Genomic DNA, 489,570 nt, shown 5'->3' with positions numbered 1-489,570 from the left:
AGGCTTTGCTGAGGGCCAGCGACTACGATGACAAATCGACAGTGTGTAAACTAACCCGCCCTCCTATCGCTTTCCAAGTCTCGGTCGGCAAGAACATCTTGACTAACACACCGAAAGGAATCCGGCCTTTGAAGGGAAAGTAGCGCGTTAACCTCGAGCTGACTCACAGAAGCGCCATCTTCGGCTCTCTGAGGGCATCGAAGCTTTCCCAGGTGTGGGCGCCTTAGCTTCCCCGACGTTTCGTTGTGTGGATGGCGCGCCTGCCTGATGGGTTTTAAAGAGCCAAGACTTTTTAGGTCCTGAATCCTATGGTGGAAGAGCAAGGGCACTTTGCATTTAAAATGAAAAATTCAAATGAAAGTAAACATTTTGACCTGATTACTGCCCCTACAACTAAGGAAAGGGTGTTTACTTGTAGAGTACCTCATGGTTGATTTGTGGTCACCCAAATAGAGTACAAATAAAACGTGCATTTCACAGTAACAGAAAGGAACAGGCATTTAAAGTAATGAATGCATTCAGGTTTTTATAGCTCCAACTTTGCATTTATTTCATTGTCCCCTTTTTTTCTATCTTAAAGTGAGTTGGACAAACATTTGAATTTTATTATTCTATACTTTACTAGTAGAGAAAATAGGAGTAAAGAGATAAACAAAAATGCATGAAGTTAGATACCAAGAAAGAACTTCAGCATTTCTAACTCGTGATCCTTGCTTCAAATCTCTCCACTGTGACATACAAGTTGAGGCTCTGTCCTCATTATTGACTTTTCCCAGGTATGTGATTGAACTCACAGGATCCACTTCCCTACCCCCACTCTATTGTTGGCTTTATAACAGATTTTGAAATGCATTAGTAATCCATTCGTCTTTGTCACCAAAGAGCAAGTGATAATAAAGGGATTAACAAGTTCCAGAGATCACAAAAGCTGACCAAGTGATATGGTTTGAAAAGACCCCAAATATTTGTCAGTCTCCTTCCTCTAGAAAGAACAAATGAAATAATGATTGTTTCTTGAATTCTTACTGTTTGCCAGGCATCATCTCATGAAAACTTTGTTACAATCATGTAAATGGGGGTTATTTTTTCACCATTTTCGGTTAAGGAAACAGGGAAGAGAAGTAAATGCCTGTAATGGTAGGGCTAAGATTCAGACTCAGGTCTAATGCCAAACCACAACTCCCACCAGTGTGTAACACTGCTTCTAATCACATCACCCATCCTATATTGATATACCATCACTTACCAACCCAGTTTTTCTCCTCATATTGGTTTCATGAAATCATAACTGCCAGAACCTGCTCAGGACTGAGACAAGAAGTCAAAAACCTAGGTGCGCCTGGGTGGCTTGGTCAGTGAAGCATCCGACTTTGGCTCAGGTCGTGCATGATCTCACGTTCCATGAGTTCAAGCCCCATGTCGGCTCTGTGCTGACAGCTCAGAGCTGGAGCCTGCTTCGGATTCTTGTCTCCCTCTCTCTGCCCCTCCCCTGCTCACGCTGTCTCTCTTACTCTTAAAAATAAACGTTAAAAAAAAAATTTTTTTTAAAAGCAAAAATCTACAAACCAAATAGTTACTGGTTTTATATTTTTAACAAATGACATTTAATTATAATATTCCATTTAAAGCATGTATACACACACACACACACACACACATATATATATATATATATAGGTTTTTACTATAAAAGATTATATCCCAAATTTGTTCTTGGCATAAGTAAGATTTCACTATTTTTCAGAACAATAATACTGCTAGCAGACAGGAACAAATGAACTGAGCCATGATATTCAAGATTTGCATCTAGGTACCTATCTAATGAGAGAACGTAGATTTATGCACCAGGAAAGTGTTCAAATGTGGCTGAAGGTCAAGACTGAAATCCTAAATGTGGCCTTGAGATATCAGAAAGAGGAAAGAGATCAGTGACCAAGATGAAAGTATAGAGTGGTAATAAGAAACTGTGAAGCTCTTCTCTCCAAGCTGCTTAAGTATCAACTCATAAAATTTTATTATAATATTTCAATAGCTTATGTTTGTTGAGCACTTCTATATATGCCAAGCACCATGGCAAATACATGGCATGTTTTGCCTTTTTTAATCTTTATAACACTTTCATTGGACAGGTTTCTTCATCATCCATATATCCAAGACCCATGGTGGGTGTAGAGTTTACTTAAAAATAAAGAAATCTTAAAAAAAAAAAAAAAAAGATTAGGTAGCCATTTGTATGGCATTTTTTATTGCTGTAAAATGCACATAACATCAAATTTACCATCTTAAGCAATTTTTTAAATGTACAGTTCAGGGATAATACATTCATATTGTTGTGCAACCTATCACTACCATCCATCCCCACAACTCTTTTTTATCTTGTAAAATTGAAACACTATACCCGTTACACAATACCGCTCCATTCTTCCCTTCCCCCATGCCCCTGGCAACCACATTATACTTTCTTGTCTTCATGACTTTGGCTACTCTACCCCCATAGAGGTAGAATCATACAGTATTAGTCTTTTTGTGACAGGCTTATTTTACTTAGCATAATGTCCTCAAGGTTTATCCATGTTGTAGCATATTATGGAATTTCCTTCCTTTTTAAGGCTGAGCAATATTCCATTATAGGTATATATCACATTTTGCTTATCAATTCATCCAGTGATGGACATTTGCGTTTTAGTTACTGTGACTAATACTGCTATGAACATTAGTGTACAAATTGTGTAGCATCATTTTAAGGATATGTTCAAAAGAAACAAGAAGAGGAGTGCCCGGCTGGCTCAGTCAGAAGAGCATGCAACTCTTGATGTCAGAGTAGTGAGTTCAAGCCCCATACTGGGTGTGGCAGTTACTTTAAAATAAATAAACTTAAAATTTAAAAAAAGAGATGAATAGAAGAAAAGGAAGCCAACATTTATTTAGTACCTACTATGTGTTCAGCAATGTCTTATGCTTCATACCAATGATCTCAATATATGAAAGCTTATGAGATAAGCTTCTGGTCATGTTCCTCACTCTGCCAGATGATGGCTGAAGTCCCGCCATTAGATATCACCAGAGTGAAATTTTTCTATACTTTATTTATCCATTATTTTCTATTTCATTTGAGTGTGTTCCTCAGATTCTGTCCTGAGAATGGGCTTAAAGTAGGCTTAAGTAGGTAGTGACCATGGGTGCACCAAAAACTGGAAAAGTAAAAGGAGAAAGGAAAAAGTCACCTCCATCAGGAAGGAAAGCTCATCAAAAAAGAGACAGGCAAGGCCTTGTTAGCTTCATGTGCTCAGGCTGGTTCTGCTTATAAACTTCCCTAAGCTGGAAGGGTAAGAGCAGCCAGGCTTCTTCCACAGTGTGCTGCAGTGATGACCAACCACATATATACACATGATAGTCTTACAAAGACATCTCAGACCCAGAGAGAGGTGTTCTGGTACGTGCGTAGGCCAGAGTATCATTTACTTGTACTGCTTTCAACCCTATGTGATCTGACAATTCTGTTTATAAACACACATGACACATACTTTTATTTATATACATATATAATGCTTTTTCCCCACAAGCTCCTTGGAGACAGGAATTATGTCTTATTTTCCTTTAACTCGCCTTTTATTTAGTAATACAGTATATGAAATCCAACAACAGTTTTCTCTTGGGGCTACTAACGTAATAGTTAAAATATCATCCTCAAGGGGAAATCTGAAGATTCTCAAGAGATGAATGATTATCATTAATCTTTCATCAAGCAAGAGCTCATTGCTAAGGCAGGTGTACAGAATGAGGCAGGACCTCCACTCTTCAAAACTCAGAATCCACCTGTGGTCATCAAAATTCTCTGAAGATGGTAGCACAGTGAAATAGAAAGAGGTTTCTTGGGCTCTGAGAAAATGAAGAGCTAAATTTTCAATCCTGGTACCACTACTTACTTAGCTGTGTGGTCACCTTTCTGTGTCTCAATTCCCTTTTCTGAAGCACAGCACAGGTAAATACAGACAACAATATTGTACTACAATCATCAAATTTACTAAAAGGTTAGAATTTAATTATTCCAACTATTAGAAAGAATAATTAGGTAAAATGATAGAGGTGCTAATTATTGCTACAGTGACAATCATATTACAATATATGTGTGTCAAATTAATGTTTTGTACACCTTAAGTTTATACAATGTCACATGTCAAATACATTTTAATGACAAAAAATATTAAAAATATCCATTTCACAGGGTTGTTGAATGGATTAAGTCAGGTTCTTTCTACCTCAGCACTACTGACATTTGGGACTAGGTGGAGGACTGTCCTGTGCATTATAGAATGTTTAGCAGCATCTCTAGCTGCTACACACCGAATGCCGGTAGAACTACGCCCCCCACCCTCCCAGGATGACAACCAAAACTGTCTACAGAGATTGCCAAAAATCCTGGAGGGCAAAACTGCCCCTAGCTGAGAATCAATGGATGAAATAAATTACATATGATGCATATAACAGACATAAAGGATTCAGAACTGAATAAGCACTCAATAAATCTTAGACACTATTGTTACATACTACTGGTGATAAATTAGAAATCAGTGTAGCATTGCAAAAAACCCCACAAAATGCTACAGAAAACTGAATTCCCTAAGGCTATAAGAATTCTCAGGAACATTGGATTCTCTCATTCCCTCTGAAGTTATTTGCTTGTATTTAGACTAGATGAAAAGGGGGAAATTCAGGTAGCTTTCCAACTGTAAGATAATTTTAATTTAGAGGCAGAACTAGATTTTTATAGTGGAAGTCCTCACTCCTTTTCCACTGAAATGACATTTGAAAGCTCTTTTAATTACTCAAATTTTCAGCTCATCACCAGTGTTATATTACCAACTACTGTGTCCAGATGGAATTTGGCACCCTAATGGGTCTTCTGTAAATTAAAGGTACTTCCTCATAAAGGAAATCTTAAAGATCCTCGGTCTGTATAAAATAAGAACTTATTAATGCTGTTAATAAACTGGAACAATTATGAATAATATTTTGAACACTACAATTTTGTCATGAATATAAAAGCTGATAATTCTAGGATTTTCTAAAATTGCTATTTATGAAATGTTTCATTATTTATATTAGTTTCTCTTTTCATTTTCCTACTAAAGCTTTTTTAGAAACAAGGGAATTCATAATACCAGACTAAATTTTCACTAGTGATATCATATCTGCTGAAAGCCAGATACAATCTATAGAGTTCAAAGTGTGGTCTTATATATTTGGACTCTAGCAAGAAAAGTGGTGATTTTTTCCTTCAGATGAATTCTATACTATTTTTTAAAGTTTTTTAAGTGTATGTATTTACTTTTTAGAGCAAGGGAGCGAGAGCAGGGGAAGGGCTTTGTCAGTGCAGAGCCCCACCTGGGGCTCAAATTCACCAACTGTGAGATTGTGACCTGAGCCGAAATGATAATTGGGCACTTAACCAACTCAGCCACCTTTGTGCCCCATACTAATTTATATGTTACACAGAAGAGTTACATTTAGAAAGGCAGTGGAGTACACTAAATAGAACAGCAGGTTACTTATTTATAACTATTTCCCCCCAAGTAGATAATTATAATAAAAACATGTAAATAAAGAAGGTAAGATAAAGAATAAGAGAGACTCGATGGGAGATTGTTAACACACCTAGAAACTAAAAGTGACTATGAATGTCTAGGCCCTCAACGTCCACTAGGCTTCTGTCCAAACCTTCTGTCAATATGCAAGTTCACCTGGAAATAAAAATCATCCTCCCTGCACCCCAGTAGTGGGAGAGTTTGCCGTTGAAAGGCTTATAGAATTGTCACTGACTGACATCATGGACAGCATTTTTAGCTATAAATTTTTTCAGAAACATTTATGTTATGGTCATTTTTTATGACCATTTTATGACCATTTTAAGGACACAACATGAAGTCAGTTACACAAGCGAGTCTGTTCTGTCTGGGAAACTGAAACTTGAAAATTACCAGGTTCTGATTTGCTTTAACTTACCCTGCATAGATAGAGTTTCTGAGAGCTTGTTCTTTTAGGACACTATGTTGGTCATTTATTGATCTCCAAGTTCAGTGTGATTGGTGAAACTATGGTGATTAATCCATATGGTCAAAAGGACAAGCAATTCCTGTATCAGTGACTATGGCTCATTGGCCTCCACAGCCTACATCTCCATGTCTCCCAGAAAGATTGGAACCTCTTCATTTCAAAGGTTGTTGAGAGGTAGCACTGATGAAATGATGGCAAAAGACTTTGGAACTCCTTTTTTTTTTTTTTTTTTACATTTATTATTTATTTTGAGAGAGAGAGAGAGCAGGGGAGGGGCAAAGAGAGAAGGAGAGAGAGAATCCCAAGCAGGCTCTGCACTGTCAGCACAGAGTCCAATGCAGGGCTCAAACTCACAACCTATGAGATCATGACCAGAGCCAAAACTAAGAATCAGATACTTAACCAACTGAACCACCCAGGTGCCTCAAGACTCTGGAACTCTTCTTTACATATGCAAAAATTATGTTTAAAGATATGTATAAAAATTGTCAAAATCATTTTTGGAACAAAGCATATCATGCTATTAAAGAAAATCAAATTGACAAGTATGTATCATGGTTTTCCCCTAAACAAATTTGACTGTCACAAAGCTTTACCTAAGAATATAAAATTTGCATTTTTTATAATAGCAAATTAAGCTGGGCATGATCCTGTTTTTACAAGAAAAAAATTATGTCTTATTTATTTTTTTTAATATTTTAATGTTTATTTATTTTTTGAGAGAGAGAGAGAGAGAGAGAGCAAGCCGGGGAGGGGCAGAGAGAGAGAGGGAGAGAGAAATCCCAAGCAGGATCTGCATTGAAAGTACTGAGCCAATGTGGGGCTCAATCTCATGAACTGTGAAATCATGACCTGACCAAAACCAGGAGTCAGATGCTTAGCCAACTGAGCCACCCAGAAACCCCAAAATTATATGTTTTCTATAGAAGTAAACTTCTATACTTCAGTTTCATTTGTAAACTAGAATGACAATAAAATACACCAACTTTTTCTGAAGTATATAGTATAATTTATGCAACATTTACATATAAATGCTATATAAAACATATATAAAAACATGGGCTCAATCCCTTGAACTATGAGAGCATGACCTGAGCCAATATTGAGTCTGATGCTCAACTGACTAAGCCACCCAGATGCCCCAAGAAATAGATGCCCCAAGAAATGAACCTCAGGGGCTGAGCACTTAATCACTGGGCTGGGTGTGTAACTGGATGGTTTTATAATTGTTTTAAGAGGAGTTGCCTTTTACAGTGTGTCCATTTGCTTCTCTGGTTAAGGTGAACTGGTATTTATCACAAAGGAGGTGTTATTTTCCTTCTTTTTCTTCATTTTTTCAGAATCCATTGAGAGGACTATTCATTATAGGAATGTAACATAAGTAGGTATCAAGGGGATGGAAGGACAGAAGGAAATCTTTTCTTCTCTTTTTCTTTTGAGATTCAACAAAGTCAGAATCTATTTCATGAATTGCCATGACCTCTATTGAAATGCTTAAATATGGCCACCAAGGGTCCCCCAGGAGAATGTGACACATCATGCATGAGAGAAAAAGTTTAATGCCAATGCCTACTGCTTGGTGGGAGATGGGCCACTGTGCAGATGAAACTGGAAGGTTGCCTTACCTACCCATCATAGGATTTCTGGACTTCTTGCTAACTTCAACACTTAAAAAGACGTGTGAGTTTATTTGTATCCCAAGAAGTAGGTGAAAAGAGACATAAAAGTTGTATATGTATGTTTGCATGAACACTGAATAAAAGCTTAGGTGATATATGTCATAATCATTTTATGCCATAAATGTCTAAACTTTTAAAATATTTTTTTCAAAACAAACAAACAAAAGGAATGCATCCTATGAAGTAAAGTGGCTTTCTGACTCCATTCCACAAATGTTTTTGGAAAGCCTATAGTGTTCCAGCTCTTTGCCAGGAAAGGGGAAAAGTGAACAGGACAGAATTCTGCTACAACTTTTAAAGAAAGGGCTTCTTGGATCTAAATTGCTACTTAAATGGACAAAGCAAAGTATTAGTTGCCTGAGCCCAGAGGAAATTACCAGCATCAGTGTTTCTTTCATTTATTCTGGATTCCCGTTAACCCTGCAAAATCTGCAGTAACTCCCTAAATCTCTTTCACCTCCCCTTCTTTTGCCCCCACTGCAGGCCTGCATTCTTTTCCCGTCCCTGGTTTTGGGACTGAAAACAAAATCTTCTCAGAGATCATTACATATAGTCAAAAAGATACCCTGTTAGGAACAGAAAAACACTCCCATCAGGTAACTTTAAACATTTGACCCATAACCAGCTCCCTCCACCAGTACTTCACCAGAAGATAATATTCTTATAAATCCTATGAGTTTTACGTATCTTATTAAGTGCCACAGCACACTGCATTTCATTTTTTGTGTTAGGAGCATTAATATTTAAGGTGTGAATATATAAAACAATTTTTAAAACTCTATCTTGGCAATTTTTTCTTAAAAAAAAACCAAACAAACAAGGGCATCTGAGTGGCTCAGCCAGGTAACTGTCCAGCTCTTGATTTCACCTCATGTCATGATCTCACAGCATGAATTCAAGCCCAGTGTCGGCCTCTATGCTGACAGCATGAAGGCTGCTTGGGATTCTCCTTCTCCCTCTCTCTCTCTCTGCCCCTCCCCCTGCTTGTGTGTGCCTTCCGGCTCTCTCTCTTTCTCTCTCTCTCTCTCAAAAGTAAATAAATAAATATTAACAAACAAACAAACACTAGAAGCCTCCAAAATGGGAGTGTCTCAGTCCTCTGTTTCTCCAGAAGACTCTGCAAACTCCTCACTCCTCTCAGAGGCCAGGCAGAGGCATATGAGGAGCCCAGCAGGTTCTCGCACAATTTGACAAATGTCAAATCCCCAAGGCTGAGCAGGAGCTCCACTCCTCATGCCCCTCAGGGCCCACAGGGGTGCTTCATCTTGTTACTGTCAGATGACCTGCATGCCCTCAACACTACGGGGGAATAGAAACCTTGAACCTTTCTGCACCTGCTAGTGCTTGGCACTGTGGGAACCCGGCAACTGACAGCTCCTTGGAGCACAGCCAGGCAGTGGAACACCCAGTCCCACGCTGCAGGCTCATGGCCAGGCTCAGAGCCAGCCACCAGCTGTAACTACACTGCTATATTTTTCAAGACCCGCTTTGCTCGTGATTCTACTTGTTCTTAGGAATTCTTTTTGTTAACACCTATTAAATAATAAGGCAAATGACTCTTGGAAATTATTTTTCTGGTCCAAAACAGAGTAGGGAAAAAGAGCCCATCAGATTATTCATGTCGTATCTTCCTTGCTTTTGAGAAAGCGAAGATTAAAAAAAATTATGCAAAATAAATTTAGATTTAAGGATCGGAGAAAAAGTGTAGACCTCTATTCAATCATCTGAATGTATTCACACACAAACCCAAACAAATTTGAGGCTTGTAACAATCTGAATAATTCAAGAAAAATGGACTATTTCTGCAATCTGTTTCTATGTTCATGCATACTTAATTTATTTTTTCTTTTTTTCATTCATACTTAATTTTAAAATATACTTTCGCTTGGCTATGTAAGAAAACAAACCTTAGACTGTCTCATTTTAAAATTTATTGTCTATCAGACAGCATGGCACAGGGTTAGAGCTCCTCTGCTGGGAGCGGAGCTCATTTGTAAAATGGGGGAAACAAGAGTTTCCATTACATAGGATTGTTGTGAGAATTAAATGAGTTCATGTAAGGAAAAAATGCATGCCTGACATAGAATAAGACATAGAGTAAGAGCTCAATAAGTGATGGTGTGTATGTGTGTGTGTGTGCGTGCGCGCACACACATTTCAAATTTCACATCCTCACATTAGTGATTTCCTGAAGACTGAACTGGTCCTTCCATGATTTTTTTTTTTTTTACAAGAAAACATGAAGTGTGTATGGGATAATTCTTTATGGCTTTTTAAATGCACATCTCCTCAACCATATTTAGTTTTTATTTATTTACTTCCTTCAAAAGAAAGAGAAAATAAAGCTCAACAATAAGAAAACAACAACCCTTTTAAAAACTAAGCCAAACATCTGAGCAATACTACACTAAAGAAGATATACAGATGGCCAATAAGCATATGAAAAGATGCTCATCATCATTTGTCATTAGGGAATTGCAAATGAAAACAACCATGATATACCACTTCTCACCCTTTAGAATGGCTAAAATCCAAAAAAACTGACAACACCAATCACTGGTGACGATTGCTGGTGGGAATGCAAAGTGGTACGGCCACACTGAAATATTTGGCATTGTCTTACAAAGCTAAACATAGTCTTACTATATAATCTAGCAATCACACTTCAAGGTATTTACCCAACTGACTGGAAAACTTCAGTCCACACAAAAATATCCATGCAAATGTTTATAGTAGTTTTATTCACAATTGCCAAAACCTGGAAGTAAACAAGGTATACTTAAATCAGTGAATGGATAAACAAACTGTGGTACATCTACAAAATACAAGACATGAATGGACTGTAAATGCATATTGTTATTGAAAGAAGCCAATGTGAAAGCCTATGTACTACATGATTTCAATTACGCATATTTTGGAAAAACGTAACTATATACAGATGGTAATCGATCAGTGGTTGCCAGAAATTTGGGATGAGGAGGGGAAGGCTTAAATAGTATGAAAATTAATAAAACTCACTTAAAATGGAGTGGGGAGGCCAGAAGGGAGAGCTCTCATGTCCCACCACTACTCATCAAATGCGGTCCCAAACAAGAAGAGACCTACCTAACACTCCTCACAGGAAGAAGCCTATACCCTACTACCCCAGCAGGGGAAGAAAGATGTTCTCCTTGTCCAGCAACAGCCCAGCCAATGTAGGACTGTCAAAACACAGTCAATGAAAAGTCACTAAACTTGGAACTCCCAGTTTACTCCAATGGACTTTTTGTTTATAACAGCCCCTCCCAACTCCCCCATCCCTTTCCTCTATAAATGAGGACTCCAGATTTGCCTGTGGTTTTGCCATAGCATGCATGTCCTGAATTGCAATTCTCTGTTATTCCTGAGTAAATCCATTTTACTGGTAAAATAACTCACAGTTTTATTTTTAAGGTTAACAATAGGTAAAACAAGGAATATTTTTAGGGTGGTGAAGCTGTTAAGTATATAAACTTTTTTTTAATGTTTATTTATTTATTTTGAGAGAGAGAGCATAGCAGGGGATGGGCAGAGAAAGAGGGAGAGAAAGAATCCCAAGCAGGCTCCATGCTGTCAGCACACAGCCCCACACAGGGTTAAATTCCAGACTGTGAGATCATGATCCGAGCCAAAATCAAGAATCAACACTCAACCAACTGAGCTACCCAGGTGTCCCCAGTATGTGAACTTTTAAAAAATCATTTAGGAGATGGGGGATGGGGAGGAACTCCAGAATGGAATGCAGCATGTGACAAGAGATTCTAAATGTATTACAAATGTATGAAACCATCTCACTGGAAGTAGTGGGAAGAAAAGGTTCTGGACTAAGTAGCTCTGGAAATGAGTGGAGTCCAAAAAACTAATAGTAGAAGAGCCAACATGAAGTACACCTCTGGCTGATAAATTGTATCCCATGGGATACAGATGAACAATTCTGAAATCACTATACATCTACAATGGAGATGAAAAATTAAGTAAACAGATGGTGGAAGTCAGCTTTCTCACTGTTGATGTGGGAAGTTACAGATAAGCAAGGGAAGAGGTTAGAATGATCCATGTGGTAATGAATCAGAATTAGAGACACCAGTTCAAACTCATGTTTAGCTTAATAAAGATACAGATGCTTGCATACAGAATATTTATGTAAAGTTAGTATACATGCATATATTTTCTTGCTCTGTCAGCTGAGACAGTCTAGAAGCCAGGACATCTCAGTAGCAACCAACACACCCTAGCACCTAGATCTTGGTTTGTAATACTATTCCTTAATAAAAGAAACCAGGATTCCTTTTAGGACTGAGGCAGGAAATGTATAAGATGAGTGTGGAGCATCCTGTAGTACCAGAAAGGAAGTGCTTAAAAAAACAAACAACAACAACCAAAACCCACAGTGAATGGGGTATTTCAAAGGGACACAATAATCAGGTGTAAGAGCCCCTCCAGTGACTAAAGCTGGAACAGTCTGTCAATAAAATAACTAAAAACCAATTGAATTGTAACCCAAGTATAAAATAAATATGCAAGAGTCCATACTGACGTAAAGAAATAATTGGATAAATTAACAGGGGAGAATAGACAAATTTCCTGTACAGAAGAATTCCAAATAATTTATGAAAATACTTTACTTTTAAGGAAGTAGAGTTCAACTCTTTACTCCTTTTAGTGTAGGTTGTACATGATGGCTTGCTTCCAAAGAGCACAGTATTGAAGGGAAAAAAGAGTAACATTACAAAGAAGGAACCTGACAAACACTATCTCACCCAGGCGATCAAGGTCAACACCAACAGTGATAGATCATGTTGATAGTAGATACCCTTGATATTATGGATGAAAATGGTACTTTACCTCTGGGTCCTGTTCCAAAAATCCATAACCCTGGTTTAATTAGGAAAACAAACCCCAAACTCTCAAAGTCATCAAAAATAAGGAAAATCTGAGAAGCTATCACAGCCAAGAGGAGCCTAAGGAGACACAAGAACTAAATAAAATGTGTTATACTGGATGACAGCTTGGAGCAGAAAAAGATCATTAGGTAAAAACTGGGGAAATCTGAATGAAGTATGTATTTTAGTTAGTAACTATGTATTGATATTTGTTCATTAGTTGTGGCAAATGTACCATACTAATGTAGGATGTTAATAATAGTGGAATCTGAGTATGGGCTATACAGGACCTCTCTGTAGTATCTTCACAATTTTTCTGTAAATCTAAAATTGCTTTAATATAAAAATTCAAATTTTTATTTAAAAACTAAGGAAAATTTTTTTATTGATCTGTGGCACATTTTCCATGTAACAACAAATTATTAACAACTTGAAAATTTAGTAATATTTAATAACAATATCTCAAGCCCAGTCAGGTTCTTTTATCTCACGTTTAGTATTTTCAACATTAATACTCTTTAGGGGTGCCTCGGTGGCTTAGTTGGCTAAGCATCCAACTCTGGATTTTGGCTCAGATCATGATCTCATGGTTCATGAATTCAAGTCCCACATGAGGCTCTACCCTGACAGTGTGGAGCCTGGTTGGGATTCTCTCTCCCTCTCTCTCTGCCACTCCCCCGTTTGCATACTCCCTCTCTCTCAAAATGAATAAACTTTTAAAAAGTTATGGGGCGCCTGAGTGGCGCAGTCGGTTGAGCGTCCGACTTCAGCCAGGTCACGATCTCACGGTCCGTGAGTTCGAGCCCCGCGTCGGGCTCTGGGCTGATGGCTCGGAGCCTGGAGCCTGTTTCCGATTCTGTGTCTCCCTCTCTCTCTGCCCCTCCCCCGTTCATGCTCTGTCTCTCTCTGTCCCAAAAATAAAAAGTTAATATTCTTCAGATTTATTATTCTCAATTACTTCTTTTGCAAAGGTGACCATAGGATCTAGGTCTTAAAACATAAAACTTCAAAAGTCTGAAAAATGGCCTCAAAATGGGTTATTCTATGACCTTAGAAAAACTTCCTACCCGCAATGGGAAATAAATCATATAAAAAGCAATAGTCAATGGATATTTCTTTAAAATAAATCAAAACAAAATCTAACCCTACTATATTTCTTTTTTTAAATTTTTTTTAAAGTTTATTTATTTCTGAGAGAGAGAGAGACAGCATGTGAGTGAAAGAAGGGCAGAGACAGAGGGAGACACAGAATCTGAAGCTGTACTGACAGCCCAGAGCCTGATGCAGGGCTTGAACTCACGAACTGTGAGATCATGACCTGATCCAAAGTTGGACACTTAACCAACTGAGCCACGCAGGTGCCCCAGAATTAATTTTTCTTTTCTTTCTTTCTTTCTTCTTCTTTCTTTTCTTTCTTTCCTTTCTTTCTTTCTTTCTTTCTTTTCTTTCTTTCTTTTCTTTCTTTCTTTCTTTCTTTCTTTCTTTCTTTCTTTCTTTCTTTCTTTCTTTTCTTTCCCTTCTTTCTTTCTTTCTCTCTCTCTCTTTCTTTCTTTCTTTTCTTTCTTTTTTAGTTTATTTATTTTGAGAGAGAGAGAGAGAAACAGAGAGAAAGAGAGCAAGCGTGAGCACAAGTGGGAGTGGGGGGTGGGCAGAGAGAGGCAGAGAGAGAATCCCAAGTAGGCTCTGCACCGTCGGCACAGAGCCCAATGTAGGGCCTGAACTCACAACCGTTAGATCATGACCTGAGCCAAAACCAAGAGTCGGATGCTTAACCGACTGAGCCACCCAGGCAGCCCCCTACTAAATTTCTTGATCCCATGAAAGATGGCAAGGAAAATAAAATCTGCATGTTCCCTTGTCAACTCAGGACCATCAAATTGGGCTGCAGTTATTCAATAACCTGTAGCTATTATTAGGAAAATGGAGTGAGTTTAAGCCCCATGTTGGGCTCTGTGCTGACAGCTCAGAGCCTGGACCCTGCTTCAGATTCTGTGTCTCCTTCTCTCTCTGCCCCTCCTCCACTCAGGCTCTGTCTCTCTCTCTATGTCTCTCTCTCTCTCTCTCAAAAATAAATAAACATTAAAAAAAATTTTTTTAATAAAAAAAAACTTCTGGCATCAATCATGCCGAAGTTTACAAGTAATATTAGCTTCTCATTATAAAAGTTGTATGGCTTAAAAATAAAAGTGAATTTGGCCACAGAGTGGTGACAAAGTTTTACTCCTGTTGTATTATGTAAAAAAACATTTAGATTCTAAAAAAATATTGGATTAAAACATGCAACTTTAGGGTCTATTCTCTATGGCCTCTAGGAAAATATTTTACTTAAATAATTATATTCTATTGGTATAATTCCCTTTCCATCTCTCCATTCACTCTGTTCTCTCATTCTTATACTATAGTTACCATTACTGATTTTTCAGCTTTAAATATTTACACGGATTGCTATGAACTCACAAAAAGCTGTCACATTTCACTCACAGAAAAGTATTCTGGAAGTAGTTGAAGTTGATCAGCCATGGCTTTTACATCTCTATTAGAAAATGTGTAGTAAAACATGTTTTAAAAACATAGTATTTTCTTTGTGGGACAACTTATATTAGAAGACATTGAGGCATAAAACATGCATCTCTGTTGCTCACTTGATTGTACCTGTCTTGTTTTCCAATATGAATCAAACTCACTTGTGTATCCAGGATAAACTAAATGCAGGAAATTAATTAGTATTGAGTCCTTAATGTGCTAAGCTTTGTGTTCTTTTTCTCATTTAACTCTCTCATTATCCTTATAAGGTAATTATTATTAAACCATTTTATTCTTGAGGAAAATAGGTTTCAAAAGAATCTTTAAGAGACCTATCTATAGCTTTACATCTAGCACAGGTAGACCTGGGTTAGATCTAATTGATCCCAAGACCATTCTCTTTCACTACATTGGTGTGGGGCAAAATGTCAGTCAGTGAGCTAAAATCATTGAGAATAGGAAATTGTAGAATTAATTTCCTTCATATTCTTTAACAAGAGATCTTAACTGAGAAAAAAAAATTAAGTTTTTACTGCGTATTACCAGTGAAATAATTTAAACTGGAAAAGTCAACTGGCCTCTTAACATCACACAGGTTTTTTGGCATTTAGCAAAAAAGATTCTGTATGGTTATTCCCTTGAGTCCCAAGAGGTCTGTGCTATAGGACCAAAAGTAAGTAAAGAGAGAATTAAGGAGAAATACCTTCTTCTTACCCTTCCCAGTTGATGGGGGCAACTCTCATCCAAAAATTGAGGCCAGTGCTCAAACCAATGTTCCAAGGCCTATGAATGGCAGAGAGGGTAAAGGTTAAATTATGGGTATGGAGAGTAATGAAAGTGTTTTGCTCTTGAGCATGGAAGTCCACATTATCTGTATCTAAGGACACATACAGGGTTTTGTTTTAGAACACTGCACAGAAATATTTAAGCTTATAGCTTCTAAAAATAAGACAAACTTTAAATTCTTTTATTTCTTATTTTTTTGAGAGAGCATGAGCAGGGAAGAGGAGCAGAGGGAGAGAATCCCAAGCAGGCTCCATGCACAACGCCAAGCCCGATGTACAGCTCGATCCCATGACCCTGGGATTGTGACCAGAGCTGAAATCAAGAGTTGGATGCTCAACTGACTGAGCCACCCAGGTGTCCCTAAATTCTTTTTGTAATCTTTGGAATGGTTGGGACTGCACTGCATGCTTCCAGGCTATCTAATTAACAGTGTTGCACACAAATAGACTTGTATTTTCAAATGCTATTGGCCATATATTTGTATTTTCTATTCAACTAGAAAGTGCTAGTCATTAAATCATTATGAGAACTACCCTTCAGGCATATTTCTGCATATGAAAACTGCTCTCTTAGCATTGGTCCTTAGGTTTTATCAAACTATCTTCATTTTTTTTTCTGTAAAATTCTACATTGATAGCATTTGCTTATTAACACTTAGTATTAAGTTATGTTGGGATTTATTTTAAACATTTTTATGTGCTACACTTAAAAACAAATGGTAGGTTTACAAAATGCTTTTAACTCTTGATAAATTTAAAAATTTATGGGTAAAAAAAGAGAATATGAAAGACATTTGGGTATAGGTTATTCATATGGCAATTTACTTCCAGTCACTGAAAAACCTTCAGTGCTATAATAGATTTTTTAATGTTAATGTATAATAAAGTTTAAATAAGTGTAAATAAATTAACATATTTCAGATAAGTGCTAAACTTGACAAATAATTTTACCTTTCTACTTTTCATGCATTTAATTACCCATCTCTTAGGAAGGATTCTTATGGAGGACATTTCAGAATCACCTATATTTTGTATAAATTAATTCTAATTTCACCACTTTTTGGTTCCTGATCCATTTCTATTCCTGAGTCCTCAACCACTGATATTTGTCGGAATTTGTCAAATTCCTCAGATGCAGGGGAATAAGAGAGAAGGTTCATATCTTATGTTTAAATAACCACATTTCTTTCTTACTACTGAATTATCACCAGTAACTGGGTGCTCTTTATTTCTTCTTCTTCTTTTCATTATAAAATAATTTTATAGAAAAGATTGGGTTTATAGTAATAGAGCAGAAAGGGCCTGAAACACATCATTCTACAAACTAGTCTAAGAAAATTACATTAAATCAGAAATGAATACCTAAATAAATACATTTCCAAAAATAAACAATGGTAATTTTAACGATGAGTTCATGCTTTTAGGTATGCCTGATTTCTATGCACTATTTTAGGAGGATCACAGGGGGACCAATTCGTGTATTGATGTACCTCAGTGGGAATACCTCTAAACCAGGAAAATTTAAGCTCTACCATCTAAGAGCAAAGAATTATTTAGTATTGATATCAACTTTAACACCTGCAGCAGTGATTTCCAAGTATTCTTGGAATCTTCACTATTTTTCATCTCTAGCCTAATTTTAAGAAATAAATTATGCTGATTCCACCAAGTGTTCACCCTTGTTACTCCATCAGAAGAGTCACAGAGAACACAATTCTCCTCATTATGTGTCTAATACATGGTACAGGGAAATATGCAGTCAGTCAGTAAGAATGAGTACTTTTTATCCTCCCCAGTGTCTAGTTCTTTGATCTGACAAGTGTAAAACAAGCAAAAGTTAAATTATAGACATTAAATTAGAAGTTAATATTAACTTTCAGTCTTTTTTCTGAATAATATTCTGACCAAATTAAAAAAAATAGGAATCAATGCATTATATTTATATACAGCACCTTTGGGACATATAATCAAATTTAACTCACTTCAGTGAATATTTATCAGGTGTCCACCATGTGTAAGGGGCCTCTTACACAGAAAGTCAGAGGGTCCTTTGGCCCAGGCCTCACGTGACGCACACTGATAAGACAGAAAGAAGACAGTCACTGATCAATGTTAAACTTATGTCCAGTTACCAGACCACATCAACTGAAGTACACTATGAGTTCAGCTTTTTAGAAATCCTATGATCATCTTACTAACAACACAGTTCCTTTGGGAACTGTTGTGGGAATGTATGTGTTTTATTTGCATCCACCTGTCTAATGCAACACTTGAAATATGCCACAATTTTGTGACCTTGCCATTTCTTCAGTTTTTAATATATTGAGGGCCTCAAAAAAATGCAAATGGCCCTGGCCTTTCTGAAGATCTGAAAGGTTCTACAGAACATCATGCTAACCTCTGAGGACAAAACACAGTCTCTTTTCTCAAAGAGCTTACTGTTAGCAGGAAAAAAAAAAAAAAGAAACAAAAACAAAAATACCTAGTATAGATGATAGTTTAAGAGCCCTTTAGAGATATACATAGCCATGAGACTCAATGGCACCAAAGATCATTTTCAGGTCAGATTTAGAATGGTTTCAAGAGGACATGTCTTGAAGATGGATCTTGAAAGACAAGGAGCCACTGACAATATGAAATGAATGAGAAAGACATGATGAGAGAAGCATTTTTAGGAACAGCACTGTTGGGTCAGTGTGTGAAAAGTAGAGAAGGAAGTAAACGTGGAAAATCAGATTGGGACCATGTAGTGCAGTCTACTACTATCATTGGTAAAAATAAATCATGATGGGGCTTTGAGCAAGAAAGTAACATCACTGCATTGCATTTTAGGAAAATAAAACTGAAATAAATATACACAGTGGCTCAAGAGAACAGGAAGAGATGATATGGGATACCTGTGAGGAGGTGGCCACAGCAACCCTAAGCCCGAGGGTTCATCACTCTGCCAACCAAAAGAATTTCCTTTCTCTTCAGTCCTGAAGACCCCTTCCTTGTAATACTCTCTCCACCTGCTTCCCAAGCTCTAAGCTTACCTTCAGGGGATAATCAAAAGCAACGCTTTTTGTTCATTGTTTTGAAATATTCCTCATTGAGACCAGGGGGGTTCCTCATCAAAGGTAAAACTTTTCTTCCTCATCTAGCTTAGTCCTTTTAAAATAACCAGATCTTATCCCATGACATATTCATTACACATAGTCAGGAAATTCAACACCAATTCACAAACCAGGAAGCATTTAGTCTAAGACAACTAAGTGGCAAACATTATTGCTTCCATTGGTTCAAAGGAGTTAAGTGTTAAGAGTCACTCAAGTCAAGGTTTTTTCCCATTGAATAAATGAGGAATAGAATTAGGACTTCCGAGAATGAGATTATTTTTCTAGCTTTTCCTTTTGTTGAAGAATCAATTTTTTTCAACTGTACATGATCCCCCTGGCTAATTCAATAAACAGATTAAATTTAAGATAAGCAGATACCTATGTAATAACAACTAATACTTATAAAGCACTCACTGTGTGCCAGCAGCATTCTAAGCACTATGTATAATTTTGTTTGACAGTTTAAAAATAAAAAATATTTTTATACATGAGGTCCACAATAAGAAGGAATTCTCACTATTTGGAATAAGCAGTATGGAGATCTATCCTCCCAATGAGAGAAACTATTCAGTTTCTCCTTGCTCCTATACTTTCAGAACAAAGGCATTATTCAAGTAGAGAAGGCAAAAATCCAAGCTGCCCCTTGAGTTTTGATTTAACAAAGGTTACACACAAGCTATCTTGAGCTATTGAAATACATAGTTTATCACACCATCTAATGTTTTGAAAAGGATGTTTTATTATTGATTAAACAGATTTAAAGTTGCAAGAGAAAACATCTTAATATACCTGCTAAAATTGTATTTAAACATTCCCGTGGGGGACAGTACTGCAAGAAATGGAAAAAAATCTGTATTGTATTGCACTTGGGTTTCCTTCAATTATGTAGATTCATTACTTGATTAATAAAACTATAAAAGTATGCTTAACAACTCTAAATGTTGAAGTAATGACCAAATGGCAGTATTAAGATATACTGTATATGAAAAACAAACACCATATCTGTAACTGAATTAGAACACCAATATAAAAGGAGTCTAATTAATCAGCATTATCCAAACTAAGAGAGGACATTTTGGACATATGACCTCAAAATATACAGAATATTCATATTTTCAATACAATCACTGATTTATAAACAATTAAAAGTTCAAAGTACTAATTTCATTTCAAATACATTTATTAGGCCAAATATATCTATGTCTCCCTCTCTCTCTGTCCCTCCCCTCCCTCCTCTCTCTCTGTCAAAAATAAAAATAAAACATTAAAAAAATTATAATTCCTACTGAAATTGTTTCAAAATAGAGTAATTAGAGAACAAAATAACCTGCTTTGTAAATATTTCAGAGAAGTGTTTAGTTTGAATCAAGACAGAGATGCTTTTTTCTTCTTTCTCACCTGCCCTCTGCTGGCAAAAGAGAGAAAAGTGAAAAGTAAGGAGGCTTCACACATCATGAAAAAGCACATTTTCCCACAACAAATACATAGTGTTATAAAATCTTTCACAAGACAAGATTAATTTTTCATTCATATTATCACATCACTCATATGTGAGTTAAGATTGAAATATAAAAAAAATGTTTGGAACCTGGAAATATTTCACTATTTAACATAGTTGGGATTAAACAACCATCTTAAAGTAAGAATACAAACATCGGGGCGCATGGGTAGCTCAGTCAGTTAAGCATCTGACTCTTGATTTCTGTTCAGGTCATGATCTCAGGGTCATGAGATTGAGCCCTGCGTTGAGCCCTGTGTGGAACCTGCGTTAGGCACTGCGCTGGGCACGGAGCCTGCTTAAGATTCTCTCCCTCCCTCTACCACATGCGCTCATACTCTAGATAGACAGATATATAGATAAAATAAAAGTGTCAGAATGGGGGATACATGGGTCATTTTTATCTTCACACCCTTACTGACAAAGTTAACAGGGACTGAATGAGAGTCTATTAGTGGTATTTATAACTGATTGAATGACCGTTTCCAAAAAGGTCTGATTACTAGTCACTAGGGGCCAGGATAGAGGTTAATAAGGTTGTTCTACAGGACTTTATCTCCGGTTGTTCCTCGGTAACATTACCATCAATGCTGAGAATGAAGCTCAGTGAATTCCAATCCATAAAGATCTCAACAGTCTGGAAGCTGAAAATTCTATTGAGATAAAATAAAACAGGAATTACTGTATAGACCTGAAAGTCTGACCAAGTTTCATGCTCACGGCAGTTCCATTTGTGAAAGAGACTTTGACATTTTTGTTATTAGGAAACTCAAAATATGTTTACAGTGTGACTCAGTACTAAACACAGTTAACAGTAAGTGCCTTCATTGCACACTTGGTGGGTAGCAGATCAACACCGAGCACTTCACATATATTATAAAACCCCAGAATAAGTCAAATATAGATTTGTGATTGGCTCATTTATTACCCAGCTCTCGTTCTCTAAAAGGAATGAGCTACAATTCTTTTTCTGGGGAAGGAAAATTAAGAAATGACAGTCTCTCTAGACAACTTTAATTTTTTGTATGCAGTATAAATTTCATCATCTTTACTACTGAGCTTACCATGAAAATGCAAACTCTTTAGTTGCACACTTAGCCCTGCCTTTTAGGTAAGTGGAATTTTTAGACCAATTTATTGTCTTTTTTTGAAATTTAATATACACATAGAAAAGTACACAATTCATGTATTACAGCTTGATGACTTTTCACAAAGTGAATACACCCCAATAATTGCCACCAGATCAAGAAATAGAGCATTCCAGCAAAACAGAAGCCTCCCTCTTGCCTCCTCTCAATCTTACCTCCTCTCCAAAGAATGAATCTATCTATCTATCTATCTATCTATCTATCTATCTATCTATCTATCTTTAGAGAGAGAGAGAGAGCACAAATGGGGGAGAGGGGTAGATGAAGAGGGGAAGAGAGAATCTCAAGCAGGCTTCACGTGCAGCAGGGAGCCCCTCATGAGGCTTGATCCCACGACCCTGGGATCATGACCTGGACCAAAATCAAGAGTCAGAGGCTCAACTGACTGAGCTACCCAGACACCCCCAGAAACCGCTATTCTGATTCCTATCACCATAGGTTTGTTTTGCTTCTGCATCACATAAATGGAAGTCTACACTATGTTCTCTTTAGTGTGTTCTCTTTCATTCAAATTATGTTTGTGAGTCTTGCACTGTTGGTGGGAATGCAAACTGGTGCAGCCACTCTGGAAAACAGTGTGGAGGTTCCTCAAAAAATTAAAAATAGACCTACTCTATGACCCAGCAGTAGCACTGCTAGGAATTTACCCAAGGGATACAGGAGTACTGATGCATAGGGGCACTTGTACCCCAATGTTACTAGCAGCACTCTCAACAATAGCCAAATTACGGAAAGAGCCTAAATGTCCATCCACTGATGAATGGATAAAGAAATTGTGATTTATATACACAATGGAGTACTACGTGGCTCTGAGAAAGAATGAAATATGGCCCTTTGTAGCAACATGGATGGAACTGGAGAGTGTTAAGCTAAGTGAAATAAGCCAAACAGAGAAAGACAGATACCATATGTGTTCACTCTTATGTGGATCCTGAGAAACTTCACAGAAACCCATGGGGAGGGGAAGGAAAAAAAAAAGAGGTTAGAGTGGGAGAGAGCCAAAGCATAAGAGACTCTTAAAAACTGAGAACAAACTGAGGGTTAATGGGGGGTGGGAGGGAGGGGAGGGTGGGTGATGGGTATTGAGGAGGGCAACTTTTGGGATGAGCACTGGGTGTTGTATGGAAACCAATTTGACAATAAACTTCATATATTGAAAAAAATAAAAAATAAAAAAAATAAAGGTGCATAATTCTCACTGACTTCCTTCAGATCTATACAGAAAAAGAAGAAAGGCCTTAATTCATTCTCTGGAATCCTGAAGTGATATGTTTTTGTTATATTTGTGACCTATATTACAAACTAAATTTTATTGAAATTCTTTTGTGTACACAACCCCCCACCCCAAAAAAACAAATTACGTTTGTGGGGTTCATCCATATAGTTGTATGTAAAGGCAGTCTATTCATTTTCATTGCTACATAGTACCCCATTGTAGGTGTATATTAATACATTTATCCATTTTATTCCTAATGAACAGTTGCATTGTTTACAGTTTTTGCATGTCTTTTTGGAATCACCAGTAGCAAGACTAGAAAATTTGGGTCATGGGTTTTGCATATGTTCAGCTTTAGGAGAAATTGGAGTGGTTTTCCAATTCACAGTAGTATCAATTCATAATTTATATTCTATTAACAACAGCATATGGCAGTTCTACTTGTTCCACATCCAAGACAATTCTTAGCGTTACCATTTTTTTTCCTTTTTTAACTTTAGTCATTTTGGTGAATAAGTAGTAGTATTTGTGGTTTTAAGTTACATTTTCTGATGATTAATAATTTTGAGCACATTTTTATATGTTTACTGGCAAATTCAATGTATTCATTCATGAAATACTTATTAAATTCATCTACTCTTTCTTCCAAAGATTATGTGTTCTCTCTCTCTCACTGATTTTTAGGAGTTCTTCATATATTCTGGTGGAAGTCCTTCATCAGATATAATATATCGCAAATACCTCTTCCCCTCAGTGACTTGACACTTCACCCTCTTAATGATATCTGATGAAAAAAGGGCTTAATTTTATTTTATTTTTTTCAATATATGAAATTTATTGTCAAATTGGTTTCCATACAACACCCAGTGCTCATCTCAACAGGTGCCCTCCTCAATACCCATCACCCACCCTCCCCTCCCTCCCACCCCCTCATCAACCCTCAGTTTGTTCTCAGTTTTTAAGAGTCTCTTATGCTTTGGCTCTCTCCCACTCTAGTCTCTCTTTTTTTTTTTCCTTCCCCTCCCCATGGGTTTCTGTGAAGTTTCTCAGGATCCACATAAGAGTGAACACATATGGTATCTGTCTTTCTCTGTATGGCTTATTTCACCTAGCATCACACTCTCCAGTTCCATCCACGATGCTACAAAGGGCGATATTTCATTCTTTCTCATTTCCACGTAGTACTCCATTGTGTATATAAACCACAATTTCTTTATCCATTCATCAGTGGATGGACATTTAGGTTCTTTCCATAATTTGGCTATTGTTGAGAGTGCTGCTATAAACATTGGGGTACAGGTGCCCCTATGCATCAGCACTCCTGTATCCCTTGGGTAAATTCCTAGCAGTGCTACTGCTGGGTCATAGAGTAGGTCTATTTTTAATTTTTTGAGGAACCTCCACACTGTTTTCCAGAGCGGCTGCACTAGTTTGCATTCCCACCAACAGTGCAAGAGGGTTCCCGTTTCTCCACATCCTCGCCAGCCTCTATAGGCTCCTGATTTGTTCATTTTAGCCACTCTGACTGGTGTGAGGTGGTATCTGAGTGTGGTTTTGATTTGTGTTTCCTTGATGAGGAGTGACGTTGAGCATCTTCTCATGTGCCTGTTGGCCATCTGGATGTCTTCTTTAGACAAGTGTCTATTCATGTTTTCTGCCCATTTCTTCACTGGGTTATTTGTTTTTCAGGTGTGGAGTTTGGTGAGCTCTTTATAGACTTTGGATACTAGCCCTTTGTCTGATATGTCATTTGCAAATATCTTTTCCCATTCCGCTGGTTGTCTTTTAGTTTTGTTGGTTGTTTCCTTTGCTGTGTAGAAGCTTTTTATCTTCATGAGGTCCCAGTAGTTCATTTTTGCTTTTAATTCCCTTGCCTTTGGGGATGTGTCAAGTAAGAAATTGCTACGACTGAGGTCAGAGATGTCTTTTCCTGCTTTCTCCTCTAGGGTTTTGATGGTTTCCTGTCTCACATTCAGGTCCTTTATCCATTTTGAGTTTATTTTTGTGAATGGTGTGAGAAACTGGTCTAGTTTCAATCTTCTGCATATTGCTGTCCAGTTCTCCCAGCACCATTTGTTAAAGACACTGTCTTTTCTCCATGGGATATTCCTTCCTGCTTTGTCAAAAATTAGCTGGCCATACTTTTGTGGGTCCAATTCTGGAGTCTCTATTATATTCATCTGGTCTATGTGTCTGTTTTTGTGCTAATACCATGCTGTCTTGATGATTACAGCTTTGCAGTAGAGTCTAACGTCTGGGATTGTGATGCCTCCTGCTTTGGTCTTCTTCTTCCAAATTACTTTGGCTATTCAGGGCCTTTTGTGGTTCCATGTGAATTTTAGGACTGCTTGTTCTACCTTCGAGAAGAATGCTGGTGCAATTTTGATTGGGATTGCATTGAATGTGTAGATAGCTTTCGGTAGTATTGACATTTTGACAGTATTTATTCTTCCAATCCATGAGCACGGAATGGTTTTCCATTTCTTTAAATCTTCTTCAATTTCCTTCATCAGCTTTCTATAGTTTTCAGCATACAGATCTGTTACATTTTTGGTTAGATTTATCCCTAGGTATTTCATGATTCTTGGTGCAATTGGGAATGGGATCAGCTTCTCTATTTGTCTTTCTGTTGCTTCCTTATTAGTGTATAAAAATGCAACTGATTTCTGTACATTGATTTTGTATCCTGCAACTTTGCTAAATTCATGGATCAGTTCTAGCAGACTTTTGGTGGAGTCTATCAGATTTTCCATGTATAATATCATGTCATCTGCAAGAAGTGAAAGCTTAACTTCATCTTTGCCAATTTTGATGCCTTTGATTTCCTTTTGTTTTCTGATTGCTGATGCTAGAACTTCCAACACTATGTTCAACAAGAGTAGTGAGAGTGGACATCCCTGTCGTGTTCCTGATCTCAGGGAAAAAGCTCTCAGTTTTTCCCCATTGAGGATGATGTTAGCTGTGGGCTTTTCATAAATGGCTTTTATGATGTTTAATATGTTCCTTCTATCCCGACTTTCTCGAGGGTTTTTATTAGGAAAGGATGCTGAATTTTGTCAAATGCCTTTTCTGCATTGATTGACAGGATCATATGGTTCTTATCTTTTCTTTTATTAATGTGATGTGTCACGTTTATTGCTTTGTGAATGTTGAACCAGCCCTGGATCCCAGGAATGAATCCCACTTGATCATGGTGAATAATTCTTTTTATATGCTGTTGAATTCGATTTGCTAGTATCTTATTGAGAATTTTTGCATCCATATTCATCAGGGATATTGGCCTGTAGTTCTCTTTTTTTACTGGGTCTCTGTCTGGTTTAGGAATCAAAGTCATACAGGCTTCATAGAATGAGTCTGGAAGTTTTCCTTCCCTTTCTCTTTTTTGGAATAGCTTGAGAAGGGTAGGTATTATCTCTGCTTTAAATGTCTGAGAGAATTCCCCTGGGAAGCCATCTGGTCCTGGACTCTTATTTGTTGGGAGATTTTTGATGACTGATTCAATTTCTTCGCTGGTTATGGGTCTGTCAAGCTTTCTATTTCCTCCTGATTGAGTTTTGGAAGTGTGTGGGTGTTTAGGAATTTGTCCATTTCTTCCAGGTTGTCCAGTTTGTTGGCATATAATTTTTCATAGTATTCCCTGATAATTGCTTGTATCTCTGAGGGATTGGTTGTAATCATTCCATTTTCATTCATGATTTTATCTATTTGGGTCATCTCCCTTTTCTTTTTGAGAAGCCTGGCTAGAGGTTTATCAATTTTGTTTATTTTTTCAAAAAACCAACTCTTGGTTTCATTGATCTGCTCTACAGTTTTTTTAGATTCTGTATGTTTATTTCTGCTCTGATCTTTATTATTTCTCTTCTTCTGCTGGGTTTGAGGTGTCTTTGCTGTTCTGCTTCTATTTCCTTTAGGTGTGCTGTTAGATTTTGTATTTGGAATTTTCTTGTTTCTTGAGATAGGCCTGGATTGCAATGTATTTTCCTCTCAGAACTGCCTTCACTGCATCCCAAAGCGTTTGGATTGTTGTATTTTCATTTTTGTTTGTTTCCATATATTTTTTAATTTCTTCTCTAATTGCCTGGTTGACCCACTCATTCTTTAGTAGGGTGTTCTTTAACCTCCATGCTTTTGGAGGTTTTCCAGACTTTTTTCTGTGGTTGATTTCAAGCTTCATAGCATTGTGGTCTGAATGTATGCATAGTATGATCTCAATTCATTTATACTTATGAAGGGCTGTTTTATGACCCAGTATGTGATCTATCTTGGAGAATGTTCCATGTGCACTCAAGAAGACAGTATATTCTATTGCTTTTGGATGCAGAGTTCTAAATATATCTGTCAAGTCCATCTGATCCAATGTATCATTCAAGGCCCTTGTTTCTTTATTGACCGTGTGTCTAGATGATTTATCCATTTCTGTAAGTGGAGTGTTAAAGTCCTCTGCAATTACCACATTCTTATCAATAAGGTTGCTTATGTTTGTGATTAACAGTTTTACGTATTTGGGGGCTCCTGTATTTGGCGCATAGACATTTATAATTATTAGCTCTTCCTGATGGATAGACCCTGTAATTGTTATATAACGCCCTTCTTCATCTCTTGTTACAGCCTTTAATTTAAAGTCTAGTTTGTCTGATCTAAGTATGGCTAGTCCAGCTTTCTTTTGACTTCCAGTAGCATGATAGATAGTTCTCCATCCCCTCACTTTCAATCTGAAGGTGTCCTCAGGTCTAAAATGAGTCTCTTGTAGACAGCAAATAGATGGGTCTTGGTTTTTTTTATCCATTCTGATACCTTATGTCTTTTGGTTGGCGCATTTAGTCCATTTACGTTCAGTGTTATAGAAAGATATGGGTTTAGAGTCATTGTGATGTCTGTAGGTTTCATGCTTGTAGCGATGTCTCTGGTACTTTGTCTCACAGGATCCAAAAAGGGCTTAATTTTAATGAAGCCCAATTAACTAATCTTTTACTTTATATTTAAGAGCTTTTATAACCTGTTGACATATAAAAGCATCTTAATAGCAAAATCCAGGCTTATTTCTTTAGCATCTTGGCTTCTCAAGTCCTAGCTGCTAATCATCTCGAGCTGGGGAATAGGGGATACATGATGCTGTCTTCAAACAGTTGGAAGGCTATCATAAGGATAAAAACATTAGGCTTGTTGTGCAAAGTATCATGAAAAAAAAATAATAATACCCTTGGCTGGAAAGCAAAAGAAGGAAGATCTTTTAGTATCAATATTAAAAAGTGCATGTCTGACTAGCCTAGTAATGAAATGATATTGTGTTCTCCCCGTCACTGGAAGTATTACAGATTGACAAACAGTTTGCTGGAAGTGGAAGTTGTGAAAGATAACCTTTAAGCCAATATATCTGTCTTTAAGAGTGTGGCAGAGGCACCTGGGTGGCTCACTCAGTTGAGCGTCTGACTTCCGATATAGTCATGATCTCGCAGTCTGTGGGTTTGAGCCCTCGTCGGACTCTGTGCTGACAGCTCAGAGCCTAGAGCCTGCTTTGGATTCTGTGTCTCCCTCTCTCTCTGCCCCTCCCTCTTCGTGCTCGGTCTCTGTCTCTCTCTCTCTCTCTGTCAAAAATAAATAAACATTAAAAAAAAAAGAGTGTGGCTACAGCATGTGATGCAGAACAGTATGGTTACCCTCTGTGCCACCAGCCTAAAGAAATTAGGGTAGAACTCCCATAATATATTTATTTTTCTCTTAATAGAATTCATAAATCTATATAAATTCTTATTTGCAACTATTCATATTTTCAGTCTCTGTAACCTCTAGTTTTAAAAAAAATTTTTAATGTTTATTTATTTTTGACAGAGAGAGAGACAGAGCATGAAGGGGGGAGGGACAGAAAGAGAGGGAGACACAGAATCAAAAGCAAGACTCCAGGCTCTGAGCTGTCAGCACAGAGCCTGACATGGGGCTCGAACTCAGACCGTGACATCATGACCTGAGCTGAAGTCGGACACTCAACCGACTGAGCCACCCAGGTGGCCCGATGTGACCTCCACTTTTAAAAAAATAGAGTAATTCTTTTCACCTTAAATTTTCATTTTGAAAGTTTTTTAAGGGGAAATCTCTATTTCTAATATTCCAGGATCTGTTGAATATTAGTACTAAGGATAGCTTTCAGGATTTAACTTCAGTCCTTTCTCTACCTTCATCTATTCAGAAGAAAAATTCCCCATTTGTTAATTGCTGGGAGGGAGGACATAAATATCCTTAAATTCTTTATTTTAAAATGTCATTCTGTATACATTTTCCTAAAGTTTTATGTATTTCTTAAAATTCACTGTTCAAAACTATATGAACACAAGAGAGAACATAACAGTAACATAGGAGTGTACTGTACTGCTTAATTGATTGGACCCTAGAGATAGATAAACCTAGTTCAGATTCCCTCTCTACCACTAACTGGAACAGGTCACCTAAACTTCTAGGCCCCAGTGTTCTCACCCATAACTGGATATAATAATATTACTAGCCCATTGGTCATTGTGAGGATTAAATGAGACACTGTCCATAAAATATTTAACATAGTGCATGGCTGATAGCATAAACTTTCTTTTAAAAAACAGTATATATAATGGGATATTATTCATCCATAGGGAAGAATGAAGTTCTGATACATGCTACATCATGGATGAACCTTGAAAACATTATGCTAAGTTAAAAAAGCCAGTAACAAAAGAACAAACATTGTATGATTTCACTTACAGGAGTTACTTAAAATAGGCAAATTCATAGACACAAAAAGTAGAGTAAAGCCAGGGTCCACAGGCAGAAGGAAGTAGGGAGTTATTGTTTAATAGACATAGAGTTTCTGCTTGGTATGATAAAAAAGTTAGGGAAATGGAAAAAATTATGTGATGGTTGCACAACATGGTGAAGCTACTGAATTATACCACTAAAATGGTTAAAATGGTAAATATTATGTTATATATATTTTGCCACAATAAAATAACTAAGTAACTAAAATCTTAAAAATTTTTAAATAAGACACCATTTTTAATATCCCAAAATCTCTAGGCAAGGTCTAACAGTGACTCTTATACATGTCCCTACAATGATAATTCGGATTATCTCTAGACATTCACCTTATCTTATACTTAGCCATGCAAAAGTTTAACTCTCTTTTTTTCTGTCCTCTCTGCTAGCATTTCAGACTTAAAAAACCCTTTTGTTAATTTTTATCACACCCATAAAGCATTCGTTATGTGATTATGAACTTGGTGATTTAATATAAGTACCTGATTTATAAACTTTTAATATTAACATCAGCACTTCCTACCGAGAAAGCCATCTACCAAACTTTTCTTTGTATTTTTTTTATTTTTTTAAAGTAATTTTTATGCCTAACGTGGAGCCCAGTCACAACCCGTAGATCAAGAGTTGAATGCTGTACTGAATGAACAAGCCAAGCTCCCCCAAACTTTCTTTTTAAATAAGTAACTGGTAGAGGAGGAAGAGCCAAGATGGTGGAATAGCACGGAAGTTTTTTGTGTGTCTCGCATCCATTAAATACAGCCAGACCAACACTAAACCATCCTGCACACCTAGAAGACTGATCTGAGGATTAACACAACAATCTGTACAACCTGAACCATAGAGTTCAGCAGGTACGTGGCATGGAGAGGTGAACTTGGGGAGACAGAAGCGTTGGAGGGCAGGGAGCTGCTTTTGCATGCGGAGAAAAGACGGAGACTGTGGGGAGGAGAATACGGCAAAAGCATCCCTCCCCAAAAGCAGCTGGAGAGAAAGTGGAAAATTGGAAACAGCCACAGGGACTGAACTAAAAAGGGAGAAAGGAGAAAGGAGAGGATTTAAATTCCATTAGGACTGTTAACAGGGGGAGCGCAGAGTTTGCAACTCCACAGCTCGACACCCGTCAGTGCTCTGGTGGGAACAGCGAATCCCCAGGAGCAGAGTGGGGTCCAAGGGGTTCTCAGGCCACATAGGGAGAAGCAGTTCCACTGATGGAAGGACATTTGGTAGAGGCTGTGAGGCCACCTGGGCCCCGCAGACCCCAGAGAATGGCTACATTCGCTGATGCTGGAACAAGATCGTTGGGGGTGAAGCCTGGTGCCAGATGTGCGCTGTGATTTTCCATAATCCCTGAGGTGCTGCTGCTACACTGTCTCACAAACTTTTTCTGGGGCAGGCTGTCATGAGGCCACAGTCTTGGGGCACCAGCAGCGTCCAGCAAGTGTTCCTGGGTGCAGCCGACATTTGGCCGTTGTTCAGTGAGACCCTCCTGCAGAGGGGCAGAATGGGTCACAGCCACAGTCCATCAGAAGTAAGGGGCTGGGGAAAACAGCCGCATATGAGACAAAACTCAGGAGAGAGGTACTGTCTGGGGCTTGGTCATGAACAGTGTGGAAGTGGGGAGTGGACAGAAGCCGAAAACAAGGGACAAGTACACAACTGTTGATCGGGGAGAACAGAGTTCTGATACTAGACACTGGGTATTTGGGTGATGCCATTTTCAGCACTCACGCGCATGCACAAACGCACCTACAAGCGCCACAACAATCCACCTGAGTAGGCTAGCAGTGCCATCTAGTGGAGAATGGAGCTGTTACACTAAGCCCCACCCAACTGGGCCAACCTCGCTCTTCAAGAACACAAGTCTCACTGCCTGCTTAGTTTATGGACTATAAAGCGCTTCATAGTTTGACTTCTAGCGGAAAACGAAGTAATTTCAGTCGTAATTTCAGAAGTAATTTCAGTCAGTTAGCTGGTCCATCTATTCAATTTTGTTTTTTTTTTTCTCTCTTTTTCATTTCTTTTCTTTTTCTTGAATACAAAAAGAGAAAAAATTAATTTTAATTTCAATTTTTAATAAAAAATATTTTTCCTTAATTTTTGTACTACATTTTTTACTTTTGTGTAAATGTTTTCAAATTCTAGTTTACTTTCACCATTTCATTTTAGTCTACTTCAGTATATTCATTTTTTCAAATTTTCAAATGAGTTACTTTTTCCCCCCTTTTTTTCTCTAATCTATCAAGCCACTTTCAACACCCAGACCAAAACACACCTAGGATCTAGCATAATTTATTCAATTTTGTGTGTGTGTTTGTTTTTAATTTTAATTTTTTTTAATTTTAATTTTTTTAATTTTAATTTTTTCTACCTCATTAATTACTTTTCTCCCTTTAAAATGACGAAACAAAGGAACTCACCCCAAAAGAAAGAGCAGGAAGAAACCACAGCCAGGGACTTAACCAATGCAGATACAAGCAAGATGTCTGAACCAGAATTTAGAATCACAATAATAAGAATACTAGCTGGAGTCAAAAATAGATTAGAATCCCTTTCTGCGGAGATAAAAGAAGTAAAAGCTAGTCAGGATGAAATAAACAATGCTATAACTGAGCTGCAATCCCAAATGGATGCTGTGGATGTATGATGTGTGAGGCAGAAAAGAGAATCAATAATATAGAGGACAAACTTATGAAGAATAATGAAGCAGAAAAAAAGAGGGAGATTAAGGCAAAAGAGCACAATCTAACAATTAGAGAAATCTACTGATTTCCTCACTAAAAAGGAACAACATCAGACTCATAAGGGTCCCAGAAAAGAAAGAGAGAGAAATAAGGGTAGAAGGCTTATGTGAGCAAATCATAGCGGGAAACTTTCCTAACCTGGGGAAAGACACAGACATCAAAATCCAAGAAGCACAGAGGACTCCCATTAGATTCAACAAAAACCGACCATCACCAAGGCATATGATAGTCAAATTCACAAAACAGGCAAGGAGAGAATCATGAAAGCAGCAAGGGGAAAAAAAGTCCTTAACCTATAAGGGAAGACAGATCTCTGGTTTGCATTAGACTTATCCACAGAAACTTGGCAGCCCAGAAAGGAGTGGCAGCATATATTCAATGTGCTGAATCAGAAAAATATGCAGCTAAGAATTCTTCATCCAGCAACGTTGTCATTCAAAACAGAATGAGAGATAAAAAGTTTCCCAGACAAATAAAAATTAAAGGAGTTTGTGACCACTAAACTAGCCCTATAAGAAATTTTAAGGGGGACTCTCTGAGGGGAGAAAAGATGAATAAATAAATAAATAAAATTAAACAAACAAATAAATAAATACCAAAAGCAACAAAAGTTAGAAAGGACCAGAGACCACCACCAGAAACTCCAACTCTACAAGCAACATAATGGCAATAAATTCATATCTTTTAGTACTCACTCTAAACCTCAACGGACTAAATGCTCCAATCAAAAGACACAGGGTAACAGAATGGATAAGAAAACAAGATCCATCTACATGCTGTTTACAAGAGACCCACTTTAGACCTAAAGATACATTCAGATTGAAAGTAAGGGGATAGAGAACCATCTATCATGCTAATGGTCAACAAAAGAAAGCTGGAGTAGCCATGCAGATATCACACAATCTAGACTTTGAAATACTGTATCAAGAGATGAAAAAAGGCATTATATCATAATTAAGGGGTCTATCCACCAAGAAGACCTAACAATTGTAAACATTTATGCACCAAATGTGAGAACACCCAAATATATAAATCAATTAATCACAAAAATAAAGAAACTCATTGATAGTAATACTATAATAGTAGGAGACTTCAACACCCGACTCACAGCAATGGACAGATCATCTAATCAAAAAACCAACAAGGAAACAATGGCTTTCCATGACATACTGGACCAGATGGACATAACAGATATATACAGAACATTCCATCCTAAAGCAGCGGAATATACATTCTTCTCCAGTGCACATGGAACATTCTCGAGAATAGACCACAAACTGGGATACAAATCAGCCCTTAGCAAGTATAAAAAGATCAAGGTCATGCCGTGCATATTTTCAGTCCACAAAGCTATGAAACTCAAAATCAACCACAAGAAATAATTTGGAAAGGTAACAAATACTTGGAGACTAAAGAACATCCTACTAAAGAATGAATGGGTCAACCAAGAAGTTAAAGAGGAAATTAAAAAGTATATGGAAGCCAATGAAAATGGTAACACCACAACCCCAAACCTCTAGGACGCAGCAAAGGCGGTCATAAGAGGGAAGTATATAGCAATCTAAGCCTTCCTAAAGAAGGAAGAAAGATCTGAGATACACCACCTAAACTTATGCCTTAAAGAGCTAGAAAAAGAACAGCAAATAAAACTCCAAACCAGCAGAAGACAGGAAATAATAAAGCTTAGAGAAGAAACTAATGCTTTTGAAACAAACAAACAAACAAAAAAAAAAACAGTAGAGCAAATCAATGAAACCAGAAGCTGGTTCTTTGAAAGAATTAACAAAATTGATAAACTACTAGCCAGTTTGATCAAAAAAAAAAAAAGAAAAAAAAAGGAAAGGACCCAAATAAATAAAATCAAGAATGAAAGAGGAGAGATCACAACCAAGACAGCAGAAATACAAACAAACAATAATAAAAAAATATCATGAGCAATTATATGCCAATAAAATGGGCAATTTGAAGAAATGGACAAATTCCTAGAAACATATACGCTACCCAAACTGAAACAGGAAGCAGAAAATTTGAACACACCCATAACCAGTAAGGAAATCAAATTAATAATCAAAAATCTGCCAAAAAATAAGAGTCCAGGGACAGATGCCTTTCCAGGGTAATTCTACCAAACATTTAAGGAAGAGTTAACACCTATTCTCTTGAAGCTGTTCCAAAATATAGAAATGGAAGGAAACTTCCAAACTCTTTCTATGAAGCCAGCATTACCTTGATTCCAAAACCAGAGACCCCACTAAAAAGGAGAACTATAGACCAATGTCCCTGATGAACATGGGTGCAAAAATCCTCAATAAGATACTAACCAACCGGCTCCCACAATACATTAAAAAAATTATTCATCACGACCAAGTGGGATTTATACCTGGGATGCAGGGCTGGTTCAATATCCACAAAACAATTAACGTGACTCATCACATCAATAAAAGAAAGGACAGAGCCATATGATCCTCTCAATAGATGCAGAGAAAGCATTTGACAAAATAAACCATCCTTTCTTGATAAAAACCCTCAAGAAAGTAGGGATAGAAGGAGCATACCTCGAGATCATAAAAGTCATATATGAATGACCCAACACTAATATCATCCTCAATGGGGAAAAACTGAGAGCATTCCCCTAAGGTCAGGAACAAGACAGGGATGCCCACCCTCGCCACTGTTATTCAACATAGGATTGGCAGTCTTAGCCTCTGCAAGCAGACAACACAAAGAAATAAAAGGCATCCAAATTGGCCAGAAGGAGGTCAAAGTTTCACTCCTCACAGATGACATGATACTCTATATAGAAAACCCAAAAGATTCCACCAAAAAAACTTCTAGAACTGATTCATGAATTCACCAAAGTTGCAGGATACAAAAATCAATGCACAGAAATTGGCTGTATTCCTATTCACCAACAATGAAGCAAAAGAAATCAAGAAATCGATCCCATTTACAATTGCACCGAAACCCATAAAATACCTAGGAATGAATCTAACCAAAGAGGTGAAAAATCTATACACTGAAAACTAAAGAAAGCTTATGAAAGAAATTGAATAAGACACAAAAAAAAATGGAAAAAGATTCCATGCTTCTGGATAGGAAGAACAAATATTGTTAAAGTGTCAGTACTAGAGAAGATCGCGGCATAGCAGGATGCTGGGCTCACCAGGTCCTGCTGATGACTTACATTCCACCCACATTTGCCTAAATAACCCAGAAAACCACCAGAAGACTAGCAGAACGGACTCTCTGGAGCCAAGCATAGACAAGAGGCCCACCAAAGAGGGTAGGAAGAGCGGAGAGGCGGTGTGTGCTACACGGACTGGTGGGAGGGGGCCAGGGCAGTGAAGGGGCAGCCCGCATGGCAAGGCAGAGCCCCCGAGTCTGGCTTGCAAAAGTAGAGGGGCCGGACTGCGTGAGTTCTGACAGCCAGTGGAACTTAACATCTGGGATATTAAAAGTCAACAGCTCTGCTCAGAGGGCAGAAGGGCAAGAGGACAGCAGGAGGGAGAGGTGTAGAGCCCTAGAAGACACAGTTCAGCTCAGTGGCGGGGAACAAAGGCACTGGCCAGCACCACCTCCCTCTCCCATCCCCCAGCCAAAATCCCAAAGGGAACCAGTTCCTGTCACTGAACTTGCTTGCACCTCACAAACACCCAATGCTGTGCTTCTGTGGATCCATCCCTCCGACGGGTCTGCCTACTACCTGGTGCTGCAGGGCCCCTGCTGCAGGGGACCACCAATGGCAAAGCAAGCTAAGCCTGCCCCTCCTGCCCCTGTGCACCTTGCAGATCCACCTCAACTAATACTCCAGATCCCATCAAAGCAGCACCACAAGCCTGAAAGTGTGCAAGTAGCCCAGACAGGGGCCACACCACTCCACACTGAGTCCTGGCCCTAGGAGAGGGGAAGATAAGGTACACACCAGTCTGACTGTGGCCCCAGTGGTGGGCTGGGGACAGATCGGGTCTGACTGCGGCCCTGTCCACCAACACAAGTTACCCCAGACAGCACAGGGGAAATGGCCTGCAGTTCCCTGCCACCCCAGGGACTATCCAAAATGACAAAATGGAAGAATTCTCCTCAAAAGAAACTCCAGGAAGTAGCAACAGCTAACAAATTGATCAAAAACAATTTAAGCAGTATAACAGAACATGAATTTAAAATAACAGTCCTAAAATTAATCGCTGGGCTTGAGAAAAGTATAGAGGGCAGCAGAGAATCTATTGCTACAGAGATCAAGGGACTAAGAAACAGTCAGGAGGAGCTAAAAATGCCATAAATGAAGTGCAAAATAAAATAGAGGCGACCACAGCTTGGATTGAAGAGGCAGAGGAGAGAATAGGTGAATTAGAAGATAAAATTACGGAAAAAGAGGAAGCTGAGAAACAGATAAAAAAATCCAGGAGTATGAGGGGAGAATTAGAAAACTAAGTGATGCAATGAAACGCAACAATCTCCGTATAATATGGATTCCAGGGGAGGAAGAGAGAGAGAAGGGGGCTGAAGGTGTACTTGAACAAATCATACCTGAGAACCTCCCTGACTAGGGAAGGAAAAAGGCATTGAAATCCAAGAGACACAGAGAACTCCCTCCAGACGTAACTTGAATCGATCTTCTGCACGACCTATCATAGTGAAAATGGCAAAATACAAGGATAAAAAGAAAATTCTGAAAGCAGCTAGGGATAAACGCACTCTAAAACATAAAGGGAGACCGATAAGACTATCTACTGAAACTTGGTAGGCCAGAAAGGAATGACAGGAAATCTTCAATGTGATGAACACAAAAAATATGTAGCTGAGAATCCTTTATCCAGCAAGTCTGTCATTCAGAATAGAAGGAGACATAAAGGTCTTCCCAAACAAACAAAAACTGAAGGAATTCATCACCACTAAACCAGCCCTACAAGATCCTAAGGGGGATTCTGTGAGTGAAATGTTGTAAGGACCACAAAGTACCAGAGACATCACTACAAGTATGAAACCTACAGACATCACAATGACTCTAAACCCATATCTTTCTATAATAACACTGAATGTAAATGGACTAAATGCGCCAACCAAAAGACATAGGGTATCAGAATGGATAAAAAAACAAGACCCATCTATTTGCTGTCTACAAGAGACTCATTTTAGACCTGAGGACACCTTCAGATTGAAAGTGAGGGGATGGAGAACTATCTATCATGCTACTGGAAGTCAAAACAAAGCTGGACTAGCCATACTTAGATCAGACAAACTAGACTTTAAATTAAAGGCTGTAACAAGAGATGAAGAAGGGCATTATATAACAATTACAGGGTCTATTCATCAGGAAGAGCTAACAATTATAAATGTCTATGAGCCAAATACAGGAGCCCCCAAATACGTAAAACTGTTAATCACAAACATAAACAACCTTATTGATAAGAATGTGGTAATTGCAGGGGACTTTAATACTCCACCTACAACAATGGATAGATCATCAAGACACAGGATCAATAAAGAAACAAGGGCCCTGAATGATACATTGGATCAGATGGACTTGACAGATATATTTAGAACACTGCATCCCATAGCAACAGAATATACTTTCTTCTTGAGTGCACATGGAACATTCTCCAAGATAGATCACATACTGGGTCATAAAACAGCCCTTCATAAGTATAAAAGAATAGAGATCATACCATGCACACTTTCAGACCACAATGCTATGAAGCTTGAAATCAACCACAGAAAAAAGTCTGGAAAACCTCCAAAAGCATGGAGGTTAAAGAACACCCTACTAAAGAATGAGTGGGTCAACCAGGCAATTAGAAAAGATATTAAAAAATATATGGAAACAAACGAAAATGAAAATACAACAATCCAAACGCTTTGGGATGCAGCGAAGGCAGTCCTGAGAGGAAAATACATTGCAATCCAGGCCTATCTCAAGAAACAAGAAAAATCCCCAATACAGAACGTAACAGCACACCTAAAGGAAATAGAAGCAGAACAGCAAAGACACCTCAAACCCAGCAGAAGAAGAGAAATAATAAAGATCAGAGCAGAAATAAACATACAGAATCTAAAAAAACTGTAGAGCAGATCAATGAAACCAAGAGTTGGTTTTTTGAAAAAATAAACAAAATTGATAAACCTCTACCCAGGCTTCTCAAAAAGAAAAGGGAGATGACCCAAATAGATAAAGTCATGAATGAAAATGGAATTATTACAACCAATCCCTCAGAGATACAAGCAATTATCAGGGAATACTATGAAAAATTATATGCCAACAAACTGGACAACCTGGAAGAAATGGACAAATTCCTAAGCACCCACGCAATTCCAAAACTCAAACAGGAAGAAATAGAAAACTTGAACAGACCCATAACCAGCGAAGAAATTGAATCAGTTATCAAAAATCTCCCAACAAATAAGAGTCCAGGACCAGATGGCTTCCCAGGGGAATTCTACCAGACATCTGAAGCAGAGATAATACCTACCCTTTTCAAGCTGTTCCAAAAAATAGAAAGGGAAGGAAAACTTCCAGACTCATTCTATGAAACCAGCATTACTTCGATTCCTAAACCAGACAGAGACCCAGTAAAAAAAAGAGAACTACAGGCCAATATCCCTGATGAATATGGATGCAAAAATTCTCAATAAGATACTAGCAAATCGAATTCAACAGCATATAAAAAGAATTATTCACCATGATCAAGAAGGATTCATTCCTGGGATGCAGGGCTGGTTCAATATTCGCAAATCAACCAATGTGATACATCACATTAATAAAAGAAAACATAAGAACCATATGATCCTGTCAATCGATGCAAAAAAAGCATTTGACAAAATTCAGCATCCTTTCTTAATAAAAACCATTGAGAAAGCGGGATAGAAGGAACATATTAAACATCATAAAAGCCATTTATGAAAAGCCCACAGCTGATATCATCCTCAATGGGGAAAAACTGAGTGTGTTTTCCCTGAGACCAGGAACACGACAGGGATGTCCACTCTCATCCTGTTGAACATAGTGTTGGAAGTTCTAGCATCAGCAATCAGACAACAAAAGGAAATCAAAGGCATCAAAATTGGCAATGATGATGTCAAGCTTTCACTTTTTGCAGATGACATGATATTATACATGGAAAATCTGATAGACTCCACCAAAAGCCTACTAGAACTGATAAATGAATTCAGCAAAGCCGCAGGATACAAAATCAATGTACAGAAATCAGTTGCATTTTTATACACTAATAAGGAAGCAACAGAAAAATAAAGTAGCTGATCCCATTCACAATTGCACTAAGAAGCATAAAATACCTAGGGATAAATCTAACCAAAGATGTAACAGATCTGTACGCTGAAAACTATATAAAGCATATGAAGGAAATTGAAGAAGATTTAAAGAAATGGAAAACCATTCCGTGCTCATGGATTGGAAGAATAAATACTGTTAAAATGTCAATACTAGCTAGAGCTATCTACACATTCAATGCAATCCCAATCAAAATTGCACCAGCATTCTTCTCGAAGGTAGAACAAGCAGTCCTAAAATTCACATGGAACCACAAAAGGCCCTGAATAGCCAAAGTAATTTGGAAGAAGAAGACCAAAGCAGGAGGCATCACAATCCCAGACGTTAGACTCTACTACAAAGCTGTAATCATCAAGACAGCATGGTATTGGCACAAAAACAAACACATAGACCAATGGAATAGAATAGAGACTCCAGAATTGGACCCACAAAAAGTATGGCCAGCTAATTTTTGACAAAGCAGGAAGGAATATCCCATGGAAAAAAGACAGTGTCTTTAACAAATGGTGCTGGGAGAACTGGACAGCAACATGCAGAAGATTGAAACTAGACCAGTTTCTCACACCATTCACAAAAATAAACTCAAAATGGATAAAGGACCTGAATGTGAGACAGGAAACTATCAAAACCCTAGAGGAGAAAGCAGGAAAAGACATCTCTGGCCTCAGCCGCAGCACACATCCCCAAAGGCAAGGGAATTAAAAGCAAAAATGAACTACTGGGACCTCATGAAGATAAAAAGCTTCTGCATTGCCAAGGAAACAACCAACAAAACTAAAAGGCAACCAATGGAATGGGAAAAGGTATTTGCAAATCACATATCAGACAAAGGGCTAGTATCCAAAATCTAGAAAGAGCTCACCAAACTCCACACCCAAAAAAACAAATAATCCAGTGAAGAAATGGGCAGAAAACATGAATAGACACTTCTCTAAAGAAGACATCCAGATGGCCAACAGGCACATGAGAAGATGCTCAACATCGCTCCTCATCAGGGAAATACAAATCAAAACCACACTCAGATACCACCTCACACCAGTCAGAGTGGCTAAAATGAACAAATCAGGAGCCTATAGAGGCTGGCGAGGATGGGGAGAAATGGGAACCCTCTTGCACTGTTGGTGGGAATGCAAACTGGTGCAGCTGCTCTGGAAAACAGTGTGGACGTTTTTCAAAAAATTAAAAATATATCTGCCCTATGACCCAGCAGTAGCACTAATAGGAATTTACCCAAGGGATACAGGAGTGCTGATGCATAGAGGCACTTGTCCCCCAATGTTTATAGTAGCACTTTCAACAATAGCCAAATTATGGAAAGAGCCTAAATGTCTATCCAGTGATGAATGGATAAAGAAATTGTGGTTTATATACACAATGGAATACTACTTGGCAATGAGAAAGAATGAAATATGGCCTTTTGTAGCAATGTGGTTGGAACTGGAGAGTGTTATGCTAAGTGAAATAAGTCATACAGAGAAAGACAGATACCATATGTTTTCACTCTTATATGGATCCTGAGAAACTTAACAGAAGACCAATGGGGAGGGGAAGGGGTAAAAAAAGAGGTTAGAGAGGGAAGGAGCCAAAACATAAGAGACTCTTAAAAACTGAGAACTGAGGGTTGATGGGGGATGGGAGGGAGGGGAAGGTGGGTGGTAGGTACTGAGGAGGGCACCTGATGGAATGAGCACTGGGTGTTGTATGGAAACCAATTTGAGAATAAATTTCATATTATAAAAAGAAAGAAAATAAAAAAAGAAAATAAATAAAAAAAAGAAAACATCAACAAATAACTTCAAAAAAAATCAAATAAAATGTCAATACTATCCAAAGCAATCTACATATTCAATGCAATCTCTATCAAAATAACACCAGCATTCTTTACAGAGCTACAACAAATAAACCTAAAATTTGTATGGAACCAGAAAAGACCCCGAATAGCCAAAGCAATCTTGTAAAAGATAACCAAAGCAGGACGCATCACAGTCCCAGACTTCAAGCTATTTTACAAAGCTGTAATCATCAAGACAGTGTGGTACTGGCACAAGAACAGACACTCAGATCAATGGAACAGAATAGAGAACCCAGAAATGGACCCACAAACGTATGGCCAACTAATCTTTGACAAAGCAGGAAAGAATAGCCAATGGAATAAAGACAGTCTCTTCAGGAAGTGGTGCCAGGAGAACTGGACAGCAACATGCAGAAGAATGAACCTGGACCACTTTCTTACACCATACACAAAAATAAACTCAAAGTATATGAAAGACCTCAATGTAAGACAGGAAGCCATCAAAATCCTCAAGGAGAAAGCAGGCAAAAACCTTTTTGATCATGGCCGCAGCAACTTCTTACTCAACACGTCTCCGGATACAAGGGAAGCAAAAGCAAAAATGAACTACTGGGACCTCATCAAAATAAAAAGCTTCTGCACAGTGAAGCAAACAATCAGCAAAACTAAAAGGCAACCACTGGAATGGGAGAAGATATTTGCAAACGACGTTATCAGATAAAGGGTTAGTATCCAAAATCTATAAAGAACTTATCAGACTCAACATCCAAAAAGCCAATAATCCAGTGAAGAAATGGGCAAAAGACATGAATAGACACTTCTCCAAAGAAAATATCCAGATGGCCAACCGACACATGAAAAAATGCTCAACATCACTCATCAGAGAAATACAAATCAAAACCACAATGAGATATCTTACACCTGTCAGAGTGGCTAAAATTAACAATTCAGGCAACAACAGATGTTGGCGAGGATGCAGAGAAAGAGGATCTCTATTGCATTGTTGGTGGGAATGCAAGCTGGTGTAGCCACTCTGGAAAACAGTATGGAGGTTCCTCAAAAAATTAAAAATAGAACTACCCTACGACCCAGCAATTGCACTACTAGGTATTTATCCAAGGGATACAGGTGTGCTGTTTCAAAGGAACATATGCACCTCAATTGTTATAGCAGCACTATCAACAATAGCCAAAGTATGGAAAGAGCTCAAATGTCCATCGATGGATGAATGGATAAAGAAGTGGTATACACACACACAGACACACACACACACACACACACACACACACACACACACACAATAGAGTATTACTCAGCAATCAAAAAGAATGAAATCTTGCCATTTGCAACTATGTAAGTGGAACTGGAGGGTATTATGCTAAGTGAAATTAGTCATTAAGAGAAAGACAAAAATCATATGACTTCACTCATATGAGGAGTTTAATACACAGATGAACATAAGGGAAGGGAAGCAAAAATTATATAAAAACAGGGAGTGGGACAAAACACAAGAGACTCTTAAATATGGAGAACAAACAGAGGGTTAAGTGGAGGGGTTGTCAGAAGCAGGGATGGGCTGAATGGGTAAAGGGCATTAAGGAATATACTCCTGAAATCATTATTGCACTATATGCTAACTAATTTGGATGTAAATTAAAAAAATAAAATAAAAAAAAGTAACTGTACCAACTCTTTGTTACTAGTTTCTAAGTTAGTTCCTAAATAAAACAAACCTTTTCCTCCAATCCTGCAGTTAACCTTAAGAGATAGTTTCTGAGGGGTGTGTGTGTGTGTGTGCGCGTCTGTGTGTGTTTGGTTATGCGTGGGGAAAGGTGGGACACAGCAGGGAGAACGAAGACTTTGTCAAAGGCATTTTTTCTAATGTTAATAAGTTACTTCTACTTGTTCCCCTTCTTTCAGATAGCTATTTGTCATTTCACTGAACTCAACTTGATTGGGTGGCATGATTTCCCCTTACGTAAATCATTTTATTCATCCCTGAATAGATTATGTTTGCTTAAATGTTCAACAATTATACCATTCACTACAAATTCCACCAGCTTCCCTGACCTTGAAGTAAAAGCAAGCAGTCTGTAATCAAAAAGGGCCTCCAATGGAATGCTTTGCGTGGATCGATTACACAGTAATGATAAGATATGCATTTTCGCCAGCAATGGTAATATACTCATGTGTGCTTGAAAAAGCAAAGTTTTTCGTAAGTACCACTTGGTCAAATTATTTTATTCTTAATCTTTAGCATTTCCAACTCCCAGTTGGGCATCTTATACTATAGCTTTATTATTATACATACATTTTAAAATCCTGGACATACATACAACTTGTTTCTCAAAAACGATATATATCAGTTAACAGGCACCTGAAAATCTAGAGGCAAAAACCCTCAACACTCTGAATACCGAAAATATATTCTCTTCCACAGAACCTACTTTCCTGTTATCAGAAAGTACTCTAATTTTGTTTTTAGTGATGTAATTTTCAACAACAGAAAAAAATGCAAAATATTAAACCTAATTCCACCCAGAGAAATACATTCTGAAATTTCCACTGGACACATTTGGGCCAGCAGTTCACATGCCTGATTACAAAAATGTGTGTTATGTTCAGCTCTCAACTACTCTCAGTGTGAAGAACGGAATATAAGAGCAACTGAGTTGGATCACAAGATGTATTCACCACGGGCATTTGATCTATTGTCCATCCATTTACAGGAGTGTTCCAGGAATGTTCTGGGAGAGAATTTATGCTAAGGAAAATGGACTGAATAAACCCTCTTGGTTCAACAGAGAAGAGGAAAAAAAAAAAAAAAAAAGGAGGGCACTGTAGTATGGTAGTTAGAAAATGGGATTAGGAATCTGACCTAAGTCAAGTTCCTTAGAAGAACCTGAGATGGGTTTTATTGGGGTGTCCTCTCAAAAGTGAAGGAAATAGAATAGGTCAAAGGAAGGAAGAATGTGAGATAGACATTAATTTCAGTTTGATCCCACAGCAAAGCCCTGGAGCATAAATTGCACCACAGAATGAGCCTTGCCTTGAAGCAAGTGATTTGCCCTTTGTAACCCCCTCTGTAATTCAGTCATTTCTCAAGATGTACTGGGTAGGAACAGGAAGAATCAGAGCAATGCACTAAGTCCTATCTACTGGGGGAATGGGACAAAAAGCAGGGTAAAATGGATTTGGTTGTAGGATCAACATCTACTACAGGTTCCAACTGATCTGGCTTTTAATTCCACCATATAAACAGTTAGTTATACAACACTTGGAAAGTATTTAGCTCTCTGATGTTGGGTTCTTGATCTATAAAATTGGAAAATAATACTTGTCTCTCAACGTTGTTTTGTGAATTTAGAAAAATGCACGTGTAACACTTGGGCTGATAGTGATCAAATAGATGTTTCAAAAAATGCTAAGTAGCCAGAAAGCAGAAGTGATTCGAATAATAGTATGATTTCTTTCAAATAGGACATGCTGCTTAGCCAAGTTCTACAAGTAAGGAAGTAACGTTGGGGATCCTTTCCCACAAAGCATTAAATAATAAGGGCATTCTTGCCTGTTTTTACAGATGCCTGCATTATCACCAAATTTCCAGCAACTCAGTGGCAGCACTCAATGAAAGAGCCAAAGCAGTGGGGTGAGTGCTGTGAATTTCAGAAGTGCAAGAGCTTTGCCCAGAAGGTATCCAGACAAAGTCAAAACACCCAGAAAAGGGAATCAGAATAGGAAGAAAATAGAAAATTGTTGAACCCATGCCATAGCTGACCAAACTTATTTGTGAAGACATATGAGACACTTGGGGGAGGAGGTTGCACCGAACACAATACTCAGGTCCCACAATTCCAAGGGGATGATAATGGAGTTAGATAACGAAGAATAATAATAGATACCTAGGCACTACTGCTCCGTCATTTTTATTAATGTTTGCCTAACTTACAGGTACCGGCTCACAGGTGACATTTGTGATGGTATCAAGTTCAGTTAGCTTGCCTGGAGCACTATTCTAGGGTCATCAGATACATCAGGAATAAAACACAGACACCTATTATAGAAGCCTATGATCTAGCATGGGATAAACATAATAAATAATATACTGCACTATGTAAGGAGGTGGTAAATGCCATGGAATTAAAACCAAACAGTAAAGTAAGGTAGGAGACAGGTTGAAGGAGCAAGCTGGAGTATTAACTAAGGTGGTCAGGTAACTATAATTAACAATACCATATTATATATTTGAAAGTTGCAAAAGAAGATCTTCAAAGTTTTCATCACAAGAAAAAAATGGTGACTATAGTTAAAAATACTGTACTATATATTTGAAAGTTTCAAAAGAGTAGATCTTCAAAGTTCTCTCATCACGAGAAAAAAAATTGTAACTATGTTGTGATGGATGTTAACTAGACTAATTGAGGTCGTCATTTCTTAATATATACATATATCAAGTCATTACCTAAAATGAATACAATGTTAATATGTCACCTCTTTCTCTCTCTTTACCTCCCTCTCTTCCCGTCTCTCCTGCTCTCTCCATATATATACATACATATACATACATATATATGTATGTATATGTATATATGTATATACATATGTATGTATGCATATATATACATACATATATACATACGTATGTATATATATATGTATACATATACATATATGTACATATATATATGTATGTATGTATATATGCATACATACATATGTATATATATATACATACATATCTCACTATGGTCACAATAGGCCTTAGGAAGAGGGTAAGATTTTAATAAAGACATAAAGGATGGGTTTAGAGGGTATCTTGGAGGGAGCATTTCAGACAGAAGGAAGAGCTACAGCAAAGAAAAGTCAGAAGAGAATCTAGTGTGTTTAAGGAAAAGCAAGGAGAGGAATATACAAGGGGAAGAAAGTGTTACAAAGTGAGGTCACAAGAGTAACAAGAAGTGACATGTGCGGCAGGGGATTAAAAGTAGAAGGATACTTTGGGGGGTTGTTGCTGATCCTCTCTCTTTTGTGGCCTGGCTCTTGCCCCAGTTAGAAGATTAGAAGCGGCAGCTGTTTTGTTGTGCCTGGGTGGCTCGGTCGGTTGAGCCTCGACTTTGGCTCAGGTCATGATCACACAATTCATGGGTTCGAGCTCTGCGTCCAGCTCTGTGCTGACTGCTCAGAGCTTGGAGCCCGCTTCAGATTCTGTCTGTCTCTCTCTCTCTCTCTCTGTCTCTCAAAAATAAATAAACATTAAAAAAAATTTTTAAGAAGCTGCAGCCATTCTGTTGCTGTGTTAAGCATCATCTTTTGCCTACACTTGCCTTTTGTTGTGTTTTGCCTACTGGATTAAACTCATCAACTTCTCTCCCACCCCCTGGTGCTAACTCTACTCAAGTTTGTGACATTCTTGGGATTTCCCAATAACTAGCATATATTTCTCCTTAGCCTTGCCACTTCCACACTCCCCTCATCCAAGTGACTTCCTCTACTGAGTTCTTCACCATGCTAAGGAGTGGGTGCTACAGTTCGACTTTTCAGGCTACTCCCATAAAAACAGAAATGAATTAAACCGGGCTTTTATGTGTACCTTGCCCAGAAAATAATAGTTCACTTTTGCTTTCAAAAAGTGGAGAATTGGGTGAAATGACTATATTCTGACAGATGATATTTTGTAGTAAATACACTCACAATATTAAATACCCTTCCATGGTGTTTCTCAAAGCCTTTTTAAAGTAAGCTCTATGCCCAATGTGGTAAACTGATGACCCCAAGGTCAAGAGTCACATGCTCTACCAACTGAGTCAGCCAGGTGCCCCTCTCAAAGCCTGTCTTGGTGTCGGGCAATATTTGTACAACTATGAAACAAAAGACACCTAAGTTCAAATCCAAGCTCAGACTTAGTGATTCTGGTCAAGGTAATTAAATTTTCTAATCCTAAGTTTTCTCAAGCAAAATGGGGCTGACATGTAATTCTCAGGGTGATTTCCTGACTTAAATAAAATAGCATTGAAAAAGGCCCCACATATTATAGGTGCTCAATAGTAATTCCATTTCTACCTTATATATGTTTTTTCTTCTTTGTTTTGTTGCCTTCCATTTATCTTGCTGATAATACTCAGCATAAAACTGTGAAGCTTTAAAAGATCTATTCTTTAGCTTAATACATATTAATAACTCATACAGGCTTGGTCAATCTGGATACCATAAGAACGTAAGAAAAACAATGGCTATAAAACCAGGTTAGAGCAAGGAGACAGCTGCTTCCCTCTCCCAAAATATACTAAATACCATTCTAGCCCCATTTGGAGATCTGTTCTCCAAATAACAAATTACATGAGGTACATTTCTGAAATTTTTCTTGAGAGGCCAAAAAAATTCCATCTATACCACTGGTCTATGTTAATGTGACAATTCCAAACATGGCTTTAAGCCAAATATATGCAATTCATAGCTTTAATTACTGTATACATATAAATATAAACTTTTTAAAAATGAAAATATGTGCCAGAGATAACTTTCTACAAGTTCACAGCAACTGTTTTATGTGGTTTCTATGGCATCAATGACTGCATAAATACATTTTCTAGAGTTAAATTGACATCTTTCATAAACTTGCGACACTGAAAGAGGAAAGCTATTTGACATCATGGTATACAAACAAGAAGTCTAATAAAGGGAAATAATGATCAATTTTGTTTACTTATAAAAGTTTATAGAAATTTAAAAATCAACATTGCCTAGTAGAATAGGAAAACATTAGTAAGGAAGAAAACTAACTTGATTATAAGAAAACAAATCAAATATTAATTCCAACAGAAAAAAATACTTGACATAAATAAGATCGAGTTTTTAATTTCTTTCAAGCAATAACAACAAAGTGTACAGTTCTTATAAAATATGGCACCTCAGAGACCATTGTTAAGAAAACAAATTGAGATATGTTTAAACACTCAATTTTAAAGTTTTAAGCCTTTGTCTAGGTGGAAAATTTTTAATGTAATACTGGTTTTGATTCTTCTGTAAATTTAATTAAAATTTGTCCTAAAGTAAAAACATCTACACTTGCAGGTGTCTATGAAGAATGGCCTGGCTCTATGTAGATTTGCATTTAAGTCTCTGATCTCTTTGACACAACTTTGATCTAGTATTCCCAATTATCAAATGCAAATGGTCACACCTACCTCTGTCTTTTCCTCAAGGATTTATGAAGAAATCACAGGTATGAAAATCTGCATGAAAATCCTTAGAATTCTTTGAAAGGGAGTCTTTACAAATTTGAGTTAACGGTATTGTTTATTATTGGTTAAGTAAGAAAATGACAGCAATAGCAAACATTTATTTTTATTTTTTACATGTTAGGAAGTTATATGAGAGATCACTCACAAAAGAAGGCATAATATGGTGTCTTGTAAGGCTTTATTTCCACAATGTAGAGGAGTGACTGAGAAGAGGGTGGACTCTGGAGGCAGACCACCTGAGTTGACTCCTGGTTCTATCATTTCTTTTTTTAATTTTATTTAATGTTTTTTATTTATTTTTGAGGATGGGAGGGGCAGAGAGAGAGGGAGACACAGAATCTGAGGCAGGCTCCAGGCTCTGAGCTGTCAGCACAGAGCCCCACGTGGGGCTCGAACTCACGAACTGCTAGATCATGACCAGAGCTGAAGTCAGATGCTCAACCAACTAAGCCACCAAGGCACCCCTTGGTTCTATCATTTCTTAGTTATTTGACATTGATCAAGTTTCATAACTTCTCCGTGTCTTACTTGTAAAATGGCAACAAATAACAGTGCCAATTTAGTAGGGTTTTTATAAGGATGACCTGGATTTGTGATAGTTACTGTTGGCTACTTAACCCAACACCTGTTATCAACCTTTTCCCTTCTCCCACTCTGCTACAAAGCCTGAAAAAGTGTAATACCTGATTTCTCAATCTCCCTTGCAACTTGGGATGCTAGGTGACCCCAACAGAGGAGACAAAAGTAGAATTCTGTTGGAGCATCTGGAAATCCTTGACTTCCCTGATAAAAAGGGACAGATGTGAGTGGGACCATCTTTTCCTTCCATTCTCTGGCTTTCAACAACAACACATTGCTTTGAGCTTGGAGAGACAGCTTACAGCTATGAGGGCAAGGCCAAGAGAATGGGATAAATACTGCCAGAAACCACTGTCACTGAACCAATGCCTGTTGCCAGATTCCTTTTAACATGAGAAAAATGAACCATATGTTTTCAAGTAATTGATGTTGAATATTGTCACTTGTAGCTAAAAATATTCCTAACTAAAAAGAAAAAAAAAGCATTGCTCACAGAGTTAATGCGCACAAAATGCTTGGCATAGTTCTTAGCAATGGTATTCAATATTTTAGCTATAAGTTTTACTTTGCAGTTAATCATGCATTGTATGTCATCCATTTACTATTCATTAATCTGTGATCTGTTTTTGTCTGGTTTGTATATCTTGTCTTTAAAATTCTTTGCATTTTAAATACATGATAAATTCAGACTGTTGATTGTAGTAATTAACTTTCTTTTTTTTAAGTTTTTAAATTTATTTTGAGAGAGAGAGAGTGAGAGAGAATCATAAGCAGGTTCTGCAATGACAGCACGGAGATCAATGTGGGACTCGATCTCATGACTGTGAGATCATGTCCTGAGACAAAATCAAGAGTTGGACCCTCATCCAACTGAGCCACCCAAGTGCCCCTAAAAGCCCACTTTCTGCTATCTGCTTTAATTCAGGAGCCCGTTATATTTGTTGAGCTCCTCTTACAGTTCATCAATATATTATTATTTTAAAAGTGCTCTTTAGTCAAGTAAGTTTTGGAAATGATGCTCTAGAATTTCATAATTAGCTAGCTACCTTTTAATCCCTTTTAAAAAATTGTCGTTTTTCTGCAATGTTTCTAACACAAACTACTCAGGAATTTATGACCTGCTATTATGACCTACAGAAGCTTAATATCCATAATGTTTTATTGGAAGTAAGAGTTAGCATATTCATAAGACACTCTCTTACATGATTCCTATCTCCAATGCAGTAGCTTTATGTTATACATTAAAAATCTAGGGAAGAAAAATAAAATAAAACTACACAGAAAAATTTATTTAAATATATAAAGGGTGCCTTTACAAGTGAAGCATAGCTGCGTAAATTCCTAGCTAATACAAGTAAGAAACAGATACAAAATTGAAGACAATTATTCCAGGAAACTAATAATTCAGCTGCGAATCTATATCTCTCTACTTAATACCCCATTTTAGAGTTGATTAACACTCTCTACATTACGAAGTACAAACTGATACTCTTGATTTCAGTAGCCACCCACACCTATGATACACACATCCAGGCTCTTCCACCCATTTTCTCCCACTGTAGTAAATTCAACCATCATTCACTCAGTTTTTCAGGACTAAGTTTTGATATTGTCCCGACCCTCTCTTTCCTTCTCATCTCACTTTCCATCTACCTGATGTCCCCACAAAACATATATAGCCTAAATCTGACATCTAGCCACCTTCAAGATAACTGCTCTAGACCCAGCCTCCCATATTTTTCTACAATCATTTCCTTTTTTTAATGTTCATTTATTATTATTATTATTATTATTATTATTATTATTATTATTATTTGGAGGGAGAGAGGGAGGGAGGGAGGGAGAGAGAGAGTGCACACGCAAGCAGGAAGGGGCAGACAGAGAGGGAGATGCAGAATCCGAAGCACGCTCCAGGCTCTGATCTGTCAGTGCAGGGCCCAACGTGGGGCTTGAACCCATGAACTGTGAGATCATGACATGAGCCGAAGTCAGATGCTCAACCGAATGAGCCACCCAGGCGTCCCTACAATCATTTTCAAACCTGGACTACATATCAGAATATTTGAAGAAATAAACATGATACAAACATTTTCATTAATCATTACTTCTTGTATTATACTCGTTAATGCTTGTTAACCAATACCCATTTTCATCATTTCCTGATGATTATTTTCCTCTTTGTTTAAGGATATGTTTTGTTATTCCATCTAATCATATTCCTTAAGGAAGAAAATAGATCCAGATAAGGATCCATTCCTGTTTTAATAGCTTAACTTAAACATTCTGATATTTTTACTTTTCCTACTGGATATAGAAAATTACTCTCTAGACCTGGCCCCTGACATCTTTTTTCCACAACTTTTTTCAACCCCAGCTACATATTAAAATGATCAGAAGAGCCTTGAGAAATATCATCTATTATATCTTATCCCCAGAGATTTTTATATAATTGGTTTAGATTGGGACTGGCTAGAATCACCTCCAGAGGATTCCAATATACAGGTAGGGCTGAGGACCCAGAATGTTGTAACAACTCTTAACTGGTATTCCTGATTCTACTCTTGTTCTCCTACTCTTGTTCTTCTAGTCTTTTCTCTTGCAGCCAGAATGACCTTTTAAAATGAAAAATCAAATCTTTGTTAACTTCCTGTCATAATAAGAATACTTCAGAGAGGTCTTCCCTGACTGTCTTGTGAATTTTAATAATGAAACATGATTTTTAATAATGAAAAAAATGTGGTTACCACTTGTATGCCTCCAGATTTATCCCTAAAAGAGGCAGTTAACCCAAATGCATCAGACAGGATTAAGAATTAAGGATCCCAACAGAATATTTCAAATTACTGAAAGTGATACCACACATATTACTACAGAAAATAAGCAAGGATTATAAAAAATGTGATAGCATTAAATTTAAAACAAGTTCCTCACAAAATACAGCATCATCATGAGTAATGATGAAATGAATTGTATTAGCTAATCATCACTAATATCTAAGGCAAGACTCAAAAGTTAAAAAACAAACCAAAGACACTCAGGAACTAAGAAGAACCTAAATTTGAGTAACATTTATTTCTCGGATCTTGCCCTCTTTGTTTTACCAGTCTCCTGTCATCAGTGAACCGAGTAGAACACTGCAGTCATTAACAACATGGGTAGGTGGCTTTCTGACCCACTCCAGGAAGTCACCCTCGGGGAATTCCCAAGTCACTTCAGACAAAACCAAATCACCGATTTCTTATCTGTCCAGGAATGAGACCTGTGATTAACCTGTAAATGAATCAATGTTTACTCTGAGTCTGATTTACTAGTCAGAAGATGAAATCAGCTTGGGAAAGGAGCCCTAAAGTGTGAAAGTGAAAACCCACAGGTGAAACAGATACCCCTCAGCTAAGGAGAGAGCGCTTTTGAGGGAACTCATTCCCACTCTGGAGCCAGAGAGCGTGTTGTGAATTCTGACCATCCCACTTAGCAGTTGTATCATCTTGGGTGGTTTATATAACTTTTCTGTACTTCAGTTTCCTCATCTGTAAAATAGACATATTTTATAATGTATAAAGTCTTTACAATACCACTTACCTCAAAAAGCTACAGTGAGGATTCTATGAATTAATAACTATAAAAGGCTTAGATCAGTGTCAGAGGACAGGAAAGTGCAACATCAGTGTTAGACAGACAGTAATTAAGGACTAAAAGCATAGACTGCAGTGCTGTTTCCTGAGTTAGAATCCCAGCCCTGGTAGATGACCCTGAGAAGATGACTCTATGTCTTTGTGCCTCCACTTCCCTTTCTGTAAAATTGAGATAGTATTTACCTCAATGGGGCTGTAAGAGTATTAACTGACTTTGTATAGGTAAAGCCCTTAGAATGGTGACTGGCATATAGGAAGTACTATAAAATGAATTTATTGTCATTACTGCTATCATCATTATATCTCAGGCATATGTCAGTGCAAGATTTTTAAGACACTGATTTCTTCTTAGTCTCCTGCTTCTAAGATTACTATCTCTCAGGCCCCTTTGTTGGTTCTTTTTTTTTTTTTTTTTTTTTTCTTTTTTTGGTGGCTTCCTAAAAAGAATAGTCATTCCCTAAGGATATATTCCTGGCCCTCTGACCATCTCATTCTATCCTTTCTCCTGTAACAATATCATTGCTCTGATATGTCCATTATTGCCTGTTAGGAAGATGAATTCTAAAGCTTAACTGATGGCCCAGGCCTCTCTGGGGAGTTCTCAACCTTATGTGGACATGGATTTTCTTCAGGCATTTCAAACTGCTTCTGTGCAGAATAAAACTTACCTCTGTTTCCTCAAAACATTATCTTCTTCCTGTGGTTTTACCACATCAACTTTGACTCCTCTCTCCCCCTCAACCTTCATATACAGTCACCAAATCCTATTGATTCTAATTCATGATAAATTTTGAATGCATCCTCTCCTCACTGAATCTTCCCTGTCCTCCTCCAGTTCACAATTATAGTAACTTCTAATGGATCCTGCCATCTTCTGAAATCATCTTCTGAAATCAGTAACACACATTATTCATTGTAAAAAGAAATGAAGTATAGAACATGCTACAATGTAGATCTGGAAAACATTATGCTAAGTGATATGTATAGTGTACTGGATTAAATAGTGCCCCCCTCCCAAATTTATGTCCACTCAGAACCTGTGAATGTCATCTTATTTGGAAATAGGGTTTTGCAGATGTATCAAGTTAAGATGAGGTCACAATGAATTAGAGAGAGCCCTAAATCCAACATGACTTACAAGAAGAAAAAAATTTAGACAACACAGGCATGCAGAAATTCAGACATACAGAAAAGAATGCCTTGTAAATACAGAGGCAAAGGTTAAAGTGATGCATCTAGGAGCCAAGAAATGCCGAAGAGTGCCAACAGGCAATCACTAGAAGCTATGAAGAGGGGAGGAGGGATCTTATCCTAGAATCATCATAGAAAGCATGGTGATGTTGACACCTTGATTTCAGACTTCTAGCCTCAAGAATGGTAAGAAAATATATTTCTCTTGTTATACGCCACCTACTTTATGCTAATTTGTTATTGTAGTTCTAGGAAACTAATATATATGGTACAGATATCACATTTTCTTTATCCACTCATCAGTTGGTGGACATTTGAGTTGTTTACACTTTTTGGCTACTAGGAATAATGCTGCTATGAACATTTGTATATACCTATCATCCATTTTGAGTTAATTTTAACAGAAGACATGAGGGTCAGATAGGTCCTTTTTTTACCCATGGATATTCAGTTGATCTAGCATCATTTGTTGAAGATAATCCTTCCCCCACTGAATTGTTCTTGCACCTTTGTCAAAAATCAGTTGGCCTAACTGTGTGGGCCTATTTTTTAGCTCCTCTATTCTGTTCCATTCATATATATATATATATATATATATATATATATATATATATATGTGTATATATATATATATATATATATATATATATATCTCCCTTTTCCAATACCACACAGTCCTGATTACTATAGCTACACAATAAGACTTAAAATCAAGTTGAGAAATTCTTCCTACCTTATTCCTCTTTCTCATAATTTTTTAGCTATCTAATTCTTTTGCCTTTCCACATAAATTCTACAATAATCTTATCTATTTTCATGGTTTATTTGGGCTGCTCTAACAGAATACCACAGACTGGATGACTTATAAATAACAGAAATTTATTTCTCACAGTTCTGGAGGCTACAAAGTCCAAAATCAAGGTGGTGGCAGATTCAGTGTCTGGTGAGAGCTCACTTCCTGGTTCATAGGGCATCTGGTTGTGTCCTCACATGGTGGAAGGGGCAAGGGAGTTCTCTGGGGTCTCTTTCATAAAGACACTAATCCTATTCATGAAAGCTCTGCCCTCATGACATAATCACCTCCCAAAGCCCCTCACCTCCAAATATCATCATTGTGGGTATTAGGTCTCAACATAAAATTTTAAGGGAAAGAACACAAACATTCAGCCTATAGCAACTATATTTACAAAAAACAAATCTTGCTGCATAAATACCCAACTTTTTTTTTTAATTTTTTTTTTTTAACATTTATTTATTTTTGAGACAGAGAGAGACAGAGCATGAATGGGGGAGGGTCAGAGAGAGGGAGACACAGAATCTGAAACAGGCTCCAGGCTCTGAGCTGTCAGCACAGAGCCCGACGCGGGGCTCGAACCCACGGACTGTGAGATCATGACCTGAGCCAAAGTCGGCCGCTTAACCGACTGAGCCACCCAGGCGCCCCATAAATACCCAACTTTTAATAATCAATTACATGTGGGGAGGAGTCGACAGGCAGAGAAGTAGGGGGACCCAAAATTCCTTCATCCCTCAAACACAGCAGTATTCAGGCCAGAAGACTTGGAATTCCAGGAATCGGGGCTACAGAAAGACAGAAACATTTCTACGGGCCCCCGGGGACAACCTGGCAGGCCATGGGTGTGTGATTATGAACTGAGAGAGATAAAACTGGTGGTGTAGGCACAGAGGGGAGGGATTCTCCTCTGTGGAGAGATAAAAGGAAGAGAAAGAGAGGCTGTGAAAGTGTAGGACTGAATTTAGACAAGAGAAAAGCCATGAACCAGCGAATGGAAAAAGCGGAGAAAGAACGAATTTCTAACTGTGGGGCTTTCCCTGCCATTAGTATGCCTGGCAATGAGGAGAGCCAGCCCCAGGCTTGGTAGCTAGCTCCCAGGTGCAGTTGGAGAGAGCAATCCTCTCCCCTGAGTGCCGTGGGAAGAAGGAATATAGCTGCTCCAAGGACAAAAGACCCTGCAGCCACCACCCCATTCCCCAACCAGCCAGAGGCCCTTTGTCGGTGGGCTGGGAGGAGTGGCACTTCCCCTAGACCAGGGTGCACAGAACAGGATCCTTAAGACAATGGGGTTTGAATCCCAGGCGAGCACCTGGGCAGCATGGGAGACTGTGGAGTGGAACAAACCAGCCCGCTCATGCCCGTGTGGCACTGTGACAACAGCCTGAAAAGAGTGCTTTAGGACACCCAGTCCGGGGAGGAGAGACTGGAGTGTTGCATTTTTCTCCCCATCACCTACAAGGTGGGGTATCAGAAAATGGACAACAGGGACACAGTGGAGGCAGGAAACCTACACCAAACCATGCACCTCCGTGCCTGGTAACTGCGTATCTACCAGAGCGACACTGATGCTGGGAGAACCAGAAAGTCCCTCCTCTAGACCAGCACAGCCACCAGTTCCAAGGCACCATCAGATATCTGTCCAATGGTTTTGCATTCTCTGATTTGATTCTTGGTCAATTCTTATTTTATGTGTATATATACATATAAACATTTATATATATATATTTTTTTCCTTTCTTTTCTTCCTCTTATTTCTTCCTTTCTCTAGTCTGGTTATTCTGGTTGTTGGTTTAAGCAGACACTTTTAATCTATTCTTTTTATACCTCTTCTGTATCTCTTTCTTCTTTATTTTCCTCTATCTCTCCCTGGACTAAGCTATATAGTTTCTCTGATTCTCTGCCTGGTCAATTTTTTTTCTTTTCCTTTTCACTACCCCCTGTCATTTCTCCATTTGTATGGGATAAGGCCCCTTCCACCACCCCCCCAACTTTAAAAAATTTTTTTCCAGGGATACTTCAATGAAAAAATCAAAGCACACCTGGTGGAAGATCCAAACACCACTATGAGTAGGGAGATAAAGCAACCAGATTCACAACAATAGAGAGCACAAAATACACTCCAAAAACACCTCCTAAAAGGTCCAGCCCTGGATAGCATATGACCCCTTTGTAATATAGTGCTCAAAGATGCAGGACTCATAACAAGCTATTAAAATACATAAGGGACAGAAAACTAGCCAATATGATGAAATGGAAGAATTCTCCTCAAAAGGAATTCCAGGAAGAAATGACAACTAGCAAACTGCTCAAAATAGATGTAAACAATATAAATAAGCAAGAATTTAGAATAATAATCATAAGATTAATAGCTGGGCTTTAAAAAAATCACAAAAGACAGCAGAGAATCTATTGCTGAAGAGATCAAGAAACTAAGAAAAATTCACAATGAATTAAGAAATGCTATAAATGAGGTGCAAAATAAACTAGATGCAGTAACAGCAAGGATGGAGGAGGCAGAGGGGAGATTAAGTGAAACAGAAGATAAAATTACAGAAAATGATGAAGCCAAGAAAAAGAGATTAAGAAAATACTAGACCATGAGGGGAGACCTAGAGAACTAAGTGGTTCAATGAAACATAATAATATCTGTATTATAGGAGTTCCAGAAGAAGGAGAGAGAAAGGGGCAGAAGGTTTACTTGAACAAATTATAGCTGAGAATTTTCCTAATCTTGGGGAGGAAGTGGACATCCAAATCCAGGAGGCATAGAGAACTCTCTTCAGGTTTAACAGGAATAGATCTTCTCCATGGCATATCATAGTGAACTTGTCAAAATACAAACATAGAAGGAATTCTGAAAGTAGCTAGGGACAAATGGGCCTTAACCTACAAGGGTAGACACATAAGGGTAGTAGCAGACCTGTCCACTGAAAGTTGGCAGGCCAGAAGGGAGTGGCAGGAAATATTCAATGTGTTGAACAGGAGAAATATGCAGCTAAGAATCCTTTATTCAGCAAGGCTGTCATTTAGAATAGAAGGAAAGATAAAGACTTTCCCAGACAAACAAAAACTGAAGGAGTTCATGACCACCAAACCAGCCCTGCAAGAAATCCTAAGGGGGTCCCTGTGAGAGGAATACTGCAAAGACTACAAAGGACTAGAGACATCACCACAAGCATGAAACCTACAGATAACACAATGACACTAAATCCATATCTTTCGATAATAACTCTGACTGTAAATGCACTAAATGCTCCAATCAAAAGACATAGGGTATCAGAATGGAAAAAAAACAAAAACAAAAACAAGTTCCATCTATATGCTGTCTACAAGAGACCCATTTTACAGTTGAGGACACTTTCATATTGAAAGTGAGGGGATAGAACCATCTATCATGCTACTGGAAGTCAAAAGAAAGCTGGAGTAGCCATACTTATATCAAACTAGATTTTAAACTAAAGGCCATAACAAGAGATGAAGAAGGGCATTATATCATAATTACAGGGTCTATCCATCAAGAAAAGCGAACAATTGTAAAGGTTTATACTCCAAACTTGATAGCACCCAAATACATAAATCAATTAATCACAAGCATAAACAATCTTATTGATAAGAATACTATAATTGCAGGAGACTTCAATACTCCACTTACAACAATGGACAGATCACCTAGGCAAAAAAAACCATGAAGAAACAATGGCCTTGAATGATACATTGGACCAGATGGACTTGACAGATATATTCAGAACTTTTCATCCAAAAGCAGCAAATACACATTCTTTTTGAGTGCACATGGAACATTCTCCAAGACAGATCACACACTGGGTCACAAAATACCCCTCAATAAATATAAAAGAAATGAGATCATACCATGCATATTTTCTGATCACAACCATATGAAACTTGAAATCAACCACAAGAAAAAATTTGCATGGAGGTTAAAGAACATCCTACTAAAGAATGAATGGGCCAACCAGGCAATTAAAGAAGAAATTTTAAAATACATGGAAGCAAATTAAAATGAAAACACGACAGTCCAAACCTTTTGAGATGCCACAAAGGCAGTCCTAAGAGGAAATACATTGCAATCCATGCCTATTTCAAGAAACAAGAAAAATCCCAAATACAAAATCTAACAGTATACCTAAAGGAACTAGCAGCAGAACAGCAAAGAAACCCCAAAGCCAGAAGAAGATAAATAGTTAAGATTAGAATAGAAATAAGTAATATAGAATATAAAAAACCAGTAGAACAGATCAATGAATCTAAGAGCTGATTTTTTGAAAAAATAAACAAAATTGATAAACCCCTCACCAGACTTTGGAAAAAGAAACAAGAAGACACAAATAGATAAAATAATGAATGAAAGAGGACAGAACACAACCAACACCACACAAATACAAACAATTATCAGAGAATACTATGAAAAATTATATGCCAACAAAAGGGACAACCTGGAGGAAGTGGACAAATTCTGAATGTACAGAACGTACATTCTGAATTCTGAATGTACAGAAATCAGTTGCATTTCTATACATCAATTATGAAGCAACAGAAAATCATGAAATCCATCCCATTTACAATGGCACCAAAAACCATAAAATCCCTGGAATAAACCTAACCAACGATGTAAAAAATATATATGCTGAAAACCATAAAGAAGTTATGAAATAAATTGAAGAAGACACAAAGAAATGGAAAAACATTCCATGTTCATGGATGGGAAGAACAAATATTGCTAAAATGTCAATACTACCTAAAGCAATCTACATATTCAAGGCAATCCCAATCAAAATTGCACCAGCATTCTTCTCAGAGCTAGAACAAGCAATCCTAAAATTTGTATAGAACCACAAAAGACCCTGAATAGACAAAGTTATGTTGCAAAAGAAAACCAAAGGGGGAGGCATCATAGTCCCAGACTTTAGCCTCTACTAAAAAGCTGTAACCATCAAGACAGTATGGTACTGACACAAGAACAGACACATAGACCAATGGAACAGAACAGAGAACCTGGAATTGGACCTACAAATGTACGGCCAACTAACCTTTGGCAAAGCAGAAAAGAGTACCCAATGGAAAAAAAGACAGTCTTTAGCAAATGGTGCTGGAAGAACTGGACAGCAACATGCAGAAGAATGAAACTGGACCACTTTCTTACACCATATGGATGAAAGACCTAAATGTGAGACAGGAAACCATCAAAACCCTAGGGGAGAAAACAGGCAACAAACTCTGACCTCAGCTGCAGCAATTTCTTATTCAACAACACATCTCCAAAGGCAATGCAAATAAAAGCAAAAATGAACTACTGGGACCTCATCAAGATAAAGTTTCTGCCCTGCAAAGAAAACAATCAACAAAACTAAAAGGCAACCCACTGAATGGGAGAAGATATTTGCAAATGACATATTGGATAAAGGATTAGTATCCAAAATCCACAAAGAACTTACCAAACTCAACACCCAAAAAACAAATAATCCAGTGAAGCAATGGGCAAATGACATGAATAGACACTTCTTCAAAGAAGACATCCAGATGGCCAACAGACACGTGAAAAGATGCTCAAAGTCACTCATCATCAGGGAAATACAAAGCAAAACCACATTGAGATACCACCTTACACTGGTCAGAGTGGTTAAAATTAACAACTCCAGAAACAATAGATGTTGGTGAGGAGGTAGAAAAAGAGGAACCCTCTTGCAGTATTGGTGGGAATGCAAACTGGTGAAGCCATCCTGGAAAACAGTGTGGAGGTTCCTCAAAAAATTAAAAATAGAACTACCCTATGACCAGCAATGGCACTACTAGGAATTTACCCAAAGGATACAGGAGTGCTGATTCATAAGGGCACATGTACCCCAATGTTTATAGCAGCGCTTTCAACAACAACCAAATTATGGAAAGAGCCCAAACGTCCATCAACTGATGAATGGATAAAGATGATGTGCTTTATATACACAATGGAATACTCCTTGGCAATGAGAAAGAATTAAAACCTGCCATTTGAACAATGTGGATGGAACAATGTGAAATATGTCAGTCAGAGAAAGACAGCTACCATATGTTTTCACTCATATGTGGAACTTGAGAAACTTAACAGAATACCATGGGGGAAGGGAAAAGAGAAAAAATAGTTTCAAACAGAGAGGGAGGCAAACCATAAGGGACCCTTAAATACAGAGAACAAAATGAGGGTTGATGGGGGACAGGGGAAGAGGGAAATGGGTGATGGGTACTGAGGAGGGCACTTGTTGGGATGCACACTGGATGTTGTATGTAAGGGATGAATGATGATTATCTACCCCCAAAACCAAGAGCACACCATATATACTGTATGTTAGCTAACTTGACAATTAATTACACAAAAAATAAAGAAGGACCAATGGAAAAAAGATCTATTATATGTGTATAATTACCAAATTTATATCTTTAAGACAGCCTTTCTCCTGAGCTTCATACCTGAACATCCAACTACCCACTTGATAGCTACACTTGGATGTTTCATTTTGAATATGTTAATTTTGAGATGTTCATTTCATCTTCAAGTTTATCCTCTGGTCTTTCCCCATCTTTGTAAATGATACCACTAATTAGCCATATGTTCAGACAAAAACCTTCTTTACAAAAGAATTTGAGTATCTTTATATACATACATACATACACACACACACACACACACACACACACACACATCATACACACCAGAATGTCTTTCATTTGTTGAAAAATATTTAATGTTAAATTGATTTTAAAGTAAAATCCAAACTACTTACTTAAGTCCCATAAGGTCTTCTTATTATACACTCCTTCCTTCATGATGGTCCAGCCTCAGGCCTCCTTTCTGGTCCAATCAGGGCAAGGATGAAGGGGAAGTAAGTGTGGTGTCCAGGGTGCAAAATACAAGGATTGCAGGAGCCTTCCCGAGAGGGAGTGCTTATTTAAATTTTGCATGTGATGCAGAACAGTATAGTTACCCTCTATACCACCAGCTTAAAGAAGCCTTACTTGCCACCTCAGTCCCAGGCCTGGGTGCAAGCTTTTTCCTGCCTTCAGGCCTTGGTACTAGCCATTTCCTTTGCCAAGAAAGCTCTGCTCTCTGATTTTTTTATGGCTAACACCTTGTCATTCAGAATTCTACTCAGGTCTCAACACCTTATATAAAATAATGACAATATTAGTAGTTAAAATTTATTTACCTCTTCTGTTGAGACTGAGCCCATTGCTTTATTTACTTTGTTCAAACAATATTATATTATGAGTACTATCATTACCTCCATTTTACAGATTAGGAAACTAAAGCAGAAGAAAGAGGCTAAATTGCTCAAGGGCACAGCTAATGGCAATAAATTGTTTGGCTGGGAAACCTAAGTGGTTTGATTCCAGAAACCCAGCACATTTATCTCCTTTGTGGCACCTATAATTTGCAATAGCCTTGTTTATTTGTTTACTTGCTTATTGTCTTTTTTGGTTAATATGTGAGCTCCTTGAGACAGTTTGGTTTATCTTTGATTTTGTCTTCACAATGTGCCTAGTTGTGCTCAACGATCCAGATCCATAACATTTACCGAAGGAAGGCAATTAGAAAACACAGGTATGGCCCCCAAATTACCAAACTGCTTAAAAATACCCACCTATGAAAGTCTCTGAAGTATATAATTTCAAAATCGTACACTGGAGATTCTTTACGGAAAAAACTATATCACAAAGACTTTTAAAGAACAGTATATGGCTATTTTCCTTTTAAATCATCTCAAGGGTGTCACAAATGTGCCATATTCCTTGATGGATCTACTTTCCTGTGACAAAAATAATTAATGTGTTACCATTTCATCTAGAAGTTACATGCAAAAAAGTGAGTTTGAGGTTGGTCAACTTTTACCAGGAGTTGTTTGTATTGTTTACTTGCTTTCTCAATGTCTAAATCATATCTCCTTCCTAGCACTTTTGATTCACTCTCCAACTCTTCCTTTGTTGACTTTTTTCTTTAGGGCATCCACACTGTCTAGCTGGGAAAGCGTTTCTATGCGCTGAAGTTCCCATATCTAAACTCAGATCTGAGATCACATGATATATAAAGGAAGAATTCATCCTTTGGGATGGTATTTCCTCCTGGTTCCTTTGTCAGCTCCCTATTGTCTGATGGCTTCTTGAATGTAAGGACAGTGTTCCTAAGGGTTGTATTCCTGCCAAGAGTTGTCTGTCTCCTACAAGGTCGCATGTTTGACAATGCGTTTGGCAGGGAGCGGATGGATGGGGTGTGGGAGAAAGCCTAGTCTTACCTGGCTTTATAGCTCCCATTATGCTCCACCGAAAGTACGGCATCCCTTTAAGGGCAAAACTTCATCGACCAAATACCCTAAAAAGAATGAAGAGTGAGTACCTGAAAGGAATTAGAAGCACCAGCTAAGAAGATGGTGTTCAAATCTTACCAGCCGGTTCAGGCACCCAGTTCCAACTCTACCACGTTGGGCAGTGGGTTTTCCCCCAGTGAACACAGGGCTGGTGGGCGGGTCCGAGGAGGCGAGGGGTGCTACGCATGCCCGCGCATCTGCGCCTCAGGGCCCAAAGCCTGTGAGCTCACACGCACGCCTTCCCACGCAACCCTGCGTGTTTCCCCAGTGCGCAGGCGCCCGCTGAGGGGGCGGATACAGCTGTGCGTGTTCGGAGAGGCTGGCGGGCATGGCGGCTGGCCCTGTGCGCGGTCTGGCTGTGGCCGGTGGAGGCGAGAGTAGTGAGAGCGAGGATGACGGCTGGGAGATTGGGTATCTCGACCGGTCGGCTCAGGTAGCCCAGGAGGCTTTGTTTTGACTGCACTTGGATCAGCCTCCCCTGGCCCTTGAAGGCCTACGTCGTGAAACCTCTTATTATCTTGCCTGTGTTTCCCCAGTGGAAATAACAGGCTTTTGGACTTCCAGCAAACCCTCAGTTTTCCCGTTTCCCTACTGTTCTTTCCATCCGATGTGCTTCTTTAGGCTGTCAGTGTAGCTCTTCACTTGGATTTGCACCCATAGCCGTACCCATTTCCCATTTCCTTTAAAGATAATTTTAGTCATGAATTCTTTATGAACGTTGTGTGTTGCATTCCCCACCCCCAAGAAGATGTATGTGAAACCAAACATTTCTTCTTGATGTAGTGGAAATGAAAATATGTATAACAATTTTTTTTAACTTTCTCCTTTTTTAGAAATTAAAAGGGCCATTACTCCCTGAGGAAAAGAATGAAACATTTAAGAAAGCATTGACCACAGGAGATATTTCGTTGGTCCAGGAGCTCCTAGATTCTGGTGAGAGATAAGGGATAATTTCAATCTAACACAGTTGCCAACCTTCACAAGAGTTTCTTATTTTAAAAGGTTTGAGTTGCTTTTCCAGTGGAAGCACAATGAATGTTAATGTATCAAGTGTTCTGCATATCTTACTTGACTCTGAGTTCTCTTTGCCTTATTTTCTTCCTCTACCCTCAAATTTGGAATGTACCTCCCCCCCCCTGTTTGATTCCTTCAGTTATTCTACATCTTTCAAGAAGCCCTGTTCTGACTAATCCTACCCCACCCCGGTAGTTCCTACACATTTTTCACAGCATTTACTGTGATATGTTTCTCCAGATTTTTTTCTAGGTATGTACATTTAGTTATATTTTTCCTTTGTGCTGGGTGTGTATGTGTATAATGGGGCCTGAGGTAGGAATCACAATACGTGGGTATCTGTTCCAGCTTTATTGCCTACTCATTGTGGTTCCTTGGGAAAGTCATTTAAGCTTCCAGAGCATCCGTTTCTCTATGTAAAACATCATAATTCTGTCCAGGGTCCCATAATGTTTCTCTGTGATCAAATTAAGTTTTATTATTTTCTTGAAATATCTGACATAGGAATGTGAGTTGTTGATAATAATGATTGAAATTACTGAAGGAGTAACAGGCATTTACTATCTACTTGTAGGTACAAAACATTCACACAAAATAGATAAGTGAGCTTTTATATAGCAAAATGTTTTTCTTATATGCTAGTGACATTGCGTGGTTTAGTGAAAAGGGAATCATTTTGGAAACAGTGCATTTCTGGGTTTGATTACTAGCCCTGCCATTTGATGACTCTGTAATCTTGATCAAGTTATCAAACCTTCCTAAGCTTTAATGTCCCCCTTTTTAAAATGGAGCTGCATAATATGAAAGGGTTTGGGGGGGGGTATTAAAATGAAAGAATGCATAAATAAAGATCTTAGAACATACATACAATACATAAATATTAGCTGTTGTAACAAAAAAGCTGTGTGACTTTGTGGACAATAGAACTTGAATTTGTAATTGAAGAATGAAACTGTATAAAATTTGAGTAATAGAAACAGGCCTAATGCTTAATATGAACATAGACAGGAGCGTGCATAATGCTGAGGGGAATGGAAAAGGCAGAAATTTGCTTTAGAAAAGAGAGCTGCCTTGGGGCTTCATTTTGTAATGGGACTAAGTGCGGTGAGTCCTTTTAGGTGGAGGCTCCTAAAGGATTAAGACTTAAAAAGACCTTCTGGTAAAGTTTTTAGTGAGCTTTTTAAAATTTGTTTTTAGGGGCGCCTGAGTGGCTCAGTCAGTTGAGCATCCAGTGTCGGCTCAGGTCATGATCTCATGGTTCATGGGTTTGAACTCCGCATCAGGCTCTGTGCTGATGGCTCAGAGCCTGGAGCCTGCTTCAGATTCTGTATCTCCTCTCTTTGCCCCTCCCCAATCCATGCTCTGTCTCTCTCAAAAATAAACATTAAAATTTTTTTTAATTTTGTTTTTAATTAAAAAAAATTTTGAAGATTATTTTTCAAAAGCCAGTAACATGTAGGTATAAGTAGAAAGATACCTTTGTTCCTACTTTCACCCCCAGCATTCCTGAAGTCTTACTTCCTCAGGTAACTCTTCTTTTAGTGTTTTCTAGTTTCCTTCCAGATGTCATTATTTCACATTTCTAAAAATATTTTTAGGTTTTTGCCTTTCAAAGTTATTCTTACTTTTGATACATATTTCTGCAGCAGTTGAAAATTTTAATAAAAAATGAGCATTCCCTTTGAGCCAGCTACTTCTAACCGTTCAAAGATGTCTCCAGTTTTTGTTATTCTGTTAATATGTTCAGTTATCTTTAAATTATAAAATATTTCAGACATTCTAAAAGGTATGGCAATTTCTCTCCTTACTCCTGGAGATACCACTTTCCTGTAGTTGGTATTTATCATTCCTATGCATATCTTTATATTTTTATTGAATGTGTGTGTATCCCCAAACCAGATAGTGTTACTTTGAATGTTTTTGAGCTACAGTCATGTACTATGTCGATCCTTTTAAACTTACCATTTTACACTATGCCTAGAACATAATAAGTGCTTAATAATTTATTTTTTTGAGCATTAAAAGGTAATGATGATGGAGAATTTTTATATCAAAGTGCTACATTTAGGGGCGCCTGGGTGGCTCAGTTGGTTGAGCGTCCAACTTTGGCTCAGGTCATGATCTCACAATTTGTGAGTTCAAGCCCCGTGTTGGGCTCTGTGCTGACAGCTCGGAGCCTGGAGCCTGCTTCAGATTCTGTGTCTCCCTCTCTCTGCCCCTTCCCTGCTCATGCTCTTTCTCTGTCTCTCAAAAATGAATACATGTTAAAAAAAATTATTTTAAAATGCTACATTTATTATCTTCTTCACATCTTTTCCTTTTTACCTTTGGTGTCACAGGTGGAGCAGTAATGTCAACAAGGAAAGAATAATGAGAATATAAAATGATCTTTTTTCTCATCTCATTCATATGCTTTCAGTTACAGTAGTTGGAAGAGGAAAATTGATTAGAGAAGACTAGTTAGGCTAGCAGTGTATGTATGTACTAAGATGGTTTTATTTGGTTTTCTCCCAGGAATTATCATGCACCTTTTATCAATTAAAGTTAGGCAGTTGGGAATTTGACATATATAATCTTTCAGCAACTTAGTGTTCCTACAGAAAAAAAAGTCAGATTCTCCTCCCCACCCCCAGCAAGTTTTCATTCCTTTGTTGAAGATGAAAGTGATGTGACCTTCATCTTTGCAAAGGGAACACTTTATAGCCAGAGACTATAAAACCTGTAAATTATAAGGCATTACAGAGAGGCCTACAGTGTTTTTCACATACAGGTTTTCTTTCTTTGAAGCAGAAGAAAGTTCTGGGTTTTTTTCCTTAATATTAGCAAATATTTCTTAGTTTGAAGAGAGAGATTTCCACTTAAGACCTTATTATAGAAATGGCTTTACCTAAATTTAATGGGTTGTCTTCACTGCCTCGTTGTATCTTTGTCTTCGTGTCACATTTCCTGTGCTCCTCTTCAGTCCTAGATCCAAACCTAGATCAGTTGAACCATTTTTTTTTCTTTATATGACCAAACTACTCAGTGCTGTTGGAGAAAATCAAATGACTCCAGGGATTTGTATCATTAATGATTTGAGAATTCTAAGGTCTGCTGGCTCTTGTCCTTTCTTAACAGTCATTATCTATCTCTTCTTGTCCTGTTTTGGATAGTGGCTATTTAAAACTTCTTCTTGGGGTGTCTGAATGGCTCAGTCAGTTGAGCATACAGCTCTTGATTTCAGCTCAGGTCATAATCTCAGTGTTCGTGGGATTAAGCCTTGAGTTGATAGCATGTAGCCTGCTTGGGATTCTCTCTCCCTCTATCTCTGCCCTGCTCACATGTCCTCTCTCTCTCAAAATAAATAAATAAACTTAAAAAAAAAAAACTCAACTTTTTCTTACTCCTCAGGCCTGATACCTCATCTTTTCTTCTCTTTATTCTAGCTCAGTGCTTGTTTGATTTCTCAAAGGCAGAATCAGAGAGTCATTTTTTAATTCTTTTCCATCACTTCTTAAAGCAGCTTTAAATTCTAATGAATTTTGGAATTTTTGAAATATCCTTTTGTATCCCTCTCTCTCTGTCTCCACTGCTCTTGCTCTGACTTTTGCATAAACATCTATCCTCGTAACTGGTCTCCCTGACTCCCTTACCACTCTAAACAGTGATACCTGTGTTGTTTTTGTAATACAAATATAATGATGTCAATCCCTGGCTCACACAATGCAGTCTGTATTTTGTAATTTCTTCTGATAAAGTCCAGGTGTAACTATTTTCTATTTTTTTCTGAAACCATTATTACTAAGAAATTCCCTTTAGTTATAAAGTATATGATATATGTCACTATGAGCAATACTTTAAGCATATGAAGGTGGCAATGATTTTTCTTTTGGTGGGGAGGCTGTTAAAAGCTTGTTTTTATATTTACAGGCCTTAGCGTAGATTCCAGCTTTCGGTATGGATGGACTCCCCTTATGTATGCTGCTAGTGTTTCTAACGTAGAGCTGGTTCGAGTCCTGTTGGATAGAGGTGCTAATGCAAGCTTTGATAAGGGTAAGATGTTTTAAACATTTAAAATATGTGAATATTTACTGTGTATATATCTGTGTAGAAGCCTAATTATAGTCTTTTTAGGGGTGGTGATGTACATTTTCCATGTTCTGTTTGTATATATTCACTTTAAAATAAACCTTTGTCCTTGAAAAAAAATAAGGTGAGATGTTGCGGTAACTTAACTGATTATGTTTACTGTGATTTTCTTGATTCCCAAGCAGCTATTACATGAAGTGAAAAAAATTAAAGCGGTTTGAAAAATAAACCTTCGTATTAGTTTTATTATGTAATCAAAATACAAAATCAAATTAAAAATCATAAATATTTTGGAAAAACTCTTTCCAAAGAGGTAGTAGATTTCATTTGTATTATCTTAATAACTGGTTATGTCATTACATACCTCTGTGTTGGAGAGTTTGAGTTATTTTTAAAGGAAAAATGCATTGAAAGAAAACATCAGAAAGCTGATAGTTTTGTCAAAAATTACTTGAAAATCAGTCTTTAGGGGTGCCTCGGTGGCACAGGCGGTTAAGCGTTAGACTCTTGATCTCTGCTCAGGTCATGATCTCACAGTTGGTGTGTTCATGCCCCTCATCGGGCTTTGTGCTGATGGCATGGAGCCTGCTTGGGATTGTCTCTCTTTCTCTCTGCTCTCCCCTGCTTGTGCTGTCTCTCTCTCTCTGTCTCAAAATAAATAAATAAACTTAAAAAAATGTTTTTATAAAGAAAATCAGTCTTTAGATTTTAAAACTCAACTCTGAATTATATCACTTAAGGTTGTTTGAGAGGTAGCTTATTAAATCTATATATGTTTTATTGTTAAATAATTTCTACTCAGTACTACTTTGAATGCTTTTGAAAAAATGAGCATATGTGCAAATCCAGATAAATTATTTTATTGAATTATTCCAGTAGGCAATTAAATTCATTTCATAATTCAGATATAAATTTCATTTTAGAACTAATTTTCACATTAATTTTGTACCTGTGTTAGATATTTGTAAAACCATTTCTGTGCTGTTTTCTTATCTATGTATTTTGTACAAATTCCCATCTTATCATTAGTTTTAATCTGCTGCTATGATAGGTTTTTCTTTTTATTATGTCATTTAAAAATATCACCCCTTGGGGCGCCTGGGTGGCTCAGTCGGTTGAGCGTCCGACTTCAGCTCAGGTCACGATCTCGCGGTCTGTGAGTTCGAGCCCCACGTCGGGCTCTGGGCTGATGGCTTGGAGCCTGGAGCCTGCTTCCAATTCTGTGTCTCCCTCTCTCTCTGCCCCTCCCCCATTCATGCTCTGTCTCTGTCTCAAAAATAAATAAACGTAAAAAAAAATTTTTTTTTTAAATATCACCCAATGAAGGGCACCTGGGTGGTTCAGTTGGTTAAGCATCTGACTCTTGGTTTCAGCTCAGGTCATGATCTCCTGGTTCATGAGTTCGAGCCCCACATTGGGCTCTGCTTGGGAATCTCTCTGTCTCTCTCCCTCTCTCCCTCTCTCCCTCTCTCCCTCTCTCCCTCTCTCCCTCTCCCTCTCCCTCCCTCCCTCTCCACCCCTCTCTTTATCGTGCTTATGCTTGTTCTCTCTCAAAATAAATAAACTTAAAAAAAAATTTTTAATAAAAATTAAAAAAATACCACTCAATGAAAGCAGTACTTAGGAATGAGATTTATGAAAGTGTATAAAATACTCTGCTCAAAAAAATTAATAGTTTTCTTACCTACAGAGAATAAACTGATGGTTCCCAGAGGAGAGGTGGATGGGTGGGGGGGAGGGATGAGTTAAATAGGTGATGGGAATTAATGAAGACGTTTGTTGTGATGAACATCAGGTGTTTTATGTAAGTGTTGAATCACTAACTTGTACACCCGATACTAATGTTACACTGTATATTAACTGGAATTTAAATAAAAACTTAAACTAAAAAGAAAGAAATAAAAGCTTTCTTTCTCTGCTTCTTGTAATCAGAGGGATACCTTACAGTTATAAAATGTAGTAGTTTATATTTTTCACAGCATGTTTACATAAATTCTTTTATATATTCAACAGTAGTCCCACCAGGTAAGGAGGGAAGATTCCTATCTATAAATTAGTTCTTCTGAGATGTTAAGACATCACTGGAGTGACAGTTTATCAGTGGCAGAATTGAGACTAGAATCTTTATGCCTGATCAATATTAAACCACTGATGTAAACCATAGCTGTCATGGCCTATTTTGAATTCCCCTATTCTTACCTGAAAAGTGTTTTTGTTTTTGAATATACTGTGATCTCTGCTTGTGGCATACAGGCCAAGAGAAGAAGATTTTTAGGAAACAGGTGATTTCAGAGTGATCAAGTAGAAAATGACCAAAAAGAAACCAAAGGATATGGTAGTTAGTTCATTTTCAGTAGGATGGTCTGGATAAAAACCAGATTTCACTGAGATGTCAAATGAATGAGAAACAAAGAAGTGAAATCAGATAATATTAATTCCTGTTTTTTAACTGCAAGTTCAGCAAGGCAAATTTTAGTCAGCCAAAAACTATTCACCTCCAGACAGCATCTCTACATAGAGTCCATGTTATTACCCCTTCCCTATTTTCTTGAAGAAAAGGGAATAGGGAATGGAAGTTAAGAAATGAATTGTAGATGTATTTTGGAGATTAAGGCAGTTCATCTCTGATGTCATTTTTTGGTGAAGGAAGACAGTTATCTGCTAAGAGTAAGAGATTTGGAAACAAGTTATAAAATGTTAAGAGTATGGTAAGTATTTAGAATCTTTTGAATGGTCAAAGAAGTCTGTTAGATATACTTCTTGATGTTGGGGGGGGCCTCACTTTACAGATAAGCAAACTATTTTGATAACTGCATGTTCTGCACGGGGCTCAGAAGAACAGATCTTGAAGTGCGTAGAACTACTGCTCTCAAGAAATGCTGATCCAAATGTTGCTTGTAGGTAAGAGCCTTAATACGTATTCAAAAATTATGGATATTTTTATTTGATTATTAGCCCGTTAAACATTTGATAGCATGATTTTTTAAAAATCATGAACAATTTGTGTTTACTTGGCCATTTAGTTGAATGAAAATAGGTCATACAGTCATGGTTCCAACTGTATAAGATTATCACAGGAGGGCATATCATGAAGGTAGTCTTTCAGATTTTAATTTTTAGAGGAATGTTCTAAGAATTTGAAGTGAGAAGGAAATGAAGACAATGAACTATATCATTTCCTATGAATCATATACTCCAAGGAACAGTTAAGCTATAATATTTAAACCTTTAGTATTCTCTCTGTATAACAGTTACCTGCTAACCAATTCTACACAAATATTAAAAATTTCAAATAATACATTGAAATGTTTTAATTTTCCTAAGAATTTTCCAATTATGTTATTTCATATAGGTAACAGTGCCCAGATGTGTAGAAAACAAGCTGTAACTGTATCTTGGATCTGTTGAAATGTCAGTAATTTAAAAAATAAATCAGAAAGCTTAAAATTTCTGTTACTAACTTCTTTCTTAACCTGGCTTTATCTTCGTGTTAAATCTCTTTCTGTTTTATTTATTCTTCAAAATTAATAGAGTAGGAAGTAGGCTTTCTAACAGAAATATGTCTAGCATGAATAGAATTATTATTCATAATTCATTAATTCAAATAATAGTGATCTAGTGCCTAATATATAGAGGTAACTTTACTTGATTATAGAAGTTTTTGTTTACCTGATTTAGTTTCTTTGACACCTAGACAGAAGGTGTCTGTTTTGTCTCCCAGTGGACACTTGGTGATATCTGGAAACATTTTTGATTGTCACATCTGGGAGATTCTGCTGGTGTAGAGTGTACAGCTGACATACTGGGTAGAGGCCAAGGATGCTGCCAAACATCCTACAGTACATTGGACAGCCTCTCAAAACAAAGAAGTATCCATCTCAAAGTGTCCTGGTGCCAAGGTTGAGAAACTAGTGTGAGAAAAGTCAGGCTTATAGAGTGGATAATCAGTATTTAATGAATAAAGATTTTTTAAAGATCTGGAAAGAAACTACCTGCAAATTTTTAGCAAATTGATTCACAAGAACTTTTATTCTGTCATATATGGTATAATCCCTAGTTAGATATAAATTTTGAATTTGACTGTACTTTGGAATATGTCCAAGATACCTAGCTAAAGTAAGCCTCATCAATGGGTTCTATAGTTTTAATTTTTACATTTAGAAGTGGGTTTTGATAAGAATTGCCTTTCTGGGTTCAATGGGAAATTGGTGTTTTTTTGGCTGGTGCTCTTCAATTTTTATTTTATTTTTTTACTGCTTCTGCACTGTATTATAGAGAGTAAAGCCTTTACCCTCCCAGTTACTCACTGTCTTGAAACACACTGAAGGAAGGTCAAGCAAGCCATTGTTATAGGTTCTAGACTTTGCTGCTTCCAGAAGAACTAGAAGGTATTTTTTTTGATACACAGGATATATTTGGGAAAAAAAATATTTGAATTAAAATAATATAACATTCGCATCTCAAGCTAAAACTACAGGGCAGCCACATAATTTCAAAACTGAAAACTGAAATTTCAAAACTGAATCTGAAAGAATATAAAATTTGGATGGATCTGTACTCAACTAAAATGGAGAATTATACAGCATGGTTGAAGAAAAGAACAATCTGCATTTAATTAACAAATATGAGAAATACCTGAAAAACTTTTCAATTGCTTTTATTTTCATGCTCAAATCATAAAGCAGTGAAATAATTGAATTGTGTTTTCTTGCATAAAATGAGGATCTTAATAGAGCTGAAAAGAATAAGTCATGGGAAATAGTGCTTTTAGGCTGCAGATTTTATAAGGATAGCATTAGTGAACAGATGGGGATAGTGTGGTGACAGCATACAAGAAAAAAATCTCAGGACACGGGGGGGGGGGCAATAAGATTTGGTGGAATTAAAAAAAATTTTTTTTTAATGTTTGTTTATTTTTGACAGAAAGAGAGAGAGAGAGAGCATGAGCGGGGGAGGGGCAGAGAGAGAGGGAGACACAGAATCTGAAGCAGGCTCCAGGCTCCAGGCTCCAGGCTCCAAGCTGTCAGCACAGAGCCCAGCGCCGGGCTTGAACTCACAGACCGCAAGATCATGATTTGAGCCGAAGTCAGTCGCTCAACTGACTGAGCCACCCAGGCGCCCCAAGATTTGGTGGAATTTTATAGATAATTCATTAGCAGTGATAAAAATCAAAACCTATTAGAAGATCAGGAATTTTAGTTTCAATCCTTCTCCTTCCTACCCCTAACCATCTTTTCTTTGTTTTGCTTCTTTGAAAAATTTTTATAATGGTAAAATGTGTGGTAAGAACATAAAATTTGCCATTTTAAGCATATAATTTAGTGTATTTTTCTACTATAAACTTTTGCCCCAGGCATCTGAAGTTTGCAGCCTTTTGAGCACTGCTCACTTTTCTAGCCTGAGATCCGAGCTGAGCTAAGTAGAGACAAGTAACTTCCATTTACTTCCGATACCTGTGACTATCTACTTTTTTTTTTTTTACCTACTGAATTGTTTTTTTTGGAAATCACATTTGGTGTTTGTTGCTGTTTGTTTTGCTGAAACACTTTAATGCAGCTTAGTCATATTTAGCCCTAAACACAGGTGGCCTGCAATCATACTACTCGGAATTCAGCAATTGTGCCATAGCGTGGACTAATATTCCTTTTTTTTTCTTTTTATACTGATAATGTAGTTACCAGTGACATTATAAATTATTAAAGTTTAAAAGGTCTATATTAGATTATTGGATATATGATAAAATTTGAAACCTTCAATCTAGCCTTAAATTTGGAGTTGAAATTTTTGTTAGAGTAATAATAGTAATTATAAAGTATATATAGTTAACATTTCAGTTTTTAGGAATTGTGTGGGTTTTTTTCCTTCAGGTGTTCTGAAACATTTGCTTATATTAAAAAAGGATATGTATTTTTTTACATTAAGGGAGAAATTTTTCTGGCAGAGAAGTTTATTATATTCAGATTGCTCAGACATGAGATAAAGGTTTTGTAAAATCATGTGGCATTTTAATTTTCATAGATGTTTTTATTATCGTTGATAAGACAGTACACATTAACTGATATCCAAGGTTTTGACGTAATCATTGTGGGATTGTTAACTTATTGAATGTTACTGCCTGTGTTAATAGACAGAAAATACTCTGGGAAAAATTTTACTTTCTTTCTCAGAATATAAATTTAGTTGTAAATGTCACTGGAGCAGTTTGGTAGATTGAGGTCTAATTCTGGATTACAAGATTAACTTGTTTTTTAGTCATAAGTAAATATGTAACATATCTTTGCTCTGAAAACATAGACTGAGGGCACAATAATAGTCTCAGAAAGAATTTTTTAAAAGAGCTTATTTAGAAAGCAGTACTTGAAATTGTTATTTTGTGATTTTTTTCCTTCATGTAGATTTTTATAAACCACCTATGCATATCCTTTGTGAATCTTTTTATTTACCTGTGTTTTCTTTATCACACATAGCAGCTTTGTTAGCAGTTTTATATGTATGCAAACAGTGACAAATACCTTAGTGTTGCCTTGCATTTAGGGCATGGCATTAATATTGCTGTTCATATACCTGCAAGTCTAGTTAGTCCTTTTGGAAGCACAGAATGGAGAGGATAGAGGTGAGAAAAGCTAGTTGATAAAAGCCCTTGACACTAACCTCTGAAAACACATGCATAGAAACCAAGACCTTAAAACAAACAAATACCTTCCAAATTCTTACTTGACTTTGTTTTATTGGTGTCTAGCGCCAGTGGTAAGTGGTGTGGTGGCTGCTAAAGCTTCCACTTGGAAGAGACTCGTAGCATTTCTTCTATTTTATTGTGATCACATGGTCATATCTAGCTTCAAGGGAGTGAGGAAGTATAATCTTACTGTGCCACAGGGGAATCAGCAATATTGGGTGGACCGTTCTGATGATTTACCATGTCACCTTAAGTGTATTTTCTTCAGGGCATAACAATTGTATTTCCTTTTTACTGTATGTTCAAAGTAATAATTAATTTTGAGTTTTGAACATAAATTTGTGATGAGGAAAATTGGTATTTATCTCAAACTTTTTCATTCACTTTTATATGTAATCTGTCCCTAATTTGTTCTTTATAATGTCTCTAAAAATTGGGGCCCCTGAGTGGCTCAGTCAGTTAAGTGTTGGGCTCAGGTCCTGATCTCATGGTTAGTGAGATATTGCCCTGCATGGGGCTCTGTGCTGACAGTGTGGAGCTTGCTTGGGATTCTTGCTCTCCCTTGCTCTCTGTCCTTAGGCATGAGCACGTGCACACAGTCTCAAAATAAATTAAATAAATAAATAAACAAACATACATTACAAAAATGTTATAATGTCTCTTAAATTCTTTGCAACTTTGATATTTATAATTCTACCTTAAGGGGTACTTTAATAGCCTCCTAAATGACATTTTTGACGGTGCTATGTCTGTACTTTGGTCAGTCTCGTCTCCTGTTACCTATAGAACACACTTCCTTTTGTCTATTAAGTAAAAGCCAAAATTCTCTGCAATATGATCCCACCTTAATTATTTCTCACTACTCTCTAGTACCTAACTTCTTTTTCATTTTATTTCAACATTATTCCTCAGATACACAGTCATTCCTACCTTTATGTTTTTCCTTTTGTTATTCTTCAGTTTGGAGTATCTTCTTCTTCCCTCACTGTGCATTCAAATTGTGTCTTCAGGTGCCAGATTAATAGTCTATGATGCTTTCCTGTGTTATTAAGCCCACAAGAGTACTTTTTTTCATAAGCTATGATTTTGGATGGGTGGTTATCTTATTGAGGACACTCTTCTACATCTCATTGTTCTTTCATTGTTTTCCTGTAGGAAAGTCTGGATTTCCCTATGAGCCACTTGACTACCCTAGTACCATACACGGTTTTTTATTCCTTCACAGTTCTTTCATGTGATATTTATCAAGTTCTTATTGATTTTAATAGATTTGTCACGGAATGATCATTTGTCTCTTTTATTTCCAAAACGTAACTGTGTTTGTGAAGTAATTCACAGTATATGTGAAGTAATACATTAATCCATTTATACCACAGAAAACATGAAACATGACTTAGATGCTGAATGTCTGGGTCCAAATACTATCTCAACAACTTGTCTAAGCTAATATAACCATTAAGTCTTTTTGAAACATTTAAGTCTCAGTTTCTTCTGTGATTGGTCAATGTGATACCTAACTAGCTAGCAAGGCAGCTGTGAGAATTGAAATAGGATGATGAATATGCAAATACTTAACATGCTGCCATTTCATAGTAGGTGCTTACCAAATGTCACATTTACTTAAATTGGTAGTATTTCCTGTGCTTTTATAAGAGCCACAATTTCTGAAATGCATATTTCTTATTGATTTATAAAATTAAACTGATGAGTTTATTTTACTGTTTTCCTTAAACATTTTTACCATTTTAACAAAACGTGCATAAGTGAGCAAGTATATTCTTATCTTTTGTTTTGACTGAAATTTAAAGATGATAATTTAAGTATTTCAATATGATGAATATCTGGATTATTAGTATGGTGGGTTAGGGGTAAATGAGAGTAGCTTAGCAAGAAAGAAAAGATACAGGATGTTGGCTAAATGGGAAAGTCAGGTACGCTATGACTTCAACAGTTAGTCTTTTAACTCTCTTCTAACTGCTGAAAGAATGATTTTTTTTTTAAAGTGAAGCTGTAGTTTGCCTAACACTCCTCAAAAAGATGACCGAAGTAGTGACTATAATATTTTCAAATGCTTTGTAATTAGAAATTATAATCTGTGGGGGTGTCTTGGTGGCTCAGTCGATGAAGCATCCAACTCTTGATTTCGGCTCAGGTAACGATCTCATGGTTCCTGAGTTCAAACCCTGCATTGGGCTCTGCAGTGGCAGTGTGAAGCCTGCTTAGGATTCTTTGTCTCTCTCTCCCTTTCTCTCTGCGTCTCCCTGTTTGAGTGCTCTTTCTCTCTCAAATAAACATTTTTTTAAAAGAGAAATTATAATCTATCCTCTTCAGATGTCTCTCTTTGAACTTTGGTATTGATTAGGTTTAGGTCACCATATACATTTTCACACACAAAATCATTAATTTGAAATAAAAACCAACCATAGTTCATGTATTCTGACACATTTTTTCACATATCAGTTAACATCTCTGAAATTGGTTGTGTCTCCTGAAATTGATGGCGTCATACATCATATGAAATATGGTCAGTTTGTTACTTACCTATTTAGTAGTTTTGTCTCCAGTTATATTTTTTGAACTCAGGGTTGTCCAATCGTACTGGAAGTCCTGGAAGAAGTGAGCAGTGTAAAAATAACATTTTAAGGTTTCTATTATGATTGAAGTTTTTTTTCTTAAATATACTCTATTTCAGCGTTTTCCCACAAGAATAGGTTACTTTCTACATATTAATAGTTTAATAGTTTTTACATATTAATAGTTTAATAGAAGGATGGGTTGCTGACACATTGAAGCATTAGATAAAAAGAAATGATTTATCTCTCCATCATGCACCTTGTACACACATATACATGGTATTTTCATTATTTAGAATTATACTGCTACAATTATATTTCTTTTTGAAAATTTTCCCCACATTCAAGTGTTACAACAGCCTCATGAATACCTACACATAGAAATGAATCCATTCTTTTTGGGAAAGTTCAGTATCTCCTGTATATGTCTCTGTACAACTGTGCACATTATAATTAGGATCTTCACTTAGTCAAGAATTTACTGGGTCTTAATCTTACCAAGATACTAATTTTTTTTAATTTTTTTTTAACGTTTATTTATTTTTGAGACCGAGAGAGACAGAGCATGAACAGAGGAGGGGCAGAGAGAGAGGGAGACACAGAATCTGAAACAGGCTCCAGGCTCTGAGCTGTCAGCACAGAGCCCGACGCGGGGCTCGAACTCATGGACCATGAGATCATGACCTTAACTGAAGTCGGACGCTTAACCGACCAAGCCACCCAGGCGCCCCCCAAGATACTAATTTTTAATATCCATTGGTACTTATTAAAGCCTATATAAGACTTACTAAGAATAAAGAAAAAACATACCAAACTTCTACATATTAAAGATATACCTCTTTTAGTCTTTGAAAAGCCATGTTTTGCCTAATGATTCTAATACTGCTTTAAATATGTTCAGAATAATACAGTGTAATTAAAGACCCTGTGCATCTTCCCCAGGGTCATATTCACTTCACTTCTTTCTTCCTTGGAGACAGCAAGTCTTATAATTTGCATGTATTTTTCCTGTTACAGTTGGGTTTTATATTAATATATAAGTATTTATATAAATATATATAGAAATAATATATTTATTTATAATTCTTTTTACAGTAAAACCTTGGTTTACAAGCATAATTCATTCCAGAAACATGATTGTAACCCAAAGCGCTTGTATACATCAAAGGAAATTTCCCCATAAGAAATAATGGAAACTCAGATGATTCGTTCCACAACCCAAAAATCCTCATATAAAAATGATGATGGGGCACTTCGGTGGCTCAGTTGGTTAAGCATCCAACTTCATTCAGCTCAGGTCATGATCTCGTGGGTTTGTGAGTTTGAGCTCCGCATTGGGCTCTGTGACAGCTCAGACAGAGCCTGGAGCCTGCTTTGGATTCTGTGTCTCCCTCTCTGTCTGCCCTTCCCCTGCGCACGCTGTCTGTCATATTCTCTCTCTCTCTCTCTCTCTCTCTCTCTCTCTCTCTCTCAAAAATAAACATTAAAAAAGTTTTTTTTTAAATGATTACAGTACTGTAATACAAAATTAAAGAAAAATAAATTAATCTGCACTTATCTTTGAAAACTTTTGTGGTTGATTTGAGGAAGCCAAGAGAGAGGAGGGTTATTGTATAGGACAACTTTCACTGTCATTAACAAAATCACTGCTGTCTATTGGCTCATTGGAATCTTTTTCTGCATGGAGGCCATTGTATATGTTTGCACAGATGTTGGCTACAGTGCAATATTAATAAACTCTTATTGTATACTGTATTTAATGTAACTGGCAAAAAAGGAAGCAGAGGAAAGGGCCTCTATCTGCAGGCAGCCTGACCTAGAATGAAGCAAAGCATTCCTAAGCTTACTCTTATATGGAAAAGCAAAGAACTGTCCAAAGAACCATAGGTTCTTTGAAGTGACAAAAAATACACTAGTGCCTGTTGTGGACACCTTGCAATGTTCTGAAAAATCACTGATTTCTGCCAGATACCGCAGCCTGACACAGAGCATCTGAGCATGGGAGACAATCATCCACAATCCCACAGCGAGAGAGAGAGAACCCTTGGCTCATTTGTGATCATGGGATGTTTGGCCTTGCGTACTGCTCATACTACAAGATATCACACTCATTTATCAAGTTAAAATTTATTAGAAATGTTTGCTCATCTTGCAAAACACTCATGAAACAAGTTACTCGCAATCCAAGGTTTTACTGTATTTATATAATTATCCACATGTACTCACATATAATCATCCATATATCTGTAAAAAATGTATTTTATCGTACATTTTCATTGAGATAGAATTTATAGTGTGAAACGCAGAGAACTTATGTGTACAGTTTAGAGAATGACAAATAAATATACCCATGTAGCTCACACCCCTTTCAAAATATAGACCATTTTCCCATTACCCTAGGAAGTTCCCTTAGGTTCCTTCCAAGAGGATTCTCTGAACCATAGAGGCCACCACTGTTACTTTTTTCTACTCTGGTTAATGTTTCCTTTAGTGCATCATACATTATATATTCTTAATATCTGAATTCTTCGCTCAACATAGTAATTTTGAGATACATCTGTGTATTACGTATCAGTAGTTTGCTTCTTTGTATTGCTGATAAATAGTACAGTGTTTGAATATATCAGTTTTTTTCATCTCTTAGTTTTCTTTTTGTTATTTATTTCTGTCTTTATTCCACTGTGGTCAGAGAACATAGCTCTCTATGATTTCAAATCTTTACAACTTGTTGAGATTTTCTTTATGGCCCAGAATGTGGCCAGTTTTTACAGATGTTCCATGTTCACTGCCACTAATAATTTGGCAATAGTTGGGAATAATAGTCCCTGTGTATTAATTAGACATTTATTTGTTGTCATCAGGTCTTCTCAATGACTGCTGATTTTTTTTTTTTTTTTTTTTTTTTTTTTTTTTTTTTGCTTGTTGTGTCATTTACTGTGATTTCCATATTGGCCAATTTTTCCTTATGTTTTAAGGCGACTATATTCCTGATGCATTGACCTTTTATTCTTATGAAGTGTGTTCCTCTCTCAGTTTAGTAGTGGTTCTTTATTATAGTACACTTTGTCTACTGTTAGTATGGCTATATCACCTTTCTTTTATGTTTGTATAGTATATATTTTTCCATCCTTTTGCTTTCAGCTTTTCTATGTGGTTTTGTTTAAAGTAAGCAGCTGGAACGCCTGGGTGGCCTAGTTGGTTAAACATCCAACTCTTGATTTCAGCGCAGGTCATGATCTCACAGTTTGTGAAATCGAGCCCCTTATCAAGCCCTTGGGAGCCTGCTTGGGATTCTCTCTCTCCCTATCTGACGTCACCTCCCCAGCTTGTATACTCTCTCGCTCTCTCTCAAAATAAACAAACATTTAAAAAATAAAGTAAGCAACATATATAGGTTTTTCAAATCCAGACTGATTAACAATAGTTTCCTTGTAATTGGAATATTTAGTTCATTGGCATTTAGGGTACATACTGCTATGCCTGTTTAATTTAGTGTTGTTATTTTCCAAGACTGTTTTTGGATTAATCGCTTTATTATTCAGTTTCCTATCTTGCTAGTTATTCATTCTTCTATTATTCTTTGAGTGGCTACTCTAGAGATTGTAGCATGTACTTTTTACTTCTAAGAGTCCATTATTTACCAGTACTTTGACAATTCCTGGACAATGTCAGGAATATTTTAACTTTAACTTTAGAATATTTGAACTTGGTTTGTCCATACCACTCCTACCTTTCTGGTGATGTTGTCATATATTTTAAATCTCTATGTATTTTAAACCTCACAACACATAATTACCATTTTATTATTGTTATCAATTATGTTGTTGTTATATAGACTCTTAGTTAGATTGACTCATACATTCATTCTTGTATTCTTAATTCCATCTCACATTTTCATGTTTCAGTCAGGGATCATTTTTCTTCTAAAAACCTTTCTTTTGTGTATTTGCTGGAGATAAAGTCTGTTTTTGTTTGAAAACTTTTTTACTTCACTTCAATTTTGAAAGTTAATTGAGCATAGACTTCTAGATTAGAAGTTAATTTCCTTCTAGTAACTTAAAGCTATCATTTTGCTATTTCCTGGCCTCCTTTGTTTCTATTGAAAAGCTAGCTGTTAGTCTTATTGTGGAAGGTATTATGTTTGAGGATTTTTTATTCTCTGATGGTTTTTATGATTTTCCATTTGTTTCTTGTTTTAGGCAACTTTGCTCTAATATTTCTAAGTATAGTTTTCTTTGAATTTGTTCAGCTTAGGGTTTATAGAACGTCTTGAATCTGTTGTTTAATTTGTTTTGTGAGTCTGGGAAAATTTTCAGCCAATATGTCATCAGATATTGCTTTTGCCTCATTCTCCTTCTCTCTTCAAATGGAATTTAGACCATTACACCCGTATCACATATGCCTCTTAACAATCTTTCTTTATTTCCATCCTTTTTCCTCTCCATATTTCACCGTGGGTATTTTCTCCTGGTCTCCTTCTCACCTCCAGGTTACTAATCTGCTGCTGCTGCAGTTAATCTGCTATTAAACTCATTTATTAACTTCTTAATTTCAGTACATCTTATTTTTAAGTTCTGTAATTTCTGCTTACCTTTTATCTTCCCTAAAATTCAGGTCTCTAGTTAAATTCTTTCTTTGTCTTCTATTTTCTGGGGCACATTAATCACACTTATTTTGAAGTATGTTTCTTATAACATCTAGAGGTCTTTTTAATTGTCTCTTCCTCTTTTAGTCACGTGGTTTGTCTCCTTAGAATGCCTAGTAATTTTTGATTGAATGCTGGATATTATGTATAAACTTTTGTATAGGCCTATTTACTTCCAGAAAATAATTAATTTTCTTATGACTGGGAGTTAGAACCTTGATCCAATCAGGGATTATGATAGTTCAAGGTTGGGTTTCAGGATTAATCTATTTCCCCTACAACCCTTCAGTGATCTCAACTCCAAGTGGGGATTTTACCTGAGTTACCCTTTAAGAAGACAAACTTTATTATTCTTCTCAGTTTTATGGGAATGCTAAAAGCCCTTCTTACCTCTTCAGCCTCTTAGCAGCTGTTTGAGGGTCTTCCTCCCTCCTCCCCACACATAATTCATGTTTCTTAGGAATTTTCATATGCCTTGAAGGTAAAAGCCCAGCAGAATATCACTTCTCTTCAAGGTCCCTTTTATTTTCTGCTATTCCTTTTTTTCCAGACAATTCTTGAAGCTCTTGGTTGGTAGCCCTGAACTCCATTTTTTGTGTCTCTAGCCCCGTAAGAAGGCTTGTAAGCCCTGATTTTTGCTTATGCTACTCAGGAATTGGCAAATGTCTCAAGAGAAAAAGTGACAAAGAATTTAAGACTCAATTCAACAAATGCCTCTTTTCTCCCCAAGATATTGGCTTCTCATATTCTGGCTGCCTTGGTTTTCTACAAGGCCTTCAAACATAGTTTGTATTTTGTCAGCTTTTATAGCTTTTGTTAGTAGGAGGTTAATATAATAAAATTACTCTGATAGCTGAAAATGGATGTCCAATTCATAGCATTTTATTGTCCACATCTCCTTTTTCATAGTTTCATTAAACTCCCAGCTAAAAGCTGATTATTTTAAGCAGAGTTAAAAAAGTAGATAATACTGAACTGTACAGTAAAAATGTGACGTGAAGACAAACCATCCATTTTACCCTTGGTACAGAGAAGTAATAAATACATCATTATGAAGGTACATTTTTTTTCCCGTCACATTGAGAGTTTTGTTTCTGCTTTTCCTTGTATGCCCTCTAGTGGAAGTTTTATTGAAATGAAATAATTTAAAAGTGAATAAAAAGCTCTGCATCATCCAGGAAAAAAAAAAAAACTGTAATTATGGTAACAATGTGTAAACTTACTTTTTTAAATTAAAAAAAAATTTTTTATTCATTTTTGAGAGACAGAGAGACAGAGCATGAGCAGGGGAGGGGCAGAGAGAGAGGGAGACACAGACTCCAAAGCAGGCTCTAGGCTGTGAGCTGCCAGCACAGAGCCCGACACGGGGCTCAAACTCACGGACTGTGAGATCATGACCTGAGCTGAAGTTGGACGCCCAACTGACTGAGCCACCCAGGCACCTCATAAACTTATTTTTTTTTAACCGTCTCTTGGCCATTAATAATTTGAGGAACTTTGATAGATGAAGGAGAAAAAAACAATATCACTAGTATATTCAGCTGGGTTTAGTTAAACAATATATGCTAAGCCCTAGGAGATACAAGGTAACATCCATTCTCTGCCTAAAGAATTTGACAAAATAATATAAGAGATTATAGGACTTTGAACATTTATAATAGAGTAAGACTAGAGGTAGTAGAGGATGTCCCTAGGAGTAGAAATTGGGAGAAAATTTAACTGAGATGAAGATGTCAAGTGGAAAATTCCTATAGCTTTTTCTTGAGATTTGAAGAATGAATAGGATTTAGTCAAAGGAAGATGATAGAAAAGAATATTCAATGTAGAGGGTGGCACCTCTAGAAATGGATGAGAGCACCTTTTATTCAGGCAATTGTAAGTTATATAACCAGATCATACGGTATTAGAGTAGAAATGGAGTCAGAATTTGGCAGTGGCTAGATAATAATCTGTGAACCATGCTAGAAACTATGAATTTCATCCTGAGAGCTATTAAACAATTTTAAGAAAAAGGAATGTATTAGTATTTTATAAAGGTTATTCTGTTAGTAGGTTGAGGATCAGTTGGAACCAAAAGGTCCAGTTAAATGACTGTTGCTCTTGCCAGAGACTGTATATTCAGAATTGAAAACAGAAGTAATTTTGCCTGAATTTGGAGAACATTTGGGTTTCAGGGTTAATCTGTTTCCCTTCAGTGATCTCAACTCAAAGTTGGGATTTTACCTGAGCCACTCACCCTTTAAGGGCCATGAATGATAAATTTCCACTGTACCTCAAGATAGTTATCAAAATGTATTTTTATTTAAAATTCTGATCACAAAAGGTTCTGGTTAAAAATTTTTTAAAATATGTAACTTAGAAAATGAAAAGTCTTCTTTTTTCCTACTACATAGCAGGTTATTTTATATTCTTACAGAATTTCTTCCATTTGTTAGCATTTTTTTTTTTTTGTTTTCTTTTATCTTTAAATAGGATTATATGCTATATAGTGTATTTCAATTGCTTTTTTTCACCAGTGTTTCACAGACACTGTACTGCCAGTATGTATACCTACAGTTCTCTCTTTATAATGGCTGTATAATCTTCTACTATATGGATGTGTTATCATTGCTTAGCCTAATATTTTACTGAAAAACATTTGGATTGTTTTCAGTTTTTTAGTATTACAAAAAATGCTATGGTCAACATCTCTAGAAATATGAGTAAGTTTTCTATGGAACATATTCCTAAAGTACAGTTGCCGACTCAAAGATAATGTATATTTTAGAATTATGATAGGTGTTGCCAAATTATCTTCTGAAAAATTTGGATTACTTTATACTACCTTCAACAGTTTTTGAGAGGACCTACACAGAAGTATCACTGGATATTTTTGTTATTCTAAATTGTCCAATCTGATTCGTATGTAATGGTACTTCATTTTAGTTTGCATGCTTTTCAATAATACTTAATTTATTAGTCTTCCACATTTTTGTTAGTTGTTTATGTTTCTTTGTTAGTTAATTTCCTGTGACCTTTGCCATTTTTCTGTTTGATGGTCCACATGTTCCTTACCGATTTATAGGACCTTTTGGAAAATTGGATCTTTTAGCTTTTTATTGTTACATGTGTTGAAAATGCTACTTCTGGTATGTTTTTATTTGTGTTTTTGTTGTTTTTAGTTTTTATGTTGTGATTTCTGTCTTTTGAGGAAAATTGTCAGAAAGCTAACTTCCAAAAATGGTCCTAAGCTCAGAGAGTGGAACAAGTTACTACTTTTTAATTACCAAGGAATAGATTACACCAATACAATTTAAATATTTTCAGAGTATAAAAAAAAAGGGAAGCTTTTCAGTTGTTTTTTACAAAGCAAACACTAATTCTGAAATCCAGTAAAAAAAAAATCCACTCCAACAAACTTTATAAATCAATCTCAGTTACAAATATAAATACAAAAATCCCAGATCCTTAATGAAGTGTCAGCAAAATGAATGTTATCAGCAAGTACAGTGATCATATGAGATTCATGTCAACAAAAAATGGCTCAATATTAGGGAAATATATTTTATAATGGGTCAAGAGATTTTTAAAGGGGGATATCCCATCATGATAGATACCAAGAAGGGTATTTTTATTTTTATTTATTTTTACTTTTATTTATTTATTTATCTTTAATGTTTGTTTATTTTTTAGAGAGACAGAGCATGAGCAGGGGAGGGGCAGAGAGAGAGAGGGAGACACAGAATCTGAAGCAGGCTCCAGCCTCCAGTTGTCAGCACAGAACCCGACGTGGGGCTCGAACCCACAAACCACGAGATCATGACCTGAGCGAAAGTTGGATGCTATACCGATTGAGCCACCCAGACGCCCCTAAGAAGGGTATTTTTAGAAAAGTTAAAATCAAATCCAATTTTCATGACCTTAATAAAATTTGATTAGATGAATAGTTCCTTAATTTCATAAACATATAACTAAATCCAAACCAAGTTGTGTGCTTAACAGAGAAACTCTAGCAGCATTTGCATTAATGCCAAGAAGATCCTGGTCAGGATGCTTATTATAAGTTGTCTTTAACACTGTCTTAGGAATTGTATGGCAATTCAGTTATGCAAAAGAAGAAAAATGGTACAAATAATAAACATAGGTAATAATGACAGAGCATTTATTTCATGCTTAGTACTCTTCTGGTTGTGAAACATTATTATCTCATTACCCACAAGTTATGGATAATATCACAAATAGGTGCCACAGATGTAGAAACTATCACGCCCATATAAAGTTGTAGAAACTGAGGCAGTAAGAGTCTAAGAAACTATCTTCAGCCAATAAATGCTGAACACTAGATTTGAACTTAGGAAGACTGACTGACTTTATACTTACAAGTATAATACTTCTGCTCTAAACCAAGGGTTTGCAAACCTCTAAAGTTTGACTGCAGCAAGGCTGTGCTCATTCATTTATGTATTGTCTGTGTCTGTTTTTGTGCTATAACAGTAGACTTGAGTGGTTGTGACACAGCCTTGCATGCCCCATAAAACCTAAAATATTTACTCTCTTGCCCTTTACAGAAAAATTTTGCCAAATCCTGTTTTAAACCATTTAACTATGACTGATTATCAAACTATTAGGCTTTTTTATTAGGAAACGGGATAAAATGATAGTATTTTAGATTACATGAGTATATGCTTGGTAAACCCCAAGATAATCAACCCAGAAACTGTTCAAAATAATAACCATAAAATGAAGTCGTTTTTTAAAATACTAATAGGCAAAATTCATTTGGCTTCCAACTTATAAATAATAACCAGCTTGAAAATACAGTGAGATAATAGATCCCAATTTCAAGAGCAAAAAACATTAAATATCTAAAAGTGAGCGTACAAGACATGTGAAAGACCCAAATGAAGAAAAGTTTAAAACTACACTGAAATAAAAGGAGATTGAATAAATAGATGTGTCCTTTTCTTGGCTGGGATGACTCAGCATTAAAAAAGAAATTTGGTGGTTTTGTTTTTTGTTTTTTTGTTTTTTTTTTATCTAAATCAGTTTGTAAAATTAAACATCTCATTTAGAGATCCAAGGGGATTATTTTAACTTAATGAAATGATTTTACTAATTCTGAGAGAAAGACATGACAGGAAAGAAAAGACCAGGAATCTTCTGAAAAATAGGTTTGTGACTTCAAGATGTTAAACTGAACATATGCTAAAAGTCCTGCTCCTCCACAACAAATTTTAGATATCCATAAAGTTTTAGTAAAGTCTTTTGAAACAGGAAAGGTAGTTATCTGTGGAATGGAAAAGGAGTAACTTCCTAAAGAAAGAAACAGATAGGAACCCTCTCTGGCAATCCCTAAGAATGACAGTACTGATAGGCAAGGCCAGGATTGCTGGCTTGAATTTTCCATGCTTAAGAGGCTTTTACACGCCAGAAGATGGGTACACAATCATAGATCATCAAAAACTGGAGAATGTAAGCATCATAAAACAGGGACAACAAATTCCACAAAAGAGCAACTTAGACTGGAGAAAGTAGGAAAAAAAAAACCCAGAAGAATTTTAAGAGGACTTTATTTTTCTGAGCAATAAAAGAAGGATTTGCCTCCACTAAATGACAGACCTATTGTTGAATATTAAAACTAAGTATCTGAATAACAGCACATGGGATTCTGCTGAACTGCTGATTAACGAACTGGAAGATAGATGTGAGGACATCTAGAATATGACATGAAGAGTTACAAAGGAAAAGATATGACACATGGAGATCCTCACCAGAAATTCTGATATCTATCTAATAAGAGTTCCAGAAGGAGAAAATGAAAGAGACTATATTTGAAGTACTAAAAGCCCAGGGGTGCCTGAGTGGCTCAGTCAGTTAAGCGTCCAACTCTAGATTTTGGCTCAGGTCGTGATCTCACAGTTTGTGGGTTTGAGCCCTGTGTTGGGCTCTGCACTGACAGTGGGGAGCCTATTTGGGATTCTCTGTTTCCCCCATTCTGCCTGTCCTTCACTCACCCTCTCTTTCTCAAAAAAAAATAACAAAAGAAAAAAAAAATAATAGCCAAGAATGTTCTCAAAGTGAAAACCCATATTCTTAGGTTTGAAAGATCTTTGAAAACAAGATTTATACACATACACACATAAAGATATATTTTTTTAATTAAAAATTAAAATATATGGGCACATCATAACTTCAGAATATCAAGAATAAAGGCAAAAATCCTAAAAGTTACCTGTAGAAAAGACAATTTATCATAACAATTTCTATCAAGAAATGACTATCTGATAATAGAGTTCTTAATAATAACTATATATGGAAGAAGATAAATGGTCTGAGGAATAAACTTTGAACCTGCGAGTCTGTATTTAGCTATTCTATCATTCAAAAGTGAAGGTAAAATAAAGACATTTTCATGTATATGAAAACAAAGTTGTTTCAGCACAGGCACAATTGACATTTTGAGTGAGATTGTACTGTGTATTGCATAATATTTAGCATCCCTGGCCCTCACCCATTAAATGCCAATAGCTTCCTCCAGTCATTTTGATAAACTAAAAGGCTTCCACATATTTCATAGGAAAGTGTTCCTGGCCAAGAATGACCATTCTTCTGACTCTTAAAAATAACATCTAAAAAGTGCTGCAAAAAGAAAAATAAACCCAGAAGAAATAATGGGATGTAAAAAATAATGTTGAATGAGAAATGAATAAACATATTGGTAAATCTAAATAACTACTGGCTGTTTAAAAGAAAAGAGCTTTTAATGATAAAATGACAAGTTACACTAAATTTCCATGCTGACAGTTTTGGAATTTGGGTGGCTGAGGAGAGAATGAAGTAAAATAAAAGTAAACTTGCCTTTAGATGAGACCACAGTTATTGATTAACTCTTCGTTAAATGGTAAGAGTAAGATTGTTGGGAAGAAGCTGAGAAGGAACTAAAAGTAAATACTAAAAGAAAAGGGTGTTGTAAGCTTTCAGATGAAGGGGATAGGGATGGGGGTAGACAGAACAAATAGAATTTGATCTAACAAGACTGAAAAGGAGTCATGGAAGCATGTATTTATCATGGAAACATAGTAAATAAAAAGCACAATGTCAGAAATAAGTCTAAACATATTAATAGAAAAGTCATCTAATTGGTAAAACTCAGTGACTAAAATATAGTAACTCTCATATTGGCTGAAACCAAAATCCAGTGAGAGTGACAAATAAAAGAATACATAACAGTTAAAAATAAAGTGATCAAAAAATATGTTATTCATTTAGCAAATATTTATACCTGGTAGATACCGAAACAAAAAAGACCTCTGGGGTAAAAAGCAAAAATTTAACAAGATAGTTTCAATATGTGTGGCTTTAAAATATATAAAATGAAGGGGCGCCTGGGTGGCGCAGTCGGTTAAGCATCCGACTTCAGCCAGGTCACGATCTCGCGGTCCGTGAGTTCGAGCCCCGCGTCAGGCTCTGGGCTGATGGCTCAGAGCCTGGAGCCTGTTTCAGATTCTGTGTCTCCCTCTCTCTCTCTGCCCCTCCCCCGTTCATGCTCTGTCTCTCTCTGTCCCAAAAATAAATAAAAACGTTGAAAAAAAAATTTAAAAAATATATAAAATGAAGCTAGTAGAATTTTTAGAAAGGATAGATCTATAATCATATTTGAAGATTTTAATAACGATTAGATAAAAATAAAGATATAGGAAAAAAGTAAAGACGGGAAATGTGACACACTTAGCAAGTGTATCTAATTGATATTTATCAAGAATTCTGACTCTTAACATAATTTACACACAGGGATTCTTTTCAAATACATGTGGATTATTTTTAAGATATGGTGATGTTCTAGGCCACAAAGGAAGCCTTAATAAATTCCTTTTAAGAAAGTGATCTCTTTCACTTTCACTAACAACAGTGTAATGAATTTAGAATTTAACAACCAAAAGCCTCTCCAATGCATAAGACTGGGTACTTAAAATTAAACATAATAATTTGTAGATTAAAGAAGAAATCAAAATAGAAGTGATAAAACTTAGGTCTGAACAATTGAAACCTTGCAATAGCAATTTTTTGAATGAAACTTGTGTGATTGAGAAAAAGCAATACTTAGAGATAAGTTAGAGTCTTAAATTTATTGGCAAGTAAAAATATTGCATGAATAGCATGATTTATTTATGTTTAAAATTGCCATTTTTCTGCATATATTTATACATGTAAAATTTATTATTTTCCTTTGCTAAGATCTAGAAAGATAGCCAATTCATAACAGTGATTATCTGTAGTGTTCTCAGGGAGAAATGCATATATGTATGAATTAAGTAATTTTTAAAAATTAATGCATCTTGTTAAAGAGTAATGATACAGAGGGGCACCTGGGTGGGTCAGTTGGTTAAGCATCTGACTTTGGCTCAGGTCATGATCTCACAGTTCATGGGTTTGAGCCCTGCATCGGGCTCTGTGCTGACAGCTCAGAGCCTGGAGCCTACTTCAGATTCTGTGTCTCCCTCTCTCTCTGCCCCTCCCCCGCTCATGCTCTGTCTCTCTCTCCTTCAAAAATAAGTAAAAACATTGTTTTTTAAAAAAAGAGTCATCATATAGAATTAGCCTTATATTAAAAATAAGTCACAATAATTAAAGCAGTGTGGTATTAGTGGAAAGCTGGCTATCACTAATCCCTAGAAGGAAAACAAAAGAAATCTAAAGCAATTCAAGAGTATACAAAATTATTATATATGATTAATCTGGCATTTCAAACTAAAGAAAGAAAATGGATCCTCATTTTGGTGCAGGGGATTTGCATAGCTATTTGAAGGAATAAAAAATCCTAGATTTGAACCTTGCACCAAAATTATTTCATATGCCTCGAAATATTTAAGTATTAAAAAACATAAAAAATTACTAGTCAAAATATTGCATCTGGGTGGTTCAGTAGGTTAAACGTCTGACTTCAGCTCAGTTCATGACCCCACAGTTTGTGAGTTGGAGCCCCACATTAAGCTGACTACTGTTAGCACAGAGCCACTTTTGATCATCTGTCCCTGTCTCTGCTCCTCCCCACCTTCCCAAAAATAAATTAACATTAAAAAAATACTAGATGAAAATGAGTATAAATATATATTGGATTGGCAAAGGCCTTTATAAACATGGCACAAGGATATCTGGGAATTTGCAACCAGAACATCATTCTCTTCCCTTTTGTTCTCAACTCTAAGCTACTTGCCTTTCCTGAGCCTTAGACTGCTGAGAGTTTAAGACATCTGGGTGCTTAGGAGGTCTCAGGCTCTTATTCTTATCCCTGCAAAATGGTGGGAAGTCATCAGGGGTAGGTCCGGATGGAGAGCAGCTAATCCTATAAAAGCTTGACAGTGGGCGCCTGGGTTGCTCAGTCAGTTGAGCGTCCGACTTCACTCAGGTCACGATCTCACGGTCCGTGAGTTCGAGCCCCGCATCAGGCTCTGTGCCGACAGCTCAGAGCCTGGAGCCTGCTTCAGATTCTGTGTCTCCCTCTCTCTCTGGCCCTCCCCCCATTCATGCTCTGTCTCTCTCTGTCTCAAAAATAAATAAATGTTAAAAAAAAATTTTAAAAAAAAAAACTAAAAAAAAAAAAAAGCTTGACATTAAGAGATTTATGGACCTGGGATGAAGCCGATCCTGCATGAATATCTTAGGTTTCCAGACTCCTAAAGACTTGAAGCTAAACAAGTTGTCTCTATCAGTCAGGTTGGGAGAATTTGGGAAGATAGGAAAGCAGAGAGAATACTCTAGTACTCCTAGGGGGAGCCAATAGCCTGCTCTTAAACTATGAACCCACTGCACAAGAAATTTATTTGATTTTCAAAATCTGTAAGGATTTCTGCCATTAAGAATATTCCAGATTGGGGGCGCCTGGGTGGCTCAGTCGGTTAAGCGTCCGACTTCAGCTCAGGTCATGATCTCACAGTCTGTGAGTTCGAGCCCCGTGTCGGGCTCTGTGCTGACAGCTCAGAGCCTGGAGCCTGTTTCAGATTCTGTCTTCTTCTCTCTCTGTCCCACTCTTTGCATTCTCTCTCTCTCTCTCTCTCTCAAAAATAAATAATAAACATTAAAAAAAAGAATATTCCAGATTGGTAAGAGGACGTAAAAACTCAGTATTTGCAGATGGCCAGATACTAAATACAGAAAACATCAAAGACTTTGGGAAAAACAAATACTACAATGGATAAGTGAATTCAGTGAAGTTGCAGAATACAAAATCAATGTAAAGAAATCTGTTGCATTCTCATACACTAATAATGAAGCAGAAGAAATGGAAATTAAGAAAACAGTCCCATTTACAGTTGCACCAAAAACAATCAAATATGTAGGAATAAACCAAAGAGGTGACTCTGAAAAGTGTAAAGCACTGATGAAAGAAATTCAAGACAATGCAAAGCTATGGAAAGACATTCAATGCTCATGGATTGGAAGAACAAATATCATTAAAATGTCTATACTACCCAAAGTAACCTACACATTTATTGCAATCCCTATCAAAATACCAACAGCATTTTTCACAGAACTAGAACAAAAAATCCTAAAATTTGTATGGAACCACAAAAGGCCTTGAATAGCCAATGCAAACTTGTGGCAGGTGTCACAATTCCAGACTCCACATTATATTACAAAGCGGTAGTAATTAAAACATGGAACTGGCATAAAAATAGACACATAGATCAATGGAATAGAATAGAAAACCCAGAAATACCCACAATGATATGGTAAATTAATCTTTCAGAAAAGAGAAATGGATATCCAGTAGAAAAAGGACAGGCTCTGGGGCGCCTGGGTGGCGCAGTCGGTTAAGCGTCCGACTTCAGCCAGGTCACGATCTCGCGGTCCGTGAGTTCGAGCCCCGCGTCAGGCTCTGGGCTGATGGCTCAGAGCCTGGAGCCTGTTTCCGATTCTGTGTCTCCCTCTCTCTCTGCCCCTCCCCCGTTCATGCTCTGTCTCTCTCTGTCCCAAAAATAAATAAACGTTGAAAAAAAAAATTAAGAAAAAGAAAAAGGACCGGCTCTTCAAATGGTATTGGGAAAACTGGACTGCTTTCTTCCATACATAAAAATAAACTCAAAGTGGATTAAAGACCTGAATGTGAGACATGAAACCATAAAAATCCTGTAAGAGTGCACAGGCAGTAATTTCTCTGACATCGGCCATAGCAACATTTTTCTAGATATGTCTCCTGAGGCAAGGTAAAAAAACAAGCAAAAGTAAACTATTGGGACATCAAAATAAAAAGTTTCTGCACAGTGACAGAAACAGTCAACAAAACTAGAAGGCACCTGCTGAATGAGAGAAGGTCTTTGTAAATAACATATCTCATAAAGGGTTAATATCCAAACTATATAAAGAACTTACATAATTCAATACCCAAAAAACAAATAATTCAATTTTTAATATGGGCAGAAGACACAGACATTTCTCCACAGAATACATACAGATGGCCAACAGACATGAAAAGATGCTCAACATCATTCATAATCAGGGAAATGCAAATCAAAACTATAGTAACATATCACCTGTCAGAATGGCTAAAAGCAAAAACCCAAGAAACAACAAATGTTGGCGAGTATATGGAGAAAAAGGAACCTTGCACTGTTGGTGGGAATGCAAACTGATGCAGCCACTGTGGAAAACATGGAGGTTTCTCAAAAAATTAAAAATAGAACATACCCAATGATCCAGTAACCACACTACTGGGTATTTACCCCAAAGATACAAAAACAGTAATTCAAAGGGATACATGCACCCTTGTGTTTATTGCAGCACTATTTACAATAGCCAAACTGTGGAAGCAGCCCAACTGTCCATTGATGAATGAACAAAGAAGGGGTGGTATATATACGATGGAATATTATGCAGCCATAAAAGGATTAAATCTTGCTATTTGTAACAACATGGATAGAGCTAGAGAGTATAATGCTAAGTGGAATAAGTCAGAGAAAGACAAATGCCATATGATTGTATTCTTGGAATGAGTGAAAAGACTTGAGAAAAGACTAAACAAAAAAAGGAATCAGAACAGAGACCTCAAGAAGACAAAGGATGAAAACAAGAGGAAGCAATGAAGAGAGATGAACTTTGATGTATGTGTACTTAATGGATAATATTAGACTGTCTGAAAATGTGAAGTATGAGTGCTAAATAAGGTTTTTGGGAACAGACAAGACAAAGTACAAGTAAAACTCAAATAAGTACTAAATCATACCAGCAAAAATCTAAGAGCTATAGTTTACAGAGAGTGGGTGCAACTTAAGAGTAACTAAGTATTCAAAAGATCTCATCCTATTAGACTAGAAGCACGAGAAAATTATGGCATGGTACTGGAGGAGACCATAGTCTCATTAGGAGAAATAGATCTTATCTTGCTTACACATCATATGTGTTTTACTAAGAGCAGAGAAAGATGATAATGTTTAATGACATTTTTTTAGGAAAGGAAAAGCAGAGTCATATTTTCAAGGCAGAAAAATGTAGTGAATAGCAATTTTATTGAACCAACGAAAATGAAAAAAGTATTGTCAATTAAATTATCAGTCATTACACAATTAAATTATCAGTCATAAATCCAGAATGGGCTGGACTTATCAACTGAGATATTGGCTTAAAAAACAAAAGATGGGGGCGCCTGGGTGGCTCAGTCGGTTAAACGTCCGACTTCAGCTCAGGTCATGATCTCGTGGTCCGTGAGTTCGAGCCCCGTGTCGGGCTCTGTGCTGACAGCTCAGAGCCTGGAGCCTGTTTCAGATTCTGTGTCTACCTCTCTCTCTGACCCTCCCCCATTCATGCTCTGTCTCTCTCTGTCTCAAAAATAAACTTAAAAAAATTTTTTTTAAAAAAACAAAAGATGGCTAAATGCTCTTTACAAAAAAGAGAAGAGAAAGGAGTATGAAAAACCCTTTACAATGAAAGCAAACTCATGGAACTCAAGATTGTCAACATCAGGTATTACTAATGTTAAATGCAGTATATAGAATAAAGAACTTTCTATTACAATAAAAGGCAAAAATCAATGAAAATATAAAAAGCATAAACTTGGACACACCAGACTACATGGCCACTAAATCCATAAATCAAAGCCTATTAAATTCAAGAAGCAGATCCAATATAGATATATATAAAATGAGTAAGGACATAGATACATTAAAAATACAATAAATAAACATGTAATTATGGAATAGAGAAGAAGGTCCTGCCTGTATTAAATGTAAGCATGACACAAAACATAGAAACAGACCATTCATTATACTAGTTGCTGTATGGATTGGGTGTGGATACAGATACAGGTCAGAGTCCTCATCCTCAAAGCACTTATAATCTAGTTGAAAAAAAGAGATGAATTGAACAAATACATTTTGGCCTGATAGATGAACTGATTTTAAAAAAAAGCACAAAATACTAAGAGAACATAGAGAGAGAGGAATTGGTATTTAAGAGGAGGTGGGGCATCAAAAAAGTAGGGGTATGTTGGCTTCTAAAATGAAACCTTAGAAGTAGATTATGAATAAGTCAGTTGACAAAAAGAGTGAAAAGACATTGCATTCAGAGAGTGCTCTGAGTATAGGCTATCCAGAGGAGAGAGAAATTGGAATCCATGAAATGCAGACATAACCTAAGTCTATTATTAGGATGGAGTAGGATTGGAGGTGCTAAAATGATAGAGGACTTAGCATGATAGATACACTTATCACATGTATAACCTTGAAAATTTTAAATAGTGAATTGACATGGTAAGATTTGCAAGTATGGAGGAAAGACTAGAGCCAAGAAGGCAGTCATCCATGTAAGAAATGATGAGACCTGAACACTTGGAAGAAGAAGAGAGAGAGAGCAAAGTGTACAGATAAAAATGATAGGAAGGGGGTAAAATTCATAGGAATGCTGACTTAAATATGAAAGTATGACAAGGAGCCCTGAATAAATTCCGATTTCTGGGTTGAGCAGTGCATGGATTGTGATGCTGTTCCCAGAGGTAAGTAATAATAGAGAGAGTTGTATGTTAGAGGTAAGTAAGGTGGTGACTTCAGATTTGTATATGCATTGCAAATATGTTTTGTTAGGATAACCATGTGGCAATGACAGATATAATATTGTGCTCAGGAGCAAAGCCTGGGCTAGAGATACAGATGGAGCAGCCATTAGTGTGTTGACAGTAAAGTCAGGAGAGTAGGTGAGATCATCCAGACATGGTGTTTATGTAGTGGAAAGGGAGGAGCATTGAGGACCTTTGAAATCCATACATTTAAGTGCTAGAAAAATAAAAGGAGTCCAAATAATTGTTGACCTTTGCCAAAGCAATTTTGTTAGAAGGAGCAGGCAGAACAAAACTGCAGTGATTTAAAGAGAGAATTGGAAGTAAAAAATTCTTTACATTAAATCTCAGGAAATAGATGGAAATTAATACTGAAAGTAAAGTTATTAGTAGCACAAATTGTTATCATGTAGACCAGTTATTATAAAGTTTTATAACTTCCCTGAAGAGTTATTATGATTGTTCATAAGAGTTTATAAAATTGAATAATTCATTTAGATTTTGTTAATCAGTAACAGGCAGGAAACTACAGATGTTACAAATTTCTGTAGATGTAAAACAACTGGAAGAATTGTTCTCTCCCCTCTCAAAATTGTCATACAACATTACTGATGGTATCAATAACTTTAATAACTGTTTAGAAGCTAAGTAATAAACCTTCTAGATAATCTAGACCCTATTACAGGAGTTTGCTGTTACTTTCGATAAATTAAGCTTTTCTTAGAAGAAACCAGTGCCACATTTTAAACACATTTTTCAGTAGTAATCTGAAACTTCTTAGTAAGCAAACTATGCTGGCCCAGTACTTTTCTTATCTAGGAGGAAGTAGGCATCTCTAAGAAGCAATTTATGTCCATGTGAATTGGCCAAAAATTATAATCTCTGCTGGTTCAAGATTCTAAGAGATATTGATATTTCAAAGAACCTTAATTTTCAGTGCAATTTCAGAACAAATTTTAGTACAAAATCAGAAAATTCACTTACAGTTTTCAATAATGAGGTTCAAGCAAATGCGACTCAACACTTTCATGTCACCTTCTCTGGATATTCTGCCAGAGTGTCACTTCCCTCATTATATTTTAGCCAACTTTATTTAGTTTTCCAATTTTGCCATATTGTAGAATGAGAAAAAGAGAACTTTAGATTTCTCTTTATCAGGATAGATTGCAAAAAGCAATTTTCAGGAGATGGGGGGGCAATAAACACAAAAATCTTAGTTCAGTCACACTAACAGTGATCTTTCAGCAAAAGCTACTTATTTCTAAACCTGTTTTCTCATCTCTAAAGTGAGAATAATTTCTGTTTAATAAAGTTGTGGTGAACAGTGAATGAGATAACTGCTTAGCCATGCATAATGATTTTGTTTCTCTAATAGACAGTTAATGCTGAGGTTACAAAATTTTGATGATTCTGTGTTCTAAATTGGTGTTTACATGTAAGTTGTTTTTTATTGGGGTTGAACTATATGAACTAAATTTTTATAAATTAGAAATTATTCTGCCTGTGGATTTTAAAAATTCTCTGTAGTTATGGCTTATCATGAATTCACAAATTGAAATAATAATTTTAACGTTTATTTTTGAGACAGAGGGAGACAGAGCATGAACGAGGAGGGTCAGAGAGAGAGGGAGACACAGAATCTGAAACAGGCTCCAGGCTCTGAGTTGTCAGTACAGAGCCCGACGCGGGGCTTGAACTCACCAGCCATGAGATCATGACCTGAGCCGAAGTCAGACACCCAACCGACTGAGCCACCCAGGCGCCCCTTGAAATAATAATTTTAAATAATGCTGTGTATATTCCATTAGATCTTGTATCCTGCAACCTTGCTAATTCATTTATTAGTTCTAGTGCTTTTTTGGTAGATCCCATAGGGTTCTCAGACTGCTGTCTGTGAATAAAAACAATTTTACTTGTTTTTCTACCTGGATGCCTGTTTTTTTCTTGTTGTGTTGCATTGGCTAGAGCTTGGAATACAGTGTTGAATAGAAGTGATGGGAACAAACATCTGTCTTGTTTCTGACCTTAGGAGGAAAGCATTCATTCTTTCACCATTAAGTATGGTGTTAGCTGTAAAGTTTTCCAGTTGAGGAAGTTCTCTTCTACTCTTAACATTGCTAAGAATTTTATTAGATGTTGGATTTTGTGAAGTACTTGTTCCGCATTTGTTGAGATAATGGTGGTTTTTCTTTTTTTGGTCAGATGTTAAACTAATCTTGCATTCCCAGGACAACTGTACTTGGTTATGATGTATTATCCTTTTTATGTATTTTTGGATTCTGTTTGCCAAAATTCATTGAGGACTTTTGCATCTATGTTCAGTGAAGATTATTGGTCTATATAGTTTTCTTTCCTTGCACTGTCTCTCTCTGGTTCCTGCTAGTAGAGTAAGTCTTGCTAATAGAATGAATTGGGAAGTATTCTGTCCTTTTCAGTTTGCTAGAAGAGTCTGAGTAGAATTGGTGTTACTTTTTTCATTAACTGTTTGGTGAAATTTACCAGTGAAGCCATCTGGACCTGCTCTTTTCTTTGTGTGTGTGTGTGGGGGGGGGGCAATGGGTTATTTACTAATTTAATTTTTTATAAATATAAGACTATTTAGGTTCTTTTTAGTGTGTTTTGGTAGCTTGAATCTGTTGAGAAATTTGTCCATTTCATCTAAGTTGTCTTACTAGCAGAAATTTGTTCATAGTATTCCATTATACTTTTAAAATGGGGAGAATCTGTATTGATGTCACCTCTCTTATTCATGATACTGGTAATTTGTGTCTTCTTTTTATCTTGATAAATTTGGTTTTGTTTGTCAGTTTTATTGATTTTTGCCTCTTAATGGGGGATCTGAATAAGGTGAAAAAGTATGCAATATGAAGTTCTAGGAAAAGGCAGAGGGAACAGCACTTGTATGGTCCCTGGAAAGGGAAGAACTGGGCATTTCCAAAGAGAATAAACTCTGAGGGGCCAAGAAAGAAGCATGGAGAGTAATTATGAGGCTATTGCAATAACACAGGTCAGAGAAAGATGATGATGGCTTAGACTGCTTACAGTAGCTAACAAGATGGTGAGAAGTGGCTAGATTCAGAATATTAATTATGAAGGTGGAGCCAGAAGGACCAGCTGATGACTTGTATATGGAGTGATGGAGAAGAGTCATGAATGATGCTTAGTCTTAGTTATATAGTTATGGTAGTTTTGTGAAATAGGGAAGACTGGAAGCAGATTTGGACTGTTAATAGAGAAGGTGGGGTGGAGGAGAGGCATCAAGAGATTTAATTTAGACTTAGTGGAGAATTTGAATTAGTCGACTCAAATAATTTTGTTCTATTGTGTATGTTTTCATTATTTGTTTAAGTTATCCAGGCAATTCCCTCTTTACTTTGTAAACATTACCTGTCTAATGAAGCCAGTGTATAGGAGATATTCAAGATAGAAGAGGCAATGCTTGACAGCTACCTTAGCATACAGTTTCCAATAAAACATTGAAATTGTAATATCCTAGGAAATAGAATAAAGAGAGAAATGTGTGAATCTTTTTGTGCTGAAGACATTAGTATGAAGTGACCAGATTCAGGATATACCTTATGTTAACAAGCTTTATAGAGAAATATTGTTTATAGGTGGTGTATGTAATGTGAATAACCAAGATGAACTTCCTGGAGATCAAAACAGATTTCTGAAATTATTTACTTTGTTGTTCTTTTGTGAAGTTCTTTATATATAAATCAGATATTTGAGCCAATTCAGGAAGATTGAGCCCAGAATCCCAGACCACCTTCAAAACTGACCATGATACAGTTCAGCCCAAGTAGAACTGATAGAATCTTTCTGGTATCCTTTGTAATAGAACAAGAAGCTGACTAACTTCCAGGAGGAGAGGGATTGAATCTCTATTTTGAGAAATGATACACAAGAGGGAAACCACTGTGCTCTCCCAGAAAATAGTCTGAGAGTCTGGCTAAACTATTAAACTAATCTCTTTCTTAACTAGAGTAAGCCTCCAAGTCAGGGTAAAATTCTTTCAGGCTTATACTAAAATAGAATCATAACAGACTACATTAAGAAATAAGATAAAGTTTTAAACTTATATTTTTATTAAATGTAATAAATAAAATATAATAAGCATTTAATAAGTATGAGCTATCCTGAGAGGACAGGGACCTTTTTTGGGTCTTTCATCACTGTATTCCCAGCATAAGCATAGTACTCTGATACTCTCCTACATGAATATGTAAATTATTGAAACCTCATATTAGAAAGTATGGCTTTTTGTGTGATTTTTTTTTTAAACACGTGTCTTCACTAGAGGGTGCTGTGTAAGCATTCAGTACTTTTAAGTGTCTTCTTCCTTCACATTTATTTGCTGGGAGATTGGATTTTTAAATCACCTGATTTTTTAAAAGCTTTCATTTCCTTTTCTTTGATTTCAAAACAATACATTGATATTGTGTATGGTAAAATTAATGAAATTGAGTAGCTGTTAATGTTGGCATTAACACAGATGTTTCTTTTCTTCCTCCTGGTTAGGAGACTTATGACTCCAATCATGTATGCTGCACGAGATGGTCACCCTCAAGTTGTTGCTCTCCTTGTTGCCCATGGAGCAGAAGTTAATACCCAGGATGAGAATGGTTATACCGTGAGAGTTGATTGTACAATGTCCCCTTTTCTAAGACATTGGTATCTTATCAGTAGTGCACAAAAAATTTTAAAGAAGTAAAAATTACAGAGGGGCTGGGATACAATTGCTGTTTGGTGAAGAAAAGCAACAGCTGAAACAAAAAAGGAATTATCTGATTCTCCTTGTCCTCACCCTTGGCACAAGAAGCTGTAACACACAGCAAAGCGTGGGTTCTAGAATACACATAGAATTCTGTTTTATAGAAAACAGTTCAGTGATTGGCAAATAAATTATTTTATTCTATAAAGCACTTGACTGGGTAAAATATTATATGATTTGTAAAATCTGTGAGCTCTGGCAGTCTGCTTTGCAGTTACAACTTTGGAAATATGTTTACTTTAGATTGTAAAATGAAGAGATTGCACCATTCTGTTAATTAACTATGCTCACTGTTTTATTGTGCCATAAATACTGTTGAAAAGTTTTCCTTTCTGTCTCATATACACTCCCTCTCTTTAAACAATCTTCTTTTTCCTCTACTTACAGGCTTTAACATGGGCAGCACGTCAGGGTCATAAAAATGTAGTTTTGAAGTTGCTTGAACTTGGAGCTAATAAAATGTTACAAACCAAAGATGGAAAGACACCGAGTGAGATTGCTAAAAGAAATAAACATCTAGAGGTATCCTATATATTAATTTTTCTGTAGCATGTTATGTTATTATTTCTAGAACTTTTGTATTATTTTCTTAGAACTCACAACTGTCATAATACCGTATCTGGCTATTATTAAATGTTTACATATGTAATTCTCCTCTGGCCAGGTAATGTAAACTTTATTTTCCTAGAGTATTCACATTTACTAAATAAGAGGCATAAATAATGTGGTAATTTAAAAGCTATAGAAATAAATAATAAAATCTTATTCTTGCCCTAGAAATAAAATTGTAGTAGACTATTTAACATTTCAGACTGGTCCAGATTTTTAGAAATTAATTAGTGTATTGAGAAAGCTAATAAAATGCCAAAATTTGAACATGTAATTATTGAACATGTAATTTTAATTAGTACATATTAGCCATTTTAAAAAATAAGTAAGTTAAATTTACTCCTATACATGTGACAAGGTATTTAATAAAGAGATCATAGTTGAGTAGATGATCTGTCATTCACATATTAAAGTCAGTAATAAATATTTGCCATACGTTAAATCACTTTATTGATAGGAAGTTTTAGTCTGAATATTAAAACTTTGGATCAAAGGGCTATAATTTCTAAGCAAGGGTGAATACAGCACAAATGTAAAACTAAGTTATATATTTCAAGAGCTTCCAGACCTGAGTTTCTGAATTTGAAAGCATGTAACATTCCAGAGGTTCTATCATATAATCAGACCATGCCACTTTCACTGCATGGAAAATAACTTTCTTTATTTTTTAAGCAATCTGATAAACATGCCTATCATCTTCTAACTCAAGTCTACATTTACGGAAGTATTCTAGAATAATTGCTAACCACTAAAGCCCTGTGAAACTTCAAAAGAAATTTATGGTGCTTCTTCTAAGCTTTGAAAATTTGAAAATTTTTAATTGGTTTACTGCATTATTAAATTTAGGGTAGATGACACTGAATTTGACATATTAAGAAATTTATGAATGTCAAAGATTATTTTGAGCCATAAATTGTTTCTTAAAGTGAGATTTGATTTTGTGTTCTGGTTGATTATGTAGCATAACCCTGACTTACTAAAAAGTTAGATTGTAAGTATAAGTGATAGTATATATAATGTTAAGTATATTTGAATGGCTTATTAACTTTTTGCAGATCTTCAATTTTCTTTCTTTTACTTTAAATCCATTGGAGGGAAAGCTCCAACAGCTAACTAAAGAAGAGACTATTTGTAAACTATTAACAACAGATTCTGATAAAGAAAAAGATCACATATTTAGGTAACAAAGCATGTTTTTGTTCAACAAAATACCTATAAATGAGTAAAAAATATGTATGTTTTATTACTTTTAGTAAATGTTATGACATTTAAAATAGGATATTTTACACGATTACAATCAATTTTTAAATATCACTGAGAAATGTCTAGATTTTAAATGCTTTTTTCTACAGAATTTTAGAAAAATTTTATATATGTGTACTATTAACCGTAATGAGAATAATTTCTAACTTTAAAATATCAACAAAATTTATTTCTAAAAGTGTCTAAGATTATATTTTTGTTAGTGTTCAAACTAGACTGCATCTTGCTTTCTAATTCTTTTTAGCAGATTTCTGATTTTATGAGCTAAAATTAAAAATACACTTTTTTATGAACACAGTTCAGTACATGGCCACAAAATTTTTCTGTGCTTACCTACATTAAAATTATTAAATCTTTACTTCCTACAATTAAAGAGATTTTCAGGTATAGAAACCCCACAAGGAATATACATATTGGCAACTAATTTCATTCTTAGGAAAGATGAGCTACATTTTACTGTCGTCATTTTCTCTGTTAACTTATATCTTCACTCAAGGAACCTTCCTTATTCCACTGATATAACATAGGTCTAGTGTGTAAATTTGCAACTATATTACATATAGATACATTCTTACTCATTCTCATTCTGTATCTATATTATAAATATATATTGATTGTGCATTTATAGTCCGTTCTGAAATTGACGTTGCTATAAATGTGTCTAGTTCATATACAGCATTTGGAGACCTGGAAATATTTTTACATGGTCTTGGGCTTGAACATATGACAGATTTATTAAAGGTAAGATTTTGTATAAGCTACAGAGAATTATAGATGTATGTTTATTTGTTGGTTAACTAAATATTAATGCTTAAGCATGCTTAAATAAAAATGTCAAACACACTTTTCTCCATAATTTATACTAGATCCCATTTTAAGGCTACAAGCATTTGAAAAATTTATTATTCTAGAAATTTAAATAAATTTGAATTTGGCTAGAATAAACAGCTTTTATTCACTGCCTGAAACTTCATAGGACTCCTCCTTGTACATCTAAGCCTTTAGATTGTTTTTTTTTAATGTTTATTTTTAAGAGAGAGAGAGCATGAGAAGAGGAGGGGCAGAAAGAGAGGGAGACACAGAATCCCAAGCAGGTTCCAGGCTCTGAGCTGTCAGCACAGAGCCCAACGTGGGGCTCAAACTCACAGTGAGATCATGACCTGAGCTGATCAGACGCTTAACCAACTGAGCCACCCAGGCACCACTGCCTGGTGCAGATTGTTTTTAGAGTTGCTTCCTGTATAGAATATTAGAAGCATGATTTTAAGTCAAACAGATCTGGTATCAGATTCTTGCTCTAATGATTGTTTAACTGAAATATGTGACTTAAATCTCTTTTTTCATAGGATGATAATACCTAGTGTAGGATTGTCATAGATATTAAATTAGATCATATGCCAAGCAGTGTTTTAGGTACTTTAGGATGCATTATGGGGTTTGAGTTATGGTACGTTAGGTATGCATTATAGGGTTTGACAGTTAACCATTTAGCTGAATGAAGCAGTAAAGCACTTTTTAAAATAGGCTCTCCTTAGGAATGGGCACATTCTGTTTAGGTAGTTCAGAATTGTGCTTCATTGTACAATCTTGAAACTTCTTCCTATTTGAGAAATACTGAGTAAAACTGAATGTTATTGATTGTTTAATATGATGCAGTTAGAAATTTAAAATATTCATAAAACATAACTTCTGTCAAATTTTATAGAGCTACCTTCCTTTTTATGTGAGCATATATAAACTGTAATAATTTTCTTTGAATCTGGGAAACTGGTTATGTTTGTACTTTTTTAGGTAATCATTTACACATGTTAATGACACTCATCATCTAGCCAGTAGTACAATTCTATACCTGCATATTCTATCCCCTCCTAGAACTGAAAGTTGACTGACTATAACTGACTAATTTATAAATGACTAATTTATGACACTTGCCTACTTTCCTTCCTAATGTTTTACTTATATTGAAAGGTGGTGTTTTTTTTCTTCTCTACAGGAAAGGGATATAACTTTAAGACATCTTTTGACCATGAGGAAAGATGAGTTTACAAAGGTTAGTATCAGTTTCAAAAACTCCAGACCTTCTTTCATATTTTAAGAATTGTGGATATTTTTATTTTCTATTTTAAAAATTCTGGGGCTACAGACCGTAAATGATCCTTTACTAGTTTCTTTGATTACATATGATTATGGATAACCATATCTGAAATCTTCTGTTATAGTATTAAGTTGCTTTAAGAACATTGAAGGACTTAGAGTTGTTTTTCTTTCTTCAGATTAATCATGAGAGCTCAACTAAAACTGGTTCTTCATTTGTAAATCTGAAATAGTTTTGTAAAAGAGGTTACTTAGAAATAAGAGGTGGCTTTTTGTATATGTAAGTATGAATATGTGTCATCGAAATTCTGCCTTTTGCTGGGTTCTCAAAAGATCAAGACCTATTATTTTGCCATCTAACATTATTAAGTAACAATCTGAAAATAGCTTTGAAAATAACAATTGAAAATATTAGAGGTATTTAATACTAATAAATAGCATACTAAAAGGTAATGATTTTCCTCCACACACACATTGGAAACTTGAAATCTTCAGTATTGTTGAAAGTCAAAATAAACATACTACTTAGCTAAACCCAAAAGAGAAAATTTAGTTAACACCAATGGTAGAATGAAGACAAAAGACATAATCCTTCTATAATCACTGGTAATATTTTAAATAATACTTTGAAGGAAAATTGTTTTACTGTGGTGGTTTTGGAAAGATTATTTTAATATCTGATCATTTGTTTTTAGAGTTTTGCAAAAAAAATTGACTATAGTCACTATATATCTAAATAAAAATCTAAATGACATAACCTTATCAGTCACAGTTATAAGCAAACCATCTATTTTTCAGTATGTTTCTTATTTTTCTAACATGTATGGTTTTTCAAGATATGAATTAATCAAGGAGAAAACTTTTTCAGTAATTTTGGATATTAAATTACTCAAGTATGACTGTCTTGTTGCACCTTAAAATTATTTCTACTTAGAATGGAATTACCAATAGAGATCAGCAGAAAATTCTGGCTGCTCTTAAAGAACTCGAGGTAGAAGAGATAAAATTTGGAGAACTACCTGAAGTGGCAAAGTTGGAAATCAGGTAAACTTAACATTAATATTGTTTAGAATGAGCTGTTCTTAAAAAAAGAACTAAAAAGTTTAATTTTGATAGTTTCTGGGTCTTTTTACTTGATACTATCATTTTACCAAAGAAATGGATAGTTCATTTTATCATCTATTGTGTTCTGAAATGGGAAGTCATTTATAAAGTCAATTTTTATGAAGTCATTTTACCAAGAAGCAAAACAATGCATCTTCTTATTAACTCAGCTAGAACCATTCTTTTATTTTTTCATTGCATCTTGTTAAATGAACTATATGAGATGCCATGCTTCTCATAGTATAGCTCTTACTCTCTTTGAGTCATTTTATGTGTCAAGTTGAAAATTCAAAGTAGTAATTTTTTCACATAGGGCAGTAAGAAAGCATTTCTTAATGTAGCTCAGCCCCCATTTTCAGCCTATTCTTAAAGAATTAAGTTGTCAGTATATAAAGTTTGGTTTCAATATTATAAATTTGTCAAGCACTGATTATTAGTAATATTAGTAATCTAAAATCCATTTTTAAAATAATTGTATTTGATTTTATTAATATTTTCTGGGGCAGTAAATTGATCAACTTTTTATTTGAAATCATTATAGAATCACAGGAAATTGCAAAGAGATGTACAGGGAAGTCCCATACAGTCATTACCCAGTCTCACCCAGTGCTAACATCTTGTGTAACTATAGTACAATATTAAAGCCATAAAACTGACATATATGGTACAATGCACATAGTTTATTTGCATTTCACTGGTTATACATGTGCTCATTTGTGTGTACATGTATAGGTCTATTCAGTTTTATTGTATGTGTATCTTTATGTAACCATTGCCACAAACAGTACACTTAACATACCATTACCATAAGGCTCCCTCACACTACTCCTTTATAGCCATACCCATCCCCCCAATCCTTGACAACCAATAATTTGTTATCCATCTTGATAATGATATTCATGAATGTTACTTAAATGGAATCATACAATATGTATCCTTTGTAATTGGCTTTTTTCACTCATCCTGATTCCCTTGAGGTTCATCCAAGCTGTATCTTATAAAATATACTTACAAGTACAGTACTATCATCACTAATGTAGCCTATCTAAAACTAACATTGCAACTGTAATAAACATGAATTAAAAATGATAGATTTCCACACCATTTTAGAATTTAGAGAGGTTTTACATGGGATAATTTAGATGATCCAGATTTCTTTAAAAAGCTTATTGCAAAATTAATTTATTTCTGTTTCTCTTAATCTGCCTCTTTATAATAAGATGATCTGTATTCAAAATAATCCCTCATTGTTTCCAAATAACATTCTAACTCTTAAATATTTAAACACACTTAAATATTTAAAAGGATTTCAGTTGTGAGGACTTAAAAGCAGCAAACCTTCTTGAATCTCTGTTAATTTTCTTAATTTTTAAATTTATTGTCTCTATGAAAAAATATTCTAAGTTCTACAGGACTAGCTTGGAAATTAAAATTTTTAATATAACTTATTTATATGATGGCAGAGTTGCCTTTAAGAATTTACTTTGAGGAATTTAATAGACTTAAAGAATGTGCAGAATCCTGAATGGTTCACTTATTAAAACTGCTGAATTTTTTAAAAAATATAACTGGCAGACATATATTCCAGGAATTTGACCTTGTTATTAAATCACAGACTGTGTTTACAGGCTGTTATGAAAAAGGTTTTACTTCCCATTTGTTCAAAGTCATTCTTTAAAGAAGAAATTAGTCATTAAGTCATAAGAAAACTAACAGCAGGAAAAGTTGAACTGATTGATTATAATCTTCTGGTAATGTGACTTCACCAATCTAGCTACTGATTTATTTTATGATACTTTCCTTCTATGTGTTAAATTTTCTAAGATAGTCTGTTACAAGAACATATATACACAGTCCTTTCACTTTTTTCTACACTTAATCTTACTATGTTTGCAGAATTAGAGAATGCAATTTAAAAATAATAACAACTATTCCATTACTACCTTGAGATATTTTGAACAGAAATAGTAAGCATTCATCCATATCTTGACATTTTCAACAGTTTCTGTCCAGACCTTTCCTCTAAGCCCACCTGAGTGCTACTCAAGTCTGTCAAAAGCATCTCAAAATTATGTCCATTAAGAAAACGATTTCTCCTCCAAAAAGAAAAAGATAAAGAATTTTATGTAAAAATATATTGTTCACATCTATTATTTATTAAACATTCTAAAATTGGAAACTCGAAATATTTAACATTGGGGAATGATTGAATTACATTGCATTAACATATTTTATTCTGTCCTTAAAATTATTTTGAGATTTAATATCATAGAAAAATAATAAGTTTAAGAGACAAATATTAAATGGAATGTGAAGCATAGTGCCAGTTGTATATATGCATATGAAAAATACTAGTAGAAAATATTCTGGAAGAAAATAGTACCAGTCAGTATCTTTAGGTGATAAGAGTAGTGGTAATTTTAATTTTTCCAGATATTTTATAATAAGCACATAGTTTTGGAGTACCTTTATTTAAGGTGTGAATTCTATCCTAACACTTGACTTCACATTCTTTTTTTCAAATTTTTATTTAATTTCTAGTTAGTTAACATATAGTGTAATAATTGGTTTCAGGAGTAGAATTTAGTGATTCATCACTTACATAAAACACCCAGTGTTCAATACAGTAAGTGCCCTCCTTAATAGCCATCATCCATTTAGCCCATCCCCTACCCACCTCCCCTCCATCAACCCTGTTTGTTTTCTATAGTTAAGAGTCTCTTATGATTTGCTTCCCTCTCTTTTCTTTTTCCCTTCTCCTATGTTAATCTGTTTTGTTTCTTGAATTCCACATATGAGTGAATTCATATGGTACTTTTTTTCTCTGACTTATTTCACTTAGAAAAATACACTCTAGCTCCGTCCATGTTGCTACAAATAGCAAGATCTCATTCTTTTTAAGTTTGAGAGAAACAGCATGAGTGGGGAGAGTCAGAAAGAGAGGGAGAGAGATAATCCCAAGCAGGCTCCACAAGGTCAACATAGAACCCTACAAGGGGCTCAATCCCACACACCATGAGATCATGATCTGAGCCAGAATCAAGAGTCGGACACTTAACCAACTGAGCCACCCAGGCCACCCCAAGATTTCATTCTTTTTGGTGGCTGAGTAATAATTCCATTACATATATACACCGCATCTTCTTTATCCATTCATTAGTCAATGTACATTTGGGCTCTTTCCTTATTTTGACTTCACATTTTAAAAACAACTTGTTGTTTTAGTCAGCTTACACTATGTTATGCTTCAGTAACAAATAACTTCTAAATCTAAACAACTTATAACAAAATTTATTTCTTGAGTACCCATATTATGGCTGTACCTGCAGTGGATCTCCTTCTTGTTATTACTCTGAAAACAGGCTGGATAAACAGCCCCAACTGGGACATGCTGTTCTTATAGCATAGGGAAAAGAGAAGTATATTGTAACAAGAGGTATATTATACAGCTCTGGGGTAGGCAGTGGGCAGCCAGCCATTCAGGGTATGTAATGAATGCATACTATAGAGTTGTGATTTTTACAACTTGCCTGTCGATATTCAGTGGCCCTGAAAATTATACATCACAAGAAAGGTATGTATTTTCCTTATATTCATTCAGACTGATAAATTTGTATTCAAGTATCTATCATCTCTGTGAAACATTACTAATTATTACCATTATACTACATTCATTATCTCTGAGTTTTGATGTCTCAGCTATAAGCTAATGTTAACATCTACCTTACAGGAGTTGTTGGGAGGAGCTAAAAGAATAATAAATGTAAAATAACCAGTGTAGTACCTTCACATAATAGATACTCAAATATTGACACTTTTATATTCCTTCTTTATATGTCCTTTTGAATAATGATGTTACAATTCCATGTCTGCCTCAAATGCTGAAGCTTGAGATCCTCAAGATTTGAGACTTGTTATACTCAATGTCTATTTCAGTTGTTAATATATATTAGCTATTCTATAAATATTTTTAAAGAATTTAGTAAATATTATGGCTAGACATTAACTATCCCAGTAGAATGAAGTAAATTGCTCATATTAGTGATTCCTATTTGTTTGTTTCCTCTATTTAGTGGTGATGAGTTCCTCAACTTTCTTCTGAAATTAAACAAACAGTGTGGCCATTTAATAACAGCAGTACAGAATATCATTTCTGAGTTGCCTGTAAATTCCCACAAGGTATTCTATAAAAGTTGTTAAGTGAAGAAAAGTATGAATACTGAAGAACATTCCAGATAAGTTAATGACAATTCAATAAACAGTTATCTGGTAAAATTGTATCTTTCTTCTACAATGTCACATAAAATCTAAATAGGCCAATTTGTTTAATATTACTTTTACTATATCTTTTATTTTTAATTAATTGAAAAACTCTGTGTTCTAGCTCTCAGGAAAAGGAAAATGAGTCAGACCAAAAAATTAAACTGATCTGTGTATTAAACTTAACATTTGTTCTTAAAGGGAATTTAGTTGTTTAAAATACAAAGTGACAGGAGACCCAAGTGAAGGTTGGAACAAAACAATGTGTTGAGTGTTATTAAAAACCATATCAATGTAAGGTTTTTTAATGAAGGAAAATTTAAATAGAGAAAGTGTAAGTGGCCTGTAAAAGCAAACTTTTTTGTAGAGTTTTTCATGTGGTTTGGTTTTAGCTATTTGTTTAAAAAATTTTTAATGCACTTGTTTTCCTCTGATTTTTTATAGAATACTAATCTAGGAGTCCTATCATTCTTAAAATCTTCATGAATTTATTTATTCACCATAAATATTATTACTGCTAAATATTAGTCTCCATAAAGTCATATATACATAATCTTAGTAAATGTATTCAGGAAACTAAGATTTGACTGTTTATATATATAAAATCACAAAGTTCTTTTTGGTATCAGAATTTATTCTGAACAAAAAATGCTTTTCAGTTACATAATTTAAAGAGTGAGAAAACTGTATCATTTTTGTAGATACAAAGTTGTAAAAAGTTGTTTCCCATTTTTTAAAATGTAACTTTTGAAAATATTCACAGATAGTACTAGAATGGTCTTCTCCCCGGAATTTTACTTCCGTTTGTGAAGAACTGGTTAGTAATGTTGAAGATTTGAGTGAAGAGGTCTGCAAACTAAAAGACTTAATTCAGAAGGTATATATTTAACATTAAAAAAGGGGGAAATGATGTACAGCATAATATGTTAGACGATGAAGCAATTCTGACAAAAGCAACTTGCTTCCCCTAGACAAGTGGGAAAAGAATAGTTTCCAAAGGAAGACATAAAGACAAAAAACAAACTTTGTGGGTCATTATAGAAATGCAGACTAAAAGAATAAGATCTATCCTTTTTCATCTTTTAAATTAGCAAGGGAGAACGTTGGTGATTCACCAAGCTGACACTTTCATGTGAGACTGGTGTCTCAACTCCTTTCAAAAATAGTTTGGCAAGATGTGCCAAGGACCATAAAAATGTGTGCATCTTTCAGTAGCTTAATGATTCCAAAAGTGTTATGTACCAGAAGTATCGTGTGCCAGGAGAATGATTTAATAAATTATGGTACAACCACTTGTTACAAGATACATAGCCAGTCAGAAAAACAATGAAAATCAAATATTTATGAAGTTATAGATATCATAAAGATATGAAGTTGTATTTGTAGAATTTATTTACATATAAATATGCAGATGAAAACGACAGGTTTATCAGCTCTGTTAATGATACAGGTTTTTAGATGAAATACTCTATTTTCTAGACTTTCTTAAAGAGTGTGGGCCTTTTTGGTTGTTTTTTCTGTACTCATAGAAGTGTACATCTGGATTTAAGGACAGATGATTTTCCCTCCTTTAAGAAAATTGGCTGTAACAAAATCCATGTTGCTAAAATAGGGAACTCTGTGGAAGATAAGTAATAAAAAAAGGAAAACATTTTCATTTGACTAAATAACTCACTTGTGAGTTCTCCAAGCCTATTTAATAAATATACTTGGCATCTGTAAACTTTTTGTGAAATAGCTGAAGTGAATGTTAGATTATGCATTAAATTTGTGTAACTTCAACCCATAAGCCGCTTGATATTTTTGTTAATATTTTATCAAGAAAAGTTCTTCTCAAAATCAACTTTATACATGTTTCAAGTAATTTGTCATTCTAGCTATTAACATATGTTCAATTAAAAGGAGTCTTTAAAAAGTGAACAGAAATTGTAAAGCAAGTTTTACAAAATAGTAGGGGAATAAATAAAGATAAAATGGGGCAAATGAGTAATATATCTCAAAATTCTTGTAGGAGATACCTCCCTTCTAGAGAAAGAGGCATCTTAGAAGTTGTATTGTCTTTGACATTTATTCATTCACAGGCGTGAGGGTGCCTGCTGTATGTCAGACAACCATGCTACACAGCAGTCTTCTAATTATTCTACTTCCACTTTTGTATTCCTTTAATCCACAACCACTCCTCAAACAAACTTTTCATACAAAAGTCTGATTTTCTACTTTCTGAACTTGTTGATAACATGAGGACTATAGCACTGCTCATCTTCACTACCTTCATCATCTCCAAGAAGTGAAGGAAAATGGTATTGATTTGACTTAGGATAATATCTTTCATGAGGATCCAGGGGAAATTTGGAAGGATTTGTGTAAAGATACTTCCTGCAAAGCATCATCCTTTAATGTTTAGAGTAGGAAACTCTCCCAGGACATCTTTGCCTCAGGATTGGTAATTATTTGGTTTCTCTAAGATGAACTAAAAACATTTGGGGAGGGGGAGGAAGACTGAGATGAAGCTAAAGAGAGAGGACAGGTTTTTCCTAAAAGAATGAAATAAAGAAACACTGCTCTAGGGGTGACTTTGACTCTAAAACATAAACGATTTGATCAGGTACCATAATATTTATTTTAATAACATATACCTATAAGGAGAAATTTTAGCTTTCTTTAGCTAATGGAAAGTCTGTTTTCTGTGGCCTTCTCTATCTTGAATTTATACATTTCTGTATAAGAACCAGCCTCGAAAACACATTTACTGATTTATAATAATTGCAGATACAGTACTTTGGTCAGGAAAGTCTTAATTTTAGAACAAGCTATTGCAGTGGTTTTTCTGGATTAGTCTTCAGTAGTAATCACCATAGTGAGACTTGATTGAGAGAACTGTGAAGGCTTCCAGATTTGGGAGTATGCTATTATCTGATATTTCAGTTTACCAATAATAACTGAAGCAAATTAAAAAACATATGAGTTACCATCAATAAGTGTATGGAGGTAACAAAGAGGGAGGGTAGAAGAGGTCAAGGCTAGACTTTAACACCACATCACTCTCTTTCAAAGCAACACACTGACAGGCTCCTGTCAGAAAGGGTCATTGTAAGTAATTGGTTAATAAAAGGAATGGCTGTCTCAGGATTCAGTAAATGGAGCATCAGTGTCAAAAAGGAATCTGTTACTGAATGAAGCCATTTGGAAGTTAGGCCAAGAATACAGTATTAATGAGATTGGCATTGAAGTCTGTTTTCTGCTATAAATTTAAAATTAATTTTGCAGGCTTTTTAAATTAAATATTTACACTGTAGATTTTAGAAGTAGTTATTCTTGCTAATGTTGAAAATATTTATGTCACCACTCCAGCCCAGGATGTTTCTAGTATATATCACTCTATAAATGTGCCTGATTCTTTTTATCTTTTGAGGATCTTTTGGCTTTTACTCATTCTCCCTCTTCTGCCCCTCCCCCATCAACTATCTTCTCTCTCTCTCTCTCTCTCTCTCTCTCTCTCTCTCATACACACAATGTACACACACAAGTTGGGGGGCCTTCTGTAGCAACAGAGTTCAGTGTATAAGTATTTATAAACTTACTGAGCCTGTACTTTAATTGCTGAGAAGCGCTAAAAGATCCACTTAGGTTTTTGTTAGTATTTGTTCCTGCAATTATATTTAAATAAAGGATTAAACTTCTGGCAGTTGCATCAAACCTTTGAGTTTTTGTTAAATTTAATGTTTTGTAGGTATGCTATAAGAATGGTTCACTTTTTTCAAGAAATCATTTGATCTTTAATGTTGAAGGGAAAAATAACAACTGTCATTGCTTGTAGGTAGAAATAAAGACTTTAACGTTCAAGGAACTTTAGCTCCTGATACAAAAACATGATTTTGAAATGTAATAATCTATGAAAGTATTTATTCTTAATGTGAAACTAATAATTTACTATAATGGGATCCTGGGGAAAAACGACTGTTTTTTGAGATATTTAAGTGTTCACTTTAAATCTTGCATGAGAATCTTGCTTTGGCTGCTTCTACATCAGCTGAATTAACGTGGATACTTTTAAAAATCAAAGATACTTTTATTTTCAGTGTACTTTACATTAACTCTTTTCATTTTCTCATACTAAATATTAGTTGCAAAATGAGCGAGAAAATGATCCAACTCATATACCATTAATGGAAGAAGTATCTACATGGAACAGTAGAATTTTGAAGAGGACGGCTGTTACAGTGTGCGGATTTGGGTTTCTTCTCTTCATTTGCAAGCTGACTTTCCAGAGAAAATAACCCTAATATTGTGTTTTGAGTAATATCTTATTCAAATTACCTACAAATGTTGCTTTTAACTATTTGTGGCACAGCATAACTACATTCTTTGCTGATACTCCATAGGAGAAATTACAGTAGCATAGAACAGAAAGTTTCCTTAGAAAGTGGTTTGTCAGTTTGAGTTAAAAATGTAATTTGTTGTATTTTTATGTTAATTTTGGTCAAGCAGTAAATTATGTGATTCATAAGTTTAGCACTATGATTCTAAATCACATTCAAAATAAAAGTTTTATCTAATATTATTTGACACTTAAAAAACAGTGTGTTCCTGACTCTCTTAACTACAGAGAACAAAATTGATGGTTGTTACCAGAGGGGAGGTGGGTGGGGGATGGGCAAAATAGGGGATGCGGATTAAAGAGTACACTTACCATGATGAAAAAACTAAAACAAAAAAAGAACAGTGTGTTCCACTGTCACAGTGAATCTTACAGAATGTGTAAAATGTTCATAAATAAGTCCCTTTCTTTTAGTCCTTATTTTTCCCTTCCATTATTATGTAATAAGGAATTTCTTAATTTTTTAGTTCTGTAACATTAGGAAATTAATGACTTTGAAACTATTTCAGACCATGCAAAGAATAAAGATAAAATGAACAATTTTTGAATTATGGATTAAAAACCTAGGGAAAATATCTAAAATGTAAATTTAAAAAATTTAGGGGTGCCTGTGTGGCTCAGTAGGTTGAGAGTACGACTCTTGATTTCAGCTCAGATCATGATCCCAGGGTCCTCAGACTGAGCCCCACATAAGATTCTTTCTCCCTCTCCCTCTGGCCCTCTCCCCTGCTCGTGCACTCTCTCTCTAAAAAAAATTAATTAAAAAAATAAAAAATTTTAGACAATAGTGTGGAAAGTACACAGTACATTAAAATTTTTTATGTAATGTACCTATGGGAACTATGACAGGTACTATGTGTAACATTCTTGAAGATGTTATGACAGTGAGTGGCATGTGGCATGTGATGTCTATCAATCTAAAAAGCAATACATGATTATGTGGGGTTTTTTTCCCAAACCAAATGATGATACTCAGATTTTAAAAGTGAAGGTGAAAAAGGGCAGGCCTGATTTCACAGGGAACGTGGCAGTTAAATATTGCTTGACTTAGTGGATCTACAACAACAGATGCAGTGGATCTACAAAAAAATTGTAGAAAAGAATATAATTAGTGGTAATTTCTGCTCTTTGTTACACGAGAGCAGCAAGACTCGAATAATTCCTTTTCTGAGAATACACTCAACCATATATCACTGGAAGGAACGTATCTGACATTTTTACCGAAGTGCCATAGCAAGACATTTTTTTTTCTGATATCCCTCAATTTAAGTGGGTTCAAGACCAGAATAGGGGTAGGAGAAGAGGTCCTTCTTCTAACACAGATCATGTTTCACTCCTCGCACGTTTCTTTTTTTTTTTTAATATGAAATTTATTGTCAAATTGGTTTCCATACAACACCCAGTGCTCATCCCAACAGGTGCCCTCCTCAGTGCCCATCACCCACCCTCCCTTCCCTCCCAACCCCCCATCAACCCTCAGTTTATTCTCAGTTTTTAAGAGTCTCTGATGGTTTGGCTGTCTCCCTCTCTCTTTTTTTTTTTTCTTCCCCTCCCTCACGGTCTTCTGTTAAGTTTCTCAGGATCCACATAAGAGTGAAAACATATGGTGTCTGTCTTTCTCTGTAGGACTTATTTTTCTTAGCATAACACTCTCCAGTTCCATCCACGTTGCTACAAAAGGCCATATTTCATTCTTTCTCATTGCCAAGTAGTATTCCATTATGTATATAAACCACAATTTCTCTGGAAAACAGTGTGGAGGTTCCTCAAAAAATTAAAAATAGATCTTCCCTATGACCCAGCAATAGCACTGCTAGGAATTTACCCAAGGGATACAGGAGTGCTGATGCATAGGGGCACTTGTACCCCAATGTTTATAGCAGCACTTTCAATAATAGCCAAATTATGGAAAGAGCCTAATGTCCATCAACTGATGAATGGATAAAGAAATTGTGGTTTACCCCTAGCACATTTCTTAGGCAAATAGAAGGTGTTTAATACATGTTAGTTTCCTTTAAAACAATGACTTACTATCTGATTATTTAACAATAGTCTTTTGGGGCGCCTGGGTGGCGTAGTCGGTTAAGCGTCCGACTTCAGCCAGGTCATGATCTCCTGGTCCGGGAGGTCGAGCCCCGTGTCAGGCTCTGGGCTGATGGCTCAGAGCCTGGAGCCTGTTTCCGATTCTGTGTCTCCCTCTCTCTCTGCCCCTCCCCCGTTCATGCTCTGTCTCTCTCTGTCCAAAAAATAAATAAACGTTGAAAAAAAAAATTTAAAAAAAAAAAAAAACAATAGTCTTTCACCTCAGTTCATCTTTAAAGATGATCATATCTCTTCTTTTGGCCGAATAGGTCACTATTTTTTTTCTTCTAATCAAACCAAACTATATGTATCTCAAATATTAGCACAAACTATGAAAATTCAAATTGATAAAATATTTTATTTCCAAAAATATTAGCAAGTTCCTTAAAATAGTGATCTGCTGTAATGTATTTTAAGTATGATTAACTATTCAGGGGAAAGAAATACTGTAAACTCCATTGTATCTGCATATTCTAAGTATATTTTTACTTCCTTGACAAATACAGTATAATTTTCAGATTGCAGATTAAAAATAAATAGGACCTTTTTGTGATTAAATTGTTCATGCATAAAGTATCAATAGAATACATAACATTTTCCTCATTGTTTAGAATAGGTAATTTTATCTAGAGTGTAAGTCTCTTCCTACTCTGTTTGACTTGATTACAGTGCTTTACCACAAGGGTAAATAAACCTTTTGAAATATTCATTCTTTTACAAGATAGCACAAATCATTTTTCATCTCTTCTTGAAACAAGTTCCACAGAGACCCCTCTAAAACCACAGATATAAATGTAAACCAAGTTTTAATTCTATGCAATTGAAAGTAATAAAACTTTATTTTTTTATTAACTGATACACTTAATTTTTAATTAGTTGGAATCAGAAAATGTTCCTACACCTTTGGAACTGACTTTGGAACACAAATAATGCCTCTTAAGCACCTCTTGGGATGCAAGTATCTTTCAAAAATGCATACTTGCCACTCTCCTTAAGTGGAATGCTTAGTGCCATCTGGTAGCTCTATTCCATTTCCCTTGTACACTTACTTTTTCACTGAATAACTATTTTCTGGTTCTCTGTCCTCAAATTTCTAAGACCTCCTCCTCATCTCATTCTTAAATGGTGGACTTACTTCTTACTGCCCTGGGGAATAGAATCAGTTAAAGAAGAACTTCCACACTGGATTTCCTAGACTTTCTTGTAAAGGGCTAGATAGTAAATATTTTAGTCTTTGTAGCCCATGTGGTCTATATCACAACTTCTTAATATAGCTATTGTAGTACAAAAGCACCTGTAGACTGTACATAAATGAATAGATGTGAGTGTGGTACAAAATTTTATTTACAAAAACAGGTAGTTGCCCAGATTTAGCCCCCAACCTATATTTTGCCAACCTAGCCAAAGGTCACAGAGTTACAACTAGGAATTTGGGGGGGGGGGGGTGCGCGCTTTTAATTTTTATCCAGTCTGACAGCTTCTGCCTTTTGACTGGATTGTTTAATCCATTCATATTCACTGTTACTATTGGTATATTATTGATGTATTGGGCAGAAATAACCATTTTACTTTTGTTTTCCATATGATTGATGTAGAAAAACCTCTTTATTGATTTTTCTCACATTTTTGAGTTATTTTCTTAGTGGTTGATCTAGGGCTTACCATATATGTATTTAACCTATAAGAATCTCTCCAGACTTATAACTAACTAAATTCCAGTGAGATATGGAAATGTTAATTCCTATATAGCTTTATTCTATTGTCTTCCATTTTTTATACTATTAATATTATGCATATTACATCTATATGTTACAAATCGAGCAGTATAGTGTTATAATTATTTTGTATAATTGTATGTCTATTGAAGAAAGAAAAATGATGAAGTTTATACTTATAAAGTATGCTGTATTTACATTTTTATTATTTCTAGTTTTCTTCATTTATTCCCGTGGGTTCAAGTTACTGTCTATTATTACTTCTTACTCCAGTACAGCTCTGCTCCCACTCACCTCCTTTGTGCTATTGTTTTCAAATATGACGCATTCTATCAGTGATAAGCCCAACAATACAGTTATATACATATTCCTTTACATAGGTTCTTTGTAAACCATAAGGAGAAGAAAGATGCATTTATATTGTCTTTTTTAATTACATAATTACTTTTACCCCTGATTTTTGTTTTTTGTGTATATGGATTTAGATTTCCATGTGTGTTTGCTTGCTTCTAATCTGAAGAATTTTATTCAATATTTCTTTATAAAGTTGGCCTGCTAGCAGTTAATCCTCTTAAACTTTTGTTTATCTGGACATGTCTTTGTTTTGCCTTCATTTTTGAAATAAAGTTTTGCTAGATATGAGATTCTAGGTTGATAGAGTTTTATTTGTTTTGTTTTGTTTCAGTACTCTGAATATGCTGTCCCACTACTTCCTAGTCTCCATGTTTTCTATGAGAAGTTGGCTGTTTACTTATTGGGGTTTCTTGTAAGTGACAAGTCCTACTGCTCCTTTCAAGACTTCCTCTCTTTAAAATAAAGGAGCACCTGATTGGCTCAGTTGGTCAAGTGTCCAACTTCAGCTTAGGTCATGATCTCATGGCTTCATGGATTTGAGCCCCACATCAGGCTCTGTGCTGACAGCTCAGAGCCTGGAGCCTGTTTTAGATTCTGTGTGTCCCTCTCTCTCTGCCCCACCCCTGCTCACATTCTGTCTCACAAATAAGTAAACATTAATTTTTTTTATTTTTTATTAAAGATTTTTTAATTTAATTTTTTTATTAAAAATGTTTTTAATGTTTATTTTTGAGAGAAAGGGAGAGAGAGACAGAGCACAAGCAGGGGAGGGGCAGAGAGAGAGGGAGACAGAATCCAAAGCAGGCTCCAGACTCAGCCATAAGCACAGAGCCCGACAGAGCTCCAACCCACAAATTGAGAACATGGCCTGAGCTGAAGTCGTAAGCTTGACCGACTGAGCCACCCAGATGCCCCTAAATAAAATTATATTTTAAAAAAAGATGACTTCCTCTCTTGTGTTTGGCTTTCAGCATTCTTATGGGTGTGGATCTCTTTATCTTTCCTACTTGGAACATAGTAGGCTTATAGATTAATGTTTTTCATCAAATGTGGGAAGTTTTCAGCCATTATTTCTTGGAAGGCCTTTTCTATTCCTTTGTCTTTGTCCTCAGTTTCTGGTATACAATGTTTCAGTTTCTGAAATATAATGGTATTTCCATTGTATTGGTGGACCCAAAAGTGTCCCACATTTTTCTGTTCAGTTTTGTTCATTCCATTTTTTCCTCTCAACGTCTGTCCATGTATCTTTAAGGATTCTTCTGCCAATTCAAATTCACTACTGAGCCACTATAATGAATTTCAGTTACTTTTCAAATTTTCAACTTCAGAATTTGATTTCTCTTTATTGATCTTCTCTATGATGAGATATTTTGTTCAGACCTTCCTTTGCTTCTTTAGCCTGGTCTTCTTTAGTTCTTTGAACATAGTTGTAATGGCTTCTTTAAAGACTTTACCAAATATGACATCTAGTCCCTCTCACAGTTTCTATTGCCCGCTCTTTTTCTTGTGTATGGGTCACACTTTCCTGTTTCTTTGGAGGTCTTACAATTTTTTGTTAAAAACTGAATATTTTAGATAATATAGTAGTTCTGGAAAAGTGATTCCTCTCTCTTTCCCCCACCCCCCCACCTCCAGGAATTTTTGTTACTGTTTCCTTGTTGATTTGTTTAGTGACCTGGCTGAACTAGTCTAGTGAAGTTTGTTTCCACAAAGTGTGAAACTCCTGATGTTGCTCTTCAGAGAGTATATAGTCGTGGGAATGTGTACAGTCATCCAGAGATGACAGTGGTTTTATCAGGGGCCTTTTTAATGGTCTCTTTTCCTGATTATTCTGATAAGCTATCTGCCCCATTTGGTATTACAAGGAGCCCACTAGTTACTGATCCACTAATTACTGTTTGATTGCTCTAGTGTTTATGGCATGCCCCAAGGCATGAATTGCCCAGCAATCTGATAGAATTAAATTTGGACAGGGACAGTTGTTGGGTTTTTTTGTTTTTGTTTTTGTTTTTTTAATGTTTATTTAATTTTGAGTGAGAGACAGCATGTGAGCAGGGGAGAAGCAGAGAGAGAAGGAGACAAAGAATCTGAAGCAGGCTCCAGGCTCTGAGGTGTCAGCACAGAGCCCAAGGCAGGGCTCCAACTCATGAACTGTGAGATCATGACCTAAGCCTAAGTGGACACTTAACCAACTGAGCCACTGGCACCCCTGGACAGGGGCAGTTTTTGAAGTCAGATTTTGAGGTTTATTCTGACTAGGGGAGGGCCCTTTTTAGCTGTCTCTCCCGGGTTCTATCTGGTGAACTAGCTCGCCTACAGTTTAGCTTGTTGCTCCTACTTAAAAAGAGCTGTTGTCCTTGAGAGTGACCTTAGGCTTGATTTTCTCCACATTCTTTTTCAAATAAAGGCAGTTCCTTTGGGGACAAGTTTCAAGCTCTCCTTTCTTATGGACTGATGCTACCTCTTGGCAACATCTCTGAGCCACTCCTCTGAGTGCTAGGTAGGGCAGTAGCGTCTGGACTTTTGGGTTTGATTCTCACAACTCTGCCCTATAAGTGAGCTGGCATGAAGGAGATCAAGGCCCAAGTATTCTGGCCTGCAGTTTCCAGGATACAGTCATTATCCTGTGGGGCTCATAGGAAGGAGAACACCTTTGTCTCTATCACAGCAGAGTTGGAGGGCATAAGAAGTGCTGGTGGCTTGTCTTTTGGATGAGATATAGTAACCTTTATCTGGTAGCTGAGGGGAGAGGCAGCTCATCCACTTGGCCACGTTTTCCCTGAGGGGGACTTCTGCCCAGCTGAACTGACTGGGGGCTGCAAGGGGCAGGTGGAAAGGGAGAGAATGGGTCATGATTTACTATTCTTACTGAGTTTTTGTAGATTTCCTTGAGTAAATGTTTCTTCATTGGTTCTGAGCCCTTAGGACTCTTTCCAGGGACTTTAAATAAAGGTTGTGTTTTTATAGCTTTCTCTAGTTTTGCTGGTTTCTCTGGGGAGTAATATAGCACTGCTTGCTCCTCACGCTCCCATCCTGGCAGTGACACTCCTGAACCAATATTTCTAGGGTATCTGCTATGTGCTTAGTATAGTGCTTGGCCCAGAAACATTAGCTTAGGCCAGAAACATTAGCTAAGTACTTTTCATGTAAGCTTTACCTAGTTCTACGTTAGTGTCATAGGATGCTGAAAAATCTGAGAGCACCTCAAGTCTATTGGAGACAAAAGGGAAAGACTCACCAAGGTTTGACCATGATATATTAGGGCTGGATAAATGATGGGTAAATCAAGCTTGCACTCTCAATTTTGAAAGCTTTGCCTGTGGTAGGTATTTCAGCTAATGCCTAATTTAAATTAATTGTATTGAGTGAATATGGAAAACAATATTTAAAAGTCTCAAAGGGTATAACTCAGAAATTAAGCCAGCTACAGTTTCAAGCACCAGAAGCAAAACTGAGGTTTTGTTTCTTTCATGTGATGATTTTATAATGCCAACTTTTTTTTTTAATGCTAACATGATGTGAACACTAATCTTTAAGAACATAGATAACCATGAGGACTTCTGTCTTGCCCTCCAAGTCACTCTGTCCCTGCTTAATAAATAATCATCTGTAGCTCTGTGGGGGTGGAAATAGGGTGGGGATTTTCTTTCTGGCACATCCACTAGTGAGTAATACATTTGTTTCAAGTGCCAATAAAAATGTTATACTGGACTTATGTGACACATTTGTTAGTTATTAGAGAAACTAATTCTAAACCATTGGAGCCGTGCTCTATTATATTTCTGTACCTATAAGTGCAGACTATCAACATTCTGAACAAAATGCACAAATTTTTTAATACTGCATAACAATTTTTGAGAGAGAGTAAATAAAATAAGGACATTTTCAGGAGTAGCACCATCTCTGGATTTCTCTCCAGAAGATGGTATTATCCTCTTTTTCTTTTCAACTGATCTTTCACAATTGTTTCCCTGAATTTTCTTTCCTCCTGGAACTTTCAAATACTCTAATCTCCTTTATTTTTTTTTCCTTTTGAAATCGCGTCTACTGTTAAATGCTGCTGCTTCCCTTTCACCCCCTAACCTGGCCCCCACCTCCACGATGACCCTGAGATAGAGGATAAGGTAGGCGAGGTTCCAGCCATGTCATTAGTGTGTACATTCTCTGGGTCTTGGTTTCCTCATCTATAAAATAGATTTTTCTAAGACTCAGAATAATGCCATATTCAAAAATAGATCCAATTGTGAATTCTTAAAATAGAACAAAACCTTAGGGGCTTTACAAGAATCAGTGTTTACTAAACAAATTGAATCCCTCATGAGTGGTTTTGTTTTTGATCTCACATTCAGAGATCTAATGTGTGAGAATTTATCTTAATATTTGGTTGCTGCCAATTATTTTATAATTTTGGCAAAACTACTAATGACACTTCAACTCATTAGATGGTTATTGAGTGCTTTGTATGTTGAAGACATTATACCCATTCATTATATATTTTATATATATAAAATGATCAAAAATCTAAATACTTAAACTATTACTAAAAGAGACAATGGAGGAGGGGGCCTGGGTGGCTCAGTTGGTTAAGCATCTCTTGATTTCAGCTCAGATCATGATCTTACAGTTCATGGGTTCAAGTCCCATGTTGGGCTCTGTGCTGACAGCTCGGAGTCTGGAGACTGCTTAGGATTCTGTGTCTCCCTCTCTGTCTGCGCCTCCCCTGCACATGCTCTGTCTCTTTGTCTCTCAAAAATAAACATTAAAAAAAAAAGTTTTTAAGAGACAATTGGATTACTGTTATTTTAAGGATGTAAACAGTTGGAAAAAAAAATAATTTTGTAAGACTGCTTCATAGGAAAGGGTGTGGTTTAGTGGCTTGTTTGTTTGTTTAAATCTCCACAATTGAGAGTGTGGTGATAGACTGACTTATCTTTCCTTGTGGGGGTAAGGCTCAATGTCAACTGATGCCCTCCCACAGAACACAGTTACAAAGGAAAATGGGCAAAATTCCCAATGTGCGAAATCTTTTAGAAGAGACTTAGACCAAATTTAAAGTAAATCTCTACTCATCATGGATCCAAGGCTCATTAGTGTTAAACAATTTTGGGAGTTGCAGATGCCCCCTCCCCCCCCAGTTTTCCTTTCCCCTCAATGTAAAGTATTAAAATGAGATACCTAGAATCTTCAGTAGTAATACTGTGAGTATCCAGTTAGGGGTAATAAAACAATTGTCATATCAGTGGCAGTATTATGATAACACTTATGGTTAGCCGTGGCCAGCTTAAATGGGGGACTTCAATAGGGGAAATGAAAGATTAAAGTTATTATGCAAAGTCCCTAAGTCAGTTTCTAGATAAAATAGGAATAGCATTCTAGAATGAAAGAAAAACTGCAGGTTTTATTCTTCATAAGGTTTCGTTTCCTGAACTGTATTCTGTGATGTGGCTCCTAGACCTCCCTTTAGAAGTAAAGGACTTATTACCCCAGCTTCTGTGAGTGCAGGAAGGAGACTGACCTCTTTGAGAGAGTTTTCTCTACTAAAGCAAGCTGCCTTCCCCAAAGTGATAGTAGCTTTCCCACACTATTCCCAGGAATGGCTCATCAACCTATGGGTTTAAAGGAATCTTGTCTCAACTCAAAATAACCCTGAAGACCATTCTGCTTCAGAGCTCCAAGGGGGCCTGGCTGAGGCCTTCACCAAGACTGTATCACAGCCCATCTCTTCCCTCTGCCCACTCCTGCTTTCCCCCTTACCTTGCACAGGTATTGCTGTCTGGAGCGCTCCCTAAGAAATGTCCAGTATACTAATCTCCACCACAGTATCTGCCTCCCAAGGAACCCAGCTTTCACCAGCAGAGCCTTGCAGAAGTCATGAAATACATGATTATTAATAATAATTCTTTTCTCTGAAACTTAGTTTCCTAATTTGGAGAGTAAAAATTATCCTGAGCTAGGGGTGTTGTTAAGAGTGTTAAGTGCAGTGACATAGAAGGGGTTGTTGAATATTCTAATTAATGCAGATTTGTGTCCAGGAAGACCTGAATTCCAGTTTCACCTCTTCCACTTACTAGTTATGTGGCTTTTACAAAGCTAGCTAAGTCCTGCAAGTCTCTGCCCCTTCGTCTACAATATGAGAATGACAATAATCATACTAAAAAATTATCTTTAATTGGGCAATTACTATATGCCCAATTAAATTTAGCTAATTTTTTAAATTAGCTTAAAATTAAATTAAATTTAGCTAATTTAACAAAATGTATTCTTAATAAACCTACTTAATTAAACCGATAAGGTTTAGTGAACTAAGGCATATAAAGGGTTTTCTACAATGTCTGGTGTGTGACATGCATTAAAAAAATGGTAGCCAATATAAATTGTGGTTATTCATCTAAAGCATGTATTGCAGTGCCTTACATATACAAAAATGATACTCTACACGAGAAAAAAATGTCAGGACTATATTGCCAGGACTACATTTTTTGTTTCTAATTGCCAGGACTATATTTTTGTTTGAGAGAAATATTTTCTATCATGTAGTGATACATAACTAAAAATGCTTAAATTGTCTAACCTGACAAAGATGTATTCACAATCCACAAGATAACAGTTACTAGGTCTTGCAGGTAATAAGTTACCTGATAAGACTCCCTCTGTTTCCCCTTTCCCTCTTTAACAGATGGCACCAGGCTCAAATACAGAGGGGTGCAATCAGCCACAAGTCAGAAGTAGAAACCACTTGTCTATAAAGCCAAGCTTATTAAACCCTTTTGTGATACTAGAGAGAATTGGAGTTTGCATTCTTATTGTTCCATAGATGAAGACTGGGTGGTATAAAGAGGTACGTGACTCAGTCGTGGTCAGACTACTGGCTTGATACCCACCTAATACACTTTGACCTTCTCAAGTCAGAGAGGACCTCATCTCCCTGAAACATTTTACACACCACGAGGGGTGCCAGAGTTTATACACCTGAAAGATACACACTTTCTTAGGTTTTTATTCATTAAATTCACCTGACTTGAAAAATATTTATTCATTTCATGTCTACTTGCAAACTAATACTAAAGACATTGGAAAATCTGAGTTAACTGAATTGTTAAATAATCTGAAGTGATGTAATTTTTAACACAGATATGTGGCTGCTACAAATTGCCTAAAAGCCATAAGATGGGTCCATACACTAAGAACAGTGAAAGAACCCTCCTTGTACATATCCTGGAGCAGCTGCACCAGCTCTGGATAGTCTAACTCTTCAATGTGGGATTATTTTTCTCACATTATTTTTCTCACAGTGATGAAACCACTGTGGTCGAGTTTTATGCTAATGATGCCAAAAATATTCCCAACTAATACAGGGTTATACTTATGTTTCCTCATTCTATAATTTGGTTCTTCCCTCAAAACTGTTTTCCAATATACCCATGTTAAAAAGTGAAGATGTAATTAATTCCTTTAAAATGCTGTATAATATATAATCATATGTCCATCCCACATTTTATCAACCTGTTCCTCCACTGATAAAATTTTGAGTTATTTTTTATTTTTCTCAACAGTATACTGTACATACTCGTGCATGTATCCTTATGTACATGTGACAAAGTTTCTTTAGCTATATTTAGCAGTGGAATAGATAGCTGTAGGGTACAAGTATTCAATATCATTAACTATTGATGTTGCCAGGTATTTCTGCCTTCCCCTCCAGATCCTCTCTCACCTTTGACCACCCTAGGAAGCTGAATCTATGAACCACATCAAACGACCTTTAAATTATTTCTTGATTGGGTTTATCTGATGGGGAACTCCAGCAGAATACCTGAGGTAGAACAAGGTTCACGAATGTATTCACATGGCTCTCCTCCCTGCAACATTGCTCTCTGTGTCCTTCAACTGAAGGGCACTGCACCGCTACAAGATTCATTCCTTCTGGGTTCCAAGAACCTTTACTTTCACACCCGTGCCTTACAGTTGGAGGATGGTAACAGTTCCTCTGCCTACACCTTCAAAAATAGTCTCTATAAATCAAACCTCCTTGAATTATCCCACCATGTGTTTCCAGGTGAGAGCCTTACTGTATCACTCCTATACTGTTCTTCAAGGAGCCTATATTAATTTACAGAACTTTCAACAGTGTATGAGCATCCATTACCTACCCCAAAGCCATACCAATACTTAATATTAACTGACTGACACTTTTTCCTACTGATGGATTCAATAAAGTTGTTTCTGTTCTATCTTGTACTTCTTTAACTGCTAGTGATGGACTTAAAAAATATTTACAGAATGTTCTACCCAAATGCAGCAGAATATACATCCTTCTTCAATGCACAGTGAAAATTCTCCAGATCATGTTAGGCCACAAAACAAGTCTTTATAAGTTTAAGAAGAAATCATATCAAGAAGTTTTTCAAACGACTAATGTTATAAAAGTAGAAATCAGGGGCACCTGGGTGGTTCAGTCGGTTGAGCGTCCGACTTCGGCTCAGGTCATGATCTCACGGTCTGTGAGTTCGAGCCCCGCATCGATCTCTGTGATGACAGCTCAGAGCCTGGAGCCTGCTTCAAGTTCTGTGTCTCCCTCTCTCTCTCTGCCCCTCCCCTGCTCACGCTGTCTCTCTGTGTCTCTCAAAAATAAATAGATGCAAAAAAAAATTTTTTTAAGTAGAAATCAATTACTATAGGAAAACTAGAAAATCCACAAATATGTGGATGTAAAACACCATCCTACTGAACAAATGATAGGTCAAAGAAGAAATCAAAGAGAAATCTTAAAATATCTTGAGACAGATAACAATGGAAACACCAAAACTTATAGGATGTAGCAAAAGCAGAAGTTCACACATTAAGAAACAAATCTTACACTTCAAGGAGCTAGAAAAAGAAGAACAAAGCCCAAAGTTAATAAAAGGAAGGCAATAACAAAGGTCAGGAAATAAATGAAATAGAGACTAAAATGAAGTAGAAAGGATCAATGAAATTAAGAGCTTGTTCTTCGAAAGGATAAATAAAATTGACCAACCTTTAGACTCACCAAGAAAAAAGAGAGTGGCCTCAAAATTAGAAATGAAAGAGATGTTATAACAGATACCACAGAAATACAAAGGCTCATGGAACTACTACGAACAATTAGAAGGAGCTAGAAAAAGAAGAACAAAGCCCAAAGTTAATAAAAGGAAGGCAATAACAAAGGTCAGGAAATAAATGAAATAGAGACTAAAATGAAGTAGAAAGGATCAATGAAATTAAGAGCTTGTTCTTCGAAAGGATAAATAAAATTGACCAACCTTTAGACTCACCAAGAAAAAAGAGAGTGGCCTCAAAATTAGAAATGAAAGAGATGTTATAACAGATACCACAGAAATACAAAGGCTCATGGAACTACTACGAACAATTATACACCAACAAATTGGAAAACCTAGAAGAAATGGATGAAGTCCTAGAAACACAACATATTAAGACTGAATCAAGCAAAAAGAGGAAATCCAATCAGACCTATTACTAGGTAGGAGACTGAATCAGTAACTTTACAACAAACAAAAGTCAGGACTATATGTGGGTGCCTGGGTGGCTCCGTTGGCTAAGCCTCCAACTCTTGATTTCAGCTCATGTCATCATCTCACTGTGGTGGGATTGAACTCCCCCCCCCCCACCACCACCACCAATGAGCTCTGCTCCATTAAGAGAATGGAGTCTGCTTAAGATTAAGATTCTCTCTCTCCCTCTCCCTTTGCCCCTCCCCTGCTCATGTGTGCTATCCCTGTCTGTCTCTCACAGAAAGAAAAGAAAAGAGAAGAAGAGAAGAGAAGGGAAGGGAAGGGAAGGGAAGGGAAGGGAAGGGAAGGGAAGGGAAGGGAAGGGAAGTGAGAGAGAAAAGAGAAGAGAAGAGAAGAGAAGAGAAGAGAAGAGAAGAGAAGAGAAGAGAAAGAAAGAAAAGAAAAGAAAAGAAAAGAAAAGAAAAGAAAAGAAAAGAAAAGAAAAGAGAAAAGAAAAAATAGGATCATATGGCTTCACTGGTGAATTCTACCAAACTTTTTTTTTAATGTTTATTTATTTTTGAGAGAGAGAGAGAAAACATGAGCAAAGGAGGGGCAGAAAGAGAGGGAGAGACAGAATCCTAAGCAGGCTCTGAGCTGACAGTACAGAGCCCCATGCAAGGCTTGATCTCAAGAACCCCAAGATCATGACCTGAGCTGAAATCAAGAGTCAGATGCTTAACTGACTGAGCCATCCAGGTGCCCCTCTACCAAACATTTAAAGATTAATTAATATCAATCCTTCTCAAACTCTTCCAAAAAATAGAAGAGAAGAGAACATTACTAAACTTATGAAGCCAGCATTATTACCCTGATACCAAAACTAGACAAGGTGACTACAAGAAAAGAAATTACAGACCAATATCTCTGATAAACAAAGATTTGTTTGTTTCAAAGAATGTTGATGTAAACATTCTCAACAAAATATTAGCTAACTGTATACAATAATATATTAAAAGGATCTTACAGGATGATCAGCTGGGATTCATTCCAGGATGCAAGGATGTTTCAACATCCACAAATCAATGTAATACACCACATTAACAAAAGGAAGGGTAAAAAATCACATAATCATCTCAATAGATACAGAAAAAGCATTTGACAAAATTCAACATCCATTCCTGATAAAAATTCTCAACAGACTAGCTAGAGAGGAAATGTATCTCAACACAACAAAGACCTAAGCTAGGATTGTACTCAACAGTGAAAAAATGAAAGGTTTCTTCCAATACCAGAAATATGACAAAGATGCCCACTCTTGCCACTTTTATTCAACATAGTACTGGAAGTCCTAGCCAGAGCAATTAGGCCAGGGAGGGAAGTAAGTCATTCAAATCAGAAAGAAACAAATGTAACTGTCTCTTTTTGCAGATGAGATGATATTATACATAGAAAACCCTAAAGACTTGACCAAAAATGTTAGAAAAAAATTCAGTAAAATTTCAGGATAGAAAATCAATACACAAAAGTCAGTTACATTTCTACACTATTGATAAACTATCAGGAAGAGGATTATGAGAATAATCATATTTACAATTGCATCAAAAAGAATAAAATACCTAGAAATAAATTTAACCAAAGAGGTGAAAGACATGTACACCAAAAACTAAGACATTGATGAAAGAAATTGAAGAAGACACAATAAATGGAAAGATATTTCATGCTCATGGATTAGAAGAATTACCATTGTTAAAATGTCCATATAAACCAAAGCAATCTACAAATTCAGTGCAATCCCTTTCAAAATTCTGAAGGCATTTTCACAGAAATGGAACAATCCTAAAATTTGTATGGAACCGCAAAGACCCTAAATAGCCAAAGCAATCTTGAGAAACAAAGCTGGAGGCCTCACACTTCCATATGCCAAACTATTACACAGTTATAATAGCCAAAACAGTATGATTTTTGGTATATAAACCAACACATAGACCAATGAAGCCAAATACAGGGCCCAAAAATAAACCCACACATATTTGGCCAGTTAATTTACAACAAAGGAGCCAGAAATCTACATTGGGGAAAGGATAGTCTTTTCAATTAATGATATTGGAAAAACTGGACAGCCACATACAAAACAATGAAACTGCACCATTATCTTGCACTATTCACAAAAATCAACTCAAAATGGATTAAAGACATGAATGTAAGACCAGAAACCATAAAACTCCTAGAAGAAAACATGGGTGGTAAACTCTTGGACATCTGTCTTGGTAATGATTTTTTGGATTTGACAACAAAGGCAGAGACAACAACAGCAAAAATAAACAAGTGGGACTACATCAAACTAAGAAGCTTCTGTACAACAAAAGAAACCATCAATAAAGTGAAAGGACAACTTACAGAATGAGAGAAAATATTTGAACATTATTTATCTGATAAGGGATTAATATCCAAAACATATATAAAGAACTTATACAACTCAATAGGAAAAAAAAACCCAATTAATAAATGAGAAAATATACCTGAATATACATTATTCCAAAGAAAACCTACAGATGGCCAGCAGGACAGGACAAGGTGCTCAACATCACTATGCGGGAAATGCAAATCAAAACCACAGTGAGATATTACCTAACACCTATTATAATAGCTATTATCAAAAAAAGACAAGAAATAAGCGTGGACAAGGATGTGAAGAAAAGAGAACCCTTGTGCACTATTTATGGGGAATGTAAACTGGTAGCACCACTATGGAAAACAGTACGGATGTTCCTCAAAGAAATAAAATTAGAACTACCATATGATCCAGCAATTTCACTTCTGGGCATTTATCTGAAGGAAATTAAATCAGTATCTCAAAAAGATATCTTTATCCCCATGTTCATTGTAGCATTATTCACAATACCCAAGACATGGAAACAACCTAAGTGTCCCTTAGGAGATAAGTAAAGAAAATGGTGTGTGTGTGTGTGTGTGTGTGTGTGTGTGTGTGTGTGTGTGTGTGTGTAATGGAATATTATTCAGTCTTTCAAAATAAGGAAATCTTATTTTTAAACATGGAAAGACCTCAAGAGCATTATGCTAAGTGAAGTAAGTCAAAGAAAATACCGTATCATTATGTATGTGTGGAATCTCAACATTTTTTTAAATGACTCACAGATACAGCAAACAGATTGGTGGTGGCCAGTGATGGGATGCGGGGTGGGTGAAGCAGGTGAAGGTGGTCAAAAGGTACAAACTCCCAGTTATAAGATAGATAAGTCTTAGTGATGTAGCATACAGCATGGAGACTATAATGAACCATATTATACTGTAGATTTGAAAGTTGTTATATAGTAAATCTTGAAAGTTCTCATCACAAGAAAGAAAAATAATTTTAACTATGTGTAGTGATAGACATTAACTAAACTTATTATGGCATTTCACAATATATGCATCAATCATTCAGTTGTACACCTAAAATTAGTTACATGTTAAGTCTCGATTTTTAAAAAGCAGTAATTTAGATGGAATATTAGTCATAAAAAAGAATGAAATACTGCCATTTGCAGCAACATGGATGGACTTAGAGAGTATCATGATACGTGAAATAAGTCAGAGAAAGACAAATACCATATGATTTCACTCATATGTGGAATTTAAGAAACAAAACAAACAAAGGGAAAAAAAGACAAACAACAATATAGACAAATACAGAGAGCAAATCAGTGGTTGCCAGAGCAAGGGGTGGGGAAGGCAAGGAGATGGGTGAAATAGGTGAAGATCAGAGTACACTTACTGTGATGAGCACCATGTAAAATTACGGAATTGCTATACTGAACACCTGAAACCATGAAACACTGAATGTTAATTATACTTGAATTTTTTTTAATTGCATTTTTTTTAAAAAGCAGTAATTTGGGAGGAAGGTACTTTGTTACATAGCAATAGATAACTGGAAAAGTTATTCATTGTATTATTTCTTTACTGGTTAACCTAGAGATTATACTATTTATTCTTGACTTAGAATATTAAACATGGTTTCGTAATAATGTATTTTTATTCAGTTCAAAATATTTTGAAATATCCTTTGACACTTCCTTGACCCACACATTATTTAGACGTATGTTGCTTAATTTCCAAAAGCTTGGAGATTTTCTTGATTTCTTTCTTTTACTGATTTTCCATTGCATTCCATTTCAATCAAGGAGCATAATTCAGGGTGGATGGATGGCCCAGTTGGTTAAGCATCTGACTCTTGGTTTTGGCTCAGGTAATGATCCCACAGTTCATGGGATTGAGCCCCACATCAGGCTCTGTGCTAACAGTGTGAAACCTGCTTGGGATTCTCTCTCCCCCTCTGCCCCTCCCCTGCTCATGCTCTTTCTCTCTCTCAAAATAAATTTTTTTAAAAAAGGAAGATATTTTGTGCAATTTCACTTCTTTTAATTTGTCAATATATATTGCCCACCATACCATCTCTCTTAGTGAATGTTTCATGTTCACTTGAAAAGAATGTATATTCTGCTATCGTAGAGTGACATTCTATAAAAAACTAAATTCAGTTGGTTGAAGGTATTGCTGAGTTCTATATCTTGGTAATTTTCTGTCTGCTCATTCTATCAACTACTGAGAGTGGAATGTTGCTATCAACTATAATTTTTAATTTGTCTGTTTTTTCTTACAGTTCAGTAAATTTTTCCTTCATATAGTTTGAAAGCCTATTTTTTGGTGTGTAAACATTTAGTACTGTATTTCTTCTCGGTATATTGGCCCTCATAATTATGTCATGTCCCTCATTATCCAGGTAAATATTTTTGCTCAGAAACCTACTTTGATATTGACATATCAACCCAGCTTTCTTTTAGTTAGTGTTTATGTGATGTATCTTCTTCTAGCCTCCTTTTTTGTCTACCTGCATTATTATATTTGAAGTGAGTTTCTTATAGATAGCACATAGTTGGGTCTTCGGTTTTTATATATTCAATCTTTGTTTTTAAATTTTTGTGTTGGGATCATATGTATTTTATATAATTATTGGTATGTCTTGATTTGGGTCTACCATTTATTTTGTCTCCTACTTTTGTTTTTCATTGCTCTGGTCCTCTTTCTTACCTTCTTTTGTATTATTTGAAGTTTAATTTTTTTTGTTCTTTGCTGTATCTCTTTGTATAGTCATTGTTTGGGGGATTATGTTATATATGCATAACTTTTTACAGCTGATTCTAAAGTAAACATTTTCTAACCTCAAGTGGAATGTAGAAAGTTATCACCATATAAATGTCCCTTTACCCTCCCCACTTGATATTGTAGATTCTTATGCATTACATCTACATACAATGAAAACACTATCAGACTGTGACCTGTTTTTGCCTTCAACCATCAAACATGTTTTAAATAACTGGAGAGAAGTAGAAGTTTATATTTACCTAGCTATTTACCATTTCTCTCACCTTTCCAGCATTCCAAATTTTTCAAGTTTCCTTCTTTTATCATTTCCTTTTGGTCTTAAGAAATTCTCTTAGCATTCATTTTAGAACAGGTCTGCTGATGATAAATTCTTTGTTTCCTTTCCTCTGAGAGTGTCTTTATTTCCCTTTTATTCATAAAGGATATTTTCATTGTATATAGAATTCTGGGCTGGGGCACCTGGGTGGCTCAGTCAGTTAAGCATTTGACTCTCAATCTCACCTCAGGTCTTGATCTCAGGGTCATGAACCCATGTTGGCCTCTGCACTGGGCATGAAGCCTATTAAAAAAAAAGAAAGAAAAGAAAAAGAAAAAAGAATTCTGGGCTGAGGGTTATTTTTTTCAGAGCTTTAAAAAGATATTGTTTAATTCCCTTCTGCTTTCATAATTTCTGATGAGAAATCTATTTTCATTCAAATCATCATTTTCCTTTGTTCCTCTTAAGTAATGCATCGTTTGTTTCTGTCAGCTTTTAAGATTTTATCTTTGCCCTTAGCTTTCAGCAGTTTCATTCTGATGTGTCTTGGCATGGGTGTCTTTAAGTTTATCCTGTGTGGGGTTTGCTGAGCTTTTAGAATCTCTAGGTTTATACCTTTGACAAAATTTAGGAAGTTTTTAGCCATTATTTTTGCAAATATTTTTTGTTGCAATGGGATGTTTCTCATCTCCTTCTAGAATTCCATGACATGTTACACCTTGTGGAATTGTTCCACAGATCCTTGAGGCTTTATTTCCGTTCAGTCTTTGTTTCCTTCTGTTTTTTAGGTCTGCATAATTTCTATTGATCCGTCTTCACATTCACTCACACTTTCATCTCCATTTTGCTCTTGGTCTTGTCTAGTGAGATAGATATTTCACTATATCACTGTGAAAGATAGTGTATACATTTTTCAGTTCTAAAACTTCTGTGTGGTTCCTCTTTCTGTTTTCTGTTGCTTTGCTATTTTCTATTATCCATTTGTTTCAAAAGTATTCATCCTTACTTCGTGGAGAATTTTCATAATAATTGCTTTGAAAGTCTTTGATAACTTTATCATCTGTGTCACCTAGGAATTAGTGTCTATAGATTACCTTTTCCTATATGTTTTGGAATTTGCCTGGTTCTTTGCATGCCAAGCAATTTTGATTGTATCCTGGATATTTTGAATAGATTATTAAGAGACTCTGGGTCTAGATTAAGTCCTATGGGGGCACTGGGTGGCTTGGTCAGTTAAGCATCCAACTCTTGATTTCAGCTCAGGTCATGATCTCAGGGTTCATGGGATCAAGCCCCATATCAGGCTTTGCACTGACAGTGCAGAGCCGGCTTGGGTTTCTCTCCCTCATTCTCTCTGCCTCTCCCTGACTCACACGTGCACATCTATACTCACTCAAAAATAAATAAACTTAAAAAAAAAAGTTCTGTGGAGGATGTTGATAGTCTTGTTTTAGCATACAATCAACCCAGTTGTGTTCAGGCTAAAAATTCTGCCCAACTTTCTGTGGCTTCATGTTCTAATGTTATCTTAATTTTCAAAGCTTTTGCGATGCCATTCATGCCCTTCTCATGTGTGTAAGATGGTTTGTCTGGAACCTGGGAGGTGGTCTGTCTCAAAGAGTTTAGAGTCAGATTCACATGTACACAGCTTAGGAAGTAGGCACAGGAGTTCACATATAATGTTACAGGATCACTTTCCCAAGTTCTTCATTCTCCCTGACTTACCAGTTATTTTCTGGTTCTCAAAGAATCCCCTTCTTGGTCCTCTGGGCAGGAACTATGGCTTTAGTTATCTCACTCTGCCACTTACATTCTGTGACTACCCATTTCTGGAGCCACACAGCAGAAGAGAAAGAAAAAGTCAGGTGGGGAGGGGGAGAAGGCAATGGAATTTTGTCCTGCTTTCTTGAGACCACAGCTACTCTTTTTGGAGAGGATTTTTCCCATCTCTTAGAGTTTTAGACACATATGGTCTCTCATTGTTGCCATTATCACTACTGCCAGGTATAAGAGAAATGGGGTTGGGTGATGGCACGGAGGGGATTTCCTCCACTCTCTCTGGTATGTTACGAGTCCCTTTTCACGCTCCTTGAATCAAAACCTGAGGGCTTCTCTGGAGACTTCACCTGTAGGTCTCTCTATCAATGCAAGGTACCCACTTCAAGTATTTGACTACCTTGGGTCCAGCCTGCAGGATACCAGAGGAGATAACAAACTAAGAAATTCATCCTAACTTATTAGTACTTAAAATTTCAGTTTTCTTTAATCCACCTACTACCATTTACTTTTCACGGTCCTCAAATAGCTTCTCTATGCATTCTTTCCAAGTTTTATCTCTGTATTCAGTGAGAGAGGCCAGGTGTACTTACTTCATCTTACCTAGAATCAGAGTACCCCCGCCTGCTTTTTGTGCTAGTGATGTCATACATTTTCCTTCCACATGTTTTAAGCCTCACAAGATCTTATAATCATTTCCTAACTGTTTTGGTAGTTAATACTATCTTATGTTTTCCCACAGATTTACTCTTCCCAGTGTTTATTCTTTCCTGATATTCCGTAATATCATGTGGTATATAATTTTCCTTCAGTCTAAAGAACTGGCTTAGTACTTATTTTCTTAGCTTTTGTTTGAAAGCATCTTGGTTTTGTCTTCATTTTTTTAAATGTTTATTTATTCTTGAGAGAGAGAGACAGAGCATGAGCTGGGGAGGGACAGAGAGAGGGAGACGCAGAATCTGAAGCAGGCTCTGGGCTCTGAGCTGTCAGCACAGAACCTGATGCGGGACTCAAATTCATGAACTGCAAGATTATGCATGACCTGACCCCAAGTCGGATGCTTAACTAACTGAGCCACTCAGGCACCCTTGTCTTCATTTTTGAAGGATCCTTACAATGATTATAGAATTCCTGATCAGCAGTCCCACCCACCACCCCTCTTTTTTTTTTTTTTAATGTCATTCCACTGTCTTCTGATTTCAATAGTTTCTGTTGAAAAGCCAACCATAGCTTATGGTTTCTCCCATAAAACTACGGTGTCTGTCTTTTCACGCAGCTTTAATATTTTCTCCTTGTCTTTGTCAGCAACTTAAGTGTGATGTGCCTAAGAATGGTTTTTTGCCTGTGTTTGTTCTACTTCATGTTTGTAGATTTCTTGAATACGTGGGTTTCTTTCTTCCATCATTTTGGAAAATTCTCAGAAATATTTCTTTAGTCCCATTCTCTCTCTCCTCTTTTTCCAGATCTCCAGTTATATCTGGTTAGACATTTTCACTCTATATCTTATTTTCTTTTCTGTATTTTATATCCTTTTAAATGTTTTTTAATGGGTTTTTTTTTTTTTTTTGCTTGTTTTTTGAGAGAGAGAGCACATGAGCAAGAGAGGGTCAGAAAGAGAGGGAGACACAGAATCTGAAGCAGGCTCCAGGCTCTGAGTTGTCAGCACAGAGCTTGACGTGGGGCTGGGACCCACGGACTGCGAGATCATGATCTGAGCTGAAGTCGGATGCTTAACAGACTGAGCCACCCAAGTGTCCCTATATCTTAGATCCTTTTAATTCTGTGCATTATCTGGATATTTTTTATTGATTCCTCTTCTTGTTTACTAGTCCACTGTTCTGTTGATTCTAGGCAGTTCCTCAAACCATCTATCTAATTCTTAATTTCAGTCACACATTCTCTTCCCCTCCCTCAGTTCTAGGATTTTTATTTAAGTTTTCTATATGAGTTTCAAGTCTCTGTTAAAATTATGTTATTGTTTGAACTCTTAAAAGTTATTTTTTAACTCATATCAAAATTCTAAATTACTTGTGGGTCTGTTTTCTGTTGATTTGCTTGCTGGGTTTCAATTTTTAGGTTTGATGCTGGATATGATGGATGAAAATGTATAGAGACCCTGAATGATACTATGTTCTTTCAGGGAGAGTTGAGTTTTCTTATGACTCACTTTGATCCTGTCAAGAATTGGTTTTAGGGGCACCTGGGTGGCTCAGTCAGTTGAGCGTCTGACTTTGGCTCAGGTCATGATCGCATGGCTCGTGAGTTCGAGCCCCGCGTGGGACTCTGTGCTGACAGGTTGGAGACTAGAGCCTGCTTCAGATTCTGTGTCTCCCTCTCTCTCTGCCCCTCCCCCGCTCATTCTCTGTCTCTTCCTCTCTCTCAAAAATAAATAAACGTTCAAGAAAATTAAAAAAAAGAGTTGGTTTTAGACTTCATTGGTGCCGCTCTGTGTCAGTTTTGCCCTTATTCATGGAGTGTAATCCTTATTCCCAAGGTAAGGGGAAGAAGAAGAAACAAAGAACAGCTCCTCTTTCAATTTTGAAGGATATTTTTCACTTATTATAGAATTCTGTGTGGACTAGATTCTTTTCTTTAAGCATTTTTAAACACTTGTGGGCTTTTTGACTCCTGACTCCAATTATCGCTAATGAAAAGTTAGCTGTAATTCAGATTCTTGTCCACTAGTATTTAATGTATCTATTGCCTTTGGCTGCTTTAGAGATTTTTTCCCCATATTTGGTTTTAAACAGTTTGATCATAATGTATATAGGTGTGATATGCTTTGTATTTATTCTGCTTGGGGTTTTCTGGCCCTCTTGTGTTCTATCCTATTGGACAAATCTGATTCAGTGTCTTTTCATGTACATGTATGTAATTTCACATTTCCTCTCTTCTTTCTTTTTGGAACTCCCCTTGCACATATATTAGACTACATGATATTGTGCTACAGATATGAGTTTACATTTCTTTAACTTCCAGTATCTTTTCTCTCTGTTCCTCAGATAAGTTCTATCTTCTACGTTTATCATCCCTTTCTCCTGCCAACTCCATCCTATTGTTATGCCCATTCAGTGAATTTTTCATTTCAGACATTATACTTTTTGGTTCTAGATTTTCATTTGTTTTTGATGGCTTTCATTTATCTACTGAAATTATCCATCTATTTATTCATTGTAATCATGTTTTCCTTTAAATGCTTGAACATAACTATAAGCTATTAAAACATTTTTTCCCACCCATTCCTACATCTGGGTCATCTCAGAGTCAGTTTCTTTTGACTTCTTTTTCTTGAGTATAAGTCACATTTTCTTGGTTTTTCACTTTCCTATTTTTTTTTATTGTATGCACAACATTGTAAATTCTACAATATGGTCTTCCTTTAATGGGTGTTGGATTATGTTGTCTTCCTTTAATGAGTGTTGGGTTTATTCTTGTAAATTTCCTTTGGCCTATCTTGTTTTTGTTCTTTGTTTGAGTATGTGAGGTGGGGAAACAAAGTTTTGAATCTTTGACCTAAATCTACACAAAGGTGTGCCGCTTACATTAAAGAGATGATCTTTCTAACATCTAAAGTGAATGGTTGAAAAGCTTAATGATGTTCTCCACCCCACTGAGATGGAACTTGAATGTCTCTCAACACTGTGTGATATGCAGTAGGCAATCTCTACTAGGCTATGCAGAATCTTAATATGTCTATATTCAGCTCAGCTTTTAGCCAAGGACCCATGGTGAGTCTTCATGTAGACTTTTAGGGCTCCCTTTTTCACAGCTACCTACTTACAGATATGCTACCCCACCAATTTCAGCTGCTTCAACAACTCAAAACTCTAACTTCTCCCTAAGACATGGGTTCCGCTTTCTTGCACCTCAGAAAAAAAGTGCCTTTTGGCTGAAAAACCAGGACAATTATGGGATAGTCATGGAACATCCCATGCTAGAAGCAAGTCTTTGGTGCACATTTAAATACATACTGAGATTTAAATCACTGATAGTTTTAACTTTTTCTAAGAGGAATTTCTGACAAAGAATAGGTAAGAATGCACTTAATAAAATTTTTTAGGACTGACTAAAGAGGAAAAGGGAAAAAAATTTTTTTTTAACGTTTATTTATTTTTGAGACAGAGAGAGACAGAGCATGAACGGGGAGGGTCAGAGAGAGGGAGACACAGAATCCAAAACAGGCTCCAGGCTCTGAGCCATCAGCACAGAGCCTGACGCGGGGCTTGAACTCACGAACTGTGAGATCATGACCTGAGCCAAGGTCGGCCGCTTAACCAACTGAGCCACCCAGGCGCCCCAAGGGACAATGTTTTTAAGTGCATTGAAAACAAACTTAAAATTTCAAACAATTAATGTTACGTATGTGACACTGTTAGTTGTATAGATTTATAAAGTAAAAAAAGATTATAATTATAAATATTCTATGTTGTTATTTTATATGTAATCTATGTTGTAATGTATATGATACTCATAGATTTAGAAAATAAAAAGATGTATTTTTTCTTTTCCATCTTGACCCATCCTGTTAATACAAAATGTTCTCTCTTAAGGTCACTGAATCTAAGTTGGAGATACTAGACCTTTGAATCATTGGTTAGTGAGTAGCTAAATTAGGAGTCACTGCCTTAGGAAGAAGCCAGTTCAGACTGAAACACAAATGACTATTTGGTTGAAGAAGTAACTCTCCATTTTTAGAGGGTGGAGATGGTTTGGTAGTAAATTAGTTCTCTCTCTGCCCTGGGAGATTAGACAAACAATGGATCTAACTGAGAAAATAGACTGACTCATTTGGCTACAATGCTATATTGAAGTTATAAGCAAACTAACATTAATCTCCAGAAAGAGAATCTGGTTCTGTATACTGTAAATGAATTTTACAGTCAATTCTGAAATTTCTCATTGAATAAAAAAAATCAGACATCTATAGATGGAGTGGCACTCTGAACCCTGCCTTTCTTTACCTCATCATCTGCTATAGCATAAAGTCATATGCAATTTACTTCATTATTTATTAGCTCTTCTTTAGGGTGGTAGTTTTTATTGCAAGAGAAATGAGAATTGCAATAACTTTGTTTCCTCTTAACTTTCTTGAGCATTTCCCAACTTCCTCTAGTAGTTGAACACACTGTCTTCAAAGTGAAGGGTCCATCTGAAGGACAGGTACAGATGAGGACTGAGGAAAGTCAGACCTGCTATGCAGGGCGAAGAGTTGCACAGGCTAATAATGGGTCATAAGTGAATAGGGGTGGAGAATGAAGGGAAATATAATCACAGATCTGGAAGAGACAAGTCATCTGGTCCAGACTGCCTCCAGACAGGTCAGGAAGGGGTGTTTGGGTGGACCTTTTTTTCACATCTGGATTTAGCTTCTCTTGAACTTTTCAGCTTTTGCCTTTTACCCAAGGCTGATTCCTTCTCTGCAAGTCATGTGGTACTTCTCCTGCCCCAGGATGAAGTCCTTTCAAGTGGATTTAATTAGTTTTGGGGATGGTCCGTTCTTTTTCCAGGAGGTCTGTTTCAGGTTTAGGTCATTCCAATGGCCTCACCAACAACTGAAGGGCAGATGTCCTGGCCACTCAATAATTCCCTGGGTGGAGAGGAAGGGCCTCTAAACTGATGGCCACACTCCTTGTATTTCTAACTCCCCTTAGCTGAGAGCACAGGAGGTGCTGAGGTGGGTGGAACTTGGAGATTGAGGAGCTTTTTTGGGTAGTTTCAGGTCTTATAGTCCATGACAGAAGCATACAGCTGCCTACCTTTCCCAACATCCACATCCACACCCCTATGTTATTTGCCGGTAAAAGTGAAATTGGGCAACTTATGGTTCCTCTGGGGCCACTCATTTCTCCCACATGTCCCAAGTGTCTGGATTTACTACAAGAGACAGGACATAGTAGAGTGGAAGTAAATTGTAGCTTATTCTTCTACTTCATCCAGGAAAGAGGTTTGTGAGCATCAGCAAAGAGGTAAATGAGATTATTTCTTGCTGTTCGGTGCCTATCACATCACTCACCCTGCTTTACACGCCACCACCAGCGTGAGCACACGCTGTGAGTAGAAATGCAACCCCCACCCTCTCCTGCCCCGCGCCCTCCTCACCCCTCCCTCACGACCGGCACAGACCGACCAGAACTTCCCCTGGGTCGCGGCCCAGCGATATGGAGCGGCCCTGGCGCAGAGCCCTGCTCTTCCCGAGTCGTGGGTGGCGCGGTGCTTGTTTCCCTCCCCTCCCTTTCCGGACCCAAACAGGGATGTATCTGGGTCAGGCTGGGAGGGGCTGGACCTGCCAGGGACCGGCGGGGGGGATGGGGGTGGCGATGACAGCATCTTTCAGGTTTTTGGCGTTTCTGAGTTTGGCCCCATCCAGCCTCTCACCGCGCTCGCGCCCAGCAAGGGCTGATGCTCCGGCTAGTCCAGGCCCTGGGAGGGGGTGGGGGTGGGGGGGGGCGTTGGAGGGGGGGAAAGAGCCCGTCCTTCCTATCTGAACGGCCACCCCTACTCGCCCTGCAAACAATGCAGCGCCCACCCCCACCCTCAACACGCACACACATTCCCCATTCCCCGAGGCACGCTCCCCTGGCGGGCGGCGGGTCCCTCCACCCCAGGAAGAGAGCAATGGAACAGTTCACGGCCGCCACGAGTTCCTGGTCTTCCTTCCTTTCCGGTGATAAACGGCGGGGCTACAAGCCAGTTGCTGCTTAAGATGCTCCACCCGCGAGCTTGAGCCTCTCTTGGCTCTGCGCGGGGGCCCAGATCCAGGACCCAGGGTCCTCTTACCCCCGCAAGGCGCAAAGTCGTGACCCGCGTTGGAGCGCAGACCCCCGGCAGCTCTGCGCTGCCTTGGTTCCTCCCTATGTGATCTTGTGCGCTCCATTGCGCCGGGGAGGAACTGAGTGTGCGTAAAAACCGCATCTTCCCCAGACACTTTGGCTGAGGTTGCCTGGGTGAGGTCCGGAGGGTCATGGACTCCCGGCTCCCCACCCTGCGAGCTCGGTATATAAGTCCAGCTCTGAGGAATCAAGGCCACAGGTCTTCATTTCCCTGAGGCCTGGCCCCGCCCTCCCCAACCTTGCCCGGCAACTACTCGGCAGCCCCAAATCTCTACTCGCTCTTCCTTTTGGCTTTGGGAGAGAAGCGGAGCAATGAGTTGAAAATCATCCCTGGATTTTTGCATCCTGTACACAGTTATCTCCTCATCCTCTCCTTCATTTTCCCACATTGCACTCTCGGAGACTTCTGTGTGCCGGAGGGTAGCCTCGCCTATCCGCCTATCTGGAGCACCGGTCCTGTGGCAGGAGCCCCACTGATGCTCTGACCAGGAGCTTCCCGAAAGGTGCCTCCCTCCGCGGGTGCCCAAGGCCACGCAGAGGTGCTCCTCCTTCCCCGCCTCACCTCATCTCCAGACACCTCTTGCCATCACTGCATCCACCCTTGTGTAAAACCCGCGCCCCCCGCCCCACCCGGCGCCGCACCCCCTCCCTCGGCTGCTCCCAGCAGGCGGGGAGCCGAACGGACTGGGGCGCGCGGGAGGCGCGCAGAGCTCGAGAGCTCTCGGGCTGCCCGAGCTCGCAGCGCCTGGGGAATTGGGCTGTGGGCGAGGCGGCCAGGGCTGGCCTTTATCGCTCGCCCTGCTGGTGGTTTGAAACTTTATCAGCGAGTCTCGCCACTCGCCGCAGACGCGCGGGGGGCGGGGGCGCGGCGAGGCGCCTGCGGCCGTGACGAGGCGCTCCCGGCGCTGAGCGCTTCTGCTCGGGGCACGCATGGCGCCCGCACACGGAGTCTGACCTGATGCGGACGCAAGGGGGTTAATATGAACGCCCCTCTCGGTGGAATCTGGCCCTGGCTCCCCCTGCTCTTGACCTGGCTCACCCCTGAGGTCAGCTCTTCATGGTGGTAAGTCCACGCGTATGGGTGCAGGGGGATTTTGGAGACGGGAGTCGGGAACGCAACTAGCCACAGAGACCTTTGCCGGTGGCGCTTCCCGCGGCCACAGCCATCGAGATTCCCGTCCAAACCCCAGCTGCTGTCCTCTCGCACCGCCCCAGCCTCAGCCCCTTCCTTTGCTTTTCCTCGGAAGACATTCCAGCTTTGACAACTCCAAAAAATAACCCACAATTTCCCTCAAATGAGAGCTCGGATGTTTGGTTGATTTGGATCCAGCTGAGCGACAGCAAAATCAGCCAATTTCTTATCCCGTAGAGAGACACGCTAGCCGGGTCTCTAGCTCTGTTGCACAGGCGTGTGTGTGTGTGTGTGTGTGTGTGTGTGTGTGTGTGTGTGTGTGTGTAAAAATTCACCTTGAAAACTACAACCGTCTCCCCCACCCCCTCCAAATAGCCTCAAGATAAACCGATGGGCCAATTCTGGCAGTCAAGAGCTACACAACCCAACGCGTATGATTTTGCATTATTTCCCGTCCTTCCACATTCCTAATGCTTCACCCCGTGGGGCGGAAGAACGCCTTGCCTGCAGGTAGAGACTACCACCTTAACTCGAAGATCCAGCCCCAGGGGGCTCTAAGATGCTACCCTGTTCAAACTCATAACCACCCCCAAAGAGTAACTTTGCTGTCCTTTGCATGGTCTGTTATTTAGTTATTGTGCATAGCAAAGGAGGGGCAGAATGTTGATATGTAACAGGTCCTATCGTCCTTCAAAGTTCCAAAGGAAGATTCACTCCATTTCCCTTCCTTCTGATCTTGAAAAGAGGTGGAGTTGTTAAGGTCTGTAACGTCCTTGAACCTATAAGTTTCAGAACAGATACTAAAATACTAATTCAGAAGGACCCATTATAGTAGGCTCTTGTTTAAAGAATCTGGCCAAAGTAAGAAGTCTTAGCCAAATTAAAGACTAGAGCAGGGAACTTTAGGAAGACCCTGAGCTCTTCAAAGGAGCAAGGCAAAGAAAGCGTTGATGGGAAGAGGGGTTCAATTCCTTCCTAAGCCGCTTTGAACAGAAAGGCGTTTAGCCTTGACATTGCTGACATAGGATCAAAGATTGATTTATCAGAGTGACCATTTTTCAATAAAATGACTATTTCTGTTTCCATGGGCATATAAACATTATTTATTGCCCAGGCTTTTTGTCACATTGTCTCTCAGCTGTCACTTAAATATATTTTTTGGAAGTCACAGCTGTAACGATTTTATGATCATATAAAATAATGAAAATACAAGAAAAAGACATTCTCCTTGTTTGATCGCTTCAAAAGACACCTATGGCAGCTTGGGTTATATAAAAAGGTACCTTTCTAAACATTTCACAACTAATAGAGAACATCTGGGTAGAGATGATGATGTAATTTTTTGTTAAAGTTTCTTTTCAAAAGTACTTTATGGAGCTATAACACTGTTTGATTCTTCCAAACATTTAGTGTCCTTAATAACAATAGAAAGAATTTTTTCCAAAGGTTCTCTATAAAAGCCAAAAAGAGCTGGAAAAATGGAAACATTTAAAGGATACTTTGGTAAGGAAAGAAGGGCATGTCTGTGAGGAGAGTGGAACATCAGATACCAGCAGGTGTTGATTAGACAGATACAGACAGTTTCTAAAGACACTTGAACGTTAGGTCAGATAAATGGGAGCAAGCTGCTTCTAAAAGTTGACTCCAGGGGCACCTGGGTGGCTCAGTTGGTTAGGCATCCGACTTTGGCTCAGGTCATGATCTCCCGGTCCGTGAGTTCGAGCCCCGCGTCAGGCTCTGGGCTGACAGCTCGGAGCCTGGAGCCTGCTTCAGATTCTGTGTCTCCCTCTCTCTCTGCCCTCCCATGTTCACGCTCTGTCTCGCTCTGTCTCTCTCTCTCTCTCTCTCTCTCTCTCTCTCTCTCTCTCTCAAAAATAAACATTAAAAAAATAATAAATAAAAAATAAGTTAAAAAAAAAGTCGACTTCCCCAAAGGGAACCTCAGACATATTGGGTCACTGAGATCAGAGTCTTCTTGGGAAAAGCTTTTGAAGGGTTCTCCCCAAAACGCATTGCCCCTCCCCTTCACTCCATTCTCTGACTGCAGACCTTGACTCTTCTACCCTGGCCAGATCACCATCAGGTGGCCCTGGCTTCATGTCTAAGACACACAGTCATTGCTCTGTTTTTGGGGCGGATTCTACCAGATCACTCTCCACACCTGCTGGGTCCCTTCTTGCTTTCTGATATCCCCAAAAGGATAAGGAATTCGTATTTGAGCCCTGCTTTGAACTCTTTAGTCTCCTGGGAAACTTGGCACCAGCCATCGCTGATTATGGCTTTTCCACCTCTGTGTTGGTCCTATTCAGGTACATGAGAGCTACAGGTGGCTCCTCCAGGGTGATGTGTGACAATGTGCCAGGCCTGGTGAGCCGCCAGCGGCAGCTGTGCCACCGACACCCAGATGTGATGCGTGCCATTGGCCTAGGCGTGGCCGAGTGGACTGCAGAGTGTCAGCACCAGTTCCGCCAGCACCGCTGGAACTGCAACACCCTCGACAGAGATCACAGCCTCTTCGGCAGGGTCCTGCTCCGAAGTAAGTCTCCTGCCTTCGTGCAGCTCCATGGGCTGTCCTCTCACATACAAGTCCCTCACTTGGTCTTCAAAGTCCCTGCCCACCTTTTCTTGCATTTAATTAGTCAGAAGTTTGTTCTTTTTGGTCCCTGTTTTGTAGATGAGGACTAGAGAAGTCAAGGAACATGCCTAAAGTTTTGGAGGAGGCCAGTCACGGGTTAGGATATAGTGCCCCAGGCTGGTGTCTTTTTGCTCTTTGCGGTGTCCATCCATATCCTGTCACAACCCTGCCTGTCCCTCCAGAATCAGATTTTGTCTCCAGGAGAAAGGAGGAAGCAGCCATAGGGCCCTCTTGACTTTTTTTTTATTTTTGGTAACAATTTTCTTTATGTTTTTATTTATTTTTGAGATGGGGGGAAAGGGGCAGAGAGGAGGTGGGGGACAGAGGATCTGAAGTTGGCTCTGAGCGGACAGCAGAGAGTCCCATGTGGGGCTTGAACTCACGAACTGTGCGATCATGACCTGAGCTAAAGGCAGACACTTAACTGACTGAGCCACCCAGGCACCCCTCTCTTGATTTTTTTATTCTTTCTAGGACTTGAACCTTCTAGAGGATTTGAGCAGATAAGAGTGGAATACTCAACATTTTTTTCAACCAAAAAATATTTCAAAAAACACATGTGCTTATTAAGAAGCAGAGACAAATCTCTGCTCACACCTTTCACCTCCTATTCAGCTACTCAGATTTGAGTCACTCTGTGTCTAAATTCAACACTTTTCCCCAGTAGATTGTATATTCTGCATGGTAGGGACTAGCCTCTGTTCTCTGCACTTGCTTGATGCCTTGTGTGTTACAGACACCATTCATTCATTGAATGGTTGAATGAATGGATGAACTCATTGTGAGCACATGTTGTTTTTCAGGAACATTTTAGGCAGAATAGTATTTATGGAGGATAGGGGTGAGAAATATGAATACACAGTTTTCAAGCGTACATGTTTGTTTTTCTGTTTTACTTAGAAGAAACATTAAACACTATCTAATTACATAACAAATTTCTTAAAAGTTCTGAATATGGGAAGTAGCTGGTATAAAAATCAAAGCAAACTAACTGAAAATCAGATTTCAGTTACCCAAAAATACCCATCCCTTAAGCTGGCATTAGCATTCTTCAAGAAGTAGCATGGCCCATTTGCTACTGGAAATCTGACTGAAAACACAACAGTTCATGTGCGAACCCCAGAAACAGGAAACTACACTTGTTTTTGCGCCCCCCCCCCCCCATTCCTAAGAAAATCATCCAGGCTGTACACTTGGTAATGCTTAACAGAGGGTGTTTCTATCATGTAATCATCACAGCCCTAGGGTTTTATGAGGCCAAATGCATAACTGAATGTCTCTAAAATCCCCCAAGGGCGTAGTACTCTCACTCAGTGTATCCCTAAAGTTAATTTACTGCGATATTCTGCAATTTTATCCTCTAGTTTAAAAACTATATTCCTCTGCATTCCTTTTGGAGTTTCAATATGAGATTGCAAATTTTTGAAAGGTTAATAGTCAATTTCAGCTGCATGGAATTTTAAGACTTCACCTAGATTAGCTCACCAGTGAATCAATTAAAGTGCTGGACCTTGTCAAAGAGAGTTTACAAGTACCTAGCACATGTGATCTTCGGGCACGTTGTGTACAGGCTCTCGGTGTTTACGCTATATCAGGACTTTCCTTTCCAAAGTGCTCACAATCATTTTTCAATCACTGCAAATTAAATGTACTTCTCATTGACAAAATGTTCGCCTCCAAAATCTGTCTGCGAAAAATCCATTCAGATGTCTCCATACTGAATAAAAACCTTTAGATCACAAATCAAAAGAAGCAGTTTTGCCTACTGATCCTAAAGATAGCATGTCTAGGAAAGCTGGGAATTCATTTGTAAAATCCTTTAATCCTGGCTGTAGGGTTGCTGAGAGGGAAGAGGTTAGAACTGGAGGAAGGGGGCTAGTTCAACTTAGCCTAAGGCCTCAGGTAAATAAGAGAATCTAAGCTGTACTTCCTTCAGGGTTCTTTCAGATGAAGCTGAGTGTTTTGCCAAAGTACTCAAAACTTAAAACACTCATGCTACACAATTTCTTTCCATTCTTCACAGAAGGCCAGATTTCTTCCTGGACATTTATATAAACTCCTATGACTGTCAGTGATGATTTTGTGTTGGTTATGGGAGGGCTGAATTTGGCCTAAAGTAGTTTATCCTGGAAATAATCAAGAAATTCCAATGAAGCTATCCAAAGATTTTTACAATTAATTGCTTGGAGGGAAATTCACATCTTAGGTTGTGAAGAACTCTCTTTTGGAAACCTAAATTTCCTTATAGATGGATAGGAAAGGCAAAGGCCAACACCAGTGATAGGAAGAACATAAAAGTCACTAACATATACCATGGTCATGGAAAAAAGGAAAATATGTGTTTGCCTCTTTTGCTTCAGAGAGCTAGAAGATGACAGAAGAATTTTTAGGAACACTTGTAATTCACTCATTCCACAGACTGTCACCAGCCATAGGCAGAGAAACTAAAGACCAAACTAGTAAACCTAAAAATATTCCTGTAAGAATACGCCTCTAGAATTCTAGAATAAGCCTTAAAAAAAAAAAAAAAAGGTGAGTAGGTCTCATCCTTGTAAATTTCCAAAAAAAAAACAGGCAAGCGTTTGACGAACGAGCTAAACGACCCTTAACCTTCCAGAAGGTGTTGTTTCTAGCATTTTGCCCTCCCCAAATTCTGCCCCAAACAAAAATGATGCCTATGCACTTGATAGCCATTTCTTGACTTATCTCACCCTCAAAATTAGAGAAACTTCAACCACATCAGGAAATTAAGTACCACCATTTAGATTTGGATTTTATTTCATATTGTGATGGCTTTAAAAAGAATCCGTTTTTCTAAGAAGAGGCCCAAGATCAAAATGTGTTTTGTTACAAAGCCAACTCTTGAAATGTGCTACTATTTCACACATAGCATTTCAGTGATGCATCTAAGACATTTAACTGAAAACATCTTAAGGCCGTATATATACATGATACCAAAACATCTGGAGGTAAAATGAAAAGTCAGTCAATGTGCTAAATTTTGTGTGTAAATATACAGAGTAACATCTAGTTATTGAGTAATGTGTTTGAGTAATAAATGACAAATATTTAGAAAGGTGATATTTTTACTTTGGAAATTACTTCTGAAACACAGCAGATTTTAAGTGATTTTTCATCTTTCGGCAACAAGTCAATGTAATTGTTTGCAAGTTATGCCAGGATGAATTCTGCACGTAGGCAATTTATTCCTTTGCTGCTCTCAAAATACTCTCTGATCACTAACACTCTACATCCATATCTTCCATACCTTTCCCCTAAAAGACCACCACACAAAATTGCTTTTCTTTCTCCTTAAAAAATAAGACTAGTGCTAAACACATTAAGCATTTGGAATTTTCCCTCTCCGTGATTTCTCTGAATGTAGGCTCTGGACTCCAAATATAAAACCAGGCTTTAGCAGACCAAGGGGGTAACCCTCAACAAGGCATTTTCCTAAACTATAAAACGAGTGTAATAAAGTGTTTATTTACCTGAAAGCCACTGCCTGAGATTAAGCCACATTAGTATCTATTAGTCACCTTCTTTTGCGAAACGTCTCAGTTCACTTAGAAAATCTGTGATCCTTATAATAGAACCTGGGACTCTTTAAAAGAGCTCTGCGACCATCACATCTCTCTCTGGAGAGTGCTACCTATGGCAAATATTCATATAATTGATTTTACCTATATATGGGGCATGATTGATTCCTTTTTTGATGGTTAGAGGTTTCAGGGGAGATATTTTTTGAAGGCTGAGGTAAGTGCCACTTAATATGGTGTAGATATGTTTTCCTGATTTTTAATAATGAGACTAGCAGAACAAATATTGCAAGGGACATATAATAAATTTTAGCAACGAATGACAAACGGAAACAAGCAGGACTTCAATGCGAAAAGGTGGTTTGTTCTCCCAGCTGTGTGGTTCAAAAAGTCACACTCGTCTTCACACATGGAGTCACTGACTGGCTCTCCGTTTTCTGCCTTGTGTTGGCATTAGGTTGTTGAGCTGCTATTTTGCTTGTTAATATATTTGCTGCAGCACCCATTAATAAAGAGGCATGCTAATAACAATGAAATACAGCCCCAGTTGAAAAATGAGGTGCACACGGACCCTAAAGAGCCTTATATCTGTCACTATACCACAACACCGTGTTATGAGTTACTACAGATTATTAAAATAATTTAATGTAGTTACTGCACTGAAATATGTACCTTTCAGCCTGTAAGGGAGAGTAGCCTGTGCTCTAATAAAGAACAATTCTAAGAAAGCACCCCAAAGGGTTCTTGCCCAAGTCTAATTATAGGCGGTAAATTTGTTTCCTTCCAGAAAAACCAAAGAAAAGCTTTTCACTGTCTTTTACCCAATACCGGTGATTAGTGCAGGTGTTCCAGAAGAAAGTAAATTCACCTTAATAGTTAGACATAGTATGTAACTCAAGGATATTGCATATTGCCTTCAACAATCTCTCAATTACTCGTGAAAGTTGATGCCGAGCCAAAGCTTCCCAGTGTTAACACACAGAGCTGGTTACTGCCTGAATTCTCTTCCCACCTCAGCCCCTAGGTTTCTTTGAATTCAGTATTTCAGTCTGGACCCTTCATCTGACAGGAGTGTCCTCACTAAGGCCTGCAAATTTGGAAGGGTTTTTTCAAGGAGAGCTACAGTAGCGTGAATACCAAACTGTTTTGTGGAATGACAGAAATCGGAGAACTCAGGCTCTATTACAAGTTAAATGAAAGCCTAGAGAGAGCTCCTCTCTTCTAGCACAGGAAGCTAAGGTAAAGCCAGGGGTGGGCAAGGCAGGCTTTTGCTGCATTTCCTTTCATACGCTTAATTTACTCCAAGGTGTTTGTCACACCCATACCTACACTGACAAAAGCTTTTATTATACGGAAGCAATTCATATTCAAAAGTGAGCCCTGGCTCTAGAAGAGAATCCTTCAAGAACACCAGTACCTTCTTGCCCAGGGGTGGACTATGCCAGAGGTAGAGTGAGTGGTAAACAGCCATAGTGTGAAAGTTATTCAGAACTAGCAATTCCAGACCATGTTTAAGAAAAGCATTTCTGTTTCAGGTAGTCGGGAATCTGCCTTTGTTTACGCCGTCTCCTCAGCGGGAGTTGTGTTTGCCATCACCAGGGCCTGTAGCCAAGGAGAATTAAAATCCTGTTCCTGTGATCCAAAGAAGAAGGGAACGGCCAAGGACAGCAAGGGAAATTTCGACTGGGGTGGCTGCAGTGATAACATTGACTATGGGATCAAATTTGCCCGAGCATTTGTGGATGCCAAGGAAAGGAAAGGAAAGGATGCCAGAGCCCTGATGAACCTTCACAACAACAGAGCCGGCAGGAAGGTATGGACAGCAATGGTGCTCATTTTATAGACTGCGTGGCCTTATAAATCACTTAAGCCGAGCTTATCTTAAGCTTTCCTAGAGTTGGTAAAATGCCGTACAGTCCCAACCTCCCACTGCCCCCCACCCCACGCCCCACCACCCAGCTGTATATTCTAAAGAATACCAAGGACTGGGTTGAAATGTCTCCACCCGCACTCCACCTTCCTTCCCACAGCTGAGCTGGAGTCCACCCATTGCATTTCGCATTGTGTAGAGTCCAGTGTCTTATAGCCCCTCTGGATACTCTATCATCTAGACAGAAGATATAATCTATGGGTGAGGATAGTGGTTCATCCCACATACCAATGGGGCACTGAATGCTTGTGTCTGAGGGAATCAAGACCCAGAGCATCTTCTCTCAAACTCATCATGAAAGCAACTCACCAGGCATGGCTTGTTGACTTCTAGATTCAGGGATGTTCTTTTTAGAAACAGACCCAACTCTCATTCATAAAAGCCCCACCTTGTCATTTCCAGGCCTGGATGAGTAAGCAGACCAGGGAAAGGCATACCACAAAGGGATGCTCTGACTCCTTATCCTCTTGTTCTGACTAACTTCCTGTACTATGGGTATCCAGTCATTATTCACCTCCTAACCCCCATTTGTCCGATGAATGAAGAGGCCCTTGGGCGCTCAAGGTCATATGGAGAGTCTGTAGAAAAGTCTATTAGAACTCAGGTTTCAGCTTCTAGCCCAGGGGTACTTTGGCCCAGGATTAAACCATTTCGGAGCCAGTGTTCAGATCTATTGATGTACCATTTCTTTCTGCATGGTGACATGACCAGAATAACTAGAGAATCTGAATGATGCACATTATCTCTTTCTTCGTGTAAGAAACACAAACTGGCTACGTTAATCAAATATTTGGTCAGAACCATTCTAGAATAATTGAATTGCCAATGAGAAGAGATAACCATAATTTGTCTTTTATCAACACAAAATAAAAATGTGCTTGACGTTAATATATAAAGAAAGATCAGCATAAAATTGAAAGGTCCCCAGGAGGGCTTTAATAGAAAAAAGAATTGAAAAGAATGCAGATCTGTTTGGATGAAAACCCTTTTATTAGGCTCATGGAAAGAACAAATCTCATTTAAAGGAAGTTGGAAGGAAAGTCTTGCTTAACACATGGAATGAAATGAGTGTGACCTGAGCTGTTTACAAATAGTACCTTTCTTGAACTTTAAATATCAACATTCCTTATTTTCATGAATGTATGAACTTATAGTGACTACTGCCAAGAATATAGACTATGGTTGTGCAATCCTCCAACTATTGGTAATTACTGTTTGTGCAGTGGTTTAGATTAAAAAATTTTACATTGACCTCTGTTTTGACATTGATACCACATGTATAAGTTATAAAGTGTGGTGTCTTTGATAGGACTGTGCTGCTAATTGTTCAAGCAGGGTGTATACTTAGATCTCTCGAACCGTTTGCGAAGGTAAAGGCATATGGTCATACACTGTAACCAAAAGAATGTTGACTTATCAAAATAAATGTTAATTTTGCTTAATAGGCCATTAGGTTTTGAATGTTTCACCTCCTCAAGACAATAGATCTTAGCTATTAAATTGTAAGCCCTGATTTAACATGACTTTTAATATAAATCACATGATTCTTCACTGTGTAGAGGTGAACAGCTGTCAGGCCTCAGATATTCTCCTGCCTACTCTGCAAAACTTAGGAGGCTACTTTTGATTGGAATAAAAGTGCACACACTGACTTTTTAAAATGTGGCTTTAATTAATGGTGGGTGGGCAGACTTTTTCAAGGAGATGCATGATGTCAGTGAATATGAACTTTAATGAGAGTAAATGTATTGAGATAAACATGCGTCTCTAATTCTCTTCTTGCGGTCATTAGACCCCCAGTCTCTACTCCCCCTTCCTACCAGCAGAAGGTCTGTGGAATCAAAATGAGAACAGGCTGGGCTTGTGTTTGAAGGCAGGCTTCCTGAGCTAAGCCTCCAACTGGCCTGGTTCTAGAAAATCCCAGCCTCTCAGACCAGATAGCAACATCGGTTCCTTTTGTGAGCTTTTCAGTGTTTCCCAGATTGTCCAATATGAACATCTTCTACCTTTTAAAATGTGGGTCGAGGAACCAATACATTTTATTTAAAAGAGAAAACATCTATTCCAAGGTTATGTTTAGCCAACACTACAAAGTGAATTCAACATTGCCATACACAACAGGCCTTCATTTTCCCCTAGTATTTGAACAGCTGAATTCATTTATGATAGCAGCTGGTTAGAGCACCCTCATGTGTCTCTGTACTGTAATATCATTTCAGATCCTCTGTTCTGGGATATCATTTTATTTTAGTCACAGCTTATAACGATGGTTTTTTCCTTCACATTTACTTGAAAATTCATCCCTGGTCAAGTCCAGTTTTCCACCTCTAAGATTATTGTTAAATTCTAAAATGAGAAACTACCTTGTTCAAAACCAACATTCTGTCAAGACAGAAGTTCCAGTTTCTCTCAACAGTCTAAGTCTAAAGATGCCATGCCATGAAAACTTCTAAATTATATTTTGATACACAAATTACAAGAAAAAGTTACTTAGTCAATATCCATCATTTGTTCCCTTTCATAGGCTTGAAAAGAGCTTTTACATTAGTCTACTCTTTAGAAATAGTCATAAATAATCACAACTAGATCACAACTAGATGAAACAATTGCAGCCTCTTTGACTTTTCTAAGAGAACCTGTATCAGAATAATACATGTATCCAATCAAATCCTGCCCTTTAATCACTAGAAATTTGCATGATAAGAATTCCATAAAAATACTTTCCCCCAAAGTTTTCTTACTACAGCGAAAATAAAAAGAATATGGGATTTGAAATCAGATCCACCTTAGCTTTAATCTTGCAATACCACTGGCTTTGCTGACTGAAATTCACTTTTTCTCATATGTAAAGAGTATTCCATGGTGCCACGGAAGACCAGAATAAGGCAAACAGCACAGAACCTTACATGCAGTGGTGCACAGAAGTTCATTCCTTTGTCTTTAGTGAAGTGAAGGTCATCTGTAACATTAGTAATAGAGCCAGACACAAATCCAGTATGAGCCATTATTTAGGATTCAGTCCGATTGCTCCATGAGTCCATAGACTCCTCCTTGGTACAAACATGCTAATAAACAGGCATGTACTATTTTCTAGTTTACAAAATACTATCAAACGTTTTGTAATTGGATCTTCCAAAAACGCTGTAGGAATATAAACAAGCATTATTCCTACTTTTCAGAGGACAAGGTGGGCCTTCGCTGATGCAGTGACTAATGAGAGTCACACAATCATAAGCACAGGGCTTGGGGTACAAACCCAGTTGTGTTCACCCTTATGTCCTTGTGTACCTTCCCATGTTGTCTCTGTTGAGCATTTCTGAGAAAAAGTGTTTCTGTATTTTAAAAAGAGCAGCAGCTGCCCTTGAAGGTGGCATAATGATGATATTCTTCCCTTTGTGTATGTCTTTATGTCATAAGTATTCCAAAATGAATTTGTATTACTTTTTTAACAACAGGGAAAAAGTGGTTTTAAATGCCAAAAACATAACTGCTAGTCATTGTCAGCATGCCTGAAGCAACTTAGCCTTATTTGGTGGATTCAGAAAACTTCAACTAATGGCACTACAGGTCTGAGAGCAGCTAAGTTCTATTGGACTAAGTGTAGTTCAACGGATAATTAAGGAATAACTCTGGGAAAGATGCAGTTTTGAGTACTAAGTCATATGTGGAAAAGAATAAGAGAAAGAAGCTCCTGGCCACAAGAAATGAAGTTTTCGTCAGGGGGCAAGTGAGACAAAGTCACAGGGCAAGCTCGGCAAGTTCCAGGCCGGGGGCATAATAGAAAAATCAGCCAAAGGGCCAGTTAGCCAGAGGAGAGAAAGGTTGTGTCACAAAAGAACTGGGTGTTTGAGCTGGAGATAAAGATTTCCCATGGTTGAGAGAGGGAAAATGCTTTCCAGGATGAAGGAACTATACGGCCAAGAAAGATACTGGAGCAGAAAGAACATCAAAGTTGAGGAATGACAAGAGCTCTAGGGTGGAGTTCATAACTGAGAGTTAATAGGGGCTGAGGCTGCAAATTTGAGTCTGCCAGATCTCAGCCTCCAACCCCATGCAGAGAGATTTGGAGGTCTTGGGAAAGCAACAGGAAGGCATAGGACAATGGGGGAGAAATTAAATATTTAAGTTCCACTTTCATGCATTCTTAATTTGTCTGGAGTCCCCTTTGAAAGAGTGAAAGATTTCAAAGTTCAGATGTTCTGGAATGTGTTTGAATTAATGCCTTAAAAAGCAGATTAGGAAAATTATAAGAAATTCTTACTTCCCGGAGTTTATCCTCAGCCTTAAATATACATCTAAGGGCTGATGTACATACTACACTTCCTGATGTATACTAATAAAAAATTAGGATGTGACAACTGTGTTGATATTTATATTTTTAATGTAATCTTTACATTACTATTGACTATCCATTAGGAGTTCTTAGCTATTGACGGCATCTTGACTGAGGCAGTATGGAAGTTGGGGCTCTGGAATCAGAATATTGGCTGTAATACTTGAGCATGACTTTAGACAGGTTACCCAAAGAGGATTTCCATATAAAATAAAATGTATACACTAGGTTTTAAGCAGGACTAGAAGGCCTTACTCTCCATATTTTGCATATGAAGAGACAAGGCCAAAAGGGTGGCTGCAATTAGCAAATAAAGTGAATTTACTTACTAGCTGAGATCATCTGAAATTCAAACTCAACTCAGCATCCTATATTTTACATGGGAGAAGTTTGGAGGGTAGAGGGATCCAGAGTTTCTAGTTCCATGCCCAGCCCAAACCCGTGCCTCTCAAGGTCAGTGCTGTGTCCTTTCCCCTGAGCTTGGCCCACAAAAGCAGATACTTCTAAGTTCTGCCTACAGGAAACATGTCCAAAGTCAAAAGAAATGGATATTTTCCAAGACATAAACACAGCCTTATAGGCAAGTAAATCTTGGGCCTAATAAAACTTTCAAGATATCACTTCCTGTGATGACCCTTAAGATAAATAATTAATAATTGGTCTGAACCAAGAGAACTGGACATGATTAAAAACAAACCACATTATCAAAAAGTAAGCAATATCAATAGAAAATGATAAAACCAAACTGAATTACAAAGCCAGATTGTTTTAACCTCGTATTCATCTAAACTCTCCTTTAAATAATGTTGAACATCTTTATGAGGCACAAATCCCACTTAAAAGATATTTGTTTTCTAATTAGTCTTAGTTTGTAGAATTAAATGCATTTAAAAAAGGTAGATCAGTTCCATCAACCCCAGCCCTGCCTTCTTGGACCTAAAAATAGTATGTGCTTGATACTATAGATCTTTATAGAGCATATGAATCAAAAACCAGAATTAAAGACCTAAAGCAGAGAATAACTCTTCACAAAATTGCTACAGTTCCATGTAAAGTTCTATTATTCATAGAAATTTTTTTAGACTGGCCTCATTAGTCAATAAGAATTATTATATATATGGTTAGTCAACGGTAATGTTCTTGAATTCCTCAAATATAAATTCCACACCTTATATTTCCTAGCTAAGCCCACCCACAGTTAGTGTTTTTGAAGAATGACAGTGCTCAAGACAGTTAATAAATGATTGCATATGCAAATTAACTGCACAGGTTGCTAATAAATATCCCTTGTTTTCCTGGTCCCAGAGCAGGTATATTTGAAAGATATAAGTTGGTCTGATTTTCACTAACTCTCATCTTAGAGATGTGGACCTGTCAAAAAGACTTAATTGCTAATAAATGTACTTGGCTTTAAGCCAGCATCTGAAAATTAAATGTTTTAATGTGTGTTTCACTCAGGAAAACTGATATAAGACCAGAAATATACTAGTTGCTTTGTGGCATACACCCAACTAAAAAGTGAAGTCCTAACACTTTGAATGCCCCAGTTTAACTAAGTAATTTAGTTAAAACATAGCATAAAGGAGCTAAAATAAATTCTAAATTGAATTTCTAAGGCAAGGTCAATAGTTAAGTTGGCATATATTTCACACAGTATAGGGTTGATTGCCCTTGATAGGAAGAGATATCTTGTAAAGAAGTTGCACAAAGACACCCTGGGGTTACTTGGGCTCCATTTTCAGAAAAGCTGACTTAAGAGACCAAAACTTCATTCTCCTTGGGAGAAGTCTGTCTTTCTAACTGGAAAATAATTCTTTGTAGACTATTGTTAGATATACAAACACTACACGTAAAAACCTTTATAAAACTCACTGAAACGAGAGAACATGAACCCCTAGGGGATGGAGTGGCAAACCCCAGTATGAGAAACACCGGCAGAGTGATTTGGGGCATGGACTTGGTGACAGACACAGTTTGGGTACATCCTAACTCAGCCACACTGCCTGTAGGACCTAGGGCAAGATCCTCAGCTTTGAGGTATCTCAATATCTTCATCTGTAAAGTAAGTGGGGTAAAAATAGTATATACCTTACATGCTTGTGTGGATTAAATAAGACAGTGAATATGAAGTGTTTGTGTAGATTAAGTAAGCAGTGAGTATAAAGTGCTTAGCATGGTTTGACATATGGTAAGACCCTAATGGATGTTCTGCTTCATTATTATGCTCTGACAGTAAGTTGGGCAAATAAATATAAAATAGAATTGTTCTAGCTCACTCAATGCATGTATCACCTTCTTCTATAGCTTAAAAAAATAGGCTTTTGTCTCTTTGGTACAGAATGCTAATATTTAGAAGTTTCTTAAGTTCTAAGAGTAGAAAATAGCCTCTGCGGGGGCACCTGGGTGGCTCAGTCAGTTAAGTGTCTGATTTTGGCTTCAGCTCAGGTCATGATCTCATGGTTCACAAGTTTGAGCCTTGTGTTGGGCTCTGTGCTGACAGCTCAGAGCCTGGAGCCTACTTTGGATTCTGTCTCTCTCTTTTGCTCCTCTTCCGCTCACACTCTGTCTCTGTCTCAAAAATAAACAAACAGTAAAAACAAAAATTAAAAAAAAGAAAATAGCCTCTGCAAACCAAAGGCTTAGACAAATACTCAAAATTAGACATTTAAGGGCCACATAAAGAATCTGCTAAGTAAGATTTTAGCACTGAAGCAATTATGAGCCTATTGAAGATTTTTTGAGAAAAGTTATCTGGTAAGCTAAAAAAATGGTTTCTATGAGGCTAAACACCGAAAGAGTACTGCTGTCCTTAGGAGTCAAATTTATTTTTTTTTTAAGTAGTCATGTCAAATGAGTAAGTATTTCTTCACCGGATGCCACAGAATAAAAATGAGATGGGATTAAGTGAATGGTGAGGGGAGAGGGGTTGATGCAGACCCTGCTGGCCAGTTTGGTGACATGAAAAGCCACGAGGACCATGAGAAGGTGCAAGAGGAGGTAGAGAAGACTGAATCTTGACAGCAACCTTTAAGCAGCAGCCATTAAGAATCGAAGAAGGAAGCACAAGAGATCCTTTAGTCGTCCTTAGGAAAGATTCAAGACAAGAGAAAACAAGACCGGTGCCATGATTCTGTTTTTGGAAGAAGCTTTCACCATCACACACTGGAGAGAGATAGCAAGTCATTGTAACCAGTTCTTTCTAGTGTTCCTTCTTCCTGCTATGAAACAATACTTGCTCAAACAAAAGTAAATGGAGCAGTTAAATATCTATGGAAAATGGGGAAATCCCCCACCCCCCACCCCACAGTCCTCATCTCCTTCCAGATATTTCAGTGCAGACTCAAGGCTGTGGACAGGACATACAGTATCTCACATCTTTCTCCCGAAACCTCAGTAAAATTATAGCAATGGGATCAAAATGGCTTAAATCAACAATAAAGAGAATGATCAAAGAAATGAGAGATCCAAAGAAATTTCTGGAAAGTGGGAAGCAAATGAAGAAGTTGTAACTGATGAAGAAGGTTGGAGAAGCCACAGTATAGGAGAGTAAAAGCAGATGGGAAGGGGGGGGGGAGAAAAAGCAGATGGGGCAATAGCCAAAGTGGGAGCCAAGATGCCCTGAGAAAAATTTGAATACTAATGAGCACAGGAGAGAAGCATGGTACTGAAAATGGGGAGTAACTGAAAAAAACATAGGTGGAATAACAAACTCCATCCCCTCCCTCCACCCATGAGCGCAACTCCTGGAAGTCTGGCTTAACCTCCCAGGCTTTGCAGAGTTAGTCTCCAGCATAACAGCCAGTGTCCTACAGACTCACCAGAAAGCCAACCTCTCTGGCCCACAAACTCCACCCATATAACCAGAATTCCTAAACACCTTTTTATGATGTCATTCTTAAATATGAAAAGACTGTCCGAGGACTACCATATATTTGATTAAATTCAGCAGCATGAAAGAAAAAGATAAAAAATTGCAGGAAAAATGACCTCATGAAGAAAACACAATAATTCAGGGATGAGAAGAGAACTTTTTAAAAGCCTAATTAGTCACCTCATAAATATTTATGAAAACATTAACATCCATAAACTACAAGAATGGATGCTTTGAAAAAGTGACAAATAGAAAATAGGAAAGAATGTGGAAAAGATAGTCAAAGAAACCTCCCCAGAAATTACAATAAGAAGCCCAGGAAAAGATTATGGAGATTCCTCAGAAAACTAACAATAGATCTTCCATATGATCCAGATATTTCATGGCTGGGTATTTATCTGAAGAATATTAGAAGACTAATTTGAACAACTGTCTGCACCCTATGTTCATCACAGCATTATTTACAATAGCCACGATCTAGAAGCAGCCACAGTCACCATCAATGGATGAATGGATAAATAGTATGTGGTATATATACACAGTGGAATACTACTCAGCCATAAAGAATGTAATCCTGCCATTTGTGACAACACAGATAGATCTTGAGGGTATTATACTAAGTGAAATCAGACTGAGAAAGACAAATATCATACAGATTTCATTCTTATGTAGAATCTAAAAAAAACAAAATGAACCAGCAAAACAATACAAAACAAACTCATAGATTGAGAACAGATTGTTGGTTACCTGAGGGGAAGGGGGGTTGAGCAGTGGGTGAAATGGGTGAAGGGGGTCAACTATAGAATGGGTGGTAACTAGACTTTTGGTGGTGATCACTTTATAATGTATACAGATGTCAAATTATGTACATCTGGAACTTGTATAATGTTATATACCAATTTTGCCTCAAAAAAAATAAAATAAAATAAGAAAAAGAAAAAAGAAGCCCAAAAGACAAATGGAGTTTAAGGGAATCCATAAAGAATACCCATCATTCCCACTTGAATTTGGAACCAATTGAAAAATGGATCAGGAAGGTGGATAGATAGAATAAAAATGTCTGTTGCTCTACTGAAAAAAAAGCTGCACTAGGGGATGTAGCTTTAAAGCTTAGAAATACTTCCTAGCACTCCACCCCTGAAATGGACAGACTTACTCACCCTGTCACAGGCTGCCCGCTGGAGCCCCTGCAGGGATCCCCTTGCTGGAGGGCAGGAACTGATCATAACTCATCTTCTCCACAGGCTGGCAGATACCCAATTAGCAGCAACTCAGGCACACAAGCCCTGTCCTTCCTCTAAACCCACCAAATGGACAAGTTACTACTCCCTTGGAGAGAAATCAGTAAGGGAATGGAGAGAGCCAGGAGTGTTGCTTTAATGGAATTTCTTTCTCAAGAAGCCAGAAAGTATTAGAAATATAAGAGAGAAAATATAAGGCATAACAGATTAACTCAGAAAGCTCAGCAGCTGACTAATTAGAATGTCATAAAGAAACTCAAAAGATTTGAGGGGAGGAAAATATTAAGAGAAAGTCTCAATGCTGAAGGACATGAGTTTCCAGAGTGAAAAGGCCCACTAAGAGCTGAGCAGGATTAATTTTTTTTCAAATCCTAAATACCATGGTGATATTTCAGAACAGAAAGTATCTGGAGACTTCCATGTAGAAAAAAATACGAAGTGAAATGAAAACAAAAGTCACTTGCCAAAGAATCAGCCAGACATCAGACTTCCCATCTGTACCACTAGATGCCAGAGCCCGTGGAGCAATACTTTCACAGTTTTGAGGGAAAATTATTTTCAATCCAGAATTCTATACCCAGCCAAACTCTTAGTCTAGTAAGAAAGCTGAATAAAGACGCTTTAGACACACAAGAGTTCAGACAACATATCCCCCATGCACCCTGAAGGAGTTACTCAAGAAGTTGCTGCAAAGAGAAGGAATAAACCAAAAGAGAGTGAATGTGGCATCAGCAAGGTAGTGCGTGCAGACTGGGAAGGCATGATGTTGGGTCTCAGCTGTGTAACCAGTCCAGGTTGGAAGATGATGGAAGATTGCAAAGATCCCAGGAAATGAGAGAAGTGGTAGGAAAGATGGAAGGACTGTGAGAGTGCAAAACAAATGAAATTGGTAGCAAGTAAAATGGGAAAACCACAAACTTCACCCCAGTAACATTCTTTGGCACAGAGGCTGTGATACTGGACTAGACATTATGACCTGCTGTGCTGGCATGGTCCTTGGATGCGTGGTCAACAGTATCACCTAAATGTTGGCTGTTTTCAATTTTTAGAATCAACGTCTAGACACATTGTGGGAGACAAGCAGAGTCACAGAACAGGACTTTACTGCTCTCATCTTTGTCCCTGTAAAAGGACGGGCAATGCTGATGGAGACTGGGAAGCAGAAGGGGAGGAGGGAAGAGGGACTGCACTATCCTCAGATGAGACAGCACCTTTTGGAACAAGAACAGGTGTAAGTTTGCTCCTTGAAGTTGCCTAGATCACCAGAACTGCGATACAACCATGTTGAGAGGTGAGGTGAGGAAGTGAGGACTAGGTTAAATTCCCAACCACTGTAAGAAGTCTCTTAGGAAATATACCATGTTAGTCAGTAGGTTCACAGTCACACACGGGGCTGCCACATTCAGTTGTGCCAACACTGCACTGCGCCCCTCCAGAGGGCTCTGTTCACCTCGTGGTTACTGTAGTAGATTTGTTTAGTTATTATGACAATTTTCTGGCAGATGTCTATCAAATGTCTTGAAGATGGGATGCCTGTTTTGATTTCTCCCTAAGTCAGGGGTCTGTTCACAGAGAACTGTTTGTATAAGCATTTAGGTAACCACCAGAAGGCTAAGCACAGAATTCATTTCGAATGACCATCTCTAGGATTGTGCTGGGCTGTCAGAAAAAGTGGGAGTGAGGAGAAGGGTACAACAGAAGGTTTCTGCTGCTTTACCCCCTGATCTTTCCTGGACTATCTGATATTTTTAAATCATGTGCCCATATTTCTTTAATTAAAAATTCTGAAAGTATAATTTAAAAGCAAACAAACACAAAAAGCCCAGATGGTCTGACAGCCCCTGGGATGTCTCCAGGTCCCCTGCTTTGCCTACTCCCTCCTTTACCACACAGGTAAGTCTGCAGCTGCTCTCCTCCTGAGGGCCCTGTGGGGAGCCCACCAGCTCCTCCCCCCTCACCTCACCAGCATGTCCCCTCAGGCAGGCTCCTCCACTGCCGCATGGTCCTCTAAAAGCACTTGGCTTTTACTCCACCCCCATCTTTGATTCCCTCCAAAATAGCATGAGCACAAATTGTTTCCTGGGGCCATTTCTTCCCGGAGACTAGAATGCTTTGGAGACAGGTTAGGACACAAATCCTAATTCAATAGTCAGCTCTACCTGTTCCTAGAAATATAATGCGGCTCTCTGCCACCGGAGTGTCTCACCTGCTCCGGCCCTCGGTGGGCCCCGGGACGCTGGGGCAGTGCTGCTTCTTCCCTCCTCCAGGACATTCCTGGCTTGGACGTGATTTGGGATTCACAGTTCTCCACCATGGCCTCACATTAGAAGCACCTGAGACCATTGTAACCTCGAGGCAGGGGCCCACCCCCCGCCTAGGTTCTGTTTTATTCTGCCCAGGGAGGGGCCAGTCTGGGCTCTGGAAGCCATCCCCAGGTGATTTTAATGCCTAGCCACAATGAGAAGCGCTGCTCTGCTCTCTCCAGATGCCAGGGAGCAATCCCCAGATTCCTGTTGTTTTACTCTGCAGACTTCAGTACAGAGCTTGACCCCCCTTTTTTTTAAGTTAAAGTATAATTAACACACAATGTTATATCAGTTTCAAGTGTACAACATATTGATGCAACAATTCTATACATTACTCAATGCTCACTGTTAGTGTGGTCAGCACCTGTCACCATACAACGTTATTACGATATTATCGATTATACTCCCCATGCTATACTTTTCACTTCCATGACTTATAACTGGAAGTTTGTACCTCTTAACCCCCTTTACCTATCAAAGAGTTTGACTCTGTTTTTCCCTCTCTTTCCAGACCATGCAACCCCTCAGACTGCAGCCAGATTGTAAAAGAACATGTGTTCCCTTCTTTCTCTGTGTATGCATCCGTATGCAGGCCTTTAAAAAGTGGATCATACCACATATGCAATTATTTCTGCAATTTATTTTTGTCACTTGGCTTCCTTTCATTCTGTAATACTGATCTGCCTCATTATTCAAAGACCACATAATATTCCATTATTAAGCATATACCATAATTTGCTTAACCATTTTCCTGTTGACGTCATTTGGGCTTTTTTCCTAATATTTTGCTATTGCTGAGTATGCTGCAATGAACATCCATATGGGTATGTATCCTTTAAAGTTTGCGCAAATATTTTCAGAGTGGAATCACGGAGGTCAAAGGATACATAAATTTAAAATTTTGACAGGTGTTGCAAAAATGCTTTCCATTTATGAATTTACTCTTCCACCAACAGTTTGTTAAGGCATTTCCTCCTGGAACTCTTACGAATACCAAATATTACCAAGTTTTGTACTATTTGTTAATCTGATGGGCAAAAAAAGTATTGCCTTCTTTTAGTTTGCATTTCTCTGATACTGGTGAAGTTGAACATCATATGTATTTTTCTTGGGACTTTCTATTTTTTCTGTAGATTGCCTGTCAAATAGATTTTTGATGACTATTAGTTTGGAAGATGCAATATAATACCTCCTACTTAATCTCTCTACCTCCTTTTTCTCCATTATGCAGATAATCTTATCTAGCCAATTCTTATTCAAAAGAATGGAGGGAAACAGTAAGCATAATGCAGTATTTGAGAAAAGAACAATGCAAGTTATATAGGATTTTAAATGTTTTTAGAAAGAGTGCAAATCTGGGAATGAGACATTGACTCACCCCCTAGTTCTGCCTCTGTCTATCTGGGTAACTCTGGGGATTTTACTTTCCTCAATGAGCCCTGGTTTTCATAATTACAGAATGGGAATAATAACCTATTTTGCCTAATTGTGGTAATTAAGTAAGATAATGTGTGTGAACCACCTGTCACAGATCCTGGCCTATAAACAGTAGAGGAATAAGTGGCTATTGTTACAGTGTTCTTATAACAACATTTGATTATGGGAATTCTTTTAAACTAGGAAGTTCCTGAACTCACTGAGTTTCTCAGTCCCATTCCTTATTCTTACATCAGCTACTCTATAAATCAGGCCACCTAGGCTTAGCTCCCCTTCCCTCTGCCTCTCTGATTGAGCAGAGTGTTGTCCTCTTCAAAGTTAAGAGTTTGAATTTCAAGTCTGCAAACCCAGAGGTGGAGGTGGCCCCGAACTGTGACTGAGCCCTGAACAGGCTGTGTGTTAAGAGTGGGGCCTATGGGGCGCCTGGGTGGCACAGTCGGTTAAGCGTCCGACTTCAGCCAGGTCACGATCTTGCGGTCCGTGAGTTCGAGCCCCGCGTCGGGCTCTGGGCTGATGGCTCGGAGCCTGGAGCCTGTTTCCGATTCTGTGTCTCCCTCTCTCTCTGCCCCTCCCCCGTTCATGCTCTGTCTGTCTCTGTCCCAAAAATAAATTAAAAAAAAAAAAAAAAAAAGAGTGGGGCCTGGAGGTGTAAGCAAACCCAGCATCAGAGAAGGTCTCACTTCCCCCCAAGGTTAACTGTCAGATGGAGCCTGTGATTCATACACAGTCAAGAACTGACCATGGTTCCAGTTGAAATACTTTCAGTTGTAAGCAACAGCCCCTGGGGGCACAAACTTAATATCTTGGATCACAAGAAGGACAGAGACAGGGCAGGACCAAGGTGGGTTCATTAAAGCCGCTCAGCGACATCCTCCACACCCAGTTCTTCCCACCGTCTTTCAATACCACCACCACCAGCTTGTTGCTGGTCGTGTTTTGGCTGCATCGTGTCTCAAAGGGACTGCTGCAGAAAACTGCATCTGGAGACAGAGAAAAGCACCTTCTCCTCCTGTGTCTCTTTTAAAGAGTAAAGAAATCTTTCTCACAAGTCTGCCTACAGATTCCTCCTAACATCATACTGGCCCAAACTGAATCAGTAACAGCACAATGAAATTACTATTACTGATTTGGGCCGCTCTGGGTCAGAGAGAGGCCTGGCCGGTTCTGAAGCACGTGGCTGCCCAACACTTGAACAAAACTTATGATGGAAGAGGGGAATGTCTATTGCACATGATGATGATGATCAACAGGGTGTACCACTGCTGTGTGTATTTTTAAGGATTCATAAGATGTGTAAAATCCAACTTTCAATTAATATGAAATGCTTCAGTTAATCATCTAAAATAACAACTTCAAAGTTTGTAACCTGGAAGTTTATCAGTACAAAGGAAGGGCAGTAATAGTTCCTGTCATTTTTGAGCTAAGAGTGTTATTTATGAGTAAATAACACAGTTTTAAAAGGAATAAGCTTTGAAGAATGAATATTCAATTCCCAAGCACTTGGCACGGAGTATTATATGGCACTACTGAGATAGTGGGTCTCACGCTTGGACAGGTGAGACCCAAATGGGGCAGTCAGGGGCCAAGGTGACCCTTGTAGGGTTGTGTCTGTGGTGGAGGCCTGCTGTCCAGGTCACCCAGTGAACCACATACCAAATACCTGGAATATAGATATGGGGGTAGGGAGGCACATGGTGGGAGTGTAGTTCCAGAAAAGGAGTTCATTCTATGACATCCCTTAAATACCCCCGGATCCCTGTGACCCAGAGGGCCAAACTGATGACACTCCCCCTGCTCACTTCTCTGTCTTTGCCCTTCAAGGCCAGCTCATGCTGAAGAGGACAGGTTTCAAATGTTAACAGGGCACGTTCCACCATCAGGGGCAAAGCGGGAAACATAGGATGCTGAGGACCCAACTGGGAAGGGTGTGAGTGAAGTCACAACCATAGAGCCACCATGATGTCTTGGCTCCTTCAGCTCTAGAATGCTTTTTTGGGGCTGACTTTCTTGAATGAAGAACCTTTCTGCACACGTGGTTAGAAAAGAAACAATCTGTGAGAGGCAAAACCAGGTTGGGCAAAGTTACCCAGGTGAGACCCTGGAGAGGCAGCCTGGAATGCTGTTGTCTGCATGTGTGTTTGGGGTGGGGAAGGGTCAGCAAGTGTACTGCAGGGAGCTCCCCCTGGGATGTGTGCTGGAGCCACCAACTCACATCCCACACCCAGACCGATTATACTGGAATCTCGGGAAGTAGGCAGGGCAGGACTGAAACTACCACATCCAAGTTCTTGGACATATTTCTCTCAGTGTGTTACCCTTAGAATTTTGTTCCTAGTACCACCTTGGATAATGTCACCAAGGGGGTTCACTGCCCCCTCTGCCTATGCCTTCCACCCCGAGATGCTGTCTTGGGGATGCAAATAAGAGAGGATGGGAGCCCTCAGTTGGCTGGTTTCTCCCTCTCTGCTCCAAGACTGAGCCAAGGACCAACCACATGGTTTTAGTGAGACCTCTAAGGCTGGCCACCCACACTGCCCTTCTGTGTATCACGTTGTTTTGGGTATCTGATGGGGGAAGCCCCTACTCATCAGTCATGATCTCCTATGAGCAACAAAATGCTCTCTCAATATAATAATAATTTGGAAAAGTGATTGATTGAACAAGAGATTAGTTCTGTAAGGGGGGGAATGACAATGGTTAAAGTAGTGAATCATAAGAAAAAGGGAACACAGGAAGGTTTTTAGTCAGAAAACATACTCTGAGAAAATATTTTGGGGAAATCCATTCATTTGTACATCCAGAGTCTGGGTTTGCACCTGCCATTCCACACCCAGGCCCAGCAATGTGGGCCAGTCATCTTACTTCCCTGATCCCTAGTTTCCTCACTTGTGAAATGGGAACAGTGGTAGCTCAGGATGGCTCTGAGGACCATGGGTGCTCATGACCTTCTTCACTCAGCCGAGCCAAGGAGAGATGTGCCAGGGCCACCTAACACTCACAAAATTGCGTTGGGGCTGGCACAGGTCTGCTGGCTAATCCCAAGACCAAAACAGAAATGTCCCTGGGTGGTTCCAGGGTCCACCAGAGCCCTTCCCTGTCCACAGGCTTACAGCCTATTCATGGAGGCCATCCAGGCCATCCAAGCCAGCTGAGACAGGCTTGTCCCATGTGCCTTTGTTTCCCTTCTACAAAAACAAACAAACAAACAAACAAAACAGAGTAAGCTCAGCCCTGTCATCTAAGCTGAATACTTTGGCCGGACCTGAGTGACACTCTCCCAAATTTAATGGCATTCTCAGGGCCACTGGCTGGATTTCCAGTGTACCCTGGCTCTGTCCTATACCAGCTGTGGAACTTTGGGCAGGTGCTTTGATGTCCCTCATATTTGCTCTTCCATCATCTGCAAAATAAATATGGTAGCATGGGATTGTGTGAAGGTTCAGGTCACTGAGATAGAGTGGAGAAAGCATTAGTGCAATGCCTGGAACATGGATAGGACCCTGCAAATGGTAACAGTCACTACTATTGGCTTACTGAAAGAAGCAGGCTTAGCAATTACTGAGTAGTACAATATATTTTTAATATAATAAAGCCATATTTATTTAGAAAAGAACTCTAATTCATTCTCTCGCTTGTCAAACTGGCCCTGTACCCTATAAAATTCAAATTGGTGAGGTTCTTGTTATACCAATAGCCAAATAGGGTTCACAGTCAGGCAAGCCCCCTGCCCCGATTCTCCCCAGTACCCCACCTACCGTAGTCAGGGGGTGTGGCTGAAGTGACCACCATCTCCCAGTCCTGAGCCCCAGGATCCTGTGTCATCAGAGTCACTTCTGCATTGCTCCGAGGTAAGGAGTTTGTAGCTTGTGTCAGGAGCTTGAGTCCGCCTGCACTGAACTTGCCCATCTCTTCCGGCAGGCGGTAAAGCGGTTCTTGAAACAAGAATGCAAGTGTCACGGAGTGAGTGGCTCGTGTACTCTGAGGACGTGCTGGCTGGCCATGGCTGACTTCAGAAAAACGGGCGATTACCTCTGGAGGAAGTACAACGGGGCCATCCAGGTCGTCATGAACCAGGATGGCACTGGTTTCACTGTGGCTAACAAGAGGTTTAAGAAGCCAACAAAAAATGACCTCGTGTATTTTGAGAATTCTCCAGACTATTGTATCAGGGACCGAGATGCAGGTAAGTTCAATGCACATTATTCACGGTACCTAATTCTTTCACAATCAATACTCCACAATTTAAATGCAGTTCTGTATTTCAGCCTGACAGTTCTGTAAGTGCAGCTTGATGCCTTCAGATTCAAAGTTCGTGTTCTTATAAGTCATATTTAAAGTGCACAGAGAGCTTTCCTAAGCAGCTGGAGAAATGGGTTGATAATGTGCAGGTTCTGGAGGAATGTGAACCCAAGAAAGTACATGGCAAAGAGTGAAAATATGTAGATTAGCGAGATTCTTCGGCCTTGACAAAACTCTAACTGGTCGACTAACGACCCTGTACAGCAACCCAGCATCTTTCCTGTGATCTGGGAGCCAAGAAGAGTAGAGCTATGTAAGGTACCTTCCCCCTCACAAATACCACCTCTGTAACTCTGGAAGAGGGGTCCAGGGCTTTAAAGTTAGCCCGCTTTGGGGGCACCTGGGTGGCTCAGTCGGTTGATCATCTAACTCTTGATTTTGGCTCAGCCCATGATCTCACGGTCGTGAGATCGAGCCTCGCTTTGAGCTCCACACTGGGTACAAGCCTGCTTAAGATTCTCTCTCCTTTCCCTCTGCCCCTCCACTGCTTGCACTCACATGCTTGAGATCTCTCTCTCTCTGAAAAAAAAAAATTAAATACATTAAATAAAGTTAGCCTGTTTTGAAATCTGCCATACTTCTCACTCTCTCGCTCTTTCCAATATGCTGAGAAGTTGCCAAATACTAGAAAGCAAAAATTCATCCCACTGGCCTGGCTGTCAGTGGACAGTGGAAGAGAGCTGTGTAAGAGGCATTTTATTCATTTAAGCCACACCCTTCCCTTGCAGAGGGCACCTTCTCTGTCTTGAACTCATTCAAAGAGCAGCTCCGTCGAACTCAACATAGCTGTTCCCACCATTGTGGTTTTATGCGCCTGCTGGTCTCTGCCTTTCACTTCTCCTGGGCAACACTGAGCTCCAGGCTTAGAACAGTCTTTGCAAAGACTCTGATACAAAATAAGAATGAGTACAAGTCTCAGTGGATAGGAGGAGATAGAAGCCCACAGCCAACTCTGGCTCAAGCCAAATTCTCAGACTTAGTAGAAAGCAAGGGAATTCATTATCAGGAAAAACATCCTTGAATTTAAATTCTGAGTTTTTGAATCCAAAGCAATTGCAAAGGAACCAGTAAAACAGTGTAGATGGCAGCCAGCTCCTAACAGTAGAGTGACCAAGAGGCACAATTACCAGGGAATGTCACAGGAAGTACAGAACTTCTCCTTTGTCCCTGAGTGGCTGAATTTCTTCCTGGTTTGATGAGCACGTTCTTTACAGCATTTGGGCGGGTTTGTACATGCAGCCTATGGATTAACAAGTACCTAGCGCAAGGACCAGATGCTGTGCCCTGCTGCATTCCTGACATGCTTTGGGACCTCTAACAAGTCAGTCTACCTGTCAGGCTAAAGTTTCAGCCAAATCATCACAAAACCTATACTTTGATACTGGATTGTCCCAGAGGTCTGCCTCTCCTCTGCCAGTAACTAGCTGTTTAACCTCAGGCTCCTCGGACAGGACATGGGGATGATGACATCTTGATCACTTTAGGAATTACAATGGATTGACTCCCGTGTGCCAGGTACTGGGCTAAGATCATTGCACACATGGTCTTGTTTAATCCTTAGAGCCGCCCTATGACATCAGTGCATTGGAACCAGTTACTGAGAAAAAAAAAAAAAAGAGGGTGTCTCCTGGTTGATCAACACTAACCAAGAACCAAATTCACATCTTAGCTTTTGAAATCAGATAAGCAGCCTTGAATATGATTGTCCCAATTGTACTGATGAGAAAAGTGAATGACTAGCTCAAGATCTCACTGGTCTTGGAGGGGATGGATGTCTGGCTGTCTGACCCCATGGCCTGTACACCTGACCCTGACATCACAACTTGTCACTAACTATCTCTATAAAGGTGCTACAAAGCAGAACCCTCATTTCAAATGTATGAAGGCCTGCTTCCCCAAGAAATCTTTTCTGGGTTTTTGGATTGAAGTAGTTTGCACAGTGAAGCAAACGGTTTATTATGCTTGATGACCACTTAACTGTCTCATGCATATTATGAAATAAAGACCTTACTTTGTCTTCCCCACAGAGGAGATTCCGAATCTATTCCCTGATGCCTCTGCAGGATACTGTTATTCTTCCACACTTTGCTTTTTCTGCTCCCAGTATTAGAACACTATTGTTTCTTGATCCTAAAATAGCAAACTCATCTATAGTACCTGCCATTCACTAGCACTTGACCTGCATTCTATCATTGATTCTCACAAAGAATCTACAAGTGGGTATGTTATTACCCCATTTTATAGGAGAAAAAACTGAAGCTCTGACAGGTTATGGAATTTGCTCAAAAACTCTTGGTTGGTCAAGAAGCAGAGCAGGGGCTTGAATCAGAGTCTATCCATCCTTTTAACCATTTCACTCTGCCTCCAGATGCATCAGCCACAAGGCAGCCCATGGCAGGTGCTGACTTTCTAAGGGAAGTTTTATAATTTACTCACTCTCAATTTATTTCTATTCTATTTCAGGCTCATTTGAGCTTATCTCATTTTTATCTTAAAAAGTTGTGAATTTGGTTCTTGTTGGTGTTGATTAACCAGGAGTCACCCTAGTTGTTGTTGTTGTTGTTGTTGTTGTTGTTGTTGTTGTTGTTGTTGTTCTTCTTCTTCTTCTTCTTCTTCTTCTTCTTCTTCTTCTTCTTCTTCTTCTTCTTCTTCTTCTTTTTAAGTAGCCAGTTTCAATGTATCAGATTGGATCAGATTTCCATTAAGATCCCTAGATTTGGGGCATCTGGGTGGCTCAGTCAGTTAAGTGTCCAACTCTTGGTTTGGGTTCAGGTCATGATCTCCCAGTTGGTGAGATCAAGCCCTGCATTGGGCTCTGTGCTGACAGCATGAAGCCTCCTTGGGATTCTGTCTCTCCCTCTCTCTCTGCCCCTCCCCCACATGCATTCTCTCTCTCTCTCTCTCTCTCTCTCTCTCTCTCTCTCTCTCAAAATATATAAAATAAACTTCAAAAAAGCTTTCGAATATTCTTTCCTTTGAAAAAAGAAAGATTCCTTGAGCTATACTTGATGCCCTTTTATAACTGAACCTAAGAAAATGCCAAAGTTATCCATATAAACTTTGCCATATTTCTTTTTAATTCTGTTGACCATCAGGTGGCTGTTTTAATAAAAAGACCATTCTGGTGTTGGCCATCACGTAGACAAAAGTTCTGACTGAAAGAGTATAGTTTTCATTGTTCATACTTGAATTCACATATGAATAGCCACCTGTATGAGATGCAGATTTTCCCTGAGAAAATCTGCTTCAACTCACGCAGCTGCTGGGAGTCTTGTCCTTGCCTGTGTAACCTATGGCTTTCTAAAAATTAAGCTTTATCCTGGCCATTTTCTCCTAGAAACTCACATAGTATACACTCTAGAAAATCAGTCAAAATAGTTGTCAAAGTGTGTGGTTCAGAATCGTTCTGGAACAGCCTCTAACCTCTGCCCACAGAGGCAGGGAGATGTGATAGAGCTGAGACCTACTAGAAGGGGGAGATTCCTGCCTGTACCTCACAGTGGCATTCCTTCTCTGAGCTGTGCTCCCTTGTCTTGAAAGGAAGGTGTTGGGGGTTACAGGGCTAACATCCTGTCAGCCTATATTAAAGAAGCCCCCAGAATGTGCCACATTGCTGAGTGAGCACATCACTAAGGGACTCTCTTCCCTTCGCTAGAATCATTCCACCTAAGAAAGAGCCTGTTTTCTGGTAAATGGAACTCCCACATGTTTGAAATGGGTTTCCTTTACATGTATGCAGGCTCTCAAATACATCAGAATTTGCAGTAAAATTTAAAGCAAATAATTTTTTTCATTTCTCTGTTAAGATTAGCATTAACCTTTCCCTAGATTACATCTCATACCACTCAGTCTGCTTTGTTGTAGCCATATTGTTTTATTTTGCTTTTTTAAAATATCATACACATTTAATATTTAACTTATTGGGCACCTTCCACTTCTCAGCACTGGAAAACCCATGGTGGTGAGCACATTGAATATTGCCAAGTAATAGATGCCTGTAACTGACTGACTTCACTCCTGCCAACCAGCGCCTGCTTCCTGTTCAGATCAACTCATGTGACTGACATGAGCCACTTCTTCTGTCAGTTTGGTTTTGTGGAATGGATGAAGTCTATAGGCACTATTTTCCAAAGTGAGGGTCTCTTCAGAAAACTATTAAATCGGAATCTCAGGGGACTGCTGCTGAGATTCTATATGCATTTCAAATTAAGCACATTAAAATGGGAAGTCCATGTTTTAGGCGGTCCATGGTTCCTTATTTTTTCATAAGTATGAGGTAAGAAGAAATCCCGGGAGACATTATATTCTTTGGAATACCTACTCTCTTACAAAGGAAAAAAATTCCTTATTTAAGGAGCTCTAGATAAGTGTCACACAAAAATATCTCTGGCCTGGGCTTGCCCAGTACAAGAGGGTGTTTGTTCTTCCACATGGAGGCCCTGCATTTTCAGGAAACTTCTTTCACTGTGAGTAAGCACATTAAAATGATTTCAGCCATCTAAGCTTTCATAGAAATTAGGTGGACAGAAATGATCAAGTAGGCCCTTTAGTGAAGTCCTAAAAGAATGATACCAAGCCTAGTGAATTTCGATAAGAAATGCAGAAGGTGAGTCAAGACCCCGGGGTACTCCTGGGTGAGGACAGACCCAGACCCCAGGGGGAGAAGGGTGATGGGAACATGAGTTCCTATGAGAGTCAGGCCTATGCTACACACCTTCTGGGCATTTTCTCTGAATCTTCAGAGCAGTTACCCCAATTTATGGAGAAGGGAATGAAGGCTCAGAAAAGCTACTTAACTTGCCCAAGACTGTGTGAACTGTAAGCAGTAAAGAAAACAAAATAAATAAAAATCAAAAGTCCATACTTTTCTCATTATATCTACACTTTACCTCCTGAAATTTGGGGAAGAGACGTAGCAGAGAAGGGAGACCTGTGTACTAAAGAGGCAGTGTAAGGAAACCTAATGGGACAAGGGGCCACTGTAGAGAGGTAGACAGGGGTCAGACTGAAGCTTCCCTTGTGTTTGGCTCAGGTTGCCTCGAGGTCCCTTCCAATCACAAGCCCTTCAAGTTTCCAAGAGTGTTAAATATCCTTAATTGTTCCCCCCCAAAATGATAAGCTCAAAAACCGATTAAGGAAGATATTCTTAGGACAACAACAACAAAAGACATTTTCCCCTAGCCTTCAGTTGAACAAAGGGAGCACTCTGATGTTTGACTGGAAAGACTGCTCAGATTCCAGGAGTACGTACAACAGCGTGATATGGTGCATATGACATTATGCAGGCCACGTTGGAGGTGAGATCTAGGAAGCGGGGCTTTTGGGGATGGCTGTTCTAGCGGTTATGTGGTTATCTGCTCTGGTTATTGCCCCAGGCGTCTGCAAATCAAAGGAGTCCTCAAGTTAGAGATAGTCCATCTCTGAGGAATGCCGTTGTCCTCTCCAGAGAAGCGGTTGCACCTAATCACAGGCCACTTTCACCCCTTATGACGTAAAAACCCTGACCTGGGCCAGAGGTCACCCTGAGGTCTCCTGTCCAACTGTAGGAAACAAGCAACCCTCCACCTCTCCTCAAGTTCAAAAAACAGAGTTCAACGGTTGTATAACCTGTTGTCCACGGAAAGCCCGATAGATGGCTGACAGCTACAAGCCTGGAGTGGTGCAAATGCTAAGGTATCACTGTTTTTTTCTGCACAAATCATATTTGGCAAACAGCTTGGAGCCCTTGGGAACACAATCCCAACCACAGTTTACAGAGATTCACCGATCCAGACATGCCCTGTGGTGGGGCCTGGTTTGCTGAACCTCTGAGATTGTGACCTGACTGAAAACAAGGGAACAGCGTGTCAGCCGGTAGGAATGCATGGACCTTAGTTTGATATTAAATGCGCAATTCCTACAGGACCTCCTAGGTCCCTCATTGCTTCATGGATCAAATATGTATTGAGCCCCTTCTGTACGCCAGACACTATGATAAGCCTTTGGAATGCGAAGACGAGGAAGCCAGACTCGGTGCTTGGCCTCACAGGCCTTCACAGGCCCCCCTGGTCTCTGTAGATGAGCCAGGTAGTGGGCACGCAATAGGACGCAGGCCAGGTGTGGGGGTCCTCAAGCCCGGACAGGAAGGTGGCGCTTTCTTGGTTTCTGTCCACACTCCGTTGCTCTATTACTAGGACTTACTGTACATTTGTAATTTGGAAAATTAAAGAATAGGTTATTTAGCCCTTTCAGCAGTGAGATTTCATTTAGAAATTCATGAATTGATATCTGAAAAGTGCTAAGACAGCTAAACCAGGAGAGAATGAAATGAACAATGTATTGGTGAGGCTTGTGAGTCACCATGTTCATAGGCAATTGTTGATTATGTTGTATGATTAATATTAATTACCATCCAGAGGACCATCCTTTCAAATTCTTAGTGGCATGTAACACAATTAGCCTGCCCCCCCTTCCTGAAACACAGTCTCCCGATTTTCCTCCTGCCCCAAGAGCTGGTCTCCCCAATTTCAGTTGCTAGTGTCTCTTCTACTTGTAAATTTGGAAGGATTTTGGAAGGAGATCTTCAGGACCCAGGCAGGCCCTCTTCACTTCTCCATCTGCACTTTGTCCCTGAGCGGCCTCCTCTTTTACAATGGCTTTAACTGCATCTCAGGCCTCATCTGGGTCCTACCCCCTGCTCGACAGCACCTCTCAGGTTGCCCACATTGCTAGCAACCTGATTCTATTAAGTGAACGCTTGATTTTTCCCACTCCCAAAACCTATTTTCCTCAAGCTTCCTCTTCTCAGAAAATAGCAGAGCCATCCACTCCATTGGTCAAGCCATAAACCTGCAAGTCATTTGCTACCCTACTTTCTCACTTGCATAGTGGCCCATCACCAGGTCCTCCTCAAATGTATCGAGGATCTATCTCAGAAAGCCTTCTGTTCCTTCTTTTAAAAAAATTTTAACGTTTATTTATTTAGAGAGAGAAAGAGCGAGTGGGGGAGGGGGAGAGAGAGAGAGAGGGAGAGAATACCAAGCAGATTCCACACTGTCAGCATGGAGCCTGATGTGGGGCTCGAACCCACGAACTGCAAGATCATGACCTGAGCTGAAACCAAGAGTTGGACACTTAGCTGACTGAGTCACCCAGGTGCCCCAGAAAGCCTTGTTCCTTGACTCATAGCATATACCAGGAGTTTTAGTTAATTTATTTAAATATTTGTTTGCTATCTGTCTGTCCCACTGGACTCTGATTCCATGATGGCAGGAACTATGTCTGTTCACCACTGGATCCTCAGCACACAGCATATAAACATGTGTTGAACTGAATTGAATGGCAAGTTATAAACAACTTAAAATATGCTCATCATGAGCTGAAATGAAGTCTTAGTTATGTTGGTGCAGCATCATAGCTTAAATGACAGGTAAGTACTAAGCATTATAATCACCCATCACTGATTATAACACATGGCCTATGAAAATTCCCACTTAAACTGAACTGTTAAATGGAATTTTTCTCCTCATGTTCAAGTGCATTAGGGCACCATTTACAGAGCTCAAAATGTTGGTTGCCCATTTCCCTGGTGACGTAAAAGTCTCAAATGCAGCAGTAGCCTGTATCAATTGCTTTTAGTTGCCACCAAATACTCTGTGTGGGGCCTTTTTCATTTACTACTATCAGTGGGATTACTCGTTAGTTTATCTGATTTAGTTGTTAATGTAAGCAAAAATACTTTTTACATCCAATATTTACTTTATGTTACAGGCATGATCTGTAAATCTGCATTACCATTCAGAATATAGATGTGCTAGAATTATTAAACTTTTAGGATGCACTGAAAACGGGCCCGTATGTGAATTAACTGACAGTGGCAATCAGATTGAATTTGTGAAAACTGAAAAACAAAGCAGCAAACTTTTTTCAGAAAAAAAGAAAATTTCAGAAAAAAAAACCCACAAAAAATTTCATTTTCTATTTTGAAGTCTTCGACATAATTTGCACTAACAAAACATTTGTCAAATAGATGTCCTTTTTTGTAATAGAACAAAAATCATTGCCAATTACCATGTTAATATGCTACAAACAAAAGAGTGATGTTAAAGTATTTTTAAATAATATATTTGCTTCCGTCGTGTAAGCTTTCCCCATGACACCTATTTTGTACTGGTGTGATCAATCCGTTCTTTAAATCTATGAAAATCCCATATTTCTAAGGAAAAATCCTGGCATTACACATCAGCACACTTTCGTGCCACCTGCTGCCATTTTTACTGATTACTGACTGGGTAGCCGTGGGCAAATTAACTTCTTCAAGTTTCCTAAGATATGCAGTTCACCCAGAAACTCCCAAGGGTCCTATGATTCCATAAATGAATGAGTGAATTATTAATTAATTTCACTCTAAGTTTGCAGTAACAGAACTTGAACTTGATGCCACAGACTCCCTTAGGTTGTCATTTCGAATCTGTGAGATCTTTTAAAACGTTGTGATATTTTTTTGCGTGTTTTCTCTATATGCCAAGTGAGAACATGAGAGTGGAAAGCAGGCTGTTAGCTAGCTTACTCTTCCCATAGTGCCGGAGGGCTTGGTGACTGCTCCCTGGAGAAGTGTGCCCTCCTTCAGCAAGGAAAAGCTGATCTTAATTTCTAAGAAATTGTTTTTAATTTAATATTTAATGAATTGGGAATCTGTATGTGGATGGCTGAGTATTATGCCGTGTATAGAAGAAATATAAGATCTAACCTCTGTCCTGGGGGAGACAAGATGCATGAGAAATCATCAAATATTTCAAAACAGCATATGAGCCCTATTGTGTGACATGCAATATAAGGGCTTCAGAAGGGAGCCAGGAAGGAGGGAGCACAAGCAGGGAGAACTCTGTGGAAGGTGCTGAAGTAGGCTTGAATCTCGAAGGATGGGAGGACCTCCCATCTAATGGAGTGAGGACAGGCCTGGACAGCAGATGAGAGTACCTCCTGTGAGGAAACAGTCTACACAGCTGTGACATCAGGAAGTCACTTCAATGGGACAGTGAGGAGGTGGCCTGATTACCAGGGGTCCAGGTAGGGGGCGGTGGGAAATAAACTTGGGTAGACTAGGTAGTGCCAGACATAGAAAGCCTTGAAGAGTCTGACCTTAACTTTAATTCCATGATAGGATTTGCTAATTTCATGGAACATGCTTTTTTTTGCGCCAGTTAACCTTTTCCTGCTTATTATACAAATGTTAAATAAAATCATCTGAGATAAGTGGAGATATTGTCTTTCCTAGTTTTAGTTTTGCAATTTTTACTGTGCGAGGGGCAAGCCGTGCATGTAGATGAATGTGCGGTCTCTAACATTTGCTCTAACATTCTTCTCTTCCCTCGATAAATCTGTGTCATTAATGACAACATGTAAGTCAACCAGAGGAGAAACAGCCGATTGGATGACGGGCTTAAGTGAATCTTGCTTTATGTCCTAATGGTCAACATATGGGCTTCTGTCAGCCTGGAGTGGCAGGAATTTCCAAAGACACAGGCCCATCCACAGAGAAAGAGCGCTCGAGAAAGCGCTCTTTCTCCAGGTCCCAGAGGTGCAGGTCTGGGAACTATTAGCAAAAGCTCTGCGTCCTCCTCTGCTGTCAGGAAGATGCATGTCAGTGGAGACAGAAATGTTTTTGCACTGGGAACCCTGACTCCATTATTAATTTTATAGCTCTAGGGATGGGATGCTCGATTCTGTAATGTTCCCCTCGCATTGCCCCACTAAAAGTGAGTTCTCTGGTCCCAAACTTACGTGATTTAGAAACTCTGATTCTTTATCATCCTTTTCCCCCAGTACATATGTGAGCTCTGTGCAGGGTGAGGACAATAGCAGGGAGGAGAAAGGCTGGAACTCCCACCTTCCCATGGCATAGACGTTACAGACTGCCCGGATCTTATGGACACTGAGTCTAGGCAGATGATCTAACAGTGTGGTTGAAGGTGGCAGAAGAAGGTTGGGCTCGCTGAGCCTGAGTCTGCCATACTGTCTGGGAACTAGGATCTGTACCCAGGCGGGCCATACATCTGAGCACATTTCACAAACTTAGACCTAAGGGAGTCAGGGAAAAAAGCTTCCCACCTGCAACTTATCTTAAGGAAACTGAGGAAATGAAGGTGCAATAAGAGATAACAATACAAAGCAATATGAATGATTTTTAAAATAAATGTGAAGCATCTAAATATGTATTTATCCTCTTAACATATCAATTCGGGAAACTAATGATGGAGCCATTACTCAAAAGAGTTTTTAAAATTTCCTTTGAAGTATTTGTAGAGCCAGCCATACATACTTTTGTACATGCTGTATGATGCAAACATTTGACCTATAAAGATAATTTGGCTTTTGGAAATGTCTCAGTGAATCTTAGAGTAAAGTCAGGGGAGAGTTATGTGAGTGATCAGGCTAAGATATGCCATTTGAGGTGAGATGCAAATTGATGCTATTGGCCTACCTTAACCAGTAAAAGTTCTACTTAGCAAGCGTTGTTCTCAGTGTTTGCAGCCACGGCCCCATCAGTGACATATATTAAAGCCACCTTAAGGACACATACATGTTTTGGAGATGTGCATGTTGGCATTGCAAAGAAATCAGTCTCATCTCTCAAAAAGGTGACAGGAATTCCACAGGAATATCTGTGCAGGAAAAACGCAGTGTCAGCTGCTAACCCCGTGTTAATTAACTAGCCGTTTTCATTCTCGTGTAACTGTAGGAGTCTTAATTGTCTACGGCATAGCACACGCTGGAGAAGAAGTCCCTTCCCAAAAGGTTACATGTCAGGATCATTGCAAGTCCTTCATTTGATAAAATAATGAAGGTAGAGAGCAGGAAGGGTGCTAGCACTCTGCTCTTGCACTTCTGCCCGGGAGCCTGCTTCCTGGGATCTGGCAGGGCTCGGGGATGGAGCTCTCTGCCAGATGTCACTGTCTCTGCCAGTTAAGAGCTCAAGCTCTGGAGTCACACAAGCCTGGCTTCAAATCCTGACCTGCCACCTGATAGCTGTGTGACCACAGGCCAATTACTTACCCTTCTCCTTTTCCTCATTTCCAAAATGGTGATAACAGTACCTACTTTATAAGCTTATAAGAATTAAATGAGATAATATGGGCAAAATGCTTATCACGGGGACTAGCCCATGTCAGTGCTCCATAAGTATTGGCTCCAATTATGAACAAAAAGAAGAGAAAGAAGATGAAAAAGAAGGCAGAAGGGAAGGGCGAAAGAAGAAGAATGAGGAGAAGAGAGGAAAAAGGAAAGGATGCACGGGCTTCAGGCTTACAGGTGTAGCTGACTATCTTAACCCAGGGGTTCCTGTTGTGGCCCAGGCAGGGATAAGTGACTCATTAGTTAATGGACTGGTATATTGTTTGCAGAAAAAAACAGTCTAAAAGTGTGTATCTCAAATATTTAGAACTAAACAAGCAGGAAGATTATAAAACTCGGAGGGTCTCTTTCATAAAGAGCACACACATTTACAGCCTTGATTTTTGTCTTTTACGGTAAGAATAATGGTGATCTGTTTTGGAAAAGATAATGGGAGGTCCCTAAAACAGTATAGCCCTATTGCTATCAATAATAACGGGGCTTTGTTATAATTCCAATAAAAGAAAGCAATGCCAGCAAATTTTGTATAGATTCTGCAGTCTAGAAATGTGCTTTTCAGGGCTTTGATGACATGGCTCTATATTCTGCTCAAATGACAGCAAGTGTCAAAATTGCCCTCCTGCCCTTACAGTCCGTCATTAAGTCTAATTAGATCCAAACCCCAAAGCGGGGCCAGTTTGTGGTCCATCATCCTGCAGCTTCGTCCTCTCCCCAGACGACAGAGCCTGCCCTGTACCTCTCAGCTGGCACATTCCTGGGGGTCACAGGTACCTTGCAGGGGCCATCACTCCTCCAGGCTGTGACCTCACCACTGTTCTCACATCAGTGGCTCTCAACCTTCAAAAACCCCTCTCATCTTCCTTCTTCTGGGCCCTCATTACACCCTGTTTGGGCGACCAGTGGTATTAATTCAGATTCATGGTGTTTTCCAGCATTCTGTAACTGAACACTGAACTACTGAGATCTCAATGCCAGGTCTTTGTTTCCTTTACTGAAACCACTTGTGAGTCAAGCTCTTGTCAGTGGCCATCACTTTGACTGCTTCTCCCAGAGTTTTCATGGTGTTGGAGTCCCTTCACTGAGCAATCCTTCTGTTCAGACAGGGTCGGGTTCAGTTTTGTGCATCCGGGGGACCATCACTGAAGCTGAGTCAGATCACAGCTCAAGACCTCCTTAGGCTTCAGCCCACTGGGAAAATGTCACCAAGTTCGATGTCAGTGAAAAGCCCTCAGTCTGATTCAGGACTGAGACACTTCACCTCCCTGTCCTAGCACCCCACCCCCACCCCCGTACCTCAAAGCATCAAGCGGGGAGAGAAAATTCCAGTTGCATGAATTCCTATTTTGATGACAGCATGTTGGCGGAAGCAAAGAATGCTTATTGGTGTGCAGGGCTTACCGACAAAACACAAAAAGGTGAAAGAAACTTCAGAGTCGCCTCTGGGGGTGGGGCAAGTGAGAGGGCTCCGCACACCCACTGGGGGTCTCATTTATGCCACGGCTTCAGCTGCCACCTCTGAGGTAAAGACTTCCTAGTCTGAATGTCCATCCTGACCTCTCTGCAGAGTCCGGAGGGTATTTCCATTGAACATTTCTACCTGGATGGCCCACTGTCACCCCAAACTCGATGTGTTGAAAACAAAACTCAGTATCTTGGCTCAAAGCCTGCCCCTCCCCAGGTGCTCCCTCCCCAGGGAAGGTCAGCAGCATAAAACCAGTCACTCAAGCCAGAAGCCTGGGAATACTGCTGACCCTCATCCTCCATATGTCCTGTCAGTCCTGCCTCCTTGATATCCCCCCCCCCAGCCCATAACCTCTTCCACCCCTCCCCACCCCTGCCACTGTCCTTGTCCGGCCACCTTGTGCCCTGACCAGGGCACTTCACTGCTCTCTAACTTGGCTCCTTGACTTCACCCCGGCCCCCCAGCACCCACAGTGAGCCTTCTGAAACATAAATCCACCATGTCCCCCTATTGTGTAAAAACTCTCTATCACATTCCGCTGCCCTCACGTTAAAAGTTTTAACACCTTGGGGCACCTAGGTGACTCAGTCAGTTAAGCGTCCGATTTCAGCTCAGGTCATAATCTCACCGTGAGTTCAAGCCCTGCCTTGGACTCTGTGCTGACAGCTCAGAGCCTGGAGCCTGCTTCAGATTCTGTGTCTTGCTCTCTCTCTGCCCCTCCCCCACTCATGCTTTGTCTCTCTCTCTCTCTCTCTCAACAGTAAATAAACATTAAATTTTTTTTTTTTTTTTTTAAGTTTTAACACCTTAGGGCGCCTGGGTGCCTCAGTCAGCTAAGCATCCAACTCTCAATTTCAGCTCAGGTCATGATCTCAGAGTCATGAGATCAAAGCCTGCATAGGGCTCTGCACTGAGTGTGGAGCCTGCTTGGGATTCTCTCTCCCTCTGCCCCTCCCCCGCTCGCATGCACATGCACTCACGCTCTCTCTCTTTCTCTCTCTCTCCCCATGACACAAGGCCTTCCATGTCTCGGCTTCTACCTGCCCCTGCAGCCTCACCTCTTGCCACTCTCCCCTTGGAATGCTGAGTTCCAGCCACGTTAAACACCTTTCAGAGCTTTGCTGGGTTTCCTGGTTTTGCATATGTGGCCTCCTCCCTCTTCTTGTTACTGGAACATAAAACACATACAGAAAAGCACACATGTCACGTGTACAGCTCAGGGAATTGTCTTAAATGAACATAGCCATATAATCTAAGCCCAGAGTAAGACCTGAAGAAGACTGATATTCTAGAAGCCTCCTTCACGCCCCTTTTCACTATTCCCCAAGGAAAAGTACCACCCTGGCTTCTAATAGCATAGACTGGTTCTTCCCACTTTGTGCTTGACATAAACAAAAACCTACCAAATTGGGTCAGCTGTCTACTACTGCATAACAAACCCACAAACTTCATGGCCTAAAATAACCTTAAAGTCCCACCTTGGGCCTCATCGCTCCTTGCAGCCATGCTCTTCTGTCTGCTTTGTCACCAAGCTTCTTGAAAACTCCCCACCCCACACTCGGTGTCCGTCTGCCCATTCACTCCACGATCCACCGCTCCATCGTGTCATTCTGCTGAAGCGCCTCTCAGCAGAGGACCCCAGTTATCTCCTTCATGCTGAGCCAAATGAACAACTGTCAGTCTTTTCCAACGTGACCTCCTCCCAACTCGGTGAGTCACCAAGTCCTAGTGATTCTCCCTCTTGAACCCATCTCGCATTTGTCCTACCTCTGTCCCCGGTCATTATCTCCTGCCTGGACTAATCCCACTGCATGAAGGATACCTCCCCACTCCAAGAAGCTGTTTCAGACTTCTCATTCCCACATGTATTCTGTGGATTAAAAATCTGGACAGACTCACCACTCACCATGGAATAAAACCCACACCGCTGCCAGACAGGAAGGCTCTAAACCTGTGCCCCAACTCCATTTCCACGCTCTTTGCCTAATTCACACCTGTGCCGAAGCCGTGCTGGCTCTGCACGGGCTCGTGAGTGTGCCGCAGAGGCTGCTGGGAGTCTCTCTCTCCTACCTGGAATGCCTTCTGTCCCATGTTCCCTCCAGAGCTTCTACTTATCCTCCTCTACATCCTATCTCTGATGCCACCTCTTAAAACTGTGCTGTTAACAGCTCCTTTTCTGATCCTGTGTGCTATTGATATTAATAGCAATAATTATCATTATGACATGTTTGGCTCACTCCCTCTAGAACATAAGCTCCTCAGGGCAGGATCTTCATTTTGTTCCCTGATAGATCCAAGCTCCCACAGCTGTGCCTAGCACAGGGTAGACACTCCGCAAACACTTGCTAAGTGAGTAGAAGATTAGCATTAATTGAGCACTTATTATGCCAGGTGCTTTCATGCATGATCTCATTCCCTCCTGACCACAGCCCTATGAGGAAGGAACTGTCTTTATTCCAGTTTTTCAAGGAAAGAAATGGAAGCTTGATAAGATTGCATAACTTGCCCAAGGCCACCCAGCTGATAAATGCCCAAGCTGGAACTTAAACTCTGATATGTCCCAGCTCTAAATAACCTCATTCTACCATCCTGAGCTTTGTTTACAGTGGTGCCTTGCACAAAACCCTACTGTGGGTTTTTTGTTTTGTTGTTGTTTTTTTTTTTTTTACTGCAACTCTTCAGCAAATGGAATATTTGAAGTAATGGAGCGATCTCTTTACATATTTATCTCTTCATTATATTAGGAATTCCCAGAATATAGGAATAGGAAGTGAATTCTAATTATTTTATTTCCCCACCACCACCACCCAAAACTCTACACAGCCCACACAGTGTCTTACACGTCTGTGTTCATTAAATGTTTGCTGAATTAAATGACGGGTGTGCTGCAAAGCAGGACTTGGCAGTGAGTCCCTTCTGCACAGGCAGTGGTTTTGAGCACTGTCCTGAATCCAGCCCCAGCTGCCGCCTCTTCTAACTCTGTGCTTCTTCAGCACGATAGAGGCTCACGGCCATCCTTGGCTGACCCCATCTTCCACCCTGACCCCGGCCCTTTGCCATCCTTCCTGTCATCATGAAATCCCCTGCCTGTCTTCCTGCTGTCAGAGGCGTGATCACGTACAGCAAGTTGTGCCCACCCCTCTCCTCTGCTCGACCCCACGCCCTGCCTGGACCTGGCTGCTTCCCGGGTCGTTCGTGACAGGCAGGGCAACATGACATTTCTGTAGATATTTGGAGCACAGCTTGGACTGTGATAAACAGAGAGAGAGTCATGAGACACTGCAAGAATTATGAAGTGGGAGGAATTCCATGTTAAATGATGGAGGAACTGAAAATGAATGAAGTCACTGTCTTTCATTCCAATGTACTTTTTTTTTTAATGAAGAGTTTAGCTTCTCTAGGTTTGTCAATTGTTTAGGATTGTTGATTGCAAGCAACAGAAATTGGAGTGGTTTAAGCTGAAAGGGGAAGTTTATTAAAAGAATGCAGAATCTCTAGGAACCCAGAGGTTAGAATGCAGCCAGGCTTCAGGGACAAATGGAAGCACCTCTGGAAAAATAGTCCAGGATCTGGGTAGCATCCGCTTTCCACGTCTCGTCTTGCTGTCTGTACATCTGCCTCTTTCTTATCTCTCTGTAGACCTCCACTGGTCCACACGCTTCATCATAGTACATGGCTGCCAATGGCTACTGAGTCCATATTAGGCAAGACTGCCTGCCTATCTCCAACAAACCTGCAAATCCCTGGGGAAACCTAACAGATTTCCCCAGCACAAGTCAGGTCCCCAGCTCTGGTCTGATCACCTGCCACCAGCTGAGCCGGGTCGTGTTGTTCAACATGGCTGCCAAGTGCCCATTTCTGTGCCCGAGAAAGAAGCAGAAAGGATCATCATAGGTGGAGCACACTACACAAATGTCCACTGCACTTTGTTCTGCTCTATTGCCCAATAATGCTCTTGTAAAAGACTTCTGGGTGCTTCTCCAGGAATAGAACGGATTAAGAGGCTTTCTATCTTTTTTTTTTAACTTTTTTTTTCAACGTTTATTTATTTTTGGGACAGAGAGAGACAGAGCATGAACGGGGGAGGGGCAGAGAGAGAGGGAGACACAGAGTCGGAAACAGGCTCCAGGCTCTGAGCCATCAGCCCAGAGCCTGACGCCGCACTCGAACTCACGGACCGCGAGATCGTGACCTGGCTGAAGTCGGACGCTTAACCGACTGCACCACCCAGGCGCCCCGAGGCTTTCTATCTTTAAGAGTCTTTTTCAGAAACAAATTCATAAAGATGAATTGCCATTTAGGAAACCTCACCCTAATTAACTAAGACAACAACATTCCACTGTTAATTCCTAGCAGGTCTTTATGCCAGTTTTATTCACTGAAGGCTTAGAATCCTGGCTTCAACAAGAAGCCTCACACACATCTAGATGGCCCCCTGGATGGCAGCGCAGACGGTAAACCAGACCAGGTGTTGCTCCCTCCTCAAGGTCTTACACAAATGATGCCCACACCTCCCCTTCAGCAACAAGCTTTCTCTTCTCTTTCTAAAAAGGCAGTGTGGTCAGGCCTGGGTAGGCCGAATCCTCTCCCTTTGAGGGTTCCACGCCCTGACAAATGTGGAGAGCACTAACCTGGGTCACTGCTTCCTTGATGTGGTTTGAGGTCAGGAGAGAGGGAGATATACTAGATCCTTCTTTCCATCTGATCTGGCCTTGCCCATGCAGTGACCCATCAATCCTAGTCTGGGTAAAGAGAAACTGAAAGGTTTATCCAGCTCAGAAGTGGGATCACTAGAGTTAAAGTTGCCCAAGGTAGGTCCAAAGTTTTGTGTCCATCTATCCTGCACTTAGTCCTCTGGGCTCCACTACACATGCCGCAGCTGGCCCCTGGGGAGGACAGATGCTGCCTGGGCCATAGAACAGGTGGTGTTGGGGTTGGGGGGTGCAGGGCCCGCTCCCGGAGGGTGGATTCTCCTCCTCCCGAGGCATATTGTATTCTGCCCACAGCTTTGCGGTGACACCTCCCTCACTTGTCTTCCAGGCTCTCTGGGTACAGCAGGCCGTGTATGCAACCTGACTTCCCGGGGCATGGACAGCTGCGAGGTCATGTGCTGCGGGAGAGGCTATGACACCTCCCACGTCACCCGGATGACCAAGTGCGAGTGTAAGTTCCACTGGTGCTGTGCCGTGCGCTGTCAGGACTGTCTGGAGGCCCTGGACGTGCACACATGCAAGGCCCCTAAAAGCGTTGACTGGGCGGCTCCCACATGACCCCAGAGGAGGTTGCCATCACCTTCTCTCCTGCAGGGACTCCACTGGATCTGCAAGGACACTGGGCCTTTGGGTTTTCTCGGAGAGATATTTCCTAAGGCATGTGACTTTGCCTCAACAGAAGTCCTTCCTCTCCCACCCAGGTGGCCCCAGAACTGGGGCCACATGTTGCACACAAAGCATGCCTTATTCCCTCCGCCTTCGAGCATTCTGGGCCGCATCTCTTCCTGGTCAGGACAGACTGCTAGGAGGGGAGGGGCCGGCCACATCACTGTCTCCACCCACCTAGACGTTTCCTCTTTCTAGAGCGGCTGGCCAGAGGGGAAAAGAGTGTCCCAAAGGAGCTTTCTCTGTGTCTCCCAATAAATGATCATAGTTCAGAAATCCCATACTTCTCTCAGGAGGGTAAAGACAGCAGGACCAACTGCCACCGAATTAACTGTAAATCCTGAAAAGACCAAGCAAGGCTTTTGCCTGATCAAGTGATTTTCGCAGCCACCACGTCCAGGGGTAATTGGTAACTGCCTGGAGAAAGATGGCTTTCAAAGAACTTCAGGTTTAAAATGCATATTTTTCAAAGCACTTATTGCTATATTAAAATTTGACGTAACAAGATGGGACTGTTGTCCTTTGGTACAGTTTTGGAATCTTTACAATAGCAAGAGCCTCAGAAAGTCATTGCTTTGCATTGACTTAATATAAAGCAACTTTATATATAAAGTCCCCTTAATATAAAGCAACTTTAGGGATCTCACTTAACATCTGAAGGGAATTTAAAAGAAAGATTGATGATCTGGCAGTATTCTGACCTATTGGGGGAGGATGGAGGAGAATAACAGTGAGTAAAATATCAGAAAATGTGTCTGTACAGATAAGGAGAAAAAGGGGAATAAAATTTCTATCTGGTATGATGCATGTGACCCATGGAATTTTTGTAGTTGAAATGGCCTTCAGAATGATAACTTTTGGGATGGCAAGACTAGGGAACCAACATGCTGACAGAGAGGTTTCCAGAGGTAAGTCACGCCTACACGGCCTGCACCGTGAGCAGATGCCCAAAAGAGGTCCGCCATTTGTGCCAAGGAGCATCAGCATATACCCATCACCCTCCAAGCACATTTTAAAGACCTGCCATATTTAATTGTGTTCATCTGAGGCTGACAAGATGTCAAGATATCATAGCCTCAAGCAAATGACACATAGTCTTGCTTATAAGGTTGGTAACCCTAGTATATTATATGGCAAACAAATCGTAATTTAGAGACTCTATTTAAGGGACCCAGCTGTAATTATGGGAACATCAGTGTGCAGATTGTGGCCAGCTTCTGTCATGATCCAAAAGATGACTTCCAGGGAAAATGGAGAGGCTGCCACCCCATTTTGTATATTAAGTGAAAGAAAGGCGAAATATCTGAAGTTACTTCTCATCCGCTTGGCACAATTAGGTTCTGGTTCTAAATATGGTCTCTTTGCTGAGCTACATTTATTAACAGGATGTTCCATTCTATGCATCTGGTGTCACACTGATGTTTGCTCATTCGTCCATAGCCTGGCCTTCAGTTTCTCCATCCTTGCTCTGCAGCAGGACGTTTAGACTGAGGCTCACAGACATCAACCTGCTGAGGTACTTTGTCATAATTGATACTTGCCTCCTCACCCTCGTAAAAACAACAGAATTTATCTCCTTTCTCTCACTCCCTAGAGTTAGTCATCTGATTTTTCCAAAGTGGTTCTTTCCTCTTTTTATTCTATGGATTCAGAGGCAGGAAGGGGGAGCATGACAGAATTGCTCAGAGCTCAGTGTGGGCCTTCCGCAGGGTGTGGGAAAGCCAGGCAGGTGGGCTCGGTCTTAGTTACACTGACGCTGTCTGTGAATGCCTTCCTGGGGGGATGAGGGGACTTTCATGGTGGTCCCACAGCCATCAGCCCTTCTGCCTGCTGGATGAATTATGAAATCATAAATCCATAGGTGTGTTGAGAAATGGAAAGGATCTAAGTAGACATCTCAGCTCCCTTCAGTTTGTATCTGGGGAAACTGAGACTGCGAGAGGTGAAGATCTCTGTGCAAATATCTGCCACTGCTCTCAAGCCCCATCACAAACAGGACCACATGTTCAGAGCAGTCAGGAAAGCCAAGCACTTTATCTAGTTTGTCTCGGAATTAATGCAAGTGGAGTCTAAATAATTTTAGCATCCAAAAGGGATGGTCATGATCTCTTAATTCTTGGGATGCTTTCTTTTAAAAAAATATTTTTAATGTTTATCTACTTTTTGAGGGAGGGGGAGGGGCAGAGAGAGAGAGAGAGAGAGAGATACACACACAGAATCTGAAGCAGCCTCCAGGCTTTGCACTGTCAACACAGAGTCCTGATGCGGGGCTCGAACTCACGAACAGCAAGATCATGACCTGAGCTGAAGTCGGACGCTTAACTGACTGAGCCACCCAGGCACCCCATAACCCCTAGGATATTTTTATCTGACTTTGTTTTTTTGCTGAGATGCATCCTACTTGATAAGGAGCAAGGGAACAAGGTGTACCCATGCAGGAACCTGCATAAATTTCCCTAATCTGTAAGGGAGACCCTGGCAGCCATCTGAAATGCCAGTAGGTATCGCCATTAGGGAGGGTATAACAAGAGACTGAAAGATTTTTATCTGTTTTCAAATAGAGGAAATCTCCACTATGGAAAAAAATTAAAAACAGGTGAAGATAATTTCAAACTCATTTTCTTTAGGGCTTGGTTGAGGCTCCACAGTCCACGATTCTAAACTATACTAAAGTCTTGATTACCTGAGGCTTTTAAGGCAATGTATGGCACAAATTACCCAAAACAAAATGAGAGACTCCATTCAGATCCCCTTAAAAATTTCCTCCCAATAAAAATCTTATTACAAAACAAAGTTTTCTAGGCCCACGATGATGCCAATTAATGTTCTGCAACATCTTTAAAAGTTCTAACAGAATAGGAGATCTTGACTAATTCAGTGGAGTTTTCTATAATAAAGATGTAATCTGCACGTGACTCTGAGTCTTAGCAAATTTGTTGTCCTCAATAAATTTGCCTCCCTAAATTGGTTTGTATTGGACTGATCTTTGTATTCTGTGAGCACCTTTGTCAAGGTGCATCTTCAAAGTATAAGAGACTTAATTAAAAACTGAGAACAAACTGAGGGTTGATGGGGGGTGGGAGGGAGGAGAGGGTAGGTGATGGATATTGAAGAGGGCATCTTTCAATACCCCTTAGCACTTAGTGCTTTCAATACCCGTTGAGCACTTAGTGTTGTATGGAAACCAATCTGACAATAAATTTCATATATTAAAAAAAAAAAAAAGGTGCAATCTAGTTACAACATCTTGGATAGCCTCTCACGTTTAGCTCCAGCACAAAAGCCCCAAGTGCCAGGACCACACTCAGTGGTGGGTCTTTGCCCCTCCAGGACGGAGGCCCTGGCATATTACTGGACCACAGATGCTCAGAAGTGGGAGAATCATAGGGCACCCCAGAATACTGATTATCTGCTCTCCCTTAAATGGATGTCACCAGACTGAAAGGAACATCCCAGAAGAATCTACTAATGGCAATTTATTCTGTATGGGGCTGGATAATGGGAGAAGGATTAAGAGGGAAAGAGTCAGGTGGCTGCTATTAAGTGACAGGCTGAGTGAGCGTGGTGATGGTGAAGCGTGGCTTTTTCAGCTCTTGGGAGTAACCTCCACCCTTCCTGCTGTCGTTGCTTCCCTGTCCCCTCCCAGCAACTACTTCCCAAGGCATCAGGAGGCCCAGAAGTGCAGGGCCTCAAGCCACTGCTCACATTCTCCATACCTGTTGTGTAGCTTTGCTCAAGGCTGTCAAGGTTAATTTCAAGAGATGTTCTCAATTGTCACAGCTGTATTCTTTTTTATTGGAGTTATTACAAAGCTTGAAAAACATCAGGCCTCACATTTCTTTTTCAAAGAAAGTAGCTTTAAAGTGAGAAAATCTAGCTTCACGTTGACATTTCTCAGCTTTATTAATTTATTAAGGAATCTTACATCAACTCTGCAAAACCTAAAGCGAGGCTCCCTTAGAAGCAGCCAACATGACTGTACACGCACTTGTCCTTGATGGCATTTTTAAGCCAACATATTGTGATTACTTCTCATTTATTAAAGGCTGGCCTGGAGCTGGTATTGTCTCACTCAGCTGGAGAACATTCATCTCGCCTCTTGCCTGCTCTCAAAATAAAGGCTCAGAGAGGTGTCCAATAGACCAGAACCATTCTTTTGTGTCTATTTACTGTACTTCAACCCATGTTTCCTTATCTTAAGAGCAAGAAGTGTACTCTTAACAAATAAACCTCACCAGTTCCAAAGCTGGTAAATTGCTTTTGTCAGGTCTCTGCTGACCTTCTGAAAAACAATCTGCTGGTGTAAGCTGACAAAGGCCTGCTTATTTTGACCTTCTCCTTACCTAGGCAGAGAAAATTTTCTGTCACTCATCCATGAGAATGTTCTTTACATTTTTCAGGGGATCAGCAAGGTGACAGGTGGTTTGCAAAGCCCAACATGATTATTATTTTTCTAAATCATAGTTGTTCCAACTCCAGCTTTTTTCCCCCTGATATTCACATGATTCCTGTTTAACCAAACCTCCCACATCCATGAGCTAATAAAAGTGTCACGCAGATTGTTACAAAGAACTATTGTTATTTACAAGTCTACATTTTCTGTGAAATCAAAACATAATAAAGTGAATTTTCAGTGTTGACTTTGTTATTTTAAACTTGTGATAGTCTTGCCAAACCCTCTGGTGAAAAGAAATCCCTGCAGGTTATGGGAATTATTCCCTTGTCTTTTCTCAGGACTACACGCAACACAAGTTGATCAAGAGGTGCCTTTCAAGTTTGTAAAGATTTTCAGGGAGGACAATTGGCTTACCTTACTGGTAAATACTCTTGTAAGTTCATGGTTAAGACTCCCATTCCTGATTAGAAAATTATTCCACATTTTCACCCTGTGTTCTCCCCTGGCTGCCACAGGAGTGCTTATCCTCTCTAGGAGTCAGCATGCTTTGGCTGTGTTTGTAACCTCAGTGTCTCTCCACGGCAGCTAGACCTACCCTCCACTGACTTTTCTTAATTATTACTTTCCATGTAAATGCTTGCTTTTGGCCTACATGGTATTTTTTCAGCTTGATTAGAAACATACAGGATCCCTTGCCCCTTTCTTGAGATCTGTGTATCCTGATTTTGTGTGCTACTTATACACAAGTATCGAAAGCCCAGAAAATGAAAATAAACTCCCCTCCAGCAAAGAAAATCCACCTAACATTTGCTCTTCCCCGATGAACTGTTTTGGGGTGATCTAACTAAACAAAGTGTTGACTCTGCACTTCACCCCAAGGTGGCCCCATAGTCAGAGTCATTGTCCCTTTCAGAAACTCTCATGCTTAGATGATCTGCAGAGGAGGTGGTGATACAAGTGTCCATGTGTGTTTTCCAATGAACATTCTCCCCCCAATATTTTTGCCCAAACATCAATGAAGTTTCCCTATTAGCTAACCCTTTGGGGGAGAGGACTGTCCTACACATTGTAAGATCTTTAAAGCAACCCTCGTCTCTCCAGACTAGAGGCCAGAGGTAGTCTCCTGCTTCCCAGCTGTGACAACACAACTAACAATGTCCTCAGACACTGCTAGGTGTTCCCTGTGAGCGGATAAGGAAGCAAAGTGTAAGACAAAACCGTTCCCAGTTGAGAGCCACTGACGTAACACTTTGGGTCAAGTCCTCTATTGAAATGCAAGCCATCTACATTTCTGCCATTTTCATTTAGGAACACTTCACTGGGAGTGATGGCTTAAAGGGATTAATTCTTGGTATTAATGCATGAGACTAACTGGGAAGGAATCTCTTGGAATGGATGTAGTCATAGAACCCCCTCAGCAGCATCAGGCAGAACAAGACAGGCTGAGACTTGAACTTCACTGTGTGTCCTGGGAGGGTGAGAAAGCATGAGGCTCCCGGGTTTCTGAGGATGGGAATCAAAGGAAGGATGGAAGCTTAGCAAGGAGAAACAATAATACGGTTTTAGAAGCTGAAGGCAAAAATCTTCACAGGAATGCCTCAGTTTCATGACACTCACTGGGAAAGAAACCCCCAAAATAAGGCCTGGAAGGTGGAAGAGTGAGAATGTTACAACTCTGCATAAAATAGTTGTAATTTTGAGTTTCTCAGGACAAAGAGGAGGGTGATAGTAAAGAGGGGGCACTGAAAAATGGAGAAATACTGAGTTTCAAGCGAAAGACTAGAATCTCCAGTTGAAGACATGGTGGGTATCATTTGCGGGTTGATCACTGAACACCTGCCCCTACACACACACAGATACAGACACACCACAAGTTGTCACTATTGCAGGTAATCCTAGCCTTGTCTGGCTGGTATTTTAGGAGCACGAAAAACTCAAAGTGCTCTCTCACATGTGCCAGCAAAGAGTGAGAAGGGAGTTCATGCTGGATGCAACACAGGGCAGAGTGGAGAAAGAAACAGGCCTGGATGACAGACCAAATAAAGGATGACCCCAGCTGCACAGAGGATGTGGGGCAAATGACAACTGGCTAAAAGAAGGAACTGGAAAGCCAGTCTTCTTCTACTTGACAATTTTCCATGGGCCAAACTGAATTTATGTCTTAGGCTGCCCATGGAAATAAAAACCAGACAGAAACACTTAGATGAACAAATAACTCTTCATCTGTTCCCTCATGCTATTACCTAGTTCTAGATAATACAGCATGATTAAAATCTGATCACGATCAATTTACCATTTACACTATTTTTGGACTCTTAACTTGATTTTGTAATTTCCGAGTAGTGACTGACCCTGTGAAAGCCCCTGTAATTGAATCATAGGCTCTGGATTTCCCCAGGCAGTCCACCCAATCCTATTTTAATAGCATTGCAGGCCTTCCTAAGTTCCACAGATGAGAGGAGTCATATTACTGCCCGTAAACCCAGTTCAAATAATTAAATGACGAAGATGCATCCAGTATCCAGTCAACCAGATTGCTCACATTGGTTGCTTCAGCAGAGGCTGGGGAGCTTGGCAAACCCATCTGTGAATGTTTAGGGGCTTCATGTTACAGGTGGAGGTCACACACTAGCCAAACAAATAGCAGGACATACAGAAAACGAAATCTGAATTGGAGTCTCCAAAAGTCTACCCACCCAAATAAACTTTGGCATCTGCCCCTTGATCATTATTCTCCAATAGTGATGATGACTTCGTGAAAGGCCTTGAACTCTGAGTTGTCATTGTGGATTCATGCTTAATCAAGACAAATATTCCCAGCCTAAGAGTACAACTTGAAGAAGGGAGTACTGGTTTGATTTTCTTATATATTGCTGTAACTATAAACAAGGCCTTATCTTCTCAGCAACTCTCAGGAAATAATAAGCACCAGTGTTTTGTGGGTATTTACACCAGCCCTTGGAGATTTTATTAGAATCATGATTCACAGATGAGAAATTTTCCTCTTCTACAGGGTTTAGTAACTGGAGTAAGAATTACTCAGTACACTGTACAGACAAATGGATTTGAATCCTTCTGGCTATTAACCATTCATTCATTGGTGGTTTTCTTTCTTTCTGAACTGACCGAATGATCAGGATGATCTCATTATCCCATTATTGTAGACATACACTTAAATGGTGTCTGAGAACTATGTTGTTCTGTCATACGGATATGAGACTTCAACAGAGCAATGAGGTTACAAGACACTTCCAAGATTCTGAGACTGAGGAATCATGGAATCACAGATGTCACATTTGGAAGGAACAATGCCCGTAATTTATTCTAACCTCCACATTCTATTCCTGGGAAAACACGAGAAATTTCATGGTTCAGACTGTGATATAAGCAAGACACTCTGAATCATCTTTAGGGAAGAAGTGTTATTATTCATTCAATCAGTTTGTAGTGAGCATCTCCTGTGAGTCAACTGCTGTGCTACAGTACTGGAAATGCAGCAGTGACTAAGACAACGTGCCCCTGCTCAGAGCCTTCTGGGAGGGCTAACACAGAACACGTGTACTTCACTTCTTACCTTACAAGCACTTCTGGACGCATTGTTGGATTTAGTCCTTACAACCACCTTTAGATATAGATATGATTAGCCTGTTTTTAAAGATGATGCAAATTTCAGAGAGATTTGGTAAGCAGCCCAAGATCACAAAGACTTATAAGAGGCAGGGCCTGGACTCAAATATTTGTCTTCTAACTTTCATTCCAGTGTCCTTTCCAGTTTATCAGAGCACCCTCTGATTAAAACTCAGTCAGAAGTATTCTGTCCAATGGGCTATTGAAAATGACTTGAGGGGCACCTGGGTGGCTCAGTCGGTTAAGTGTCTGACTTTGGTTCAGGTCATGATCTCAAGGTTCATGAGTTCGAGCCCTGTATCCGGCTCTGTGCTGACAGCTCGGAGCCTGGAGCCTGCTTTGGATTCTGTGTCTCCCTCTCTATCTACCCCCACCCCCCGCTCACGCTCTGTCTGTCTCTCTCAAAAATAAATAAACATTGAAAGAAAATGATTTGATTGGTTCAATGACCACATTTTCCAAACAAAAATTAGGATGTGTGGACTGCAAATTTTTTTTATGATTTCTGGTTAAATTTATATGCAATCTGGAGAACAAATCATATGGAGATACCCATTTTAAAAAGTTCTACTAGAATGTAAGTGACTTTTAGTTCTACATTTAACAAAGCACTTTTATTTCAATTAAAATGGCTTTTGAACTCCCCTAGAAAATCAGAGATTTCTAGTCACAAGCAATCTACTTTCCTTATCATATGGAGATTCAATCCACAGTTGAAGATGGTTAAAAATATCATGGACCATTTCAAACATGGTATAAGTCATGATTTATTGAAGTTTTCCTCAACCCCCTACCTAATGCTTGATTACTCAGGTTGAATTAATATATAAATAATTTTTAAAAATAGCTTTCACAATAGTCTTGCCCTCTTACACACTGAGGAAGAGAGACAGTTAAAATTTCCTTAACAACAATGCCCAAGAAAAGATTTTCAAAATTGTATTAAATGTGACAATGTATTCTAAAATAATTTTAAAGGTACAAAGTACATATAAATATGATATTAGCATCTATTAGGAATAATAATATTTTTACCTCGTTTAACATAAAGTATAAGTTGTCTTTTTCTCCATAAAGCATATTGGGACAATTTGTATAATCCTAGATTATTAGATACTGTTTCTAGAAACAACAGGTGATCTTTCCTCTACCTTCTAATATAGAAACAATCCAGCAGGGCTGGGATATTACATGTTGCTGGCACTGACCTCCAATTGGTTTCAAATCAACTCATCACTTAATCCAACCTTATGTTTGGGATTTTTTTCTGGTAGGGGCCACATTAGCAAAAGAAACATCTCTTCGGAATGTAAGAGAATGAGTGACAAGTCCTTATACGAATATCTGAGGAGTGTAGGAGAGGGAGAAAGAATCTTTGTCTAAATGGAATCTCAAATGGATGGGTCAGGGGAGAGGGTGGGGCATTTGTCACAATTATTCGAAAAGTGTATGGAATAGATTTACATGCATGTTTATTCATGGTGAAAAAAAAATGTCCCCAGATATGAGTTTTAATTTGTGAGAAGGCTGCTAAGAAATGTGAGATCATGGAGAAGATGGTCCTTAAACTAAATAAATAAATAAATAAAATCTAGGGAGTGTAATCCCGCCTAGAATGTGATTCATTCTTTTGGAGCAATAAATAGAGTGAGATGGTGTCCAAAAGCAATTTTCCTATTTCTTGGACATGGAAGCACTTTTCCTTATAACAACTATAGCAGAATCAGATCCCCATGTAGATTACATTGACAACCATGAGGGGAAACAACTCAGCCCCAAATGTTTTCCTTTCATCGACCTTGAGTTGGGCCTAAAATTCTCACCCTTACCAATGTTGCCTGGGGGTTAAGAACCTATCTTTGAAATTTTTCTTTCAAAATGTATAAATGTTATTCAGCTTTCTTCCTTAATTCAACAATTACTTATTCAACAAGTATCTGGCAAAAAATATTTTCCCCAGTGTTGGGGAAACAGTACTAAGTAAAGTAAATGAAATAAATGAGACTTCTATTTCTGGTAATATGTCTGACTAAATAAGACTTCTGATGCAAAATGCTTAGAATTTGACATAAGGTAAAAGAAGCATGCTTTAAAATATATAAGTAAATTCTCCCCATTCCAACCTTCAAATACATGATAGTTCCAGAGGCCAAAAATGAAGGGGACACTGAAAACTCAAGCATTGGTGCCCCCAGTGGAGGTTTATTAATCTCCCTCTCTAGAAGATTGGGTTTTAAATTAAAGTCCAGGGCAGGGAAGGAAACAAGATTTTGCACCTTCTTGAAGTGAGGAGTTAGAATTAGGATACGGCATCCCATCCCTTACCACATGAAGTCAGAACCTTTCAAAGGGCTATGCATTCAATAAAGCAAAAATCTGACCACCAGCTCAGGGAATAGACTGGGAACTAGTTTCCTGTGTAATGGCATGAGTGTAGGAAAATAATTAATTAATTAAAATAAATTTATAGCCCTGACTATTTACAGCTACCAGCCTTTCTTCATTTAGTTTGATGTTAGAATGAATATAATTTGTATACTTCAGGAATTGCCTAGCCAATAAATTAGCCTAAAACAAACAAACAAAATCATTCTAGATTGAGGTGCCTAGCAGATACAAAAACAAATCCTCTTTGAGGGTCACATTTTCAACCAGGATGCAGAGAATTCTCACATATAAAACTTCACTGAATCTGAGCTGATAATTTAAAATTACAAAACATACCACAAAATAAGCCACCACGATTGAGAGTCACAGAAAAAACAAACCATACACTCAGATCTCCAAGAATATCAGATAATAAAATTATGATACACAGGCTATAAAACAAATCTGTTTAGGAATGATTTTTAAAAGAAAAATGAATAATAAATATGAATAATATACATAACACTTAAAGGAAAAAGCTAAAAATATTTGAAAAAGAACTAAAAGGAACACCCAGTAATTAAAAATATACCCTGACATATAGCTATGGCTATTAAAACAGTGATTTTCTGCCACAGCTGAGGAAGCATTCTTCAACTCTTTCCTCCTGCCTCCATCATGCATAAATCAGAGTTTCTCAAGGAGCCCTAAGAACTGTAGAAGCTCTTCATTAAAGGTTTGAACTTTCAAATAACCAATAGAAGACTGCAAAGCCATGAATAACACTCACAGATTGTGTGGTAATGAAAGACCCAAATACCAGACACTCTAGAAACTTTGGGCTTGTCACATATGCCATTGTGGTACAAGTATATGCAGTCATGAATGCAAGGCCACACAAGATGAATGTAAGAGTCATAGAACCAAAGAGAGTTGTCTTGAGAGAAGGTGTTTCAATACCAAGTGCACAGTTACCTATGAAAAAGACCTTTGTTAGTAGCATTAAAGATGGCCCTGAACATCATGTAAGAGATTATTTTGAGCAATATAGGAAGACTGAGGTGATTGAAATCATTACTGAATAGGATAGTAACAAGAAGAGAGGTTTTCCTTTTGTAACCTTTGGTGACCATAACTCCATGGATAAGACTATCATTCAGAAATACCATACTGTGAATAGCTATAACTGTGAAGTAATGGGAGCCCTGCTTAAGCAAGAGATGGCCAGTGTCTCACCTAAGTCAAAGCAGTTCTGAAAACCTTGGCAGTGGTTGTGGAGGTTATGTTGGAGGTAATGACAACTTTGATCAGGGAAGAAACTTCAAAGGTTGTTATGGCTTTGGTGATGGTGGATATGATGGCATTAATTGATTTGGTAATAATGGAAACAGTTTTGGAGGTGGTAGAAGTTGCAATAACTTTGGGAATTACAGCAATCAATCTTCAAATTCTAGATCCATGAAGGAAGGAAACTTTTGTAGTGTTTTCAGTGGTGAAAGCCAGTACTTTGCCAAACCACAAAACCAAGGTGGTTATGAGGGTCTAAGAAACACCAGTAGTTATGGCAGTGGCAGAAGATTTTAATTACTGCCAAGAAAAAAAAAAACTTAGCAGAAGAGGAGAGCCTGGGAAGTGACAGAAAAGCTATGGGTTACTATAGGTTTATAAACCCAGCCCAACCACACCGGCAGAGCCTAACTGTTACAAGGAAAAAAAAAAACTTATATAACAAATATTTTAGTGTATTTTTTTGATATATGAAATTTATTGTCAAATTGGTTTCCATACAACACCCAGTGCTCATCCCAAAAAATGCCCTCTTCAATACCCATCACCCACATCCCCTCCCTCCCACCCCCCATCAACCCTCAGTTTGTTCTCAGTTTTAAAGAGTCTCTTACGCTTTGGCTCTCTCCCACTCTAACCTCTTTTTTTTTCCTTCCCCTCCCCCATGGATTTCTGTTAAGTTTCTCGGGATCCACATAAGTGTGAAAACATATGGTATCTGTCTTTCTCTGTATGGCTTATTTCACTTAGCATCACACTCTCCAGTTCCGTCCACATTGCTACAAAGGGCCATATTTCATTCTTTCTCATTGCCACGTAGTACTCCATTCTGTATACAAACCACAATTTCTTTATCCATTCATCAGTTGATGGACATTTAGGCTCTTTCCATAATTTGGCTATTGTTGAAAGTGCTGCCATAAACATTGGGGTGCAAGTGCCCCTATGCATCAGTACTCCTGTATCCCTTGGGTAAATTCCTAGCAGTGCTACTGCTGGGTCATAGGGTAGGTCTATTTTTAATTTTTTGAGGAACCTCCACACTGTTTTCCAGAGTGGCTGCACCAGTTTGCATTCCCACCAACAGTGCAAGAGGGTTCCCGTTTCTCCACATCCTCGCCAGCATCTATAATCTCCTGATTTGTCCATTTTGGCCACTCTGGTGTGAGGTGATATCTGAGGGTGGTTAGATTTGTATGTCCCTGATGAGGAGCGACATTGAGCATCTTCTCATGTGCCTGTTGGCCATCCGGATGTCTTCTTTAGAGAAGTGTCTATTCATGTTTTCTGCCCATTTCTTCACTGGGTTATTTGTTTTTCAGGTGTGGAGTTTGGTGAGCTCTTTATAGATTTTGGATACTAGCCCTTTGTCCGATATGTCATTTGCAAATATCTTTTCCCATTCCATTGGTTGCCTTTTAATTTTGTTGGTTGTTTCCTTTGCTGTGCAGAAGCTTTTTATCTTCATGAGGTCCCAGTAGTTCATTTTTGCTTTTAATTCCCTTGCCTTTGGGGATGTGTCAAGTAAGAGATTGCTACGGCTGAGGTCAGAGAGGTGTTTTCCTGCTTTCTCCTCTAGGGTTTTGATGGTTTCCTGTCTCACATTCAGGTCCTTTATCCATTTTGAGTTTATTCTTGTGAATGGTGTGAGAAACTGGTCTAGTTTCAACCTTCTGCATGTTGCTGTCCAGTTCTCCCAGCACCATTTGTTAAAGAGACTGTCTTTTTTCATTGGATATTCTTTCCTGCTTTGTCAAAGATTAGTTGGCCATATGTTTGTGGGTCTAGTTCTGGGGTTTCTATTTTCTTCCATTGGTCTATGTGTCTGTTTTTGTGCCAATACCATGCTGTCTTGATGATTACAGCTTTGTAGTAGAGGCTAAAGTCTGGGATTGTGATGCCTCCTGCTTTGGTCTTCTTCTTCAAAATTACTTTGGCTATTTGGGGTCTTTTGTGGTTCCATATGAATTTTAGGATTGCTTGCTATAGCTTCAAGAAGAATGCTGGTGCAATTTTGATTGGGATCGCATTGAATGTGTAGATAGCTTTGGCTAGTATTGACATTTTGACAATATTTATTCTTCCAATCCATGAGCATGGAATGGTTTTCCATTTCTTTAAATCTTCTTCAATTTCCTTCATCAGCTTTCTATAGTTTTCAGCATACAGATCTGTTACATTTTTGGTTAGATTTATTCCTAGGTATTTTATGCTTCTTGGTGCAATTGTGAATGGTATCAGTTTCTTTGTCTTTCTGTTGCTTCACTGTTAGTGTATAAGAATGTAACTGATTTCTGTACATTGATTTTGTATCATGCAACTTTGCTGAATTCATGTATCAGTTCTAGCAGACTTTTGGTGGAGTCTATCGGATTTTCCATGTATGGTATCATGTCATCTGCAAAAAGTGAAAGCTTAACTTCATCTTTGCCAACGTTGATGTCTTTGATTTCCTTTTGTTGTCTGCTGATGCTAGAACTTCCAACACTATGTTAAACAACAGTGGTGAGAGTGGACATCCCTGTCATGTTCCTGATCTCAGGGAAAAAGCTCTCAGTTTTTCCCCATTGAGGATGATGTTAGCTGTGGGCTTTTCATAAATGGCTTTTATGATTTTTAAGTATGTTCCTTTTATCCTGACTTTCTCGAGGGTTTTAATTAAGAAAGGATGCTGAATTTTGTCAAATGCTTTTTCTGCATCGATTGACAGGGTCATATGGTTCTTATCTTTTCTTTTATTTATTTAATTTTTTTGATTTTTTTAACGTTTATTTATTTTTGAGACAGAGAGACAGAGCACAAACAGGGGAGGGGCAGAGAGAGAGGGAGACACAGAATCAGAAGCCAGCTCCAGGCTCTGAGCCATCAGCCCAGAGCCTGACGTGGGGCTCGAACTCACAGACTCCGAGATCGTGACCTGAGCCGAAGTCGGAAGCTCAACCGACGGAGCCACCCAGGTGCCCCTTATCTTTTCTTTTATTAATGTGATGCATCATGTTGATTGATTTGCTAATGTTGAACCTGTCCTGCAGCCCAGGAATGAATCCCACTTGATCATGGTGAATAATTCTTTTTATATGCTGTTGAATTCGATTTGCTAGTATCTTATTGAGAATTTTTGCATCCATATTCATCAGGGATATTGGCCTGTAGTTCTCTTTTTTTTACTGGGTCTCTGTCTGATTTAGGAATCAAAGTAATACTGGCTTCATAGAATGAGTCTGGAAGTTTTCCTTCCCTTTCTCTTTTTTGGAATAGCTTGAGAAGGATAGGTATTATCTCTGCTTTAAATGTCTGGTAGAATTCCCCTGGGAAGCCATCTGGTCCTGGACTCTTATTTGTTGGGAGATTTTTGATAACTGATTCAATTTCTTTGCTGGTTTATGGGTCTATTCAAGCTTTCTATTTCCTCCTGATTGAGTTTTGGAAGTGTGTGGGTGCTTAGGAATTTGTCCATTTCTTCCAGGTTGTCCAGTTTGTTGGCATGTAATTTTTCATAGTATTCCCTGATAATTGCTTGTATTTCTGAGGGATTGGTTGTAATAATTCCATTTTCATTCATGATTTTATCTATTTGGTTCATCTCCCTTTTCTTTTTGAGAAGCCTGGCTAGAGGTTTATCAATTTTGTTTATTTTTTCAAAAAACCAACTCTTGGTTTCATTGATCTGCTCTACAGTTTTTTTAGATTCTATATTGGTTATTTCTGCTCTGATCTTTATTATTTCTCTTCTTCTGATGGGTTTAGGCTGTCTTTGCTGTTCTGCTTCTATTTCCTTTGGGTGTGCTGTTACATTCTGTATTGGGGATTTTTCTTGTTTCTTGAGATAGGCCTGGATTGCAATGTATTTTCCTCTCAGGACTGCCTTCGCTGCATCCCAAAGTGTTTGGATTGTTGTATTTTCATTTTCATTTGTTTCCATATATTTTTTAATTTCTTGTCTAATTGCCTGGTTGACCCACTCATTCTTTAGTAGGGTGTTCTTTAACCTCCATGCTTTTGGAGGTTTTCCAGACTTTCCTGTGGTTCATTTCAAGCTTCATAGCATTGTGGTCTGGAAGTATGAATGGTATGATCTCAATTCTTCTATACTTATGAAGGGCTGTTTTGTGACCCAGTATGTGATCTATCTTGGAGAATGTTCCATGTGCACTCGAGAAGAAAGTATATTCTGTTGCTTTGGGATGCAGAGTTCTAAATATATCTGTCAAGTCCATCTGATCCAATGTATCCTTCAGGGCCCTTGTTTCTTTATTGACCGTGTGTCTAGATGATCTATCCATTTCTGTAAGTGGAGTGTTAAAGTCCCCTGCAATTACCACATTCTTATCAATAAGGTTGCTTATGTTTGTGAGTAATTGTTTTATATATTTGGGGGCTCCCATATTTGGTGCATAGACATTTATAATTGTTAGCTCTTCCTGATGGATAGATCCTGTAATTGTTATATAATGCCCTTCTTCATCTCTTGTTACAGCCTTTAATTTAAAGTCTAGTTTGTCTGATCTAAGTATGGCTAGTCCAGCTTTCTTTTGAATTCCAGTAGCATGATAGATAGTTCTCCATCCCCTGACTTTCAATCTGAAGGTGTCCTCAGGTCTAAAATGAGTCTCTTGTAGACAGCAAATAGATGGGTCTTGTTTTTTTTATCCATTCTGATACCCTATGTCTTTTGGTTGGAGCATTTAGTCCATTTATGTTCAGTGTTATTATAAAAAGATATGGGTTTAGAGTCATTGTGATGTCTGTAGGTTTCATGCTTGAAGTGATGTCTCTGGTGTTTTGTCTCACAGGATCCCCCTTAGGATCTCTTGTAGGGCTGGTTTAGTGGTGATGAATTCCTTCAGGTTTTGTTTGTTTGGGAAGACCTTTATCTCTCCTTCTATTCTAAATGACAGACCTGCTGGATAAAGGAATGTTGGCTGCATATTTTTTCTGTTCATTACATTGAAGATTTCCTGCCACTCCTTTCTGGCCTGCCAGGTTTCAGTAGAGAGATCTGTCATGAGTCTTATCGGTCTCCCTTTATATGTTAGAGCATGTTTATCCCTAGCTTCTCTCAGAATTTTCTCTTTAATCCTTGTATTTTGCCAGCTTCACTACGATATGTCGAGCAGAAGATCTTTTCAAGTTATGTCTGAAGGGAGTTCTCTGTGCCTCTTGGATTTCAATGCCTTTTTCCTTCCCCAGATCAGGGAAGTTCTCAGCTATGATTTCTTCAAGTACACCTTTAGCACCTTTCCCTCTCTCTTCCTTCTCTGGAATACCAATCATGCATAGATTATTTCTCTTTAGTGCATCAATTTGTTCTCTAATTTTCCCCTCATACTCCTGGATTTTTTCATCTCTCTTTTTCTCAGCTTCTTCTTTTTCCATAATTTTGTCTTCTAGTTCACCTATTCTCTCCTCTGCCTCTTCAATCAGAGCTGTGGTCATCTCCATTTTATTTTGCAGCTCATTAATAACATTTTTTAGCTCCTCCTGGCTGTTCCTTAGTCCCTTGATCTCTGTAGCAATAGATTCTCTGCTGTCCTGTATACTGTTTTCAAGCCCAGCGATTAATTTTATGACTATTATTGTAAATTCACTTTCTGTTATATTGTTTTAATCGTTTTTGATCAGTTCGTTAGCTGTCGCTATTTCCTGGAGATTCTTTTGAGGGGAATTCTTCCATTTTGTCATTTTGGATAGTCCCTGGAGTGGTGCGAAACTGCAGGGCACTTCCCCTGTGCTGTCTTGAATAACTTGCGTTGGTGGGCAGGGCCACAGTCAGATCTGATGGCTGCCCCCAGCCCACTGCTGGGGCCACAGTCAGACTGGTGTGTGTACCTTCTCTTCCCCTCTCCTAGGGGTGGGATTCACTGTGGGGTGGCTGGCCCGTCTGGGCTACTTGCACACTGCCAGGCTTGTGATGCTGGGGATCTGGCGTATTAGCTGGGGTGGATTGGCAGGGTGCACAGGGGCGGGTGGGGCAGGCTCGGCTCGCTTTTCCTTCGGTGATCTGGTTCAGGAGGGGCCCTGCAGCACCCAGAGGGAGTCAGACCTGCTGTTGGAGGGATGGTTCCACAGAAGCACAGCATTGGGTGTTTGTGTGGTGTAAGTAAGTTCCCTGGCAGGAACTGGTTCCCTTTGGGATTTTCGCTGGGGGGTGGGCGAGGGAGATGTTGCTGGCGAGTGCCTTTGTTCCCCGACAAGCTGTGCTCTGTCATCCAGGGCTCAACAACTCTCCCTCCCATTGTCCTCCAGCCCTCCCGCTCTCTGAGCAGAGCTGTCAAATTATAACCTTCTAGATGTTAAGTCCCGCTTGCTGTCAGAACACACTCTGTCCGGTCCCTCCGCTTTTGCAAGCCAGACTTGGGGGCTCTGCTTTGCCAGCAGGCTGCCCCTCCACCCTGGCTCCCTTCTGCCAGTCCGTGTAGCGCACACTGCCTCGTCGCCCTTCCTACCCTCTTCCGTGGGCCTCTTGTCTATGCTTGGCTCTGGAGAATCCATTCTGCTAGTCTTCTGGCAGTTTTCTGGGTTATTTAGGCAGGTGTGGTTGGAATCTAAGTGATCAGCAGGACGAGGTGAGCCCAGCATCCTCCTACGCCACCATCTTCCCAAATATTTTAGTTTCTGGTCTCTGAAAAGTGAAAAGCACTCCAACAAAAGGTTTTAACGTAGTTTTTTCTTGTCGCTCACATGTTAATTGATAAATATAACAGTCTGATCATGATGCTGATTAAATGTGTCTTTAAAAAAAAACTCAGTAGATGTGGTAAACAGAAAACTAGATACACCTAAAAAGAGAGTTAGTGAAGTAGAAGACAGATCTAAGGAAATTAGCCCCAAATCTCTGCTCCACTGCCCTGTCCTTTCCAAAGAAAGGTGCTCATAATGGGGTGATCTAATAACATTGCAATGGAACCCACTCTTAGCCACTCAGCGCACCAGGTTTCTTAATAGACCCAACAGCCTTGAGTGCTGGGAAGAAATATCCCAGGGCTGAGGAGGTGGCTGGGCACTTGGGGAAATAGGAAAAAACACAGCCCTGAGATTTCTGCCTGGGTCTTTGCTTCAGCACCCCAGGCCGTGGATGAAATGTTAACAACTTTTTATCTGCGTTGATGGAGAGGCTCTGAACCTAACAGTAAATATATATATTACAGTCTTAAAAGGAGTAATAATATACTAGGGTGAGTGGCTTTTGGTTTTGAAGAAATGGAAAATATGAAAGGAGCTGAGATACAGGGAAAGTAGAATTAATAGGCCCATCATATGTCTTAAAACAGGAATTCTAGAAAGAAAAAAGACAGGAAGTGAGAAAGATGAGCAATTTCCAGAATGGAGGAAAGATATAAATTTTCAATGTCAAGAAGCAGAGGTTCCAAGTAGTTCCAAAACCAAATAAAATATATTGTTGCAAAAGTGCAGAGAGCAGAGGAAAAAGCGATTTCAAAAACTACCAGAGAGGGGTGCCTGGGTGGCTCAGTTCATTAAGCATCTGACTGCAGCTCAGGTTATGATCTCACAGTTCCAGAGTTGGAGCCCCACATGAGTTTGAACCCCAGGTCAGGCTCTGTGCTGACAGCTCAGAGCCTGGAGCCTGCTTCAGATTTTGTGTCTCCCTCTCTCTCTCTGTACCCCCCCTTCATAAATAAACATTGAAAAAAAAAACTTTTAAAAAACTACCAGAGAGAAAAGACAAGTTATCTGCAAAACAGTTTAGACCAAAGGGAGACTTTTGTAGAGCAATGATGGAAGAAAGAAGGCACTGGAATCATATTTTCAAAATCCTGAGGGAAAAAAATCAATCTATAACTTTATATCCAGCTAAACTATCATTAAAGAGCAAGAGTAAAGAGATTTTCAGACAAACAAAAATATACCAAGAGCAGATCCTATCTATAGGAAATTGAAAAAACATTTTCCAATGAAATGCAAGAGGAAAAGTTGAGCAAATAAATTTGTATACATGCAGTGAAATTTACAACAATGAACATATAAAAATAACTAGGAATTACTCATTTCTGGTAACAGAGCAAGGTGAAATATAGTGTTGGCAACAATATCAGGATGGAAAGGGAGGGACCAAAATTAAGCATTTTAAGTTTTTTATATTGTTGAGAAGGAGAGAAGAAATAATCTTGAGGCATTGTTAGGTAGCCACGTTAAAATTTTAAGGATAACCATTAAAACAAAAATGTGTAATTTCTTATCTAGTAGTGAGATAAAAATAATTTTCAAAACTCTCAATCTAAAAGGAGGATAGATTTGTAGGTGTGGATGTGGGAGGACTTAGACTGTAATGAAAATTGTGTAAGGACTTTGGAGTGTAGAAAGTAGGGAAACTGGTTGGGAATCTATTGTTCATAATAGCAATATAAAATCTGTGTATAAACAATAATGACTGTGCATAATTAAAGAAAAAAATACTAAAAACTTTAGTAATGGAAATAAGGGATACTTTGAATGGAGAGATTTTGATAGAAAGACCCAATATTGTAAAATGTCAACTTTTTATGAAAATTAATCTAGAAAGCTACAAGATCTGCCAAGGCTCTCTCCCTTACACCCTCTCGTTCCCTTCACCAATCCCCCTTTCACTTCTCACTCTTGATTCAACTAGAGAGCACAATGCATGTAGCAAATATTCAATAAATCAATATTATTTTAAATAGAAGAATAAATGACTCATTTATCTGTTCTGCAAGCAATTTCTGATTTACATTTAAAAAAAAATCCCATCAAGCACAGTACACAGTACTCATCCAGATAATATCTAACTTTGAATCTCTGCATAAGTATGCAAGCCCACCCTTGCCAAGGATGTTTTGTGAATTGATTACAGCTGTTAAATTACTGTAGCGGTTTTCCTGAGAGACACAAATAGATAATAATATTGACTTCTTAGTGTTAACCTGATGAAAATAACCCACAATAATTAAAATATAAGACCATTACTCATTACTTCCTAAATACTTCTTAAAATCAACAAAACTCTGATTTTATATAATTTCTATAGCTCCCTAAATATCGTGTGGCTTAGGAAGTGTGTTCATTTCATATATATACTTTATATATATATTTGTAAAATATATATATTTGATATTTATTTATATGTGTGTATGTGTATATATATATATATATATATATAGAGAGAGAGAGAGAGAGAGAGAGAGAGAGAGAGAGAGAGAGAGTAACCCACTCATGAAAGCATCAGAAATTCAGATTCTGATTAATTTCCTATAAAGGATCAAAAAGGTCCCAAATGCCTAATGGTCCCTGACAGCTGGTTGTCTTGAAACACATAAATATTAACATGTTACTAAGAACTGTATTTCCCCACATCTTTGTCCCTATTCCAAATGAATAACTGGAGCTTAAAAACTAGTATAACTGGTGTAACCCTCTTTATCAGCTTTACACATTTCCCCCATTTATTGCTCAGTTATTCCTAATTAGCAGAAATCCAGGAGCTCTCTTGAGATTCCTACTTCAAATTGCCCAAGAATCCCAGGAATTCACTGAGACCAGGTGGGTCAGTACTTCCAAACAGCATAACTGGAAAGTCTCTTTGGTCTATAGGCACTCTTGCTTCTGTGACTTTTCCAAGTACCATGTCATCACAGAACACAAATCCTGTAGAGTTACAAGGACTCTGGCTCAAGGATCAGGTGATACCCTTGCTGAGCCAAATCCCTGCACAACCCAAAACTTATGCTTGGGATCTGAGTTTATAGCTTTTTGCGTTTTCACTCACATATTCAGCCATTGCTCTGAAAGAGTGACAAAACACCTTAGCGGCTAGGTCCAGACATTCTTCAGTCTCACCTGTGTGTTTTGCTGGAACTCTTTGTTTTTCTCCAGCCTGTATCACCAGCAGATCCTCTCATAAGGAATCCCCCGATGGGGCTTCTGGAGTCCTCTCATGTCAGCAGACGTTTGTTAATAACACACTCTTAAAAAGCAGATTTCTCTAATTTCAACTCTCAGGAAGAAGAGCATGAGGTTTTGCATTCATTCCCTACCAGAAGCCTCCGGGTCTCTTTTTGCAAACTGATAAGCCACAGAAAATTTTTAAAATTCTGTTACATCTTTTTTGTATGCAAGGGGAGTCTAGTGTCTTTACATTAACATAACTAAGACTCACCACACAAATGATTCCTCTCATAGTGAGATCTGCTCCAGACGTTCCTGTGGGTATTACTCTAGCAATGCTTCTTCCTGCAACAGCAGCTTGTCCGTTTGCAGGTTTTCCTTACACCCCAGAACAAGCTTCATTGAGGCTCTAAGAGACACCAGCACCACCTGGGCAGGACCCCTGCTTCAGCTCTTCTCCAAGCTTCCAATTTCTAACCCAGCCTTTCCTCTTTGTCCTTCTACCCTTGTGGGCAGTGGCCGTTTCCTGCATTTCCTGTCTCTAAATACGTCAGAGTGTCCTTTATGTCCTCCAGAACCCGGTTACTAATTCTTCATATTAAATTGCCTCTGTTAATATAACTGGTACGGTATTTCCTCATGGGCCCCTTCCCAACATTTCCCCCCTCCAAGTTGAATACACACCTCATTGCCAGAGGCCTCCACTCCATCCCATGAACTCTCACAAATCCCCAGGAGAGATGGGATGACCTTGGAAATAAATTTCTGATATGACACTCTTGCAATCAAAGCAGCTGAGATTCAAAAGTTAAAAAGGCAGAACCTTCACCTGGTTTTCTTGCCTGCTTTCTACCACAAATGGCCCACATGGACCATTCACTTAGCAATAAATCATTTGAGGCCCTGAAGCCTCTTTTAAATTACTGACCTAGTATATCATTTAACTGAGACCAGTTAACTTAGCCTTAGGCATCTTTATAAAGGAACACTCCTGTGTGAGTCACTGGGCTCCAAATAGTACTTAGCTCTGTATTAGGCACTGTATATATGTGTGGGCACGTAGGGCAGACTCTGAATAAAGTTCAGTGAATGAATTGTTTAATTGGTCCAATCCTTTGAGCATAAGTGACGTCTAGATCTCTCATGTGTTCTAGATTACTGCTAGCAATGATCAACATCTGAATCCAAAACATCTGAGAAGAGTAGTTTCATGGCCTTTATAGATGCTGAAAGGTCTTCTGTTGTTTGCTTCTTAGATGCAGCAGAACAGAAGCTTTAATAGGATTTTATAAGAATGTATATCCTACTAATTAGATAGGAAGTCCACATAAATTCACAGCGCAGTTTTATTGGGTGATGTTTCCTAACTGGTGGAATTTAATACTAAAAGTTATAGATAACTCTTAAATGGGACAAAACATTTTAAAGAATAGTTTTCAAAAATCTTTCCATCAATTTTGGTGTGATAAAAGAAATTGTGCAAAGAGAATAGTAATTTCAGTGTGGGCAGTGGCTAACCCAAAGAGATTTTTTTCCCAGCAATTTCTGGGGCAGTGCATGGTTGTGACAGCCTGCCACAGAACAGCACGAGGACTCAGAGAGTGTGACCTGATCGTTGCCATGGTCCACACCTTCTATACATGCTTCCCTTGCCACGTGCCAACTTCTCTTCCAAAGAAGGTAGGCTCTGCCTTGGGATCAGTTTGTGGAGACAAGTCATGGCAACATGCAGCTTCTGAGTGATGAAAAAGGGGAAGGGCGGGAGGGTGTCCAGGAGGCCACGTCTCTTTGTCAAAGAAAGGCAATTGAGGAGCAATGAGTTTAAACAACTTTGGCCTGATGCCTGGGTGGCTTAGTCAGTTAAATGTCTGACTTCAGCTCAGGTCATGATCTTGCAGTTCATGGGTTCGAGCCCCCACATCAGGCTCTGTGCTGACAGCTTGGAGCCTGGAATCTGCTTGGGATTCTGTGTCTCCCTCTCTCTCTGTCCCTCCCCAACTTGCGCTCTGTGTATCTCTCTCTCAAAAATAAATAAACATTAAAAAGTAAAATTAAAACAACTTTGGCTTGTGCTTCCTAATTTCTTTATATTGATTTGGGAAATTTCATCGGAAATGAATTTGGGGCTCATGTTAGCCAGATAACTAATTTCTTTCTCTACTTGTTTTTGCTTTTGAATTTTTGCCAACCTTAGAATTTGGGGATTAAATGTCCAGCAGAAAAGAAAATCATTTGGAGCAAATAATTGGGGGAAATATATATTAAACACACTGTGTGCTGGCCTCCAGGGAAGCACTGAATAACCTAGGGAGGTGCTTCCTAGACTTTGCTGAATAATAGAATTACCCAGGCAACTAGAAAAATAAAACCGCACACCGTGATCCCTGGGTTGAGCTCCACACCAATTCACTCGGAATGTCTGGGTCAATGAATAGTGCCGAAAGATTCTTCAGGTGATTTCCATGCACCATGAAGATTGGGAATAATTGGTGTAGGGGAACGAGGCTGGGGTTTGGGGTAAACCAGCCCTGGGTTCGTGTTCTGGTTCTTCCACTTGCCAGCTGTATGACCTCAAGAAGAATTGTAACATCTTTGAGCCCCAGTTTCCTCTTTGGCACAGGGAGATACCAATACCACTTCAAAGAGCTGTGGTAAATATTAAATGGCATGATAAGAACAAAGAGCACAACCCTTACCCAATAGGCACTTGTTAAAGAACTCACAGACAGAAGGGGTGCCGAGGTGGCTCAGTCAGTTAAGCGTCCAACTTGGGCTTAGGCCAGGACCTCATGGCTCACCAGTTCGAGCCCTGCGTCAGGCTCTGTGCTGACAGCTCAGAGCCTGGAGCCTGCTTCGGATTGTGTCTCACTCTCTCAGCCCCTCCCCTGCTCATGCTCTGTCTCTCTCTCTCTCAAAAAATAAATAAACATTAAAAAATTTTTAAAAAAAAGAACTCACAGACAGAAATAAAACTAACCTGTTACAAATTCAAAGCATAGTCACCTAAGTGCTAGAAGCAACACACAAGGGAAGACAATAGAAGGGGCTACTGTCCAAGGAGAATCAAATCTTTATAGAAAAGATGACCATTGACCTGAGGTTTGACTGATGGGACCATTTGGGTTGGCAGAAAAAGAAGAGAAATATCTTCCTGACAGAAGGAATAGCAAGTGGAGGCATGGGATAAAGAACAGCGGGTTCAGGGAACAGCGGGGAGGCCCATGTGGCAGGAGCAAGGGGCACTGAGGGTGTGGTGGGAAATGTGCCAGGGATACCATAGAGGGCCTCAAATGCCTTCCCGGGAGTCTGAGCATTTCCCCGTACACAATGAGGAATCAGTGCTATCTCTGAGGTAGAAATAGGATGATTAAACCTCTGTTTTTAAGCTTGAGAAGAGAGGAGTTTGGAGGTGGGTGAACCAGGCAGATGGTGGTGGCAGTTGAGCAGGAGGAGGGAGTTAGGGCCTGAATTACAGACTGCACACAAACTGCATGGCCGCCAGGCAGCATGAGCTACTCATTCACTATGGGAAGTCACTCTCCAAGGTTTCTATGTACATGTCTGGTTGGTGGTGCCATCTACACATGATGGGCGATTTTTAGGGTAAAGACATTGAATTTAGTTGGAGACATGCCAGGTTTGAAGTGAGATATCCTGGTGGCAGTTGGAAATGTAGGTCAAGAGCTCAGAAGAGATGGGGTGGAGTCCAAGTGGGTGGGGAAAGTGACCAGCATGTGGGTGAAGCTATGGGAGAGAATGAGATGGCTCTGGGAGGGAAGCAAAGCAAGAGAAGGCCTTCTAGGACCAAGCAAGATGAGATCTTTGGGAGAGGCCCACATTTAAAGAGTGACAAAGGAAAACATGGATAAGAGAGTTTCAAGGAGAATCTGGAGAAAGAGTGTCATGAAGGCTAAAAGAAGAGATTTCCCAGGGCTTTGTGGTCAAATTGGAATTAGGAAGTTGGGCAGTCATTGTTTTCCATTGAAAAAGCAGGTTCTGTTGGAACAGAGTTTGGAGGGTTGAAGAAGCAATGTGTGAAGAGATACCCAAGACAGAAGTTGAGTATAAGCTCTAAAGAAGGGGATGAGAAGGTAATGATGGTAGCTTCAGGGAGATGGAAGATATAAGAAGGATTGACTTCTGTAGAAATATCTCACCATTCTTTTAAATCAATGGGAAGGGGATCTGACAATAGAGACAGTAGAGAAAGAGGAAAAATGGATGTGGTCGTACCCTGAAGGAGACTGGAGCAAGGTGAGTAGGAGTTCAGGTAGAAGGAGAATTGGGACAAAGAAGAAAATAGAGATTGGCAGTTAATGGTGAATTAATAAAATCATTTTCAATGGCATTTAAATGAGAAAGAGAGAGGGAGAGGGAGAGAGGATGGAGAGAATGACATGCCTGAGTGATATGGGGCTGAGCAGCAAGAGCAGGTGTTGGGGACAAGCAAGACAGACAGGGTGAGGGAAATAGAGATCTGCTGGGCGTGAATGAATTTGGCACCAGCTTACTGCAGTGTTTCAGTGGCCAAGTATGGGATGCTGGTGGGGTGGGGAAGAAACCAAAGGCAGCTGGGAGTTTATGAGATTAGGGAAGAGTAAAGACAGAGGGTCTGATGAATCCTAAAAGGTGGTTCACTGAGAGAAACTAAGGGGAAATCATAGGAGCCCAAGAGGTTTTCTTCACTAAAGGAGAACAAAGACATCCAGGTCTTGGAAATGAGGCATGTGTAAGGGGATGAGTCTATGGTATGGCTTTGGGAGCCTAGTTCAAAAATCAAAACAGAATGAAGTTATGACTGGGAAAGTATTTCCTAAGCTACAGGATATGTGCTATTTTTTATATATTGTTTTCATTATTTTTGGAATGGATAGGGTGAGGAAATATAAGGATAACCTAGTGTATGAATCATCCATGTTGACACTGAAGTTGTCCAAGATAATGGTAAGGGAAGGAAGGAGAAGAGAACTTTCTACATTTATTAGGGAACATTGAAAAGTGTCTAGATATCAGTGGATGACAGCGAAGAGGACGGTACATCCTCATGCTGGACATGGACCTAAAAAGAAAGGCAGTTGTTTTAAAAAGTGTTGCAGAAACATCTGGGAGGCAGCACTGTGGGGTGAGAGGAACAGTGACCCTTTTCCCAGGGCATGGGACAACAGTCTCCAATTGACAGAAATTGAAGACAATGCAGCCATCAAGAATGTTCAAAAAAGGCTCTTTTTATGGCAACAAACAAATGAAATCACAGTAGCACAAACAAGGGTAGCTTAGTCTTAGAATATAGAGATCTAACAGAATCCCTGGACAGGAAGCAAAGTGCAGCTGGGCTTTGAATGAACTCACGGTTATTTCTAGAAAGCCATTGGAGACCAAGGTAGCTTACTCTCCACTTTTCATTCACGTGATGGCCTCTCTTCTCTCTGTAGTTCAGCTTCCTCTTCCTCTTTCTTAGTCTCTTTCCTCACTTGTTTAAAATTTCACATGGCCCAACATGACTGCTGGCCCCAGCTCCTCATCATGATTTTGCACTTCCCATTCTCTGTTTCTCCCTCTCTGTCCTACTTCAGTGAAAGAAAGAAGGTAAGCCCTCTCACCAGGCATATCAAGGGCTTCTTGCTGGTCTCTGGGTTAGCTGTCCAGAGGTCAGGGTCTCCCCTCCTAGGTAGCTACATAGGGTTCAAGTCCACTTAGGAGGTGCTGGAGTAAGGGAAAGAAATGTTGGTCATGTGGAGCTCAAGAGAGAAGTCAAGACTTCATTAAAGTCTTGGAGGGAGTGTGGGAAGTCACACTTTAAAAATCCACAGCAAAAACAACTTAGAAGGAGGTTGACAGAGGACAGAGAGCCCAAGGAGGGTGATAAAAGTATCCAAATGGCAGGGGTTACATCTTGGTTTCCTTGGCAGATCAAGGAGGCAGGAGCTGGGATACAGACTGGAAGGCCTGGGTGCTGTGTGCATGAGCACCCTGTAGGAGTCTAGCTTGTGTTTGCCCCTGGGCTCCATTCAGAAGCCTAAGATAACCAGAGGGCCCCACCCCATGGGCTAGTCTGGCTGAAAGTCCTCACCCTGAGCAGAAGCAAGGATGGCTGGATTACTCAGGCCTTTCAGATTTTCCTTCTCAGAGGAGAAAGGATTCCAGGTATGGAAGACCTGGTAACAGCCCTCAAAATTCAAAGAGTTTAGGAAATCAGTCCTGGGAAAAGCTGAACTAGGAGGCAGAACAAGAAGTCAGTTGTCCTCACAGTGTAAAAGGGTAAGTCAGCCATTGGTGCTTGGGGATGACTCACACATATTCAGAAGTCTAAGCTCACTGAGGTCATGTATCCAAACGTCCTGGAGCCAGATTTCCTCAATGACGGCCAGTCAGTTGTCCAGCATGTCTGCCAATAACAGGCCAACCTTTCTCAGGACATGGGGCTGCCACTGTGTGGCTTGCTCCCCACAGTTAGTGCTTCCAAATATTAACATAGAAGCAGTATGGGCTGTGTGGAGGCGGAGCAAGGAGAGGGAGGGAGAGGCGCGCTGGTGGTAAAGCCACGGCATGTGGAAGGAATGAGAGAGAAGCAGCAGTGAGAAACTGTCACAACAACATTCTGGAAAATGCACAGGAGCAAATACATTCGTTCTCAAAACACGTTCCATTTTCCACTAAAAGAAACCCAGAGCTCCTTTTAGGGGCAAAGAAAGTACAAAACAAGCTTAGAATGTCTTGTTGTGCCAGAAAGCCAGGAAGTGACCAAAGAATGATGGGGACATGTCAAAAAGACACAGTCAGACTGCATGGACTCCTTCTAGCCAACTGTGGCACAATTTGAACATCAAAATAGTGATCATAATAGTTTATAACCTATTGATAAAAAAGGAATTCACCAGTCCTTTAGATACAAATAAACCCACGAATAAAATAAAAGTTGGTGAATAATAGGATCTTTACATACTATCAAAGTCCTCCCCACAAAATACCTATTAATTAATTTACAAGGGGTGGGGGGATGGGGAAGGGTCACCTGGCAGATACACCTTAATCAAGTGATCGACATCTTCCTCGCCAGTAATTGTACAAATGGAAAACATGTTTCCTGATGCAATGAGAACACAGCATTTCTCTGGAGTAGTCCTGAGAAAGCCAATCGTGAGGAAATGTCAGACAAGCCTTCAGACAAACTGAAGGACATTCTACCAAATAACTGGCCCTCAATCTTCAAAAGTGTTAAGGATTTGAAACAAAGAAAGTCTGAGGATCTGTTGCAGACTGAAGAAAGCTACAGGGACAACTAAATGCTGTGTATGAATCTGAAGTAGATCTGTTTGCTATAAAAAAAAGGAAAAAAACAAGGGTGCCTGGGTGGCTCAGTCAGATGAGCGTCTGACTTCGGCTCAGGTCATAATCTCATGGCTTGTAAATTCGAGCCCTGTGTCAGGCTCTGTGCTGACAGCTTGGAGCCTGGAGCCTGCTTCAGATTCTGTATCTCCCTCTCTCCTTGCCCCTCCCCTGCTTGCGCAGTGTCTCTCTCTCTCTTTCTCTCTCTCTCTTAAAAATAAATAAACATTAAAAAACTTTAAAAAACCCGTATTAGGACAATTGGAGGAACTTGAATGGATCGTTGATGTGGAGAGTGATGAACTGGGTCAATGTCAGTTTTCTGTTTTGATAGTTGCATTGTGGTTAAGTACAGGAATGTCCTTGCTTGCAGGAAATGCACACTGAAGTATTTGAGGGTGATGGGGCATCATGAGAACAACTAAATCTCAAAAAAAAAAAAAAAGCTTTTGGACTACATTCCCAACTTTGACGTAAATTTTTGTTTCAAATGCTTAAAAAACATAAACTATTAAAAAAAATCAACTGGTGTTTTAAAAAAGCAGCTTTGCTTTAGAGTATGTAATGGGTTGAACGGGGGCCCTACGGAGAGCATCCACATCCCAGAACCCGTACGTGTGACCTTATTTGGAAAAAGGGTCTTTGCAGATGCAATTAAGTTAATGATCTGGAGATGACAGCATCCTGGATTATCCGAGTGGGCCCTAAATCCAATAACAAGCGTCCTTTTAAGAGACACACAGGGAAGAGACTCACAGAGGAGAGGCCATGTGAAGATGGAGGTACAGACTCGAGTGATACAACCACAAGCCAAGGAACACCAGAGCCACTCTTCCCCAGAACGGGAAAAGGCGAGGAAGGATTCTCCCCTAGAACCTCAAGAGGCAGCGTGGCCCTGCTGACACCTTGGTTTCAGACTTCTGGCCTCCAGAACCAGAGAAAATAAATTTCTATCATTTTAAGCTGCCCAGTTGGTAGTAATTTGTTACATCAGCCCTAGGAAACTAACACAGAGTACTTTTCTCCTTTATTTGTTGGAAATAGAAAACTAGCACATCAAAGCAAGATGTGCTTTGGATGTCTCCACCAGTTTAGGCTAGAAGCCAGATGGAGGACATTCATCTTCTCAAAGGGGAACACCACATTCCTGAGAAAAAAGGACTTTCCAGGTCACAACACCACCAATACTGCATCTGGCATTCACCATTTGCACGTCGAGTGCCAAAGTTCTAGCTTGTTGGGATTCTTCCTATGGCAATGGTTCTCAAGCAGGAGTGATTTTGGCCCCCAGGGGACATATGACAATTTCTGGACACATTTTTGGTTATCATAACTGTGGGATGGGGGTTGCTACAGGCATCCAGTGGGTAGAGGCTGGGGATGTTGCTAAATATTTTATAATGCACAGGACAGTCCCTCACCACAAAGGGATTCCTTTTTTTTCTACGAAGAATACTCACACTTCTCTGTCAGGATAAGAACAGAAGGAAAGAGGAGGCATTCCACAAATACTTCTGGACTATGTTTTTTCATTGTGGTAAGAAAAGATAACATGAAATCTACTCTCGACAAATTTTTTGATGTACTGTACAGTATTACTAACTATAAGCACTATGTTGTATAGCAGATCTCTAGAATGTATTCATCTTGCCTAACTGAAAACTTATACCCTTTTAAAAACAGCAACTCCCCATTTCCCCCTTTCCCTATCCCTTGACAACTACCATTTTACTTTCTGCTTCTATGAGTTTGACTGTTTTAGATATCTCATATAATGGAAACAGGCTATGACCAGTTTACTTCACTTAGAATAATGTCCTCAAGGTTCATCCACATTGTCACATAAACCAAGATTTATCTCTTATTTAAGGCTGAACACAATTTCATTATATACATGTATAGACCACATTTTCTTTATCCATTCATCTGTTGATAGACATTTAGGCTGTCTCCACCTCTAGTTCATTGTGGAAAAGGCCACTATGAACCTGAGAGTATAGATATCTCTCCAAGATCCTGATTTTAATTCTTTTGAATAAATACTCAGAAGTGGGATTCCTAGGTCATATGGTAATACCATTTTTAATTTTTTGTGGAGCCTCCATACTGTTTTCCATAGTAGCTACAGCACTTTACATTACCACTAACAGTGTACAAGGTTCTGATTTCTCTACATCCTCACCAACACTTTTTATCATTTGGGTTTTTTTGATAATAGCCATCCTAACAGGTATGAGATAATATTTCTGTGGGGTTTTTATTTTGTTTTGTTTTTGTCTCATTGATTTTGAATTGCACTTCCCTGATGATTAGTAATACTGAACATCTTTTCATATATCTGTTGCCCATTTGTATGTCTTCTTAGAGAAATGTCTATTCAAGTCCTTTGCTCATCTTTAAATCAAGTTATTTTTTTTTGCTGTTGACTTATGTGAATTCTTTATATTTTTTGGATAAAGGGATAAATCGATAAAAGTATTTTCTCTCAGTCGGTAGGCTATCTGTTCACTTTGTTGATTGTTTCCTTTATGGACGGGAAGCTTTTCAGTTTGATATCATCCTACTTGTCTATTTTTGCATCTGTTGCTTATGTTTTTGGTGTCATATCCAAGAAATCATTGCTAAGACCAATGTCATGAAGCTTTCCTTTCATGTTTTCTTCTAGGAGTTTTATAGTTTCAAGTCTTTTAAGTCTTTGATTCATCTTGAGTTGGTTATTGGGTATGGTCTAAGACAAGGGTCCAATTTTTTTCATTTGTACATATGCACATCCAGTTTTCTCAACACCATTCATTGAAGAAACTGTCCTTTTTCCATTGTGTATTCTTGGCACCCAGTAGAAGATCAGTTGACTATGCATGCATTGATTTCTGGGCTCTTTATTCAGTTTAATTGATCTATATTTCTGTCTTTATTCTAATACCGTGCTGTTTTAATTACTGTGGCTTTGTAATATATTTTGATACCAGGAAGTGTGATGCTTCCAACTTTGTTCTTCTTTCTCAAAGTCGTGTTGGTATTTGGGTCCTTTGTTGTTCCATATGAATTTCAGGATTGTTTTTTCTATTTCTGTAAAAAGAAAATGCCATTGGTGTTTTGATAGGAATTGCACTCTGGGTAGTATGGACATTTTAACAATATTAAGTCTTCCAATTTATGAACATGGGATGTCTTTCCATTTATTTGTATCTTCTTTAATCTTTTTCATCAATGATTTGTATTTTGAAGTCACAGTCTTTAATCTCCTTGGTTAAGTTTATTCTTAAATATTTTACTATTTTTGGTAAATGAGATTTTCTTAATTTCTTTTTTAATAGTTCATTGTTAGCCTTCCAGACTATTTCTGTCTTCTCATTCCAGAAGTCTGTGGTTTACAGTAGGATATGGGCTATGAATGAGGTGTGGGGAACAAGCAGAAGATCTGGGATTTCTCAGGAGTCCCAGCCTCACACCTTTCTGTAGACTGGTCTTGAACTTAAACTCTCACACATGAAAAGAAATTTCAAGTGACTACTGTATATTGGCTCTGAACACAACCAAAGAAAAATTTCAGTTTCGACTACCAAACTGCATTGTACAAAGAGTGCCAGTGTCCAAGCCATGAACCCAAAGAGCTTAAATTCTCATGTGATACACCTTGAGAGGAAAATACTTCTAGGACTCTATCCACTTCTCTCTCCCTCCCTTCTCCTTCTTTCTGCTCAGCATTTACTGACCACAAACAATGGAAACAATATGCTAAACATTGGGAACAAAAAGATAAAGAAATTAGTAATTTACTAGGTTAGAGAGAGAAATTAAAATATGAAGTTCTGAGTGCTGTCATAATGGTATCAACAGAAGGAGAATTTTTTTTTTTAAAGCTTTCTATACACGACAGGGAAAATCAAATTAGGATTCAGATATGTCATAGGAGAGATGAAGAAAACCTCCTGGAGACATAAAATTGAAACAAATATCTCAAAGCTTGGTGCAGTCCTTTCTGTGGAAGAAAATTTGCTGTGGGATATGTGGAGCTCCCAATTTTTGGAAGTCCAATGTGCTTTCTAAGTTCTGGTGAGACATTTCCAAACCAAAGAATCTAGAGATATTTTTAAAGGCAAATATATATTTGAATCTTGAAAGTCTACATGGATAAAAGGCTTCTTGCTGAAATTCAAATGTAACTTGTGAGTCTTGCTATAGATGCTATAGGGCCCCTTGAGTGTCAGCTGTCAATAGATATAATTGCAATGGAGCAAGACAGAGAAATTAGGACCTGGGGCAGCTTTCATGATTCACATTCTCTGCTCTTATTTGGATCATGTAGGAAAAGCAGGTAGATTACCTGAATGATCCCTTTAAGACATGTCTTTGGCTATGGTGACCAATGATAGTTGGGCAATCTCATTTGACACTTTGATTAAGCAGGTGATTAAAATACTTACTTGCCTATAGTTTGGCTACTTTTAGATTCTAACATTTTCTGGAATCCAAAACCCTGAGAAAATATGGGCAAATATGCTCAAAGGAGTTGAATACAGAAAAGGGGGCTCTTTGTAGCTCTTGCATATGAAATTGCAATTGCAGTGCCATTTGAATAGCTGATACCCTTCCTGGTGACAGCTATAGGTTCATAAGAGCTGATCCAGCGACTGCTTGGCTAATTGAAGTGCCCTGTAGGTTCTCTTTGCCCTCGAGAACTTTTCTGATAAATAGCTCTTGACCAGCTCCTTATATGGCTGTAGGCTGCCCCAAGAGATTGAGATGTATTTTGGACACAATCTGATCCTCATTTCTCAAGGGTCTCAGGCCCTCATCTTTGCAGCTGAGGGAGATGGCCGTGGGCTCCAGAGGCTCTCGTGCCCTGGCCCCATGGCAGTCACTTTTCCTCTGAAGATTCCCCCTTATCTTGAAGAAGAGAGGTGCCTGGCGCTTGTCACACTGTGTTGGGCAGTGACCAAGATAGTTGAAAGAAGGCATGTGGGGAAATCAGAACTGGCAAAGTTGTATAGAAGAAAAGTGGCTCTTGACTTGTTCACATTTTGAGAGCCTTTGGGGCCCACTAAGACTAATTTCATAAGCCTGGGCATGATATTCTAGCTGTCCAATTTTGTTTGTTTAACACTCAGAGGAGCCACACCAGAGGGAAGAGTTGCAGGTGTTACCTGGCATCAGGTGCCATGTGAGAAACCCAGCCCAAGGACTGCATATGAGGACATTTTCCCCAGCAGACTGTGGCCCTTGCCACAGGCCACAAGCATGAGCACATTGAATTTTTGCTCATTGACGGAACGCAATGCATAATATATATTTGAATAAATGAATGAAGCAAAGAAAGGAGATGGTGGCTCATTAAAATTTCGTGCTTGGATCCTGAAGCAAACTGAAACAAAAATAGGCCATCATTGTGAATTTTACTGCAGTGACTAAAAGGATTATATCCTGTGAAATCTCTGAAGCTATCTATTCATGATGCTACAACAGATGCTTAAGAGCATGCTAGCCATAGAAGAGAAAAACCCAATGGCTGAGGTGGACAAAAACTCATTTTGATATTCTTAATGCAGAAGGAAAAATGTTGTGGCTTTTTGTCAATGGTCTTGATGAATTCTGACACCCTCATCTCCTACCTCCTATAATCGCTGTGGTCCCTCCCTGCCCAAACTGATTCTGACCTCCCCAGCAGGAACCAAGCACTCTGTCACAAATAGCTGCTTTTCTAAATAGGATGTTTTCTAACCTCCTTTCCAGAAAACTCTAGAGAAATATACTTTCCACCTCCTCCAGGTAGACCTTTCTTATTGGAGGGCACATCTTCCCTGAGGAGTCTAATATAGAGAGGGAAGAAAACTTACGGGTAAAAGAAGGAGCCAAAAATGAACAGACAACTCTCTCAGGCTCTACTCGTGGCAGCCCATATTTAATGCGGAACTGTAACTGTGGAGTGAGAGCTATTCAGAAATGTATACCCAGGAGTGTAACGAGCTATAATATATGAACTGACTTTGGAGTAACATGTAATATGCTTAACATAACACTGCAACCAGGGGAACCATTTTTTAAGAATAAAACAACGAGGGAGAATAAATATCATTAATACAGAATGAGTGATGGGGGAGTTCCCAGTGAACAGGGGATTTTCTCACTCTGACATCAGATTCTAACTGCAGAGGGACCATCTTAGTTGTCACTAACCAGCTTTAAAATAAAAACAAAGTAAAATATAATTTGTTAGATATAAGGCCCATAGGCCTTAGGGTTGATGAAAAACCCCACTTGGTGGGGCCCCCAGGAGTGTGATAGTTACTGACTGGTCACCATGGCCAAAAAAACAGCTCTTAACAGCCTCTCTCAGGTACTGTCACTGGGTTTTTCTTGGATGACTGAAGAGAGAATAGAATACTTGAATTATGACTGCTGCCCCAAACCTTAATCCCTCTACTTTGTTCACCCATGTTGGCATCGATGGACAGTTAAAAGACCCCAGGGCCCTCCTGGGGGGCCATGGCCAACATTCATGGCCAGTACCAAGGGGGATTGAGGAGAGGCCGCAGAGCACATGCTGCCCAATTAGGGAGCACAGCAGTACCTCATGGCTTCACGCAGCCTGGTTCCTCTTCATATTCTGTCTGGCAGGCTCTTACCTGGTAAGGATGGATGAAATAGTCAGAAGAACCACATGCCTTGTTCATGGGATCCTCCTTTTGATTTGACTAGTCTTGTCCACCGTTTTCCAAAGTAAATGTAGGTATTCTTTATAAAAGGAGAGGAGAAGTACTGGGTTAAGCAGACTTCATCATTATGGGATGTCTCAGGACTTCTGAATTTGTGAATTTCTAAGAGAATGGTAAAGGTTGCAGGATATTCCAAAAAACCGTTTTACTGGACTAAGATTTCTGAAAACCCGTTATGGGAAACACTAATCTGTATTTATTACAGACAATTACTTCCTATTCCAAGTCCATACACGGCATTCTTGTTTTTATGCTTATATCCTCTAATCCAGGAATATTAGTTCCCTATCTCCTATCATAACACATACGGCTGGAATGTGAAGAAAAATGTGAAGTCTGCCTTGTCCTCTGAGATCTGCTCAGGATCTTTGGGGAGTATTTGTGAGGCAGTGTTCTCTAGTGAACTTTCCAGAGGACTGAAGGTCAGCTGATGAGTGGTCTGCGTCCAGCTCACGGAGACAGGGTAGGCAGGGAGTTAGAGGCATGTCATGTGCATGCTGCATTGGGGTCACTGCCCAGGTGCTAAGGAGTTCAAACCCAACTCCGTGACTTGGTAGTTGCTATGGTGGGGTTGAAATTAGTACCTACTTCACAGAGTGATTTGGAGAATTCAAGGAGGTCATGCAGATCAAGTACCTGGCATGGTAGCTGGTACACAATAAATATAAACAATGGTCACTTGAGGAACACGGGATAAGAAGAAATCACACGTCCCACATAAAATAATTTGGCAAAGTTTTCACAAAAGTTCCTCATTAAGCTGCTGTTCCAAGAATGGAATACATATATTTTATTTCACTTTTAATAAATTTTTCCCCTGGGCTTCAATAAAATGGTGCTCACTTCTGGTCTAGCATCATCCTCTCCTTCACCCTGTCTTTCCTACCTTCCTGCCAACATTTATTGAGCTTTTACACTCTAGGATATAGAATACAGAACTTCTAGTTCTAGATAATGTTAAGTGTACAAATACTTCAGAGTGAAAATGCAGCAATGCAAGGTGCAATTGGGAGAACATGACAGTAACCCCAGCACACAGTAGGTTCTCAATAAATGTCAGTTGCCTCAAGGAATGAGTGAACAAAGGGATGTAATTTATACTGGATGTGAATGAGGTTATCTCTGTTTTGTTTTTATGTGTGAGAAAGAGTGTGTTTGAGCATCAGAGAGGGGCAGAGGGAGAAAGAGAAAGAATCCCAAGCAGGCTCCTCCCTCAGCATGGAGTTTGATGCAGGGCTTGGTCCCACGACCATGGGATCATGACCTGAGCTGAAACCAAGAGTTGGATGCTCAACTGACTTGAGCCACCCAGGTGCTCCTTTTTTCCTTTTTGTTGTTGTTGTTATTGTTGTTGTTGTTGTTGTTGTTGCTATTGAGAGAGCATAAGTGTGCATGCACCAGGAGAAGGGGCAGAGGGACTGGGAGAGAGAGAATGCTAAACAGGCTCCATACAGGCATGGAGCCTAACTCAGATCTCCCGACCGTAAGGTCATGACCTGAGCTGAAACCAAGAGTCTGATGTTTAACTGACTGAGTCACCTATGTGCCACAAAGGAGGTTATCTTTGATTTGAGGGGCAATATAACTTTGAGATGTTAACTTCTATTTCCTCCCTGAATTCTCCCTTTTTGTAATTTCAAGTCCAGATCTTGTAGTTATTTGCCCACAGAAAACTACCAGAGAAGCATTCTGAAAGAGGCTGTGTTTGGAGGGGCATGCTCCCTCCTGCAGAGACTGTCCTGGGTACCCAAGAGGGAGAGTGCAGGAGCTGAGAGTCATAAAGGGGTGGTCTGTGGGCCCAGGAGCAGAAGGCGCAGCAGGGAGATGCATGTGGGGAGCCTGGTGTGGGGTGTGGTCTCAGGTCCTGCACTTCGTGTGTGCCACCAGACTTAAGGGACACTGTGGGCTTGGATAATGATGCTGTCAGAGGCACCAGGACACAGGTTTGGAAGGCAGATTTTGTGGTAAGGGGGCTCAGAGGCAGAAGTAGGTGGTTTAAAACAAAGTTTTTTGTTTTTTTTTAAATTATACTCATTCCATACCCTCTCACACTGTAACCCATTCCCACCCCTTCCCTGAAACAACACGCCAACTTGAGGTTTGCTTGCCTTTTGATGAAGGTCAGTTGAGGTTTTCCGTTCCAAAGGTTTTCTTCCTAAGGTTAGTCACACACAAGCTTCAAGGCTGAGGACCCAAGGGAGTAGGAAATCGACTTGAGCTGGATACAACAGGAGACTCAGCGGGCAAGAGAACATGCTTCCTTTCTGTCCCCTTCGTGCCTGCCGGAGAATTACAGATGGCATTCTGCAGCAGATACAGATACCACCAGAAGGCCATCTGTCCCCTGAGCTCCTGCAGCTCTCCAGAGCATTCCTGATAGAGGGCCATACCTCTGCTGGACATTTTTTTTTTGTAGCCAATTCCTGCCTCTTCAGCCTAACCATCTTTGACCCTCAAAAGCCAGAACAGCCCCCTCCCCTTTTAAATTTCAAGTTGTCTAGTGACTCAGCACACAGATTTGTTTTAGCTTGGTGAAATGCATAGTCGCAGAGCCAGAAGAACAATATGAACCGGTGGAAGGAACATAAGCATATCTTAAACATATTAACATAGGCCCTGAAGTTTCACCTTGAAGAAAGATGTAATTACAAAAATAATACTAATGGAAAGAAAGATCACAAGTTTACTTAATAATCCATGGGTGTAAGGTATTAGAGTTTACATGGGTAAAGGTATTGGGAACACATGGTTGAATATCTTTGATGTTTTCATTAGATATTGCAGGATAACATTAAAAATAAATTCATTTAAGGCCGTAACGGAGAACCAATTATTAGGGACTGCCCAAATATGATCACTCCTGGACAAGAAGGAACCAAAACAGAAATTTCTAGAAAAGAATGAAGAACCCTTCATAGCAAAATCTAAGGGACAAGAAAGCTCCACTTAGAGAAAAATTTATAGCCTTATAAACCTCTTCCTTAAAATAAAATAAAAATTAACCAATTATTTGTCAAAGGAAATTTTACAAATTACAATTCTTCTGAACAAGAGAAATCAAGAAGAGCAAATAAACCTAAAAGCTTAAAATATTAAAAGACAAGGCAAGGGGTGCCTGGGTGGCTCAGTTGGTTAAATGTCAGACTTCGGCTCAGGTCATGATCTCATAGTTTGTGAGTTCAAGCTCTGCATTGGGCACTCTGCTGTCAGCACAGAGCCTGCTTTGGATTCTCTGTCTCCCTCTCTCTCTGCCCCTCCCCTGCTCTCTCTCTTTCTCTCTCTCAAAAATAAATAAACATTAAAAAAATTTTTAATTAAAAAAAAGAAAGGCAAAAAGTATGGTCGAATGTACCCACAAATCCAAAACTTGTTTCTTTGAAAGATTAGATCAACTTTGTGAAGCTGATTAAAGGGGGAAAAAAGGAAGAGAGCAAAGATATATAAAATTAGGAATGAGAAAAGAGAAATAACCACAGATACAGAAGATATTAAATGTATAATATATAATTAAATAATATATAGATCATTCCCATTTGGTCATATTGTATTATTTCCTATATACACTGCTAGATTCCAATAGGAAGGATCTATATAGAGGAAAGCCCATCAGAATGGATTCTCATATATAAATAAAAGAAGGCAGGAATGCAACTTGGATTCCAGTGGCCATTTCAACAAGAAGACAGGAACCATGGACCTTGAGCAAAAACTGTCAAGAACCATGTAAAAGTGATCATCTTAAAAACTGCTCTGTCATATTCGTCGCTCTGGCTCTGCCTCTCCACAGGTTTGCATGGAACCCTTGACAAGGCCTGAATGCTTGTCCTCAGGGGCAACTAAACAAAGACAACAACCGCCCTGGCATCCAGGCCTGGGGAGATCAGAATGGCAAGAGTGAGTCATGGTTGCTCTTAAGAGTTGAGCACAGTAGTTGAAGACCGAGGCGGAGGAAATGGAGCACAGCTTCGGACTGAAGAGTGACTCTGGGTTATAAGGTGAAAGGTCTATTAATTTGGCTCAGATTTAGAGAAGCCTCCCTCCTCCTCACGTGATTAGCTCCTCTCATGGACCATGGACTCATTTCCTTCAGCAATCTCTGTTAACCTTGTGTCTTCATTCTGTCCCCATCTTTTCTCCACCTTTATCTCTCCCGTTCACTCCTTTTCCCCCCTCAAAGTCTAACTTTTGCCTCCCCTCTCCATGAAACTGCTTTAAAGTCCTAGTTTAAAATTCTTGTGTTACATTTCTTTGCTGTATCTCCTGCAACTGGGGTTTCTCACAATTCACACTGGGCCATTTCCACTTGCTATTGCCTACGGGCTCTGGGAAGTTTATCACTTAAAGCTAGAGTCCCAACTCAGATCAAAATCTCTTTGGACTTTGGTTTACCCATCTGTTAAGTCATATAATTGTGTTAGATAATTACTACATTTTCTTCCAGCAAAATTTACATAAGCCTCCTTAGTCCTTCTCTGCTGGAACCAACTCCTTTCCTCTGTGAATAAAATTTTATTTGTATCATGAGTTGCATCAATTTATTCAACACATCATTTGAGCATCCACTTCAGGTCAAGATTCAAGTCAGAGGAAGAAGAAGCAAAGAGGCAAACAAGGCAGGCACAGCCACTGCCCCCCAAGAGTAGCACTATTGGTGTGGATACAGGGGATCAGCCTCTTCTTTTTTTTTTAATTTTTTTTAATGTTTATTTATTTTTGAGACAGAGAGAGACAGCGCATGAATGGGGGAGGGGCAGAGAGAGAGGGACACACAGATCGGAAGCAGGCTCCAGGCTCTGAGCCATCAGCCCAGAGTCCGACGCGGGGCTCGAACTCACAAACTGTGAGATCGTGACCTGAGCTGAAGTCGGATGCTCAACCGACTGAGCCACCCAGGCGCCCCGGATCAGCCTCTTCGGAAACAATTCCCTCAGAGCAGGAGCCAGCGCCTCTCCCCATCAGGGCTTTGCACAAAGGCAGTAGAAACACAGACTTGCCCAAAGCGTGAGAAGCCCTTGTGCACTGAACCATTGCCTGCCCACTTACTTTGCTCGTGGAGGAAGGCCAGGAGCCGGCAGCAAGTCCAGCTGGGAAGGAGAGAAGGTGGTGGTGCTTTCCCTGCACGCTGCCTGTTTTAACGCGCCTGGGAAAAGTTTCAGGATTCTAAATAAAACGGAAAACAAACTATGTAAAGGGCAGTCCTTTTTTTTTAAGCACTCAGTTGAGATTTCAAATAGCAGTACTTTTCACTTCAGATAGAGGATTCAACGTTATTTATTTTTCTTCTTTTGTTTAAGTAAAGCCAGATGTTCAGCAGGTGTGAATCGGAGGCTTTCAAAGGTGGTGAGGACAAATGACCATTTTGGTTCAGATCGCTAAAATGATCAAAGAACACTTACATTTAAGCATCAAGAATGCAAAAATGATTAAAAAAACATAATAAAGTGCCCTTATGAGAAAACATTGTAAAAATGGCAACATTGAAAAGTAGTCAGGTTCTACAACAGACTGTTGGGTCTGTAGCTTCTCATCGAAAGTTTTTTTCTCACAAATTTTCATAAAGCAACATGATTCCTAGAGCTAGAGTGCTGAGTTCTATTCAATGAGTAGAGTCTCTGACTAGAACAACTTGTCATGGCACATGTGTTTCATTTCATTCATGCTGCCCGTCAGTCATTGTGGAAGCTGGTTTTGTGCATGTGACCTACGAGGAACGACAGTTTGGGGCTGAAAAAGATGGTACGTTTTTGCCGAAGACATTCCATTTTCCAAACCACCGACTGTATGTAGGAGTACTAAGGGCCTCCCGGGATGAGTTCCATCAGCAAAGAAAACCATTGTGGGACATTCAGAAGATCTGGGTCCTTAGTAAATGAAACGTAAACATGTAAGTTTATTTGGGACACCAACACTTTTAAGGTTGGAAGACACCGGAAGACACAAATGGTTGCTGCAATACACAAAAGTTTATTTTTGATTTTTTTTTCTTTTCTGAAGGCAAAATATAATAGAACTGAACATCAATGAATTTTGTACAACAAAAACAGCTTTTAATATGGAACAGACAGTCCATGAATGATTTAAAATCTCGGAATGGCTTCCCTTTTTCAAAGTCATGCTTTCTTGCGGTCCACGAGGAGTTGGCACAAAGAGACAGTGGCAGCCCGCTGGGTGAGCTGAGGGGAAGGACGGGTGGGCTTCCCTAGATCCGCGTCAGCTGGTGCCACAGGCTGGATGGGAGGATGCTTTCCACTTTCTCCATGACAAAGTTTAGGGGGGCAAACAAAGTGCTGAGGAACTGCAAAGAAACCAGAAAGGCAGAGAGTCAGGAGAGATGTCATTCAAGGCTATAAAATGAACCTCTCCAACCTACACTTGGATCTTCAGTCTCGGTATCATGTAAGTCTCAAAGGCTACAATTTTATATTTATGTTTATGGGAAACATAGTTGATGACCACACCTGAGTTCCAGCCCCCACCCCCCAGCTCTGATAGGTAAGGAGAAGTGTCTGCTGCTGCCCCCTTCACTCCTGACAGCAGACCCACAGTCCCCAGTCCTTCCAATTAGTCTTCAGGATCTGCGCTGCCCCTACAGGTGCCATTAAAAGGGACTGACAGTTGGGTGACAAGTAGGCTGAGGAGTTAAAAGATGGTGACAACTTAGATCACCTGCCTGCCTAGCTGGGTACAGAACCCACTTTAAGTGGACAAGGCAATTTCAAAAAGGCAAGTTTGATACATGGCTGTAAATTGCTTTGGAATCCTATTGTCTCCGAAACACCTCTGTAGCCCATGCTCATTTCTGAACTACCTGCTTAGTGGAGTGCATCATGGACGCCTGGGGGAGGGCAGAAAACTGGCCAGTCCATGGATGACATGTCCTTGCTGAAGAAGTGCTGTCTGAGGAGATGTTTGGGAGCTCTCTTATTTGGTTTCTAAACTCCTTTCTGCTTTTCATGTAGAGAATAATGCTCATTAACAGTGCCTTTTAAGAAAGCCAAGTGCCTTGCCTGAGACTCATTTAACATAACCTCAAATTTGTTCTGATTATGTTCTTGTGAAGAATCAGCTTCATTCTGCAAACCATTCAGCATCTGGCAGAAGAGGTCCCCTAACAGAGCCCCATATGAGACAGAGGTGTCTGGGTGGTTTCCATGCTCTCCATCTGTTTAGAACCAAGGTATTATCTCGTTAGGGTTCAATACCTGGTTCTTACACTGTGGTGCTCTTTGTCCTAATCCCTTATCCTCAGCAGAGCACAGTCTATACCACCAAGGGTAGTATGTAAATACACATGCAGAGGGGGAACATGGTTCTGAGGTCAAAGTAGTAGTATATTTAATGAAGTAAAACAGGCTCCTCCATTGGCCATATGTTCTATGATTTCAGGTCTTCAATAAGGGGTATGGCAGGCAAGTTTCCAAAATTCACTTGACCTCAGAATCTTTCCTTTTCTCTAGTTGTTTTTAAGAAGCAGTAGAATACTACTTGGGAAGGTCTGTGACACATTATAGCTGGACCATTAAGTGTGACATTAGAGTGAGGAAACTCAAGATAGTGTAAGATTTGGAATCTTTCCCCATGTCTTTTACATCAATTAAATTTATTTACTCAGTAAGGCACCTAAGTGCTGGATGAAATATAAAGGAGTCTGGGAACAAACTCCCATTATCAGGGAGCTCAAAGCCTAGGGTCATGGGGGAGGGATAGGTGGCCACAGAGATCTTTACACAACAAAGTAATCGTACCAGATAGACCATCATAGAATGGAAGATGGAAGATAAAAGCATCAAGAGGATTCAGAAAAGGGAGAGAATCCGTTCGGATTGAAAGAATCAGGAAAAACTTAAAATGGAGCAACTGAAATAGACCACAACGGATGGCTGGGATGTCAGAGATGCAGATGGGGCAACGATGGCAAGGAGAGAAATACAAGCAGGTGATCCCTCCAGGTTCAATGAGCCGCTGGAACAGAAATGGGAAAGTAACTGGTATGCTCAGAAGAGGATAAATAATTCAGCTTAGCTCAATAGTGCAGAGTTTAAAAGTGACCAGAAGAACTCTGGGGAGGGCCTTGAATGCCACCTTGGGTTTGGAGTTAAGAAATAGGCAGCCATGTTAGCACTTGAGCAAATGTGGATGGCTCTTTCATCAAGTGGGTCTTAGATATATGGCAATTTCTGGTAACCTTCTGAAACTGTCCTTTGTTACATGCACAGAACCATGCGGGATGCTCTCCCTGTGGCCCAGGAATGAGTAATTACTACCCAAGCTGCTGATGACAGAGTTTGTAAAATCCTAGCAATGAGAAGATTGTTTGTTTATTAAAATCCTAGTTTTGAGATTTTGTTTGTTTGTAATCTGAGACCACTAAGGCTCCATAAAACACAGCATCTGCCTATAATCCTAGTTCCATAAAGAGGAGCCAGGTGCTGACGTAGTCTGGATAAACCAGAGATGCTGACAGGGGTTGTTAGTTGGGGCTCACCAAACAAGTGATATTGCTGGTGAAGTTATCATCTCCTAAAGACTTGACCTAAAAAAGATTTAGAACCACCGAAGTTGTGATGGAGTGGGTAAGGAACTACTGAATACTAGCATGAGCTACTGTGGTTAGATGAAAGGCATCGCTCATGGTCTGTATTCTGGGCAATTTCACGCACTAAATGTGGGACACCAAGGAGCCTCAGCTTGGGTAGCAGAGCAAATGAAGAGGTCGTTACAAAGTTGCTTCAAAATAAGGCCTGTTTGTTTGCTTTGTTTTGGGCACTGTCCTGACTTGCATAAAAAGAACAAAAGTGGGGCCTCTGGAAATCAAGAGGGGAATCTCCCACCCTGTTTGATGTCTGTAACTGCCCCTCTTCCCACACTGCACAGTAAGACACAGTGGGCCCTGACTCCTTGAACTTCACCTGCACTTCTCAATAAGGTTCCGCAAGAGAAATGAAGTCCTACCACCTCCAGTATATGTGATGATTTACTGCTCTCCCTCATATCTAGAGTGGTCTGTTCTTGGGAGAATTGAGAAAAGAATCCCCAGAACCTTTTCATAAAGATCCTAATTCTCTCGCAGCACCCAAGTGGGGGTGTGCACCTTTTATCACTAAGCTACCTCCCTCCTTAGCACCCCTCCCTGCATCCTCTTCCCCATCCCTCTCCCACAGGGAAGAAGCATACAAGGTAATGAGGCGTCTGAAGCTGATAAGCCCTCTCATTCAGCAACCAGATAAAGGTTAGTGGCTTTCATCAGGAGGTATAAAAAACAAGTTTGGGGGAGCAAGCCTTGCTTTGGATGTTCATTTATACTTGTTTGCATGTTTGAAAATCAGACAATACTTTTTGGCCAGAGACTCAACCAATGCATGGAGAAACGGCAGTTTCACTTACAGACTTGGGAAATTTATGGCCTGAAAAGTTTAGTCTGAATGAGCAACACCAGGCACCCCTGGAACAGCTCGTCTATCTCAACATCCAAAACTTCTGTCCAGAGGGCAGAGATACATGGTCCAAAACGCACTGTGATTCAATCAGTGTCTTATGGTGAGAAAAGGCAACTGAACTAATAAAAAAGAGAGAGTGACACTTCAATCGCCTGATCCTCCTTTTCCCAAAACACCATTATTTAGAAGAAGGTCATGGCTCCCAACATGCCTCGTTAACATTCAAAATGCCTCTGCTTATCTGAATAAGTTCCAGGTGCCCTATGCAATCAGACAATTGACATTTCACTGTAATCAATATCAGACTTCAAAGAGGTCAAGGCCTATAAGTGAAGATGAGAGTCAGAAGTCAGGGGGCTCAGTCTCAGTGAAGGAGAGAGATCAGAGGAGGAAAGACAGAGCCCTTCAAAGCAGACAGGGTCAAAATGCTGACCTTCCCACATTCTATGAGGGGCTGGGTTTGGAACGATAACTTATTTATATGAGCAACCTTATCTTAGTAACCAAACATTCTAGGAAGAGTTAGTCTTAAGTCATTGAGGTAGATTAGATTAGGGGGGAAAGCCAGTTGAAGCCGTTCGTTTTACTATTTTCCAGTGGCTCCTACTTTGCTGTGGGCTTCTTTACTGGCTGCATATCAACATATAAACACACTGGAGAGTTCCCAAGCTGCATGTAGCCTGGGGGGTGCCAGTGCAATCTCTCTGCATCTACTAAAAGTCATTATCCCAGGGATATTATCTCAGGCGAGGGCTGAGAAAGTCATTTTCACAAGCTGCAAATGGTTGTGGGAAGCCTATAGGGCGACTGCGATAACGTGCAGGGGGCTTCGTGAGAGGCCTGCAGCAGTGAGGAGGGTGAAAACATGGGGGAAGACTCTGGGGACAAGGTCGGGGGAGAGGGACGGTGCCTGTCTCCTTCAGGCCATCCATCTTCCTTCCCCACGAAGTCTCTCTAAACATTTTGGAAACTGTTAAACCTTCAGGAAGGGCAAGATGAATGTGATCTTCCAGGCAGAGGTTTAAAAGCAAATTTATCTAAACTATATTTGGTTATTATGAGTAGCTGACCAAACTACTGCACCTCGGTAGAGTATAAAATTGGAGGACCATAAGGCAAAATGATATTTTATTCAATCATCTGATCTAGACTCAAAACCAGAGCTTTGGAAACATTAAATGATCCATAATGAACACATCACTGATATTCTGGAGCCAGTAGAGCCTTTTCTAGGGACACTTAGTTGTATTCTATTTACTATCCTCCACTCCCCCAGACCCTTCCCTGGTTAATGCAGTTTCAGGCCATTAGTCATTTCATTCAATATGGTGGTCTCGGCCCTGGCTGCACACCTGAATCGCCTGGGAAGCATCTGAAAACTTAAGATGCCCATGCTGCACCCCAGGCCAGTGAAGTCAGGAGGCAGGCATTAGTCACTTGTAAGCTCCCTAGGTGATTCCAAGGTACAGCCAGGGCAAAACATCTGTCACTTCGAAAGCTTTCCCCCCAGTGGCACTGGCACAGCACCACGTACTTGTGAGTGGCTGCTCAGATGTTCAGCTTGCTAGAGACCAGTGTTCCTAGAAGCAGGTATGGTGCTCAACACCTCACTCAGAACCTGCTGGAATCCTTGTTAAAAACACAGATTTCTGGGTGCTAGCACTCAATATTCTGAGTTTCTGGTGGTGGGGCCAAGTGAATTTTTTTCACACTAGAGGGTGAAAATCTCTATTCTGATCCAAAATCCCACCAACTGCTATTTGTTTACTGAAAAATACTGGGACAATGACATATTTTTACAAAAATGCTCTAAAAAATGTTTAAGAGAGGAACATAAAAGGAGGAAATATAATTGTCTACTATGGTAAATATATTCCTATTTTAAATTTTGCTAAGTTAAACTCTAGTCTATTCAGAATTTTGGCAACTATTTTTACTCAGAGGTTGACTTGGGAGTATAATAATGAATAGTGGAGGTCCATGAACTAGGGAACATCCAACATGGGGCGTTCTGGGTTTAAAAATCATGTTATATACAGAAGACTTAAGGAAATTTGAGATGTTTTACCAAGAGTCAGAGGTCAGAGGTCACCACGAATGTATTAGCTGTCATAAGAATTTGCAGGAAGGAGACTTGTTGAGTATAGTTTTGGAGGGTAGATAGGAACAACAGGTGGATATTAGAGGAAGGCGTATTTTATATAAAGAAGACTTCTGAGTGATCCAACAATGAAATGGGCTTTGATGTTAAGTAGGCAAGTTCCCCATCACTGAGAGCATTCAAGAAGAGTCTAAATGACCTCCATCCCATTACTCTTGAAGGCAGTTTAAGGTCCCTTTCAACTCTAAGAGTCCATGATTATAATTACAAAAGAAGAGGAGAAATGCTAAACTGTATCTGATTTTTACAGTGATTCTTTCTGCAGAAACCACTACCATTTATTTATTTAATAATCATTTATTGAAAACCTACTACGTGCAAGGCACTGTGCAAAGCTTTGGGGATACAGAGATGAGGAAGACACAGTCCTGCTCTCAAGGAGCTCACATTCTAAAAGGGGAACGGACAAGTTTTTAACAATTATAGTACAATAAGTGTGATAATATAGGTATTCATAGAATACTGTGGGATCACGGAGGAAAGACCTCTAACTCAGCTTGGGAGAAACTTAGAAAGAAAGCTGAGTGTAAAAGAGTGAAGAGGAGTTAGTAGAGTTGGACAAGCCAAGGTGGTGATGGGGAAGGGCATTCCATGCAGAGCAAAAGGCACGTGCAAAGGCACTGAGGTGTACAAGAGCCTGTGCATCTGGGAGTCATGAGTCAATATGGTCTAAGAGCAGTGTCTATGCAAGAGGTGGGAGAGATGAGGCCGAAGAGGCAAGCAAGGCATGATTGTAAAGGACCTTGCATGCCTTGCTAAAGATCTGGGACTTTATTCTGAAGTTGGTGGGAAACCTTTGGAGAAATTCAAGCAGGGAAGTGACATGCTCAGACTTGCATTTTAGAAAGATCATTCTTGTGTCAGTATGAGAGAAGGACTGGCAGGGGATGGAACTGGAAGCAAGGAGACCAGTTAAGACTCTGGCAGAGGAGTCCAAGCAAGAAATAATAAGACCTAAACTGAGAGAGATGCTATGGGGAGAGAAGGGGCTAAGTAGGGATGAATTACATTTACTGAACGCCTAGTAGCATTGGAGGTTAGATCCGACAGACTGGGAGCTGAGACAGGTAGGGTGTGGAGAGTGAGAGAGGAGCCTGGGACGGCTGCTGCGCTTCTGGCTTGAGTAACTGGGTGGATGGCAGAGGCAATGGCAGAGGTCAGGAATACAGGAGGAGGGGTGGTTTTGGTGGTGGGGGAAGAGCGTGATGAGTTCAGTTTTGGAAATGTTGAGATTGAGGTGCCGGTGGAATTTCCAGTTCATCTTCAACACGCATGAAAATGCTCTTGCAATTCCAGTCCCTGAACTCTGCCGAGCAGAAAATGTCAATCATCTGGAACGGGATTAAATCACCCAGCCAAGTTAGAAATCATCCTTTCTGACTCCACTCGCCTTGAAATCAGAATGGAGTTCCAGGAAAAAGCATTGATACTCTTTTCCTTATTCCTTCTGTTTGAAACCCATCTGTGGCAAAATCCTTACACTTATCCTCACTGCATGTAAGGTTAAAATGGTTGGTTTTCGGGGAGCCTTGGTGGCTCCGGTTAAACAGCCGGCTTCAGCTCAGGTCACGATCTCACGGTTTGTGAGTTCGAGCCCCGCGTCGGGCTCTGTGCTGACAGCTCAGAACCTGGAGCCTGCTTTGGATTCTGTCTCCCTCTCTCTCTGCCCCTCCCCCGCTTGCGCTCCCTCTCTCTCTCTCTCTCTCTCTCTCTCTCTCTCTCTCTCTCAAAAATAAACGTTAAAAAAATGGTTGGTTTTCAACAAGGAAACAATGGCTCTTGATTGTCAATGCAGATGGCTTTTCTTATTATTAAAGCTCCTCTCCACAGTCCTACTTAAAGACTCTTACTGGATTTCCATATTCTAAATGTCGCGTCTGTATATTTCTTAATACAAGTTCTTAATATACTTTTTAATTACGAGCCCTTCACACGTTGTCAGCTCATTCCCCCAACAAGCCAACAGTTTGTACCCATTAAAATATTTATTGAAATCATCTTTGAAAATGTAAATCTCATGTTTATTGAAGGAAAGACTCACAATATCTAAAGATTAGAAATAATGTCATTCAACTTATGTAAAACTGAGTAATTTCCCATACATTTTCTCATTTACTAGGATTCCCTTAATTATTTATTTAATCCTTTTAGGCTTCATGCTTTTTTTGAAACCTGGTAATTTTTTTGTGAAATGAGGCAAGGCATGCATTTACAAACAACCTACACTTTTCTCATTTGACCCTCAACCTTTTGATTCTACTGATGAAGATGAAAATTAAACAGTGAGCAAACAATCAATGCAGGTATATCCATTTCTACACAACACTCCTTCATGTCTCTTCTCCTTCCCTTGGCTTCCCTTGGCTTCCCATGTCCCTTCCCTCAGGCCCCCCTCTTGGCAAATACTCACAGCTTTTGCAAAGACCCCCATGAGTTCCGGGAACTGATGTGTCAAGAGGGCCAGCATGGCTGTGAAGGAACACAATCCGGCAGTGAAGAGGATGAAGAAGGGAAGCTCCTTCTTTGGGTAAACTGAGACTTCATGGAAAGCTGCGGAGAAATGCAGACGGAAACATGAGTGCCACAGTGAAATGCATCCTCAGGGAATTTCTGTACGTGGGACCGACTCTTCAGAGCTGTGGCTGAAGCCTCTTGGAAATGAAAAGGGCAGGGTACTTGAATGAACCAGAGCCAACATCTGAGCCAGCCGCTGGCTTGCCTATCTGCTTCTCCCAAGTCCATGTTCAACCTTGAGCGCTCTACTTGGGAGGCATGATAGGGCTAATTTGAGGATGTTACATATTTTGGGGCAGGAACAGTAACACACTCTACGCCTAATACATAGTATTACTTTCTCAAAAGGAAACACAAATAAAACAAAACCTTATTCACATTATAAAATACATGTTCATTGGACAAAACCCGGAAAACCCAAAACTAAGTCTACTGGGAAAAAAAAAATCTTCTCTCTAGATTTTGACCTTCCTGTAATATTTTAGTCATTATAATGAGGCGATATTAGTTTATCTTGTATTTTTTCCTGGCACACTCTAAATCTGTCGGTGGAGGGAGCCACCCTGATAGACATTCAGCAAGGACCTCACATGGTGGCCAATTCAATCTGCAAAGGTTGGAAATCAAGGCTGCAGGGGTCATCCGGCACAATTGTAGGAGAACCGTAATGATAAATACACTTCCAACAATCACCAAAAAAAAAACCCAAACCAAACCAAAACCAAAAACAAAAACAAAAAACAACCAAACAACCAAAAACCAAAACCAAAACAAAACAAAACAAAACAAACTGGTGCTCTTTAGACCCCCTTCCATAACTTCAAAGTTTCAGATGTTGGGTTTGGGAAAACCAAAGAACAGGTGGTGCCAATGCCAAGGGAACAGACCCCCTGCTTTCTGCTCACCATGTGGCTGTGAGCAGCCTGGGCGCTGGGGGTGCCCTCCAGGGGAGATAAGGCTGGCCTGCGCAGAGAGAGGGGCCCCAGCTGCAGGCGCCTGGCTAGGGGGGCTGTAAAACTGCCTGTGAGCAGTACTGCCCCTGGAACCGAGAGGGTCCAAGTGCTCCACGTTCTTCAGGAAATCCAAGATCTGAAGGCCTTTCTGCGACTGTTCAGCTCTCATTACTTGCAGCCCTAAACTGTAACCCGCTTGGCCTGAAAGTGAGGGTGGAGACAGCAGGGAGGGACAGAGCACAAAGAAGTGTGCACACCTGAATCCGGGCCATCTACCTGCTGGGATTCGAAAGAAGGTACAAGCACGCTTGGGGCCTAATGTCCAACAAGGGTACTTTTAAAGTGCAAAACGTGGGTAGCATTTAAAACAATCGGCCCTCTTTGTATCCACACCATCCTTGCTGTCAACACCCAACCCCCGAAAGATTTTGAGGGGAGATCAGATTTTGGGCGACTGCATTCAGTTCAAGAAATGAGAGTCATAACTTTCTATTTCAGGTTCATAAAGATTACTCCTATGAAGTTTCTTTTAAGAGCTATAATCTCGTTCTAATAGTGAATCTAGTCCCATGGAAACTTAATTGGATTCAAAGAAAACATTTTAAAACTGTGCTTTTCAGAAAACTGCCATTCTTACTAGAAATGGAAATTTTAACAAGGGTCTCCCTGAAGGAGAGTCCAAAGGTAAAGTGTGGGCACACATAACAGAAATTTCTGAAATAGAATCTAATGTAGTGTGAGGCATTTTCACAATAAATTCGGGCAAGGAGCAACGCATCACTGAACTTTCCCGGCTCCATAAGGAACAAACATGACATTGCCTCGGGCCAGCAAGGAAACAGGTGAGCCACCTCTCGCTGTTTCAGTCTAAGAGAGCAATTCGTTTTGCACCCAGACCCCACCATGTTGGGGATTTATGATAGGCTCAATAACATTGGCATTGCACAATTTATTATTGGAGCACCTAGGGCTCCAAACTTACACTACTCCCCTGGGCTCTGAGATAGGCTATACCTGGGGTGGGTCAAAGAGAGGCGGTGGTAGGAGAGAGGACAAGGGAGAGAGAATAGCCAAAATTTGGAGCTTATTATCTGAGGGAGGAAAATATGTCCTAAGTCAGGGCCACACGAAGAGCCTGGACAGGATCCCCGAATACAGTATGATTTGATAATAGCTATTTAGTAGGACTTGTCAAAACAATGTCGTATTACAGTAAACCAAATCATTCTTCCCACGTGTGGTGTGGACCAAGAGACTGCCAGCTTGTAAGGTTCTTGAGGGCAGGGTTCCCCCTCTTCTTGCTGCACACAGTGCTGAGGCTGCACGTGTGCTCTGCGCATGTCATGCCAACCCACTACGTGCATCCACGAGCTGCTCATGGGAAATCCCTCTGGCCAAGAGCATTGCATCACCACAGACAGCACGCCTGCCCTGCCCCACGACTCTGCCTCTGGCAATGATGCCAGCGTCCTGGCACTGCCCTCTCATCCGTGACTCATGTGCAGCACCCTCTGAAGTCAGTGCTTCCTCTTCAAACTCCACTCTGTGCAGACTGCATTTGACCAGCTGGGCCACGCAAGGGGGAACCACGCACAGTGGACCAGCCCGTGCACATCAGCCTGGAACTAGGGGTCTCTGTGCTCCGGCCAACTGGTACATGATAGCTCTTCACTTAAATTTAAGTCCTTGGAGGTCTTTCCCTTTGATGAATCTGGAGGGACTTGGAGGAGCAGGATGCCAAACCCACACACATAACTCATTTTAATGCATATGCTATCCAGTAAGGACAGGGCTTGGGAGAAGAGTAATAAAAGACAAGGAACACTGTAAACATTTATCATTCCCACCTCTTCCCATCCCCACATTCGTGCACACCACCCTCACTGGCTGAGGAGAGGAATACAGAAGTGAGACTTACATGGAAGCAGCTCTCGATCTGCTGTTTCTGTACAGATTGGGTAAGGATAAAACAGATGTCCCTTTTCCAAGGGATAAGGGATCATCCGAAAAGCTGAAAATGAGAAACAATATGTTAGAGGTTCAATATTTGTCTCATAACTTCTCGATTTCAAAAAGGGGCTTTCGAGCATTTTTATAATGGTAAACAGTTCTACAAGTAACTCCCAGAAAGGATGCAAGAGTTACCCAAACTCTGAGTTATATGCCAGATAAGCTGTCAGAGATGCATTATGATGTATGACTCACACATTTATCTCACACTATATATTCTGGGCAAACCTCACAAAACTGGGTGGGGATAGGGTGCAGGGGAGTAGGGAAGCCATCAGCTCAATGCCCAGGATTTCCTCATCTACAAAGTATTATTAAAATGTCACAAGCACTAATTCAATATAGCTCAACTGATGGTAATAACACAAACCTGGATTGAAATGCTTCCCCAAGAAGCAAATGTGGATTGACTAGCTGAAGCTTGTTATAGATGTACAAATATGAAAGGCATTCTACCATGTCTATTTAAAAAACATGTCTAGGTGGATGAGAATTCCAACCAAGATGGACAAAAGTGCAAACCTAAAATTGCATGACTTGGGAGGTATTTCTAAACTTTAAATGAAACTTTTCAATCTTCAATACCATGTGGGGGGAAAAATGGATCTGGAGAGATTGATTATCTGTGTTTTGATGATGTCAGGCCACCTAAATTCTGCTCTTGTGGCTTCAGATAACATGAGGTCTCACACTGAATTATGGCTTTCCAATCAATCCATCCCTTTCCATTATCACGTGTGTTACTCTCCCTGTTACGATGTCATCAGCATGTTAGTCTCACTGTTGCTATGAACTTAGTGCTCACAGAGTAATTTTTCTTCAACAGATGTCCTTTAACTACAGCATGCTGTACACGTAAAGTATAAAAACGACACCCTACATTGGCAAGGTCACATAACAATCCTTGCTTTCGTGTGTATCAAAGAGGAGTAGGTAGGGGCAACACAACAATCTTTTTAGTCTTAAATGCTGCATTTCAAGGAATCGTAGCTACATCCTCAGCTGTATAATTACCTCCACCTTCTCAAAATGCCATCAATGTACGTATTTATCTTTTGCATACTTATTTCAAATGGGAATCAGAAACAAAGAATGTTCTCCCTCACAAGAAATGACAAGGTTCCATTGTAACCAGCATCAGTGCACATATGGTATTTATTCTGGTGTCTGAATATTATTTAAAAGTAAAAACATTATGTATGTGATTCCAGCATTTGGAATGCAGTCAATCTACACCACAGTGGTATCACTCTGAGGTTACAGCACATTGCCATGGAGAATATAAATCACTAGAAACGTGGGATTAGAGCAGAGCCAGTGTGCTGGCAGTTTGCTGAGGTAAAAATGTTATCAATTTTCCTCTTGTAACAGAAACCTCTTAAACGGAGATTAAAACATTAAAAACACCCCAGACTTTAACTCTTCTTAAAATGAAAGGCTCACCCTAGTTCAATCAGACTTTTCTTTCACACAAAGATGGCTTTTGCTCACTGCAACTAACAAGAGGCACTCCCTGCACAGGTTGTTAGCACGCAGACATCACTCGGAGGAACCAGTATGTCTCAATAGGTTTGCAAGACGAGGAAAAAAAGTACAAAACAAAACCAGTGCCTTAACAGGGTACGCTAAAATCTCTTCTGGGAAGCAGTGTGTTTAAATTTAAACTGCAGTATGGCAGGATTTTAATACCGTTTCCCATAAATGAAGGCTGCTATGAAAGCATCCCAAAAATGTGGAAAAACCTACGTGGAATTTTTTTTTTTTTTACCCCAGATTCTCTATGCACGACAGGGCTGCTGTAATTATGAATCTGTTCAGGTTCACATGATGTAAATAAACCCTCACTTTTCAAAGCGGCTATAAATTTGAATGCTAAATTTTACTCAAAATTGAAGTCAGTCTGCACTTCAGGGAGCAATTTTTTAAGTGAAATATAGGAGTGCAAGATCTTGAGAGTGTTCAACCATAGAAATCAAATGGTTGGTTGGTGTCTTTTCAGTCAGATGCCAGATCTTTTTTTCTGCAGTGTTTGGCGTGCATACAGGATTCTGTGCATCAAGTTAGTCTTCTCCTTCTAATCAGTTCTGGTCTTTTTGGAGAGGGTGGAGAGAGTGGTTACATACAACTTACACACACACACACACACACACACACACACACACACACACACACAGCCGTCCTGCACTGTTCTCCCCACCTCGCCCCCTCCCACGGCTCCCTCCCTCGCAACCTCCACGACTGAAAGATGTTTGGGGCGCTCTAAAAATTTCGTTCTCATGTCAGTTGTCATTTACATCGAGTTCAGAAAATAAGATTAAGCTTTTTGGCCTCACTAAACAAAAGCAAATACAATTTCTGTTTGCAATTCTATCCCTCAGCCACCCTGCTGTGCAGGGTCCAGGAGAGTGTGAGATAAGCAGTGGAGGTCTGGGGAGAGCAGCAAGAGGCACCACAGAAGCCCCACCAGCCTCACCTCCCACCTCCGGATCCCCTTGTTGAGAAGACAAGAACCTCGTGGCTTTAGCTGAATGTCCAGAAATTTTGCAAGTGCAAGTAGTTACATGCTGATCTGATGGTGGAAAGAGGAATTTAAAAAAAAGGGGGGGGCATCTATTTTATTAATTTTATCTATTTTCTAAGTGACTACAAGGCTCCTAAAAATCTTTGTCTGGGAAAACACACGTTTCAGAGGAATTAAAAATGTACATGTATTTGGTTAAAAACAAAACAAAAAAGCTGGGCCACTCCAGGTTAATGTATAATACACGAACGGCATTTCATGTCTGCATTTTCCTCTATGTGCCGTCACCTCTCCTACCTTGACTTCTGTTGCGCCATTGAGGAAGAGACTAAATGAAATGCGGAGCCAGTTAATGAACACATAGGACCCCCACAGCAAAGTCTGAGGCATTACACTGCTGTCTTTTCTCCCTGACCAGACTCGTTTTCTAAGCCCCATGCCTTTCAGTGCTGTGCTCACCAGAGACCCTATACTAATCTTGGAGAAAAAAATTAACAGAACCAAAGAAGGGACAGAAGGATAGATACATGAACAAACTGATTCCCAATTTTCCCATTGATTTCCAGTGACCTCTCATCTTACCCACTATATGGATAAGGATAGAAGATAACGTGGGATATTTTGTCTATGTTGGCCTTTTTCAAAGAAGATCTCAGAGAACTTTATATAGACAGATTACTTGTAGTAGTGAGAAGTGAGTTTGAATCCTAGCTCCACCTTATTAAAATGTGAGTGCTTCCTCATGTGCCTGGGATAGAAAGGTGAGCCACACACTGTCCCTGCATTGATGGAGCTCACTGCCTGTGGCGGGAAACAGATGATCTAATAATAATGAAAATCAGCGTGGAAGTTTCCCTGTGATGGTGCCCCCATGCTGTGCATATCTAATAAAGGAGTCGTGGAGGTGACAGGTAAAGATGAGCTAAACTTGACCAAGCTAACAACTGTATGAGACTGGGTGGGTCATTAGTCTGTGTCCAGTCTCTCTGTCTGTAAACATGAGAATACTACAGACTCTGAGAGGCTTCAAGAAACTAAGTGTCTAAACATGGGGCCCGATGGCCCAATAAAGGTTAGGTTTCTCTTTACATTCTCTTTCTACTAAACCCAAAGTTCCTACTTTCTCTATCAGGTCATACTCTTGCTAATAAGTAAAAATGCTACTTGTTTATAAACAACTAGAAGTGCAAATGACAGAGCAGAAAACTATCATCAAAATACAAATTTTACATTGTCACCTTTGAATGTAAAGTAGGTAACTGGCTCTAAAGGCTAGCTGTCTTTTATGAGGCATTTGGGCACAATAATAAAGAGTTCTAAAGTCAAAAAGCCTGGGTTCTGATCCACATTCTTTCACTAGTTATGTGGTCTTGGGAAAATCACCCTCCCTTGATTAAATGATGTACCAGTCCAATTCTGAAGAGAAATTTTGGAATTTTATAGGAGATCCTCTAACTTGCTGGTGACCATCAACACCTGAACACTCTGTTCCTACTTCCATGACAGTACTGCCTGTGTGCACACTGTATGTTATATGTGTGTGTGTGTTTCTAGATGTATATGTGACTATATAGGAGCAGACGCATATGTGTATTCACACACACACACATATTAATGTTTCTCTCAAAGCATTTAAGAGTCTTATGTATCCTGGTCTCTCCAACACAACGCCTGGCACAAAGGAGGCGCTCAATAAATGTTCAATGAATAAAGGAATAAGTGAACTAATGCACAATCAGGAAGAGACACAGTTTTCTTTTTAAAATCTCAGGCGGATTGAAATTATGGCCCATCGCCAAGATAGAATAAATGAAAGGGACAAGCTAGTCTTACTGGGCAGTAGGTGACGAGGCATTGCATGACATCTGGAGACTGGCTATGACAGTAAGTTAACTACGACCAGAAACTTTAGCAGACCATCGCTTTCTCCCCAAATTATAAAATTTAGCATTAGCTCTATGGGCTGAGTGGTAGGGAAATCTCTCTTTAGCAGTCCAAAAGGTGCCAGCCTTTTGGAGGAAAGGTTTGGTTAGAGGAAATGCCCCAAGGACCACATCTTACAGCAAGCAGCATTTACTATCAGGTTCAAAGAGAATAAATTAGAATCAGAATTTCATCCTATGCTTCAACAATGGGCCATTTTCTCCTCTCAAAGGAAATATTCTGCCTTAGTCCCCCTCAAAAACACCACCTTCAAATCTTATACATTATTTAGTGAATTCTTTGGGGAGAAAAAAATCTCCAAAAAGAAAATAAAGAGTCTTACTTGGTCAAGTGGAAAAAACGGAAACAAAGAAAAGCTAAGTGATTTACCCTATGGCATACTTGTCTTCTGATATATAGAACTAAGAAAGTTAAATCTTAAAGTTCATAGTTGCGGTCAGCAGACTACCCTGCTTTGTAAAATAAATACAGCTAAAATGAGCCTTGTAAAGATCGAGGTAGGAAGGAGATAAGGCCACATCAGTATTTAATATAGGTAAAACATAGATGTGCCATTTAAAATAGGGCCCCATAAGGCGCAATACTGTTGTAAATAAGACCCAGTTCAAATGAGATCCCTCATTTATATACGTTTTGTATATTCAACTCAGACTTGCAGAAATGTGTGTGTGTGTGTGTATGTGTGTGTGTGTGTGTGTGTGTGTTTGTGTGTGAGGATAACCAGAACCTACAGTGTTTAAAATAAGTGTAATTCAGATAAGGTGGCAGCTGTGTAATGACCTAAGAAACATATTTTTAAATCTTGTAAATTAAAGCTTTTCCCCTTTCTTGATTATCTTGACTTTGAGGAACATATTGTGCAATTTCAGGGGCTGGGATAGTGATGAATCAAACATTTTAGAAACCTTTGAAATGCTGATGTATTTGTGGTTGAGGACTCAGGTTTTTTTTTAACCACCATATGTTTCAAACCCAAACAATCTCTGCCATGCATCAGCTGGACTTTGGGGTTTTATCAAAAATGTGAGTTATTTCAGCCTGATTGGTGGGAAATTCACTTAATTCCACAAGATGACTAACACTCATAATAAACTCATTAAAGCGCAAAGCAAAATATAATCTCCATCCTTACCCCTAAACCAACACTTTTGACAGAAGAATGTTTTTTAATCTCCAAAAGATCAACTGACTAGAAGAATACTCATTCTTAACATGGGAACTGGTGAAATTAGGTACTGTTACCTTCCTCCCTGAATTCCCTTTGTAATGAAAAGGGGAAGTTGAAAGGGAGTTGGGGAATGGCCTTACATTTCAGAATGAACTAGAAAAGATGTAAAGGACAAAACCTAAACTAGGAGGCTGGTGATGTCAAAAGGCGCCACCACGTGGTGCACTGGAGGAAGTGCAGCCTCCTGCACTCGGGCACAGGCGGTCTGAGGGACCTCTGAGGGAGACGGAGCGGTTCACCTACTGTAGTTGCCCCAGAGCAACTGCCTTGAAGCCCAACACCCTGGGGTGGGGAGAGGGCAATCGATATCATCTGTGATTCACAGTTTTGAGAAACTGGGTGTGTTAAGTAAATACCACTACAGGTAGCCGCGTCGGAATTGTAATCCAAGTCCTCTGATTTAAAATCCAAACTCTGATGCCTCCATTTAATTTAACTCAGAATGGACACAGGTCAGGAAGCACTGTCAAAAGACTGCACATGACTGTCTGAAGTTAAAGTGGTAATTCTTTCTTCTAAATTCCATGAGAGATTTAGAGCTTTGTTCATAAAAAAAAAAAAAATAGAACTGTGCAGTGAAACATACATATATGTGCTTGTAGAAAAATACATATGCTTGTTGAGAAGACTGGAAACATACAAATATGAAGGAAAAAATCTCTTAAAGTCCACTTAAAGATGCATTTATTTCCAGTCTCTTTCCTTTGTTTATATGTAGAATTTATTTTTTATAAAATTGGGCTCATTCTACATTTAAAATATTTAAATCAACATTCCACAGCAAAAATACAATTTTATATAGAATGATTAACTTTCTAAACACTAGAAGAGGAGTAAGTACTCCCAAGCCTATAAGTTGTGGTGTAAATTGAAGGCTTCCAAGCAAATGTCTCAGAGGTAACTGATCCTCTTATGCTTAACCTATTCAGGCAAAAGCTACATAGCTGGTATTATAGAAAAGAAGCCTGAAGAGAAAGTGGACTTGGGTTTACATCCTAGCTCCACCAACAGGGGCTGCAAGACTTACAACAAGCCACTCCTCTCGATGGCCGTGTTCCTCTCTTACACAACTGAGGTGGCCACCTCTCTCTCTCTCCGGTCTAACTCAGAACGTTGTCAGGAAGAGTACATGAAATGATGGACATGAAACTCTTGGTAAATTACCCAGCTGTACGCCCACTCTTGAAGGTGCTTGGTATTCTCCAAGACACCTGTGCCTAGGAAGCACTCACACAGTTCCCATCTAGAACTGCATGGTAGGACTCTCTTTTCAAAAACTTAATAGTAAGTCGTGTAACTTCCTTGGAGTGGTTTCTATTTATCCGTAAGGATCAAATGCAGAATTTCTCTTTCTTGGAGGTCCCTGACTGCCTTGCTATCCTGGTTTATGTCTAAATATTCATCTCCTCTCTTCATTCCAATAAAATCTGAGGTAATTACATTCCCCTAACATTCCCACTCTGCTAGATTTTGGAGCTCACCAGGTTACTGCACATTTCTTCAGATCTCATTGTCCTTCCCAGTTGATTCAGAGAATCTCCCCATTGTTATCTGATTATATGGGTAACTCATTTCCAAACAAAATTTCCAGTTATTCCTGAGGGGATTTTTTTTTATGGTTATGCCATTCCTAACACCATGTCTCTATCATTTCTTGCCTCCCTGTTTTGATCCTTTCGATACAACTGTAATTTTCTTATCAATTTTGCTATGTTTCCCAAATGCTAATCTATGACTGTATCTTTATTTGGTTAGCCAATCAATCCACTTAATTTTTCCGCAACTAACCCTAGTTGAGGCCTCTAATGTTCAATCTTGCTAGGCTTTTTCTATCTCTTTCTTGTGTTTAAACAAAAATTCCTTTTGTCCTTTTTGGGCAGAACACATTAAATGCAGTAATAAACCAAACCCAGTGGGGACTGTACACACGCCTACACATGCCCTTAGTGGAGTGAGCTTTCTTAACATAGGACCGGGACACCTGAAGTGTGTTATTACACTTATGGGGGGGGGGGGGTGGAAGCATCAACCAAGTCAACATCACTCAAGTTATAAATAGCAAATTATTTAAGTAAACTCACTATCAATTCTCTAAAGAAGTATTTTCAAAACTAAGCAAAAAACTTTCAGTCAACACGAGTCCCATCTCTGTCAACTTACTTTTACCCCATTCCTTGTGGCTGCCCCCCCCAACCCCACCCCCTTCCTGCATCAATTTGGATTCCTGTTGGATTCGGGTGGGGCAGGAAAAGGGAAGAGCAGAAGATTACCAAAATAAAAATGGAAGCAGCAAAGATAAACAGAGTGAAAGGGATTAAAAAGACATTCCTTTGTGAGGCTGATCAGAGTAGGAGTGAACTAAGAAAAAATTATCAGAAGATTAATACTTGTTTTGTTTCCCTATGAGAGGGAAAAAAAAAAACCACCCCACGCTACATGTTGCATTTGTTTTGCTTAAACTAGTAACAGTGTGTCAATGCACATATTGTCCAATAATCTGTAGTCTTGGGCCTTTCCTCTCAATTTGCATTCTTCCAAACAGGCCTGCCACTTAGCACAGTGTCCTTGCTTATGACACTGTCCTAGTTCTTCAAGGCTTGGTTCAAATTCCATATGACCTATAAGGTTACCCATGACTCCTCCACCCCACAGACCTCTCCCTTCTGAAAAGATCACTGGGCAGCTGCTGTGTGCTGGTTACTCCTCCCAACTAGATGAGACGCTCCTCCAGGACAGGGAGCGTTGTCTCACCGACAATTAAAGCCTCTTCTCCTTCATAGAACCGGTTATGCCTGCCACATACTCAGACCGATTTATCCCTACATCTAGCCGATAGGCATTATCCATTAACACACCAATGCTCCACTTGCCACCAAACACGAGGGTCCTGTGGCCACTGCTCTTGTTCTGAAGCATAACTGCAGACCCAGCTCCACTGGAGGATAACTGTGGCTCTTCAGCCAATCCTTCTGGAAAAGCCATCCAGAAGTGGTAGTCAGAGCCCAGCCCGAGGCCTAACCCCAAGCCAAAGATTCCCCTGATGCTGAGGGGGTGTCCGGGTCTCCAAAGAGGGTTTTCCAGTTATAGAATGCTCCTCTGCCAGAACAGTCCAGATTCATCCCATCTATTGTAAAACTTGCTTTTTTAAGGTTTAAGGATGGCATCGCCTCAGTAACACCTACCACTGCTGGGGAACTGAAGAGCCTCATTAACCATCATCTCTCAGTGATAGAACATTGCAGAGAAGAAGAGCTATAGATATGCAAATCGTCATTATTCATCACGAACATTCAGGGTAAAAACAGTTTTAGCATCTTTTCATGCTCTTAAAAAAATGTTTCAAAGAAAGAAAATTACTTACTGCCTTCCCACGTACAATGCAAAAGATTCAAAGCCCCTTCCACCCTCTTCCAGTGCGCCAGATGAAAGAACGCATATGCTATTGCTTCACTGTCCCCTCGCTTCAGGATATGTTCTGGGGGTAGAATTAAGCTTTTCATTTCTAGTAGGTACTGAAATAAAAAAGGCAGGAGACAGATGCATTAATACATTAGTAGCGTGGAATTCAATACTGAGAATAGAGGTTGATTTCTCTAAAGCCACCACTCATAAGCATTTCATCAAACCTGCATCCTTGTTAGTACATTTGAAGGCAATTATGAAATCATCCAGCAACCCAAAGTTTGCTGACAGATAGTTAGCCTTGTACTAGTTTCCTACAGTGAAGATCAGAGGCTTTGAGGGTAAGATACTCTAATCAACGAAATATATGGAGACTCAAACGGCAAAAAGGAAAATTTAGAAGACACAATAAGTTGATATAATTTTGTAACCAGAATGAAAATACCTAAAATGGACACATGAAGGTTAAGTCATATGACTGAACTGACTGTACTAGAGAGACTGACTAGCACTGCCCATTAACTTTTCTGTACAGACTTACCAAGGAGAAGGACCTAGTCCTGTGAAAAGAGCCACGCATCGTTGTTCACATGCAGAGGGAGGAGGTGTGGCAGCCTGAGCCCAGGAAGACCCCAGGGAGGGGAACGGCACAGACCCCAAATTATACTGTTCTTTTAGATCTTTCCCAAAGTCTGAAGGGCCCTCAGCTTATGCCTCCTCATTCCTCTCTTCCACAAAGGAGATGGGAGCACAGGGCCAGAATGAATTCTTTGGTGTTTACAACAGAATAGAAAGGGAAGCAAATTTAGGGTGGTGTTTTATACTTGCAAATGTTAACTTCTTTTTGCTGGCTGGCTCTTCCCTGGGCTTCACTCCTCACACACACATACACACACACCACCACCATCACAACAATCCATGCATCTCCTTTAGAATGGACATCAGCAGATGATGGAGGGTTGTGTTTAATGAAAATGGGACAAACACAGTAAAAAGTGCTAGGAGAAGAGATGTTCAACAACTTTAATGTCAGAAACAACTGCCTATGGATTTATCTGTCAGTGGAATTTACGAAAGATGGTGAAGAATGGAAGAATTCCGGTATACAAGATGGAGGTTATGATACACCTATCAGTGCTCTGTTATCATCTCACTGGGGATCTATGTGCTTTGGGCACTCTGAGTGTAGTTGCCTCTAAGCTTCCTCTCCTGTTGGTGCACCCAGTATTGGGATGCACTGCCTGGCAGGAGCCAGGAGGACACATTCTGCCCTCCTGGTTCAGCAAGTGAAACTTTCCTCACTCTGGGTCTGTTCCATGAAGAGATGTCTAAGCTCAGGCCTCACATCAGGAAGGGCAAAAAAGTGAGACTGCCTGCCCAGAGTGTAGCAGAGAAGAGTGGTACAGCCATCTCACTTGGTGGGGCGTGCATAAAAGGCCCTCCTTCGACAGAAAGACCCCCATAGGAAGACCTCTTCCCAGACTGGTCCATGAAAGGTGTTTATTGCTTTAATGGGAACTTCTCAAGTATGAGTTCCAAAAGAACTTTTTGGTCATATGGCTTTTTAAATTCTACAAGTCACTGTCTTCCTCCATCTTGTTTTCAAACAGTGCAGAACAAAAGTCCTTTGGGGAAAATTACAATTTTGAGTTACCTAGTAATCCAACCAGTACTACATTTATAATGAATAGCAACCATAATATAAATATCAGGGTGAATTTTATGTTCAGAGATACTTGGCTATCCTCTCATGATCTTGTTACCTCAAACGAAGCTATTACACTGTATGTTGTCACTGCTCATGATGTTCTTAAAAGAATCCAAGGCAATGAGTCATGAGAAAGATATAGAACGGGTAAAGTGCTATTAATTAATTGTATTAATTAATTGTTTCAGAGAAAGAGAAGAAAAATAATTTGGTTATTCTTCATAATCATCGGAACAAAGGAAAGGGTGGGGCGCCTGGGTGGCTCAGTTGGTTAAGCGTCCGACTTCAGCTCAGGTCATGATCTCACGGTTTGTGGGTTCAAGACCCGCATTGGGCTGTGTGCTGACAGCTCTGAGCCTGGAGCCTGCTTCAGATTCTGTGTCTCCTCTCAATCTGCCCCTCCCCTGCTCGCTCTCTCTCTCTCTCTCAAAAATAAACATTAAAAAAAAAAAAAGAACAAAGGAAAGGGAAATTTTCTTGCCTAAGATGAGCCCTAGGATAAGATTTTATTTCTGAGTTTCTAATAATTATTTATAGCCACGCTGCCTACCAGTCAATTTTTAAAGAAAGAACATGTTGCATGAACTCTGAAACAAACTAAATATGAAAACCATTAGTGCATGTGGCCCAGTTATACAGAAGCTTCTTCAAGTCCCTGAGAATCAGATGGTGGCTGAAAGAAAAGTGTAAACTACCATTCTTTTTATTTCTATGATTAGGAAAGCCTTTTAAAGTGATTGCATTAAGCATCTACAAGAGAACTCTTCTCTTGACCTATGGAACTGTCAGGAATAGGGGCCCCTGAGAAGAAGTAGGCCTGGTAGCCACCCACATTTGTGGGTAGACATTGAAACAAAGTCAGGTATCTCACCGCTGCGTCGGTGCAGGTAGGGGATTGAGCTCGAGCTAGCTCGAATACAGGCTCTTTGCTTTTGCATTGGACTCAGCTCCCTGGTGGTCTTTGGGGATCATGAATTCTGGGCATAACATTTGGTCAGGGCGGGGTAAAGAAAACCTGTGTGTGTGTAGAGGAGTAGAAAATTACCTATAAAAGGACATAATAGATCTGCATTACCCAATATGGTAGCATCTCCCACATGTGACTATTTAAATTGATTAAAATCAAATAAAATTAAAAATTCATTTCCTCAGTCCCACTAGCCATAATTCCAAGTCCTCAAGGGCAGCATATAGTTAAAGACTACCATATTGGACAATGCAGAGATATTTCTGTTAACATAGAAGGTTCTACTGCACAGCACTGTTGTAGACAATGAGAGTTTCCAATCTTCAAGTAACTAAAACAACTTTTAACATAAAAAAACTTTATAGACACCCATGATAGGAATTATAAGTAGAGTATCTATCGATTGAAAATACACAATATGGCAAAAAGCTACAATAAATGTAATAAAGCAAGAATTCATTTAAAAGCATTGTTGGCCACCAGGGCATCTAAATATACTTGGAAAATAGTACACATGTATGTGAGACAGATGGTTTACTCAGCTTGCAGGCTGAATGTGGTACATACGGCTTCAAGGACATCATCGTCCATAGCCCAAAATCGGGTCATGAGGTAATGCTCTGTTTTTCCTCTAAGCTGCATCTGATCTTTGTGTATGTGTACTTTTCACACATTGCCTTAAATTCGTTATCTATGTGCTTTTCCCCTCAGCTGAATCATTAGATCCTCAAGAGCATGAATCTCACTTCCTAACAAGTCTCTCAAAGTGGGCATCCTTGCTCTAATCAGCCTCATGAGGCTAACCAGAGCAACTCACCAAGGACACTTAGTTATCTTCTCATTGAATCTACTTTATGGCAGAAGTAGGTTATGCCTATAAAGGAGATTTATACTCCAGTATAGTTCCAAACAAAATGTTGGCTCTGACCAGATGATGAAGGCTAATAACAACAATGTGTTATGTTTTTGGCCAGGCTTAAAAATGGCTGGCAAGATCGGTTCTCAACATGTGCAACGTTTAAATTAGAAAGGCATGGAACAACATTTCACATCTTACTTGTCGAGAGAAAAATAAATGGAAGAGGGCAGATCCCTATCCACAAATATGCAGAAATCAATTAGAATAGCTGTAGCTCGCAAATCAGAGAACACTCTCTGCCTGTCTGTAATAATTATTTGGCTCCTATTAGCTAAGCCAGCATTCCGTGCTATCTTGCCGCCACCCTGCCTCTAACTTCCTTCCCAGATTCTCAAATCATATTGATCTTGAAGTTCAGGCTTCTAGAGTTTTCGGAAGCAACTTTCAAAACCTATTTGTCAGAGTATGATTCCTTATGTCCATAGGAACATACAAAGTCAGAACATATAAAGAGGAGCTGATTAGTGCCTTTTTATGGAGGGATGTAAGCAGAGACAGCTCACCTGTCAGGAGATCTGGCCCATCAGAGGCCACACCAGGTGACTGCTCAGTTCTCTTGTGTTAAGGTTCTAAAATTCTATAACAATTTGAGTGAAAATGATCCCAAGGTTACACTTCACCATAGATATTAATGTCAAGGAATTAATTCATACCCCACCCCATTTTGTTTTGTTTTTTGGTTTTTTTGGATTTTAAATACCAACAACAGAAGTCATATGAAAATCATTAGAAAAAAAACAGAAACAAACAAAATGAGAAAGTATAGATTAATTTTAGCACATTTAGCTAAACTTAGGTAAATTCAATACATTTAGGTAAATTTTAGCACATTTAGATGATGGTTACCCGGCTGCTCCCAAAAATCAGTTCGTGGAAAAATACTAGCATGAGAAAATGCTCATGATATATTGCCAAATGAAAAAAATAAGTGTTTCATACAGATTATGATTTTGGTAATTAAAAATGTATATGTGGGTATTAAAACTTTGGAAAGTTACAGACTGAATGTTAATGGTGGTTAAATATTTGATTTTATGGGAGATTAATTTCATTTTGTGCTTTTTTGGTGCCTTCTAAGTTTTCTGTAATAAGTCATTTTTATTTCTCTCTCTATATATATGTACATATGTGTGTATGTACATATGTAATACAAACCTCTTTTCTAGACTTGCAATGAAAACATAAAAAACAAGCCAAACAAACAAACAAACAAACAAACAAACAAACAAAAAGATAACCAGGGACAGTAATTTCTGTATGATTACAGTGCTTTGGTACAACTAAACCTGAGAGAGGCTAAAAGCCCAGAAAAGATGCTTTAAAAATACCAGTAAAGAGTTCAGAGAATAAAACTAGTGCTATTTGGAAGACATGCTATATATTTTGAGTTTCAATGTTGCCTACTCCCTGGACTCAGTAAGACCCACATTGGAACAGGACAAAAATACCACAAGTACCCATGGCTCTCTTGGGTCATGCTGTGATGGGGAATGAGACGCACAGCACCATGACCCCTGCCCGCTGACACTTTGACCCACCGTTTGAATCACGGCTCTATTGTTCCATTCTGAGACCGTGGACAAGTTACCTTATTTCTTTCAACCTCAGCCTGCTCATCTGTTAGAATAATGAAAATACACATCTTTCCAGTTTTAACTTTTGAAGATTATGTAGGATAATATATGTAAAGTATTGACACAGTACCTGGCACCTAAGTGTTCACTAAATAGTAGCTACTTTTGCCAACAAAAAAATGAAACGTTCATATTACTGTGGAGGTAACTTATGTTTCTGTGTGTGTGTGTGTGTGTGTGTGTGTGTGTGTGTGTGTGTGTCCCATAAACTACGGAGTCTGTTTTTAGGTTAAATACTTCAGCAATTTTACAGTAGTGGCAGGTCAGCTGAAAAGAACTGGTTACTGGGGTCCCTAACTAACCAATCTGGAAACAAGCACAATGCCAAGCTGAATTGCCAAATCACCACTCAGGGGCCCTCTTCACAAGGTAGCTGCTTCTTGCTGGCTCACTTACCTATTCATCAGTTACTCTGCTACATTCAAAAGATACAGGAATGTCCACAGCGCATCACAAGGAAAGATATGGGAGTTCCCACAGGGTACTCTAATGACACACCTATAGGAGCACCTACAGCACACCTCAAAGGCACCTAAAGGGCATGGGCATGAATTGGTCAGGTCCCTAGATGGATGATCCCTAATCTTTGTAGGAGTGTGTGTGTGTGTCTGTGTGTATGGAAAGACAAAGAAACAAGAAAATTCAACACGATGACCGCCTTAATAAGAGGTACGTACAGCTGACCCTTGCACAATATGGGTATGAACTGTGTGGGTCAACTTACATGTGGATTTCTTTCAATAAATGCATTATAGTACTGTAAATATGTTTTCCTTATGATTTTCTTTTCTCTAGCTTACTTTATTCTAAGAATATAGTATACAGTACATACAACATACAAGATATGTTATTAGTAAGGCTTCTAGTCAATAGTAGTAGGTTCTTAGTAGTTAAGTTTTTAGAGAGTCAAAAGTTATATGTGGATTTTCAACTGCATGGGGAGTTGTCACCCTTCACCCCTGCCTTGTTTAAGGGTCAACTTGACTTAGTACTGGTAGCAAATGAGAGGCGTTGTGTCTGAGAAGGCTTCACAGAAGAAGGAAAGTATGAGTCAGTCTTACTAAACAAATTAGTTTACCTCCAACAACGGCGGGGGTTGGGGAGGGGGGCAGAAGTCCCTGCAAGGCTGGGCAGAGGCACCAAAGCATGAAGGGGCATAATATGCTTGTAATCATGAGGAGCTTAAGTACTGACATGGCAGTCACTGCCCACACTGACGAAGCACTAACAAGAATCAAGTGTTAACTCAGGTACGCCTTACAAAAGCTCTGCGACGCAAATCATATGATTCCTGGTTTATACATGGGAAAATGAAGGCACTGGGAAGTTAAGTAGCTCAAGCAGGGCTGCACAAATGGTCACTGGAACTCAGGTTTTATGCTACTCTCCAAGGGAAGCGGGAAAAGTAGATTGTAAACAGGTCTTCCATGATATGCTCCAGAGTGTGACCTTCACTCAGAGTTTACTCCATGGTTTTCAAACTTTGAGAACCAGAAAAAATTTGGTCAAAAGAAAAAGAGAAACATGACAGAGAGTATGTGAAATTGATGTAAAACAAAGCTGTGGGGGGCCCTGGGGGAAGGACCCAAGGGAGGTCCGAGGGATTCTTATGGCTCCTAGGAAGACAGTTTGAAAACTGCTGCAGTGGGCAATTGAGAAATGAGTTGGTACAATTTGTGGCTTTGAAAGAAATGGGCAAGTCATGTGTAGAACCACTGGACAGGAATGAGATTGAAATTAGCAAAGTCTTGAAAGCTTCTGTCATGGTTTGGGTGAGGGGGTGACAAAACTGAGGCAGACTTCCCCAGGACTTGGTGCCAGGCTGAATCTGAAGGCAAGAAAAGGCATTCAGGGTGACTGTGAAATTTCTAGTTTAGGACACCAGAATAATGTGAGATAGTTATCTGAAATAAAGACACAAAAGGACAGTTGGAGTTCCTGGAGTGACAGCCTAAAGGCAGTGGGGTGTGCAGGTCTCGAGCCTGGAAGAGAAGCTGGAGACAGGGATTTGGGTGTGCAGGGAGAGGCGGGTGATGGAGCAGCAGGAGTGCCTAGCTCTCCCAAGAGAGCTTCGAGAAAGAAAAGGATGGGTAGTGAATGATGCTCCCAGACAACCAACCTGAGGGACGGGCAGGGGAGGAAGTGATGTAGGAGGAGAGGGCCCAGAAATGCAGAGAAAGCCAGAGAGAAGGCAGTATGGAGCTAACCAAGACAGCTTGTGGTAGAAAAAGTGGTCAGTGGGGCAGAACGCTGAGGAGACATGATGTAGGATAAGGTTTGACAAGAGACCAAAGGATCTGGTGACCAAGGAAGAGGTAACCTTGATGGCAGTGGCCTTGGTGGGAGCAGCAACAGTGCTTTTTGTTAGAGAAAGAGACCTTTTAAAAACTGTCTATTCCTGAGAAACGTAGCTAAAAACTGGTTTCTGCTCACTTTCCTCTAGGTCATATTTCCACAATACATTCTCCTTTCTCTAATCCAAAAAAGCTTTGGAACAAAATATGACTCAATTCAAAGAAACTTGTATTGAAATAATATTTCTGAAATGTACCATTGATATACAATATCACAGACAATCTGCCAGAGTATTTTGAGTTTCTGCTTCCACGCTTCAAGCATTTTTAAATGTTAAAACCCACTACACGTTTTGTTTCCTAAATTGGATTAAAAAGCAATTTTATACTCTGTCAATCAGCTTTACCAAGACATAAAGGGAGGACTGCATTAGTGTTTGCATGAAATAGAATTTCCATCACTCTAACAAGGTCCTGTGGATACTCCATTAACATATACAATTACCAGGATGTTTTCCCCACAAGCCTCTTAAAATCCCCATGAAATAAGAATTTCTAGATTAACATTACATGAGTTTTCTTAATGTAAATTTTTACCAGGAATGCATTTCTGTTATAACATTTTCATTCTTTCCTCTCTGCTTTCTCATGACTTCCCACACTCTGAGACTTATAATTTAAAAACTACATATCTAGTAGGCTGGACCCTCACATCAATATTTTGTCAAGCCGGGGCTGTCCTGCTAGTAAAATGATCTTCAGGAGCATGGCAAGCCCTCTTCCCCCAGCATGCTCAGGGACTGCCCCCTTGCACACCCAGCTGCCCCCAAGGTGGGACCAGTAGGAAGAGCCCATAGCATACACGTAGGCAAGATGAAGATAAAAGCTTTCCCTTCATTGGTGCTGGTGATTTTTCTGCATTTTTCTCCCCCAACAGCTCCACGCATAGCACCCAGGCATCTCAAGCAGCTGGGACTTCCTCAGCCCCCCGCTGCTCCTCTGAATGCGTGTGGAGCCTCCAGTTCTAGGTGTGAGACCTCACAAGCTTGGGGTTTTCCTGTGGTGGTAGTGATCGGCCACGGGCTTCTGTTATTTTCTAAACTGTATATGCAAAGGTGCCTTGGGGTTGCTGGGCTACCTGCTTTCTCATCCCAGTTTCAATCACAACAGTTCTACTTTTACTTGCTTTGTTCATTAAGGCTTCATGTAAGATTGTATTAGGAGGAAAAGTTTATTGCTTTAAAAAATCATTATTAGTTATGTGTCATTGTTGCTTTGGTGGCAAAGAGCAGGGATGGCTATTCCAGAAAAAAAGGAGACAGAGGTTGGAAATGGGCAACTCTTAATCAGCCACAAGCAAAGGACTTACCAACGGTTGCAAACAGGGAATTCCAGAAGGCATTAGCTGTAGCCAGAACATGCTAGAGCCTCCTCTCAAATCTCTAGGCCTAAAGGGACCTCGTGGGTACTCAAGGTCAGGGGCATTGCAGTGCCACTGTTATACTCTCTAGTTGTCCTTCACACTAGATGTTTCAAGAAGTACTTGTTACTGCATTTTTCTAGGCAGCATCTATGGTAGCCCAGCCAGCCAATGCAGAAATAGAGCTAAAAGTACCAGGGCAAAGATGATGAAAGTCCAACACATGTACTGGATGGGTTACACAATGTAATTCCATTTACTTTTCATCAGACCTATGAAGCTTTTATTTTTATCCCTATTTTATCGAAAAGGAAACAGGCAGGGAGCTAATCAACTCCCTCTTCCCACGGTTCCCTTCGGACCATGGACAGGAAGTAGTGAGAGTCCTTGTTTCAAATACTTTTGGACCCTTTCAATGACACTTCATAGGTCTGCCTACCTTTATGTTGCTACTCTTCGCTCTATCATTACACTAATATGTTCTCCTGGTAACAACAGGAAGTCTGCATAATGGGCCTGACAATTCAGAAAAGAATAAAAGTAGATGGCTAACAATGTTCCATCTTACTAGTAGTGGCAAAGAAATGCAAATTAAAAGTACAGAACTCTATTTGTACCTAATAAAATCATAAATGTTTGTTTTCTTTGTTTTCTTTTCTCTGTCTTAAGCAAACTGCTCACTGCTGGTAAGGGTGTGACAAAATGGTAAAGAAGGGGTTACCTGCTGATTGGGGACGGGGGCTGTAAACTACCACAATCTTTTTAGGTAAGCAATTTGGCAATAAATATTAAGAGCCCTGATGTGTTTCAATAAGTTATGTAGTATTTCTCATTTTGTATATCTATCCTAAGGAAATAACATAAAGACCCAAATATTTTTATGCCCAAAAGATTTGCTATTGGACTTGATCACCTGATGTCTGCAATAGAGAACACAAGAATTAAATCATTCTCTTCAACAAATAATGCTGGGAAAACTGGATTCCACATGCATGAGAATGAAATTGGACCTTTATCTTATACCATACACAAAAATCAACTTGAAATACATTTAAGATTTAAATGTAAGACCTGAAACTATAAAACCCCTAGTGATAAACATAGGGAGAAACTTCATAACATTGGCCTTGGTAATGATTTTTTGGATATGACACCAAAAGCACAGGCGACATAAGTAAAAATAGACGAGTGGGACTATATCAAAGTAAAGAGCCTTTGTGCAGCAAAGGAAACAATCAACAGAGTGAAAAAGCAACATATGAAATGGAAGCAAATATTTGCAACTGTACATCTGATAAGGGGTTAATATCCCCAATACACAGGAAACTCCTACAATTGGATAGCAAAAAACCAAACCAAACAAAATAACTTGATTAAAAAATGGGTAAGAGACTTAAATAGCCATTTCTCCAAAGAAGACATACAGATGGCCAACAGGTACACAAAAAGATGCTCAAAATCACAAATTATCAGGGAAGTATAAATCAAAACCACAATGAGCTATCACCTCATACAAGTTAGGATGTATGAGGTCATTGTAAAAAAAAAAAAGACTGTAACAAGTGTTAGTGAGAAAGGGAAGAAATTAGAACCCTTGTGCACTGTTAGTAGGAATGCAAATTGGTACAGCCACTATGGAAAACAGTGTGGAGCTTCCTCAAAAGATTAAAAATAGAACTACCATATGATCCAGTGATCCTACTCTGGGTATTCATCTAAAAGAACTGAAAACAGGGTCTTGAAGAGATATTTGCAGTCCGGTGTTCATTGCATCATTATTCACAATAGCAAAAAAGTGGAAGCAACCTAAATTTCCATCAACAGATGGATGGATAAAGAAAATGTAATACACACACACAATGGAATACTATTCAGCCTTAAAGAAGATGGGAATCCTGTCCTGTGCTGTGACATAGAAGAGCCTAGAGGACATTATGCTAGGTGAGACAAGTCACGGGACAAACACTGCATGATTCCACTTGGATGAGGTATCTAAAGTAGTCAAACTCAGAAGCAGAAAATACAATGGTGGTTACCCGGGGCTGGGAGGAGGGAGGAATGGAGAGGTGCTGGTCCAGTGGGCACGGGGTTTCAGTCGTCCTAAAGATCCGTGTTACAACAATGTGCATGCAGTTAACAATACTATACTGTATACTTAAACATTTGTTAAGAAGGTAGATTTCATGATATGTGTTTTTTGACAAAAAGTAAGGAAGTAAATCATTCAGAAAACAGTTACTAGGAAAATTTTAAAGTGTTTGATGGCACATGGCTAACAGATTTGGACGTTAATGGTAAGTTAGAAGATAGCCTTTTTAAGGTCAAAGAACTATGAAAATCTATGCTCCTCCTCCAAAAAGAATAAATATAACCCACAATTCCCAACCATAAAGTACAAGTTTAGAGCCCCATGTTAATGTTTTTATGTTTTATGTATATGCTATGTGATTATGATTCCTAAGTATTAAAAATGCACGGGGAGGGGCGTCTGGGTGGCGCAGTCGGTTAAGCATCCGACTTCAGCCAGGTCACGATCTCGCGGTCCGTGAGTTCGAGCCCCGCGTCCGGCTCTGGGCTGATGGCCCAGAGCCTGGAGCCTGCTTCGGATTCTGTGTCTCCCTCTCTCTCTGCCCCTCCCCCGTTCATGCTCTGTCTCTCTCTGTCCCAAAAATAAATAAACGTTGAAAAAAAAATTAAAAAAAAAATGCACGGGGAAATAAAGCTAGAAGGAAATAGTCTTAGATATGACAAGATGATAGCACTATGAATAACTTCCTTACATTTTTTTCTAAAGTAATAAGAAATTTATTTTTATAACACCACTACAGAGGTGAAAAAAAATCTAATACTGCTTGGAACAAACCAGTACATTACTCTTGTTTTGGAAAGTTGTCAGAAAATGAAAATTTATCTTTAGCACCCTGGAGTTAACAAAACATCCTCTAAACCAAAAAGGTGTCTCTTTGCAGGGAAATACTTGCAATGTAGTTGTAGCGTATTAAGGGTACGTAGCATTAGTAAAAACGCAGGTTTGTGTAGAGTGATGAATCACCGGCAGAAAAGCATCACCCTCCTGGGTAAATCTTGACATGGTTAATGATTCCTTGGATATGACACCAAAAGCATAGGCAACAAAGTCAAAATAAACAAGTGGGACGACATCAAAATAAAAAGCTTCTGTGCAGTAAAGGAAACAAAATAGAGCAGGGTGGGTGGGGCAACATATCTGCAGGGAAAGCGGAAGAAAAAGCTAAAACTAAAAATCCAATAAACTATAACAATATATAGATGAAGGTACAGAAGCAAGATGTGCATGGCCTCTCATTTGTCCAGCATCATGAGTGAAATTTTCTTTAAAAAATGAAGAATATTCCCTGTCAATTCAAAGCTCTTATTTTGAATTAAATTAAGTAAATTTAATTAAATAATTCCCATTAAATGGGAAACACCCTCTAATGGTGTAGGGATTTCTTCATCTTTTCGAACCGTGTACCCAGTTCTTAAAAAATGAGCAGCATCATTAAGATCCTAATGCCACTGGTCATCCTCAAAAGGGGGTAAACATTAATTTCATAGTCAATGCACTGTCGTGAGAGACCACAGAGGGGACAGACTGATTCTGGCATGAGGGAGGTAACAGGCTTCCTGGTGGTGACTTTTAATGGTGGGGGTGAAGGATGAGTAGGATTTCCTCAGAGGAAGCAAAGGGGGAAGGAGAAGAGAATGTTTCTGGAACAATGAACAGACTGTTAGAAGGAGCTGGAAGAAATGAAAAACAAGCAGGGTCAGATTATGAAGGGTCCTGAAGAACCATTCAAGGAGTTTCTATCTTCCTCTGTAGGGCTGGGGACACAGCTGCAATTCCTAGGGAGGGGAGTAACACAATTTAGTTTGGATGGGCTGCTTCCTCCTTATACTTTGCTGCAATCCAAAGCTTCAAAAATACTTGACCACTTAAGAGGCCCCCCCTTTAAAATAGAGACATAGCTTTTTACTGTTTTTATTTACTTCCTGGTCCTGGGGTGTGTTTAGGAGATACCCTCCCTGCTCCGCATGTTTTCAGGTGAAGACTATTCTGAAGAGTAACCCTCCTGAAGTAAATAACTGACATTTTTCATTGGATACTGAAATATCAAGTATGCGCCTCTGCTTATTAGAATACCAAATAGACCTAAATTGGACATTCATGGGAAGCAGTTCTCAGCTATTACATTTAGTATTTTTTCTCCTTCCAACAGACTATAATTGAGTAAAACAGCATGCAGTTGCTGAAAATTTCTGTGGTAGGCCACTGAAGACTTCCTGTCATAGAGCAAACGAAACCATGGAAGTATTTAAGATATAATAATATCTTCACGAAATATGAATTGTCCACAAGTACCTTGGGAAGTGATATGCCCGCCATCATTTGAAGGCTTCAAGTCTAGGCTAGTCTGCAACTTGGTAGGATGGTGGGGGGGCAGTGGAGGGTGATGTGTGAGGGTTAGAGAACCCAGAATCAGTCCAGGCTCTGTCATTTACTAACTATGTGACTGAGCAGGCAACCTAACCTCTCCAAACCTGCAGCACCCTCATCTGTATAGCAGGGATAATAACATGATGCACCTCATGGTGTTGTTATGAAAAATAAGTAAGATGTTCACTTAGCACTGTGTTTGGTACACAGTAAACATTCAATACAAACCAGTATTAAAAATAATCATCATAATATCATTATGAGGAGACATTCAAACTGAGGATGGGAAGGTGTCCTAGATGATCTCTAAGGCCACTTCTTATACCAGGAGTCTAAGAGTTTTAACAGTTTATATCATTCATTGATGTCTCATTAGAATTAAGGCTATTTTCTGCCTGAAAAGTCATCGATGTGTGTATGTGTGTGCGTGTGTGTGTGCGTGTGTTTACCTGAAGTATTAGCAAACAGTCCAATAAACAATGTATCACGTAATAAAAGATGTCTGTAACAGCCTGTATATAGTGCACATGCATCAAAGGTTTGTGGTTAATTCTGAACTAATGCTGAACATTGACTCACAGGTCCTTTTCCTCATGAAAATGTCAACAGACAAAGAGGCTCTGGAAACAAGTTTCCCCTTGGCACAATCACCAACAAAGCAAAGTGGTAGAGAATCAGTTTACCTACGTACCCTATCTTTTCTCCAGTTAATAATTAAAAAGTAAAGTGAATTCAAATATTTCAAATGTTCCCACTTAAAACAATTCTGTTTTGCAGGTACAGTGCTAGCTGACTAAGTTAAATTTTTCCAAGGTAGACTTAAACTATTTCTTAGGGCTTTTAATACTCTTCTAGAGGTGCAATCAACCATTTCAGACCATCACAGAATTACACTACGGCTTCAACTAAAATATCTAACCAACATTATTGTACCAGTTTTCTATCTCGTGTGCTAGGATCACAAAGGTCTGGCTGGTACAGCCGGAAGCGGTAAGACCCAGTTCCCAAAGCAATCCTAAAATTTGTATGGACCACAAAAGACCCCAAATAGACAAAGTAATACTGAAGAAGAAGACCAAAGTGGGAGGCATCACAATCCCAGACTTTAGCCTCTACTACAAAGCTGTAATCATCAAGACAGTATGGTATTGGCACAAAAACAGACACATAGACCAATGGAAGAAAACAGAAACTCCAGAATTGGACCCACAAACGTATAGCCAACTAATCTTTGACAAAGCAGGAAAGAATATCCAATGGAAAAAAAGACAGTCTCTTTAACAAATGGTGCTGGGAGAACTGGACAGCAACATGCAGAAGGATGAAACTAGACCACTTTCTTACACCATTCACAAAAATAAACTCAAAATGGATAAAGGACCTGAATGTGAGACAGGAAACCATCAAAACCCTAGAGGAGAAAGCAGGAAAACACCTCTTAGACCTCAGCCGCAGCAAGTTCTTACTTGACACATCCCCAAAGGCAAGGGAATTAAAAGCAAAAATGAACTATTGGGACCTCATGTAGATAAACAGCTTTTGTACTGCAAAGGAAACAATCAACAAAACCAAAAGGCAACCAACGGAATGGGAAAAGATATTTGCAAATGACATATCAGATAAAAGGCTAGTATCCAAAATCTGTAAAGAACTCACCAAACTCCACATGCAAAAAAAACAAATAATCCAGTGAAGAAATGGGCAGAAGACATGAATAGACACTTCTGTAAAGAAGCCATCCGGATGGCCAACAGGCACATGAAAAGATGCTCAACGTTGCTCCTCATCAGAGAAATACAAATCAAAACCACACTGAGACATCACCTCACACAGGTCAGAGTGGCTAAAATGAACACATCAGGAGACTATAGATGCTGGTGAGGATGTGGAGAAACGGGAACCCTCTTGCACTGTTGGTGGGAATGCACACTGGTGCAGCCGCTCTGGAAAACAGTGTGGAGGTTCCTCAAAAAATTAAAAATAGATCTACCCTATGACCCTGCAAGAGCACTGCTAGGAATTTACCCAAGGGATAAATGGAGTGCTGATGCATAGGGGCACTTGTACCCCAATGTTTATAGAAGCCCTTTCAACAATAGCCAAATTATGGAAAGAGCCTAAATGTCCATCCACTGATGAATAAAGAAATTGTGGTTTATATACACAACAGAATACTACGTGGCAATGAGAAAGAATGAAATATGGCCTTTTGTAGCAACGTGGATGGAACTGGAGAGTGTTATGCTAAGTGAAATAAGTCCTACAGAGAAAGACAGATACCGTGTTTTCACTCTTACGTGGATCCTGAGAAACTTGACAGAAGACATGGGGGAGGGGAAGGGGAAAAGAAAAAGTTAAAGAGGGAGGGAGGCAAACCATAAGAGACTCTTAAAAATTGAGAATAAACTGAGGGTGGATGGGGGGTGAGAGGGAGGGGAAAGTGGGTGATGGGCATTGAGGAGGGCACCTTTTGGGATGAGCACTGGGTGTTGTATGGAAACCAATTTGACAATAAATTTAATATTAAAAAAAAAGACCCAGTTCCCAGACTTCAGGGGTCTCCAACAAGTCAAATGTCAATAATTTTAAGACTTTGTGAAAATACAGTGTTCAAGTATTTTCAAAGAACTCTGAATATATTATCCCACTTGGTCTTTGTCACAAAAGACAGGTAACGCTTATATTTTTATCTTCATTTGAAAAATGAGGGAAAACATTGAGTTCAGAGATGCTAAGCCCCAAGCTCCCCCCAGGGCTCATAAATGACAGAGCCAGAACTAAACCCAAGTTTTAGTCTCAGAAACTAGGACTCTATTGCTCAATACTACTTCTAAAAAAGCCTATACATGCTCACAGAACAACTCTGTAGTTAAGAGAACAGCATTAAATAAATATTAATTGATGACCTAAGTTGACTGTAGTTCAGGACAATATTTTCATGATTAGCTTTAACTTTTAACCAAATTTGAATGAACACTTTTAACATAGCTGAAAAGATACCAAATAAAGAGAGATATTTTATGCCACCCTATATACAATGCCTAAGTCTACAAATATTATGATGGTCATTATCCACTGGAACTAGAGTAGATAAATATATCCTTCACTAACTGTGTTACTGTGCACCATTCTTCAGTTTCCTGTTTTGTGAGAAAATGAGCATGACCTGAATAGAAGCTCAGAAAAGATATTAGGTCCCTTATCACTGTCACTCTGAACAAAATAGATTAAAGTAGGTAACTCCATAGATCATCACATACACACATACACATATACGTACCACCTTTTGCACAGTACTTCAAGAAAACAAAATAGCCTTCTTTTGTCATTTTTCACCAGTGAAAGCCTTCATTAGACATTTTGCCAAGAAAAGTATGCCTTGTAGTACCTGATGTAAATTGTATGAAGTTTCCCAGAGGTCAAAATGCACTTTATAATATCGAGAAACTGAAAATAGCCTTCAGCAATGTGCCTATCACATAGCAGGTACTCAAATATAGGTAAATAATAAATACACACCCATCTCCCAAATAAAAGATTATAGAAATATCTTCTACCATGATCTGACTCCCTTAAAACCAAATTCAGGAAAAAAAATATATGGGAAATATTGGGTATTTATAAATTGGTCAGTCATGTGGTTAACAATTAAGACAAACCTCTCCTACTACTTATACATACTAAAATGGCATTCACAAGTCAAAACACTTTTTCATACTTTGAGGTTCTCCCTATTATCTTCTTGCCATTACTGATTAAGTATCATTTATTTGTAGAGACCTAGAACATCACATTTATCAGTATTTTTTTTTCACCACTTATATTCACAACAAGGTTCATTTCCCAAGTTGGGTCTAAGTTAAGACTATAACTGGTGTGAAATTCCTATCAAATGCATCAACACTCTTGGGATCTCCATATTTTGCCAATTTCAGACTTCCTGGCCTGACCCGCCTAAGCTAAGTCTATCAATTTACCCTAATTATATGAAATCCAAAAATCGGCCCAAAGCCTCCTGAATGTAGCTTTTGCTTAAAAATGAAGCTGATAACCATAGACTATATAGGGCCTCAGCATTCATTGGCTGCAATTCATTTTTTTACACTGGGTGTATTCGAGACATGACATTGTGGTCACTGAATGCTTTCTCTGCTATCATAACGAGTTCCTGTGGGGATTCCACAGACTCACTTTTGGCACGTGAGGGTTGAATTCCACAGCTCTATGAATGGCCTCTACTGCGTTCATCTCTGCTGTGCTCAGCCCCCGCCGAGATGCAGCCTCGGGAGAGAATCTGAAAAGCAGGAAGACAAACACCATCCAGTTGGGACCACTGCTTGGGCATCAACCCGGAAAGGCATCTACGCGTCAAGGGCCCATAAAACCACAGCGAGCCAATGGCATGAGCTCTCCAAACCTCCACTATATGGAACCTCTGAGTGACCCCTCAGACCGAGGCCAACAAAAACCCCAGCAGAAGCAGAAAGCGTGCTTGCGTCTAATCTCGGCAGGAATGAAATTCGGCTGTCAAGTCTCTCTGTCTAAATAGCTAATCTAAATCTTCTATGAGGTACCTGCTCAGGTCAGGGGAGGGGGTAGGACTGACGAGGGCAGACAGTGTGGGAAAAAGAGAAAACCAGGTTACAGAAGAGCGCACTTGGTTAAAAACAGAACTAGGGAGAATTTTAAAGGAGGCTCCCAACCCAATATCAGTGCTGCGATGCAGCCTCCTCCGCAGGCAAGCCTGCTTGGGGCCGTTCCGGCGGGGGGTGTGCGTGCCCGAACTGCGGGCCAGACACCTGCCCGAGTGAATGAAAAAAACCAGACCATGCAATCTCTTTCTCACCTCACACCCAGGGCTAACTCCAGAGCTGTGCTTGGCAGGCAGACACCACAGGGGAAGCTGTGACAACCCTGGCCCTGCCCTCCCAAGCTGGAGTCGCTGTGTAGGGAGAAAAGATGTTGCAGTAGGTACTGGCGATCTACAGGATAAAAAAGAATGAAAGAAAATTACTTCGGTCTTGAAGTGCACACACACTTAACAGCAAACCTGTCTGACATAGCAGAGGCTGTTTTCTTTTTCTGTTATCTGCTTTTCAGCTCTTCGGAGGGATTGTATCGGGGAAATGGAAGCGTTTATTATGAACTCAAACAGTTAAGCCAACTGTTCTCTTTCACCTGCCAGTCATCTTGGACATTTATGAAAATTCTCTATGTCATAGTCACCTGCCTGAATAAAACGGGCGAATGTCCCACCGAGATGGCAACTCAAAGCAAACGGACCCTGGATGGGGAGTTAGTTTGGATCTGATGAGTCAAAGAATGGGAGATGATCATCCCTCTGCCATCTTACATGTTTGTTATGACTACTACCCAATCTTGGACTGCTGATGGAAGAGGAACACGCAAAAAAATGAGTAAAAGGAAGGCATTTTGTGTGTAAGTCCCAAGCAGGCCTTTTGGTATCTACTGTCTGGCAAAAAAAAAAAAAAAAAAAAAAAAAAAAAAAAGTCACCTCAGAGGTACGGAATTTCACATAAATCCCTCTTTAGGGACCCATACACCCTTGAAGTACCTGGGGTTATGTACTCTCTCCTTCTAGTAGTGAAAGAAAAGATCAGCAGATTTTAGAAAATGCATGCTCATAAGCGGGGGGTTTCATAGACTAAGAGAAACTTCCAGAGAAAGCCCTCAGAGGCAAACATCTCCTTAAGTCAGGTCAGGCATTTAGTACCACACAAGTTATTATTCACTTACTTGTCAGAGACAGCTCTTGCTTTGAGCAAGGCAGCTGTATAGCATATTGTTGCCGACTTTGGTAAGCTTATATCTGTTAGAGAAAAAGAAAGCAGAAATTCTTATAAGTTTTCAGGAATAAAGAGCAATGATTTTTAATCCACAAGCATTTTAATCATGTAAGTCTAATAAAGTGTAAATTAAGAATATTTTAATGCATACAGTACACAGCTATTTCTTATGTATAAAGGTGGTATGTAAAACTATGGGTAATTCATATTTTTGTGAATAATATATGTTTAAAATCCACCAGACTGACTCTTCAGCAATCTTTTCTTTAAGATATGGATTCTCATATATTGAATTTAATTAAGCAGAGAATAGCTATAAATATATGCATTTAAATATTACAGGAATGCCCTGGATATCATAAAAGGCAAACAGGACCTCTGTGTCACTTGTAAAAAAAATTCTCAACAGGTGTATGAAATACCAATGTGAAGAAAAAATATCACCTGGATCTTTTTTTAAAAACACACCTAAATAGGGGCTCCTGGGTGGCTCAGTTGGTTAAGCATCTGATTCTTGATTTCGGCACAGGTCGTGATCTCACGGTTGTGAGATTGAGCCTGTGTCAGGCTCTGCACTGACAGCATGGAGCTGGCTTGGGATTCTCTCTCTCCCTCTCCCACTGCTTCTCTTTCCTTCTCTCTCTCTCTCTCTCTCTCTCTCTCTCTCTCTCTCTCTCTCTCTCTCCCCCACCCCCTCAAAATAAATAAATAAACTTAAAAAAAACACCTAAATAAATTATTTTTTAGTGGTCAGATTTAAACCAGATTTCTTTTGCATTAAATTTCAAGAAGTTCATATTCAGTTTTTGTTAAATAAGCAATACATTTATTATAACATATACAAAAAATCTTTATATATAAGGATATATATGTGAAATATTTAGAAATCTATATAATTTTTGTTCATTCAAACCCAAAGGAAATCCCCTTTCATATGAAGCCTCATTTGTTTCTCCAAGAAACAGTTCCTCTCAGTTTGTATAGAAAATTTACATGGAGAAGAGGGAGCAGGTAACAGATTCAGATGATGAGTTTAAAGGGAAACAAAAGTAAAAGATACAGCTGAGAATAGATAAACTCAAAAACGTAGTCCCTTTTGGGGAAAAATTTGTGTTTAAATTATGACTCTATTTCTTACCAGAATAGTATTTCTTTAACACTGAACCACATTTATACTATGACAGAGAAATATCATCTTAATTCAGGCCAGGTAAAAATACACCATTCCCAATGCTGCAAAATTGACTCTATGTTAGAGAAACTCTTATCACCTGGAATGCTCTGCCAGCTTCTTCGCAGGGCTGTTTTCAACTTCAAAAGAATTACATTACAGTGGATAAAATCCAAAAGGGGCAAAGGGAAGAGAGAAAGAGAGAGAGAGAAGGTGGGGAGAGAGAGAGAGAGAAAGAGAGAGGAACCAAGAAACAGACTCTTTAAGTATAAAGAACCAACTGATGGTTACCAGAGGGGAGGCGGGTGGGGGGGATGGGTTAAATAGGTGATGGGGATTAAGGAGTGCACTTGTGCTGAGCACTGGGTGATGTACAGAGTACACCTGAAGTCAATACAACACTGTATATAACACTGTATGCTAACTGAAATTTAAATAAAAACTTAAAAAAAAGAATTACATTATAGTAAGAATGAAAAGCAAGTCCCATGACCAGCCCCATAACAGACAGCCACAGAAGAAAATAAGTTCATAAAAGAATAACAATCCCTAATCCAGTAGTATTTACCACCAATCTCAGCATGAGGAATTTCTCTGAGGGAAATTTCAATGCCATTGATAAAAAAAATAAATAAATAATCAGAAAATTCCAACAAAGAACTGAAAGGAAAAGGAGTCTTTGTAATCCTGATCTCATAAATTATGTTCAAACAAAATTTCACCACTATATGCATAGTGTAAAATGATGCGCTTATGACTAAGAAGGAGAAAAAAGAAGAATGCCAAACACTTATGGATCTGTCTTGTTGCTTTTCCAACGTCTAAACATTTAACTGCTTCCTAGTGTAGGAAATCAATCCCAGAATCAAATATCTTGTTTATTAGGGTCCATTCATTGACCCTAATTGGAAGGTAATAAAACTGTAGATAATACACATTCTACTTAAAAGTTCAGACCTTTTTTTTTTTTTTTAAGTTCAGACTTTTTATATAAAAAGTATCCAAATCTTGTTTCCATCCTTCCTGGCATGATCTGTGTTTCTTCTGTGTTGAGCATCTTCCCATGAAGAAGAGACTAATGAAAAGTCCAAGAAACGAGTTGAGGCTGAAAACAATGGTCATAATTATCTGGAGGTGGCAGCATAACAGGGAGCCTCACTTGATAAACTAGAGAAAACCTGTTGTTAAGGATTTAGCTTCACAATGAGAAGGATCAGATTGTTTTCATGGTTACCTAAACAAGCAAAGTGACATATTCACCCACTTAGAAAAACATGCAACTCAGGTATACCAGCAAAATACAGGTGCCCAATCAATGATGATCTTTAATCCAGAACCAGGTCTCTTCATGCTCACGAACAGGGCATTCACAACTAGAAAAATGTGACAAAATTCTGCAACATTACAACTACTGTAGTGATTTTTCCCATAAATTTTTTACCCATACTCCTTCACTGTATGTAAAGCTGGTGGTATATGTGCACAGTCATAATGCTTAAAAAGTAAATAACCAAAAATATGTTTTAATCAGTATCAAATGGGAAGAGGGGGAAATGTAAATACTCCATTCCTCACTAGTGGCATGTGATTCCATTTGTTTTCTTCTTATTTGAATAAATTACTTTTACTCTCATTGCTTAACAAAAATAAAAGAATAGCAAAAAATTCTTGCATAACTTGTTTATTTAGATAGTTTCAATGTTTTTCTTCTAAGTCAGCCAAAGCAATTAACCTATTTGGTAATGGCAGTTGTCTCTAAGAAGTGAGAAATCATTCTAAAGAAACTGATCCTAAGTTTCCCTGTAGGTAAAGCAATCTTATTCAATTAAGGTTTTCTTTACAACATATTTCTTTAATATGAAATTTATTGTCAAATCGGTTTCTATACAACACCCAGTGCTCATCCCAACAGGTGCCCTCCTCAATATCCCTCACCCACCCTCCTCTCCCTCCCACCCCCCATCAACCCTCAGTTTGTTCTCAGTTTTTTGGATCTCTAAAGGTTTGCCTCCCTCCCTCTTTTTTTTTTTTCCCTTCCCCTCCCCCATGTCTTCTGTCAAGTTTCTCAGGATCCATATAAGAGTGAAAACATACGGTATCTGTCTTTCTCTGTAGGACTTATTTCACTTAGCATAACACTCTCCAGTTCCATCCACTTTGCTACAAAAGGCCATATTTCATTCTTTCTCATTGCCACGTAGTATTCCGTTGTGTATATAAACCACAATTTCTTTATCTATTCATCAGTGGATGGACATTTAGGCTCTTTCCATAATTTGGCTATTGTTGAAAGGGCTTCTATAAACATTGGGGTACAAGTGCCCCTATGCATCAGCACTCCATTTATCCCTTGGGTAAATTCCTAGCAGTGCTCTTGCAGGGTCATAGGGTAGATCTATTTTTAATTTTTTGAGGAACCTCCACACTGTTTTCCAGAGCGGCTGCACCAGTGTGCATTCCCACCAACAGTGCAAGAGGGTTCCCGTTTCTCCACATCCTCACCAGCATCTATAGTCTCCTGATGTGTTCATTTTAGCCACTCTGACCTGTGTGAGGTGGTATCTGAGTGTGGTTTTGATTTGTGTTTCCTTGATGAGGAGTGACGTTGAGCATCTTTTCATGTGCCTGTTGGCCATCTGGATGTCTTCTTTAGAGAAGTGTCTATTCATACAACATATTTTTTAAAATGATGCTTATCTTTCACAATAAAAAGCAAAAGCTTTGACATTTTGCCTACCCCAGCAATTCTACTTCTGAGACTCTTTCCTAAGAGACAAAGTCATGTGCATTAAAAATGAGCCTTAAGTTGGGGCGCCTGGATGGCGCAGTCGGTTAAGCGTCCGACTTCAGCCAGGTCACGATCTCACGGTTCCTGAGTTCGAGCCCCGCGTCAGGCTCTGGGCTGATGGCTCGGAGCCTGGAGCCTGTTTCCGATTCTGTGTCTCCCTCTCTCTCTGCCCCTCCCCCGTTCATGCTCTGTCTTTCTCTGTCCCAAAAAATAAAAAAAAAAATTAAAAAAAAGTTGAAAAAAAAATAAAAATGAGCCTTAAGGATGCTGATGACAATACTGTTTCTAATGGTGGAAAACTGGAAACAGCCTAAATGGCCAATAACAGAAGATTAGTTAAGGTGCTGTACATCCACAGGGTGCAATTCTATGTGGTCATTACATCATGTGTTGGAAAAGTAATGATCTAGGAAAATGGTGCATTGTTATAAGTACATCAATAAGTAAAATAAGTTTATAAAATTATGATTTCATATGTTTTTAAAAAGCATTTATATGCACAGGGATAATAAAACTGGAATTATACATACAAAATATCAACAGTATTTATTTTTGAGTGGTGGGATTATAGGGAATTTTTTTTTATCTGTATTTCCAAAGCTTCTTGTGAGTACATGTAAATAAGTGAATTTTTAAAAGATAACAATAATGCTATAAAAAGAATTCTGTTCTACAAATTGTTGGAAGCCAGTTCATAAGCAAATACATTGGTGGAACCAGACAGAGACAGCATAGACAGACAAAGGTAGAACTTACATGAAGTGAAGTCAGACCAGAGATCTACTGCATATACTTATATACTTCATGAAAGTTAGTGTGATCCTTTTGCAGTGTGCACTGATTAACCATATTTTAATCTAATCACTGCCTAACATCTAAATCAGAGACCAGAACTGCATGTCTTGGCTCACTTTTAAGAAACACCATATACACTACCTTAGGAGAAAGCTTGTTATTATGGGCTGCTTACTCGCGAGTGCTACCTCTTTCATTTCTTTAAAAATAATGCTGAGACTTGGTTGTTGTTGCGTGTTATAAGTTTGAAACTTATAGACTCACAGAAAGTTTGAAATAATTATAGGCTCACAGAAGGATGTGAAAATAGTACCCTGTACTGTGAATGCTTTTCTCAGCTTCCCCCAATGGTGACATCTTACATAACTGTAGTATAATATCAAAACCAAGAAACTGACACTGGTACAGTACTATTAAGGAAATTACAGTCCTTGTTCAATTTTCACCTTTTTTTTACATGCATTCATGTGTGTGTGTGCAGTTCTATGAAATTTTATCCCATGGCTAGATTCATCTAACTACCACCACCATCAAAATACACAAAGTTCCAAAGGAACTCTCTTGTGTTACCCCTTTATTTGTACCCTTCCTACCCATACCTGTCCCCTGGTGACCACTAATCTATTCTCTGCCTCTGTAATTTTGTCTGTCTGCCATGATTTCATGCTTTTACCACTAGGGAAATGGATAAAATGATAAGGGAAACAGAATAGCTAATAGTAGTGATGAAAACAAGTAGTATCAGAAGTTTTGAGCAGGAATAACAAAAAAAGCTGCCTTCCAATATTGCTTATTTTTTATTCAGAAATTTTATTTTGAGGAAGAAACTTCAAAACCACTCTATGCAGTGCCTGTCTTTCGTACGTGCATGTACCTACCATAAATACAAAAAGTCCTTCTAAGAATTAGAATCCAGACAGTCTCTTCAATAAATGGTGTTGGGAAAACTGAACAGCTACATGCAAAACAATGAAACTGGACCACTTATTTACACTATACACAAACATAAACTCAAAACGGATTAAGGACTTAAATGTGAGAGCTGAAATCATAGAAACCCTAATAGAGAGCATAGGCAGTAATTTCTCAGACATAGGCCATAGCAGTATTTTTCTAGATATGCCTCCTCAGGCAAGGGAAACAAAAGCAAAAATAAACTATTGGGACTACATCAAAATAAAAAAACTTCTGTACAGCAAAGGAAACAATAAAAAACTAAAGTGCAACTTCCTGAATGGGAGATGATATTTGAAAATGACATATCAAATAAAGGGTTAGCATCCAAAACATGTAAAGAATTTATACAACTCAACAAACACACACGCGAATAATCCAATCAAAAATGGGCAGAAGACATGAACAGATATTTCTCCAAACAAGACATCCAGATGGCCAACAGACACATGAAACAGTGCTCAACATCATCAGGTAAATGCAAATCACTCCTATTAGAATGGCTAAAACCAAAAATATAAGAAACAAGTGTTGGCAAGGATGTGGTGAAAAAGGAACCCTCCTGCACTGTTGGTGGGAATGCAAACTGGTGCAGCCACTCTGGAAAACAGTATGGAGATTCCTCAAAAAATTAAAAATAGAATTACCATATGATCCAGTAATTCCACTACTGGGTACTTACCCAAAGAATATGAAAACACTAATTTGAAAAGATATATGCACCTCTATGTTTATTGCAGCATTATTTACAATAGCCAAATTATGGAAGCAACTCAGGTGTCCACTGATAGACGAATAGATAAAGAAGATGTGGTGTAGACATACAATGGAATATTACTCAGCCATAAAAAAGACTGAAATATTGCCATTTGCAACAAATGGATGGATCTAAAGAATATAATGCTAAGTGAAATAAGTCACTCAGAAAAAGACAAATACCATATGATTTCACTCATACGTGGAATTTAAAAAACAGATGAACAAAGGAAAAAGAAACAAACCAAAAAACAAACTCTTAACTATAGAGAACAAACTGATGGCCACCACAGGGGAGGTGGGGGGGGATAGGTGAAAAGGTGAAAGGGATTAAGATTACACTTATCATGATGAGCACTGAGTAATGTATAAAATTATTGAATCACTATATTATACATTTGAAACTAATATAACACAGCCTATTAACTGTACTGGAATTAAAACATTTTTTTTCATAAAAGAATCCAAGAAGGAGAAAAATGTTAGCTACAAAAATTAGTGTTCTTAAAAAGGAATATGTTCAGAGAAGTCTTCATAATAACAGCTATGAAACTTGCCTAGAGATCGACTGGACCATACTGGAGACGGAGGTTAGAGTGCTCTCATAAGAGTGGTTTAAAAAAGAAAGTAGATGTCATGTAATACACAGTATGATTAAGATAATAAATAATCTTAGGTAATAACACAGATATTTGCTGTTATAAAAGAAGGGGAAAAAATAAAAAGAAACTTCAGGAAGAATAAAAACAAATCCAAACAAACAATTAGAATCCAAAAAGGACATGAAAAGAAACAAAATAATGAGATATCGCATAATTGCAGACATAAGGAATGCTAAATAAATGTTTCTCACTTAAGCAAAGCTGAACTCCCGGCTTTAGTTTAATTTTCCTTCTACTTCTTGGCCATCTTTTGTTTTATACAGGTCCTTTTCTGAAAGGCAAAGAACTTTCTCCAACTGTCTTAGGTTTTCAAAATCAAACTGTCATGAAAGTCTTTCATTGGAACCATAGAGTATGTTCTCTTTCACGTCTGGTTTCTTTCACTCAGCATGTTTCTGAGATTCATCCATGTGGAGCATGTATCAGTACTTTATTCTTTTCTATTGCTGAGTAGTACTTCATTGTGTGGATATACCACAACATGTTTATTTTCTTTCTAATAGCTATTTATTTAGATTGTTTCCCAGGTTTGGGCTATTACGAATAAAGCTGTTGTGACCATTCCTGTGTAAGGTTTTCGGGGGGGGGGGAGTAAAACTCATTTCTCTTAGATAGGTAATTAGAAATGAAATTGCTGAGTCAGAAAACAGACACATGTTTAAACCGTTAAACAGTGCTCCAAAGTGGTTGTGTGAAAGTTTGCAAAACTAGTATATGGTGACAGAGATCAGAAAAAAATGATTACTTCTGGGCTGGAGAGCAGTTATTGGCCAGAAGAGGGCATGAGGCAACCTTCTGAGATGATGGAAAGTTCTATGATCCTCGATGGTGATAACACAGGTGTATATAAAAGTGAAAAGTTATCCCGCTCTACACTTCAGATTTGTGCATGTTACTATAGGTAATTTATACCTCAATAAAAACAATTTTTAAAAAACAAACCTATAATCCTGGGCCATGTGAAGCTGTCTTCTCTTACTTCAATCTAACTTCCATAACATTTCAGTTGCCTTTTATCATTCTGCTCCCCCCGCCAATTCTCTCTACAAATCTTTATCCAAAGTTACTTACTAGTTTTGCCTTCCATAACATAAAAGAATCTGATCATTTCTCAAGTCAGCCTTTCAAATATTAAAATGGTTTAAATGTCTCCTCTAAACCTAATCTTTTCCAGAATAAATACTTCTAATTCCTCAACTGATATATTCTTCAGAACTTCTCATTTATTTTTGTTATGGAGTCATGAGTGATTTCAAAATATGCAAATTAGAAGTGGAAATAATCCCCTAAATCCCTGAAACCTGACCAGTACAGAGTTCTAGGGAAATGTACAGTTTGAGGAAGTACAGCCATAACACCTCTCTAAATAACAGCTAGGATGACCCTGGTGTGGGGCAGCTGGAAGTCCTCATTTGTTCCTGTGATTGTGTAGTCAACAAAACCATCCAGGTTCTATCAAATTAATTTCAGCCAAAGCCAAATCTTTTCTCTTTTACTGAAACCATGAAAATTTATGAACCTATAAGCAGGATTTCATATTTGATTCCATTACATTTTAAATATTAAAATGAAATCTAAACAATTGAGTTTTAATTAATAGTTTCAGAATATCATTCCAGCCTATTAGTCATCATTCTGACTCAAGCTACCAACCACAGCTTTGTGCCATACAATACATAGGCATACCTTCCTCCCCATATGATTGTTATCATCATCAAAATTGCTGCTAACATTTATCAACGGCCTATTAAATGCCAGGCGCTGGTGTTAATCACTTATACACATTATTCTGCCTAATCCTCAGAGCAACCCTCTGAGATAGGACTTAACTGCTAGCCCTCTTTTACAGATGGGAAAAGCGAGACATATAATGGTTAAGAAATATGCCAGTATCACATAGTTAAAACAAATATGAGCTGTCCCCACAGCACATGATTTTGAACTGTGCCACGTTGTCTACGAAGTCTGATTTATATAAATACTGACCATGGCAATACCAAGGAAAGGATCCAAGAATGACATTCTAGAGATCACCCTAAATCTGCAATGGTCTGCAATGATGAATGTGCAACCATTTATTAATGGTAATAATAGGTATTATATATGCCACTTAAAACATTAAATCATACCATTTATTAATGGCTATAATAGATATTATATATACCACTTATACCATTAACTCATACCATTTCTTAAAGATACAATAGGTATTGGGGTGCCTGGGTGGCTCAGTCAGTTAAGTGTCTGACTTAGGCTCGGGTCATGATCTCACGATCCGTGAGTTCAAGTCCCGCATCGGGCTCTATGCTGACAGCTCAGAGCCTGGAGCCTGCTTCAGATTCTGTGTCTCCTTCTCTCTTTTTGCCCCTCCCCCACTCATGCTCTGTCTCTGTCTCAAAAATAAATAAACATTAAAGATACAATAGGTATTATGACTACATTGCTCCACATTACCTAAAAAGGTAGCATTCAAAACATTATCAAATGTTTTAATTAAATAAGGGTATGCCTATGGCATTCTTCTAATTCAGAAATATGTAGAAAATGGCCATTTAAATTAATAAGAAACATTTAAATGTTACTGTATAGACCACAAATATTTTCACATCCACTATCTTGTCTGTTTTTATTTAGCACAACTTCCTTCGTAATTCCATGTTAGATCTTCAATCACCTCTTTCTTTCCTAAATGTTAATAAACCACATATAGTCATCTCCTAGAATTTTACTGGTATTGACTTATTTGCTGAAATTCTAAAAAAACAAAAAGAGAATCACAATTATTGAGGGCAAACAGAATATAGGAGTGAATAAAGGCATATTCTCATCAACTTATAAACACATTACTGTCTTCCCCAAATAGGAGAACTACAGGATAGATCAAAGAATTGGACAACAGCACACAACTGTGAAGGTCAATAAAATCTTTTATTTTACAGATGAAGAAATACAGGACCAGAGAAGCTAAGTGAAATGCTTATGAGCTTACTTACTAATTAGTAACAGAACTGGTCTCACAATAGCAGGTTCTTGTCACCACCCCATACTGCCACTGTGATGCTTGCGTGTACTCCCCTTATCATCCTTATACTTTCTGCATCATTTTGCTCAGAAAACAGCCTCACAAAGAAAGTCTTGAGACTTTTGCCTCCTCTGAACTTTAGCCACCTTTAATACCTGCTTACAAGCTCTACCCCACTTTAACTATTTGTCATTCTGACCTTTCATATACTTTAATCATTTGTTTTCCTTTACATTTTCTTCCAGTTGGTAATACCTATAATGTCATCTTGTAGATTCTCCCATCCTTCTTGAACCACTCTCCACTTAAAACTCTCTGTGTCTTCCTTTGCCAAATGGTGTCAGCACAAAGTTGTTTATTGAGTCTCAAGTTAGGGGTTTATATTTATCTTTCCTCTAACTTAAAAAAGGGCATAGCTTTTGGCTTTTGTTGCTACTTGTTTGTTTTTAGATTCAGGAAATCTGTCTAATGCTCCCTACTTTTACGACTGTGAGCTATAAGAAGACAACATGATCTCCTTCTCTTAAGGTTCTTCCATTTTGGTAAAAATTAAATTCAGCATATTAATTACTCTTAGGCTTTGACCACTTTAGTACTAACTGAAGTGTCAGCAAAGTACGGATTTATAGGATGCTCTGCTTTTGGCAAATGAGACTTGTAGATCCACACACACAGGCATTCACATCCTGTACTGCACTCTCTAAATTCACAACCTTTAAGGACTAGGTGGACACTCACACCTGTTCCCCATTCCACATTTTTTCTCCCCGTGTCATTGTTATGACTCAGCAGAAGTTACCTGATGTTAATGGGCTGTATGAGTCTTGGCAGGCTCTAACTGTGTCTTAGTTACACCCCCCCTAACAGATTATCCAAGGTATATGCTAGGTCTACATAGGCCTCAATTTCCTGCAGTTAAGAGATCACCAGAAAGCAAATGAAATTAAATGGTTATAGCTTAAAATAATAAGTTTTAATAACCCAGGAAATAAAAAAGTTTCTGTACTGGGATTCCCATTAGTTGTTTAAAGATTAAAAACCAAACTCTAATAAACTCTTTTACACTGATTGGTTGAAAAACTGAGCAAATATCTCCCTGATAGAATCCTGCTTCTTTGCAGCATCTGAAACCACCTCACCGGTGCTCTTCAGTGGCTTTTTACTCCCTGATGTCTTCTAACACCATGTGTTTCCACTCCCTCTAGTGCTTCTAACATCATGTGCTCATCCCTCAACCACCTCAAGTCAAAAAAAATAGTATGAATCCACTGTGCCACTCTCTCCACTTTGAGGTCAGACTGGAGACCATCTCTGCTGAGATTGCCTCATGCATGGTCTCTCTCCAGGGCCTATAGAATTAGGTCCAAAGCTCTGTGAGATCTGGTCCCTACCTAACTTGCCCAAAGCATATTCAGCCCTTTGCTGTAGCCTTCCACCATCCCTCTGCTTTATAGGATACATGGAGTACTCCATGCAGGCTGGGTCAATCTTGCTCCTGAACCTTTCCATGAGCTCTTTGTCTCTAGTATTTTCACTGTCTGGCTCAATTCAGACTCCACCTCCACCAGGAAGGCTTCCCTTGCAGTCTTTACAGCAACTGTTTTCTTACTCCCCTCTCCTACTTACATGGTGAGTTTCAGGAATAAAACTGTTTCTTCATCACTTTGTACCCACAATCCAAAACACTGCCTAAAACATAGCTGGTGGTTCTGTGTTTGCTGAATGAAATCTTAGGTTAATATACTAACATCTCAAATCACCTGATATTAGCTCCCTTTGATATGTAAACATTTAGACCTAATTTAGCTTCTGGAAGCCAAAAGTGTCAGTACTGATGGGTGTTTAAGGAGGGCGCCAGAAACTTGTTATTTCTCAACATGTGTACTGCATTTATCACTGCTTCTGCAATTTTAGCAAAATGGGTGAAACGGTACTGGTGTTCTAAATCTAGATGTCTATTTGAAACAGCAGTGGAATTAAAAAGTGAGGCAGGAAGAAAGCAAGAGTACAAGCTGACAAGGTTGAAGGAAAGTAGAAGGGTTTTTGGCCAAAAACAGGGAAGGCAAACCACACCTCTTCTGGCTCCCTAGGACCCTGTATGGGAATGAGGCCACTGAAAGAAAAGGTCATCTCAGGGAGAATGACTCTTAAGTTTTCAAAAGTCATAAATGCTCATAATATCAAACTTGAAATTCAGTGTAATAATCTTGGGAGAAATTTATGTAATTATGAGTAAAACTGTCAATCTGACGTGTCTCAGAAAACCCATGGGGCAAAACTTTAGATAGAACAGTTTTTTCAGTGATCATCTTTTTGACCTAATTTCCTTTTGTTCATCTACAATAATAATAAGATGTAATTTTAAAAGGATCACTACTGTTCCTATGCATGAGCTAGGTCAGTGGAGGGTCAATTTCATATCTATAATTCTAAAACAATGTTTTCAAGGGTAGCAGACAGCATAAGTAAGTCCCACAGCACCTCACAAATGAGGACACTACGTCATAGGGCATCTCCAACTAACAAGTCATTCGTTCACTACAGCTGTTCTGAATGTCTACCCTCACACACGAGTGTCTGGGAAGAGAACACAGGGCTTGCTCTCAAAGGGTTTCTTTCTCTGTACCTCTACAGCATGTTTCAAACAGATTTACTGAGCACTGATACATCTCACCTCAATTTACTGTGGTTGGTTTTGGTTTGGGTTTATTTACATCTTTCTCCACCAGACTGAAAGCTTCTTGGCAACACAGAATAGGTTATACTCATCTCTGAATCTGAAAGCACCTAAAAATTAATATTTTCAATATAAGGATCTGATGCAGCCTTGCTGAATTAATTTGAAAAAAAAAACCCTAATTACTCTCTATAGTCATTTAAGATTATGGAATATAAAGTATCCCTGGGGTACCTGGGTGGCTTAGTTGGTTAAGCGTCCAACTTTGGCTCAGGTAATGATCTCATGGTTCATGGGGTCAAGCCCCGTGTTGGGTTCTGAGCTGACAGTGCGGAGCCTGCATGGGATTCTCTCTCCCTCACTCTCTGCCTGTCCCCCACTCACTTGTACTCTCTCTCTCTCAAAATAAATAAAATAAACAACAACAACAACCCTTTTCTTGGTCAGGCAACATATTGATACGCTGGAAGTTTACATTAATCCACACATTTGGTCCTGACAGACACTTTTGGAGCCATAAACTGAATGACGAAACAAACAAAAATTAAAAACAAATAAAAATGCAGCCCATTTCCCTTTCCTAACCTATTTTTGGATGAGATGTATTATGACTATCCCATTATGTGATGCTGTCCTTCATGTGGCTTTCTTCAGTAAAATTTCTGAGTTTACTTCTGTACATGATATGATACAAAGAAAAGAACAGAAATGTGGAATTCTGTCCTTAGTTTTTTGCTTTGTTTTGTTTTGGTTTGGTTTAAGACAGTCTGAGGTCTTTTTGTCCCACCTTTAAAAAGCCAATCCAAGGTCCCCTTTCAACCAAAGGGAAAAGCTTCACTGAAAAAATAAAAAGGATTGCTATACCAGAACCTCAAAAAGAAATGCCACCTGGGAGTTCAATGATTCAATCAGGGAAATACTACATGACCTTAGTAATTTGGGGCAGGGGGAGGGGCAGGCAACACAGACTCAACTACACCCAGAAAAATTCATCTCATGCTATAAAGTCAAACACCAGATGTTATTTGCAACTTTTGGATTGGATTACCCCAGAAGGTCTGTGTCAGAGAGCCCTTCTGTGGCTAGTGCCCTGGAGTCCAGCACGGCAGTTTATGGGATGGTAACAGCCGGCTGGGGAGGGATGTTACCTTGGTAAATTACGATAACGAGGCAATAGGGTTATGAAAGCCAATATAAATTTAGAGGGTTTGTTTGAGTGCCAACTATGTGAATTACATATGTATGCATTCATAAAAAATCTTCCATCATCAGAGACAATAGAAATTTCTCATGCATACAGTCTTTATTGAAATAATACCTATCATTAGAACTCCTGCTCATTGCATATAATATGACAGACAATCATTTGCTAACTTCAAAGGCCTAGTCCACTTGACAGATCTACCTTTTGGTTTCCAAGTCAGCAGGACACCCCGTACAAAGCTATAAAAGGCCATCATGTATATGATATATATATGTATATGATATATGTATATCATCAGTATATGATATATATATATGTGTGTATATATATATGTATATATATACGTATATATATATATATATACATATATATATATATTTTTTTTTTTCCCCTCCAATGAAGCAGCTATGTGATTCATTTGCCCATCTTTTACACAAGGATGCTCTTCAACACTTGCCTTGGTATCTTGACCTTTTCCATAAGCGCCAGCCCAGGAAAGGGAGCCAGACTGGGCTTACAGTCTGTCACTAGGGACTGATTGCATTTCAAACCTTCTTTCTTGAATACAGTTTAATTTTGTAGTAGATACATCTCAGAAGCTGTTGTGCCTATGGCATCAAAACTCACAACTATACACTTGACTGAAAAGCACTGTTTTGGAGGACTGGACTGCCTGACGCTCAAAGCCTGACACTGATGGCCTAAATACAGATTTTACTGACTGGTCTTCCTGGCATCTCAAATCCCTCTTATTCTTGCCCATTCCTTAAACATAAATGGAAGATAGCCTCATGCAAAGAGAGAGTATCCAGTGACTACTTCAAAGGAACTGTTATGATAGTTGAGTAGCTTGTGTTAGTTGTAAGGCCTTGGGCAATGAACAAAGTTTACGAAATTTTTGCTTATAACTACATGCTGACTCTGCAAAACAGTATCAGCAAAAAGCTTATTCTTTGAATAGTCTCAACATAGAGTAATTCCCCAGTGCTTTCTTTAGAACCTCTGTTTTCAATCTACTGAGATGAAAGTATTTCCCCCAGTGTTAGAAACATGTCCTGATCTTAAAAGTATACCCTCTGCACATTACCAGATAGCAGATAATAGTGCTAATTTAGGATGGGCTCGATGGCACCAGTAAAAATGGTCTTGATACAGTTGTTGCATTTATATAACATTCATGACTATATAAAAGACCAGTTGTCCCTCACAGGGAAATTTCTGTCCCCAAATTTAGGGCAATCACTGAATGATCTAATGGAGTAAATATCCAGAAGAACTTGGATTTGTATTTCCATTGGTGCAAAATGCCCCAAGGCTGAAACAATTTGTCTTTTGATCAGAGTGAAATTCCTGGCACTTTTTTTTATCGGCTTTCCAAAAGCTTAAGGATTATCAGTAGATAAAACTAAACATTTCCATTCTTATCAAATATCTATCTACCTACCTGTCCTACTAGATCCATAATTAATTTTAATAGTAGGCCACAACACTGCCTTTTCGGGGGGCACAAGACGGGGCTCTTATTCCCTCATTTTAACTAACATTTTATATATGGTTCTCCTTTTGAACAAAACTGATGGAGAACAGTGGTGAAGTTCAGGAGTGGTGATCCTGGCTCTTTACAATGGTTAAGAATTATTGAATACTTAATGTGTACCCCACACTGTTCTAAACATTTAACATGGTTTAACTATTTTAATCTTCACAACAAATTCCCAGCTGTGTGATCCTGAGCAAGTTACTCAGCCTTTCTAAGCCTTGATTCCATTTCCAGAGAAGGAAACCAAGGCTTAGAAGACTAAGTAATTTGCCGAAGTTCACTCAGCTAGTGAAAGGCTGGCACCTCTCAGCAGGCTGGCACTGGGCAAGTTCTCTTCATCATCATCTGTGACTGCCTTTTGTGTCCCCAAGGACCGCTGACTAGAGACAGACAAAACTAGACACTCCCGAAGGTATCTTATAGCACTCAAGTTCACATTCAGTTGTTCTATAAGATTCTTCTAAAATTGAAATGCACAAGTGATAATGAATTAAAAATGCATGAATTCTTTTCTACATTGCCACCCTAATCTTTGAGACTTAGGTTTTCAACATAGGTGGTCTATAAGCACCTTTGAAAGGCAACCCAAAGCTTGTAACAACTTTCTCAATTGTTCTGAAAGAAGTTCTGATGACTTAATGATCTTAAAAACATTCCTGTGTTTATAGCTAATGTATGACTAAAAAAAAAAAAGTTGATAAATCTCCAATTAAATGAACGCCATACATCAAATCTTTGTGACTAAAGAAATCAGGCACAAGGTGACTGAAAACAGAAAGCCAGATTTTGAAGAGAATTTCAGAAAGACAAGCAAATAGAGATATACCACGTTCTTAAAGAATCTTAAAAGACACTTTGGCATCACTGAAATTCTGCACCATGGCTCCAGCCCACTTAATTCATGCCTTTCTAAAAGTAGTGAGAGAAGCAGAGCAAGTCATTTCAGCAAAGCTTACATTTATGAAAAACACATGGGCTTTTAGAGCCAGAGAGACCTGGATTTGAATTCCAGTTCTGCAGTTTTCAAAGAATGTGATCTTGAAAGTTACTTAAATCCACAAGCCTCAGTTTCTGCATCTGCTAACATGGATTAACTACCTCCTTGTAGGTTATTGAGGGCTATAGGTAATGTGCATGATGTTATAGGTAACATTATTATTATATTAGAGGAACGTGTATAATGTGCTTGGCACATTGTAAGTCTTCAGTAAACTATAGCTAATAATAACAATAAGAGTGGTGTTAATAAAAAATAAAAATAAAAAATACTGCCAACAGCAGAGACAGTGGAAGCAAGATGGCTAAGACCAAGGGCCTAGAGTCAGACCACCTCTTTTTATCCTGGATTTCCTTTCTTCATGAAATTCATATCTTACTGAACAAAGACTGACCTCAGTTTATCTCTTTTCTCTCACCATATAACATCTCCATGGCTTTACTTGAACATCTTAGGCTCTGCATCTGAACAAGTTACTTAACTTCCCTCTGTTCCAGTTACCACAGCTATAAAATGGGGCTAATAATAGTATCTACCTCCTATGCTTGTGGTAAGAATAAATGAGTTTATCTGCATAGAGCTTAGAATCATGTCTGACCCTGACACAATGTAAGAACTCAATAAATACTAGCTGTTGCCACAGTTATTTTAGTCATTGTATAAAGGACTCTAAGAGCAGGATCAACCACCTGGATAAAAACTGCCCACCCATAATGTGAGTTAGCAAATTGAAAAGAGTATGAAAACTCCTAAGGATAGCAAGACAGCACTTCAGACTAACGGCTGGAATAACATAACATGAGAAGATATCTAAAGGGCAGAATCAAAATTAGACGGCAGATTACAGAGAGGTATGAACAAGTAACCGGTAATCCTCCGAGGGATCCATGTGCTTCACGGCAAATGGAGTTTGTCAATGTCACTTTTAAAACTCAAAGGCAAAAAAAATTGTTTTAAAGATGAAGAACAAAAAGACTGAAGCAAAGGGATACATGTTACCTTCCTCCTTTCTTTGAACATGTTGGTTTCCCCTTGCACCTTGCCATACTTCTAAATCCTTTCGCAAAGGTCAGAACAGCAGTACAAACCCCACTATGTCATAACTTCCCAACGCACTCTTTAAAAAATTCGGCCACTGAGCAAAAGTAATAAAGAAGGACTGTACCCATAAACCATCCAAGAAACAGCTACCCAACAAGAGCATTCCAACTTGCAAAGATAACATATAATCCTATTGCTCTGGGTGTGGCTCTGTGAACAGGCATGGAGAGGCTGAGATTCAAAGTGCTGTCTCCAGCATCTCATAGATTAGACTGATGACATCTGAACCAGGGCGAAGAACAGGGCGCCCCTAACTGCTGTCTGTACTCCAAGCCCTCTAAAGCACCCACACCTTGTACAGGGCCAGAAAATGAGGCAACAATTCAGTCAAGATCCTCTGGGTCTCCTGGAAAAGCAGGAGGGATGAACTTGAAACAGCCCATTTTATGGTATGGGGTGAGGAACAAGAGGCATGTTTTTTAAAAGTCTTGTGTGGTTGCGGCTCGTTCTACAAGAACAGTAACTTCAGCAGCCACTTCATTATATTTCTACTGTAAATGACTGAGGCCTGAGCCAAGTCCGCACCAAAACACCCTCCAGAATTCAGTCGGGGTTAGGTCATCTGCAGTCTATTGACAACTGCTGAACTCAAAACCCCTAACAAGGCATCTCAGCAACAGTATGTGTCCTGCCACTAATGAGGCTCTTTTTCCATGAATAATGAATAAGAACATCATGTCTGTTGCCAGGTACACAACATAAACAAAGCTCAACACAAGGGCCCTGGTATGGTGAGTTTGTCCATTTGCAACAAAGGAATTTTGCAAAGCGTGAGCCAAGTTTTAGTGGAGGGTGGGACGGGCTGTTGTAACAAATAATGTGAACATATGTTATCAGAATCTAATAAATCAGCATTTGGTTGGTGTGGAACAGAGGCTGTGCAACGGGATAGACAGAGATGACAGAAAGCTCCAAATGAGTTCATTTCTCTATTTTACAATCGGTCTTATAACACAAAGCTGATGATTTCTGTAACGAACTGAGATCGTCATGAAAGGAGCCTTATGGGATTTGAGATATCAAAGGCTTTACCAGTTACATCTTTTTTTTCTTAAGCCTTGGTGTACCAGGTTGAGCACAGGTCAGCACTAGGGATGAGAACACTGAACCCTTGCTATGGCATTGATGGCTACAGGGTAGGATCTAAAAAAGGTGCATGGCCACATGAACCCAGTGCATGGTACTGGGTTCCTTTTATACCAAAAGACCCTCAATGTATGAGCATTTTGCCTGTAAGCTAGTCTTATGGCTTAGATTCCCAAGGTCAGACAAATAGCGAGATTCCAGCAAATAAACAGAGAACAAAAGTGAGCTGACATGAAGGCCAAACAGTTTTTATTTTGTTTACTATAAAGTATGCCACAAATACTTTTCTGTCTTTCTAAAATCAGTTCCATACTAGGTAGCATGTATCTTGTTACACAGGGTGCTTGTGTTCACACAGGCCAAGTAATGCCATCACTGGCTGAGGGCTTATAGTTTCCATTGATTTGAGCAAGAATTAACAACAAAACAAAACTAAAACAGTCTCCCAATGCTCAGTTTCCCCAACTGTAGGAGAGGACAACTCCAACCTACTTCAGAGAATCCTTATGAAGAACTGTATTAAAATAAAATGGCTTGTTCTATTTGTTTGAGGAGTTCCTGGGAAGTTAGATTTGAATGGTTCTTTAAATGCACTGAAGATGCTTTACTAAGGAAAAGAATATTTCATAAAGCAAAAAATTAGTATGTGACAAAAGTAATCACTCCCTAATGTCCATTTTATAAGCAAACATGTTTATTTTGGGGAGAGAGTTAATTAAATAAGGTAGAATGGCATAAAATTCTGCAGAGATTCCAGTAGCTAGGTCATGGCAGGTAATTATGTGGGTAATTCTTTTGCAATTTATCAATTAGTGAATTCACAGACAATGGCAATATTAACACAAGAGTTTGGAAATCTTTGAGATGTGTCAGTTTATTAATAACAGGCAAAATGGAATAACCTCACGGGTAAGTAACCTAGACGGTGAAGGGATTTCAAAGCCCTTCACGTGAAGAGATGGGGGGTATTCTGTTAATGAGGAGAAGACCTGGGATGAAGGGCACATTATTTTATCTTTAAATATTTACTCAGCTATCATAAGGGCTGCAGTAAGGGCCACTAGCTGTTCTATATTGCTTCAAAGGATCAACATGACCAACAGGTAGTGGTCACAGTCACCTGATGTGGGGTCGCAGCAAGGACTCGAATAGTCAGGGCTGTCCTAACAGGATCTGTATTGCCTACAGAGATTCTGAGTGATTCCTGACCATGGAGGCAATAAAGCAGAGCATGCATAGCTCTTGTTGATGGGAAGAGTACAAGGGGAACCTACTGGGAGGGAAGGAGAGGAATGTAGCACAGGCCACATGACATTTCTGGCCCCCAGTAAAAACCAACTATTAAACTCTAAGATTTTTAAAAATGCCATCATAAAACTGTAGGTGAAAACTCTATAAGTGGATAGTTATCAAAGTGCTGTACTATTTGAAATGGTCTTTCCAATCTAATCATTGAAATACATCAAGAAAAGAAAAATCCTCAAGTAGATGAAAATAACCAAGGACTCACCATCATACTTTGCTAAGACTGCCTGAACATCAGCATATGCTTGTAGTTCCAGAAGTGCTTCTAGAAGGTTTTCATGGATGTTGAACATGCTCAGCAAGGGGAACTCCTTCATCAACTAGGAAAGAAGAAATCAAGGATGATTAATATAGATTTCCTATTTTCTAAAAGTACAATGAGTACCAAACTGTAATATATTTAGGATAAAAATATATAATTTTAGAAGTATAGGTAATACTGAATTATAAGTATTCATACCAATTATTGTAAAGCATTAGATGCTCAAATCTTTTCCTGCTATTTTAGGAAAATGGCAACTTTGAATTGGTAAGAACCCTAAGGTGGAAGAGAATCCATAAGTGAGGGAGTCTCATAAAAATGGAGGAAGACGCTTAGCAGTGGTGCTCAGTAATGTTAGAATATGATAGATGCAAATTAGGCAAAGATTGAACACTATCTCATGGGCATTAATAGGTTAACTTTGGTAAGAGCAGTTTGGATGAAAACCAGAGAACAGAAGGGTAAGCAAGCAAGCACTATTCCTTGGAGCAGCCTGGTGACAAAGTTAAGGAGAAAAAGCAGGAAAATAACTAGAAGGCAATATGGGTTGAGAAAATGTGCAGGTAGTTGTAGAGAGTAGCAGAAACGATTGCTGTTCATGAGTTCCTGCTGGTGGCCCCAAGAAAACAGGAGTCAAGATCATTTTCCAAAACTGAGGGAATAGTTTTGGCAGGGAGGAAATTTGAAGATGGGGGTGACAATATAGAACAGCCAGAAAGGGATTTGTAGGATTGCTCAGGCCATCTCGAGGGCTTAACAAATTGGGGACCATGAATTCACAGAGGCTACAACTGGCATGCTTGTCAAGTTTTAGTTAACAGTGCTCACCAGCCCAGGTACAATATCAAAGATGTCAAATAGTGAGGTTGAGGCTGGGCAGAATGGACTAGATTCAGTAAAAAGTCACCGAGCAAGAAGAGTTGGCTAGAATTAGGAAAGAATGATTAACGCAATGGCCTAAAGGTTCTTCTAGACAGGATGGGGAGGAAGAGTGGTCCAAAGGGAGGCAAGGGATATAATAATGAACTTCACTAGAAAGCAAACAAAGAAGGAAGGGCCAAGAATTTCAGATAAAATCTTATCTTACAGAAAGATAACCAGGTTCTTTATACAGCAAAATCATAGGCATATATGGTATGTGTATGTACATATGCACTGATGTATATGTACATGTATATATCCTTTATTTAATATTTTATATGGATAACTGTTTTCTATTATAAAACAATGCCCTCTTTTCTTGATGCCAACATCTTTAAAGCAATTGTGCTGAGAGAAATAATACTCAAAAAATGGCTAACTCACTGTTAAGAAACCAGTGGATACGTTGCCTTGACTATCCACTTCTTCCTATATTAGAAACATTTGCCATATTTTGTTTTTTAGAGCCAAGAATCATTTAGCATATCTATAAAAATAAATAATTTTCTGCAGTCCCAAAGAGCATCATATTACCAATGAAAAACACCTATCAAAATGATTATGTGTTCGGTAAGACTATCTGAACCCCCTAGAGACAGCCTGCAGTATTTTCACTGCAAGTAAAGGAAGTGAATAAGACTATACCACACATTGTCAATGTTCTGTAACCAATAAAAGTATTTCTTGTTCTGGTTCACTTTGATTCTGGTTGACATCACTCTTTGATTCCCCCCCCCCTTTCTAATTAGGGCTCGTTAGAATTAAAGCTCTCTGTCATTCAGCGTTTGGCAACACAATAAAGACATTCTCTAAACTGCAACATTTAAACATTTGCCATTTTTGACCAATTCTTCAGGTAACGTCAAACTTCAAGGACTTAAGTCTTATTCTGTAATTTTAAAACCGTAGCAGCAAATAGTAGCACACTGCAGCTTAGAAACTGAGAGGGAGTCTCACCAAGACACAGTGAGACCATGTGAGCAAACACAGGAGTCTCAGCCTGTTTCAACAGAACTTGAAGCAGGACACTAGGCGTCTGGGCAGCAGCACTTTCACGGGAAGCTTCAACACGGTACACAACATCCGAAAAAATAATCACCAATAACAGATTTTAAACATGGCAAATGGCAAACGTTGGAGAAGTAATCAAAGTCATATGACAATTTGGATTCTAGCTTTCCTTGTTTAACATAAACAAGGAAAAGTGAGCCTTCCGCTGGCTCCACCTCTCTGCAGCTATCACCTTGCTGTCCCCAGCCCCTCACAAGAAGGTCTCTTAGAAAAAAGCCATGCACGCTCTGCTTCCTTCTTTCCTCACTGCATAGCTGCACTCTGGCTTCCACCCCACAGCTCCTCGGACTCTGCTCACCCCACATCTACAGGTGACCCAAACTGCTCCTGTGGATACTCTCCAGTCTCTTTCCTTGCTTGACCTTGGCAACGTTTGACAGTTTGATGACTCTTCCCTTAGAACTCTTTTCTCTCTTGGCTTCCTCAACACCATTCTCTTCTGGATTTCTCCATACTTATCCCCTCACTCTTTCTCTAGTTTCCCCCTTGCCTCCTACATAGGAGTAAGTAGTCTCCCAGTTATATCCAGTACTCTTCTCATAAACACCCTGACATCCAGGATTGCTCTTGGGTCCAGGGTCTCAATACAGGCACTATTGTGAAGATGGCTCCCACATTCTCACATCCTGCTCTGACCTCCTCCTAAGCTATTAAATCCATTCATAAACTACCTCCCTAACAGTTTTGCCTGATGTATCTAATACTGTGCTCATAAATTCTTCTTCCCCAAACCAACCCTTCAAACCTATTCTCTCTTCAATAGGTATTCCTCTCTCAGAGAAAAGAACCATTAACTCCTGTTACTCTCTTTGCCCTACCAACTACAGCCATCTTAGAGGTCCCTAAACCCATGAACTACTATGTACTATGTACTTTGTACTATGTACTTTGTACTTTGTACTATGTACAAAATGCTGATAGCTTTCATCAAGTTCCTAGAAAGTTGTTATACAAACAACCAGCAAACAAGCAAACACCTTAAGAATCTTACCATGTGCTCTTTTCTCTGACCTTGTTGCCAATAACTTAGTTTATACTCATATTATATATGGGCTAAATTGCTCAAATAGCATCTTTTTTGTCCTTGCCTCTCTGGATCACCTCTTTCCAATCCACCCTTCACAATGCTGTCATAATGGCTTTTCAAATATACACACTTAAGTCCACCACACTCCTGTTTTTAAGAGGCAACCACTGACATGGCCCCAAGGAACTAGGCAGATGTGAATACATATTTACAAACAAGGCTATTTATCACAACATCATTTATAATACTCAAAAACGCAAGCAACTTAATTTAACCCATTGTGAGGCATTCAAGTATGATAAGACACAGTCATCTTTTATGCTATTAAATATCAACATTGGAGGTTAAATTCTCAAATAATTTTTAATGACATGGCCTAGGAAATGCTGACACACAATGTTACAATTTAAAAAGCGGATACAAACTATATTTTGCAATAAGATCATGCTTTTCTTCTCTATCTATGCATGCACAGAACCATACTTGGTTAGAAATACACCAAAATGTTTTAACAATTGTTATTTATTATTAGTGAGATTAAAGATGATTTTTATTTCTTCCTTCATATTTTCCATATTTTCTAATATATTTAAAAGGAGTATATGTATGTTCTATAAATTAGGGAGGAAAAATTATTATTTTTTAAAATATTTCCACTTATTTTTTTTTAATTTTTTAAAAACATTTATTTATTTTTGAGACAGAGAGAGACAGAGCTTGAATGGGGGAGGGTCAGAGAGAGAGGGAGACACAGGATCTGAAACAGGCTCCGGGCTCCAAGTCCTCAGCACAGAGCCCAATGCAGGGCTCGAACCCATGGACCGTGAGATCATGACCTGAGCTCAAGTCGGACGCTTAACCAACTGAGCCACCCAGGCGCCCCGTTTCCACTTATTTCTTAAAATTTTTTTTAACGTTTATTTATTTTTGAGACAGAGAGAGACAGAGCATGAACGGGGGAGGGTCAGAGAGAGAGGGAGCCTGAGAATAGGAAGCAGGCTCCAGGCTCTGAGCTGTCAGCACAGAGCCCGATGTGGGGCTTGAACTCACGGACCGCGAGATCATGACCTGAGCCGAAGTCGGATGCTCAACCGCCTGAGCCACCCAGGCGCCCCTCATTTCCACTTATTTTTGAGAGAGCACAAGAAGGGGAGAGGCAGAGAAGTGGGATGGAGGATCTGAAGTGGGCTCTGTGCTAACAACAGTGAGCCTGATGTGGGGCTTGAACTCACAAATCGTGAGATAATGACCTAAGCCGAATTCAGACGCTCAATCAAGCCACCCAGGTGTCCCCAGGAAAAATTATTTCTAAGAGTACCTACTTCTCTGTTAAAAAAAAAATGAAATCTTGCCATTTGCAACAACATGGATATATCTACAGAATATAACGTTAAGTGAAGTAAGTCAGAGAAAAACAAATACCATATGATTTCACTCATATCTCAAATTTAAGAAACAAAACAAATGAACAACGGAAAAAAAGAGACAAACCAAAAATAGACTCTTAACTACAGAGAACAAATTGATGGTTACCACAGGGAAGGTGATGAGGGGAATGGGTGAAATAGATGAAAGTATTTGGGATGAACCCTGGGTGTCATATGTAAGAAGTGAATCACTGGGTTCTACTCCTGAAGCCATGACAACACTGTGTGTTGACTAACTTGAATTTAAATTTAAAAATAAGAGTACACTTATCATGATGAGCACTGCGTAATGTACAGAATTGTTGAATCCCTATATTGTACACCTGAAAATAATATAAAACTGTATGTTAATTATACTGGAATTAAAATTTCAAATATAAATTAGAGAAGAAAACGCAAAAAAAAAGAATACTGACTTCTAATATAAAAAAAAAACGAAAAAACAAGTAATTCACTCTAAAAATGAGCAGAGAACACGAACATAAATTGTCCAACGGAGACATACAGAGAGCCAACAGGCACAAGGAAAAGATGCTCAACATCACTAATCATCAGGGAAATATAAATCAAGACCAGCATGAGATATTACCTCATACCTGTCAGATTAGCTATTATCAAAAAGACAAAAACCAACATGTTTTGGCAAAGGTGTGGAAAAAATGGAACCCTTGTGTTCTGTTGGTGGGAATATAAATTGGTGCAACCACTGTGGAAAAAAACAGTATGAAAAAAACTAAAAATAGACCTACCATTCCATCCAGCAATTCTACTTCTGGGTATTTATCTGAAGAAGATGAAAATACCAACCCAAAGTTCATTGCAGCATTATTTATAATAGCTAAGATATGGAAGCAACCCAGTGTACATCATTAAATGAATGGAAAAAGAAGATGTGTTAGAGGCACCTGGGTGGCTCAGTCCATTGAGTGTCTGACTTAAGCTCAGGTCATGATCTCACCGTTCGTGGGTTTGAGCTCTGTGTTGGGCTCTGTACTGACAGTGGAGTACAATGCCCTTCCTCCACTAGCACTCTCTCTCTCTCTCTCTCTCAAAATAAATAAATGCACCTATAAAATTGCGGTATTATATGCAATGGAATATTACTCAGCCACAAAAAGAATGAAATCCTACCATTTGCAATAACGTGGATGGACTTAGAGAATGTTACGCTAAGTGAAATAAGTGAATCAGAGAAAGACAACTATTCTATGATCTCACTTACATGTGGAATCTAAAAACAAAACAAATGAACAAACAAAACAAAACAGAAACAGACTCACAGATACAGGAAACAATCTGTTGGTTACCAGAGCAGGGAAAGGTTGGGGGTGGGAGGAAAAGGGGCAGGGGATTAAGAGGTACGAACGTCCAGTTATAAAATAAATAAGTCATGGGGGTGTAATGTGCGGTACAGGCAGCAGAGTCAATAACATTGTGATAACTCTGATGACAGAGGGTAACTAGACTTACCATGGGGATTACTTCATTCAGTATAAAAAAACTGAATCACTATAATATACACCTGAGATTAACAGGGTATTATTATATGTCATTTATACTGCAATTAAAAATATATTGGTTTCTCATCAAATTCAGAATATAAAATCCCTAGCATGGCACACACAGCTCCTCATGACCAGTCTCTGTCCACTGTGCCAGCTCACCACGAACAGCTTTTAGTTCCTTAAATAGGTCACATTTATTCTCATTTCTATCTCCATGCTCACCCTGTGTGAAGTGCTCTCCGTTCTGCCTCCTTGATCAATCTGGACAGCTCCTCAACTTCCAGGAACCCTTACCTGCCCTTTGACTCCTTACCTCTTATCTGCCTGGTGAAGCACCCCTGCCCCCAATTCCAGAGTCCTTGTCACAATGATCTATATCTTCCCCATGAGCCAGGAAAGAGTGTGAGAGTAGAAATTTTGGCTTATCACTAGATTCCTGGTTACTGACTGGCCCATCGTAGGTGTTCCACACATATTTCATGAATGGAATGCTTTCTAAAGGCTTTTAAAAGTTATCTCTACCTTTGGTGTACATATTATACATGTGCTGCAACAGGCCTACTTCAGGCCCTCGGGTTATATATCCCTGAACATGTTCCTCTACCATCAAAAATCTTCCAATGATTTTATCTACACCTTAGAAAACGTATAGTTAGAACCCATAAGCTTTGACTCAATGTAATGAAAACCTGTCTTAGTGTATGAAAATGTATGAAAATGGAACAGATGGCCTAGAGAAGTCTTCATCACTGGAGCTGTTCATACACAGAGGCCAGTCACTGGACAGAGATGCTCAAGAAAAGACACAAGACCTTTCAAATCGTGTAATTTGTAAAAGTTACAGAAGTTACAAAAGTTACTTGTTAAAGTCCCCAGCTCCTAAGCATAACTTTCAGACCCTCCCTCAGCTCAGTGCCAGATGTATCTTGCCTCTTCTGTCTTGTACAGGATCAAACTCTAGCCTTGTCAGACCAGACTATTATACACCATTCCTGGCATTCTTTCTACAGTTACTAGCCACTGTGTTTTTGCTAAAACTGTTCTCACCACCTGGAATACCTTTTCCCATCATTTACAAGGCAGCCTGTCAAAATCACCCCACCCTCCAAAGCCCAGATCAAATGCCACCTCCTAAAGTCACAGCATCATAGAAAGTGAGAGCCAGAAGAGCCCATGGAGATCATCCAAACACCCTCCTCAGTTTACAGATGAGTTCCCTCCCACCCCCGCCCCACCAAAAAACAATGAAGGCTACAAATTTAAGTGATTCAGCCAAACTTAGTGCTGGGACTATGATTCAAACCCAGTCATCAGTACTGATTCCAAATTTCAACACATCAGAACCCTAGTCTCTGGCCTGCCAAGCCCAGGACAACTACACCATTTTGCTTAGGCTTCTCTGCTACAACACTTACCTACCTGCTTTGTTCTGTGCTTACATGCATGTATGAAGACAGCTGTATTACAGAGGAAAGAGCCCCATATGTGCAGTTGTTCCTGAATTTAAAACTCACTCTTTTCTATTACTTACTACCCAAGCGACATTGCACAAACTACTTACCCTCTCTGAGCCTTGGTTTCCTCATCACCTGGGTCTAGGCTCATATGGCATCTTCTCAGACGTTCTCTACCACTCTATCTAATGTCCTCATCCCACTCACGTCACCTTTTTCCACTGATTCTATCACAGTCTAAACTCATCTTACTTATTTGTTTATGTGGCTGAATATTAAATCACTTGAAAAGCCAAACAAAAAAGTAAATAGATTGATAATAGGTAATACTATTATTACAGGGGTCAGTAGATTTTTTTTTTTTCTGTGAAAAGCCAAAGAGTAACTAACTTGGGCTTTGTGAGCCGTGTTGTCTCTTGCAACTCTCAATTCTGACACTGTAGCATGAAAGCAGCAGTAAGCAGTTACTTACAAAACCAGGCAGGAGGCCAGATCTGGCCCTCAGGCTCTAATTTGCGAACTCCTGGTTAACGGGAATAAATTAGAAAAAGGAAAAGGTCTTCATAAGAAGAGTTTCATAGTGATATTACATTTGAAAAACGTAACATCTCTTACAGACAACTGATTTGGCAGACTGTAATAAAATAAAAAAATAAGAAAGGCCTACCCATAACCCAATTCTTATGCTTCCATCTCTGTTTCCTAAAAATCATTCACATGAGTTTCTGCGCAGTTACATTCTGTGATATTCACACAGGATGGGGAGCACTGTCATAAACAGCGGAATGGGTAGATCAAGTGGGGTATCTACATATGACAGAATGCTTTCAGCAGGCAAAAGGAGTGAATTAAGCCTAATATATCTCAATGTAGAAAAATATCAAGCAATTTTAAGAAATACTCTGTAGAGAAATACGCTGTAGAATATAGCATCTAATTAAATATTTAAATGCATACAATTCTACATATCATTTATATGGGTATGCATTATGGAGATGTAAGGAAAGCAAACTGAAAAAGTTGCTGGTGCCTCAGGGGAGGTAAATGGTGTGAGTGGTGGTCACATGGGGGCTACAGCTTTATAGTGTTTTATTTCTTTCAGAAAGGAAGGTGAACAAAGACGACAGAATTTTTTTAATGTTTATTTATTTATTTTTGAGGGGGGGGGAGAGAGAGGAGACAGAGGATCTGAAGCAGACTCTGTACTGACAGCAGAACCGGGAGATCATGACCTGAGCCTAAGTCAGACATTTAACTACTAAGTCACTCAAGCGCCTCAAAGATGACAGAATTTTTAACTAATGTATTACTATTTACTATTACTTAAAATTAATTCAAGGCAGTGATACTGTTTTTATTATTGTCTGTGTGTGTGTGTGTGTGTGTGTGTGTGTGTATGAACACATATATTTTAAAGTTGCTTCCTCAAACACAGGAAATTCATTAGCTGTCCTTTTCATTTGTAATTCCTCAAGTCAGGAACAGTTCAATTTTCATCAGTTAGACTTTGTTTTCTATTTTCAAACTGTCTTTGAAGCACAATTACTTCTTCCCGTTGGGGGTGACTCTGTAGTTCCTTAAGGTATTGATGTCTGAATAAACAACATTTGGAGAATCTCCTCAAAAAATAATGTGATCTAGTAGATTTTAATACACTGTACTTGAGTCCTATAATGATATCAAGATAATAATCCAACTTCAGATAAACCACAGTTTAGAATCCCACTTCTGAAATCTCCTCCACCTGAACTGCAAAGTAGGTCCACTGACAGATGTGGTGTGAAGAATATTATTTCACCTTGAAGGATGCCTCAGAATTAAACCGACTGTAAGGTAAGTTACTTGCCTCTCTCACCCTTAGCATTGGAGGAGGGGGTGGGCTTAGACTTAGATGAGACTACTTTGTAAGAAAACTCTTCTGTCATAAAAGTTCCTCTTGCTTCTTCTCCAGAGCCACAAAGGCTCCCATGGCACTTGTATTCAAAATAAAAGAGAAGGCACTGGATAAGCAGTGGGGCTGCTGGAAAGGGTTCGTCACGGGAGAGGTAGCACATTACATAAGTTAAGAGCACCACCGCCTTTGGAATCAGGTCTGGGTTCCCATCCAGGGACAGTGGGGCTTCTGAGCACCAAGTGAGCTGATTTTTCTCACCTGCAAGAGCAGGATAACACCTGGCTCACAGTGCACCCAGACACAATATGGGACCTTGACAAATGGTAACCACTATCCTTAAATAATGTTTATCCAGGTATACTGCATTTTCAAAGTGCTGTTTGTTTGTTTTGCTGTGAGTGACTAGTTTTGTTCTTGGTTTTAGCTGTCCAATACAGCATATCTCAATTTATTTCATTTTAAAATACCGTACAAAAAGTGTTTTGGTGGTATAATTAGCCTTTATATTAAGAAACTTGAAGAATGAAGATATATGATAAATACAAGGCCTGTTTTCTATAAGCTAAGTCATTCTAAATAAATCTTTAAACTCACTCACTATCTAGCATAGCTCTGTTTATTTACTGCCAGCTATCTTCTCCATGCTGGTAATTGCTTTCTCCTGGCAGTCAGAAATTTATATGCCCTGTTTTGCCCAAATATTGCAGTTCACGTGCAGTGAAAACACTAACTCTCCTATGAGTCTTCTAATACCTATGGGGAAGAACATGGGATGGGCCAAGGATAGAATTTCAGTTTCAATTTTACATCATCTGGCTATTGTCAGTTCAAGTTTATTTCAGTGGAAGAATCTGAGGCACTTCTGAGGTTAACATTTATGAGCTCAAATAGGAAAAAAAAGGAGAGTTAATTCACTGGATTTGAAATACTCTCTGGACATAATTTAGAACTACAGTCTGTATGCTTTTTCTCAGCTGACTTACAGGATGAAAACAACAGTTTAAACCTTTCAAGTTTGATTTGTATCTATTTAAACGTTTTATTAGTTTAGCTATCCATGCATTGTTCTACGAGTGAAAAAAGCAATGTGAAAATTCTTACATATTTTAAGACAGGGGTAATTAAAAGAGATCCTCAACCAGATTCCTACTGAGGTCAATGCAAGCTTGGCTTAATTAAAGTTTATAGAATTTGGCCTGTATTATATTCAAACAGCAGATACTATTTTGTTATATTTGCAAGTTTGACATTATTTAATTATAGTTTCAAATAAAGGCATAAACATAAAACAGAAAAGACACTCTGTATTGCATGGTTATTATTTTGTCAGTGATTTTTACTGATACTAAGGGCCATGAAAAGAAAGATGGAATTGTTTATCAGAGTCCTGGGAGATTCATGAGAGTTCCATTTACACAGACCACTATAAAATGCGATGGTCTGAGGCTTAAACATACATTAATAAGAAAATGTCATTTTCAGAGCTAATCTAAAGGAAAATATTAAGCTGTACCTATTGAAAAATGACATGATCAATACATGACCTCTCTGGACAATTAAATCACCAGTTAACTAGTTCTTCATGGAACTGAGCACATGATGTAAAATATACCCATCATCACTGATACCTGAAGAGAGAAATAACAGTTGTAGGCATGATGGCAAATCATCTGATGACAGTTCTATAATGATTCAAAGGGCTGGAAGGTTACCTAAATAATTACCTTTCTCATCAAAATTGCACTCCACACATTCCCGAAAGTGAAATCTTCCTTAAATTTTCTAGTGACTAAGACAACCTTTACGTTTATGCAGATCCTAACAAAAATATTTTCAGTATAAAATGCCCTCTTCTATTTGTTCCTCAATCAGATAAGGATAAAACAAGCATGGTCAGAATTTAGAAATCTTCTTCAAGAAGATTCTCTTCTTGGGGCGCTTGGGTGTCTCAGTGGCTCAGTTGCTTAAGCATCTGACTTCGGCTCAGGTCATGATCTCATGGTGCGTGAGTTCTAGTCCTACATTGGGTGAGAATGAGCCCCGCTTCAGGTGAGCTCAAGTCCCATGACCAATGAACGTGAGCCTCTCTTCAGGTGAGCCCTACTTCTCTCTCCCCCTCTCTCTCTCGCCCTCCCACCCCAGCCCTCCTGGGATTCTCTCTCTCTCTCTCTCTCTCTCTCTGCCCCTTGCTCACTTGTGCCCCCCCCCTCAAAAAATAAATAATACATAAAAGCAAGGGTCTGATAGTACCATTGTATTATCTATGTCATCATGTGTGTGTAAAATTTCCCTACTCTAAACTCATGGTAAACTGTAGTTTCAAGAACAGCAAGGGTGAAGTTGGAGACAAGGGCAGGGAAGAAGTCAGCCCCATCCTGTTTTAGGGAAAAGAATAATTTGTGTGCTCCTCAAAACTGACAGGTAACACTATGAGTAAAACATTTTCTTTATCATCTTAAACAGCTTCAAATAGGGCTTTGCCCTGGCCTTGAGATCATGAACAAATCCGAACAATGTGATGCATATTTCAAATGGCTTGGAAGCAGGCCCAGTAACGGAAAACAGGATGATAAGCATCCTTCCCTCTGTGATGACATGGCATTGCTCTCCTGTTCCAGGAGTGGCCTCAACGAACAACTAAACATACCGGCCAACAATTACTGCCAGAAAGGCCTTTTTATGCCAAAACCACAATAACTGTGTTTGGCACACACCCTTCCACGTTCACAGGGGTAATGGTAAATAACTCTATTCAGGAGATTAACTCATTTGGTTATCTGGGGCACAGCTAACAAATACTCGCCCTAGCAGGCATCTCACAACATGGTCATGCTGAAAGTTAAGAATTAGGAAAGATTCTTTTATAAAGCAACAGGCGGGAGGTCAGCACCTCAACCTTTGACATAAACCCCCACACTGCTCTGTCATCACTTTGCCTTCCAGTGTTCCTTTTCCTCCCAGGTCTTTCCACTCTACCCTGCTGGAGCCTGAGTCCATGATATACAAATTCCCCGATGTACCCATGAACCATTTACACAACAAGAGCCTGAGCTCACTGTTCCTGTTTCAGCTGTTAATTTGACCCACAAAACTTGTGTCTAGCAGGAAGGATGTAAGACTGGCTTCTCCTCGTTCCCCAAAGCACATCTAACCATTACTGCTCAGCCCTGCCCTTGGGAAGCAGTTCCTGCTCCTCCGAAGCTCATGCCATGAGGTTCCAGCACTTGCCGCCATCCTTCAATCCTGTTTTCTACCAGGCAACAGACCCTCAGACACTGAAGATTTGGGCACCTGGCTGCATATTCTTACTTTTAACCTCAAGCCCTAGCCTCAGTGGAGATTATTACAGTCCATGTAAAAATCCCATGTACTATCCTAGACTCTCAATTGTTTTACTATCTGAAAGCAAAAGACTATCCCTCCACTGCATTAGGTATCTAACCCAAGGCTACCTAGCCAAACTCTAGACCTTGACATCTAGATGTCCATGTCTCATATAAAATATGCAACTCTGACCATAACATACTGATCTCCAGTTATGTTATAGCACTGCTCACACCAAACTTCCTCTTTAATGTTACTAAGACCACCAGTGTCTTATCCTCTTCACTTACTGTCTTTGCTTGTCTTTCTCAGGCCACACCTATTACTCTTAAATTTTGTTCTTCTTTTAGCTTCCATGACATCACACTCCCCTGGTTTTCCTCCTCCCTTTCCTAGTGCTCCATTGGATGTTTCTCCTCTACCTAGCCTGTCAGTGTTAAAAGACCCTGAAGGTCACTTCTTAGCCTTCCTTCTTCTCTGTCTACATCTCTACATACATGATCTCACTCAATACCGTGGCTTTAAATCCTATACATATGTTGAGAATTCCCAAACTCCTCACCTCTGAGTTCCAGACACATATCCAATTGACTTCATGATATTTCCACCTGGAGGTAAATTTAACATGCCAAAACAGACCTCTAACATCTGTTATTCCTCTAGTCATCTTCTTCTCTGACCATCACCAAGCTGCTCAGGCTAATAACCCATGGACTCATACGTCTCACATTTTTTGAGAATACAATTTCTTTCTTTCCACATCCAGTCTGTTCAGCAATTCATTTTTCAGGTAACTACTGAGAAGCTACTATGCACCAGGCACTGTTCTATTGGGATACAGTAGTAAACAGATACAAAATTTTTACTTTCCTGAAAGTGACCCTCTAGTGGAGACAGAAATTAAGCAAAAAATAAATAGAGAGAGATGATCTATGTGGCAATATATATCGCCATAAGGTAGTAATAGGTTCTAAGGAGATAAATAAGGCAGGGAAGGGGGCTAGAGAATGCTGGCATGGCAAGAAGAAGTAATTTTAAATACCGATATCAGGGAAGGCAGGGCAAAAAAGGTAGCAAGGTAACATTTAATAAGAAAGTGAAACAGGTGAGGGAGCAAGTCATGAGAGTGTCTGGAAAAAGAGCATTCCTGGGGAAGATTCCAGCAAGTGTAAAGATCCTGAGGTGAGAATGAGTCAGGCATGTTCAACAAACAGCTAGAAGCCAATGTGGCTGGAGCACAGTGAATCCAGAACAGAAACAAGGGCTAAATTATGTAGGGCCTTGTAGGTCACTTTAGAGTTTAAATTCTGACATAAGAGACTAATGAAAGGTTTGAAGCCAAAGAATGACATGATCTAATTTATGCCTTACTGGCTCATTCTAGCTGCTCTGTGGAGAGTAGATGCAAAGAGACAAGAGTGAAATCAGGAAGCCAGTTATAAGGTTAATATAGTCCAAGTGTGAGATAATGATGGTGTAGACTAGGGATGGCTGTGGACACAGTAAGAAGTGGTAGGATTCTAAATATATTTTAAAGATAGAGCCAAAAAATTGGCCATTAGTCAAATCCTGTGGGTTTTATGTCCAAATATATTGCAAAATCATCCACTTCTCCATGGCCACCCCTAATTCTAAACCCTCCCTCATCAGTTCTTTCCTGGACTGCTATTATAACTTACCTGGACTCTCTGCTCCCACCCTCGCCCTCCATTTTCAACAATGTACCCAATAATTTAATAACAACATCAGTGAGATTATATCCCTCCTCTGTTTCACATATGCTAATGGATTCCCACTGCACTTTATTTCCTGAAAAGCCCTAAAGGACAAAGCTGCCTGCCTTTTCAAGTTCATCTCATTCCAACCTTCCCTTCATTCACCCTGGATTCCTTTTCTTTCTTTCTTTCTTTCTTTCTTTCTTTCTTTCTTTCTTTCTTTCTTTCTTTCTTTCTTTCTTTCTTTCTTTCTTCCTTCCTTCCTTTCTTTCTTTCTTTCTTTCTTTCTTTCTTTCTTTCTTCCTTCCTTCCTTCCTTCCTTCCTTCCTTCCTTCCTTTCCTTTCCTTTCCTTTCCTTTCCTTTCCTTTCCTTTCCTTTCCTTTCCTTTCCTTTCCTTTCCCTTTCTTCTTTTTCTTTCTTTCTTTCTTTTTCTTTCTTTCTTTCTTCTTCTTCTTCTTCTTCTTCTTCTTCTTCTTCTTCTTCTTCTTCTTCTTCTTCTCTTTTTAAATATGTATGTATATATGTATGTATGATTTTGAGAGCAAGAGATAGAGAGCAAGTGAAGGAGGGGCAGAGACAGAAGAGAGAGAAAGAATCCCAAGCAGGCTGTCAGTGCAGAGCCCGACGTGGGAGTCAATCTCATGAACTGTGAGATCATGACCTGAGCTGAAATCAAGAGCTGGATGCTAAACCTACTAAGCCACTCAGACACCCCAACTCCTTTCCATTATTATCCAATTCTTTCCAAACCCAGGGTCGCTGAATTAGCTCTTCCTCTGTAACATCTTCCTCTGCAGCCCCTCCCAGTTACCCTCTTTCATAGCAGACTTTCCAACACTCACCTCAGTCTGTAATTGTCTTTGTCAACCATGTCCCCTCTCCATTATAACTATTCCATTACAGCTGTAATTGTTGGCTGTCTCGTTCTCCATTATGTACTTAGTGCTTAGAACTGGGTCTAGCACCTTGCAGGCCCTCCATAGGCACTTTTTTAGAAACAATGAATCCATCATCCCTTCTTACCTTCCTTCCCTCCCTCCCCTCTTCCCCTAGAACCCATGGCTCATCATCTTACCACTTCCTTGACAATCCCTCAAGTTCCTGACTTCCTTGTCTGTCCATTTCACTCACCCAGCAATACCTGACATTGAATCAAACCAGACAATTACCAATTCTGTCCCAACATTCAGGCCAAAGAACACAACTGTAAGGTTTGGAGGAACAACTGAAATATAATAATCTCCAACTTCTGAGGGGCAGAAACTGCTCAGTGAACCGCTAGTAAATTTCCCTGGTGACTTCTCTCCCCCATTCTACCACTCTCTCCATGCTCTTAACCCGTATCATCCCAATTCACTCTCAGAAGAACATCTTGTCATCTAACTTAATCAAGAAAACAAGAGTCAAAAGGAAGGACCCCCTTCCATTCTTCAGCCCTATCTCTCTACTACAATCCCCATCTGCATCCAGATCTATCTGTGTATCCCTGCCAGCCACGCATGGAATCCCTTCCCTCCTGTTCTCCGGAATTCATCACTGCACACTCCTCAGAACTTCATTCTATCAATGATGCCCTCTCTTTTTATAGATGTTCAACTTCTCCCTTTCTTCTCAGTATTTTCCATCAACATATGAATGTGCTCTGGTCTTCTACTGCTTACATGTTCCATTCTAGGTACATTCTCCTCTTTCTTTTCCTTTTATTTATAAGCTTATTGACAGGGCCATCTCAATTAGAACATTACCTCACAACGAGGAGACAATGTAATGCAATCTATTATAAACCTTTATATCCCACTGATCTTGCTGTAGCCAAATTACCAACCACCTTTTAAAAGTAAAACATAACAAATATTTCCTCCATGATAAATATTTATTGAATATGTAATGTGTGACACGCACTGTGCTAAGAGTTGTTCTGATCTCATATTCATTTTCCTTTCTTTCTATGGTTTTCGTAATACAATATTCTCCTAGATTTTCTATCTACTTCACTCATCACTTCTTTTCAAGTCTCCTTTGATCAACCTATTCTGCATTTCCCTTCAATTTTTTGTTTGTTTGTTTTCCTTTAAACTTTATTCACTCTTCCCTGGATGACCTCATCTTCGTTTACCATTTTAATCACCTTCCATGCTGATCATTCCCAGAACATCCTCCAGTCAAAGTTTCTCTCTGGTGCTCAAGGCCTGTATATCCTACCACCTACTAGATATTCCCATTTCGATGACCCACAGGCACTGTAAAAGTAGCATATCTAAATTCCTCCTGTTCTCCCCACCTCTTTCCCAAACCAGGTACTTATATTATAATCTCAATCCCCATAATGGCGCCATTGTCTCCCCAGTTTCCTAAGCTAGAAGTTCAGAAGTCATCCATGATTTCTCTTGCATGTTCTCTCCCTCACACAACAACCAATGCCCTGAAAGTAAAAACAAAAACAAGAGAAATTTATCCAATAAATCTCCAATTTCTTTCAACTCTACCTCTTTAATCTCTCAAATTGGACCTATAATCCACTGAGGTTGTTCTACCAAGACTCATTAAATTAAAACCAGAGCATTTGGATGTGTGTGTGTCTCTGTTACTGAAGAGAAGGCAAGACCGAAAAAAGAAATCATACCACACAGGATAGCGTTTCTATCTTTGCGAAAGGGACATATATTCAGATGCAGCAGCATAAATTGAACTCTCACTCTTTAGAAAAAGGCCTAAATAAATTTCCCTTTTTGAAATCAGAGCATATTTATTAATACATCAACTCCAAGTCTACTCAAAAAGCCTTTCTGCATCCCACATCACTGTAGTAAAAGAACTCAGGCAAAGAACTTAACCAATTGAGATGAAAAACTAAACAAATATGTCTACCTCCTCTTCCTCCCACAAACCTATTAAAATGACAGGAAAGTGGCACAAAAGGAGACAAATCTATACTTGGATGAAAACAGCAAGAGGGACAGGAGGAATGGCTGGCAGAGCCACCAAACAAGCAATTTTAACAAATTTCTCTAAGACAAACTACAAACAGGACTTGATTCAACCACAGCAGAGAAAGCTAAGGAGGCTGCAGCTGTTCTTCAGAGAGGCTCCCAATTTATAGAGAAGGCAGGGACAGAGAGCAAGAGTGGGTTCCCAGGCAGTAACCGTACATAACTAAACACTTGACCACAGAAGAGCTGGGCTGAACAACTCTTCTCACACCTAAGAGTTGAATAGAGATGAAATGCCTGCCTACTCTATAATCAGACAAACATTTGCTAAAGGAACTTAAGGTTTATTCAGGATGGAAAAGAGCTTCTAAGGTAGGAGTTGTAAATTCTCAGTCAGTCCTCTTACTTTTGCATTTCGTGGGATGTGCTGTGGGAAGTACTCCTATCTATTCCCACCCAGCCATCTAGTCATCCATCCATTCATTCAACAAAATCAACTGAGAAGCTACCATGTACCAGAGAACAAAATGAAGTTCCTGCCCTTGTGGAGTTTACTTTCCAGTGGAGGTAGGCAATGTAGACATTAAACAAGTAAACAAGTAAATGAGACTTCAAAAGTGAAAGGGCAATAAAACAATAAGACAGTAATATGATTGAGAATGACAATGTGTGTAACATAACAGTATGAAAATGTGTGTGTGTGTGTGTGTGTGTGTGTGTGTGTGTGTGTGTGAGAGAGAGAGAGAGAGAGAGAGAGAGAGAGAGAGAGAGAGAGAGGCAGTATGCACAGCGCTCCTACAGCTGGGTATCCCTGAAAGCTCCCCTAAGGTGACCAGAAGGAGCCAGCCGAGTAGGGATCTGGAGCAGAGTATTCCAGGCAAAGAGAAGGGTCTGTACAAAGTCCCTGAGGAAGGAACAAGCAAACTTGGCATACTCAAAAAGAATCCAATGTGGCTATGGCCTAGTGAGCAAGGAAAAACAGTAGCATAAGCTGAGTTTGGAAGAGTAAGCAGGGAGCAGATCATATAGGACCTTACAAGCTTTGTAAAGAGTTTGCATTTTATTTAAAAAAAATTTTTTTAACATTTATTTATTTTTGAGACAGAGAGAGACAGAGCATGAACAGGGGAGGGGCAGAGAGAGAGGGAGACACAGAATCTGAAACAGGCTCCAGGCTCTGAGCTGTCAGCACAGAGCCCGACGCGGGGCTCGAACTCACGGACCGTGAGATCATGACCTGAGCTGAAGTCGCACGCTTAACTGACCGAGCCCCCCAGGCGCCCCTGCATTTTATTTTAAATGCAACAGTAAATCACCGAAGGCTTTTATGCAAGCAACAACTTCTGATCTGACTTTTACAACACATCTCACTATGTTCTGCAGAAGGGACTCTACCAGGGCAAGAGCAGAAGCTTGGAGATCAAGTGCATAGTTTGGATGAAAGACAATGGTGACCTGAGTGAGGATCACAGCAGTGCAACTGTACCACTGTGTGCACATTTTGGCAGAAAAGCCTACAAGACCTGTACACGTTAACTGAATGTGAAAGGTGACACAAAGTGAGGAGTCTAGGGTATCTGGGAACTTTTTCTTACTCTACCTAAGCAGTAAAAATTTCACTGGTGGGAAAGTATAGCAGGGTGCCCTACTAGAGACTAAGCTCATATTTAAAGGGCTCAATGAGACTCAGGTCTCAGAAAGTGCTGTTGTGCATCAATGGACTCTCGAGTCACAAAAGTAGTGTCTCCTGGCCCATGCTGAGGGAGAAAGCCATCAGGGTATATGCTCTTAATAAGTAGGACGGACAACTGTCCAGGAAGGAGATATATTTAATATTTTTTTATCGATTATTAAAAAGGGAAACCCAGGAAGCCTCTCTGGTCATCACACACATTGCTGGCTTTGTTGCCTCTATGGTTTCTGTTCCTGCTATCCCAGATCAGCCAATATTGTCTGTTTCCAGTGATCATCTCTCTGTCCACCCTAGAATTCAACAGCTTCACTGGCTCCTGGTCCAACCAAACCAAAGGAGACTCAGATATCAGTGCTTCCTGTACATCTCACAGAACAAAGAGCTGCATACAAATTTCCTTGGTTGCTATGTGAGTCTACAGAGGGGACAGTCATAGGCTCAGTTAAGTGTATCACTGGGAAGAAAATAATAGATATTGGTAAGCTTAATAACTAATTAAGAAACATAAATATAAGTATGGATCTTAGTTAGTAGAGACCACAAAAAGAATGAAATAAAATTTTTAAATGGTTAGCCAGCAGATCAGTTCAGTGGAAGAAAGGAAGAAAGTATAACAGATAAAAAACATGAAAAACAGCAAAAATGACTCTAAACAAAATAATGACAATTAACTCAAATAGGAAAAATATACCAACCAAAAGTACAAAACTCTACAACTGATAAAGACAATATGTGGCAAAAATTTTATAGATCCCATTGGCCCATCAAAAAGTCACAGAAAATTTGATTATAAAATTTGGAACTAAATATATCAGGCAAATATGAATCCATATAAGCTAGAGCATTCCATTTTAATACAAGTTAAGAGAAAATCTGAGCAGGAGAAAAAAAAGATACAAAGGAAGGGCATTATATACTTTTAATGATGTATCAGTAAGACAGAATAATCAACAACATAAATGCATCTAACAACAGTCTCAAAATATATAGAGCAACAATTAACTAAGCATGGGGAGAAAAAGCAAATAAATTTTAAAAACTGGTGAATATTCTATCATATTCCTCTCTGAAACTCATAGAGCAAGCAGAAAAAATAAGCTAAGATACATAAGATTTGAATAACATGGCTACTAAGATCAAATTAGTAAACACATAGACTTTTATAAACAATGGGGAACATATTCCCTTCAAACACAGATATAACAATTATAAAAATGGACTATGTACTAGGCCTTAAAGCAAACATCCATAAATTCTCCCCAAATCAGTATCATATGATCTATGTTCTCTAAGCATAACATAAAAAAATTATAAATCAATGACAAGGACTAAAAACATACAATATGGGATAAGATGAAATAATAAGGGAATTCAGGAATACTTAGAATTAGTGGAGTTAAGTGTTCAACTTTAGAAAATTTGTAAAAAGGCAATAAACACAGAGATGAAGGAGGGAAGAAAAAGAAACAAAATAATACAAATATGGACAGAAAAAACTGGAATAAAGATAAAAAAAAGTTAAGAGGCACCTGGGTGGCTCCATTGGTTAAGCACGCAACTCTTACTTTTGGCTCCGGTCATGATTTCACAGTTCATGGGTTCAAGCCCCGTGTCAGGCTCTGTGCTGACACTGAGAAGTCTGCTTGGGATTCTCTGTCCCCACCTCTCTCTGCCCCTCCCCCACACATGCTGTCTCTGTCTCTCTCAAAATAAACTTTAAAAATATATATTTTAAAAAACATTAAAAAGTTGAGAAAATAAATAAAACCAAATCCTAGTCCTTTGAAAAGATTAATAAAATTGAAACATCTCTGTCAAAACTAATCAGGGAAAATAAAAGTAAAAAGAAGCAAATGAACAGAATACATGAACAGAATGAGAAGGGAGGAAAAAATGACATAGTATTCTTTTTAATTATGAAATAACATTATGACTAGTTATGTTCAATAAATTTGAAATATATAACATATATACAGCAGTGTTTAAAACAGCCTAATATTGAGATATAAGGACAGAGTCATGTATTATGGATGAGAATTTAAACAGTCACAGTCAGCCATTCTGGAGAATGCACTAGCAGGGCATACTGAAATCAAACATGCAGATGCTGTAACATCCAGCAATCCCACTCCTGGGTGTAGACCCTAGCAATCCCACTCCTGGGTAAAAGCTTCCCAAGTGTTTATATGGATGTTCATGCAGCACTGCTGGGACAATGGAAGGTTGGAGGTAACCTAGAAGTCCTGCACTAGGGGAAAAGTTAAGTAAAATGAGTAAAAACATAATATAGAATATGATGCAGCAGTTAGAAACTACAAACTATATACTCGAGGTACATAGAACAAAAATGGATAGACCTGAAAAATAGTATTAAGTGAAAATGGTAAGAAATAGACATGTAAATTAAACATGCACATGCCACTGTATTGCATATTTTACAAGACTGTTATGGTCCTGGTTTCTCTGTAAACAATTAAGTTTTACCTTGCTGGCATTTTTAAATGAGTGGTATTATAATGGGAGTTCCTCACCAACTATAATTTAGAAGAGATTCCATCAAACCCAGATGACCCATTACTTACTGTCTTTTTAACGGTTTCCTCACTTCAGCAAAGCAAAAATTTGCTATGGTCCACAACAAGATCAAGAAGCCATTATTTAAGATGAAAATGAGTATGTGCTCTCTGAAATGTGACATGTTCAAAACTAACCTTCCTAACCTTCCCTGCTACCAAAAAAAAAAAAAAAAAAAAAGTTTTATATGAAGACTTCCACTTCTTAACTGATAAAAACTCTTTTTCTTCTAAGACAAAATCCTTAGAACCATCCTTGAATTTTCTCACAATGCATATTAGTTGATTAGCAAATACTGCTGGTCCTACATTCATAATATATCTAAAATCTGACCACTTCTCACCACCTACTCTGCTACTGCTCTGTCTCTCACCAAGATGAAATACAAGAGCCTTGTGATTAACTTCCCTGCTTCTCCTTGCCACACAGCAGCCTGTAAAAAATTAAAAATGGCCATATCATTCCTCTGCTCAAAACCTTGCAAAGCTTCCCATTTCAGCCAGGGTAAAAGCTGAAATCTTTACTACACTCCACAAACCCTATGTGGCCTGTAATCCTCCCCCCTCCCTACTCTACTCCATCCACACAGGACTCTTTTGCATACTCCTGCCTCACAGCCCTTGAGCATATATCACATGACTAAATTCTACACCTCCTTCAGTCTTTGGTAAAACAACATCTTTTTAAATAGGATGATCAACATGTGCTTTCAGGTCTGTTTGGACCAGAAGGACAAGAAAGATCTATAAATCAGTTCTCTAGGGAGGTGCCAGATAGATAGAGAACACTCCAGATTCTTTACGGACTGCCATTCCATCACAAGAATAAGTTAAAGACTGAGTTACCAAGCTTTTATAAGTCAGAAGATTGGCTTAAACTTTTCCATGATTTTACGGTTTGCACAGTGTGCTCATATAATGCTTGATCATGGGGCAAGAAGCCTGAGAACTTATAAAATCAAGGCTGTCAGATGTTTGTGACAAAAAAATAACATTAAAAATAAAACTGAGTTCTGATGTTATTTCAAAACTGATTCTCTGGATAAAAGTTAACTAAAGGCAACCAAAAAGTGGAATAGAAAATACCAGAATGATCTTTTTGTGCTTCAACTTCTTTAAATCTTCATCTAAACAGGAGGCTATCTTACTGTTGTTCTAAAACTCCAGTTCAACAAGTATTTGAGTTGCCAAAATATGCAGGGATAAGAAAGAAAGAAAGAAAGAAAGAAAGAAAGAAAGAAAGAAAGAAAGAAAGAAAGAAAGAAAGAAAGGAAGGAAGGAAGGAAGGAAGGAAGGAAGGAAGGAAGGAAGGAAGGAAGGAAGGAAGGAAGGAAGGAAGGAAGGAAGAAAGAAAGAAAGAAAGAAAGAAAGAAAGATGATCAGGTGTGTAAAATGACAAAGTGATTATGGGATTAAAACTGTGACTTCTGTGGCCTTCCCACTCTCTGTCCCTTAGCTTTCCTAATCCTCCTTATCCTGCTCTACTTTGTTTTCCACTAGTATCTATCAATTTTTAATATATTACAAAAATACATACTTTTCATCTCTTCTTTCTAGAATGTAACTGTATAAGGTCAGGGATGTTTGTTTTTTCACTGATTACACCTGGCATGAAATGGAGGTTCAATACACTTTCACTGAATGAATGAATGGGGTGAATGACTAATTGGTTTAGTGTAATCTGGGCATATAGCAAGACTAAAATCAAGGCTGTAGGGTAAAAAAAGAGAGAGAGAAGATGTGGAACCAGAGAAAGAGTGGGTATGAATGGAGCCACTGAATAAAACCAGGATCGAGTCCTGGGAAGGTGAAATGCAGAAGAGCAGGAATCCAAGAGAAGAACTCATTGTAGACACAGTTAAGAAGCCGAAGCAGAAGGTCAATACCTGGGAAAGTAGGTCAGGGAGTTTGGAAAAGGGAAGCTAAATCAATCTCCCAGATGACAGGCGCTGACATGTCTAGAACTGCTCACAGGCCAGCCATATATATTGAAGGCTTTACTCAGCCGTAGATATTACTCACCACCCTGAAAAATGTGGGCCCAGCATATGAAAAATTCTGATAGTGACACTTATCTTCATGTATTTATTATGCCCCAAGTAAGACTTTCATGTAAATGATAATAGCTAATAGTAAATTAAAAACACCACTTCTAGGCAAGTTCTCATCCTCCTCAGGAACTATTTACCAGCTGCTCTTTGTATAGTGAATACACAGTACAATGCTGATTAAACGATGGTTCATCCTTACTGACACAAAAAGAGAAATCAGTAATAAATCTATTATTTGCTCTTATTAAACACCTTCCCTTTCTATGCAAATCACTAATTGCCAATAATTTACTAAATAAGTTAACTTAATCAACATTTCAGGCAAATCCAAAAAAAAAAAATCATGATAAAAAGCAAGGGTTCATGTAAAGTCTAATTCTGAAGAACAGTGAGTTACTATTTACAGCATTTGCTTCCAAGATTCACTTTTTCTTTATTTCTAAGTATAGCAAAGACGGAATCTAGAAATAGGCCAACAATTACCATAGGAACACTTCCTAGAAATGAACACGTTTCACTGTAGACTTTGTCTTTAGCTCAATGATACATCTAGTTATCTTAAGAGCTTGAAAGCAACTATGCTCGAGTGATACTTGGTTACCTGAAGGTATTAAGATACTCCTCTTCCCATGCCCCAAGTCTGCATAATGTTACTGTACTTCTTCTAACAATCAACTGAACATCTTCTAAATTTATTCATCAACCAAGTTATCCATAATAATCCATGATGATTTTAAGGGGAAAAAAATAAGAGGGATATTGATAAAAGGTAAATAATGTAATTTGTGGAATAGAAAGGCAAAAGAAAGGAACAAAACTAGAGAATTTAAGAATGAGAAAAAAAGATAAAAGGGAATAGAAATGAACTCCCAAAATATTCACTTAAAAGTTTTCCTCCTAGATTTTTTTTTTACCAATGCAATAAAAACAGATTTTCTGTTGCAGAACATTCCCTAAAATGAAATTTTAAAACAGCTTTGGAACAGCATACTAGATCTCTTTTACAGATCATTGACTTAATGAAGATTTTTCTTCATGAGCATAAGTGGGCAAAAATGCAAATCAACAGTCCTTAATGCTCCAAAGGCTTTGATTAGTCCCAGAGGTGTATATTTTCTAAAGCATGCTTTCAATAGAAGAGCTACTCTTCACAAATCATCTAAAGGGCATCCTCTTACTATTAATGCTGTTAAATTAATTCTCAAAGGTCAATTGCTCACACCGTGGGATACCTCTAATGACCTAAAAGGGATGAACAACTACAATAATTTTCTAAATAGAACTCATTTTAATCTACATTAATTTAAAAACAAATGTTACTACTTCCCCAGGAAATAAACAAGCCACAGCTTTGTTTAAAGCTCAAATTTTAGGTGGGTAGATTTTTTTCTTTGATATCCACATTTCCCAGTATGTACCCCATTTTTAGGGAGAATAAAAGTATACACAGATTACTGTACCTATATTTTGCTTTTACAGATGACTGGGTATTGTGGATTGAACAATGTCCTCCAAAAAGAAATTCTGAAGTCCTAACCCCTGACTCCTGTGAATGTTTCGGAAATCAGGTCTTTGTGGATGTAATCAAGTTAAGATGAGGTCATAAATCCAGTTCTAAATCCAACATGATTGGTGTCCTTTACAAAAAGATGGAAATTTGACTGCAAAGACATACACAGGGAGAAAGAATGTCACGTGAAGGCAGAGGCAGAGATTGGAGTGATGGCCAGCAAGAAAGAACTCTTTCCTAGAGCCTTCAGAGGGAGTATGGCCCTACCCACACCTGGATTTCAGACTTCTGGTCTCCACAACTGTAACAGAATACATTTCTGTTGTTTAAGCCACTTAGCTTGTGATACTTTCTTACAGACTGTGACATTTTAGAACTAAGAAAGCATGGTCTCCTAAAATCAAGTAAATAAAATGTTTCAAGGAAGTTGTGATGACCTGTGTCAAGAGAAAGACCAGGATATTGAAAGAGGTAGTGTTCAGAGAGAAAGAGTGAAACTAGAATGAGGGAGAATGATGTGAAGATCTGCAGAAAACTACAAAAAAGAGGGGAAACAGGTGATAAAGTCTGCGAGCATATGGTCAACTTTCAAAGGAGCTCTAGGTTTTAGGGCAGAGAGGCAGACAGTGATCTGGAAGCATGCACAAGGACCAAGGAAGACCACTGCCCCACATCAGGACTTCACATTCTCCTCTCTTTCTCATCACTCCAACCAACACCCCACCAAAACCTTCAAGTTCATTTAGTCTTCATGTCCCAGGGTATCTCTTCAGGGAATCCCATATAAGACAAACAACCTCCCAAATCAGCTTGGTCCAAGAAACTGATCAACTCTGGGGATGCCACAGAGCACTGTGCTCACAGTAGTGGAAGCTCAGACTACTAACAAGACCGAATAAATATTCAATGTCTACCCCAAAACAGATCTACTCTCTTTAGGATTCTTCAGGTCAATGGTTCTTAGTGAGGAATGATTTTGTCCCCCAGGAGATATCTAGAAACATTTTTGGTTGTCACACTGGGGAGCAACAAAGGGACAGGTTGCTACTGGTATCTGTGGGTAGAGGGCAGGGATGCTATTAAGTATCCTACAATGCATAGGCCACCCACTACAAAGACTTACATGGCCCAAAATGTCAACTGTACTGAGACTGAGAGACTCGAGTCTAGACCAAATGACCTGGGGCAAGAGGAGCTCTTGGGTTCTTTCATATGGGCAAGGAATCCCATCCATACCAGTTTATCTACAACAGTTCTGACAGGGTATGGCTACAGGGCCAAACCAAACAGTTAGCCTTATGACTTCTATTCCAAATCTACTCAAATAGGGCCAGGAAAAGCTAGGAAAAAAAAAAAATCCTTGAGGTTAACTAAATGGTAAAAGTTAAAAAGAAAAAACTGTGTCCTATATCAGATGTTAGAGAAGCAATTTTAAAATGAGAACAAGCAAAAAGGCTTTTCTTTAAATTTAAGAAAGCAGAAAATGTAACCCTTTTCATTTTGGATAAATAACACCATATAGTAAAATTCAAAAGTCAGCATGCTTTCTTAGTTCTACCCACTGCAGAGCATTCCTTCAATAAGATGTTTCCATATTCTTGACTATAAAAGGAAGCTAATTAAAGTGAGTTTTTTGAGATGATATCCTAGGAATTCAAAATAATTGATTTGTTGCTTTTTAAATGAGAAGCCAAGAATCTTCACATTAAGGAGCTTAGGTGTTCGTACCTCATCAATATTTCATTTATAGTATCAGTATTTTACTAGATCCATAATCATCCACAGTTGTCCTTCCCGGAATTCCCATTCTTTTTTTAGGCTATCTCATCAATTAACAGTTTTTCCTTCCTTTAAGGGGTTTCCAGAGAATTGTTTTGAAGTGTCTACTTTCTACATGGAAAGCATTCTGACTCTACCATTTCTATTTCCAGTTTAAAATCTGCTCTAAGAAAGTTTCAACCAACATATATGGGGTAGGATTGCTGTGTATTCGTAAGAAATTAGATCCTCCTGCCTCAGTGTTTTATCAGCAGGCTGCCTAGAATCCAGTGTGCTGTTTTATCAGAGGAACTTTTGCAGCAAGATGGTTTATGTGCATGTTGTTAAAGGAGTAAACCCTTCAGTGAGGTTCCCATTTATATATGACCCTGACCTGAGAGGAGTCAGGTCTGACCATCAACTGTTCCCACAAGGCTGAGGCCAGCTGCAGCTTTAACAAACACAGGGGTCCTCAACCTCCATCCTCCATTTGGGTGCCAGGAGTTTGTGAAGGAAAGAACACTACGAATATTTCTCTTCAAAACACATCTCCACAATGTCTGACAGTGTCCCTCACAGGACTGTTACAAGAGTAGGGCCCATATCTACTAGAGGCTCTATATACACAGTCAAAAGGTAACCGTATTGGTATTCCAATAATAAAACAGAATTCTTTAAGGAAAGTAACCCAAGAAACACATGTATACATTCAGATACACACACATATATATCTGTGTGTGTGTGTGTGTGTGTGTGTACATATGTAATAGGAAAGATTGCTTGACTTACTAACTGATTCATTCAAGAAAAAAAAAAAACATCAGAAATGTCTCAAAATGTCCATCAGGGGAATGGTCAAGCAAATTATATCATACTTGCATAATAGAGAAAAAATGGGGGAAAAATGTGAGCGTGTCTACCATGTGCCAGGTGTTTTTATATTATCTTATTTCATTCTCCCCAGTGCTCCATCAATTACCCTTTTAGGTAAGAATCACTAACCACAATCTACAGAAGACAAATGAAAAGCCCATAAAGAAAGTTGCCCTGGGTCACAGAGCTAGTGAAGAGCAAAGCTGACATTCACATCTAGGTTTTCTTACTCTCTGCCCAGCATTCATTCCACTGCATTCCAGATTTTCCCCCAAGATCTACATTTGGACTAAGTCAATAAATGGAATTGTAAATATGAAATAAAGTTAAGCAAAAGTCAAACCATAGCATGAATGTATTGGTTTCAATCATACGAAACTGTATACGCATATACTAAAACTGATGATAATCAGAATGAAACTGACAGAAAAAAATGGAATTGAAATTACCCCCCCGTTTGTTTTTCCTATGAAGTTGCTTAAGCACATAATAAAGAAAATCACCCAAATCTGCTCCTCCATACATGCCTGTTCCGGCCTACCTAAGGTTAAGAAAAGGCAATAAATTTAAAACACCCTGTTAAAGGCTGAATGTGGCTGGGCCAGTTTAAGATAAATATCCCATCCTTCATAAAATTCTCAGCTCTTTCAGAGACAAAGGGACTGGCAGAGTTTCTTCACTGTATCAAAAGATGGAATTTCTGCAAGTTAAAAAGCTTAGAGAGCAAGTTCATGTCTCTACAGAACTTTCCTTTTGTAAAAATTAGCACTTACACTGTATGACAAACATTCTTTAAATTCTCCCCTCAACCAAAAGAATTTAATCCTGGGACATCCCCTTTACAGTGGCTTTGCCCACAGAGCATCTATCACCTTGAGTCAAACAGAATTATCTTGGAACCCCCTCCTCTTGTCCTCTCCTCAGATCTGGGAGCTATACCACTGTTTAATTGAGTAGTCGGACCCAAACACAGATCTCACCTTTACATTAGGCTGTAACTTGCAGAAATAATTAGGGGTGGGCCTGGATGGAGTGCAGGCCCTGAATAACAGAGTAACTGGGAATTTGTATGAATAACTGCCCTTCCAAAGATAAACTGAGAAGTGGCTCACTAGAGGTTTACACAGTCCTGTTCCCAAACCCGAAAGCTGAGAACCAGGCAAGATGTCACTTTAATCTTGTCCCTTGGTTCTTTCATTTTTATAATGGGCAGTTACCTATGTCTCTTGATTCAGGAAGACAGTACATGCATGAAGTGTTGGCAAAGGTTTCTGATATTGTTTTTTAAAAAAATGGTTTATAAATACAATTCACATTGGTGTCAGCTTCTTTATGAAAAAGTATTTCTTAATTAAAAAAAAATGTGGAAGTAAAAGTTCCTCCACTGATTTCCCTTAAAACCACTGTTTTGATTTAAAATTACATATTAATAGTCTGTCTTGGTTCTCTCTTGTTTTAAAACTCTCACCTACTTCCTCTTTTGTTATGTTGACTACTAGTGATAAAATATCCTGATGCAAGAATCTAGGAGAATGCTTGAAATGACTACAATCAGATTAGATCATAATATTATTAAATTCGAGGGTAGCAATTAATTAGACCCATAGTTTTTCAAATCTTCCTGACTGTCCACACACACAAAAGAAGTCAGTTAGCTAAACTAACTGATCTCATTCTTGGTTTCTGGCTACAGCTCCACAGGTTTAATAATAAGCTCACCTACTGAAATTTCCTTAAGATGCCAGTCACTCTACTGAAAGCTTTGCATGTTTTATCTCACTTAATCTTCACAATAATCCTTAGTAGTAATTTTTTTTGTTATTAGTATTGTTAAAGTTCTTGTTATCTATCCCCATTTCGCAGATGAGGAAACAGGCACACAGCAGTAGACTCACTGGCCCAAGATCATTCACCTAATACACTGGGAGCCAGAGCCAACTCCCAGACTGGCTGGCTCCAGCAACCATGGGACCACCGCGACATCACTGCTGCTCTCTGCAGCCACACAGTGGCTCCTCTGGCCATTCAGGTGGCTCCTCCTTCTTTAAGTCAGGTACACTGCTACTGTTCAAACACAAATTTAAACTCACATCTCTCATCATTTTCACTGCTTCCCTCGTCCTCCCGAGTCTTCTGGCACACATTGCTAGCCTTCTTTTGATGTAGACCAAGACGTTGGTATCTCGTCCTGAAAAAGGAAATATGAAACACCAAAATTTAAAAATACAAAAGCTTTCAGCTGAGCAGCAAGAAAAAAATGCAGAGGCTCCTTTGCCATACCCTTAAAGGAAAACCTCAGAGAGAACAGAGTGCTCCTTTGGCTTTTTCTTACTGCCAGGAGCACTGACGAGTTTGCTAATAGTAAAACGCATACAGTGCAGTCAAAGCACTTAGACTTCCAAAGGTCAAATCATGTGACTGATTACCTAATCCATACTTTTGAGTTAGGATGTTAAATATTTGATAAATAAAATCATCTGCCACAAAGTGCTGGGGAAATGAGCATACCCATATTGAATGTGGTTTACAAGCAAGCATTCCATATTCTTCAGTTTGCATGCTTTTGCTGAACATGCAAAGAGGTGAATCTCAGGTTGCATCTTGATCAACTTTTTTTTTTCCTGCTTGACATTAAGTCTGGAGAAGCCTCATCTTGAACTTCTGTTTTATATTATTCTTTCCCTAATACTAGTGACATCATAATCATCTCCAGGTCCCCAAAGCAGTCTATTTTAGATGGCAATATAACACATTCCAGATATGACAATAGAGTATGTAACAATATGAAAAACTACCCTAGTGTTAGAGAAAGCATTGACAAGCTAACTAGTTACAATAATAGTCACTAAAATGGCACTAAAAAGTGCATTAACAACTTCTCATCTTAATCTTTTAATTATATGTCTTTTTGGATATGTTTCTGAACCAGTGAGAACATGCATTCATTTAATCCTCAATAAAATTACCATGTTTTAGAAAAATATGACACACCTGTTATAGATTAAGTACATGTATAATATGCAGCTATTAAAAGATGTTAAGACCGAAGTCCTAACATTTCAAGTTTTAAAACAATGAGAACAAGATGTGTGCTGAAAATCTGCCAAGTGCCTACAAATTATTTTAAAGATGTGATTATATTTTTTGGATAGATGTAGGCAACAGGTTGAAAGGATTTAATTTACAGAAAAAAAGGAATAAAGAAAATTTCTTAAGTTATATTACAGTTTATGTAATGTTATGTGTTCATTCTCATTTAGTTCAGAAAATAGACATTACTATACACATGCCTTCAAAATTCATTCTTATAAATTTTTTAAAAAGCAAGATACAGATGTGATTAGAAACTTGATTAACATATATACCTACTGCTTATAAATAAATATACTTACTGAATACAAAAAAAAAAACCTGTGTATTATTGTGTTGTGTGGACATACTCATGTATACGCACAAAAACCAAAGATCTCGCTGTAACTTAGTTATAAAGACTAATGCACTCAGCCTCTGTGTCAAATATAAGTTTAGCACTAAAATTTAATTTTATAATCTCAAATATGAAGGCAATGCAATCCTACTCCCCAAAATGCAGGAGGGAGAAACTCCACCTTAATGAAACAACCTGAAGTCTGAATGGACAATGAAAGGATTGCTACATTTCTACTTAAACAACCAACAAACTGACAAGTCAAGTGGCTCAAGGAATTCCAGAAATAATTTTGTTGTCTTGTTTTTTATACCATCCCCCCAAAATATCACTGACCCTCTGTTTAGTGCACTAAAGTAAAAGGTCTCATTTTAAAGAGTTATCTTAAACAAAAGCAGCCACTATTTTTAATATAAGAAAGAGAAATAATTCTGAACCCATGGCTTTTTCTGTCTGCAAGCCAATACCAAAGGGCTAAATGCTGAGATAATCACCAATAACGGTGATACTCTTAGTTGTCCTATTTCAACCCATGCTGTAGAAGACTCCTAAGAGAAAACCTTTGATTACGTTAACATGAATTTAAGTCCTGTTTCCCAACTAGAACTTAAGTTATGGGGCAGAGAAACAACTAATAAACAGAGAAATACATAAGAATTCTTGGGAGAAAGTTATCATTAAAGGTTATTACCATTTATTTCTGGAGTTAAGAATCTCAAGAGCAGGAAAGAGAATCTGAACATTAAGTGAACAGCAATAAAGCTATAATTATGTACTGTGCTCTTATGGAAAGGAAAAAAATTATTAAGAAGAAAGGCAAAGGGGCACCTGGGTGGCTCAGTCGGTTAAGCGTCCAACTTCAGCTCAGGTCATGATCTCACAGTTTGTGGGTTCTGAGCCCCGCATCAGGCTCTGTGCCGACAGCTTAGAGCCGGGAGCCTGCTTCGGATTCAGTGTCTCCCTCTCTCTCTGCCCCTCTCTTGCTCATGCTCTGTCTCAAAACTAAATTAACATTAAAAAAAATTTTTTTAAAGAAGGCAAAAATTAATATTTATTCTCATCTATGAGAATCCTGTTTTGAACTGGCCTGAAAGTTTGTTCCGATTAATCGTTACAGTTACAGTTCTGATCTCCCATCACGTTAACCTGGAGAAAACCTTACTATGTTGGGCTTCATACTGGGATCCGTGATGCTGTAGCTGCTGAGAACGCCGGTAACAGCCATCTCCAGCCTTCAGGGCCTGCTTAAACAGCTTTTCTGCTTCAGCAATGGTTGTTGCTTCCTCTTCAGCCAAGAGAATATAAGCAGTTGCACACCTGTCCATTCAGATAATAGCCACCATCAATTACAAATCCAAGGACACTGGAATAGCTGTAGGAGTACATGCAGAAGGGCAAGGAGTTATGCCAAAAACATGCAGAGTGGCCAACTGGTTCATGCACCCCTGGTCTGTAGTTGTTGACACAAAATAATGGCACAAAAGAAATGTCTGTATTTTAGCTTGAAAGGTAGGATGTGTAGTGTTAGGAGCTTGGGGCTCACGTATGGACTCTGCCCCTTATTAGTATGTCACTTTGGGCAAGTTATTACTCTGCCTCCCTGATGGAGAACAACATGGAATCTACTTGTTCACACTGTTGTTGTGAAGGTTAAGTAAGGTGATGCATGTAAAGTGCTCAGTACAGTAGCCAGCATGTGGTACATAATCAACGTCAACTGACAGTGGCAATGATACTAGCTATTGTGAAATATCTCCTTTCAGCTCTCAAAGTTAGAGATCCTATATATAAGTTTACTGCTATTTACTAAACACTGATTCTCTTTAATATAAGGGTTTCTTCAGAATGAGAAATTCATTAAATCAGATAAATTACTGATTAAGACAACAGCGCTTCAACATCTCATTACAGTTAGCACTGATGTTCTGCCAGAGCACACTGGAAGAACCTACAGGTAGTGTTGTTTCTGAAGAGCTCAAAATCTGAGTCAGCCTCAGTAGTGAACAAGAGTTAAATCTCACGCCTTTAGCAATAATAGCTACCACCTGTTGCTTAGTATACATTAAGCACTGTACCAGGCACTTAACATATATCGTCTCATTTAATCCTTTCAACAACCTCTAAGCTAGGAAGCCAGAAAGGATAAGCAGTTAACTAACAAACACGGGAACTCTTGGAAATTTAAACCTTCCCAATCATGTAAGAACAACCCAGCTGCCAAAGAAAGGGAATGTAATTAGGAAATGGTGACGCCAGAGCAGACCGTACAGGTCTCAATCTGCACTGATCCCTTTGTTTTCCTTCTTCTCCACTGCCCCTCTTGTGGTCATTTCCCTACTTATCAGAACCTCCATCAGACCACAGGAGAGAAAATAAACAGAAAGTGAAACCAAATGTTGCTTTTACCATTCATAAACTGCAACAGCCAGCTAGGAAAAGGAGGCTGAACTTACAGCTAATGGGAGGTTTGGGGTTACTGGTTAATCTTAGCCTTGAGGAGGGGTCTTATAAATTCTTTAGCCAATCCCTTTAATTTCATGCAGGACTAATCAATGGGGCTTTAGGCAGAATGTGGTGTACGAGGGAGAAACATGCCCAGAAAAATGCTGTAAAAACCAATTACTATGGAGGGCAGCCGATACATGACTTGGAAAGAACAATAATGATCCTGAAACTGCCCAGTGATTCACTACAGAAAATAACGGGGATAGGGGGATAGGCATCGGGAAGCAACACTTAAGGCTTCTTCAGATGCTGACATATAAATATGGGTCAAGGGTAATGAAGTGAAAACTGAGATTATAATACTGAGTGGTAGATATAGTATCAGAGGAGTTAGCTCTAAGGTTATAGTTGGTGGGCTGGGAATTCAAGATAGGTTGGGGCAAGTTGCTTGCTTTATATACATTTCAAATAGTATTCTTAGGAGAGGCAGAGTAGCACTACTAGCCAAGAAAACATGTATCTATGTGGAAAGTCATGAGTCTGGGGTAGAAACATGCTAAGAGCTTGTGAGTGAAGGAGAAAGAGCAATAGAAGTGCTAATGGTTGGGGAGTACAGAACGACTGCTCAGCTCAATGGAAGATATCGATGATGCATCCTTGTCACAACACAATACACATACAGAAGCAAGAAAGTATGGTGATGGGGGTGTCAACCATCCAGATATCTGCTAGAAGAAGTCTCGTTTGGTTAGAAGTAGGGCACCCGACAGGTTCTTGACTTACTTTGGTAACAATTTTATCTCCCAGATGGTAGAGGAAGCAATTAGGGGAACTTCAACTCTGGACCTAATTCTGACCAAGAAGAAAAAAATAGTTGGTGAAATGAAAATTGATAGGAACATTCAGAGAGAGTTACTATGTCATTTTGGAGTTCACGGGTAATCAAAGAGGGTAAGGTGGACTTCAAAAACTTCAAAGAAAAGAGATATGATTCAATGGCATGAGACTCCGAAGGAAAAAAAATGGTTTAAGAGGGTTGGGCAGCTTCCAAATGTCCACCTGTAACCGTAGTCACAAATGAACCTCTCAGGAAGAAAAGAGAGGTGACAATTAAGTAATCAATATGGCTGCACAGAGATCTCTCACAAGGTCAGATGTTTAAAGGACATGTAAAAAAAGATGGAAAGAGGGCATGTAATGAAGGACTACAAGAGAGTGGAATGAAATTATAAGAATAATGTCAGGAGAGCTAAAACTCCAAAAATTACCTGAAGCTTGCAAAGCAAAATAAAGACAAAACAAAATGCTAAAGACAACCATCTATTCCCTGTTTTAAAATTATGTTTAAAACCCTATTACCACCCCCATTTCTCTAAAACCATCGCAAAAATAAATAAGCAAAAAAGACAAACAACACAACAACCACATCAAAACAAGAAAAGTTTATAGTTAGTAGCAGCAGATAATAAAGAGAATGCAAAACTCTCTGACTTCTATTTTGTTCCTGGCTTCTCCATCAAGGAGCATGATTGTCAGGCTGAAAAGGGGAGAAGAAATTAAACTCTCATGGGGGTAAAAAAGACGTAAGATAGCAAATAACTGATCAATTCTACGTGAATTACTGTACTGGGATGGGTAAATCCCAGGAAGCCAACAGACCCTGTAGTCAGGCCATGGAAGTGCTCTCTGTGAATAGTTAAGGAATCACAAAGAATGGACAGGTGCTAGAAGATGAGATGACAAATGTAGTAAAAATGTTCAAAAGGGGAAGAAGGCAGACTTCCCAAACTACAGAACAGTGATTTGGAAAGAGATTCTAATGGATTATTAAAGGGATGGTCTCCAAGCATTTTTAAAAGAAAGTGGTGAACACTTAAATCCGCTAAGAACAACTAAATCAGGTTGTGCTATCTTAATTTACTTTAAAGGATTTACTATACATTAAAGATTCATAGCTACAACTGGTACTTTTAAGATCAAAATGCAGAAATGTGAGCTGAATCACAGTGTTAACTGGGTGGCCTAGTTAATTGGTTGACTGATACCAAAGGATGACGACTCACGAAGACATGAACCTGAAGGACAGTTTCTATATGCCATGTCACAAGGTTCCACCCCTGAGCCTGACATTTCTATCAGAAACATGGATGACACACAGAAGGCAGGCATATCAAATTTGTAGATGACAAGAAACTGGAAAATAAATATGTTGTATGGCAGAATCAGAAACCAAACAGATCAACAGGTTACAATGGCAGGATTTCCAATTCTCAAGTGAATCTTTTTTCTAAGACCTCCAAAGAAGAATCTCTAACTTTCTTCAAAAAAAATCATAAAATAGTTTAACAATGACCACTTGGCAGGGAGAATGTCGAGGTGATTCAAGCACCAGATGGGTGGTTGAGCTAAATGACCTTTAAGGTCTCTGCCAACCCTGAGATTTTATGACTTCAATTTTAAGAATCTTTCTCATTTTCTAAGATCTCCAGAATATTTCCCAGCCTTCCTTGGTAACCCACAGAATGTTTAACAACACTAATGACAGCATTTCCTCTTATCTTTGTCTTGATCCTGAAATACTTCAAAAGTGTAATTTTTTCACCTTATGTTTTTGTTATCTTTTCCCCACAAGCAGAAGATCTACCTAAAAAATGTGATGGCACAGATGAGCATTCTACATTTGAAAAATTTTCCCCATGTTATAGTTATGTAAAGAACTGTTTTTATTTTATGTCTTTGCAATATCCCACAGATAGTCCTTGAAGGGCTAAATAGCCCTTGGAAGCTATTTAAGTTAGGGTCATAGCAAAGCCACTGAATTGCTCTCTAAAATGACTAAGACCACCATCACATGGATGTCCTTCGCAAAAAAAAATTTTTTTTACAAATTAATAACCCCTAAAAGTTCCTCAAGTTCAAATGCATAATTTAAGTATACCATTAATGAAAACTGAATACATTCAGCAAAGGATGAGATTTCCTTTTTAAAAGCAAGATTTGTCCCCCACTTACTCATTTATCTCTAAGGCTTCATGAGCTGCAGAAATCCTAGCTTGGGGGTTTCTCTCTCTCCAGGCTTTCTGCATTACTGTTTTACAAAAAGAGGAAAAAAGCATGTCCATCAATATACATAATTAGAAGACTCACCACAGGACAATAGTTAAATTAATAGCTTTCAGCTTGAATACAAGAGAATATTTCACTTACTAAGGAGGTGAGCCCAAATCTCCAAAATCACACAAATACACTCTAATGTGCTATTCCATTGTCCTTCCTTCGATGATAGCAAACCTTTCTTGTACTCTTAATACTACAGGTCTAAATCTTATAGATTAACCCATGGTCTATAATCTCAGAGGTTTAATCTTGATTAAGATTTCTTTTTTTTTACTGAAGTATTAGTTGACACGCAATGTTACAGTAGTTTCAAGTGGATAACAATGATTTGCCAAGTCTACACGTTATGCTATGCTCACCACACTGGTTAAGGTTCCTTAATCAAGAAAGGAAAAGACATTCTAAAAGAGATTTAATATTTCTTTTGTTCATTAATGTCATTTGTCGTTAAGAAACATATTTTACACATTTTTATATGAGATTGTTACTAATCTCTTCCTTCTACTTAGGCACAACATAAGTTCTATTGTTCATTTTCCCAAACACTATAGGCTCTGGGTATTAGGACTTCGTAAAACCATATGAAGAATTATGAGTTGGATCAGAAAAAAAAGTGGTTTGGTCTTTTGCTTAATATGTGTATCTGTTCCCAAAGTTTGCTGCAAACACGGTTTCTAGATACCAGAGCAGTTTGTGTATATACTGTGCAAAGCTCAATGCCTGGTATATTTATTGGACTATGATATTCTACCACGATAAACAGTACCTTTTTAAATTTTTTTTTCAACGTTTTTTATTTATTTTGGGACAGACAGAGACAGAGCATGAACGGGGGAGGGGGAGAGAGAGAGGGAGACACAGAATCGGAAACAGGCTCCAGGCTCCGAGCCATCAGCCCAGAGCCCCACGCGGGGCTCGAACTCACGGATCGTGAGATCGTGACCTGGCTGAAGTCGGACGCTTAACTGACTGCGCCACCCAGGCGCCCCAAAACAGTACCTTTTTAAAAAGAGCAACACTCTCCATACTTGTTTTATCAATATGTATCTTTGAAGTTAGCTTTTCAGGTGCATGTACACATTCCTCTTTTTAAAGATTTTTTTTTCACCTATTTAAGTTTGGCAATATAAAAAATGTCAGTAGGATTATTTAGATCTCAAATCAAGTGAAATGCATGCCAAACAAAGCCCTTTCCAGGTTGATAAACAAATATGGATTCCAATAGCTAAGGCCATGACCCCATTCACTGCTAGTGAACCTATAAATAGGCATACAAATCACTACAATATATTCATTTATCATTTGGATTCACTAAATCTTAATTTCTAACTACAATATCATCGAAGAGACATGACCCTTCATTCTACCTCAATCAAGTATTTAATTAGCTTCGTATAAGATTTATGGGCACTGAAGAGAGCATTTAGGGATGAGCACTGGGTGTTGCATGGAAACCAATCTGACAATAAATTATATTTAATATTTAAAAAATAAAAAAAGAAATATGTAAATCCAATGTTACTATATATTTTTTAAATAGTATTTTAAATCATAACAAGAAGACTCATTTCTACATTGATACTTCATCATGATAAATCCTTTAATTAAGTACCAGAATTCTGGGTTCTGCCAGCCAATCTCCAATTTAATAATTTATTCACTGGGAGGGGGTGTAGAGCAGATATTCTAAAAGCAATAACCTGAGTACTTAAATCAAAAGCCCTCCCACTCAGCAACTATCTAAAGGAGTGTCCATACTTGCATCTGCAGGACGCAGGTGGTCTGAGTCACAAGTAAAGAACGTCTGGTGGTCCTGGGCAGAGAGATTCATGTCATAGTAAGTCAGAGGCTCTCGTCCTGTCACCCAAGTGTACCTGGTAAAGGGGAAATAGATGGTCAGACACTTGGAAAGCAAGACCTACAAAATATTAAGCTGCATAGGAAACTGAATATAAAACATTAACTGGGTACAAAACAGTTTTGCCAATGAATGAAAAAAAGTTTTTTTAATCATCCTGTTCTCTCTTTAGGAGGTCTATCAGCAGGAAACAAGTAAACATTTTCCCCTATATTTTTCTCTAAAAATTTTACTAGCACTAGCTAATGAAAACTTTCCCTCATTACTCTTATGAATAGGCATTTCCCAAAAGCCATGAAAATTCTGATATGCCTAATTACTTTGCAAAATTAAATTCCAACAAAATTTCTATGACATCTTTATAACCATGCTCTAGGTAAGCTTCAAAATATTTTGATTGTATAATGCATAATGAAAATAATAAGTGTAATAGAAAATTTCTAAAAACTACACATTTTTGTACATCATCCCAATTCTAATCCCCAAATAACTATAAAACAGAAAAATCAAAACATTTGAGGATTGTATCAAAAAATAGAAGCACTACACAGACTGTTACAATGACCCCTAAATGAACCAGCAAAAACATTTGCTGCTGTCTTTACTCTCTGAACTAGACCCATTTGTTTCCCAAGCTGTCAAAACACTTACCGATTATATTCAGCGCCCCTAAATAAATTTAGTGGATTTCGCCATACTTTGCATTCTGCAACAAAGAGAAATATGAAAATGTTACACAGAGTCCAGACACACTACAAGCTAATTAATTTAGCAAAACACCCTTCCTGGCCATTTGATAAGATAATTTTATTCTCCATCCTCTACATGGGAAGCAACATGGAAAAACTCTGAGTGGTTGATCAGGAAACAAAGCTCAGGAACCAGGACTTTGGAAAAGTTCTCCCTAATCTCTCTGGGCCAAAGTTTCCTCATTTGCTAAATCAAGGTATATGCCAACATCAGCTAGTTCATAACTTCAATAGTCATTTCACAAGGTCTACACAGATTCTATAAATTTACTTCTGAAATTACAGGTACAAGGTATACTTGTAAGCTAAACTTAAGCTCTAGAGTATAATATGGAGTTATTTAATTAGGGTCTATGTTAAAACTGATTTTGTGACAAAGCACCAGATTACTTTTTACACTGTCATAAAACAGAGATAAGAAAACGAATAAGGTTATTATTTTAGAGAGAAATGCTATGAAAATAGTTTTAAAGCAATAACACTGTTTACTTATACAGATACATGGATTAATCATTATAGTAATATTAGAATTCTAGCATATACTAATAGATTATACATCTTTCTTCCACAAAAACCACAGAAATTTAGAACCACAGGACTTGGTTCAATCATTAGTTTTTAAGACTGTCTTATAAGTGTGTGACTAATAAGCTATAATTCTTTTTAAACAGCCTATGATTAAGACTTTCTACTGATTCAGAATACTACATTTCTTTGAGTGAATAATGTTTTATTAGAAAATAAAATAAGTTAAGAGTACTTAAAACATCTCTGTGTGCGTAATCGGCCAAAAAACACACCCAAAGACATGGACACACAAAAGTGAGCAATTATTGCAGAAATCAAAAGAGCATTAAAGGGTGATTCATTAAGATTCTATCCTCATGCCTGTTATATGCAACATCCATCCTTCCACACCCACTCACTCATCCATCTATCCATCCATCCATCCAATGAGCATTGAGCACTCAATGGGGAAAGCAAACAAGTAAACCATCTATTACAATACAGCATGAAAATGAAGAAGATAAAACACTATAGCAACACTGTGTCTAATCTCAATATATTTTTGTTAAAATAGTGAATGAAGGGTGTACACATAACAGGAAGATATGTTTTTATTTAAAGAAGATAAATATATCTTTAAATTAGGGCTGGAGCCCGCCTAAAATTTGCACAATGTTTATAAACTATAGCCCTAAATTTTCTGACACTTAGCTTAACTCACCATTTAGGAAATGATCTTTGTTCAATTAATTCAGCATCTTTGAATTTTGTTCCTGAGAAACTGAAATTCTGTAGCTGCCACTTCATATGGCACTAACTAGAAAATTATGCTTTTCTTAAATAATTACTTTTCTTACAGATGTAAAGACCCTGGGAGGGGTCACTAATGAACTCCAGATTATGGCTCAAATCACAGAATCACACCGGTGAGCCAAACAACCATGATACGATCTCTGCCCTTAGGGCTATTTTAACTTTTAGGTCCTCATCACTCCCACCCTTTCCTCAAGGGATGTCTTTCAAGATCCAAAGCGGTCCAATTAAAGCTTCAAGAATATTGCAAGGTTTGTATTTAGCATATAACAAACATGTACACAGATAGTACAGAGGTTGCCCATGGTGACATTTTTTGCAATAAAACAGGAACATTTGGGGAGATGCCTCTCCCCCACTGAATTTCATCTGAAATATTAGTAAAAAGGTTACAGGCAAATAATTGTTCTCCACTGAATACATTATTATATTGGCATTGTTCAAATACTCATTTGAAAAATTTTAAACCAAAATACCTTCAGTTAAAATTTCAACACTATTATATATTGGATACAAATGAAATTATTTCTAAATAAAAATAACTGCAAAGAGACATGGTGTATGTACCTAAAGTATTTTTGAGCAAAACTAAAGATGCAATCTTCGTTTAGGAAGTGCCACAATATAGCCAGCAGGGGGTGCTACAAACATTTTGAAATGTTTTTATGGATTCTATTCCAGAATTGAACTTCTTAAAGAGTCACTGTTGACATTAAGTGTCATACATACGGTCTATTGTTTCTTCAAGTATCCCTGAAACTTAGAAATGAGGATCTAAGTAACTAACAGATGTAAAATATTTCGAGAAAAAATATGTGATACAGAACTACCTAAGAAATGTATTCATTAGTTATATCCTTCATTAGCTATGTCTCCTTCAAATTGGTGCAAAACAGGTATAATTTTTTAAAGAAATATGCGATCTAGAGGTCAAATACGAACAGATGTCAAAGTTTTACCTGGAATTAGGTCATAGCTATGTTAATTTCTTCTTCGCTACTCTGTTTTATAATCTTATCACTACTACAAAAACTCTCTCAGCCTAGAATCACTATAGAGCACATACCCCATAAATATCAGACTGCTTGATGGTTTCGTGATACCGACAAAAGTTGCAAATGCCAACTGTATTAGAATGTGAAGATTTAAGTCAAGAGTTAAACTCAGATATCCAGAGGATAAAGGTTTTTCCACATGAGGTCCTGTTTCTTATCTTATTCATGTCTTTGGGAAATAAATTCTTTATTTAAATCAGAATTAAAATTTTACCTCCAAAAGGAATGTTGCATTCTCCATTAATATCAACAATTTCAGTGCCCTTTAGAAGCCCTAGAAGTTGACAGAGACCCCATCAAGGACTTGCTGATATTACTAGCTCAATTAAAAATATGCCTCAGTACAATAAACATACTCCCTATGGTTCCATCTGTAGCAGTACAGAAGAGTCTCTATCCACAAATGCAGACAGAAATGTTCAGACCTCAGCATGCATGCAAGAATGCAGTTCAGGAGGAAGAGAAGCAATATATATTGGAATAGTACTTGTTTAATTCCCAAGTCTGCACAATAGATTCTCCCCCCCCCCCACCTTTGTGATAATGGGATGGTTATGTAAGTTTTTATGTGGGAGACAAAGAACACAGAAAGTAATGCTTACTGCCATCAAGGACTTCTAAAATCAAGCTGCAATCTTTTCTTCAGTCTTCCTTCTCACAATTCCCTACTAAAACTTTCCATCTCAGTGATCGTTATTTCATGCCTTTTGTACTCAGTTACCCCCTGTAGAGTGCTCACCCCATCACTCAAAGGACTGTGTGGTTTAAACATAAATAGAATGGCTATGATGCACTAGTCCCTTTGCCAGGTCCTTGGTTACAGAACAAGAGGAGCTTATGGCCTTGGGAGAAAAATAAAAAGGGCATACAGCTGAAGAAGCTCTACAGAAAGAACAATGTACTGACAGAACCACAGACTTTCCCTCTGTCACAGTCCTCAAAGAAAAAGAGAACTTAATTCTCAGAAAAACCAAGAGGCTCTGAAGTCATGGGGCTTTTATTCACATGGAAGAAAATATTACTCTACATCCAACTTATTTAACTCTGAAAATCTTTATTTTCTAAAAGTTAAAAAAAAAAAGATATAGAATCCCCACTCCCAAGGCCTTCAAATATATAAATTATTAATTCATAGCCTAGGAAAATTTATTATACTAAAAACTTACCACCTCTTCCCAGAATCTAAAATCTAATGATGGTAATATTATTATTATAAACAGTAGCAACAACTTCTGTCATAGCTATAAGCTTGATTTTCATTGAGCCTTTCTCTAAGAGGTTTTAAAGCTCAAGTCATCTATATTCCTTACAATTGTTAGCGGCGTGTAGTAGGCCCTTTTTACAAAAGAGTAAAGCATAGAAAAGCTATATAATTTCCCCATGGCTCATAGCAAATTATATTAAGGGCCGGTGTCCAGACTGTCCAACAACCACCCACTACATGCAACAGACTTGTTACCCTGCAACATCATATTTCAAAAATCCTATGACTTCATCAATTAAATTTTCCACTAGCAAAACAGTTTTGAAAACTCCTCTGGGGAAATGTTAAGCACTTTTTAGCAATACTTTTAAACATTTTAGTTTCCAAAGTACAACAGAAAAAGGCTCTAAATAAAGTTTAATCAGATGTATTATGGCAATCAAGATTAATCCCAAGCTGATATATGATTCTGCCATGTATTTATTAGCTTCTATGTCTCAGAAATGAATACCCAGTTTTCTACATCACACAGGCTAATCTTAATCCTTAACAGTAACAATATCCATTTGCTTAAGTAATTAAGCTTTATTTTCATAAGTTTTAAAATAATTATTTTGAAAAAATTAATATAAAGGCACAAAGTAACATGTAGGTAGCTTTCAACTCAACAAATATGTTATTGTCTCTAATTCTATGTAATCAGAAATGGTATAAATAATGATGAGTTTCAAGGCCATTTTTATTGATCTGCTCTATTCAAGATAGTGTACTATTTTCTTCAAGTATTGCTAAAATGGTTAAATCTTTATTGTATCTTCATACATTTCTCATTGATCATTTTTGACTTAAGCCAATCAACTTGACCAAATAATGTGGAAATTGTGAAATAAATGTATTAAATAAATGTTCACCACAGACTAAAACTGTTTTAGGCATTTTCACCATTCAAATGGAGATCAAATCTATACTACAACACAAATTTGAGTGGCAAAAGATTTTAAAAGATATAATAAGCGTTGGCTAAGAGAATCATTTTCAACACCTGCATAGACATGGCAAAGACAAACTGAGTTTTCTCTAATTGAGACGACTAAAGAGCAATGCCAAAGGTCCTGGACGTGGCAATTTGCGATTTTGCCAGGGATATATTTGAAATGCAAGCACTGAAAGGCCTGGGCATAAAAGTGAGTCATTGAGCTAAGGAGTAAACCTCACTGAACCCATGGCCATATCTCCAGAGACTGAGCCATCTTCCCCATCGTATTCATAGATGGGGAATTCATCATTCATATTCAGTTCATCTGGAGGACACTGACAGATGGCTGTCCTCTGACTTGTTATTTCTACATGACCTCATTGACTCCTCAAACTACTTTGTGAAGTAGATACTGTTGTTATTCCCACATATGCAAATTAAGATACCAAGGAAGGTTAAGTAACTTGCCCAAGGTCACACACTGTAAGTGATGGAGCTGAGATGAGGGCCACATCTGTCTGACCCCAGAGCCTGAGCTCTCAACCATCAGCAATCCTGCCACTGAGATTTTTCTAAGCAAATCTGGCTAATGTCACTTCTGAAATCATGTCATGTACCACAGTACAGGTTTTTAATGAATTTATTTATTTTAATGCTTCAGTAATTACATTAGTATTGACTTTATAGACCTCACAGAGGATCTAGACTGAACTTTTTAGCTTAGTGCTTGAGACTTTGGACTGTGAAGTGAGACCACCTAGGTTGCCAGCCCTGTGACCTTGGGCAGATGACTTAACTTGCCTGTATGTCAGCTCCTTCAACCATAAAATGGAGATAATACTAGTATCTGCCTCACAGGGCTATAGTGAGGATTGAATGAGATAATAATGTAAAGTGGAAAGTAGGCACTAAGAGTGGAGGTATTATTATTAGAATTATATGGCTTTCTATAAGGAGAATTATTTGCTCTGGTGTTATGAAAATTTGAAGATCTATGAAGGTCTCAGGATATCTTTGCACTCTACCTGAGTTTCTTCATCTCCATTGTTTTTCTTTAATTTATTACCTGGATTTAATCATTGCTTGAACTGCCTCTAGCAATGTAATGAATTTTAATTTAGAATTCCAAGTAAAATCTTATAAAAAGTTTTACATAAAAGATACATATATGACACATACATATTATGTACATACCTAAGATATATATTAAGATTAAATGAGATTAAAATGAAATGATTTTAGACAGGGAGGCAAGCAACTATAACCAGAGTTTGTCTAAAGATACAGCTCTGTGCAAGAGGATACTAAAGCCCCTCACAGAATTTAAACTTGACTTTGGCAAAGATACTTCTCATGTGATGAAGCACCTTGAATTTTTCTAAATATCTTGAAGGTGAATACTGCAAACCTTTGTCTTTATGGCACCGTACTCAAGAACAGGGCAAATTATCAAACAGATGTTCCCATGAACCTAAATTCAAAATGTTACCAGTCCCTGAGAACCTACACCCCTTAAGACAGGGAGAAGTTAGCCACACTTTAAGTCCTTACCTATCATCAGATCATAAGCTGAGTTGAATTAAGAAATGGCAGTGAGAAACATAGTGATGTGGGAAATACATCAGCAGGGTTTATCAAGAAAAATGGCAGGTTAGCTCCCAAATAAAGAGAAATAAGTGAAATATTCATAAATGTTAACCTAAGCCAAACAACCTAAAATTTGGCTACATTAAGAAGTTATATAATTAACTACATTTTTTCTCTGACCCACAAATAAAGATAACTACAAATTTTAAAAGAGTCTGCACTCAGGCCACTTTGTACAGATACAAAGTTAAATAAGATATAAATAGCCTGCCCTGTAACAATCATAACCCTCTCACCCTCTCCCCGCCACCTCTCCCACTCCAAACCATTCTTAAGTAGGCCAGGTCTTTCAGCTTTTAACCAAAACAAATGATTCTTTAAGAAAAGAGCTATGAGTCTTAATATACACTATGTATATTACACACACTATGTGTGTATGTATGTATGTATGTATGTATGTATATAGTGTATAATATACACTATGAGTCTTAATATAGACCAATGTTTATCACTGGTATTTTCAGTTTATTTTTAGCTTTTACAATGATTTTTCTCAAATAAGCAATTAAACTGCCTTTGCCAATATCCATGGGACTCTGTCAGCCATGTTGTATTTCTTGTAAGATTCAGCAAAGAGTTGTCTTGTCATGATCTAATAAAATCAAAAGATTCACCTATTCATTATTAAGGCAACAGCCATTTTGTTATTATTAAGGGATAGGATTTTTAAACAAATTCCTTATTTTAAGAAAATGTATTATTGATTACCCTCTGTTTTGGACTTTCTTTTTCCTTTACTTAGTTGAAACAAGACTATGAAATAGAAAGTGACTAAGAGTAGAGATAAACACAGACAATGTACTTTAATAATATTTTTCTTATCCAAAAATAAAAATCACCAGAGGAAAAGAGAATTGGAAAATAGTGTCAGTCCCACTATATCTGATACTTCCATACCAGCATGCATGTTTGTTGAGCTGAGTTAGCCAAATTTTAGCTAAAATGTCAAGGAGAAGTAGGCAGACAGAGCCCAAATATACTTAGGCAAGGTAATTTCCACTTTTCTAAATGTAACTATTTAAACATTGTTATGAGATCAGATCATAAATGCTGTATCTATTATAGAGGAAATGAATAGAAATATTGCACGCATGGTAGATATTCAGCAAATACTACTGGAATTGAATTAAAAATAGTCAAAAACTCAATCTTAGCCACGTAAAAACACAGTACAAATACAACTGAGAATTTCCATGATTTAAAAAAAATATATTTTTTAATGTTTATTTATTTTTGAGACAGAGAGAGAGGCAGAGTGTGAGTGGGGAGGGACAGAGAGACATGGAGACATAGAACTCAAAGCAAGCTCCAGGCTGAGCTGTCAGCAAGAGAGCCTGACATGGGGCTCGAACTCACGACCTGTGAGATCATGACCTGAGCTGAAGTCGGATACTTAACCGACTGAGCCATTCAGGCACCCCATCATGATTATCACTTTTCAATATATTTTTATAAAGGGCTTAGGTGCTTACTCTAAAAACTGCTATGAAAGCACTAAGAATACCATCAAGACTTATATAATACATAAGGCTTACTTCAAGGCATCCACAGAGAGACAGCAAAATAATAGTGACAGTAAGAAGAGTGTAAACTCTAAGAAATGATGCCAAGAAACTTAAATTGGGGAGAGAGAGAATTTTAACGAAAATAAAAATGTATTCACAATGAAGAATGGCTTCAAACGAGGCTGCTTTCCACTTCCAATCTGTTAATTTGCTACGTTTTGTACCATTCCAAGACTATAGTAACTCTAATCAGACCAGAGCACATTTAATCTGTTGGGTTCTCATGGCAGATGCAAAGTGACGGCAGTTATCCACAACTGTTGATGTGATGATGACTAAGTGACCAAGACCCTCCGTTACAATAATGCACCACACTTGTTACAGTGATGGTTACCGTTCCACTTGGCTCAGCTCTTTCTGTTTCTTTCACAAAGTAGGTACGTTGACAAAGTCCCAGACAATTTTGCTACCTGAGTGGTGCCATCTCTCACACATGTACCCTTTAGGATGAAATCAACGTGTACCTGGTGGTGCCCACTGCCACTCACAGCTGGCTGGCAAAGGGTCTATTGAAAGGGCACTGGATCAACACCAGAAATAAGATATATGTGCAATGTTCCTTGATGATTATCACCTGGCTAGACAGGTGGACTGAGTTATGAAATGTGGACTGAGTTACTCTAGGAGAATGAAAAAAACAAAAAGATCTAATCTAGTTCTTTAATTTCTTCCTCTTCATCCTTCAAGTCTCAGAACCGGTGTGCTCCCCTTCAAAAAGCAAACTTCTTCTCCAAGCTTTGGTCAGGAACCCCTCTTTTTTTCTCCACAGCTTTGTATGCTCCCCCATGTAATCAGAGCACTTACCACTGTGTCTCCGTCAGTAGATAAGAGTTCCATGAAGGCAAGAACTTCGGCTTTTTTAAAAATCACTAATACTCATCAGAACCTATGTAAGGCCAGGTTCATATTAGGGACTTAGGAAATGTTTACTAAGCTAATAAAGAGACCAAGCTAGGAAATCCTATTCTTCCTTCTTCTTTTATGAATGGAGAAATTACAGGCCTTGAATGTACTCATTTGTTCATTCACTGAGTTTCAGTGATGGAGCAGATACTGTGCAAAGTGCTAAAAAATCTGCAATAAAGCAGTAAACTAAAACATTATAGTGCAATTTGATAAATTTTGCTAAAGACAAAAATATTACAAGTCAGTGAAGGTGGAGAGATATTGTACAACCCATCAGAGAAGGCTTCCCAGGAGGTAACACTGGAGCTGGGTTACAAAAGTCAGGCAAACACGTGAGAGAGGGAGATAGACTTTTAGGGAAAGAGTCATGAGAAAACATGGCATGTTCAAGAAATGAAAAGGAGGGGCACCTAGGTGGCTCAACTGGTTAAGGGTCGGACTCTTGATAACGGCTTGGGTCACGATCTCATGGTTGTGAGATCAAGCCCCATGTTAAACCCCACGTCGGGCTCCGTGCTGAGAGTGGAGTCTGCTTGGGATTCTCTCTCTCCACCTCTCTCTCTCCTTCCCCTGTTCATGATCTCTCTCTGTCTCTTTCAAAATAAATTAATTAATTAAAAAAAAAAAAAAGAAAATGAGAGGGACAGGATTGTGACTGAAGCCAGTGCTGGCAAGATAGGTTGAAAGCAGCTTATGCTATTTATGCTATGCTAAGGAATCTGGAATCTGGGCTTTCTCTTCAGTATAATGGGAACTGAGGAAGCCTTTTAAGCAAAGGAGTGATGTGATCACATCTAGGTAGGAATAAGCTGCAATCAGCATGGAACAGAATGGACACATTCAGTAAGGGTTGAGAAACTAGGGACAAGGAGGCTGGAGACCCAGGCTGGGAACACTGACCTAAATGAATGATCCTTAGCTAAATCAAATTGGAGAAAAGGTAAAGCTAAACAAAATAAATATTTCCTTTCCCTGTGATGCTTATATTCTACTTCTCTGGTAGATGCTGTCAACTCCTTGGGAAAATAAACTGCATTTTTCTCTAGAGTCTCATATTTAAATAACAGCATTATACTGTCTTACAGTCATAATAATTTAGTAAAAATAAGCAAATAATGTTCAAACCGAAGGACTTTCCATACCTGAGACACTTTGCCTGTTGGAATCTGAGTCCCCATTACTGGAGTTAGAATTGTTGGAGGAGTTGTTGTCAACCCCTCCCAGGAGGGGGCGCAAGTGGCTTACTGACACTTGTTCAATGAATGATGTTCCATACTTGCGAAAATACCACCATTCAAATATCTAGAATAGAAAAATAATAAACGTGATTATGGTCCTTGTTACTGTCCATGATTTCTGAACACATATTTGCTGTATTTACAAATTACATCCACCTTAAATACTTAATTTTTTATTCCAAGAATTTTGCTTAATTTATTCTAAACATTAAAGTTTAATAAAATTAAAACACCAATTACATTTTAAATTCTCAATGTAGTTTTCTCCACTTAATAATGGCTTTCAAGGAAAATCTATAACTACAATCATGGATAAAAGAACACTGTTAAGAGCTGCTCAATATTATTTTCCTCCAAATTTACAGAATATTCTAATAACAAAATCATCATAGCTAAAGACAACTCCAGAAATGTATACAAATAAGCAAGTTTTAGAAATACGGTTTATGAAATATTCCAATTCTTGGCACCTTACATTCTGATAAAGCCATACCTGCATAACAATTTTGATAGCAAAACTTTATTTGTATTTTAAAAATAAGTATTTCCTTAGAGAAATGCTGGTTTTACAGAAGGAATGAAAGGCATCCCACTTCTTGTATGGGTGGTACTCAATTACTGAGATACTCTGCAATGTCCCCTTGCTAAGAAGTGCTTTACAAGCACAAGCATCTGTTGAACACTATTAATGTTTCCTAGTTCACCAGCTTACCAATTATTACATACCATGAATTGCAAAGGAGAAAAGAAATAATTTTCATTAATAAAAGGAAAGAAGCAATAACACTCATATGACTAGGCTGCAATCAGGACTTATAAGCACTGGGAAAGCAAGTGACACCCCCCCAAGCCTGCTTCCCTGCCCCTTGGTCCCTCCAGTGAACACTCCCACCATGATTCAAAGCTGCTCTCTCCCACATCTTTTCCTCTCCTCCCTGTCTGATTTGGGATTTGTGCCTTAAGCAGCCACAAATCATCACACAGAAGAAATTTAAGAATCAGCTATATCCAGAGTCTCACAGGGTTACCTATACCATATTCTTATAATGCAGAATGTGGAACTAACATAGAATTAATCACCTTTATCCTTACTTATTTCATAAGAACAAGATTTTGTTATCGACTCTGGAATGGGCTTTGGGCTATTATTTAAAAATCAGTGTTGTCTTTCATTTGCTCTACTAAACACACACACACACACACACACACACACACACACACACACACTCTTTTAAGGCAGAAAAAATACCTACGAATTATCAGAAGGAGCTATCAGTCAAATCAAATGTTTCCAATTCTAGAACATGAGTTTAATTTAATTCCAAAAAGTTACTCATCTGACTACGTGAATTTTCACATGTGAAGACATTCAAGTAATTTCACCTGGCAGACAGGGGAGACTATGATATGAAAACTAAGAAGGGACAGGACTAGTCTATAACACTTGGAATGCTAGCAATAAAAGATCTTGCTTAACGAAGGAAGAAAGTTCAAGAATAGTAAATTTACAAACCATGAGTCCAGGGAGTTTGTAACCTTAGGCAAGTTATTTTATCTATTTGAACATCAGTTTCTTCTATTGTAAAGTGGAAATCATATTCATTATTCATTCTCAAGGTTCCTCAATTTTTACACCCAGGTAAAACATCTAGTTTCAAACCCCATGTAAAAGAAACTAGCTCAGCGCCCGTTGCATGTGTGGTTCTCAAAAGTAATAGCAAAGCTACCATTTATTATATTGATGATGTACATGCCTCCCACGCACAGCATACCTGACATGCTGGTGCACTCCTCTTTCACTTATCTGTGATTCAGGCTAGTACAGCATCTTCTTGTCTGTTGCTAAGTTGTTGGCTGAAAGCCCTAGAAATCATTGTGAAAAAGGGTACTGTTCACCATTCAGTCCTGACCCCCAGACAAAGCCCTCAAGACATTCGTGGCTTTGCCTTTATTAGAAGAGAAGACAAGCTCCAAAGGACCCAGAACACTGGGCACAGAACTGGCAATGGCTCTCAGTCACTGTGGGGGAGAGCTTTCGTTGCCCTAAGCCTTTGCTCTGCTTTCTATATTATGCTGCCTGGGCACTTGCCAGGCCTTAGTTCATTGATTCAGTCACATAGCAGGAAGTGCTCCACACCAGGCACAGGCTGTGCTCCAGGGTTACATAATGCAGATGTGGCCCCTGATACTACCAGTCCATGCCACAGATCACAATGCTTCTCACAGGTTGCTCCTGACATAGCCCATACCCATCACAAAAACAAGACAAAAAAAAATACCTTGGAACTCTAGATTTCTCAGTTTTTCCAGGAGAATCACAGAATGTCAGCACTAAAAGGGACCCTTAAGGATCACGTACAGTCTCTATTTACAGATGAAGAATGAGGAATGACCAAAGTCACACAGCAAATTAAGTAGCTGTTTAGACTGAAGCCCCAGCTCTGTACCCCTAATCTCACCAGGGCCCTGTAACAAGACACCTTTTTCTAACTCTAGTGCGCATTGAAACACAGATGTAGCCTAATCATTTCCCTTTCCAAATCTTAATTTCCCAATGCCTCTGACTCTACTGTCCCTTTGCTTTCTTAGCTATTAGAATCAATACAGAAGTAGTCTATCAAACAGGACATTCATCCTAAGGTATAAGTGATTCATATTGGTGAGGTATTTCCATTATAATAGGAGACAGACCTTCCACCCAGTATTTCTAATGCAGGAATAACAGATCTCAGTAAAGACTAGGTTATTCATGCAGCTGTTTGGAGAGAAAAAGAGGGTCTGCTCAGGTCTGTTGTATCACAGCAGTAGATGGCTTCTTACCTATCACGATCTTTCTTTATACCATATTAGAGTGCCTAGTACCCTAGGGCAGAGACTCTAATATGTATTCAAGGAACAACCAGTAAAAAGAAGTAGGAAAGGACTTGCAGCCATGAACTTCAAACCAAGTCTTCTAATCTGGGGCTAGCATAATAATCTGCCCCTTATCCCAAAACATGACAGGCTTTGGGCCAGCACCCCACAGTATTTTTAAATAGCTGCACAGATCCAAATGGGCAGATGGTGTTATTTAACACACACATATCTGGTGTCACTTTGAATACTTCTCTCTGGTGCATAACCTACAATGTAAACAGCAGAGCCCTTATAAACAAAGTTAGATTGTAAAATTAGTGGGCTTAAGCTTAAGCTTAGTGGGCTTGTCACAGTGGAATAAAACTGGTTTTAATCTGGTAACTATAAAATTAAAATATAAATTTACCATTTCATAGTCTCAAAAATATAATCCCTCTAGTGCTTTTTCCCAACTCATGCTTCACCCCAAAGATTTTACAGATCAAGTAAGATGAGAACTAAAAAGCATCAACTGAATTGGGCATTTAAATCAAAAGTAGCCCTCCCATCTAGCTGAAAGTTCAAAACGTAAATACACTTCATGATGGCAAGTTAAGTGACTTTGTTTGGTTCTCTTGATTCTCTGGGGCTCAGTTATCTAATGTGTATAATAAGGTCACAGTAAGCACTCAGTTAATGTTGGATGGATACACAGATAAATGTTCACTGGATGGATGAATGGACAGGTGGACACTTAAATGGATGGATGACAAGGGCTCGCCTGGTGATTTAATGAGAGAGAGTCTAAATCAACAGCAAGACCAATGAAAGTTTTTGTGTTCTTTTTGTTTGTTATAAAAAAGATAGACTTATCCATATTTGTGGAAGAGTAAAGAATCTAGTGACAAGAGAGACACTAAAAGATACAAAAGGGTACAAATGACCAAAAGGCATGATGCCAGGAGCCCAGAAAGCACATACACCCTGCCTTCAAAAGGCAACCTATCATTTCTTGCTCTGAGACAGGAAGAAAAGGAAAGATGCATGCATAGAGGGGAACATTCTATTTTGAAAAGTAGGGTGTGATGTGAGCTGTTTCACATGTCAGAAGGTAACAAAGGGATAAAGTGGGTGACACTGATCTCACTGCAGAGGCAGGTAAGGTTTGTCTTCTGAGAATATGGAAGGCGGGATGCCACTGTGAATGTGAGAGTGGTCTCAGGGGCTTGGATCCAAACTCTGCAGGACAGAAGTGCCAAAAGCTATACTTGGGACCCAGATCATATTTAAAATAAAGACCCATTTGTGAAGGACCCAGTTACCAATGTCTTGTGGCCTCCTCCTTACTGTTTGGCAGAAGCAGAGAGGATGACCAAAAAGCACTGGGACTAGGGCTGGAGATTCCAGTTTGGCGCTGACCTATGGTACAAACTTGTTGCATTTTCTCCCACAGGAAAGCAACAAAAATCTGGCACAGGGACAAGCAAACAAGACCCTTCTGTCTATCTTGCAAACCTAAAAAGCTGAGTGTTTCCTGAAGATGCCTAGGTTCTTCGGAGCCAATAAGCTGTCTTCTTGAACTGCATGCTCTCTATATAAAATACTTCTCCTTGTGAATCAGGGACTTCCCTATACCCTACACCACACTTAAAAATGCTTCAAGAGAGGAGCCTGGGTAGCGCAGTCGGTTAAGCATCTGACTTCATCCAGGTCACAATCTCGCGGTCCGTGAGTTCGAGCCCCGCGTCGGGCTCTGGGCTGATGGCTCAGAGCCTGGAGCCTGTTTCTGATTCTGTGTCTCCCTCTCTCTCTGCCCCTCCCCCGTTCATGCTCTGTCTCTCTCTGTCCCCAAAGAATAAATAAACATTGAAAAAAAAATTTTTTTAATGCTTCAAGATTCCCATAGAGCAGCACCTTAGTAATTCCACACCAATTCCATTAACCCACAGGAAATATAATGATGTCTCAGGCTGAAATTGGCTAAGTGCTTCTTAAGGATTAAAGTAGGTAATGATATCACAGGAGAATAGATACAGAGATGATGGAGATTAAAGAGGAAATCTGAAACTTTCCCGCAGCCTACTCCCAAATGGAAAGACTGCAAAATTGACACCTGCTGTTAAGTGTTCAGAAACATATCTGATGGTGAACAGTTTTTTGGCAAAGGGGGATCTTCAGGGCTTAAACAAGATAAATCAAGGCAGTGGGTATGGATTATATAATATACATAATCTTTTCGTTTCTCAAATATATCCTTTTCTCTGTACCCACTAACCCTTTCAGAGTACCCCTCATTTCCACATGACAGACTTTTTTTCCCCTTTTGGCTCCTGTTATGTTCTGTTTAGGAATACTGATGTGCTATGGAATGGGTCTTAGCTTCCCACTTCCTTGGTCTCAGCCAATCCCTCCTCAGTTACTATTCCCTGAAACAGCTGAGAGGGGCTGTGTGAAGAACTGGTATTCATGCCCTTCGACCCCCCACTTCCTGGCCACTGATCACCAAGGCTTTAAGAAAAGAGAGAAGACAGAGAAGTGAGGTTCCTTTCAAGGTCAACAGTCAATGATCCATCCCCACCTCCATGCCTGTTTGTTCCCAGAATGAGATTTTTCCACTGTAGCATTAGAGGGGAGGGTCATTCTCCTGAGGTAAAGTCACGAAGACTACTGACGTTGGTAGAAGCCATCCTGCACCGTGTGCCTCAGGCCCTGCCAGGTCATACTGTGATGGCAGCTATTCTCAAGGCCCTTCTAGAGATTCTGATTCAATTGGTCTGGAGTGGTGGTCAGATCCATCACTTTAAACAAGTTCCCCAGATAATTCTGACACAATCAGTTAATTCATCCTCGCACTGGAACTCTGTGCTTTTAACAAATATTTTATAATAATCTACCTAGGCATTATATTTACCAAAACAGAAATATAAAAACAAAACAAACAGATAAACAAAACCACAGATAGGGTCCCAGTCTTTGTGAAGCTTCCATTATGGAGAGGACAAAAGCAATAAATGATGACACATAAAGTATCATTATAAACTGTGGTAAAGGCTGGTCCCTGTTCCAGACTGGCCAAATATGACCCAAACCACAGCCAACTGGATAAAGAAAATAATATCTCCTCCAGAGAAGATTGTAGTCTCCCTCCTTCTTTCTTTCTTTTTTCTTCTTTTTCCTTATTCTTTTCTTTTTCTTCTCTCCTTCCTTTCTTATCTACCTGACCCATTTCTGTGGCTCTGTTAAAATGAAAACATCAACTGTTAGATATTACTGTTATCCACCTTCTTAATCAACACCTTTATGAGAGGCAGACTAGTATTATGGCAAAGCAGTGCAAATTTAAATTCTAGTCCTCACTCCACCCCTATGTAGCAAAGTGACCTGAACAAGTCATAAGCTTTCTGGATGCCTAGTCTATAAGTCTTTACTGGTTTAAACTGGATGGCTTCTACCTGCAAGGACATGGATGGAACTAGACTCTATTATGCTAAGTAAAATAAGTCAATCAGAGAAAGACAAATACCATATGATTTCACTCATATGTGGAATTTAAGAAACAAAACAGCTGAACACAGGGGAAAGGAAGGAAAAATAAAATAAGATAAAAACAGAGAGGGAGGCAAACCACAAAAAACTCTTAACTATAGAGAACAAATTGAGGGTTGCTGGAGGGAAGGTGGGGGGGGATGGACTAAATGTATGATGGGTATTAGGGAGAGTACTTGTGATGAGCACTGGGTGTTGTAAGTAAGCGATGAATCACTAAATGCTACTCCTGAAAGCAAATAAAGTTAACTGTATGTTAACTAACTTGATTTTAAATAAAATCCTGAAAGAAAAAAAGTGATGAGCAGCAGACAGAAGTCAAAGGTGATAATTCATGAGTGACTTTGTGAAACACTGGGCATATGCAATGCTTATGTGTTGATGTTTGATGTTTTGTTTTGTTTTTTAGGTTTATTTATTGAGAGAGAGAGAGAGAGAGAGAGAGAGAGAGAGAGAGAGTGTGTGTGTGCGCGCGCGCACGCACGTGCACACGCAAGCAAGCGGGAGGGGACAGAGAGAGAGAGGGAAGGAGAGAAAGAATTCCAAGCAGTCAGTGCAGAGCCCCATGTGGGACTCGAACTCAAAACTGTGAGATCATGACCTGAGCTAGACACTTAACTGACTGAGCCACCCAGGTGCCCCTGATGCCTGATGTTTAACTTGATGTTTAAGCGTGGACATTTGACATTTAAATGGAGCAATAGCGGCAAAAACAAAACAAAAACAAAATCAAAAACCTAGATTGGATGGCTTCTGTGAGTTCCTTCCCTGAGCCCTGCAACTGCATGATTTTCAAGCCTCTCAATATGTGCTCAAACATAAACTGATAAAGCCAAAAGGACAGTTTGTCCCTTTATCTGCCATCAGCTTGTTCTCCTTCTTCACTTCTGCCATGTCTAATCATTAATCCTATCCACTCAAATACTCCTGTCCACAGTCAGACCCTGACAGGCATATGTCTACTCTTTAGCCTGGTGCTTTACTTGGTCTCCTGTGGAAAAGCATTAATTTTTATGGTGACCCCAAGAATCTGTAATCTGATAAAGCTGAATGAGCCTCAGTTTTCTCCCATTATCTGCAGACTTGGCTATGATATGGCCCCACAGCATCTCTCATTCTTTATACTACAGCCAAGGGACAACTTTCTTCATAATTAACACAGCCTGACATTTATATATAGTTTCCCACATCCCGAGAGCCTTTCCAATCAAGTTTCCCCAAGTCTTTTTTTTACTCTTAGCTTCGGAATCACCATCATTTGGGCGATTCATATGCCTGTCAATTAAAATGCTATCTCAAGTGCAGGTCAAGTTCTTTAGACAAGGAAAAGTTGAAAGCCATAACTATCTCCTAGTCCCACTCCCTCACTTTTGAGGATGGAGGATAGTGTCAGAGAGATCAGGATTCAAATTTTATCATTTGTCTGCTACAAAACCTTGGTCAAATTATTTAACATTTGTGTCTGCTTATACTCAACAGCATAAAGCCACTGTTATATCTACCACTTAGAATTTCAATGAGAATTAAATGAAGTAAAATATGCAAAGTGCTTAATACCGGGCATAGAGGGATAACTCAATAAATGGATCTTTGATATAATTTATTCCTACCTAATTATCATCTCTTCTATACTTTCCCAAAAACATAGTTTTTTTACATGTAATCTATGAGCTAAGTCTTTTGTTTACTATTCTAATTTCCTCCCCTGTTAGTTCTTGATTCTCACTTTTTAAAATTATGCCCTAGATGGCCTCTTTTTATAGCTATTTAATATATATGTGTAGAATGTAGGTATAAGAGCATGTCTATATTCATGTTAATGGGGACACAGGGATCTACGTATAAATGTCAATACAACATAGAGCATTTTCTCCATTCTACCAACATTTTAAGAAAATTAAAGGAAGCATTTTCTCCACATAACCATCTTACCACTCTGAAAAACAAAAATAAAACCCAGAAATTTTCTCCATTGAAATAAACATTGCCCAGAGAGGCTACTTCAAGCAGACTGGGCATGTCCTGGCGAGAACAACTAAAAGACTAAACTGGTGGGCTTGGACTGTGACGACAGGTGCAGTTCCTGTGGCTGGAACTGGACTGAGATGGGAAGGCTGGTGCCAAGACGGCAGAGAGGCCGCTTGGAGTTCAGCAAGGGAGAGAGCTGGCCGGATGGGTCTGTGGGCATGAGACCAGAAGGGAAGAGTGAGAGGTAGGTGGCATAACAAACTCATTGTGGGCTTTCAACCTGCGAAATTAAGAACTAGCAGTGATACCTAGAAAAATACACACTGATTAGTCCTCATTTATTTTTTAAACACATTAGTGTAAAAGACAGCAGCATTTGCCAAACACATTTTATTTTTGTGTATATCTGTTCAGTTAGATGACTTTTTCAGGGTATTTTTGTTTGTATTTACCCCTCTCCTCCTAAGACATCACACTGCATGACAGTTTCAGTCTCCAGCATAGGAATCCTGAGGTCCCCAAACAACCATGTCCCCAGGGGCATACCTGTACTTTGAGCGTTCACTGCCTGGCTCTCCTTCCATTGTTCAGGGGAAAGTCATTAGGTAATTGTCTCTCCTTGCCAGGAAACAAACCGCTAAGCACCTGATCCTTTACCTCAATGCTGCCTCTCCATGAACACACTTGGCAGAAAATAGTGGTTGAATAGGAACCTCAACCCTGGGTACATTTCAAGGACTAGCAAAGCTGAGTCCCCAAAGGCAGGATAACACTGATGCCAATAATCTCTAAAGCAGGAGCCTAAAGCTATCAAGAGCTATTTCCACATTGTAGTGACTTTGCCCTCAGGACAAACATTTTTGAGAAAGGCCTTTCAAAATCTTCAAACATCAGAGGTTTCCAGTGCTCAGTTTCACATCAGTCGGACATATCCTGTGCCTCCTGAGAATGCTGCAAGACAAATACACCCTGAGATGGTGCAGCAGTGATTGTCAGGTTTCAGCAGCTGCGCTCCACACACCGGGAGAAAGCCTCGCCAGCCTGGACCTGCAAAGGTGGTCACAGTCCACAGAAATCCCTTTACTTGTAAAAGTAAGTTGACGGGACTTCACCTCCCGGAGTTAAAAAGTTTGACTGCTTAGGCCCTGCTTACCAGAGTGAAAGGGGATAACCCACACTCTGGCAATCAGTTTGTAGCCCAATCCAGACCTGCTGTTTGTTCAGCGAGCTAGAAAAACAGCTGAGAACCTAACCAGAAGGTGGTGAAATGAGTGACAGACTGCCTGGGCTGAAATCCTGCTCTTCACTATTTGCCAGCGAAGTGACCTAAGGCAGGTTGCTGACTTGCCTGTTCTACCTCTTTGGCCTACACATTAGTAAAATGGAAACAACAGGAGCAATCTCCTCCTCATACAGTTGCGAAGAGCAAATGAATTAGCACGTATGTGCTTAGATCAGTGCCTGGCACACAGGAAGCACCACCTAAGTGGGTAACATTCTTAAGCAAACATCCCTGGGAGAGGAATACACAAACAAAAACCTACTTTGTGCATCAGAGTGAATTATTGGTTTCAGCATGAAACTGCTCTTCAAACTGTATCTAAAAGTTCACGTGTTTCTGTTTAAACAAAAAATACTTCAAAGCTATTTTAGAAAGAAAATATTAAAATATTATTTTAAATGTAAATAATTGTTAGATGAAGACTTATAATACCTTCTCCTCTCCCCCCCAAAAATATACATGATAAAAGGTTGCCATGTTTTCAGCACATACTTATTAATCATTTATCAAGCATTTGAAAGCATTTTCCAAGTTTGAAGTTTCTTCAGTCCATTAAGAGCATCAAGGTGGGAATCTGAGGACACAGTTTCTAGACCTGGCTTTGCCACAAACTAACATGAGTTAAGTAAATCACCTTACAGCTTTAAGAACAATTCTCTAGAGTGTCTGTTTTTCTCATGTCCCCAAGGAACAGAGAAGACTTCAGAGACACAGATAGGTGTGCAGACCTGCATTTAAGAGGTAAGAGGGAACAAATTACTATTCACACCTTATTTCAAACCAGTTCGAAGAGAAGTTTTAATATGCCTCCCTTCACCTTGGCTTGCTTGCTCTCTGCAGTCAGCACTGGGCTTTCTGTGTGGACTTCCACTTATATAACCATGTTGGAGCAGCAACTGCTGGTGTCCTTCACATTCCTGGTCCAGTAATATCAACTTGAAGCATCTCATCCCTCGAGTCCAGACAACCCACGTGATACAGCAGAGCAAGAGTAACCTGAATATGCTCTGATCACAAAAAAATGCCCTCCATACCACCACCATCCCTTTAAGCTCTTGGCAGGTTTCTGCCCTGCATATATTGCTCTACCTTTTTACTCTGGCTCCGTGTAAGCTCAAGCTTCTGAAACCTTCTACTGTTCTAGGTTCGCCTATGCATTTATTTGTTCCACATTTTTGTGCCCTTCTCTCCTAAAACTTTTGTTTTCTTAGTGATCTTAACATCCACACTGTAGTATCTTTCTTGTTCTTGTCTCCATAAAAATTAGTAATCACAGCATTATATGTAGACAAAAAAAATTCTAAAACCTCTTTTTCCTTAAAGATCATTTAATTATATTAGCATGACTACAGTGAGTTAGATGGCCCTATTTAAGTCCACTGAAATTAAAAAAAAAAACAAAACTACTTCAGGTGTTATAACATCACATTTGTAACTATTTAGAGCATAAACTAATGGAACCAAAGAAATGATTATCATTGCTTTTGCCTACTGGAATTTTTGAAAGGAAGAAATAGGGAAATGTAACTTTTGATAAAGGGAAAAAAGCTTATAACTGCCACACCTACTTCAATCCATTTTTAAAAAACTGGGCTCTATTTCTACTGATTTTGAGTATGGCCAATAATCCATTTTGAAAAGAATGATGAAAAACATTGTTCGTTGAACTGAGTCACGTGTATTTTATAGTATGTCAGATACTAGAATTTGACACAGAATTGTCTTCCTTTAATTTCCATTATATTTATATTTTGTTTTTCCCCTTCAACAAAAGCAATACAGGACTATTAAAATTTTCTTTTAAATATTTTAGAAATATGTAATGTGGGTAGTAAAAGGCCTCTATAAGTCCAACTACACAACATAAACACACATACAAGATAATCACTGTAAGTTGCAGGTATGTATTCTTCCAGAATTTTTGCCTGTACATATACTAACATACAAGTAATCAGCATGCTTTTAAATAGGAAGGATTCTACTACTTACCAAAATGAGCCCTGATATTAGTGAGGAAGTGCCTGTCAGGGCCACGTAGAACTTCGGTGTTAATGTGTTCAAAAACATGCTCACTAAAAAAAAAAAAAAAGAGGGAAAAAAATAAGGAATGCATAAGTATGTCAATAAAACAGACTTCCATTTTGCTTTTGTGGTGAAATCATTTGTTTCTGATGACAAAAATTCTTAGAATCATAACAAAGTCCCATTAAAATGGTTCAGCATTACAAAGGCCAGAATGCTAGGTGTCAAGGTATAGTTCCTGAAAGAAAAAAGCTACATACAAGAGAAAAGAGCAGCTTTTTAGTTTCTGCCTCCCAAAACTATCCTTGGGAATGGTTTTCATGGATTCATAACCACTGAGGAGTCAAATCAAAGCTGGTTACCACGGGGCGCCTGAGGGGCTCAGTCAGTTAAGCGTCTAACCCTTGATTTTGGCTCAGGTCATGATCTCACAGTTTTTGAGATCGGGCTCTGTGCGGCTAGTGTACAGCCTGCTTGGGATTCTCTCTCTCTCTCTCTCTCTCTCTCTCTCTCTCTCTCTCTCTCTCTGCCCCTCCCCAGCTCGTGTATGCTTTCTCCCTCAAAATAAATAAATAAACATATAAAAAAAAAGTTGGTTACTAGACTGTCAGTCAGAAAGAAAAGATCCTTATATGTTTCATGAGACCCACACATTAGAGTTCTTGATGAACCAACAAGGAATATTTCAACCTAGAACAAATGGAAAATAAATACAGTTGATCCTTGACTGATATGGGGTCTTAGGGGCACAAACCCCCTACACAATTAAAAATCTGAATATAACTTTTGACTACCCCCAAAACTCTACCAATAGTCTACTACTGACCAAAGCCTTAGCAATAACATGCACAATTAACACACATTTTGTAGGTCATATGTATTATATACTGTGTTCTTATAATAAAATAAGCTAGAGAAAAGGAAATGTTAAGAAAACCATAAGGAAAAAAAAATTACATTTACAGTGCTATACATATTTATCAGAAAAAATCCACATGTAAGTTGACCTGGGAGGTTCAACCCCGTGTTGTTCAAGGGTCAACAGTATATTGGCAGTTATTAAAGATTTTAAGACTATTGTTACTCCTAAGAAGGAAGGACAAATTGACAAAGTTAGCATGAATTAGCAAAACTTTTTTCACCTAACTTAAAAAGGCTGTTAGACTGCTCATCAAAATAATTGGATCAATAAAAAGAAAGATAAAAAATAAGTCACTAAAAATGTGTAGTCGGGTACCTTCCTGACCAATTTCTGCCACTCTGTTCATATGAACTATATTGTTGATCTGGCTGCCGACTTAATAAGGTTCTCCTCCACATTTCATTATCATTTCTATTGAGATATTGCATGAAACTTTGATTATTACCAAAACAACAACTGACCTAAAGAGCTTTTTGCATGCATATTCACATTCTTTACTGAACCTATTGTTGAAGGGGATCGCATTGGCCTGATTTTAGAACGAAGGATATTAGAAATAGGACTTTGATATCATTAGGGGGAAAGGCTTTGGCATTTGCCAACAAGGACCACATTTGCCCACAAGGCAAAGTCACCAACATGAACACGATCCCATGTTCACTCATTCAACAAATACTTCTCTCTGTTTATGAATGAAACTACGGACAAGGAATGGAAGCATGAATGAGATACATTTCTGACCCTCTAGAAGGCCACAGTCTAGGTGAGAAACGAACAAGTAACCAAGCAATTACCAAGTACACAGTCAAATCCTGAGCACAAGATGTTATGAAAACACAGAAAAGGGATGCACTTTGCGCTGGGGGTTGGAAAGGTTGTGCAGGAGAATAATCGGGAGTTAACCAGACCAGAGCAGGAAGGAGGAGGGATAGAAGGGCAATGTCAGCAGAGGAAGGGGCTTGCTTGGAGGTGCTGAGAAAATATCACAGCCTTTCCAAATGGTTGCACAGGCTGAGGAAGTTAGGAGCTTGAACTGTCAACCCTTTACAGAGAAACAGATGTAGAAGGATGCACCAATTCCATCCTTCTTGACTACCAACCATCCTTCCCGGTGCTTCCTCTTAAATGAATTTTTTTGTTTGACTTGTGGGCTGTCAGTTGTAATCTCAAGAGTCTGAACTAACATAATGTGCTCAGTTGATAGTCACAATTTGACTAAGAGGATTCTTTTGGAGAAATAGAGAAAGGCACAGAAGAAGCAATCAGTCTGGGGCTGTAGGGGTACAGCTGAGTTAAGGGTGGGTTTGCTTGGCCATTAAAAAACCCAAAGACATAGTGATTTGTCCCTTCCTAAGCATATTAGTGGAAAAAGGAAGATTTTTTAAAAGAAAAAAATTAAACCAGGTCAAATTCTGAAGTGTCTAAAATTCTCAAAATTTCCATCCTTACACTATAAATGACCCCACATTCCCATCCATTTACTCATTCATTCATTCATTCATTCATTCATTCAGAGAATGTGCACACATGAGAGAGGAGCAAACGGAAAGAAAGCGAATCTTGAGCAGGCTCTAAACTCAGCATAGAGCCTGACGCAAGGCTCAATCCCATGACCCTGAGATTATGACCTGAGCCAAAATCAAGAGTCGGACACTCAACCAACTGAACCACCCAGGCAGCCCCTTCCCATTATTTGTTAAAAAGTCACCAAAACATAGTATTTGCTTTATTTTATAGCGATGAACTCTCATATCTCCATGATATACTTTTCAGTAGGTTTCCAGGGACAAAGTGAGTATAAAATCCTATGAAATCCATTTCTTCAAGAAAGAGAAAAGATGTTCCTGAATTAGAAATGCTTTAGTAGCCCTGTTGTAAAGATTTTCTACTGAAAACACTGAATCCGCTGTGGGCAAAAGACTCAATAGCTAACTGATCAGTGTAAAAAAAAAACAATACATGAGTTTTCTAAAGAGATTAAACTAAACACTGTCCCCATTTGGTTTTACTTAAGATTATATAGCAGCAGTGATTAATAATTAAAAGGTACTTCTCTGTTATATCCAGTTGTATAGAAAGCTACTAGAGTAGGGAAAGATAATGAAGTCATTAAAAGGAAGAGACACACATAGAGAAGTGAGAGAAGGAGAAAACACTTAAGAGAGCGGGAGGTGCTCATTTAAGAATCTATGAACCTTATAGTCTTATTGAACATCCTCGCTCAAATCACTAAGACCTGGCACTTGGCAATTCTGGGCACAAATATCAACACTTTTTAAAGTTAATAACAAAGCACTTTCACATATTAGAGAGTTTAATTCTCATTTCAGCTCCATGAGGTCAATATTCTTATTCATGTTACTTCACAGCTGGATACGAGGAAAGCCCTGAACACCAGCAGTCCTGCCTCCCAAGCTCTGACTCGCGGCATCACAGGGGCAGGCAGATATTGCTGACAAGCATGAAAGAACAAAAGAGCAAATGGAAAGCCTTTCATTGTAAAAGGAGAAGAACTTTAAATAAATGATACTAAAAGATGCATGCTTTTAATACTGTATTTATTTTTACCTCTGACCTTTAAAGATAAGTTCCCTGTAATCTTATTACTGGTGTTTGCAGCACCAGGGGGGGAAGGCAGGTAGGCACACAGAGAGGAGAGTCTAGTTGAAGATTCCCTCGTTAATCTAGAAGGGCTGCACACTGCAGACCAGACCACCTTAAAACAAGGAATACCTTGCCTAGTTTCATCAGCAATGATGGCCACTAGCAATTATTTTTTAAGACGTATGAGGGCCTGATAAAGTACCTAAAAACTGGAGCAGAAAACTGTGGAGTTTATTCTTTGAAACGTAAATAGGATTCTCCTGAAATTTACAGACACATCACTGTCTCCTCCATACCAGCTGGGGCTAAGCAAAACAAATTCAAAAACAAACAGACTTCTAGCTTTGTGAAGAATAGATTCATATAATTTCAGTAATGTCTTATTTCAACCCAGAGACAACAATTAATAAATCATAAGGCTTTTCATCTGATCCAGCAGAACACTCCCAACAGGTCACTGCTCAGAAACACCACATGAGTTACTCAGGGGCAGCACCTCAGGGACTGAATCGTGGAGCGTTCTGATGATGCTGAACTTCAACTCAGTACGGTCTTCTTATTTAATTAATGAGCAAATGGGAAGGAATGAAGCATGGCCCTGAGAAGAAACAAGGTAGGAAGGATGGGTCCATGGATTGAAAATTAAATGACCTAGGGGCGCCTGGCTGGCTCAGTGGGTAGAGCATGAGACTCTTGATCTCCAGGTTGTGAGTTTGAGCCCCACATTGAGCAAAGATATTACTTAATTAAAAAAAAATTGGGGTGCCTGGGAGCTCAGTCGATTAAGCGTTCAACTTCAGCTAAGGTCATGATCTCATGGCTCATGAGTTTGAGCCCCACATCTGTGCTGGCAGGTCGGAGCCTGGAGCCTGCTTCAGATTCTGTGTCTCCCTCTCTCTCTGCCCCTCCCCTATGCACACGTTCTGTCTCTCAAAAATAAATAAATGTTAAAAAAAATCTTAAAAAACCCTTTTTTTTTAAAGAAAATTAAATGACCTCTCTGGATCACAGAAGAGAAGAGATAATAGGTCAACTATGGGAAGCAAAGGATCACTCCTGTGAGCAGCGCTTACTTGGGAATCCTGTGGAATGGAGCCAACCACATTTCTGTCTCTCGGGACATTAATAGCCTTTCCTGAGATTCTTCAGAGCATGAGCAATCCCCAAACCACGCTCCTGGAAAAGACCTTCTGCAAAACAGAGTGAACACACAACCCTATGTTTGTCTCCTCGGACATACTTCACCTCACACAGAGAAGCCCAGGCGGGAGTGAAAAGGCTAAGGCAGCATCAAAGACTTGGAGGTACTGACTAGAAAGAACTGAATAAGCAGTGTGATAAAGTCTGTAACACCCAAAATTCTGGGTCTGTTTTATCCTGTATCCCTTTTACTGCCTTTCTAAAATATGGCAAGTGAAATAGAAAAACTTGGAAAAGTTATAAAATAACAATCACAACCACTGAAAATGTTAGAAATAAAGTCCCTAGGAAGAAAAGCTAAAGAAACGAAGTTTACTTAGGCTGGATGAAAAAAAATTGAAGAGATTTTAGGTAAAACCATTATCCTTGGGAAGGACACCAGGGTTAGGAGACTTGGTCTGTAAATGTGAAATCCACTGTGATGTGGTGGCCCTCGGAAGGTCCCACACCCTCCCAGGGCTGCTCTGAGGCTCTGATGAAATGTGCATTCCCTCCTAACTTCAGCACAGACTCACTGGATGCCTCCCCGGGGCCAGATGCTGGGGAGCACTGCCCCTGCCGCCAATGGGCTCACAATCCAACGGGTGAAGGAGGCAAGGAGATGGATACACAAATATCAAAGAAATGAGAAATGGATACACAAACATCAGATTAGAAAAGGGGTTAAGAGATCAAGAAAAATTTCTGCCAAGAAAAATATTCCTGTCTGAGACTTGTAAGATAAATCAGGAGTTATCCATATGTTGCCTGTGGCTGCAGGGGTGAAGAGACAGTGAGAGGTAGAGCTGTAGGGCATTCTGCATGGAGTACTGCAGCTCAGGGGCTGGCAGGTGCATGCCCCTGGAAGGACAGGGAAAGGCAGCACAGGAGCCACAGACTTGCACATGTCTGCTGAGGCACCAGTGGGGAATTCCTGCTAAATGTGTGAAACTACTTTCTATAGTGCCTGCCATACAAATACACGGAATACTGACTGATGGATAGCAAATGGCTATTCTCAGAGAAGACAAATTAGAATGGGTCCAAATTGTATTTCTCAAACGTAAGGGTGTGCGCTGTCATTTGGTCTCCAAAATTATTTAGGGAGGACTTCTCACTAACAAATGTATGCAATGAGTAGATGTACAATACAGCCTAACTGAAAGGATACTTATGGAATAGGAGACTCTGGTTTGCTCACTTTTCTTAGTAAATAAAGGAACATTTATCTCAACGCAAGCACAAATCTTTACTTTTGAGGCTGTTTCATTGTCCATACAATAAGAATAATATCTAGCTTGTTACAGGGTTGTTGTGAGGATTAAATGTGTTAGTCTAGATAAAGTGCCTAACACAGCAAACCTCAGCAGATAATATGTATTGTTGCTGTTGTTAGTTATGTCTTATGTTACTCTTCCTTTTGTGATGTGACGCCTTATACCGGTCCAGTTGTAGAAAGCAGAGGAAACTCAGTGGAACGTATTTATGTAAAAGTAGTGCTGGCAGCAGTTCACCAGCACTTACTGTGTACCCCCTTCTATGTGCCGACCACTGGGGTACAGACCACAGCCCAGGAAGTAAATCACCTGCACCGTGATTTTGTCCTATGCGACACGTGGATGCCCTACAAAATAAATGAAGAACCAAGTAATGAAGGGTCCTTTCAACTGAAGTTTAGTTGCTGGAAGTGGTAATAAACTGGAGGGTGAGTTTGAAGGCAAAGAAATTATTGAATCCCTCAAGTCTACCATGTGACCCTAAATCTCTGATCTCCGCCTTTGTAGGTGTCGTGAGAACAATCAATTCAGCCATAGGCCACATGGAAACCTGCAATCTTGTTCCTTAGTTTCCTTCAAGTCCCCTTGTGGCTTAGTACATAAACTACGTTAAAGCCTAACCTATAACCCAAGCATGATAGTTTACAAATGTTTTAAATACAAAGAACAAATCATCAAGGCCGCAATACCTTCCAAGCCCTGAGACAGGGACATCAAAATAAACTAGAAAATTGGCCATTTCATGCAAAGCAACATTTCTGAAACAGATTTTTCTTTTTAAGTAGGCTTCTCACCCAGCTCACTTGAACTCACAACCCTGAGATCAAGACCTGAGCTGAGATCAAGAGTGAGACACTTAACAGAATGAGCCACCCAGGCACCCTGCATAGCAACATTTCTGATTTAATTACAGAAAATACAATGTCCCATGTCTACATAAAGTGCATTAAGGTACATGCTAGTCTTTCAGAAGGCTTCTATCAAACTGTTTTCTCAGACCTCAGACCTTACTCAGTGGGTTAGGGAACGCACTGGAATAGTTTAATCCATTGCTTGGATTTTTCTGTGTGAGAATAGGGTATATTCTCTTTTTCATTTTATTGTTCTTTCAACCCTGCTAACCCCTCTCTTCCCTCCTGTCAGATTCCATTAAGTAGAATTGCAACTTCACTTCTTTTCCTCATTTACCAAAGGACAAGGGTATGAAAAATGTAAACTTTAATAATCTAACTTGCACATATGCTAATTTTGAACAGATTTGCAGATCGCACAGCTTTTAAAATTAAAAAAAAACTTGCCCTTTTTCTCAGAATGACACTGTGATAGACAAACTCTAAAGTGACCCACAATGACCCCTACCTCCTGATGTTCATGTAACTCCCTTCCCCTGAATGTGGGTGGACATATGACTTGTTTCTAGCAAACAGATATGTAAGATGCTCTCTCAGTATCTCCTTGCCAGTGTAATGAAGAAAGTGTCCATGTTGAGAAGCCTATGTGGCAATGGACTATGAGCAGCCTCTAGGGGCTGAGGCCAACAGCCAATATGAAACTGAAGACCTCAGATCTACAACAGTGATTTCTGCCAATATCCTGAATTAACTCAGAAGTAGATTCTTCCTCAGCTGAGTTTGCAGATAAGATCACACCCTAACTGACACCTTGATAATAGCCTTGTAAGACCCAGCACAAAAACAAACAACCAACCAACCAACCAAAGGATCCAGCACAAAAGTCCCAGCTAAGCTGTGCCTGTATTTCTGACCCACAGAAAGCATGTGATAATAAATGTATATTGTTTTAAGCTGCTATATTTGTCGTAATTTGTTAGGAAGCAGTATAAAACAGATAGAATCAAGTATAATTCATGAAAGTGGGGGTGCCTGGGTGGCTCAGGTGGTTAAGTGTCCAACTCTTGATTTCAGCTCAGGTCATGATCTCATGACTTGTGAGTTCAAGCCCTGCATCAGGCTCTGCACTGAGAACACAAAGCCTGCTTGGGATTCTCTCCCTCCCTCTCTCTGCCCCTCCCCCACTTGTACTCTTTCACTCTCAAAATAAAATAAACTCTAAAAGAATAATAATAATACTAGAGGCACCTGGGTGGCTCAGTCAGTTAAGCGTCCAACTTCCGCTCAGGTCATGATCTCACTATTGGTGGGTTCAAGCCCTGCGCTGACAGCTCAGAGCCTGGAGCCTGGTTCAGATTCTGTCCCCCTCTCTCTCTGCACCTCCCCCCTCGCACTATGTCTGTCTCTTGAAAATAAATAAATGCTTAAAAAATAAAAAACAAAATAATAATAATAGTAGTAGTCCATGAAAGTAAAAATCAGTGTGGACATCTGATAACTGGGGCTAACTGCAGTATGCCCAGAAAGGGTGTTAAACATATGCCAATTCTACCTGCCCAAGAGCTTCTTTCTCAACTGTTCATAAATAAAATACAACTTCAATCTCTGTTGCCATGACAACATGTTATTCCACATGCTGATCTGTAATTGTCTTTGTAAATCCACTAGTATTAAAGTCGAAGCTGAGAGAATTTTTTTTAATATGGAAATCAAGCCTCTCCATTTTACCCCAGTAAATGGACTTTCCTTTTTCTAGGCACACTTTAAATACACAACATTTTCATGTTCCCAAGAAATCTGTTTACATCTGGGCACAGTATCAGTTCAAGAGAAGACAAAACACACCGTGAGCACTTTTCCTCATTTGTTGCTTTTGCTGCTCCTCTCCTTGTCCTTCACCCCAGTCTCCTTGGGCTCTGACAACATCTCAAGTTTTTATGCATTATAATTCCCTTGATAAATTCTGTGGAATTCATCCTTGTGAGAAAAAGATATGGAAGTATAATTTTAGGCCCATTCCAATGGCAAGAAATTCTCATAAATCATTCTGTCTACTCTTCTCTATACCCTTGGCGTTGCCTTGGCAACTTCACAGGTATACTATTTCTGCTTTACTGGGCATTTGGCTCTACTGAGGAAGTAGAGACGAGCACATTCCTTCTTTCTTTTCTCAGCCGTGATCTGGGAAACTATATCAGAGTGTTCAGTCTTCATGGCTCCTGGTCCTTGCTTCTGTCAAGTCACGAAGGACTGTCCAAAGCCCAGTCACATATAAACCTCAGTAGCCCTCAAGGGCGAGTGAAGCAAGATCTGATTATCTGTTTGCTTTTATTTACAAATAGGCTAATAATGAGGAACTATACACTGGTCAGGAACAGGAGAGTGGCTAGTTATACTTCTTATAACTTTAGCCATTTAAAATATGTTTTAATTTAGGTTGAAGATCATCTTATGAACCTTGCTGTTTCTTTTTTTTTTTTTCTTTAATGTTTATTTATTTTTGAGAGACAGAGAGCGCAGTGGGAGAGGGGTACAGAAAGAGATTTGAACACAGAATCCGAAGCAGGTTCCAGGCTCTGAGCTGTCAGCACAAAGCCCGATGCAGGGCTCAAACCCACGAACCGCGAGACCATGACCTGCACCAAAGTCAGATGCTCTACCCACTGACCCCCCCCAGGCATCCTGAATCTTTCTGTTTCTTATAAAGTATTTACCATAAGGAAGAAAAAAGATATCTGTCTCTAGGGGAGCAACACTTGCTCAGTTATACTTCAAAAGACAGAAGCCCTGCAGAGATATGGCTCTCCAGGCCCCAGGCACCTCTAATCAGGAAGCATTCACTGTGCATTCTCAATCCACCCCCCCCCATCCACTCCTCCCCCCAGGGCAACCGCCACAGAGCCTGGTCTGTGGAGGTATAACCGCCTATATTCTTGCTCAGCAAGTGCTCTGTATTAATACCAGCTAGGCCATTAATTTATCCAAAATGTAATTAACTTACAAAAAGTGCAAGACATTGAACCAGACACTGGAGTTGGTAAATGAAATGATATAATGAAACTGATGCTCCCCTTGAGAAGGTAAAATAAGATGCCCACACAAATAACACAGGACGGAATATGAAACATCAGAAGAGAGGTACAGATAAAATCTAGAGGAAGAAAATATTACTTCTAGTCAGAAGGATCAGAGAAACTTAATAAATGAGATGTCCTTCCTTCTGGGCTTTGAAAGAAGAATAAGCTTTTATCATGAGATTGGAGAGAAGTAAAGAGACAGTACAGATGCCACGTGGATATGAGAGCATACACAAAAAAATTGGGTTGGAGTAGTATAGGTAGGATGAAGAGCGGCAGTGGGAGATTATGCTGGCTCAACTGCCAGGTCGAGAAAATCAACCTTTCGATAGAGACAGTGAGAAAATAGTCACTGAACAGCCATGTGAATAAGACACATGTAGAAATCATGAAGTGATGTGGGAAATGTACAGCTCAGACACTAACCTTAGAGGGGAGCTCCTGTGATACCACCACGGTGGGAGGTTGGGCATATCAGATTTGCAGAGGTAAATTCAACAGTATGTGGGTCTTAACAATGTGACATAAAGGGCGAGACTCTGGAGAATGTCGGCAAAGTGGGGCCAAAGTCAAACTGCAAGTGATTAAAGACAGTGAGTGGTAAGGAATTATGGCAGCAAGCACAGGCTACTTCTACAGGAAGTCTGGCAGGAAAGAGAAGAAAAGAATGTATCATTAAGTGTGACTTAAATTAAAAGAAAATATAAAGGGCGTCTGGGTGTCTCAGGCAGTTAAGCCTCCCCCTCTAGATTTTGCCTCAGGTTCGTGAGATGGAGCCCCATGTGGTGCTCCACACTGACCGTGCAGAGCCTGCTTGGGATTGTCTGTCTCTCTCTTTGTCCCTTCACTTGAGCCTGCACATGCTCTCTCTCTCAAAATAAATAAACATTGAAAAAAGAAAGAAAATATAAATAGCACTGTACGAGCTAGTAAGTGAGTTAGGAATAACATTTAAGCCTTTATTCCACTGCAACAAGATCCACCCTAAGAAATCCAATACTGGCTCATTCTTATACCTCACTTTTAAAGACATAAGATTACTCTTTGGAAATGTGTTTACTTTCCCAGAGATTCTTCTTTTTATGTAGATTTTAAAGAATAATTAGAGGGAAGTATGGCACCTTAAGTGACATCATTTTGAACCTGACAGTTTACGAATATGTATACTCCTGTTTTATCAGGTGCGATTAAATACAAAATAAAAATAAATCTATTTTCTATTCTATTGATTCTGATTTTTGCACTTTCTGTTAATTTACTTGCTTTGTTTTGAACCCTTCTGCTAACATATAGCTGAAGAGTTTGCCTCAACGGAAGCCAATAGTTTGAGCCAAAGAAGCAACTCTAAGCCATGGGGCAGTAAAATTCAAATCTGATTTTAAGTTAGGTTTTTATATTTTCATGACATTCTCCAAAAGTTTAATGACTAATTTACTTCTCTTTTGAGTGAAAAGCTGTCCCACAACAGATGGTCTGCTGGAAGCTGTATTAAGGCTGTCTCTTTCTAGGTGAGGATGCCTAACCAACAGAGATAAGAAGCCACAGGGGAAACCATTAGACAGACCAATATTTTAAGTATTCAGCTGCTCCAACGGCCTGATTGTTCAAAGGCTGGCTTCATTATTTTCAGTTCCAGTAGCTAGACTTGGCTTTGCATTTGCATCAAATGACTGGTTACTATTCCAGAGGGCACCTAAAATTATCTCCCCAGGTCCAGGACTGGCAGCAAATTATAAGTGGTAAATCACAAATGCACCCAGCTCTAAGTAAAGTCTATAGGTGACAGTAAATAGAAACTGACAGTAAATAGAAATAAGTAATTTTCTTATAATGTATGAAAAGATGCATCTAACTTCCAGATGCCCTGTGTCGTCCCTAATACAAATGCTCCCAAACCCTTAAAATGGCCTTTCTCTCCCTTTTGAATCTATTCTTACTATCTCAAATAGTTTTCAGACATTGTCACCACTCACTGTGAATGACCCATTCATATGTAATTTTTTTTTTTAATTAGCAAATGTCTAATGCACAGATCCTTAGAGCAGTTTATCTCCAGTTGGATCATACCAAGGTTAATGAGGTCAATGTTCTGGGTCTGATCTGAGTCAGTCAACCTCATACCAAGAAATCCTGTCCACAAACTCAGAAGGCACTTCTGACTAGCTGTATTACAAACGGTATTACCACTCAAAGGCCAACCATCGTGATACCATAAAAACACATACATTTTAAAAGAAAAAAGTGGATTAATCTTCAAGGTTGTTTTCCCATAACATTCTAAAAAATATAGAAAAAAAAATTTTTAATGCCACGCCCCCCAACCCAGCACTGACAAAAGGAAACAAAAAGAAAAACTAGCACACGCAGCACACTGCTAATGAAAACAGCAAAGGCAGTTTCTCTTGGGAATAATTTGCTAAGATAAAATAATGCTAATTGACAGATGTAGAGACTACAGCATAAAAAAATACATAACATGACTATTCAGTAAGAAAGTACAGTAAGTGATTTGCAAAAGCACCACCTACAATATCATTTAGATCATTATCTGCAAAATGTCCAACATCATCATTATAGGGACAAAAAAAAGTCTTATCAAGCCATACTTTTAAACACTTGTTTCAGTTCAACAAATACTGTGGAGAGGGCTACTACATGTCAGGCACTAGTCTGGGTGTTTAGTGCATATTTGTATTTTTATTTATTTTTAATGTTTATTTATGAGAGAGAGAGCAAGAGTGAAGGAAGGGCAGAGAGAGAGCGAGACACAGAATCCAAAGTAGGTTCTAGGCTCTGAGCTGTCAGACAGAGCCTGATGCGGGGCTGGAACTAATGAACCATAAAGATCATGACCCGAGCCGAAGCTGGACCCTTAACTGACCGAACCACCCAGGAGCCCCTAATGCATGTTTTTAATCATTTGATTCCCACCACAGCCCTGCAAAGTTGACTACCCTCATTTTATACAGATGAAACTGAAGCTTATTGAGGTTAAATGATTCACCTAAGGACACACCCCTATTAACGGCTGAACCTTAATTTGAACACAATTCTACCTGATCCCAAAGCCTATGCTCTTTCTCCTTGGGGACATACCATTCTTTTAGATAACTGACCCTACATTTGGGGAGACAAAACAAAGAGAAATGTCTACACTTCAGATTTGCTTTTTGAGATTTCCAGAGTTCACTGCCTCTTCTGAAATGGCAATCTGGTGCTGGCTTCAAAGCCAGGCCTTATGGCTGGGCTTAGGGAGCCCTCTGGGATCTGAGAGTAAGAGGCTGCCCCAAACCACAGCCTCAGTCTAGGGCATGCAGGCCTAGCAATGACTTCCTCCTGAGTTGAGGGTGAGGGGAGGATGGTGGCTGATTGCTGAGCCATTCATTACCACACAAACCTCATGTTAAATAACTGACTCTCCCTCAAGGCTATTATTAGCAATGAAGGATGATGTCTGCACATTCTGATGCATTCTATTCAGTATTCTATTTTATTCTGTATCTTGTTCCTTTATCTTACTATGGGTCAAGATAAAATCAGGGCCAGATATTTTATACAGAAAGAGACAGCACTGTCTAATGTCTAAAATCAAAGTATTCAGGCCTACCATACATATACTATTATCCTAGCCTTAGTGAGGATTAATTGGAGTGGCAGGCTCCTAGGGCTGTGTTGGACACCAAATAACAGCTTTTCATACAGTAGCTATTACAGTTAATGTATCTACAAAACTGGTTCTATTCTAATAATATAATTACTGTTCTAATCAACACTTGAAGTAGTATCCTTTCATATTTTCAAGTTATAATTATTTTTTCTTTCACTTTGAAACAAAATAACTAATATATTTTCTCCTCCTACAGTCAGGTCTGCTAAAACAAAAAAGAAATTTAAAGCATCCTAAAGTCACCATACCCTTTGTTATACTTGTTACTAAGCATCCCATAAATCCTGTGTTTGGCTCTTTTTCACTTTAAATTTATTTGGTGTGATATACACAGTCCTAAACATTCAATGGATATAAAACCCAGGGACATAAAGAAGAATGTATTAAAACATATACCATAGTCTTCCCTTGCACAAATGTGGTGATTATACATTTAACTACAGGATTTGAATACCGAAACCCAGAATGATTAAATCTAGAAGATTATCTATATAAATTAAAAGCCTTAAATTTTCTGGAATTTTCTAACTGACTTGCTAACATCATCCTAAAACTATGATGAAACCCTGTGCATTCACTTGTCCATTCTAGAAGGTTTATACATGTGAATTTAGCACATTTCTGTTATTTTTAAATCACCACACATCTAGGAACTTATCCTAAGGAGATAAAAATGGATTTTTATATATATTTATTCTTCAGGATATTTGGCAAAATATATTTATAAATATATTATTTTAAAAGCAAAAAACCCAAAACACTAAATATCTAAGAAAATGGGTAAATACTATATGCCATTATGAAAGAACAGTATGCAGCCATTAAAAATCACACTATAGGGGGTCACCTGGGTGGCTCAGGCAGTTGAGCATCCAACTTTGGCTCAGGTCACAATATCATGGTTTGTGAGTTTGAGTCCTGCATTGGACTCTGTGCTAATGGCTCGGGCCTGGAGCCTGCTTTGGATTCTGAGTCTCCCTCTCTCTGCCCCTCCCCTGCTCATGCTCTGTCTCTCTCTCTCTCTCTCTCTCATAAATAAATAAATAAATAAATAAATAAATAAATAAACAAACAAACAAACAAACAAACTTTTTTTTTCTTCTGGTTTTTTATTTATTTTTTTATTTTTTTAATCTTTTTTTTTTCAGTATATGAAATTTATTGTCAAATTGGTTTCCATACAACACCCAGTGCTCATCCCAAAAGGTGCCCTCCTCAATACCCATCACCCACCCTCCCCTCCCTCCCACCCCCCATCAACCCTCAGTTTGTTCTCAGTTTTTAAGAGTCTCTTATGCTTTGGCTCTCTTCCACTCTAACCTCTTTTTTTTTTTTTTTCCTCCCCCTCCCCCATGGGTTTCTGTTAAGTTTCTCAGGATCCACATAAGAGTGAAAACATATGGTATCTGTCTTTCTCTGTATGGCTTATTTCACTTAGCTTAACACTCTCCAGTTCCATCCACGTTGCTACAAAGGGCCATATTTCGTTCTTTCTCATTGCTCTGTAGTACTCCGTTGTGTATATAAACCACAATTTCTTTATCCATTCATCAGTTGATGGACATTTAGGCTCTTTCCATTATTTGGCTATTGTTGAGAGTGCTGCTATGAACATTGGGGTACGAGTGCCCCTATACATCAGTACTCCTGTATCCCTTGGGTAAATTCCTAGCAGTGCTATTGCTGGGTCACAGGGTAGGTCTATTTTTAATTTTCTGAGGAACCTCCACACTGCTTTCCAGAGTGGCTGCATCAATTTGCATTCCCACCAACAGTGCAAGAGGGTTCCCGTTTCTCCACATCCTCTCCAGCATCTATAGTCTCCTGATTTGTTCATTTTGGCCACTCTGACTGGCGTGAGGTGATATCTGAGTGTGGTTTTGATTTGTATTTCCCTGATGAGGAGCGACGTTGAGCATCTTTTCATGTGCCTGTTGGCCATCCGGATGTCTTCTTTAGAGAAGTGTCTATTCATGTTTTCTGCCCATTTCTTCACTGGGTTATTTGTTTTTCAGGTGTGGAGTTTGGTGAGCTCTTTATAGATTTTGGATACTAGCCCTTTGTCTGATATGTCATTTGCAAATATCTTTTCCCATTCCGTTGGTTGCCTTTTAGTTTTGTTGGTTGTTTCCTTTGCTGTGCAGAAGCTTTTTATCTTCATGAGGTCCCAGTAGTTCATTTTTGCTTTTAATTCCCTTGCCTTTGGGGATGTGTCGAGTAAGAGATTGCTACGGCTGAGGTCAGAGAGGTCTTTTCCTGCTTTCTCCTCTAGGGTTTTGATGGTTTCCTGTCTCACATTCAGGTCCTTTATCCATTTTGAGTTTATTTTTGTGAATGGTGTGAGAAAGTGGTCTAGTTTCAACCTTCTGCATGTTGCTGTCCAGTTCTCCCAGCACCATTTGTTAAAGAGACTGTCTTTTTTCCATTGGATGTTCTTTCCTGCTTTGTCAAAGATTAGTTGGCCATACGTTTGTGGTTCTAGTTCTGGGGTTTCTATTCTATTCCATTGGTCTATGTGTCTGTTTTTGTGCCAATACCATGCTGTCTTGATGATGACAGCTTTGTAGTAGAGGCTAAAGTCTGGGATTGTGATGCCTCCTGCTTTGGTCTTCTTCTTCAAAATTACTTTGGCTATTTGGGGCCTTTTGTGGTTCCATATGAATTTTAGGATGGCTTGTTCTAGTTTCGAGAAGAATGCTGGTGCAATTTTGATTGGGATTGCATTGAATGTGTAGATAGCTTTGGCTAGTATTGACATTTTGACAATATTTATTCTTCCAATCCATGAGCAGGGAATGACTTTCCATTTCTTTATATCTTCTTCAATTACCTTCATAAGCTTTCTGTAGTTTTCAGCATACAGATCTGTTACATCTTTGGTTAGGTTTATTCCTAGGTATTTTATGCTTCTTGGTGCAATTGTGAAGGGAATCAGTTTCTTTATTTGTCTTTCTGTTGCTTCATTGTTAGGGTATAAGAATGCAACTGACTTCTGTACATTGATTTTGTATCCTGCAACTTTGCTGAATTCATGTATCAGTTCTAGCAGACTTTTGGTGGAGTCTATCAGATTTTCCATGTATAGTATCATGTCATCTGCAAAAAGCGAAAGCTTGACTTCATCTTTGCCAATTTTGATGCTTTTGATTTCCTTTTGTTGTCTGATTGCTGATGCTAGAACTTCCAACACTATGTTAAACAACAGTGGTGAGAGTGGGCATCCCTGTCGTGTTCCTGATCTCAGGGAAAAAGCTCTCAGTTTTTCCCCATTGAGGATGATGTTAGCTGTGGGCTTTTCATAAATGGCTTTTATGGTGTTTAAGTATGTTCCTTCTATCCCGACTTTCTCAAGGGTTTTTATTAAGAAAGGGTGCTGGATTTTGTCAAAGGCCTTTTCTGCATCGATTGACAGGATCATATGGTTCTTATCTTTTCTTTTATTAATGTGGTGTATCACGTTGATTGATTTGTGAATGTTGAACCAGCCCTGCATCCCAGGAATGAATCCCACTTGATCATGGTGAATAATTCTTTTTATATGCTGTTGAATTCGATTTTCTAGTATCTTATTGAGAATTTTTGCATCCATATTCATCAGGGATATTGGCCTGTAGTTCTCTTTTTTTACTGGGTCTCTGTCTGGTTTAGGAGTCAAAGTAATACTGGCTTCATAGAATGAGTCTGAAAGTTTTCCTTCCCTTTCTATTTCTTGGAATAGCTTGAGAAGGATAGGTATTATTTCTGCTTTAAACGTCTGGTAGAACTCCCCTGGGAAGCCATCTGGTCCTGGACTCTTATTTGTTGGGAGATTTTTGATAACCGATTCAATTTCTTCACTGGTTATGGGTCAGTTCAAGCTTTCTATTTCCTCCTGATTGAGTTTTGGAAGAGTGTGGGTGCTTAGGAATTTGTCCATTTCTTCCAGGTTTTCCAATTTGTTGGCATATAATTTTTCATAGTATTCCCTGATAATTGTTTGTATCTCTGAGGGATTGGTTGTAATAATTCCATTTTCATTCATGATTTTATCTGTTTGGGTCATCTCCCTTTTCTTTTTGAGAAGCCTGGCTAGAGGTTTGTCAATTGTTTATTTTTTCAAAAAACCAACTCTTGGTTTCGTTGATCTGTTCTATAGTTTTTTTACATTCTATATTGTTTATTTCTGCTCTGATCTTTGTTATTTCTCTTCTTCTGCTGGGTTTAGGCTGCCTTTGCTGTTCTGCTTCTATTTCCTTTAGGTGTGCTGTTAGATTTTGTATTTGGGATTTTTCTTGTTTCTTGAGATAGGCCTGGATTGCAATGTATTTTCCTCTCAGGACTGCCTTCGCTGCATCCCAAAGCATTTGGATTAATAATAATAAATAATAATAACAAATAATAATTTAAATAAATTTAAATAATAAATTTAAATAATAATAAATTAATTTAATTTAAATAAATTAAATGCAATTAAATAAATTTAAATAATAATAAATAACAAACAAACAAACAAATTTTTTAAAAATTTAAAAAAAAAAATACCACTATAGGGGCACCTGGGTGGCTCAGGTTGAACATCTGACTCTCGATTTGGGCTCAGGTCATGATCCCAGGGTCAGGGGATCAAGCACCATATTGGGCTCTGTGTTAAGTATGGAGCCTGCTTAAGATTCTCTTTCTCTCCCTCTGCCCCTCTCCCCTACTCATTCTCTCTCTAAAATAAAAAAATAAAAATCACATTATAATGACACAAAAAATGATCACCACATTTTAGTATAAGTAGCAGATTATATGACTATTAATAGTTTGACACCTTTTATTAAAAAATTCATAGATTACATATTTACTATCTATGTAGGTACAGTTTCTAAACGCAGAAAGAAACATGGAGGATACAAAGCAAACATTCCAATAGTGCTCACCTTTGAATGGGAGAATTACAAGCGATTTTTTTTTTTTTTTGGCTTCACTGTAGACTTGAAATTTTCTACTAATTTTTTTTTAAGTTCCTTTATTTTGAGAGAGAGAGCACAAGCAGGGGAGAGGCAGAGAGAGAAGGAGAAAGAGAGAATCACAAGCAGGCAGCATCAGCACAGAGCCCAACGTGGGGCTCAAAATCATGAACCACAAGATCATGCCTTGAGATAAAATCAAGTGTTGGATGCTTAACTGACTGAACCACTGAGGTGCCCCTGCAATGTCATTTTTTTATTCAGGGGGGATAAAATATTTTCAAAGCATGATATAAAACTAGAAATCATAAAATAATAATCTTTGAAGGTGGGATTACATGGAACTTTCATTTTACACTTTTTACATTCTCTACAGTCTGAAATCTTTTACACATCTGAGTATTATTCTGGTAACCAATCAACATATATACAGATTTAAAAACAGGGTGCTTGTGTGGCTCAAGTCAGTTAAGCATCTGACCTCAGCTCAGGTCATGCATGATCTTAAGGTTCCAGAATCGGAGCCCCACATCGGGCTCTGTGCGGACAGCTCAGAGCCTGTAGTCTGCTTCGGATTCTGTGTCTCCTTCTCTCTGTCCTTTCCCGGCTTGCACTCGGTCTCTCTCTCAAAAGTAAATAAACATTAAAATAAATTTTAAAAACAACCAATACATCTATTTTTTATTTCAAAGAATGAGACATTTTCTAAAGCAGCAATTTAGGAGAATTTTTAGAAGAATATTTCAATTTATTTTGGTTTAAAATGAGATATTTAAGGATAAGTTGACAGATTAATTGCAACAAGAGCAACAAAACTCTCTTATCTTTAAGAAGTTTTCTAGGGGCGCCTGGGTGGCGCAGTCGGTTGAGCGTCCGACTTCAGCCGGGTCACGATCTCGCGGTCCGTGAGTTCGAGCCCCGCGTCGGGCTCTGGGCTGATGGCTCAGAGCCTGGAGCCTGTTTCCAATTCTGTGTCTCCCTCTCTCTCTGCCCCTCCCCCGTTCATGCTCTGTCTCTCTCTGTCCCAAAAATAAATAAACGTTGAAAAAAAAAATTTAAAAAAAAAGAAGTTTTCTAGGAAAAATAAACAGAAAAAGTTACATATGTTTATATGTATCTGAATTCCAGTTTCAGAAAGATGGTATATGAGGACAATGATTTCTTTTCAAATTTGTATTTAAATTCTAGTTAGTCAATTCATAATGTAATATTGTTTTCAGGAGTAGAATTTAGTGATTCATCACTTACATATAACACCCAGTGCTCATCACAGATTTTTGACGTTTACAATGCTACAGTCTTACTACAGTCAAAATCTTGTATGGAATTACTTATTTCAGTACATTTATGACTGTATATGGATAACACTCAGATTAACTTAAAAGACTGTTCCTAAGCCCAAGAAGGAGAGCCATTTAAGAAGCTAGCAACTTTGGGGGCACTTGGGTGGCTCAGTCGGTTAAGCTTCTGACTTCAGCTCAGGTCATGACCTCACAGTTGGTGAGTTCGAGCCCCATGTTGGGCTTTGTGCTGACAGCTTGGAGCCTGGACCCTGCTTCAGATTCTGTCTCCGTCTCTCTCTGCCCCTCCCCTGCTCATGCTCATGCTCATGCTCATGCTCATGCTCTGTCTCTGTCTCTCTCTCTCTCTCTCTCTCTCTTAAAAATAAATAAACCTAAAAAAAAAAGGCCAGCAAGTCTGATTTACTATGCACAGTCTGCATGGAGCTGTGCCACCCACCCAAGCACTATCACCATCCTTCAGTATCACAGTGGGCTGGTGACATGATTTAATTGCTGAGCTACAGCTAATTATAAGGCAAATGAAACACTAAGAAAGAATTCACCCCAACCAATTAACTAACAGAATGGACATTAATTGTCTTAGAATACCCTGCATATGCTAATTCAAACTTTATCACCCATAAAGGCATTCATACAACCATGACCCTTTGTTGTTACAGTCTTTTCCATGCTTTATAACAGTAGGAATGACCCTGATGCAGAGCATCCTTCTTGGCATTCAGCTTTTCCAGATGGGCATGAATTTCAGTGCTTCACCATGGGCTTTAAGCAGCATTGTTTAAATAATGTAAATTACTGCATGGTAATAAGTTGATAATAGCATAATTCCATTAGAAAGAATAAAAGTAATATGATGACTTGGATTCACAATGCTTATATAATAACCCAATAAGTGCAATTAATCTGTGTCACCAGATGGCTAGATTAATTAACACATCTAATCAGCAATGCTCCTAAAACTAAGGTTGTAAAAAGAATGATTACAGGTCTTGAAATTCTTATTTTTTCTACTCTACCATTAAATTGTTGAAATGCCAAGTTGTACCTTCTCAACATCAAGGAGCTACAAATTATGCTTGGATTCTATGTCAGTGTTGTATAAAACCATTACATAAACATACTGCAACTAAAAGTTCTTCCTTCTGTCCCTCCATTCCTTATAGCTAAAGTGGAACACTTCTTCCTAGAAAAGATCTGGAGATCAGATTTGCTCTCTCTTGAGCCAAAAGCTTAATGTCTCTCTGAGCTAATTCTTCTCATCAATAAATTGAAGCATTTGGACCCTAAGGGTCATTTTCAATTCTAAGACAAATGACAAATCTCTAATGACAAATCCAGCAAACAGTTTAAGCTATAAACTACAAACTTTGCAACACATATCCCAAAGGACTCATTTCACTAATAAAGAGTTCCCAGAACTTCTGCCATGGAGCAAAGTAAAATTGTCACCATGATGAGTTCAATGGACATTACAAAGCATATTCAAAAAAAAAAATTATAAACCTTTAAACTATGGGTTCTTATATCCTTAAGAAACATGAAGGATACTAGTCAGTATAATTTTTTTGAATAGAATGTATTTGAATAGATTTGCAATGTGTTTTACAGTAATTATTTTCATCTTTATTTTTCATGAAAATCCTTAAGAAGAGGTAAGAATTATTTTCACCAGCGTGCCTGGGTGGCTCAGTCGGGTAAGCATCCAACTTTTGGTTTTGGCTCAGGTCATGATCTCATGGTTCATGAGATTGAGCCCTTGTTGGGCCCTGCACTGACAGCGCAGAGCCTGCTTGGGATTCTCTCCCCGACCCTCCCCTGCTCATGCTCTCTCTCTCTCTCTCAATATAAATAAATAAACTTAAAGAAAAAAAAAAGAACTATTTTCACCATATGAGCATACCACTGGTATCACCTTCACCAAGAAATAATTTTTAAGTGTTCAGTTTCTTAGAATTAAACTAGAAAGAATGAAATAACTGTACTTAAAATTATTAAATTCATTCAATAACCCAAAATGTGATATCATCTCATAGTTCTGCTGCAATGCTAATTAACTTGAAATCATTCTATGAAATTGTACATCTGTACCAAAGAGTACAAGTACAAAAAGAGCATTACTCACCACAGAATCACTACTTACCAACAAACAAATGTGTCGGCTAAGTATAGCTCACTATGTCAGGAGAAGCCAAATTTCCAAATTTTGCAGGGACTCTAGAACACCATTGTTTATTTATTATCTAGTGCTGTTGTCCTTAACTTTACCTGATGGCATTACAAAGATCTAGGCCTCTCAAGGCCTTATTACAACAAAAGCCTAACACTCTACTTCATTATTTGAAGTCAGCAGGGTATCTAATGACTTTTCTTTTCCATGTACCTATCAGGGCTGACTATTCACAAGGTGCAAACGGCATTATCTTCTGTCAGACCAGTTCATGGTGTGGGTGTGGCAGGAGCCCAGAAATAGTTTTTGTGTGGTTTAATTTTTCCTAACTGTGAAAGCACTTATCCATGAGGGAATGAAGACTAGCCATCCAAACGAGATACTAGATTAACTGTATATAAGACATCATGCTAACAATACTCACCAAACCATTAGAGGACAAATGCATAAAACATCCAGCTTAAAGTAACTAGTGTGATTTTCCCCCCTTAATTTCAGAAGGATTAAGGTAAAAAATCCAATCAGTGATCTAACAAGAATTTTAAATATATTTTTTCAATACTGCATGAAACAGTACTTTTAAAAGAAAACCTTAATGCCCTAAGAGAAATACATTTACAAAAAATAGAAAGAAAAGTCTGAGGTTTGCTCCTGACTGATTCCTAGAAGTGGACAAAAAGATGTGTTTTATTTGCTCAACGAACATTTGTATGGAGCCTATTTTGAACCAGATACTGCCATATGTATTTTACAATATTTTCCAATCCTTATAACTACTGTGTGAAATAAGTACTATTGTTCCCCTTTGACAGAGAGTAGAACAAGCACAGATAAGTTAACTGATTTACTCAAACAAGTAGTCAGTGGTAGAAGCAGGATTTAAACCCAGTTTGTGCCCCTAACCACTTACACACTGCCCTCCATGATACTCTGCCTCTCTTCTGGAATACCAACGACATTTGGCGACTTTGTGCAGTTATTATTCAATAACTGTAGACATTCTTAGGGAGACAGAAGCATGCAAACAAAAGGCAAACAACATATCTGTCTCCATAAAGTATGCCTGAGGTGTCTGTATCATTCATCTGAATAGAGTTCTACTTTACCACGTCCCAAGGTTCCTTTCACCGTGATAGTATATTTTTCCCCAGAAAAAGACCTGTTATATAATATACTATAATTTTCATTGTCACTTAATATCTTGTACAGTTTTCTATTTCAGAACATCCAGACCTACATCATTCATTTAAAATGCTACACTAGGCTGTGTGGAGGCCTAGCAATATAGTTAAATAGCCGATTGATTTCTCCCAGTGTTTATTACTGAATTTCTTCTGCTTTTCTCCCCAGGTCTCATTCCAGTAACCTGCTAATTTTCCATCCCACTTTAGTCCTAGTTTTCAACAACTGAAGGCCAGTCTCAGTGCTCCCTGGTGGGTGCCAGCACAGCCTGCCTTGACTTCTGAGAATCATTAGCCTATGACTTTTAGTTACTATGCTCCCCCTTTCTTAGTCTGAAGCTCACTTCTGCAATAGCCTACCATGTGCCTTAGTGCCTGAGCACTTCTCTGGACTCTGGACTTGATGTGACACATTTCATTGCCTTCATCCACCCCATAAGCTGGACCAATTACAGTGGCTGCATCTCTTTCCCAATTCTGGCTCCTACCCATGTATCTTGCTTTGCCAGAAGGAATTAGCTCTGCCTGCCCAGGTCTCAAGAAGTGCAAAATCGGGGCGCCTGGGTGGCTCAGTAGGTTGAGCATCCAACTTTGGCTAACACTTCATGAGTTAGAGCTCTGTGTCAGGCTCTGTGCTGACAGCGCAGAGCCTGGAGCCTGCTTCAGATTCTGTGTCTCCCTCTCTGTCTGCCCTCCCCTGCTCGTGCTCTGTCTCTGTCTCTCTGTCTCTCTCTGTCTCTCTCTCTCTCTCTTTGTCTCTCTCTCAAAAATAAACATTAAAAAATTAAAAATTAAAAAAAAAGAAGTGCAAAATCAAACTCAGCCAATAGGTAGTAATTAAACTTCTGCCTCCAAAGCCCAGAAGAGGTTGTCAATGGGATTTCACAGTAGACCCCTGCCTCTAAGTATGGATGCAATTTTATGTTTAGTTTTAAAACTTGAACCAACAGGATTCTTAGAAAAATAGTAAAGAGTGAATAAAGGCAAAAATAAGAGTTACTCTAAGGGGAAAATGGCAATATGTGCAAAGATAATCTGGAGAAGATATGGCATTTCTGAAATCAAAACATCTATTACTGAGTAGATCATGACTAATCTTTGTTTCAGGTGAGCTGAAGAGAAACACTAAATGAATAATGATGTAGGTCATTTTCAAATCTAACCTGTTCTCTTAGTTTTCTTCCTTCAGGCTAAAATTTTTAAGTAAGCCATTCAGAAGATATAATATTGTAGAGTAACAGCAACTGAGGGGAATAGGGTAGAGGGTGAGGCCTGAGGATGACTTCAGTTAAGAGGTCTTAATGTGAAGTATTGCTTTCACTCACTGAAAGCACCAGGGCACCTGGGTGACTCTACACCATATTTAAGAACGCACTGGGGTGCCTGGGTGGCTCAGTCAGTTGAGCATCCAGCTCTTGATTTCAGTTCAGGGTCGTGGGATCGAGCCCACCACAGTTGGTCTCTGTGCTGAGCGTAGAAGCTACTTAAGATTCATATTCTCTCTCTCTTTCTCTCTCTCTCTCTCTCTCTCTCTCTCTCTCTCTCTCTCTCTCTGCCCTCTCCCCTACTCTCACACTCTCTCTAAAAAAAAAAAAAATAGAGTGCACTAATATGAATATGATTTTCTTCCCCATATCCAATCCATATCACTGCCCCAGATAATTCTTCTAGGAAATATGAGGTTGAAAAAAATGTTTTCCCATTAATAAAAACTATTCTGCTCATAACATTAGTACATATGCTCTCACTTTATTTTTTAAATTTTTTTTTTCAACGTTTATTTATTTTTGGGACAGAGAGAGACAGAGCACGAACGGGGGAGGGGCAGAGAGAGAGGGAGACACAGAATCCGAAACAGGCTCCAGGCTCTGAGCCATCAGCCCAGAACCCGACGCGGGGCTCGAACTCACGGACCGCGAGATCGTGACCTGGCTGAAGTCGGACGCTTAGCCGACTGCGCCACCTAGGCGCCCCACATATGCTCTCACTTTAAAAATACGTGACTGTTGAATTAGTCACTTAAGTGTATTAAGTAAACTGTGGATGAGTATTATCCTGCCAGAAAATTCTTATCCTCACTCTCACACCACTGGAGATTTCCAGTTAGGTCTAAAGGCCAGTAATAACCATAGATCAAGAGAGTTTCTGGTTTACCTAAAGTGGAAACTGTTGCCAAGGAAAAAGCAAATGGAACTTAGTTTACTATGTTTTTTTAAGGAAAATCAAATGGAACATAGCTTAGTATATTTTGCCTTTAATACCTCTTTCACAAACTGAACATGACATCTGAAGAACAAGACATTTCATGCTCAATTTTAACTTTTTACAGATTTCATTACCAGATCTTTATCCAACTGATATGCTGATTAGGTTAACTCCCAGCTCTGAGCCACCTTATCTGTTTAGCCCACTGTGTTATTTGAGTATTATTACTTTCTATGCCTGCCATGATGCGGAAAAGGTTGGGAAGCCCTGAGTTAATCTTTATCAATTGTGCTATCTAGGCCTTACTTTGAATAGCCCATATTATCATATGACATCTTTGAAGAATGGTAACATGTCTGACCTAGAAAAGACCTCAGATTACCTCTTCCTAAATGGGCTCTTCCAAATGTAAGTTTCATAAGATATTAAGAGATGTTAGTTTAATTGGGGTAGGGGTAATCTGAGAAATACTGGGTTTAAGTTAAACAGATTTTTTTTTACTACAGGGTTTCTCAGAAGCTTCTACATGCTGAATACACTGTGACTCTCCAGGAAAGGAATTTAATATATTTATGCTTATTTAAGGGTAGATAGAGCTCTTGGAATACTTGTTTTTCAACTGTGGTAAAATATATATAGCAAAAATTTATCATCTTAACCATTTTTAAGTGTATAGTTCAGTAGCTTTAAGTACGTTCACACTGTTATGCAACAAACCTCCAGAACTTTTCATCTTGTGAAACTGAAACTCTAAAGCTACATTAAACCACAACTCCCCACTTTCCCCTCTTCCCAGCCCCTGGCAACCACCATTAAAATATCTTTAGAAAGTAATAATCCACAAAACATATTTTGGAAAACGCTTCTTTATCTCTTATGATTCATCCCCTCATTTTATTGATGAGAAAATGGGCCTATCCAATGTCACAAGTTAATAGTGAGTCAAATCTAGAACTCAGACTTCTGGACTTTCAGGCTGACCTCTATTCACAACACTGTGAACTGGACAGGTGAAATAAGTTAATAATTATCCAAATTCTACCACCACATCCTCTGAAAATACTTGGTATCTACCAGGTCCATTTCAAATAAAGGACTAAGAATTAGGTAAAAAATTTTCCCGAAGTCACACTAAGTCCACGATTCTCCAAACTGGGGTGCATGAAACATCAGGAAGCACCAATTTAAACATGCCATACCATCCTAGGACATCAATTTCATTTGATGATTAAATGACAATTAAATATTTTGATACTAAAATAATCTGGATATACTAAAAGGTAGGATGCAAAATTGACCTCAAAGGACTTCACTGTTGCAGCAGTGAGCTGCTTTGGCCTGTGGCCCCACCTGCCTAGGGCATCCATCCCCATATCCGTCTCTAGGGTTTCAGACAAAGAAAATGAGAAACACTTCACAGAGGGGAAGAGTCTAAAATCTACAGCAAGACAACAGCTCAGGAGGGGCGCCCTGAAAACCCAGAGCCAAACTCTACTTCCTCATACACCTAGGGGGTTCATGTCAATTCTGACGCTCTCATAGACTTGTGTCTCTCAGTGAGCATCCAAAGATTCCAGAGAAAAAACAAGTTGGGGAGTCTTTCAATAATAATAATGAATCAAAAGAATACAAAAATCAGTAGTATTGCCTATTGCTAGACATCAAGTTTAGGATGAAATGGGCAAGCTGGTAGTGGAAGAGAAGGGTTTAATTACACAAAAGTGTTTACTTGGAAAGTCCACTGTGTGATGACATTTAAATTCCAGTAGGTACTTCTTTCTATGTTTCTAAATCCACAAAACTTTAGGGGTACCTGGTTGGCTCAGTTGGAGGAGGATTCGACTCTGGACCTCCAGGTCGTGGGTTCGAGCCCCACACTGGGTGCAGAGGTTATTTAAAAGTAAAATATTTAAAAATAAATAAATCCACAAAACATTACATAGCTATACTGCCCATTCATTTTTGCAATGTACTTAACTAAGATTCAATTATATCTAATCACATTTCACAAAAGTGAAAATGAAAAATTTTTTTCCTTTTTTCCTGAAAAGTACCCAAAGAGAGAAGTTAAAAACTTTTAAAAAATAATTCTGGGGGTGCCTGGGTGGCTCAGTCAGTTAAGTGCCCAACTTCAGCTCAGGTCATGATCTCGCAGTTTGTGAGTTCAAGCCCCGCGTCGGGCTCTGTGCTGACAGCTCAGAGCCTGGAGCCTGCTTCAGATTCTGTGTCTCCCTCTCTCTCTCTGCCCCTGCCCTGCTTGCACTCTGTCTCTCTCTCAAAAATAAACAAACATTAAAAAAAAAATTCTGCAGAAACTAGAAGAATAAGCAATTTTCTTTTAGATCTTGAAGGTATTAGCTTTCATCCCCATGCTACAGCCAACATTCTAAACTTCAGAAATAGCTGTCAGATTCTCAAATATAAAATGTATAGTGAAAATTTCCTTGCCTTTATTTTAGCTGTGCCTAAGCAGCTGGCTTGAGGCAGCTGGCAACCAGAGAACAAAATGTAGCAGCACAGCGAAGCCAAGCACCTCCTTGATTAATATCACGTGCCAGGGCAAGGTCGGCGTCAGCTCCACTTGGCATTTCCTTTTAACCTGTCTCAAAAGCTCCCTTCTCAGAATATCTACATCAGTATGTTAATCCTGGCACTGGGTTCTGGGTATTCATTCTTCCCTCAGCTGCTCCCTGCTTTACATCCTCTAAAATCTACCCCATGCCAAAGTGAAAGGCAAAATGGTACATTAGTCAAAGACACAGAGAATGAGTGCCACATAAGGTGAGAGGCATGTGCCATGAATATTAACGCAACCCAAGCAATTATAATTATTACAATGGGAGCTGGCACAGCTTAGTTACTCACCACACAGAAAAGGCTGCAGTTAACCATGGTGAAGTTGAGGAAGCTGTGCTGGAGTCACTCAGAGGAGGCCTTCAGTTTTCTAACTGAGTCATAACTCTGGGTTCCCAACTCCCCAGTACAGCCAATTACTTTCAGGAGCACGGCTAAATTCTCAGAATAAATTTGAATATGCACTAATTGAAGATAACGTGACATGATATAGATGGATGGTAGTAAAGCAGAAAAAACAGGATGAAACAATTTATAAGAAAGTTAAAAGGATTCTTAGCAATTGCTGGTTCATTTATAAATAACCTACTCTAAGACTGTTGCATTAAGTGGAATAAATTAATATTAGTAATAAAAACAATGTAGTACTGAATCAGAGCCATCACCCACCCTGAGGCATAGAAAGAAAATGCTTTTTATAAAAGGGAAGAATAGTAAAAAAGGAAAAGGAAGAAATAAAAGATACTCATCATGCTTAAAATGTGCATTTATGGTGGGAACAGTAATTTACTTAAATGAGACGAGTGTCCTAAACTGTGAATCCTACAATAATATATGGTGTTGCCTTTCACTCTTTATAGCATAAATGAGATTTCCAAACAGACCTGAACTATCAGACTTGCTAAATCTTCCCATATAGATCTAAAAACAAAATAAAGATTATATTTCGAAGCACAAAATAGAAAATTAAGCAGCTTAACCAGCTTCAAGAAAATACTCCATACACTGTATCCCAGCTCAGCCAACAGCGTGTCAATAAATATCTGTTGGATCCAGAATGAAATATCACTGCGTAGAATTTAAGGGAATTTAAGAGAATTTATTGGAAGCCTCCTTGCTAATACAGTCGAGGAAAAGCACTAGAAAGGTAATATATGAATTATTGGTTAAGGGTCTGACAAGTTTTTCTTCGACCAAACTTTAATCAGGCTCTTCTGAATCCTCTTCCCAACTGGGCCTTGACTTCTGGACTTGCACGTCTCTCTTTGCATTGCCCAATTGTAGCAAGAATCCTGTTAAGTAGGTTTAGCCAGAATCCCCCACCCTTGATATCTGATCGTCCTCAATATGTGACCCAATTCCTCATCCTCCATCATCACTCTGGCCTGCCTTCAGCAAGAATTCTCTTAGGTCAGTTTAGCAACGATAACCTACCCTCTTAGTAAGTTTCCATCCATCCATTCCCTTCTACTGCTATCCTGCTCCTTAGCTATAAATCCCCACTTTTCTTTGTTGTACTCAGAACTGAGCTCAGTTCTGGGCGCTTTGATGCTTCAGTCAGTTAAGCGTCTGACTCTTGATTTCAGCTCAGGTAATAATCTCATAGTTTGTGGGATGGAGCCCCAACTCAGGCTCTGCACTGAACCTGGAGCCTGCTTAAGATATTCTCTCTCTCTCTCTCTCTCTCTCTCTCTCTCTCTCTCTCTCTCTCTCTCCCCCCTCCCTCCCTCCCTCCCCTCCCTCCTCCCTCTCCTTCTGTGCCCTCTCTCCGTCCCTTAAAATAAATAAATAAACATTAAAAAAAAAAAAAGAATTGAACTCAGTTGTATACTAAGGTCTCTTTCCCTTATCACAATAGTCCTGAAAAAAAGTTTGTTTTTACTCCTTAAACAGCTATCAAGCTCTAGTTCTCTTTGACATGTCTTAGTCACTGTGTCACTCTAGAAAATAGCTTCTCAGTTCTTCAAAATGTTAAACATAGTTACTACATGACCCAGCAATTCCACTCCTAAGTATATACTCATGAGAATTGAAAACAAAGATCCCCACAATAATTTGTACACAAATGTTCACAGCAGTATTAATCATAAAGCCAAAAAGTAGAAACAACTCAAATCCCCATCAAATGATGAATGGATAAATAATAAGCAGTATATCCATATAAGAGAATCATATTCAGCAATAATAAACAATGGAGCACAGACACATGCCACAACATGGGTGGACCTTGAAAACATTATGCTAAATGAAAAAAGCCAGTCACAAAAGGCCATATGTTGTATGATTCTATTTACATGAAATTTCCAGAATAAGAAAATCCATTGAGACAGAAAGCAGATTAGTGGTTTCCAGGGAATGGGGAAGGGGGAAATGAGAAGTGACTGTTAATGGGTACTGGGTTTCTTTCAGGAATGATGCAAACATTCTAAAATTAGATAGTGGTGATGGTTGCACAACTCTGGAAATACTAAAAACCACTGAATTGCATACTTTAAAAGGGTAGATTTTATGTATGCTAACTACATTTCAATAATGCTCTTATGAAAACAAGTCCTTGCCAGGATTCATTTGTTCAACTGCTGAGGGCCTACTATAACCCAGGCACTGGGAATATAACAAGCAGACATGATTCTTGCCCTCCTAGAATTTACAGCCTTACGAAGGAAGTCTGGATTTAAATCCTGGCTCACTACTTACTATAATCTGGGAAAGTATCTTACTTCTTTCATCTACCAACAAGGCTAAACGTAGTACTCAGTGATTGGCACACTGCAAGGGCTCTATAAATGTTACTTATTAAGTGAATATAAAGGCTGATTATAAATGCCAAGAGAAAGAAAGAATATGAATAAAATGGGAGGGCTTAGATCAGGAGGTTAGAAAAGGTATCTCTTCAGGAAATGACACTTGAGCTAAACACTGAAGGATCAATCAGTTGAAAGTAGAAAGAACCTACAGACAAAAGTGTGACAAGGTCTTAAGGCAAGGAACAGCTTGAGGCATTCCAGAAAATGTGTATGGTTAGAGGACACTAAACAAGTGAAGAAAAGATAAGCAGGAGCCAGAATGTGCTGTGTCTTGTAGACCAAAATAAGTATTTTAGATTTTATTTTAAGTACAATGGAAAATCACTGAAGGCTTTCAGCAGAAGGGTGACATGACCCAAATTATATTTCAGAAGGATCCCTGGCTGCTGTGAGGGGACATGCAGTCAGAAGGCTACTGCTGCATTCCAGGGGAAAAATAATGGTGACTTAGATTACACTGTGGTAGAGATCCCACTAATTTTGACTGGGCTGAGGCACACAGAAAAGAAAACAAGGATTTTCAGCAGAATTCCTTCTCTTCTGTTCTACATACGCAGCCTGCACTGGATAGAACACGAAAAGGAAGAGTGAACACAGTACAGAAGCATAACCAGGGGCATCTGGGTGGCTCAGTCGGTTAAGCGTCTGACTTCAGCTCAGGTCACAATCTCACGGTTTGTGAGTTCAAGCCCGCGTCGTGCTCTGTGCTGACAGCTCTGAGCCTGGAGCCTGCTTCGGATTCTGTGTCTCTGTCTCTCTGTCCCTCCCCCACTTACACTCTGTATCAAAAATAAATGAAATGTAAAAAAATAATAATTAAAAAAAATAGAAGTGTAGCCAACCAACTAGAATGAAAAGGCCCTCAAATTCCTAGTTCTACTCCCAACCAGCTATGGAATCTTGGCAAAAACTACCCCTTGAACTTGGGTTCCTTATTAGTATACCTCACAAGGTTACTATAACACTTAACTAACAATACATGTGAGAATGCCTCTGGAGTATCAATCAGGAAGTATGCTCTATAGGTGCTAGTCAATTTAAGAGACTGAAAACAAAAACAAAATACAGATTGTGATTACTCATTTGTTCTTCCTTAAGGTCCAGTTGTATTTTGTTTTGCTTTGCTTTCATGAACATGTGTTAAGCTTCTTCAATATACTCTAGCCTGTAAAGTACATAGCAGGGATCCATCTACTTCTGTGCCATGGCACTTATTTGCAACGAAACCCTTAGAGTTGTTGCAGATAAAAGTCCTCTCCCATAAACGTATCTCTGGGGAGCAAATGTTACTTAAAGAAATCTTTTCCCTAAAGAAGCCTGGGCCAAGGAATATACTCACCTAGAGACAGGTGGTGAACATTTTGCTATAAAACAGGTTTATGAAGCAACCAATATAAGGACGGATTTTAGGAGATACCCTGGCAAAGTTCATGATGAAACTATCCTGTTTATATGCTTAAACTTCTGCTGAAATTAATAAATTATACCCAAATTGCACCTGAAAAACATAGCATTTTGGTCTTGCCACTGGTGAAGACACTCCTGTACATATTTAGAGCCACCACCTTTTGTGAAACATATTTGTATTAAGGGTACACTTGGGACTTTTCTCAAGTTAATTAAATAGCTGTGAAAAAAAAAGCAAATTCTTCTGAGACCTTTCTGTAAGCCCCTGACAGAAGCCTATAGGAAAGTAGTTTTTTAATTACCTTGATATTTCATTAATGTTTTTGCTGACTTTTTATGATAATTATATCACATTTCTTGTTAAAAATGTTCTAAGAAAGTGTTAACTAGTAAAAGCAAAGAGATATGTGTTTATTTACCAGTATGTTGAGCCAGATAATGAAAAAGAAAAAAAAACCTTTTGCATGTACACTGTCCCATAAACTTTTATCTTCAATAGAACTAAATAAATTTTGTTTTACAGTTTAGTAAAATACCCTATTAAAAAGCCAAGGTAGGGGCACCTGGGTGGCTCAGTCGGTTGCGTCTGACTTCAGCTCAGATCGTGATCTCACAGTTTGTGGGTTCAAGCTCTACATCGGACTCTGTAATGACAGCTCAGAGCCTGGAGCCTGCTTCCAATTCTGTGTCTCCTCTCAATCTGCCCTCCCCTGTTCATGCTATATTTCTCTCTCAAAAATGAATAAGCACTAAAAAAAATTTTTAATAAAAAAAGTTTAAAAACCCAAGATAACAAAACAAAAAACATCTTTAATGTTATATTATGTTGTCATAGCTATGTTAATTATTAAATAAATATGAGGAAATCTATTTCCCTGAATAGGGATTTTAATGTTCTGCAAATTAGTATACTTCAAATCTTACACACAGTGATAGAAACTGTTATAAGTAATACCTATTGGAAATTGCTGTAAATGGCACACACAGGTATAAAATTATGTCCCATGGGTGAAGGAGACACCAAAGGATAACAGTTTTACAAGTATTTTCTGAGTTATACTGTGTAGTAAACTAGGCCTCTGTAGAAAAAAGAAACCATGAAAGCAACAGATGTAATTATTTCACACAAATGTAAAATTAAATATCTTCCTCTACTAACTCTCAACTGAATGAAACACAGTGAATGGAAACACAAGCTTTATCATTCTGAAAACTTTTTATCTTTGTCCTGGGCTTAAAGCAAAAAAAAAAAAAAAAAAAAAATTTTAAATTAAAAGAAAGGAAAGGAAAGGAAAGGAAAGGAAAGGAAAGGAAAGGAAAGGAAAGGAAAAGAAAAGAAAAGAAAAGAAAAGAAAAGAAAAGAAAAGAAAAGAAAAGAAAAGAAAAGAAAAGAAAAGAAAAGAAAAGAAAAAAGAATTGGAGCTGTATTTTATCATTTATATAAAATCATCACTGACATTATAAAAAGAACCTTATTACCCACATTTTCTTTCTTATTTAATTCTGCCTAGAACTTTAAAAGAGAACTGAGTGAAATTAAAAACAAAAACAAATACTTAAGATTCTACATTCAGTTATTTTTTATTTTGATTGAGATATTTTTCCATTTACAGGACAATGCCCCTATCAGAGTATGCTAAAAAAAAAAATCAGTATTTTAAAATATCATTAGATATAATTCATTAGAGAGTCTCAGCAAAGTTAAAGCCGAATAATTTCTTAACTTTTTCTTTTCTTCCTCTTGAAAGATGTTAAAAACTAAAAGAAAGTTCCCAGCATTTTGTGCTCCACCCTGACTGTCTGTGTGGAAGATTAAGGCACCGAGATCTCTAACTGAAGTGACTGAACTAACCCATTACTTTGGCACAGAAAAATGAAACTAGCTTGGTTACAGGGAGTGCTGGCTAAACTCAGGATATTCCATTTCTTCCTTTGTCTCTTGTCCTGACGCCTATTCAATGTATACAGAATACAAAATTACATTCACTTTGTCCCTACAAAGAATCTGAACTTAATTTACCTATGACAAACTAGTATAACTATATCTTTTGAGGAGATCTCAAAAATTTATCATATCCTAGAAAATTTAGCACATATAAAATATGTTAATGCTCTAGAAGAGGAAAAGAGAATAATTAAACACATAAACTGAACTGCTATTGTTGTTTGGCATTCTAATAGAAGGCTAACTCACTGAAATAAATCCCATAGATTACTATGAAAATGTGACTGAATTTCATATCACAATGAACAAAACATTAACAAGTTACCAGCTTCAATGAACCAATACTGATTCTGATCTCCATGGCAGTACATGTATAATTAGAATGAGCTCCCTGCTTGAAGGCTAAGCAAGAGTAAGATAGGGTCATTGTTGGCAAGATTACTTACCATCTGCTATGGACTGAACTGCCCCCCCCCCCGAAATTCATATGTTGAAGCCCTTACCCTCAATGTGAAAGTATTTAAAGATGGGGCTTTGGGGGTAATTAGGTTTAGATGAGGTCCTAAGAATGGAGCCTTCATGATGGGATTAGTGCCCTTAGAAAAAGAGACATCAGGCAGCTTTCTCTCTCCCTCTCTCAACCTCTCTCCCTCCTTCCCTCCCTCTCCCTCTCTCTCTCTGCACGTGAAGAGACAGCAAGAAGGCCGTTGTCTGAAAACCAGGAAGAGAGCCCTCACCGTGGAAGTGAATGGCCCGGTACGTTGAGCTTGGAATTCCCAAACTCCATACTGTGAGAAAAAATTTCTGCTGTTTAGGCTACTCAGTCTATGATATTTTGTTATGGCAGCCTGAGATGACTAATACTCCAACAAATCAGTGACAAACAAGGCACCCTTTTGAATAGAAAACAAATTTAGGAATACAATCTGAAAAGAGGCCTGAATTCTCTTTTTTAATGTTTACTTATTTGAGAGCATGCATACATGCACAAGCAGGGGAGGGGCAGAGAGAGGGAAAGAGAGAATCCCAAGCAGGCTCCACATTGTCAATGCAGAGCCCTAAGTGTGGCTCAGTCCCACAAACTGTGAGATCATGACCTCAACTGAAATCAAGAGTCAGTTAAGTATTGAGCCACCGGCGTACCCTGAAATTTGCCTACATTCTTAAGCTTTATCCTGCATGTCAATTTTCCAAAAGACAACCAGTGTGAATATTATTTATTTTCTTTTTTTGGAATAGCAATGGCTACATGTTTCCTTTTAACATCAGTATCGCCTTTCAGTACCATTTATACATAATCCTCCATCTTTGTTATGCCTATGGATCCAGACCTGTCATTTACAGTATTACCTCGACTTAAATTCCCCCTCTGTACCTTTGCAGAAATAAAATTCAATCTCACTGAGTGATATTTTCTGGAAAGTAGAGCATTTACATGTAACTTTCTCTTATCACTAAATCTGGGATTCAAATCATTTATGTAAGTTGTTTTCTGGGTATCTAATTAATTTACATGAAAAATCATTTCCATCAAACTACTTGCAAAAGCATCCCAAGTTATTTCTACTCCCCTCACTTGTCCCTCTCGGCCAGCAACACACATACACACACGTTGTAGAAAGTAAAATTCAAATAAATTTCATCAAGCTGGCCAGTAAAAAAGCTGGGCTAATGAGCTTGAATCTTGTGAAACCTGCCCTCACTGTTTCCCCTGTTAGTGAAGGAGTCTTTAGAACTGAATTGCGTGACTGGGACTGTAGGAAAAAAGCCAAATTCCCTACCACCCACTCACTGCAGGGACCTGAGACTCCATGTCCTAGAATTTCAATTCCATGATGTTTGTAATTAGCTTCACAAGGACAGGAATTAGATTCCTTTTCCTACTTGTTTATGGGAAAGGCAATATTACCTTAAACATTATTGTAATTATTTTAAAATATACTGTAAACCATCATTTTAATGGAATTACTTTCATTATTACCTATTTAGCTTTCACACACACTTATATCCTGTCTTGAAATCATATTGTGGATTCTATTCAACATTACACCCTAGATGTATTTCTTAAGTATTTAGTCTATACTTTTTGTTGAAATGACTTGATGAAATTTTACTATGTTGCGGTAGCATCATAATATACCAGTTCCTTTTCTATAAACATTGAGGTTAATTCCAATCATTTTGCTATTATGGAAAACAACAGGATCTGATCGTGATATATACACATATCTCCTTGGGATAGATTCCTAGAGATGGAATTACTAAGCCAAAGGGTTAGAGCAATTTTTCCACTTCTCCTATGGCTTGATTTTTGTTTCCAAAAAGGGCTGTGCAAATTTTACTGAAAATCTGCCAACAGAAGATGTTCTCTTTGTGATGGGAGGAGGGACTACTTCAGTAATTATAAAATATCTATGTGCTATAAACTTGAGTGAGATCTTTGATCATGAATTATGATAAACATGTTCTCATGTTCACTTTATGAATTGTATTTCCCTCTGTGTAAACTATTTGTTTTGTCCATTCATCTATAAAAGTCTCAGTGTTTGGGGGATAAAAATGAACAAGCACTTTATAGATGTTCTTTTTCAGTCACATTGACACAAATCAACCTTCCACTTTGCTACTGTCCTATTAAAAATCTGTTATCACTGAGCATATATTTTAAATATTGTTCAAATCTATCTTTTTCTTTACTTCTATTCTTTTAAAACTACAAAAAAAATCCTTTCACAATTCTATTATATATTCTGTTCTATTTTCTTTTGGTCTTTCTAGAACATGATTTTTTTTGTTAATTTCACTACTTCATCAAGTTCACTAATTTATTTCAAATTTATATTGTGTAACAGTAAAAGATTATATAACTACTTTTTTAAAAACTGCTATCAGCTTCCCAACACCACTGTAATCCTTCCTTTTTTGGAGAAAACATATTTTATTATAGTTTATATATTGTTGAATCTATTTCTAAACTCAAATATTGTTCCACAGATCTGGGTTCACACTTTTTAATCATTACTACTCATTGCTCTTCTTTTTGGAAAGTTTCTTGGGAAGCTCCCATGTTTATTTTTCCATTAGATCATCCTTTCAAGTTCCCCCCAAAATCCCAGAATGATTTTGGCTGAAGTGGTATTACATGCATAAATTAGCTTTGAAAGGTCAGGGGTTGGATTTACAAATTAAAATGCTGCACACAGATAGAAAAAATGCTTTGGCTTTCTAATATTTGTTTTTAGTTTCTCTCAGGGTGAAGAAGTTTCATGTTCATTTTTGAGACTTCTGTTGTCTATAACAAGTTCTCTATAATTCTATTTTCATGTCCTGCCTTTACTTACTTCAGAACATACTTGAAGGCCCACCATCTCTTCTAGCTACAAAACCCCTGGAAACAGGCAAAGTCTCCCACTCAACTGGAATCATGAAAGAGGTAGAGGGAAATTAGCTCCAGCACTGTAATTAGAAACCTTTCCTTTATTACACTGGTGTTGCAATCATGAGCTACCTGATATCCTGCTTGCCTTGTCTGCATTTCTTGCTTCAAGTGATTCCATAGCCTCCAGACTCATTTTGTCCTCCATTACCCATATGGTCTTCTTTAACTAGCCAGTATCTAGCCCCACCTATGATCTGTCTCCACTGGATCCAGCCTATCCTGTCCAGGTTGCTTGCCACCCCCAGCCCTTCACACCAAATGATTCCATTGCGCATGCATCAACTGGTTACACTGGTCAAATGGATGTGAAATATAAAAACTAAATTCTAATACTTAATCAAACAAATGCTTAAAATTTGTAGAAGCCTAAGGCCCACAGTCAGAAATAAATTAAAATATAACTAACAATTAGTTTTCATTGAATATCAAGAGTACAATCCACGGTACTTCTGACCAAAGGCATTACACCTCCATGAAATGAAGAGTATGAGGGATGACCTAATTCTCAATTCCATAATAAATCTAGATCCATATGTCTAAAATTAGCAGGAAATTTCATATACCTACCAGAAATACTACACACATAAACATACATACACACACATATGAAACTTTACCATGTTTTGTGTTCATTCTAGCACATGTTAAGCAAAAAAACATGTTTTAACTTAAACACTCTTTTTCTTTTCCATTTAAATAATAATCTATTCAAGAGCAGGAATTATATGTGATATTGCTTTGAGGCCTCAACAGCAGTTGCATAAATATGGCCAATCAACTGACTTAGAACCTGGGTTAAAATTTTTCTGTATTGTAATTTCTCATAAGATACAGGTTAGATATGAAAAATTTATAATTCTTACGCAATTTTTGATACTTAGCTTCCTCTTAAGAATTATGATATTCAATTTCGCCACAATGAATCAAGAAATCAAAGCAAATTTAGCCTTCAAATAATAAGAACAATGTGTCTTCATGAAAAGGAGGTTAACAACCAACAGAAAAGATGCATAACAAACTGATATTAAATAAAACATATTTTAAGTTTTCCACATTAACTACTTCTTATGCAAATTGATTTCATTAATTTCTGAAGATAGATAAAGCTAAAGAAAACTGAATGCTTACGTTTTGCCAGGAAATAAAAACAAAAAATACATCATGCAAACTTTATGGGAAATAACTGCTCTTCTACAAAAACAAAATGTGTTACTGATTTCCTTGTCTTATTTAGATAGATAACCTGACTGGCTAAAGAATAATCTATTCTCAAAAAGCAAAAGCAGATGTGTTTCCAACGACTCACACAAGTTAGTCAACATTCCTGATACTCTTGATACCCACTTGCAATTATAACATTAAGAATTAAAAAATAAAAACTTATGAAAAATGAGCTTGCTTTCCAATGACAGCTTGTAGAAATCCTGAATCTGTGGCTCCCACACAAGAAACAGCTGCTATCCTAAGTCGGCGTACTCGAGGCACTGCCTCAAACCAACTGGGATTCTGCAAAACATCCCACTTTGATAGGATTACTATAGCTGCCAGACTCTACAGATGGGAACAGACTTGAAAAAGAATCAGAAGGGATCTTGATTTTTAACCCTCTTACTTTATATTTATAGTACAAATTGTTGGTCCCAACAAGTTAAAGTGACAGGCCCATGTTCACATACTACATAGTGACAAAACTCAGGTACCTTGACTCACATCACTGTCTTTTTTCAAAGCTTCCTGTTAAGAGGAAAAAGTAAGTCTGAATAAAAAAGGCTCTTGTACTATATTCAAATTCATGATTTAGTACAGGTCTGAAATAACTAGTTGATGTTAGAGGTCTTTAACGGGGCTTTCATTTGCTATGTTTAGGCATTTGAAGCCAACTAATCAAGTACAGACATGTTAGTACATAACTCAATCAAACAATCTCCTATTAGGAGAAGCCCTAACTCAAAGCATGTAAACAAACATCTCACAATTCCCTAAGGCTTAGTTTTTAACTTTAAGAAATTCACATCAAATCAACACTATGGAAAAAAGCATCAATTATATCCAAAACATAATGTTGAGTTCTATATGAAAAACAGATAAGAAACAAACAAATAGAAACAGTCCTTAGCCTAACAAATCTGAAATTTTAGTTTTAGTTTTGTCCTGGGCCATTTATTATTCATACATAGGGCATAAGAAAGACATATTAAGAGTGAATGTACATATAGCATATCATTACGTTGTATACCTAAATCGAATACAATGTCATATGTCAGTTATACATCAATTTTTAAAAAGAATGAATGAATACATAATAATATAAATTAGTGCAATACCGCACTAAGCATATTTATGAAAAACTTTACACTGGGCACAATTTAAAATCATTATATCTTAAATAGTCTACCTTTCAAATAATTAGAGAAAATAAAATATAAGGAATCAATGAAAACTAAATTTACAGCCTTAGATGATCCACAAGCCAATGATAAGCATCCCCTCTATTTATTTCATCCCAGATACTGACACAATGTTGAAATGGACAGGACTGAAGTTAGGACCCCGCCACATACCACCAGAATCCTCCCGCAGGGTGACTGTGATGTAAAAGAATCCCTTATATATACAAAGCTCCTTCCAACTTACACTTTATTCTATTTTATCTCGCTTAATCTCACGTAACTCACAACTCTGAGCAAGAAACGTACTCTTCAGTAATGCATTGAAACCCTTTTTTCACTTGACACAAATCGACATTCTCATCTCACCTGGCTCATTAAACTGCAACAAAAAGTCAAACTGCCATTTGAAAAGAAGGAGGAGTACCAGAAAGGTGGAGACCTGGAACTGACTGAAACATGAACACCAACAGGACCTAATATTTTATCAGGTAAATAAATTCCCACTACCCCACTGAGGAAACTGGGACTTAGGTAGTTAGGTATAGCATAGGGGTTGGAGTATGGGTTACTTGATCACAATGATCTGAGTGGAAAGCCCAGATCCAGCAATGGCAAATTGTGTGATCTGGGATTCCTCATTCAATTTCTCTGCACCTCAGTTTTTTCACATACAAATTAGGGAATAATAATAGTACCTACATCACACAGAGGGTTAAATCAATCAAATCTATTCCTTAGTATAGTGAATTACTTTTTAGTAATTGAACAGTTACTAGATAACTGTGAACCACTATTTTTTTTTAAGTTTATTTATTTGAGAGAGAGAACATAAACAGAGGAGGGGCAGAGAGAGAGGGAGAAAGATGATGGATCCCAAGCAGGCTCCATGCTGTTAGTACACATCCTGACATGGGGTTTGATCTCAAGAATTGTGAGATCATGACCTGAGCCAGAATCAAGAGTCTGACACCTAACCAATGAACCACCCAGACGTACCGTGAACCACTATTATATATAACTATGATTATTACTATTAAGCTGTCCAAGGCCACGTGACTAATAAGAGATGAAGTAAAAATGTCAACTAAGAGCCAATGAATGTGTGTCAGAGGGTTCTTGTACCACATCATCCCTAAGCACAATGGCTAATGTTCCTAATTCATCTGCTTTTCCTTATTCCTAGCCCACGTCTTCCATCTTTGCAAAGGAATATCATGAGATGGGCGTATTGCTAAAATCCAAATTTATTTGTCTGCTGCACCTCCCTGATATGCCCAGCAGAGAATTCCATAGCAGTTACATCCATAAAAAATACCAGTTGTTTTTTTAAAACTAATAAAATAAAATAAGATAAAATAAAAATTAGTATGTCAGGAAACTGCTCACAAAGAACTCAGCAGGTGAAACTGTTCTGTTCCTCACCCACAAATATGTATTTGACAAATTACCAAGTAAACCAAAGCAAACAAAAAAAACACATGGCACCCTGCCCTCAAGCCCAGCACATTTATAGTATAGACCCAGTGTGATAAAGGAATGACCAGAGAAAGGCAAAAATGACTTATACTCTGTGTTCATGGTGTACTTTTAAGAACAGAAGAGAAGCACACCAAGAATAAATGTCACTTTCCAGGCACACTAAGAGCCCAGGTCTAACCACCTCCACCTGTAGCATGGGCATGCATCCTGCTATAAGCACAGCAGAGAAGAGGAGTTCCTGAACCCCAGAGGACTGTTATAACAGGCTTGCACTGCAGCATCTGAGGATATAGCCTGACAATTCCAAAAATGCAGAATGTCAGCAGAGATGCAGCATTACCAAGCAATGCCTATGCTCCACTGATGGTATTCTTTTATGGTATGGTTTTATGGCTTTGGTATGCAGCTCACACCTAAAGGGATGCATGTATAGGTTTTAAAATACAAAATGTAGTGAGTGCTTGGTGTGCATGGGAAAGATAGATAAGGTCAGAACTATCTAGAAAACTGTTTTGGTACATCACTCTCCCAAAAACCACACACGGCAATCTCTACTCTCTCCCATGTAGCTACTTCCCACCAAGCTTAAACTATGGAAACAACTTTCTTCTTACCACCATATCTGCAACATCTAGCCCAATTCCTGGAACTCGATAGGTGCTCAGTGAACAGTTGTTAAGTAATGGATGGCTAGAAGGAGACAACCCACTGAGACCGGAAGGAATCCACAAAGGAAGACTGGACTGGGGATGAAGCAGTGCAAATCTGGTGGCCTACAACCAGATTTGGTTGGTAAGAGGCTTGTGCCTATCTCTCCCTAATTTCAGCCAGTGCTCGAAGGCAAGACGCAGAAGCACTACATACAAACGGAAATACAGAGAGGCGTCAAAGGACCAGGGCAAAGATCCCAGTGAGTAATGGTGCTGAGAAGCTTAGCAAAGGGAATCCATGTTTAGCTCCAGCACCTCCCAGGACACAGAAAAGCCTGTGTCCACTGCCAGAGCTGAGAGCCCAGCAGACTAGGGCTGTTACTGCTATTGTTCAGATGCCCCAATCATTCTTCCAAAGCTTCCTGGAGAAGACCCTGGCTTTACCAATTATTTTGGTTTGAGTAGATGATTGTTTCTTTTGTTAAAACACTGTGTTTCGTACAAACTGTCTGACTTTCTTCCTTTAATTAAAATTTCCCTATGAAGAACAGCTAAAAACCTAAATGCTCAACAATAGGAAAATGATTAAATGCTCCATGCCATAAAATAGAACATAGCCATTTAAAATGTCATCTTTGAATAGCAGTTAATAAGATACATAAAAGAGTCATAACAAAAGGTTAAGTGAAAAAATGGAGGATACAAAACTGCACAAAGAGTGTGAAGCATCTCACTGATTAGACAAAAAAAAAAAACTGGAAAAAAATTACTTCTCAGTATGGGACTACTAATGATCATATAACTTTCTGTACTTTCCAAACTATCTACAATGAAGATGGTTTATTTATAACATAAAAAGTTATTTATTATTAAAATAAAAAGAACAGATAAGAATAATTACTTTCCTCAAAAACTAACTGTCAATGTCAGCTGGAAGGTTACAAAGCTATACCTCCAAAAGCCTTTCTGGTAGTTATGGGAAAAAATCAGCTGAAAGCAAAACATACCACTCAACCCATTTAGTCTCCTGCAGATAGGGTTGCAGACATTAGCACAACAGGTCCTGGGAGAACAATAACCTTTATAGTGAAATTATACACCTACCAGGAGAGTGACCCTGGAGAAAATTTAATGATGGCCCTTTAACTGCACCATACTAATAAATGATGCCATTTTGTTTTTGTTTTTGTTGTTAAATCTTCCCTTTCATATCTGCCCTGTGAAATATTCTGGGAAACCAGAATCACAAGGCCTTGGACACTAACGCTTTTACTTGAGAACTCTGCATAAATTATTGATGACACAGAGACTGCACTGTGTTCAAAGAGTCTGCAGCAGATGAAAAGCTTTTATTTTGGTAAAAAGCAAGAGAATGGGAATAAAAACATGTGGGTGGCTAGACTCTACTAAGGGTTGCCAACCTTCATATTTCCTTTGGCCTTTGTTGTGTGCTCTTCTCCATTTCCTTCAGATAATTTCCTACATTGGTTAACAGCACTCCCATCCATTCAGTTCCTCATGCTAGAAACTTGGGAGCATCCTTGATTTCTCCATCTGTCTCACTCTTCTTGCCCAACTCAACAAGCTCACTAGTTCTACTCTGCAAATACATCCTGAACACATCATACTCCCCCCGCCTACCACTCCCACCCTGATCCATGACCCCATCACCTCCCATCTTACACAACAGGTGTCAGGCTTCCACTCCCACTCCACCATCATAGCCCTACTGGCCTCTCTCCTGCACTGGCAGGACTCATGCTCTTTTCCCGCTCAGAGCTCTGGCACATGCCGAGCCTCTGCCTGAAAGGCTCTTTCTTCATAAGGCTGACTTTCTAGAATCCCGCACCTTAACTCTCAAGTTCTCAGGAAGGTTTTTTCTGACTACCTTATCTGTAGTCAGAGCCCAGCTATCCTCCACCTCAGCACCCTGTTTGATAAATATGGATGTGTTATGTATTTGCTTCATGTCTGCCCTATCCATGAAACTATAAACTCCATGAGGGTAGGGACCATCTTCTTCTTGTTCACTGTGGTATCTCTACTAGTGAAACGCAATATATTTTAATGAATTGAAGACTGCTTTGTTTTATCCATAACTGTGTTACTTCTATATCTATATTAGAGTGGGACAGAGAAAATAAATCCCTCACTTCCAAGCCAATTTCTTAAGTCATTCTTTACTTCTGCATTTGTATCCAAAGCATGCTTTACCAGGCCAATTTCTGGAATAAAAATTTGGCATGAAAACTTATAACCATGAAAAACATCCCCAGTCTCCAAACACCTGGTATTAAGCTGGCTAACCTACTCTCAGATGTCACAAACTTCACATTACATCTATTTAATCCAAATCCTTTAATTATTGCCAGCCTAGGAAGTTTTCTGACAATGCACAGGGAGTATAAAGTGCCAGACATTAACTCAATGTAAAATCAAATGTGGACATGCACATTTGCATGATTTTAAAATTTTCATAGAACACTCTAAACATAATTCTATCCTATATCATACCATACCTATACCATATCACAAGGCCCACCTAAACAGATTCTGGGAGAGCTTCATTTCTTGCAATCACACACTCTACTTGGTAAAAGTTCTCCTTAACTCATCTCATAAATAACACTAAGATTACCATATGCCTGTAATTAAATTGTTCTGATGAAACACATAACTCTCAGGTTCCAACTGTTTCCTCTGTGATAATGACCATTTCTAAATCCCCTTCATTTAAAATGCGGTGGGGAGGGGGTGGTATTATTTTTTAAAATTTTTATCCACTTTATGTAAACTAAAAAAAAAAAAACAGTTCCCCCTTTTCTATTTAAATGTTTGAAATGTTCAATTTACCACTTCAAACAGAGCTCTATTGTAGAAAAAAGATGAGTATCAGAAATAATTCTAATGAACCCACAAGGTAACAAAAAAAAACCCACGCTTTTTTTTAATGATTGATGTCCTTAGTTTAGTATTTTGCTCAATCATTCAATGCAATTTAAATCTAAGACCATCTAGTAAAAACATTAACTCCTCCAGAAAGCTTTTATTGTTTTTATATTAGTGCTATATATGACAGTCCTTTTATATCATTGCATTAAATCCTCCCAGCAATACTAATAGGTAGGCACCAATGTTATCCCCCATTTCATAGATCAGGTGGAAGTTCAGAGAAATAAGTAACTTGGCGAGATTAAGCCTGAAGTAAGTGACAGAGCTGGGTATTAAGTCCATGTACTTAATAACTACCCTAAAGCAATGAATACATGAATGAATGCCTCATCCACAGAGCATTTTTGAGGAGTCTTCTACACTTTTCTCAGATTATAACTACTGTTCTTCTGTTTTTTAATTCAAAATCCCTATGTGTTTTCATTACCCATTATAGCTCAAATCACCATTGAGTGAAGAAACATTCACTTAGTATATAGCATATACTAGGCCCTGTCCTAGGTATCAGTAAAGCAAAGAATAGAAGAAAGCTCCATTCCTGGGGACTAACTAGAACACAGTGGAAAGGATAAGTAATTACTGCATAATGGGTGGCATTCTGGGAAGCTGTGTGCAGTGACCGACTACCTCCCCAACAGAAGCTTAAAACAGGCTTCATAGAGGAAGTAATACATGAACTGGGATTCTCATGATAAGCTTAGATTCCTCAGGCAGAAAAGGGAAGAAAAAACATTTCATTTAGTGGAAAAACATTTGCAGCAGTGTGAAACTGTAAGCATATGATCTACTGGGTAAAAAGCAAGACTTTAATGAGAAGCTGGAGTTGACAGTGTCCTGAAGAGAGAAAAACTGGCTCGTCAGATGGGCTGAATGCAGACTGAAAGGGTCTTCCGTGCCATGCTTAGGAAATAGGGTTCATCCCGTAGGTGATGGTGCGCCATCAGAGAGGCAGCGCAGCAGAGCTGGGAAAGCACAGACAGACAGACATGGATTTTAGTTTTCAGTAGAATGCATATCTCCACACCATTTCCTGCAGAACGCTGCCAGCACATTCCTCGTGGAGCTGGTGTAAGGTGTAAATGGATGCATTCTATCTCTCTACATGAAACATCTGATACAAAGCAACTGCTGAACACAGGCGGCTTCCTCTCACCACTGGGAATTACAACCTCCCTAGAACTTGATTTCCCTTTAACTGACAGGTAGAGATTCCCAAAGGAGTGTAATCAATTAAAAGCCTGGGAGCCAGGGAAGGTCCCTGTATTCCTTACTCTCAGCACAGAGCTTAATCCATGTTTCTGAATAAACGTATTCATTCCACAGATTTTATTGATCATCAACAATGTGCCAGGACTTGACATAATTGCTAGGCACATAAAATGAACCATGCACACTCCACTTCACCCGCAAAATTTCTGCCTTTATGGATTTTTCATCTGGGAGGAAATCAGAGGGTAGGGGAAATAGACAATACACAGTAATAAATAAATTATATAATCTATTGGAAGGTGATAAGTGCAGTGGAAGAAATTTAAACAGGGTACAGATGCCAGCAAGAGGAGTGTTCAGGGTAGGCCTCCCTGAGAAGGTACCATTTGCTCAAAGACTTAAAGGAAAAGGGGGTGAGCCACGCAGATATCTGGAGTGAGAGCATTCCAGAAAGAAGAAATATCAGTTGCAAAAACCCCAAGGCAGCTGTGTGCCTGGTATGTTAAAGGGATAGTGAAAAGTCCTGTGTGGCCAGCTAGAAGGAATATAATAGAAGATAAGAGCAGAGGTAATGGGACCAAATCCCATAAGGCTTTTACTCTGAGGGTGAGGAAACGGGGGGGGGGGGGGGGCAGGCAGGCTGAGCAGGACGAAAGTCTGACTGTTGTTTGAAAAGATTCTCTTTAGCTGATGTGCTTAGAATAGACTTGGGAAGCAAGGGTAAAAGCAAGGTAACCAGCCAGAAAACCTTTTCAGCAATCCAGGCAGAAAATGGCATCAGAAATTATGAAGGTAAAGCCAAAAAGACTTCTTGACAGAGTACATGTGAAGAGTAAGAAATACAGAGGTCATGGATGACTTCAAGGAATTTTTGTCCTGAGCAACTGAAAGGATGGAGCAGTTATGCTATAAGAAGGAAACAAATGGGTGAGTAAGTAGGTGGAAGAGGCCCTAGAAATCAGGAGTTTGGCATGTATTGAGTTTGATGTATATATGTGCCATCCCAGTGGAGATGCTGTGTAAGCCGCTGGATGAACAGGTCTGGAGTTCAGAGAAGTCTAGATTAGACTAGAGAGATCCAGACTAAGGCTAGAGATCTAGAGATAAAATTTAGGAGATACCTGCATATAAATGATATTTAGAAATAGAAGAAATAGATGGATAAACAAACAGTAACTTTGGAGTCATAGAATTCTTTGATTCTTGGCCCTGACACTGTGTGACCTTAGATAAGCTTGTTCAAAATGAATTCATTTCCTTCTGTGTGAAATGGGATAATAAAACCTACCTTTAGGATTAAATGAATTAAGAACACAAAGCACCAAAGTGTTGCCTGTTACAACAGCTCTCAGATGGTATTGGGTTTATCAGTTTTCAAGCAAACAAGTGATTTTATCCAATTTGTTTCGTTAGAAAGAGAAGTTCCTTTATCCTGTTTCCCTTTCTTTCACATTCTTCCTGTCTGCTTATCCCTTCCCCTAAAATGAAAAATTCTATCAGACATAAATCAAAATTGCAACAATCCCTGTTTCCTTACAAAGCCGAAGAAAGAAGACATCTAAGAAAGAAGGAAAGAGGAAAGGTAGGCACTGGCACTCATCTCAGGGCTGTGCACTCTGAAAGAACAATAGATGTTGAAACTAAACAACAAGAAGCAGGGGTGGTCCAGAGACAAGAGTGTTACACATATTTTCTTCAGAGTTGAAGACCTCGCTGATAAGACCATGGTTTGCTCTTGCCCTCTCAAAGCCTCTTTGAGAAACATAAACATAATTAAGCAAAACTGGCTAGAAACTTAAGAAACACAGACTGGCATCTTCCAGGCAAAACAGAACTAATGCTCCCAATACTGGAATCTCTGCCAATCTCTGGAAATAACATTTGCTATATCACAGGGGTGTGTTGGTGCTACTTGCAAGATTTGGACTTAAAAAAAATTGCATTAATATTAAATCTGAAGAACTAAAATAATATTTGCAGAATATTCTGAGTGACTTCAATAAATAGCAAATATATGTATCATGACTGTGTATGATCACTTCCTCATCTCAGAGGTGCAATCGGGCTCCCTTTAGAACCCACTCATGACAAGCCTTCATTGACTAAAGGCAATTAAACACAGGAAACTTGCTTGCCTCCTCTGAGAGGTCCTGTTAACCTGGGAATACAAGGCAGTTATCACAGAAGTAATATACAATTAATCAAGAAAATATTTCTTGACCTAAAAATTTAATTTGTCTTAAACATATGACTTCTTCAAGTAGATAGAATTCTGTTAGGCCACAACAAAGAAACTGAAAAGGAAAAGTCTCAAACACCCTAGCAATGCATACCAATGCTTGCTTCATTAGTCACTATTTCTATCAACACCAATTTCAAACAACAACTCTAAAACTAAAAAGCATAAAAAATTCATCTTTATTTCCCCCACTGGGAAGCTTAAATTCAAATAAAAAATTACTAAGACTGAATACATTTCTCCCCCAATTTGATATAATCAGACATGAGGAAGTAGAGAGAGATAACAGCAAGGTGTTCCAAATATTAATTATTAACAGCATGTGTTTTGTGATGCTTCGAAGATTACTCATTCTTGAATGCCTACTTTTCTATGGATTACTATGATAATTCTAAAGCAAAAAGGTGAACTGTTTTGTGTGTTGCAATGATGGTTCAAACATTATTTATCCCACCCTTAACGCTTACATTGAAAATTTCAAAACCAAAAAAAGAATTATTATTAATTATATCATTCGTGAAAGAGTGTATACTGAGTGGAACTACCATGCTAAAATATATACTCAAGGGGCGCCTGTGTGGCTCAGTTGCTTGGGCATCCAACTCTTGATTTCAGCTCAGGTCATAATCTCACGGTCCGTGGGCTCGAGCCCTGTGTCAGGCTCCACACTGACAGTGTAGAGCCTTTCTGGGATTCTCTCTCCTCTCCCTCTGCCCCTTCCCTGATCATGCACACTCTCTCTCTCTCTCAAAATAAATAAATAAAAATTTAAAAAATAAAATAAAATATATATTCAACATAAAGGCCCTATAGATTATGCCAAATCATGTTTTAATATTTATTACATTAAGTTTTCCTTGAAAAGAGAAAAAACTCTATTATTAGATCAAAGATTCAAAAGTAAAGAAGTATAAAAGTGCTAGGAGAAAATATGGGAGGTTTTAATAATTTTTATTAATCTTGGAGAAGGGAAGGCCTTTGTAGTCAAGATACAACAAGACCCCCCCAAAAATTGTATGCGTCAATTAAAAACCAATTTTATATATATTTAACAATGTTTAACCTCATTCATAATTAAAGAAGCACAGTTAGATGAGATATTCTTTTTACCCATCAGGTTGACAAAGATAATTATATAAAATGATTATGGCTCCTCTGAACTATTACCCTCATTTTATAGGTAAGAAAACCAAATAAGGGAAAAAAGACAGTTGGACGTCACCCTGCCTTCCCTCCCTGCTGTTATGAGTTGTACAGTCACACCATGCACTAAGCCGCAGGACATGGGCACTCTGACTTCTGTCCCGCTCTCACTACTGCTGAAGGAATTGCATTGGCTCTAAGACCCAGATCATTTGCACAACTGAAGCCTGGCCATCAGAAAACAATGTTTGACACTGTATTTAATAGGGAATAAAGAGAATGATACTCCATCTGATCTGTGTCTCTTAGTGTCTTGAACTATCCACTTTACCGTGACTAAAAATCAAGGTACCATCTAGCCCAGGCAGAAGCTACCAAACAGAATATACATTGGATGAATTATTTGGAGAGTAATTTAGAAACTATCAATAAAATTTTAAATTCATGAACTTATCCATCCATACCACTTTTCGCAATTTATGCTGCAAATATATTTATGCATATTCACAAAGACTTTTGCCATACTGAATGTTGGTGTCCCCTCTACCAAAATTCATAGTGTTGAATCTTAACCCCCAAGATTACGGTGTTTGGAGGTAGGGCCTTCGGGAAGTGATTAGTTGATGAGGGCACAACCATCATGAATAGGATTAAAGCCCTTATATAAGAGACCGCAGAGTGCCTGCGTAGCTCAGTCAGTTGAGCGTCTGGCTCTTGGTTTTGGCTCAGGTCATGATCTCACAGTTCGTGAGTTCAAACCCACGTCAGGCTCCTCACTGACAGTGCAGAGCCTGCTTGGAATTCTCTCTCTCCTGCTCTCTCTCCCCTTTCCCCGAGCTCCCTCATGCTCGCTCGCTCTCTCTCTCTCTCTCTCTCTCTCTCAAAATAAATAAACTTAAAAAAGAGAGAGAGACCCCAAAGAGCTCCCTTGCCCTCTGCCATGTAAGGACACAGCAGGAAGATGGCATCTATAAACAAGGAAGCCTGTCCTCACCAGAACCCAACCATGCGAGTGCCTTGATCTTGGACTTTTCAGCCTCCAGAACAGTGAGGGACAAATTTCTGTTGTTTATAAGCCACCCAGGCCTATGATATTTTGATACAGCAACCTAAATGGATTAAGACAACTTATAATGGCCAAACCTGAAGACAACTTAATAGTGTATCAATAGAGAACTGTGTAAATTGTGGTACAATCATATAAAGGAATTTTTTTAAAAGCTGTTTTTAAAACACAATTCCATCGATATAAATGGTAAATCTCTACATCTGTTTTCAACAGTTGATTAAAAAAGCAATAACTCAAGGAATATAAAAGCATGGATTAAAAGTTCCCATTTGTGTAAAATGAAAAGAAGAGAAAATATATACAGCATTTATTATGCAAGAATATTTCTGAAAGGGTACATGTGGCCACCCACGTTCCTTGGCTCATAGCCCTCGTCCTCCAACGACAAAGGCAGCACCAGCAGGTTGAGCTCTTCTCACACTGCATTGTTCCGGCCTCTTCTGCCTTCCTCTTCCACATTTAAGGACCTTTGTGATTATACTGGGCCCCCTAGATAATCCAGGATAATCTCTATGTTTTAAAGTCACCTCATTAGCAACCTTAATTCCATCTAATACCTTAACTTCCTATTGCCATTTAAAGTACCATATCCACAGGTTCCAGAGGTCAGGACCTAGACATCTTCAGAGGTCATCATTCTGCTTACCACAGGGAGGGCATGCAGTTTAGGGAAAAGGACCTTCTTATTTTTAAGACAAAATACACTTTGCTGAAATAGCCTATCCAGCTATTTTAGGAAAATAGGAATATACGTATGTATGCAGGCAGAAGGAGCAGTTATGGGTGAGAAAGGGGAGCTTTTTAAAAGACAATATACATGGAGAGAGTAAGTAATAATGCAATGAGAAACAATGTATAGGAAACTGTATGGAAAAGAGGGGAACATTCTAGTTAGCACCAAGCATTAACCAAATTCTCCCAGTAACAACTGTTTTGTGGACCTTCATTCTTTGCTAATATTAATTATTTTAAAGTATCTATACTATTGTTTCATAGCTCTGGCTAATTTAGTGCCTGTAACATGAATTCTTGGCACATAAACATCTCTAAGCTTTACTGGAGGAGAAAAGCAGAACACTCCAGCAATAGCAGAATTTGCCATGAATAACCAATCTGCTTCCTCACCTATTAAAATTACATTCATCCTCAATGTAGAAATAGATGAATGTGCATTAAAAATTCAGTCCTGTATTCAGGATGACACAGTTTTAAGCCCTTTAAATGCCACTAATACATCTGCAAACACATCACCCAGGCCTTCCTGCTCATGTTCAGGGGCTTCACACCATAAGGCAGATACGGCCCTTGAAAACTTAACCAAAAAAATCCTGAATATTCCAGAAAGCATCTTCTACTACTTTTCAATCAAGAGAAAAGGGAGTAGATGGTACAGGAAGGAAAGAAGAAGAGAGGAGGAAAAAAAGATGAATAATAAGGCTTGATAGGGTGTGTGTGTAATTCCATGAATTAAGTTTTAGAGAATGAAACTAGAGAAAAATATTCTCCAGATTAATACAGAGTTAACTGCAGATCATTTTGACAACTATATTGTTGCACAGGCTCTATTAAATGCAAATATGAAAGGATAGATAGGTAGGTAGGTAGGTAGGTAGGTAGGTAGGTAGATAGACCAGCAACATTTTCTACCAGTGATGATTTCCCAAAAGGTAACAGCACTCTATAGTGACAAACCCAGACCCACTGGTAAAGAAATGAACTGGATCAGCAGATTAAGGTTCCAATCTTTAAAAGAAAGTTCCCTGAGAATGCAACCTGGTACAGCCACTCTGGAAAACAGTATGGAGGTTCCTCAAAAAATTAAAAATAGACCTACCCTATGACCCAGCAGTAGCACTGCTAGGAATTTACCCAAAGGATATAGGAGTGCTAATGCATAGGGGCACATGTACCCCAATGTTTATAGCAGCACTTTCAACAATAACCAAATCATGGAGAGAGCCTAAATGTTCATCGACTGATGAACAGATAAAGAAGATGTGGTTTACATATACAAGGGAATACTACTTGGCAATGAGAAAGAATGAAATCATGCTATTTGCAGCAACATGGATGGAAAAGGATGGTATTATGCTGAGTGAAATAAGTGAGAGGACAGATATCATATGTTTTCACTCATATGTGGATCTTGAGAAATTTAACAGAAGACAATGGAGGAAGAGAGGGGGAAAAATAGATATAAACAGAGAGGGAGGGAGGCAGACCACATGAGACTCTTAAATACAGAGAACAAACTGAAGGTGGCCGGCGCGTAGGGGAGAGGGAAAATGGATGATGTGCATTGAGGAAGGCACTTGCTGGGATGAGCACTGGGTGTCGTATGTTAAGCCAATTTGACAATAAATTTTGTTAAAATAAATAAATAAAATAAAATAAAGTTCCCTATAGCCATTGCCTAGAGACTTATAGTGAAGCAACCCGCTCAGATGGAATGTGCCATGCAGAGAGGGGATCTTCTGTGTAGAGTACACACACACTTACTCACCAACTGAATTTCTTAAAATGAACTGTTCTCCTTGTGCAGGCATGTGACTGACGGAACTTCTTGGGCTCTTCTGGCTCCCACGGCAGATTACTTTCCTTAGGATCACCATCCAAACTTTGCAGGATGATTTGCAGGGCTAGCCAGTGTGGTCTAGGACTATAAAGAGGTGGGCCAATTGGCCCACTGAACTCAAGCCAGACTCACCAGGATCACAACCTAACCAAGGGTCCCAACCACCTCCTGGCACCTGCACAGGTATGGAATTTGGGCAGGGGGGAGATTCATTTAAGTCACTTTTCTTTTACACATACAAAAAAAAACATTAATTTAAAAAAATAAAATTAAAAGTTCTCGTTTTCATATTCAAAAGAGAGAAAGTGAATGATATTGCATTTTTCCATGACCTTATAACTTCTGAATATACACAAAGATATTTTTAAATATATACCAAAGAAAAGCATAAATTCCCAGGACAAGCTGATAATAGGAACCATGTATTTTAAACTTTTGATGTCTTTTGTCCTCCAATTCTATTTCTAGGAATTCATCCTAAGGTAAAAAGCATGGCTATGTGCAAAGATTTAACTATAAGAATGTTTACCACATCTGTTTATAGGAGAAAAAATGAAGAAAAAAACACTAAAGAACCATTACTAAAAGCTTAGTTTAAAAATACGTTTTAACCTACAACAAAATAATCTGTGGCTGGGTGACTCAGTCGACTGAGCGTCCAACTATTGATTTTGGCTCAGGTCATCATCCCACGGTCATGGGATCGAGCCCTGTGTCAGGCTCTCAGCTGAGTGTGGAGCCGGCTTAAGATTCTCTCTTTCTCCCTCTGCCCCTCTCCCACCTCATGCTCAGCCTCTCTCTCTCTTTCTCAAAAAAAAAAAAAAAATCTGTGGCTGTTAAATTTGGTATTGTGGCAAAAAGGGATTAAAATGCTGTGGCAAAATAATATATTGCTAAATGGAAAAACCAGATTGCAATACACATATCACTCAAAGACTATTTTGTGTTAAAACAGATTGAGAAGTTATCACTAAGTGGAAAGATGAGATCTTATTAAAGACATCTGCCTTAAAGACAGAGATGGAGATGTTCATTAGATTTTTACACACACACACACACACACACACACACACACACACACACACACAGCCCTATATATCCGTGCTATATATATATCTATGTATAGTTAAATCTCTCAGTATATTGCCCTATAAGTGCTCAACCAATACATGTTTATTTGTATTTATACTTACATTACTACCCATTCAACACTTAGTATAACTGTTTTAAGACATTTACATCTGCCCTTTCAGCATGGGCTACATGTTGTCCTCAACTGAAAGATTTTAAATTTACTAAAGACTATTTGCCCAGTAAAAGGCAGAATAAAGATTCAATCCCAAGTCTATCTGACTCCAAAACTCAGAGCCTCTTTTTCTTCTCCCTCCCTTTTTTCACTATTTGTATTATTTAAAACGTCTACAATGAAAATGAACTCTGGTGTGTTATGAAAACAAGATGTTATTTTTAGATGTGAAAAGATTAGAATAAGGGCGCCTGGGTGGCTCAGTTGGTTAAACCTCCAACTTCGGCTCACGTCATGATCCCATGGTTAGTGGGTTCAAGCCCTGTGTCAGGCTCTGTGCTGACAGCTCAGAGCCTGGAGCCTGCTTCAGATTCTGTGTCTCCCTCTCTCTGCATCCCTCCCTCCGCTCATGCTCTGTGTGTGTGTGTGTCTCTCTCTCTCAAAAATAAATTAACATTAAAAAAATTTTTTTAAAGATTAAAATGGTTTCATGTTTTAAAAATAGGTCTCACTCTAACTTTGAGAAATAAAAATGTCAGTAGGTATCAACCAATACTCACTAGGGAAAATTTTATTTATAAGGAAGATTAAAACTGGCCAGCAAAGATTAATACAGGAACCAAAGTGAGCAAGTCTCTTTCAGCAATAACAACTGCCAAATCCTACCATCTGCTGTGGTCCTCTCTAGTTAGTATACTAGAACTCTTTTCCAATTAGCTTAGGAATGATCATTAGCAATAAAGAGGACTGCAAGTAAATTACAGAAAAGTAATTAGATCTGTCTTTTAGCACCTAGCATCTATCAAGTATTTTCCACTAAAGGCCATAGTGAAAGAAAGTCCAGACTCTTCTCTCCTACCATCATCCCTCCTTGAAGATCACAGGGTACTAAGTATTTTTATCAAAAACATCTCCCCTCAAAATCTCCACACACTGAGCACAAGTATCTGAACAACTATTTTGATGCAGTCTAGGGTCACTCTTGTTCCTATATAGACTAACACTAATGTCACCCAGAATCTTTCTGTAGTAAAGTATTTCCCAAAGCATCCATTTGCCATCAGCTGGACAACTTAAATGTTGGGCAGTGATGAGCTAAACTCTACTGTCGAATATTGGAGTCAGCTCTATCTAGAAATAATGTCATGAAATTCAAAATTATGCTACTTGCCATATAATTGAAAGTCTCACATGATCCCTCCCCTCACACATTCAGAAGCAGAGGTTAGCAGTAAAAACTCTTAGGGAGCAAGAACAATTTAAAAAAAAATCTTTAGGTTCAACATAGTGTGCAAAATATATAATAGGTAATTTTAACAGTTTCATGAAAATTGAATAAAATATTCCTTCCATTTCTAATAGGAGAATTTGAAAAGACTATATAGCACTCAATTATCTTGATTTCTGAAAGAGATTGTCTATTAGTATTAGTCAATGCAAGAGGTGATGGTCAGACACTAGGATTAACTTTTTTGAATCAGTCTTTTACCATGGGCTTGTCTGTTTCCCACCCATCCCTGCTCAGTTTAAATGGCATCATAAAATCTTTTCCTCTTTATCTTAAAATTGGCTCTCCTCAGGAAGCTTTTGTGGTAGTACTGAACATTAAGGGTATAACATAAAAAGGCAATGCTGTGTATTTTCATACAAAATACAAGGTCAAGGGACCTTGCTCCCAAATGCCAAATTCTTCTAATCACCAGCATAAAATAGCAATGTTAGAGGGCAGGCTGCCTCATAAAACATGGCACAGGCAATTGCTCTGGCTGCCCATGCGGCTTCCATGGCAGCTGTTCAGGGCAGGACTGCTCTCTCCACTTTGTATTGCCAGCGTTCCTAAAGCCAGAGTGCTGGATCCAACCAACAGCTTTTAAATCTGGTTAGAAGGAGGGAGAAAGTTCACACAAAACAACCTGCTGGATTTTATAAGAGTATAAAGAGGGCCTTTAGGCTGAAGTGCTAAACACTGACATGAAAAAAAAGTCTGACACTGTCATCACATCCGTTCCTACCCGTAGAAAAGGATTTGAAATTGAAATTGGATTGGAAGATTCAAGCATTTGGGGTTTTCCCACCAAATGCAGGGCATTTAATTATTATGCAACTACTGTTTCAAAATACAAAATGGACATCCAAACCCAAAAGTGTATGAATGTGACACATGGTTGCCAGAGGAAAAAGACATAACTGCCACCTAAAGGCTCCTGGCCCCACTTCCTTTTTCTGTTTCAACAGGATTCTCGGAAAAGGCAGCTTACATGATTATCTCATTTTCACAGAGGCTGGGAAGGAAACTATGTACAAAACGTACCGCAGCTGCTACTTCAGCCTGATTTCTACTACCAATTTCCAAAAGCAAAAAAAAGAAAGTGCAGTCAGCTAAATGAGTAAAATACCCAGTCATTTCCCATCCAGATTCTACTGATTCGGGATAAATATCACACTGTCCCTCATGCCAGACATGATGTTTTTGGGGGCCTCACACAATACAAATGATAAAATATGCTGCATCATTTGGGCTGACATCCAATCACCAATAATGGTGACCTGACCGCGCGGAGTGCTGTTCACTATTAGGGAGGTGGTTCACTGCATGAAGGCAAAACGGAAATTTTAGTGCTTCAGGAGTAAGGAGGTCTAATAAAACACAGGAAAGTCAAGCCTTAATGTGTGGAATGAGCTTCCCAAACCATAATAAACAATTCCCAGAGAGATTTCTTAAATAGCAAGTAACTATTTTACTTGTCAGCATGGGACCTCCACAAATGCAGTCCAGGTCAGAAAAAGAAAAACCAGTATCTCAGGCTTTTAGTGCTAATATTCTAAGAAACCTCCAGAATGATTTATGAAATAAGCATGAGGCTATATATTTCTTTGTATGTATCTCAAGAATTCCCAATCATCTTGTTCTTCATATTAGATCCTGAACCAATAAATAAAGCCTTTGAGGATTGTTTATTCTACAAAGACTAACCCTACATTTTTTGAATCTACAAATTAGAGTACATTAAATGCCAAAGGAAAGGAAAAATTAACTTTATAAACACAGTCCAATTTTATCCTGCTTAAAATTGTCAAGTAGAGAAAATCCTGAAAATATTTATGAAAAAGCCTATTCTCATGCTGGCAGCAGTGGTTAGAATGGAGGTATTTCCTTTATTAAAAAGAAAAAGCCTAAAAAAATAACTTCACATAATCAAACTGCTGTGAAGTGAAAGAGTTTGAAAATGATGAAACTGAAAGGCAGTTACAATTTCTACTATATGTATGTGTTTTACTTTAAGCAAATTAGATGTACTGAATAAAATATGAATTTGTAGCTGAATGATTTGCTCTTTAAAGAAGTCCCCCCCAAACACACACACACAAAACCCAAATATAGAAACTGTTGCTTTCATTCATTTGAAATATTCTGACAAAAGAAATCAATGCACAATTTCAGGAAACAAAGGCGAGGCATACACCTCATCCCTGACTTATTGTTCCATTCTCACACCACACAGCTGGTGTTATGCGGACTCCAACTTCCTCAACAAGAGAGCCTGGAAAAGGTCAACTTAATATTAAAAACAAATGGACTATATAGTCAGGTGTGCAGCTGGTGATTACCCAGCAGATGAACACCCAAGGACTCAGAGACCTGGGTATTTTGTATCTAAAAAACCCAACTTTCCAAACCTCTGCACGGAACCCAATGTAGGCACAGTCTTTGCTTAGTGAACGCTTGAAGGAAAACTAGGCATGCTGCAACAACACAGGAATAGTCTTTCACGATATGGAGAATGTTGGGTATAGGGGGAATGCCTATTTCCCTTACAGAGCCAAACAAAAAACATCTCTTAAACATGCTGGTTTAAAACCTAAAAGAGGGGCGCCTGGGTGGCGCAGTCGGTTAAGCATCCGACTTCAGCCAGGTCACGATCTCGCGGTCCGGGAGTTCGAGCCCTGCGTCAGGCTCTGGGCTGATGGCTCAGAGCCTGGAGCCTGTTTCCGATTCTGTGTCTCCCTCTCTCTCTGCCCCTTCCCCGTTCATGCTTTGTCTCTCTCTGTCCCAAAAATAAAAATAAAAACGTTGGGAAAAAAATTAAAAAAAAAAATAAAACCTAAAAGAAACAAACCCGAAAGTAAACTTATAGGTCTTTTATTTCCCTAGTATTCCTCCTTAAATAGTGATCATTCTGTGCACCCTACTTGAGAATCAAGAAGAGTTTGTCAAATGCCATTTAATCCATTTGAATAGAGATTAAATAAAGTATAGCATGCTGCAGCATCTAATCAAAATATAAAGCTTTAAAAAAAGCTTAAAAAATGCGTGACTTCAAGCATATCTAACAGACAAAAACACAAACATACACATCAGATAAATTGGGGGATATTATTTGTATTTAAAATATTCTCCTTAAACATCAAGCTCAAGATAAGTTAAAATATGGTACCACTAACTAAAGAGGTATGAATTTAATTCACATTTTCCTCAATAAAGAGATGGATATTGACATTATTATATTTAATAAGACACTGAAAATGAGATTAAGCACAGGTATTAGGTGAAGAAAGCATAAAACCCAGAACCACCAATGTTCTGTCTTTAAATAACTCTTCCCAACACATCATAGACTTTTGTATAGAAAATTATTAAATGGAAAAATTACTTTTAATATTTAGTTTGGTAGCCACAAAGTGAGTAAATTTCCCAAGTCATAGGGAAAATTCAATGCATTTGGAAGGATAAGGCAATAACATAAAAGACTCTAATATAATAATACCTAATAAGAGGTAACATTCACTGAGCCTTTACTAGGTAATAAACATTTTATATGGCATTTAAAACTCAAAACAGTCCCAGGACATAGTACTATACATATGCTCATTTTAGAGAAGAAGCTGAGGTGAAGAGTAGTTAACCTACTTAAGGTCACAAGGCTGCAGGAGTGAGGATTCCAGCCCAGAAAGTCACACTCCAAAGCATACAAACCAAGAACCTGCACCTTGCATTATAAAGTGCAACAAAGTGGGGCACCTTGCGAGCTCAGTCAGTAGAGGATACAACTCTTGATCTCTAGATTGTGAGTTCAAGCTCCACATTGGGTGTAGAGATTACTTAAAAATAACATCTTTGGGGCGCCTGGGTGGCTCAGTGGGTCAAGCATCCAACTTCGGCTCAGGTCATGGTTTCACAGTTCCTGAGTTCGAGCCCCGCGTTGGGCTCTCTGCTGTCAGCACAGAGTCCACTTCGGATCCTCTGTCCCCCTCACTCTCTGTCCCTCCCCAACCTGTGCTTGCTCTCTCTCTCTCTCAAAAATAAATAAACATAATAAAATAAAACAAAATCTTAAAAAAAAATAGTAAAGTGCAACAAGGTATGCAAAAATGTGAGATGCTTTCCCACAGTAATTACAAGGGTGGAACTGGAGTGGGGCAACAGAGGAATGACGACTTTGGAAAAGGAGTTGAGAAGAATTGTCCATGTCTATGATAATGATCAAGGGATATTTTTTTTTTAAGTGGCCGAGAATCACATTAGGAGAAACAGGAAAATTCATGGAGTAACTGGAACCTGAGATGAATATCAAAGAGTGAACGACTGGTTAAGATTTGAACAGCTGGAAAGAAGGAAAAGATCCAAAAAGAAGGCCTTGATAAGAAAAGACAGTCAGGAAAAAGCAAATAATACATGTAGGGTAGTAGTGGAAGGCAAGTTGGGAAAGGAAAATAGGGACCACGTGGTGGCTAGCTTTGAACACCTGGGCAAAACGTTTATCTTTAGTTCAAAAAGCAATGAAGAGCTCTTGAGAGTGTTTTGAACAGGTGTTGGGTATTGAAAAGCTAGCTGGCATAAAGGAATACAAATGACATAATTCCACACATATTAGTCCAAAGCAGAACTAACCTTAAATTCTAAAAATCAGAAAATGATTGCCTAGTGAGGAAGGAAACTGGAAGGGGCACAAGGGAACGTTCTGAAGTGACGGAAGTGCTCTATATCTTACGTGGGCGGTGCTTACAGGAGTGTGTGAAATTGTCAAAACTCATGAAATGGAACACTTAATTTAATATCCGTATATTTTCTTGTATGGTGGTGAGATTTCAATTTTTTTTTAAAAGGCAAAAATTTCACCTGTAGAATAGACCTAGGTATAAAATAAGGGGAGCTAGGAAGATAAGTTAAGATGACTCTTACAGAAACCCAAGAGAATAATACTAGAAGTGAGGAGACCAGATGTAAAGAGAAGCAAGAAGAGGGCTGTTCATATGTAAATGTGCATGTGTAAAAACATTTATACAAATCATCATCAATGTAAATAAAGTATATGTGCATGAATTATAATTTCATTCATCTTGTCCCCTCAGAATGTAGACTGCCAGATGGCAGGGACCGAGTTTAAAAGTTTTTCCATTTAAAATAATTTTTCTCACTATTTTCAATTTGTATGCATTTGATGCTATCATTTATATTCTCAATTCTGTCTTATATCAAATATACACACAGTGCGTAGTGTTTCTGGTATGTAAACTTTTAAAATAATTAAACTATCGGTTGCTTATTATGTACAGTTAGAGGCTTGTCATCCTACCTACCTATTTCATTTGAGCAATAACAGCAATCCCATGTGTTGATCTATCAATCCCATTTTAAGATGAATAAACTGAGGCTGAGAAATAAGATGCTCAAGGTAACAGTAAAACTGTGTTTTTGTCTGTCCTATCTCAAAGCCCGGGTTCTCAAGCATCGTGCTATATACTTACACCAAAAATAACAAAGTAGGGCTACCTGGGAGCAACACAGAAAAAGGGTGAGAAAGTCAGTACATATGAATTCATAACCCATTAAGTATATTCATTCCCACAGCTTTGCACAGATTGGTGAACTGGAGGCTATTACAGGACTGCCGTTTTATAAGCCATCTAAAATGGGGGTGGGGGAGGGACTTGATGTTAGTTGCTTTATACATCAGATAAATGTTTATAGATTCATATTTATAATACACACACACACACACACACATATATATATATATATATAATGCTATATATATAATGCTATATATATAATGCTATATATATAATGCTATTTCAAGTCAGTTCAATCTCTATCAAATCTGGCTTTATGAAGTTTAAAGACTTTGGAAATGATCACAACTCATGTTAATTAGAAAAATTCTTAAATAAAGTCAATTCCAGTTCAATTTAATTTTTAAAGGTGACAAATGCCAACCTGAAAGGCTAGTTTTAAATCTTTTGAATTCATAAGGATCCATAGATTTATCAGATTCTTAAAAAGGCTGGTAACTCAATGGGGATAAGAAGGGGATTTATAAGAAGGGGATCCTGTTTCCAAATATAAAAAGTCATAAGTTCAGATCCCTCTAACTAAAGAAATGTGAATATTTAGGCAAAAACTGAAGTGAAGTTACTTTTAAAATATAATAAAATGTTTTCCTAAGAAATAAAAAACAAGAGGTAGAAAGACATAGTTTATATCTTGTTGTGAGAGCAAATGTTTCAAAAGGGCCATAAAAGCATTTTACATGAACATAATTTTAAGTGTTCTAGGTACAAACCATTCTTACCAACTTGTTAAAACATACCCCCAAAAGACTTCATGGCAACATTTGTTTAGTGAAGTCTCATTTTTCAGGCTATTCAAGATGTTTTCAGAAATTCAACAAGTTCTCCAAATTCAAATAAATGACATTTTACTAATACCACCACTTTTTAAAATTTTTATTTTATTTTATTTTATTTTTTTACTTTACGTCCAAGTTAGTTAGCATATAGTGCAATAATGATTTCAGGAGTAGATTCCAGTGATTCATCCCCTGGAATATATAACCCCCAGTGTTCATCCCAACAGGTGTCTTCCTTAATGCCCCTTACCCACTTAGCCCATCTCCCCATCCACAACCCCTCCAGGACCCTCAATTTGTTCTCTGTATTTAAGATTCTCTTATGTTTTGTCCCCCTCCCTGTTTTTATATTATTTTTGCTACCCTTCCCTTATGATCATCTGTTTTGTATCTTAAATTCCACATATGAGTGAAGTCATATATTTGTCTTTCTCTAATTTTACTTAGCACAATACCCTCTACTTCCATCCACGTTGTTGCCAATGGCAAGATTTCATTCTTTTTGATTGCTGAGTAATACTCCACTGTGTGTGTGTGTATACATATACGTATGTGTGTGTGTGTGTGTGTGTGTGTGTGTATACACACACACACACACACACACATACACACCACATCTTCTTTAACCATTCATCTGCCAATGGACATTTGGGCTTTTTCCATACTTTGGCTGTTGTTGATAGTGCTGCTATAAACATTGGGATGCATTTGCCCCTTCAAAACAGCACACCTATATCCCTTGGATAAATACCTAGTAGTGCAATTTCTGGGTCATAGGGTAGTTCTGTTTTTAATTTTTTGAGGAACCTTCACACTGCTTTCCAGAGTGGCTGTACAGTTTGCATTCCCACCAGCAGTGCAAAAGAGATCCTCTTTCTCTGCATCCTCGCCTACATTTTGCTCTACTGAGGAACTTATATTCAGTAGGTGAGATAAGTTACTCCAGATAAGCATTCTTTTATCAATGAAAAAAACCCATTCTTTTAATTTCATAACTCATTTTAACATTGCTGGGAGAAATAAAACTAAATAAAAGGACAGATATACCATGTTTATAAATTGAAAAACCCAATATTGTTAAAATGTCAATTCTTCACAAATTGCTTTATATATTAAACACACTTTCAATCAAAATCCCAGCAGGAATTTTTTTTTTTAGAAACTGACAAGCAAATTTTAAAGTTTCTATGGATATGAAAGGATCAAATATAACCAAAGCAATTTTGATAAAGAACAGACCTGGAGGGCTTACACTACCTGATTTCAAAAGCCATCATAAAGCTATTGCAATCAAGACAATGGCATTGTCCTAAGAATAAACACACAGATCTCTGGAATAAAATAGAGAGACAAGAAATATAGATAGGGTCAACTAATTTTTGATAAAGTTGCCAATTCAACAGGGAAAGGATTATCTTTTAAGAAATGGTGCTAGAACTGAATTTTGCTGAAAACAATGAATGTCCACCTTTACTTCACACTGTATATAAAACTTTACTCAAGATGGTTCATAACACACATAGAAGCAAAACATATAAAATATTTGGAAGAAAATAAAAGGAAAAAATCTTTACAACCTTAGGGTAGGCAAAAATTTCTTACATGTGACTCAAGAAATTGATAACCTGGACTTTTATCAAAATTAAGAACCTAATAGGGGCGCCTGGGTGGCGCAGTCGGTTGAGCGTCCGACTTCAGCCAGGTCATGATCTCGCGGTCCGTGAGTTCGAGCCCCGCGTCAGGCTCTGGGCTGATGGCTCGGAGCCTAGAGCCTGTTTCCGATTCTGTGTCTCCCTCTCTCTCTGCCCCTCCCCCGTTCATGCTCTGTCTCTCTCTGTCCCAAAAATAAATAAACGTTGAAAAAAAAAATTAAAAAAAAAATTAAGAACTAACATCATTAATAAAACTAAAAGCTACAAACTATAAGGAAATATTGTCAATATATATATTTAACAAAGGATTTGTATCAAAATATATAAAGAATGCTCAAAACTCAGTAAGGCAAACACGTGATTTTTAAAATGGGCAAAGTATTTGAACAGACACTTCATCAATAAAGATATACTAATGGCCAACAAGCACATGAAAAGATGTTCAACATCTTTAATAATGAGGGACATGCAAATTAAAATTGTATCACAAAATCGTATCACTACACATCTACCAAATTAGCTAAAATTTAAAACAGACTGACAATACCAAGTGTTGACAAGGATATAAAGCAACTAAACCCCCGTACATTACTGATGGGAATGTAAAAACTATAATCATTTTGAAAAACATTTTGGAAGTTTCTCAACACTTGCATTTCTAGGTCTTTACCCAAGAGAAATGAAAATATATGTCCACTGCTATAAAACTATAGCAGCTTTATTCAATAAGAAACCAAAACAGGTAACAACTCAGTATCAGTAGACATATGGCTGAGCCAATTATGTTATTTCTTTTTTTTTTTAATGTTTATTTGTTTTGAGAGAGAGAGAGAGAAAGAGAGCACAAGCAGGGGAGGGGCAGAGAGAGAGAGACTCCCAAGAAGCAGGCTCTGCACTGTTAGCACAGAGCCTGACGCAGGGCTCGCACTCAAGAACCATGAGATCATGACCTGAGCTGAAACCAAGAGTCGGACACTTAACCACCTGAGCCACCCAGGCACCTCCCCCCCACACAATTATGTTATTTCTACTACTCAGTAATAAAAAGAAACAAACTACCAACCCCCACAAACACAGCTGAAACATTATGCTGAACAAAAGCAGTTGTACACAAAGGTAGTATATACTGTATGTTCCCATTTATATGAAATTCTAGAGATTTTGTTTTTTTATTTTTTTTAATTTTTTTTAACGTTTATTTATTTTTGAGACAGAGAGAGACAGAGCATGAACGGGGGAGGGTCAGATAGAGAGGGAGACGCAGAATCTGAAATAGGCTCCAGGCTCCGAGCTGCCAGCATAGAGCCCGACGCGGGGCTGGAACTCACGGACCGCGAGATCATGACCTGAGCCGAAGTCAGGCGCTTAAAAACTGAGCCACCCAGGCGCCCAAAAATTCTAGAGATTTTGAAATTGACTGCAAAGTGGCAGAAAGGAACTTTTTAGGGTGAGGGAAATGTTCTCTATCTTGATTGCAGTGATAAGAGTGGTTACAGACATGTATATATTTGCCAAAATTCATCAAACTGGTAACGTTAAATGGATACATTTTATCATACGTAAATTGTTCCTCAATAAAATTATTTAAAGAAAAAACTATTTTCCTTTGTCATATTCATCATATCATGCAATGGCAATTCCAATGAGAAACAATTTTTTTCTTTGATTCATGGGTACTGGTATCAAAAATAATCTCATCTACACTGTTTTAACTGAATGAGAAACATAATTTTAGTATTTATTAACCTCTCTGCTCTCCCTCTCTCACTGCCTCACCCCTCATATCCAGTTGAACTTTAAATTTCTTGAAAGCTTTTTGCTCTCTTATTTCTTATCACATACTACTCCTCTGCATTCAATAAATATTTGTGAAACTGAATCACAGATGGTCTTTGTATCCTGTATTACTTTCATCACCTAGTGTTATTCTGGTAAGAGACTAAAATTAAAGCCTTCACATGTCATAGGATTTTGTCTATTTTATTTTTTCTCTCACTCATTTTTAACAATCTTTTTTCAATCAAAATAGTCTTCAAGAGCCCAATATGTAAAATAGACATTTATAAGCTCAAATTTATAACATTTAATAATAAAATCAACCATGAGAACATAAGTTCATCTATCAGTAGTACCCAACAGTCAAAAGTAGTTTTTTTAATATGTGAATATGTCTTTTTATTTTAGTTTTTCAGTTATTAAAAAGGAAACTCAGATCAAATATTAAGAGCAGGGGTCATTAAATTAACGCCCAAGGGCCAAAGCCTGCTCACAACCTGGTTTTGTACAGCCCTTGATCTAACAATGTTGTGGGTTGTTTTTTTGTTTTGTTTTGTTTTTTTACATGTTTAAATGGTTGGGGAGGAAAAGAGCATTTTTTGATATGTGAAAATTATATGAAGTTCAAATTTCTGTGTTCATAAGTAAAGTTTTACTGGAACACAGTCACACTCATCTGTCTATGGCTACTTATTTGCTGAAATGGCTGAGATGAGTAGTTGCAAAAAAGACTATATGGTCCACAAGTCTAAAATATTCATTATCTGGCCCATTACAGAAAAAAGGTAGCAGACTCCTGACAGAGAATTCCAGGAGGACCTGTGGAAAACCAACTTCATGGAGTAGAGTTTAGAAACTACGTGGAACAAATTATATTTTCCAAAGATGGCCACTGCAATATTTTTCCATCCTATTTGCTCTTCTACAATGTGACTTTCTACTCTCTCACCAAGAGAAGAAGTCAAATTCCTATCCTTTGAATACGGTCTTGTCCTGGTGACTTGCTTGGCCAAGATAATATGGTGGAAGGGACTCCTGAGACTTCCAAGACTAGGTCATAAGAAGCCTTGCAGCTTCCTCCTAGAATTCTTGGAATGCTCCATCATGGGATGCTTCCTCTGAAAACCATGCTGCGAGAAACCTGAACCTCATGGAGGATCCAAGTATAGGCATACGTGCCTACATCCCCAGCTGAGCCCCAAGTCAACAGCCAGCTTCAACTTATATCCATGTGGGAGAGCTATCCTGGACCTCCAGCTCAGGTAAGACTTTAGATGACTGCTGCCCCAACAGACATCTGACTGCAACTGCATTAGAGCCCCTATGAGAGAACCACCCCTGGGTACAGTCAACCCATATAACTGTGAAATACAATAATAAATGCTTCATATCAAGCCACTATGTTTTGGGGTACTTTGTTATAAAGCAACAGATAACTGAAACATCATTATACTAAAACAAATCTAGGAAAGTTTCAGATGAGAAATTCCAGACTTCTGATTCAAGCCCATGCATATCATCAAGTCAAACCCTACTAAAGCCTCTTGCTAACCCTAGGTGTTCTGGAAGTAGTTAGGGATAAAGGAAGTAAGTGGTAAATAATACTCTAATGGAGTCACTGTGATTTCTTAATCTATATATATATGCATTCCAATTAGGCTCAGTATTCCCCCAAAATTCCGCCAATAAGCCTGAATCTTAACAGTCTGAAACTCTCAAAAAGAAATGAAAAACAATTTTGCCAATTCCTAAAATTATATCAGGCTGGGTAGAGAGACAACTTTTACTTTTCATGCTATAAGTGAATTGGTAATTATAATATTCATTATTTTTTACCTGATAATCTAAAAAATGATAAGTGAACTTAGATGAAATGTACTCAATTATCAATATATACCTAAGTATCAGTATATGGCAGTTTACCTATAAAAAATATGGACTTAATAAAAATCCATATGCTATTCTAATTGTGTCACCTGCTCCTGCTCCAAAGGGTGACAAGAGTCATTCACTCATATGTTTCTGATATATGTCATTTAAATATAATATACTCCTTAGCCTAGAAAATTTAATTACACTCAATATTAACATCTTATAAAACCCACACAGCATATTTTGAATAATACTACCTTAAGCTTTTCAATAATATTACCTTAAGATTCAAATTTTAAAGAATAAGTACCTAGTATATGTTAGGTACCCTACCACACTCTGGGGATATATCTTTAATTGGTGTAAATTTCATTCAAAGAGATCAGTGGTGGCTCTGAATCATTAACCCTTTGACATTTCTGAGAACCATAATGCATTACAGAATGGTGTGTTTATTTTATATCTAAAGGGATATTACCAGAACTCTTAGGATTCCTACCTTTTTAATTCAGTAATTATTTCCAAGATTAAATATTTATTTATGTGACTATGATTCACACTAATATAGAAAACAGTTGAACAGATAAAGTGTCTTAAGAGGAAAACATTCCAAACTTTAGTGGCTTCAGCCAATCTTACAAGAGTACTTGACCAGTTAGTGATGCCTACCACAGGGGGTGCCCGGTAGTGAGAAATACCTGGGCATTTGCCAACTCTGACCAGTTTCACGCAGTCTCCTCTCATCAGATCTCCCGCTAAGTCCCTTCAGAGACTCCCATGATAGGGGCTCCTGGGTGGCTCAATCAGTTAAACATCTGACTCTTGGTTTTGGCTCAGGTCATGATCTCACAGTTCATGGGATGGAGCCACATGCTGTCAGGACAAAAGCCTGCTTGGGATTCTCTCTCTCTGTCTCTCTCTGCCCCTCCCCTGCTCATACTTGCTCCCTCTCTCTCAAAAAAAAAAAAAAAAAAAAGACACCCCTGATAGAACTTCCACCCACTCTTAGAAAGAAACTCTTCCCTTTCATTAGCCAGTCTTTCCCACTGCTGGAGTCTACTCTCCACAGATAAACTTTGACAAGCCCCAACCTGGTATAAATGTCCTGGCCCAAAAAAGGATATACCCCTAACATCAAGAATTCATTGGATAAGCCATATTTTGAGACAGAAGAGCTTAGATGACAGGTGACCAAACCTTGGTAGAACACAGGAGAGCCAAGATTTGAAATTAGACAATCGAGCACCATAGTATCTACACTTAATCACTGAATCTGGCACATGTTTGCTGCCATTTCCACAACATGAGCTAAACTGTATCTTCCGTCTTTTAGTTCACAATTATGAGAATTCATTATTAATAAAAGCAAAATCTCCATACAGGAAATATAATTTACTATTTTTTTAAAATTTTTTAAATGTTTTTATTTATTTTTGAAGGAGAGAGACAGAGCATGAGTGGGGGAGGAGCAGAGAGAGAGGGAGACACAGAATTCGAAGCATGCTCCAGGCTCTAAGCTGTCAGCACAGAGCCCGATGCGGGGCTCGAACCCACAAACTGTGAGATCATGACCTGAGCCGAAGCCGGACACTCAACCAACTGAGCCACCCAGGCGCCCCTACAATTTACTATTCTAGCATAGCAATTATGACATCACAGAACCTTTCATTCAAAATTTGTGCATTTCCTAATTGACACATCAATAAACATGTTAATAAAAGCTTTATATTTATTAGGGAAAAATGGTGGGATAGCAATACTCTGACAAAAACAATTTTGAAAATGACAATTCATATTCCTGTGCTCCATACAGTCTTATAATGAAAATTTAAAAGTATTTGAACATAATTTAATGGAATGACTATTATTAATGTTAAAAATACACACTAGCAGTGACTTTTCCAACTCAGAATCCATAACAACAATGAATCCCATTCACATCCTGTGTAACTCCATGGGGATTCTATGGGGAAAGTTTCCATATATGGTCATTTATCCCCATAGACTCCCCATGGTTTATACAGGATATGAATCTGGTCTATTGTGACAATGAAAACAACAGATCACTGAAAACTCATGTGTAATTTCTGCTGAACAAACTATAGACTAACAATTAGGGAAACCAATATTCGAGTGAAAATAAGTAATCTGAGAATTTAAAAATAACCACTGAGTATTTTTATTCCATTTCTGTATTAGCAGAATAAGCACATAAATAATCAGAAGAAAAAAATTCAATCCTAAGCTTAAAATATTTTCTTGATACTAAAAATTAAAATATCAACTATTAACAGGCAAGAAACCCAAAAGAAAAAATCACATCAGAACTTATATTGTCAGAAGGAAAGAAAAGATAATATAGTAAAACAAGTCAAATGTTACATGAGCTTTATTTAGTTTCCCAGGCTCCTGTGTGACCATGCCCTAACATAAACCTCAGTTATCTATAATTATTTTCCCATATTTGTGACATTAGCATCTGTGGCATTCTACTTATCTAAAGTTATGTAGAATAATATTTTTCTTTTACACTCACTGCTTGAGTGCTGACTTAGAGGTAAGTTTTTGTGTGTATACTTAAGTATTTGTACTTTTGCTTTATATAAGATGAAAGCATCTAAAATCCAATACAACTAAACACTAACAGCCAGATTAAAGCCGTAGGAAAGGGAAATGGCTGTATACCTAAATTATCTTGTTCCATATGACAGAAACTAAAAAGATAAAAACAAAATATAGTACTAGAATGTCAAACATGCTAACAGCAAAAACAGCAGTATCTGACACAATTATTTAATAAGAACTAGGACTTACATTGAAAAATGGTCCAGTTGTGAATAGCCATTTTAGAATGAACACGGTAACTATTAACGTCTCAACTGATTCACAAAAATTACACCAAAACAATAGACCCAAGTGCAATCTCATGTATGAGTAGCTGTCAAAAATGGCCTGAAATGCATGTTTAAAAAAAAAAAAGGAGTGTGACTCATTTGTTTCTCTATCAAAGAAATGACTGTTTAATTATATAGCTTCTTGGTGACCTAATATTGCTAGAGTATATTCATTTGACTATCTCCCACACAATGGCTCAAAATTTGAGATAATTACATTATTCTTAAAAACATGGTACCACACTCACTACTAAAATTGAGAAGCTGTCAGTCCCAACTTAATGCCTTTATCAGTAATGAAAACAAAAGGCAACAGCTGAACTTTGGGTGTCCTTCAAAGACAAATCACATGGGACATCACAAATCCTTTCCAGCATCTATCTACCTACCTAAGGTGATGTAGACATCCACAGAATGGCAGGGCCAGCCACACCAAAGCTAAAGAGAACTGACTTCCTGACATACACAGCCACCATTTCCCCATCACCACTAAGCTCACAAAATCCTACCACTTTATTGGGACGTTAGTGATTTCTTTTTCCCTTTACAGATGTCCTAGATGTTCTTTTCAATGTATTATGACTATAACAAAATTTGGGGAGGAGGGATTAAATAATACTATTTGCCCAGAGGCATGCTGTTTCTCAAAAGGAAAGATATTGCTCTCTTCACTGGACTAATGAGGCGGGTTCTTTGGAAGACATATTAATGTGTTAAACCAGGGTACAATTCCCACCAAAGTACCCCTTAAATGGTACCCTTGAGGACTGAAAAAGATACAAATATGGGAGGGGAGGCAGGAGGAGGACTGAGCTAGGTAAATGTTAATTGAATAAATGTTCACTGTACTGTAAGTATTTACACTTTGGAGAATAACTGGCTTTATCAAGAAGAAAGTAACCAAATGACAGCAGTATAAAACCAGTTTTCTTTATTCCATAAAGAGAAAAGATGAAAAATTTCTGCCCCTTTATAAAATTTTAAAAGTAAAATTGTCAAAATTTTGTGGAATTTAATTTATTGATCTTAAAATGTCATTAAATCAAATTTAGTACCAAAAATATGCATTTTTAAGGACTATTCTCCTCAACAAAACTTTACTGATAGTGCTTTTTTTCTTAAACTTAAATTATTCTGGCCACAGAAACTAAAATTGCATTTCCTCAAAGCAGATAGAGAAGACATACTATTCCCATTTTTAGACATGGGAAATTACAGTAAAGGAAAAGCTCAGTGAAATACTTCAAGATGGTAACAGAGCCACAGAAGCTACACTTCCTGCTTTGTAAGGATTAATGCACATATAACATAGAACACGTCCATTTTTTCCAGTGGGCCCAAAACAGACTGTGCCCAATCTACAAAACTATGGAGATTCAGATCCACTAAGTCAGAAAAACTGACACTGGCATTGTTAAAGGTATTCACTAGAATGCTAACAGAAGACATTCATTAAAACAATGGAAGACAGGGGCGCCTGGGTGGCTCAGTAGGTTAAGCTTCTGACTTCAGCTCAGGTCACGATCTCATACTCCGTGAGTTCGAGCCCCGCATCAGGCTCTGGGTTGATGGCTCAGAGCCTGGAGCCTGCTTCCGATTCTGTGTCTCCCTCTCTCTCTGACCCTCCCCCGTTCATGCTCTGTCTCAAAAATAAATAAACATTAAAAAAAATTTTTTTTAAACAATGGAAGACAAAGCATTTATTAATTCTGATGCCATGGTTATTTAAGTTTTCATATTTGAAGAACAAGAGTCTACTCTTCCAGGTAAATTTGTTTGTCATTTTTAAGGCTTTTGTATGAGTATGTTGGAGGGGAGGGGCCTTTTTGGTATTTATACATCAAACAATACTATTTTAGTGAGACAGAACATGTTATAACGTGATACCAGCTACTGCAAATTCCTGACTACAAAGGTCTGAAACATAAAATCAACTTACTCTAGTACTTGAAAATGAGGACATCGACATTTCCTTCTCTTATAGGCAAAGAGCAAGGGAAAGAGAAAATTTACAAGAGCCATTACACGTGACTCCACAAGCAACAGAAGTCAGAAGTAATTTCCTTTTGACTGGGAAAGGTCATCACAAGGGAACTTTCTGGAGTAATAGAAATATTCTGTATCATAATCTGGGGTGTGGTTCCATGGGTGTAAGCATAGGCAAAAATTTACAGAGCTTTGACTTACAAAGCTGACAGACACTTTGAGTTACACATTTTATCCTTTGTAAACCATCCTTCGATTTTAAAAGTAAGAGCATCCAATACAAGCAAAGTAGTACAATCAGAAATCAAAAATAAGAATAATGAAATCAGAATATGTTAGAAAATAATGATCTTTCCAGGATCTAGCACAGCATTGTACACAGGGTAGATAAACAAGTATTTATTACAAAAATTTAGTGAGAATGTCTTAGTTGGTCTTGAAGATCCCTTCTGAACTAATGAGAACTTCAAATGTGGCTTATTTTTCTGAATATCCTAAATATGGACAGTTTCAGCCTATAAGGCCTCCAAATGGCAAAAATTAAAGGCCTACAAAGCTAATCTCAAAACATTAGTTGTCATAACTCTGAGTATAGATTTAGGGCATCTCCTTAGCAAAAGAAGGCAGTCCATTCTCAACAATTAATGACCACTGACAGTATAAACCTATCTATGGTCTTGTAGTGATAAACAAGAAGCAAAACTTAATACTCAATTAGGTTTAAAAAAATGCAAACATCTGCATGATGGTGTTCTGTCTTCTGAATGGTATTCTGTCTGTTCAGTAATCCGGTAGCTCCAGAAACCAAAAGCAACCAGCAGTTTTCAAACATATCACATAGCACATGGGTGACATTATTAAAAGATCAAGTTTGATAACCAGGCAAGGCTGTGTCTGCTAAGTAAATCTGGCCAGACAATGTTAGAGTCCCTAGTCCAAGAGCCCAAAGACTCCCACATGAGCTTCAACTTCTATTTTCACCTAAAAAAAGTATTAAGACTAATTTCCCTTTAGTAAATCTCTCTGTCCATACCTAAGTTCCTACATAAACAAAATTCCCATGACTAAAATAAAACTGTAGAAGGTCTTTTCCACTTAATAATCTGTTCCTACTTGTTGGGTGACAATAATTCTAATTGTACCATTAAGTGAAAATTCAAAAAATATTTTTTAATTTTTAGAAAATAATATTGTCATATGCCGAATGGAACATTATGTCTCACTGTTATTCTTTCTTGACCTTGATTAGTCAGTGTGGTTAATTTCAGCAATGAGAAGCTTCCATGTGAAACAACAAAAATAATCCTTTAAAAAGCCAATCAAGAAACAAAAAAAACCTGAGGATTATAAGCTCTCCTGAAATACAACTATTCTAGAATAACCATCAGCTGCACACAAATAGATGCAGTGATCACCTAAGATCAGAAAGAAAATGTTGGATTATAAATTCTTAAGAAATGCATTTCCTAAATTGCTGCCCTAATCTTCTTCTCTCCACAAAGGTAATATCTTGCCAATTTTTAATGTTCTGGGCTAGCAGGTTGAGTCTCTTCAGAAATACTTAACTGTCACCTTTCCTTATGGATAATGACAAAATATTCTGCAGAGCCTGAATAACTGCATGGACAAGTTATATTATTCTATATCCAACATTAAATAATCCTCAAATTAGTTAGCCTAATACCAGTTATAGCTGTCTACAAGTGCTGTTCAGCCCAGCCCATTGTGCAGGGCCTGCTCTGCACCACAGCAATTTCATTGTATAAGTTTTAAGACAGATACAATGCTGCTAGACTGTGATGTTAGCCAGCATATCAACATTGAAACCATTGTGTAAAAAAAAAAAAAAAAAAAAATCTTTACTATAAAGCTTACTTCTTATTCTTTAAATCTGCATATAATATCTACTCCTATGCTTCTGTAAAAATATGGAGGAAGAGGATATAATGACACCTTTTTGTCCTTTTAAATAAAAACTGTAAACCCTTTTTCCCTTTCTAATAAACACTATCATTTTAGATCCTCCCAGTTTCTACTTTAGGGTTTAAGGACTATTATAGAACCCACAACAATAGATCGGTGACAGACTTGATCCCATCAATTAACACGTTCTGGGGAGACTGCCTGGATTCCTGTCTTCCTTCCTCCCTCTTGAAGGCCTGGTTTTGGCCACACTGACATCCCTGGCCTTAAGGATGAATAACCCAGTTAAGGAGGAGTCCCTTCCCTGAGACCAATTCCTTTGTAATTAGAGCCAAAATACAAAGTCTATTAATGACCTATGGCAATGTGATATGAAGTCCAAGCCAATGAAACCATGACAGCAAACAGATTTCTGAATAGCAAAGAAGTGGGATCCATTTACTTACATGAAGATTCAGTGCCAAACATGGCTGGCTCCAGAGGCTGCTTTAAAAAAATCAGAAGAAAGAAAAAAAAAGGGAAGGAAATAAAATCGAGGAGTGTGTACGCGGGAGAGTGAAAAGATGAGCCGCTACACAGCAGGGGTCATGAAGACACACAATGCAGTCCAAGCTGTGTCCAGCTGCCAGATTCTCCTCTTACAAGCTTCAGTGTTCTCCCGTGTGATTGAAAAGCAAGGTCTCCTACAGCACAAAAACCCGAAGAGCTGCTTGTGAAAATCCAATAGGGGAAGGCAAGCCAACGTGGCTCTTCTGGGATGCAGTGAGGCAGGACTAGGTAGCAGCAGGGGCACGACTGGAAGCAGCAGCAACAGCGGCTACTGCAATCCCCAGCCCTGCCGTAGCAGTAAGACAATAGCAGGGCTTATGCATACACCGATGACGTCAGAGACACTGCACAGACGGACTGCGCTGCTTGAGCCAGAGGCTCCAGGGGCTTCAGGGGAGCAGGCGATTCAAAGGGGAATTCCTTTGTCACAACATGGACAAGACCAAGAGCCACATATATATTCACCTTCCTGACAAGATCTTCAATCTGTAATACCAAGCACTAACAAGGACCTCAAAGAAATCTAAATATTGGCTTTACAGCAACTAACCACAAAGATATCATGAAGATCAAGATTCTTAGTTTCATGCAGCAATTAAACTTTCCAAGGGAATTAAGAATATCAGAAATGAGAAAAATAAACTGCCTTTAAAAATAACTACAGAACTCTTGTTTTTTCTCTACACTTATGGTAAACGGACAGATCAGAGGCTGTAAACTCAATCACAATTACGTGAAAATATGTATACTATTGCATACACATTCTGGGCATATTAATACACCCACAAGTATACCCATTTATTAACAGTAAAATAACAGTGCAAGTGCTTAAAACACTGTGGCACACAGTGAGCTCACAAACATCAGCAATTACATTATTAGTTATGTTGCAACTGTTATTCAGATGTGAAAACCACAGCTCTAGGAATATATTACCTACATATATTTCTCTTATCCCATTCCTTTGGCCTTATTTTTATTTTGCCTTCCTGTCCTTTTCTAGAGTAACTCAGTCATTTTAAGGCTGTGTGCACACAGGCTGTACACACCTGTGTGTCAGTGGGCACATATGACCAACAAACACATTTCTTTCTACTCTATTCTTACAAGGAAATAATTGAAGATATTATTATTTTGTCACTTGATAAATAAAACTCTTCCTGCATTACCTTTACTCTTAGAAATCTGTTTTTTAAACTAGAAGTCTATAGACTATCCAACAGAAGCAAAGCAAGAAATTTTGTTTTAATGTTTTAAAAACACTGAAATGCACAAAAAGTGTGTGTGTGTGTGTGTGTGTGTGTATTCCCATAATCCCACACTTTTAAAATCATATAAAATAGAAGATTCAAGAGCTCAAGATTCCTCTCTATCCATTCATCCAAAGTATGTATCCAGTATTTTCTTAAGATTTACAAAGACGTGTCTTCATATAATATAGTTTTTAAACATTAAATTCTGATAGGAATGTGAAACTGTAAGTTACCATCTAAAAACATCATTAGGGGCGCCTGGGTGGCGCAGTCGGTTAAGCGTCCGACTTCAGCCAGGTCACGATCTCGCGGTCCATGAGTTCGAGCCCCGCATCAGGCTCTGGGCTGATGGCTCAGAGCCTGGAACCTGTTTCAGATTCTGTGTCTCCCTCTCTCTCTGCCCCTCCCCCGTTCATGCTCTGTCTCTCTGTGTCCCAAAAATAAATAAAAACGTTGGAAAAAAAAATTTTTTAAACATCATTAATAGCTTTTCTGGTCAGTATATGTGGATCCATCTCATCCTTTTAATAGTTGCCTAATATTCCATTGTGTGGTTATAGAATAATTTATTTCAAGGTAACTTGACCTTTGCTTACTGAAATGCTAAACCAGTGCAATGATGTTACATAAGATAATGAACAAATATTTTGTTGTAGGAAAGAATAACAATAACTAATATTTACTGAATATTCACTATGTGCCAGGTACTATTCTGGGAAGTTTACATGAATTAACTTATTGAATCTTTGTAACAATCCTACAGTGTAGATACCATTAATTTCCACATTTGATAAATGGTGAAATAATTTTCCAAGGTCACACAGGTACTGAACGATAAGCTGGGATTCAAATCTAGGTAGGTTCCAAAACATTTGCTCTTAACTGCTCTTCCATAATGCTTCTTGAGAATTGACAAATACTTAAAATTATATTTTAAGTATTCAACTAAAACAAAAGGAAAATAGATATCAACTGAAAATGTGGACAAAAATATTCTTAAAAGAGAAAGGTCACCAGAGAAAGCTAAAAATGACAGAAAGAACTATGCCAAAAATTGCAGGAATTAAGAAAAATGCATCCTCCCAAATTATCAGTCATGTTAACAACCAGTGGAGAATATCAATAATGGCATGAAGATATAACTGTAGGGAAGTACAAAAGGCAATACCCTTCAAAAGGGTTGAAGCCAGAATATTATCTTACGTAAGATCTATTTTAAATTGCATACCAGATGTTGACCATGGATAGTCACACAAACAGTGGATGGATGTGGCCAGAAGAAAGGCAAGAGGAAAAGTAGAATGAGACGATGATCCTGGGTAAGAGATATTTTCCACCAGAGGCCACGGTCTATAGGCAATAACTGCTTTGCCAAGTCATTGATGTAGCTCCTCTCAGCTCATACGTGAGGGTGTACATATGCATATGTAAATGCACTTTTCTGAGTGCCTGTATTTATTTCTTGGCACTGACTTCTGAGAGTAAGTTAAAGGCTGCAATATTTTGCAAGAAGTCAACTTTTTAGATAACTATACCAGGGTCACTATGTTAAAACAATAGATATCTCACTTGCCAGCAAAACTGTACCCAAATGACAGCCTCTGACTCCTATTAAGGTTTCTATAACCTCTGGAGGCCTGAGGTATTTCTAAGTACTTTAGTATGTTGGAATCCATATCACTGAAGGCTCATCTTTGACAAAACAGATTCCAAAAATTTAGTTTACTATTTTTCTCTCCTCTAGGCACCTGGCATGAGCTCACAAAATGAAGACAAATTTTAATGTGTTGCCGAAAGAAAATATAATGAAATAAAACTGATCTGATGTCTTCCACACCCCTCAAAAAAAATCACATAATACATTCCAAGACCAAAATTAACTATGAACTATCAATTCTGTCTAATTATGTCTATTTGCCTGTAACCTTGCCCTTTTTATTAGCAAAGAGAATACTGTTAATTTTAGTATAAAATTAGCAATGAAAGGAAAGATCAATATTCAAAATGATTTAGTAGCCAAAATAATCATTGTTAGAACACTGCTGATAAACAAAGACAGTAGTGAAAATCTTAAACTAAGTCAATAGTCACTTTTAGAGGAAACCCCATTCATAAATCACTCAACAACTTACTGTTGGGAGCTTACTGTTCTGCACTCTAGGGGTACAGCCAAGCACAAACTCCCTCCTCTATGGAGCTTACAGTCTAGTGGGTGAGACAAACAAATATGTAATATGTCAGATGGCGGCATGTGTTACAAAAAAAGGTAAGAGGAACCCAAGGCTGAGGAATGACTGAATGTGAGGGTTATTAGTTCAGATAAAACTGTCAGGCAATGCCACCCTTAAAAGATGACATTTCAACAGAGACCTGAAAAAAGTGAAAAGAAACCACATGGATAACATGGAAACCCCATGGGAGAAAGAGCATTCCAAGAAAAAAAAAAAAAAAGATAAATCTATTCTTGAATCATCAAGAACCATTTTCTATTGGATGACAACCCCTTCAGTGCCATGATGATGTCATTAAGTGCAATATGGTTACGCTTCATGAACTGTGCTGACAGTAAAATAAATTCTCTTTTTCAAATCCAAAAGAATTCACTCTCCCATGAACTGAAAACATATGCGTTCTTCACTTCACAGTTTACTAAATATACCTATATTTGCAAATATGTAAATGTTTATAAAAATCACCATAGGTGACAACATCCAAAATAGCTTCCTACCTCATCAGACAACTAATTTAATTAGTTTATCTATTAATGTGGTAAGAACGTAAGCCACACATTCTCTCTAGAGTACATACATAAACTAACTCTGAAGGTGTCATATCTGGAATTTCTCTGGAGCCATCTCCTTTGCTCACACTAAAGTTTTCTTAGTATTCCTCTTTTCTTAATTTTTGTAAAATGTTTATTTATTTTGAGAGAGCATGCACGTGAGCGTGGGGGAGGGGCAGAGAGAGGGAGAGAGAGAAGCCCGAGCAGATTCTGTGCTGTCAGTGCAGAGCCCAATGCAGGACTCGATCTCAGGAATCATGAGATCATGATCTGAGCCAAAATCAGGAATCAGATACAACCAACTGCACCACTCAGGTGATCCTCTTAGTACTCCTCTTGATGTCTGAGTAGCATGTTAAAGTTGTGTGTCTTTTGGAATACCATCTATACGTTTATAAAGTATTATCTAAAAACAGAGAAATGTTTTAGTGGCAATATATGACCTGTAGAAAAATGAAAGAATCAATGGTTCTGTTCTTTGGGAAAAAGGTACAAACTTATCATTGAAAACATACCCATTGTAAAACTCCCTGATAAGATTTTAGAAATTTCACTTCTTTGCATATGGCTATAAAATGTGTTTCTTCCTACTTCCACATGGTACCACACATACAGTGAGCCTTCTGAAAGTTGTCTATTTTATTTCTTTTTTTTTTTTTAATTTTTTTTTCAACGTTTATTTATTTTGGGACAGAGAGAGACAGAGCATGAACGGGGGAGAGGCAGAGAGAGAGGGAGACACAGAATCGGAAACAGGCTCCAGGCTCTGAACCATCAGCCCAGAGCCTGACGCGGGGCTCGAACTCACCGACCGCGAGATCGTGACCTGGCTGAAGTCGGACGCTCAACCGACTGCGCCACCCAGGCGCCCCTGTCTATTTTATTTCTGAACCGTGGAACAAGAATTCTGGCACACTTACCTTATGAGAAAAAAAATTCAAAATACACACACACACACCACCACCACCACTGCACACACATACGCACACGCTATTATATTGGCTTTATAGAAACTCTAAAATAGAAAAATATGGATTTACAGAAAAAACAGACGGGGCAAATAGTTACTTTAAAATGTCTTATTTTCAAAAAAATATTTACCACAGAACTCCTTTACATAGTGAGCTCCTAAAAGTTACATTTTAAATTGTCAATTTCACAAAAAAATCACAATTTGATACCATATTGTCAAGGATCCACACATACATCAACAGAGATCATTTATAGAGAATGTAAGGAGAGCTTAATCTAAATGCACACTGATATTGTCATTCCACTGGGTATGGAAGGTGGGTCTCCACCCTGGTGGAAAATCTTCCAAAAGCCTTTGTTCTTTAGTTTAAAAGGAATCTGTCAGAAAACAGTGCCACCATTACCCAAAAGTTCAAAAATGGAAGGTAATATAATTTTGAATTAAGGTAATTAATTTTGAATTTGCTCACAAATTTTGGCAAAGGCTCACGGCCATTCCTCCATATCATCACCTCACCTCCTCATCTAAGGGATCACCCCCTCCAATCTAAGGGAATCCTCCACTTACTCATCAAGCAACCAGTACCCATGGTTAGTCTAACCTTAACTTTATTTCCAAACCTGTCCCAATTTACCAATCAGAAACTACACATTGGGAATAAGGTTATGCAGCTTAAAAAGGAAGAGGCTAGTTATCCATCCAAAAATTCTAGACACATTAATACTCAGGAAATTTGGGATAAAAACTGAAATTCTGTAACTCACTTCATTACGTCAACTCTCTGTGAAAGACACACTGCACGAAAGAACTACCACAAAACCAAAAATGTTTTACAGAAACCAGAAGCTCTCTGTAGACCATGTGTATATTTAATTCTCTGTGTGGCATAATCTGAACCCAGATGTTTGGACTCTAAACTTTCTGGCCCAGAGGGGAGACATGAGAATTAATTATGGTTTGCATTTTAATTTAAGTCTGTTTGAGCATGACCCAAACTGAAATAGAAAAAACAACAAACGTATGCCTGACAAATTCCTTTAAGTGTATATGCTAAATTAATCAGAATTTGTATACAACAAATTCATACATGATATCTTTAAAAAAACAAGCACAATCAACATAATTTCTATATATGAATTCAAAATACTTTAAGTAATTCTATATGACTAGAAAATATTTTAAATTTAATTTTACCTGTATAATCCATAATGAAGCAATCGACAGGGAACTGGGTTATTTTCCAAAGTACAGCTCTATCAGACACAAAATGAAAGGGCTCCCTGGGCCGGCAAACTATTCTGGGGAAAGCCTCCTGCCATGTGACATTAAGCACACACACACTTCTGCTTATCTCGAACTCAAGCCACAACTGATGTGACTCTGCTCCCCTTTGCCTGTTCTTTTAAAGTCATCTTAGAAAAGTCTCTGTTAGAAAAGAACCGTTATTTCTTCCCATTTCATTCCTGTATTGTTAGTTAAAACTAGGGCGAAAAATTCTTTCTCTAAGTGAAAAGAAGAACACGTAGGTGTCTATACTTCATCCTAGTACTCAATGTTACAAACCCATTTAACCTGAAAGGAGTAATCATCCAAATTTTTATAGTTTTGTCATGATGTCCATTCATTTGATAGTATGCACACTTGATCCATTTGAAACACATTTGATTAATTTGTAACCAAACCTAATAAAGGTGATGAAAGAACAATCCTCTAAAGCAGATCTAAAACCCTGAAGTCATTTGTCTGAGTCCTGAAACAGACATCAGATGGAAAGGACATATGGTCATTCCTGAGACAGACTCTATCTGATACAATCTTTAATGTCACATTGCAAAGACCCTGAGCCACCTTCTCCTTTATTGCCAATTGTTTTGATCTTGAGCGTGTCCTGGCTGAAACTTTAACAGTGGCTACTTCATCTTGATATAATTCTTAACATTGCTCAGAAACAAGATATAAATAAATACACTGAAAAAAATTATCAGCTTCTTTTTGTTTGTTTGTTTTTTGAGCAACTTGAGTGGCTGGACAATTTTCCAATTTAGAGATATATTAAATACTCCCCTAAATTGCAGCTGTTTTGCGAAAGATAAGGTATTGGTTGTTTAGACAGGTTTTGTTTTGCTTTTATTTTGCTACCTTGAATAAGTTTCTCAGTAAGACAATTACAAAGTTTACAGCACCATAAAATATGATTGCTAATTTCAGCTCAACATCAAAAGTATGTATCCTACAGAAATCTAAAAATTCTGGGCTCAAGACCATCATTTAACAGATCTCCCCAATAATTTTATAAAATCAATGAGAAAGCCTCATTTCACTCAGCCATCCAGTCAATGCCTCATTACCATAAGCAGATCCCATTACACCACCATTCTGCTGACAGTCAAAAGCTGTTAATTCTCATCAACCTCACCTGCCACTGCTACTAAGCAGCCCTGTCTCACTTCTCAGGCCTTAATTCTCTTTATCTTAATCTAGAGTAGAGATTAGAAAGCTTTCCATGAGCTACAAAAATTTGATACAGTTTCTTCCTGGTAATTAAGATGTGCAAATGGTTAAAACAGTAATGCCATAATTGTTTTAAATGCTAACCTGAAATGCCTAATAATAACTGTCTTAATGTCCACAAAACTTACAAGTGTGTGGAAACACTGATAGCCATTATCAGATGTCACCTGAAATGACATTTTATGTCTTTCACAATTTAGTACTGTTAGCTTTGCTTTTTAAACTTCTTAATTATTTGAGTGGCATTGTTTTAAGAGCAATTGTTTTATCTTATCCTTCTTAGTATTTTATAATTCTTGTTTAAATCACAGATGTTTTAAGGAAATGCCTTTTATTGACAAAATGAGAACATAATGAAAAATCCAAATGAGAAGAGACAAGAGAGATGGATAGATGGGTAAATAGCTATAAAACCTGTACTATACAGGCTACACTCAAAAAGACAAGAAATAACAAGTGTTGAGGATGTGGAGAAAAAGGAACCCTCATGCACTGTTGGTGGGAATGTAAATTGGTGCAGCCACTGTGGAAAACAGTATGGAAGTTCCTCAAAAATTAAAAATAGAAATACCAAATGATCCAATAATTACAATTACTGAATACTTTCCCAAAGAAAATAAAAATACTAATTGAAAAAGATATATGCACCGCTCTGTTTATTCCAGCATTATTTACAACAGTCAAGATACGGAAGCAACCTAAGTATACTTTCATAGATGAATGGATAAAGAAGATGTGGTATTGCATGTATGTGTATAAGACATATACACACATGTACATACATAATGGAATATTACACAGCCTTAAAAAGGATAAGATTGTGCCACTTTCAACAACATGGATGGACCTAGAGGATATTATGCCAAGTAAAATAGTCAAGACAAATACCATATGATTTCACTTGTATGTGGAATATAAAAAAACAGAACAAATGAATAAACAAAAACAAAATGCAGAATCAGACCTGTAAATATGGAGAACAAACTGAGGATTTGCAAGGTGGGGTAATGTGGGGGGAGATAGGCAAAATGGGGGAAAGGGAGTGGGAGATACTGAACACCTGAAACTAATTGTACCATTGTTGTGTCAACTATACTCAAATAAAAAAAATTTTTTTTAATTTTTAAAAAGCCTACAATCTACAGTTAAGTGATTTACCACAGCTCAGAAAGCCAGCAGGGTAGTTAAGAGTCAGGCTTTGAATCAGACAGAGAAGGTACAAGTCACACATTAGCCACTTATTAGCTGGATAATCTTAAGTTTTTAAATCTCTCTGAGCCTCTGGTGGCTCATAAATTGACAAAGGACCTACCATCAATGCCTGGGACATGATAATAGCTAACAGGTAAATGAAGAGCTAATGTGTAAGTAGTGCTTAATGTGTACCAGGCATTGTCTTACATCATGTATTAACTTATTTAAACCTCACAACAGCCTTGTAAGATATTTTCCTCATTTATAGATGAGGAAATTGAGGCATGGAGGGTAAATCAGTCACTTAACTAAACATAGCAGAGCCAGGATTCAACCGAAGCCCATCTCAGAGTCCTATATAACACTGCCTTTATAGAGTAGGTGATCAACAAATGGAAGCAAAACAACAACAACAAAAAACATTTCCAAAAACTTAGTTCATTCTTTCCAATAAAACCTGCAATTTCCCAAATATTTCAGTTCAGAGTTTATAAAACTTCTCTTGTATAGTCTATGTTCAATTCCAACATATGGAAAGATTAAACAAAGAAACAGAATGAAAGAGATAATGTCCTAAGTCATTTTGATAGTTAAAATGAGAGTTGCATTCATCAGTTAGGCAAAAATAAGCAGTCAAGAGCAGAAAGCTATAACCATAAAAGGACCGGAACTATTCCCCACACTCCCAGCAGCCACCAAGTCCATTCCTCTCTACTTTTCAGTTCTCCAAATGTCACAGTATATACTACTTTCCTGACCTCTAAAGGGTTTAGGCAAGTTCCTCTAACTACACAGGTCACTCAGGAGGAGGGCCTTCAACTACTTCTCCCTTACCTTCCTCCCCAAGAAACTTCTCTATGCCCATTTCACTCTCAGCAAAGGAGACTCTCTGGTATGTCCAGAGGCAGCCTCCCACACATACATCATCCCCGGCAACAACTACATCACAGTCCTCTCCAACAAGTAGCAACAAGTCGTCAGAGGCACAGAGACCACTCTCCTAACACCAACTTACTGACTTAGCAGCACCCCGCATTACACCCTGGAACCCCGTTTCAGATTCCTGCTACAATTCAGCCTTTCATGCTCCAGGCTGGAAGAAGCATAGTTACTGAATCAAGAGACCTGAGGCCTAGCCTCAACATTGCCACTCATTTCCTCTCTAAGTCCTGGAACCTCTGTAGGTGTCCATTCCCTCGCTGGCAAAATGAGGAGGCTGAACTAGATGATCCTTAAAATCTAGTCCAACTCCAACAATCTAGGATTCTAGTGTAAACCAATTACACCTGGAAAAGAAAACTCAAGTAACTCCTGCAGGTAACTGTTCCTCCTCTAGTCCACATCATCCCCTCTTCCATCCTGCTGGAGCCTTGAGAATAGCCCCACCTCAAGGGTGGGGAGCCAGGGAGCCAGGTGTTATCATCCAAATCCAGTGCATTTACACACTGGATGGCTCTGAGGGAGCCTCCAACAGTTTCCAGGTACACTGTTTCTCTCAGCCTGGGGTTAGTAGATGAATACAAACACACACAAAACACACAAGAAATAAATGTTGGGAAGTCTACCAAGTTCATGGTAAAGGTCACCCCTCTTAAGACAACAAGGCCTGGATGTCAGCAAGAAAGCTTCTGAAAGAGACCCCTACTTCCAGGACATGCCTGAGATGGCCTGGACAGGGAGTGCCAAGTTTGTAGGTGACAGCGCAGGGGCTGAGACAAAGCTGTCCTCTCTCTCCAGAGTAGTTCCTAAAATGTGAGTCCACAGCCCTTTTCTCTCCCCAGAGAAGGAGAAAGAGCATGACTCCCACTTCACTCTTCCCTCAAATCTGAAAACCATGACCTTATCATAATATTTACATCATATTTCCAACCCATTCAATAACTCACTTTATTGCACATTTTAAAACCCCAGAGGTGGATTATAAATGCTCACCCTGCTTTTCCACATTACAGAAATAATAGCATGGGGTTTTCCCTCTGGTCTCTATTCTCACCCTCCTCACCAACAACTCAGAGTTGAGTCAAAATGCCTTAATGTTATGCCTCATCCCAACTTCCCCTTAACTGGAACAAACTTTACCTAAGATGTTGCTGCTCTTCCGAGCTTCTTACCACCCACGCCAGCCTGCATCTGCTTCGGCAACTCCTTTTCATATTCTGTCATTCTTCATTGGCTTTGCTTATTGAGCCCCAAGACTACCTCATGGCTTACCCCACAACATAAGAACACTCCACTACAAAAAGCGTTCTCTGAAGAAGATTCCAACAGGTGAAACCAACTCCTCCCATGAGTGTGCTGCCTCCATATCTCAAAATTTTTAAGTAAGCCAAGACAGATGACCATCAAGCACCAACCAGGTAACAAAACAAGTACCCAACCCAGACATATCCCTCTATAGAAAGCTTCTTTAGGCAAAACACAGACTTTACTGTGTGATTTTGGTCTGTTCATCTGGCTGGCAAAAGGAATCGCTGCAAAATAAGCAAAGATAGTTATGAAAAATAGTCATGAATGGACTACTGTGGGTTGTCCCAGGGGCAAAACAAAACAAAACAAAACAAACAAACAAACAAAAACAATGGAGAAGTTCTTCAAGAAATATGATAGTATTCAGCACAAGTTTTTTGTAAGCAACGAAAGTCACGAATTATCCATGGTACTCCAAAACATAAATCATTCTGGTTGTTTTATAAGGGTCAGCACATTCTTTCTATAAAGGACCAAATAGTAAATATTGTAGATTTTGTGGGACCTTCTAGTCTCTGTCACAACTCCTCACTTTGCCATTTTATTGCAAAAGTAACTATACACAACACATATACAAATGAGAACAGCTGTGTTCCAATAAAACTTAATTTATAGACTGTGAAACTGAATTTCTTAAATTTTCATGTATCATAAAGTATTTTTCTTCTTCTGAATTGATTTCAATCATTGAAAAATATTTTTTCTAGAAACACTGTTAACTTGCAAGCCAAACAAATACAGGTGGCCCTCGGATTATAGTTTGCCAACCTCTGTTCTGTAATCTTTACTATAGTTGATTTGACCTTTGTCTGAAAGAGCTCTGATCTTCGATTAGGTCTCTGCCATTAACAAGACTCGTAAAGGTAATGGGATTCCATCAATAACTGCTTGCTGGATCAGGGCTGGGAACTCAAGAAAACTTTCACCCCAGTCCCCTTCGCTTATAATGATACCATGAGTATTGATAGCCCACACTGCCTTGTTTATTCCCTATGCCTTAGAACTAGTGGTAATTGCTGAATCAATTGTGAGAAATCAACTTTCAAGGGCAACAAAAACATTTACAACCCACATTAATCTCTAACCCTCAAAAATTCTATAAAAAAATGGAAACCATTAGTAAAGATTTCCAAATCTCCTCAGTTATACTATAAGCCAGGAAACTTATATGAAGTACACTCATAGTATAAAAAGTAATAGCTAGTTTGGTATGAGAAAATCTGGCACTGCTCACCAACAGAAGCGGAAAGAGAATTCTTGAGAAACAAGAAACTTAGGTTTCAAATCCTAACTGAACAGTTTAATGCTTCGGTTGGCCTTCTCATGGCAGTATCTCATTTATGAAATTAAGAATTAAGTTTAGATTATTTCTGTGGTCTTTTCCAGTTCTAAAATGCTTGTAATGAGATACACTAATCATGATATCTGACTTAGCCCACTGAGAATTTCAGCATTTTTCACTTTTCATTATCCTTCAGATAACAGGCAGATAATTTCCTCTCTGCTGTTTTATCTCTGGCTTTTTGAGAGGCCGTTGAAAATATATTTCTGATCAGGACTTGCAGCCATCTCAGAAACAATCCAGTCTTAGCATAGATATGAGTGAATCAAGAGAAAATACAACACTTGGAAGAAATTTTTAGAGACAGACATTTGTGCCTTCTGCAATCATAAAATCCAAGTTGTATGCCTCCCACAACAAAAGCATACAATCAAGTCCTTCAGCACCACAGAAATTTGTCTTCAAAACTGCTTCATTTTCTCATAATAATCACATCCTTGATATAGAGGTACCATGCTGCAGTCTGACTCCAGAATCAAGCAGATCTGGATTAGTCTCTACTAATCTCTACACTACTTACTACCTTGTAAACTGAAAGTTATTCACCTCCAAGCCTCACTTTCGCCATCTGTAGAACACGGATGCTATTCTTGGTAGCCATGGAAATGACATATACATAATGGTGTGTAAATACCGATGTTTTCAGAAAGGCATTTTCAACATTGTCAGGTGTGAAAAAATAACATACAAAGCAGTAGGAATAATACAGCATTTTGAAGTTTTTTGGAAAAGCATATAGCGGAAAAATGGAAGGAAATTCTGACACTTGCTACAACGGCTGAACCTTGAAGACATTATGCTAGTGAAATAAACCAGTCACAGAAAGACAAATAGCATATGATTCCACTTTTAAGTGGTACTAGAGTACTCAAATTCACAGAGACAGAAAGTGGAAGGATAGTTGCAAGAGGCTGCAGGAAGCAGAAAAGGAGAATTGTTTAATGGGTATAGCACTCCAGCAAGATAAAAAGTTCTAAAGGTTGGCAGCATAACTACTGAGCTAGTTAAGTGGTAAATTTTATGTTATGTATATTTTGTCACAATTTAAATTTTTTTGAATAGGGACACCTGGGTGGCTCAGTCAGTTTTGCATCTGACTCTCGATTTCATCTCACGTCATGATCCCAGAGTACTGGGATAGAGTCCTGCATCAGGCTCCATGCTTAGCCTTAAGATTCTCTCTTTCTCTCTCTCTCTCTCTCTCTCTCTCTCTCTCTCTCTCTCTCTCTGCCCCTCTCTCCATACTTGCGCATGCTCTCTCTCTCAAGCAAATAAATAAATACACATACATACATAAACAATACACCTTTTTGAATAAACTTTTCAAATAAAATTTAAAATACTTAAAAAAAACCCATACAGTGGATATATCTAGCAATAGAATTACTGGTGGTTTTCACTTTGTCACAGTTGCAAAAGTAGAATGAGCTCTCTATGAAAAATATTCACTCCATAAAAAGAAAAGGCATTTCATTTTATACGTGAAGTAAGTCTAAAAGCCTGAAAGCTATGAAATCTACCAGCTAAGAATCAGTCTTAAGATAAAATACTGTAACCAAGAACTACACATATAATTCGGGCCAGAATGACTGGCCAAGAGAAGGATAAAGGATTGGTAACAATGCAGTGTATTTCTGTTCGGAAATTTGTAGAGAAATATTAACTTTAAATGGCATTTATGCAAAGATTATTTAAATTTTAATTCTGAATTAAAAGGCTTTCTAAAAAATAAAAATTTCAGTAATTCTAGTGCCTAGCAATGTTTGTTGAGTGAATAAATGGACATGCTTAAGCAAAATCCTGGAATCTCAGAAAATGTACAAACTATTCAGAATACATGACCGTATTACACTGCTACCAACTGGCAGCAGCAACCCTAAAGCACAAGGACAATAACTTGCAAAGGAGAGAGTTCATTGCTGAAACTTTAAAAAATTTAAGAGAATGACAAACTTGTAACAACTTTTCTCCTTTGAAAGCTTTATTATTTCCAACAAAATATGGGCAATGCCCTTTAAAAAAGCACATTGACTCTACCATAAATCAACTCTGAAAATGGTAGAAGATGGGAAAATTGCTGGAATTAAAGCAAGATCCACTTTTTAATCCTGCTTTAGGCAACACTGTACCTCAGTTTTCTCAGACATGAAATATGTGAATCTGTCAGCAACGTATTACCCTTATTTCATGTCTGAGAACACCTTGTAAATGGTGAAATATCAGGAATTAGTATTATTTATTAAATTACTCTTACTGACTTTTTCACCTAAACAACAAAATATCTCTAAAACATTTCTATTTATGATCTATATATACGTAAGTTTAACAAACAAAATGCATCAACTTTTGAATACATTAAATGCCAAGTTAAAGATAAAAGTATAACAAATATCTGTCCTTTGAGTCATTTATATGGAACACTATCTTCTCAATCCAACTCAGACTTTTTCCCAGGACTTTTTTTTTTTAGCAGAAACATGCCCTACATACTTTTTATGAGCATAATTTATTTTTAAATTAATGTCTGGGAATTCAGCATACCGTATCTTGAAACAGTGATCCATGTTAGCCATTGTTTCCACAGTCCACCAGCACTTGGGCAGGAAGTGTGATATGCAAAGAAGGAACTAAATCTCATGGGGTCTTATCAGTAATCCTTTAGCATTTCATAAAAATCTGATACACATATCTAATCATGAAAACTGGAAATGGTTTATATTAATGATAATGACCAATGTAAAGACAGAGGAAAAACAGGGACCATTTATGACTCTTTATCATAGGAGATAACTAAAGGTGAAGTGAGTTGAAACTGGGGCCAGACTTAGGATCAACAGCTTTTAGATTTCCCTGTTCTTTACAAATGTTAAAGTAGTATTAGATTTTATATTTACATAACATGAATTACTATTATTGAGATTCAGTTCTCGCAATAAAACATGAGTAAATAATGATCAAACAAAATTGAGAAAAATTTTTAAGTTATTTTGTCAATACTATAATGTATTAACAAATACATTCTACTTCAGTGAAATTAGATTCAAGGACTTATGTCTTAGTGTTTCATTGAGAATGTAAAAGATTCCAGGAATGTGTGTTTAAGGAAAAGAAAAGCATACACTGAGGACAGATGATACGACAATGAACAAAATACAGAGGCCATTGAACTTCCAGGCATTATACAGCAGCAAAACACTTAAACACAGCCATGTTACAAAAATATCTCAGGAAATAAAAAGATAAAACATGCTAGGTGCCCTTACCTACCTACCTAAAATACTCCAAATACATTTGAATCAAGTCTTTATAGAAATACAGATTAAAGTACTGTAAATATTTTCTTTTACCCAAAATAGCCCTTGAAAGATAAGTCATCTTTTTAATTGTTTACTGTAACTTCTATATTTTCTTAATTTGGGTACTTTTTTAAAGTCATACTAATTCATTTATCTCTAAAACATCACAAGATAATAATAAAGGCTCACAGACATTCCTTAACATTTGACATAAAGTATAAGTGCACTAAATGTAAAAAACAAAATAACTATTAAAAAAGAAAATAAATGTTTTATTTCTATAATCAAGAGTTTATTTTCAGATACTCATCATCTAGAATCAATGTCTATTCAGAGATAGCTTTCTTTTTTTAATTTTTATTTTTTACATTTATTTATTTTTGAGAGAGAGAGAGAGAGAGAGACAGGGCACAAGTATTGGGGGGTGGGGGGCAGAGAGAGAGGGAGACACAGAATCCGAAGCAGGCCCCAGGCTCCGAGCCATCAGTACAGAGCCCGATGCAGGGCTCGAACCCATGAACTGTGAGATCATGACCTGAGCTGAAGTTGGTCGCCTAACCAACTGAGCCACCCAGGCACCCCCAGAGATAGCTTTCTTAATGGTAAATAGATTCTTTAAGTCATTTGGGAGACAGTCCAATGGTAGCTTCTACATTTTCTCCCTGAGCACAGGACAAGAACACAGTTGCACATGTCCCCTCGATCCACTCAAAGAATTAGGGAAAAGTATGTGGGAGGCAGAAAGCTTCTGAACTTGGAGTCAATGCCTGGGGACTGTGCCATTCTTTTTTTGGTGGTTCATTCACTACGGTATAAATGTCTTTATATGAATTGACAAAAAATATATAACTGTAGAAATTATATAATATTATTCTAGGAATACTTGTTTAACATTTTCAACAAAAGAAAAAGTTTTAAAGAAAAAGACAAGAACTAATACCATTTATTGCATTCTTTAGGATATATTAGAGATGCTAGAACACTGACAGAAACCTTCATATATTACATGATTACAATCATTTTCTCCATCTTTGCCATGAAATCTTGATGGATTCTATGTTAAAAGGTATAAAAAAAAGTCAGTCAAGAACTCCAAATTATTAAAATGCCTCTTTCCAGAGTTAAAATAAATTTCTACAGACTGTTCATTTCTTTTCCATATACACAACATATTTCTGAATTAAGAGATTCAACAAGCTGAATATTTCATTGTGTTTCTCCAGACACCATGGGCAACATGGTGAAATGGTAAAATTCTGAGCCAAATGTTTAATAAAAAAATAAGATCAAAGAACTCTGTAGCTGTCTCCCTAGACCTCTAATTATAATTGCCTGAGAAATCATCGTCAGGACATTGAGTTCTTCCCTCCTTAATTAAATCATTTTATTGCTATATATCCAAAAGGAAATCATCTTCCATCTGGATCCAGTTATTCTACCAAAAATATAGTATCCATACTATTCAATATTCATCCATATAAATATGTAAAGAAACAGAAAGAATGAAGGAAGGAATGGAGGAAGGACATAAATAGAATTTATAATGAGATATCGTAAAAGTCATTCTTCTCAATACTAAAAAGTAGACAATACACAATGACCATATCATCTTAAGACACCCTGACCTCAGATTTATAGACAACTGAAAATGGGAGATCTCTAAACAGAGTGCTGTCATCCTGCAAAGACACTCTCCACATGTTATGAATCAAATAAGTAACAATTATGACCTACAGACAACCCATTTAGAACTCTTTTCTAAGAAACATTAAAAATAAAATAAAAAATAATTTTTAAAAAAGTTCTCCAGTAAACCACAGTGGGGGAAAAATCACATTCTAGAAAACCAATTCAGTAAATGCATCTGGCATTGTAGAAAAAAAGAATGTATTTTGTGTTATTATTGATTTGTGCAATTTTTTCATTCAGTGGTTCATAATGAGGGGAGTCTGCCTTTAAAACACACATGTAAGTATAAGTGCATACATGCACATGTGCGCGTGCACATGCGCGCGCACACACACACACACACACACACACACACTGCAACACTTAGGGAGCTAGCAGAGATTTTACATACTTAATGCATTTGAAATAGATTACATTAAACATATATCATGCTATTAACTGAAAGTAATTAACATAGCTTATAAACTGTATAGAAACAATATTGTATTAGAAACTTGAAATCCTCCTCCCAAAATAGATATTCTTACTTGATCTCCAGCTAAAATTAGATAAACTTCAATGTTTAAGAAAACATGTTTCATAGAACATCTTTTCAGATTTCCATATATTATATTTTGTCTTAGGCAAAACAGAGACATCAGATTATATTTTTATTAGAACAAGATAAGGACCATTACTATAGCATTGAGGGGGAAAAATAAGAAAAATTGCTCATCTTTTCCTTTTTTTAACATACCCCCTATATTGACATTAATGCAATAATCAATCACCCATAATTACAAAAGAAAAAAAAGCATAATAACACCAGATTGTATCAAAAATGGTCCCAAGTGACTATGACAGTTACACAAGAAGTACCTTCTTCCAAGCGTGGCCGAGGAACAATCTTAAAGGCTTGCAGGCTCTGTCAACAACCCACATGGATTGCCTTTGAAAGTGTCATTACCTGACGTCTGCAATTTTATCACCTTTACTGACTACTAGTCCTTTCTGTAACTCACGCAGACATAAAACCTTCTGTTCCAGCCCATTTATCAAGTGAAAGTTTCCTTTCCAGGAAAACAGATCTGTGCTCCAGGGACCATAACAGAAAACAGCAGTAAAACCATTCACCTGCACTTAACATTGGTAGTTTCATTTATACTTTGTTCTTTCAGGAAGAAAAGTGCCTTTAAGTTTGGAAATATATTCTATAAATACATGCATTCTTCTATACAATACCAGTAGTTTGACCAATCTGTCTTTTAAAGCGAGAAAAGTGAACACTGTGTGGGTAGGGTTCAGCTGACCACAATTAGAGCTCCTGTTTTCTTCCATTCATTTGCAGCAGAATGGTTTTTCAATCATCCCCATGGATTTTTACACACACTAGATAAGGTGCCAGTTTCACTGCTTCGGCTCTAAACAAACATTAAATAGCTCCTTCAGCGTTTTCCAACATCATTTCCAACATTCAAATGTTCTTTGAATCGTTTGGTGCTGAAAAGAAATCCTAGACTCAGAACACCATAAGCTACAGAACAGAAAAACCTTATAGCCAGACCGTTGGAGAATGTGTTCCAGATGTCTGTTTTTCAGAGGAGATAAACCAAAGGGTTGCTAGGATTCCTAAATCTAATATAACTCTTACCATCAAAAAGATCCAACAGTATCTCTCAATGAAGGTACTATGGGCATTTTAAGCAGGATAATAATGCAGTTAACATTCCTGGCCTCCAGGCATTCAAGGCCAGTAACACTGACCAGTCACCATGACAACACAAAGCCCACACACACATTTCCACATGGTGCTGTGGGACAGTACCACCCTCACAACCTTAACAATGTATTTCTCTACCATCTTAAATAAGTCACACAAAGCTCCAAAGAAACTGTTCCCAATAACTCAATTATTTTATTGGACATAAAACTAAAATGATATAAGATATAGAACAAACCCCTAAAGGAATACACTGCTTGAAAAAAATCCCAAAGATCACTTTTCCTTTTTGCTCCACTTGTTTCTCCCTCATAAAAATGTTAAAGTTACCTCTAAGCCTGTGCTGTCCAATATGGTAGCCACAACTATGTATGGCTATTTACATTTAACTTAAAAATTCAGGGGCACCTGGGTGGCTCAGTCAGTTGAGCATCGGATTGTTCATTTCAGCTCAGAAAGTGATCCTAGGGTCATGGGATTGAGCCCTGCATCAGACTGTGTGCTGAGCTTGGAGCCTGCTTAAGATTCTCTCTCTCTCTCTCTCTCTCTCTCTCTCTCTCTCTCTCTCTCTCTCTCTCTGGGGCGCCTGGGCGGCTCCGTTGGTTAAGCGTCTGACTTCAGCTCAGGTCACAATCTGATGGTTCGTGGATTTGAGCCCCGCGTCGGGCTCCGTGCTGACAGCTTGGAGCCTAGAGCCTGCTTCGGATTCTGGGTCTTCCTCTCTCTCTGCCTTTCCCCTGCTCTCTCTCTCTCTCTCTCTCTCTCTCTCTCTCTCTCTCTCTCTCTCAAAAATAAATAAACATTAAAAAAAATAAAAAGCACTAAAACATTGAAAAAACAAAAAAGATTCTCTCTCTCTCTCTCTCTCTCTCTCTCCCTCTGCCCCTCCCCCACTTGTGGTCATGCTCCCTCTCTCTGTCTCTCTCTTTCCCACTCTCTCTCTCAAAAATAAAAAATAAAAAATAATTCAGTTCCTCAGCTGCACCAGCCACATATGCTCAATAGACACTATATTATAGAACATTTCCATTATCAGAGAAAGTTCTATTGGATAGCACTGCTCTAAGTCTTCCAAGCATATGGCAAGGCATGACATTACCATTTTGAGGGCAGTTCACAGCAAAAGCATAGAATTCTTTAGTAGCAATAACAGAAAGCACTTATGCATCTCCAAACTCTTTTTAACATTTGGCCTTGAAACAAAATTCCAGACATGAGCAACATTAAAAACAGAAACTTTAATATTAGATCAGGTTGATTAGTATCTACAGAATGGATCAGCTCTCTTATAATATCTCATAAACAAACTGTTCTAAGAGATAATGTTGATCAGTGAAATAATACTTGGAAAGTACCTAATCTTTCTTTCTTCTCCACATATCATGTACTAAGGGTCAAACTTTGTTTTAGTAACAGGAGAACTATCCAGTGGCTATGTGCCCTCCACAAGGTTCTTTGTAGCCCTTTAGGGGCCACAGAGATATAGATATGTTCCTATATGCTATTTGCTCCTCCCAAATTCAGAGCTGGTCCATTCTCTCTCTCATCTGTCACTGGGTACTCTTCCTCACAGGGTTTGTAGTTTGTACACTTACCACGCTTTGGACCCATGCCCAAGAAGAGGCCCAGAAGGCTGGATCCCAAGTATCTACGTTTAGTATGTAAACTCTTGAAAAAAACATTCGATAACACTGCAAAAAGTATTTTTCTCCTCTCTACTATTTAAAACTCTAAGACCAGGGCAGTAATTCTGTCATAATTCCTTGCAGATCAGAGTTTTCCAAAACTTTGAGTGTGCTAAAGTTTATTAATAGGCCTACTATTTAAAAGTGGGGCAGGGGGGAGGTGACCTTGAGTGGCTCAGTTGGTTAAGCGTCCTACTCTTGAGTTCAGCTCAGGTCCTGATCTCAAGGTTGTGGGATCAAGCCTGCGTCCTCACTGAGCATGGAGCCTGCTTAAGATTCTCTCTTTTCTTCTCTCTCACTGTCCCTCCTCCCCCCCCCCCGAATCAATAAATAAACATTAAAATATAATAATAATGAAATAAAAAATACAAGGGGGAAGGATTTCAACCTCATGTTCTCACATAATTTGGAAGGCAGTATAGCACAACATGCCTGAGTTCCATCCCTGTTCCACCATGAATTGACAGGCTCTGAGACCTTAGGCAGATTGCATGGTAAGCCAAGGTTCCATTTGTAAAACAGACAAGAGATTACCGAGCAAAGTGCTCATTAGTACAGAGGGGCACAAAGTATTTTGCTAATGTTACACTTGCCCTTGCTATTCCTTCTGCCTGGAATACTTTTCCCTTGGTAGCTAACAGAACCAATTCTCTCTCATTCTTTAGACCTCATTTTAAATGTCACCTTCTCAGGGAGACCCTATTACCCATTCAAGTTCAGTATATGCCCATGTTATTCTCCATCATAGCCACCAGTTTAGCTCTTTCCTGGCACTTCTCACAAACTATGAGGAATTTATATGTTACTTTAGTTCTTCATTACCAGTTCTTCTCACCATAACATAAGTTCTATGAGGATAGTATATCCTGGGAGAATAACACAGTGCCTGGCACATAGCAGACTCTCAACAAACACTTGGCAGAGAAATGAATAAATATTTGGATTAAACAAAATTAACTGTTTCCTTCCTACAGGACTTCTTATACTTTCCCAAGCAAATATGCAATGTGACTCTTTTACAGGGCCATATGGTATGTAGTATTTCTCCAACTTACTCACCACAGAACCCTTTTCTTATAGAGCATCTTCCTATCTCCCAAAGTAACATTCTAGAGGATACAAACTGCAAAGAAAAAAACATCAGTTTTGGATACCCATTCAGCTGTGTACAGAAAGTGTAAATAGTATCCAATTGTCATCTAGGAATTTTATCACCTAGCTTGACCAAAGAGGGTTAGTCACTCATTTGCACCATGAGAAAACACTGAAATAACTGAATCATACCAGCTGATATTCTGATCTCTGCAGATTGATAAAGAATAATGGATCTACTCAGAACATGACAACTAACAGACTAGACCAAAAAAAATAATAATAATAAAGATTTTATAGATGCCTGGTTAAGAAGAGACTGTATCTGCATAAACAAGCATGATACGATAAGTAGCAATAACAAGTTCCCATCATCGATCACCAGATCAACTTCTGTAGGAGTTGGAAGCATTTTTAAATTCCATTTCCCAGACAGTTTTTTTTTCTAAGATGTATTACCACACATTTGGAGATGTTAAGTGTCAAAGATAAAGAATTAGGAACAATTAGGAAGACACATCAGCCTACTATGGAAGTAGGAAGGGGTAAGAACTCCAGACTAATTCCAGAATATCACTAGGAAATCCAAGATGGCCACATATCAGAGACCAAAAACTGGCAGTCCCAAGGTCATACCTAGCCCATAGATGTGTTTTATTGAGTCCAAAGAGTACTTAAAACTTTTTGAACTAGTTGCTGATATTTGTAAATTGGGAGACTTTCCATAAAAGTAGCATTTCTAACTTCCTTTGAGAAGTTAGAAAGTATAGTGCACTGATGACCCATATTCCCATATAGCAACAACAGACTAAATGTATAACTCACTGCCTTCTTTAATTTACCTACCTGACCTCTGTGAGAAGCATCTGAGTGTACAACCCTTGGATGTACTCAGTTATATTCTATATCAGGAGCTAAATACTGGGAATTGAGGAAGAAGCAAGCACAGTCAAAGGAACACTAAGAGTTTATAGTCTACCATATGGTCCACCCCAATCTGTAAAACAGCTTCCCCCTTACTTGGGACTGCTTTCCATGGGCTCCTAATCAAGTAGCAGCCCTTGCTGCTTAAGGCTTACATGTCACCTTCCTGCCAATTTATATCATCTCACCAGGAAGGATTTATTCCCTTCACTTGACGTTTGATACTGGTCATGTATGTAATAGCAACACCTTTCATGTATGGCAACTTGTTTTTCAAAAAGTTTTCAGGTTAGTAAGTAAATAAATAAATATGTATTTTTTTTCTACGTACATTGCACACAAAACCACAAAACTACCTCAAAATGGGGTGGGTTAATATTACTATTTCTAACTTGTCAAAGGGTAAAGACACAAAGAGATTATAGTCTATCCCAAGTAAAAGCAGATCCAAGACTAATATCCAGGTCTCCTGAATTGTGGTTCTTTCCTCTCTTCCAACTAATCACTAGACTTTTTATGTGTATTAGTCAGGGTCTTAGCAGGAAGCAGATATCACACCCAAATTGAAGTGAGGAGAGTTTAAGAAAGGAATTATTTACAATGATGTGGAAAGAGTATAAGATATTCACAAAGGATAGTACGGTGCCCGAGGACCATTATCATCCCCAAGATGAAAAGAGCAAGAGGGTTTCCAGACCAGGAAAGTGAAAAACATATAGAGAGTAAAAAACCATATGGAAATACTATGGCCTTGGTGGAAGGGAAGAGCCAGATGATTTACTCTCTCTAGGTCTTCCAATCTCCAGCAAGCCTTCTTCCCATTGGCTAAATCCAACCAGAAGACAGAAGACAAGACATCTGACTGAAAAAGTCCATATTAGTTACCTCCCAGGTTAGAATGTAAGGGTATGGGAGGGTAAAAGTGAATCCGAAGGAGAAAACAGAAGATGGTTTCATATATTATGCTATCTCCAATCACTTATTTAAAAAGGGGAAAGAAGATTACATATATTCCCAGCATCAATTTCCCTACAGAGAAACCACTGTTAGTACATCATGTTCAAGAATACATATTTATTTCCCTTTTTGATTGTGGTCTCTAAGATCTCTTCCATGTCAAAGTATACCCTCTAATGTCTTAATGAATTCATGCTTAGTAGTCTTTGGTATAAAAATACCACCAAAGGTTTTCTCTTAATCTAAAAACATTGTGCCCTTTGGTTTTTTTCTTCTCAGATACATCTAGTATATTCTATTATAAAAATCAGGCTATATTCCCCCAAAGAATTACACTTGCTTCCTTGGTCAATGATTCCATTACTTATTAATATACAAAAATCACTGGTCAGTTAGACATTATATATTTTGGAAAATATATGTCCTTAAGTTTCTTTGATACTTCTAGAAAGATGTCTTTGAATCCCAGAAAGTTAAGCACATTTACTAATCAAGACCAAAACGTCTTCCTATTTGTTTGCTTCAAATGAAAATTTAGAACCTTGAAGACATTATGCTCAGCAAACTAAATCACAAAAGGACATATATTGTATGATCCCTTTTATATTAGGTTCCTACAGTAGTCAAATTCACAGAGACAGAAAGTAGAAAGGTAGTCTCCAGGGGTCAGCAGTAAGAGGAACAGAAATCTTTAGTGTTTAATGGGTATGGAGTTTCAGTTGGGGAATATGAAAAAGTCCTGGAGATGGATGGTGTTGATCATTGCACAACAATGTTAATGTACTTAAATGCCACAGAACTGTACAATGATTAAAATGGTAAATTTTATATATATCACCCCAATAAAAAAGAAAATTCGGAAATTAGGACATCTGCCTTAACTAAGACAAAAATTCATTTAATATCTCTGCTACTTGCTTTTCATATCTAAAAGATATCTTTTATAATATAATCAAAGGTATCACCGATTTCTTAACCAAACTTCTATCTTCAGTGCATTTAGAATTCCTCCTATTATTGGACTTAACGCTTCTACATGGTAGGGCTCAATTTCATCCTCGATCCTTCTAAACAAACTCTACTCCCCCAACCCTACTATCCATTCTGAGAATAAAAGCTCAGGTAATCCCTCAGAAGCAGTCTTTAGATTACCATGTACATGGCCCATGCAAGGTACTAAAGTTTTAAAGATGATTAAGTCAAGATTACTGCTGTGAGCAGCTCAGTTAGTGGAGGATGTAAATATGACTGGATAGTATTTCCTCTTCCCCAAATTCAAGCAGGTAGTCAATCGTGCTTATTGCCTCATAGGAAGCATGTATTAGAGTGGAAAAAGGAGTAGCCTAGGAAGCTTTTAGGCTTTGCCAAAATAAAAGACAAACTACCTATAACAGCTCCAAATGGAAACCACCAAATCATATCAACAATAAAATGGATAAATTGTGGTCATACAATCCACTGGGAGTACTACACAGCAATGAGAATGAACAAACTGTTGATGTAGCATCATAGATGAAACTCACAAATATAATGTTGGCGGTGGGGGGGAAATCCAGACAGAAAGGAGTATGTACTCTGTGATTCAGTTGATATAAAATTTAAAGCAGGTAAAACTATAGCTCAGGGTTAGCGATATAAAAGAGCATGAGGAAGGCTTCTGGAGTGCTGGATAGTGCTCTACTTCTTAATTTGGGAGACAGTAACACAGATGTGTACCATGTCATAAAAATTCACTGAGCTGTAAACTTACGGTTTCTGCTCTGTCATATATATGAATATTATGGTCAATTAAAATTTTACTTTAAATTTTTCTGCTCTCATTTTCAGGGGAGATAAAGTATACAGCATGTCAGATGGTGAAAAGGGTTATAAAGGAAAAAATAAAGCAAGGATAGGGAATAGAAACTGCCACAGTATGCAGACGGGTATGGAAAGGGGTTTACAATTTTCAAGGTCAAAGAAGGCTGACCTGAGAAAGTGACATTTGACTAGAAACCTGAAAAGTAAGAGTGTGAGCCATGTAACTTTCTAGGGGGCAGTGCATAAAACAGACAGTTCAACCTATGTTTCTACACTGCAATTTATATAACACGGAGAGAACTGCTCACCTGTTTTCTACCTTCCTTTCTTACTTTAGTGCAATTGTAACAATCCGGACCATTATAACAATTTTTTAAAAAGGTTGTTCCCAGGACGCCTGGGTGGCTCAGTCGGTTAAGTGTCTGACTCAGTTCCAGCTCAGGTCATGATCTCAGTGTTTCGTGAGTTTGAGCCCCATGTTGGGCTCTATGCTGACAGTGCAGAGCTTGCTTGGGATTTTCTGTCTCCCTCTCTCTGTCCCTTCCCTGCCCCTCCCTCTCAAAAAGAAATAAAAAATTAAACTTAAAAATGTTTTTAAAAAGGTTGTTTCCCCATGTATATATACAACAGAACAAAACAAAACAAGAGGAAGGGGATGCTTAAGCACAGATAAAGCTAGCATGCTAAACAAAAGTCAAAGAGATGAGTTTTCCCAGACTAGAAAGAAACTGATCCAAAATGGAGAAAGTTGAAAGAGAAATTATTCATTTTTGCTTGTTCACTCACAGTAAAGACAAAGGTTAAACAATCAACGACCTCCCCACACCTGAAGATCCCCCCCACCCCAAACACACACACACGTCTCTTCAGTTTTCTATCAGTCAAGAATCACCAGACACATGAGGAAAATTTCTAACCAGTGACAGAAACAACAGACTTTACAAAAAAAGCACTTGGAAGAAATAGAGACAATAAAAATAAAAAAGGTATTTTAAAATCTATATTCTCAGAGTGATGAAATGATTTTAGATACTTGGGCAAGAATAGATGCTATTTTTAAAAAGGAGGTGACAGAGCTGTACACTCACAATGGGTGAATTTCTCCATAAAGATGGTGCAGCCATGTCCTAAATCCCCAGGATGCTGTCTGATAAGCATGCTGAGGAGAGCCACAGAAAGCTAGCCACTAGCTACATGTGTCTACTGAGCACCTGAGATGTGGCCGTTCTAAGCTGAGATGTGCTAAGAGAATACACACTGAATTTCTTAGTACAAAAAAATATACTGTAATGACCTCAGTAATAATTTTTTATATTCAGTACATGTTGAAATGACAGTATTTTAGATATATTGGGTTACATAAATATATTAACAAAATTAATTTCATCTGTTTCTTTTTACTTTTTTAACATGCTTTCAGAAAATTTTAAATTTCATATGTGGCTCAAGCATGGCTTGTATATTATATTTCTATTGGATAGTACTACACTAGACTACACATTCGTTGAAGACACAGATTGCATCTAAGTAATTTTTGTGTCCTCCAGGGAGCCTAAAGCATAGTAGACCCTCAGTAAGTATTTGCTAAATAAATAAACAATGAATATTTTCACAGCACTAGTTTCCAACCTCATCATTTTGAGAGTACATTTTGGAAGTGCATCCATCCTGAGGCAAGGTAGACAGTCCATTCAAGTAACTGTTCTATTATCTTCTGTTGATTATTTAAAAGTATTTTTGCTATACATTACAGATCACGACTTACCCCTCTCATACATTATTTTAATACAACAATCATTTTAATCACTAGCCTCAATTATTTCAATAGATGTAATCACAGAGATTGCTAAAACTAAGAAATGAAATCTACTGCCTTGTCTTTTAAAGCCTGCCCTCTAGTGCTCTTAATATTATTAAAATACAGTTGGTCCACAAAAATCAATTTGCTTTACAATAAAATTTAAAATAAATTTAATTATGAAATCTGCATATAACAACATGTTACAAGACTTAGAAAACCATAGTAAAAAACCAAATGTTACAGGGGTGTCTGGGTGACTCAACTAAGTCAGTGTCTGACTTCAGCTCAGGTCATGATCTCATAGTTCGTAGGTTCAAGCCCCATGTCGGGCTTTGTGCTGACAGCTTAGACATTGGAGCCTGCTTCAGATTCTGTGTCTCCCTCTCAAACTGCCCCTCCTCCATTCGTTCTCTCTCTCTCTCTCTCTCTCTCTCTCTCTCTCTCTCTCAAAAATAAGTAAACATTAAAAATATATATATTCAAATAAAAACACCAAATGTTGCAGGGCTAAAATACTGGCCTCAAGTGAATCAGTTTAATGAAAGGAAGTTGAAGAGTCATTTTTTAATATCAATAAATATTCCTTTTGGGGCGCCTGGGTGGCGCAGTCGGTTAAGCGTCCGACTTCAGCCAGGTCACGATCTCGCGGTCCGGGAGTTCGAGCCCCGCGTCAGGCTCTGGGCTGATGGCTCGGAGCCTGGAGCCTGTTTCCGATTCTGTGTCTCCCTCTCTCTCTGCCCCTCCCCCGTTCATGCTCTGTCTCTCTCTGTCCCAAAAATAAAATAAAAAACGTTGAAAAAAAATTTTTTTTAATAAAAATAAAAAATAAAAAATAAAAAATAAATATTCCTTTTTATTAAAATGGAAAAACTTACAACCTAATTTCCCACCAGTATCATTCCAAATAAATAAACACTCTACCAGATTGATCAAAGCAACTCATAAAGCTGGAATATGGACTGATTCAAGAAAATACTTATGACTCCTCCTATAGAATTATAAAAGTGTTTCAAGCACTTTGGATTTTTATAGGTCAGAACAGGGGTTAAATAGCCAGTACCACTGAAAGAGCAGAGAGGGAAAATAATGAATAGTATTAGGACTGGCTAGGAAATTTTTGGAAAATAAGAAAAGAGGAGTGTGACGGGGCGCCTGGGTGGCGCAGTCCGTTAAGCGTCCGACTTCAGCCAGGTCACGATCTCGCGGTCCGTGAGTTCGAGCCCCGCGTCAGGCTCTGGGCTGATGGCTCGGAGCCTGGAGCCTGTTTCCGATTCTGTGTCTCCCTCTCTCTCTGCCCCTCCCCCGTTCATGCTCTGTCTCTCTCTGTCCCAAAAATAAATAAACGTTGAAAAAAAAAATTTTTAAAAAGAAAAGAGGAGTGTGGTCGTGGTAGGTGACTCCTGGTACCAGACAGAGGCAGACTCCTGAAGTGGAGAGAAGAGAAGCCCCTGGGTGACAGGCTTCCTATGAGTTCTGTCTGAACAAGTAGTAATGAAACTGCAGAACTGGGTGCCAAGAGCAATCTTATGGGAAACAATATGTATGAAGTTCAAGGGCATGTGCAGAGTGAAAAGAACCCAAAGCAGGGGTCAGTTTCCAGTGACAAGAACAGAACCTGCAAGGAGAGCAGTTTCTTTTGCCGTGGCCGTGAACAGCCAGGCCAGCGATGCCACAGCAAGCCCAAAGGCCTGAGGAGATTGCATTACAGGATGTGTGTTCCCAGTGAGTCACTCTTGTCAATGGCCTCCTACCCCTCAACTATATCTCGGCTTCATGGAGACTCCCCCAGAACTCAGTTAGATGCCTAGGGATGAAAAATATCCAAAAATACCAAACCCATTTAGATGGCTGTACATAACATGCAGCCGCTCATTTATAGCTTATAGCCCTTCACTGGGGTGACTATGAGGATAACGAAGGAGAATTCTTCAGGAGAGCTGAACACAAATAATCCATTTGTTCACTTTGCAAGAAGAGAAGGCCTAGACTCAGAATCTATATAAATTCCTGGGCAGCAGCTAATGTCCTGCTGGATAATCAATCAAGGACTTGAACGGAGTAATACTAAAGCATTGGTGGCTAGGAACTTTAAAGACTGAGGAACATGGGTGGGCTGACCACTTGACAGGGCTCAGAGGATGAGAATGCACACACAAATTCTCAGTAAAAGGCCCAACTCCAGAAGAAGCTCTTAATCATCCTCAGTCTCCTCTGCTGGTTTCTCCTCTTCGTCCCAACCTCTGACTCAGAAAGCCCCAGAACTCAATCTAGAGCTTCTTCTCTTCTCTATCTGTAATCTTATCTAATCTTGTGGCTTTTAATACCACCTATAAACTCTGTCCAAAAGCTAACTCTATCTACTGACTCAATATCCAACTACCTGATATCTCCATTTGAATGTCTGAATATCTTTAACTTAACATATCCAAAACTAGTCTTCCCCCAAAACCAGCTCCTGCCTGCCCTTAAACTGGCCTTCCTCATCTCATTTGATGTCAACCAGGATGGATACATGGATTTTCTCTCCAAAGAATCTGATATTTGGCAATAATTAAAAAAAAACAAAAACAAAAACTGAAGTAGCTAGAATTCATTCACTCTGACAGTGGTATCTGAGAAAACTATCTATTAGTTCCTGCTACCTAGATCCCTGGAGATGCTCTATATTTTATCCTTTCTGTAATCTAATTCACCTTTTTATTAGATTCTGAAATTTTCACTTTTCTTTAAATTGGCTAGGGTTAGTTTCTGTTGCTTATAAGTAAAATCCCTTACTCCATATAACCACTAACTCTCAGCTCACTGATTTGTCACCACCAACTCCTCATTTGCCACGAAACTCTGTCCTCTATCCTCCTTTCCACTTACACTTAGGATGCAGAAGCAGCCCATTATAATAGACTCTAATCATACATGCCCAGAAACGTTCTGTATGTAATCTGAGAAATTCTAAAGATTAAAATTATCTTTCACCAAAGTATTTGTTCCCAAATTGGCTATGTTCAGCTATTCACAGAGAACACAATGGGTAGGAAATCTGTCAGAGGGTGTTCCCTGCAGCTCATCTAAAACAGTCTTATACCACAAATTCTGATAATCCCTTCCTTTGATCCCACACAATCTCCATTATAGCAGCTAACCTCAGTCAAACACAATTAATTATTCATGACTTCATGAAAGGAAGGGATGAGGTCTTCTCATCTCTGTACCTCATGTGAGGCAGGCTTGATAAATGTGTGTTGAATTGTATCAGAAAGTAGTACAGAAATGCTTCACATTTTTTAAACAATCACCATACTTTCAAAAGATATGCACTCTGAGTTGAACATGATGTTGATTATCTACTACTAATATATCTGAGCATGAACTATCAGCTAAGTCTTTCTAATCATATTAAAAAATAAAAAGGGAATTATACATGAGCCTACAAAGCGCTTTATTATATTGGTATTTCTAACTAATTCATTAATTATCTTAGGTCAAATTTTGTATATCTCAAAAATAAGAATACCATGTTTACTCACCTTTCTCCCATCACATTGTTTTGGAATAAATGTCTTCTGTCAGGGCACCTGGGTGGCTCTGTCAGTTAAGCAACCGATTCTTAATTTCAGCTCAGGTCATGATCTCATGGTTCGTGAGATCAAGCCACACTTGGGATTTTTTTCCCTCCAACTCTCTTTCAAAATAAAATAAAAGTGAACTTAAAAAAAAATAAAAAATAAATGCCTTGGGGCGCCCGGGTGGCTCGGTTGGTTAAGTGTCCGACTTCGGCTCAGGTCATGATCTCACGGTCCGTGAGTTCGAGCCCCGCATCGGGCTCTGTGCTGACAGCTCAGAGCCTGGAGCCTGTCTCAGATTCTGTGTCTCCCTCTCTCTCTGCCCCTCCCCCGTTCATGCTCTGTCTCTCTCTGTCTCAAAAATAAGTAAATGTTAAAAAATAAAAAATAAATGCTTTACATTTAAACTTGAGAATTACATAAATAAACAGAATGATCTAAAAGAACTTCCCAGTAATTTCTGCCCCTACCCTCCAGTTTAATCTTTTATCTAACCAACATATTGAGCATAAATATCAACACCACATATGTAAGTCTTAAAGGTAAGTCTCAAACGTAACAAGATGTTTTCCTCTAAAAACTCTACCTTTATAAAAGAAAGCCGCACAAATGTGTAGACAAGCACCATCTAGTGGCAAAAAGAAGTACTCCAGATAAACAGTTAACACTGACAGAAATTAAGTTACATACCAAAATCTAAATCATGGACATTTGTTGTCCAGAACTCAATTTTGTAAAAATGTTTTAATAACCGTGTGATTAAAAGTAAGCCAGTTTTAAGATAAATGTTAAAACTAAATATCATTAGGACAGTGTATGTTCAGCTGTTTTTTAACATTCTTGAAGGAACCTCCTCACCTTGAAGTGGAAAGAAGTGAACTAACACCTGTATTGAACACCTGCTGTGCCATGCATTGGGCATATTTACATATGCTAATCTCATTTAACCCCCACAACAACTCAGTAAAGAAGTTATTAAAATTCCCATTGTAGGGGCTCCTGGATGGCTTAGTCAGTTAAGCAGTTAAGCATCCAACTCTTGATTTCCCCTCAGGTCATGATCTCATGGTTGCTGATAGCCTGTTTAGGATTCTCTCTCTCTCTCTCTCTCTCTCTCTCTCTCTCTCTCTCTCTCTCTCTGCCCCTCACCCACTCACACGTGTGTGTGTGTGTGTGTGTGTGTGCGCGCGCGCGCGCACGCTCTCTTTCTCTCTCTCAAAATAAATAAACTTAAGAAAAAATTCCCATTGTACAAATAAGGAAACTGAACCTCAGATACTAAGTAATTTAAATCATACAAACATTAGGTGATGGAGTCACCTCCCCATCTACTGCTCATCTATTACTGGGTCCTTGCAGAAGAATAAAGTACTACAATAGGCAAAGTGTATACAAACTGAGCACTTACTTTAGGTCATATATAACTGACTCCAACATGGGCAAGAGATAATGTGCTGTTAGGTAACAGATAATTCCTCACACTTTGGGATTAATCAGACTGTTGGCTAAAAGGGGACAAAGCCCATCTTAGTCCTGAACATACCAAAGTGTATTAGAAAGATCACAGACTTTGGTATCAGGCCTAAGGACAAACCAGTATTAGCAAACTAGGGCCTCCTGTGCAACAGCAGAGCACAGTGCTGGGGCTGGGACACAAAGGTGTCCATGGGAGAAATGACTGGCTCTCCAGAGTCTACAGTCCTGCTCTTGAATAAGTCAGTCTAGTGAAAAAGAAGACAGACTAGTAGATCCTTTGGGCATATGGGGAGAGACTACCTAATCCATAACCTGATTAGGTTAAGACTAAATGTCATTAGTCCAAAAGTCATTAGTCCCACTCCAAAAAGGAGGAGTTTCTTAGAAAATTTTTAACTGGGTAAAGAAAGTCCTCTTCACAGAGAGGCCTTTACAAATTACTCATCTCAGCTTTCAAAATATTATTATTGGTCTCTCTCTCTCTCTCTCCCTCCCTCTCTCTCTCTCTCTCTCTCTCTCTCACACACACACACACACACACACACACACACACTCACTCACACATGCACACATACATGCAGCTAAAATGAATATGTGCAAACTGGGGTGTATATTCAAACTTCTACTTTCCAGAAGACATGCCTTTTTTAACAGGGTTCAATTCTTCAAGTCCTTAGATCTTCACGGATGTAGAGCACTATCATTTTAAGAATTGAAGGATTTAACAAATAGATGATGGGATAATGTAATGAAAGAGGGCAAGACTTTGAAGCCAGGCCTATTGAAATTCCAGGTCTGTAATAACTGATTAACAGATTATTTGTTTTTTTGTTTTGTTTTGTTTTGTTTTTAGTAAGAAGGGTGGAGAGGGGACAATCTTAAAGGCAAGTCCACCTCTTCTCTTTCTCTTCCTAAATAATTCATTTCTAAACTCATAGGGAGGGCCAAGCAAGGTAGATGATGAGATGGTAAGACACACAGTGAGGGCGGCAGCAGAGGCCCAGCACAAGGTAAAGGAGCATCTATGCAAAAGAGCAGCCCCACCTGAGGTGTCAGAGCCCAAGCAGGGTAAGAAGGGTGTAAGAACAGGTAGTGGCCCCATGTGCGGTGTCAGAGCTGAGTAGTGTGAGGAAGACCTCTCCTGGCAGAAGTGGGAAGGGATGCAGAGTTCCTGGTGTTGAAGCCCAGACGGGATGAACAGGGCCTCTGCAGAGGACTGCTCAGAATGTGGTTTCAACATCCAACTGTGTCAAAGCCACAGTGAGGTTAGAAGGGATATTAAGAGACACTGGTTACACACAGATATGTTGAGTAAAGAGTAAACATATTAAGAATAAAGGGACCCAGGTTTCTCACTGTCAGTGAAGCAATGAATGTGGAAAGGAGGAAAATTGAAATGAATCCTGGATTAGATTGGAATATGAGGCATCAAAGTGAACACATGATTTCAAGAGAGATACATAAGGAATAAGTAGATATAAAGAAATATACATGCATATAACAAATATACATATATATGCATATAAAGACATATATCACATACCCACACACACATATATATATTCCCTTGCTCTGTCCTTTTGAGCAGACTGGGAACAGCAACACTCTAATAAGCAAATAGCATAATGCCCAGATGTTGGCTTCTAAATATTTTTCTCCACTAAAAGAAAAAGATTCTTAGAGAAATCACTGATTCCAAGGCTGTAGCAGGTAAAGCACAAGTTGTAACTGGACACCTTAGAAAGTAATGAAGCCCTCAACGAATGACAGGGACATGTCAAAAGAATATAGAAGCCAGCTTGAATGGGCTCACATAGGCCAAATCTAGAACGGTTTGAGCATCAAAATAATAATAGTAACAAATTATAGCCCACTGAACAAAACAAGAAACCAGGAATCCATACTGGTAGAAAGAAAGAAATTAATACATTAAAAGTCGGATAAAGAACTTCCATGGTTTCAAGGCACTTCTCCACAAAATACTAACTACGAAACAACTAAGAATAACTTTACAGTACTGAAACCTTGCAGACACCACCTTAGTCAAGTGACCAAAATGACCATCATCAGTAATGGCACAAATAAAAATCATGTACCACCTGAGAGGATGCAATGAGAAAAACACAGCATCACTACTGTGTTATTCCAGCCAAAGACACATACATAGCCTGAACTTAGTCATGAAGAACCATTGGGCAAATCCAAGTTGAAGGTCATACTACAAAATAATAGGCATGTGTTCATCAAAAGCATCCAGGTTATGAAAATCAAGGAAAGACTGAAGAACTATTCTAAAGAAGCCAGGAGAAACACAGCAACTAAATGCAATGCATGATTGCAAACTGCATCCTTTTGCTATAAAACACATTATAGGTACCACTGGAAAGACTTGAATAGGGTCTGATAACTACATAGTCACTGGTTATTGTTAATTTTGATGGTCTTACTCTGGTTATGTAGGAGAATACCCTTGTTTGTAGGAAATGCTAAAGTAAAGTAAAAGGAATTACATCAGCAATGTACTCTCCAACAATTCTAGAAGGGGAAACAAACAAACAAGTAATGGCTCCCTGGTGCTTGTAGCAGCATTATATTTTCAATTTATCTGTAAGTTTGAGATTATTTTTAAGTAAAAATTTTAGTTAAAAAAAAAACTGAATGAGGACTGTCAGAGGGGGCTCCATGTAGACCACCAGTTGTTCCTTGTGACCAACATCATCAAATAGAAGGGCTCGGCTTACAGATGACCATGTACTGAATGGGAGAAGACCTAGGACCCTGAGAGTCCAGGGGCTGACAGGCCTGGATGAACCATAATGCAGGAGTAAGACTCTGGCAGAAAAGGTCCAGCTCCTCAGAAAACATAGGACAAGGAGTTTACGGAGTCAATAGAATATATTGGTTATATGAGGCACTTTAGAATTTGGGGCATTTGGAACCACTTGGACTCAGGTAAACTAGAGGTATCCAACTTGCAGATGAGTCATCTGGCCTCCACGATCAGAAAAATGAGGAATTTTTAAGATAATTAAGAACATGAATAGGGGCACCTGGGTAGTTCAGTCGGTTGAGCATCCGGCTCTTGACTTCGGCTCAGGTCATGATCTCATGGCTTGTGAGTTCAAGCCCCATGTCAGGCTCTGTGATGGCAGTTATAAACTTATAAACTTCATTAAAAAAAGAATATGAGCATGGAAATGATGTTACATGAAGTAAAGTACACTCTGAGTACAGCATAGAATCAAGCTAGAAAGGTTCATTGGAGTTAATGGAAAAGGACCTAGAATATTAGGCTTAGATGTCTCTATTTTATTTGCTAGGCAACAGAAAAACATTAAAGGATTTGAAAGCAAAATTCCAGTATGCAGAATAGATTAGGAGAGATTAGAGGCAGGAAGATCAACTGGGAGATTACTGTAATAAGATTATAAAGGCTGAAATACAGGTAGAAGTAGAAATCGAAGAGAGATTCATGAGGCATTACAAATCTGACAGGATTTGCCAACTACCACATATAAAGGAAAAGATAGATAAAGATTATTATGTCTCTTGAAAATGGTGGAATCTTTAAGAAAAATGGAGACCTGCTAGCAAGAAAAGAGAAAGAGCTAGTGATCTGTATCTCAATGAAAATATCTAATAGGCTGTTAAGAATGCAAACCCGGAAGTTGGGAGAGAGTCAGAAAAAAAATATACAGTTAACTCTCATCTAACGTAAAATCACCAAAGGGTACAGCCTAAGAAAAGAAAATTGTTGAAAACAGAACCTTGAGATAGACCTTTAAAAAAAAATGGTTCAAGCAGTCAGAGAAAAATGCCTTATGTTAGATATTTTTCCTTTGCTCCCCTCCATGTCTACTTCCTGTCTTTCCCACTCTGCCTTCTGGCTTCTGGTTGGATCAGCCAATGAGAGGCCCTTACAAGGGATTAAGAGAGTGAAAGGAGACTAGAGACAGGCATTTTTCCTAGTTGTCTGAGAATCATCTCAGGGTCACAAACTGGCCCTGTCTCTCTCACAAACTGGCCCTAAAGACCATGGCCCTTCTACAACTATCTCTCCAGGTTCCAGGAACTGCTGTTTCCCCTTGTCCCTTCAGACCTACATATGGTTATGGCTCCCTGCTACTTAGCACCAGTGTATTGCACCATTTTTTATTATTAATAAAATATCCTTTATTATTATCCTGCCCACATCTTCATAAATAATCCCTTTATTAAATTCTTCTCAATTAACAATTTGAGTGTCTGATCTGTTTCCTGCTACGACCTTCACTGGCATAGTAACTTTATCTTTGCCAGCAATAATTATCTCCATAATATATATCAAAGCATTTAATTTCCCCCATTCAAAACTGCTTACACAAAGTTCTAGTCAACAGCCTTTTTTCTAGGATCCACTGGTCCATTCTACCTTTGGTCTCCTCTGTTGCCTTTCAAGATGCTGGATTCTAAGACATCAGAACTAGGATTCATCCTCACTAATCCTGTGGAAGCTGGTGCCTCCAGGGAAAAGGAGATCTGAAGACATCAGAAAAGCATACACTGCAGACCAGGAAGCAGCCTCTCCCTTCCCTGGCAAGAGACACATTGTTCCAGATATACTGGCCCAGCCTTTGTGACCTATTGTTTCTCTCTTTGAAGACTGCCAATGGCCAGAAAGCCTACCTGTTTTACCAAAGGATGTGAGGCTGGCCAGAAGGAGCCAAGGAATGACTCAGCTAAGCTCTTGGCACCTTTCCCTGCTTACCTGATGGGATAAAATTTACTGATGCTGAAGAATGTAGCAAGTTGCCAACCACTAGCCTGTTAAAGAGAATCCTGGAATTGCCCAACCATCTACTGAAAGTGTGGCTTCAAGATTAAAGCCCCATTACTATTCAGGGTTTGGTGCCCCAGTCAGCTGCACTCCAGATTAAAATCACCTCTGTAAGACCAAGCCAAGCAGGCATGCTGGGCCTGACTTAGTAGCAGTGAAGACAATGGTACAAAGGAGTTTGGGGAAGGCGGGAAGAGAGATTCACTAAAACTAAGCCACTGAAAAGTAAAAGAATCACACAGAAAAGACCTGAACTTCTGAGTATTAAGTCATATAAGAATGTATTATTCCAGCAGGAAGAGATGTACCAAACCTGATAAGGAGGTGGCTTTTCTCCCACCTGTAAAAGAAAGCTATTTCATATAGTTGTAGAACAGACCCACTGTGGCAATACTAAGCCCTATCCAGTTCACGGAAACCAGCAATGTCTCAATGACTGCTAAATAGACATATACAATTGGAAATGGACATTAAAATAACAGTATATCACTTGGTACCCGTCAAACTAGCAAAAATATTGAAGTCAGTAACCTCAAGATTTGGTGACAATGTTGAAAAACAGAAGCTTGGGGCGCCTGGGTGGTGCAGTCTGTTAAGCGTCCGACTTCAGACAGGTCACGATCTTGCGGTCCGTGAGTTCGAGCCCCGCATCAGGCTCTGGGCTGATGGCTCGGAGCCTGGAGCCTGTTTCCGATTCTGTGTCTCCCTCTCTCTCTGCCCCTCCCCCGTTCATGCTCTGTCTCTCTCTGTCCCAAAAATAAATAAAAAACATTGAAAAAAAAATTTAAAAAAAAAGAAAAAACAGAAGCTTGCACACAGGACTGGTAGAGTATATAATGGAATAACCAATGTGGTAAATTAATCATTGATCATAATTCTTCACATCCTCCTTGTTTTGAAATTATGATCCACATCTTTGCCAGATGACTTTGCAGTATCACCCACTAGAATTAGCAGAGTATATTTCCCCTCCCGCAGAGATGTTGGGCTTGGCCATGTGCCTTGCTCTGGCCAACAGAAAACGAACAGAAGTGGCAATGAGCCAGTTCTAGGTATCGTCCACATGAGGTTTCACATACTTCTACTTGTCTTTCTTTTGCTCTTGCCAGTTCCCATGAGAATGGGTAGCTGTTTGTATAAAAGACTGAGAAAAATGGAACAGATCTGAACCCAACCTTAACCCAACCTGCAGCCAACAGACTAGAGCCCAGAGTCTGGAATCAGGAATCTGGCCTCACTCATCGCAGTTGCAACACTCACAAATCAATGGGGAAAAATAATTACTATTCCAAACCATTAAGTTTGAAAGTATTTGTCTGTTTGTTTCTATTTTGTTTTATGTAGCATTACTGCAGCAATCTCTGACTGCTACAACCATCTATAAAGTGATGTGGCAATATCCAATAAAGTTAGAGATGTTCACATGGCTGAGAAACAGATGCTTCCGAGTATACGCCCTAAAGCAGAGGTTCTCAGCCCAATTATATTTAACATCTCCTTTTTATAAACAAATAATGTTAAACACCCTTTTTCTACCCCATAAGAAACCTAGCTGAAGCTGTGCTTGCAGGACTCTGGGAGTGAATATCTCCTTAAATTCTTCACCTACGCACCTCATTTGCCTCATCCCAGGCCCAACCCTATTTTAAATAGTCCAATTGTATTCAGAATGCAAAGTTTTCATGACTTCAGTAGAAGATTTAATGAAAAGGACAGATATTTGTACTCCTACAAAGTATCACCAAGAATGCAAAATCTACTGATACAGGCTGATGCAAATGTGTTGTATTAGTAACTCAGACACTACAGACAGTATTGCTACTGGAGTTATGAGTTTCCAAAATGATGAACAATTCTTGGTGAGCTCTGAACAAAGTAGTCTTTAGTCGATTTACATGGTAATTTGAATTCTTAAAATCAATAGCATATACTATACCTATTAAAAAGTATTTTAGGATGACATCTGGAAGGAACAGATAATTATAAACAGATTTTTTGCCTGTATGAATACCTGTGGGATATATTTAAAAATTATGTAGGATACAGGAAAACATATACATTGTGGGTCACCAAGAATCCTTGTCCTCATCCTTTCAATGCCAATCATTGTGATAACTAAAATTGTCCCCCACAAATTTCTACACTTCCCCTACTGGGTACTATCACCATTGATAATCCCTTCCCTGGGGAAATCAGACACAAGTGCAAAGAGGTTTATGCAGTATTCACTGTTCATTTGTAATGAAATGTAGATGCCACAGTACATTCACACAATGGAATACTACACAATTAAAATAAATGAACTATGGCTACAACATGTAAAACTTTCACCAGCATATGTCAAATAACAGAAACAAGTTACTGAAAGGTATGTGCTGTACCCTTATTACTACCTTATTACTACTTTATTCATGTCAATATTTTAAACTTGCAAAAAATTACTACGTATTGTTTATGAAAACATTAAATAAAAGGAAATAATACCAACTTCAGGAATATGTTTACCAATAGAGAGGAAAGGGGGGGGGTAAGAGATATGGTACAGCTTTACCTGTACAGGTAAGCGTTAATTTAAAAAAAGAGAGAGAGAGAGAGAGAGAGAGAGAGAGAGAGAGAGAGAGAGAGAGAGAGAGAGAGAGAGATGGGGCAGGAAATATACAAGATGAGCCGGGAGCATCTTGCAGCACTATAAAGTAAGGAAGTGCTTAAAAAGAAAAACCATAATGGAGGCACCTGAGTTGCTCAGTTGGTTAAGCGTCAGACTTCAGCTCAGGTCATGTCTTGCATTTCAAGCCATGCATTGGGCTCTGTGCTGGAGCCTGCTTCAGATTCTGTATCTCCCTCTGTCTGCCCCTCCCCCGCTCACATTCTTGTCTCTCTGTCAAAAATAAATACACAGTAAAAAAATAAATAAAAATTTTTAAAAAATTTTAAAAACCATAATGAAGAATGTATGTCAAAGGGACCCAGGAGTCATCTGAAAGAGCTCCCAGGACACCTGGGTGGTTCAGTCAGTTAAACATCTGACTCTTGGTTTCAGCTCAGGTCATGATTTCATGGCTTTGTGGGTTTGAGTCCTGCTTTAGGCTCTGTGCTGACAGCTCAGGGCCTGGAGCCTGCTTCAGATTCTGTGTCTCCCTCTCTCTCTGCCCCTCTCCCGCTCATGCTCTCTCTCTGTCAAAAATAAATAAACATTAAAAAAAATTTTAATATATATATATGTATATATATAAAATAAATATCCATGAGCCCATACTAATGAAATAAACAGGAACAGATAAATCTCCTATAAGAACCATTCCAACTCTGCATGTAAATACTCTACCCTCAAGGTGGGTAAGAGATTGATTATACAAACAGGCAGTGACCAGACCACATATAAAAATGGAACTCTGATCCAGAACTCACAACACCAGTCCTGAAAGCCAAACCACAACTTCTGTAGTAATCAGCCCAGTCAGGACTTAACCAATAAATGACAGTTTCTCTAATTTTTTGTCCCCATTTCAAATTTAGGATCAACCTGAAAAAAACCTAAATATGCTCCCCTAAACCAACAACAGAGTATGTTCTGCTTATAGGTAGCCTTCTTCAGCTTCCCCGTGCCAAAAGCCTCCAGTTAGGGCCTACCTGAAGCCTTCCTTTTTTTTCTGCTGCAAAGCTTTCTTACTTAGTTGCTTGCCTTCCAGTCCCTGCCAAAAGCAAGTGAGGGTGGCTGTAGCAAGCTCTGAAGTAATAGCCTTTACTTGTTCTCATTTGTATGGTCCTTGTTTATTTCCGTAAGGGGAAGCAAAACTCTTCAATCTTTAATTGTGGGCTGCGCAAAGTGACTTCCATTCTAAGAGGACAGTATTTGGGGATGGAGGTGGGCAGGAGGGAGAGTCACTTTACAGTGTAGAACTTGACAAACACTACCTCAGCCAGCTGATCAAGGTCAACATCAACACTGATAAGTCAAACTGATAGTATGTACCCTTGATATGTATAAAAATGGCACTATACCTCTGTGGTCTTCCTCCCTCAAACCCATAATACCAGAAAGATCATGAGAAAAATACCAAAAAATTTCAACTAATGGATAGTCTACAAAACACCTAACCAGTACCCTCAAAACTGTCAAGGTCATCGAAAACAATAAAAGTATGAAAAACTGTCACAGCCAAGAGGAGTCTAAAGAGACAGAACTGCCAAATGTAGTGAGTATGGTATTCTGAATGGGATCCTGGACCATAAAAGGACATTTGGTAAAAACTAAGGAAATGTGAATAAACTCTGCACTTCAGTTAATAAGAATATATCAAGATTGTTCATTAATTGTTACAAATGTACCACACTAATGTACATTAATAATAGAAACTGGGTGTGAGGTATATAGGAAGTCTCTACACAAAGTAATTTTTCTTGTAAATCTAAAAGTGTTCCATAAAATACAGTTTATATAGTTTATACTAAAAAGAGAAAAGAAAAGCAATATGAATACTTATGGCAAAATATTCCTATCCTTTTCCATACAGGTAAAACGCATCAGAATCAGAACTTTTTCAATTTTTTTAATTCTTCACAATGAACTCCAATTTAACCTCAACAGATTCTCACTCTTCCTTTTTCATCCTTCAGCCACATTTGCAGTGTTCTGAAGGCACCAAGTTCTGAAGGCACTTTGTTAATGCAGTTCCATTAGCCTCAGGGATTCCTAGAGCAAGGTCTAACTCAGTAACTTCCACCATGAATTTAAAGCTTTCTCATCCCTTGGTGTTTGGTATTGATTTGCTCCTTTGGGCTCTGCACATTTTACTTTGGATTACAGTTGATTGTATGCCTGTTTCTCTTTCCCACTCTGCACCAAGGACCTTGAAGACAGGAACCATGTCTTATTCACATTTCTATTCTCCACACCTACCCCACTCTTCAATCTTCTTGTTGGCTAGTCAATGACAAAAAGAGATTCCTATAAAGCTCAGTATTAATGGAATTCACATAGCAAGAGCATATTTTGAATGAAATATAACATTTTATTGAGATAAATGCAACAAAGTAATGTAATCCACCAATAAGGTACTGTCTTAATGTCTAAATGTTTTTATATCTCCTTTTGTTTTTGCAGGTATTCTAAACATAAGAATATACATTAAAAAGGCATTTATGTTCTACTTCTAAGTCATGTTTATTCCTAGAGAGTAAGCTAGACATGAAACAATGGGTGGTCATAATGTTCAAGACACAGTAGGGAAAAGCCCATCCTATACCCTCACTGTTACACAACTCTGTTTCCCTGGTTAGTCCCAGTCTGCTAATCACTACACATACTAATATCATTTAAGTTTTCCCTTTAGACTGGACCATAACAAATCTCTGTTCTCTCTTAACAGTTTTGATGCAAGCTTTGAATTTAGATCCCCTCCCACTTAAACAGTAACATGTTGTTTGCCTTATATTGTTTAAGTATCTTACTTGTTTTCTCCATCACATATATTCCCATGGTTAAAACTAAAAGTGCTCATTTTAAGATTCACAGTTCTTTTAACTATCTTTTAAAATCCAGCAGAAATACAGTATTTTCTGTGGCTAAGCAAAACAAAAGCAAAAACAAAAACAAAAAAAACCCAAAATACACAACCTGTAAAAACTGAACATTTTTATGAATACTTCTATAACCAAAACTAATATCTGTATATCTTTGTTGAAATTTAATTGTCGGTGCTTCTGTGCTTCCCTCTAAGAATTTAATTGTTCCAATAATGTAAAGAAAGAAAAAGTTTATTTTTAGGATAATGCCTTTCTCCAACAAATTAGATTTTCTATAAAATTGTATATATTACATTTTCACAGTTTTACTGAGTGATAATGATGATGCATATATAACTTTTGGCTTAGATAAAAAATAATTGTGAAGCAAGTTTCTAATATTTAAATATTATAATTTAGCTTCTTGCACTTCATCTCTCAAATGTAAGGGTGCAGTTTAAAATATTCTTTGTTAGCAGAGCCAAATAAGCTAAGAAAAACTTTCTCTAAACCACAATCTCAAGTACTCTATCTAAGCCTGAACTGAGAAAAGTATAATTTATTTTTGTTTTATTTTTTCTTTGTCTTGTTTTATTTTAAATAAAAGATACGAATGACAGAGGATGGGACTTGCCCACCAGCACAAACCAGATCACACCAGTTCTTAGTATGTGCCATTATAGGAATATAAATGTATATCCTAGAAAGGACACCAATGGAGTCAAGTGAATATAATAAACACCCCAAGAGCATCATTTTATTAGTTCTATTAGTAATGTTCAATAAACAGTACCTAGCAAATAAAGGAAAAGATCAATTTGGTAGAAAAGTAAATTTCATTCCCTCATTCTCTCTTTCTCTTAAAGAGACTACAAACTGGAAAAGCTTAACAGAGAGAAGAACTATACTCTACCTATTGCAAAACAAATAACAATTTACAATGGTATTACAACAGACTTCTTAACAAAACAAAAAATCCTCTAACTGTAGATCACACATAAATCTAGACCCAAACTGCTTATAGAGCTACTTCTTTTTTTAAGACTTTTATCCCTCGGAGTGTTTCAAATGTTTGTGTTATTTTAAATTGCTAAGCGTTTTATACAAAAAAATAACAAATAGTGCTTGCTCACTGACCTAAGAGATCCTTTAAAGCCCTCTACAGTTTTCTCAAATTTTCAAAAAGGTTGACCTTAAGCAACATCCTTTGTTAGATCTGTTAAGTCAATTTACGAAACAAAGTTAGGGTACTCCATAAAGTATGCCTATAGCTAGCACACTTTCAGTTTCCTAAAATTCAGAGAAAAAAATTCTTTCTCAGATAAATGTTGCCTTATTTTGCTGAGAAATTTAGTAGCGGGAATTTAACAGTGATTCCTCTGACCACAGCCACAGCTAATATGAAACACTGCTGGGGCTAATGGAGCCTGCCAGTTTCTTATTTTAGTACAATAGGTACTGCAGGAATGCCTGCTGTATTTGAATGACTGGTAACAGTAACACAGGAGCAACTAAGCTACTCCACTGTAACATCAAAAAATAATTTCATTACATATTCTCTCTCTTCTGGGAAAGTACAAGCCTTTTATAGATATCTTTACAATGACATCTCAAATACAATGAGGATGCTAGAAGATATTGCTTCATATTTACAACAAACAGATGTTCAGTCCTGTGTAGTTAAAAACAACCCAATAGGGGCACCTGGGTGGCACAGTCGGTTGAGCGTCCAACTTCGGCTCAGGTCATGATCTCGCGGTCTCTGAGTTTGAGCCCCACGTCGGGCTCTGTGTTGACAGCTCAGAGCCTGGAGCCTGCTTCTGATTCTGTGTCTCCCTCTCTCTCTCTGCCCCTCCCCTGCTCATGCTCTGTCTCTCTCTCTCTGTCAAAAATAAATAAACACTAAAAAATTTTTTTTAAAAAACCAACAATAAACCATTACCCTGCTTAGTGCAATTCTTAGATATTCTTTACAAACACTACCCAGGATAAATGAGATCCCATTATATATTTTAACCTGCCATTTCCCTGTGAGAGACAAAGCTTATAGAATACAAACTTCTAGAGAAACAACCTACTACAATGCCTTGGATTTAAATAGTTTAAAGTCTACAAAGCACTTTCTCATTCAATTAATTTATCATCTCATATGAAGTTGCACTCCAGTCAAGGAACCAATTCCATCACGAGGCTGGTAAACCAAAGGCGAATAATCTCAGGCATAGAGACTCATGCCATGATCTCAGCCATGACCCATATTCATACAATGCCCAGGGTTGTGCCTACTAGAGTCTATTTAGCAAGTACAAATACTCCTTAAGTTGTACTACTTGTCCAGTTCTATACTTGCTGTCAATCCCATTCCAGCCCCATGTCCAGACAGTCACTGAGCATCATCTGACTAGTCACGTTTACACCAGACTATTTCTTCTTCTCCGTAGTGTTTTCCAGCTCTGAATTTGCCCATTAGTTCCACCTAGGGCAAACACCTCCTCTGATTCACAAGAACACTCTTTTTTCCTCCCTTGTCTTTGAGCTTTTGCCCCAGTTATCTCAGCAGAATCCCCTATCTCTCTGAGTTTCAGTTATGAGCTAAATAATAAACCCAGCCTTGAATGGTGAGTGTCAGCAACAGCCCTCTGAACCAAGGGAAAGAAAAACCTTATGTGGTGAAGCAAAATAAGAAACGTACCACCACTGCCATTAATCTTGGGAAGCCTTAAAAATACTCATGCATTCACCTTTTCACATATTATCACTGAGTGATGACCATATAATGGAAATACAAAGATGAAAAAGTCATAACCCCTGCTCTCAGAAGAACCCAGTAAAGGTTAATTCCTCATCCCTTCCTAGTTCACATCAACAGATTTACATTCAATCCTATTTTTAAGATGTGACTTTACCATGCATGGACCTTGCTCATAAGGAGCAAAATATACCGGAAGCATTAGTGAACCTGGCAATATATTAGAAGACGGTAATTGTTCAGCACAGAAAACAAATGCAGAACCTGGGAGGAATACAACTGACATGAGATCATAGATCCAAATAATAACTGACAGGAATAATACTTCAATCTACAGGCACCTGCCTCTCCTCTCCAAATGAATGAATAAACAAACCAGTGGATGAACGAATTAACTAATGAATAAACACAGTCAGAGTCCACAAAATGGACTAACAACCAGGTATACAACATATGGTTGCTAATATTATTTATGCTCAGGGCTCAGTGCTAAAGGTTATCTCATTTAGAGTTCAAAATAAATCTAAGAAATAGAGATTATCCTCCTCATCTTGTAAATGAGAAGAGTCTTAATTTGTCCAATGATACCCAGCAGATGGCAAACTGGGATTTGAACTCAAATCTTCTAAATTCAATGCTCCTTTCATCTCATCATAGCTGGTATTTCTTTCTTTCATCAGATAGTACTTTACAGAGAAAAAAATATTACAATGAAATTGGCAATAAAGCACATTTCTGAAATGCTAAAACTATTTTCATTCTGGCTTCTCATATAAACTTAGAAATGCTTCTATAGTTAGTGGGAAGAATATGCAAATACATGAATTAAAATTTGTGCTTAAGTATTTCTAATCACTTCAAATTCTGCTTCTGTGTGTTTCATAATGCCTGACAATAATGCTATGAAAGCCTTCCCAACCAAATCTTTCTTCTTTTACCCTGCCCTTCCCTATATATAAGAACTTTTTCCATGTTAGTAGAATCCCAAGCTCCTTCCTTACAGATAATATGAGGTACCTAACTCTGCAAATCCCATGTTTGAAGTTTCAGGTCATATTAGGCAAACTGGCTCCCAATGCGATCAATTTTTTTACTCTTAATATTCTTCATATTAAACTTACTTTACAATATGGACCAAAAGGATAGCTTTCCTTATAGTCTACCCCTAAAGAATGGATCAAAACATATAAATATTTTGGAACATCAGTCAAAATTTCAGGGTAGCCTTTATCACTTAGAGTCAGTAAACACAATTCTCAATCTCATAAGAAATGACTAACTACATGATAATCTTATGATTATTATTCTAAATTCTTGATCAGATATATTGCTTATATCTGTTTTGAGCAATTCTTTAGCTGTCATTTCTTTCTGGAATTTCTTTTGAGAAGAATTCTCCCATTTCATCATTTTGGCTAGTTTTCTGTCCCTTATGTGTTTTCGTAGCTCGTTACGTGTCCTGCACCTGCAAGCACTACTATATTAAAGAAGGGTCATACACTGTCCAGGGCCTGGCCCTTCAGGAGGTGTTTTTTGGAGTGTGTTACATGCTTTCTGTTGTTGTGACTCTGGTTGCTTTATCTCCCTACTCGTAGTGGTGGTTTGGACCCTCCACCAGGTGTGCTTTGATTTGTTCGTTGAAGTAACTCAGGAAAAAACGAAATAAAATTTAAAAAAAGAAAGAAATGAATACCTGACAGATTTGAAAACCATTCCCAAAAAACAGTGCTACTGCTAAGTCATCACAACCAAATGACATAGTTTTCCATTCAACAAAACATACTAAGCCCTAGGCCCTAAACAGTCACTGTTCAAGATCCTGGGGATAGGCAGTAAGACAAAACAAGACCCTTACTCCCACGGCGTTTACAGTCACTTGCGGGACAACAATGAGAAGGCATAAAAAAAAAGAATACAAAGGACCGGGTGCCCACGTGGCTCAGTTGGTTAAGCAACTGACTCTGGCTCAGGTCATGATCTCACGGTTCATGGGTTTGAGCCCCGCGTCAGGCTCTGTGCTGACAGGTCAGAGCCTGGAGCCTGCTTCGGATTCTGTGTCTCCCTCTCTCTCTGTTCCTCCCCTGCTTGTTCTCTGTCTCTCAAAAATAAATAAACGTTTAAAAAAAAGAAAAAAGAATACAAAGGACCAGAGAACATCACCAGAAACATCAACTCTACAGGTAACTCCATGGCACTAAATTCATATCTTTCAATAATCACTCTGAATGTGAATGGACTAAATGCTCCAATCAAAAGACACTGGGTATCAGAATGGATAAAAAACAAGATCCATCTATTTGCTGCCTTTTAGAGACTAATTTTAGATACTAGCAAACTGAATTCAACAGTACCTTAAAAGAATTATTCACTATGATCAAGTGAGATTTATTTCTGGGCTGCAGGGATTGTTCAACATCTGCAAATCAATCAATGTGATATACCACATTAATAAAGGAAAGGACAATCATATGATCCTTTCAATAGATGCAGAAAAAACATTTAACAAAATACTCCATACTTTCTTGATAAAAACCCTCAAGAAAGTATGGATAGAAGGAATATACCTCAATATCATAAAAGCCATGTAGGAAAGGCCCACAGCTAACATCATCCTCAATGGGGAAAAACTGAAAGCTTTCCCCCTAAGGTCAGGAACACAACAGGGATGTCCAGTCTCACCACTGTTGTTCAATATAGTACTAGGAAGTCCTAGCCTCAGCAATCAGACAACAAAAAGAAATAGACATGATATTCTACATGGAAAACCTGAAAGACTCCACCAAAATACTGCTAGAACTGATACGTGAATACAGCAAAGGTGCAGGATATAAAAAGACCAACATTCTTCACAGAGCTAGAATAAACAATCCTAAAAATGGAACCAGAAAAGACCCTGAATAGCCAAAGTAACACTGAACAAGAAAACCAAAGCTAGAAGCATCACAATTCCAGACTTTAAACTGTACTACAAAGCCGTAATCACCAAGACAGTATGGTACGGGCACAAAAACAGATACATAGATCAATGGAAGAGAATACAGAACCCAGAAATGGACCCACAAATGCATGGCCAACTAATCTTCAACAAAGCAGGAAAAGAGTATCCAATGGAAAAAAGACAGTTTTTTTCAGCAAATGGTGCTGGGAAAACTGGACAACGACATGCAGAAGAATGAACCTGGACCACTTTCTTACACCATACACAAAAAGAAACCCAAAATGGATGAAAGACATAAATGTGAGACAGGAAACCATCAAAATCCTACAGGAGAAAACAGGCAACAACCTCTTTGACCTCAGCCACAGCAACTTCTTACTAGATATGTCTCTGGAAGCAAGAAAAATAAAAACAAAAATGAGCTACTGGGACTTCATCAAGATAAAAAGCTCCCGCACAGCAAAGAAAACAATCAACAAAACTAAAAGGCAACTGATGGAATGTGAGAAGATATTTGCAAACGACATATCAGATAAAGGGTTAGTATCCAAAATCTATAAAGAACTTATCAAATTCAACACCCAAAAAAGCAATAATCCAGTGAATAAATGGGCAAAAAACATGAATAGGGACTTTTCCAAAGAAGACATCCAGATGGCTAACAGACACATGAAAAGATGCTCAACATCACTCACCATCAGGGAAATACAAATCAAAACCACAATGAGATACCACCTCACACTTGTCAGAATGGCTAACATTAACAACTTAGTAAACAACAGATGTTGGCAAGGATGCAGAGAAAGAGGAACCCTTTTGCACTGTTGGTGGGAAAGCAAACCGGTACAGCCACTCTGGAAAACAGTATGGAGGTTCCTCGAAAAGTTAAAAAATAGAACTACCCTATGACCCAGCAATTGCACTACTAGGTATTTATCCAAAGGATACAAAAATGCTGATTCAAAGGGGCACATGCCCCTCAATGTTTATAGCAATGCTAATCAATAATAACCAAATTACAGAATGAGCCCTAATGTCCATTGACTGATGAATGGATAAAGAAGATGTGGTATATATATGCAGTAGAATACTACCCACCAATCAAAAAGAATGAAATCTTGCCATTTGCAACAACATAGATGGAACTAGAGTGTATTATGCTAAGTGAAATAAGTCAGTCAGAGGAAAATAAATATATGATTTCACTCATGTGGAATTTAAGAAACACAACAGATGAACTTAGGGGAAGGGAAGAAAAAATAGGATAAAAATGGAGGCAAACCATAAGAGACTCTTAAATACAGAGAACAAACTGAGGGTTGATGGAAGGGAGGTGGTGGTGGGGGGATGAGCATTAAGGAGGGCATTTACTGGGATGAGCACTGGGTGTTACATGTAAGTGATGAATCACTGGGTTCTACTCTTGAAACCAATGCTACACTGTATGTTAACTAACTTGAATTTAAATAATTTTTTAAAAGAATGTATAAATAAACAGATAAGAACTATAGCAAACAGTGCTAACTGCTATGCAGAGAATTCAAATACGGTGATATGACAGTAACTGGATGGTCATTTTAGATTGGGTCATCAAGAAAACCTCTCAAAAGGAGTGAATTTTAGCAGAGATGTGAATAGTTAAGACTATTGTGCAAAAATCAAGTAGGAAAGCATTCTAGGGGGAAGGCACAGCTAGTGCAAAAGCCATAAAGCAGGAATAAGCAAGTATGTTGAAGAATAAAGAAAAAAAATCACAACATGTCTTAGAAGGGAGTGATCTCAAGAAAGAGTGGTAGAAGTTCAGAAAGAAAGACTAGGAACGGGTGAGATCATCCAACTTTGTAAGCCGGCAGAATATATTTGGACTTTACTTTCAGTGAGATGGAAAGCCTTTGAAGGAAGCTGCATAGTATCTGAAGTTGTATACAGCAGGAATTAGAGTTCAAACCAGAAAAAATATATTCACTAAGCATATATGTTCACATATATTAAGTCCATGTATTTGCTTGTTTCTACACTCTACACTCAATGAAATTTATCCCAAGACACTGCAAAAGAATCCTAGAGCTAGAAAGAATCTTAAAGAATATAAAACTATCACTGTACATGTACAGAAACTGAGGGCTTAAAGAAAAAGTATCACTGGGACACCAATGGCTCAGTTGCTTAAGCATCCGAATCTTGATTTCAGCTCAGGTCATGATGTCACAGTTTGTGAGATCAAGCCCTGAGTCAGGCTCTGCACTGACAGTGTGGAGCCTGCTTGGGATTCTCTCTCTCTCCCTCTCTCTTTCCTTACCACCCCCTCTCTCTCTCAAAATAAATAAAAAACATTTTTAAAAATCTTTTTAAAATAAGTATCATTTACATTTCTTCATTAATGGCTGAGAGAAATGTCTCCAAAATAAGTAAGGACAACTAAAATGTCTGGGATATATCCTAAACTCAAAGCTGACATTAATTAGAAAATTATCCTTTCATGTGTTCATGAACTGGACCACCATGAATCACACGCATATGACCAATCACAGAATTTAAGTTTTTGTGTCAACCTCTGACCTGGATCTGAAGCTAAAAATTTAAGTAAGGCACATACCCACTAACGTGTTTAATCAATTTAATCATTCCAATCCCAACCCACTGGGTACACCACAACCTGGAAATTCATTCATCCAATGAATGGTAAGGAACCACTCCTATGTGCAAGAAATTATACTGGAAAACAAAGAATTAGAATCACAAAACAATAATTCATGAAAGTAAAATCTGCCAACATGCCTCTCAGATAACAGCACTTCAGCTGAAAGGATCATCTGGCAGCAGGCAAGCTGGTCCTGAAGGATGAGTAGGATTTACAGATGGGGAGAACATTTTAGACAACAGGCACAGTAGGGGTAAAAGACCTACATTAACTGCAAGCAGCCCTTGAGACCAGAAATCTAGAGTATTAATTACATTTAGAGCAACTATTTCCAATATGAAAATACTCAAAACTGAGTTATACCTAAATGATATTTATGTTTCATTTCAGTTCAGTAATACAAGAGTTTTGCATCTGTATTTACCACCTTAATTAACACCAAAAAAGAAAAAAAGTGTTATAATATAAACAAACTTAAGCCTAGGTCAGACTATTACATTTGTTTTCTAAAAGGAATTAAATAGGATTTCAAAAGCCTTTGAAAATTTGCTTTTCAGGAAACATAAAAAGAAATGGAAAATCACGTATGCTGCCTGGTGCAAAACTTGCAAAGGTGCCCTTTTTAAGAAACGATGTTAACATGCAAAGTGTTTTAAATTCAGCATCCAAAATTTCAGAACACAGAGTAGATGAGAAAGTGCTATCAACATTGCAGTATAAAGTTGTGCTACTTTTTAAAGACTAATCTATTCCACTGTTTCTCTTGAATAATACCCTACATGACTGCTCCTATCAACAATTAATTTTCTGCCCTTTTGGAAAAACCATTATTTTAATGTATTAATTCACCTGAAAACTGACAAGCAATAACATAATTTGGGGTTTTTAAAAATCATGTTAAAAGTTCATTCTATTTTCAGTAAATCATAGGAAACTGTTTTAACATTCTCCTAGCCAATTCAAGGGCAGAGCATCAAAAAAAATCAATCATCAAAGCTAACCAATGTGTGCTATTTCTAATATGTTGGTATTCTCCCTTATCTTTCTTAAAATTCATTTTTCATTGCAAGATCTCATTGCCAATGTGATGTTTTCCCTATGTGGAATTCTCTGAACTTTATCCTTAAATGGCACAGGTAGGCTCAATGCAGTGAAGGTCAAGTAAACCCACATGGTAGTAGTAAGGAAGCAGAACAATGGAACTCGGGCACACCATAAAAAGAACCTTAAAGGTATTTTTACTTGGAAAATCATACATGATAGAAGAGCAACAAAGGTATCATTGTTCATTAAAGTCTTTTTCTTTCATTGTTTTAAATTCCACATGATTCACAGCTGAATCTGACCTTGGAAGGACTACTTTCTGCATCCCCAACTCAGAACCACAGAATTCTCTTCATGCTCCAAAGTTCAGTCCAAGAAAAGCTCCCACTGCCTTGCCCTGCTTCACTTTGCATTACGGAAAGTTTTTCCCATGTGGTAAACTGCTAATTTTGCCTGAGTTTTACAAACTTGTATATCTTCCCCATGATAGCACCTGTCACAATGTCCTATGCATTGGAGGCATTCAAGAAATTTTTTTAAAGAGCAAATCAGACAGAGCACATTTATCAAAAAACAGATCAAATGAGGTCAGAAATATTAAAGTTGTCATTGGTAATCAATCTATTAAGAACATGCCAAGCAGGTATCCAAAACAACTCTGGAACATTTTTACCAGATTCCACAAAGTACAGAGTTGGGGCTGTGTCATGGAAGCCCTGGGCTCCTGGCTGCCTCACCAGTCTGCCCAACTGTGATGATGTCTTCACCATCCCTGAGGAAGGAGGCCTGTGCTACCCACAGCTCCCTAAAGGCAGCTCTAGACTCAGTGGCAACCGCAGGGATACATACTCGCCTTCACCGCCACAGGAAGAGCAAGCACCAGGACTTAGGAACAGAAAAATGAGTCCCATTAGAATCCACTAGCTCTCCCTGCAAGGACAATGTCCCCATTTTCCTCATCTTCTCACAAAAATAGCAGAGAGGTAGTTGTCTCTATATGCTTCTCCTTTTACCTTCTTTTATGACTAAAATGTGCATAAAACCACACTGAAAACAGAAGTCCAGCATCACTACAGAAAACAGCCTCAGGCTCCCTCCATCATCTATCCGATGAGATCCAGCCCTGAAGGCCTGTACGTCTTCACATTTTCTACCGCTTACAAGCCCAAAAGAGCAACAACCCTTTACAAATTAACAAAGGTATTTGTAGGCATGCGAGATTTACAGCTGCTGGGAGAAGATCTAACTACAGTATTTTCTCCCTTAAAAACTACATCGTTTCCCAATAGGTGTTCTGCTTCTTGCCTGTTACGCACAGAGGATTGATAAATGGCACTTATGGGCACATGCACACAAATACACACACGGATGATTATTTAATCTACTTTTTAAAAAGTGTGGTATACAAATGTGTGTTCCAAAACACACATCTTAAAGTTGTATTAAATAGGAAATGTTCACATTTTTTTAAATCCTGCAATAAATTTCTGGGAAGAAAAAAAATCAAATTTATCAAGAAATACAGGATTTCCTTACCACATATATTCAAATAACTTCTCAAAATTACAGCGCTTTGGGACTAGAGGTATCCTGGAGATATATTCGCCTAAAACAAGGAAGATGTATTGTGACAATCAGCAACTCTAAATGAAAAATAGCCAGAAAGCCATGGTCTTTGAGGTGACTAAATCCAAAGGCTGAGCAAAAGTTATTAAAAATGGCAGGATGATTCTAGGGTGCAGGATCCTGTCTCCCAGGGTCACTATGAAACAAATGTAAGTATGAACATGAGTTCAAGTTACAGTTATCAAAGTGCCTGAGGTTTAGAATTTAAAAGCACAAGTATCTAACAAAATGAGTAGATTATCTCAAACGTTCTAAAAACTGTTTTAGTGCAGTTAACAACACACAGGAAAATGCATTACCAGACCTGGACTCCAACAGTATGTAAATACATCCATTACATACATAGTCTGGGCTGTCAGGATTCTCCAAAGTACTGTGAAACGCAACTAAACTAAACTAAACTAACTAAATAATAAAAACCTATCTATCTTTAGTCCCACAACTATTTCCAGACTTCGAAAAGGACCGTAACCCTTCCTTCAAAATATATTTTGTGTTTCTGAATTGTCCCTGGAGTGTTTCTGTCGGTGTGGATTTTCTTTGTGGCTGTTTTTTAAGGATTCAGTCGGCTGGCTGCCAATTTATTAAGGTCCTGTTCTAATCACCTTCACTTACGACCGTGGGTATGAGACATGCGGGACTCACTTCCTTAGCATGCGGAGCTGGATCAAAGATTCGGGACAGGCTAGTTACCAGAGCCTAAGGCAGGCGGGGAGAGGGTACAGAGAAGGGTAGAGAGCACTTAAAACCACCACGAATTCGATTTCCCGTCTCTCCTTGTCCCTCTGACATTCCGTTTGGTTACCCGACACGTCATCCATGCCCCTAACAAGGTATCCCTCTCCCCTTCTAAGTCACAGCGACCCCGCCCCGCCCCTCAACGCCGGGGGCTCAAATTCGGACCCCCAAGGGCGCAGCCCGGACAGTCGAGCCCCCGGGTCCGGCTCGGCTCCTGCTGAGGGCCTTCAGAGCTGGGCACCCCTGGCAGCACCCCCACGGAGGCGCCCTCCGCCGGCCGAGTGCCGGCGCCTGGGGAGAGAAGCCCGGCGCGACTACACTTCGGGTGTTCGGCACCCTCGGCAGAGAGGCAGTGAGGAAAGGCACGGTCTAACTCTGAGGGGAACCTCGGGGTCCGCGCGCAGACACCCGAGGGAGCGTCCGCGGGAACGCCCTCGCTCCCGACTCCCATCCTCTCTGTCGCCTGCAGACGAGCACCCGGCAGGGCGGCCGGATCAGGTCGCGGTGCCGACGCCGCCTGCCGGGCCCGCCTCGCGGCGTGTGCGCGGCGCGGCTCCACCTCCGCGGGGCCGGAAAGGCCGCCGGCCGCCCCCTCACGCTCCTCGGACCCCGCCGCCGGGCCCGGCCACCTGAGGCGCCGCGTCCTCGGCGGGTGGCCGCGGGCGTCCGGTGCGCGGGCCCCGGCGCGTCCCCGAGCGCGCGCCCGGCCTCCCGCCCCCGCCAGCCGCGGCCCCGCGCGAGTTGCACTAACTTTCCGGGGCGGGGGAGGGGCGAGCGCCGCGGGCCCGACTGCCCCGGCCTTACCTGTGCTCAAGTTGTCGTTGATTTTCAAGGGCACACGCAGGATGTAGACCAGGAAGAGCACGATGAAGAACCACACGGTCCAGAGATAAGTCCAAGACCAAACTATGCAGGACTTGAGCTGCTCCAGAAAGCCCGTGCCCGCTTCAGCCATTTTTCAGCGCTGCTCTCTGCTGCCGCGGCTCTCGGTGTCTGCCGGGATGATTCACCGGCCCGGAGGCGCCGCTCGCGCCGCCGCCGCTGCCGCCGCCGCCGCCGCCGTGGCCCGGCGCCCCCGGAGCCCGCCCGCCGCCCGGGACGCGGGCGCGGCGGGAAATCGCGCGGGCCACGGACGCACCTACCTTTCCTTTTCCAGCCTTATTGCTAACTCTCTGAAGGCCCCTACATGTGGCTTTCGTGGAGGGATCACGTGGCCCCTGCCCCCTCACGTTCTGATGCCATTTATATTTATTGTGCTAATATTTAGAAAGACAGGCCAACTGGGGCGCGGAGGGGAACTCTTAATAATGATAACTCACATATGTTGAGGGTTTACTATATGACAGGCACTGTTCCAAGCTCTGTAGGATCTCATTTAACCCCTTCAACAGTCCCCATTCTGTAGACAGGGAAACCGAGGCACAAAGCGATCTAGTAGTTTACCCTAAACTCGAGCCAAATTAAGTTGCAGTGTGATGAATGCCACACATCGACCCATAGAGGTCTTACACTCTACACTCCACTCCTTGTTTTCAAAATTCAGACTCAGAGGGATGAAAAAACTCAGGGCAGTTGGGAAAAGATAGATGTGCTCCCGTCACTGGTTAGTAGGCTGGAAAATAAATCACGCTGTTAAGCAAGATTTCCGTTGCACACGCTATTTACCTTTGTTTTGTCTTCCTTGGAGCAGCACAGGGGTTTTCCAAAGAAATCTTAACAAGAAGAATGTTTATCCTCTAATTTGCGGGGGGGGGGGGGGGGGGGGGGGATTCACAGTTCAAACAACTCTCAGCCTGTTTTTAATATAAACAATTTTCTGGGATAATTTTGGCTTATTCTAAATGGGCTAGTTTGAGCAAGATTATTATAAATGTTTTTGTCTGGACTGAATAAAATGTTGCCTTTACCAAATGAAAGTTGAAAGTCTATTTCTGTCCATAAATAATTTCAGTTTCTGTGCATTAGATAGTAATAGAGTAATTGCAGGTTATCCAATCTACAGCCAAGACATGTTTAGAATTCTGAGTATTCAGCAGAATATTTTATGATAAATTTTGCTTTGCCTAGTTGTAGTTTTCTCTATAATAAAACAAGCTTCTTTAACTTCTTGCATACAGGATGTATTTATGGCATAATACATAATACATAATAGAACTACTCTCACATTTTCACTAATTCCAGTAGAAATAAGCAACATGAGTACATGAACCACCTATTTTATGTTATGAGAAGTAACCACCAGATTCTCTACAGAATTGCCTACTTGCTTTAAATGAGCGTCCTGGGGCCTTGCTTTTTGCTGTCAGTGAACCTCAAGGAAAGGATATAAATATGACTCAGATGAGCCACAGTTTTCTGATTATCTACTAGGCACTCCTGAAGGATCAGCCTGTCTTACTCATCATTGCCTCTCCCTAGTGTTCAGCCAGGAATGGGGGTTGGAGTTGGAGACATGTCTTTGTGCTTGGACACAAGAGTAAGAGAGCACGATCCCTTGGGAAGTGTGGCTGCTTCAGTGTGGCTGAAATGCAGGCTCTCCATGGAACGGTGTCGAGAGAGAAAGTTGAAGAAGATCTGGTTTTGCAGAGCCTTGTAGAAACACAAAGGTGTTTACTGTCATTTGGCATCACACACACACACAAATCCAAATGATCAATTCAGAGATGTATGTAGGTGGGCATTAAAGAACTATTTAAGAAAGCAGAATTGACAGGCCTTGGTGACTGGTAGGATAGGCAGGATAACAATAAAAGGTAAAGGGTGGCTCTTTTGAGAAGAACCATTCACGAAATAACAACAACCCAGATGTGTCTAGCCTCCTCTTGACTATCTCCCAGTGGAATGGCTCACAGTCACCCCAAGCTTATCACATCCAAACTCACCTCCAACTGCTCCTCCTTCTAGAGTTTTGTCAGAGAATGAGCATCACCTTTCCAGCTCCCCAATTCAAGAAATTTGAGGATCACCCCCAACCCCAGAAGGCACGGGAGTCCCTCTCGCCTCCTCTCCTCTCCACATTTAATTGGGCATCAAGGGCTGTCCCCGATCTGTCACTTCTCTCTATTCCTCCGCAATAGCCTTTAGTGTCATAATCTGATCATCCCTCACAGAGAAAAATGTGTGGGCTTCCTGCCACTGGTTTCTCCACAAGCAACACTAGCACCACCATCACAACCACCACCGCCGTGCCTCATCCCGGCTCATTCCGCCTTCTTCCACACTTCTCAGCCAGAGTTACCTTTAAAAGTACAATTCTGAAAACTCATTTCCTGCTTAAAATCCTTCACGGCCCTATCTACTCCACTCCTACTCCTACTCCAATGCCCACGTCAAGGATAAAATCTAGATGGCACTCAAGGTTTGCAGGGCATTCCTCCCAACCTACACAGTCTCATCTCCCATCCTGGGCACACACTCTTCATACCACCAAAGTTTTGGCATACACGCTCTTCTCTTTCATGCCTTTCAACCTCCTGCTCCACAGGACCTGCCTGTAGTATACTTTTCTGTGATGTTCTTCCCACCAACCTTCTTTCCTGCCCAAACTGCCCGATGACAGCTTATTTAGAGATGCACTTAAAATATCACCTCCTTTGTGACACCAGCTCCTTCCTGCCTCCTAGAGTTCAGTCTCTTTCCTGAGATACAACACCAGGAAGCTTACGGTAGGCTGTTAAAGCATAGGATTGGAGCCAGACAATGATGGGCTCTATTCTTGGTCCTGCTATTCACTACCTGGGTGCTCTTTACAGGTCACTGAGTTTCTCTGAGCCAGTTTAGTTCCATCATCTGTTCAATGGATTACACTTGTACCTATTACATGGGGCTTTTGGAAAGGTTTGATGAGATGACTACTGAAAATGCTTAGCACAATGCCTAGATAGTATCTTTCCTCTCTAGTAATAAATTGAGGCCTCTAATGTTAGGTAATATGTTATTGTTGTTTATTTTAGTCCTCTTACCTCCTAATACAAATAGTGCTAATGTTTGGCACATAGTACATGGTCAGTAAATGCTTATGAGTGTTGTATAAAGGAATGAAAATCAATCATATGAAAAGAAATTTCAAATCTTATATTTTATAAAGCCACCTGGGTAGCTCAGTCAGTTGAGCAGCCGACTCTTGATGTCGGCTGGGGTCGTGATGCTGGTGTTGCGGTATCGAGCCCCACCTCCCTCAGGCTCTGTGCCATGCATGAAGCCTGCTTCAGATTCTCCCTTTGCCCCACTCCCCCACTCGCACCCTTTCTCTCTTTCTCTAATATAAAAAAAAAAAGTTAGAATAGTAAATTAAAAAAAAAGAATACTAATCTTAGATTTAATTCAAGGGTAAAACTTAAGATTTGGTTTTCCACCAGGTGTAACTACCCATAGTTGTATGATAGGAGTTAAATGACCATTAATTTCTGGGGATTATGTAAAAACAACACACTCCTAAATTCCTCATAAATCAGTTTATATGTTTGGTTAAAATGTGTATCTTAGTCTGATAAAATATCTGAGCTGAATAAGAAAAAAGTTCTTTAAAATCATTTCTCTATTGTCTTTTGTTTGTAAGTGGTGTTTACAAGTGTATATGCATATATTCGCTGTTATAGTCTTTAGGTTTATACTTTTTTATAAGTTTAAGAATCTATTTTTGTAAGTGATTTTCAGAGTTCATCTGGGATTACAATGCAAGAAATAACTGTTCTTGATCCAGCAATCCCACTTCAGGGTATTTATTTGAAGAAAGTGAAAACACCAATCCAAAGAAACACAAACACAAAGAAATACAAGAACAATACAATTATTCATTGCAGCATTATTTACAATAGTCAAGATATGGAAGCAACCTAAGTGTCCATCTATAGATGAATGGATCAAAAAGATGTTCATATATATAATCCATATATATATGTATATATCCATGTATACAATGGATATTATTCATCCATAAAAAAGAATGAAATCTTGACATTTGCAACAACATGGATGGACCTAGAGGGTATTATGCTAAGTGAAATAATTCATCAAAAAAAGACAAATACCTAATGATTTCACTCATATGTGGAATCTAAAAAACAAAATAAATGAACAAACAAAACAGAAAGAGACTCATAAATACAGGAAACAACCTGTTGGTTATCAGAGGGGGGAGGGGTTGGAGGTAGATGAAATAGGTGAACAGGTCCAAGAGGTACAAACCTCCAGTTATAAAATAAATAAATCATTGGGATGTAATGTACAGCATAGGGAATATAGTCAATAATAGCATAATAACTTTGGTGACAGAGGATAACTAGACTTAGTATGGGATCATTTCATAATGTATAAAAATGCTGAATCATTATGATGTACACTTGAAACTAATAGGATATTGTATGTCAATATACCTCAGAAATAAACACAAAACAATAAAACCGTTAAAACTTTTTTAAAAAAGAAATAACTGTTCTGACTCCGGTTTCTGGTTAAAATAAACAAAAAACTCACCCACGCTCATTGGTTGAATTTATGAATTAGTCAATACCCTATATTCATGAATAACACCCTAACTGGTTACCCTTATTCAGTGACTTCTTTAGAACTGAATAAGTGCAACTCCAATCTAGTTTAGTGTTGAAAACCAGTAGGGCAGACAAATAGGCTTGGAAGGGAATTTGCTATTTCTAACTTCTTCAAGACAACATACTCTCTCATAGAGATATCAAAAGGATGGAATTTTAACTATCCATATATAGTTGGAAAGATGAGTTAGATATCAAAAGACTTAGGGAGAATGACCCCAAGATGTAATATTGTATGTATAAAGAAGAATACATGCACACACATTGTCATCTTACAGTGAAAGATTGACAAATGACTAGTTTTAGAAATTGTATGATTGAGTATAATCATCCTTACTTTCGTTCCCCTATTCCTTAAAAAATATATCTTAGTTTCTACATAAAGCCTTTCACAGACATGTCAATACTTAGTGGCATCCCTAATCTGTTTTAAAAAAGCAATATTATTTTAAAAAGACAAGGTTTCTTGATACAGAGAATAATCCTGATAGCAAGAATGCAAAATAGAATGATCAGGGCCTTGTAAAAAGAATCTGTTCTCTCTCTCTCTCTCTCTCTCTCTCTCTCTCTCTCTCTCTCTCTCACACACACACACACACAAAAATAAATAAATAAATAAACTTAAAAAAAAAAAGGATCTGAAGGCAACCTAACCCTATCTTCACCCTAAAATCCTGCTCTAGCCAGTGGAGACAGTACTTCATTTTCAAAGAAAAAATAATATTCCTTTGGAAATTTTTACAGTCTCCTTTGCTGAAATACACTCAGGAGAGAAAACTAGAAGATGAGTGAGATTAAAAAGAAAAAATCTGAGAGATAGCAGAGGGATCACATATATTCAAAACAACAAGACCAGAAATATATATTTTAAGAAATCTTCTAAAGTTCTTTCTGATCCTTTGTTTCCTAGGCTAACCAATCATGTGAGGTAACAGTATTACTCACTCTCTTTATTTATTCTATTTATTCCTTACTATTATAATCAATATCTTTACTCTTGGGAAGATAGTCTAAGATGGGCTGGTTTTTCAGTTATAGGTTAAATAGTGTAGAAATGATAATAGTATACTTTCTTTTTATTCTTGATACTCAAACTAAAATTTAAAAAAATAGCACTTTTAATCAAACTAAAAATCCATTGTCCGAAATTTACTGTGTGTGTAAAACACCATCAGTTATCCCAATTTTATTATTTAATTTTAAAACTGTGCATTTTTGGCCCATGACTGGCTAGAATTTCAGGATCCAGAGTCACATCTAGACACCTCTTTGCTAAAAATTATAAGATTTCAATAATACCCAGCACTAGTAATAACCATCGTATAAAATAGTTCTGAGTACAAAAATAGTATGCTGTCTACTTACTTGCTATGTGCATAGCATGTTCTTCTGTGACTTTGGCTTCATATTTCAAGTTCATGCACACAAACCTCCAAAGCACCTGACAAATTTAGACATATTAATTAAACAAAGAATCTGTTCCATTGAAAAAAAAATCCGGAAATCAGGTTACACTCATGTTATAGAATTATTGGTAGAATTAAGAAAAATCTGAGTCATTATATAAGCTTAGTTTTTTCTTTGTTACTGATACAGAGCATTTATTCTCAAATGTCTGAGAATTTGACAATCGAAATGACTGAGAATTAACCATGATGTATTCACTTACATTTTATTGGTTACATTCCATTTTGTTCCCATTTCTAATGTGCAAGACTATACTTAGGCATGCAAATTAAAGTGGAAATTTCACTATCATCTGGTATATTTGGCCCATGTAGAAACTTAATCTAAAAAATGGAAAGAAAAAAAAATCAGATTGTTTTCATCTTAAAGTACATTTCAGGCTAGTGTTAAGTAATGTGCTTGCCCACTCCAGCCAAATTAATTGTATATCTAATATCAATTCTAATTCCTCTTCTTTATTTTGCCTTGCAAAAATCATTCCAAATTTCCCTTTTATTTTGCATTTCAATGCTATTGCACAGCTGCTAAATTTGGCACCTTATGCACATTTAACTATAATGGGTCTTATCTCCTTGTTAATAATGACAGTGAATATGGATTATAATTGAAGCTGTGGCTTCCCTTGAGTCTTTCTTGACTCTAAATTATCTTTATAGTACTATTTTTACAGTACATTTTTTTCCTTTGATCAAAGTTTGTCATTCTACCTGAGAGCTGAAGATGTCCACATACTCAATCAAGCCGATTTGAATTAACTTGTCAAGTCGGATTGAATAAACTGTAGCAAATAACATGCTATGGCCTAGATTTAATTATCTGCTCTTCTATTTCTTATATGCATTGCATATTTATACACACTTTTATTCCAAAAAAGACACTTAACTTGGACTCCCATATTTAGACATATTTGTCAATGTGTCTAACATATCACTTTATAGATTTGTTCATTGGTCCGTGTCTTTTTAGTAGATCCCCTCCTGGGTCTGGCACAGGCCTTGTATGCTGAATTGAAATGAAATCACGATGTTAAATCATTATTTAACACGAATAAGGGAGATAGGGTTGTTTGATTTTTTTTTACCTCTCATAAAGTTGATTTTCTCAATTTATAAAACTGAAGACCTATGTGTTTTGCATTACAAGAAAGGAACAATGCATGTAAATGACAGGGGAAAATATTTCAGTTTGAGGAGGCAGCCTCTAACAGACCCATTAACTAGCTTTCCATCACAGAGTATTCTGACAGAGATTCGGCTGACCACTAGCCTCATCTGGAAACTGGAAATAGCAATAGCCTATGTTTGTCATGTAGGAGGGGGGCCTTACAGAAGGTGGGAGGTTGCATGGGGTTTTCTGGGACTTTCCCAGTTTGAAAACTGCAAGTCCCATATCCCGGGAACCCCCTCAGTCCCAGTTGGGCTAAATGACCTCTAACTTTTCTTTCATTTCCTCAGACTTTAAGATACAGGGCTTCTCCCAGGCAAACTGGGGGGTAGGATGCAGTTTGTTTTCCACACTTCCTAGTGGGACTTCTCTCTTCCTCAGCTGTCTAGGGCCTTTACTTCCTCCCCTTGTCTACTCTCAAAATCTGCTCTCGCAACTATCAATTTATTTGTGCATAAACAAAATGTATGTCAGCTCAAAAAGCTACTCTTCCTAGTGCTATTGACACATGCCAGATAGCAAAGCCATAAAAGAAAATAATGTTCTCAAGTGTTTTAAGACATCAGTAAATCTCGGGTGTCAGGGGGCCCTTACTCAACCTTACCATGCTAAGTGTAATTCAATAATACAAGGCAAAAATAGATAGATGAACATATTATATACCTGCAATAAAACAAATCATAGCTAAGAGCATGTAACCATTAAAAAACAGACAAGCTAAAAAACCTATACTGTTTCTTTTATAACTAATTTACTATTTACTCACCTATTTTATTGTTTATGAGGACTCTAGAAAACAAATGATAGCCATTGGCAAAGGTTTAACAACAATGTATGGGAAAGAAATTTAACTTTGAGAAAACTATTCTTTTTCCCAAAACTTAAGATTGCCATTAAAAAAATTTTTTTAATGTTTATTTTTGACAGAGAGAGAGAGAGAGAGACAGACTATGAGAGGTGGAGGGGCAGAGAGAGAGAGAGACAGAATCCGAAGCAGTCTCCAGGGTCTGAGCTATCAGCACAGAGCCTGACTGGGCTTGAACCCACAAACCAGGAGATCATGACCTGAGCCAAAGTTAGACGCTCAACCAACTGAGCCACCCAAGTGCTCCAAGATAGCCATTTTAATCTAGTTCATATAAAGGTCTGAGTTCCAAGAAATTATAGATGGAGAAAATGGAGGTAAGCAAATGAAACTGCAAATTCATATACTAATCAGCTGCAGTGGGATTTGAATCATGAGGTAGTAGAAACAATCTGGAATTTAGTAAATGAATATGTAGGCTTAGAGAAAGGTCTTCTTACTTTGGCTGGCAGAAACACACACACACACACACACACACACACACACACACACACTTAAACTCATTCCCAAAGTGTGTATATCTATTTATTTATACATTAAATTTATACATTAATATGTTCCACAATACCAATATACTACGTATACAATAAAAATAAATATTAGGCATTTCAAAGGTGAGTTGAATATAAAAGTTTTAGCATTTCCTGCCTAAACCCTAAAAGATTATCTATGTATTTCTGGACTGACTGTACCCCCTTTATTTTTTTTTTATTTGTTTTTTATGTTTGTTTATTTTATTTATTTTTTTTTTAATTTTTTTTCAACGTTTATTTATTTTTGGGACAGAGAGAGACAGAGCATGAACGGGGGAGGGGCAGAGAGAGAGGGAGACACAGAATCAGAAACAGGCTCCAGGCTCTGAGCCATCAGCCCACAGCCTGACGCGGGGCTCGAACTCACGGACCGCGAGATCATGACCTGGCTGAAGTCGGACGCTTAACCGACTGCGCCACCCAGGCGCCCCTATGTTTGTTTATTTTTGAGAAAGAGAGAGAGGCAGAGTGTGGGCAGGGAGGGGCAGAGAGAGAGGGAGACACAGAATCCGAAGCAGGATCCAGGCTCTGAGCTGTCAGCACAGAGCCCAACCCCGGGCTGGAACTCACCAACTGTGAGATCATGACCTGAGCTGAAGTCAGAGGCTCAACCCACCGAGCCACCCGGGTGCTCCTCTGTACCTGCCTTTAAAGATCAGTGGTTTGGAAATCTATATTGACTACGATTTCATTTTTGCCAAGTTCCCTTGAATCACAAGGTTGCTGCCTATTGTAGCTAATTCTAAAATAAGTTTGAATGGAGACCCCATTTTGCTGGCTCAGCTGAGCTCCCTGAGCAGTACTACTGGCATCCAAGCCTCCTCCTACAGGAGGTATCTATTTACTTCACAGAGCTTGCAGCGACTTCAGTCAGCGATATATGACTGCTTATGTCCCGACTTTCATAGCGGCTGCAAGTTTCCGGAGTCTCCTTAGTGTGGGTATAAATGGTTGACTAAATCAGGAGTCAGGGAGTCTGTATCCTAGCTCTACAAAAGTGTTACCTTTTTAATCTCAGCTCACATTCAGCAGAAATTTTTTTTTCATACAACAGTTACGATCATGGTAATTGACTTTGGTTTTAGAAGCTTTATTTTTTTTTAATTTATTTTTTTTGGTTTAAATTCCAATTCTTTGAAAGTATAAGAAATCCTCCTTTTTTTTTTATCTCTACCTTTTTCTCAATTTTCCTGAACATATTAATCATAGTTATTTTAAAGCCTACATCTGTTAACTTCAATATTTGGATCACCTATGGATCTATTGCTATTGTTTATTTGTGAGTTTTTTCCTTCCTCTCTTGGCTTTATGTCTAAAGATATGTTTAAGAAATTTTTAAGGAATGTTTAACCTTGATTATAAAAAGAATTATAGAGGCTTCTCCAGATGGCATCTTCTACTAGAGAGGGTTTACCTCTTCCTCTGCTAGAGAGAGTGGATGTGTTAAAAATGAGTTTTTATTTATGGAACTAGTGGCCATCAAGATATGAAATTGGCTAAAATAATTTGAGGATACACTACCCAGGATGTCAAAAAAAAAAAAAGGTGAAAAAAAGTGCAAAAAGCCTGATTCCTAAACAGTTCTGGGACCAGTTAATAACTGGAAGTTTTCTGGTTACCTC

At 38.6% G+C, this 489,570-nt stretch overlaps 3 protein-coding genes and 1 long non-coding RNA gene across 12 annotated transcripts; 2 read left to right on the top strand and 2 right to left on the bottom strand.

Annotated features, from left to right (window-relative positions):
- Window positions 1-8,718: 8,718 nt before the first annotated feature.
- LOC111559535 lies at window positions 8,719-63,972 on the bottom strand. Of its 3 annotated transcripts, none has more exons than XR_006594460.1 (9): window positions 63,372-63,969; window positions 63,222-63,298; window positions 62,574-62,738; window positions 61,716-61,858; window positions 21,121-21,191; window positions 20,368-20,445; window positions 17,925-18,018; window positions 15,872-15,940; window positions 8,719-10,491 (listed from the first exon to the last, which is right to left on the bottom strand). It is a non-coding gene; the product is annotated as an uncharacterized LOC111559535 (long non-coding RNA). The 3 variants fall into 3 exon arrangements; XR_006594459.1 differs by having other exon boundaries at window positions 15,861-15,940; window positions 63,372-63,965; XR_006594461.1 differs by lacking the exon at window positions 8,719-10,491 and adding an exon at window positions 14,332-15,167 and having other exon boundaries at window positions 63,372-63,972.
- Window positions 63,595-115,198, top strand: ASZ1 (ankyrin repeat, SAM and basic leucine zipper domain containing 1). Its single transcript, NM_001025078.2, is given in 13 exon segments — window positions 63,595-63,726; window positions 64,127-64,226; window positions 68,217-68,339; window positions 71,165-71,276; window positions 100,814-100,925; window positions 101,454-101,588; window positions 102,731-102,855; window positions 103,604-103,679; window positions 104,932-104,988; window positions 105,967-106,076; window positions 110,210-110,315; window positions 111,160-111,273; window positions 114,521-115,198. Coding segments are annotated over 13 exon segments (1,428 nt in total). The 5' UTR covers window positions 63,595-63,621; the 3' UTR covers window positions 114,674-115,198.
- A 27,901-nt stretch (window positions 115,199-143,099) lies between these two features.
- Window positions 143,100-187,900, top strand: WNT2 (Wnt family member 2). Its single transcript, NM_001168699.1, is given in 5 exon segments — window positions 143,100-143,489; window positions 145,868-146,094; window positions 151,268-151,545; window positions 168,769-169,033; window positions 186,764-187,900. Coding segments are annotated over 5 exon segments (1,083 nt in total). The 5' UTR covers window positions 143,100-143,406; the 3' UTR covers window positions 186,994-187,900.
- Window positions 187,901-228,625: 40,725 nt separating this feature from the next.
- On the bottom strand, window positions 228,626-479,540 carry ST7 (suppression of tumorigenicity 7). Of its 7 annotated transcripts, none has more exons than XM_006929306.5 (16): window positions 479,175-479,538; window positions 349,231-349,313; window positions 337,515-337,674; window positions 327,602-327,656; window positions 326,851-326,966; window positions 324,988-325,063; window positions 322,759-322,827; window positions 320,693-320,847; window positions 318,194-318,291; window positions 288,320-288,434; window positions 268,007-268,079; window positions 266,441-266,543; window positions 248,811-248,961; window positions 239,665-239,757; window positions 236,690-236,829; window positions 228,626-228,976 (listed from the first exon to the last, which is right to left on the bottom strand). In XM_006929306.5, the coding sequence occupies exons 1-16, from the start codon at window positions 479,323-479,325 to the stop codon at window positions 228,881-228,883; spliced, it is 1,734 nt and encodes a 577-aa protein (XP_006929368.1). In that variant the 5' UTR covers window positions 479,326-479,538; the 3' UTR covers window positions 228,626-228,880.
- Window positions 479,541-489,570: the final 10,030 nt, after the last annotated feature.

Source organism: Felis catus, chromosome A2 (genome assembly GCF_018350175.1).
Source record: "Felis catus isolate Fca126 chromosome A2, F.catus_Fca126_mat1.0, whole genome shotgun sequence".
Taxonomy (NCBI): domain Eukaryota; kingdom Metazoa; phylum Chordata; class Mammalia; order Carnivora; family Felidae; genus Felis; species Felis catus.
Note: the sequence above shows the minus strand (reverse complement) of the source record. Positions and strands in the feature narration are given on the sequence as shown.

What these genes read in the sequence shown, in the direction of transcription:
- ST7 (XM_006929305.5), bottom strand. Translation starts at nt 479,325, where the DNA reads ATGGCTGAAGCGGGCACGGGCTTTCTGGAGCAGCTCAAGTCCTGCATA. An exon ending in CCTGCGTCCTGCAGATGCAA is followed by an intron (nt 325,064 to 326,850) that starts GTATGGACACTC and finishes TTTGTAAAACAG; the next exon opens with TAATGCAGAAAGCCTGGAGA. An exon ending in TGGGGGTCTTTGCAAAAGCT is followed by an intron (nt 235,611 to 236,689) that starts GTGAGTATTTGC and finishes ATCCCGTTCCAG; the next exon opens with ATGATTGACATTTTCTGCTC.